Raw genomic sequence first — 573,362 nt, 5'->3', positions numbered from 1 at the left:
GTGTGTGTGTATGTTTTTTGGGGGGCTGGGGGAGATTAAAAATAGAGTAATGTATATTTTTGTTTGTAAAATAAATAAAATGAAGTTTGGTATAAACAGTAACACTTTCTCTCTCAAATCACACAGGCTGTGTAAATGTTCTTCAGAATCTTTTAAAAAATATATTTGCCATAGTTTATGAAACATCCCCTTTTCAAAGGGAAAGGCTGTGATTTTTGTGCAGTCTTTTATCTTAGCAGTAACCATCTAACAGTATGGAGCTGAAGTGACTGGTCCCCAATTCCAAGTAATTAAGTCAATTAAGACTTCAGCTATCCTCTCTTCTTCCTCCTGGTGCTGAAGAGTGGGCTACCTGGAACTTCTTTTGTGCTGCACACACTCCATAGTCCTGTCTCAAATCTGATGCAGCTTTCAGAGCTGGTGAGCACTGATCCTGAGCTGGCCAGAGAGGTTACTCCAGAGGGGGCAACTTGCTACCAGGTGTCACAAGGCTATTGTCACCTTCGACCGCAACCCCACCTTCCAGAGCACTACTCCAAACTGAGCCGCCTCCCCAATTGCCTGTGCGGATACCATTTTGTCTGCTGAAACAGTCATTCAGTTTTCATCTCTTCCTGTCTTGACTCTAACAGCTCCCTTATCTATGTCCCAGTCGTCCAGACTCTAGCTTGTGCAGAATGCTGCTGCGGCCACTTCCTATGACAAAGCAGCTTGATGTACGCTCACTATTTGCAGATAGTCCTATTTGAGAGACATGAATTTTAAGATCCATTTAGAAAAATACTCTTAAAAATACCCCCCCCATTGCCTTTCTGTAGCTGATTTAATGGACTCTTGTGCTCTCTGTTCTCTCCACCTCTTTTGGGCTGGGATGCTGCCCTATGCTCCCCTTTGGTGGGGTCTGATGGGCTCCTTGATGGGCTCCTTGGACTTGTTGGCTCCTCCCTGGAGGGAACCATAGTGAGCAAGGAACCCATAATAAGCAAGGACAGGCTAAGACTTGAGCATAAAGGAAGACCAATGAGAAGAAACCAGAGCAGACCAGCCAGATGTCATCCCAGACTGGGGAAGTGAATGGGGTGAAGAGGGTAAAATGCACCAGTTTGTGACTGACCTGTTTACCATATCCTGCTTATGGTATCTGAATTCAGCAGGCATCAGTGAGACAGAAGTTTTTCTTTCTTTCCTCTCCCTTCTCTTCTCTTGTGTGCATTTGCCTAAAGAGCAGGACCGATCATAACAAGAATAACACCAGCAGCAGATTGAAACATTCTTTTCTCCAACAAAGCCTTCTGGTACCAGCAAGAAACTTTTGAAATCAACATTTTCCCTCTGAAAGACTTTGAATGTGAATGAAATATGAAGGGGAACTTTCCTATAATAACTTTTAACGTTGAATTCCAAGAATTTTAATGTTTCTCTTTTGCTTGTCATGATTTTTTTTTTTTTAACAAATGTTTGGAAGGATTGTCCTAGTGTGGCCATTATGGGAAAAGCGTCTCTTTTACACAAGAACCTGAATCCACAATTAACGGTTTCATGTTTAAACAGGAAAACACGGGTTCTAGTATCACCTTAGCATCTTGGAGCCTAATACCTCTCTATCACAACATAACACGATGATTTGTTGGTTCATATATTTAATCTCATTAGTGGTGGAATAATTAAATAGGCATATCTTGCCAACTGCATATCACATTTTAGTTGTGCTAACTGTGCCAATTAACTATATTCACTGAGTAAAATGCACTAAATTAAAGAAATTAAGAGATTCCAAGTTCCATCATTGTAGCACCAAGCCTTTGTCTTGGAGCAAATCCAAATTGCCTTCTGTAAAACCTTTTAATATGTCTCCAACACAAAACTAATCATCTTCTTCTTGCAAAATTTTTATTTTAGTAATTTCGTAGAAAGCCTTGTGTATCTAGATCCTAAAATCTCTAGAATGACCTATACCCTCAGGATAACTGGATAGACCAAATAGTGGCAGATTTTCTTCTCTGTTTGCTGCTATATAATAGGATTGAATCTTGCCTTCTGTTCTTGTATGCCAGATGCAAATTTTTGAAAAAGTAAAATTCTTTTGGCAGGGTGCAAGGCAGCCATTTTTCAGGCTTTTTGTAATGAAATCCATCTATTGGGGTAATGATGTATTTGGATGATCACAGTCCTTGTCTTTTGTGTGCCCATTTGTCTGGCCCTGAATGTACATTGGGCCTTCTTTTATTTCTCAATTTTTATGAGAAAATTCAAAAGATTTGGATCAAGCTGTCAAATAATTCACCATATTTTTTGGGCAATGATATTTGCCACTGTTTTTCATGGACCGATAAAGCAGTAGTAATAAGTTGTATTACCTAATTATCTTAAAATTACTTTGGATTTCAACAAATATCCCATGCTTAGTTATGCCCCCTATAAGAGTCCACACAACTGCTTCACTATTGATTCTCTGAGGCAGTGGCTTTCAACCTTTCCACACAACTGTACCCCTGTCAGTAGTCTGATTTGTCTTGCGTACCCCCAAGTTTCACCTCACTTTAAAAACTACTTGCTTACAAAATCAGATATAAAAATACAAAAAGTGTCACAGCACACTATTGCTGAAAAACTGCTTACTTTCTCATTTCTACCATTATAATTATAAATTGATTGGAATACAAATATACTTACATTTCAGTGTATAGTATCTAGAGCAGTATAAACAAGTATGAACTGTTAGTTTGTACTGACTTCACTAGTGCTTTTTATGTAGCTTATTGTAAAACTAGGCAAATATCCGAATGAGTTGATGTATGCTGGAAGACCTCTGCATACCCCCTGGTGTACGTGTACCCCTGGTTGAGAACCACTGCACTGAGGCATTTTCTGTAATACATAGGTAGAATGACATGGAATGTTAGCTGCTTTGAGGAATCATTCTTTGAGTGTGATTGAGGGTAATATCTTTTCAAGGAGGCCTTTTAATAGATTAGCTATAATTCTGTCATTGGACAGAAAATCCAGCATTGGGAAACTGTCTTGCAGAAATGAATGTGTTTTATTTAAATATTTTGGAAACAAGTTATTTTCTTTTTGTCTGTTAACATGATACAGGCTCTGGGCACTCTTCTCTCTAAAGTTCTTTCACCTTAGCTAATGGAAGGTAAATAAGCAGGACACCTTTCTTTTCCATTTAAGTCTATGAGCATTCTAGTCTCTGCATTCAAATAGCTCCACCTTTACTGCTCAAGTCTATGGGCATTCAGTCTGTCTCCATTATTGGCTATGAAAATTCATACATCTGTCCTATTTCAGCCTTCTCTTTTAAAGCATATGGCTACGCACCCTTCTTTGGTAAAATCTATAGCCATTCTCTTCTGTTAAGTCTTTTAATAGGTCCTGCAGCCATAAATCAATAGAAGAGAGGTGGTGGAGGGTTGACTCCAAGGGAGGAAAGGCAACTGCCTGTACAAAAAGTCCTGTCAAATGCTCCTTCACCCCACCAGCCCCATAAAAAAAGTCCCTTTTTAAAAAATCAGGTGTTGCTGTCTTATAGCCCCAGGTGCTGCAGTCAAGAGATTATATGAGAATCTCCGCTTTAATTTAAAGGAAGTTTATAAGACCTCAAGAAGCTGGAGAAAATTCATGAAGATGCAAAGCAAGTGAAACTAAAGGCTCAGAATTCAGAAGACAAATGATAGCCTAACATATATTTATTTTAAAAAACAACATATTTTGAAGGCCTGCCCAGCTCATGGTGTGGAAAGCTTGGGGGTTGGCAGTACTGCTATATAGCAGGGCTATGCACCTCTGGGAGGGTTGGGGGGGGCCTGCCTGAAGCCCTGGGGGAGGCTAGGATCCTAGGCTCAGCCTATCATGCCCAGTGACTAATTCAGGCCTGAGCTAGGCTCGCAGAGGGTAGGCCGCCCCCTCTCATGCTTGCTGCTCTCCTGGGGCCCCTCATTCTGTCCTAGCCAGACAGAGCCTTTGGAGGAACATCTACAACAACCAGACTACGATTCCCAGCCTGCCCCGCGGGCCATCGCCAGCAACGTGCCCTCTCCATTGGCTGCTTCTCTGGCAGCCGCCAATGAGACGCGGGTTTGTTGGTTGGTGAACTAGGAGAGAGTTTGTGCTGCTGAGGAGGCTGTGTGTCCCAGCTTACGTGAGGGACAGGGTGGGATAACCCCCGTCCAGCCCCGCCGGCATGGGGGGTAGCGAGAGCAGCTACGAGAACAGGAAGGTCTCGTTCGGGCTGGATGAGCAGGAGCGAGTGCGGGTGCTGCAGGGCATTAGGGTGAGAACTGGCTGGGATGGGGGAGGTGAGGGGCAGGGGCTGAGAGGGTCTGGGTGGGGCAGAGGGGCAGGAGGTGAGAGGGGGTGGGGCTGAGAGGGTCTGGGTGGGGGAGAGGGGCTGGGGAAAGGGAGTGATACCCAACCATAGCATTGTTGCCTTTATAGTGTGTTAAAAGGCATCCCCCGCTCCCTTTCCCCAGAGCTGTTTAATCCATCCTGCACTCTTGACTTCTTGTGGGTTAAAGGAGATTTTACATTAAGGGCAGGAAGAGAGCGTCCAAGGGAAGAGACCATCACCCTTAATTAATATCACCTGGGGTACTATAGCAATTGGTGCAATGGAGACAGGTAGGGAGATAGGAGTAGTTGTGATTGAAGATTTGCTGCCTCTCCAGGGTGGGAATTGGAGCTGAGGAAAGAGGCCCTATCTGCATCATGATAGGACACCCTAGAGATGGAATTGGTGGTGTCACTAGGGTGCATTTTTCTCGGTTTCTGTCTTATCTCTGTATTTTTATTTCTCTTCTGTTACTCTACATTTTTGCAAGTTTGCCCTATTTCCTTTGTACCATTTGTATCCCATTGAGCTGCCTGTTTGCTTAGCCCCATGTGAAAGGGCTTGCTGAGTGAGACTGGATAAGTTTGTTCACTTCTTTTCCGCAGCTTCCAATCACAAGGATCTAATTAGGGTTGTTTCAGATTCCTCTTGCAGATCTTTGATATAGAGGAGAATCTAATCCTAATCAATTTTCTCTTTGCTGCTGCTTAGCTGGGCCCGTTTAGCGTTCAGCTCCATGTACCAACTACACAGCAAAGTGAACTGCTTTGTTAATTTTATGTTGCTGCTCAGCTGAATGGTGTTGGAATTAGAGAAACTTGTTGATTTATGAAAAAAGAACAGGAGTACTTGTGGCATCTTAGAGACTAACAAATTTATTTGAGCATAAGCTTTTGTGGGCTACAGCCTACGTCATTGGATGCATGCAGTGGAAAATACAGTAGGACGATTTTATACACACAGAGTACATGAAACAATGGGTGTTACCATGTACACTATAATGAGAGTGATCAGTTAAGCTGAGCTATTACCAGCAGGAGAGAGAAAAAACCTTTTGTAGTGATAATCAAGATGGTCCATTTCCAGCAGTTGACAAGAACTTGTGAGGAACAATGGGGGGAAAAATAAACATGGGGAAATAGTTTTACTTTGTGTAATGACACATCCACTCCCAGTCTTTATTCAAGCCTAATTTAATGGTGTCCAGTTTGCAAATTAATTCCAGTTCAGCAGTCTCTCATTGGAGTCTCTTTTTGAAGTTTTTCTGTTGTTGTAATATTGCAACTTTTAGGTCTGTAATCGAGTGGCTAGAGAGATTGAAGTGTTCTCCGACTGGTTTTTGAATGTTATAATTCTGAATTATGTAATTATAATTTTGAATGTTATAATGACGTCTGATTTGTGTCCATTTATTCTTTTACGTAGAGACTGTCCAGTTTGGCCAATGTACATGGCAGAGGGGCATTGCTGGCACATGATGGCATATATCACATTGGTAGATGTGCAGGTGAACAAGCCTCTGATATTGTGGCTGATGTGATTAGGCCCTAAGATGGTGTCCCCTGAATAGATTTGTGGACAGAGTTGGCAACGGGCTTTGTTGCAAGGATCCTGGGTTAGTGTTTTTGTTGTGTGGTGTGTGATTGCTGGTGAGTGTTTGCTTCAGGTTGGGGGGATGTCTGTAAGCGAGGATTGGCCTGTGAGAGTGAGGGATCATCCTTAAGGATAGGTTGTAGATCCTTGATGATGCGCTGGAGAGGTTTTAGTTGGGGGCTGAAGGTGACGGCTAGTGGCATTCTGTTACTTTCTTTGTTGGGCCTGTCCTGTAGTAGATGACTTCTGGGTATTCTTCTGGCTCCGTCAGTCTGTTTCTTCACTTCAGCAGGTGGGTATTGTAGTAATGCTTGATAGAGATCTTGTAGGTGTTTGTCTCTGTCTGAGGGATTGGAGCAGTTGTATCTTAGAACTTGGCTGTAGACAATGGGATCGTGTGATGTGGTCTGGATGAAAGCTGGAGGCATGTAGGTAAGTATAGCGGTCAGGAGGTTTCCGATATAGGGTGGTGTTTATGTGACCATCATTTATTTGCACTGTAGTGTCCAGGAAGTGCATCTCTTGTGTGGACTGGTCCAGGCTGAGGTTGATGGTGGGATGGAAATTGTTGAAATCATGGTGGAATTCATCAAGGGCTTCTTTTCCATGGGTCCAGATGATGAGAATGTCATCAATGTAGCACAAGTAGAGTAGGGGCATTAGGGGACGAGAGCTGAGGAAGCGTTGTTCTAATTCAGCCATAAAAATGTTGGCATACTGTGGGGCCATGCGAGTACCTATAGCAGTGCAGGGGCAGAAGGAGAGGCCCCGATATTGTCGGGGCCTCTCCTTCTGCCCCTGCACTGCTATGAGTACCTGCATGGCCCCACAATATGCCAACGTTTTTATGGCTGACTTAGAACAACGCCATCATGTGCCAGCAATGCCCCTCTGCCAAGTACATTGGCCAAACTGGACAGTCTCTACGTAAAAGAATAAATGGACACAAATCTGACGTCAAGAATTATAACTTTCAAAAACCAGTCAGAGAACACTTCAATCTCTCTAGCCACTAGATTATAGACCTAAAAGTTGCAATATTACAACAAAAAAACTTCAAAAAGAGACTCCAACAAGAGACTGCTGAATTGGAATTAATTTGCAAACTGGACACTGTTAAATTAGGCTTGAATAAAGACTGGGAGTGGAAGTGTCATTACACAAAGTAAAACTATTTTCCCATGTTTATTTTTCCCCCCTATTGTTCCTCACACGTTCTTGTCAACTGCTGGAAATGGACCATCTTGATTATCACTACAAAAGGTTTTTTTTCTCTCCTGCTGGTAATAGCTCAGCTTAACTGATCACTCTCGTTATAGTATGCATGTTAACACCCATTGTTTCATGTTTTCTGTGTATATAAAATCGTCCTACTGTATTTTCCACTGCATGCATCTGATGACGTGGGCTGTAGCCCATGAAAGCTCATGGTCCAATAAATTTGTTAGTCTCTAAGGTGCCACAAGTACTCCTGTTTTTTTTGCGGATACAGACTAACAAGGCTCCTACTCTGAAAGCTGTTGATTTATGGTTATTGGTCCATTCCATTGATCTCTAGGAGTTCAGACTAAATGGAGGGAGCCCCGATATTTGTCATTATAGGAACTCTCACTAAATAAACAGGGGCCTCCCTGGCTTGTTCATTTGAATTGCAAAGCTGAATCCAGTCACAAGCTTTTATGAAATGAAATGGGTTTCCTCATTTTTGGAACTCGAAGGGGATTATTTTGGTTTTTTAGAAAAACCTCAGATACTTTATAGCTAGTGTTGACCGTTCATTTTCTTTCAAGGAAATACTCACTTTTCTAGTTATTAATTTTGTACTTGTCATCACTAAAACATCATAGTCATTATGTAGATTATTTTACAATGCATGTTGTATGCCTGGAGCTGTGTTCCCTGGGATCTGTTGATAGGGTGCTGTGTGTGTTTCATTTATAGTGCAAGCAGAAGAGAACAGAGTTGAAGACCTAAGACCAACCTGACAAAAGCACAATCTGTAATCAAGATGTTAAAATACTGCTTATCTTGGGCAGTAGTGGCATAGCTAAAATCTATGGTCTGGTTTATGCTCTGAAGTGTGTCAATGGGAGTCTGGCCTGGGCATGGAAATTGAGCACCCCTTAATTTTGTCCATTAGGGTGGAGTGGCCAGTATAAAATTGACTGGTGTATCAGAAGAACAGTTAGCCCTGTCTATGACATCAAAAGCAAGGGCAGAAAGGCACTCTGAATTGAATTCCCAGGAGATTTTTGGCTGCATTTTCTACCTTTTCATGGTTCTGCACCCAAGTATGGGAATAGGCAATAAAATTGGAATTGAGCACATTCGTCTCCTCCATTTCATTATTATTAGGTGGAAAACTCTGCCTAGACTTATAAAAATAGGAACTGAAGATCTACTAAGTAATAATCCTTCCCTGCCTCCCTCTCCCCCCCCCCCCCCCCCGGTGCATAAAGGATTGCTCTTTATAGTTTGTTCTCAATAGCTTGTTGACAATTCATTGTCCAATCTAGCCTTAAGACTCAATTACTTGACCTCATCACTTCCTGATGTAATATATTTGCTGAATGTGAATTCAACAACAGATAACTTGCTCTCAGATGTTGATTTAAAATAGTATAAGTAGCAGTATTTTGAAGCAGGATTAAAAAATAATTACCTGTTGAAAACTCCTCTTAATACAAAATAAAAATCAAGAATTGACTAACTTAATCTCTTCCCAACAAATTGCTCTAGCTCTCTGAAGATGTAGTGAACCGAATGAAGGAAACTTCTCAACTTAAAGGGGACCAGAGACCATCTTCCTTTCCTTCTCCCTCATCCTATGGCACTGCATCATCACCACAAGCTGCAAAAGGGAAGCCCAAGTGTACTACAGGTATTGTCAGTCTCCACTGTGTCTGCAGTCTAAAATTTTGACACTGTTGGTCACTGAGGTGTGGTTAATGCCTTTATCACACACTTGTACCTTGTCAGGACACGTTTGTTATGTTGAGTGGCATTTCCACTTGTGTGGGTATCAGTGTGATTACAAAGATTGGGTATTCATATTGTTGCAAGAAAGCTTTTTGGGTGAGGTAGACAATGTTGTATGGTAACTAGAATGGTTGGGAATCTTGGGTTCTGTTTCTGGCTCTGCCAGTGAATCTGTATGACTCTAAACAAGTCATCTAACTTTTCAGTGCCTCTCTGTTTTCCCCATGTGTGGAATAGTAGTAATACCCATTTCCTCAAATATTTGTGTGACTTCATTAATGTGTGGTAAGGTTCTTTTGAGATCCTTGGATGACAGGTATGGTAGCAGTTCAGAATATTACTCACAACCATGTTTCTAAAAGGGCATTAGTCATGTCAGCTCCTTTCAGTGGACAGGGAATCTGCTGTACGTATGTCATGTTATTCTGCAGGTTCAGAGGAGAAATATTTCATTAGCTGATACTAGCTATTACCAGAAAGAGAAGAGGAGAAACTGGCAAAGCTCAGCTATTTAGCTGCATGCTTAAAGACTTGTTTTCTCATTCAAGTCAGCTGATTCTTGTTTTACTCAATGGTGCTCAAATGTGTATTGTTGGTACATCTGTCATTGCTCCCATAAAAGTCTTAAACAGAAACATTCTGGGATCCAGAGTGCAGCAGGGGGTTGGTGAATCATTCCTTTCCTGCCAGAGACCAGCATTCATTTGTGGCCAAAGTCTTAAAGTTTTAAAAGTGGGTTTAGTGGTGCCTCATCCTTGTCCCTGTCTGTGAATGTCCCAAACCACTTTATAATTTGATCTCTACTTAGGAGAGACCAGTGCTGGAATAACAAAGGATGCAGCAGGTTTGGAGAGAGATGCTTTTGCAGAACTGGGGAAAAGGGGTGTAAAATAGGTTAAAATAACGTGAGCGCTTGAGATGGGTCAGGGTTGAAGTGCATCAGTATCCTCAGATGGAGGAAGCTTGCATAACACCGTCATTATGCCTTGTTCAAGGCAGTATTGTCAGCCTCTCACTTACATGAACGCTAAATTCAGCCATAAAACTTTTAAAAAGTTTTCTTTTTTCCCATTGACTTTTCTTATTGTACTGAGTGTTCCCTTCATAGAATGTTGCTCATTTGTTGAGAATTTTTCTCTTCCCTCTGATGATGTCCATTCTCATGAAGCGAAGGTAGCCAGTGTTTTTTTTCCACAGTCATCAGTTGCTTCTGTTCTTCTCTTCAGGAATCCATCCACCAAGTACCAGTAGCTCTGGTCAGAAGCCCTCTGAGGCGGAGGAGGACCTGTACAAAAGGTAGGGGGATGTTCTTCCTGTCAGGAGACAGCCACCTGTGCTGCCTGGGCCACATACATGCCATGTGTAATGCTGCATTCTAGAGTTCAGTACAGTGATGATTTTATGTGGTGTTGCGTAGTATGTTTTTAATGAGATCTTAATATAGGTAAAGGCCACTGGGCATCTTTTGGTGAGAGAGCACGTGACTCTTGGGGTTGGAGATGGGTAAGGGGGCTGGGACCAATGGGAAGGTGTTTATAGAAATGTCGGAGGAGCGAAGAATGCTTTCACATGATTTTCTGTGGGTAGTGGAGAAACGCATGTCCACTGGAGCCTAAAGTTGTGTCTGCCTGCTCTTGCCTCCTGAGGAAAGTGAAAACCCCTAAGACTCTTGTTGAGTCCTTGAAGAAACTTCTGCCCAGACCTCAAATCTATTGATCAGTTTAACTCTGCATATGAGTGAGAATCTCTGTAGTTATACCTGAAATAATGTTTGTTCAGACACTGTCAGCTTCTTCTCCTGATGCCTGCTCCACTAGACCTGGTGGCTGCCAGCCTTTTCCACTGTGCTGTGGGTTTTTCCTGTATGGGGCGTTTTGGCTTAACAAGGTGTCCGTGCATGTAAAGGTACAGTGAGAAAGAGAGGAGTTGTGTGAAATGTGGTCCTTGCTGTGTCTCACCCTCAGGAGTCTCTGCTGCTTTTTCCAAGGGTGGAGGACAGTAGGAGGTCTAGCTTCTCTATCGATGGAGGGTTGTCTGTTATAAAACTGTTGCCATATGTTTTTCTAGCTTCTCTAAATGCCTTTTCCTGGTCTTCCTTTGCTGCATTACTGTGTCCATGCTTTCTCTGCATGTCACACAAGTCTAGCTTTGGGGATTATGAAAATGAGTCCTCTTCAGTGCTATTGTTGATTATTCAAGCTTGTAAAAGTGATGCATCAAACCCACTGTCCATAACTGTGTGTCTGACACACCTAGTGAACTCTCTGGGAAGTTGGTTCTGTTCTTTAAAGAGATGGTGAAATCAGAATTGCTGGTAGACTGTGGACATGTCTCAAGGTTGCTTCCCCGACATCAATCATCCCACTTACTCTGCAGAGGGCTCCTTCCCACTTACTCTGCAGAGGGCTCCTTCTGTCTCGCAGGGCCAGCAAAGCAAATAGCTAAGATAGTGTTGGTAGTAAAATTCAGCTAGGCAGACAAACTTCTTTTTTTGTGGCCTGCATCTTATTTTTTTAAAAGCAGCTTTATGTATAGTTTATTAAATCCTTTATTCTCACTGTTTTGAGGTGACTGTCAAGTGTTTAAGAGCCAGACCTAACTAAACTGTAGGTTTAAGTGCTTTGTGCCCCCTTGTTTTTTAAATTGTTCAGCACTGAACTTTCAGGTCATCTTTAAAGTTCATGGTGCTCCAAAATTCCCACAGAACCCTGGGAGTTGTGAGCAGGCTTTGTCCCAAGTAAATCACACCTCTTCTTGTTCCTGGCTAAGGGTAGGACAGATTATCCCATGAGCCTGTTGCTGAGCACCTTCTCTTGGCCTTTCTTTGGTACTGATGCAGGTATGAGCGAGAGCAGGCACTGGTCCAAGAGGAACTGCTCCGGCTGGCCAAGAGGGAACGGGAGGCAGGCAGCGAGTGTCTCAATACAACTCTGCAACGGGAAAAGAACAGCACCAATGAAGAGAGGCAGAAAGCAACTCGGATGGTAGGTACAAAGCAACATATTCCCAGGCAGGAGGAGGGCCTGAAACCTTTCCCCTTTGAGGGATCAGTTAAATGCCATTTATTTGTGTAATGAGTTCAGCAACTGCTGCTTAGTCCCAAGTCCATGGTAGTTATCATCTCATATCTCTTAGCCTGCTGTAGTTGGCAAGTCTGTCATGTAACTAACCTTAGGCTGAGCTTTTATGAGAATGGTATAGCATCTGGCTACATGCAGGTGGGCGCATTGTCTGTGGGAGAGTGGAGTGGAGATGGCTGGCAAGAGAGCCTGCTGCATATGTAGGGTTGGGAGGGACTAGCATTGTGGCAACCTGGGCTGGATGGAGCTCTGCTAAGCTACTACATGTGTGAAATGGGTATTTTTGATGTAGGTACAGACTTGACCTGTCTCAACTTTGCTGTATCTGGACTGTTGAGTAAAGTTACAGGAACACCTGAATAGTCAGGAGTAGAGTGTCTTACAAGAACTGGCTTCTTGTTCTTAACTGTAGTGACATGAGCTGTCCCGTTATAACAATGTGAGGATGATGCTTGCCACAGTGAAACTGGTCCTGGTTATCAGTAGACAGCGAGGTGGATATTTAGACTAATTCGCCGAGAGTCACATTACTTGTTAAAAGGACAATGTCTAGACGAGGGAGGGAACAGGGCTGGGAGTTGAGTTCTAGGTTCTATTCCTGTTTTTTCCCTTCCTCTTCTTCCCACCCCCTGCCCCCCTACCAAACTGATTTGCTGTGTGGTTTGGTTAAATCACAAATCCCTCTGTGCCTCCATTTTTCCATCTGTAAATCGGTGTTGATACTACCCCACCCCAGAAGGCAAGTGAGGTGTAACTTGGTTATGGTGCACTTTGGCTCAATAATAAATTATAACTGTTCCAACATGCTAGCCTGCTGCCTTTTCATATTGATTTCCCTGATGTGGTTCATAAGTGACCCCTGTGAGGCAAGTGATTTCCTTTGAGAAACAGCAGAGTCTAAGGATGGGCAATCTCTCCGGTGGAAGGGTTAAATACAAAAAAGGAGTTGATATCTAAGGCAGGTAAGAGCTGTGCATCTGGATGAGACATTGCAGCTGGTAAGTAGCACTTACTCCATTCCCACCAGGAGGATGATAATTCCTTTCATTAACGTAATTAACAGACCTTTGTAGAAAGTGGCAGTGAATTAATTTCTAAATCTGAGGAGATGGCACTGCTCAGTGAGAGAGCCCTCTCTCCAGGAGTGAGACACACACAAGAGCTGTTTGGGAAGAATGTGACTGAGATGTGTCAGCATTATCACTGAAATGTGCCCTTATGGCTGGAACCAGCCGGGACCTGACTCTTAGGGTATGTCTACACTACAATTAAACATTTGCGGCTCCTCCATTGCAATTTGGGCTTGGGCTACGGGGCTATTTAATTGTGATGTAGACAGTTGGGCTCAAGCCCAGACTCTTGGACCTTCCCCCTTCCCAGGGCCTGGGCTCCAGCCTGAGCCTGAACATCTACCCCAGTAAAACAGCCCCACAGCTTGAGCCCCGCATGCCTGAATCAGCTGACCCGACCCTGGCATGGGTGTTTGTTTGCAGTGTAGACCTACCTTTTATGTACAAATGTTGTAATCACATCAGAGTGTAACACTTAATCCTCCAGAGTACGAAGCATGGAGTTGCTGGGTACGTGACAGTTTGCAAACACAAAGCAGGTTCAAATCAGATTTTTCTTGGGTAACCCATGGAATGTAAGTAGTGAATATGCAGCTTATGCCCAGAATGTGGTGTTAGAGAAACTGTGGTCAAGTTTATTGCTGTGTAGTCTCCTCCATTGATCACTGACATGAAACAAATCTGAGAAAACTTAGAAATCAATGAGAAATTTTGGGTTGTGTACTTTGTTCTGACAAGAGTTAGGCAAGGGTGCTGGCTACTTGTTCCTGGATAACTTTAATGTGTCAACTCTTTACTATGGGGACTCCTACATGGTATATTTCCTCTCAATTCCAGGCATCCTTTGAATATAAGGTTCCCCACTCTGGCCCCTCAAACTGCCTGTCCTCTGTTTGTTAGGAATGAATGTCTTTCCACATCACCCCAAAACTTCCCAGTTAGTGTTTGAAGGCCCAGGACCCCCTCTTGCAGTTCCTTGTACTATTTCAATGGTAGCTCTCACTTGTCAGTATTCTTGTTTGTCAGGATTCCTCCGTTTTCCAGCTCCTTGGTCCCTTAGTCTGGAATGGTGGCTGAGTGTTGGCTGTTGTCTTCAAGCCTGGAACATGAGGGGAGTGATGGACTTGGGCCATCCTTTGACCCCTCTGCTTTATCTCTGCTGTTTATCATTTGAAGTTAAAAGCAAGTGTGTATGTGGTTTTATGGGTATTGATTGTATTATACAGCCAGTCAAGATTGCACTGTCATGCACACAGAAGCCAGGGGGAATAAACTTTCAGGTGTTCTGTGCTGTGTTGCACAAGAAGGGTGTCAAAAAAGAATGGGATTGTTGTTTTATTTGGGGCAACTGAGTTGTCTGCCTTCAGCTATTCAAAATGTATTAGGACTTGAAGATCATGCCACATATTGTTGGAAAGCTAATTTCTTCTAGATTTGCCGTAAGATCTTGGTGCTGAAATAATTTGGCTTTTAATACCCTTCTCTTGTGTAGGCAGCTCTACTATGTAGCCATGCTCTCTTTACCATGCCACTTGTAGGCCATAAACCTGAATACAACAGCTATATTTTTAAACAATTTCATTTTGATTGATTGTGCTGAAAGTCACTTGATGTTTAATCTGTGTTCTTTACAGTTTTCATCCGCTGACCTTTATTATTAATAGTATTTGTGTAAGGTGATGGTTCAGTCTTATTGGATTGTATGTTTTCCTGTGATCAGAAACACATTAACCAATTGTGACGTTCCCCTCTGGTGTTGTCTGGACCAGTGATCTGCTAGGCCGCTCCAATCCTTGACTCTGGGAGCCAGCCTTACCCTGCTTTGCTGTGAGAACCCCCACTCCTGGGCTGTTCATGCACAGCCTCTGGCATGTAAGCTGCTCCCAGCTACTTGCAAGTGAATGACACTAGCCAATATCTCTGGTCCTAGAAACAACCCTAGGAACCTCCGTCTTGTAGTGTCCAGTTATGCCCGCTGGATGCTGCAAGCTTATATAAGTTCGTCAGTTTAACAAAGAAATTGAAAAGTACCAGGCTTGTTATCCCAAGGGGAGCCTCTGACACCTGCAAACCAAACGCACTGCTTCGGGTAAAATAAACAGATTTATTAACTGTAAAGATCGATAACAAGTCAGATCTGGTCAAATGAAATAAAAGCAAAATGCATTCTAAACTGACCTTAACGCTTTCAATGTCCTTACAAACTTAGATGGTTAGATGCTTAGCCAGCCTCTCCCCTTGGATCAGTGGTTCAGTTGCTTCGTCATGACGGTGTCTGTAGATGCATGTGGAAGAGAGAGAGCATGGCAAAATATCTTTTCCTTTTATCGTGTCCTTTATTTCCTCATGGCTTTGCCTCTTTCTCCTCCCCCCAGCCCCCTTCAGACTCAGGTGAGCATTACCCCGTCGCAGTTCCAAACTGCCCAAAGGAAGGGGGTGACTCCCTCAAGGGTCTAACAAATTCTTTTGTTCCTGCCTAAGCCAGTGTCCATTGTTCCTGTGAGGCTGGGCTGGGTTTGTTCCATCCGTGCCCTGACAAGGTGTGAACTGCCTTGTCAGGGCTGTGGAGAGTTTTTGCATGGGCTTGCTTTAAGCCATGAGAATACATTTTCAGCCTCATAACTACATACATGAAATTATAACCTTACCATAACATTACTGTAACAATCACTATAACATCACTGTAACAACCATGCTCAGTGCATCATGAGCCTTCCGAAGACACCCAACATGACAAACTTTGCATTGGATACCACGCAATCATTTTATAAAGATGAACATGGGGGTGTAGGGTGTTCCCCCAAGGTACAGAGCATCACACCCATCAGTAATGGACCCTATTGCAGGCTTATGTATGTAATTAAGTCATTACTTACAGGAGGGCCTCAATTTAGAACAGGCAGAGAAGATAGGTGGTTTAGTGGTTGGAGCAGGACCTTGGGAGTAAGGTCCCCTTGGTTTCTATTCTAAACTCTGCCAAGACCTCTTCTTTGTTTTTTGGGTTTTTTTTGGGACTTGGACAAGTTACTTATCCTTTTGGTCCCTGTTTCTCTAGTTGTAAAACTTCTTACATAGGAAGCCCTTCATGGCAGGAACTTCACAGCACTACTAACTTTACCCTTTAAGGAGCCATAGGTGTTGTACCATTGTGTGGAACCAGCTGGGATGGAAACAGTCTCTAAGCATGAACTCTTAACTCCTCTCTGCATATAGTGGACTCTTCGTGTATCTTTTTACAGCATCTAGCACAACAGGGCTCTGATGCTGACCAAGTCCCATAGGTGCTTCATAATATAAATATTAACATCCAGTACAATGGGGAGTATATGTGCAGTACCTCACAGAGGGGCTCTGATTCTTAATGGGTGTTTGTAAAGTGCTTTGATTCTCACATCAAAGGTGCTATCAAATGGCCGAGAACAGATGTAGCTGTTCTTCTGAGCCCTTTTTATTTTAGCATGCGGGGCTAGGATTGCAGCTTCCTAATCAGCTTTTCCCTTATTCTGTCCCATGGTTTTGCCCTGCATAGTCCCACCTCTCTCCAAACCAGATACTTTTTCTTTCATCTTTGTCTCTGTAATCACAATCTTTTCTCCCCTCCTAATTCTTGTATTTTTACCAAAACAACAACTTTGGAAGTGAGGCTGCCCGCACACATCTCCTTATTCTGCTGGGGCCATTTAGCATGCATCTGTCAGCCACCCAGTCAGAAGCAGTGACTTTTCAGGCCTGCTGGCTTTAACCAAAACGTTTGAAACAAATCAATGTAGGATAGGGAGGGGGAGAAGCAGGCAGGAAATAAACACGATTAAGCTAAGACATCTCATTACTGCTCTAGAAAGGGAGGATTATAACCTATTTTATAGGAGGATCTCATTCAGGGGCTGTGTGTGCCAGTGTTATCAGGATAGAGGGAGAGCAAATAGAATAAATGAAATTAATACTTTGAAAAGAAGCATTACCCGGATTTGAGAACTGAACTAATATGATTTGTGCAAAGCCCTGAAGTTCTTATCTCCCTGTTTAATCCCCCCAGAATAATGGTTGTCAGATTTACTGACCCAAAAGTCTCTCTTCCCATGGCCCCTCCCCCCCCCCCTTTAAGAGAAAAGGGTGAATTCAGAATGGGTGAGGGTAGACTCAGACCTCACATAACTAGATTTTTCCCCATGTGAGCAGAAGGCATTGTGTTGCTGTGTGGAAACAGGCTAGGATGGAAGCAGACCTCCTCATCTGCTGGGATGAAATTCCTCGTGCTGTGTGTAGAATGGTGGCTTCTCATGCAGTGTGTTCTTGGCTGTGCTCTGCCAGCTGGGCAGAAAATCTCTCTGATATCCACTGATTCTTGCTCACTCGCACTGGAGATGAGCCTACATTGGAATTTGGACTTGGGGGAAATTGTAACCAAGTGTTACGGTTTGTGCCCTCTCTAATTGCTCAAGTATATGGTGACTGTAAGTAATCATGGGCAGTGCAATTCTTTGGGTCACACCTCATGCAAAGAAATAACCTAGTTGCTCTTCAGTTTTTTCCTGGTACTTTTCTTGAGATTGGAATGAGGTAAGCATGGGTGCTGGTCTTGGTCATGACCACGGTCTTGGATTTTGGAGCTAGCCTTATGTGTTGCAGAACTCCAAGCTCTTGAACCTTGTCTACACTGGTGGATCTCTGAAAACTCCCCACTGTTGTACTAACAGTGGGAATGCGAGCATAGACTGGCCAATGGCATTTTAACCAGTGTTTTGTTTTTCTAACCCAGCTCAAAGCAGATCTAGGTGACGCTGTTTAAAACACCAGTGGCCAGTTCATGCAAGTTTAACCACCAGTGTTAATACAGTGGAAGGACAGTTTGAGAAATTTGTCAGTGTAGGCAAGGCTTCTGTATGGAAAGGTGGGAGATGATCAGATGAGGAGTTGCCTTTCCCCTTTGGTCCCTCAGTCAGTCTGTCAGTGCAAAGCTTGTGTCAGCTTCCAGGCAATTGTTTGTTTAAAACTAATCTTGCTTGCTGTATTTCTAGCTTGTATAACACATTAGTGAATGTCCCTGTTGCTGACTGCTGGTATCTGAAATAGATGTAGCTGAACTGGTGCTGAAAGTGGTCTCTGGGGTGGCTCTGGGGTGGCTTGGCACGTCCATGGTAACAGCGGGACGGGTAGCTGTGGGGAGCCGTGCGGTGGACCCTCCACCTTCCCTGGTCAGTGGGCCCGAGCAGCCCCTGCCCTGTGTCCCTGACCCCTCCCCCCCAGGCACCTCTGCCCAGGGCAGGTGGAGGGTCTGTGCCTTGGTTCCTCACAGCTACCTGCCTGGCTCTTACCGTCAGAGCCCTGCGCCGATACAAAATTTGTATCCGCATCCGTGCTGCTATCTGCAAAAATGGTCCACGGATATAAAACGGGTACCCGTGGATTTGCAGGGTTCTAGAAATCTGATTGTGTGGGTTTTTGCTTTTGTATTTGTCATCAATGAATGCTGGATCAGTATCTCTCACAGCACCATTGTAAAGCATGAATTTTGTTTCTACACATTGGTTGTTTTTTAAAAAAAAAATACTGAGATGTTTCTCCATTTAACAGCAGTTTCTTTGTGGGTGGAATGGCAAGGTGGATTGATTTTTTTTTTTTAATTTTATTTTTAAAAATCAGGAAGCAGGAAATTTTGACTTAAATAACTCTTAATCTTGTTTTACATTTTACTACTTTTTTATTTTCCTAAAAAAAGGTTGATTCTCATTGGTTGGCACGAGAATTACTTTTTGGTAATCAGGAGGATACACTGTACTTGTATACATTAATTTAAGCAATTATATAGCTTAACATACTTAATTCAGATTCTTAATTTTTTACTTTCACCGTTTTCTAACAATAAAAATGACACATTTCTTATTTACTAGATTAAGTATTTTATTTAGCTAGTAAAAACCATACCTTAAATTTTTTTATATCCAGCATATTTATAAAATGTTATATTTAAAACTGATTTATTAAACAAAGTATTATCTGTAGTTAATAAATTAAACTGGTTCTAGTTGCTATGTCCTTCAAGATTTTAGAACTAGTAGATCTCATCTTGTCATACCTTATTTTTATTCATAAATTAGCGGAGAAGAATGAACTATTCTGTGCTCTTTTTTTAAAACTTTCCATCATTCTCAACTTTTAGTGAATTAGCCATTGAACTGAACTAGCTGAATAAACTGAAATGAAGAAAGTATTTTCTCTGTACCTGTGGAAATGGCTGCTGCCGTCAAAAGCTGGTATAACACTTCAACAAACTCTGATTCCATGTGCTTAGTCAGTGACTTCTGCCAGTTCAGTGGTTTGACTTTATTTAAAATTTTGGCAGCAAACATGTACAGCTTGAATATTACTATTTAATTTAATTACTTTAATAGATTATAAGTAGTTTAGGCATTAACATACATTTTCATAACTTAAAATTTAATTTTACATAGGTTAATTTTTAAAAAGAAATGTATTTAATTTTTTTATCTATCCTGAAGTGGAACCCAGCAACAGACACATCTGCCGCATGGTTTCTTCTTTACTGCAGCCCAGTTCAGCTTCAGGCCGGAAGTTCTGATTAGTTGCTAACTTACTTAGGTAAATGGCTGACTGTGACTCTTGCTTTTGTGTCAGTGCTTCTAATGAGCAGATCCTGTTTCAGTTGGTGACGGTAGCAGATCCAGAGAGTCTGGTAGCCTTAAGCTTTGTAAAAATGAGAGGGGTAAAAAGAAGTACAGCTTGCTGCAATTCTTCAGCAACCAACTAGGGTTTCAGTTGCCCTTTTGCAGGCCTAGGGCATCTGGTTGCCAGTGACATGTTCCCCCATATTGTGCTGGTGGGGAAATTTAATACTGGGCAATTCCTTCACACTGACAACTGTAATTTGGAAGAATATCACTTCATTGCATAATTCTGAAGACCAGTTACCATTCTAGCTATGCAGAAATTTCACTATTCTCACTGTGTAGTTATTTTTAGTAAAACAAAGTTGCCTGGTGTGAAGGCTATTATATTAATTTAGTCAAAGTTATCTGTCTAGTTGGCATATTATTTTGTGTGATATTTTTGTTTGTTTTAGACCTGGAAAGATCTACACTAAAAACTTAAGTCGACCTATATTAGGTCGACTTACAGTCACAGTGGTAATTTATTGCAGTGGGTCATGTCCATACTAGCCTCCTTTGGTTGGTGATGCGCATTCACACCAGGACCACTTCCACCGACCTAAGAGGGGCAGTGGTGGGGGCTCTCAGCTCTGCTCACTGCTGCCCCCACCTGCTCTCCATTCCCTGCTCCCCTCTGGGAGCCTGGCGGTCCTCCTCACTCTTGGCTCCATTCTCCCTACTGGGAGAGCAGCAGCTGCCCCAGCTCCTTGCCTCACTGCTGGGAGTGGGGCAGCCTGGCTCCTGGGCAGCAGCCCTTCTGGGAGCAGGGAGGACTTTCTTGTAAATTTCACAGCTCCTTGGTGAAATTGAAATTGACAAGAATGACAGCCAACCGGGGTGTATATAATCATAGGCACCAATTTTCCCCAGCGCCGGTGGGTGCTCGTGCCTCCCCGGCCCTACTCGGCCTCCACCTGTTCCCCGGGTATGCTGCGTTCCCCCTCCCTCCCAGCGCTTGCCGTGCAAAACAGCTGTTTCATGGTGGCAAGCGCTGGGAGGGAGGGAGGCGGGGAAGCGGAGTGGCAGCATGCTCAGGGGAGGAGGTGGAGCGGAGGCGGATGTGAGCTGGGGCGGAGAGCTGCTGGTGGGTGAAGAGCACCCACCAATTTTTCCCCGTGGGTGCTTCAGCCCCGGAGCACCCACAGAGTTGGCGCCTATGTATATAACAGTGTCTCCATGGACGCTGCATCACCCTAACTTCACTGACATAAGCCCTACGCCTCTCATGGCGGTGGAGTTATTATGTCGGTGTAGTAGGGCACTTACAGTGGCGGGACGAGCAAGGCTGTAGTATGTGCACTGACTTATATAAGCTGCCTTATGTCGACCTAACTATATAGTGTAGACCAGGGCTTAGCCAGCATGCCTGCTGGAATTGGCTCCCCCTGTAATGTGGGATATGGAAACATCCTCCTATTTGTGTTCAAATGGGAGTTGTAATGCTATGCCTTCAGCATTCTTAAATGTGCCTCTTTGTCTCTGCTGAGGGGTCTGGACTGGTTTATGTAGCTCCAGTTCTTTTTCTCTATCTATTGCAAGAAATTAACAGGGGGAATTAAATCACTAGGCGGTACAGCTTCATGACTTGCTCTCTCTACCTCCCCACAATTTATTGCAATCTGGGCTAGATAATACAGCTCCAGAATTTCCCTCTCTTTGTCTTTGGTGAGCTGAATTCCATGTGGTTAGATTTATGCTCTGTCTGTTCTGCATGGACATTCTCTGGATTTGACCTGGAGTCCTTGGCCAAAACTTCTCTTTTTTTCCTCTTATCCTGGGGGACAGCAAAGGCATTATCTGGCGGGGGATAAGAGGCTGCCTATGTGCTGTTTATTTTCGCAGCTACCAATAGTGCAGTGCAGCGGTTCTCAGACTGTGGGTCGGGACCCCGAAGTGGGTCATGACTCCATTTTAATGGACTGGCATTAGATTTTCTGGGGTCTAGGGCCAAAACCCGAGCCTCGCTGCCTAAGGGCTTTAGTCCCAAGTGGTGGGGCTCGGGCTTTGGCTTTGGGCCTGGACAGTGGGGCTCAGGTTTATAGGCCCCCTGCCCGGGGCTCAATTCTTTGGGCTTCTGCTTTGGCTCACTACCGGGGGTGGTGGGGCTCAGGCGGACTCAGGGTTCAGTTTCCCACCTTGAGGTCATGTGGTAATTTTTGTTGTTAGAAAGGGGTCATAGTGCAATGAAGTTTGAGACCTGCTGCTGTAGTGGGTTCAGGTCCCATTTGAACATTGATGGCCTGTCACAATCCAGAGGTACCTCTGTGATGCCCGCAGACAGGTTCTTTCCCCACTTCCCTCATAGGGGTCCATTGGCAGTGTGGGGGGGCCTGGAGCTATGATTTCATATACTCTCTCCAGATGTGAACAACTGGGTGGAGGGGCAGCGAGCTGAGACACCTCTGAAAAACACACAGCCTCTTCGCTCCCTCCGCCCACCCAATAGCTTATGGAGGCAGAGGGTAAGGAGTGGGAGGGATTTGGGCACCTGGAGGTGAAGTGGGGAGATTGAGGGACCTGGGATGTAGTGAGGAAGGAGTTGGGGTTCTGGGCAGACTGGGGAAGGATATGGGGAGGGAGGGGTGGTAGGCTGATAGCTCCACAGAGAAAAAACAGTCCCGGAACATGGTGCCTGAGGGGCAGAGGTTAAAGAGATGTGGAATTTGGGGGCTTGGGATAAAGTAGGAGGGGTTGGAGGAAGGAGTTGAGGACCAGAAGAAGCTATGGGTGCTGTGGGGGAAGATCTGGGGGACAAGATGGGCGGTATGACGGGGGAGGTTCCTGGACTGTGGGGGAGGAGTACATTGATGTGGCCTGGGCTGAAGGGCAAGATAGGGAGTATGGAAGACGGGGTGTTGCCCTGCTATGGGGCAGGGGTTACATCGGGGGGCAGCATTGATTGGAAAAAGTGACACCAACCACTTGCTCCTGATTCCTGCCCTGTGGGGCTAGCTGGGCTTTGCTCCCTGCTCTGGGCATTGTGACTTCCAGGGTCACAGTGCCACTCAGTTTGGTCAGGGCCAAATTTGCATGAGTAGTGTTGCAACCTGGCACATAGGGCCACAACGCCATTCACTCAAATTTGGCCCAGCTGGCCTCCATCATTATGAAGGAAGGGGTGGCTGGGCAAAACCCGAGCAGGTTGTGACCCTGTGCACCAGGTCACAATGCTTGGATTGGGGAGCTGAGCCCAGTCAGCCCTTGCGATCCTTTGACATATTCTGGCGACCCACTTTTGGGCTGTGACTCTAAGGTTGATTAGTACTAGTGTGATTGATCAGAGGTTTGTAACCATCTTTTTTTCTCTTCCCCCTTAAACGCACCAAAAATCACTTCTATTTTCTGCTACTGTAGTCTTCTTTTATCTTCTGACTCTGAAGGTTAATTTGTGTTTGGAGGGTTTGTGCAGTTTTCAGCAGCTGATGGTCTAATGTGAGCTTCACGTTTTTATAGCTGCCTTGGCTAGAGGATCTTATCACTGGGCTGGCCTCTTTTTAAATCATACATCTGCAACAAATTGAAGTAATCTGTGGGGCTGCCTGCTTGACTTGGCTTCCTTTCTTGCATTTTGTGTGTTTTTGCTACAAAGTTCACTCACTCCACAGAATCTGCTGTCAAAATAGCTTGTTGTGGTTTAGAAAGCCTGCACTAGCAGGGCTTGCAATGGGTTTGGGAGTTTCAGAATCTCTTCTCAATTGGAGCTGTGGAATGATGGATAAATCACTGATTCTTTGCAGGAAAATCCTTAACATCTAAAATATAATGTTGTGAGTAAATTTAGTGCTCACAGCAGTGAGTGCCTAATTGCAGTAGCTGGAGCCAAGAGCAGTGCAGGTCACTACTGTGCAAGCTTATCCAACATCACTCTGCCAATGCACCTTAATCTTCCCATAGAGCAGTCACAGGTATTCCAGTCTTTAGCTCTGTCAAGATATTTCTGTTTTGACCAACAGCAGCTCATTCTTTTTATAGTCTTAGACCTTTCACTAGCAGTAACTTTTAAATTGTGCCAAAAACAGTGTGTGTCACAAGCCACCAAAGAGTGGCTAGAAGACTGTGGGGACATTGATTTCCAGATGCATTAAAGTGTATGAACTCCCTGTTCCACCATGATCCTTGGTGCATTGCCTATACAAGTCCCATAAAGTTAAAACAGGTTAGCTTTAGAGTTACAGCAAAGCTATTCCATCCCTGAGGGAGGGGAGCAGAGGGAAAAGGACATGGCCACAAATTGTTCAATTGACAGACAAATGCAAGGTTAATAAATTGATATTTGATGGTGAAGGAATCCATCAAAGCTACTCCTTGATCATCCCTGTGTAACCAAAGGCCCAAACTTCATGGCATAGGTGGAATTCTGTTGTTCTTACTGCCAGCAGTCAATTTCTGGCATGAGTACCAGTGCCCTGATTCCACATGGAAGGCCTGGTTAGGCATTACAGCTCTTCAAATTGAGAGAGCAGCACCACTTTTCAAGGTATTACATGGAAGTTTCAGTAGGTAGCCCTTTTTTTGGAGTCAGCATTGAACCAGTGTGGTGCTGCTACAGGTACCATCCTGCACATAAAATCACTACAGATTCCATGTCACTTTTTATAAGATTAGAAGTATTATTCTCAATGCCTTACTCTAATTTCAGTTTGGGCAATTGCTCTGCCTCTCCAAATTTTGAGTTTGGAGTCTTATATGAACTTAGTTTAGTATTTGGTTATACTGTCAAATATCTGCTGTGTTCCACCCCAGAAGTGACCGCATTTCAGTCCTGGATCAATGATTCTTAGAAATACAGTTTGTAATTCTTTTTGGGATCCTTCTGGCTGGAAGATGTTATTGAGATGGGTATGGAGTGTTGGGAGAAAGATGAGATGGTGAATTTAAAAGGTATACAGTGGCTAGCAAATGATCTAACTTACATGAAATGAAAAACTTGTTGGGTAGCTCTGCATTTCCAGATAATGTGGAAACTAGGTGGTGAGCATCGCATTTGACCAATTCCTTTCATCCTGCATAAACACCCGAAAATCTAACCAAGGCCCTCCCACTTCTCACACCCTTCCATCCTGGTAGCTTAATTAACTTTTTGTTTTTGCTTTCTCAAGCCCTGTATGAAGTGTTCCTGAGGGGACTGCAAAGGATGATGACGATTAGCCTGTGCTTGAGATGGAATAATATCTATGTATCATTATGGGGGATATAGTGAGTGTACATGGTGTATTCGGAGAGATAAAAAGTAGCAGTAAGGAGTATGTGTGTGTGTGGTTTTACTTTTTAAAAATAAAATAAAGTAGATGAGGATTAAAGAAGTTGATGTGAAAAGCAAATTCCACTTGAGGCTTTTCTCCCAGTTAGTGTAGCTTCAGCCTATCATTCCTGCACAGCTGCCAAAGCTGGGTACCCGAAACCTGCCTCTTTTTTTGTGCTGATCAAGTTTATTTTCTTTCTTCCCAGCTTCCTGCTCCTTCCCTCTCAATCTCTTTTCTTCCTCATAGCTGCAGGACTGTTTCATTGCGTTGCCTTCTCTTGGTGGTAGTGTTATCAGGTGCGTGTGTGCGGAGGGTGAGATTGCAAGCGCCACTGTTCTCAGGAACTTTAAGTATCAGACAATGTTTTACACCGCGTCCCATTCTCTAGCTGGCTGGTTGGACATGATGTTGGTACCTTATCTTCATGCTGACACACACTGGACATTAATAGAAATACATTGCTGAGGCACATGTGTGGAATTTCAAGCAGCCTCTCTAGCTGTGGCTTTAGATAGTCTGTTGTGTGCTTAACCTCCTTGGAAGGGGTTTAGATGAGAAACCAATAATGTTAACTCTTGGGTGTCTGGGTGGTTGTTGGTGGTTCTTTTTTAATTAATTCATTAATTTTATTTTAGCATTTCCTATTAGAATCAGTATAATTTCTTCCAAATTATGTCTGTACACACCCATGTGTAGTGGAATTTTACTGTTTTTAAAATAGTCTTTCCATGAGCACCATTCCTACTTCCTGATGCAAACTCCTGGAAAGAATTTACTATCTATATTACATAGTTAGGAAGGATGTGAGAAATATGTGTTCCAGAGGTAACTGACCTCCTTACAACCAGTCCAACTTTGTCCACAAAGTCCATCCCTGTATCATCGGAGCCCTCTAACTGCATTATAAATGAAGGGCGCATCAACTAGTCATGTGAATCAGACTCCTGCTGCTGTTTTTTATGGCTGGCATTCTTTCTGCTTTTGGATCATGTCAGGATTTTGATTATAATTCTATAGCATTGTTCTGTGCTTGTTCACTGTGATTCTCTGTGTATATGTGATATATATTATATGTAAACCTTGGGTGGTAATGCTGCTTAAAAGGGGTTCTGTGAAGGCTGGTAGAGTTCAGAATTTGACCTATTAATTTATTTATTTTTTTACTTTTGTGTTGCATTTGAAATTCAGGCCCTATCTAGCTTGGAAGACTCTGGTGATGGGAAAACTTAGAGGAATGACATCATAAGAGTTGAGAGTGAAAACTTGAGCAACTGAGAGGATGGGAAGATTTTCAGTTATGACAGTTTTAAAAAACCTTTTTCATTTAACATCTATTAAACTTTGGAGGTAAATCAACACTTTGGAGAAATGAAGTGTTTGTTAAAGTTCCAGTGCTCCTAAAATTAAAGGTATGACAGGCCTCCATGTACGTCCTCTGAGACATTGAGTAGGTCTTCAGCTGCTCTGGGGTATGAGGAGTCTGAGCCAGGTAAGCCAATAGAGAGCATTCATCTAGCAAACAAATCTTCAGACTCAGTCTTTTCTAAACCTTTAGGTTTGTTTGGTTAGTTTTTTTTCAATGAATGGAACAGACGCGATCATTGACATTCAGCTCCCCTTACAGTAATAACGCACACCCACGTATTAAAACCATACCACTCCATATTAGTAGATTTTTCCCTTGTGCAAATTCTAGGATCCCAGCATGTGAGTGACTGGCTCCAACAGAACCTGTTCTCTTCCCAATTTAACACTTGCAAATTTATTTTCCAAAATATTTGACCGCTAATATTTTGTGTGTGTGTGTGTGAGCGAGAGCTTTATATATGCGGAAATATCCTATATAATTGATTTTAATAGGTAAATGGAATCTCTCTTTTTTGGGGGGGACAGGACATTTTACTTTTGCCAATCCCAATTCTGCTCATCAATCCCCCCCCACCTAATCTCCCTGTATAAATGTGACATTTTTGGGTGCAGATTTTAAAAATGGCATAAGAAGCCTTCACTGTTTATATTTAAAAAATTTGAGTTGAAAATGATCTTTACATTTTAAAGTGGTTTAAACCTGAGCCCATCTTATAATTCTGTTCATAGAAGGCAGCTGCTTCTCTCCAAAACATCCCTACCTGGTCAAGAGTTTCATCCTTTAATTGATCATTTTATTGTCTAATTTTTCTAAACTTTGTGCACATCAGGGTTATCAATTTGACAGTCCTGAAGTCCCCTTTCCACTTGATGAGTGGAGCACAAGACTCGCTGCACTAGAGCCAACTCCAGGAGGAAGAGGAGAGTTCGGTATCCATGCCCCAGTAATACTTGATGCCTCTACCAGTGCCTGTAGTAATGTGGGCATTTCTCCACTGGTAACTGAACCTGAGACCTACCAACTCATCTTCCATCTGATGGCTGTTCGATAGTCTGTGTAGCTCCCAGACTGCTGGTCGCTATGACCTTGGTCCAAATTGGAACTGATGATATAAAGATGAAAAGCTCTTTATCCCATTCTCAGCCACCTGAGCTATTCTGCTGCATTATTTTCTTTGAAGTGGCTTATAAGTAATTTGTGTGGGCAGCCATACTTTCCAGAGATGAGGCAAAACCTGGAGTTTGAAGTTAATATTTTCACTGTAATGAGTCCAGGTACAGCATAACTTTCTGCTTGCCCAAATTAAGCTGAGACCATTAGCTGTGTTATAACTTAGCTATAACGGGTCCTTTCCTAGTGTTAATGAGGAATCTGTTAAGGCACCTTGAGGCAAAGCAACTCTAATGATCTTGGTTACCTTTCTGTTTTGTGGAGATGGGACTGGTGTGCATGGTAAACGCACTATGGCCACAGGCTGTTGACATGCTGGCCGTTCCCTTGAGAAAGGAAGCTGGTTCACAGGGTACCCAAGGGATTGTTCAGATAGGATTGAGGCAATTGGAGGAGACCACCTCCAGCTCATCTGCTCCAATATGAATTTAATATGTTTTGCTTCACAGTCAAACTTGAATCTCAGGGATAGGCACATGCCGATGATAAAATGTGTGTGCACAAATGTTAAGTTCCATGTTCCCCATCTTTGAAGGGAAAGACTAAGCTCTTCAGGCAGAGAATGTCTTACTCTCTGTTCATAAAACATGACGAAAACTTGCAGCTTTAGTAAAACAAACCCTTTTAATAATTGAACTTCATTAATGTTGCTCCAGCAGGTGTTGCTATTGAGTTGTACTAGGCTCCCTCTTGTTGTTCAGCAAGTCATTTGCCTGTTTAAGGAGCTAAATACCCAGACTGAGAGTTGAACCTGGGTCTCCTGCTTGATAATTCACATTACTTACCATTAAGTCAATGAGCTGACCTAGCCTTGAAGTGTATTGTATATGTTTGTCTCTATATACATATAGCTGCCTTAAAGTATGTCTCCGGCTGTGTGATGCTCTAATCTGTTGTTGGTTTTGCAGTTGGTTAGTGGCCCTGAGTGAACTTGATTCCCATGAAGTCTTCTGCATTCACTAGGATAATACGAGTTTGTTGTGACCCTTCGGTGAAAACTCTCAGGCTGGCTAAGTGTGACACTCTCTCTTTCTCTAAAACCCAGTAGTGCAGGTAAGAGTCTGATAAGTAGGATCAAAACAGCAGGTGCTTATACAGTCCTGATTTCTCACCATAATACTCTACCCTTTGCACTTAGGGCCCAGGAAATCAATTACTTGCCTCATTTACTAGGCCCAGAAGTTAATTATCTTCCAAAGACCAAAACCACTGGCCAGTGTGGAGTCTGCTCTGTATATTCTTATATAGCGTCTTGGCTGCTGCTCCAATTATTGAGATGTCATTCTTGGCTGTAGCACTTTTTTTATATTGGGGCTGAAAAATTTAACAAATGCTTCCTCAGTTATTTGCCAGTGATGAGCCCTTTCCTGAGCCTCTCTTTTCCGCTATATTGAGAAGGGTTTCACAAAACTGGCAAACATTTCCACTTGGTGGCAGTAAAGGGACACCAAGTCACCCTTCCAGTGTTCTCTTTCAATAACTGCTGAGGCCTTGAATCGCTCGCATACCAATAAAACCTCTCAAAGTTTTGATTCTGTCCCTAGGCTCTTCTGGGCTGGGGTGTGGAATATGCCATGTTTTCATCCTGAATGCAAGTTTTTACCATGTTCTGGCTATCTACTGATCTCTCTATAGAGACATATTCTGTTGGAATTGTGGGGCTGCTGTATACTGGAACATGTTAAAACCTAGAGATCTATGTTGGATCCATCACCACCACCTTTTCATTTTCTCCTCACCCCCCCCTGAGGCTTTTTCTCCGTCTGTTTAAACACACAGATCTAGCAGCCAACAGTTATATCACTGTGTATTCAAGCTTTAACAGTGACAATAATTAACCCTTGGAACAATTTGTGGTTGATTCTCCATCACTGTCCATTTTAAAATCAAGATTGGATTGAATTATTTTGGGGAATGTTCTGTGGCCTGTGTTATATGGGAGGTCAGACTAGGTGGGCACAATGATCTCTTCTGGATTTGGAATCTAAATTGCAGAGCAGGATGAGCAAAATTATCAAGAAGGAAACACATTTTCTGAACAAATGCTATGAAATCCTTTTAGCTACCTCAGTTATGTGTCTTTGCAGTCCAGGTTCTTTAGTGTGGGTGTAACAGTTCTGTTTTGAGGGTTAGATGATCCCTAGTAGCAGCTACGGCAACTCTTTAGAGCCCAGTCAGAGAAGGACTGTAACCAAAGCAATGCCCCATGCTTGATCCTGAGGTTCACAGAAGATCCTCCTCAAGACTTACTACTACTGACCTCCATCCCACCCTTCCTTTTAGATACATTACTCTCTGTTTTGTGGATAGTAATAAACTAGTTTATCTTAACTCACTGCCCTCAACTATCTGGAATCGGACCTGCTTGACTGTGTGTCAGAACAGTCCTATATTTCTGACAGCTAAAGGAGACTGTCCTTTAACCCTAGTGGCAGGGGCCTGTGCTTTGCAACAGGAGTATCTGAATTCAGTCTTGCTGCCATTCTGAGTGTCTAATTAGCTGTGATCTAAAGCATAGAGGGGTCCTAGCTAGCTATGGAAAAATCTGATTTGATTTTTTAAAAAAATAAACCAAATTGGACTTTACCAAGTGTGCGTATGTAACACACAACAGCTCTTATGATCTTTGTGGGTTGTAGCCCTTGTTCTCTCGTACCCTTGTAAGTGCAGAATCCCATTTTGAGGGAGATATTGCTGGTTTGCTTGAATCCCTGCAGATTTCACTAGGGATCAGGGCTGTCTTCTTGCTTCTACTTCAAGAAGGGGAAATCTGAGTTACAGACACCACTTAAAGGTTCAACTAAGATTTATTCTGGCTGCATAACTGCCGCCTATAATAACCCTAATGGGCATAGCCCTAAAACTCCTAATTGGCCTTGGTGTTGGCAGGCCTTTTCAAACCCAGCAGAATCCTCATTGTTCAGCAGCTTTTAAGGCGGAATCTAGTCAGAGGGGCACAAAAGATGAAATGGCTGCCTTATAAATTCTGACTGACCTTGAGAGTGCTCATTTTAACAAGGAAATGGAGGCTGTTGAGACCTGATCTAGATGAGAGTGGTTAAGGGAGAGAGTGCAGGTTTGATTGTTTGGACAAAGGGGAAGTAAAAACTCTTGGACTTGATCAGAGCAGATAGTTTAGTCATAGATCATGTATCCAATACCCTATCACCTCTAAGTAACTGGTTTGAATCTCACCCGTATTGGCATTGGAAGTGGTTGTCATCTTGACAGCTGTTCATGGGTTTATGTGAGTTGTTTGTTTCAGTTCATTTATCCAGGCCAGTGTCCTTATTATAAACCCATTCCCATTTAGCACTGATTGACCCGTGTAGCAGTGTTGGCAGAGGCCAAGGATTGAATGGCCATGGAGGCTGAAATCCCCTTTTGACCCTAACAGGTCTTGGTGTCGGAGTGGGTGGAAGTCTGCCCTGCTGTTGTTCATACTATACTTGTTTCGAATACTTATGACTAACAGAGGGTTTCAGTCTCCAGGGCTGTCAGTCTGGCACCTTTCACAGGCACTAAATTCCCTTTAAAACAAAACATTTGGCTTAGTTTATTTTATTCCATTAAGTAATTTCAGTGCTAATGCATAATTATCTACAGCAGTGACACTCGTCTCTGCTTTAATTATCACAAAGCTGCAAACCTGCCCCCCAACCTCCCTCCAGGAAAGTTGTCACTTGTGCAGGGTGGTTTTGTAGAGATAAGTGTGTAATAACATTGTAGTGCTTTGGGCCTTACCCATACCTGGTTAATTGCTGATCGCTGCATGTGGGCAATGCAAAGGTAGGTGTAATGAGGGATTTGGATTCCAGATCTTCTGGTAGTGGTTGATATTTTGTGTGGGGTCCATAGATATTTGGAAGGAAAATGAGCTAAGGCTTATCAGAACCGCCTAGCAGCGGCTTGGAGATAGAAGAGTGGGAGAATGCTGAGGGGGAGAGATTAAACTTATGGGAGTGAGAAAGATATGGAAGCACAAACATTTAATTGTAGAGATTTTTTTTTCTAATTGTTTTCTAGTGAAGGGATATTTGAAAAGGTAATGTTTGTGATAGTATAGACTACAGTCCAGAAACCCCATCCCGGGCCAGAGGATTACACCGTGCATACGTCTCCTCTTCCCTACTCCTCAAACTTACTCCCTGACTTAAATGTTTTGCAAATGCAGTTATTGATGGAGCACAATGGAGTCCATTAAAATCTTTTGGGGACCCAGCCCTGTTACCCTGTACTTTGCACTCTGCTCTGATGTGCATGAAATCCAGTGTAGATATAGGATTCTCACTCCCTGCTCTTGAGAAGGCTGCCTGCTTGTCGCCTAGGTCAAGTACCTGGTATTGCTCAATGACAACATCTCTGGTCCATTAAGGAGCAGCTTTGGGGTGAGGAAGGAGAGTCCTATCCAGTCCTCTTTGGAAAGAAAGTTAGTGGCTATAATGAGTCATGGATGCATGTGTGTGAAGGGCAGGGGGGATCAGTTTGAGTCCAGTTGGGAGGGAGCCACATAATCTTCAGATGTCCAAATCCCCACACAATCTGGGTGAAGAGAAAACGGGAGAACTAACTTTTTTGTTTAGGACAGGAAATGTAGATTGTCAACTTCTGGAGCTAATCAGGGTGAGTCTGAAGGGGAGGAGTGGGACGTTAAGGCAGAGCTTGTGTGAGTTCCTGATCTAGGGAGGAAAGAGTCTTGTGGGTAAGCCACTGGTCTGGGAGCCACATTTTATCTAGGTTCTCTTCCTTGCTTTGTCACTGATGTGCTGGGTAACTTGGGTGAGTGACTTTATTCCGGCTTCAGTGTCCTCATCAGTAAAATGGAGTTAGTAAGGAGAGAGGTTGGGGGGCTTCATTTATTAATATTTGTAAAGCAGCTTGAAATTTCCAGATGGAAGATAACACAGACTTATGTAAAGTATTATCAGAACTGCAGCAGGTGATAAGCTTGCAGGGCTCTAATGCACTTACCACCTGGGGATCTAAACAGTGGTGGAAGGGAGAGAATGCGATAGTGTGCCAAATATGTCCCCCTCCTCTTTGGGAGGAACTCATTGAATATCTTTTGTGTTTGAGAGGTTTCCAGGACTTTCTGTTGCCTGGGCCTAGTTGGTCAGCAGCAAACCTTGACATTTAGCATGGCTGCCAGCTTGTGTGGTTTCATTTGTTGCAGACCTGGTGTGGCTGCTTGGGAAGTCTGCAGGCCAAAACCCTAAGTCAGCCTCCAAACTTATTTGGGGAGAACTTAAAGAAACCAAAATAGCATGGGGCTGCCTCCCTTGACTACTTACCCCTCTCAGCCACCTTTCAAAAGGAGAGGAAAAAAATTGTGGCAGCTCAGGTGATGAGATTCTTGCTTGCCACATACCAGCAATGACTGGATTTTAAAATTTTGATGACACCTGCTGGCAGAGACTGCTGACAACTATGTTGTTTGGTACCCTGGCAAGCGACTGAGAACTCTGAGCCAGTTTCCATCCTTTCTCTAATTTCTTCTTAGGAGAGTTGTCCTTTCATATTTTTAAAGAAATCAGTTTCTTTTCTTCTGTTGTTGAGATGGAAGCTTATATTCATTCGCCACCTTTGGATGAGTGGTGGGACCATATGCAACCAGTAATGCAAGGCAAGTTCCTCTTCAGCATTTATCAGCTGCCTTCAGCAAGGATCAAGGATGCCTGTTCTAAGGCAATCTCTTTTTTGTTGCTAGTGATTTCTAATGTAGGCTCTTTGGGCCAGGGATGTAATCTTCTGTGTATTATATATGTTGCCATCAGGGCTTATAGAGTTCTAAAACTTTCTGTGGTGTGTATCATAGCATCTAAGTATTTTCCAATGATCAGGTCTGCATGGTGAGGTCCCCAGTGGATTTTGCAAACCCTGTTTTTCCTATTCTGATTGATTGAAAGGAAGATTCTGCTAAAATATACTTTTTGTGGAGAAGGGTGTTCTCTCCCCTTATTTAGGTATAAGAAGGCTCTGCCAGAATTTCCTTTCCCCTAACCCCAGTGCCACCTGTTGAGCTTTTATACCTGTCTGGAATTGCCTTTCCTTTAAATATTGACTGCTGAAATTCCTTCCACATCTGAAGATAGAGGTTCAGCTGTGGAACAAGCTTTCAGACGTAGCAAAACTAATCCCAGAGTCTGATCGCTTCCAGGCCATGGTGGAAAACCCTCCCATAAGAATAGTGCAAATGACCTGAGATTTGAACAAATCAGTCCTGCCAGATATCTACTGAAAGTGACTTTCCTGGCTCTTCATCAGCGCACCCATCTCTCCCCTCCCCCACCAGGTCTGGAGCCTTCAGCTGTCTTGATTGCTCTATCAGCGGAAACAAACTGTGGCATTAAAAGCATCAGTATATGCCCTCCAAGTGAGGGTGGGATGGGATGGCACTCTTCTTAAAGTTTCTTTTGTTCCCTTATGTGAACCCAGTAAAGTGTGAGAGAGGGAAACTGCATAGTAGAGGTGCTGGAATTGAGAGCCTCTTGAATATCTTAGTTAGCACTAGTGAGGAAACTATTGACAGAGCATTCTTTTATTCAAATGGCAGGTGGACTGGCCAGGGATAATGCGGGAGCAGAAGGGGGAAAGGGCAGAAAATGATCCAGATGGGGATGTGTTTTGAAATAAGCATAACCTGAGGTGTTGGAGCTTGGGGGTTGGGGTACAGGGGAGGGGATGAGAAGAGAGGAGAAATACTTTGTTACCTTGTTGTGGAGGGAGAGGATCCCAGCTTGATAAGACAGCCAGCAGCACTGCTGATGATTAATTGCCCTTTTTAAATTGCAATTATGTCACTCATCAGAACCCATGAACATTAATTCCAGATTTGCTGCATGAAGAACTGACTGATGATGGGGGTGCATTTGCTGGTGTCTCTGAGATGGGCTGAACACCACAGCCAAGCGTTAATATTGAAAGCAAACTCCAGCATGACTCCTGGTTTTCCTCAGTTGTTCAGTGTTTGTTCTGCTCTCTCTCACTTCACTTTATTTCCATGTCTTCCTTAGGAGTCCACTCCCTTAATGCTCGTTGTTGGAACTTCCCACAGTGACCAAGGTAGACAGACTGGTAGCTCGATTTAAATAATAGTTGTGAGCAGTGTTGGTTACCTGAACAAACCCACTACTCCTCCTTGGGCTTCAACTTATTCCAAGTTTGTTTTTGCAAAGAAACCCCTCTTCATTTCCTTATTAATCTTTTTCTTGATTTGGACTCCCCCATCTCTCCCCAAAAAAATGACGGGGGGACCTCCTCTTCCCCAGACTCAAACCTATGGGGTTTAAATCCAGTCCATCATGTAATGATCTTATTTCCTTAAATGACTGGCATAGCAGATGCCTTTTCAGCTTTGGAAGGATGCAGCCTTGACAAGTGCTCAATTTGCCATTCCTTCTTGTTTTGCACCTCAAAATCGAGAGATGAGGATCAAATTAAGTCTACTTGAGCAATCCATGAAAGTTTTGGTCCAATCCAGGAGAGGTGAGGTCCACCAAATGCGAGTTGAGGAGTCTGTCCATGGCAACTGCCCCAGTAACCAGTCACCATATGCCTGATTTGATCAGGGAGAAGTAATATAAAAGGACACCAAAACCACCAGTACCAACACCAAGATCTCCAGTGGCTGATGTGAGACTTCTTTTTAATAAACAATTAAAGGAGGGCAATACAGTTAATGCCAATCAGCAGAGGTTTAAGGAAAAGAGATCCTGTCAAACTAACCTGAGACTACAAATTTGGTTGATAAAGATAATAGTATTGATGAAATATGCTTACACATGCTGCATAACATTTTGATTTAAAAAATAAACTAGAATGATACCAAATGAACATGGCACACATTAAAAGGATTAAAAATTGGCTGGCTGAGAAATCTCAAGATAATTATATATGGGAAGTCGTCATAGAGCAGGTGTGTTTCTAGTGGGGTCCTGCCAGCATCCATTCTTGGCCCTACAATATTGAACATTTCTATCAGTGACCTGGAAGAAAACATAAAATCCTCACTGATACAGCTTGTAGCTGATACAAAGATTGGAGTGGTAGTAAATATGACGAGGATAGGTCACTGATACAGAACAAGTGATTGCTTGGTAAGCTGGGCCAAGACAAACAATGTGTTTTTAATACAGTCCAATGCAAAATTATACAGCTAAGAACAAAGAATATAGGCTATACTTACTAGATGGGGGACTCTGTCCTGGAAAGCAGTGACTCTGAAAAGAGTTGGGGAGGTCATGATGGATAATCCGCTGAACATGAGCTCCCAATGCACCATTATGACTTAAAAAGTGATCCTTGGATGTATAAATATGAATATAGAGTAGGAAAGTTATATTACCTCTGTATCTGGCACTGATGTGACTACTACTGGACTATAATGTCCTGAATTCCAGAAAGATGTTGGTAAATTGGAGAGTGTTCAAAGAAGAGCCATAAGAATGATTAAAGGATTGGAAAACATGCCTTATAGTGATAGACTCAAGGAGCTCTGTCTATTTAGCTTAGCAAAGAAAAGGCTATGGGTGACCTGTTTCCCATGTCGGTACTTATAAACTGTAATAAAAAGTTGGATAATGGGATCTTCAATCTAGCAGACAAAGGTATAACAAGATTCAGGGCCTAGAAGTTGAAGCTAGACAAATTCACACTGGAAATAAGGAGAAAATTTTTTTAACAGTGACGGTGATTAACCATTGGAACAACTCATCAAGAGTTGTGGTGGATTTTCCATCACTGGACGCTTTTTAAATGAAGATCAGCTGTTTTTCTGAAAAGATATGCTCTAATTGAAACAGTAATTAATTCAGGGAAGTCCTATGGTCTGTTATGCAGGTCAGACTAAATGATCTCAATGTTTCTTTGGCCATATAATCTCTGATGCTGACTGCCTTGGCATAGATGATCTTGGTGCTAAACATGTCATCGCAGACTCTGGGACAAGGAGACCAGTCACCTATGCTATCTACTTCCAAAAGTGCCAAGCAGCAGACCTTTACTAAGTGCAAGCACGGCTCTGAGTGTGCAACAGGCTTCTCCTATGAAAAGGACTTGAAACATCCCTCCAGGGACAAACTTTCCAAGTCCATGTCAGCATTGAACAAGGGACTAATGGAACAAAAGGTGCAGGAGATGAAGGTTCTATTATACAGGCTTTGACACAAACCTGCACCAGCACCAACATGAGCACCAGTTGGTGAGCCATCCTTAGCACCAAGATACACCTTTAGAAGAACAGACATCACTTTTCACCTCTGCACCTGGACAAGCACTGGCATTGGCAATCCTGACACCAATGACACCGCTGTTTTTGGTGATGTATTTCTCCTTGCCATTGCCTATTCACTCCCCCCGCCCATCAAATAGGGAACCATCCCCCATCAGATCAGAAAAGAATCCTATGGAGAGTTCTGAAAATGTTCCATAGGGGGCACCAAAGCATGACTGCGGTGACGTGTCCACTGCCGGTCTGGCCCAGTACCCTTATAATCAACTGTCTTGACCTTACTCTGTCCCTGCTTGGGCATACCACCCCATGTGTCCAGGAAGGGGCCTCTATTGTATGTGTCAAGGAAGAGGAGGAGCTCTCGGATCACCGATGACATCACTGACCAGACCCAACATACCTGAACTAAAGGAAGACCCTTGTAATGGGGAAGAGGCAGCTCTGGAAACACTCCAGCTATCCTTCCATCAAAGAAATCCTTGTATTCTCATGATGAAGCAATCATGTCCCTTACACTGGCCACAGATTACTTTAAGGTCTTCCAAGACTTGCTGGTGAGGATAGTTGAAACCTCGGACATTGAGACAACAGGTAGCCAAGAGAACACGCGCAAGCCATGTGGTATCCTCAGCATCATCAAGAATTGCCCTCCCAATTAAGGAGAGCATTATGGACCTGGCGTAGGGTTTGCAGCACACCCCACTCTTGCTTCCCCGTACCCTCAAGTGTGTCGAGAAACAATAACAAGTACCATCCAAAGCCTTTGAACAAGTGAAGGCCGATATGACTCCAGAGCCTTTTCATAGAAGCTGCAGTCCAGTAAAAGACCAGGTCCAACCAAGGGACTCCAAAAGACAGGGACCCCAGGAAATTGTACCTTTTCGTCAAAAGGAGTATTCACCTGCCTCCCTCCAACTTTGTATCATGCATTACTATGCCCTGTTTGCAAAACATTTTGGTATTTTTGTTTGTTTGCTTTTCACTTGGGAAAGGGTAACCTCCTTCCTTTCTAAGCTCCCATAAGACTGCAGGGAGGAGCTAAAAGATGACATCAAAAAAGCAATTGCCAGTCAGGTTCCCATATTGACCTGACCTGTTGTCTCAATATTAGGAGCAGGTTTTTCCAGCCATTACTTATAAGTTCAAGAAATCCAGGAAAACTTACTGTGCCAAATGGAAAATGTTCTCAATATAGGCTGTCCAGCATGGCCTAGACCCAGTACAGGCTCCTGGTACTGAAGATCCTCAACTTTCTGCTGTGGTTCATACATGCTGGATTTTTCCTTTTAGATCAGTCAAGCTCCACCAGACAGTAAAATCAGCATACCCTCTACCAATACAGTTGTTTTTATTCTTCTCTCACCCAACAGTATCCATGTTTCTCAAGGGCCTAATGCTTACTTACCCGACAGTCAGAGAACCTACTCCACCATGTGACCTCAATATCCTCTTTCTAAAGCTGATGGAGTCCCTCTTGGAGTGCTTCATTGACTATTTTGCCATCAAATGGTCTTTTGGTGGCCATTACCTTGACCGGGAGAGTGATCAAGTTTCAGGCACTCATGGTGGAGATCCCCATATACTTCATTCCATAAGGATACGGTTGTACTGCAACCTCTTGCAAAATAAATTCCCAGGGTGCCTTCTGAGTTCCTTTTAAACCACTCAGTTGACTTGTTTGTTCTTCCCAAAACAGCATCCCACACAAGGGGAGAAGAAGCTATATGATCTGGTTGTATCCAGAGATTTTCGATATTACGCTGACAGGAGCTAATTTTTAAGACTGTCCCCTTGTCTATTTGTGGCTATAGCTGGCAACTCCAAGGTCAGGCTATTTCATTGCAGAGACTATCAAAAATTGTTGCTGCATTGTAGCTCGCTGTGCCAGTCTACCTCTCCCACTCACTATTAAGGCTCACTCCACCAGAGCCCAAGCAAAGTTCTCAGCCTGCTTCTGAAATGTGCCAGCATCAAAAATCTGTAAGCCTGCAATGTGGAGCAATCCACTTATATTTGTCAAGCGCTCTGCTCTGGATTTAGCTGCTAGCTGAGATGCCAAATTTGGCAGAGCAATACTCCAATCTCTGATGGGCTGATGCTTCTCTTCCCACCATCCTGAGAGAATACTGCTTGCAAGTCCCCTACAGTGGAATCCATGCTGATGCGTACTCGAAGAAAGAACTGTTACTTACCTTACAGTAATGTCAAGATGATGTAGTTAGCACAGATCCCATGGCCTACCTTCCACCCCCACTGTTCAGAGCCCCCAGCTGTCCTGGGCTTCAGGCTGCGAGGGAACTGACAAATGATTGTGCCTGCTCTTCCCCGTAGGCTCTTGCACAGGAGGCACAAGGAGACAGTGTCTCAATGGACACTGCAACTCAGAAAAGATTCTGAGCTCCCGCGCGTGCGATGCGGACGCACCTGCAGTGTGAGCTACATGGAGTACAACATCTTGAACAACCACAGTCACTGTAGGGTATCTTATTGTTCTTATTCAGAGGCAATAGGGGTGTTGAGCGGCTAACTTCTTAACAAGCATAGTTGTTCTCAGTAACAGGGACCCCTGTCTATTTCCTTTTTCCTCCCTCTCCTTTACCCGCTAAGCCTATAGATCGGGGTGGGCAAACTTTTTGGCCCGAGGGCCACATCTGGGTATAGAAATTGTATGTTTGGGCCATGAATGCTCACAAAATGGGGGTTGGAGTATGGAAGGGGGTGAGGGCTCTGGGTAGGGGTGTGGGCTCCGGGGGAGGGCCAGAAATGAGGAGTTCAGGGTGCGGAAGGGGGCTCTGGGCTGGGGCAGGGGGGATTGGGTGAGAGGGGGTGGGGTGAGGTGAGGGCTTTGGCTGGGGGTGCAGGCTCTGGGGTGGGGCTGGGGATGAGGTGTTTGGGGTGCAGAAGGGTGCTTCGGGCTGGGACCAACGGGTTCAGAGAGCGGGAGGTGGGTTCGGGGCAGGGGGTTGGGGTGCACGCTCCAGGCGGCGCTTACCTCAAGCAGCTCCCGGAAGTAGCGGCATGTCCCCTCTCCGGCTCCCATGCGGAGGTGCGGGCAGGTGGCTCTGCTGCTCTGCACACTGCCCCATCCACAGGCACTGCTCCTGCAGCTCCCATTGGCTGTGGTTCCTGGCCAATGGGAGATGCAGGGGCGGCGCTTGGGGCGGAGGCAGCATGCAGAGCGGAGCCCCTGCTGCTCCTATGCGTAGGGGTCGGAGTAGGGACGTGCCACTGCTTCAAGGAGCCGCGCAGAGCGGCCCTTGACCCTCCTCCCTGGCTAGAGCGCTGGAGTGGGGCAAGCCCCAAACCCTGTTCCCCAGTGGGAGCTCGAGGGCTGGATTAAAATGGCTAGTGGGCCGGATGCGGCCCGCAGGCCGTGGTTTGCTCACCATTACTATAGTTACATTATGTCTTAGATTGTGAGCTCTTTGAGGCTGGGGCTGTCCTACTTATATAGTATCTAGTACTCTGGAGTATGTGGGTCTCTAGATGCTATTGTAATACAAATAAATCAGTCTGTTAATGGTGTCTCTTATAGCTCTAAAGAGATGTCTGTTAGCTGGCTTTCATGTCAACTGCATCAGTTTTGGGGGCTCTCTTGCTCACTGCTTTTTGTAAGATGCCACCACTTTGTTAGGGGAGTTTGCATTTAGAGAGGTAGATGTGTAACCCTCTGACTGCTCCCCACTGCATGTATACTGGGGAAATTTGTATGTCCTTTTGGCAGGACTAGGCAGTAAAATGCCTCAGCGTCTGTGGGATAGTGGTACATACTTGCAATTCATCTATCTAGCATATTCTTTTTATTATTATTATTTTATTATTTTGCCCACTGTTGTCAGGAATAGAACTAGAATCTTTATTTCTGTCCTCTGCTTTAGCCCTTAGGACCGTGATTCTCAACCCTCTTGGGCTCAGGACCCATTTGTAAACCGTGATGGTCTTTTGCAACCCAGTAAGTAGCTTTTGTGCAAAAAAAATCTGGCTTAGTAAATATTCCTTACTTATGAATATATGCATTAACATAAGTTCTAAATGCAGCAAATATTTAAAATCTAGTACGTTAAGTATTTGTATATAAATCCTAGGTTCCACTTAATCAGAAATCTGAGTTTTCTTGTCTTCCATTTTATCAAAGTTTGGTATAATTGTAGCCAGTACAATCTGCAGGTCATGCTCAACATCCAGTCTGTTCCTGCTTTTATTTTTCTTTGAACTTAAGGCTGAAAATCCCGTTTCACAGAAGTATGTAGTACTGAATGGCAAAATAGCTTGAATAACATGGCTAGTAGGCGTGGGATATTCACCTGAAGCACTGCACCAAAAGTGGGAAAGATTTGTTTTAATATATTTTCTATTTACATTGCGTTCACAAAGACAACTTCACCAGTTGAGATTCTTCCTTCATAGACAGACACTCATTTTCCAGCATTACTCCAAATGGATTATGGATCCATTTTTTCATCCCTGAGTTGATCATCTGGAAAGTAATTGCAGAATCTTGTGTGTAATTTAGTTAAGTGATAACATAATTTTTTTTTTTCAGTGCTTCCTGGCCAACAGACTCTTCCTGTTGTTTTGTTTGTTTTTTTATTTCTAATACATTGGGAACATGTTTATTACACTGTGTGTGTGTGTGGCTTTTTCTTTGAATGCCAAAATTTTGTCTGTTTTCTCAAAACGATGTGCCCTCTGCCCTGTAAAGTCAGTTTCAAATCATTCAGCTGATTGTATCTATCTGCCAGATATGCAAGGTGAGCATGGCATGTCTTGACACTGAAGTGCTCTGCCTGGTGAGCCTTTTTTTTTTTTTTTTTTTTTTTATCTTCAGGAAAAGTTGCCAACTCATTTGTCAGTTTGTATACATGAGACAAAACCTTGCCATGAGACAGCCAAGAAACATCAGCAGGGAAAAGCAGATGGACATGCTCACTGTCCATTTCCTAAGAGAGAACCTGAAAGCATGTGGTTGACATAATTTACAGTTTCACAACGTCTGTAAGAGTTTTGTGAAACTCAGGTATCATGACTTTAAAGCTGCTAACGCGTTCCCGTACAGGAAGCAGTGGTTCCACATTGCACTGGGTGCTTCTCGAAGAATCCTTTGTACAACACCCAAGTGTTTCTCTGTCATTGAAATGACTCCATCAGTTGTAACATCAACATGCTTTGTCCAGCTCAGTCCCACTGAGTGCACATAATTATCCAGTGCAACGAATATGTCAACAGAAGTAGGAATATCTGCACTAAATAGGTTCTGTTCTTGAATTTCACAGTCCCTTCCATAAACTAGGAAAATGGCATGGTTTGCCACATTTCTGTAGATTCATCTAATTGTAAAGCAAAAGTCACTTGCTGAAAAATGGCCAGTTGTTCTCTGTCCATCTTCTGAAATATCACAGATCCTTCTCCGTATTGCATCGTTGGAAACAGGGACTTCTATTTTTTCAATTTTTTAGCAGCTGACTCACCCAACTGCTCAGTGCACATGTCATTAGCAGAAGGTAAAATGAACTTCTCAGCTTTTTGAGCTCTTTTACATTTGGCAAGGCAGTGTGTAATGAGGTAAGAGGCATGCAGTGCTTGCCCCTGGACAGGATATCCACATTCAAGAACTTTTTGTGTTATTTCCTAATCTTTGCTTTTTTGTTGAAGAAAATCAACTAGTTTGTCTTTATAGCTTGGGTGCTTTATCTCCAAATGTCTGAATAATTTTGATGGTTTTAGGCTTTCATCATATAACTGTTCATTGAGGCCTGTGTTCACCCGTTTGGTCCTCAATGAGCAAAACTCCAAACTTTAAATACGCAGGGTCATATGTATGATTATTTTTCTTTTCACATTGTGAAGAATTCCTACTCTCACTGCCACTTGCAACAGCACAGTTTAAAATTTTCTCCATTTTACTGACTACAGAACTCACTTCTGACTAAAATACATCAACTTCTCCACTGCAAGATTACAGTAAGACGATGCAATGTTGCATTTGATTGGCTAATCGCTGGTATCTGCTGCTATTTAAATAACTCTTTACAGAGATATTGCAAGAACTGCAGGTTTGGCCTGGCATAGGATCGCAACACAGAAATTCTGAGGTCCTTGTTTTGGAACCAAAGAAAGGGCAGGAGAGTTGGGCTACGGTGGAAAGGGCCCTCTTTTGATATTTGAAACAGCACACTAATCAGCCATGACACTGATGGCTAAACTCCACTGAATTCTGATGCTGGAGCTCTAATGGCCTAGCAGGATGTGGTCCCGAAATAGATATACTGCTTCTCCCTCATATGTGGTTTGTTTGCTATTAGCCTATCTCTTTCTTTGGACACTAAGAACTGATGTGTGTGTCCCTTCGTCCTATCAGCCTGTGTCTGTCCTGCCTGGCCTCATATAAAAGGAGTCATATTACTGGAGAGCTGTGCAGGTGTCTCTTTCTCTTGGTTCAGCCACTTCCATTCCCTCTGTGGGCTTCTTGTGTTTCTAAGGCTGGTGATCCAGGCAAGGGCCCGTCTGGGCACTGTCCAGAAAAGGGTTAACACCTTAGAGTGGACCAGATATCGAGGGAATGTCATGCCAGGACCCAGAGCCATGCTCCATAGGGATCTGCTCCAGCTTCCCAACCATAGGATAGGTCTCAGTGTTGGGAGCCAGACAGTGTCCTGCCCTGGAGGGGAGCAGGAGGGAGGGCCCTTTTCCAGTGCATGGGACAGGGATTGCTATGGTCCAAAAGGGATCCAGCACATCCACTTCTTTATCCCCTGAGGCAGAAGTGACCATAAAGATGCGTCCCCCACTCCCTGACACACACATGCTTGGCCTTATCTGGGAATGTGGCATGCCACCTTATTTCACATTCTAATCTACAGGTCCTGCTGCCATCAGACACCTAACTAATTATTATAGGCAATGGGTTGGGCATCTCCCTCCCTTTCTGCTGCGACCCTCTCCCAGCTCTGCTTTCCAAGCACTGACATCACCCATTTCTTCTGTAGACTGGGACCGGCATGCTTTGTCCTTTTCCAGCTAATACTGGGAGACTCTTGGGGGAAGGAGAGCTCCGTGTAGCACAGCCCCTTAACTCTGTGAATGAGTGGCATAAAGGTGTGAGTCTGCCTCTAGCTGTGACCAGCAAGTCTGACCTGAGTCTTACTCCACAAGTCTAGCTATGGGCCTGCCTGACACTGATGGGGTCACTGTGACTTGTCACGTGTATGTCGTAGTAATGCTGAGTTGTGCCCTATGCATGGGTGGGCAGGGTTGGACTTGGAACAACAAGGGCAGATTGTGGTGTGTGCACGGGTGGGGTCAGACTCGTGACAGCGACGCTGGGCCACGGCGCATACATGCAGGGCCGGGGTCAGACTTATGGTAGCGATGCCCGTTGACCCTGCCACAGCCATTTCATGCATTCTGCTGACCCAATTTGGGTCATGACCCATGAGCTGAGAAATCCTGCCCCCTTTTCTCCTAGCTAATTAAATACTTCAAACACTGATTTAGTCATTCCTTGAAATACTGTGAGAAAAATCATAACTTTTTTATAATTTGTTTCCATAGCATTCTTTACCCAAAGCACTTTATAAGCTCTCTACATAGAGCAGTGCTGGAATACCACCATGCTGGGGTGGCTGGCAGCCAGCCAGACAAGGTCACAGTAGCGTATGCAGTGAACATTTGAGCTGGTGACATTAGGGGCAAACCCCAACTCTTTGACATGGGAACTTTAAAGGTCACAAAGAGCAGAGCTCATCCGTTTTAAGACCTCATATGATTGCATAGCAGACAGTGAATTGCATGAAACTTTTAGATGAGTTACTTCGAAAAGAGGAAGGGCTGAACTTATCCTGTTGGGAGTTGGAGCTATGACTCCAGGGGGTCTAGGTATTTCAAACCGAATGCTCAGGCCAATATCACCTGTGATAGCAAAAGTCTCCATCAGTTTCCATGCTTAGTCCCCATCACGTCAGTTTCTGTACGTCAATGGCAGGAGGCAAAGCCTTGCTTTGCTTTGAAAAATAGCCCCCAGGAGGAATCTGTTTCTGTTGTGTCTCCCCCACCCTCTGAAGTAGGAAAAAAAACAACAAAACACTTTTCCAAAAGGCCAAGGTGTCATGTTGTACCAGATGCAGCTGAGCAATGTACTCGCTGTCTAGCAATTCCAGAGCTTGTAAGTTCAAGACAGGCTCTGCAATCTTTCGAGTTGTGGTCTTGGACCTTGCTATCATTGCTCAGGCATTGTGACCAGTATGGAGAGGGGGATGGAGCAAGGAGGAGGAAAGTTTAAGCTGCTGCCTGTCTCATTTCTGTCAACATAAGGGGTTTTACAATATTTTGCAAATGAGTTTCTCTCTTAAAGATGCGCTGTTGATGCTAATGTTGATTTAATAAGTTTTTCTCATTCTCTCTCTTTCTTTTTGCTTAATTTGAAATGTCTAATTTTGTGCTTTACAGTTCTGAGCACAGAATTAGTGAGGGAAGAAGAGCCAGAGGGAGTGGGGAGAGCTTAGTGCCACCCCAGAAGTTGCCTGGGGAGATTGATTCAATAGAGTGAAAAGGTGCAAAGGGTTTATATGACCACAACTCAGGACGTGAAGGGGATACTAATCCAAAGGAAAGCTTGATCTCTTAAGACTAGGATTTTAGGGTCTTTGTGGGGTAGATACTCTAGAACAAAATGGAAAATGGAATGTGGGAGGGTTGATTCTCTGAGTGAATTTTGCGTTTGATCATGTATATTAAGAGAGAGGAGGGAGCCTTTTATTTTAAAGGTTTCAGAATAGCAGCCGTGTTAGTCTGTATTCGCAAAAAGAAAAGGAGTACTCGTGGCACCTTAGAGACTAACCAATTTATTTGAGTATAAGCTTTCGTGAGCTACAGCTCACTTCATCGGATGCTCACGAAAGCTTATACTCAAATAAATTTGTTAGTCTCTAAGGTGCCACAAGTACTCCTTTTCTTTTATTTTAGAGGTGGTTTTAATAAGTCTGGCATTTTCTTCAAAAGAGGCTCAGGGTTTGTATGGAGAAGCCAGGGTCCTTACTAATTAGCAGCTTGTGAATTTGGTCTTGGGAAAAAATCTTTCATGAAGCTTCTTTATTGTCTACATAGCTGAGTATTTTTTTTCTGTTAATTTTGTGCTAGTGAAAAAGCATCATTGACAGCCCTGGACGTTGAATTCTCCTGTTTTTATCCCCAGTGCAGTCCAGACTCTTTGATACCATGGTGATGTATAGTATAAACACTTACGCAGATAGATGATAGTGGCAGAAGCTTTTCCCTTTGCTCCCACCCTTGCCAATGTTCCTCAACCCTGCCTCATAGGAGACCACTTCTATCTGGGAGAATGTTGTTCAATCCTTGGCCTCCTTGGGCTTGTCTTCACAATGAATCTGAATCCTAGTTAAAATCACTTTAACAACTGAGTTTGGCAATGCAATGCTCATTACAGCTGGCTGGTCAGTGTATGGAAGGACAAGTTGTGTTCAGCATTGTGTGTAAGCATCACTAGTTATAGTAACCATTGCAGTGACCGTGGTGGTGATGTGGGCACTTGTCTGGAAGGAACTGGAACAGGTCCTCTGGTGTAGTCTAGTTGGTTGCACTCAGGCTGCCCAGATGGTGGTAATTTGCAGTCACTAATGTCCCTGGCTGAGCTGCCTAATCCTTTTCATGTGCCCTCGCTATGCAAATGTTACAGTGAAGATAACTAAAATTAGGCTTGTGAAATTGTGATCCATACAATAGTCTTATACCTGAGCAAAGGCTCCTTTCTTTCATAATGAATGTTTAAGTGTAGCAGTGAAAGAAATTGATGTACTCTTGGCTGCATGGCAGCCTGAAAAGTGATGGCTCCATATTGACATGAAACTTTCTGCACTAAGTTCTTATTTGCTCGGGAATTATATCCCCCTAGTTTATTTGAGAGGGGGCTACAGGAAGAGCGCTTTCAGGGAAGTGAGGGTTACCCACCTATAGAATTTGCTTTCTTTGTTGATTTACTGGAGCTTTAATTTGTTGATCTTCAGATCTCTGTGCAAGATGTATCTGTTCTCTCTGGCTTTTTTTTTTTGATTGTTTTGGTTTTTTTCCCTTGGAGGTTGGGTTTGGCGTAAGGGTAGTGGGTCTGAGCGGATGGTAAGAGAATTGGGCCCTATTTGTTATGTAGTTTTTTATTAATGAAGTTTGTAAGTATGGTCAGTGTTAGGGTGACCAGATGTCCTTTTTTTAAAGGGACAGTCCCGTTTTTTTGGGACTTTTTTCTTATATAGGCGTCTATTACCCCCCACCCCCGTCCCGATTTTTCACAGTTGCTATCTGGTAACCCTAGATCAGTGTTGGATGGATGCACTTCAACAAGTTGAAATAAACAAATGACCCAGTGCTGCCATCATGAGGTTGGCAGGCTTTGTGCTGCTGGAGAAGAAAGTGTGAGGTATAACCCAGGTCCTGATAGTTTGTGCTCACTGAAAGCTTCTGTGGCCCTTTTCTCCAGCATAGAAATTGTTCGCCACACTGCTCTGGGCATATCTCAATTGGGGAAATGGACACTGTTTCCCTAAATTCCCCTCTCTGAAGTTCTGCTTGGATGATTCTTCTTTACTTCCTGTCCCAAACTCTTTTATATAGCGTTGGCTGTGCTCCTGCCGCTTCTTTTTTTCCCCCCCTTTTATTCTTTCTCATTTGTTTTCAACTAACATGTAGCTGAGCTAGCTCTCAACTATTTCCACTGACTGCATTAACCCCTACTGCACTGAGCAGAACTGGCCAAAGCCTTAGCTTTCTGTTCTTTTGTGAATGGACTTGAGTAACCAAGTCGGTAAAAGGGGACATAAGTAAATGTTTCAGCTCCAACCCTTAATTGATAGCCTGGGTCCTACTACTAAACAAACTTGTGCCCATCTTGCAGGTCTTCCTTCAGGCTTTAGCCTCCAAATGAGTATATGCAAAACCACTTTCCACTCTGGCTATTTCTAATCTATTGCACTGGTAAACTTGTTTAATCCATAATTTAATCAATAAATCAATCAACAGGTTCTTGGAATGGCTTTTATTGACTCTCTTTATTAGGAGCTGTAGGTACAAAAGCGGCTCAAAGCAAGAAAATGATTGCGTGTGCCGCAGCTGTAATTAGAGAGCAAATTGTGTGTAGGTGTGTGTATAAATAGCACCTAGTACAATAAAAGATGGGTTTTGGTTTGAAGTTTACATCGTATTCAGAGCTGGATTGATTCCTGCAAACTGAAACCAATGGAATCGAGACTCTTAGCTCTACCAGGTCTTCTAGCCGCTACATTTTATAGCTTTTTAAAACTCAATGTTGAGCAGTGTTAATTTAACAGAGATTGTGATCCTTTAGGAGTGAATATTTCCATGATTCCTTAGCACATGACAGAAGGTTTAGTATATGATAGCATATTTAAATTTCATAAGCTCACCATTTGGATTTGGGAGCCAAACTAAATCTTTTTGTTTTAAAGCTAACTTATATTAGTGTTCCCTAACAATTTCCTACTACTAAACCAACCAGAAACCTCACTGCAGCATTTACTTCCTGCTTGTGCTCCTTGGTGAGAGGTTAATACTTGCTACTGCATCCTCACACAAGGGAGTTAAACTCTGTGGTCTTTTCAAGTTGCAGACCCTTCCTCTACACCCCGATATTTCCTAGTGTGTGCAAGAGAAATTGTGCATTGCCCAGTAAATGTAAATTGGCATCGAATTCAGGTAGCTATTACGCACGTTAAGTACTTGCACAACATGGAAAACTTCTGTTTGCAAATTGTGCTATCAAATGGAAACCAAAATTTTGCTGGCATTGACACACATTGCAAATTTCTCTGGATACAGCCATGCACTGGAGATTGCAATGCAAGAATAAAAGTATATAGTTCTACAATAGCCGGCAGTTCTCCTCTTTGCTGTATCTACGCACTTGCTGGGTTGCAAATGGCTTCATTATGATGTGCTTAGCCACCATTAAAAATGTTACCTTCCAGCATTCTCGCTGATCAGAGCCTTGTAAAATCTGGATAGTGCACTTAGCCAAGATCCAGTGTGCACGCTGCCCAAAATGCACAGTTGGAAGCAAGGTCTCCAGAAGCAAGACTGAGTCCCTAGCGGACACAACTTAATTGGCAGCCTTTTTATCGGAGGTGCTTCAAGAGTGATATGACGGGGGGTATAGCAGGCCAGGCATGAGGTGCATGCATAAACAGAATAGTAGATGAGGAAACTTAATCACTGCCTGCTTGTCTTTATTTTGTGATCATGGAGGTGAGGGATGTTGCAATGCAGGCAGTCCATTCCATAATGTACTCCAGAGGGCTGGAGAAGAGCAAACATAGTACCTATCTTTAAAAAGGGAAACAAAGAGGACTCTGGAAACTATGGACTAGTCAGACTAATTTTGATACCTAGAAAGATACTGTACTCAGTATAATGATAAAACAATTAATTTGTAAACACCTAGAGAATAATAGGATTATAAGCAATAGCCATGGATTTGTCAAGAACAAATGTTGCCAAACCAACCTAATTTCCTACCTTGGTAGGGTTACTGGCCTAGTGGATGGGGGGAAGCAGTAAGTGTCAATTACTGTCAATTACAAAGTGTTGCCCATCTTGATTGTAGTAAGGCTTTTGAGGTAGTTCCACACGGGCTCATTCTCATGAGCAAACTAGGGAAATATGGTCTCGATCAGGGGTGGCCAACCTGAGCCTGAGGAGGAGCCAGAATTTACCAATGTTCGTTGCCAAAGAGCCACAGTAATACGTGAGCAACCCCCCATATCTCCCCACCCCCTCTCCCAGTGCCTCCCACCCACCCGCTGTCCGGCTGATCAGTGTCTCCTCCTCCCTCCCTGCACCTCCCGACCATCTGTTTCGTGGCGTGCAGGAGTCTCTTGGGGGGGGTGGGGAGGAGCAGCGGGGGCATGGCAGACTCAGGGGAGGGAGCAGGAAGGGGTGGAGTGGGGACAGGGCCTGTGGCAGAGCCAGGGGTTGAGCAGTGAGCACCCCCCGGCACATTGGAAAGTTGGTGCCTGTAGCGCCAGCCCTGGAGTCTCTGCTTATACAAGGAGCTGCGTATTAACTTCTGAAGAGCCACATGTGGCTCCGGAGCCCCAGGTTGACCCCACCCCTGCCTGGTCTAGATGAATTTACTAGAAGGTGGGTGCACAACTGGTTAGAAGACCATACTTAGAGTAGTCATCGATGGTTTGCTGTAAGACTGCCATGGGTATCTAGTGAGGTGCCACAGGGCTCAGTCCTGGGTTTGGTACTAGTCAATATTTTCATTAATGACTTGGATAATGGAGTGGAGAGTATGCTTTTAAAATTTGTTGACAATGACCAGCACTGAGGGGTTTCAAGTACTTTGGAGGACAGGATTAGAATTCTGAATGACTGGTCTAAATTCAACAGGATGAAATTCAATGAAGACAAGAGCAAAGTATTTCATTTAGGAAGGCAAAATCAAGTGCACAACTACAAAAATGAAAACCTGACCTATGAGGAAAGGTGGTAAAAACCTGGACATGTTTAAACTTGAGAAAAGAAGACTGAGGGGGGAATCTGATACAGTCTTCAAATATATCAAGTGCTGTTATAAAGAAGACTGTGATCAGTTCTCCATGTCCGCTGAAGGTAGGACAAGAAGTAATGGGCTTAATCTGCAGCAAGGGAGAATTAGGTTAGATACTAGGAAAAACTTTCCAACTATATGGGTAGTTAGGCACTGGAATAAGCTTCCAAGGAAGGTTGTAGAATCTCCATCATTGAAGATTTTTAAGAACAGATTGGATAAACACCAGTCATGGATGGCTTATGTTACTTGATCCTGCCTCCGTGCAGGGGAATGGACTTGGTGACTTCTCAAGGTCCTTCCCAGGCTTACATTTCTGAATCTATAATCCCTTCATGTGCCCCTGGCAATCCTTATTAATATATCTAATTTAAAGCTTTTTCCAGCTCCAATTTCCAAACTATAATCAACCGCACTAAAATGCCACATTATGATGGAGATCCTTGTTTTCTAGGAGTGGAATTAAAGTGGGTGGCATCTCCTATATGTCTCCATGTATCTATTTTGTTCCTTTCCCCATGGATTTAGAAGGTAATCAATTTATACCAAACCTTTTCTCCCTTGGATGATTTTCTTGTGGCTTTTTACATATGCATTCCAGTGTCCTATTAGGCTGGATTCCAGACCCTGAAAGATATTGATTGGGTATTTCTGGGTAAGTGTATTTTTGTATATGTCTGGGGCTGAAGGAGTAGAGAACACTGGAAAATATACAGGACTTTCTGGGCTTGTAGAAATCTGAGCAGTGATGTGTGAAACTGGACTGCCAGGTCTCCACCTGCAAAGTGAGTTTGGATAGAGATTGGAGACTGAGTGAGAAAGAGAGAGAGATTCAGGACCATGATATCTGAAGATTTTGTAGGATTTCCTTATCCAAGCATCATAGCTAATAAAACCACCTTAGTCTGTATTAAAAAGCAGCTCCAAAGCTGACTGTATTTCCTTCAGACCAAAGAGTGTTTGAGAGAAGCTTCTTAAATGAACAGAAATTAGATTTTTAATCTTGTGGTAGCAAGTTTGGCAGGAACAAAGGATTTGTTGTACTGGATTAGGCGACTGGACCATCGAGTAAAGTATCCTGTTGCTGGCAGTTGCCAATAGCTGATGCTTCAGAGGCAGGTGAAATCTGCTGCCTGTAATGCAATTGCATAATGCTTTATGTGTGGGGTGGAGTGGAGAGATTCTTTCCTGACCCCATGGATTGATTGCTTTTTGCTGCCCTGAGGGATGCAGGTGGATTACTCAAAATTAATCTTAATTTTCATAGAGCATTAGCAATGGTAGATAAAATATTCCATCTGATGTGTTTTAACTCAAAAACTTGGTATCTCTGTCTTCTGAGTGGGGTGAGAGAAACCAGCATTGGGTGTGGTCGTCCCCCCCCACCCCCGTCTAAACATGTGGGGGACAGGCACATGTGACCACTACTGCTACTATCAATCCTCTGTCCCCAGGGTTAAAAGTGGTGGTATAGGTGGGTAAACTGTATCCTTTACCAGTGGTCCTGAGTGATCCAGAGATAACCCAGGATAAGCTTTGGGTGGGTTCATGATGCAGGTTGTTAATGGGGAGGGGGATCTATTAACTTGTAGATGGAATAAATGTGGTCTGGAATAAGTGAGACACAATCGCTGTGGAACCTCATGATGCCCTTTGAAAGCCATTTTCCTCTTCTGTAAGTTGAGGGGGGGGGCTTGGGGACTCTAGAACCTAGTAGGGTGCTCCGGGCTGGGATCGGGGAGTTTGGAGGGCGGGAGGGGGATCAGGGCTGGGGCAGGGGGTTGGGGTGGGGGGGGGAGGCTCAGAGGTGCAGGCTTTGGGCGGTGCTTACCTCAAGCAGCTCCCAGAAGCAGTGGCATGTCCCTTCTCTGGCTCCTACGCAGAGGCGCAGCCAGGTGGCTCTGTATGCTGCTCCATCCCCAGGCACCGCCCCCACAGCTCCTATTGGCCATGGTTCCTGGCCAATGGGAGCTGCGGGGGCGGCGCTTGGGGTGGGGGCAGCATGCAGAGTGGAGCCCCCTGGCTGCCCTCCACATAGGAGCCAGAGGGGGGACATGCTGCTGCTTCTAGGAGCCTCATGGAGTGGTCCCCGACCCTGCTTCTTGGCTGGAGTGCCGGAACGGGGCAAGCCCCAGACCCCGCTCCCCAGTGGGAGCTCGAGGGCCGGATTAAAACGGCCGATGGGCCAGATCCGGCCCGTGGGCTGTAGTTTGCCCACACCTGGACTACTTGCTACTTCACCTGTTATCAGACACTGAGGCTTTGTCTACATTAGCACTTCGTTGGCAAAACTTTTGTCGTTCAGGAGTGTTAAAAACATGCACCCCCTGAACGACAGAAGTTTTACAGATGAAAAGCGCCGGTGGGAGCAGCGCTTTGTCGGCAGGAGAGCTCTCTCCCGCTGACACACAGTGGCTACGCTGTGCGCCTTTCAGCAGCATGGCTGTAGCGGCACAGCTGTGTCGCTAAAAGCCTTGTAGTGTAGCCATAGCCTGACTATCTTGAGCATATGTCTGGAAAGCCTCCGCTCGCCACAGACTTCCTGTAGACATTGAATGGCTTGTCTTGCGGCACACTGTGTTATGAGCTGTGTGTGTATAGTGGTGGTAGTATATGGGGTGGTTAAGTGTAGCAGTGAAAGAACCGGATGTACTCTTGGCTGCATGGCAGCCTGAAAATGAATATGGGGTGGAGGTAAGTATTAAAGTAAACAATGAAAGCATCTGGTTTTACTTTGAAATTTGTAAAATAGATAGTTTTAATTTAAAATAAAAGACCAATCAGCTATGGAGATTACAAACCTGTTTGTAGCAACTCCATAAGCATAAGAGGTGCTGTTGTCCCTGAATCATAAAGGGACTGAGGCCTTTACCGCTACTTTCCATCTTCTATGTTTATAAAATCGTATATGTTTGGTATACATTAGGCTTTGGCTGTTTCAGCACAACCTTTCCTTGAAATTGATTGCAGCTCAGTTGAGAGACTCTTTCCCCTCCCTCGGTTGGCTGGCTATATCTCTGCCTTGTTACACTTTAACACTGACGTTGGCTTCTGTCTCCCAATAAAGTGGACGTGTTTAAGTAGGGGAGGGGGCTGGAAGTGTGAGACAGAGGGATACATGGATAATGAGGGTCTAGTCTCAGCCTCAAAGTTCTCTAATACTTATCACCATGGAAACATTTTAGTTTCCAGATTTTCTCCTTGAAGAAACCTCACTGTTTGCCCATTCAAATGATGAAGTCTGGCATCCGGATGCCAGTGTGTCTGATGCAGAGCTCCTCAAACTCTGCTGTGTTACACCTAAAGGAGTTGCCAGCAGCTGCTTAGGTCACTGTGAACTTATGCCCTTCCCTGTATCCGAGCATCTGCTGTGTCAGATTTGCTCAAGTCTCTTGTAGGTTCTGTCTCAATCCCATTCCTGTCACGCTCCACCATCCTGAAGCTGGCAGTGTCCCATAAACCATTGTGCCAGTTTCCAGGCACGCTGACTTTTAATGAAGGAGACATCTAGCCAATGGTCCAGATTCCTGCTGAGCCTTTGGGCACTCTGCAGGATGGGCATATGACCTATCTCAACATAGCAGCTGCTGGAATAACTCCGAGGCAATTGTTGGTGCTGCTCACAGGTATCATCCTGCCCCAAAGCCCATTCCTTGAGTGTCCACCTTATTGTAGTACATTGCAAGGTAGATGGCAGAAATGATCTGGCTAGGTGCTGAAATGTGTGGTATCATGCACAGGAATGAAATGTCAGAGATCCATACAAATGGACAGATATGCACCACGAGGTTGTGATGACTCATTTTAAAGGGACATCATGTGTTGATGATTTCATTGTGTACTGGACCGAGAACCGCTTAATAGATACTTGGGACTCTACCCCTTGCCTGGTGCGAAGTCTCTACTTGAATGTTAACTTTCCCGACACACACTTATAACTTGCATAGTTCCTGGACATAGCCACAGTCCACTCCAGGTAGACACTGCAGGGCAGTTTAGGCATCGGTCCTTTTCTATGTGGATGTCCAGAATGAAGGTTTACTGGGCTGACATCTGTGTCTGCTTCAGAAGTAACCTTACGCACCTGGTACAGTCAAAGGAAGAATCTTTGTTTCTTTTGGGCTCCTAAGTAATAAATCTACCAATGGTATGGTTTACTGTAATTCCTCCATAGCGGGTTGTGAGGGAAGTGAATCTAACCTTGTACTCTTTGTCTCAGCACAGGGATGCTGCAGAGTTGACCAAAGGCTTGAAAATGTGGCTTAAGTATTGGTGCAGAGAGCATAAAATACAGAAGCTTTTAGTTGGCAACTCAAAGCTGAGTCTACACGGCTGGGAAACAAGATATACAAGATGATGTTTCTCTTAGCCAGGCAACTTAAACTCTGAAACAAGTGTTTAGGCACTCTGGGTACATTGTTGTCAGCCAACGTTAATTAATGCAGGTCCATCAAAACCTGTTGGCACAAGCCTGCCAAATGGCAGGTTTTAACCAAGTAGACCCCGGAGGTGGCTTTCTTTTGAATCTCTCTTTCCTTATTTTCCTCTTAGCTGGGCCCTTACTCAGGATGTGATTGACTTTTCCAGTACAGGAGCTGGTCTAGTTACATTTTGGACTGTTTGATAAACTTTTCTGTTTCAGTTTAATGACTCTCTTAAAGTGAATTTTATTCTTTGTGAACGGTGCCAAATTTAAAGCCTTTGAGAATGAAGCCTTGTATCCACAGAACAGGCATAGCATGGCAGTAATACAAACTTCCCTTGCAGAATTACCCCCACACATATACACCATTGCATCTCAAACCTGACATGGAGAGGCCCCGTCAAATGTGATGGGGCAAGTTCATTCTTAATATTCTGCGCCTCTGCTGAGGCTGCCCAAAAGAGAGTGAGTCAGTGCCAACATTTATGGATTTTTGATGCAAATGTTTTTCCCCTAGGAGCATGACAGTTAATGACTTAAGTAAGTGTCCTATTGATGACTGACATAAACCAGCAGAAAGCTACCTGTATGTGGCACATCTTCTGAAATAATATGCATTACGACCTGCACCCATTCCCTCCCACCCATCTACTGAGGGCAGAGTTCAGTACAGCAATGGAGAGGTTAAAATAAACAAAACCAGCACATCCTGTCTAAACTGCAAATACAGGTAGGAAGAAAAATATTGTTGAAACCAGGCTACTGTCATGATCAGTTGTCGATTGTTAGTGAATGCTTGACGTGTTGGCTTGATGGACTGAAGACTTTTTTCTGGTTGTGGTGCATCTGCAGAAAGGAGGAAATTGGCTTTACCCAGGTGAGCTGTAGACGTTCAGTTCCACCCCTCTCTGCTGTTGCAGAGGATCAGGACAGACCGGTTGCATAGCTAATCACACTTCATCCCTCCACAACTTCAGGTGGCTGCTCTCTGCCATTAAAACAACAGCAGCTTCCATAAACCAATTGCTCTGTGCTGTCTGCTGTCTCTGGCACTGAACTACGACCAACAAGAACATCCCTCCTACTTCGCCAAGCCCCCTCCAATAAATAATTGTGATAAAAAAGGTGAGCCCTTCCAAAGTAACCACTTACAGAATGTTCTGCCGAGCAAGTGTAACCCCAAGAAGCAGAGGAGATGTAGCAGTCCTTGACAACGAATAAGCACTCTGGCTGCCTTGTAAACATCTCAGTCTGAAACCAGGCTGTTTATGGGCATTAGAGATGTTTATCATCTTGTACTTGCTTTGCTGCTGCCGGGTTATTGCTTAAGTCAAAAATAATAATAAAAAGTGAGAGACAGGAGATACTGAAATCCTTGTAATCTGTGCATCTTCACTGTGGATTCCCTAAACAATGACCTTGCAAGCAGAAGATGAGGGAGCAAAACAAGACAGCTTGGATTTGGCAGAGAGGTTCAGACTATATACTGTAGGAATATTGGTCTGCCTATGAAAGAGGGCATGGCTGAAAATCTGGTCACTGACTGATCAAATTTTCATTGGCTGAGCTGTCAACTGTAAGGTATCCAGTGTAACTACATGAGTGAAGATGACTTGCTAGCTAGGTCACCTTGAGTATATAAAACTGCTCTTGTGCAGGAGACACTGTACCTGCTCCTCTTGGGGAGCTTGGAAGCTGCGGGGCTTTTGGCCTTGTCCCTCACAGTGCACCTGACAATACCACACCCCTTGCTGTGTGGTGCTACTGATATCAGTATCTCTAATGTTGTGCAGTGCCTTGTATGACTCTGTCTGCATCACATCTGTCTTTGCCTATCATCTGCTCAATAGGGAGCACTGTGCAGCATTCATTGCAGAGGGAGAGAGTGTGCGCGTGGTGGGTGAGTGGGGGTTGGGTTGTTTTATTTTTCTTTAACTACCAAGCCTAAGCCCATTTAACAGCTTCTATTTACAGCACAGTCGCTAACAGGGGACATAGGTGCACTGTTAAAAGGCTTGAAGAACTTTTCTGAACTCATCGTATTAAGAGCTGTATTGTGCAGCAGTAGGCAGCCTCCATAAATTACTGATATCTTTTTTCCCCCCCTCTTTCCTACCCCTTCTCTCTTTCTCTCTCCTTTTTTTTTTTCACCCCAAGCCTGCGGATTTGGATGCCTGGGTAAGCTCTCTTTTTGTCTGCATCTTGCTTATTTCAAGTTGTCATATTGTTACCGCATGCTTACAGATTGTTATTGCCGAGCACAGATGCAGGATTTTATTTTGTCATTACATTTTAAAAGGTGTTCAGCTAGAAAATTGCATATTATTTCCTCCATAAAGATTTTCACTGGTTCCTTTTGTGTAGCTTACAGCTGCTGAGACCAAACTTGATAGGGTGATGAGTAGGTGTATGTGGGGCTAAGTGGGTAGCAGAGGCAGGGAGGAAATGAAGGTTTCTCCAGTGTTGCTCATTAGGGCCTAAGTCTGAACCCACTAGTTGGTGGTTAAAAACTTCCTTTGATTTCAGTGGAAGTGATGATAGGGCTGGAGTCTAGAGAACCTGTAATTGGAGCCCTGCAAATCCACGGATATCCGCTTTATATCCGCAGACCACTTTTGAGGATTGGATGCTGATATAAATTTTGTATCTGCACAGGGCTCTACCTGTAATATACTTCGGGGACAAAGAACTCCAGGGTGATTTTGCAGGGCTGAGCTGCCTAACCTAGACATTGAGAACTGTACCAACCACTGTTGATTGGCTAGATTTCTGCCTATGTAACTTAATCCTGATTTAAATAACCCTTTGTTATTTCAATCTTGAATGCCCCTCCATACACAGATCTCAGTCTTGATTTACAGCATCCCTTACTATTTCAGTCTTGCCTTCCACCTTTCAGCTCAGCTATTGCCCATTAGTCTTGACCAGCAGCACTCCAGCTATTCCAGTTCTAGAACACACTACTTTGCTGGTGCACTTCAATCTTGACCAGTAGCACACCAGTTATTCCAGTCCTGGGGTCCTGAACAGGGTTCTCTTCAATATTGTGTCTGCTCCAGTGACTGAAGAAGACACATGGGCAGGCACAAGCAACAAGTGTTTGCAATTTTTAGACTGAGGTGACCCAGATGAGACCTCTTATCTATGCTACTGGATTCATTTGGGGAAGCGGATTTCCCCCCCCCTCCCCCCATTAAAATAATTTAAAATAGAAAAAAGGCATTTGTAAGAGAGGTTAGATTTTTTTTTTCTAGTGGGGTGGGGTGTAAGGAGGTGCTGTGTCCCATGCCTCTGACCCTGTAAAACACTGTTGGAGTTTGTTACTCCTGAGGGCATTCTGTGCCACAAAAGTAAAAATTCTATGCACAATATTTTAAAATTCTGCAAAACTCTGCAAATTTTATTTGTCAAATAAATGTGGAGGTATTGGGATTGGGGAGCACTGGCTGCACAGAGGTGGGAGATCACCCCCTTGCCCATCCGGGACACGGACTCAGCGGTGAGGCTGCACCCAACCCTGACACAGTGCAAGGACCAGGTCTGCCCCAGAAACACCCTAAGGCCCTGCTCCTCTGTGCCAGGTGCAGGCAGGCAGGCTCAGTAAGGCAGGATCCAAGTATGGGGGGATGCAGGTGTGGGTTGAGAGGGTTCTGTGTGGGGCAGTCTGGGTGTGGGCGGCTCAGTTGGACATCTGGGTGCGGGAGGGATCTGGATGCACAGGGGTTTGTTGGGGGGTTCTTGGTGCAATGGTAATGGGAGTCTGCAGGGGATCCAGGTGAAGATGGTTGGGGCTCAGCAGAGGGCGAGGGGTCCAGATGCTGGGGAGTGGGGCTCAGTGGGGGTGGGGCTCAGTAGGGTGGGGATTTTGGTTCCAGGGGGAAGGATGAGGCTCAGCGTGAGGGTCTGGGTTGTTTGAGGGCGTCTGGGTGGATGGGGGAGCAGCTCCCTGTACAGTGATTTCTCCCCCTGTAACTGAGGAGTGATGTGTGCAGAAAGCACATGGGTGAGGGTAAGTTTGCAGAGTCTTCTGCAGCTGGAGGAGAAATTTGGGAGTGGGTCTGACACTGTCCCAGATGCCGTGCAGGGGAAGAGGAAGTCCCGTCCTCCCCAGCCCAGCTGGGGCTAGCAGCTGAGCCTGGCTCAGGGTAGGAGCCACCAGCCGGGTCTTCCCCAGTCCTGCCCCACAGTGATTTACCTCTCTGCCGGCTGCCCTGGGCACCTGAAACATACTGCTGGGGAGGGTTGCATGACTGCTCTTGTGGCTTCCCTTTGCTTCCCTGTCAGAAAGTCATTTTTCTGCAGGGAAGCAAAGAAATCTGCAGGGGACATCATTCTGTGCATGTGCAGTGATGCAGAATTCCCCCAGGAGTAAAAGTTCGTAGACCATATGTGCCCAGTTGAGTGTTGTTCATGGATAAATGAATTTCAGAAGTATCAGTTACCAGATTCTGTGAATTGCCTCTGGGAAGAACTCCCATGGGCCTTGCTACGGACCTTTTCTCCTATGTCAAACCTCCCTTCGCATAGAGACAACCAGTTTCCCTAAAATAGATTTTTGTCTTTTCCACATTTTGGGGTCCTGGATAGTCTTGTTTAAGTGAGGCAGCCTGGTGACAATTGTGAGCTCTGCACTATTGCTGTGCCTCATTCTTGAATCCTGTTTAACCTATCTTAATCTGGCCCTGCCAACAAACTTCCTTTTACTTGTAAATTTTCTCTCTGGTTTGCATGTACATGTCTCACAGATGTGTACTGGAAGCCTGACCTTTGCACAAGTGAAAAGAAGTAAATAAAATGTAAAACTGAGAACTGTATTTTGATTAAAGGGCATAAAATATACATTAACACAGTTGGGATGATACCTGCCATGAGCCCTGCATGGGAAGACTGATTCCAAAGACCTCAAAACTCCAGTACTATGTTGCCATATGACGCAGGCATAGCACTGGAGTTCTCAGTTTGGGTACCGAGCTTGTTTCTTGCTCTTTGTGCCTGTGGGAGCAGTGCACTCAACTCCTCAATGATTAATAACCAACCAGTTTAGTAACCAACACAGGTGCCTTCGTAATTATTCATAACATCTTACATGGTGAAGTGAGAGGCGCATGGAAGGAGGGCAATGTGTTGCTTTGCAACAGCTCCTTATGGCTGATCCAAGAGCAGTGTTTTTTGGGGAGATAAATCCAGACTTCCTTGGCTGAAAAGAAGATTGTTTCTACCCAGAGCCTCTTGGTGTATAGGGTGGGAGGAAGATGTAAAGAGAGAAATTAGGAGGAACCTCAGAAGGATCTTCTACACTCTCTCCCTCTCACAGAATAAACTTCACCAACATCTGTTTGATGTATGGTTAAAAGAGTTGAGTCTTGGAATTTGAAGACGCTAACCCTGGTGCAACAGCTGCTCTGTTGAACAGAGATGAGGTAGTGCACGGGCACTGGACCTTCACTATTCCACCTCAAGAGTACAGAGCACTGAGGGCTTATCTACACAGTTAGTTAGTTAGTGCACAACAAGCTAATGTGCAGTCACAGCCTGGCTTGCCACGCACTAACTAGTGCACGAAAAGTTCTGTAGTGTGCTTTGTCCTGTTTCCATTTTGAAATGGGAGTATGACAAAGCGCACTGCAGCAAGCTAGTGCTATGTAGATTCACACCTTAGCTTACCATGCAGTAATGCTGCATGTAGACAAGCCCTCAGTTCCCAACACAATTACAGACAATTCTCAGGCATCTTATGCCCTCCTCCTTGCATAGGAGGGAAGAGGCCATTTGCACTGTGCTGTCCTCTCTGTTGTCCATTCTGCCCTGCCTCCTCAATCTCCTTGCCTAGCGTGTCCCTTTAGTGAGACGTTCCATGTCCCTTAAATGGTTTCCACTTCCCTTTAGATATACTTATACATCACTCATTTGAGAAGGGGAGTGTGAATTTGGTTGTTGAGAAGTTAGTATTCTACTCTCAAATGCTCCTCTGGAACGCAGTCACTCCTCACACAACATGCCCAAGCCCAACTCAACCTCTTAAACATGGACACAAAATGGATCAGCAGCATCCTATTTAGAAACCAGTGTGGTGTTACATATTTCTTCCTCCATCCTTTGTTAGTGAAAAACTTTTTACATTAAAAATGTTTCTGATGCTTTGTTTGCCACCTGCAGTTTCAATCCTCTGTGAAATTTATAATCTTCTCCACAGCAGCCAGCTCTGTTTGGGACATCACAGGCTTCTGACTTCAGGTGAGGAATAAGCAGCAGGACAAGAGGAGCTCTTAATAAATATCCTGCATTCAGGCAAAATGTCCCTAGTTGCCTAACCCAGTTTTGTAATGTTTGGTATAGTGAATATTTCAAATGACACATGTTCTGACTGTACCGTACATACTTCAAACATTATGATAAAGTGTACTGAAGTTCCTAGTCATAACAGCTGGGGGTAGAGGAAAACAGAAAGCAACTTTCAAGCACATCTGTATCTAAATAGACTTTCTCAAGGCACTTCAGTGGAGTTATTTAAAATGAGCAAATCATTGAAAACATGTCTGAATTACAAGTAAAACTTTTTCAGTAGAACCTCTGGTGTGTAGTTCAACTGGATAATGGTGATAGTGGAGAGAATGATCAGAGAAGTTCATTGGAAATGAGGTATTGGTCCGGTCACTGGGGACTAGCATGGGATTCAGGAGACCTGGCTTCAATTCCCTGCTTGGCACAGACTTCCTGTGTGACCATTGACCGGTCACTTAGTCTCTTTGTGCCTCAGTGCCCCATCTGTGTCAGTATAAGAGGTGCAACTGGCTCCCTTCCACCCCTCCCACCCCCCCAGTTCTTTCTTACCGCCAGTGATGGTGCTGGGATGTCTCCTTGCTTGGGCAAGTTTTCTTATCTCTGTGTCTAGTAGTAAATTAGTTGTTTAAAGTTTGTATAGTTAATAGTTTAGTTTGTTAGTCCCGTATGGGACTCAGCCTAGGGATGGGGCATGCCCTGGTCCCCGGGCTTCAAACCTTGTGACTGTTGTAAAAATCCTATGCCAGTCGGTGATCCCCATAGAAGCTGTTTGAAGTGTTTAGGGCAGGGGTTGGCAAATTACGGACTGCGGGCTGGATCCGGCCAGCGGGACTGCCACCCCCATGGCGCCACAGGGTGAAGGCGGGCTCCCTGCCTGCCCTGGCCCCGTGCCGCTCCTGGAAGTGGCCAGCACCATTGCCCCTGCTCCTCCAGGGGCCACAGGGACAAGGGCTCCACGCACTGCTCTCAGCTGCAGGCACCGCAGCTCCCATTGGCCGGGAATGGGGAACCACGTCCAATGGGAGCTTCAGGGGAGGTACCCGCAGGTGAGGGCAGCGCGCGGAGCCCTCTACCCCCTCCCTTCCCCCAGGGGCTGCAGGGACATGGTGCTAGAGCGGCACAGGGCCAGGGTAGGCAGGGAGCCTGCCTTAGCCCCGCTGTGTGCTGCTGCTACCCCGGAGCTGCTCCAGGTAAGCAGCACTGGGCCGGAACTTACACCCTGAACCCCTCCTGCACCTCAACCCCCTGTCTTGAGCCCTCTCCCACATTCCACACCCTTCCTGCACCCCAGCCTCCTGCCCTGAGCCCCCTCTTGCACCCCAACCCCTTCCCCTGAATCTCTTCCTGCACTGCACACCCCTACCCCAGCAATACATTCATGGCCCTGAATACAATTTCCCCACCCAGATGTGGCCCTCGGGCCAAAAAGTTTGCCCAACCCTGGTTTAGGGTAAACCCATGTGAGCGACAAGTATCACATTTGCAAGAGCTTCAGGCCGTGGTGAAAAAGGAGCGGGACATTCGTCTCCAAGCGCTCCTTGTGGAGTCGGCCCTTGCACTGGCCTCAGAGCCGACGAGACTGGACTCTCTTCCAAGCACTGAAGCCTCGGTGCAGAGTGCGCGGCTGGCACCGACCTCCAACTGGTGCCGATCCCCATCCCCATACCAGCTAAAAAGCAAAGAAAGACCAGGAGGGGGTGTTCTCCTATGTCCTGTAAAGGGAAGGAGAGAGCTGGAGGAGAACAAAGACCCACGCGGGGCAGTTCTTCCCCTCCAGACAGTGGTCAGGTTCCAACTCCTGCTGTGCTGTCCAGCCCACTTCAAGACCCGCCCGCCACCCTGTGAAGCGGAAGAGGCACTCGGCATGTGGAGGTGCTGTCTATGCTGGAGGCCATTCAGGCCACTAAGGACATTCTGTCCCTTCTGGTGCTGCCCACGCTGGCCACAGAGGTGCCCTGTTTGAGGGGTAAACCTGCCTTGGGACCCTTCCAGCGGTCTCCATCAGTGCGGCATTACTCCTCTTGCTCTGTGCCAGGAGGCCCCTCTGTCTGTGGGACTTCTGCATTCAGCATGCAATCCACCTGGATGCCTTGCACCTCCACAGCATCCGGAACACGCTGATGGATCGTCTCATCAGGTCCTTCTTCTCTCACCACAAGTGGTCCCTTCACTTGGAGGTCATCGGAATGCTCTTCCAGAAGTGGGGAGCTCCCCGAGTGGACCTGCTCGCCACCAGATAGAACAGGAAGTGTCATCAGTTTTGGTCTCTCCAAGGCCTTGGCAGAGTCTCACTATCCGATGCTTTTCTCCTGTCTTGGTCAGGAGACCTGATGTACACATTCCCGCCAATTCCGCTCATAAGCAAAGTCCTCTTGAAGATCAAGAGGGACAAGGCACAGGTCATTATGATCGCCCCAGCATTGGTTCGGCATGCTCATGGACTTGGCCATAGCAACCTTGTGGCCACTTCCCAACTGCCTGGATCTACTCTCGCAGGATCACAGTCGACTCCTGCACCCGAACCTTACAGCTTGGATGCTGTGTGGCTGAATTCAGAGGAGCAAGCCTGCTTTAGTCAGCTACAGCAGGTTCTCTTGGAGAGCAGAAAGCCTTCCACCAGAGCAACTTGTCTGGCAAAGTGGAAGCGTTTCTCCTGCTGGGTGTCGGAGCGAAATGTCTCCCGGACCCAGTAGTCTCTGCAGTCCATCCTGGATTACCTGCTTCACTTAAAGCACCAAGGTCTTATCTTCTCTTTGATCAAGGTGCACCAGGCAGCCATATCCGCCTTCCATTCTCACATCCAGGGTAGATTGGTATTCTCACGTGAGATGCTGATCAGTGTTCCTGAAAGGCCTTGAAAGACTCTTTCTGCCGATCTGGGACCTGGTTCCACAATGGGACCTCAACCTGGTACTCTCCAGGCTCACAGGTCCATTCTTTGAGCGTATGGCTTCTTGTTCCCTAGGGTTGCATTCCTTGTAGCTATTACCTCGGCGAGATGTTGCCAAGATTAAAGCCCTGTCTTTGGAGCCCCCATAAACGGTATTCTACAAGGACAAGGCCCTTTCCTGCCAAAGGTGGTGTCACACTTCCATGTCCACTAGGATATCTTCCTCCCAGTGTTCCGTCCAAAGCCTCACATGACCAATGAGGAGAGGCGGCTGCGCACTCTAGCTGTCAGGTGTGCCCTGGCTTTCTGCCTGGAGCGCACCAAGCTCTTTTGCAGATCGATCCAGCTCTTTATCACAATAGCAGACAGGATGAAGGGCCTTTGGGTGTCCTCTCAGAGAAAGTTGAGTTGGTTCACCACCTGCATCCGTAGTTGTTACGAGTTGGTGCAGGCTGTGAAGTGAAGGCTTACTCAGCTAGGGCTCAGACATTTTCAGCTGCCTTCCTGGCACATGTCTCTATCCAGGACATCTGGAGGACCACAACATGTTCTTCAGGATCCACATTCACAATGCATTACACCATCACACAGCAAACCAGAGATGACGCTGAATTTGGCAGAGCTGTGTTGCAATCGACATGTCCATGAACTCCTACCTGCCTGCGATGGTACTGCTTGGGAGTCACCTACAATGGAATGGGCATGAGCAAGCACTCGAAAAAGAAGAAATAGACGGTTATCTTTCGTAACTGTTGTTCTTGGAGGTGTGTTGCTCATGTCTATTCCATGACCCACCCTCCTTCCCCTCTGTTGGAGTTCCAGCAAGAAGGAACTGAGGGAAGGGGGGAGCCAGCGGGGCCCCTTATACTAGTGCATTCTCATGCCATTCCAGAGGGGGCCAGAGCCAGTCCTCTATGGATACCACTAAGGGAAAAGCTTCCAGCACCAGTGCATGTGGTGAGCACGCACAACTACAATGGAATGGACATAAGCAGCACATCTCAAAGAACAACAATTACAAAAGTTACTAGTCTTTTCCAGGCCGTCTGCAGACTCAGGGATTTGATTACGCTTGAGTCACATTTAAGCTTTTCTTTGCAACCATGAGGAATAGAAACTTTTTTTTAATATGGAAGCTGAAATTCTTCTTTAACCACATGACTCCTGGAGCTGGGGCTTTAGGCACAGGCCTATAGTGTGTATGCCTTACTCTGGTCCTAAATGGCAGGGAAAGCAAGCATGGGAACCAGAAAGGTTCAAATCTAGTTACCACTTCAGAGAAGTTGACCATTACCATCCCTGTAAAGATGATGCATGTAACAAAAAAGCCGCCTCCTTGCTGCTTTACCAGCATCTTTTTCCGTTCCCCCATCCCTCTCTAACTTAAAAGATCCCCTCATTATACCACAGTGTATCCATCATCAGGATAGCAAATAGAAGGAAACACACAGCAACTCGCTTTCAGATGTAATTTTTCTCATTAACAATGACGGCTGGCTGTAAAATGACAGGTCTGAGCCCACAGGGGACATTCCTGTCCAGGCTGCTTAATCCTATCGGACAAGCATCCTCTACCATTGCATCGGGCATCATTAAAAGTTAAGAATGATGCTGCTGGGATCTGTGTATGTATTAGCAGTGTTTGCATTCGTGTGAAACGGTTTAATAATTTTGCCTTTGAAAGGTCCACTGCCTGGTGATAAGTTAGGTGGTCATGCAGACTTTTGGGGGCACAAGTTCCATCCTCCTCCACTGCAATTTTAATGTTGCTGATTTTTATTTTAAGCTGTTAATAAGAAATATCAGTTCAGTTCCATCAATGCCGTGTTATCTCAATGCCACTCCAACATAGGGGTGAGAGTGCAGTGAACTCCTAACTGTACAAAACTGTTCTCTGAATGGGGAAGCTATGTTCCTATAATACTTTTCTTGTCCTGTTTTTTCTGGCTGATGACTTTAAGCTTGTGTTAGGATGCCTGACTTGCTGTTTGAAGAGTCAAACACACTGTAACCATGTGCTTTATTACAAGGAAGCAAAAAAATCCTATTTTAAAAAAAAGGGTGTTGGGTAAGACCTAAAACAAAGGTTGGGGGCCAAGTATACTAAGTGAGCGGGGGGAGGGGCCAATAGGCAATGGGGATGGAAAGAAACTTGCCACCTTATTTAGGCACTAAGTAAGTATAAAAGCAAATGCATTGGCAATTAAGTGTGTGTGGATACGGTTTGAATATTCAGGGTTACCCTCAAGATCTTAAGAATAAGTTGACTCTTGTGTGACTTCTCTTAAACCCCAAGTGGTAGGAGTTTGAAGGTGGCTTTTTGTTTTGTATTTTAAAGCATCTAGACACCTAAGGGAAGTGGTAGAAGTCCTTTTATATGAGAGATTTGGCTCTAGACTAGATGGGAACTCTGGAAAAGGCAGGGGAAAGTCCTACATTTGTCATATGGGTCACTCCTATGATTATGCATCTTAGATGATTTATATTGCCATTCTTTTAATAGGGAGAAGGAATACATGTCGGGTAGAAAACGGAAGTGTGATGGTGACAGCTCTTTAGAACTTTGAGAGCAATCCTAAATTAAAGCAAGTGTATGTTTAATGTGGTGAAGGTCTGACTGAATTCCATTTGGAGAGACCTGGTTTGAGCCCCTCTCCACCAGTCCTGGTTGATGTGTGGTTTCTGGACTTCTTTCAGTCCTCTTCTTGTCCTGCTATTCTTGTCCCTTTAGCTCTCCTCTTCACCATTCTGATCTGTTGATAGGCTGTTTGCTCTTCCTCCTAGGCACGGGAACTACAGTGCAAGGAGGCGGAGCTGAAACGGCGAGACGCCTTCTGTAAGGAGCAGTTGGCCCGTATTGAGAGGAAGGTAAGGCTATGTTGTCTTTCATTCGCAGTGGCTGAATGCTAATGGGCTCAGACATGGATCCGAGTGGATCAGCAGAGAAGAGAAACAAGAAGCATTGTGCTGAAACCTAGAACTGTCAGTCCCCATTATTTATCTCCCACATCCACCTTATGCAGTTAAATCAAACAGCTCCACAAACAGAACCTTTAAACAACTCACATTTGAAAGATAATTGGTTTTTAATTGGATGATTTTTTAAAAACTAGTTTATAATAATTCAGGTTTTTATTTTTCTCTCTCACCACAGGGTTTAGTTGAAAGCAAAGTTGCCTTGTTTTTATTGCTTTTGTTAAAAATCCATGGCCAAAAAAATAAAAATAATCTCAAATCTTGCTATACATATGAATTAAAGTTGTATTATTTTTCTCGGAGGATCCCAACAGATCAAAGTGTGTTGCTGCAATGCACTGTCTGTTTTGTGCTGGATAAGCCTTTGAAATGAATGTGATTTAAAGAGACACTGTCAGGCATCTTTTAAGCCTGAAATGACCTTTGAAAATCCATTTAGGGATTTCAATCTCTTCTCTAAACGTGGGATTTGCTTCTGTTTAATTGTTTACCATGATGAGTTTTTAAAAATTGACGTAATAAAAATCGGAACAGCCACACTGTTCCTTATGAACTGAAGTGTTTTTCTCTCCCTGACAAAATGAAATAATGTTAGTAGTAGTATTTATTTTGTAATAAACATGAAGAATAATATTCTACAATGGAAATTAATTAGACCTTGTGACAGAGAGGTTTCACAGCTCTGACTTCTAGTGATGTTGCATGCCTGAGAAAAATGCAATGAGGGAGAAGGTGGATCCCAAAGAGACAGTGGAATTTGTGCATCTGCTTTACTACTAACGTGCAGTGTGATAGTGGCCCATTTTCACTGGAAAATTACATTGTAAAAATAGGAAGACCCTATTAGCATATCTAGTTTCCTTTTCTCTCCCTTTGCTAGTGCATGTTTGTTCTGTACTGTACTTTTTAATGCCATTAATGGTGAAACATATATCCAGGAGCAGTTTCATGTTGCACATTGTGGCAACACTTTTATCTGTATAATTAATTGAAAAAACAAACTACTAAAACTACCACTTAATGCTGCAATAAATTCAGGTTTTAATTCAGTTTATGGATAATGGAGATTGAGATTCCACTGCACAAACAATCCACCCGCTATCACTCTAACTATCACAGTCATCCATATGTTCATATGTAAAGGGAATTTTGCAATTTCTTGGCCTCATGCTGTGTCTCTTGTATTTGTTCCCTCCAGATTTGGTTTCCCAAAGTGGAAACTGCTAGGAGTATTTGTGTGTCTGTTCTTTTTGCAGACTTGTGGGCTGGAGAGAAGTTGTGTCCAGCCTTGCCCTCCCCTTGAGGCCTTTTTATATTCTGTGGTTCCCTTTGCAATCCTCCTGTATAGGACTAACCTTTTAAATACAAGGTGACTGATGCTTTGGCTACAGGAGTTTCACTTGATTTGAGATCAGATGGAAGACCTTTAGTCCCATTCGAATTGCTGGTGCATAGAGCTTTTCCTTCTTTAGTGAGTAGGTAATAAGGGCAGACTTTGTTTCCTAGCTCAAAACAGTAGATTGTTTTGACCCTTAAACATGAACGTTTTATGGTAACAAAACAGAAGAAAATCTCCAACTGTTAGTCTAGATTGGAGCTGGAGGTGTGGGAGCTAGGTCGGGAGATGAGAGAGATGTACTTGAAATAGTGTAATAAAGCTTAATTGTATTAGTTTTGGAAAAGGTTTTCGATCTTTTCTGTGGATAATTTTATTCTTATAATGGTTGGAAAGATGGAAAACTCAGCACAGAACAATCTTTTTTATTAGCTATTGCTTTTATATAATTCCACTTTCACTTGCTGAACACACACAGACCTTGATGGCTTCTGTAGTCACTGTTTTTTAGACTCTTCCAATTGAACCTTTTTTTTTTTTTAAGAGGTTTGGTGGGAGATGAGTTAGGGGGAGCATCTGAACAGCTGTTGTTTTCCTTCTCCAGTGTTTCAAAATGTCACGGAAGGACATTTGGATTGCCAAAGCTAGATGGTTTGGGGGTGGCTCGTGGGGGGCGAAGGGGAGGTGATGATTCAATATAGAGCTAAAGAACCCAAAATCATACTTGGAAAGAACAAGCTGTCAGGAATTCCCTGCCTGTACTTTGCTTATCTGAAGCATGGGTTTGGCTTGGTCCCCACTTGCGTGTGGTAACAGAATGCGAAAGCATTAGACTTTTGTATTTATCTATTTTCGAGGGATGTTTTTAACTTCTTTGCTGGCTTCAGGAACAGACCTAGTTCTCCATCTGAGGTTTTCTCACTGAGTAACCAACCATTCACTTCATAGGACATCAGGATAATCACACCACACTGGAGAAGCGTATTTCATAGGAATGGCAGAATTGCCATCTGGATCAGACCAGCGCTTTATCTGGTCCAGTGGCCAATTTCAGATGTTTCAACAGGAGAAGTTTACCCCCCCCCCCCGCAAAAAAAAAAAAAAAGAAAGAAAATTACTACCCTATGTTGTGCATAATTATGGAATAATTTGCCCACAGGGGAAGTGTCATCCTGATTGCTGTCAGTTAGAGGTTGACATATGCCCTGAAGCATGAGGGTTTATATCCCTTAAAAAAAATTTATACCATTGAATGAGTCTGTGGATATTCCCATTATTCACATAAACGTGTAGTTCATTTTTTGAATCCGACTGAGTTCTTGGCCTCAATGATATATTGTGGCAGTGGATTCCACAGGTTAACCATGCATTCTGCAACGTTTCGTTTTATCTGCTTTAAATGTTTCCTTTTAACGTCATTGACTATCCCCTTGCTCTTGTATTCTATAATAGGGTTAATGAGTGCGCCCAATTTACCTTCTCTGTGCCATTCATTATCTTTTTATACTTCTGTCCAATCCCCTTTTACGTATCTCTCCATTAAACTAAACAATCTCTACCTTTTCAACCTCTCATCCTATGAAAGTTTTTTCCAGGCCTCTGATTTTTGTTGCCTGTCTCTGAAACCTCTCTCCTGCTGTGCTTTAAGATAGGGTGTCAGGGCTGATTCCCCACTCTGGCACTTTGAGTACAGAAGGTGGGGGCCTGCAAGGATTCTAAAAATTAATACGGCCACTCCAGGCTTGTATCAAACTCTCGAGGTTACAGCTTTTCTCTGACCTTGGATGGGTAGATGCTGCCACCACCCAAGTGAAAAAAAACCCTTTGAGAACCCAGGGAGGCACACTTGGGAATTCCTTCCTGTGGGGTACCCTCAAGCCTTTTCAGCACCCCCCTCCCCCCCCCGGAAGAGCTGAGAAAGAAAACAAAGGAAATCAGCTGTTGCCACCAGCTAATTAAACAACATATGCACAAACCTCTTAGGGACACCCAAATCCGAAAATCCGATCCTGTTCTTAAAAAAGGTACATTTTATTAAAAACAAAAGAGAGAAAATACATCTGGAACTTAGGCTTTTTGCTAGGTTTAAAAAAAAAAACAAAAAACAATTACAAGGATTAAGCATCAAGATAGCTTTCTGAGGTCCAGTTTAAAGGTTACAGGCAAAACGAAAGCACCTGGGGTTAGCACAGAGGAGTCCACAAGCCATAAAGAGATAAACCTAATCGCGTCTTCCTAGACATTTCCTGATCTACTTGCATATCTGGCGTTTCAACTGAGTAGTTTCTAGCTTCAGCCCTGTCTCTGCTCTCCGGGAGAGCAACACAGCCCGACAAAGGGTAAGCTTTTTTTTTTTCTCCCCCAATTTTAAAAAGTTCTCACCTTCCCATTGGCTCTTTTGGTCAAGTGCCCACTCCCTACGCTTTACAGGTAAAGCAAGTAGCGCATAGCTACTAACAGGAATTTTATAGCTAACTGACTGGCTGGGTGTCCATAAAAGGGAGCTTCCCCCCACCCTTCATTTATCACAGAGGGTCACCAGAACTGAACTCAGTAGTTCCATGGGATGCAGCACTGAAGATGTTACTTCGCTGAAGACCTTAATTTGAAGGACTAGACTGGGTAAATATATTAATTATCTCTCTAATTTGTAACCTTCAGAGAGGCAGTGATATCTAGTTGTCTGAGCACAGGACTGGAAGCAAGGCAGTTCTGATTTCTAATGGTAGTTTCCTCTCTTTTTGAATGTGGGCACATCATTTCATCTTTCTGCCTCAGTTTTTGAATCTGTGAAATAAGAAGAACTCGTAGGTAGATAATTGCTTCCGTTGGGGTGCTGTGAGGATTAGTGTATTTGCCCAGTGCTTTGAAGCAGTACAGCTACAGAAATGTGAAGAATTTTTTCTTTGGCCTTTATGCTGATTGGGTGAAGTCTCGGGTACATCTAGTTCTTCTTTGAGTGCTTGCTCATATCTATTCCAATTAGGTGTGCTCGCGCCGCGTGCACCGTTCACCAGAAGGTTTTTCCCCTAGCAGCACCCATTGGGTCGGCTCTGGAGCCCCCTGGAGTCGCGCCTTCATGGCGCCACATATAGGGCCCTGATGATCCACTGCCTCTCCAGTTCCTTCTTACCGTCTGTGGCAGTTGTCGGAACGTACGAGCGATCCTCGAGCATATTTTCTGTAAATAGTTAAAGATAGTTTTAAAATTGTTAGTTAGACATCTGGACTTGGGGTACCGGGCAGGGGGGATGTTTTCCTTCCCCATTCCTCTCCCAGGCCCAGGGCATGCCTCAGACCCAGGGGTTTAAGCAGTGTGGAGTTTGCCAGAAGCCTATGCCAAAGGGCAACCTGCACTCAGCTTGTGTAAAATGCTTGGGGGAGTGCTATCAAGCAGACAGGTGCAAGATCTTGTAGGAGCTTTCGCCCCCGCATGAAGGAGGCACACAGACTAAAGTTGCTGCTAATGGAAGCAGCTCTTGGCCCCTCAGTCTGAGTCGAGCCCCATGGACGCGGCATTGGCTTCGGTCCGGGAGGTGCTGAGGAAGGACTCTGGGGTCAGAGACTACCAGCACTCCCCTCCACTGAGCATGGCGCAGGATCATTCTCTGCACCACTCACGGTCTCCTGTCCCAAAGAAGCAGCACAGGAAGACTGATAGAGGGCAGTCCCCTTCCCGCGCATGAGAATGTGAACTCAAGGGAGGGAGACTAGTGCAAGACAGTACCTTCCCTCCAGCTCAACAGCTGGCACCATTGATTCCGGGCCCACGAGAGGGACCGGTGAGTCCGGTGCCACCAGCAGAGACCCAGGTGGAGGACCTTTTCGCACCCGAGACTTATGAGATGGCGCAGAATGTGATAACATTGACAGGTCCGAACTCCCCCGACCATGGTGTCACGGCACCAGTCCCGAGTCCCCCAATGACTCAGAGGCCACCGGTGAAGTCCAGGGTCAAGCCGGCTATGACTTGGCAATGATCTACATCGCCCCGCTACCAACGGGCATAGCGCCGCCATGATCCCTGCGCACAGCCTCATCCGACAGTGACTCGTGTGTCCTGGAGAAGCTGACGTCATAGCCGCCAGCACTCCCAGTCAGTGGGGATGACCCAAACCTTTCCCCTGGTACCGTGGCCACTGCATTGGCAGGTACCGGCTCCGATGCCGACCCAGTGGCCCTTCTGGACCCCGTGGGCTTACCAGCAGTCCCAGGGGTCCGCCTTGGTATTCTCTTTTTCTGTCGTGTCCAACTGCGTCTAGGGCCAAGGATTTCTCCCGGGAATCAGCCACCACTACCACCACCAGCGCCGTGTTTGTTACCACGCCTGGCACCGACAACAGACCCGACATTGTACCCGGCACTGTGGCTACACTTCGTACCATGGATGGTACCATGGCTGCCGCCGCAACTGGTACCATGGCTGGCTCCGAAGCAGACTCTGAGTTGGGACGGAGCCACAGTGTTTTGAGGAGTGGCATTGGCAGGGGGGCCCCTCCCAAATTCCAGACTCCTCCTCATCACCTCCAGACGAGGTGGTGGCAGGGACATCCTCGGGACATCCAGGGACCCCTGTTCCTGACAGCGGAGCCCACTGTGAACTTCTGCAGCAGGTCGCTCAGAACCTCTGGGTATAAATGGAGGAGGTCACCGAGTGTCAGATCTAATGTCAGATCGAGTGTCAGGTGTCAGATCTAATGCTAAGCATTTTATCTCCAGCAGGATCCACCAAGGTGGCCCTTTCCCTGATAAAGACCATTCAGGAGAACACAAAAACCCTGTGGCAAACACTATCTTCTCTGGCTCGTACAGCTAAGGGAGTGGAGAGAAAGTACTTTTCACCCTCCAGGGGCTATGAATACTTGTTTACCCATCCCCTGCCAGAGTCGTTGGTAATGGCGGCTGTCAATGCAAGGGAAAGGCAAGGGCAACAAGGACCTACCCATCAAGCTAAGGATGCAAAGAAGCTGGACCTCTCTGGGAGAAAGATATACTCCACTGGAGGGCTCCAGCTTCAGATTGCAAACTAGCAGGCAATCCTTAGCCAATATAACTTCAAGTCTTGGGACGCAATGTTCCAGTTCTCTGACCTTGTCCCATCAGATTTTCAGCTGGAATTCTCAGCGCTCATGGAAAAGGGCAAGATGGTCACCAGGACATTGCTGCAAGTGGCATTAGACTCAGTGGACTCTGCAACATGGATGATGTCTTTAGGCATTACAATGTGCTGTTGCTCATAGCTGCAGGCCTTGGCCTCCCTGGGGAGGTCCAGCAGACAATTCAGGACCTACCATTTGAGCGGGCCACGTTATTTTCGGAGAAAACAGACTTGAGAGTCCACAGTCTGAAAGACTCCCGAGCCACTCTAAGATTGCTGGGTCTGCGCACCCCTGCCACCCAGCGTAGATAATTTAAGCCTCAACCCACAACACAACCATACCGGGGTAGTTTAAGCAGGACCAGAACTGTAGGCGTCCCAGAAACCAGAACCGCCATCGCCAACCCCCGATTAACAGGCGGTCTGGGTCGTCCAGGCAGCCACCACGCCCTAAGCAGACATTTTGGGGATGCGCCTGAGGGCGTTATACCAACCTCTCAACTGGATCCTTCTTTTCCATTTTTGGAACATCTATCCCATTTCTACCGAGCATGGTCCCAAATCACTTCAGGCCCATTGGGTCCTCCGCATGGTAGAGATGGGATATTCTCTCCAATTTTCCTCGCCCTCACTCCCCTTCACCGTCCCTCTTCAGGGACCCCTCTCATGAGCAACAGCTTCTCATTCAGGAGGTAGAAACCCTCCTATCAGCGAGGGTGTGGAGAAGGTTCTGCCGGAGCTCAGGGGTAAGGGGTTTTATTCCCGGTATTCCTTAATACCAAAAGTAATAGGGGGCCTCGACCCATCTTGGACCTGTGCAATCTCAACAGTTCATGAAGAAACTAAAGTTTTGAATGGTCTCTTTGGCCACTATCATCCCGTCCCTGGATCCAGGAGATTGGTATGCCACCCTTGACTTGAAGGACATTTACTTCCACATTTCCATAGTCCCCGCCCCCCAGGCGCTTCTTAAGATTTACAGTTGGGAGTTCCCACCACCAATTGACAATACTACTGTTCAGCCTATCATTGGCACCTCTGGTATTTACCATCATCCGACCATCCGTATACCATTTTTTACAAAGACAAGGTGCAACTGTGACCCCACCCAGTGTTCCTCATGAAAGTGGTCTTGAGTTTCCATGCCAGTCAAGACTTATTCCTTCCTGTCTTTTTCCTGAAACCCCATGCCAATAGCCGTGAGCAGAGAGTCCATTCCCCAGATGTGCGGCATGCATTAGCTTTGTATATTGAATGAACTAAGCTGTTCCATAAGTCAAACCAGCTGTTTGTTTTGCTGTGGCGGACAGAATGAAAGGCCTCCCTGTTGTCCACGCAAAGGATATTGTTGTGGATCACATCCTGTATCCGGGTTTGTTATGATCTCGCTAAGGTCCCTGCCCCTGCTCTGGCTGCATGCTCCACCAGAGCTCAGGCATCTTCAGCCGCCTTCCTGGCCCAGGTACCAATCCAGAAGATATGCAGAGTGGCTACGTGGTCTTCGGTCCACACCTTCACTTCACATTACGCTATCACCCAGCACGCCTGGGATGATGCAGTGTTCGGCAGGGCTGTGCTTCAATCAGTGATTTCATAAACTCCGACCCCACCTCCTAGGTAAGGCTTGGGAGTTGCCTAATTGCAATTGATATGAACAAGCTCTCAAAGAAAAAACGGTTACTCACCTTCTCGTAACTGTTCTTCAAGATGTGTTGCTCATATCCATTCCAAACCCACCCACCTTCCCCTCTGTTGGAGTATCCAGCAAGAAGGAACTGGAGAGGTGGCGGGTTGGCAGGGCCCTATATGCGGCACCATGAAGGCACCGACCCGATGGGTGCAGCTAGGGGAAAAACCTTCCAGTGAACTGTGCACGCGGTGCGCAGACACCTATATTGGATATGAGCAACACATCTCGAAGAACAACAGTTACGAGAAGGTGAGTGACCAGGTTTTTCTTTTTTTTAGCAGATATTAGGAACCTTAGTCACTCTGGTCTCTTTCAGTAGTAGTTGGTGTGTAACATGGAAAAAAAGCACAACCTCTGATGGGAATTCTGAGACCAAAGTTAGAATGGGTAATCACTGTCAACTTTTATAACTCATGGAATAAGAATAAATTTTCTGTGTAGGAGGATAGCAGATTCTAGTATCCTGCATAGGGATGCAGCGCTACTCTGAGCCATCTTGTATTGGGTCCTGTGTAATTCCTGCAGTGTTATGCTAGGAAATAGGTCTCCTACAGTCAAGAGGGTTTGTACTGGAGCATTTTTCTGGATAAGGGGAACGAGGGATTGGAAAGAGAAGTCCTTCAGAGAGAATCATAGAAACAATTAAGCTTGGGGAGGAAGCTTAGGCTGAGTTGTAATGTTTAAGTTACCAATAAATGCCAGGAAGGGGTAACTTTGGACTAAAAATGAGCATATAGTCTGTTCAGAATTGGATGAGAATTGCATGTGTTTTATATGGGGGTGTGAACTGTGGGCGTTCGCCACTGCAAATGGCAGATGCATGCCTACTAAAGTGGAATGAAAAGCCGATTCAACCGCCTTTTAAACCCTTCAGATGCTGATGGGGTTTGTTGAATATACAGTTATTTTCCAGGGGACATGGGAGGAGTGGTAGATACGCTGGAGGGGAGGGATAGGATACAGAAAGACCTAGACAAATTGGAGGATTGGGCCAAAAGAAATCTGATGAGGTTCAATAAGGATAAGTGCAGGGTCCTGCACTTAGGACGGAAGAACCCAATGCACAGCTACAGACTAGGGACCGAATGGCTAGGCAGCAGTTCTGCGGAAAAGGACCTAGGGGTGACAGTGGACGAGAAGCTGGATATGAGTCAGCAGTGTGCCCTTGTTGCCAAGAAGGCCAATGGCATTTTGGGATGTATAAGTAGGGGCATAGCGAGCAGATTGAGGGACGTGATCGTTCCCCTCTATTCGACATTGGTGAGGCCTCATCTGGAGTACTGTGTCCAGTTTTGGGCCCCACACTACAAGAAGGATGTGGATAAATTGGAGAGAGTCCAGCGAAGGGCAACAAAAATGATTAGGGGACTGGAACACATGAGTTATGAGGAGAGGCTGAGGGAGCTGGGATTGTTTAGCCTGCAGAAGAGAAGAATGAGGGGGGATTTGATAGCTGCTTTCAACTACCTGAAAGGGGGTTCCAAAGAGGATGGCTCTAGACTGTTCTCAATGGTAGCAGATGACAGAACGAGGAGTAATGGTCTCAAGTTGCAGTGGGGGAGGTTTAGATTGGATATTAGGAAAAACTTTTTCACTAAGAGGGTGGTGAAACACTGGAATACGTTACCTAGGGAGGTGGTAGAATCTCCTTCCTTAGAGGTTTTTAAGGTCAGGCTTGACAAAGCCCTGGCTGGGATGATTTAACTGGGAATTGGCCCTGCTTTGAGCAGGGGGTTGGACTAGATGACCTTCTGGGGTCCCTTCCAACCCTGATATTCTATGATTCTATGTAGACATTTGCTTGATTTCTTCTGCTGTTCTCCTCCTGTTTCTGCATTTAACCTGACCTGGAGGAGTTAAGGACAATACTACAATAAAGCAAAAAATGTATAGCTTGTTGCGTAGTGTGAAATAGCACAGAAAGGCTCAGGGTAATCTCAGTGGATGAAACAGAGCTCCCTGCTGTAGAGTGAGGTTTTCTCTGTTTTGATTTCTTAAGCAATGACTCCTACAGTAACTTCTAGTATGTAGCTATGAACAGTGTTGAGCAGTAGATACATTAATTTGCGACAATCCCCGCTCATAGGTTTTCAAAGCATTAAGTACCAGAAGAGGTAGTTGCAGCTGGTGCATATTTCTGTAGGTTGGAAAGGGATGCATTAAATAAATATCATTTTTATTGATAAAGATCTAATGCGCCTTTCCCTCTGTTTAGTTTCATGGATCTCATAATTTTGTGTGTGGCATTCACTTTGTTTGATTTGGTTAAATTAATCTCCTTCCTTCCTTGCACTTAACATTAATTCATGTTTGTAAAGCATTTAGGGCATGTAAAGCACTATGGAAGTGCTAAGTTGTTTTTGTTTGTTATTTTTATTGATATTTATTCTTCTTACCCCTTCTCCTTAGAGCAGTCTCTCACTTTTGTCATGTCAAACACTCCCTCTTCATTCAAATTCCTCCTTACAATACACACCTTTCTTAAGTCTTTCAGCATTAACCCACTGAAGAGAGAAATCTAAAATAATTCTTAAAACAAAAATTAATTTAGATTATCTCTTCATGTGGTCCACTGTCAGTGCAATCCTATTTTGTCCTCTCTGTATTCTACAGTTTTGAGCAAACTGATTAATGCCCACTTGAAAAATAATACTGCCAGCTGATATCTGATGAAGGGAAAACTGAAACAATTTACTAAGACAGACCAAAAAGAGCTGGGGGAGTTCATGTGGAGTTTCTCCATCCATGAAATGTAATGTGCTTATACCTAGTATTGAGCCAAGGACTATGCTGAGGTGCTCTCCTTGGGGTGGGATGTTAACCCCATCTAGATGGGAGTTAAATATTCATTGCCCTTTGCTAGATGAGTTGATATCTCTTGGCAGGTGTCATGGTCACCATTTATCTTCTCAGTAAAATAGGTGTAATGTCTTCAGGCTGCATGTGAGCTATTGCTATATGTGTAATGGCTGCTTTGCTTGCCTCCAGTCACTATACTGCTTATCACTTATCACTCTGTCAAGTGCTTCAGGACACTTAGAATAAGAGAGACTGGTATAAAACCAAATTCTGTGCTGTAAGAAATCATTGTCCTTTCTGAAGTAACTCCTCCTTTCCCATCACTAGATAGGTTGATTTCCTCTGATCTGTTTTAAGAATCTGGACATTCTTGATTTGACTTCAGTAAAATAATTTTTGTGCATTTCTTATTCTATTGAACTTCCCACCACCCGAATTACCATTCTGAAATCAAAAGCATTGTAGACAGATAAGTTTTCTCTAGTACAGAGAAGTACTGTGAGAGGTTTGTCTATCAAGCCAATGGAGCAACACAGTAGAATGCCAAATTCATCAAGTGGATGGTTTGATCCGCGAACAGACGAAAAATAATCCCCCAGTGTAGCTTCCTGTAATAGGTTGATAAGGTTCTCTCTCTTCCTCCAGACTGTTTCCCCAGTTGCTTAGTCTGTCTGAAGAGCTTGCATGAACATGCCTGGTTAGGCAGGGGTGATTCCAAGAGACTCTTGTCATGCTTGCTTCACTGATGTGACACGAGAAGTCCTTAAAGCCACAGCATAGCCATCCTTCAAACCTTTGGGGATTTAGCAAAGGGGAGTTACTGTACCTTTTTATGAGTTAAGTTAAACTACTTTTCTTAATGGCAGACCCAATGTTATAGAGGGGAGAGAACCTTCTGAACTCTGTGGAGTAGCCATCTGAAACAAGTTCTGACCTCTCCCTCCTATGCTGCCTTCCACTAGTAGAACTATTTACTTCATATGCCATTTTTTTGAAAAAAATACTTTTCCTGTTTTCTTCTCCAGTTACCTGCCTCCCACATCCCTCCTTTGGCCTGCATATGTCTTGGCAGGGTCTAGAAATGTTCAGCTGGAGGTGCTTTTATTGGTGTTTTCCGTGCAGTGGCTATGTCTTCTGTGAAATGCGACTGTGCATTTCTATTGGCTAGACTTACAAGCTGGCTTTCAGTGCTCTATGCTTGATTCACCCATTAATCGCTGTTTCACTAAAAGCCTGTAAAGTTTAGTAGTTAATATACCTCAGTGCACCTGCTTTCAAAGACCAGAGAAATTGAGTGGTAATTTGATGAACTCAAAAAACATTTATATTAGGGTAAATAAAATGCTAGATGTCAGCACTGCCTGTCTGCCTTCGCTTCAGTGTGTATGTTCACCTTAAGTACTGTTGACTGATGTACGGTGCCTGACATCAGTTTACAAGGAGCTTCTATGCAAACAGCAACTAACTGTCTGCTTCCTTTTCAGTCTTCATGATTAGTTTAGAGATGCATTTGCAGCCTGTGTGCTGAATGGGGAGCTACCTGAGCCTCATGATGATTTTGTTTTTCTGGTGTGTTTAAGGTTCCTTTGTACAGGAAAAGAATGATGCTTATGGGTTGCTTCATCTTGGAATAATCCATCTTTAGACTTGCTTATGAAATAAATGTGGCAGTGTGTGGTTTTGAACTTGGTGCCTTAACACTGAGTTTAGCAGCTGAATATAGATAATAATCTGGTATTCGGTCCCATCAGTGGAAGTACATGAAGACTTTTTACAGGTAGAAATGATGTAGGACGTAATCTTGTCTCTCTTTGTTAGCATACAATTGTTCTCTACAGAAGATGAGTGTTTTGTTCAGTCCAGTCCACTTATCCGCTTGTTCCACTGTCTAATAAAGCTCACTGTGGACACTTCTTTTTAATATCTAGTTTTTCCTTTATTTTCCTTTATTTCATCCCATTATTTCCTTATTCTAAGCCTTTGGAGTCCTTATTCTTCCTAAGTGGCTATGCCCTTCTTGTACTTACAGGCAGTATTTTTCTTGGTGCTGTACAACCATACCAGAGTAAGTCTATACAGTACCATGTACACTGTCCCAGTACAATAAACAGCAGTCCTACCTTTTGCATCCAAATAATTGTTTAGCCAGGCGGTATGTAGTTAGTTCTTGTATGTAATTACAGTTAGCTGCAGTATTGGTTATGTTATTAATCTGGAGAGTGAGAAAGGGAAAACAATTACTTCATTAGTTGATAGGAAAAAAATGTTCTGACTGAAATATGTTCTGTAACTTAGGATGAGAAAGTCAAAGGAGTCTCAGGCACTTTGAGGGGATTTGGGCACCTAAGTCTCTTACGCTTCTCTTTGACTATCCAAGTTTTAGGTCTCAATCCTGCAAGTTGTTCCATGTAGGCAGAGCCCTGCACCTGTGCAGGATCAACTCATATGAAGTTCCTTGCAGAAGCAGGGGCGTAATGACCAAATTGTCTCAAAGATTGACTTGGAATAGGAAAGAATAAGGATGATGAATGTGATCAGAAAGGCTTTACAGTTAATATCAATAACTTGTCCTTCACTAGTGTCGTCTTTCCAGGGATTCCAAGATCCCATGGTTTCCAAACAATGAAGAATTTTAGCCTCTGAATGTCCATGTGAGGTGACCAGTCAATAGTATTATGTTCAATTCATAGAGGAGCTTGAAAAGTGACTTGCCTAAGGTCACACGGTGAGTTTGTGACAGAGTTAGCGATAGAACACAGAAATTCTGGCTCACAGTCTAGTACCTCTCCTTACTTGTATTCACCTTTATGGTACAGTCATTGTTCTCCTCTCACCTCTTGCAGGGGCTCTTAACCTGGCTGTGGAAAAACTGCTCCCGGCTGAAATGTGCAAAGGCGGCCTCAGTTCTGTGGATATTTTTTTTAAACAACAATTATTTTACTTGCTTGGGTTTAAGCCTTGAACTTTTTTAAGCACAAAGTTTATTTTAAAATTCTGTTCTGTACTTGTCTTGATTTTTGAGGAAGAAATGATGCGGACAGTGATTAGTTCATAACATGGTCCAGCTGCATGAAGTATCTCAGTTTCCCCACTAAATTAGAAACAGTCCAGATACTGAACTTATTGTGTACCTACTCCTCGTGAGATGTAGTCACAGTATGTGTGTGTGTTTCTAATAGGAATAGTTTTCTGTGGGTGTTTAAATATATGCTTCATGACAGCCCAGGGCCACTTCTTTGAAGGCTTTCCCCATCAGCCAGGCATTTTAAACAAATGTATGAATAACGGAGCTATTCCAATTTCTTGGGCATATAATACACATACCCAAGAGACAGAACAACTTGTAAATAATGTGCTTTAATGTCCTCCTTAAATATACGTATACCTTAGAGCCTGTTATGAGCTCTTGGACTCCAGCAAATAGTATTTGTTTCATCTGTCACAAAATCCTCTGTCACCGGGGCTGGTCTTTAGCACTTTTTTTTTTTTTTTTTTTTTTTTGCCAAGTCTGCAAAACATTTTGCAACATGTCTCCTACCCCCAAGAAATGACTGCAGTCCCACTCTCTCCCTTAACCCCTCTCTATCCCCCAAAATTGAGTTGCTCATTATGAACTTACCACATTCAGCATTAATGAATTGAAGTCTCCCTATTTAGTTATAAAAATAGTAACTGCTTTTCCCAAAAAATTGGGAATGGCCCTGTAAGATTCACAGAAAACAGTGTGTTATCCTATTCTTTGTAGTCCCCAGCAGACAGGCCATTAGCCACTTGAGATGGTGAAATTGACAAGAGGCTGGGGTGTGAACACCTACACAAATCAGGGACCATGCTCAGGTCTGTTGTACAATTATAATGCCACGTTTCCCTCCAGGAAGATTCCGAATGAGGACTTTCCCTTCTCATGGCCCCCACCCCTCTGTAAGCCAATTTTCACCCTTTCATAGTAAGACCCATGAGACCTGAGACCATGGGAGCTGCTGCAAAAGTTAGTGTAGTGCAGTTACAGGCCTAGGCGGAGGGCCAGCAACATGGGGAGGACTGGATTGTGGCAAGCTTTTGGAGGTGGAAAGGAAACAGAGGTGTAAGAGGGGAGAAAGGGCAATATGAAGGTGAGAGCCAAGAAGGGAGGAGTGAGGAGACAGAGAAAAGAAAAAAGAAGGAAAAAGCATAAATAATAAGAAGAGGGAATGAGCAGCCTTTTCTCTATTGTACCTCTTCCTTCTTTGTCCGCCACCCTACAGCTGTATGTGTGTGGTGTTTTTTTCCTCCAGGAACCCAAAGTCTAGCACTGGGTAGTCTGAGGGGACTATGAATAACTGGTGATCTTTAGGGAAGCTTTCCTCCTAGCTATTATATTTTTAAGTGTCTTCATGAAGAAAGAGGGTTAGAAACTTAATTTTTTTTTATTGATAAAAGCTGAGATTCTACATCTACAATTTTGTGCCCTCTGGTTACAGAAGATGGGTTGCCATGGGCTTGCAGGTCTTGGTCTACTAGCAACTCTTGGTTTTCTCCCTTCTTGATTGTTCCAGAAGGTGTATTATGCTGCATCAAGCAATACCAAGAAATTGCCTGATGAGCCTGGGGCATGTAACAAATTTTGAGCAGGCCTGTGTGTGGGTTTTTCTAAAAAAGGTGGAAAATGTCTGTCAGAGTGACCACAAAGGAAATTGAGTCCTTTTTTTTTCTCTTTCAGTATGTGCATTTTTCATTTGGACATGTTAAAAATGTTATGCTCTATGCCCAACTGGACATGTAAATGTCTTGGGGAGCTTTCAACTGCTCTCTGGAGTCAGTCGACTGGGATCTCAATTTTCCAAATACAATTGTGTGTGCACAACAAAATTGCCTTTCATGTGATTTCATGGGCAGTACTTAGTAGTGAGAATGGGTTATGGAGTCTTTCACCTCTAGGTCATTCATTCAATTACAGCTTGGTTTAGCTGTGGACACCATTTGCTGTCTATGCAGCGGTTTGGGTGGCAGTGAAACGGTGAGTCTTGGTCTTGTTAGAATATAAGTATTCATATTGCCAAAAAATTTGTATCCCAATTGACAGTCTCAGAAGATGGGGAAGAAGTGACCTGGCCATGCATACAGAGGTTGCCTCTCCGGGTCAGAGACCAGGCATGCAGGGCAGGGTGGAGAAGTTTGCATTTTGGTTTATCCATTTGTTCTCTGGATCAAGAATTTCATTTTCCAGGGGGTCTCAGTATGCATGATGGGAGGTTTCTACAACTGTAGACAAAAATATTTTTTACCTGCAATAGCATTCCTGTTTTTTTTTTTTTCATTTTTTGTCCCCCATGATTTATTTCCGGACTCTATGGCCCCAACTCAGCTGCGGTGAAGGAGAGATTTCGTTGTCAAATAAGGATACATCTTTAACCTGTACTAAAGTCACTTAAAAAAATAAAACTTTTCCTTTCTGTATGTTTTGTTAGCTACAACCACAAAGTCCCAGCTGTAATTTAAGTGTAAGTATCTAGAATTGCTTTAGGAGGTTTACATGTGGTGGTTCCTCATTTAGCTGGTGGACCAAGTTCCTTCTTTGTATGAAATACCCTTTGCTGTGGGAGGAGGAGACCTTTTGGTGTATAGAGATTGAATTCTGAATGTGGACGTGTTTACATTAAATTGGTTGTTTTGACTCTGGTAAGTACATGTGTTCCTACTTCATTCATTTGTGCTCCCAGGATGCCCTTGGAAACTTGACTTTTCATCTCAACAGCAATTTCCTGGTTTAAATATTGTTTTGAAAAATAGATAATAAACTATTTATTGTGAGCTGTGAGGAAGGAAACCCTTTTTCCTAGTTGATCCTGCAATGAGACCATAATTTTTAAATTGTGGTGACCTAACAGCATTCAAGGCCACATCTGATGTCATATATGAGGATTGTAATAATAATCTAGTCAGACGGAAATGTCTCAGCCAGAGTGCAGGGATGTAGATTTCTTCCTCAGTTATGCAGTTCCCTGCACTCTGCTGTGATTGTCTGATTTGCCTAATCATGGTTACGTCTCAGTAACTCTACTGTGAATATGCATCTATTTCTAATCTCATTGGCTGTTGTTATCCCTCCTCTCTGATTGGGTCATGTATTTATCATTTTCAAGCTCTTTACCAGCAACAAAGAAGTCTCCTCGATGTTTCATTCTCTTCAGAGGAATCAGGAAAGCTCCAAAAATTACGTGAAGGAGAAGAAGAATATACTTAAAAGCAAAGAGAATGTGGCTGTCGAACTGTGGAAAAGGAAATGGTTTAAAAAATATTATTTGACTTCTTTCTCCTCCTCCTTACCATCTTTCTTCCCGTCACATGCTTTACCTGCCATTTCCCTGCAGGCCAGCAGGACTCCCTCCTCCAGAATAACCACCATTTATTTATTTATTTACTTACCACTGGAAGAATCTTAGCCCATTTTGAAACACAATATTTAAAAGCCAAAAAAAGGAGCACAGAATAACTGGTTTATGGGGGGTTCCAACAATTGTCAATACGGGGTGCTCCCATTTGGCCTAGCAACTGCACCCAGTGTCTTCACCAAAGTGTTTCCAGTAGTAGTAGAGCAGTTCAGGCAAACCATTGTCGCCCTTCTTCCTGGATTTAGATGATTGGCTTCTCTTTGGCAGGACAAACCAGGAAGACCTCATATCAACCTCATTACTGCTTCAGCATCTGTCATCCGTAAGAGTCTATGCTCAAATAAATTTGTTAGTCTCTGAGGTGCCACAAGTACTCCTTTTCTTTTTGTGAACATGGAGAAATCTATGCTAATCCTGATGCAGATTAAAGAATTTATAGGAGCAACCTTAGGCCATGTCTACACTACAGAGTTAAATTGACTTAAGCTACGTCAGTGATCGTAAACTGCTGTAATTACATTGCTTGTGCATGTTCACACAACGCTCTTTGTGTCAGCAGAGCACGTCCACGGTTGGTGCTCTAGCACCGACAGAGCAGTGGACCATGGGTAGCTATCTCACTGTGCCAATTGCCACCTTCTCCCACTGAGAGTTAGAATCATAGAATATCAGGGTTAGAAGGGACCTCAAGACATCATCTAGTCCAACCCCCTGCTCAAAGCAGGACCAATCCCCAGTTTTTGCCCCAGATCCCTAAATGGCCCCCTCAAGGATTGAACTCACAACCCTGGGTTTAGCAGGCCAATGCTCAAACCACATATAATTATTATAACCATCTGGGAATGGATAGCAGTGCATCCTTGGGGGGTGGGATCACTTCCCCATGATGCAGTTTTCTCTGTTCCATAATTCCAAGGGCTTCTGATTGCGTTTCGCACCATTTTTCAACTGCCCCTGTAAACTTTGTGCCCACCATCTCTGCCTAACAGCCTGGATCCTGCACTGCTCACCATTCTTGTGATAAGTGCTATCAACACAACACAGCTGATCCTGTAGTATTTCGTGAGCTGTGGATCTGAACAAGAATCCGTGGTGTCTGCCCTGCTGTGTGCCATGGAAAGAAACAATTCAAGATTGGTGTTTGCATTCACGGAGTAGCTGCATACAGTAGATCGTTGCTATTGGGCTCAGGAAAAAAGCACCGAGTGGTGGGATCGGTTGTGATGCAGGTATGGGATGATGATGAGCAGTGGCTTCAGAACTTTCATATGCACAAAGCCACCTTCCTTGAATTCCGTGTGGAGCTCGCCCCAGCCCTGTGTCACAAAGACACCAAAATGAGAACTGCCCTAATGATAGAAAAGTGTGTGCTGATCACTGGCAACTCCAAACTGCTACCGGTCAGTCGTGAATCATCTTGCAGTTGGGAAGCCCACCATAAGGGTTGTGTGATGCAAATGTGCAGGGCTGTTAATCGCCTCCTGCTATGAAGGACTGTGACTCTGGGCAATGTGCAGGAAATAGCAGATGGCTTTGCGGCAGTGGCATTCACTAAACTGTGGCAGGGCGATAGATGGCACACACGTTGTAATTTTGGCCCCAAACCATCTTGTGATGGAGTACATGAACATAAAGGGCTTTGTCTCTATGGGATTGCATGCACTGGTGGATCACCAGTGTCATTTCACTGACATCAACACAGGGTGGTTAGGGAAGGTGCATGACGCACGCATCTTCAGGAACACTGGCCTGTATATAAAGCTTCATGCAGGGACTTTCTTTCCAGACCAGAAGATTCCAACAGGGGCTGTGGAAATGCCCATAGTGATCCTGGGAGACCCAGCTCCTACTCCTTATTCCCATGGCTCATGAAGCCATACACAAGAAACCTTGACAGCAGCAAGGAGTGCTTCAACAACAGAATCAGCAGGTGCAGAATGACTGTAGAATGTGCTTTTGTCAGTCTAAAGGGTCGCTGGCACTGCTTTTTTGGCAGGTTATACCTCAATGAGGAAAATATTCCTGTGGTCATAACAGCCTTCTGTGTTCTGCATAACATTTATGAAGCCAAGGAGGAAAAGCTTCTCCAGAGGTGGAGGACAGAGGTGGGTCGCCTGGCAGCTGATTTTGAGCAGCCAGACACCGGGGCTATAACAGGGCCTCAATGGGGGCTATTCAAATTTGGGAGGCTTTGAAGCAGCGTTTTGACAATGAGTCCCAGTAATGTCTTTCTGTAATGAATTGCGCCACATTGAATGACTCCTGTAATGATTCCTGCCTGAGCGTTAATTTAGTCTGCAAATGTGCCAGTTGCCACTGTGTGTGAATTTCTGTGGCAACCACACTGTGTAGGTCACAAATAAAGAATTACTGTCTCCTGTAAGACTAAATTTTTATTAAACAGCAATACACAGATTAACATTTCTTACAAGGGACATGACAGTGAGCAGCACTCTCTGAAGTGAGGATCTCACAGCTGTGTAAGTCCAGCTGTCATTATGGAAAATGTCCCTGCGGTAGAGTACAAGGGTTACTGTGACAGGCCAGGAACGTGAGGGGAATGTGTGTCAGAAGTTTTGGGAGGGCAGTTCTGTATGGGCTACAGGGGGAGTCGAGCACACGTGTTCCCCCTGCAGTGCAATCAGGGACCTCAGCATCTCTGTTTGGTTCTACATGAAAGTTATCTGCTCCTGGCCCTGTATCATCTGCTGGCTATTCATTTCTAGTATTTCGATTGTGTCTCTCCATGCTCGCTATTGGCCTGATCTGATGATTGCAGCACTTTATGAAATATGTCCTCCTTATTCCTCCTCGTTCACTACTTTATCTGATGGAGGCATTCTGCTGGTGTGGAGCTGGCCCTCAAGGGCACATCTGCAAAAGCAAAAGAAACAATACACAGTCAATATTGTGTGTGCCCTCAATCTTGAATCATAAAAGTTACGTACACCTCTTCCTCACTTTCTCATGGCAAGCACGCAGCACAGCCAGCACTAAACATGGTGAGTTCATCGGCGGGAGGAGGGGAGTGCAAGACCGGACAAAGGGTCTGGGTGAGTTCAGAAGGGGATCAGTACAAGCATCTAGGTATGCTATTCTGAATACTGGCACCATTTTCCACAGATAGGGGTGATCATAGCTGATATCTCACCACTGAGGGTAACCGAAGATGCAAGGATGCATCTCCTGCGTGCGTGTGACTTCAGACCAGGTCTGTATGCTGCTTGCCTGTGTGCTGCTTTGGTTCCTCCAGAAGTAATTGCCGATTGGTGCGGCAAAGTTTCCTTCAACGGGCGAAAGACACAAAGCAGCTCTGCCAAGGAAGCTTTGGCAGAGGATTGCAGAGTATCTGCAGCAAAGTTTCCTAGAGATCTCTGGAGGATTCCCAGGAGATGTGTGTGCTTAACAAACTTCTCTATGGGGCCCCCCACTGTGTAACTGCATAGGGAAATGCAAAGCAGATGCAAACAGCACCTGGTGGTGTTAATTTCATCCCTTCTCCCACGTGCACCACATAACAAAATAAAGGACACCTCTAGCTCATGTAACCGTGCACTATCAAAGCAAAATGAGAACTTACCGGAGCTCTCCTCTCCAGCTTCAGGGACGCCAGAGGTGGAACTGGCTAAACCACTCTGGAGTCAAAAAGAGGTCCTGGCTGCCACGCCACCAGACGAATCTGTTGCCTGTCTCACCTCGTCCTCCAGCTCAACCTCCTCATCCACCGCTTCGTCCTTGGGGTTGACTCGGCTGCCTCCAGTACCCTCGAAGTATCTGCGGGGTTTTTGGTGGTGGACGTGGGGTTGCTGCCGGGGATGGTGTGCAGCCCCTTGTAGAAGTGGCATGTTTTTGGCATTACACCAGACAGATGGTTGGCCCCCCTTGCCTTCTGGTACACCTGCCTCAGCTCCTTGATCTTAGCATGGCACTGCTTTGTCCCTTTTGTGCCCTTTCTTATCCATGCCACGAGCAGTCTGCTTGTCGGCGTCAAAGTTCCTGTGGCTGGATCGGAGCTGCGACTGCACAGCTTCCTCTCCCCACAGTCCCTACAGATCCAGCAACTCTGATGTACTGCAGGTGGGAGCGCGTTTGCTGCAGAAAGCTGGGAAGAAGTGATGTGAGGTGTCCACCCTGCGCAAACAGGAAGCGGAATTTCAAAAATTCCTGGGGCTTTAAAGCAGGAGGGGCATGTGCCCGTGTACCTGGCTGTAGGGCAGCAGAGTAGAAACTGCTTACAGGAGCAGTCATGATGGGCATTGTGGGACACCGCCTGGAGGCCACTTAAGGTGACATAAGCAAGCTCACTGTCTACACCAGTGGTTTTCAAACTTTTTTTCTGGCGACCCAGTTGAAGAAAATTGTTGATGCCTGCAACCCAACGGAGCTGGGGATGAGAGACGTGGGAGGGGGCTCAAGGCTGGGGCAGAGGGTTAGAGTGTGGGGGTGAGGACGGGAATCAGGGGTTCAGGGTGTGGGAGGGTGCTCAGGGCTCTGGGGAGGGGTTTGGGGCTCTGGGTTTGGGCAGGGGACTCAGGTCTGGGGCATGGGGTTGGGGCTCCGGCTTTGGGAGGGCACATGGGGTTGGGGGGACACTCAGGGCTGGGGCAGGGGATTGGGGCTCCAGGGTTGGGAGGACTTACCTTCGGCAGCTCTTGGTCAATGGCGCAGCTGGGGTGCAGAGGCAGGCTTTCTGTCTGTCATGGCACCGTGGACCGTGCTGTACCCTGGAAACAGCCAGCAGCAGTTCCGACTCCTAGGTGGAGGCGTGCAGGCAATGCCCCCCCCCAGCTCCCATTGGCCAATTCCCAGCCAGTGGGAGTGCAGAGCCATTGCTTGGGGTCAGGGCAATGCACGGAGCCCCATGGCCCCCACAAATGGTCCAGGCAATTCTAGTTTCCAGGCTGCCTACGAATGTCATCCTGCCCGCCAATCAATGTCCGGTTCTTTGCAACTCTCTTGACCCAGGTGAATGGCAGAGTCCAGCATCCCAATCCCAAAGCACATGATCTCACAGCTTGATATTTTGATAAGTGTCAACCCTAGAACCATCCTGCTCTGAATTTGTGCAAACTATTCTTAATAGCCAAAAGCATTCTGCCAGGAAATGCTATTTGGCCAAGTGGAAATGTTTTTTCTACCTGGGCCCAGCAAAAATAATCTCTTTCCAGAGATCATGGATATTTCCACTATTCTACAGCGTCTCCTTATGCTTAAGACATCAGGTCTTTTTCTTCAGTTCACTGAAGTTTTACCTGGCAGCAGTCAGTGCATGTCCCCCACCGTTGGATGGTTACTTAACCTTTACCCACTCAGTAACAACCAGATTCTTGAAAGGCCTGATCAGAACCTTTCTGCCAGTAAAGAAACCAACCCCTCACTGGGACCTATATTTAGTTCTCGCGCCACTCACTAAATCACCCTTTGAACTGCTAACTACATATTCTGTGCTTTACCTGTTCAATGAAGGTTGCATTCCTCCTTGCCAACACATTGGCCAGGATGGTAGGTATATGATCCACCATAAACAATATTGCATAAGGACAAAGTCTCACTACAGCTATGCCAATAATTCACTCCTAAGTTAATTTCAGACTTTCACATAAACAAGTCAATTCACTTTTTTCTGCGTCTCTTTTTTCCTGAAGCCCCACCTCTCAGGCATGGAGAGGAGACTTCATTCCCTCAACATTCAGTGAGCATTGACATTTTGTCTGCAGAGAACAAAACTGATCAGAAAGTTACCTAGACCGTTTGTTGCTGTAGCAGAATGAATTCTAGGTCAAGCTGTATACTCCCAGAAAGTCTAAGTGGATCTCTGGTAGTATCTTGCTCGACCAGTTGGCACAAGTCCCTGCCCCACACAAAGTAAGGGCTCACTTTACAAGGGCACAATGCGTCTCAGTGGCATCACTTCAACAGGTGGTACTCCTTGACATTTTCAGGGCAGCTATGTGGAGTTCCATCTGCATGTTTACAAGACATTATGCCTTGGCCTAAGATTCCTATGCTGATGCCTCCTTTGGGGCAGTTGTTCTACAAGCAGCTGTACCACATGCATCCTCCAATCCTCCTCCTTTTTGAGCACTGCTTTTCAGTCACCCACAGTGGAATACACTGAGGGACAAGCACAAGAGAAGAAGGGAAACTTGTTGTAACCGAAATTCTCCGAGAGGCATGGTCCCTATGTGTGTTCCACTACGTACTTCCTTCCCATCTGCTTTGGATTATGACTGGATTCACAGTAGAGAAGGAACTGGAGTAGGCGGTCAGTCTGAACCACCCTTTACAACCTCAGTACGGAGCACAAGGAGAGCAGGGCTGCAGGTTCAGATCAACGGACACTGATTGCTAGAATTCTCCAGCCCCAGGCCTATGGAGCGCATGCGTATCCACAGTGGAATGCACGTAGCAACCACGCATCTCCAACTCCAGTTACAACACAGTAAATCGCTTCCTTTTCCTTGGTGTAACCACTAGACCACTCCTTTTCTGCAGCTCCAGGCTCTGAATATGAGTGAGCAAGCATTCAAAATACAAACATATTCAGAAATAGGGGAGGGAGGAAAAAACTGTGGTGGCAAATTAAATTGCTGCTTGTATAATTTTTTTTTTCTCTCCCAAGTTCGCTCTTAGAGTGGAAATGTGTCTCATAAATATATAAATGCAAAGATGAGAATTGCTGCCAAAACCTGTCAAGTTTCTGGAACTTTCTGCCCTTGATTATTCACATTATAAACCTCCCTTCTCTTTTCTCCCCGCCCCCTACTCCCCCCCCCAGTACAGTGCTCTGAACATATACACCCACCACTCAGTCAGATCTGTGTGCGTGGTTCATCTTCTGTGCCTTTGATGTGCTCCGTAACGCAGGCAGAGAGAGGTCTGAACGTCTTTCGAAAAACCTGACAGTTTTTGTGTGACAATCTGTCCACAAATCCACAGGCTCCCTGTCAACCAAGGAATATCAGAGGTTTTGGGAACAGCACTTACAGCGTTGCCCATGTGCTCAGGCCAAAGTACAACAGGCTTCATATGTAACCTTAGATGCTCTGTATTTTCCTTAATCATTTTGGGGACATCTCATCATTGCTTGTTGGCTGGTTCTCAGCCCTGCACATGTCAGGGTTATTTCGCAAAGCTTGATTTATTGGGAACTGCATGCAGAGTAATTTGCAGTTGGAGGGGAAAAACCTGAAGGGGAAAAAAAGGGAAAATTGTAGGCCAGACTGTTCTGTTCTTCTCCCCCCCCCCCACCCCCCCAAAAAAACAAACCGAACCAAAACAAAAACAACAGGTAATTTGGTAATTTTATTTTTTTCCGTGGGGTTTTCTGTGCCCATGTTGATGCACTGACATGACCCACCTTCTTCTGTTCTCCTTCCCCTCTGCATGTACCTCCTGTCCGTAAGGCCCCCCTGCCCTCCATCCTGGGCACTGGATACCTCTTGGAACCCAGTCAGCTGAATTCATTGACTACCTGTTGTGCAAAAGTTTAGGACTGAGAATGTAATCCAGGTCTCTTGTATGGAGGGGCAAAGGTTGCTTACTAGGCCAGCCTCCTGCAGTTCCTAAATAAGATTTAGTGTGGCAGGGGCATTGTTGGTGAGAAACCCCAGACTTTTAGCCACAACAGTCTTGGTGGGAGGAGGGGGCTTTGGTGTTCAGAAACCCGTGGTGGAGGCTTCTGCAAATACTAGCCTTTGGACAGTCCTTAGTCTCTTAAACAAATCAAATATCCCTCTAATGCAGAGGAGGTTGGCAGTGGAATGTATTTAGTAATATCCCCCTTTTAATATACAGTAGTTACCTGAAGACTGTTAAGTTTATTGATGAAGTGTTGGTCATTATCTTGATTGAAGCTTTTGGTTATGCAGAGTATTCCCCCTGCCCTCCTCACAAGCCACTTGCTCCTTACCCCACTCTTAGGCCACGTCTACACTACCCGCCGGATTGGCGGGTAGTGATCGATCTATCGGGGATCGATTTTCGCATCTAGTGTAGATCCCCGATCGCTCTGCCCTCGACTCTGGAACTCCACTATGGCGAGAGGCGGAAGCGGAGTCGACGGGGGAGCAGCAGCTGTTGATCCCGCGCCGTGAGGACACCAAGTAAGTGATTCTAAGTCAATCTAAGGTACGTCGACTTCAGCTACTCTATTCTCGTAGCTGAAGTTGCCTATCTTATATCGATTTCCACCCCCCCAATGTAGACCAGGCCTTAATATAGTTACTGTGTGCTTGTTAGAGTTGTAAGAAGCAATCTGCCCTGAGACCTTTCTGCTTTTGTAACCGTGATCTGTTGATAGGATCCATGTGTTGCTGTGTGGCTGGCAGTGCTGCCATGCTGCCCAGGCAGAGGCATTGAGCAGGAACGGTCATGCCCTGAAGCCTTTTGAGTGCTGCTTTATCTGTGCTGTACAAACAGGTTGAGGAGTTCTGTAAAGCAGATGCTGAAAAACCTTGATGCTTAATCAATGCTGGTGAGGTCTGTTTACCTGCAGTTGTCAGGGTATAATTGATTACGGCATTTACTGTGAATTCCTTACCTAGGACTTCTGACTCCTATATTAGACTTTAAACTAGAAAGAAAGTGTGTGAGGGTATTCTTCCAAGGCATTTTAAATGTGATTCTGGGGCTTTTGCATTGCCCGATGCTGTCCTTGTCAGAGAGTCTTTGTTGCCTGCTGGCATTTTATGGCCTCTCTGTGAGGGTGATTTTGCTTTTCTGTGTTTAAAGCACCAATGACGTTTCACAGCAAACTTTGCAAGCTGTCTACTTTAACTCCCTCCTGCTTCTACGTAACATGATATATTTTCTACGTTTTGGTTCCCTTTGTTATTGCGAGGATTATTCATTCTTCGAGTTTTTGTTTGTCTACTGCTTGTCTTTCCGACCGGAAGCTATTGGTCTCATAACCACATGTGAGGATTGAGCTGCTGGAACACTGACTTCTAAAGAACTATAAGACCTGTTTCTATGAAGCGGGGGTGGGTGGACGGTGTGAGAAATAGAATTCAGGTTTTTTTTATATCAGTAGAAGTTTTTTAAACTCAGACTTTTGTTCATATTTTCAATGAGACATAATGGCTTTCTAAAGGAAGAGTTGCTGAATTTGGACTTCTGAGGGGCACATATTGAGACACTTGGCCCTGTGCACAAAACAGGATATGTGTTTACAAATAAAACTTTTAACTAGTGTTTTCTCTCTGGAGCCCTCTTGCTGAAGGCACCCTGGTTCCTGAATGTGACCCCAGCATTATCAAAGCCCAGTGTCAGACTGTAAATGTATTGTTAATCTGATACAATCCTGAGTACAGGATTGGGAACTAGGAAGTCCTGAGATCTAGTCTCGTTTCTGATGCATACCCTTCTGTGGTTTAGGGCAAGTCACATAGCCACTCACTGTCTCATTTTCATCACCTGCAAAATAGGGCTAGTCAGTCATCTCCCTCCCAGGGGGCATTGTGAGAGCTGATATTTGTAAAGCACTTTGGATATGAAAAGCTTTCTATATCTATTAAGTATTATCCTGCTTCTACCCATGGGTAGAGTTGCAGCAGATTTATTCAAACAGAAATATGCTCCTACCACTGACTAGTTTAATTTCCCCTTTGCTAGTATTGCAGATGTAGCTCTTCTTCATTCTGCAGTGAATCCTAATCTAGCATTTATGATCTCACAGCCTGTTGCCAAGGGAATGAATTGGCTGTCACAGATTCAGCACTCTGACTTCACTGCAGGCTCCAGTAGGAGTGGATGAGCCCACGCTTGAACAGCAAATACCAGAGCTTCATTTAGAAGCTGCCTTTCGATAGTAACCGCACTTCCCCCATTATTCCCTGTATTTTCCCCATGCTAAGTCTAGGAGAAAAGAAGCTCTCATAAAAGATGCCCTTCAGTTTAATCCATTACTCCCAGGAGCCACATGTAGCATTCTTTATATGTTCATTTTTCCATTTGCAAAGAATGCCTGTTGATTATCCTTCACGTACATTTACACGTAGCAACAGTGGAAAACATCAGCTATGTGTATTTGCTGGACCAATGTCAGCAAATAATAAACAGGAGTTCTGCAACACTCCCATCCTGAGACTTGAAGTAACCAGCCTTTACAATTTGTCCTGAAGATCCAAAACTCAGCTTTTTCAGACCAAAACACAAGTGTATATGGGAAGCAATACCAAAGGGTCAGCCACTGAGAAAAAGACTAATTCAAGGGACTATCTGCTTGCAGCTTCAGGATTTATGGGTGGGGAAAAACTCTCAAATCAGCAGGTTCCAATCTATGGGGGATGACTTATAGTTGAGAACCAACAACCTGAGTTACGCCTGAATATGAAAAATGAGGCTATTATAGTCTCTGGAGCACAGGTCCAATGTGCTCCTTCTAGGATACGTTGTTGAGCAAATCTGACTGCTGCAGTCTGCGCTAGCTGAAGTTTTTGGTTGACCTTCCTCTGTTGCTCCCATAAAAGCGGTAGCCTTCTGAGCAATCTCTAAACCAGAAGTTCTCAAACTTTTCTTTGTTGATGGACCCCTTTTTTCAAATGCAGTATTAATCATTGACCCCCAACTGAGAAACTGATTGACAAAACTGTGTGTACTTCATATAAATATGTACTGTTAGTAATGCTTTAAGAAAGAGAGTATAAGAGTACTTACAGATATTAGTCAGATGGGTGTTTCTGCTTCTGACTGCAGAGTCTATCTATCCTTGTGTGACGCAGAAGCAACACGGGGTGTGTGTGTGTGTGTGTGTGTGTGTGTTACATGGGGTCACGTGCACCCCCAGATTTCTGGCTTCCATTTGATCCTGCTCCCTGAAGTTCTGATGTAGCAGGGCAGAGAAGTGGTGTGTCTCCTTGGCTGGCTGTGCCTGCTCATGGAGTGAATGGCTGTGAGGCAACCCCTTCTGATGGCATGAAGAGATCTCTCTTCTGCAGTGATGCTGCAATTTTTGGTTGCACCCCTTCCAACCTAGACAGGTTGGGTGGCCAAATGAGGTTAGTCAGGAGCGGAGGTGGTGCTCTTTCCCTGAACTCACCCGGAATGCTGGCCTGAGCCACCTGGTGTCAGCCACCCTCTTGCCCACCAGAATGTTCCTCTGTACCCTCCTCATTTGAAAACCTCTGTCACTCCTCTCCAAGCCCCATGGCATTGTCTCCCCACCCCCAAACATTTCTCCACACCCCTAGATTGAAAACCTCTGGCACTCCATCTCCAAGCTCCACCATGCATGGCCGGCCTGAGCAACCTGGTGTCACCGCTCACCCACCCGAATGTTCCTATGTGTCCCCCTTGTTTGAAAACCTCTGGCGCACTCTCCCTGAGCCCCATGGCATTGTCTTCCCCTTCCCCAAACATTCCTCCACACCCCTAGTTTGAAAACCTCTCATGCTCCCTCCCCAAGCTCCGCTGCATGTTGCTGCCCCCCTCGAACATTTCTCTGCACCACCAGGGGATGCAAAGAAACATACAGGGGGAGAGTGGTGACGCCAGGCAGCTCAGGCTAGCTCCATACAGTGGTGCTCGGGGAGCGAGCACCCCCTCCGCCCCCTGACTCACCTCAGCGGGCCACCCAGCAGATGTGCAAACCCCCTCTAAGGACCCTCAGTGGTCAATGGACCCCAGTTTGAGAACTGCTGCTCCAAACATCTGTAGCAGCTGCTTCATGAACTCTGTGTACAAATGACAGAAGGCAGCAGACATGCATGTTCTCATGAGTGTTATGTGAGTCTTAATCTCTGACTTCGATGGCATTGGGAAGTAGGGGTTTAAAATCTTTTGTAGACACTTGTAGCAGAGGTGGTAAAGTCTCCCTTGTCTTGCCCCTTCTCCTCGCCTTTCATTTTGTATTAATCCTCCTTTGCATATTCCTCCCCTTTAGCGGACATGGGAGACGCCCGTTCCTGTCAGCTTCTTTAGGGCCACATATTAGAAAGTTTGTTAAATATTGCAGAGTGCAGACAGACAGAGAGTGATGGTGATTTGGGGAGGTGGGGGGCGGCGGCGAGATAAGTGATGCATCTGTCAGGTGTTAGGCAGATTTCACCATCTGATCCCGCAGCTGTCGTCTGCAGTATTTGTCAAGGCCTCCAATGGCCTGCTCTGTTTCATCAGAAGTATCACTAGCATTCATCTAGGCTGGCAACATTTCAACAGCCATTAATCCTCTTTGTATCTTTAAGCACTATGACCACTGACAAGATTCTATACACCAAGGTGTCAAAATACCTCAAGATAGCTTTGGTATCTGTTGTCTTTTTATATCCAAAGAGCCTCTGATCCACTGACCCAGTTCTTAACCTGATGGATAAATCTGTGTTCTGGTGTTGGAGCTTTTCCTGCTGCTGCTGCTTGAGGTTAGCACAGCATTTTACCCAAAATCTGATTAGTTTCAGGTTTTTCTCACTTCACTTACGTTCTTGTGTCAAGTGTTTCGCATATCATAGTGAACAATGCACATTCTACTGAGGTGGTATGTAATGCACTTCAATGTAAGGGCAAAACTGAGCTGGCAGGGTTTTTCTCATAACACTTCAGCTGTTTCTATTTCTGAAATAAACCAAGAAGTGCTTTCCTTGCTATATTTTAAGTTTTCTGCTTTCTCTCTTGGAAGAAACCAGACATACAGAAGAGTAGGATAACCTACTAGAGCCTGTGTGTATGTGGTATGACAGGGTCAGACCAGATGGCAATAGGAGAGTAATTGAAATCACGTGTTTTCGTGTATTCATAAGCCAGAAAGGAATTTCTTGAAAGCCCCATCGTGAAAAACATACCACCTTCTGGAGAATGCAGGCTGTAGGAGAGTAATAGAAGGCAGATATATTAGCCCCAGGCTAAGTAGGTCCCTTTTCCCTGGGTAAGGTAACAGGGAAGGTTCCAGAACAATCAGGAACCTTCTGGAGACAATTAAGACAGGCTGATTAGAACACCTGCAGCCAATCAAGAAGCTGCTAGAATCAATTAAGGCCGGCTAATCCGGGCACCTGAGTTTTAAAAAGGAGCGGTGTGCGTGTGAGGAGCTGGGAGCAAGAGGCACTAGGAGCTGAGAGTGAGAATGTGGACTGTTGGAGGACTGCGGTGTACAAGCATTATCACACACCAGGAGGAAGGTCCTGTGGTGAGGATAAAGAAGGTGTTGGGAGGAGGCCATGGGGAAGTAGCCCAGGGAGTTGTAGCTGTCGCACAGCTGTTCCAGGAGGCACTCTAGACAGCTGCATTCCACAGAGCCTGGGTTCCCCCCAAATCCTCCCAATTCCTGGTCAGACACAGGAGGAGTCGACCTGGACTGTGAATTCAGAAAAACGGCCAAGCTGAAGGCTGCCGTGAAGCTCCAAGGCGAGCAAATCTGCCAATAAGCGCAAGACCCACCAAGGTAGAGCAGGAACTTTGTCACAGTGGAAAATTAACCAAAATTTATTTTGAACCTCAGTTTTAGTGGGGAAGGGAAGTTTTTATTTCAAGGTGCGCGCATGCGCGTGAAAGAGCGAGATCTGAGACTATATATTCATATTCTCACTATCAACCAATTACTTATCAGAAGTGGTAAACCCTTTGAATTTGCACTGCATCGGTGCAGCTTGTTCACACTCTAAAGACAGAATCCCAAAATTGCCAACCCGAAACATCAAAAATCATGAGTAAGGCCCCCAAAACTCATGAGATTTAGATAAAAATACATTTCAGATTCTTTTCCTTTAAGCCTTTTAGGTTCATGTGGGGCACATTATCAAACTTTTTTTCTGTACCATAAGGGCTGGAAATTTAGAATTATTTTTTTAATGGCAGCTCAAATTCTCTTGTAACCACTTGTCTCCAGGAGCTGGGGCTTTAAGAAAAACATTAAATATCATGAGAGTTGGCAACACTGTGAGTGTGGGATGTTTTCTGAGCCTATTTTTTTACACAGGCTTGCAGCTGAATCTTCTTTCCTAATGTAGGGTTCTTTACGCAATATATGGCCAATAGTCTCTCTGTTGGGGTTGAGCAATGCACCAACAGTACCTGTGGTTATGTGTGACCTGATGAAGTTGTCCCCTAGTGTAATGTGGGTAAGGTGGTTCTGCATTTTCACCTGGCTGCCTGTTCTGAGCTTTCAGGACAGTTAGAAAGTCTTGGTTTAATATTAGCCATTGGAATGTTCTGTCACAGTGTGGTGGTGCACAGGATCACACTGGGAGGATTCAAACTATGACAAGAGGCAGCAAATTTTGCAGATGTAGATTGAATGTAAAGAACACCCAAAACTACTCTCTCACTGAGGGAAAAGCCCCAAAACTGTAAAACCACCCCTGCTCAGTGCTCAGATTGAGAGGCAGTTGGGTGGAATTTGTTCTTATTAAATGATTTGGAGAACTAGTCTGAAATCAACAAACTGAAATTCAATAAAGACCAGTGCAAAGTACTACACTGAGGAAGAAAAGAATTGGCTACAAAATGGGGAGTAACTGGCTAGGCAGTAATATTCCTGAAAAGGCTCTGGGGGTAATAGTGGATCAATGAATTAGTCAACAATGTGATGCAATTGCAAAAATGGCTAATATCCTTCTGGCTATATTAAATACAACACTCCTTCACTAGTTGCCCTGTTCTACTTAGCATTGGTGGGGCCTCAGCTGGAGTACTGGGTCAGTTTTGGACAAATTGGAGAGAGTCCAGAGGGAGAACAACAAAAATGGTCAAAGGGTTAGAATATCTGACCTATGAGGAAAGGTCATAAATCTGATCATATTTACTCTTGAGAAAAGAAGCGTGAGGGCGAGACCTGATAAATCTTCAAATATGTTAAGTACTGTTATGAAGAGGATGGTGAGCAATTGTTCTCCATGTGCACTGAAGGTAGGACAAAAAGTAATGGATTTAATCTTCAGCAAGGGAGATTTAAGTTAGATATTAGGGGAAACTTTCCAACTATAAGGGTAATTAAGCTCTGGAATAGGCTTCCCAGGGAGGTTGTGGAATCCCCATCATTCGAGATTTTTTAATAACAAGTTGAAAAAATACCTGTCAGGGATGGTCCACTCTAGGTTTACTTGATCCTACTTCAGTGCAGGGGGCTGAACTAGATGACCTCTCAAGATCCCTTCCAGCCCTACATTTGTATGGTTCTATGTATGGCATAAATCTGAAGCAAGGACAGAAGTGAATGAGCAACCACCTTGTTTTGCTCCCCCATCTGGCTCAGGTGAATGAGCAACCCCCAAAGAGGAAGAGGCCCAAAGGAATGGGGAAATCTTTTAACACTTCTAGTTGCTGAGCAAGCCAGAGTTTGAATGGCCAATCTGGAACTTTTCCTTCTTTTGGAAGCACTTAACAATATTGATTCATAACATTGGAAGCAGTAAGTCTTCCCAAAATGAAAAACAGAGGATTAAACCAAAAGCAAACCAGAGAATTATCTCGATTAGTGGAAAGGGGGATTATAGAATCTGTGCTTAGATTTCCTTCCTCCCCTTTTAAATTTGGCATTTTAAATTCCTTTCCGTGCCTCCTATGCCCCCATCTACAATTGCACTCCCACATGACACCCACATCAGACTTGCCAGGTGATCTGGCATGTGGTCTGGCAGGATTGTCATCTTTCCCTCCCTCCTGATCACTGAGGTTGAGGTGCCCCTCCCCATCTGAGTTCTCACTTGCCTGCCTCCCAGCCAAGTTGAGAGCCGGAGTGATGTCTTACTGGTTCCATGCCTCAGTACTTCTGTCCATGCTTGAGGATCCCACCCATTGTTGCCTAGGGGCTCGGGCAGGAACTTGATGCAGTAGTGGCATCATCAGTATTTCTACTGCCTCTGTCACAATAAAATCATTGGGCTGAACTCTCCCACTCTCATAAACCACGCAAAGGCCCTTGCACAAGTGCTTTAATTCTACAATCCTACTAGCAAACAACTCTGCTGCTTTTTCCTTCCTTGGGTGGGTTAAATGCCAGCTTCATGCTGGGCCTCACATATAACATATTTTTTCCTGTTTTCCTCTCCTGCTGCTGTTTCACTGCAAATTGCTGCTGGCTAATGGTGTCTGATGGCATTACTTCCTATTGCTGGAAAAATGCTTAATTTTCCTACTTTCCTTTCTCTCTCTCTCTCGCTTTCCCTCTTTCTCTCTTTTTGATCTCACAAATCCATACCCTTTGAGAAATCAGGTGGTATGAAATATGAAAATTGCTTGGGAAGTAATTGGAGAAACAGTGAGACTTATGAAACTCGTGGAAAATAACACTCAGACCGTATGTTTTCACATTATATCATTTTTAATGGCAAATTTAATGAATTGGCACATAGGTTTTGTAGGTTCATATGTGAATAAGCAACAGCAGGGAGCTGGAAGTCATCGGATCTGTTTACAGGGCAGAGAAAAAGACTCCATTAAAATTTGAACTTTTGTTAATGAAAGAAGTAAAAAGGATTTTGCCACATTGAAGTTTGACGATTATGTAACAAATAAGCGAACAAAGACATTCATGGCAGCTTGCTGGCAAAACTTATTTTGGATTGATTACTGATCCATGATTTGTCAGGTCTAAGAGCGATTATGAGGTCAGAATTTGTGAAAACAAATTCCTTGCTGTGGTTTGTGTGTGTTACATAAATGCAGATATGTATAGAAATGACACTTAAATACCTTTCAACGGAGCACTTCATAAACCTTTCCATTAGCTAAACATCTCAAGACTTCTGTGGAATAGGCAGGTGTTATCCCCACTTTACAGAAGGGAAACTGAGACACATAGATGGTGACTTGCCCTGTTCTCTTTTCTAACCACTGAACAATACTTGCAGTGGAGGGCCAGAGTTGATATGGAGGGCCAGAGTTGCAATCACAGGAGAAAAAGTTGGGAGGACGGGAACTGTGTTTAATATAAAACGACAAAATCGGGAGACAGGTAGGAGAGCAGCAAGGATGGGCCCTATGTCGAATTTCAGTGTTTACCCCCTTAGACTATTTTTATCTCATCTCTTCATTTATTTTAAAAAGTGGTTGTTCTTGTATCAGTTTGCATCTACTCTTTCAGATTGACTCAAGTCTGATACTCTTCACTATACTGTTAAAGAGGAAGCATGGTAGCTAGTCTGCAAATGGCTCAAGGAATTTTCCTTAAAAAGCAAGTTACATGGACAGTGGGGTTGAAATATAAAATTAATTCTCTTTTAGGCTAACAGTGTTAGCAGCTAGCTTTGACACTTGCAAGTCAGTAACCTACAGGCTCCCCACAGCAATTAAAAAAACCAAAACAAACCCCAAGCAGCACTGGAAACACCTGCTGGAAAATAAGTTTGGATGAAATAACACAAACTGAGCATTGGCCAAGAGGCCTACCCCTCCCCACATGAGGTGTCTGCAGCGGTGTGCCTCAAGTTTGTTGCCTTGATGTGATCTGTTTAGAAGTGCATATGTTCTTTCATATTCATATTTTATATTGGTGGAGCCTAAGTTGTTTTGTAGCAGAATATGGTGCCTGCTGGGTGAGAAATGAATGTTGTTTATTATAGAAGACAATTACATCACAGGGTAGGATACAAAAAAAGCACAATCTTGAGTGATGAGCAATGTTTGCTTTGTTTCAGAATGCTGAAATCTACAAGCTGACATCAGAGCAATTCCATGAGGCAGCCACTGGTGCAGAGAACCACATAAAGTAAGAAATCATTTTGGTTCTTTTCAACAGTTTTGTTTGTATTTATAATACACTGTGTGGGAATAGCCCCTGGATATTTACATAAATGAAGTGTGATGTTACTGCAGAATAAGTATTTAGAGACCTGAACAGTTTTAAACTCTCTTGTTGTGCTAACTTTAAGGGAGAAAGTTTAGGGTCAAAGTGTAGAATTTCTTTGAAAATAAAAATAGAAGGAGATGAGGATGGGGTCTAGAAAACACAAATTGGATTAGAATGTTTTCAAGGTTTTTAGAATAGCAATAAAAAGTATTTTTGGTTTACATTTAAACTGTCCGCCACAGTGTTTGCAACCCAGACATTGCTGGGCTAGTGCAGAAGAGCAGAAAAGTGAAACTTTTTTTTTTCATTTTGTACAGGCAAGAGAAATGTAAAAAGTAAATAGCATAAATGGTGACACCTAAACAACACTAAAATCTGTTTTAATTATCATGTGTGTTTATAGTGACAGAGATGAAATGTATTTTCTGAAATATGGTTTTTATCGTGGCTCGGAGTCCTTTAATATTGTGTGTATTCTTTTGCCACTACAGTGCATTTCATGTCCAAATTCCTCCATTTTTGTGTGCCGGTAGCATTTTCCAGCTCATTGTTCCACATGTACTACTAACAACTGTCTAAGAAAAAATATAAGTTTGAGAATTCTTTACTATTCATGAGTCCAGAGAAATTATACTGTTAAGAGCAGCATTTATACCTCAGTTTGGTTCAACAAACAGTTGGCCAACATGCAATATACTGGAGTAACAACATATGCAGTCCACTTGGATCAAGTCCAGACTGCATGATATTTAACTACATAAATAGATTATACAGGTGTATGTAAGTGGGGTGCACAGTATATTATATTGTATTCTTTTTTTTATTATAACTGGCCATCAAAGCATCACATAACGTGTTATAATTCCGCACTGGTGCTTGGACAGTTTGGTTGCTGTAAAAGCTCACATGCAGTGTACTTACAAAATCAAGGCGCTGATACATCCCAGACATTTTCAGATAACTCTTCTTAGTAAAATTTAAATTATTAACTTAAATTTTAAAAATTGTAGATGTTGTAATCAAGACCTGACAGTCTTTTCTTTAGCCGCCTTGGAGCAGAGAGAAGATATTTTATCTGCGTGTGCGTCCAGAATTGTGTAGCCAGTTGGTGAGAATACATGTAACAAGGATATAATATATAACATAAATAATGAATTCTTAGAGGAGATTAAGACCCCAGGTTATATCCTGTATTTGTTGTCATAGGCTATGTGTCAAACCTGTATTTAGGACAGCCTTCACTTGGGTTCCCATGAGGTTTATTTGACCTTCCCTGTTCCTTGCAAGATGAAGATCTGCAGCATATGTTACCATCTGGTAATGCAGCCATTCCTTGAAATGGTAAACAGTTGAGATCAGTACAAAAGTTAATGATTTCCTGAGATTTAGCAAGAATGTTCTAGGGTCTTAGAGGTTCCTTCCCCTTCTCTTTGTGTCCCTAAGAGCAGCCACTCTGAGATTTCCTACTTGCCCTTTCTTGTAATATTTTCTGTTGGAAGAGTAAGCAGACTTTGGCCACTATAAATAGAAAGACTTTCTTTGGGTTCACTTAGATGGACAGCAGCCCCCTCCCCCCCTTCCCCCCCCGGGGGGGACTATCCTTTGGCTCCAATGTGGTATCTGTTTTGAAATTCACATTGTTGTCTTGAAAAAATAGCTTGGGAACCATGCGCTGGAAGCCTTAATAATTGGGAAAGGACAGGCTATGCAGGGCTTGTAAATGTGAGGGGGAAAGAGTTCCTCATATCATCTACCTCTTTTTAGAATGGAGATTCTTAGAGCAGGGGTTCTCACAATAAATTTTTTGGTGACTTTAGAGTGTGGCCACCAACTCTTGCTGGTGGCCACTATGACAATTTTTCTTAAAATACTTACTTGACTTTAGGAAAAACAAATAAATATGCACATATACGTGTCCAAATTATAATTTATTTATATAGGGGTTGGGTTTTTTTTTTCAGACTCAGTAATAAAGGTAATGTACAGTTCTCTATTTACTGGATCTAAACAGAATAGAAGCACAAATAAGGTGCTTTGCACATTCTTGTCCTTTGTTGGTTTTGGTTTTAGTTGCCTTTTTTTAGAAAAGACTTGCTAGCTAGTAAAGCTCTGGATGGGGAGGTGGGTAAGGAGACAATGGGGACTGGGGCAATGGGGTTTGAGGTGAGCCCAGCGTCAGAGCCTGCCACCGCACAGAGTCCTGGGCTGGAGGAGGCTGTGCGGGCCAGGGACAATGGGGGATGGGTAAGTCCAGAGCTGGCACTGGCCACTGCATGGCTGGGGGCCAGGGCCAGAGCCCAAAGTCCCATGACTGGAGCCTGCCACCTGCCGCCCCAGGGTTGATGCTTGAAGGCCGAGCCTCACACCCCCGGGAAGGTGGGGAACTGACTGGCTGCCTGCTCCTCCAGCATTTGTGGTTCCGGCCCCTGATGGCCCTGTGGGAGAGGCACTGCTTTGCACCCCCCTCAGTGCCCAGGAGGCTGTGGCTGCAAGAAAATCCCTGGTGGCCGCATGTGGCTGCATTTGAGAAACTCTGTAGGGAGGGGGTGCAGTGTGCAGAAAGGGGCTCAGGGCAAGGGGTTGGGGCACAGGAGGGGGTGCAGGAGGGGTTTGGGTGTGGGCTCTGGCCCGTAGCCACTTATCTGGAGCAGCTCTGGGGTGGCAGCGGCATGCAGCGGGGCTAAGGCGGGTTCCCTGCCTGCCCTGGCCCCACGCCGCTCACAGAAGCAGCTGGGACCACGTCCCTCCGGCTCCTGGGGGAGGGGAGGCAGAGGGCTCCGCGCGCTGCGCTCACCTGCAGGTACCTTCCCCAGGGGCCGCAGGGACGTGGTGCCGGCTGCTTCCAGGAGCAGCACACGACCCACGGCTCCATGGGGTGGCAATCCTATGGGCAGGTTCCAAAGCCCTAACGGGCCAGATCCGGCCCACAGGCCGTAGTTTGCCCACCCCTGCCCTACATCCTGGGCTCCGTGTTGGAATACGCCATCTAGGGGTTGATGGTGCCCCATGTTAATCATACTGACCACCTTGCTTCTCCCTGCCAGCTCACCATCTTAGTGCGGGCGTGAGTTGCAGTAATGCTCAGAGGCCCCATTTAGGATCGGGCGTCATTGTACTAAGTGCTGTACAAACATATATGAACATGCAATTCCTGCCCAAATTGCTTACAGTCCTAAAACTAGAACAGAGCTATGTCTTGGATGGAATGAGAGAAAGTTCCTTTGTGGGTATATGTATCAGTATTCTGAACTTACTGGGTAGAACCAAACATTTGTTTATGCTACAAGGTTCCTTTATCAGGCATTGTTTGTTGAGTACTGAAGAATGCAGAATTTGCCACCCCCATCTGAACTCAATGAGCAACAAACCAACTGAAGGAGCAGACTAGTCATGCTGTTTAGTCTTGAAGCACTAGACCATCTGTAAATCTGAAAGTAGTTTACCAAAGTGAATACATTTGATTATCTCCATTACACAGATTGAGGAACTCAGACACAAACAAAGTCACACAGATTTTGCTAGGGATGAAACTCAGGTCTGCCAACTCCCAGCCCCAAGCACAGTGCACTTGACCACCACTGCACCTGTATAACAAGAAGAAATGGGAAGTGGGGCGGTTCTTCCCTCTGTATGATGCTCTGTCTCCATTCCATAATATCTCTCTCAGCCCATAACGCACCAATCCCATCAATCATGGTGGGTTACTGGATTTACCTTCTCTACCTTGCATGCGCACACACCTAATCAGACTCAGCTGTCCTGTGTTTTGTCACCTTTTATCAAGTACCACATTTAAATTTGTATTCTAGTGTACTGAGGGGCGGGGAACGAAAATGGGATTTCCCCTACAGTGAGTAAATTCTACTTTACAGAGATCATACTGCAGCAAAGGTCAAAGCAGCACAAATCACGGAGACTGCTTCTGTGGCATTTATAGGCATCTGAGTATCCCTTTCCTTCACTCTCCAACCCTTTTAAACAGCTGCAGCTTTGCACAAGGGGCCAAGTGCGCTACTGTTTTTTTCTCTTCGTATTTATATGGCTCTTCACGTATTCAGAGTGCTGTACAGATCTTAACTAACGAGTCTTTACAATGTGTCTGTGAGGCAGGTGGGTAAGCCTTATTATCCCCATCTTGCAGGAGGGCAAATAGAGAAATGAAGTGCTTTGCCCCAGGCCACATAGTGAGTCAACAAGAGAAGCACCAGGTATTGGCCACTGCTGAAGGCAGGCTACTGTGTCTTATGGACTAGTGGTCTGATCTTGTGTGACAGTCTTTGTTCCTAACCACATTACCTGAACCTAGACTCCACCTTCCTGTGAAGTATCTCAAGAAATTGCACAGCCATCCTCCCTGCATACTGCTCACTGTCCTGTCTTGGGTTCTATCCAGCTTGCATCTCTCTTCCAAGAAGAACCTCCTAGCAACAGGAAGCCACTGAACAGACCTTGAAAAATGGGCAGTTCTTTGAGTACCTTCAGTAACATGCCCTTGTTGTTTGCGTGCTATGGTGACTTGGAACACTGCCTTGGACACACTGTCTGTCTGATTTTATTATAATTGCTGCATTATTATTTTGCCCTTTGTTAACCAGTGGAATTAAAGTCTGGGGACTCAGAACTTTTCCTCCCTCCTTCTGTGTTCAGCAAACTCTGCACATCAGTAACCACCCACAAAAGAAGCAACATGTACATAAAAGACCAGTGCTCCCCACCCTTCACTTTTCTTCACATCCTTTTCTCAGTGCTCAGAGAGCCATGACTCAGACTGGGTTTAGAGAAGACAACTTGTTAATCCCCTCCCTGCTACAGAGAATAAAATGGCATTTCATTCCAAGCTCTATTAATGCGCTCGCTCCTGGGATAAAGCAGGCGTCCCAAAAGGCAGTGGCCACATTTTTTTCTTTTGCGTTGTCTTTGTCTTCTTTAGAGTGTTACATTTAGATTAGCTTCTGAGGATTAAATGTTATTACAGCCCCTGAATCTGTTAAGGGGGAAAAAAAATCAGTGAAGAAGTTACGGCTTAGTGCAGGCACTCAAGATTTATCCTCAAAGTGCTGTTTTTTTAATTTCATTCTTTTGTTAAGTTTGACCTTATCTTATTTTTGTTGTTTTTTTAAATTTGGAAGCAAGGATCAGCATGGTTGGGTGTGGGCATATGGTATTCTTTAAAAGGTAAAGCTGCAGAGTGGGGTAGGGGGATTAGGAAGTTGTTAAGAGGTAAAATTGTTCTGGAGCTGAATAATTTCCCTCTGAGATAGTCTTATGGTCTGTTGAACTCTCTCTGAAGCTGCTTACCAAGAGCCCTATTGCTTAGCTCGCTATGCTGAGAGGACTGAATATGCCAGGCACAGCTATCAATGAGAATTTAAAGAATGCTCCTAGCTTGTCATCCTGATAGAGATCAGCTTTGAAACCAAGGCAACTTTCCAATGGAAAGTCTGCCATCAAGATTTATTCCACATGAGACCTCCTATCTAAGAGTTCATTTAATGATTCTAGGATCTTTAAACTTAATGGACATGAGTATTTAAGGTGATTATGTTAGAGAAACTGACAAGTGGTAAGTATCCTCCTAGGCTTTGTATGGAAAAGAGAACTGCACAGCCTTGGCACAGGCATGGGGTAAAAAGCTTCTGGACAGACTGTGAGCTTGGAACAGCAAATTATTCCATAGTTCAATCCCCTGAAAATGAGGGTCTTATTAAATTTCATAACAGACTTTATAGCAGCAACAGGCCTTCACTGAAAATGGAAATTGTGAGCAAATCCCCAAGGAACTACCAGCTTTTTGGCTGGTTTCTTTAGAGTTTGGGAAGGTTCGAAGGATCATGCATGGTGCTACTTCATTGGCTCATGAAATCTTAAAGTCTGATATGAGAAAATTTTTAACTAGCCCCATATATTTCTACTCTGAGGGGACTTCACACGGGGTAGAATTCTGAAGCAGACATTAAGTGTACAATACTGAAGCACAAGAGGAAGAGGCAGGGACATCACAGGCTTCAAGCAAAATGGCTGTGGGGTTTCTCCTATTATTAGATTAATAGATTCATACATGGTTGAAATTAGGGGCCTAGGCAATAGGGAGATAGTAACTTTCAGGGATACAACACCAGCTACCCCTTGGAGCTCATTCTCACTTCATGTTGAGGTAAGAGCAAGACTGTTACCCCACCGAAGAAGGGTCTGGCTCTTCCCCCTCCTTCTAACACTATTCATGCTGGTTGCTCCCAGCCTTGCTTTCAGTGATTCTGTTCCACACGCATTTCATATAAAGGGATTCCATGACAGCCTGGCCTGCACTGCACTGACCCTTTGTGCCTCCAGACCTGGTCTGAGTTGGGAAATTGAAGTATTGCTGAAACTGGCCTTGAGGAATCTGTTCCCCCGAAGTGATATGTAAAATGGTGCAAGTGCTAGAGTAGATGGGATAGTACTGGCTTTAATGCCCTTTCAGAAAGTGTGAGGAAATCTTTATGGAAACAAGAGTTAATGATCTTTTCTTAAATGGAGTTGAAGGTAGTTCGCCCCATTTACACTAGCACTTATCCATTTTCAATACTGTTTCAGGAGGACCATTGTTAAACTGTTTCTAGCTATACATTGATTTCAGGGTCTGGCACTCAGACCAGTTGTAAGTTTTCTGTTCTTGTGGTCCTTTCTGTTCTGGGAGGGTGGGGTATTGTAATGAGGGTTGCACTGGCTGTGCTGGAACTGCATAAATGTTCCAGTTGGCTCACTTTACTTTTCCTGGGAGTGCTTCTTAAAGCCTTAAATAGTTACTGCTACAGTGGAATGTTACCAGACCGAAGACATGAGAGTTTGCATAAAGTGTGCTGTGGCGGGGTGGTCACCCCACCATGCCTTGTAGGGCTTAAAACAGCCCTAAGAGAGGGCTATAGCTGGAGGAAAGCTAGGCTGATTGGGGGAAGTAGTCACAGGTGGGGCCACAGCTGGCCCCATAAGATGACTGTTAGCCAGGAGCTGAGAGATGCGCTCTCTCTCTCTCTAGCTACATGGAGAGAGGAGGGCCTAGCTGCCTGGGAGGCTGAGGAGGGTACCTAGGGCAGACCAGTGCTGGGGAAGGGCAGAGCCCCAGGCTGCAGACAAGGTAAAGGCCCACAAAAGGGTACAAAGGCTGTAGAGGAGCAGCCCCAACCTCGACAGAGGCAGCTGGTCCGACCCCCCCGTGTCGATGATGAGTGGTACAGACTGCAGTCTGCCCCAGGGAGTGGGGGCTAGACGATGACTGACAGTAACCACTGAGGCAACGGAGGGATAAGGGGTTGGGGGTTCCCCTGGAAGGGGAGACCCAGACTAAGAGGGTATGGCCAGGGGGCAGAACCCTAATCTAGAAGGGCACCGGGGGCCGGGAGTGGTACGAGGCCAGTGGCAGGCGAGACACCGACCGGCAGAGGGCTGTCCTGGCTGAAAAGAGCTAATTCCTTGGACAACCAGCAGGAGGTGCCGCAGTGGTGAGTCGTCACCCCATCACATCTGCGCTTTGCAATTCTTAGGGATTGCTAAAATGCTTGTGTCTAAACAAAAGCATATCCCTCCTGTGGCCCAGTTCATTTAATGTTATCCCAGTTCTGTATTTAGAATATTGCCTCTTATTTCCTTGCATTATTTGGGATGATGAGTGAAAACGAGCGTACAAACACAGTACAGGTTTGTCACTACTGCAAAATCAGTGCGAAAATAACGGACTCTCCTCACAAGTGCAGCAGTTGCTGTAGGTTAAAATCAAGGTGCAATGGTGTAGCTGTGGGGTGGGGATCTGGGGTTGGGACTGGACTAGCAGGGGAAGAAATGACAGACTCTGGAGTTCACTAGGGACTTTACTATTGCTATTGATTTCACATGGAAGGCACTCATACTATGGTGATGGGTGGAAGCATAAAACCCTTAAGACAGGTGAATAGTATAAAGTGCATTGACAGAGCTGATTCTGATTACTTTCAGCAACAATAATATGTACCCCCTTAAAACAAAACCACAGTTAACATAGTCTAAAACATGTTAAACAAAGCTGGCTGGCAGCTCAAATTTACTGCAAGAGACAGACTTCATCAAGAATAAAAATTAAAATGGAACCAAAGCACTGACATGGTTGGTTTGGGGAGTGGGAAAAGCAACATGGCTGAAGCAAGAACGTTACAGTTTCAGGATGTTTGAGACTCACCTGGATGTAGTTTTCCTCCGTGACTCCATACTAGTGACTTTTTAGGCCTTCTCTTCCCTCTCCCAGGGAAGGAGCCTTGCATATTGATTAGTGACCTCAGGTTGGCCAGCACTGGATGTTTGCAGCTGCCTTTCTGTGTGCTGGTGGTGGTAATGGCCAGGGACTGATATGAGGCTCAGGTCATCTGGAAAAGCCTTTTAAAAAAAAATGGTGAATTAAAGATGTCAGAAGCAATAATGCCTCAGAAACCACTTGTAACTGGTGAATTAATGACTTGTTTGCTAATTAGAAGCCCAAGGCGAAGCTGAGGCAACACTTCTAACAATCTGGTCATTAATTCACTAACAACTGATTTCAAGGGCAGTGTTGCTATTTTGAACAGTAATTGTATTCATGCTTCTGAATTATATGCTCTGTATGTGAGATGCTTCCATTTATTAATGAATGTTAAATTCTCCTTGTGGGGTGATAGGAAACAAGGGGATGTGATATTGGACAGTATTTGAGAGGTATTGAGGAGAGAGAGATTGATATTCTGAAGGTCAGAGGTTCTATATGTCCTGAATCTCCTCTTCCTGAGGAGATGATAGTCATGACATAGCTACACAAGCCTCCAACATGGTGAGCTGTTTCCCCAGAGATCAGTATCCAAGCTGTATGGTTTTATTGGCTGCACCTTTCCTTGTAGAGGGTGAGAGATCATTTTATAGCATCATACTCCAATGAGCACTTTATGGATGGTCAAAGTTCTTCAGCTAAAATAGATTTTCATGTAAACCCTAGCGCAACCAGTAGCTTTCTGCATAGAATCCCGTTAACATTGAAACCTCACAATCAGTAGACCCTCAGCCTGATTTCAGTATGTCTAGGCCTGCTGGAGTTTGGTTCACCCTTCTCATCCTCACCTTCTGCTTCTTCCCTGTGTCCTGAGGTTGACCACTGGAGGTCTCTTTCCTGCATGATGGGACAGGTGCACACCCAGCTTTTCTGCCAAGCCCTCCAGGCCCATGTCTAATTTGGTTAAAATGTAGCACTTACTGACTCCAGAGTGGTCCATAGGGATACTTCCTTGGAGAAATTTTTTCAGCAGTAAGCTGGAGCTGACTCTGATTATCATTAATAGCTGAAGTCAGTAACCCTGAAGTTGGTGCTGGTCACGTTAACTTGCATGAGAGGCTTTTGGTGCCAGTTTGAAAGCATATGGTTTCCTGTGAATTGAAAACCATGTTCACGTAAGTTGTTTTCTATTGGAATTTCTTGTGTTCTTTAAGTACTTTGTTGAGATTATGTTGCTTGCCAAGACCAGAGTTCAAGGCTTTGTGTTTCTCCTGCAACAGCAAAATTTCCAGTGTTTAAAAGGGTGGGTGAATGGTGGTGGAGTCAGTAGTGAGTGAATCACACAACATAGTGTAAGTAAGATGTGCTGTGGGGCTGAAGGCATCACCTTATGCATGAGATGTCATCCTCATTAGATTGCAGAAAGTGCCATGGGGTCTTTAAGCTGAAGTGTTTAGTTCCAGTGTCTCACTTGAATTCTGATTTGGATAACTGAATTCTGTCTCTGTAAATTTCACCTGCAGCTTCAGTCAGATACATTATATACACTACATATAATAGTGTATCTAGTGTGGCTGTTCTGTCCACCCCAGAAATGCCTGCATTTTGGTGGTGGGTGAAGTAAATACTGTAGGAAGCTGCTAAAATACTTACCACCCTTCATCCAGTCTAAAAGTATGATGCAGGGGGTATCACTACAAGGAAAACATCTCTCTAGCTTTGTGAGAACATCATAAACTCCTCTCTTGCAGACCCCAGGTTTTGCAGGTAGAATAGATAAGGATTGCTTTTGGAATTTTCAAATCTGTATATTTTTGGCATTTTCTCAGTAGGCAGTTACCCCCTAAATGCTGTAGCACTGACCATCCCAACATTTTGTGTTCTTAGAGCCAGTAATTCATGCATTCAGTGAGCTGCACATATTCCATTCCTGATCTGAAGTCTTAACTGTTCTTAAGTGTTGTTTTTTATCTTATTTAAAAAAAATAAATGCCTGTTTGGGTCACCTGTAGGGGTAAGTTTTGTTTCAGATGCAGTTACCGCTTGCTGTATTGCTTTTTTGCCTTGTGGGAGCTCAGCCATCCTCCTTTTCTGATTCAGAGAGCTCCTTCCAGCAACAAGGTTCTGACTCATTCCTGTTTGGCTTCCAAAGGCCATTTTACTGCTAACTTTAGACTCATCTTTGCTTGTCAACCTTAGTAGCTTGGCATCTTTGGATGAAATGGTGTGTGGTGTTTGCAGGCATGAGATCAACTTCTGTTAACTTCAATATCTCCTGGCAAGGAAAAGAACAGGCTGTAATTTTCCTTTCCGCTTCAAAACTGGCAGAGTTCCTCCCAAGTCAATATCCTACATTCATCACTAGTAAAGAATCTATGTCCAAATATACATTTGAATTGCCTGTGAAAAAGTCTTTTCTATTATAACACACAACTTGCCATCTACCATGCAAAATGCCAGTAGAGATGAATAGTTACCTAATTTGCAGGCTCAATGGGATGGGGCCATGTCATCCTCCTTTTTGTGCAGTTTTGAGAGTACTGGCATTCAACAGATAACATAAGTATCCATACTTGTAAAGATTATATCGGTCAGTCATTGAAGTTACTTGGACTTTGTCTAGCAAAACAGCCTGAGATATAAATTGAAACCTTCTAGGGGCACTCATCGGTGAAATGGAGAATGACTGCTTGTTTAGTGAGGTTAAGAAAACAAGTTAGAGTACGGGAAGTAGTATGATATACAGTATTTGGCTGAGTACATTATGGTAGTCCAGAACTGTCAGTTCTGGTCCCAGTTTTGTCCCTTCTGGTTTGAGTTTTATATTTCTAAAAGCTCATGTTTCAGGGCTTCAGCTGGTCACCTGCAGGAGTCAGAAAGGGTCATTTCCCTTCTCCCCTCTCTCCCCTGCCCTCTGGCAATGTACTCTGGGTTTTCTTGGTCTCCTTTGTCTGAAGCATCAGATATGGCCATGGCTGGTGATGGGTTGCTGGATGGCGTGGGTCAGGACTCTGAGGTGGCACCAAGCTTTCTGTGTCTCACATGCTGAGTTGGCTGATTCTTGCTCACATGCTCAGGGTCTAACTGATCGCCATATGTGGAGTCAGGAAGGAATTTCCCCCCAGGCCAGACTGGCAGTGACCTGGGAGGTTTTTCGTATGGTGTATGGGTCACTTGCTGGAATTATCTGTATATCTCTGTCAGTTGCCTGCAATTGCAGGGGCCTTGGGCATTGGTGCACCCTCAGTCTCTTCTGTTCTCTGCCTGTGGCACACAGTAGTTTAGTATGCTGTGGGCTGTAATACTCTGGTCTCATTTCAGTTGTTGGGCTTAGTATGTGGGTGCTGGGTGATGGTGTTGGACTGTGATATACAGGGGATCAGACTAAATTATAATTTCTGGCCTTGAACTCAGACTTCGTGACTTTGGGCAAGTCAGTTAAACTTAAGCAGTGAGGTTCATCATTTGTGAAATAGGGAGACTACCTGCCTCAAAGGGGTATTTGTGAAGTTTAATGTTGTTAAAGCTCTTTAGTACAGGGGCTATGTATTATTATTGGGTATTAAAAATTGCAGTGTAGATGCTTAGGCTGGAGCCCAGGCTCCAAGATCCTTCCCTCTTGTTGGGTTTCAAGCCAGGCTCCAGTCCGAGCCCGAATGTCTACACTGCTATTTTTACCTCTGCAGTGTGAGCCTCCTAGCCCGAGGCAGTTGACCTGGATTCTAAGGCTCTCTATTGCTAGTCTCTTTTTTTTTGCTGTGGAGACATTCCCTAAGTCCAAAGCTCCTTTTGTCTTAGCTGGAGGTTTGTGATTAACTTATCCTTAGATATGTTAATTGAGGGGTGAGTTCACAGTTATCAAGAGGTCTGTAATTCATACAGTCATGAGTACCTCTGGCAGTATGTCTGCACTGCAGTTAAAAACCCACGGCTGACCCATGCCAGCTGACTTGAGCTGTGGGACTGTTTAATTGCAGTGTAGGTGTCCGGGCTCAATCTGTAGCCTGGGCTGTAGGACCCTAGGAGGTGGGAGGTCCCAGAGGTTCAGCTATAGCCTGATCCAGAAAGTCTACACTGCAATTAAACAGACACGTGAGCCCAAGTCAGCTGGCATAGGCCTTCAGTGGGTGTCCGATTGCAGTGTAGACATACCCTGAGTTTAATAGTACAAGGTAGCAGAAGGAAAGCTGTCTTTGGGAGGCCTATAACTCAGAAATCCGTTTGTTTCTTTCACCAATAAAAGATATTACCTCACCCACCTTGTCTCTCTAATCTCCTGGGACTAACATGTCTACAACAACACTGCAAACAGCAGATTTTAGAGAGGCGCTTACAAGAGTCAAGTTTAAACCATATAAAATTGTGGGCATGGAAACTCCTCTAGCTGTTTTTCTGTACTGATGCATGTGCAATATAAGAAGTGTACATTTTCTTCAAGTTGGATTCCCGAAACATTTAGTGGGTACCGTAGGCGCCGACTCCATGGGTGCTCCAAAGCTGAAGTGCCCATGGGGGAAAAATGGTGGCTGCAGAGCACCCACCGGCAGCCAGCTCCCGTCCCCCCAGCACCTCCCGTCCGCTGGCGGCCCCGTGGATCAGCCTCTCCCCCTCCCTCCAACACCTCCTTCCTGCTGCAGATCAGCTGTTCCGCAGTGGGCAGGAGGTGCTGAGGTGAGGGGGTAAGAAGAGGCGGGGTGGGAGTGGGGGCTTGGGGGAAGAGGTGGAGTGGGGGTGGGGCCTGGGACAGAGCTGGGGGTGGGGGTCGAGTACTCCACGACACGTTAAAAGTTGGTGCCGCTGGTGGGTACCATACACTAACTTGGGTAAAACGTGACAGGTTGAGACCTTTTTGACCTGCGTCACATCAATAGTTTGATCTCTAGCTCTGTGCAAAATACCAGAAAACAAAACCTCACCTACAGTTTTTTTTTTTTTTAAGTGGCTATTTATGGGGTCTTATATGTCTGGAACCCTTGGCTCAGATAACTCCAAATTTTGGTCACTAACACTATCCTGCACCCTCCTGAGGCACACTAAATTTCAAAGAAACCAACTATGGGTGTTCTTTTTAGAGAACTTGGAAAGGTCCACCTTTAAACAGGTGGCACAATGCAACCTTAACAATAGTGGCACTCCCATGCCACTAGAATATAGCAGTCGCTTCACCCACCACTGAAATGCAGCTATCTCTGGGGTGGAATGCAGCAGCTGTTCAGTTGCAGTGCTGCACAGCTGTTTATGCTGACAGGAAGTAAAGCAGCATATTGTATCCAATGGAAACAGCAGAGGCAACTCCAGGATGCAGAATTTAGTTATCTGAGCTGTAATTTAACTAGAACACTGAGGTTAATGGTGCTATCCTTATGAGAAGTCCCAGGGGTGGTTCCTCTCTATTTTGGTCCACATTGTCCTCTTACTTGACATAGCATAGTACTGTCATAGCAGATTGGGCTTTAGTTCTGCCCAGCATGGTAACTAATCCACAGCAGTGTCCAATCCCGAAGCTTTGGAGGAAGGTGAAACCAGATCTGTTGAACAGTGTTCTTGAATACTTGAGGAAGGGCAGGAGTGTTTTCTTCCTGACCACAGAGGTTATGCTCCTGAAACATACGATTTGGGTACCTCATCTTAGTATTTGTAATAGAATATTATTGGATCATGGAAGTCAGAGATGGAAAAGATCTGTTAGATCATCCACTCAATATTCCTGCTAAATCAGCCACCAAATGGCTATCCCCTTTTTAATTCTAGCTATATTATTGAACTGCCATGCTGGGGCAGGGAGTTCCAAAGCAAGTAGTGAGGTCATGGCTGTCAGTGATAAGGATGCGATAATCAGAAAAGAAGAAACCTTTCTTTGTCCTGTTCGATGTATTCCTCCAGAGTTATTTTCCTCACATGTTAAAGAGAAGCTGTCTGTGACAGCCAAATACTATTAAAGGGAGAACGCAGTTTTCCAGCTCAGCTAGCCACTTACAGGTTTTTGTATATGTGCAATAACATACCACAACATACCACAGTACCTGACCATTGCACCAACATGCTCACTCTCAAATACCCACAGCATGTCTTGTGATGCAAAAACATCCCACTGTGTGATTCCCAGCTGCTGTAGACATACTAGCACTTGCTCCCTTCAAGATAGCCCCCTAAAAGTAGAAGTGTAGCCAAGGTAGCACAGGCAGCAGTGAGGAGTGGCATGGACTAGCTGTGCCAGGCAAGTGTCCGCAGAGTTCAGGCTGCTTTGTACTTAGCACAGCTAGCCTGTGCTGCTGCTTGCCACTGCCATGCTACCTCAGTTACGTGACTGTTTTTAGAACACCAGCTCAGTAGCGCAAGTATGTCTGCGCAAGCTAGGCATCACAGCCCTAGCTCAGAGTGTAGACGTATCCTTTATCACAAGTCACTAGTTTATGTCAATCCTGACTTGCGACACCCCAAGCTATCTATGCCCTGGGCTGTCATACAGCTCTGTCAGGGCACCTCATTTCTGACCTGCCACACCACCTGATATCTCAGCCCTGGGCTTTTCCTGAGTAAATGCATGAAAATGTCTAGGTTTAGATTCCACCCCATCTCCCCCACAAACTCATTTGTAACTGCCGTATACAGTTCAGTCTGAATACAGTTCACCAGAGTGTAAAAGAGCAATCTTCCGTGGAATCTTTTGACTACATCTGGGACCTCTGTAATAATCAACTAGTTTGTCTGGTGTATAGTAACCACCAGGAAATTGCTCTCCTGCACTGGCCTATGGGGCTGCTATGTCCTAAAATGATAGTGGTAGATATTTACTTTGCTGGTGTATTTTTAGTTTCAGGACAAAATAGTGGCGAATACTGGTAGGGTTTAGGGATTTTTTTTTGAGGCGGTTGGGCAAATAAACTGACTTCCAGAGTTGGGAACTCTGTCCCAGAAGGGTGGAGAACAGGGCCTGAACCAAAATCCTTCATCTGAAAGTTCATGAACTTGAGGAAAGTTAGGAACCAACTCTGTGGTGGAAAGACAGAGGTTTATGTGGGCAGGGACTGGACTCGTCTCCCTTCTCTGACTGACTAGGAGGAATGAGCATGGTTTCCATTAATCTTTAGAACAGAATATCCTCCTGCCATTCTCTGTTACTGCAGCATTTACAGCCCTGTTTTCTCAGTGCAACTAACCCCAGGGATAAGTTTAAGATTAAATGGCACTTACCTCTACCAAAGTTTTGTGTAACAACCACCCTTGAGCTACCCCATGGTGGACTCTTCTTTTAGTTAAACCTTCTGTTACCATGCAGATACTTAGGCTTTGTCTACACTGGAACTTCGCTGGCAAAACTTTGGTCGTTCAAAAAAAACACCACCACCCCAAGCGACAAAAGTTTTACAAACAAAAAGCGCTGGTGTGAACAGCGCTTTGTTGGCAGGACAAAGCTGCTGCCAGTCGTTGGGGGTGGAATTTTTTTTATCTGCAGAAGAGCTCTCTCTTGCCAACAAACAGCAGTTACACTGCGCGCCTTTTAGTGGCACGTCTGTAAAAGTTGCGTAGTGTAGACATAGCCTTATTGTCTTCCTCCCAGATGCAGAAGGCTCTCCTCCCCTCCACCTCCCAATCCTGAGTCCATGATCTTCCTCCTAAAGGAGACTGCCTGCCACTAGCAATCAGCGGGGTACTTCCCTGTGGCCTGTTGCTCTGCCTTGTTCCTGCATCTGCCCCTGGGGCCTAGATCCCAAGGGTCTTGCCTTAATCTATCCCTGTAATAGCTGGCTGTCTCAGTGTGTATGTGTTGGGGAGGGGGAAGTGTTACTGTCTGATTAATTGACAAACATTCTGACAAACATTTTTTTACTAGCCCAGAATTTATGGTGGAAATTCTTTAGGAATCTTGCTTTAACCTCTCGGGTACTCTGCACTTCTTCATTGGGTTTATATTCACACAGAGGTGAATTTGCCAAGACAGATGAATACAGCTGTTGGCTGGAGTAGCAGTTACCTGCCACTGCTGAACAGCCAAGAGAGGGTTAAAGAGAAAACCTCTTCTGAGCCACTAGATTGGTCCTGACTAAGATGAATGTCTAATTCACTCGCAGCGTCCTTACTGCTGCCAGTAATAAAAAGCTTGTTTCACATATTCACCCCACTGCAGACGTTTCTCTTAAATTAAATATCAGGAGGACATATAATAGCACGATTTCATGCCAAGCCAATATTATCAGATTGATGTCAGCAGTGATAATAGAAGAAGGATAAGTTGATGAGATTTCATTTATTAAATAAAGGGAATACATGGAAAGAGATAGGAACTGGTAACTCTCAGCGTGTCGAAATGCAGCAAGATCTCTCTGGCTCCAAGCTTACCTCAAGGGATAGCAGAGAGAAAAATGCCCTTTGTTTCATTTAAGAAAACCTCTCCCTTCTTTTCCAGACAAAGACCTGATTTAGCTTACTCAGTGGGAGGGGGAGAGGAGGATCTGAAATCCTGGATTTCATGTGTACACAGCCTTCCTTCCCATTGGACAGCAGAGAAGCAAAGGTTTGTTTTCCCCCAGTTTGATGAGAGAGGCAAAACTAATGAGTTATTTTATTTCTAGTTTCAGCTATTCCTCTTTCCACCTGTTGATTTACACCTTGCCTGATATGCAGATGGGGGCCTAGATTATGGACTTTGACTTTCATATTGATATGCTTCATTTTTCTTCCTGGGGCATTGTTCAAGCCCCTAACCTTGCAACCCTGCCTCCTGTCCTTTCTCTCAGCCCCTGTAGATGAGTCCCATCTGACTGTTTCAGTAACACTGGTGGGAATTATAACTCAATGTATTAAACAAGGTCTAAGAGCCTAGCCTTCTCTGGAGCCCAGCATAGTCTTTTTTAAAAGAATACATTTATTTTTCCTTTTAAAAAACAGAATGAGCCTTGAACCTTTCTAAAGAGAGCCCCAGATTTGTCACTGCACCAGACCCCTTTTTGCTGAGCACCCTGTCTTACCAACAGCAGCCCAGTGGGGAGGCTAGAATGCTACCTTCCTCAGAGAAGTCTGAGCCTACTGGCTGTAGCTAACCAAGGGGGCGGGGTGGGAGGGAAGGTACTTCAGAGGCCAAAATGGGATATCACTCTCAGGATATTATAAAGGTGTCTGAAGTATGACATTCTGTTGGATTCCACTAGGCTCCTCAGGCGTGGCTCCTTCTCGGGGGGGTTCAGAAACACCCGTGAGCAGGGACAGATGAAGGCATAGGCACAACGGGTGCTTGCGGCCATAGCTCTCAGTCATGTGGTGATGTCACAATCACAGGTTCCAGGTTTAAAAACAACAATTAAAAACGTGATCCAAGAGGAAGCAGCACAGTGATGTCTGCCTGAGCCTGCACTAGCCTCGAACAGAGGGATGAGTAGCAGCCACTGGAACTAGGAAAGAAACTGCTTAGGCTTACATTCGCCACCAGAGCAGTCCAGGCACCCTCTTCTTTCAGGGAGCACGGCAGGCACGGGCTTAGGGTCCCACTGGGCTCTCCAGGATAGCGTCCCCTTTGATGGGGTTTGCACGGACCCCTGGGCTAGGCTCTTCCCCTCTAATTTCTTAGCTCCACAGGTCAGACTGAGGGCTGGTGGGAGAAATGGTGGAACCTCCTAGATGCTACCTGTTTATAGCACCAAAATCAGCTTTCACTTGCAATAGATCATACAGATCTGTGATCTTCCTGCTCCATCCGTGACATGCTTTGAGCAGTAGTGGGATAGTTAACAGACCTGGCATCTAAATAGTTATTGGGCACCTCATAGATGGCACAGTCCACCCCTTTCAGAGCTATTGTTTTAGGCTGTTTACAAACTCAGGCAGACTTTACTGCATTGGTTACATTCCTTCAATTTTTTAAAGTTTTCTTTACAACTATGAGACTCCTTTTTTGAGTGAAAGCAAAGGCCTTGTCTAAATACAGGTTCTACTGATTTACCTAAGTAAGGTTGCGAAACAGATTTAGTTAAATCAGTGCAAATTCACTTGTGCAGGCACTCTTAAATCAATTTAAGACTGTCTTAACTCAATAATCAACTTAACTGTCTTTGTGTTTTATTCCTCTAGTTTATTGATCTAAACCTGTTTAGTTAAATTGGTGCAACTTGTGTGTAGATGAGATCTCGGCTTTCATTTTGAAAAAAATATTTATTGTAGCAGGGGTAAGGTATTTGTGATAACTCTGGCTCACTGAAATTCAGTTGCTGTGTAAACTCTCTGCTCTTTGGGGTGTTCTGTGAAGCAACGGCAGATAACACTGGTAATGCAGCTTCCCCCAGGCAATCTCTGTCACTTTACAAGGGTTGATCTCTCGCCTCTTGCAGGGGAGAGGCAGTGGTAGGCACCTCACCAGCTGCTTTTGGTTTTGTTTTTAACCCTGTGCAGTGCTGCCTGCGCCCCCCGCACAGTCTGGGCAAGAGGGTGCCATGAGCTCTCAAGCGTGTCCTACCTTGTCATTGATCTTAGTCAGTGAAGGCAGGCACCATAGCAGGGGAGGAACCAGCAAATAAGGGTTTAATGGCCCTCCATTCTGAGACTGGCAAAGTGAAACCCAAACACTCTCTAAAATGTATCCCTCCATCTGAGAAGCTTATATCACACTGTTAAATTCAGGTGAATATAGATGAATGATTTCATAACATATTGTATCTTTCTTCCCCCTTCCCTCCTGTTGGATACAGTTACAAAATACACGTTAGGTTTTTTTTAACATGCTGAGTTAAAAACCTAATTTAAAAAGTCTTAACTTTCCCAATGAATTGAGGGATTAGGTGGTATTTCCTGACCTAGCCCTGTTTGGTATTGTTTCGAAGGACTCACTGAGTTGATTAGAATGATATTAAAATTGCAGTGACAGAGCAAAATGCCAACCTTATGAGTTTCTGAAGTTCCCTGCAAGTTTTTGTCCATTTCAAACTTTTGGAAGGCTTTTAAAAGATTTTTTTTGTTTAATATGACACATAAAATAATGAACATACTCCAGGGATCCTACATAGGTATTACCTTCTTTTTAAAGACCATACCATTTCGGGGGGAGGGAGGGTCTAAATTATTTGACTGTGTCTAATCCAAGCACAGCAATGTTGCTGTTACTTTTCATGCTGTGGCTGGTGTGTGGGGCATGTTGTTCCTGATAAATGCTAGAGCTTTGCCCTTGAGACTTGGTGGTGTGATCAAGACTGAAGGTGTACTTCTTGAACAGTGTCCTAGTACAATTTTCTCAGAGAAGTATCCAGATATAACAGAATATTTTGCCCTCATCATGCTCCCGCCCCCCCCCCCCCATGCATCCCCAAACTAAAAAATGTGAGGGCTGGAAGTTCATGTCTGAGCTTCCTTCCCTGCATCCTCACTACAGTCACAAAGGATCCAAGAAGCACAGGATTTTTAGTTTTTTTTTTGCCCAGTAGAAAGAAACATGACTCAAATAATAGCTTGAATATCCCTCTCGGCGCCTCCGTGACTGTGCACTGAAGTCATACGGATGCATTGATGACACCGTTTTTGTTGCTTGGGAAATGAATGTGATGTCATAGCACAGGATTACAACTTGCCTGTAGGATCAAGTGCTGTGGAAAGAATAGCTGGGTTCAATGTTCAGAGACAGACCTACAAATGTAGCAGTGCAGGAAAAGTGGGGATTTAAGGTGTAGTAGATTACATCTGAGAATTTCTTCCTGTGTGCACTCCCTCCTTAACATGTGCACACACTTGCACACAACTTCTAAAGTGTGGTGCAAATCCTGCAGTTTGTGTATGCCTGTCTGTGTAGATGATGGCACTTTGCTTAGTACCTAAGTACCATCATTGCTGGTGTGTTCACCTCTGCCTTCTCCATCATTTGTAACATTGCTGCTTGTGTGTTGTATGTACACGCATATCTTACAGTATATGAGGAAGATCCCACGTTATCCCTGGGTAGCTGTAAATGTCACCTATAGATGAATATTAAATGGATTATTTCAAAAAATAAAAAAACAGATTTAGTCACACTCTTACTCCCTACTTTTTCTGGCCACTAGAATGGTCCTCATGACCCCAAGCCTGCTCTTTTTTTTGAAGTGCTTAAATAGCTGTGACTTAAATTGGAGATTGTGAGGTGGTTTATTCAACAACTTATATAGATGCTCTTCCGACACCTCCCACAAGTCTACATGACAATCCTGGGGTATGATTGCGGCCTTAGTAGATATATCTGAGCTAGCTTTAATCTACCTAGCTAGTGTGCTGAAGCAGTGAAGCCATGGCAGCATGGACTGCAATGCAGACTGTACAAGCCTGTCCAGAACCCTGGGTAGTTACATGTGGGACTAGCCCACGCTGAAACCTGTGCTGCCACAGCTTTATTGCTCTAGCTAGATTAAAGCTAGCTCGTTCATGTCTACGTGAACTGCAGTCACATACCCAAACCTGCTCTGTTCTGACATACTTGAATAGCTGTGACATAAATTGGAGAATGAGGTGGCTTATTCAACAAGTCATGGTTGCTCCTCTGACTCTTAGGGTAGACCTCTGATGGTTTTGGAGAGTCTTGTGGTTCAGCACGGATTCCTGGGATTTACCTCCAGCTCTGCCAAAGATTTTTTGTGTGATTTGGGCAAATCATGTAATTTCTCTCTCTTTCCTCACTTACTGAATAGGGTTAACCCTTCCTAACCTCATGGGAGATTGAGGCTTGTATTTGCTAAGTGCTTTGAACTCCTCAACCGAAAGGCACTGTGAATGGTAGGACTCCTTTGGTGGTTGCTATTCCTCCTGGATGACTTATTTTATGAAGATTTTTCTCGTGGTTCCAGTGCAGGGGTTTGCATACGTATGGAAACTGGTAGAGTTGAAGTAAGTAGGTGAACATTACCCTTGTCACAGATCCTCCTGTTCTCGTTTTCCCTACAGGCGGAGGAACACTGAGCCTATATGCGGAGGGCTGCAGTCTGAGATTCTGAAGTGCTACCAAGAAAACAAGCATGAAGTACTCAAGTGCTCAGAGCTGGCCAAGGAGTATCAGCGCTGTGTTAGTTCAGCACAGAAGGTAACAGTTACTTCCCCACTGCATCCTGCTGGCTTTGCTTCCCTCTCTGTGTGGTGTTTTCCTTATGAGGAGGTTTCCCTCAGATTGCTGTGGCCCTGATGGCAAGGTCAGAATGTTCACAGGCCTCAGTCTCTCCCCAGGACCTCCGCACAGGCTGCTGGACCCCCCAATTGCAGCAGGTGCTGATGCTCTTTGTTAGCATCTTGAGACAGTATTGCCAACCACTGTTGGGTTTCTGCTAAGCTTCTCATGAACCTTGTCATTTTCTCCAAATCTCAACTTTTCCTGTGGACCATGTGAGCTGCATCCTTCTCGTTTAAGACGGCAAAGCAATATTTCCAACACCAGCAATATTTTTGAATGACCGGAGCACTAAGTGCTCTCTGTCTCCTAGTATTGCACCCCAAATTGGGGGGCTTGCCTCCTATTGTTGCTGCTTGCCATTAGTTTCCCTAGATTGGCAAATTAGACCAAGATGTTTCCTTTAAGGTATTATGGGTATCCCAAAATTGCTGGCCCAGCATAGGAAACCTGCACCCCTTATGATCTGATTTTCAGAGGTGTGGAGCGCATACAGCTACCATTAACATCCATCCATTTTGGCTGCTCAGCACCTTGGAAGAATTAGGCCATTAGTATTTGAACAAAAGAAAGGGAATGGAAAAGATGCACAATTCACAGATCAGTTCCACTGGAAATTTACTCTTTCCAGGGCTTTCAACTGGCAAAAATAGTCTTTGAGATGGTGGTGAGTATAAGATGTGGGATTTCTAGTGTGTAAGGAAAGAGGAAAGTGTCCTTCCAGGTACAGGGCCATCTGCTCTGACTGAGCAATTTCTTGAAGGGTGTCGGGGTTTAAGGTGGGGTGGACTTCAGGGAAAAAGCGGAGCTTTGTAGGGAATATGAGACTGAGATACTTCTCCTGGGATCATCTGTGTGAAAGGGAGAGTCTGAGACTGTTGTGAAGGGAGCTTCTGTCCTTTGCATTAGCATTGTGAGGGGAAGCTGTTCGCCTGATTTAAGTATAACGTGAAGCAAGCTGCCAGCCGGCTCCCAGAAGAAGCCCCGACAGAAGGAGATGGGAAAATTGTCAGGATATATTAGACCAAATGTTGTTGCAAGTCCTAGTGGAATTTTTTTCTTTCCTGTTTATAAAGTAGGTCTTTGTATGTCTGCAAATCAGCAAGGTTAAAGCTGCCAGAGAAAGGGTTTTTCTCTGATATCTTTAAAGTCACCAGCTCCCAAAACATGTGGTTTCTTTTTCTTCCTCAGCTCTAAAGTAAAACAGGGACTGTGCTGCTGCTGCTCAATCTCTGCCCCCTGTTGCTGTGTGCAGAGCAGAGCACATCTCTTGCCAGTCTCTGCTAGGCAATGCTTCCTCCTTGCCCGCTGTAAATCAGGCTTGTAGCCTTTTCAGCAGAGTATATCTTTAGCAAATGCACTTACCAATACATCTTTATTGCGCCCAGTGCAGATGGAATGTGATTACCAAAGAAGACAGATTGCATTAAACTTCAGCATATTCACAAGCTGCAGCTCCAACTCGCCTGAGAAAGAAGCTGGGAAGCTGCCAGTCCTGAGCCCCAGCCTGACATTATTAAAGAGTAAATTGGAGGCTGAATGACTGGTAACAGCAGAGGGCAGTGAAAGATCCTGTTAGCTTGGAGGTTGTGAGCTTTTTTTAAGTTGTGTGTTTTCTTTATAAACCAAATACCTGGGCAGTTTTAGTTCCCAGAGAATTCTGTGTACAGTGAACCTTGCTCGAAAGTTTCCCTTGGTGTTGTGGAAATCTGCTGGAAAGAGGTGCTGGCAGGGTATTGAAGCACATGTTACATTCATGTGCTTCAGGTGATGGCAAGGTGGAAGGAAATCTCTATGTACTGGGAGGGAAGAGAGGCTACTGCCAGGGTAACTGTGAGCTCTGAGGTTATCATTTATGGTGAATTCTCCATCAGTGGACCTTTTTAAACCGAGATTGGATGTTTTTCCAGAGGATATGCTCTAGTTCAAACAGGAATTAATTCAGGGAAGTCCTGTTGCCTGTGTTATACAAGAGGTCAAACAAGATAATCACTACGGTGCCTTCTGGTTTTATAATCTATGAATTAAAAGGTTCTGAAAACACTGGATCAAATGGAGCCCTGGTGTAAACTCTTACAGCTTCAGTGAGTTCTCTGGCTTACCCCAGGTTTAACTCTGGCCATGGTGGTTAACCCCACTGGTGTATGGCGTCCTCTGAACCCCAAGATGTGTGCATTGCCTCGGTCACAGGCTGCTGGCTATTTTTCATGAAAGGCTATTACAAGATTAACTTAAAAAAAAAAAAAAAGACTTTTCTTAAATTTATCTCTTATACTGAATGCCCCGCTGCCTCTAGCTCTCCTGCACGTTTGTAGATTCACCTCGGAGAAGGGTGGGGAAGAGGGAAGACAACTTCGTGATGGTTTTAAGCTGAGCTTGATTTCTAGATGGTGGGGTGTTGGCCTCCCACTAACCACTGTATATGGGTGACTTTAGTTCATTTACATACAAATGCTTTTCCTTCTCCAAAGATCTTGTAATGCTCATCATGTTACTTAATGAATCCTGTAGTGCTCTGAGAGCTCCCCCTGGTGGTGGCAGAAAGGTGCCCAGGACGTAGTTTAAATCCACGTTTCTCAAATGTGGCCACAATGACCACAGGCTCCTGGGCAGTGACGGAGGGGGAAGCAGCGCCTCTCCCCCAGGGCCACAAGAAGGGGTTGGGCCCTCCTTCTCCTCTGGAGCCACAAACGCTGGAGGCAGCCAGTGAATTCCCCACCTTCCCAGGGGTGCTGAGGCTTGGGCTTCGGGCATCAACCCTGGAGCGGTGGGTGGCAGGTTCCAGTCATGGGACTTTGCGCTCTGGCCCTGGACCCCAGCCACGCAGTGGCGGGTGCTGGCTCTGGGCTCACACTCCCCTCCCCTTCATTGTCCCTGGCCCCTCTACAGCCTCCTCCGGCCTCAGGCTCGTACCGTGGGTGGCGGGCTCTGACCTGGGCTCACGTCCACCCCCTATTATCCATGGCGCCCATTGTCCCTCTACCCACCTCCCCATCCAGGGCTTAATTTGTGCCCTGGCTTGCCAGGGCTGAGTAAGTCTGCTGTGAAAATTGATATTTGTACGGTTGTTAATATCACTTATCACAGCCTCCTAACTAGCTAATAATTCTGCTATGAAAAGTGATATTAGCAAACATACAGATATTACTTTTCGCAGCAGCAGAATTACTAGCTAGCAAGTCTTTTTTTTAAAAAAAAGCAACCAAAATCAAAACTACAAAAACAAAAGACAAGAATGTGCAAAGCACCTTATTTGTGTTTCTATTCTGTTTAGATCCAGTAAAGAATAGAGAACTGTACATTATTTTTATTATTGAGTCTGCAAAAAACAAAACCTTCCATAAATAAATTGAAATGATTGGACATGTATATGTGCATATTTATTTGTTTTTCCTAAAGTTAATTAAGTATTTTAAGAAAAATTGTCATAGCAGCCAACAGCAAGAGTGGTGGCTGCGCTGTGAGGCCACCAAAAAATTTATTGTGAAGAACCCCTGGTATAAACTAGACACAGGATGAGAGGACTCTGAACTATGATAGAAGTGAAAATTGCAGCTCTCAATAGATGGCTACTGTTCCTCCACTTTTTCTAGAGCCAGTATTGGTCAGAGCCTGTCCTTTGAAAAATCTCCTATTCTCTCTGAAAATCTCCCTGAGCCAGAAGTGTTGCACGTGCCCTGAGTTCCCCAACCCCATTAACAAATAGATAAAATAATTCTCTTCTTTCTTGTGTTTTTTCCTTGTTTAATTCTACCCCCTTTAGTTTGAAAATATATTTGATGCATTTCCTTTCCTTCCCTTCCTGGTTCCTTGGCCTACCTCGGCTAATTCTCTTGCACTAGCCCTTTGCTGGTGTTCCAGTGAGTTCTGAAAGAGTGACCAGGATGACACTGGACTTCTGCAAACCTGCTGTTTTATTAAGGAACAAAGGGGAGAGGGCAGCTGTCTGGCTGCAGGCCAAGAGCTGGGACTTCTAATGAGGCAGCAGAATGATGGAGAGGAGAATGAGAGAGCAATAGAGGCTCCAGGACTGAGAGTTTGGCATTGTTGGCTGAGCTGGCAGGGTCAGTGACCAATCTCAGCAGCATACTCGGCAATGCAAGGGGTGCTTGGTACAAAGCCAACTCTGGAAAAGAGCATCCCCAAAGAGGCATTGTGGACGAGGGGAAAGGGGGAATGCTGTTCACCTGATGAAAATCATGAGACAAGGGAAGAAGAGGCCCCTTGGCTCCTGGACTCTATCTCTGTGCCATAAAGAGAGTGCTACCTGTGCCAGGCCGTGGAAAACCCTTTGCATCCTCTTAAGATGGTGGCTGTTTTTACTCTTGTGGGCTTGATGGGGCAGAGGCTGATGGGCAGGGATGAAGTGAAGGTGTGTGCAGAGGAAATGTAAGGGAAATCCCCTCTTCACTGGCTTTGACCCAAAGAATATTCTTCACTTATTTACTTCCTCTTAAGCAGTTCATGCAAGTGAATGTAGCCGCACAGGAGCTAGCAAACAGAGCTGTAAACAGGGGAGTTTGTATTGTGGTGCTTGTTTGGGGTGTGTTTTTGCTGTGGGTGGTGGTGGTTTGGTGTGGTTTGTGTTTCTTAACAGAATTTAGGTGGGAAAGCTATGACAGATACAGAGGCAGCAGTGGGAGTGACTCATGTAGTGGAAGACACAATGAAGATGACTGGATGTGGAAGCTGCGGTACGTACATGATCCTGGAGGGGGTACCTGGTAAGAGTTTTGTCTGCATGAAATGCCATCTGATAGAGCTGATGGAGGAAAAGATCCGAGGTTTGGAGATGCAGGTGGAAAGTCTGGTTGAGTTTAGAAAGGGGTTCAAGCGAATTATGGAGCAAAGACATGAGGTATCTGAAGGAAAAAGCCCAGACTTGCAGATGGAAGCTGGACTGAGGAATTCTGAGGGGAGACTGGGTGAGGAAAGTGGTCAGTGGAAGCATGTGACTAAAAGAACCAGGCAGAGGAAAAGACGGGCTAGTGAAGGAGAAATGGAGCTTAAGAATAGGTTTGCAGAGTTGGAAAATGAAGAAGGGGCTCAGCAGGTAGTCACTGAAGGTGGAAGAGCAAGGAAGAAGAGTGGCTAGTCCTATAGGAAAAGGGGAAGAGTCAATAGAGACTACACCAAATATGAGCCCCAGGAGGATACAGGATGGGTTGAAGAGGATTACAAGGGAGAATAGGAATGGAAAGAACTTGCAGCCAGAGGGAACAGGGGATAGACTGGAGAATAGCGCCGTCACCAGGAAAAGGCAGGTCTGTGTGATTGGGAACTCTTCACTGAGAAGAGTAGACAGGCCTGTAACCAGAGCTGATCCAGAGAATAGAAGGGTATGCTGTTTTGCAGGTGCTAAGATACAGGATGTAGACCTGAGGTTGAAAAGGATCCTAAAGGGAGCGGGAAAGAATCCCCTAATTATCCTTCATATGGGAACAAATGATACGGCTAGATTCTCACTGGAAAGTATTAAGGGAGACTATGCTAGGTTGGGGAAGACGCTTAAGGAAATCGAGGCTCAGGTGATCTTTAGTGGGATTCTGCCTGTTCCTAGAGAAGGGCAACAAAGGTGTGACAAGATTATGACTATCAACAGATGGCTTTAGACAGTGGTGCTATAAGGAGGGCTTTGGGATGTATGGCCACTGGGAGGCATTCATGGACAGAGGACAGTTCTCTCAGGATGGACTTCATCTGAGTAGGGAAGGAAATAGACTTCTAGGATGGAGGCTGTCACAACTGATTAAGAGAGCTTTAAACTAGGAATTTGGGGGAGATGGTTGGGGGATGTCCAGGTAATCTCCATGCCAGATTTTAGCATTGAGAGGGAAGAAAACAAAGTAAGAAAGGATACAGCCGTGGGTAGGAGAATGTATATAAGGAGGAAGGGCAGTGTGGATACCAGTCTAATAGGTTATACTGGCTGTAGAATGTCCGTGCCTCATAGGGTACAGAATGTGAGCGAGGCCAAACAGCAAAAATTAAGATGTTTGTTCACCAATGCGAGGAGCCTGGGTAACAAAATGGAGGAACTAGAGCTACTGGTGCAGGAAGTGAAACCAGATACTATAGGGGTAACAGAAACATGGTGGAATAGTCGTCATGACTGGACTACGGGTATTGAGGGGTATGTGCTGTTTAGGAAAGACAGAAATAAAGGCAAAGGTGGTGGAGTAGCACTGTATATCAAGGATGAGGTAGAATGTAAAGAAGTAAGAAGCGATGGAATGGATAAGACAGAGTCCATCTGGGCAAAAATGACATTGGGGAAGAAAACTATTAGAGCCTCCCCTGGGATAGTGCTTGGGGTGTGCTATAGACCGCCGGGATCTAATTTGGATATGGATAGAGCCCTTTTTAATGTTTTTAATGAAGTAAATACTAATAGAAACTGCGTGATCATGGGAGACTTTAACTTCCCAGATATAGACTGGAGGACGAGTGCTAGTAATAATAATAGGGCTCAGATTTTCCTAGATGTGATAGCTGATGGATTCCTTCATCAAGTAGTTGCTGAACTGACTAGAGGGGATGCCATTTTAGATTTGGTTTTTGTGAGTAGTGAGGACCTCATAGAAGAAATGGTTGTAGGGGATAATCTTGGTTCAAGTGATCATTAGCTAATTCAGTTCAAACTGAACGGAAGGATTAACAAAAGTAAATCTGCAACTAGGGTTTTTGATTTCAAAAGGGCTGACTTTCAAAAATTAAGGAAATTAGTTAGGGAAGTAGATTGGACTGAAGAATTTATGGATCTAAAGGTAGAGGAGGCCTGGGATTACTTTAAATCAAAGCTGCAGAAGCTACCGGAAGCCTGCATCCCAAGAAAGGGGAAAAAATTCATAGGCAGGAGTTGTAGACCAAGCTGTATGAGCAAGCATCTCAGAGAGGTGATTAAGAAAAAGCAGAAAGCATACAGGGAGTGGAAGATGGGAGGGATCAGCAAGGAATGCTACCTTATTGAGGTCAGAATATGTAGGGATAAAGTGAGACAGGCTAAAAGTCGAGTAGAGTTGGACCTTGCAAAGAGAATTAAAACCAGTAGTAAAAGGTTCTATAGCCATATAAATAAGAAGAAAACAAAGAAAGAAGAAGTGGGACCGCTAAACACTGAGGGTGGAGTAGAGGTCAAGGATAATCTAGGCATGGCCCAATATCTAAAACCTATCCGAGGGATAAATACCGGAGAGGGAGAGGAATTATTTAAGCTCAGTACCAATGTGGACACAAGAACAAATGGATATAAACTGGCCACCAGGAAGTTTAGACTTGAAATTAGACGGTTTCTAACCATCAGAGGAGTGAAGTTTTGGAATAGCCTTTCAAGGGACGCAGTGGGGGCAAAAGACCTATCTGGCTTTAAGATTAAACTGGATACGTTTATAGAGGAGGTGGTATGATGGGATAACATGATTTTGGTTATTAATTGATCTTTAAATATTCATGGTAAATAGGCCCAATGGCCTGTGATGGGATGTTAGATGGGGTGGGATCTGAGTTACTACAGAAAGTTCTTTCCTGGGTATCTGGCTGGTGAATCTTGCCCATATGCTCTGGGTTACCTTATTTGGGGTCAGGAAGGAATTTTCCTCCAGGGCAGAGTGGAAGAGGCCCTGGGGATTTTTCGCCTTCCTCTGTAGCATGGGGCACGGGTCACTTGCTGGAGGTTTCTCTGCTCCTTGAAGTCTTTAAACCACGATTTGAGGACTTCAATAGCTCAGACATAGGTGAGAGGTTTTTCGTAGGAGTGGGTGGGTGAGATTCTGTGGCCTGCGTTGTGCAGGAGGTCGGACTACATGATCATAATGGTCCCTTCTGACCTTAGTATCTATGAATCTACTTTTCTAATGTCTCTTCCTCCCAGCAAAGGAGAAGAACTTGGGGAGGCACTTTGTGAGACTGGGTTTCAAATCTCTATTGGAACCTATTTAACAATGAGTTTAGAAGCCTCAGTACTGACTCGAGTGGGTATTATTCCACCTAAGTAATTGTAATCTCCGTTATTGGAGCACCAGCATCCTGAGCTTGCTGTATCCTGCTTGCTGGGAAGCACATTGACTATCACAGTGGCCTGCTTGTGATGTCTCTTGTTTAGTTTGGGTCTCTTTTCATATCTCTGCAGAACTTCAGACAAGAAAACATAAAATCACTGCTTTTAGACCTAAATAAAAGCTGGGATAATGGTGAAGCTATAGGAGGGACAGCTCCCATTGTGTCTCTTCAAATTGTCTCTAGTTTATTGACTGCAAGTTTCGTCAGGAGCTACCACAGCTTGTATACAATTAGAATTGAAAGACCAGGCTGCTCTTTTCTCTCTACCAAGGGGGAGGAGAATGGGGCCAATGGAAATCTGGTTAATTTGTTTCTTGGAGCGCAGGTAGGGAAACGCGTGTTTGTGAGCAAATAGCAAAAGCCTCTGTGTTTTATCAAGCCTCCGGGCCCCATTCTGAATCGGGCCCCCTAGGCTTTGAGCAGTATTTTATTGCCTCTCTTTCCCTTTTCTGTAAATATGTCCCTATCCGCGTTTGCTCCTCAAAAGGCTCCTTCCCCTGTTGCCCTCGAGAGTAGACAGAATCTGAATTTCACCTACGGTTTTAGTTAGAGAATTTTCTGCCTGATTTGTTGCATAACCTGTCATTATACAATCAAATCTCCCATCAGCCCCTATGCAGAAAGGGTGACCTACAAGAGTGAGCCAGTGGGCCTGACACCTTAACCTTCTCTCTCCTCACAAATACCTGCAGAGGATTGCCTTTCTGTGAGTAGTTGCCCCTTCCCTAAGACAGCCACCCTAGTGTCACCAGGACCTTTTTCTTATGGACCAGCCAAGCTGACATTTTGGGCTGGTCTACACTATGCGTGGGGGCAGGGGGGGAACTGATCTAAGTTACGCAACTTCAGCTACGTGAATAATGTAGCTGAAGTTGACATTCTTAAATCTACTTACTGCAGTTTCTTCACTCTCCCGTTGATTCCCCTTGTGCTTTTCGTTGAGGCGGAGTACTGGAGTTGACACTAGAGTGATCGGCTGTCAATTTATTGTGTCTGTACTAGACAGGGTAATTGACACCTGCTGGATCGATCGCTGCCCATCGATCTGCCCTTTGGCTCATCTGAAGCTTATGGCCAGGCTGTGTTTTATGTAAGGCTGAGGCCACACACAGGCTTCACTCAGTAGGGTCCTGCCACATTACCATTCTCTGGTCAGTAGCGGGTACCTACGTAAAGTTAATGAGGAGTTCATAATTCTCCCTCATCGTTTTCACTCTACCTGTGTACTACACACCACCTTGCACAAAAGTATGAGGGAGAAAAACCGGCCATGTATGCTGAGGTGAATGCCTACTCTGAAGAGGTGTGCCAGAGGATTTTTAACAACCTTGTAGAGCAGGTTGGACCTTGTTAAAGCCTCGTTGAAAAGATATATACATATACTCAAAGTACACCACGTGGAACACTATATCTCTAACTCAGAAGGCTTCCTTTCTAGAATCCAAATGTAACTTCAGAGAAGTCTGTATTTTATACCTGGAGCTTGGAGCACTCAGCCATCCCCTGTGGCCTATTGCCACTCTGCTGTCTGCTTATGTCTACCTACCTTTTTAAAATGCAAACGGATCTGTAAAGTTTTCTCTTGTTTTCCCTGTAAAGTTAGTTCAGTTTTTAATCTTTCTCTTCCAACCTTTGTTTGTGCAAACGCTGTGGTGATAACGCTATCGGAAGAGTTTATGACTCAATAAATGGCCCTCACAAGGGAATCAGTGGAGAGGCCGCAAGCTGCAAGCAGCTGCTGTTTATTTAGTCATAAACTCTGAGGAGAGCAGCATCAGATTAACTGTACCCAGGCGTTCTCCTAGCCTATTATTTGCAAAGGTGAAAATGATCCGTATTTTGCTTCTAATTGTAAAGAACTGGAAATGGTTATTATTTAGATCCTATGGCAGAGGTTCCTGGTTCCAAAGAGTCTCTATTTGATCCACACACACAAGCTTTTTATGTGCCCTAGTGTTCATTGGTGGAAAAAGTAAAAAATGTGGAGCTGCCTGAAAGGATATAAACCGCCCTCTTAATATATGAGGCATGTCCCAGAGTAAAATGCTGGCCTACTTAAAATGGAAATAGCTGCTGCATGCACCCAGTATTTACAAAGCTAGAGGCACAAGTTCTTTATTTTGCTCTGTATCACAGAGCTTCACAAAGCCCTGGTGTTTCCAAGCTGGCATATCATCAGTATGTATTAACCCATGTGAACAAGTACCTTTCCCTATCTGTGCTACACAGTCCACATGCTATGTAAAGCCCAAATGTGCCACCTTCCTGGAGTTTGGCATTATTCAAGAAAGCAATGAATGAACATAAAAATCAGCTCAGAACTTCTCCCCATGATTGGCTGTGCACCAAGATTCTTCTTCTCGTACTGCTCTGCCCACAACCTATATCCCTCATTTCCCCCATGCTCCAAAGAGGCCTTATTTCCAGGTAAAGTCACCTGCCTCAGCAGGACCCACTTAACCTTTTCCCTCAAGATCAACACCTAACAGGGTGGCATGTTCTAGGCAAAAGTCCTTGTTCGCCTGATAGGGCAACATGGAGTTTTATTTTTAGTTGTGTGTCATGCAGACACAGGGTATCCTGTAACAGTTTCTTAGACATGACCCCTTTAGTGGACCAGGCCCCAAGGATACATGGACCTAGGAACAAGTCCATGGCTGCCAAGACTGGGCCTTCAGCACTACCGTTCCCTGACTCTCTCTTCTGTCTCCCTGCAGCAGACCAGATTCCTGCGGGAGGCTTGTACTGTGCTCTGCCAGGGCACAATGCTCTCAGTGAGTATTTATGGTGACACAGGCAGCCTTTTCAAAACAAGGTAACAATTTATTAGTCACCTGGCACACAGAGTCCTGAGGATTGCACAGAGAGGCAGAAGTTACACCATAGTCCATTCTGGCCCTGATGGGCCAGCCAAGCTGTGACGGACTCCATCTCTCTGCCTTTTAGTTCTTTCCCCTCTCTGGTGCTCCCAGTTTCCTCCAGCAACCAGCATTTATTCCCCACGTCGGACCTCTCAGTCCTTTTTTTCTCAAGGCAGGGCCATACTGAGTTCACAACCCTACATGCTGGGGCTTCCGTAGTTGAGGATTGATTGTAGAATCATTGGAGTTTACATTGTGTGTCAGATTTTCCATTGATAAGTCAGCCTATGCCAGTCCTTTTTAATGACCTGTTTATACTGCTCAGATAGCTGGATGACACCCACACACTTATCTCTTTGTCTGTGCTGCCCCCAACAACAGACATATTCCCCGCTGTGTAGGTACAGGGGAAGCTGAGGCATACATAGAATTCATAAAAGGTATTACAAAAAACTCCCACTTTGTTACACTGTTAACCACTCCAGTACCTTGAATGAAAGAAGAAGGACTTGACTACCCCCAAGTTCTCTTCTTCAGAAGAGTCTCCTGTACACATCTGCTATTCTCATTTGGTCCCAGTGGGACCAGGTTACTCTAGAGCCTGACTTCTTTCCTAATGGCTCTTCTTATCCCTGGCCCACTCCCAGGTAAAGTTAATGTCAGTATGCATATTCCCACGATAGTCTTGAAACCAGCCTAGTAAAAATGGGTAAGGCCACGTTGCAACATTTAAAACTGTATTTACATTATAGCTCTTAATGATTTTGAAATCAGTTTACCTAAACCAGTTGGAAAATTTCCCTAGTATAGACAAGGTATAAGAATTATGCACATCTAAGTCAGGGAACAGAAATCAGACCACATAACTTATGTGCAGTCAAAGTTAGCCAGCTGCCTTGTAATTGGTATATCCAACCAAAACTGATTTTGAATACTTGTAACAAACTGCTTATGAAAATATGCAAAATGAAAATTGTGTATGGAAATTTGGCAAACAGATTTGAGAAAATTGTAAGCGGCTCATGGACAATTCATAAAAAAAGATAAATCAGTTGAAATAAACTATTTCCTCTTAATTATTCACCCACTTCTGTGGAGTACTAGCTAATTTGAATGGGGTTAGGTCAAAACCAGAGATTTTTAAGGGTGGGGGGGCTGTAAACCCAGGAGCTGGACAAGTCCTGGATGTTTTTTCAGGGAAGGAGGTGATCTCAGGTATTTGCTTGTGTATGAACCTCCTCCCTAGTCACCTGGTTGGTGGTGTTGGAATGACTATCTTTGAAAATAAGTCCAGTGCCAAAAGGAGGGTTGTTGTGTATTTCAGTTCTCTATCGTATCAGTGCTGTTAGGCTCAGAGTGGGTAAAACTGCAAATATTCTGCTGATGTTGAAAATGAAAATTTCAACCAAAGTTTGGCTGACTAATTAGAAGCAAGAAGTGGGTATGTCCTCTTGTATACAATATTTTGGAAAGGCTTGGACCTCTTCTATCCTAGCAAATTTAAGCTAGATCATTTTTAGGATAAATTCCTAGACAGTAAGTATACAGTGGAATATTCAGAGCTATCATACCTAACAGGACTCCCTAATTCTGTGTTTCTGGGTTTGAATGCATAACTCTCTAGTGATGTAATATACACAAAAATAGGCAGTGTCTTTCTGAGTGAACATAGCATATCTTTGGTGAGGGTTATTGTGTTTAGGAATTTGTTCTTCAGGGCCAAAAGGAATGTAGCAGTGCATTGTAGTGCTGCAATGTTGCATTTTTCATGATTCCATGGCGTCACAGCACTGTGTTGGCATGTTGGACGTGTGGGCGTTTTTATCTAAAAAAAATTCTGGGAGACATAAGTGTCGAAGCAGCCGAGAGTAGAAAAAAGTTGATTTCCCAGCTGAAGAGTGGTATTTGTTTGAGACTCAGGATAGACTGAAACAGACCCACAAAAATTGCAATTGATAGCAACTGCAGATTAGTAACGCAAGGTCAATGGCCAAATGGCTTTAACCTCCCAAGAAGTTCAAAAACAGCCCTGAAATGTGCAACCTGTTGTCATGGAATGGAGCTTAATTTGGTTATGACTTACGAGGGATGAGGCAACCTGGATATAGCTTTCCATCAGAGCTGTAGAAACTGGAGATCTATTCATGGAGTCCAAGGAACCATTGTGATCGTCTTATCTGATCTTCTGTGTAGCACAGGTCACAGAACTTCCCCAAAATAATTCCTAGAGCAGATCTTTTAGAAAAACATCCAATCTTGATTTTAAAATTGCCAGTGGAGAATCTACCACAACCTTTGGTAATTTGTTCCAGTGGTTAATTACCCTCACTGTTAAAAATGTATGACTTATTTCCCCTTTCAATTTGTCTAGCTTCAACTTCCAGTTATTGGATCATGTTATATCTTTCACGGCTAGACTGAATAGCCCTTTATAAGTACCTACGTGGGGAGCATATATTTGATAGTCACCTCTTCACCTATCTTTGTTAAACTGAAGAGATTGAGCTCCTTAAGTCTATCACTATTGGGTTCCATGTAGTTTATACCCTGAGACCTGAGAGGTCAGTGCCCAATTGTTCCCTACAACATGAAGTTTGTTCCTTCCTTATATGCACTCCAAAATGCTGTGTCTAGTTTTTATTGTCTTCAGTAGGTGGTCTGAATGGCTCCAGGATTAGTAATCAGATGTAGTCCCTTTCGCCAATTGATTCAGATCCATCCCTGGTTGGTAGTGTTTAAAAGTTGTTACTCTGATGGCTGTTTGCTCTTAGTCCAATGGGAAAGTGTCTGCATCAAACATGACCATTGCAATAAGCATTAATTGCAGCTTTTGCTGGCAGTTACAGAAATGAGGACAGGGACACTGAACCTCCCCCTCCGCACCATGTTGGGAGGTGATGCTTTCAGGTTAGGGCTATGGGACATGGGAGGGGAAGAGTTGGACTACTGCTTTTGTTGTACTCTCTGTGGATAGAGATCTTCTGTCTCCAGGGCTGTTAAATTGGCACCTTTCACCAAATCTAAAATTCGTATGTTTTTGTTCAACTTTGTATAGTGTATATATCTCCAGTAAAGGCAACTTCCACCCCTTTGTGAGACTGTTCTGCCATCTGACCGATCTCCTTGCTAGGAGATATTTCCTAAGACTCCATGTGTATTTTGTGAGTAATGGCACGCCATTACTCCTAACTACACCTTTTCAAACCACCATAAGTAATCTTTCTGCCTCCTTAATGCTTGACACTCTTCAAATAATGATACAAGAAGACCTGACGGAAGCACTATGTTATAGTGGTTAAAGCATGGAACTTGGAGTGAGCTCTGCTACTGACTTACTTTGTCCTTTTGGAAGATACTTAATCTCTCTGTAATGACATCCGTAAAATGAGGTTAATACTTACTCACCTTTGTAAAGTGCTTTAAGATCTTGTTAAAGGGCCTTTATAAATGCAAAGTATTATTAGAATTTATTTGCAAAACTGCTCACATGCTAGGATTTGAACTTGTTACCTTTGCAATATAAGGCAAACACTTAATGCACAGTCTTTAGAGGTAACTCGGTGCCGCAGCATTACATGTATTGAATAGTTTCCAGAGAGAGACTGGCCTACCATTCTGCTGTTCATGTGTCCAGAAATGCAGGAAAAATTCTTTTGACAATGTGTTTAGTCTTTGTCCCTGATAAATGCTGAGTTTGTTCTGTGTAAACGGGCTTTAGGTTCAGCCAGCCTCCTGCTCTGAATTAGACTGATAAGATACGGTGAGGAGAGGTTGAAGATCATGATCTAGCCGGTGGCTCCCTGGGTACGTTAGGGGGAACAGTTTAAAAATAATGCAACCAGAAAACAGTTGTTTTATCTTTAAAATGTTTACTTTATACCCTGTAAAATCTTAGCTCCTCTGCCTCTTTTCTTCAAACTCTCTGCTTGCCCTCTGCCCAGTTATCTTTCTGTCAGGTCCCGTTGCCTCCAACCGTCTGGCTCTGAATTTTACTCCACTCCAATCAGCCTGCACCACTGTCCACAAGGACGGAATTTGCTATTTTTCTGAGTGGATCATCTGCTGGGCCACTTCACCAGATCAAGTAACAGAGAAATAATGTTTACCAGATTCAATCCATCCTGCCAAGCACAGGTCAGTTGTTTCATATTTTTGAAGATTCCTAATTTCCCAGTAGAATAGGCACTCTGGGATCAGGTATCTGGGAACTATGCAGAACATCTGTACATCTACTGTGATGAATGGTCACTGTATCCTTTACTCACAGGGATTTAATCCCCATCTCTTTTTAAGAGTGAGTTTAGTGCTGGGCAAAGGTAATCCCAGTAGACTGATGTCATCTAACCCCAGAACTGGTAAACCACCCGTTCCAATGGTTCCATCTTCCTCTATGTGCTGCTTTGTATGTGATGTTCTTCAACTCTGACTTAGTTGGATCTCCACTCATGGAAAGAGGAAAGTTGATTCTCCACTGCACATTTGATCCTTGTTGGCAATCTTAGCAGAGAGACTAAGAGGGACAGTTAGTTACCTGTGTGCTGGTGATTTTTATTAAGAAGTGGGCGTAAGCCCCAACTATTCACTTCATGGAGGCCACCAATGACCTTAAGTCCATTGAATCTTCCAATCTCCTGTTCAGGGAGTCTGAAATGTGAGTCTAAATGCTCTAGCCTGGGGAAAAAAATAAGCAAATTGAGCAAAGGCACCTTTAAATGTAATAGACATTAACAGCCTCTGATATTCTTTGCTTCCTTAATTCAAAATAGCCTGTTTGGATAATTTTATAATTCTGCTTTGTTTCCTTCATGGTGTTTCGTTCTCGTGACCGGTAGCTGGCCTCTCTTTCTCTCATAAAAAAAACATGGCTGGCCCAGGTCAGCTGATTTGGAGTTGTGGGGCTCAGGCTCTGGGGCTGAAAAATTGCAGTGTAGACATTCGGGCTCAGGCATTCTGGGACCCTGTGACGGTGGAGGGTCCCAGAATGCCTGAACCTGAATGTCTACATAGCAATTTTTAGCCCCTGAGCCAAGTCAGCTGACCCAGGTAGCCATTGCTGTGCTGTGGCTCTTTTATCCCTGTGTAGTCAGACCCTAAGAATCTCCTTTAACTAAATTGGTCCTGGGCTTTTGAGTCAGGAGGATCAGAATTCTGTTTCTGCTGTCGCAGTGCACTTTCAAAGAGGAATGGTGTCAGAAGTAGTGACGTTTGTGAAGACCCTAGGTGGTTGGAATAGTGGTGGGTACTGTAGGACAAGAGTGAGATGCATTGGGAGGGCAGAGTTGGAACCTTGAACTGGAATGACCTGAGTACTGTTGAATAGGATTGAGGTGCACTGGAAGAGCAGCGGGTGGTGAGTTTGACTGTGTGTGCCACACTGTTTGGTGTTTGCCTGTATGACAGCATTTCAGTGTTCATGAGCACTAAATTCATCTATACAATGTAAATCGGAAAGCAGGTCAAGGTTGCTGTTGAGCACATGGGGGAGTAATGTCCAAAAAAGCCATATCAATTTCAGTCCTGCCAGCCTGTCCTAAACTCCAGTGTGTCTTTTCTAGGTCATGTTGGCACTACTTTCTGCGGAGGTGGAAAGGTGGTTCAGAAGCCATTTAATGTAAACCTGACACTTCGCACCAGCTTGTTCAGAAATGGGCTGTCTGTTCACACAGAAGCAACAGAAGGGACTTGAGACAGCAGATAGCTTTTAAGCTCCTTGCATAATGCAGTATCAAACTAAAAGGGAGGAGGGGGGAGAGAGATCCCAAGCTGCATGTGTCACCTTTCGTGAAGTGTCCTCATGTACTGCCAAATCTGATGTTTGCTGCAGTAAACCACCATAAAGTCCAGTAAAGCCTCTCTGATCATGTGGGTGTCTCATCAGGTCTCCTGTGCCTGAAGATTACAGCCTGTAGTAAAAGTATAAATAAAAGACAATATTGTGTGCTGTGTGACTACCTACAAAAATGAAACCAAGCTGAACTTGTCTGTTCTCAGTCAAGGAATAGCTGAAACCAAGGTAGTGAGACCATGCAGAGGGTATCATCAGCCCTTCAGACTTTAAAGAGATGTAAATAACTTTGCCTTCTCTTTTCATCTTCCCATTGTGCTGTGAAATGACCTTGATTTTCTGAAGGCTGGACACTGTAAGAGTGACCTATTTTGTGAGAAGTTAACAGCACTTTCCGCAAAACCCCTCTCAACTTTTTCTCTCTCTCATTTTTCTTTCTAGGACAAAACAGGAGGTGATATGGATGGGTAAGAGCAATCATCTGAATAGTCTTGCAAGGAAAAGAGAGCTGATGTTTTTAAGACTACTTTTAGTTTTGCCCGGTGTGGGTTGTCCAGTCAGATATTTCACACTTGGGACCAGCTGAATCCAGAGCAGCTGCTAATTCTAGCTGGCCTGAGCACCTTTTCCTGCTGATCAGCAGTGTTTGTGGCTAGTTGTCAGATGTCAGTTTCTTGGTAGCTTGTTTTCACTGCTTACTGCGGAGGCAGGACAATGATTGAGGTGGGGGATAGGGGGACTTCATAACCTGCTCATGTAGAGAGTTAAAGGACCAAACTAATAGGAAAGAACATATCTGAGTCAATTTGCTCTTTTACATGGAGAATGCTTTCTGTCGCCTCTGTCAGCTGAGAAGAGGTGTCCAGTAAATACCCTTCAAAGACCTCCCACTAGCAGGTACTCAGTGTAATTGGCAGGATGTAATACATGTGCACTGTGCCTGAAGAGACTTGACTCAGATCTGGATCACAAGGTTAGTCAGTCTAGTCATCTTGGTCCAGTCCCCAATGGATATGAGTCCACTCAGCGCAGTGTGGCATGATTGACAGACCCTCGTTCAACAGCAGGATTTAACGGGAGGCTGGGAAGTGTTGTCATTGAAGATGGAGGCAAATCAGCAGAGCGGTGGGTGGGCTCAGGACTAGTATAGCTGTCGGTCAGAATGAGGTGGATCATCTCTGTGAAGTTTTCACAGAGCCTGTCACAGTGCTGATGGGGCTGAAGTCTAACTCCACAAGGAGGAAAACAATTTAAAAATCCCCAGTAGGAAGCAGATTTGCTGACTCAGCTGGTATCCTCTACTGTGGCTTCTTTCAAAGCCTGCAAGATTCTGCTTCCATCTCTGTGGTGGACGTGAATTGTGTTCCCTCTGTGGAACAAGTGCAGCCCCTTCACTGTAGTTTTGTCACCTAGCCCTGGAGCTTGATGCTGTACCTGATTCTATAAGGGAAGCCTGCTCTTCTCAACCATAAATTTGACACTCCCTCTTTGAGCCATCCTGTTGTCTGCTGGTGAATTTGAACAGTGAAATAGTGGGGCGGTGGCTACACTCAATGGACAGTGAAGCAGTGGAGAAAGAGATCATGCAGCACAAATAAATGGGAGAGGTTGCATGCCCCTTCAGAAAAGAGTTAAACATGGCTATTCATGGGACTAGCTCTGCTGTGGCCATGTGTCTCCTTGCGGAAAACTTGTAACTGAATCTCAGACCAACCCAGCCTCTTCCTTCACAACCTGGCAGAGTCTGAGGGTGGTGTGGGATAGACATCTGTACCCTCTGGGGTGGCTGGTACTGGTGAGCTCCAAAGGCGGGGTCCGGTCTTCCCCACCAGAAGGGTGCTGGTTGTGATGTGGCCCCTGAAAGCAGGGGTTTAAAGCAGTAGAAGTAATGGAGGACCTGTGTAGCTTGCACAGGAACACTTCTCCCCCATTCTAAGAAATGCTGTTAGATTAGAATTCAAGCCATGGGTGGTTTATGGACAGGCTATGTTGTGTGCGGGGAAACCACTTACCAAATGTAAGATGTACCGACTATGTGCTCTCAAAGGGAAAGTGACCAGGCATTCACCACCATCCCAAGAATTTTGCCATTTAGAGTGTTAAAGACAACTGGAGACACCTCAATCCTGCTTATGCTGCCCCTGCTGTCTCTTGGCACTTCATGTTCCTGATTTACGCATCTCTTTCTAGAGTCCATGCTCAATTTCTTCCCTTCCCTCTGTATCTGCCTGCCCTTGTATTCTACCTGCCTTCTTCCACTCTCTCTGCTCCCTCTCCCTCCCTCTTCTGTCCTGTCCTGTCCTGTCCTCTGCTCTGTTCTTTCTTTGCTTTCCTTTCATTTTTAAATCTGAATTGGAGCTGGCATCAAGATGCCTATTCTTTGTAGCACTGAACTGGCAGTTTGGAAAGAGGAGGCTGCAGTTTCCGCAGGGTGCAAGGCAGAGTTCAGTGCCTATCTTACTTAAAATATACATCTCAACATGGCTGATCAGAGGAGCAGAAAAATCTCTAGGCTTTGAGTATTGGAGGCTCAAAAGAACATAGAGCATGGGTCTGTATTCCTTGTGCCTCCCTTGCAGAACAAGGATTCAAAAAGCTAAAAGGTGAAGTTGCACAGGGGAGAGGAATAGGAATGACTCTCAAAACAATGGTAAGGGAGAGGGAGACCCCTGGGAAAGATGATGGGGGAGGGATGTGTGTGTAATCCTCACACTTTTCTCCTTCTCTCCTCTTCCATTTATACCAGGGATTTCAACTCTGAACAGTTCCCGAGGTGCTTTACATAATTATGCATCAACTTTACACCTTTACAAAATTCTGTTTCCCTTGGCAAGTAAAAGATTAGTAGCTTATCATTCTAATAAAGGAGGGTAAGTAGAGATCTCGATGAATTTCCTTGACGGCTTTGCAGTGCAGCTATATGTACAGGAAACCCTTCTCCCACCACTGAGATGCAGCCACCTGAAGGTTGAAGCAGAGTAGCTATTAAGCAATCCAGCAACTCTGCACAACAGCTTAGGACAGGAAGTGAAGGGTAGTATATTGAGTTGACACTGCAGGAGTAATTTTAGTTAGGCTGAATGTAACTATCCAAATTGCAGTTTGGCAGGACACCATGGTCCTGACTTCTGCAAAATGTGCCATAAGATCATTAATGATCTTGGGGGGTCAGGGACTCTGCTTTATGCCTGCTGTGAATGTTTGTACTTCCAACATCACATTGCCTTTCTAGCACTTGGTTTAATACCGATTCAGAGGGAAGAATGCCACTCTTCACTGTTGCACCCTGGTGGTCTCTCATACTCAAAGTGATCAAGCCTATTCCTGTTTAAGCTGTGATCACCTCAGTTCTCACAAAGTAAATTACAGGAATAGTTGCAGGATCTGTGCCAGCCAATCTCCAAGTGTCATTGGCATGTGAGGTGCCTGCCCAAACAAAGGAGGAGCACCAGATCACTGCCCAGTAGAGAAGGGCAGAATCCTTGCCCAGAGTGGCCCAGTTAAACCAAGCACCAAGGCAGAGAGAAAATGAACTCTCAAACACAATGTAAGGAATATTATATAGAGGGACTCCAGCAAATGCTAAGGCAGAGGGTGCTCGGGGGGTGAGGAGGTCATCCTTCATGAAAACCGCTGCTTAAAAAGTTCCCAAAATAAATGCAAAGATGTGGCTGCTGCACATTTTCCACTCGTCTTCCCTCTCTAACACAGTGGAAGAGTCTATGAAACCACAGTTTCCTTTGTGATTTGTCAACGCAAAATGATCAGGAGAGCTGAAGTCTGGACTGCGTGGGGAGATGTTGCCTTCTGTTCTGATGCTGGCAGTTTTTGTCGAAGCATCAGGGCCTTGATTGATTAGGTATGTTCAGCTGCTGTTCTACTTAAAATTTGTTTAGTATTTTTAGGAAGTTGTGCAGATGAAGTGGGTCGGGGAGAAGGAGAGGTAAATTCTGTCAAGTGTAGATGAATTGGCATATGCCATGCTGTGAATTCACCCTTTAGTTTCTACAGTATGTTTTTCTCGGTTTTGTAACAAAAAGAATGTTGAGTGGCAGGGGGGAATTTGGTGCTCCTGAAAAGAAGGGTCTGATGGTCCTGGCAAGAGCCAAGCAATATGACAAGCTTCCCCAGCTCTGCTGATGTAGGTCATTCCTGACCTGCAGAACGCCTTGCTATTGGAGCTTTGAGCTCCCTATATAGTTCTCCCAATGTCCCTCTATCCTAATCAGTAGCACCCTCTGCTGTTCCAAACCTGGGTTCTCAACACAGCACTGCTGATTCGCTGTGGTCCTGACCTGCTGTAGTGTCTGTTCCACACTTGATCTCTCCCGAACAGTCTGCTAACCATTCCTCGCTTGCTGTGTCTACATTTTTCTTAAAAATTGCACTCTGTTACCAGAGCAGCTTTAGTGCTCAGAATAAGGCTAGACAACAGGATGGTAGAATTGCCTGAGTCCTGTCCACCCCTGTGCTCCCAATGGTGCTGCCACTTGTGTGGCGCAGTGCCAGTGGTGGTGCAGAGATAGGGATTTTTTTATTCATTATTTTTAAATGATGCTAGTGTAGACGTGGTCGCTGTTGGATCATTTTGTGATATGGATAAACCTCCTAAAAGGGTAGAGTAGGGTAAGACATGCCCATGGTCACCTGTCCCCTGTGTACCTGGGCTTTGAGCCAAGGTCTCTAGAGGTTCTTTAAGAGGCTGTTGTGTTCACCCTGCTACTGCATTGCTTGCCAAGTGTGAAAACCTAGGTACTTCACAGAAGCTGTTACTAGTTTGACCTTCATGCATGAAGCAGTTTCTCTTTAAAATGTTTTTTCCCCTTTATCAGTTATTCATTGAAGAGTGTCTTTGCATCTGTAGAATTTTGAAGGGTAGCTATTATTTTACCATTTTAATTTTCCCAGCTGTTCAAATAATAGTTTTAACCTTTCAGTGCCTGGAAAGCAGTGCTTTTCACATCTTTGTTGCTCTGCATTGTAATCGTTCAGCTTTATTTAATAAGTTATGCACAGAAAGGATATTTTCTTTCTCCCCTTCTCTGGAGTGTTGTTCTGTGAGTTTCTCTTCAAGCCTCTGTGACAATGGTGTGGTCTGAAAATAGGGCTGAGTGCTAGGAACTTGAGTTCTAATACCATCTCTGACACTAACTCGCTGTGTGACCTTGACCAATCCCTTATAGCCTGATTTTTCACAGGTGCTGAGTACTTGCAAGTCCGATTGAAACCAGCGTGAGTCATGTGGGTGCTCATCACTTTTGAAAAATCAGGCCACTTGACTCTTTGGATAAGTTTCCCCATCTGTAGAATGGGAATAATGTCACCAGAAAGTGATTTGAGAAGATAATTAGTTCATATGTGTAAAGTCATATGAAGTGCTCAAATGCAATATTCCCTCTCCAGTCCCCATCTATTACGGCCACCGCACTGACTGCTGAGGACAAGACAGAACTCCCCTGTCAAAGCTGTCCACTAATCCGCCATAGGATGTTGCCAACGGATCCGATGAATTGAGCTGTAGCTCACGAAAGCTTATGCTCTAATAAATTTGTTAGTCTCTAAGGTGCCACAAATACTCCTTTTCTTTTTATGGATACAGACTAACACGGCTGCTACTCTGAAACCTGTCATTCTGAGTTTCTGTTTTCCTTTTAGCTTTTGTAGTAAGCATTGCACCTGTTGTCAGGAGTTTGCCATGGGTGACAGAAGGTGGAATTTGAAAACAAGTGACAATATCAGGGTATTTTGGACCCATTGCTGTATTCTCATTACATTTTTTTCTTTCTTCTCACATGTTTGAGAAGTTCCAGGAGTGATTTATATTTCATCAAATTGAGCGTGAAATATCTGAATGCAAAACCTATCAATCTGATCCCATCTATCTCTATCCCTTTAATTAGGGAAGCCCTGCTGAAAAATGTACCCATCAGCTACTGAGAGATGGTGTAGTCCTGGACCCTTGACATAAATCTTGAGTTATCCAGTTGCCAAAATGCTGTCAGAACTGACAGATTTTAGAAAAATACACCCACAGGCAGAGTATTATCCATTATTCTAGCACTGAGCAGTGGGCAGTAAGGAAAATCAGTGGAGAATGTGTCTTTATCAACTTTAATTGGCTTTTCCCATTGATAAAAATCAGTGTACCCGGGAAGGGACAGAGCCTATCCGGCAGTTTGATCTTTCTGTCCCAGAGCCAAAGGATTCAGTCTGTCTCCATTGACATGTGACATGGACTAGTCTCAGCACAGATCAGGGCAGTGAAGCAGATTCTACAGCCTACAAAGAGGCTGCCAGGCTGCACTCGGTGAGTGACCATGTTTAAACAAGCGTGAAGAATTAATTTTCTCTGTCTGGACAAGAGAAGTTGGATTTCATCTGTGCTCTAGTTGCTGGAAACTTGCTTCAGAGAGAAGCAAACTTAGTTTAACTTTTCTTCAGGCGCTGGTTTATTAAAGCTCCTGGATTATAATTGGACACACCCCAAAATTAAGGATCTGGTGAATGAAAATTCCAGTATAGGGTAAGATTTCACAGCTTTATAATAGCTACAAGAGAGAACTCTCCTAGGGTCGTTTTGGTTGGAAGTGCTGCTTCTGGGTCATCTAATTCTGCATCCGATAGAAAGGGGTTGTGATATCTGCTTTGGATCTCTACAGTGAAGGTGATTCTGCAGTCTCTCTCGGCAGCTTGTTCCATTGCCTCAGCTGTTCTTACCACATTTCTCTTGAGTTTTCCTTGTGTGTTGCAGCTTAAGTCGATTGGTACTAGCTTTACAAAAGCTTTTATTAGACTAGATAATACAGTAAAGTTAACCACAAATCCATTACTTGTTTCCTTCATGTTGACTTGTGAATTTAATTGAGCCCTTTATTTATGATCATAAAAATGATAGACCAATTGATAATATCTGTAGCACTTGTCCACCCCTGAAAATCCTTGTGGTTTCTCATTGTTTCTTCTGCTTTCTGTTCTGCTGGATGAGCCTCCTGTGTCCTATTGCGTAAATACTGTAAAATACAAGCAGGACTATTCGCAGATAGGTACCAGCTTACTAAATTGATCTACTTTTGCTGCTATTCTAGAAACCAAACCACATCCCACCATGACTTTGAGGGTCCCATGAGCCAAGCTGCAGGAGTCTGACCCTCTTAAATTTATATACAGTGCTGTATACATTACTTCAACACTAATTTTTAAACTGATGCAAATGTCTCTAATCCAAATTAATGAAAGAATGTTCAGCTCTTTGCATGTTCAAATCCTGTACCATAGGAAATCTCCATTCCCCGGAAATGGATTATTGAGATCTTTTAGTTTGTAATCTTTGAAGCAGGGACTATCATTTTCTATATGTTTGTATGGTGTTCAGCACAAGGGGGCCCTTGATCTGGTTAGCTTCTAGATGCTACTGCAATATAATCATAGAATAATAATGTGACCGGCATATTGTGCAAATTGCTGAATGTATTGGCTTGATGTTTCTGGCACTGTGATCAGCAGTGAAATTGTAACTGCTAGTGTCTTAAGTATAAGTGGGTTTCAGAGTGAACATATGTCTAAAAAGATAAATGAGAGGGTGAGTAGTGAAGGCCGTTCCTTTTCTTTCATATTCAACCTGTCTGTTTGCAGGCCCAACATGAGGTATATTGTCAGAGTTCTTCGAAGCAAAAGGAGGGCAGATACAAAATCCACGTGAATATCCTAAAACTTCAGAATGTGGTTTCTGGCCACATTTCAGTTTGGGTAATTGCATTCTGGTAATCTAAATTGCCTCTGCAGTTTCACCAGAATGCAGTGTTCTTTACTTCCTGCCTTAACCTGTTGTGGTGTTACTGTGTGCTGTCATGTGTCACCCTAAGGATGGCTACATTTCAACAATGGAAGATATTATTTTGGTGTGTATAACTGTAAAGGTGGTAGAGAAATACATAATTATTATGACATATAAATAATTCTAATGGGTGTGTAAAAACTGATGAAGGACCTCGGGATTTGAGTTACTATCATTATCCCAGGTAGTAAGACTCTCCCTTTGTCTGGTGATGCTGTCTGATATCTCCTCGCCTAGAGTAGTTGAAGGTGCCATCAGCTTCCTAGTATGCACATTCTAGGCATTTACGCTTGATCATATGCTGGCAGGCTTTTTGGTGTAAATATGGACAGAAAGTGCCAGGGCCCTTGTCAATCATTCTGTGAATGCCTGTCGGTATCTGCTTGGCCAGTTCCCTAGTTAGTTCTGTTTAAAAGAGGGCTGCGTTAATTTTTGCTTCTCTGAAGCCTTTTGCACTCTTTAATTGAGCTCTGTCAGCTGTTGTCTGCACGGCGCTTCAGGATTTTTGTCTTGCCGGGGGCTCTGTGAGTATGTATTGTATTGTATTGTATTGTAGGAATGAGCTCCTTACACTGCAGGTGCTGGAAGAGGAGCAAGCCACATTCAGTGAGAGACAATGTCTCCAGGGGTAATGAAAACAAGATGGCACGGCACTGTGGGAACGGGAGTCAGGATAGCTGCGTTGAGCATCACCTTTTAATAAAACTGCTATTTATAGATCAGCTGAGGCTTTGTAGAGTAGATTGTTAAATTAATATTTACATACTAGCTTCCTTGTTTTTCCCTGAAAATCTCATTTGCATTATTGCTTGGACTGAAATGCAGCTTCCAGTTCTCCAGGCACACACGTGTGCTCAATAAAACGGCCCACGGTATGAATCTGAAAGCCATTACATCCTGCCTTACAGTACCTCACCTCCTGATGGTAGCATTTTCCCTTTTCTTTGTGTGTCATTGCTCTCTGAAGGAACGGCTCACAAAACCGTCTTTGGTTCCCAAACACCCAGGACACTCCTCATGAACTGATCTCACTGGAGAGAGACATAAAGCATTCCTGCATAGTGATTCCTAGTTAATCTCTGCCTCTTGGACAGAGACTTAAATTGTTGATGGATTGTGGATAATTTAGTAACTGATAGACAAATGGGGTGTATGAATGTTGGTAACGTAAACCAGGTGCAAAATCCCCCCCTCCCTATTTGCATCTGTTTGAACATGTTCTATTGTAAATGCTTTTGTTCTTTATACCTTTTTAGCCCCAGTGAACCAGCAACGAGAATAATCACTTCTCACTGAACATAGCATGCTTCACACCTGGATTAGGAGTTTAAAACTCTGTGTGTGTTTCAAGAGGGAAGAGTTTTCTAGCTGTTAGATTCATGGCTCTGCCTCTCATTAGATATCGTGAGCAAGACATGAAACTTCTCTGTTTTCCCATATCTAGATGGGTAGATATTACTTACTTGGTAGGCCTACTGAGATTGACTGGATGTCTGGAAAGTGCTTTGAGTTTGTCATAAATATAAAGGGAAGGGTAAACACCTTTAAATCCCTCCTGGCCAGAGGAAAAATCCTTTCACCTGTGAAGAGTTAAGAAGCTAAGATAACCTTGCTGGCACCTGACCAATATGACCAATGAGGAGACAAGATACTTTCAAAGCTGGAAAGGGGGGAAACAAAGGGTTCTCTCTGGCTGTGTGATGCTTTTGCCGGGACCAGAGCAGGAATGCAGGTCAGAACTCCTGTAAAGAGTTACCTTCGAGACTAACAAATTTATTTGAGCATAAGCTTTCATGAGCTACAGCATCCGATGAAGTGAGCTGTAGCTCACGAAAGCTTATGCTCAAATAAATTTGTTAGTCTCGAAGGTGCCACAAGTACTCCTTTTCTTTTTGGGAATACAGACGAACACGGCTGCTACTCTGAAACCTGTAAAGAGTTAGTAAGCAATCTAGTTAGATATGCATTAGATTCTGTTTTGTTTAAATGGCTGATAAAATAAGTTGTGCTGAATGGAATGTATATTCCTGTTTTTGTGCCTTTGTAATTTAAGGTTTTGCCTTGGGGGATTCCCAATGTTTTGAATCTGATTACCCTGTAAGGTATTTACCATCCTGATTTTACAGAGGTGATTCTTTTACTTTTTCTTTAATTAAAATTCTTCTTTTAAGAACCTGATTGCTTTTTTCATTGTTCTTAAGATCCAAGGGTTTGGGTCTGTGTTCACCTATGCAAATTGGTGAGGATTTTTATCAAGTCTTCCCCAGGAAAGAGGGTGTAGTGCTTGGGGGGATATTTTTGGGGAGAAACATTTCCAAGTGAGCACTTCCCCTGTTCTTTGTGTAACACTTCAATGGTGGCAGCGTTTAACCTAAGCTGGTAAGAATAAGCTTAGGGGGTCTTTCATGCAGGTCCCCACATCTGTACCCTAGAGTTCAGAGTGGGGAAGGAACCTTGACAGAGTTCCTTAGATGAAAAGCATTATTGAAGCGTAAGATATTTACATTATCTTTTCATAAAACTGATCAGGGTTCAGATTCACCTCTGTATGTCTTGTCATCTTACCTCAAAGCCATTTAGACATTTCGACTGCACAGACACTGAAAAATTTACACACAGCCCCCAAAAGGTACTAACAGCAAAGGCTGAGGGGTAGGCAGGGCTCAGATGGTTTTACCACCATGTCTTCTAACCTTAAAGCAGGGTTAGGTGACATAGTGATAGAAATACCTGAGACCTGACTGACTACAGTCTCTGCTATTAGTGGAGCTGCACTGGTGGTGTATGTTCTCGCTGTGTGTGTGGTTAGGAACTGTCGCTGTCCCTCAGTCACTCAACTGACAAAGATATATGACATGGAGAAGGGGGAGAGATCCACTCAATTGTGAAGCTCCCTTGGTGTGGTGCTTTGTGGCTGGCTTCAGATAATGTCTTTTTACCAGTGGCTAGGGCAGGACCATACAACTTCCTGCCATCATCTTTGCAAGAGTATAGGAGGCTCCCGTGCGAATTCAGTTGACTTCAGTTCAGGGGGCAATGCAGTTGAAATAGAAGGGGCTGGAATAAGTGGTGGATGCAGCCTCTTTCTGAAAGAATGGAAGGTCCCCACAGCAATAAAGCGCTGCCATGATCCATCACTGAGTTGTTTTTTTGACGGCTGTTCTCTTAGTCAGGCACTGGGTCTCTCACTTTGCTGATGGGTCATTGATTAACCCAAGTTGCATGCTGCCAAAAGCCTGTGTGTGTGTGTCCATGCAGATTCCTGTGTAAAGCACAGTCATGGTAGTTCTTTTTCACTTTGCTTTTCCTGTCTCTTAAGCTGAATTGTGTGGGGAGGGTGAGCATGATGCAAGGTGCGTAATAAATTGATGGACAGAAGTATTGGAGAGGTTAATGAGAGGAGGAGGAGGTCTTGAGATGCCCAGGAAGTGCAGCGGTTGAGGCATAAATGTGTAGTGTCACATCTGCTTTTTAACTTCAAGACAAAACTTTCATCATGAAGTTCAGATATTAGAAAGAGGAGGACGCTGCTTGATGGGTGATTTCACTCTCCTCTCCCACATTTGTGAGAGAGGAGTGTATAAATTATGTACTGATGAGGAAGGATTGTCTTGTGGGTAAGGCACAAGCTTGGGTATCAGGAGACATAGGGTCTATTCCTGGCTTTGACACCAATTCATTATGTGACCCTAGGCGAGTCAGTTGCCTCTCTGTGCCTCAGTTTCCCCTTATGTAAAAATAGATACATTGCTCTCTCCTGTCTGTTTCTCTCTTGGTATCTTTAACATACCTATCACTGTGGTGTCTAGGCACTGAAACTTCACAATGGGATTATGATTATAATTAATTAAAGTTCATAAAGGCTTATAAGATCCTTGGAAATTAGGCATGAGGGAAGGGCATTGTATTAGCATGAATACTGTTAACTGAACATACTGGACCTTTTGCAGGCTATCCTGTGCCACCAGGAAAAAACATAGCCCTTAGAAATATTTATAAGCACCTCTCCATGTGGTTGGGGCAGTTCCTGGAGCCCTGGTCTATACTCCACTTCTGAATAGATTTCCCTAGAGGATGGTATTTTAAGGGTTAACTTGGACCATAAGAGGAGGAGCAGGACAACCAGCTAAATGATACAGCTTGCTGCAACTTGGTTTGCAGCGAGAGCTTGAGGTGGGAGGAGAGGACGCTATAGCCAAAACCCAGGAAGGATGGATACTGGTTCCTTGTATATTCTGAGTCAAATGGGTGTACCCACGATCTTTGCTCCATCCTATCTATCACTTTAACTTTCACACTGACCTGAAGATTGTGTCTGAGCTTGGTGTTCTGAGCTCCACCAGTTTTTCCTGTAACACATTGATATTCAGGAGGGAAGGGAAAGTGGATTTCTACAAAATTTCAAGGTCACCTCCTTGAGAGCTGATAGCATTAACACATCACATCCATAGATGCACAGGTACTGAGGGTCAGTTGCTGTTACTCACGAACGCACTCAGATTCTGAGTGACACGCACAGAGTCTTGGAATACATGCTCGTCCTGCCACAGGGAGACAAGCACACCTCTGTTTTGCCAACTCTTGCAATATTTCACAGTTTTCCTATTGCCCCAGCTTCTGGAGTCATGTGAATACATGAGTCTCAGAGAAAATCTTGAGAATATGACATGAGTCCACCCCAAAGATTCAAAAACCAGAATGCAAATGAAAAGAATACCAAATGTATTTAAAAGAAAAAATCTTATAATTTGAGTGGGATGGAGGGCTGACTCATAATTTTTTTTAATGCTTGGGGTGAGCAATACAGCGCACACTGGATGGGGGTATGCATGTAGACCACATACACACAGAGCACTGATGTCAACTGCAAACATTCAAAAATCATGGGTCAGTTGCAAAAACTCATGAGAACACCAGATTTTAAAATCTCATTTGCATTCCTGTTTTGGACCCGTTAAGGGGCCACATTTTTTCTTTGCAGCCATTGAGGATCAAATCCTCTTTTATGTGGAAGTGAAAATTGAGATTCTCATGTAATAAAGCCCCGGGTGCTGGAGTAATGTTGAGAAGAATCCCTAAAACACCAAATATCATGAAACTTGGGATAAAATCGGAAGAACTGGCAACACTGCTCATCCACACTTGTAGTTATGCACATTCACACAGAGATGAACATTCATACTCAGGCCCCTCAATAGACCTTCAGAGATGCACAGCTGGATTCACAGGTCCATGTGCACACCTCGCAATAATCCAACAGAGAGGCACAGCCAAACTCATGGGTGAGCATCCACGTACATTCACACAGGTTTCTCGGTGCAACACAGAGGCACACGTACCTTCAATCCCCGATGGTACACACTCTCACCCCTCCATTGCCCATGCAGAGGCATATGTGCAGTCAGACTCCCACAACACAAAGGTTTCCAGTAAAGCTGAAACTCGACAGCATTGTTTTCCCAATCACTGGCAAACGCACAGTGTCATTGTGTTGTCCTGAAAGCCGTAGTGCTTTATTTTCTGCATGCTGAATGGCAGCTGTGGGTAATAATAACCCAAGATTTAAAAAGCCAACATTATAGGGGCATTTACAACCCACCGAGAGAGTGAAATCTCAGCGAGGCTAAGCTCTGTCTCTAGTGATCCTTCATTTTTCCTGCTTGATAAGGAAATGATGGGCAGCTCTAGAGAAATGGCCACCGCAGCGCACATGAAAGGGGGGCAGATTGTCTGTTCAAACACTGCAGTAAGTGGAGTGGGACAAATGGAATAGCTCTCTGCAATTAAACGACCCGCTTGTCCTCTTTGTGCTGCGTGGGCTGGCTTTGGGTTTTTTGTTTTTTTTTCATTATTATTTTATCTGCAGACAGATGGAAAGCAGAGATTGGCTGGTTTCAGTGCAGCCACCTTCAGTCTCCATAATTTTGTGCCTCATGCTGAGAACCCCTGGTCATGGCTGTCCTTGCCTGGCCAAGGAGATCACCAGTGAAAACCATTTGTGTACCCACCCACCCAAATATATGGAAGGAATGTAGCTCTTGCTGTATTAAAACACCAAATTGACACTTAATGTGGCTTGGTTCCTGCTTTTCGCACAGGATCTCCTGGTCCATGTACAGAAGCAGTCACAAGTACCACGGTGAACTTAAACACTATGGCACAGGAAGTGTTTTCTTAGGGCTTGGCTACACTTACATTTTATAGCGCTCTAACTTACTGGCTCAGGGGTGTGAAAAATCACCCCCCTGAGCGCAGCAAGTCAGAGCGTTTTAAAGCGCTAGTGTAAACAGGCTCCGAGTGCTGGAAGCTAATCCTCTCGTGGAGGTGGATTACCAGGAGCTTTGGGAGAGCTCTTCCCAGCGCTCGCGCGCGACCACACTTCGTACTTCAAAGTGCTGCTGCAGGAGTGCTCCCGCGACAGCGCTTTGAAGTTTCCGGTGTAGCCATGCCCTTAGTGTGTTTCATAGTGGTGCCAGTTGTACAGCAAAGGCCAGCACCTTACTTAATTCAGATCCCAAGTTACCTCTGTCCCCATTGACTCCTGAGTTACCACAATATCAAAACCTGTGTGGAAACTTCTTTGCAAACTTTATCCATTTTAAAGGAAAACTCCCAGATTTTTAAAGGAAAAATCCCAGAAGTCTGATCATTCATGACAAGAGAAAATCACTCACATTTGGAAATGTCTTAAATATAGTAAAATCAAATGGAAAACTGCCATCTTGATGGTGTGATGCACAGTAGGATTGAAGGAATCCAGATGAGACGAATGGGAAAGCTCAGGCTTTCAATACTATGAGTTAAATATTAAAAATGTCTCTGTTTTAAGTTAAAAATAATTAATTTTGCTTTATTCAGTAGTGGCTTGGTATATTTTAAAACCATATAGCTCTTTTTAAACTTTTGAAAGTCCTAGCTTTTCCATGAATTCATGTGGCAGCTGCATTTCCTAGACTAAACAGGAAGTGTCTGTATGGCTGTTTCCACTCGGACACCATTCATAATTATGGCAATAGTGAAATATTGATAGCTATTCTAAACACTGTTTTGAAAAAAATCATGAGGGAGGCAGTATGATGGTTTCAGTAAGAATTGGGGCCTAGGACTCCAGTGTGGTGTTCCTACCTCTGGGACGGAGTGTGATGTACTGGTTAGAGCAGGGAGCCAGAGTCCCAGGGGTTCTGTTCTAGGCTTTGCCTCTGACTCATTATATTTCCGTGGACAAATTACTTAATCTGTCCCTGCCTCTATTTCCTCATCTGTAATGTAGGGTTATTACTAGATCTGGGTGAAATTTTTTGATGAATAATTTCACTGAGAAATGCATTTTTTCAGCTCACCAAAGCTATTCGTGAATTTGGGTCAAATTTGATGAATAGTGTAGTCTGAAAAAAAAATTGGGATTTTTTTTCTAAGTCAGAACAAACCATTTTGACACTCTTGAAATTAAATTATTAATTTTGACCATTCTGAAATGAAACATTTCAACCTTTTGCTTCAAAACTGTGTTTTGTTTAGAATTTAGCTAATTAAAAAAATTAAAGTTTTAAAAAAAAAAACAAAAAAAAAAACAGAAAACAAACCCAGCCCCTCACCCAAAATGAAACAAAAAACTGGGTCAAACAAAACATTTTGTTGGAAAATTAAATTTTTGTGGGTTTTTGTTGTTGTAAATAAAAAGTTCAGTTTGAGTTCAAACAGAACTGATTTTTAATTTTTTTTTTGCAGCCCCTGAACTGAAAAGTCAGTTTGCTCTGTTTTCATTATAGCACATATCTCAGGCTTTTATGAGCCTCAATTAATATTTGTATGTTCTTTGAGATCCTCTTCTGAAAGGCTCTACAGGAAAGCAAAATATTTTGGATGGTTTGTTTTGCCTGGAGGAAATTGGCCAGTTCATGAAAGGCAAGTGGGGATATGTACAGTCTGCCCAAACACAAAAGGTGTGTAAATCTTGATTGTGTACCTCTCTTCCCTGTCTCCTCTCTGTTGTGTTGTTTGTCTTGGATTATAAGACGTTCAGGTGACTGTGTGTTCCTATGTATTTGTACAAGCCCATAGCCTCAATCCTTGTGCTATCATGATGCAAATATTAAATAATTTGTTTAAATGTTTAGGCCTTGTGGAAAGAGGATAAGTAGGTGTTAGTGCTACAGGTAAAGAATGGTTAGGAAGGGGTGAGGAAAGGATTCAACTGAAGCATAAAGCCTGTTCTTTGCCAGAGCCTTTACATCAGAAGCATTGATGTATTCCCAGTTGACAGTTCCCTCATCCCCTCCTCTCTCTCACTTCCCCCTCGGGGGCTCCTGTTTCGGGATGACTTGGTTCCAAACAGACAGTACTTTTCTGCAGATAAAAGGACACCCAAGCAGCTGTGCTGGTATCTATCACAAACAGACACGCTCCACAGTGAGGGAAATTACAAGACGCGACCAGCACCATTAGTCAAAAATTAAAATACCCTCGGCCTGAGCTGTGTCCACAAGACACTCGCGTAGTATATTTATAAAGTGTTGCTTTCTTTTCCAGTCTCTTACGCATTTTAAACTGTTCTAATTAAACATCCCACCTCGGGTCCTGTTTGTAAAAGATGGTTTTAAATGGCAGCAGGTCTCCACTCTATGTATCTGGGGTTAGAAGTTTACAGCGATGGAAAGGGGAGATGATAATTTAGGCAGCCCGAGTGTCTTATCCCAGCTGCCTCCATCTCATTAACCAGGAAGTGTCACATTCCAACCTGAGGAAGAGAGAGGATGTGGAGAAATACTGCTTTTTTAATGGATTTTAATCTTGGAAATGGGCTTGGATCTGACTTGGATAGGAGGAGGCAATAGGTGGAGAAACATCCTTGTTTCTCAGGGTCGTTGCTGCTCTCCCTTCACTTGTTAGTGCTGCATTCAGAGTTGTAGCATAATGTATGTGATTATGTTTAATGGCATTGGGTGTTTTGGATAAAAATGGTCAGCTATACAAAACCATTTTGCTGCCGTGTCAAGGAGTAATGACAACTGTGTGTGTGGCCTAGTGTCTGCGTGTATCTGAGCTGGTGGTTGGTCAAGTCTACCATTGGTTCGTGGCTGGGCATCTGCATGTGGGTGCATGGCCAGGCACCTTTCCATTTTTAATCCATTTGTTAGCTTTCCTGTACTATTCGGGCTTTTGTGTTATGCCCATCAGTGATCCAGTGGATCATGCATTTCCTGCCATGGGTGCTAGGTCTTCATTATGTGCCAGTTGAGAAACCCAGGTTGCCGTGTTTCCTGGCTCCTTGACACAGTAGAAAGGCGGGATCCGCCAGCAAATGTAAGGAAGTGAAACGATTGAATGCTGGAGCCTCCACCGATGAGGTGTGGGTTCGGAAGTAGACAGTTTAATTTTCAGCTGCAGCCTAGTTTGTCAGTTTGTTCACATCAGAAAACATGAGAAATGCCTGTTACATTCCTGTGCTTGGCTGTTGCAGCTCTGCAGAGGCACATCAATCAGGGGTTTAGTGTGGACGAGACCATAAGACTACTCTTCCCCTTGTGCTCTAATCAGGTCTCTAGGCACTGTTGGATACCACAGGAGTTGAATGTGGTATAAATGCCTAGGTAGCTTTATAGATAAGTTTCCAGTGTTGAAGTGCTGCAGCACTGATCTGAAGGAGTCAGTCCTGCTTGGAGGGCATTTCATCTCCAGCTCTTATGGTTGTGCATTTCAGTTAATCTCTGTGTAAAATATCTTTCTGATTCACCCTTGGATTATTTATTCTGACGCCAAACAGTCATTGGTAGGTGTTTTATAAAAGCAGGTAGGGAAGGTTATACTCCTTACTTACTTGCAAATAGGCATTGTGAATGCAGCCTTGCCTCTGCCCCACTCTCTGCTTGCACCCTTCCTCTTTGCAAGGGGAAGAGAAATCGACATTAACACCCGTAAGCATGAGATGAATACAGCTATCATACAAATAAAATTACTGGCTGCCGAATGGCAACAGTTTAATGAAAATGGGAACTGTTAAACAAATAAAGCCAGTTGAGCTCATAATAGTTCTGGGTGGAATTTCACTATATCACTGAGCAGAAATAGAATTAGGCACAGAAGAGGGATATCTAGGGAAGTCATTCTGGCCCGCATGTGTGCGCTCAATATATGAGGCTGGACTAGAGAGGAGTTAGCCTTACGCAAGGTGTAAAAAAGTTATCCCAGAGCTGAAGTGGAAATCGAAATACACAGTACTTTGCGGGAGTCTTTTAAAAGCAAGGCAGAGGGGCGCTGGCTAGCACAGCAAATTAATGCATTAGCTTTTCCTTTCTGAAGCCTGAGTTCAAATCTTGCTGTGAAAATAAATCCCAAGAGAATTTAGTGGTAAGAATTTGTACTTCTCTAGCAACTTCCAGTGTCAAATAATTAATGCACTGGGACCCTTGCAAGACCACTGTGTGGTGGGTAAGTAGCAGTATTCCTGTTTTACAGAAGGGGGAACTGAGGCAGAGAGTGACTTACCTAGAGTCATTCAGTGAAGTTTGTAGGAGAGCTGGGAATAGAACCCAGGAATTCTGAATCGTACACATACTCTCTCACCTCTAAACACCCTTACTTCCTATTAATCAAAGAACCACTTCATAGTATGGCAAGACTTTCAGCCTCTGCTAAGGAGAGTCTTGGAGTGGGATGTAGTAGGTGATACTGCAGGACAGAACGGGACTGAGACATGGTGCCAGAGTTGTGTGGTGGTGAAGCTTACATAAAAACTGCTGACATTGTACATGGGTCTGGGTGTTGCAAACTTGTCTCTACTTTCATGAGCACTGAAATTCACAAGATAAACGTGATATTTTGAAAAGGGAAGAAGGAGGCATTGATTTAATAATGTGTCTAGTGATTAGATGTGGAACAGTGCCACAAGGGCGGTGAAAAGAATAGGAACTGGAGGGAAGAATGGCTTCTGAGCAGACTTGGTGGGCTTGGTTTCAGATTAATATGGATTCCCAGTGACATCAAAGTTGGACAGCATCAGAACTGCATGGTTCACTAATGCACTATGGAATTTAATTCTGTGGGAAGTCTAGAGAGTGAACTGAGCTGAGAGTTTGAATGATCAATGGAAGGGGGATGAAGAATCTAAAATTCTTGTGTCTGGCTAGAGTGTGTTCATTTGACTTTAATTATAACTCAGTCAAATGGCATTTAATGAGGCAGGAAAAAAATTATTTAAAGGAGCCTTTTCTCAGATATCAATGATTCTGAATATGAAAAAGCATGGGTGGGCAAATTTTTTGGCCCAAGGACCACATCTGGGAATAGAAATTGTACGGCGGGCCACAAATGCTCACAAAATTGGGGTTGGGCTGTGTGGGGGGGTGAAGGCTCTGGTTGGGAGTGTGCACTCCAGTGTGGGGCCAGAAATGAGGAGTTCAGGGTGCAGGAGGGGGCTCCAGGCTGGGCGGGGGAGTAGGGTGCGGGGGGGGGGGGCAAGGGGAGGGCTCCGGCTAGGGTGTGCGGGCTCCGGGGTGGGACTGGGAATGAGGAGTTTGGGGTGTAGGAGGGGGCTCTGGGCTGGGACCAAGGGGTTCAGAGGACAGGAGGGGGATCAGGGCTGGGGCAGGGAGTTGGGGTGCAGGCTCTGGGGTGGGGCTGGGGATGAGGGGTTTGGGGTACAGGAGGGTGCTCCGGGCTGGGATCGAGGGGTTTGGCGGGCAGGAGGGTGATCAGGGCTGAGGCAGGGGGTTGGGGTGTGGGGAGAGGCTCAGGAGTGCAAGCTCCGAGTGGCGCTTACTTCAAGTGGCTCCTGGAAGCAGCAGCATGTCCCTTCTCTGGCTCCTATGTGGAGGCATGGCCAGGCAGCTATGCGCACTGCCCCTGTCCTCAGGCATCGCCCCTGCAGCTCCCATTGGAGCATCGCAGGGGGCTATTGGAGCACGTAGGAGCCGGGGGGGGGGGGCATTCCACGGCTTCCGGGCCATAGTTTGCCCACCCCTGTGATAAAGTAATCCTGACATAGAATCTGTAATGAATTATTTTTGGAATATTGGATATATATACACACTCATGAATCTGAAATCCTGAGGGGTCTAAGGGTAAACTGATCCCAAAATGAATTTCTGCATATCTGACTTTTATCTCTCCTCTGTTTCTTTCCTGTAGTCTTGCCCATTTATGTTTTTTGCGGGGATGAAGTAGATTTATTAAGTAACAGAGTGACATTCTGAATTCAGATGTCCAAACTACAGGCTTCAAAGCCAATACTCTTTCGATATCTTGGTGTCAATCTCTCTCCTCCTACTTCCTTTCCCCAGAAGTTTGCAGAAGTCATTGCCCTGGTTTGGTTTTAATTCTTGAAGAGATGCAGTTTACTGGTGTCTTGTTTTATACTGTCTTGTATCATGTGCTTTGTACTTCTCTAATCCCTTTAGTTCAAGAGATTTGAACTACATTCCAAATATTTACTTCAATCTCTCAATCCACTGTGATTTGTAGTTTTGTTTGTAGCCGTGTTTGTCCCAGAATATGAGACAATGAGTGAGGTAATATACTGTATTGGACCAACTTATGTTGGAGAAAGAGACAAGCTTTTGAGCTACACTGAGCTCTTTTTCAGCTCTGGGAAGGTAAGCAGAATGTCACAGCTAAATACAAGGTGAAACAAATTAAGCATAAGCAGTTAACACACGTTGCAAGAAACCATTCAAGATGAAGTGGGCAATTAATACCTCTGCAGGTATAGGACAAAGGAGAGTAAGTGTTTCAGAGTAACAGCCGTGTTAGTCTGTATTCGCAAAAAGAAAAGGAGTACTTGTGGCACCTTAGAGACTAACCAATTTATTTGAGCATAAGCTTTCGTGAGCTACAGCTCATTTCATCAGATGCATACTGTGGAAAGTATAGAAGATCTTTTTATACACACAAAGCATGAAAAAATGGGTGTTTACCACTACAAAAGGTTTTCTCTCCCCCCACCCCACTCTCCTGCTGGTAATAGCTTATCTAAAGTGATCACTCTCCTGACAATTTGTGTATGATAATCAAGTTGGGCCGTTTCCAGCACAAATCCAGGTTTTCTCCCCCCCCACCCCCACAGACCCACTCTCCTGTTGGCAATAGCTTATCTAAAAAAGAAAAGGAGTACTTGTGGCACCTTAGAGACTAACCAATTTATTTGAGCATAAGCTTTCGTGAGCTACAGCTCACTTCATCGGATGCATCCGATGAAGTGAGCTGTAGCTCACGAAAGCTTATGCTCAAATAAATTGGTTAGTCTCTAAGGTGCCACAAGTACTCCTTTTCTTTTTGCGAATACAGACTAACAGGCTGTTACTCTGAAGCTTATCTAAAGTGATCACTCTCCTTACAATGTGTATGATAATCAAGGTGGGCCATTTCCAGCACAAATCCAGAGTTTAACAAGAATGTCGGAGGGGGTGGGTTGGAAAAAACAAGGGGAAATAGGTTACCTTGCATAATGACTTAGCCACTCCCAGTCTCTATTCAAGCCTAAGTTAATTGTATCCAATTTGCAAATGAATTCCAATTCAACCGTCTCTCGTCTCTCGCTGGAGTCTGGTTTTGAAGTTTTTTTGTTGTAATATCGCAACTTTCATGTCTGTAATCGCGTGACCAGAGAGATTGAAGTGTTCTCCGAGTGGTTTATGAATGTTATAATTCTTGACATCTGATTTGTGTCCATTTGTTCTTTTAAGTAGAGACTGTCCAGTTTGACCAATGTACATGGCAGAGGGGCATTGCTGGCACATGATGGCATATATCACATTGGTGGATGTGCAGGTGAACGAGCCTCTGATAGTGTGGCTATCGGAGACGTCGAAAATAGGATTCTAGGTCACCACAGAACTGTATCATGTTCGTGGGGGTGGAGGGGCAGAAGGAGAGGCCCCGAGATAGGACAGCTGCTTCTGCTGGGCTAAGAGTATAGTTGGATAGGTTAAAAATATTGCTGGGTGGGTTGAGGGAACCATTGCTGTGGCCCCTTGTGGCATGTAGTAGTTTAGAAAGAAAAGCCCGTTGCCAACTGTGCCCACATATCTATTCAGGGGACACCATCACAGGGCCTAATAACATCAGCCACACTATCAGAGGCTCGTTCACCTGCACATCCACCAAAGTGATGTATGCCATCATATATGGGAAGGGCCAGAAGAGGAGTTTGGGGAAGATTTCTTGTGACAACTAAGGGTGTGTAGTCATTGAGGTTCTTCTTCTCTCTCTTCCCCCCCCCCCCCCATATTGAAGCAGGTTCTCCTGAGGTATTTGGTTGGCCCATTCCATCATGTGATCTTCTACTTTGGTGGAGTGTCCTTGTTTGGCAAAGGTGGTTTTAAGTGTGTTAAGGTGTATATCCCAGACTTTCTCCTCAGAGCATATTCTATGATGTCTGAGTATATGGCTGTAGACGACAGATTTCTTGTTCTGTCTGGGGTGATAGTTGGATCTATGAAGATGAGTGTGGTAATCCAGGGGTTTCTTGTATACAGTTGTCTGTAGGGTTACATTGTTGAAGCTGATTGTGGTGCCCAGGATATTGAGAGCTGGTGTGGGAGTGTTCTTGAGACAGTCTGATGGATGAGTGGTGGTGGTTGTAGTTGTGGTGGAAATTTGAGGGAGTATAGGTAATCTGTGCTGAGGGTGAAAATACCATTGATGTATTTCAAGCATATCCTTGGCTTTGAGGTGCATTTTGCCAGAAATTCTTTCTTGAGGTGGCCCATGCAGGGAATGGCATATTGGGGAGCCATCCTAGGACCCGTGGCTGTTCCTATGGTTTAGACAAAGTGTTTATTTTTGAATATATGGTTATGAGTGAGGATGATATGGATGAGTTTGGCTATGTGTTTGGGATGGATACCTGAGTGTTGTCCATTGTCTTGTAGATGTTTGAGGCAGGCAGTGATGCCATCATAGTGAGGGATGTTGGTGTACAGGGAGATTACATCTATGGAGGCAAAGTTGGTGTTCTGAGGGAGGTTGTTAATCTTGCGAGTTTCTAGAGGAAATCAGTTGTCTTGGAGGAAACTGGCCTTCCGTGTGGTGAGTGGTTTGAGGATGGTTTCTATGAGTCCTGATATTCCCTCAGTAAGAGTTCCGTGGCCAGATATGATTTGTGTATTTGAGGAAACATGTAGAAGGTCCCTGGGGTGAATTCTTGGGCGGTGAGGTTAGAGAGTTTCTCTTGGAGTTGTTTGGGGAAGGATTTGTTGATATTCTTAAACTCCTGGGTAAATTGTGGTGTGAGGTTGTCTTTGAGTTCTTTATAGTAGGTGGTGTCAGAGAGTCCTGGGTTGGCCTTGTTGACAAAATAATCATGGGTGAGAACTATGATGACACCCCCTTTGTCTATTGGTTTGATTGTTATCTGGTGGTTGGATTTCAGGGGCTCTATAGCTCTTCCCTCTGGTGGAGTGGGGGTCGTGGGTGTGATGTTTGTTACAGATTCCAGTCTGATTGCTTTAGTTTAAAAAAAAAAAACAATGTAATGATCAAGTATGTGTCCATTGGGTGTGGCCTGTCAGATTATTCTTTTTTCCTGTGATTGTCAGTGGGGACATGATCTTTGTGGATGGTGTCATCTTTGTTGTGAAAGCATTCTTTGAGACGGACAACATAGACAACGTCCCAACATCATCAGTTTATCAAGAACTGCCTAATTTAAGATGATTTATCTGTATTCTCCAAGGGACTGAACTTCTGCTCCACCACAGACCCTGATACCGAACTAACATGGAGAACTAAAAGAATTCTTTCACTGATTCTGCCTTATCATCCCAGGGCAAACACTTTTCACAAAACAATCACTCTCCATCTGATTTTTTTTAGTCCTTGTCCTCAAAGGAAACCTGCACAACATCTACAAAAGATGAGTTTGGGAGCTTACATTCATAACTTCACTAAAATCCATGGACTTTATAGAGACACTAGTTTTATGTCTCCTTTAAAACAATCTGTAACCCACTAACCCTCTTTTTTTCTACAACTGCTGAGATGTTAATTGCCCATGTCATCTTGAATGGTCTCTTGCAGCTTGTGTTAACTCCTTATGCCTAACAATTTGTTTCACCTTGTATTTAGCTGTGATGCTCTGGTTACCTTTCCAAGACCTAAAAAAGAGCTCTGTGTAGCTCTAAAGCTTGTGTCTTTCTCCAACAGACGTTGCTCCAATAAAATATATTACTTCACCCTCCTTGTCACTCTCAACCCCCTGTGAGACAGGTAAATAGTATCCCCATTTTATATGTGGGGAAATGGCAGCATAGAGAGGTGACAAGACTGGTCCACAAAGTTTCTTTGGCTATGTCCGTACTAGTATTTTTTTCTTTTTCTTTTAATTTCCCACTGTTGGTCCAATTGTTCAGTTTGACTGGTTGTAGCAATGGTAAGAAGCCAAGTTATATATACTCTGTTTCATTTAGATCTGCTCTGAGCAAGGTAAAACACAACAGTGGTTAAAAGTGCCTGCAGCCACAGCCTTTCTACACCCGCAACAATATTGCTACCCTCTGTCCTTACTTCACTAATGCTTTTGGGTTAGAGTTTGTAGGACCAAAGTTTTATGTTGCATCACTGGGGTGATTTTCTATTCGTTTTGGCTCTGGAAGTGGGAGTATTGTTCCCCTAGCAGCAGTTATAAGTATTAGCAACATTTCTTTTAATCCTACCTAAAACTAGGGTTGAATTTGCACAAATTGTAATTATTCTGCTCTTGAAAACATCAGGTAGCTACTGGATTCCTTTATCCCTCCTGAGTTTAAGTTAAACTACAAGCTTAAAGAGTGCGAGGGGTTATTCCAGTTGCATTGGAGAGAAATAGCTAGTGTTCTGTCCTTTCCCTATATATTCCTTTCTCTCAGTCTGTTCCTATAATGTGCATTGTTGTGGTTGTACCTTCTAATGTGTATAGTGGGATGTAATTATCTTCATCCAAGGCAGAATCATTGTGTCTGGTTGTAAAGAGAGAGGTCACAATCCTAATGGGAAATGAATTTTAAAGCAATCTTGACCAACTCTAGTGGAGCCATTTCATGCCACTAGAAACCCAGCCCCCACTTCACAGCAGTTGTATGTCCTTTTCCTCCAATAAGGTGTAGTTCTAACACTTGTCTAAACAAAAATATGCAATGAACTGCAAGTTCCAGCCCTGGACTTGGGTTCTGATGATTAGTGTTCTGTGCTGCCATATGGGAGACTCATTTACCTTGTCTTGATTGTTGTTATATACAGAGTCTAAAAATGAACTAAGTACTGTATGGAACAAATAAGACAATAGCCATAAGCCTTCCCCATCCCCTTTAGCTGTGTGTGCTGTGAGGCTGCCTCTGTGATCCAAGGTTCTATTCCTGCAGAGGTAAGGGGGCGGGGGGCAACGTCATATTTCTTTAAGATGTTGCAGTTCAGATATTGGCACAGTCAGTAGAACTAAGTGATATGATAGGCAGATGTACCAGCATTTTATCTTGGAAGGGCTGGCTTCAAATGTGAGCTAAATTACAAGGCAAATGAGCTTGGTCTGAGCCTTGACTAATAGCAGATACTTTTTCATATTACAAAACATTAGCAACTGACAGAATTCAGCATGATATGGCACTTTTGGATCAAGAAGTTCAAGGTTGTAATAGCAAGGCGAGGCACTAGCAGAGCAGGGGAGATTTCAGGTCAGGATTGAGGTGCAGGGGCAGAGTTGTGTGTGGGGCACAGGGCTAGAATAGCAGAGTGTGCCTCATAGAAGAGTTGAGGTGCAGTGACTGAGACATGAGGGGATTCAGGACTGGAATAACAGGGAGATGTAGGTGCCAAGCTCTGAGCAGGTACCAGCATCAGAACAGCAGGATTAATCTAGCAGTGAAGGGCTCCCTATACAATTTTCATCCCCCAGTAAGTCTATATTGAAAAATAAAAAATATTGTAATAATACTCAAATGTACCCTGTTCCAAATCATTTAATGATGGGTGGAGTGAAGAGGAGTTCGCAAATGAATTATTCTAAATTTTTCTCCTTTTGCATCACCTCCTAGGCGTGGGTGGAGCCTGCATGCCAGGCACAAGGAACATCACTCTAGCCTGGTGAGCTTTCTTAATGGTGAAAGCAAGATTAAATGCAATGGACATTAATTTAACAAAAAGCACCCTCGGTATTTATTGCAATAAGTTAGCAATCATTCTCTCGGGAGTGACCCTTCACAGAATTATATTTGTTCCTCTCGTTTTCCAGCTCATGTCCAAAATAAAAAAAGCTGCGTACTCCCTGCAGTAGTATGTTGGGGCTGCTGACTTGTTAGCGGACTGGACCCCAAATGGAGTCTGTTTGTTTACAGCATTCTCGGAATTGCAGAAACTCTCAGCCAGTGGAAAAACATTTCCTATAAAGCAGGTGTAATGATGAGGGCTCTTTCTGGGCTAGAACAATGATCAGAGTGATTGTCTCTTGGAAATCAATATGTTATAATGCATGAACAAACAGATGAGTCTCAGAACAACTAGAGATTAGTGGAGCTAGTGATTTACTCCATCTTCCAGTCATACACAGACGACAGGAGGTGTAGTGGCAGAGTAAAGCAAACAGTGCATCTGGTCTCTTGAGTCAAGGAGAAAATAAAAGAAATAAGTAGAGAAGATCTGTTTCCTTTTTTCCATCAGGCTGTGTAGACCAAGTCGGGGGCTTCCATGCTGATGTGCTCTCTGTGGTTCCCCCACAATACACCTTGTACCTTTTTGGAGGCTTTCCATTCTGCCATCATGCCGGCTTCTGAGATCTATATCCAGGAGTAAAGTAGGCCAGAAGCTAGTTATTTCTGTTCCTCCTCTGTCTCTGCAACAATTAATGGCGTAGGGGATGAGGAAGCAGAACTCGTGGGTTGTTTATTGAATGAACTATTTTTCTTGGTGCTTAAACACCCTCCTGCCCCCTCTTAATCCAAATCTTTGCGAGAAGGAAAGCAGACCTCCCCAGTACCCTTGGACTGTGTGTTATCCTGAAGGACGGGAGATAGAGAGGAGGTATCAAGCTGCTTTATTATTGTGCAGTAAGTGTATGGCATAGAAGTGTTTTGATCCATTTGTCAGCACAGCTGCTCCTTGGAATAGACCAGTACACTGAATGCAACAATACATATTGCACATAACTGAAAAATACCTGCAGCATACATCAAATCAAAGTGACACAAATGCCCCTAAAAATAGTTTGAGGTGCTAATAGTCCAGGAGCAAATGCCTTAGCCAGTAAAAAGGCCTTGAATACCCCTCTTGGGACTGGCAGTGTTTTTTGTGTTGTGTTGGAGGACCCTTCTAAGTTAGCGAAAGTGAAAAACACTTCTGCGGTCATGCTGGCTTAAGGCAGACAACACGTGCAACAGTATTAAGGCTGCTGTGGAGAGGTATGGTATGAGCATAAGGCAGGGAGCCATGAACTCCATAGTTGTAATTCCAGCTCTGCCACTGACTCCCTCTGCATGGCTTTGAACAAGTTACTTAACATTTCTGAGCCTGTCTCCCACATGTAAAATGAGAATAACACTTCCCCATCTCCACGAGATGCTGGGAAGGTAACTGATATTTGTAAAGTTCTCTGGAGAGGGAAAGCTCCTCAGAAGTGCTAAATACAAGGCAGCAAGTGTCAGCATCTGCAGCACAAGTGCAATGAGGAATTAATGTTCTGCACCCAGGTGATTGCACCCTGCTCAAGGAGGTCCATTGATAGCTGTTTAGAACTCAGAACCTTGGGGGAGCTCTCTTGGCAGATTCACAAAAAAAGAGATTCATAATCATTTAAATGAAAGGTTTTTTCCAAAGAGAGGATAAGCTGGTTTTTGGCATGAGGTTACAGCTACAACCATGGGGAGAAGCTTAAAACATCCACTTCCCCCTTTTTCTCCACCACCCTTCTGGTGGAGGGATTCAGGGGAGAAGGGGGATCCTAGACATTTGGCTTGTGGCTGGCAACCCTGATCCTGTTGCCGTGGAGCCTGAGTGCTGAAAATAATATTAAAACAAACGTAAAATATTGTCCATCAGAGGCACCCAGCAAATGGCAGGGTTTGCTGCCTTGGTGTTTGCTCAGGCTTTAATTTTAACAAATGTGTCTTGCCCAGTGCTGAGGTTTGCCAAACATGGCTTCTGGCAAACCACCAGAGGGAGAAAGTTTCACAGGGTATGAGGCTGTCAACTGAGAACATTCCAGATCTGCCTGTGAGTGCCAGGCAACACCAGGACCCTGGCAGCTAGATCAACCCAGCCTTGATGGGGCTGGGGGCTAAGGGGGAGAGGTTCCCCACTACAGCTCTATACTGGCCCAAGTGATCTTAACTGGCTACCCTTCTGGATGCAGGCACCACACAGGGCAGAGAATAAAAGGGAGGAAAATAATAGAGCAGCACTAGAAAACCTTGTTGCTGGGTTTACCTGGCCCCCCATGTTGGTACTAGGATGAGTAGGGGAGAGCCCCCACTCCCCACAGCTAAACACAGCCTTGGAAAGAACAAAATGTCTCTTGAGTTGAAATGATTGCAGAGCCTGACCCTTTCTTGTCCACCCTGATGGAAGCAAGGACAGAGAGTAGCTGGCTTTCCATGCCGCTGCTGTGAGGTGAGGGGACTGGAAGCCTAGCAGCTGGCTGATTTTCAGTGCTGTTAGTTGAGGGGCAAAGCCTCACAGTGGTGAAGAGTTGTGGGTTGGTAGTTCAGATTGCTGCATGTCAGGAGAGGGGAAGTAGAGACAAGCAAAACTGGAGATGGTTTCTAGACTGGACAAATTTCCTTCCCTGCTAGAGCTGAAGTTGTGAGGAACTATCTTGTACTCTTGTGTGAGGTACATAAATATAATACATTCACATACATGTGCGAGTTTAGAGATGCTAGACTGGCAGCCATAGAGGCTGAATTCCTCCATCTACAGATCATGGATATCCTGGACAGCAGCATGGCAAGCTCCCCCCTTGTGCCTCCAAGTGTGACCAGGGAATATGGTCTCCATGCCCAATATGGTCTCCATGCTCCTGGCTTATAACTGAAATTATAACAAGGAGAATACTTAGTGCCAGAGCTGAAGCTTCTAACTCATTTCATTGTGGGCCACTGAACAGCCATCACATAGAAACAACGCTTGGTTGCTAGCTGACTTGGACTGGCTTTGAACCTGCCCTAGGACCTGTGTAGGGATGGAATGCTGTGTATGCCAGGTGAGGGATTTGTCTGGTTCATCCAGTGAAATTTGTGAACTCCTAGAATGGCATACTGTGGGACTGTGGAGGGTAAGCACCCAGCGGTTTGTTTAATTGAATAGCCTATGATAAGTGAGACAATTTCTACTTTCATTGTAAGTGTATGTGCATATGATATTGTAACAAATCAGACCCCCTCCCCACCACACCTTCCCCTGGCTTTCGCTGTGCAGCACATTTATGACTGATTATAGCTTTGCAGTGGCTGTGGTCATAGAACTTTGATCTCTGGCACCAAAATCACAGGCCACCAGCATCATTAACTGTTAACAGTATAGGGTTCGTGACACACAGTTGATTCCATCAAGGAGGAGCAATGTTGTACACATTAGCCTGCTCATACACGATGCCATATTTTTTGCTTTCTTTGTAAAAGGAACCTAAGTACATGTTAAGAGGGTTTCCATGTCCCTCTGACGCATCAGTCACTGGCCACTACTGGAGACAGGATAGCACTGGTCTGTGCTGCTTTGGTAAATGCTATCAGAGTGGGTCTGAGTCTCTGTGCCAAGCAGTGAAGCGGTCATGGCTGTGAGAGGCTTCCCTGTATCCAATCAACCTTGTGCTGAGAGTACTTCAGTCTCCAAGCACTGCCAGTCCCATAACCTTCATCAGCACAACATACAGTACCCTCTTAGGAGGGCAGAAATTAATTAGTCACTTCATCCAGTGCGTGTTGATCTTAGATGTAATTGTATCAGGCCTCCACTGGGAGCAGCCTGGGCTGATTGATAGTTCTATCCAACTGCAGCCTTTGTTCATAGAAACTTTCCTTGATGCGAGTTGCACGGCAGGAAGCAGGTGGGCAGCTCTGTTCTGCACCCTGCCAGCTTTGGGGTCCAGTGCTTATTAGACCAGGAGTTTCATCAAGTTCTATTCTCTCCCCACCTCCCTGAGATGGATCCTGTGATGTTCTAGGATTAGGAATGCTTCTTAACCTTCAGGTTGATGTATCCCTAGAGGTGCATAGATGGTTTGGGGTTGGACGGATTTGATTTTAATCAGTAAGTGCTGGCTAATTGTCTTTCTCTCAGCAAGTAAAAACAAATCAAAATAACTGATATCACAATCTGTAGGAAGAAAAAGTGCTTTTTAAAAGTTTTAAAATATAATTGAAGGGTGAGTTGGTGCATTAGTGGCTCTATTAAAGAATGCAGCATTCCTTGACACTTAACTAAAATGTTGCAGACTGAATATAATGACTTATTTTACTGTGAATTGTATTGCTTCTTTGCTTATTGCATTTTTCCGTTTTTAAAATGTACTGCTTAATGTAACACTTTAACTTTCTAATGATCAGGAAAATTACTTGGGAAATTAGAGCTGGTCAAGTAATATCGATGATGTCCTGATAAGCTTTGACTAGATAATTTGGCAAATAACGTTTCTCTTTATCCTCACATCCCTACCAACTCCCTCCCGCTCATTAATGCTAGAGATGGGAGCATACTGAGGATGTAGAGGAGGTATGGGCTGAATAATTGCCCTTGCAGGGACCTCAGTCAGCGGACATGAGCCTATTATTAGGTTACTGCTGGAGTGACATCACCAGCTGCCGATGAATGTTATCCGGCACAGTGACGTCACTCCTGTAAGGACCCCCCTTTCTGGGCCAGTGCTTGCAGGAAAAGCATCTTCTCCCATAAGGAAGACCACCAGGCAGATGGGGATAGAGCTCAAATCTAGCCTGAACCTCTGGACTGCTGTATGAGACCCCTATCATCCCTGAGTCGCTCAGCCTCCTTTCTGTAGCTGGCTTTAGCAGGGTTCTTTAAACATGTCTAGGTTCCGTTTGCCCTGCAAAATGGAACCATGCTTTAACCCAGTAGGAGAGACAACCAACATCATAACTGATTCCGTCAACACTCTTTTCACTGTAGTTTAGACAGACTGTCAATTTGCTGAATGTGTGGCTGGTAGGATGCTGCTGTTGCTGATACAGGGAAGCCTTCACTTGGCATCAGCTCTGCTGTCATCTACAGGAAAGAGAGGAGGTAGGAGCTCATTACAGGACAGCTGTTTTCTTTTAACTTCTAGAAATGAGAGAAGTGGGAGTAAAGACAGGGAGACTATGGCATGTGCTGCAGCCACCATGATATCCTAAAAAGGGTTTGAACAGACTCGCAGGTTTTCTGTACCCTCTGTCTTCTCTCACCATTAGCGCGATATGGAGTGTAAGTAGAAAACAGGGTTCAAAAAAGCTAAAAGATTCCTCTGGGGACAAAGCACATGAGGTTGATCTGGGTTTTAGGATGGTTTGTGTCACTCAGATTAAAAGCCAAAGTCCCTCAAACTTTGGTGGGGGTGAGAGTCCTCTATTTCTCCATCCTCTATCCTTCTCATGTCAGACTGTCTGAAAGGAGGATAGGGTGCTGTTCCCTTCTAAGCTTGTCTGCACTTGTCCAAGTGTCAGGTGGAGTGTGTGTATGTGTAGATTGATAGGAAGTGTTCTGCTTCGTAGGGGCTGAGCAAACTGTCCAAGCCTTGCTCGGCCTAGATAGTGAACACAGCACCAGATTGTCAACCCTGCCATGGGGTGTTTGTACTGTTCCCCATAGCTGATCTGGAACTTGCCTAGCTGAGAAACTGCAGCCTCTCTTCCCACCTCTCCATAGACCGTCATGGGAGGATCACCACTCCTGCTGTTGATCACTGGAGCAGAGCTTTCCAACGCCACTGTCAGAGTATTCATTGTCAGTGGAGAGCCCCCACCTGGGGAACTTGCTATTTCTGGTCTACCAGAGCTCAAAGTTGGTGGTGGCCGGCAGGGCAGATTGTAAACTGCCTTGTTTAATCAAGGTAGGGTCAGGGCCCAGGCCCATCAAAAGGCAGGAGCAGACATTTTATTGTCATCCTGGTCTGTCTGTGTGTCAGTTTGGCACTTACAGTAAGAGGTCAAGATGCTGCCATGATGGGCACTGTATAAATAAATATATGATGGAAAAAATAATCCATCTCCAGTGTGATTTACGTCGGGAACGTTGACTCTTGAATCTGAGGCTAGAGACCTGCTGTTTCTCACTGAAGTCCTTATATCCCCATTGTTAAATCTTTCCTTGGACAAGTTTTTTCTTGTCCCCCTCACCAGAGCTTGTGCCTCATGTTTGATCCTGGGCCTCTTTCACTTGTCCCAGGGTTAGCCTTACCATTTGTGGGACCCAAGATCCCAGAAAGGTGGCAAATCAGGCCACAGGTTACCTCCCCGCTTACCGGTTATCAGAGGAGTCTGGCAAAAAGGTGTTTCCTTTTGTTTCAGCTCCACTATCAGAGGAGGAGATGGGGTCAGCCAGGCAGAGATTGTAGGGGATGGTGAGTGATACCCTAGCAAGCAGCCTTAGTTTGAGTCAGCCCTAAGGACAAACAAGGAGAGTTTAACATGCTTTAGCTTGGCTTGGGGTTTCTTGCCACAAACTCCCAGAAGCTGCATGGTGCAGGGGCTGACGAGGTGTTAGGTGAGAACCTGGAAGAAATCTTTCTTGGCCAGAGCAGAAACCCAGGACTGTTGTTGTTTCACAACATGTAGGGGTGATGATCCAGAAAACAATCTTGGAGCAAGTGAACTGCTGGGACTGGGTTCATTCCTCCTCTTCAAAACCAACTTTGACTTTGCTAGAGGCTGAGAGGAAACCTTAATGGCAGTATGAAGACCTTTGCTACTGAAAGCTGCCCTATGTAGTTACAGAATCTTCATTCCAAGCTCATCAGGAAGAAAATGGAGCTTTGCGATTTTTAACTTCTCTCTTCTGAAATGTTACAGACCTTTAAATTGGGATGGGCTCATGTTGATTTTGGGTGGAACAGAGTGGAAAGAGGTGAGGGGCCAGTTACACATTTTGAAATGTTCTTCCTCTGCCATTTGACTGTTTCAGTGACCTTTTCTATGATCCCTGTTTCCCCCACATCTTGCTTTGTTTTGCAGCCAGGAATACCTGATAATCTTCTGAAGGGTGCTGTTTCTCCTGTCTGGTTGTGAGCTATATCTCATCCCTGCCCATGTTACTCATTCATCTCAGAAAGAAACAGTCCAGTGTCAGCAGTTGAATAACTAACCAGCCAACTCTTCCCTTTGTCTTCTTCTTTCCCTCTTTCCCAGGCAATGTTGGTTAATGATGAATAAAACCCGGCAGCCACCAAAGAGCAGAGCACAGGGATCACAGAGGCCCTTGGAAGCCCAACATCCTTCTGGATTTATGCTGACCAAAACCGGTGCCTTCTGTCTGTAGCAGTCCAAGAAAACGACGCGATTCCTCTTCTAAACTCCTGCATGTATCTGTCTCACTGGATGTTTTTGGAGTTGGGGCGGGGGGAGGGCTTGAGGGCAGCACTGTTATGCCAAATGTGCTTCACCCTTTATATTCGTTCATTGTGAAAAGAAGCCTGTCAACATAAGTGCCCACAGCAGGGCACATAGCTTAGAGGCCCATGTGACCCAAGGCCCAGTTAACTCCGTACTAATTTTGGTTTCACTTACGCATTCTGTGTTTCAAGTGCTGTTGCCTTTGTCCTTGTGCTCCAGAGAAAGGCATCTGAAGTATTGGGGGAAGAAACCCTGACCTGCTTGTTAGGATTAACTGTTCCTAACATGCTCTTGTCGTTAATACCAGCAGACACATTCCTTTCCTTCCAAGGCTCCCTCCTAAGAACAATAAACTGTCTAATGGTCACTGTGTCCGTGAGATGCTTTCAGCTCTGAGTTTGAGAATTGCTCCTTACTCTCCCTCCGGCCCCTGACAGCAGTGAAAATCTGTTAATTCCCAATAAGCATCAGGAATAGGGATAGGAATAGTTCCAATCACAGTTTGTAAATTAAAAATCTCGTTTGTTTCAGGCCAGGGGTCGAATGACTTTGGCTTTTCTGAAAGTACTTGGAAGGGGACAAAGCCTTAGCCAAAAGGGAACTAGCTGTGGTGAATCATGCTGCAAAATCTTCTTACCTAATACAGACTCCTCACTCCACCAGTCTCTTGTGCACTCTCTCTCCCCTGCTTGCTCTCTCACCCTCCAGCCCCCACTCCATTGTGTTCCCTCTTTGTGGAACAAGGGGCAGTAGGGAACAGCATGTGTAGCACTGCATCCCTATCCATGTTGCGAGGCAGTCAATCGATTTGGAATGTATTTCTTTGGGTGTCTCCTAGCATTGGCACTGCCTGGCTTTGGTCTGTGACGGAACACGTCTCTATTGCTTTGCACACACTGTACCTATGTGTATAGCACAGGCAGAGATCGCTCTCCCATCTTTGACATGCAGCCACCTGTAGGTTGGGACCTGGTTCATGATTCCCCATGCCAAGAACACTATGTAGTACTTTGGGACAGGAAATGAAGAATAACTTTTCCAGTTGAAACCACAGGGGGAATATAAGGTAGCCAGAATGAAATGAGCAGGGGTGGAATTTAGCCATGACATCCAGCCAGCACCAAAGCTACTGAAGGATGGACCATGTCTTCAATAACCGCATGAGATCAGGTCCTTAGTTTAATGTCTTAGCCAAAATGTCTCACCTCCAGCATTACAGTGCCCCTCACAGCTCTTTTGGGTGTTTGGTTCAGTAGTAGAGTGCCACGTACTGAGTCATTATTGAACTTTGCCACTCATCATGGGTGCAGTTAAACTGGAAATGTGCCCATATGTCAGCTCAGTTTCCGGGCCTTTTACACCTGCTTAATCAAGCAGGACAGAGCTGCAAAGCCCTGTTCACTATACAAGGCACTGCGTTCACTCACTGATTGCTCTTCCTTTGTTAAAGTCACAGATCTCCCTTTAATTCCAAATTTGCTGCACTGTGCAGGTCAGACCCACTGGCCCTAGGAGAGGAGGGAAAGCTTCGCGACCCAGAGCTAGGCACTTTGTGCCCTCAGGTCTGTTGCTAGCAGAGTTGGGAGGGCTTTCTGTGCTGCTGCCATGCCAGCAGGGTATGGCTCCTGCTCTGCCTACAGCATGTACGTTCTGTGGAGCAGAGCACTAAAGCCACTCACTGCAGAAATTTAGAGGGGTAAGGTTCATCTCCAGGTGATGATGGCGACTTAATTACTGTTGGCTTGGAGGGGTGATTGTCCCCGTTAGCTTGTCTCCTTGTCCCACCTCTCCCCCAGGTTTGTTTGGCACATGTAACCTGCATTTCAGCCGCCCCAGTTTGCAGGGTGGAGGTGGTGATGGATTATGATGCCAGGGCTGAATATCGCACTGCGCAGGGCCATCTTCTCCCTGAGGCAACTGTAATACAGTTCCATGTTCTTTCATAATTAGCTTTATTTACCAAATTGGCAATTTCTCTGTTGAGAAATAGCTGATTATAGCATTCAGGGAGTTGCTGTCATCTCAAGATATGCAGGTGTCTGTGAAACATAAACAGATGTGATGGCTCACAAAATGAACCCAGTGGATAGTGGGGGAGGGGGAGATCCAGTCATAAAAACGCAAATGCAACTTCTCTGGCCTCATTCAGGCTAATGCTGGCCAGGTGCACGACCACTGTTGTGCAGCCTCAGTGATGAAAGAGTATCACTCTGAGGCCACCTGGCACTTCCTAATGAAGCGCTCGATTAGTTTAACTACCTTTATTCCCTCTGCCCTTTGGTCACCTTCCCAGTCCACTGTGGGGCCGTCTGACCAGAAATCGTAGATGAGATGATGGTGGAGTGAGGCTGGTCATGACAGAAACCAACTCATTTTGTAGTCTCTGTACTCACTGTCATATGACTCTCCTATTCCTTACATATTGGTGCATTAAGTCCAGATTCAGAAGAATTCAGCGCGAACAGGATACATGTAAAGACTGAAATAAACCCATCTGACACGCATTGTGTGCAGCCCAGTGATGGGGCTAGAAAGCCAGCTGTCTAGGAGGTAGTGAAGCTGAAAATCATTCAGCCCTGGGATATTGGCTTGATCTTCTCCTGGGACCATGGCTATGAAATGAGTTTTGGTAGGTCTCAGGATGTCTCCTTGCAGGATGGAATTGTGGTTCCAGAAAATCCACCACCCTTGTTACCCCTCACTGATGAATGATGCCATTGAAAGATGCCAGCTGTCACATTCCCCCTCATCTTCCTCTGAGTCATCTGGGCTTAGGACAAAACTGGTCTGTTTGGAAAGCTCACACTGGTACCCCAAAATGAAATCCTGGCTGTAGAGCAGAGGTGGGAAAACTACGGACTGCGGGCCGCATCCTGCCCGGCCCTTGAGCTCCCAGCGGGGGAGGCTAACCCCCATCCCCTCGCCGTGCCGCTGGTGCTCTGGGCAGTGCGGCTGCGAGAGCCACCGGGGGAGTAATGTATTCAATTGCTGTCTGTAGGAATGTCCTACTTATGGAGCACCAGGACTTGCAGCCATATGTAGCACATTCTTATGGGGAGCAATTTCATACACTACACCTGGGTAGGGAAGGCTGTGCCTCCCCAAACAGCCTGGCCCCCGCCCCGTCCCACTTCCCACCCCCGTCTGCCCCCCCTCAGAAGCCCCGACCCATCCAACCCCCCTGCTCCCTACCCACCTCCTCCCAGGACCCCCCACCCCAACCGCCCCCCCTGGGACCCCACCCCCTATCCAACCCCCCCCCCCGTGCCCTGACCCCTCTCCACACCCTCACCCCTGACAGGCCCCCCGGGACTCCCATGCCTATCCAACCCACCCTGTTCCCCATTCCCTGACTGTCTCCACTCCATCCAACTGCCCCCTGTCCCCGGACTGCACCCTGGGACCCCCTGCCCCTTATCCAACCTCCCGTGCTCCTCACCCCCTTACCATGCTGCTCAGAGCACCAGGACTGGCAGCCATAAGTAGTACACCATAAGTACCACATTCCTACAGGAAGCAATTCAATACACTACACCTGCCCTCCATACAGTTTCAGAACCCTGATGTGGTCCTCAGGCCAAAAAGTTTGCCCACCCCTGCTCTAGAGCCTTGGGTACCTTCTGAGCATTGTGAAAACCCTTCTCTCTAGACATGACACACCATCTCTAATGAGTGTTCTCTGGTTTGTGTTCTTCCTTTTCCCCTGTCCTGTGTTCCTTGCAAAGACAGGAGACACCCTGTACCATGCGTTAATCAGCTCCTGCGGCTTATCTCCCAACTTGATTCCTTGACTGTTCATGAAATCTTTGTTGCTTGCTGCAGAGCTCGAGTTTGATTTTCATGGAGGATTGTGATGGCAGATGTCAGTTAAACTCTTAAGTGGCAAAGTTTGTTATGATTACGGTCTAGTCTTCAGTGGCAGATAGTTGTCCTCACCACACAATCTGTCACAGTTAGCACTAATTGGCAACCTAGCAGTCTCCACCAGAATAAACAAGGACTGAGCGGACCATAGAAACTGAACTGCACTCTCACCCTTAAAAGAAGGTCCCTTCAAGGCAAGGTTGAAGGATTATGGGGGAAGGTTTCTCTGCTGCAGTCTATGCTGCACATTTAGTGGATAAGTAGGACTTCAGTTTCAAGGACTGTTGCTCCAGCCTCTTTAACCTGCACAAAATTCTCATACAGCCAGATTTTCAGACAGTTCAGCCGAGCATCTGCATAACTACTTTGCCTGTGCAGTTAATGTAGTTGTGTGTGCAAATAGGTAATTGTGTGCACAAATGCAACTAGTCATTAGCATGTGGGGTGTACAGTTGCGGTAACTGCATGTGAAAATTAGGTTTGCAGAATGCCCAGTTACAAACACAAACTGTCTGAAACTGGCTGGATGAATGGGAATTAAATAAACAATGTGTTTTCATGCAAAAGGCCCTAGCATAACGGTAAGGGAAGGGAACAGCAAGAACAAAAGAGAGAAAATACAGGAAATAAAAACATAGTTGTTCAAAATTGTCCAAGAGGCCTCAGTGGCTCTTTAAATGCAACATTCAACAAGCACTCGGAAGCTCTAATATACAAGAGCATCTCAGGCTCTCTCAACACTGAATTTGTGATCTTGCATAAAACTACAACCCATCGCCTCCTGTGGTTAATATTTCACGCTTGACTTTACCAGATGCTTTATCTAATGTCCTCTTTGCATTCGTGCTTTTACCAACTCTGCCTTGTCCACAATGAGAGAGGCTGAAGGAGGAAGGCAATTGCCAAGTGTGTCTGTAATCTTTGTAAGAGGGTTTTGTGCAGCTGTTGGGGGAGAAGAGTTAGTCTCACTTCCTATTTTATAGCCTGCTGAATCGTGTGATCTCATGCTGTGTACTTCTTTTCCAGGCAGAATTTTCCATTTGTCTTTTAAGGTATTATTTATTTTATTGCCAAACTACTTAAAAGTTCCTTTCTGTAGCTTGCTTGCTAAACAGGGCCTGATCCCTAGAGGGACTGAGCTTCCATTGCAAACACACTGGTCCTTTCACGATGAGGTCCTTAACTTTGTATGGTGGCCTGTTGCAATGATTGTCACAGCCTGTATGGGAGTGGAAGAAGTATAGGTTCTATGTCCCCTGGCTTTCCCTCCCCCCACTCCTCTACCAATTGCTGTAGTAGAAATGTACTTATTTAAAATATAGTCTACAAATGCAGTGGCCTGTTATGTGTACACAAAGACTAACACCTGATTAGCCGTTACAACTCACACTGCATTAGAATACCTATTGACTATTAGCCAAGACGGTCAGGGATGTAATCCCATGCTCTGAGTGTCCCTAGCCTCTGATTGGCAGAAGTTGGTAGTGGACGACAGGAGATGGATCACTTAATGATTGCCTGTTCTGTTCATTCCTCTGAAGCACCTGGCACTGGCCAATGTCAAAAGACAAGATATTTGGCTAGATAGACCCTTGGTCTGACCCAGTATGGCCGTTCTTATGTTCTTACCAGGATCTCTTCCCTCTCCAGCTGGTGCAACACAATCAGAAATTACTGGCTGTCTTTAACCAGAATCTGAACAGCAGTACAGAATCGCACAGGCCTGTACCCTAACACCTGCTCCTCTTGAATGAAATTCTATATAGTTGTCCTCGGGGAAGGTGGCTGTAATATTCTTGAACTGATCTCCTTATAACCTTCCTCCACCACCACCACCACCACTGTGTGTGCATGTCTTGCTGTCTCCTCATTTCTCCAGTTCTCCATGTTGAGAGGTGATTGATTAAAGTCTCTTCCTAGCCTGGTTTTGCAACCTCCCTTGTGTCCACAATTGTTCTGTGCAAGTAATGATACCCCTCCCCCTCGGGTATCTAATGACACCTGCAGAGTGGTGGTAGTCTGTGGGCAACCTGGGGCAGAGCCAAAGGGAGCGACTAGAGCAGCTGCCAGCACAAGCAGGCCTCCACGTCCAAAATGTGTTTCTTGCATTTAAGCACCATGCACTCTCTCTTCGTACGTTCACAGCCAGTCTGCTCACGGCAAGGAACTTTTTGTCTCTTTTGCTGGAGATTCGAACAAGCAAACTGTTGTGTCTGTACTAAAGGTAAATTCAACTGCTCCTCTGGAGTCTGAAACAAACTACAGCTGGCAACCCTCATCTGTCCTTGAATGCCCCAAATTACATGCCCTCTTTGCTGTCTTCTTGAGCAGTGCCTCCCCTGGAATGCGCATTTGACGGGGGTGAGAGTGATGGAGTGTATGGTTGATTCTCTTTGGTTTCAGATGCTTAGTTTTAGCATAAACATGACTGCTGATCTCCGGGGCACAGAAGCTCAGCAATTGGTATTGGCCCTAGGAAGACCATTCACATCAAATGGTTCTGTATGGAGTTGCACAAAGGTGCTTGGGACTCAGGCGCCAAACCCCTCAATCTCTTAAGTGAGGTAGGTTTATAATAGCAATATACCACTTGGACTAAAACTGAAGGCAAATAACTGAAAGGGAAGAGCAGGGAAAGGAGGAGCTGCAATAGTTTAAAGGGGATGCTGTTGCGGGTTGCACTTTAGATGTGCTTATGTCATTTACCCAAAGATTTTGCTGGGGCAAAACCCCAGGCGACTAAGTTGTCTCTTGTCTGTTTTCAATTTCTTGTTGTGAACTAGGTACCAGAGAGAGGTGCTGGGTGGATAGACTTGGAGAAGGTGGTTACCTCTGACCAAAGGTGCCACCTCTTGGGCTGAGAGGGCATTTCAGTGTCCAGGGAACATGGAGTTTTTGGTTTCTCAACTGGGTCTGTCAGGCAACTGGTACCAATGACTGGTGTCTCTTGTGACCAGGATGCTTGTCCATTAGGAACCAGAGCCAGATCACTAACTCATTTCACAGGAAGTCCAATGTCATTAGAGAAAAATGGTGTTACTCCAATAGTACATTGGAGTGACTTGCTGTGGAGTACTTGCAGTGCGTTGAAGATATGTTGTCAACACACCCACCTACCGTACTTCCACCCTAGCACAAGTGGTGCCACCAATGTTCTGATTGTATCTTCTTTGAGCGTGTCTTAATAATAGCTGTGTCTGTGCAATTTAACTGCACGCTACTATGATGCCGGCATGGCAGGGTACCACAAATGTAGTAGCCAGCAATCTCAGCTCAACCCCCTAATGCTTTTCCCTAGCTTCCTGCTCTCTCCATAGCTTTTAAGGCCAGCAGGGACCATTAGATCTTCTAGTCTGACCACATGTGTAACATAGGACACAATGCAACCCCACCCACCCAGGAGAATTGAGTGGAGCAAAGGCCGTGCTCCATGATCTTGGCTCGGTCTGGTACCCCATGAACCTTAAGCCCAGGAGACACACGATCAGTACAAGTTTTTATAAGTATCAAATGTACTTTAATAATAAAAACCTATTACAAATGACATGCCACCAGCTTTCCCCATGCTGCTGTACTGGAATGGTCTGCCATAGGGACCAGTGGGCTAGAAGCTTCAGTCACTACTTTAGCAGTAATTGGAGAACCTGACAACTGGCTGGCTGTAGTGTGGATGCTATGAACCCATGGCAATGAAGAGTGGGCCTAGCACCACTCAGCTGAACTGGTTGTGCCTGAATCAGTGAAATTACCTAGTGCAAACAGCCCTATAAGCTGCCAAACAGCTCTTATCTAGTAAGGCTGGGATTCACAAAGGAACCTAGATGTTGCATTGCTAAGCATCATGGTGCCTAACTTCTAGGCATCTAGAAGATCAGAGAAACAACACTGTGGTCCACAAAGCCACGTTAGGTGCCTAGGCTACGATGTAATGAATGGGGAGAGAGAGCGAGCCTGAGAATATGATTCACAAAAGCCAGCACTGTAATTTTTTAGCCCCACAGCCAAAGTCAGCTGAGCCGTGCTCTGAGACACGGTGCAGTGGGTTTTTTATCGCCATGTAGAGATACCCTAAAACGTTTTTAGAGGGAATGCACATTAGACACCTGCCTTGCTCAACATGAAACAGGTGGAGGTGGTGCCCACCTTAAACTTTTAGCTCAGCAGTTAGAGCACTCTGCCAGGGGAGGGGGAAGAGGATTTGAACTGAGGTGGGGGTATTCCACCTTGCAGGAGAGTGTGCTAACTTCTGAGCTATGGGCTATGCTGATGTGAAGCTTCCTCAGTCTCCTGTTGAAGTTGTCGCATTCTGGATAAATGATGAAAGAGTAGTTGGAGCAGGGAGATAGGACCTGGGGTTTCCCACCTCCCAGGTGGGTGCAGTAACTATCAGACCGTAGAGTCATTCCCATTCTCTGTCTCTCTCTGGCCCAATGACTGTTCCACTGTGGATAAATCGTCATTGAGCCTCTGGTCACGTCTGAATGGGACTCGATCCAGTAGGTGTGCTTGGAGGCTGCCTAGTAAATCGGGCCCCACACATGACTTTTAGGTGGCTGAACACCTATCTCCCCCTAGTCTGTGGCTTGGTTGGGAGACAGGCATCCCGACACCGAGAGGAAGGCAGCAGCACACGTGCCCAGAAGCAGGAATGTGGGCCCCTAGGGAACTTTTACACTGAAAAACGTAGGCGCCAAGCGAGTTGAGGCGCCTGTGCGGTTTGACGGGAGATTTCTGGATCACTGTAGAGCGGCAACTAGGACTTAGAAGCCTCAACCTGAAACTTAGATGCCTAAGTACCTTGGTGGATCCCTTGTTGTACTTTTGGTCACTACTGCCCCTTGTTGCGTTTGACCTGGTATTGTAGAGGTGAAAGGCTCAGTGCCCCAGTAGTTATTGACCACTGCCAGTCTCCATGTGTATTTCAAACATTATATTGGGTTTGTGACATCTGCACTGAAATGCCTTTGCTAGCTTCTCAGGTGTGGAGGCAGCTATGTGAGGTTTATACGTTACAAGAGCCCTCCAAAGATGGGAAGGCCTTCAATGTATCTGTCCCCAAATGATCAAACTATAAGGCCTTAGTGCTCCGTCTCAAAGGACAACAAAGTAGAAAATTTAAAATTGAGATAAGGAAACACTTTCTGACACAATTGTATAATTAACCTGTGGAACCCACTGCCACATGACCTCTCTGAGGCCAAGAGTTTAGTCAGCGTTATACCTCTGTATGGATAATGAGAACATCCACTGCTACAGTAGATAGGGAGAAAAGAGAAGGAATATGAACTCTCTTGCTTTGTGCATAAGCCGATTTCTAACTAGCAAAGTTATGGAATAAATGCCCATGAGGGAAGTTTTTTTCCTTATTGTACTCAGGAGGAAACCGTGCACCTTCCTCAGAAGTATGTGGTACTAGTCACTATCCGAGACAGGATACTGGACTAGATGCACCATGGATTGAATTTGGTGGGGCAATTCTTAAGTTTCTAATGGTTTTAATTGGGTCCTAACTGGTTTGTGAGATTTAGATTTTGAACTACCTGAGCTCACTTAAACGAGGAACCAAGTTGGAGACTTGAGTGATTCTACCCACAACAAGAATCAGAGGGCCTGTTCCTTCCAAGCCAGCTATTTGGCAGGGACCACTTGAGCATTTCCTTTGATCTTCTGGCTCTGCAATAGAATGCATCATGATATTGCATTTAGTAGTATTTTACACGAACAGGGAGTGCCATTGTAAGTCAGGATTAGCTAAACACAACATTAAAAATAAAGCACAGCTATTAATTTAATGAGCTCCTTGTTACAAATGTCATAAAGCAAGTAAGTAGGAGCTATGCCAGTACTGGCAGTACCCACTGAGGGGATGGACGGGGGCAGCCATCTGATTTTGTGCCATGTGACGATGCAACGTTTGGTTTTTAAATGAATTACTACTTTAGTTTTCTGCATTAGCATTTTTAGCTGCTGAAGAAATCTGGTTAGTAACTGCAGTCAAGCCTCATGATTCCTGATGAGCCAAGGGGAGATGCCCGTTCAGGATTTAGCTTAAATCGTAGCAGCTGAAATAAAAGCTCACAAAAGGCAGAGAAATTGATCTTTATGGGCTGCTTGAATGAAAGGGAATTCAATGATATTCCCTTTAATCCTTATTTACTTATTTTTCTTCTGCAAGCCTGTTTTGTGTTGGGTTTGGTTGGATTTTTCCCCCCTCCTACTCCTTAGCTTCCCCAGTTTGCCATTGCCAACTAACAATAATTTCCTTGGATTGCAGTTTATTGGATTAAACAGATCAATGCTGTGCATCTGTGAGGACCAGCGTTGCACATGGAGTGAATTTGGCTGCTGTATCTATCTGCTGCAGGCTTCCAATGCCACCTTTTACCCTGAGATTTGTGCTTGTTCCCCTGTCACTGCTCCACAATCACAAGGAATTACAAGTGGTGGGGAAAAGCCCAGTAGCTCCTTCTGCAGGAGGGTGCACAGCTGGATGGGGTGCGAGGGTTTAAGGCAGTCCGTGTGCGGTGGCCATCATGGGATCTGCAATCTAAGAGATTAGAGTCTGAGACATGGGGCTGAGGGTCCTATGACTTCTGTTCCTTGCTCTGTCACTGCCTTTCTGTGGGGCCTTGGGCAAGTCATTTCACCTTTCTGTGCCTCAGTAAAACACCACGTTGCTGAGCAAGGTGTAAATGCCTTGACAGACAGACAGCCTTATGGACCAGAGCTGTACTGAGGATGTCCCTGCCCAAGAACGTCAGCTGACCATAGTCATAGCAGTGTGCCACGGGAGGGGAGGTACCTTTCCAGTAGACAGGCCTTGAAGTCCTTTAGCTCTTCAAAGGGCAAAAGCACCTTGGATTCCTCTTGGAAGACTACAGGCAGCCAGTGCAGCTCCCTAAGCACTAGTGGTGTGTGGTCCCAACATAAAGCTCCACTTATTAAGTGATTTGCCTTATTCTGGCAAATCGTCTCAAGATGTAGCTCCAAGCAGAGCACGTTACAGGAGTCTGAACTCAGGTGACAAAGGCTGGGGTAAGCGGAGCAAGGCCTGCATCTGGGAGTACAGCCACACTTGCTTCACCAAGCATGTTGGACCAAACATGGTTTGGGAGCCAAAATGACCCATTCTTGATGCCCTGCCAAGAATGGGCCACAATATAAATAGTTCACCCTAAGACAATTTAGACTGCATAGCTGAGGGAAGCGTAACCCTTTTCCACAAGTGTCTGAGAGCAGCCGTGCTCCTCTGCTGGGAGGCAGGCTGTGTTCTGCAGTGCATAGAATCGTAGGGAGAAGCGGGGCCCCATGATATGAGGAAAGGTTAAAACAACTGGACATGTTTCATCTTGAGAAAAGAAGGCGGGGGGGGGGGGGGCAGGGGCCTGGTAAGTCTTCAAATGTGTTAAGGGCTGTTATAAAGAGGATGAGGATCAATTGTTCTCCATGCCCACTGCAGATGGGACAAGAAGTAATGGACTTTTAATCTGCTAGTAAGGTAGATTTCAGTTGGTTATTAGGAAAATCTTTCTGACTGTAAGGATAGTTAAGTAGTGTAATAGGTTACCAAAGGCTGTTGTGGAATCCCTGTCGTTGGAGGTTTTTAATAACAGGTTAGACGGCCACCAGAAAGGTCTACTTGGTCCTGTCTCACTGTGGGGAGATGGAATACACAACCTCTTGACATCCTCCTAGCCCTACTCCTCTATGATTCCTCCACTGTTTAAGCCAAACTGCATTGTTCTACTGGCTCTTGCTGTGGTCACTTTCTACAAGTGCTCACCTTGTTACTGTGCGTCATGGGATTGTATGGGAGGGTCCAGCTTGCATGGTTCCGCAGACAAGCCCAGTCCACATCAAGGAGCGAAGGTAAATCACATTCAAGAGCAGTGTGCTGCAAACTCACCCTGCACCTCTCTCTGGCTACCTCACTTGGGGCTTGAACGTGGTCTTCTAACACTGATATACACAGTCCAGACCTCCTGAGGAAGACACTGGCACTGATAAACCACAATGCAATAGCAACCCTACCATAACAAACCAGCAACTGCATTTGATGGAGGAAAAACTGTTCTTTTCTCCTGCAACAGCTTTTTGTATTTACTTTTGGGGAAGTAGTTATAATAAGTCAAAAGGAAAATCTGATCTTAAACATCCATAATGAAGAATGCCCTTTGACAGACTCAGGTTGGTGGGGCTTAGGCAGCCTCTTTGGTTGGCGCGCCTAACAGTTTGTGGGGCTTTGATTTCTTTGACGTGTGTGAATTGGCTTGGTTTTCCCTAGTGTTACATGTGCTTCCTGGCATCTGCCCGCCCAAGTTAGACACTCGGCTTTAACCTTATTCACTTGTAGGTATTTTTAAAATGGTAACTCTTACATGTGTATTAGAGGCGGCAGCAGAGATCCAGCCCGAAGCAGCTACCTCACACACAGACATTTGGGCCTGTCACAAGGTCAGCAGCTGCTTACATAATCCACCTTGGTACAATTATTCTTTCTCTTAAAGAGACATTGGACAAGTTGTTTTTCATGTTGTTTAATGAACATAGAACATAAGAACGGCCATAGTGGGTCAGACTACAGGTCCATCTAGCCCAATATCCTGTCTTCCAACAGTGGCCAGTGCCAGGTGCCCCAGAGGGAATGAACAGAACAAGTAATCATCAAGTGATCCATCCCCTGTCTCCCATTCCCAGCTTCTGGCAAACAGAGGATAGGGACACCATCCCTGGCCATCCTGGCTAATAGCCCCAACTGGGTAATAGCCATTGATGGACCTATCCTCCATGAATTTATCTAGTTCTTTTTTGAACCCTGTTATAGTCTTCAGAGTAACAGCCGTGTTCGTCTGTATTCGCAAAAAGAAAAGGAGTACTTGTGGCACCTTAGAGACTAACCAATTTATTTGAGCATGAGCTTTCGTGAGCTACAGCTCACTTCATCAGATGTATGCCGTGGAAACTGCAGCAGACTTTATATATACACAGAGAATATGAAAAAATACCTCCTCCCACCCCATTGTCCAGCTGGTAATAGCTTATCTAAAGTGATCATCAGGTGGGCCATTTCCAGCACAAATCCAGGTTTTCTCACCCTCCACCCCCCCACACAAATTCACTCTCCTGCTGGTGATAGCCCATCCAAAGTGACAACTCTTTACACGATGTGCATGATAATAAAGTTGGGCCATTTCCTGCACAAATCCAGGTTCTCTCACCCCCTCACCCCCCTCCCAAAAACCACACACACAAACTCACTATCCTGCTGGTAATAGCTCATCCAAAGTGACCAAAGGATGGTCACTTTGGATGAGCTATTACCAGCAGGATAGTGAGTTTGTGTGTGTGGTTTTTGGGAGGGGGGTGAGAGAACCTGGATTTGTGCAGGAAATGGCCCAACTTTATTATCATGCACATCGTGTAAAGAGTTGTCACTTTGGATGGGCTATCACCAGCAGGAGAGTGAATTTGTGTGGGGGGGTGGAGGGTGAGAAAACCTGGATTTGTGCTGGAAATGGCCCACCTGATGATCACTTTAGATAAGCTATTACCAGCTGGACAATGGGGTGGGAGGAGGTATTTTTTCATATTCTCTGTGTATATATAAAGTCTGCTGCAGTTTCCACGGCATACATCTGATGAAGTGAGCTGTAGCTCACGAAAGCTCATGCTCAAATAAATTGGTTAGTCTCTAAGGTGCCACAAGTACTCCTTTTCTTTTTGTTATAGTCTTGGCCTTCACAACATCCTCTGGCAAGGAATTCCACAGGTTGACTGTGCATTGTATGAAAAAATATTTTCTTTTGTTTGTTTTAAACCTGCTACCTATTAATTTCATTTGGTGACCCCTAGTTCTTGTGATATGAGGAGTACTTCCTTATTTACTTTCTCCACACCAGTCATGATTTCATAGACTTCTATCATATCCTCCCTTCGTCATCTCTTTTCCAAGATGAAAAGTCCCAATCTTGTTAATCTCTCCTCATACAGAAGCCATTCCATACCCCTAATCATTTTTGTTGCCCTCTTCTGTACCTTGTCCAATTCCAATATATCTTTTTTGAGATGGGGTGACCACATCTGCACACAGTATTCAAGATGTGAGCGTGCTATGTATTTATATAGAGGCAATATATTTTCTGTCTTATTATCTATCCCTTTCTTAATGATTCCCAACATTCTGTTTGCTTTTTTGAGTGCCGTTGCACATTGGGTGGATGTTTTCAGAGAATTATCCACAATGACTCCAAGATCTCTTTCTTGAGTGGTAACAGCTAATTTAGATCCCATCATTTTATATGTATAGTTGCAATTATGTTTTCCAATGTGCATTTACTTTGCATTTATCAACACCGAATTTCATCTGCCATTTTGTTGCCCAGTCACCCAGTTTTGTAGCTTTCTGTAGCTCTTTGCAGACTGCTTGGGACTTAACTACCTTGAGTAGTTTTATATCATCTGTAAATTTTGCCACCTCACTGTTTACCCCTTTTTCCAGATCATTTATGAATATGTTAATAGGACTGGTCCCAGTGCAGACCCCTGGCGGACACCACTATTTACCTCTCTCCATTTTGAAAACTGACCGTTTGTTTCTACCCTTTGTTTCCTGACTTTTAACCAGTTACTGATCCATGAGAGGACCTTCCCTCTTATCCCATGACAGCTTGTTTTGTGCTTGGCTCGCTCAGATGATGGAGTAACCTTCCTGTCTTAACCACACAGCTCTCATCTCCTTTTTCAATGGGTAACATGGATTTCCCATTCACCTGTGTTTATAGGGGGCTGAAGGCAATGTGGCTGGGTTTGGCTTACTTCCTTTTAGTTGCTACAGCATTAGTGATGTCAGCACTGCTTTGGGAGTAGGATTGTTAGTTAGTTAGTGTGCTCACAGCTGACTGGCTCTGTCGTGGCAGAGCATAGCATATTGCAAGGGGCTGGTTAGTGTGTATACCACTGCCTCCTGCTGGGATAGAATCAGAACTGCTCAGCTGTGTGTCAGGGTCTTATACTGCTAGTAACTAAAAGAAATTCTCCTTTAGTTCAAGCGGTAGGGGAGGAACAACCAGGAGGAGCTAAGTTCTAATTGGTCTTACTGCATCAGGACAACCTTTAAATGCTAGGTGGCCATGGATTTATTGTAATATCATAGGTCCTACATAAACAACATCTTTTTAAAAAAAAGATGGCAGAATGGTGGATTAAAGAACCTAGACATCTAGTATCCTGAGGAAGTTCCTATTCCAAAGTGGAAGAATTTTAAGGCAGGTCAGACTTTGGCCTTTCTAGGTCATGTCCTCCTTAAACTGTTTCCTTCCGTTAGACTCTTTTGCTTTCATGCAGGAATTCTGTGTGTATTCGTTCTTTCTCGAAGGCTTTCATAGAATATCAGGGTTGGAAGGGACTTCAGGAAGTCATCTAGTCCAACCCCCTGCTCAAAGCAGGACCAATCCCCAATTTTTGTCCCAGATCCCTAAATGGCCCCCTCAAGGGCTGAACTCACAACCCTGGGTTTAGCAGGCCAATGCTCAAACTACTGAGCTAGCCCTCCCCACATGCTACAAATTATTGGCATGAACCCAACCTTGTAAAATGCTTTCCAGGGAAAGTCACTTGCACAGTACAGAGAATGGATGATTTAGCAACAGGAAGTGACTCAGGAGGAAGAAGAGGGGACACTGAGTAGATGGGGCAGCACAAAATCATGTGGTGGAGCCAAGACAGGATGAGCAGAGCAAGTGGTTTGAGGAAGGCATGGGTGTATGAGGTCAGGGATGGTGAATGGAGCAACCCCACGGGGGTGTGTGAACACCACAGAAATCATTTAAGCAACTTGACTAGAAAAAGGATAAAGGGTGAGCCATGGAAGCTTTTGCATCAGCTGATCCAGTGCTGCCACAGAGCCCGAAGTGTGAAATATGGCCCCTCACTGCTGCCTGGCTGGTGAACCACGGTGCTAATCCCATCTCTCCCTGGTTCTCCCTATTGCTCTCCTGCTTTATCCTGGAGAGAGGTAGCTCTGGAGAGAGGGGGACACATAAGCTGCTGGGATGGCAAGTGAGTCTGGAGAGAGTGAAACAGAGGAGATGGATTGGGAGAGAGTGGAGAAGTGAGGGTGAAAGGGACAAAGAAAGGGGAGAAGTGTATTTTGTTCCACTAAATACTGCAGGCTGACCTGATGGGCTGATACATGGCCTCAGGGAGCAGGGGCTTCATCATCCCTCCTCCACCGCACCCTGACCCAGTCTCCAACTGACCGGACTTTTCATCTAGCCTCTTGTGATCTCAAGCTTAACAAAGTCACTTTATGCAGTATCCTGCAATCCCTCTCGCTGCCAACTCTCCTCCCTAACAAACACTCAGGGATAATGGGATCAGGCCCGTGGGGACCATTGTGTTGCTAATGCTGCTTTGTCTCTTGCAAGATAACCAAGTGGAAGCATTGCCTAGCAGATGGCTTCCCAGGCTGACAGCTTCGTCCCCAGCAGGTCTCAGGTTTTAGTTACTTGTGACAAATTAGCGTCTGTCAAAAAGCAATCCTGCTCCCCACCTCCCATGGGAGGGAATTTCAGTTCTTCCAAGTCAGTAATTGCATTGGGTACCCAGCTATGCCCTGGTGGAAAGTTCCCATGGGGGGCTGCCTACTGGCTTCTTCATCCCCACAGTAACAATGGGGCAAGGCATGGCCAGTGTCACACATAAGTACATAGCTGCAGATTTCACAGCCAAGAGTTCAAATTGGTTCTGAGCCAGGAAACCTTAAAGTTAGCCTGTCCTTAGTGTTTGTGCCCAGCTATCAGCCTCTTCATGGACCAATTGCAAATTCTGTATCTGGATCTAAGGCTGGACTTCAGACCTCCCTCCTCTCTATCCCAGAGATGCTCAGATCCAGGGCAGTGGTTGGTTGAAGCCCATCCCTAGGGTTTGCTAAATCTGATGCAGAGATCTTGAGTAGCCTTGGTATTCACTTAGCATACCATGTGTGTGTGTGTGTGAGAGAGACCCCACTGCTATGACCATGGCTTTTAAAGTGCTCATGGATTCATAGTTTAATGCCAGAAAGGGCTGTATGAATCATAGAATATCACGGTTGGAAGGGACCACAGGAGGTCATCTAGTCCTTAGATCATCTTGTTTGACTTCCTGTTTAGCACAGGCCATTGACTTTCTCCCTTGTCTCACGCCCAATAACTTGCTGTCTTTCAAACTGTGCACTTCCTCTCCCTAGTCACTCCCTTTGGCGTATCAAGTGAATGACTCTGAAGTCTGTTTACCGGCATTTTGGGACTTCCCAGGGCTGGGAAGTTAGTGCTAGGGTCCCCTATGCAGGATGGGAATAAGGCACTGGTCACTGCAGGGGTCTGTCTGTCTCCAGGACACTCACTGCCTGGCTACACCAAGAGGCTAAAATAAACGTGTAAGCAGTGTCAGGATGAGCTCCACCCTGACATCTGGTGGTGAGGTGTGGCAAGTTGTGGAAAAGAACTTCAGGGGCTGAACTCATTTGCATAGGCACACCCACCCCGCCTAAAATGAGGCCATAGCTGCCCAAATGGTCACTTTGGCTGCTGTGGGATCCCCAGTGTCTCTGTTATTGGGGCAGGAAGAATAAATTGTTGTTACCCTGATTATGGGAACTGTGCTTGGAACTGTACTTGCCCTTTTGTTATGATGGAGGGACTCACCATCAACTAAGTAGCACTCGCTAGGCAAGGGTCATGGGTTCCAAAACTCTGTGAATGGAGAGAGGTTGGGGACAGGTATTTATACTTGGTGGTATGGGTCCCCTGGTGAGGCCTTATGTGCTAATTGCACTTCCTCCTCTCTCTACTGTGGAATATCAGAGCTAATGTTGATTCCTTTAGGAGTCTAGTTGCAGGCTGCTGAGCTGAATTCACTTTGGGCTAATGGTGCACCAGCACTGAGGCTCCCCTAATACAAGCTGAATTCACCAAAGAGCTGAACTGACTAAGAGGTGAAATCACTGAGCGTTGTGTTAAGTAGTGGGGGAGCCTGAAGATATATTGTGGAGCAGTTTGCGGGACGGCTGGAGTGCCTTGTGGACAGGCTGGTGGAGCAGTTCATTGGATGGCGGGAGCTGCTTGTGGGATGTGGAGCGGAGCAGTTCGTGGACTGGCTGGTGGAGCAGCAGAGCGGAGCCGAGCAAAGCAGTTCATGGGGCGGCTGGCGGAACGAAGGCCTATGGAGCTGTGGGGCGGTCAGCTTCAGATCATGTAAGGTGCCCCTTACCTCCCCCCCCCCCCCCATCTCCACCCAGGTTGGGAGGTAAAGCTCTGCAGATAAACTTTCGAACTCTGGGGCTGCCCTGACCAGGGACAGAGACTTTTGGGTCATTGGACTTTTGAGACTTTGGGTGATTTGGGGTTGCTGGACTCAAGAACCCAAGGGAAAGGACACGCCCCAATTTGTTTGGGGTGGGTTTTTTTTGCTCATGGGTTGTGTTACGAATCCTGTTGGTGGTGTTTCCCCAACATAATGCCACATTGTTTCTCTGTTATTAAAAGGCTTTTTGCTACACTCAGACTATTTGCTTGCGAGAGGGGAAGTATTGCCTCTTGGAGGCGCCCAGCGAGGGTGGTATATATTTGTCCCAGGTCACTGGGTGGGGGCTCGAGCCGGTTTGCATTGTGTTATTGGAATGAATCCCCTAGATATTGAACCCAGCCCTTGTTGCTGCCAACTGTGATGGGCAGAAGGGTTACAAACGCAAGGAGCAATTGGTGGCTTCAACATGCTACTAACTGGGGATAAAGCCGTGTCCATCCATATCAATTATTCTAAGATGACTGCATGCCCAAAGCTACTCCTGCCCATCCACAGCAGCTGTTCTCAGCTCCATTGTAGAGTGCTGAACTCTTCAGGGCTGCTCTTGTATATATGAATTTGGCTGCTTGATTCACCTCTGTCAATTGTTTCCAGGCTTGCTGAAGGTCTCTTCAATGCCTGCTCCTGTCCATCATGCTCAAGACTTTAGTGCAGTGACCAGGAGCTTGTCATTAGCATAGTCCACCCCACTGACCTTCCCACCAGGGTTGAACCTGGCAAGGTTTGTGTTCACCCTCAGTAACCTTGCTCAGGTGTTCTCAAAAATGTTGCATCTGACCCTATTGTCTATGAGGCTGTCTCTGCAAGATCTCCTACAGAGGAGTTTTGTTGCCTTGTTTCTACAGAGGGAGATACGCCATTATCCTTGTTCTTCCATCTCAGCCAAAAGAAACAGGGTAGAGGGAAGCAATGAACTGAGAGGATAAAAGATCCAGTCCAGCATTTTAGGTGCTAATCAGGTATGGTACGGCAGCACAATGAGGCATTGAACTCCAGCTCCCCTTGCCAGGAGTTAAGGGTCCCAGCTGGGGATTCTGACTGCAGGAGCAGACTGTGAGGTTCAGGAACTGAATCGTTGCCTGCCTCATGTCACTGCATTTCAGGGGAGTTGCAGGTGCTGAGCACCTCCAAGGATCAAGCTGTAAGGAAGGGAAGGCAAGAAGAACAGAGTAAGTGGAGTTTGGGTGTGGAGAGTGAGCTCAGAAGAGAGAGGGGGCTCAGTGGGCAGGAGAATGCTCCAAGCTGAACGGGGAAGCCAGGGTAGCAGGCAGCTCGCTGAGAGTGGGAAGAGGTGTTGGAGGGAGCTGTAGAGTGAGAGCACTGGGATGAGAGTGGGGAGCTAATGGGGGAGTTGGAGCGGAGACATGGGTGGGGAGAGGTGGTGGCTGACGCCTTATTAAGATGATGGGTTCTAAGTACTATTCTAGGAAGGAGGCACATCCCCCAGACCAGCAGGTGGAAGCTTCGTGCAACTGAGCTGCTGTTGTCTGCTCCAGAGCCAGGCAGAGTGGGGGGATGTGTGTGTGTGTGGGGGTGACTCTGCAGCCTTTCTGCAGGGACAAAGAGAAAACATGCTAGAACCCCAACAACACAAACTAGTTTGAAACCCTCCAGCTCCTCCTGGAAGCAGGGAAATGGAGCAGGAGCTCTATTGTCAAAACACTCCCACACAGTTGTTGGTTGTTGTATGTGATTTCACTCCACCTGTCATGTACACTGAGGAGGAAAGGGAAAAGTGACAGTGCTTCCCTCAGTCAGGGAGCCTGCTGCCCACACAACAGCAGTGACTTCTGGGGCCTGGCTGAAAGTGCTACAGTCCTGCCTTGGAGAATCAGGATGCCCTGCCACCCAACATGGAACACAACCTCTGCCATTTAGAAGTGGCCACTATGGGCCACTGCAATGGGGCCAAATCACCAGGGCCCAGATCTGCCCCTTCCCTCTCCTGACAACTTAACCTGAAGTCCTCCTTCCGTAAAGTCAGGCCCAGAGTGATGCTTATCTAGCCCATGAGAGCTCCTTTCTCTTAGTCAACTTCTCCCTCTCCTCTGCCTCTGTGGCAGCAGCCCCTCTTAGAAGGGAGGGAATGAGGGGTGCTCGACAGATGTGACGATGGAGACTGCAGCTTCCTTTCTTGGTAATCTGAAATAGCAAACAGCTTGATCGGACATATGGCAGCTGACCCAGGGTCTAGTCAGTGTAAGCACCCATTGCCATGGTGTGTAGGCGATGCCCACCGTTTGCAGGCCCAGAGAGCTCAGTAGCTGTCATCTAGTGACAGTGGTAGGCTAGAAGCTTTGTGCACGCTGGTGTCCCATCATGTTCCTATTGTGCAAATCATTAGACTCCAGCTGGTGAGAGATTTCTATTCGTTTCTTTCAGTTGTACTGTTAGTGCCTGGGCTTAGGGCTGATAATTTGGGTTCTGCAGAATTAGGAGTGAACCCGAAGAGCTCTGTAGTCAGGTACACACAGGTGAACTGAAATGCTGCAGTGCTTGTGTTTAGGGGGGTTTTCAGCGCCTCAGGAGCTGGATCAAGCTTTGCTCTCCTCACAGTATGTGCACCCTCCAGGACCTGCAATAGCAAGAAGAGACCAGATTTTGTGCCATCTCAGCAACCCCGGGAAAGCCTGTGAAAAACACACACTTGCAATAGGAAAGGTCTAGCCATGCCCCTCACTGGCCTAAGGCTATAGGAAGTAGATCTGGTGTAAGCTGGAGCTCAGCCACTCATACTAGTCATTCCAGACAAGCGGTCAAATTAACCGTCGGCCCCCAAAGGCCACGGCTAGCACAGCATGATGGATCAGCCCGTGAGTGTGTGTGCACCTGTGGGCAGTACTGTACTTAACCGGAATATGACAGACCCATTAGCAAACAGCGCCCTCTGCTCACTAAGAAGGTGCAGCTTCTCCTTGAGCTTGCTGGGACGAAGGGAGACTTTGCTGTGGAGCAGAGTTCAGATGCTCCCATTGCTGCCCGTTGGAAACAGCTTCACGACTGTGATAGTCGAGTGTCTAACCACAACGTACAGGGCTGTGGAGAGCTCAGAGTAGAGCACATTGGACGGGAATGGTGAGCTACATCTTACTCGGCTGCCTGGGCCATACCTGTCTTGTGAGTCATACGTAGCAGTTTGTATCTTCAAAGCACTGTACAAACAGTGACTCTAGGGAGTCACAGGCCTTTCCCAAGCACCATCCGGTCAAGGGACCAAGCGCTAGTGAATGAAGCATTGGTGCTGTTACCCCAGTTAGCAGATGGAGACATGGAGATGCAGCCAGGGGAAGGGATTGTTTTTCAGCCTACCTCCTGCAGGTGTGTGCTCACTTTGCAATGGTGGGCACAGCAGCTGTATGTGGGCACCGAGAGTTTGCTGGATGCCCAACTGGCCATTTACCAGCACACCGCCCCAGCTCTCTCACATAGGTTCCATGTGTCAGGCCCAAGATTATGCAGATTGGTTGTACAGCCCAGATCTCCCAACTCCCTTCTTCCCTCCCCACATCCTTGTCAGAGAATCATAGAAATGTCGGGCTGGAAAGGACCTCAAGAGGTCATCAAGTCCAGCTCCCTGCGTTGAGGCAAGACCAGGTATATGTAGACCATCGTGACAGGTATCTGTCCAACCTGTTCTTAAAAACCTCCAGTGATGGGGATTCTACAACCTCCCCTGGAAGCCTGTTCCAATGTTTAACTATCCTGAGAGTTAGTTTTTCCTAATACCTAACCTAAACTTCCCTTGCTGCAGGTTAAGCTGATTGCTTCTTGCCCTGCCTTTAGTGCACGTGGAGAACAATTGATCGTTGTTATTGTTCTTCCCTTGTTCCTTCCCCTCCGTCCCCATTTTCCTCTCCCCTAATGAAGAGCACTGATGATAAGTGCCATTAAGTTGGCATCCAGTTGCTCCATATAGTGCTCCCACCTCATCTGGTAGCCAGTGACCTACATCTCCAAATATCGAACCCCTTCAGCCATGGGTGTAGGAGGCTCGTGAGCTCTTGGGAACAGTTGCTGCATTTCACCAGTTACCTACTTACCTTGGTGGGGGGGGAGGACATACAACCCCCCCGCCCCCTGCTCCTCAGCACTGCTTAGTGGTCCCTGTTGTTATAGGGGACTTGCACTCTCCTCAGACAGTCCTCTTCTCTCTCAACCAATTAGGAGCAACATATGAGTTATTTATATGCACGCAATTCCGACATACCCAAACCGGAGACCACACACACAACAAACTCACACAAACACACACTGGCACAAAACAGGGTCTGCTTCCTTAATTATCTCCTGGAAGCCAAAACAATTAGAACTCTTTGCCGTCTTCTTCCCCTCCCCCCCATCCCTTTATTGTTCTTAGGCAAAAAAAGGTTAATTAAACTAAAAAAAAAATCCTTTTTTCCCCCTTCCTAAGCATGAGACTGTTAATTTTCTCTTTATATTTGTATTTAATTAATTCCTGCAAAGACTCCAACTATATGTTTTTAGTATAATTTCTTCCTTTGTCTCTCTCTCTCTCTTATTGTTATCCTCATATATTCAGCTCCCCCCGCCCCTTTCCCCCAGATTTGAAATTCTATTACCATTTCAGAAGGCAGGCGTTTGAAGAGAAAATTGAATACCCGTCCAGCCTTGATAAGAAGGGACATTTGGTACTAGCACCAATTTGTGAAGCAGATTTGTTTTTTTTACCGTTGTTCCCCTCCCCCCACCCTCCTACCCCATGCATATGGCTTGTAACCTGTAAGAGGGGGGGGGGGATTAAAAGGCAAGTGCGTGTGGTGGGGGGTGGGACTGGCGAGGGAAGGAGAAGACTATAATGTCATTTCTTTTAGAATTAGCAGCCCCTCTGTCCTTTCACTGCCTAGTAAATGTGTCATAGCAACAAGGCATCCTACCTCCGCCTGGCGCTCTGTGAGGAATGTGTGGTGACATTCATGACAAGCTTTTGTGGGGTCTTCCCTGCATTTCCCAACCCCCAAGGACGTGTCTCTCTCCTTTCCTTCTCATCCCACCCCTTTATTATTCCTGGAAAGCCTCAAGGGCTGAACGCACACATGCCATCCCGCAGCAAGTAGGTGCCAAAGCGAGTCACGTTCTGATTATGAATGAAGGCTGGTGGGGGCCAGGGGAGAACTTTGCCCCTTTCCCCTCCCTCTCTCTTTGCATAGACACAGCAAGAGGCTGTTTCCTGAAAGCAGTTTCATTTCCCCTTGAGAATTTGCTCTGGCCAGTGGGAGTTCTCCATTTCGTCCTGCCAGCAGTGCCCCCTATGTGAATCGGCCTGCGCTGTTGCTGGGTTAGAACAATTTTAACACTCACCCCACCTGAAGTGAGCTGTAGCTCACGAAAGCTTATGCTCAAATAAATTTGTTAGTCTCTAAAGTGCCACAAATACACCTGTTCTTTTTGCGGATACAGGCGAACAAGGCTGCTACTCTGAAACCCACCTGTATAGGAGATGGTACAAGGATTTCCTTGCCAAGGCACCAAAGCACATGTATTCACACACAATGCATTCCTATCTGTACTCACCTGTGTACGTATGATACACATTCATGCAAGGCCAGCTGTAGGTGTCCCACTCAGGGTGGGAAATGCTTTTGGCGCCCTGCGAACAGCTGAGTTAAAGAATAAAAAACAGTCTTGGCGAAATGGCCAAACAGCCCCCCTTCTACCCCAAAATGGCCAAACACTGGGTGATGGGGTGCCCCCTTCCCCCATCAAGCTGTTGATTCAATGCCCTCAGAAGTTGGCACCCCAGGTGACCACCCTGATCACCTGCCCCTAAGGCCAGACCTGCATTGAAACATGTATGTGGATTTGTACAGGTATGTGGATTTCCAGCATGCCTGTATCTGCACACACATTCACGTATATTCATGAATGCACATATCCATACCCTTTTGCGTACTCTCACATTCATACCCACACACATGCACACATTCATAGATGCTAGTCATTATTTTCATCATCATCATCTCCTTCCTCAGCACCCTCATCTGTAGCCGTCACCCTGGCACCTCCCAAGGGCTATGTTTCTCCCTCCCCAAAGCACACAGGCAGGGATACAACTGCTGACACCACTATGCCTAATGCATATTCAGTAGGGGTTTCTCCCCTTTCCCTTATTTATAATTCCCTTTTCCCACAGGTTATGAGGCCTTTTACCTCAAGCTTATTAGAATATACATCAGTTAGTTACCATGGCATTCTTGTGGTCAGACATGTGTGGGTGTTCCTAACTTAAAATATCCCAAGCGGGTATAAACTAGAATCTTGTGGTTACCTGTTGGCAGTTTAGTCATTACAGCATTCTCTTAGGGTCTGGGGTGACTCCTGGTTACCTGCCCATGGTAAGGATTTTGGGGCTTATGCCTCGTTTAGCTAAGGTATTGTCTCACAAGCCTGAAGCTTGTAGGCTCATTGCTTTACTCCCTTAACTTGTGCCTATGCCTTACCTCGCAAATCCCTGTACCTGCAGGCTACAACCCAAATGCAGCAGTTATGACTCTGATGTCTGCAGAATGACACTCGGTTGGTATATCTGAGTTCAACAGATGGTGTTTTACTGTGACGTCGTTGTGTTGTATCAGAACGTGCTGCTGCAGCATCACCAACCAAGTGATTTTTGGGACCCAGGACTGTCCCTTAGGGCTCATCAGAATAAAAAAAATTGTCAATTAACACGCTATTAATATTATGTTCTCCTTAGTGTGGACAAGGACAGGCATGCTACCAGGCTGCGGCTAATCACAATGGTCCTTATCAAAGTCATGTTTAACATACTATTAGCTAAAACATCTTCCAACACGATTCATTTTCCATTTGAAGACAGGAACATAGAACTGGAAGGGACCTCCTGAGTTGAATCCAGTCCCCTGATGTTGCAGGCAATGTACCCTGAGATGTACTAGATGTGCCTTCAAGCTGTGCTAGCAGGGTACAGGATTCACCCCATTGAAAGCAGGATGATCTCAGAAATACCAGAATGGGTGGCAGTCCTAGGCTAAGGCCAGGCTTACAGCACTACATGAAAGCTCTGTGCTCACTTCCCTGTCCTTCCCCATCTCTGCCAATGCACTTCAGTGATCCGCAGCACCCCTGCTTTCCAGTCTGACTGATCATCAGCCAGCCCCTTTCCCCCACTAGCTCAGTCCCAGGCCTCTTTGGAGCAGAAACATGATTGTCCTGGCAGGGATCACTAGATGGTGCTGTTACATAGAGTGTTACAAATTCTTCTTCGCGGGCTAGCATATTATTAGTCCTGGAGGAAACCACTATATTGTTGTTAGTCTTCTGAAGTGTTTTTTTCCAGGGAGCTGTGGTAATCAGTACAGGACTTAGTTCTCCGCCGTAATCTTTCAAGCTGGAGTTAACTCTTGAGACAGAGTTGCATCCTGGGAACTGGGAATTGAAGTTTGGGCTCAGATTCCTAAAACGAGGGATTGCATGAATGCTATTTGAGCATGCCTGTTCCAGGACTGGAGTATATAGTATAAAATTAACAAGTTGTACTTGACAATATTCTTATGTATGATATAGTACCATAGGAGATACCCGGCTCTTTTGCCTCCATCCATCTTTTGTGAGTGGGAAGAAGCTGTGGCATGGTGAATTGTGTGCAGGTTGTGTTGTAAACACTGATCTGCTGGGGATTGTCTACTTGACCTATTTCACTTATGGATGGGGTTTTTTGCCTTCCTCTGCAGCATGCACCATGGGTCACTTGCAGGTTTAAATTAATGTAAACCGTGGTGTCTCTGTAACTTGCAGTCTTTAAACCATGATTTGAGGATGTCAGTAACTCAGCCAGAGGTTCAGGGTCTATTACAGGAGTGGAGTGGGTGAGGTTCTGTGGCCTGCAATGTGCAGGAGGTCAGACCAAATGATCATGATGGTTCCTTCTGGCCTTAAAGTCTATGAACCATGCAGAATGTGAACCTAGCTCAGGTGTCTAAAATCACAGGCTAATGAACTAACCTAGTGACCTTACGAGTGAGAAGTGTCTGCAGATTCTAACCATTAAAACCATCTTCTGGCTTTGGGGAAAGTGTGGGCGTTGCTGAGACAAAGAGTATGATCCAACTTTGGGGTGGCAATGGGAGGCTTGAAGGAAGAGCACTGCTGTGGAACAAAGCCCTGCCCTTTGGCTCTGTGCTGGGGGGATACAGAGGGTAAGAGGCCCATCTGGCTCTTGGAAAATCTGATGAGTTTTCATGCTTGTCTGTTTTTTCAGGGTGGGATTCAGAGACCGAGGGGCCTGGATCAGACCTCATGGTCCACAGCAGCATTTATCTCAATGCCCATCTGACTTCGCCAAGGGCTCTTACCCCTTCCTGTCATGGGTGGGCAGAGCAGAGGCAATGACTGGGTCTCTAACCTTAGGCTCTTATGGTTCTTTTTCTCCCATGTCTGGAGATATGAGATCTGTTCCTAAGAGGTGCTGAGCACTTCCAGGTCCCGTTGTCCTCTTGAACTGGGCAAAAATTGGATGACATTGCTCATGAAAAATTAAAATATTCCAAACCAGTTTTTGTTCCGCAGGTTTGAAAAGGAGGCATTTCTGTTCACTCAGAACGTTATCAAAAATCTTCAGTGACCAAAAATGTTGGTTTTTAGTCCTCTCAACTTCCCCCCATTTCTTTCGCTTTCACCTCTCCCCCACTATTTTGCCACTGTAAACGGGGGGAGAGGGGAAAAGGGAACACTGAAAAATGTTCCTTTGGGGATTTCAGCTGAACAAAAAACAAAAAAAATTTTCACAAAAAGTGTGTTTTCCAAAAAAAAGTCTGTTTTTGGAGGGGGCGGGGAGGGGGAAATGAGTTAAAAAAATGTCTGCCAGCCACATTCCTCTCTGACGCTTATACTCCTTGTAGGCCTATGGCCCTCTCGGAGCTGAGCTGAGGTTTGATGCTCTCTGGCTCTCTACTGCAGTGGGCTGCTTGTCTCTGTAGATTTTGGATGCCCTGTGGCGGCCACGTGGTCAGTGCCACATCACGGGATTAACTGGAGTCTGGCCCTTTCCCCATTTGCTGTGCAGCCCCCATGCCCTCTCCCAAGATGTTCAGTCACACCCTGTTCCCCATAGGCCCATTTCCCAGGGCTGTAGCTGCCCCTGATTGCTGCCTCCCCAGAGGTTCCCGTTAGGCAAATGAGCAGCTAGGACAGGATAAGCTGTGCCAAGCTGGAGCAGCACAGGAGTTGTTGGCTCAGGCCTGTGGTGTGCCTGGGGTAAAGGCCGTGCACTCTGCACTCACTCACTCTCCCTCTTTCTTTGCCAGGGCTCTCGTCAGTGTTCGGCAGCTGTTGTCTCAGCCAGGGCAATTGTCAGCCCTAAGGAGAAGCAGGGTTTCTGCTGCGTGAATCCCCCTTGGATTTCTGATCATGCTGCACAGCAGGTAGGGGCTTGGCTGCTGTTTGGCCTCTTCACGGTTACCTGGGGCCCCTGATTGTCAGCAACCTCCACTCTCCCCAAGCTTTGCTAAGCTTTGTCCTCCGTCTTTGGTTTTGGGAGGGGGGAATCCTGCATGGAGGATCCCAGGCTTCCCGGCTCCTCTATGGCGCCTGCCTCACAGCAGCTGAGGAGGGAGCACTAGGCCTCCCTTTGATGCACATCAATAGGGCGAGGTGCCCTAGAGACTCCAGTGACGCTTGCATGGACCATGGCAGCTGCCTTCCTGGCCTTCAGAGAGCATCTTCTGCCAACAGCAAATGTTGTGAGAATCTAGTGCCTGGGGCCCATGTCACCTGACCTTTTGCTGCAGCCCATTCCTCGCCCTACTTCCCTTAACATCTACTTCGTGCCACCTGCCCGGGCCTCCTGCTGCTGCTACAGCAAGGCAAGGAGCCTGAGCTCCAATCTGACCCGGTTTTGCTCCTTTAGGGATGTATCAGAAACCTTAAGATGATTGAAGTCAGGGAGCAGCTCCATCAGAGCCCTGTTCTTACCCCTTCCCTGGAGGATCCACTTAGCCCAAAAACTGGCTAGCCATTGGGATGGGCATGTGTTTCCTATCTTGATAGGTTTTTCTGTGGTACCTAGACCCTTGCAAAGAGCAGTGCGTACAGCCTAACTCCCATGTGAGGTAGGGAAGGATCATTATTACAGTCGGGCAAAACAATTGGGGGGAAGTGTAATTTCACCCAAAATATCATTTTTCAAGACAATGAAACTATTCGGGTTGAATTTATCGAAATGTTTGGGCTGAAAAAAATGGGGGAAATTCAAAAAACTGGAAACATTTGATTGCAGCCACTTCAAAATTAAACACTGTGATTTTTCATTTTGAAATGGCATTTTGTTTAGAAATGTAGCTATTAAAAAGTAAGCTGAAAAACACTCCAAAATGATCTGAGTTGGAAACTCCCCAAACTGAGAGATCAGTTATTTACTTGGCTGTAATCATGATCCACAGTTTACAGCTGGGGAAGTGACTTCTCAACGCCATGCAGTGAGTCAGTGCTTGAAACTGAACCCAGCTCTTCTGCATCTCACTGCAGTTTCTTAACCTCGAGACGATCCTTCTGGTAGCTGCTCCCTTGGACCTGGGCCCCTCCACCCCTGTCAGTCCGTACGCAGGGAGGCTGAGCTGCTGATATCACCCGCTTGCCTGCCTCCCCCTTCTCAAAGGGAACTTGGGCCAGCAGAAGACTCTGTGACACAACCTGCATCTGAGCCCAACTCTGAGCCAGGAGTGAGACAGATGGCACCTTGTACTGCCGCCAACATTTCTAGGAAAGGCTCTTCAAGGAAACTGACAACACCAAAGAGAAGAAGCTGCCCTGCCATGTGGGAGACTTCCCATGCGGGCCGGAGCAAGGAATGCCATGGAGACCACTCCAGGGCCCAAGGATGGGCACTTTCTCCTACCATGCAGGAGCTCTGAGTTCAGATCCTGAACTGGCAGGGGCTGTGTGATGCAGCATGGCCCACATACAGCCCGCTATGCGATAGCTGGGTTTGGAACCAAAGCCAGGAGGAGATGGGAGTGCTTTGGAACTGGCTCCGGACCCAAGGAGTCGTGTTCCTGTTGCAGAGTGAGCCGAAAAGTTTCCAGTGACACTTTTTTTTTTTTTTTTTTTTTTTTTGAATAATGGTTTTTTCATCCAAAAAGGAAACTTTGCTGGGGAATTTTAAATTGGGTTGAAATTTTCCACTTTTTAAAGTTAGAACTGAAAATTTTCAGTAAAGACTTTGGGTTTTGGTAAAAGCCTTCAGTTTTTGAAAACCAATCTTTTTTTTAATTTATTTGTGTCTGAAAACTGAAAATTGTTGCGGAAAATGTTTTTCAAAACCAAAAGAAACAGGAAAAACAAATTGGGAAATTAAAAAAACCCATAACAATAAAACCTTCCCCACCCCCCTGTGTAAACATTATTTTCCCACAAAAAGCAATGGGCATATTTTGCCCAGCTCTAAGCTGTTACCCTGTGGGAGACCTGGCTTCAGATCCCAGGCTGGGGGTGATAAAGTGACTGGCCTAGCAGTTAGAGCTTTCCCCAGCCATGCAAGTCGTGGTCCAAGTACTAGTCTCAGTCTCCTGGGTATTGATCTGGCAGGGGCTAGGAGTGCTGTACAGAGAACATGCCAGTGCTGCCAGCTCTCGTGGTTTTATCATGAGTCTCCTGATTTAAAGCCCCGTTCCTGGAGACCAGTGAATATGTGTAAAATAGCCCCGCATTTATTATTACTAAATACCCTCATACTTTTTAAGTCAATCTCATGAAGTTTTGGGGCCTGGCGCATGATGCCTGAGTGTTTGGGGTTGGTAATACTGTGTACTGAGGCCAGATACCATCATGATGGGCACATTATAGAAATAGCTAAGTAGAGATAGAGACCCACAGGTAAGGGAAGGTGCTGAGTGTTGCTTAACAGCAGCTCCTGTGCCCGCTTCACTGCTGGGAGCGCCCTCTCCTGCGTTCCACTCCCTACAGTCTATGATTAAAGCTGCCCTGCTCTGAGTCTATTTCTGGCCCCGCAGTCAAGAGCTGGGGGACCCTGTGTATGAGCATGGAGTGCTCAGAACCACTGCTTCCCTTTACCTCTGCTTCAGCTTAATTCGTGTCATGCTGTTTGTCACACCCGTATGCTCCTTTGGGCGTAGGGTTGTCAATTTTGGTTGGATGTACTCCTGGAGGTTTTCATCACATGACATAATCTTTAATTCCTGGAGACTCCCAGACAATCCTGGAGGGCTGGCAGTCCTATTTGGGTGATTTTGTAAGCCCCACAGGAGCTTGCCCCAGGGCCAGAGGCACAGCAGGCCTGTGGCAGATGGGAGTGCTGCCAGGTATTTAGTGGTTTTGGAGGCACCAATGATCAAAGTTGGGCACATTGTGTTGGTAAAGTGGAGACTTAAGGAAGAAAAATGGCTTTCCTAATATAAGTGTTGTAAACCCTGAGCAGGGCTGGCCTGATGTGGAATGGGAGCTGCCACAGGTCATTCTTTGAGTTCAGCAACCATTGTGCACCTCCGTGTGCGTGTGCATGGTAGGGTGAGTATATGGATTTTGTCTTGCTGTGCAGGCTATTGAGTGTGGGTTTGTTTGCTGATGTATGGTTATGTGTGTTACCACAGTGCGTCTCTGCAGAAGGGTGCATAGCAATGGGTCTCTTGGCAGGACTGTATCTTTGTGGTGTGGGGAGGTTGTGTATCCATGTGCAGGAAGGTAGGGGTGTGTGAGGGTCTCTGTGCACAGGAGGGTGATTGTATAGGTGAGTCTCACTGTGCAGAATGTGGGGGTGGGGTAAAGGGCTGCGTGAGGGGGATGTGTCTGGGAAAAACCTATCCTGTCATTTAACCAGCTGATGGCAGTGGTGCCTCCAGAGATGCTGCTGCTCTCAATATCCCATATCTCACTCCAGCCACCTAGTACCTGGGTCCCCCAGGTTTGGTTTTCTCTCCCCACCTCCTTTACTCTAGTTGTTCTGTGCCCTGTTGCATTCCCCCTCCCCAGATCAGTAGCCTGTGGATAGATCCCTGCCCCTTTCTGACCTTGGAGCTGCCCTGTAATCTTCAGGTCACAGATGTGATGTGGGTCCTTCGCCTTTAACTTTGCCATGGCAGATGGCCCCAGGCACCTGGAGCTGCTCTCCATCTGGGCTTCTAGGTGATGGTGGCCAGCAGACACCCAGGCCTGTCTGGGTAAGTCACCCTCCAGGGACTCTTTGGCCTGTGTCTCTCCCAGCTGGCTCAGCAAAGCACTTGCTAGCTGAAAGGGGTCTGTTTAGCTAGTCTGCAAAGAGCATTGGAATAGCCAGGAGGGTGCGGTTGAAGAGTACAGGGAAGAATTGGAAGGGAAGGAGCTCTGAAACCAGGAAAGGATTGGATCTTCTATCTAGTCTTGTGTATGAGAGGCTTTTAACGTTCACCACTGAATTGTCTGACTGTGCGTGGGCTATCAATAGCCAGTGTTTATGTAGCCCCGACACAAAACCGTGTGCTTTCTGCCCTGAGCTCCCTCTGCTGGTGCAGTTGAGCAACTCTGTACCCTTTTAGAAAACTGGCACTGTGGTTGGTTGGGTGGATGGTTTCAGTGAATACCTGCTGGTAAAAGATGTCAGACTGACACCTCTGGAGACGGAAGTACGGTATCGATCTGCGGAGCACATGTAGTATGGGCTTCCCCACATGCTGACCAGCCTGGCCCTGGAGGGTGCATGTGCGTGTGTGTAACCCACATACCTCCTGGGTGTGTTGTTCTGTCCCATCTAGTGGCACTGAGAGAGAGGTTAATGAGTTTGCTCTACAGCCTTAGCTAACAGCCAGTTGGCTTTTAGCTTATGCGGTAGAGGCTCGTCAACTAAGCTCCAGAGGTCCCCGGTTCGATCCTACCTGCCGACGAGCAGGGTCTATTGGTGTTGCACACACACACAGAGGGTTGTTCACTGAACCTCCGGAGTGGTTAGCTCTTGCCCTTACTGCAAAGATTTCCAGAGTGACCTTTGGGGCAAGGGATGTTAGTCATGAGCATGCCAGCCCTCTGGGGACTGGCCCAAGACTCCCCAACTCTTTTCATGCAGGTCACTGAATGAGCACATCAGGCAACGTGAGGGTAACTGCGCACATCCCCTTTGGAGTCCTGACCAGGACTTTGGAACAACCAGAGAAGAGGCTGCCCTGGTTAATCCAGCCTAGATTTGACCTGACCCCAGTGCAGGCTGGGACAGGACTTTGGCAGCTCAGTGAGTGCTGCGTGCATGCCTGTGCCATGCAGATGTGACCAATACACCCTGATCAGAGCAGGGTGTAACGCTGGTGACTGAAATGGTGCTGGGCATGGCTTGTCCCTGGATACACTGGCCATGTCAGAGGTAGGTGTTATTACTATTATTATTATGACTTGTAACTAACCTGTGCACGGGTTCAGCTGCGCCATTGCTAACAAGGGGTAGTCACTCTGGTGTAGACAGGGTCCCTCGCTGAGCCTTCATCCAAGAGGCTCCTCACACATAACAGTCACAACTCTGAGTCCTCACTGATTTGATGCTGTTGGAACCAGTGAGCCTGAGGAGAGAACCTGGCCTAACTTTGCCAGTCCCTGGAGCCATTCCCTCCTTCTGACATGTGCCTTTCCATTGTAACCTGCCCCTTGTATGGAGCAGTAGGCAGAGGGTTAATTACTAAAGCTGCAAAGCCCTCAGATAATGTTTCTTTCTCTCCACACAAAGTGCTGTATAAATCAAGATGGGTTGGACTGAGCTGAAGTGAAATATTCCTTGTTTCCTTGCCCAAATACACTGTTTCAGTCTGGTTCCAAGGCACTGGCCCATATTGCATATTTGAATTTAAAAGCAGACTTGCACTCAGGCTTTTTTTTAAAGAAAAGTTCCTCCTGCTTCAGTGTTGTGCTGCCTTCCCAAGGAGCTGCTAATTGCAAACTTAACCCTTTGCAGGCTCTGCTCTGCAGAAGAATGCACTGGGGGTTGGTGCATTGGAAGGTGGGGAGGGCATTGGGAAAAGGGGTTTATCACCAGCTATGGAAGGACAAGGTTGTTGAGTTGTTAGAGCAGGGGGCATGGGATTAAGGAATTCTGGCTTCTGGTTTTGGCTCTGGGAAGAGGGTATCATCTAGGTAGGGCACTGGATTCAGAGCTGGGCCTCTTGGGTTCTAGTCTCAGCCCTGGAGAGGAGTGTAGTCTAGTGGTTAGGGCAGGGAATTGGGAGTCTCTGCCACTGACTTGCTGGATGATGATGAAAGAGTCACTTCCTTTCTCCAGGCCTAAGTTTCCTCATCTGTACAATGGGGATAAAGATATTTACGCACCTTTCATTGATTGGTTTGAGATGTTCCCATAGGAAACACATGACGGCAGTGTTAAGTGTTGTTTGATTTGTCTATTTTATAAATGCTTTCTCTGGGTCAGGTCTTTGCAGTTGATGGTCCTGAATCAAACCCTGGAGTGGAACATCCCAAATGCTGGCATATTAGAATCCGCACCCAGATTTTGCGGTGCCTGCCGAGTGGGCAGATGGACCAATTTAACCCAAAAAGAAAAGGAGTACTAGTGGCACCTTAGAGACTAACCAATTTATTAGTCTCAAAGGTGCCACAAATACTCCTTTTCTTTTTGCGAATACAGACTAACACGGCTGCTACTCTGAAACCAATTTAACCCAGTTCTGCCCTCCCCTGTAGCAGTCTCCTCCCACCGGACTGTGTGTGCTCCAACCAACTTGGGCTGGAGCTGCTCCAGAGCCCAGTCTGATGGCCCAAGCTCCATAGTGGGTCCCAGCATGCACTGGTGAACGGGAGGCCAGCAGTAGTGATGCACTGGAGCTCAATACAGAGGCTCACTGGTGTGGTGGGGAAGCAGAGCCTAGAGGACAAGAACAGAGAGCCTTAGGAACCTCAGCCCTGATCCTGTGAGTCACTCAGATACTACGGTAATGGGGACCGTATAGTACCTACAATAGATTAAAAACACCCCTGTGCAGTAGGTCAGTATCAGATCTGTCTTTAATCTTAGTAAGGCTTTTGGCACAGTCCCACTTGACATTATCATAAACAAACTAGGGAAACACAGTCTAGATCGGGGTGGGCAAACTATGCCCTGCAAACATTTTAATCTGGTCCTTGAGCTCCTGCCAGGGAGCGGGGTCCGGGGCTTGCCCCACTCTGGGCGTCTCCCGGAAGCAGCGGCATGTCCCCTCTCCAGCTCCTATGCGTAGGGACAGCCAGGGGGCTCCGCACGCTGGCCCCGTCCCAAGCGCTGCCCCCGCAGCTCTCGTTGGCCAGGAACCGAGGCCAACGGGAGATGCAGCGGTGGCACCTGCAGACAGGGCAGCACCCAGAGCTGCCTGGCTGTGCAGGACCTAGAGGGGGAACATGCTGCTGCTTCTGGGAGCTACTTGAGGTAAGCGCCGCCTGGAGCCTGCACCCCTGACCCCCTCCCATGCCCCAACCCCCTGTCCCAGCCCTGATCCCCCTCCTGCTCTCCGAACCCCTCGGTCCCAGCCCAGAGCACCCTCCTGCACTCTGAACTCCTCATTTCTGGCCCCACCCCGGAGCCCGCACCCCAACCCCTAATTTTGTGAGCATTCATGACTTGCCATACAATTTCCACATCTAGATGTGGCCCTCGGGCCAAAAGGTTTGCCCACCCCTGGTCTAGATTAAATTAGTACAGTAGAACCTCAGAGTTACAAACATTAGAGTTACGAACTGACCAGTCAACCACCTCAGAAGCATGCAATCAGGCAGAAGCAGAGACCAAAAAAAAAAAAAAAAGCAAATACAGTATTGTACTGTGTTAAATGTAAACTACTACTACTACAAAAAAAGGGAAAGCAGTATTTTTCTTCTGCATAGTAATGTTTCAAAGCTGTATTAAATCAATGTTCAGTTTTAAACTTTTGAAAGAGAAGCCATAAAGTTTTGTTCTGAGTTATGAACAACCTCCATTCCCGAGGCATTCATAACTTTCAGGTTCTATTGTATAAGGTGAGCGCACAGTTGGTTGAAAGTCATACTCAGAATAGCTATCAATGGTTTGCTGTCAAACTGGGAGGGCGTGTCTAGTGGAGTCCTGCAGGGTCAGTCCTGAGTCCAGTACTATTCAATATTTTCATTAATCATTTGGATGATGAAGTGGAGAGTATGCTTATAAAATCTGCAGATGACGACAAGCAGGGAGGAGTTGCAAGCACTTTGGAGGACAGGATTAGAATTCAAAATGACCTTGGCAAATTGGAGAATTGGTCTGAATTCAACAAGATGAAATTCAGTAAAGATAAGAGCAGAGTGCGTCACTTAGAAAGGAAGAATCCAATGCACAGCTACAAATTGGGGAATACCTGGCTAGCTGGTAGTATTGCTGAAAAGGATTTGGGGGTTATGGTGGATCCCAAACTGAAAATGAGTCAGCAATGTCATAGAATATCAGGGTTGGAAGGGACCTCAGGAGGTCATCTAGTCCAACCCCCTTGCTCAAAGCAGGACCAATTAAATCATCCCAGCCAGGGCTTTGTCAAGCCTGACTTTAAAAACTTCTCAGGAAGGAGATTCTACCACCTTGCTAGGTAATGCATTCCAGTGTTTCACCACCCTCCTAGTGAAAAAGTTTTTCCTAATATCCAGCCTAAACCTCCCTCACTGCAACTTGAGACCATTACTCCTTGTCCTGTCCTCTTCTACCACTGAGAATAGTCTAGAACCATCCTCTCTGGAACCACCTCTCAGGTAGTTGAAAGCAGCTATCAAATCCCCCCTCATTCTTCTCTTTTGCAGACTAAACAATCCCAGTTCCCTCAGCCTCTCCTCATAAGTCATGTGTTCCAGACCCCTAATCATTTTTGTTGCCCTTCGCTGGACTCTCTCCAATTTATCCACATCCTTCTTGTAGTGTGGGGCCCAAAACTGGACACAGTACTCCAGATGAGGCCTCTCCAATGTCGAATAGAGGGGGACGATCACGTCCCTCGATCGGCTCGCTATGCCCGTACTTATACATCCCAAAATGCCATTGGCCTTCTTGGCAACAAGGGCACACTGCTGACTCATATCCAGCTTCTCGTCCACTGTCACCCCTAGGTCCTTTTCCGCAGAACTGCTGCCTAGCCATTCGGTCCCTAGTCTGTAGCGGTGCATTGGGTTCTTCCGTCCTAAGTGCAGGACCCTGCACTTATCCTTATTGAACCTACTCAGATTTCTTTTGGCCCAATCCTCCAATTTGTCTAGGTCCCTCTGTATCCTATCCCTGCCCTCCAGCGTATCTACCACTCCTCCCAGTTTAGTATCATCCGCAAATTTGCTGAGAATGCAATCCACACCATCCTCCAGATCATTTATGAAGATATTGAACAAAACCGGCCCCAGGACCGACCCCTGGGGCACTCCACTTGACACCGGCTGCCAACTAGACATGGAGCCATTGATCACTACCCGTTGAGCCCGACAATCTAGCCAACTTTCTACTCACCTTATAGTGCATTCATCCAGCCCGTACTTGCTGACAAGAATACCGTGGGAGACCATGTCAAAAGCTTTGCTAAAGTCAAGAAACAATACAAATATAATGCAGTTGTGAAAAGGGGTGTATACTGGGGTGTATTAACAGGACTGTTATATGAAAGACACGGATGGTAATTGTCCTGCTCTACTTGGGATTGGTAAAGCCTCAACTGGAATACCTTGTCCAATTCTGGGCGCCATGCTTTAGGAAAGACATGGACAAATTGGAGAGAGTCCAGAGGAGAGCAGCAAAACTACTAAAAGGTTTAGACCACCTGACCTATGATGAAAGGTTTAAAAAACAGGACATGTTTAGTCTTGAGAAAAGACTGAGGGGGGATCTAATAACAGTCTGCAAAGACGTTAATGGCTGTTACAAAGAGGACTCCGATCAGTTGTTCTCCATGTCCACGGAAGGGCTTAATCTGCAGCAAGGAAGATTTAGGTTAGGTATTCGGAAAATCTTTCTAACCCTAAGCCTTCTTAAATTCTGAAACAGGCTTCCGAGGGAGGTTGTGGAACCTCCGTCATTGGAGTTGTTTTAAGAACAGGCTGGACAAACACCTTTCACAGAGGGTTTAGGTTTACTTAGTCCTACCTCAGTGTAGGCGGCTGGACTTGATGACCTCTTGAGATCCCTTCCAGCCCGACATTGTGATAATATCACACAAGTGAGTCAATGGCAGAGCCCGGCCTAGGACCCACATTTCCTGACTCCCAGTCCAGTGCTTTAACCGCTCTGTTTGCTCAGGTCCCATTGGGAGATAATGAGGGCAAAATCCCTCCAAGCTCTGTTGTGGCCTCATGGGAAAGAAGATCCACATTTTATGCCTGTGCAATACCTTGTGTCTGCAAGGGCTGTGCCAACACCAGTCACTTCTCCCACCCTTTGTAATATGGCCATTCCTGCAGTGGAGCTATTCCACAGTTTATGGCAATAGTTTGCAGAGAAGGTCAGGAGGACACGGTATCCGATGGACACTGCAGGGGAAGCTTTAGATAGGCAGGATGTAAGACTCAAAGTGGTATTTGGGCAGGAGCGCAGGGCTAATGCCACTTACTGCTGTGATGCACCCTCAGCTCTCCAGTGCTCAGGACCTTGGGTTTATGACTTGTCTGCAAGATGGCAAACCCCAGCCCCATGTTGGAGCACTCACTCAGTACTGACTCAGAGGGAAGAGTGGATTCTGCTGAGTCACCAGCACCATTTCCGGCTGCTACCAACCTTTTCCTTGGTGAGCTCCCATGTGATTATAGACCTGACCCTGCTTAGCAATAGCTCAGGAGAGCTGACAAGAGCACAAGCTATACAGGGAGGGCTCTGGGAGTATAGAAAGGCCTCTCTAGAGGTTCTGTTAGGCGGGGATTTTGCTTCTAGGATCAGTTGTCCTCTGCATTGCTCTGCATTTACTCAGGCCGTGTGCAGGGATATGGGAGGGGAGGCTCTTTAAGAATTCATTGGCTCCAGCTGCTTATTCCCCACCTGAAGTCATAATCCTCATATTGTGATATCCCAGTAATTTCCTTAGCAACCAGCTGTGATCTTTCCAAAAGGAGATTAGCCGTGATCTCAGGAGGGCAGTAAGGAACAGCAACAGCCCAGCTCTTCACAAAAAATGCCCCATCCACACCAAGGCCCAGATGGGCTTAAGGAATCATGTTCAAACTGGAGATGGGCCCAGCTGTAAAGTCCAGCTCTGAAGCTCTCCCACCTCCCCAGAAGTTTAGGGATGTTTAGGTCCAGGGTTCTGCTTTAGGTCCAGCTCTGCTTTAAAGAGGATTCCAGCCAAACAGTTTAACTGGGTTTTGCTGGACAAGCAGGATAGGGCTAAATCCTGTTAGATCTATGCTGAAACTGGGACCAGACTTCAGTCCATACCCGGGCTGTAAGGGGGTTTCTGTAAACATACTTCTGACATGATTTGACCCCATTCACCACAGTTGGCCAGACAGCTTTAGAAACCAGGTTAGCTGGAACCAGCACCAGATTTGGCCTAGATTATAAATGGAAACAGCTCCCATTGGCTTCTTTTGGAATGACATGGGCTGCGGTTGATTCACTGGGCCAGATCCTCAGCTGGAGAAGTCAGTGGAGCTGTGTTGATTGACACCAGCTGAGGATCTGGCCCGAGTGTTCAGAGAAAGGTCCCAGGCATGGTTTAAAGGCTAGTTTTCATGCAGCCAGAGATTTCATTTTCATGCAGAAGCCTCTGGTTTACACAGAACAAGACAGACTTATTCAATCCATGCAACTAATGTGTAGGAGTGTTTGCAGACAGGAGATGACTCCCAAAGTGTCTGTGGCCCCCTTTGCCTATTCCAACTGAGCCGTGCTACATGTTTTCCCTGTTCTCAGGCGATCTTGGGACAGACCTGGCCTTCCATCAGCCTCAGGGCTGCTCTGACTTATTCTTGGAGCAGCAGCCCTCCAGGGGTTGCAGCCGCTGATAATAGCCAGAATGCAGCAGTGCTGCCTTTCCCCTGGCTGTGCTCTCCTATGCCAAAGGCTACAAGGGGGCTGGCACAGAGCCATCTGGAAAACCACATCCTGGTGGGGTTTTCTCTGGTGTTCAGTTCTGTAGGCTGGATGCACTCATTATGCTGCCAGAACGGCACTGGGCGGCCATAGCATAATGAAAATGAGGCCCTGCATCTCTGGATCTGGGGTTATGTTGGGAACTCAAGCTCCATCAAATTCTGTCTATTGTTTCAGCTGAAAATTGCTGCCATCAACTTATTTCGACAGGTGACGTCACCAAGCAGGCCTGTTAATCATGGCACTGCACTAGGTGGTAATTATTTTATTATTCATTTAAGAGTTGAATATTTATATCGGGCCTTGGTGATGCAGAGTTTCTCTCTGTGTGTCAGCTGGGTAAGTGCCCAAAACTGCTTTTCCTTTCCTGGTCTTGGTTCTGGGATTTCTGGGGCACCGTGCAGTTTCAAACAATAATGTGCTTAAGAGAGCCATTGGGTTTCACCAGCCATCAGAGCCTGCGCCGACTGGGGCAGGCGGGAATTCCAAACATCAGCAGAGAATTGTTTAGAAGTCCCCAGTGATTTCCAGCTTGGCTGATTGATGCTGACATTTTACTGACAGTATGAGGGGCATCTTCCTAGGGAAATACTTATGTGGGGGGAGACAGAGAGCAGAGAAGGGAAGAGAGGAGGGAAAGGAAAAAATGGGAGAGAAGAAAGTAAAGACAGAGGGGGAGGAGAAAGGAAAAAAAGGGGGGAGAAGGGATGAAGCAAACATAAACAAAGAAAGGGAGAAAAGGAGGGAATCCAGGAAGAGGAAGAGCAGCAGTGAAGGAAAAAAATAAGAAAGATTCACTGAGAGCGAAAGAGAGAAGTTGGAGCTGGCTGGAAGGGAACGTGGAGAAGCAGGCCCCTAGGAGCTGCCCCTGAGGTGTGTGAGTACATCTGTTCCACTTGGTGCTCCATGTGAGCGCTTCTGTTTGCGACATTATTAACGAGGATTAATTGGGCGCTGCCTGGCCCCAGCCCACTTGCAGGGACGCGCTCCACTTCCACTCCCCTCTGAAGTTGGCTCCTTCCTAAACTTCCTGGTTCCCTAATGGGTTCAGTGGGTAATTTATGGACACATCGATGCACAGAGCTGCTTGCTGCTTGGCAGCTTCACCACTGGGTACCTGTGCCTAGCTTGAGGCAATAAATAATCCGATCAGCCATGCTCCGTCAGACAGGATATTTGTGGTAGATGGTTAATTCCCATCAAAGGCGGGCAATATTGTGTTGCAGTCTCTAGGAATGGTAACGATTCTGCACTCCTCTAGCGCCTTTCTGTGGGAGCAGTCCCAAAATGCTTTGCAGGCTACATACAGTTGACTTGCGTGGAGTAACAATAAAGTACAGCCAGCTCTGGGGTGGAACAGTGCAGCGCAATGCTGAAAAATCCTGTGTCCCAGCTGGAAATGCAGGGGAGAATTTACCCCACTGGAATCTAGTCAGTATGTGGGGGTGAACGCCTTGACTCCTGCAAAAAGTGCTGTGAAATCTCTGATGGCCGTGCGTGTGTAAGGACCTGTGTTGTCTCATGGGAAAGAGGGAGCCTCCAGCTACACAGCAGCCCCTACACCGCCGTTCAGGGGCATGGCATTCAGTTCTGATTCAGAAGGAAGAGCAGTATCCTGAGTTTTTTTCTTCCCTAGGCAGCTAACTGAACTGACCCTGGGCTGCTTAGCGTGTGGTCTCCCACAGAGTCACACCCAAGATGGGATGGGAGCGGGCAAATGCTGCTCGACGTTCTTATAGTTAGAGAAAAATTGGTGCCTGTTCGTTCCTTGCTGGGTGGTGTGAGTGCCCAGTCTGGCTGGGTTTGGAAGCCCTGCACTCTTAGGAGAGATCTGGAGGTTTGATTTATTGTTGTTCCTGCTTGAACACCTCTCAGGGATGTTGCCATGAAAGCAGCTGCTGGATGGGTACCCAGCCTGGACCGGGAGGATGTGCACCACAGGGAAGGGTAGTTAACCTTGGCCAACTGAAGAGGCTTTCTTTACCTCAGCCTCTCCCATTCATCCATGTCATTTCCCAGCTGAATCCGTGGCCTGTTGGAGAAGGGCTTGTTCAGAGGTGCAGCGCATGGGTTTGAGTTAGGTGCTGGCTTGGCAGCCCAGGAAGCTTGGGATCCCTATCCTCAGAGCAGGCACTGCATGGGTGGTGGCTGCAGGGCAAGCTTCCCCCTTACCACCCAGTGCCCTTTGATGAGAGCCCTCAGCCCTGCCCTTCCAGCACTGAGCAGGGAGTTCGGTCTCCATGGCCCATTCAGTCCCTTGTCTCCTGCCAACAAGGTGGATAATCTGTATCCAAAGCTGGTCTGGGATGAGGGCACCTGTGTCCTAGGAACTGCAGTGAACAGCCTGAGCAGCCATCATGTGGTGAAGACTTTGGGTCACTATCACCTTGGGCCAGATCCAAGCTGGGGGCCTCCAGGTAAAAGGCTTTGTGTGCCATTCCCAGTCGAAGCTAACCAGTCTCTGGGGGCTAGCCCTGCTTCAGCCCTCTTCATGGCTGGTCAGTTTCCTGAGTTGGGAGGAGGAGCTTTGCCACACTGGGTGACACGGAGTCCCTAGACCCTGTGGTGTCCTGGCTGTTTGGCGCGGGGTTTCCTTGTACTTTGCTAGCTCTGCATCCCGTGTGGGGTCAGTTCAGGTGACAGGAAGCCTCTGCGTCATCAAGGCTTTTGGGGCTGCGGGTAAGAAAATGAACAAGCACGTCAGTTGGAAAACAGGCAAGGAGCAACAGTGGCAGCAGCATCACCTCAGCCATCGTCCCTTTCTCCTCCTATGTCCACAGCATTGTCCCCTCTCTTCCCACCCTCTGATCTCTGACTGCCCCCTCCCGGATGCCAGCCTTTCACCAACAAAGCCCTTCATCTCATGAACCCATTTTCAGTCATCTGGTCTCTGTCTCCCTGCTTCTTGACCAATGCCTGCTGTACCACAGTAATCAGCCACCACTTGCTGTCCAGTGGTATCTCCCCTGATGCCAGCAAGACCAGGGCTTCCATCACCCCATTCTCAGACCGGGCCCCCCCCACCCGGGTCCTGCAGCTCTTTCTCTCTCCTCCCGCTTTCTTTCTCTTCACACTGCTGTTGTTTGTGGCCCTGGTGCTAGGAGTGTCACAGTATCCAAGTTAGGGTCCTGACTCCCTGTTCTCCCTGAGCCTGGGAGTGGATGGGACTTGGAGAAGAAAACTCCCAGCCCTGAACCCCTCTGATTGAGGAACTTGAACTGAACAACAGGTGTGAGCATGGTGGGGAGGGAGGTAAGACCCTCCAGGAGCAATGCAAACCAAATCTGCAAACGTTAACACTGTCTACAGCCCCCCTCAATAAATCATTTCTCCACATGCCAGCCAGCCCGTCTGGGACTCTGGGAGGCCTCATTCTATGGGAGCAGATGGCCATAGGAGTCTTGAGCGTGGATCTGTCAGAGGGACTGATACATTCCCTAATTACTAACACCACAATTAAATGTCTAAAAGACCCACTGATTGCCACTACATCTTGTTACATTGCAGCTTACATGGCACGTGAGCGCAGGCAGAATTTGCCTCGCACTGGTGGAAGCAGGCAGCATCACCGGCATGTCATTCAGAGCCATGGTGAGTGTGCACAGACATATGTTTCCACAATCTGGTTGTTTCTTTGTGTGGCTTGGCTTTGCCGTTTCATTCCATGCCCCCCCGCCCCGTTTCTCTCCGTCCTCTCCCGCTCCAGCTGCACACACACCATTGCGCACACATGTGTGTGCTTCTCATCGGATGCGATGCCTGCCCCAGCTCTCCGAGGTGGGAGCTCTTTGGAGAACATACCTGATGCAAACCAGTGGCGGGAGAGGGCAAAGCTCTGTCCAGTGAGGAGACATTTCAGCTCATTTTCATCCACTGTGAAAACCAAGCCAAAGGCATCGGCCTCGTTCTGGCACTGTACCTGGTGACAAATGACATGGAAAGGCCTCCTTAGTTTCCCTCCCCCCACAACCTTCCCCCAAACCATCCCCTGACCATGGCCTTGCTGATTTACCACTGGGAGGGAGTAACTTTGTTATACCGCCAACACACAGATTCCATCGGTGAGGCAGCGGCTTTTCAGGTTCACAGTTTGCTCTGCCCTTCTGAGCTCTCCCGCAGGTTCTGGTTACCTGGGCAAAGGGCCGAGTTTCTCAAACCAGTTTCTCACACCTGAAACGTTGCCTGTGCGTTTGTGTGTGCAGGAGCCCGTCTGTGTGCATGCAAACCCCGTTGACGTGTGCACAGCTGGTAGGCAGGTGTTTGCATGGGCAAACTGTGTCGTCCAGGCTCAGACCCTACAGTGGCACCATATAGGCTGGAATCCTGGTGCTGCTAGCATCAGTGGGAGTTTTGCTGTTGACGTCAGCAGGGCCAGGATTTCTCCCACAGTGCACCCAGCTGTGGCTTTTTGTGGGCAGGTGCAATGTCAGAGGCCAGTTTTAGGCTCCCTGCAAATTTGTCCCAAAGTCTTCCCATTGGACAGGTCTGTGCCTTTTTCAGCGGGGTGTGATCTGTTGTGTATTGACTTTTGACATGAGACCATGAAGCAAAGGTGGTGAAGCTACCCAAACAATATGCATGTCAGACTCTAACCCATCCCATGAACCTTTGCCCCAAAGCCCCAAACTCACTGCATCCTGACATTTGTGCTAGCTTGAAATCACTTGATTGGTCCGGGATAACCAGACACTGCAGATTTCCCTCATCACTGGGATAGGGGTTTCATGGTGCAAACCAGTATCATCCAGGCAAGGCACTTAGAGGAGACCTGCCACATCCATCATACTTATGAGCCAGCCTTGGGACGGGAGCCCAGGTCTCAGGCAGGGAAGGACTAGTGTGCTAAGCCACAGTGTACTCTGGCCCTTTGGAGGGAGCATTTCCAGGGGAGATGCCATCCCTTATGCTGTGCTTTGGGGGATCTTTATGCTGGCTCAGCACTTCCTCACCTTTGCTAGAGCAGAAAGGTGGTGTATTTTTAGCAGTGTGGCTCTTGCGAGCAGTAATTGGTTTCTGAGGGTTTTGCTGTGTATTCCTGATCGTACTTCACAGTTTGCTACACAGGAAAATGTATTCTTTTCCCAGCTCAGTGCCTTTGGCGCTGTTTTGTTTAAGTGGATAACTCCATTGTGAGGTTGGATGGCATCCATGCAGGCTGCAGGATCAGCAGACATCAGGCCTCATTAAAGGCTTTTCTTTCCGGCCTAATGGCAGCCCCTTTCTCGCTCCCCCTGAGCCCCCTCTGCCAACGCACACACGTTCCCTCCCTCCTAATCAGCCTTACAACAGCTGGGACCAGGAAACCAAATTGCTGGCTCTCAGCTGTCCAGCTGCCAGTGAAGCACCTTCTAGTGAGTCCCATCCAGCTGCTGCAAGAACAGCTGTGCATTCTGCTGTGCATGGTTACTGCCCTGCCTGCACCTCGCCCTTCACCCACGCCTCGTGGGTCAATAAAGAACGATTGGGCTTACAGCAGGGCAGGGGCCAGTGGGAAGTGAGGGTACAGAGCTGGGCACTTACAGGGGAGAGTGAGACTCTCTTCATACCCAGCTGCTTCCTGGGAAGTAGATCTCTGGATCTCTGCAGCAGATTGGGTAAATTTCCTTTGTCATGTGGTGCTGGTGGGGGTTGGCTGATTGACAGCCCTGAGGGCTAGCGGCCCTGTCCATCCACTCAACTAGCTCAGAATGGGCAGCAGTAGGGCAAACTTCCCCCCTCCTCCCACCTTGCTGCCTGACCTCCATCTTGAAGAGACCGGGCAAGGGGCACAGTGTCCATGGGCTATTCCATCCCTGGCCCCTCTGCTAACTGTGTCTGTGTGCGGGCGTGGCTCTATAGTCTACAGAGGTCTCGACTAGGGCTGTCAAGCGATTAAAAAATTAATTGTGATTAATTGCGCCCTTAAAAAAATGAATTGTGATTAATCGTGCTCTTAATAATAGAATACCATTTATTTCAATATTTTTGGATGTTTTCTACATTTTCAAATATATTGATTTCAATTACAACACAGAATACAAAGGGCACAGTGCGCACTTCATATTTATTTTTGATTACAAATATTTTCACAGTAAAAAACAAAAGAAATAGTTTTTTCAGTTCATTTAATACAAGTACTGGAGTGTGATCTCTTTATCATGAAAGTTGAACTTACAAATGTAGAATTATGTACAAAAAAATAACTGCATTGAAAAATAAAGTAATATAAAACTTTAGCGCCTAAAAGTCCACTCAGTCCTACTTCATCCAATCGCTCAGACAAAAAAGTTTGGTTACAATTTGCAGGGGATAATGCTGCCTGCTTCTTGTTTACAATGTCACCTGAAAGTGAGAACAGGCATTTGCATGGCACTGTTGTAGCCGGCGTCACAAAATATTTACGTACCAGATGCGCTAAAGATTCATATGTCCCTTCATGCTTCAACCGCCATTCCAGGGGACAGGTGGCCATGCTGATTACGGGTTCTGCTTGATAATGATCCAAATCCGTGTGGACCGACGCATGTCCATTTTCATCATCTGAGTCAGATGCCACCAGCAGAAGGTTGATTTTCTTTTCTTTTTTTTCGGTGGTTCAGGTTCTGTAGTTTTCGCATCTGAGTGTTGCTCTTTTAAGACTTCTGAAAGCATGCTCCACACCTCGTCCCTCTCAGATTTTGGAAGATGCTTCAGATTCTTAAACCTTGGGTCGAGTGCTGCAGCTATTTTTAGAAATCTGACATAAGTACCTTCTTTGTGTTTTGTCAAATCCGCTGTGGAAGTGTTCTTAAAACGAACATGTGCTGAGTCATCATCTGAGATTGTTATAACATGAAATATGTGGCAGAATGCAGGTAAAATAGAGCAGGAGACACACAATTCTCCCCCAAGGAGTTCAGTCACTAATTTAATTAACACACTATTTTTTTAATGAGCATCATCACCATGGAAGCATGTCCTCTGGAATGATGGCCGAAGCATGAAGGAGCATACGAATGTTTAGCATATCTGGCACGTAAATACCTTGCAATGCCGGCTACAAAAGTGCCATGCGAATGCCTGTTCTCACTTTCTGGTGAGATTGTAAATAAGAAGCGGGCAGCATGATCTCCCGTCAATGTAAACAAACTTGTTTGTCTTAGCGATTGGCTGAACAAGAAGTAGGGCTGAGTGGACTTGTAGGCTCTAAAGTTTTACATTGTTTTGTTTTTGAGTGCAGTTATGTAACAAAAAAAATCGACATTTGTAAGTTTCACTTTCATGATAAAGAGATTGCACTCCAGTACCTGTATGAGGTGAACTGAAAAATATTATTTCTTTTGCTTATTATTTTTACAGTGCAAATATTTGTAATAAAATAATAATATAAAGTGAGCACTGTACACTTTGTATTCTGTGTTGTAATAGAAATCAATATATTTGAAAATGTAGAAAAACATCCCAAAATATTTAATAAATTCCAACTGGTATTCTATTGTTTACCAGTGCAATTAATCGTGATTAATTTTTTGAGTTAATCACGTGAGTTAACTGCAATTAATCGACAGCCCTAGTTTCAGCTCATGATTGTTGTTATCATATCCGTCAGATTTATTATCATTTAAAGGGCATTGGGACCTGGCCGAAAAATGAGGCAGTGTCCTTGCCCCAGAGAGCTTACAGCCTGAGGGCCAGATCCCAGGATGGCTGAGATGCCCCAACAAAGCGGGGGTTGCAGATGGTTAGCACCTCCCAGGAGCTGGCCCTGACTTTAGATGGGGCTTCTGGGAGTGCGGGGGAAGGGAGGATGAGGGGGACAGCAGTGGGAGCAGGTGATTGCCAGGGTCAGGGTATGTGTTGGGAGGATCTCCCAGCCACCTTCTCCTTGGAGTTACAGGTGCCAGAATGTGTGCCAAGGAAGCCAGCCAAGAGGCTCCATTGTGAAAGTGGCAGAGATGATTTTGCTGCCAGCCCCCAGCCAGCCGCTCCGCGTAAGGTACCTTAATGATGCATAGGCATGACTGTTTGTCTGAGGTGGAGTAAGGCAGCTTCGCTCTGACTGTGTTTGCATTGGAAATGTCAGCACCTAGCTGGTCCACCGAAGCAGGGGCTTCCACGCAGCTGCCTCTGTCTGCACCGGCCCAGCAGACAGCCCCACTCCTCCGTTCTGGCTGGGGACAATGGTGCACGCAAGTTGCACTGTCTCTAGGCTCAGTGGTGGCTCAGTGGGACCCTTGGAAGGGACAGCATCTGGGCTCCTGGCTGAGTCATGCCTTGGGAAGAGGATGGGTGCTGCAGTGTCCCTGGGCAAAGGGGCTGTGGGAAGTCACTAGAACAAGTCAGCTACTACTGCAGCTCAGAGGCAGATTAAGGATTTGTGGGGCCCTGGGCCAGAGCAAGTGGGGGACCCCCTCCCCATGCCTTCCACCTGTGGTCCTGCCCCCATTCTGTCCCTTCTGACTGTGGCCCTACCCATGGCCCCACATTGTTCTGCCCCTTCCCCCGTGGCCCCGCCCCATTCCACCCCATTCCGCCCCCCCCATGGTCCCCATTTGCTCCTTTCTGCCCCCCCCCGTGGCCCCAAAACTGAAGAAGCTCTGTGCCCCCCGCCAGGGCCCCAGGGCTGCAGTGGGGAGTGAGAGCTCCCCTAGCCCCGAGACTGTGACAGGGAGCCAGAGCTCCTCCAATCCTGAGGCTGCAGCAGGGGTCTGGGTGCTGGGGCTTCCCCCAATGCCCCACACTTCTGCAGGGGACCAGGGTTGGGGTGCTGGGGCTTCTCCTGTCCTGTCCGCTTGGCGCTTTTGCCAGGGAGCGGGGTTGGGGCATGGGGGCTTCCCCTGCCCCGCCCACCCCATGCTGCTGCTGAGGAGCAGGGTTGGGGCATGGGTGCTTCCCCTGCCCTGTCTGCCTGCCGCTTCTGCCAGGGAACAGAGTCGGAGCATGGGGGCTTGTCCCGCTCCCCCCTGCCCCTGCTGCCAGGGAGCGGAGCGGGGTTGGGGCGCTGGGCCTTGCCCTGCCCCACCCTGGCACTTGTCTGCTGGGGGCAGGGTGCCCATTTTTCCGGGGCCCCCCCAATTGGCTGGGGCCCCTAGGCTAATCCTCCACTGACTGCAGGAGCACCAGCCTCTGGAGCATATCATACCCCAACATCTAAAGTGAGGCAAGGTAGTGGAGTGGTTAGAACAGGGCTGAGTGATCAGAACTCCTGGGTTCTGTCTGAGACTCTGCCACTGACTTGCTGTGTGTGAACCTGGACAAGTCTATCTGTGCCTGCACCCTCCCATCTCCCTCTCCCCACACCCCTGGGGTGGGGTGGGCTCAGCTGGTTAACGTGTGTGTCAGCCGTTGGAGTCGATCACAGGACAGGAGGGGCTGTGCCAGAAGCAGGGGTCTGAGAGCAGGAGCATCCTGGGCATCTCCAAAACGGTGGTACCAAAGAAAAGGGGCCAAAGCCCTTGGCACGTGCACAGTAGCTCCCGTAGGAAGTATGGGGGAGAGCTGCAGGCTGGGCTGGCATCCGCTGGCCCCTTCGGGGCAGCAGGGGAGTGTTAGCGGTGACCAGAGGGAGGAGATGGCTTGGCCCAGTGAGAGATTGTAGATGGCGAGGAGTGGGCTGGAAGCAGGACTGGAGCCCCTGCTATGTCTCTGTCTCCTGTGCCCAGGGAACACTTAGGGGCAGCTCTCATACCATAGGGCTGTGGGAGGCTCCCACAGGCACATTGCGTTGTTAAGTCTGAGTGGGCCAGGGACTGAGCAGGGGCCAGTGCATGGGAACCTGTCCTGCCACAGTGAAAACAACTAACTCACTGGCTCCCCGCATCCTTTGGGTCACGTCAGAAATGAGCCCAGCTCTGTGCTGAGAGCCAGAGACTCGTCTGCTTAAATCCCATTGAGGGGCTCTCTGAGCTCACAGCTGCAGGGAGCAAGGGGGGGCCGGGGAGGAGGTCTGGAGCAGCATGGGCCAGTGCGCCTTAGCAGACAGCTTATGGGGGTTGGGCTGTCGTGCCCGGCAGCTCCTTTAAAGAGCCCGTCAGCCCTGCCAGCTGATCGATGTGCATGCTCCCTCGTTCAGTTGTCAGTAAACACCATCCACTGCTCTTGGTGGAAGATGCTCCCTCGCTGTCTGCCTTCTCCCCTTAATCTTCTGCTCGGCCCCACGTGGGCCTGGTCTTGTGACCGTGTTCCTCCAGCGGATGTGGGCTGCCCTGGCCTTTGCAGGGTGGTGTTTGGCAGAAGCTCCTGTGATTGATTTCCCAGCTCCCCATTGACCACTGCAGCCAATTCAGTCGCTGGAATGGGAGCAGGCCTTGCTGGCTGGCTCCGACTGCCATAGTCAAGCCTGGCAGCTGACCCGGTTGGCCTGCCACGTTGGATATTGTTATCGTTACAACAAAAGGGGGCGCTGTGGGAATTAAGCAGGGCAAAGCAAAACCAGGGGACAGAGGAAACTAGCGTCGGCTAAGTCTAGATTTCTGTCTGGAATATCTTTAAACAGAAATGGCACGGATCAGACCTTGAAGCTCTTAAGCCTGCAGGGAGCATGTCCTTTGATAGTCCACCATACAGCATTACCGTCTCTTGCAGTCTTGTTGTTCTCCCAGTATCAGATGTCTGGGGAAGGGTGCGACCCACACAGTGCAATGGCACCTCCTCTAGCCAGCTCAGGGATGGCCCGGATCATGCCCTCCCTAGGTCTCATCTAGTAGGGTGCAACAGAGGCACAATGGGAAGATACGTTGTGCAAAAGGGAAAAGTTGGGGAACCTCCAGGCTCCCACTGTCCTCAGACTCCCCCTTGTCCCCCAGTATCGTGTTAATTGTCCATATTCTCTGTGCTCCACCCAGAGTTGTCATCCCTTCCCTGGGGGTCACCAGAGCTGCTGCTCAGCAGTGGAAGGCAGCAATGCGGGGCAGGGTGTTACGACTGTTAGTGGTGAAGCAGATCAGCTGTGAACACTCATGACCTGCTTGCAGGACCCGGAGCTCTTTCTGCACCCGGCGCAGGTCTTTCCAGCGTGTCGTGTGGACACTGAGTGCGAGGTGAAAGGTGATGCTTTCAGAATGCAGGAGGGGAGCTCCTATGTTGGCATCCAGTGCTGCACCTAATACACCTGTCCAGCTGGGGCTGCGGGTAGCTGGGAGGCCCCTGTTATTACTGGGGTAACAGGGGCATGGTGGAAAAGAGGAAGAGCATGAGATTTAAATGGCCAAGACTGTGGGCTGGCTCCTCAGCAGGTGTCAATCAGCATCGCTCCACTAACTTCAGCCAGACGCTGGCTCCACCATGTCTCTGGATCTGACCCCCAGCGTCATCATGAAAGGCAGAGACCTCAGGGGAGGGAGAGGAGAGGGTGTCTAAGTCCCAATGGGGTCAGTGGGAGTTTTGTGGGTGCAGCCCCTGTCAGAGTGGGCCCTGAGTGTGGGAGGAGGAACAAGAGCAAGCAAGTGGTAGAGCTGATGGAGCGGTGCTCAGGTGGGATGACATACAACGAGGGCACCTGGTGGACCAGCACCCAAGGAGAAAGGCTTTTCTTTGGCACCACATCAGACTTCACTTGGCCCCTCCAAACAGCAAGGACTGCATCTGAGTTTCGGGGACTCTCTGGGTTTCCTGCTGGGTCGAAGGCTTGTAAGAGATCCTCATTCAAGATATTGCGAATTTCATGCTGTTGCTGCATTGGCAGTCTGGAGACTGAAGTCTTGGCTCCAAACAGTGAAAGTCATGAGTTTCCCCCATGCATTGCTTCCTACCAGTGCACCTCGACTCTGGCTCATAGAGAAGAGAACTATCTCCATGGCCTTTCGACAGTGGATGTAAGCAAGGGAGCTGGACGAGTGCCAGTTCTGAGGTGGACCCTGCACCACCAAGCAGCCATCAGAGGGGAATGAGCTTCAGTCACTATGGACCTGGCTCAGATTCACAGCAGTGATCTAGAAGGGGGAAAGATCCATGTTCCATTGCCAGTCTGGCTTTTCCAGAGGAGCTGGAGGGAAGGGTACAGCGTGGCTGTGTGTGTGTTATTTTATGGTGATCTGGGACCGTATTCTCTCTCTTGCTGGCTGATTTAGCACAGGCAGCTCCATGTGCAGTTGCTGTGGATTGTTTTGGGTTTTATCCTTGGCCTGTGTCTGTTTGGAACATTTGTAACAGTACATGTGCTACTGGGAAGTGGCACTTGGGTGCAATCTAAATAAATCCATCAGTGCACTGAGCCTTCCAGTCCCCAAACTACACCTGGAGCAAGCCTCAAACAAGTAGGGGAAGCCTGGGGGCCTGATCCTGCAAGGTTCTGAGGGCCCCTGCTGGATGAAAGTCTGTGGGCGCTGAGGGCACATTCTACCCTGTAGAAAGTCCTCAGCACCCTGCAGGGTCAGGCCCTTCCTCACCGCATCCTGCTCCGTTCCCGGGGGAGAAGAGAGCTGGGGAACTGGCCTGTGTGCATGTTGTTCATTGCCCCACGGACCAGCATCCCCAGGCTTCTCTCAGCTCAGGTGTTCCTTTCACAGCCGTTCACGCTTTGCAAAAGCTGCAGTGGGCCCTGGGCTCTCATCTAGTCTCAGCTCCCATCAGCTTTTGATTTTTGTATACCTCTGAAATAATTGTAATAAACGCTTTAAAACCCCTTGGCACCTGATGTCCCAAAGCCTCTGGGCACCTGAACAAAAAACACACAACAAAATTGTACTGCAGGGCAACATGCTATGGCAGTGTGTTGCCAGAGCTGGGGCTCAGCTCTGCTTCTCTGTTCCAGCTCCTTCTCCAGCCACTGGGGCCCTTTCACATAGACTGATCTCCCAGCAGGAGAGGCACAGTGGAAGATCCTCTCTTGAATGCCTGGGGCTTGGCCCTGTAGAGCCCTGGTGTCACTCCAGTGCCGTGCTTTCCCTCTTCACTAGTTCATACAGAACCACTTACCGGACCTCTGCCCCTCTTCAGGCTTGGCTGTCTCTCTGAGCCATAGAAAGTCAAGGATGCCTTTGCTGTCTAGCTCTTCTCTCTTGGAGGCCACATAACTGGCGAGCCACGGTGACGCTGTTCTCTGAGGTGTCCTTTCCTCTTGTTTCATCTGCAGGAGGATTGGGTCCAGCAAGCTGGTGCCTGCCAGAGCCCTTCGAAGCCATTGCATTGCAGTGTGGTTAGTGGACAGGGTGCTGAGGGCACTCTGACATGGAGGGATCAGATTCTGTTTCACTCGTGCCAGGTGGGGCAGGATAGAATTCTGCAGACAGTCTCCTGGAGACAATCAGTAAAGAAGATTGCAACATGCCTATGGATGCTCAGCTAACCAGATTGCTGAACATTGCTACCCATGTCACTTGTGGAGCCTCTTCATTCTTGGGTGGTTCCATTTCCACAGCTGGACTGTTTCATTTAAAAGATTGGGGGAAAGTAGCCTTGACATCTCCCCAGTATTCTGTTTTTCTCCCCCAGTAAATTTCTTGAAGGCAAAAGGTACCAGCCTGGGAGCACAGGAGACAAGTCACCTCTCTTTATTTATGGGCAATAGCAGTGCATGCTCCCCTCCAGGCACTGCCTCCAGCAGGTGTTCCTCAGCTCTTTTGGGAAGGACAATTTCTAGGAATCAGAAGGAGGTTCGTTCTCCATGGTCTTTGCTTTTACTGCTAGGGCTGCCAAAAAAGGGTTCATTGTAGTGCTGGTTTTCTGGTGCGTTGCAATATGGAAACTTGTCTGCTGGACACTATCTGAACCCCACAGGTGCATTTCACCAGGAGGAGCCCAACAGGTGTTCGATGGTAATGATTTCCACTCCAGTCACTGCTGCAGCTGGGTCCCAACCAAATCCCAAGTTTCTGAACACCCCCAAACTTCATGGACATTAATATCTGGATCCAAACTTTGCAGCTGGCCTCTTTACCTAGACGTGGTTAGATCCACATCCTGGGTCCAAATGCCTCCAAACTTTGGGAGAGATGGAGTGCTACTGTTGTCATGGAGCGGGTATGATTTGAAGCAGCCAGAATAACTCCCTGTGCAAGACTTCTCTTGCCTAATGAGGAAAGCTTGTTAAGAAGGCTCATTATGGGAGAGAAGGCCTGGAGATAACCCTGCTAAAAGTGACTGCACCAGTCCAGGTATCTCATGAAGTGCTGTTACAATAGTGAGTGTGGGAGGGGGGATCTGGAGAACAGTCTCGAAATGAAGAAATTAAGAGCAAGCAGGGAATTCAAGCAGAACTTCTTCGCTCGAGAGCAGGAAACAGATGGAACAAGTTGTCAAGACAGAACATCAAAGCAAATAGTCCCAGTGGGCTCCAATTCGTGCCCCCTGGTTCAACTCCACTGAAGCTGGTGGAATTATAACAGGGTTGACTAGTGTGGGAGACAGGTGGAAATGCCTGTTGCAAAAGGGGAGAGAGAACTGAAGGCCAGACCAATGAAGCAGAGATGTGGGGCTGAGATGAGGGTGAAACATTTATTATTTATTTGTGTGATCGTAGCACCCAGGTGCCTCAGTCATGGACCAGCACCCCATTGTGCTAGGTGCTGTGCAAACGCAGAACAAAAAGGCAGTCCTTGTGCCAAAGAGTTCACAATCTAAGTAGAAAACAACAGATGGATACAGGCAGATGGGAGAATGCAAGGACAGTGAGACAATATTGGTCAGCATGATCGTTATCAGCTCAACAATGGCCTAATTACTGCCAAGTTTTTTGTAGGCATCACAGCAAGGGAGAGTTTTAAGGGAATAATATGAATATTACTTGGAGTTTACACTAGCTAGGATAGAAATATATAAGGGATATCTCTTGTCACAGGAGAGAAGCCATCCACTAGCTGTAGGCTGGGGAGAAGCTTCCTCCACGTTACTGTATTATAATTGTCCATCATGGGCTTTCTTGCATCTTCTTCTAAATCATTTTGTACTGGTCCCTGTCCAAGACAGGATACCAGATTAGCCCAGTTGGGCAATTCCTATGTTCCTAGAGCAGGTGGTTTCCTTACAGAGTCCCCGATGGAGGGACCTGAGTTGGTTTTCTCCTGTCCTGAGATCTTTCATTCAAAGTGGGCTTCACTTTCCGTGTTTGGTGGGTGCTTTGGAACTGGGAGCCTGCCTGAGTTGTCCAGTTATTTGAAAATGGAATGTAGGATTTAGCTGATAAAAAGGAAGCAGCTTTATCAGGACTAAGGCTGGGCAATTATCCCAACAACTGGGCTGGAAGAGCTCTGTGACGCAGACAGAACAGCATCCAGGCTTGGCTGATATTGAGGAGCTGTCTGTGACATGGTGTTGTCTAAGAATGCAGACCACTGGCTCCTTTTAGGGTGGGTCAGGACGTGTGGGACATTTTGACTCACACATCCTGACCTGTTGTGAACTTGGTGGTGGGAGCAGGACTGCCTGCCCCATCCTCTTCCCCAGTGTGCTGGGTGGATAAAAGCAGTAGCTTACCTCAGTGCTAGACAGCCACAACCTGAAAGACTTCAGTGAACCCTCTTGCACAGAGTCATTTACCTCTAATCTAATCTGTTTCATTTACCACTGCCAGGCGGTGGGTGAAGGTTTAATCTCTGTGATTTTTTTTATTATTGAACAAATGTTTAAAATGCAATAAGAAGAAAATTAAAAAGCATACAGTGCTGATCTCTCCTGTGTGTCCTGAAAACATAGCGAACCAGATACGGGTCTGCGGTTAGTGGGGGCTCCGCAAATCAACGCTCCCAGGCTTGACAGTGAGTTATATAACTGAGCATTATTGATTATATCTGATTATTATTGTGATTATATCTAATCACATTATTGATTATATCACCACACAGGTATCCAAATAACACTCCCTAAACTCCTGGAGTGCAGTGGCCTGAGAATGAAATCTTCAGTCAAGCAACCCAAAAATCACCCAAAGTCCAAAACGTCCAACAACCCAAAAGTCCAGCCCCAGAGTTCAAAAGTTCATCTGCAGTGTGTTACTCCCCAGTCTGGGTGAAAGTGTGTGTGTGTGGGGGGGGAAGAGGTATGGGGCACCTTACATAATCTGAAGCTGACTGCCCCGCAGCTCCACAGGGCTTCACTCCGATCTGCCCCACGAGCCACTCCGCTTCACTCCACCAGTCATCCCACAAACCGTTCCGCTCTGCAAGCAGCTCGTGAACTGCTCTACAAGCCACTCCAACCGTCCCGCAAACTGCTCCGCTCTGCAATAGATCTTCAGGCTCCCCACAACTTAACACAGTGCTCAGTGATTTCAGCTCTTTAGTGATTTCAGCTTGTAGTAGTGGGAGCCTCAGTGCTGGTGCACCATAAGGCCAAAGTGAATTCAGCTCAGCACCTGTAGCTAGACTCCTAATAGACCCAGAATTAGCTCTGATGCTCTACAGTAAAGAGAGATGGCGGTGCAATTAATGTTTCAGACCCTCACTACCAGGTACTAATACCTGTCTCCAACCTCTTTCAATTCACAATTTTGGAACCCATGTCCCTTGCCTAGCGAGTGCTACTTAGTTGATGGCGAGTTGCTCCATCATAACAAAAGGCCAAGTACAGTTCCAATGTCCTTGATTCCCATAATCAGGATAATAACAATTTATTCTTCCTGCCCCAATAACAGAGACACTGGGGATCCCACAGCAGCCAAAGTCACCATTTGGGCAGCTGTGGGCTCATTCTAGGCAGGGTGGGTGTGCCTATGCAAATGAGATCAGCCCCTGAAGTTCTTTTCCACAACTTGCCACACCTCACCACCAGATGTCAGGGTGGAGCTCATCCTGACTCTGCTTACATTCACAATGACCCTACTGCATCCTTCTCAGTAAGGATGTGGTGAAAATGCTGCTGCTGTGGTGACTCCCCGGCACCCACAAAACCCGACAGAGGTTTCCACTCATTCGTGTGCACCAGATGATCAGGAAGCCAATACACCAGGAAAACCGCTTTAAACAACTGTTCAGTGGACCAGCAAAAACCAATTGTCTAGTAAGGGTGGGTCTTTAAAGTATGCTGAGGCTGAAGGTTTCCACAATGATTCTATTCAACTTCTAGTTAACATGGTTGTTTAAACTGGAGGGGGGCAGAGAGGGATGCTTATTGGATGTGGGGTCATTAGTGGTACTTTACAGTATCTCCAAACAAGATGATTAATACAAAGGGACAAGCCATTGGGGTCTCTCTAGTCTGGCACCCTTCTGCTGCTGGGAGTGGCCTGTACTTGATGCTTTAAAGGGGGTAGGGGTCTTGTGGACCAGCTTGGGAAGGGCATTCCATATGGCATAGAAGAAGGTTCAGAGTGGCTTGTGGGAGAAGTAGACACACTGGGCACTGAGGATGGCATCACAGGCAGAGTGGAGAGGGTTGGGGGTGACACAGAAAGAGACTAAGGCAGATACCTAAGGAGGGACTGGCTTATAGGTTAGGAGGAGAAGATTGATTTTGATGTAATGGAAGATGGGAAGCCGGGGAGGGATTCAAAGAGGAGACCTCCCTGGTCCCTGCTGGCCATTAGCTTTCTCTCTGAAGGCAGAGGGGTATTGTGCTTGTAGCCTTAGCTCAGGCTGAGCCAGTCAGGGGTAGCAACACTTTTATTTACCTCCTCTGGCTATACTGACCCCCATCTGCCATCTTTGCTGCTAGGCAGCTCTCCTTACAGGGTGGGAGAGTGGCCTGCCCACCCAGCTTCCCACTGGCAGGTGGGGGAAGCAGGCCTGTTGGGCACGGAGGAGGAGGAGAAAGCTTTGCTGGGGGAGCTTACCCTGAGAACGAATGGATGCTGTGAGCTTGCTGTAGGGGAGGAGGAAGGATGGAGTTGGGTCTGGAGGAGACAGGAGAGCGTGGGGGAGAGCAGGACTTGACAGAGAGAGGGAGAGCTGGGTGGAAGGAGCTGGCTGGGCATGGTCAGGAATGGTGGGGAACATCTATCTACATGGGAGAGTTGTTGGGGGCGGGGAGAGCTGGCTGGGGAGAGGTTCAAGCTGAGTCTGTGTGCATAGGAGCTGCCTGTAGCGGCCGGGGGGGGGCTGGGTGCTCTAGGGGAGGAGAGTTCCCTGCCCTGAGCAGGAAAGACACGGGGGGGCAATGAGGAAAGGTGCATGTGTGTTTGTGACTGAACCATTCTCTGTATCTGCAATGGCTTTTATTGCACAGAGCCCAGAAGGATTGTAGCAGGCACAGTCCAGGCTGCATTTTATTGCTGGCTGTTTGATAACTGTCTATTTGATGAGTCAGTAAACAAGTCAATTTACCCTGGGTAAATTGCTAATGGCTACAAGACTTGGCCGGTGTTTGTTGGGCTGGGGCCTTCCTGCGTCTCAGGTGACTGCCGTGTTTGCCCTCAGCCTCAAACCGAATCACCCCCCTGAAAGGCTCCGGCAATAGGTATATTTGGTGACTGATTGGAGGGTGGCGTGGAAGGAACCGCAGCAGAAGATTTCTGGGCTGCTGGTAGGATGGGGGTTGGGGATGACTCCCCGGTGCATCCTGGCCTCTCGGGAGTGAGTGTCCTTCAGCCTGATTCAGACTGGGGGCAGGTGGCCTCAGTATCACCTTCTAAACCCAGCCTGCGCACTGGGTCTAGCCCTAGCTGGTGTAGCTTCTGGTGCTGTTCACATGATGTGGATGTGGGGATTTCAGGGACCTTCCAGAGCAATCACTGGTGCCAGTCTGCAAACAGGGGTAGGCCAGGAGTGCTCAGTGTGACCCAGTGTGGGTCAGGAGCCAGCCTCTCCTGCTTCTCCCCTGTGGGTTGGGTCAGGCCCCTCCCTCCCTGCATTACTGCCTGTGGGAGGAGAGCAGGGCGGGAGGGGTCTGGAGCTTCCCGGGCCCAGTCTGGGCATGTTAGTGAGCCCGTAGCCTGCGGGGTGAGGGGTAATGACTCTGGTGCGTGTGAAGGTGACAGGGCGGGAATCCTCACAGGGCATCAGACCTGGCGCGGGGGAGGTGGCAGTGGCATTAGCTTTGAGCCCTCTCACTGCTCTGCACGTGAGGCCAGCCCTGACCTGGAGGCCCCCGCGAGGTGGTGAGCTAACCCAGGGTGGTGTGCTCGGCTCCAGCCAGGCCGCTGTCCAGGCCAGGCTGGGCTGAGTTTCAGATGCTGGTTTCCATTCAGGAGTTGTAATAAACTGTGAGCTGGGAGCACCCGACTCATTTCGCGGAGCGTGGTGGCAGGTCCAGCATTAGTCACAGTCAGGCTGACCAGAGCAACTGTATCCCTCCCATCCCTCTGCTTTCAAAACACTCCTGCCTTCCTCTCCCCTCCCTTAGCTAACCGGGCGATTTCTTTTGGGACTGAATTACACTACAGGAGAAATACCTGTGCAGCAGGTGAGGAGAGGTCATCAGGACCATCCTTCCTTCCTCTTCATTGCATCATTGTCTCGGCCAGTCCTGTATGGTGCAACCATGTCGCTCTGTCCTTGGCCAAGGGTGACTAAGGGCTCAGGCAAAACTCTGACTCCGTCTCTCTGGGGAGCGCTTGGCCTCCAGGAGTCAGCCAGAGCCCTGGGTCATGGGAATGGGGGGCTTGTGAGGATGGGAAGATGAGCAAGAACTCTTCACTGCCTCCCATCCCAAACATGAGAAGGCCCATGGCGTCAGGACACCTCTCCTGAGAGGAGATCAATAGACTTGGTTCATCCCAGATGGACACAGCTCAGGGCCAGATCCTCAGCTAGTACAGACTGGCCCAGCTCCATTGACTGCAGTGACTCCGTCGACTGGAGGCAATGAATGTTGAGGCACTCAGCACTGTACAGGTTGGGGCCCTATGTGCTGATTCCCAAGCCATTGCAACGCGTGATGGAAAAAGCCATTCAGGTCATTGAGTCCGTTCTCCTCCTGTACAGATGGCCCCCGTGCTTTCCAGCTCCCCAGCCTTCTCCTAGGCCTGACTTTCTCAACCCGCCTGCTCAGGGCGCTGGGCTTTCTGCAGGGAGCGATCACTCGCTAGACAGAAAGCTGATCAACTTTGTTTTTACAAACTTGGGCAGCTCTGCAAAGCTCCATTTTAATCCTCAACTCTACTCCTTCCACTCAACAACATTTCCCTCTTGCAGCTGCAGCAGACGCTGGGGCCCTGCTTGTACACAGGGTCACCAACCTTCAGCTCTGCCGGGCCAGCCTGATTATTAAACACTCTGGTCAAGTGGCTGTCTTGTGCAACGCCTCGGTACCTGGACGGCTTCTCCCGGTGCCAGGGCTCAAAGGCTAAACGCTTCAGTTTGTAGGGTGGCTAATGAGAGCTTCCACTGCCTCACGGGCTTTCGTGTATTACCACCGCTTTCCCCTCTTGCCGTCTGCGAGCCTTTATTTTCAACCCTGCTCAGGTGTCCCTTGGAGCCAAAGTGACTCAGAGATGCTGCTCTCGCTCGCCTGATGCTTTCCCAGCATGGTTTAGCCTCTGATTAGTCCAGGACTAGGGTTTTGAGTGTGTCCACCTGGAATACCTCTTGTAATCTCCCTCCCTGGCAAACACAGAAAGGAGAGACTGGAGCGTTGCTGCTCTCCTCTCTTCAATAACAATACCTTGCATTGCTAGAGCATCTTTCAGCCCAAAGCATTTTACAAACTGTGTGCAGGGATTTCTTTGCTCACTGCTGCAATCCGGCTGCTTCCTTGACAGAGGGGGCATGACAGCTGTTTAGCACAACTGTATACTGCAGATCAGCATGAGCCACTTCAGCCATCACTGGAGTGCAGCCACCTCTGCAGTGGAACCTGACAGCCGTCTCAAAGCACGGCACACCATTTTAAGGCAGGAGGTATAGAATGCCGTCGTATCCAGTGGAGTGTAAGTGGGTGGGATGTAGTTACCCCACTGGAATCTGATGTGGGCACCCAGAGAGCTACCAAACCTACTCTTGGAAAACCCTCCGTGGGATTTCTAATGACTTCAAGTCCTCAGTACCTTAGTTGTATGTCTGACCTGAAGGCTGGTGCCTCCGGCCGCACAGTGCCTCCTAGCACCATGCTGAGGGTCAGCCTCTGTCCCCATCCACAAGAAAGAGCCCCGCTTACTGAATTAACAATACCACTTTTTAAAGCAACTGGGAGATCTCCATCTCAGTACTGACAAGGCCCCACCCTGCTTAGCACAACAGCTGATCTTTGACCACAGCTCTCTTACCCACCTAGATAACTCCTAGATAATCAAGCTTCCTAACTGCATGATAGTGGGAACCATATTTAAGAGCACATATTGACATTAAAAACCCTGTGTACCTATTACATGAACTCATTAAATTTAATAGGATGGTTATTGCATGTTAAATAAATACCAACTAATCATGAAAAACATATTTGCCAAGGTTTAACTATGGAATAGATGCATCAATTACATGGTTATTAAACCTCAAAAAATATACACTTCTAATAATGAAGTGACATTTAAATAACATACATTAACCATCTTATTAAATGTTGATTCTGTTCATATTTGAGGACTTTAATTTTGAGCATTTACCCTCTCCAGTGTGCCTTGTGCTGACTGTACCATGCATCATTAACTATCTTTTCACTCATCATTTTCTAAACTTTTTTTTTTTACATAGCAGAGCAACTCATAGGCTGAGCTGGCTTTAAAACAATTCAGTTCTCCCATTTGGAGAGGGCATCTGCCAAGGTGGAATGGCTGAGCCTGATTCTCTGCTGCCCTGCTCCTTGTGTACTTACACCAGTGCAAGGAGGGAGTAAAACGTTTCTTAAATCTGCCACCTTACAAATAACCAGGCAGCTGAGCTTCTCAAGATTTCAGTTTAAAATGATCTCTCTGTTTCTGCAAAATCAATGACGTCTGTAAGGAGTACCCAGGAAACAGGCAACGATTAATTTCTGTCTCTGTGAGTCTTGCCATGTGACCCTGGGCGAGGCATTCCACCTCTGGGTGCGGCCATAGCACCATCAGTAAGTTGGGGGTAATGATACTTACTGGGAGGTGGTATTCTTTCATTTGTAAAGCACATTGAGGTCCTTACATGGGAGATGCTAGGGAGGCAGCTGGGTTTCAGATCCCATTTCTTAACATTCACTAAGACCACTGGCAGCATCCTTTAAACTTCTAAAGTACTCTACAGCCTCCCAAGCAGTGTACACCACACTTCCTCCTTGGTGGTTCACAAACCCTCTACGATTTCCTCTCCCCGCAGTCCATGAAGCACACCAGCTCTCATGATCATGCCCCATGCAGTCTGGTTTGGACTGTATTATCTGCACTCTGTCAACTACTCAGAGCACAGACTTCTTAATTGTTTGGCACAGGCCTCATTGTGTGATGCCATGTACGCTTCTGGCGCTATATAAATGATGATAATGTTAATCTACTGCAAGAAGCAAAACATAAGGCTCTCTTAGGATATTGAGCAGAGACCCATTTCTATTAATGGCCATCCTCTGCTTGAGGCAGGATGTTGAATGCCAGAAGATTCACTTGTTGGTTTCCTTAGGATGTCCAGATAGGTAATATCTTCTTGGCTCCATCCTTTCATTCAGTTGCTCTGAGCCCTGCTGCAGGGTAAAGGATTCTTCAGCACTGCTCTTTGCTCTGCTGTGCAAATGAGAAGTCCTGAGATGGGGAAGGGAGAAGAGCCCTTCAATGCTGGTCATTAGAAATTGATCATGCCCAAGAGTTTAGTGCTAGGATTATGTCACTCTTAGCAAGTGCAAGTTGACGGGGTATTAGTCGAGTCCTACCAACCCAGACCTATTGCCTCAAGGGCCTTTTTCACGGCTTCTTTCTAACCCTGCTTACCAGTTTACCTCCTGCCCGTGGCTGTGCAATTGAATCTGGGTCAGGGCTGAGACTTTCAAATGGGACTAGTGATTCTCGGTGCGTCAATTTTTCAGGTGCGCAACCTGGGACACCTTTAAAGGGCCTGGTTTGCAGAAAGAGCTAAGTGCAAAAACTGGTCCAAAATGTTCAAACGGGTCAATTTTGACTGAATATTTTCATCTGAATTTTGATGGAAAAAATGGGTCCAAATTTTCATTAAATCTTCACAAAAGTTCCATCCCGTGTTTCCACTGGCTGTACCAAGCACATGCCCTCTGCATGTCATACAACTGTGCGGGGGTTAAGTTGGGCACCCCAGTCACTAATCACTTTTAAAAATCTTGCCCGTTTTGTAGGAGCATGAGAAATTCATGCTTCGATTGTGGCAGGTGATTGGGGAGCAATCACCGAGAGAGGCGTTATCACAGGGTGCATGCGTACTAACTGTTGGCGGGGAGGCAAAGCAGGGTGTTGGGTAAACAGGTAGCACAAGGTAACACAACCACAGGGTTTGCAGACCTGCTCCTGCTTAATGAATTTATCGATCTCTTTGTACCCAGTGATGAGCTGCCAAAAGCTGAAGAACCGGTTCCTCCAGTTGCTCCGGGTCTTCGGTGGCACTTTGGTGGCACGTCCTTCAGTCACTCCGGGTCCGCCAAAGACCCGGAGCGCCTCCGGGTGAGTAAAAATTGCCTAAAGTTAACCATGTGCTTAAGTGTTTTCTTGTTACAGCATTCAAAAGCTTTCTAGTTGCCTCACAGCACACTGTCTGGTTCCTTGTTTTCTTTAACAACCGGTTCTAAACCGGCTTCAAAATTTAACAACCGGTTTGCGCAAAACGGTGCGAACCGGCTCCAGCTCACCACTGGTCGTACCAGTCAGGATATAATCTAGAAATCATTCGCCCAGAATCAATGAAGGGGCCTGCTGGTAAAATAAATCCCTCTTGTCGTTAAAGGCCCCCCTATCCCAGCCCCCTCCCCATCCATACACACCCCCACCTTTCGCTCCTGGCTCTGAGTCTCCGCGTCCACCTGGAAATGGGCAGCTCTGTGGCTGGAACTGAGAATCCTGAGAGCCTCGAGCAGACAGTTCCGCTCAGCTTTCTGGGAATCAGACCTGGCTTGGATGCCGTGCAAACCAGCCATCATTTACATTATGTCAGAGAGCCAAGATGTATTGTCTCCTGGACCCACTTGTAATGTTCCCTGCGTCCGCACTGAGGTAGATAATCTGTGTTTGGGAGGCCCCAGTGGATGGCAGTACATACAGAAGCACTTAATTAATTATGGAGAAGTTAAGTCACTGGGGCTGGTAGCGGAGGGGCTCTCTGCTTTCCCATGATCCTGTCTGTACCATTCTGCCCCTGAGCTGAGCTACAAGCCTCCCAGCTCTGTGATGGCAGAGACGCAAAGAAGAGGCTGACACTCGCCCCATTTGGAGTTAGAGGAGCAGAAACCTGGGATAAACACCAGGAGACAAGTGCACCAAAAAGCCATTTTGTTGGAGTGGCTTGGATAAAAGGAAAGCCTGAGGCAGGAAGCCAGGACCTCCTGAGCTGCAATCTCAGCTCAGACAGGACTCCCTCCATGGCCTCAGGCAAGTCACTTCATCGCTCTGTGCCTCAGTTTCCCAGCCTGGAAAATGGAGATAATACTGACCAACCTCACAGGAGCCTTGTGAGTATTGAGGAGGAGGCCAAGTTCTGCTCTCACTCATCCCGGTATAAATCCATTGAGGCGGGCATTGCAGATTTTCACTGGTGTAACTGAGTGTGGAAACTGGCCCACTGCGGGTAAAGTGCTTTGAAGAATCAAAGTGTGATAGAAGCCGAGGTGGGTTCAAGCTGCAAAATTCAGACTCTGAGCTAGATTTGGAATAACCCAAAGGGGTGGGATTGGATCCAGGGTCTGATTCTGGCCCATCTGTAATGGTGATGATGATTTTCAAGAACTGTAACCCTCCATGCTGTTTTCGTCACATACCATCTCATGTTTGCCAGCCATCAAAGATCCTTTGTATTCTGCTCAGGGCACTCACTTTCCCCCAGCTCCAGCTGCTGCTGCCCAGTGATCCAGCAGTGACATCATAATACTGTATTTACAACATCACAGGCATTCATGTGGCACCGTGCCGGGCTGTTGTAAGGGCAGGACTGGGTCTCTGTTGCAGACTCCTTCGGCCCTGGTTAAAGCACAAGTCCCTTTGATGATAAGCTGTGGGAGCACAGAATATTCAACTGTTTTGTACATGTTGCTGTCCTTTTAAATCCTGACACCTGAAATGTGCTTGATGGCTTTTTCCTAACAATGGAAGTGGCAGGAGCCAGTGCTTCTGTGCAGTCCTTATCCAGGAAGCCACATGTCCTAGGAAGCTTAGTGATGGTCAGCAATGTGTTGGGGTAACCTACAACCACCCAGAGAACCCTGGCCCTTCACACCCTATCCAGTGCATGACTGCTAGAGAGAAATCTTGGCCAGTGTTAGCAGCGAGCAGTGGTGGGGATGGGAATAAAAACTGCCATCATGCAGCCCTGCCATCCCACCACTCCCAAGAAAGGGTTGGTCGTACGTAGGAAAAAGCCTCTGTGGCCACTCACCCTGATGCAGCAGGAATTGCCCATGTACATGCCTGCTCAGCACCCTTATCAGCTGATGACTTGTGCCTCTGATGTATGACAGCAATAGACTTCCGGATGGTGTGTTTTATACAAATAACTGTGGCTTAGCCATTGTGAAGCATCACCTAGTTAGGAAGCAGGGATCAGGGAGGGGGAGTGATAATGGTGCCTAATTAATTGGTAAATTACAGCTAACTCCTTCTATAATTAAACATTCCGTCCACACGAGCATGGAATAAACTTGTCATCAGTGTAACTGCACTGAGTGGAACAGCCAGGCAAAGGGGCTGATGCTTGGGCTTAAAGTCTGATCTAGAGAGAAGATTCTGGCTTATGGTTCCTGTAGAAGCATGGACTATGGCTCTGTGTGTGTGTGTGTGTGTGTGTGTGAGAGAGTGAGAGTGAGAGAGAGAGAGAGAGAGATGCAGCTCACACAGGGGTATGTGTACCTGCATTGAAGGCTTAGGCTGAGGCTCCGACAAGTGTGTGGATGTTGTAACTATCTGATCTATCTCCACTCATTGAAGTATCTAGATGCCTAATGCTGGAGTTTGGAACTTGGCTATGTCCCTGGTTGGGGCTATGTTCTCTGCTCATCCTCAGGGGAACTGCAGGCTTGGGGGGAATCTAAAGCTGGTGTGATTTACACTTCTCTGATTATATCTACACAGCAAAGAAAACCCTGTAGCTGGCCCATGTCAGCCGACTCAGGTCAAGGGGCTTGGCTGCGGGGCTGTTTCATTGCTGGGTAGACTCCCTCCCACCTCACAGGATCCTAGAGCCTGAGCTCCAGCCCGAGCCCAGATGTCTACACAGCAATGAAACAGCCCCTCAGCCTGAGCCCCGCGAGCCCGAGTCAGCTGGCATGGGCCAGCCGCGGATGTCTTGTTGCTGTGTAGGCATATGCTTCGGGACTCTTGCCCTGTATCCTTTGCAGTCATTTACATCAGGGCCAAATGGGTGTCAGATGCTACCAAATCAGAATGGCCATGTTTTACACCCACTTGGCCCAAGGTGTAGGGCAATGAAGATTCGCCTCTCACTGATGCTGGTGTAAATCAGGAGTAACTCCATGGAAGTCAATGGAGTTACACCAGGGTAGGTGAGAGGAAAATCAGGCCTACTGTATGCAAGTTGTACTGACACAGAATCTTAGGTATTCACCCCCACTTACTGGTGCAAATCCCACCCTCCCTGATGCATCACCTCTGAGCTTGGCCTGCTGAGTCTGAGGCCAAGCTGGTGTAACTCCCTTAACCAAGGGGTGGGGTGAGAGGAGTGTAGCAGGAAATGCAGCTCACACGGTGTGAGTGAAAGCCGGGGTGGCAAATAGCCCACCAGCTCAGACTCTTTGGGCAAACCAGTGCTTAATTTGTGCCAGGGCTTGCCAGGGCTGAGCCCCGGCACCTCTAGGCCTGGCAGTTCATAGCCCCGGCCCCTCTGGGCTTGCTGCATTAGTTATGAAAGTAAGAAAATTGCTTGAGCCTGGGCACCTCTTTCGTTACAAATTAAGCACCGGTGCAAACTGTTCATTGAAGCCCTGTGAACAGTAAGCAGAGATGTGAGAATCACACCCTGTTTGTGGCTAATTCACATGCAGACAAGAGGAGGAAATCCGTGGGCTGTTCATTAGAAATTGTTTGCCCAGATTTAGTGCTGCCAAAGCACCAAACCCCCTGCAAACACCTGCTTGTTCTGTGAGCTGGTTAGCCCAATGCAGGCTCTGGATCTAGCCAGAAGGCCACAGTGAAAGAGAAGATGCACTAAGGAAAACCAGAGCTGGGTTTGAATCGGGCCCCAGAGAGGAACCCCTGCAGGAAGGGTTCAGATCTGGAAGTCCTCATGGCCCAGACTGAACACTATGGGCTGCTGGTGTCCCAAGGCCTTCTCCCTCCTCATCCATTCTCGCTTCACTGGCACAGCCTGATGCGAAGCAACAACTGGACAGCAGCACAGGGGTGCTGCTGTGATCCTGGCTGCATGGCAGAGAGCGCAGATGCCGGTGGCAGAGGGAGGGAAAGGTGGGGAGTGGGAGAGGGAGGGAGCTGTGCTGCCCTTACAGGAAGGAAATAGACTGGCTGTGTTTCATGGGAAAACCGTATACTCGCCTGCCACTGCCACCGCACTGTTCCTGTGCTAGCTGCATAATGGCTCCATAATAGTGGGGGGAGAAGCAGCTGTGACTCACGTTTGGCCGTGCAGTACAATGTGAGATCAATGGTGTGTGCATTCCTGGCTGTGTGTGTTTGTATATCTGACGGGGGCGGGGAGGGGGATTCACCTCTGTGCAGGTGCCTGTGTTGGGACATAAGGGGGACAGTTTGTGCCTCCCTTATTCAGAGGCTGCCGCTAAGGTATCCCTGAGGGCTGCCTTAACTTACAGCTGCAGTAGTTGTCACAGCCCGCTGCAGGAGCGCAGAATAGCTGGGGCGTGGGACTGCCTCAGCCATGCCCCCCGCTCACAGCCAAGCCAGCTTGCATCAGGTTTAGGGGTCCCCTATGCCCAGGAGTGTTCCTGGGTAGGGGTAGGGGGTGGGGTTTGCACCCATCCTTGGACAAAGTGGCTGTAGGGCAATTCTGGAGAGGGCCCTGTGTGTCTGCCTAACTGTGAGTGTGTTTCACTCAGCCTGTCTCGTGTGTGTGTGTGTGTGTTTGCATGTGTATGATTGCTTGTGTGTGTAGCCCTGGACTGGGGGGTGGCCAGGGTATTCAATGCAGATTAGAGTTTCCCCTTTTATGAAACTCACTTGTAAATGTGGGGGGAAATGCAATTTATTTATGCTAAGCAGCTATTGTTATTCAAACACAATAAAATGGAGTCCTCCGTGTTCAGATTTCAGCTACCCTCAATGTCAGGCAAGTGGAGGACATATTAAAGGCAGCGAGGGGTGGGGTGGGGGTGGGGGGGAATCTTTCAGGGGAATGCAGAGCTGCAATTTAAAAGGACACTACCACATTCTTTTGGTTTCAAATGATCTATTTTTCCTTCTCCAGTGTTTAAAATACTAATTATTTAGATTGTTTTTACCTTGGGGCAGGGACCCTGTCTTCATATTGGTCAGTTATAAACCAAGCACATCCATGGCCCTGTCTAAATAATAACAATATTAATTTATATGCCCTGAACCCTGTCTCCTAAGTACTTTACAAATATTCAGTTTTTGACTATTTACCCTTTGCAAGCTTGGCAAATATCACCACCACATTGTAATATATTGGCTGGAGTGTATGAGAACCAATGCCCTCTACAGGATGGAGTCAGAACTGCAATTCTGGGAGTCATAAATCTTATATTGCTAAATGGTCAGTGGTGATTCTTATTTAGGTTAAATGGTAGGGAGCTGTGATTTTGAAGCAAGAGATTCTGAGTCTAGCCCTGGCCAGGAAGTCCTAGGTGCCCATGTGGGGTTGATACAGTATTACTAATATGCTTTTACCAAGTGAGGCTACTTTCCAAGCCGGTAAATATTTCTTTCCCTCTTTTCCAGTTACCAGACCTTGATTTTCCTCTCCCTCCAACCTATGTTTCTATTAGATCTTGATGTTATTATGACTCCTTGGCTTATTCCTTGTCTGTGCGCCAGCCTCTTCAGTGATGTTAGCCCAGTTCAAGGACTAGGGCTGACTTCTTAAGGGGGCACCTACAGTAGAACACAGACAGAACTGGTGGGCGTGAGGCACACTGGTTTTTGTATCGGTCTGGTAGCAGTGACTGTTGGTTTGGTTCTGAGAGGGGAAACCTGTTGGATTGTCAGGGAGTGCACAGGGGAGCGGAGGCCTAGTGGGCTGGGCTGGAGTATTTTGGGATATATGGAACTTTAAAAGATATGGCCCAAAATTGTCGAAAAGGCCCCAATTTAGGTGTCCAACTTGGAAACGCCTTGAGCATCATTTTCAGAAGCGGTGAGCACCCATAGCTGCACCTGACATTAATGGGATCAACGGGTGCTTAGCACCTCTGAAAATCAGGCCCCACGCATTGCAAGTTGAGCAACCAAAATGGAGGCACTTAAGATCAGTTGCTACTTTTGAAAACAATGGCTATAGAGACGACACGTGGTTACTGCCTGTTCAAGGACTGCCGTGGAACTGGGCAGGAGCTGCATTTTGTTGTTTCCTGAGAGAATCTATGATTTCAAATATTTTCTTATTTCAAAATGAGAAAACCAAAATATTTCAACATTTTGCACAAAATGAAATAAATAAAAATAAAATAAAATAGTGTTGGGTCCATCAAAACGTTTTGTTTTGATAAAACGGAACCGTTTCATTCTGCCTGTCAGTCTGTGGTAGCTGGAGAAGGCTGGAGACTCGAGGTAAGAATGAAGTGGTGCTGAATATCGCTTGTAATTAAGAATCCGCTCTCTGTGCTAACTTGATGCATGGGTACTTTCTTTTTCTTGGTATTCTGATCTGATTAAAGCAAATACAGGTAACTAAGAGGGCATATTTGGCTTATTGGATTTCAGGAGACATAATGGGCATAAAGCTATTTTATTAATGTGGACATCATCCACATGTTACACACTTACAGCTTCATATACACAGACACCATCCTGGGGGGAGGGGTTTGAACCAGGGGTGTTCAACACCAAAAGCACCAACTCCTGCCACTTTCGTAGGCATAACTCTTCTTGGGGAGGGAGTAACAGACTCTTACTGTTGCGGGAACTAGCCACTAGAGTGAGTCCTGAGCACAGGAACCAAGGGAATATATTTCATATAGCTGGACATTTCCTCCTTACTGAGATTCGTGATGCTTCTCGTGGGATGGCTGTGCTATAATATAACATCTCTGTACAGGGAAATTGTCTTCAGTGATGGTTTCTGGATTTTAAAAAAATATATTTGTCATATATTTTATTGGAATGGAATTAAAATGAAATTAGAAACTAAAATAACTTTAATTATGAACTTCATGAATCAGTATGTTGTAAATCCTTCAGCATAATATTGTGCCATAAAATGCTATTTTGTGATAATTATTATTATTATAATTAATGTGCCTTAATTGCTCGTTTCACAGGCGTGCATTATCTCCCAACCTCCATCGCAGTGTCTTCTGCAAACAGTTTGCCCTGTGGTGTGGTGTGAATTCGCCAATTGCAAGAGTGGACAGTGGGCTGTGTATGTTTATGTTTTAAAGAGGGTGATGTTTTATCACACAGTCGGTGTTTTCATTCTGCTGTATGGCACCTTGTGTGTCTGGGACAGAAGGAGGCACTATACAGTGAAAATCAGTGTTAACAATTATAAAATATTATTTATTATTAATAATGACCTCCCTCCTTCCAAATCACACACACGCACAAATGTGGACTCTCTCTCTCTCTTTCAGCATTTATTTAACCACATACTTAAGTTGAAAGTCAACGTGAAGATATATGTGCCACGGAGGTGAATATTAGTCAACAGCTCTGGCTATTGATCAGAGCACAGATGGAGTCTGATCACTTGGGAGTCTGTATGCTGTGGTTGGTAGTAGAAGGGAAGCAAGGAGTTTATTTCTGGACAGCTGCCTTCTTGGCCTCCTGGACCTGGGTCAAAGGCATTGTTAACAGCTGGGGCAGATGCCTGGGGGCATGTGGGTTTAATCCCTAATGTAAAATGATCTTGCCAGTGAGTCTCGGCACTGCTGCGAAAGGTCACTCTGGTTGGGGTCAGCTCGAGGGAAGGGGAAAGGTTGGTACCACTCTGGGCTGGGGAAGTGGGAGATCCTCCTTCCCATGAGGCAGCTAGTCTGTGTTCTGAAGAATGAGGGAAGGCACTAGTGTGTGTGTTATGGGGGGAGGACATCGTTCTGGGGGGGAGATGCAATCTGGAGGGGAGCCCTGCTGTCTCAAACTGGGGGAAGGAGTTTGTTTGTGGAGGGTGCCTTTACTCTCACCAAGTGGGGTGAGCTGCTGTAGGTGGGATGGGCATAGGGTCTTTCACTGAGGGGAAGGATCTGCTTCCTGGGGGAATTGCCTCATTCCCCAAAGTGGGGAAGGAGCTGGTGTGTGGAAGGAAACGGGAATGTTAGCAGCCCCCCACCCCCATCATAATCTCGCCATTTTCCACCAGCAACTCTTTGCTCTAGCAGAGCCACCTGGTGTGTATCTGTACATCCTGCACTGAGCTGGGAAGGGATGAAGGGTGGGTTACCAAGGCAGAAGCACTCCTGTTTAACCACAAATCACCTCACAACCCACAGCGATAAGACAGGAAACGGCTGAGGGTTATTATTATTTTTGGATAAGTGACCCTCCCTGACTGCTGGCAAACAAAGGAGTTAACTCCCTGCTCAGGGCTTAACACATAGGTGCAGGGTGGGGTAGCAGGGCAAAGGCTGGGACTGAGGCCCAGTGGGGCGGGTGGGGGGGACGGACCAGGAAATGCTCTAGAAACAGCTGTCTGGTGGGCAGAGGGGAGAGAAGCCTGGTGGGAGCGGGAGAGCTCCCCACTGAGCTGGCAGACATACAGTTGTAACCTGGGGTGGCAGGTTTAATCTCAGTGTGACTTACTGTCAAGAGCACAGGCCTGGGAGCCAGGACATCTGCATTCTCTCCCCAGCTCTGCCCCTGACTTGCTGTGTGTGACTGTGGCTGTCACTTTCCCTCTCTCTACCTCAGTTTCGAATAGCGCTGTCCACTAGTGGTATTGATACTGACTCTCTGTGAGATGCTGGGATGAGAAACACTGGAGACATGCAAGGTGTTGTCACTGCCCTGGCCTTTGACAGGTCAGTGTTTCTGGGGTGAGGTGGAAGGGGAGGACGCAGACTGGCTCAGGAGTAAAGGGTTAAACCTTGGGTTGTTTCTAACCCAAATTAGATCGGCCAGCAGAGGATGGTCACAAACAAAAGGCTTTTTTGGCCTAATCCTAATGCAGAGAGGGAGGGCTGGGGAGATGAGGCAGGAGCTGCATGGAAAGATATATCCTGCATTGCTCACTCAGGGACAGGAAACAGCCCAGGCCCCCTGGGAAGAAGAAGATGACTTTCCTCTCTGCTAGCTCCTCATTGCTAGTTTGACTGAGTATTAGAACTCTCTAATTTTGATCACCCAGCACAATAGGAACAGAATAAACTATACTCCAGCTTCCCAGGAGGGTTAAACACCGCCAATTAATGTGCCCCTAACAAATGGCCTGCTATCAGCTCCTTAGAGGGAGCTTCACATATGCAGGCCCTGTCAATGCTGGACTAGACATTACAATATACAGCAAGCACTCAGGAGAGAACAGCGTGGACTGGTGAGTCTGTCCAGGCCGCTGAAACCCTAGTTCACACTGGGCGTGTGCAGGCATAGCCACGCCCATGCCAGTTACAAGGACCCTTCCTTTTGAGGGGAACCAAGGCAGGTGGGCTGGTCAATACGTCACGAGAACACGGGTCTGCTCCTTTGGTGTGACGAGATGGCCCTGCGAAGTCAGCACGCTGTGACTCCGAAACCAGCTCTGAAACCAGCTGGCCCCCATTCCTGTCTGAGTTCAGCATCACGGCAGAGACCGGCTCTTCCCCCCCATGCTGTCTTGTGCCTGGAAAGTTCTCCTTTGGTTCCAACTCCTGACTCCATATAGGACAGGGTCATTAGAGACCCACAAACAGGAGTCTGGAATGTGGAAGGGGATCACCCCGGTCTGAGAAGGCTTACAGGCAGGGTAGAGCAGATGGTGGGGAGTAATGGGTACACAGAGGCAGGAGAGCTGGCCATATAGGGCGAGTGGGCCGCAGATGGGGACCTGCCCAGTTGGCTTACCCTGTAGGGCCTGCCCCAAACCCACCCTGTAGTGGGGATGTCAGGAAGATGGCCAGCTGGTTTCAGTATTTAATGGCCCACGTGAAGAGCTTTAACCTCGCTTACTCCTGCTTGTGACTAATTCATTGGGAAGGAGGTACCTGTCCAGCTCACTTAGCGCATCTTTGCTAAGAAGACGCTGCAGTGCATTATGTCTGAATTAAGGCGGCCGTAGCGTCACACCTCTTAATTACCATGAGATTCCATTACGGACACATGCAGCACCAGGGCGGTGTGGCAATGGGGCCGTGTCAGTAACACACTGGGACTGACTGGTCTGCAAGCAGGGAGGGGTGATTGGAGGTTAGTCCCAGCTAAACCTGCTATCTGCTGGGGCTTTCTCATCTCAGACACGGTTCTCAGCCTCTCGGGGCTGAGTTCCCGTCTGTCATGGGTCTGCACCTCAGCCCAACCCCTGGCTACACCGCACCTGGCTTTGCCCATTCTCTCTCCCCTCCCTCCGTGGGTCTATTTCTCTTGTCTCCATCTCCCTCTTTCCCTTCTCTCTGTTGGGTGTGACATTTGCTATTCTTATCCCCCAGCCCCCATTCTCCCACATCTCTGCATCACTTTGAAGCCTCAGCTTCTCTCTCAAACTTCTCCCAAGATACCTCTCTCCCTGCCAATTCTCTGCCCACCTCCTCACTCCCAGATCCCTCATCCCTCCCTGTTACACGGATATTTGTCAGACTGGATCAGACTCAAGGTCCATCCAGTCCAGTATCCTGGTTCGGGCAATGGCTGGTACCAGCTGCTTCTGAAGAAGGTATAAAACCCCACTGCCTAATGCTCTCCCTCCCTCATGGCTCTCCTCCTGCATGACTTGCCCCATCTCCCACTGGGGAATGATCTCTTGTTGCTCACACAGATAGCAGACTCCTTTCCAGCTTTTCAGCAGCCCCTTCCTCTGCTCCCTGCTGGCTGCCTCTCTCCACTGCATGCATCAGGCTCCCCAGCTCCAGCTGAGGGCAGCTCTAGAGAAAGCTACTGGGGGTTAGAGCTGGGAGCCAATTGCCCGCAACCATGATATTCAGCCTGCAAGAGCTAGGCTGCTGAGAAGCTGCCTGCCCCATGGTCCCAAGGCACTGGCTGGAACAGCAGGACGAGGATGGGTTTTCAAAACCCAGAACTGTCCCAGCCAAACCAGACTGTTAGCGGCTGTGCTGCAAGCTTCCTTTCCCTGCCCCATGTACCCAAGGGATCTATGGGGGAGAGGACAGGGGAGCATCCCTTCAGCCATCGCTGTCCCTGATTAGCCCCCTCAGAGACTGGAGGAGGAGGTGGGTGTAACCACTGGAGACATTGAAGACTGTATTTGGCTTTGGGCCACAAGTGAAACGAGTGCAGTGGCCTCAGCTGGGGTTATTTGTGTAGCATGGAATCACTGCAGGGTAAGGTTGGCAGATTCTTAGGGGAGCCCGGAGTGGAACAGCATGGGGACCCTGCAGGTCAGGAGTGAGGTGCATCTGCAGAGGTATGTGGGGCGAGCCTGGGACTGGAGCAGCATGGGAAGGCCAAGTGAATTGGCAGCACTGGAATGGGGGACGGATATGCAGGCCATCTGTAGGTGCTTTGGCAGAGCTGTGGGGAAGGGCAGGGCTGCTGCCCTGTGCTGAACCTGTTCTGGGGCTAACCCAAGGGAGCCAGTCTCCAGCCCCGTTACAAGGGCAAACCCTCTAGGAACATGGGACACTGACTGTTCTCTGCTCTGATTGGATGGAAGCTGTGGTCATGAACTGGCAGGCAGTGCGTGGGAACGCGGGCGTCATCAAGATTCAGATATGCAGCTGACAGCACCACTGTTCCTTAAAAGAAAAAACCCTTTCCACTTACTGTACCAGCTCATGTGCTGAAGCATGAAATGCCGTTAATACGGGAGTGATTAGCTCTTGGCAATGGCAGATGGATTTGAGAATGACAGTTGCTGTGCTCCCTCCGAGAGGGAGCAGAGTTTTCCTCTTCTACGAACCATTCCTTTAAGGGGCGAAGTCCTGGAAAATAGCACTGACCTGTACAACTCGGAAACTGTTTGCCCGTTGGGTCCCATGGTCAGTGCTCGCTGTGTAAGGACCCACATTGAACTGGTCTGTAAAATCTCAGGATTTTCTTCTTTTCACCTGAACGGGAATTTCAATTAAGACTCAATCAAGTAACAACTAAGTTAAAAAGCACACTTTGTGTGTGTCCCAAACATAAACTGCTCTGTTGGTGTAGGACTGATAGGAAGGGTGGAGCTGCTTATTGGTAATTGCAATTATTAATTGCTAGAACAATTGATCTGAGAGATGCGCCCACTGGTGGAAAGCAGGTGTTTAGTACTACAGCCAGCTTTGCTGTAGACCCCCCTGTGCCAAACCTCACCCCTCCAGCAAGCTCATCTGAGCCAGTGGCTTATACCGTTTAGAAAGACACTGCAAATTGCAGTCAGGCCCTTGGAGTACATTTCCCCCTCCTACCCCTGCCCCCATTTAACCCCTCCCCAGGCCCCATCATCAACTGCACATCATGCAAGACGAATTAAGTTCCATCACAGAGCCAGTCATGAAATGCCAGCCCCTGAAACTGTGTCACTGGAATGAAAATGAAGAGCAAACATTGTGTGGGAGCCTGTTTTCCCAAGGGGGGAGACTTTGTGCTACAGCCTCAAGCTGGAAGAGAGGAGCTGTACAGAGCAATCCTGCATCGGGACAGGAACAGGGAGCGAGGTTCTCTCCATCCCTTGCCTCTGAGGCCACAGACAGTCTGCTACAACACCGCTGTCAGCAGCCAGAGATGCCAACTGAATCATGTACAATGTCTGTGTTCGTGTGAAATTTGTGGCAGAAGGTGTGACCGTGCCCCTTGGGGCCTGAGATGATTATTTAGGGCTCCTGGTCTGGGAGGCATTTGCTTGCCAGGAAATCCCAGAGCAAACAACTGCAGTGTGTGAAAGATTCATTTTCCAAGGCTGCTGTCTCTCCACGCTAAGTGTAGGCTGTCCTGCACAGACACACACACAGGAGGCCTGCCTAGAGAATCTTACAGCCCACAGCCTGCACTGAGCCAGCTGGGAGCTGTTAGGCTTCACACAGTGAGAGGGTGAGAAGAAAGCCTGAGATGTAGGGAGGGATGCAAGGGAAGGAATAGTAAAACTAACTCGTGTTCGGTCTGAAAGCAGGTCCTGTTGACTCCAGCACCTGGCTGCATCTCTGGGCCTTGTATAGCACTTTCCATAAGATGGCTAAGCACTTTACAGAGGTAGGTTTGTAGTGCTCAGAGGTGGTTTACTGAATTTACACCTTGAACAGTGCTTGGTATTCTTATGTTCCAGCAGATGGCCTCTTCCTACTGACTAGCTACATGTACACATCTATAGAGATCTCTTTTGTACAGCGTTCTGGTCATAACTATGATTATCCCCACTTTACAGGCAGGAAAAATGAGGCAAAGGGCCAAGAAGTGAGTTGTCCAAGACCTTACAATGAGTCGATGGCACAGCCAGGAATAGAACCCAGGAGTCCTGATTCCCATCCCAGGCCCCTATGCAGAATGCACAGCTCTAAAGGGCCGTATAGAAGATGCACAGAGCCAAGGTATGAATTTTCCATGGGATTCAGAGGTCTCACTGCGCCCTGTAGGAAAGTATCTAGGACCAGCTGAGACTGTGAAGACATGAAAACAGTATCCGAGCTGTCTGCTTCTCAGTGGTGAGTATGTCTATGTTGAAGTTGAAACCAGGATGCATTTTTAATGATGCAGGCAGGGCTGGGTTTCTTTAAATAAGATTAAACAGTGAATACAGGCTCTGTAAACTGTGTAGTGCACCACAAATGCATTATTTACACCAGCTCCTGCCACGTCTATTTTAATTTTAAATGGGCTTCCCTGTATGCACCAAAGAAAGCAACAGAACTATTGTGTCTCTTCTGTCTCCCCTCATGTTGCATGCCATGAGGAAACAGATCTGACCTGTTAAAGGGTTTGGTGCAGCTCCATCCACTGGCTGAATTTTAGCAGGAGCAGCCAGATAATCTGATATGATGAATGACACTTGGAATTGGAAACTGAGTCAGCAGATGAGAGGGTACTGGAAATAACTATCCTGGTGACTTCTCCTCATACAAAATAAATTATAGAAACAAGAATTCGAACTGTGCAGTGGTTAGAACAGGCAACTTACAGTCAGGAGACCTGTATTCTATTCCTGACTCTGTGTCATGTGGCGAGTCATGTGGCGAGTCACGTCATCACTCTGTGCCTCAGTTTCCCCATTTGTGAAATAGGAATAATGCTACTTAACCCTCTTCTCTGATGAAAGCTGCAAGGAAAGTGTAAAGCCTGATTATCATCCTAGGAGAGGACACAAAAGATGTCTTTTAACCTGATATTATATTTTTTCAATTCCAGATGGAAAGAGATTAGTATAAAACTAGCTGGAACTGAAAGTCTAAATCACAGCAATCACTCTCTCCCGTTTAAACCAGATGGGAGTGCAATCGATCCTGTGCAATACTCACATACAGAGCATCACCCCTACTGCTGCTGCCACTTGTTGGAGGAGCAGAAAGCCTTGTTTGGGTAGAAAATGCCACCTGGGGTCCCAATTGCCACCAAGAAACCTGATCTGCACTGCAAAGAATCTGTAACTGCACCTGGCTGTAGAGAGGAGATGGGGAGAGTGTGAGCTGAAAACACAGTGAATGTTGCACTGTGAAGAAGCTGGTGGTTGTGGTATGAAAGGAGGTGGGGACTTGGCCAAGGTGGCAGATGGCTCTCAGAGATATGGCACTCTTCTAATGAGCTGATTTGGCTGTGGAGAAGGAGTGAATGCTCTGCACAAATACGGTTCCCAATTCCAAGTGCTGTCCACCTTACTGGATTAACTGACAGTCCCTGCTAAAATGATCCACAGTGATGTGCATGTTAACATTCAAACAGCTGTTCTGAGGTTTCTTTCAGTCAACATTCAGTGAGTGGGCTTGCCTTATCCGTCTCTTAGAGCTATTGTTTCAGGCTGCCTGCAGACTCAGGCAGACAGCCCTGCATCATGCCACCTCTGCAACCAGAAAGGGCAAACACTTTATTTATTTGTCTATCTTTAATTAAAGCTGAAATGCTGCAGAAACTGCTGGGGCCACCCATGAAGTACTATATATCCCCAAGTACCAGCTCCAGCCAACCTACTTGTGTGTACAACGCTTCCCTTTAGAGGCTGGACTGTGCCAAAGCAGCTGTTTGCTTTGCTCTAGTGGCTTACTTAACACAGGGGCTGTTATAACTCACTGGGCAGAGGTCCTTGCTTTGGGGAGTTAAAGGCTGTGAGTTCTGTTGCTGATGTATCTTAGGCTGTTTGCCATGTGACAGGATTATCAGATGGAGTTAGACATTCTCACACAATTCTTTGTGGTGCCGAAGGGATCGGGGAGAAAGTCTGTCTCTTACCTTCAAACTTCCCCCAAGTAGAAGTCAGGCTTGCCTGCATTTGGTTTCACTCTGTGGTGAGAGGCCTGGATTTGGTTTAGCAGGTGATCTCAGCGTCACCTAGCAAGGAGCCCACAGATCCTGAGGAGTCACTCAGGCTGCAGTGTGGAAGCACCAGCAAGAGTCTGTGAGGGGGAACTGGGAGCCCAAAGATAATGACTGAGGGACACAGTGTTAGTCTCACCAGCACCATCAGAGTCTATAAGGTGCTGAGATGGCAGGTTGATGACTGGGAAAATAGACTTAGATGAAGAAATATCAATACACAAAGTCATTCCTCCCTAACAGCCCCCAGGTTGGCCTGTGTGAAATGGGCAGGAGGTCTCCAGGGAGCTGGCAGGTGTCTACATCACATTTACTGAGTAACAGCCCAAGGACTGAATGAACCATCTTCCCTCTCATCCCCTACTGGCTAGTCTAGAGGCGCTCTCTCCCCTAGAGTGGTGTCTGTAGGCCTATAGTCAAGGCATGTTGGTAAGGGACAATGGCGCAGTGCGTTGTATTTGTTCTGTGTAAATGGAGGACGTCAGCCTCTGAGACAGTGAAGTCTGGTGTCTTTTGTGAGTACAAAGGCAGCCTTACAAGAAGAGAGAGAGTGAGAACCGTGCAAACCTCCCATAAAAACCATCTTGCTCCTCCCTCTGTCATCACTCCCACATCTCAGATCTAGTGCTGATTGCCTTGCCTTGACACACATGTATTGAAACTTACACCCAGACTTCCAGTAACAATCTGGAGAATCTGTTAAGCATACCCCAGAGCAGGTGTCGGCAACCTTTCAGAAGTGGTGTGCCGAGTCTTCATTTATTCACTTTAATTTAAGGTTTCGCGTACCAGTAATACATTTTAACATTTTTTAGAAGGTCTCTCTCTGTAAGTCTATATAATATATAACTAAACTATTGTCGTATGTAAAGTAAACAAGGTTTTCAAAATGTTTAAGAAGCTTCATTTAAAATTAAATTAAAATGCTGATCTTATGCCACCAGCCCGTTCAGCGAGGCCAGCAGCGGGCTGAGCAGGGCCTGCGGCCGGGACCCCGGCTGGCAAGAGGCCAGCAGCCAGAACCCCAGATGGGCAGCGGGCTGAGCGGCTCAGCCCACTGCCACTCAGCCCGCTGCTGGTCTGGGGTTCCGTCCGCCGATTCCTGCCAGCCAGGGTCCCGCTGCCAGTCTGGGATCCTGGCCCTGCCCACATAGAGTGGGTACCTACCTTCTCCCTGGTTCTAGCCCATTCTCTTCCTCTCTCTCTGCACTGAATTGAGGGTGGGAGTGCACTGAGCACAGGGCTGGGGTGAAGGAGCAGCCTGGGGGTTGGGGTGTAGGGTCTGGCCAGGAGCTAGAATGAGGGAGGGGGCTCAGGGTTGGGGCAGGAGGTTTGGGTGTGGAGTGCTTATCAGGGCAGCTCCCATATGGTGTGAGGGGTGCAAGTGGGAATGTCAGGGGGGTGGGGGGTGCAGGAGCTCCCATTTGGTGCTCAGGGTGGGGGTGGGAATGTGGGGGGTGCAAGAGTCAGGACATGGAGTGTGAGGGGGCTGGGTATGTGTGGGGGGTGCAGGAGTCAGGGCAGGGGGCTGCAGGTGTGTGAGGAGGGTGCAGGAGTCAGGGCAGAGGGCTGGGGGCATGTGAGGGGGGTGCTGGAGTCAGGGCAGGAGGCTGGGGTGTGTGGGGGGTGTAGGGGTCAGGGCAGAGGGCTGGGGGTGTGGGCTGGGGTCCTGGGGGTGCTCCTAGCCCCCTGCCCAGAGCGGCTCACAGCAGGGGCCTGGAGGGGATATGCCCTGATTCCACCCCCCCCTTCCCCAAGGCCTCATCCCCACCTCTTCTCTGCCTCCTCCCTGGAGCAGCAAGGGCGCTGCGGCTCCGCTTCTCCCTCTCCTCGCAAGGGCCATCAGCGGATCGGCAGCAGGGAGGGAGAGGAGAAGGGGCAGGAACCCAGCATGCTGGGGGAAGAGGGAGCTTGCCTGCCCTGCAGCAGCAGCCGCCGGCAAGACCAAGCTTCTTCTGCCTCCGTGGGGGGCGGGGCGGAGAAGAGCAGGCTGGGGCAGGCAGGATTTTTAATGGCACGCTGCAGCCTGCCGGGGTCCTGGCCGCCGGCCCCACTCAGCCCGCTGCCGGCCTGGGTTCGGCAGCGGGCTGAGCGGGGCCAGCGGCTGGGACCTGGCAGGCAGCAGCGTGCCATTAAAAATCGGCTCGTGTGCCGTCTTTGGCATGCGTGCCATAGGTTGCCGACCCCTACCCCAGAGTAATCACAGCAAGTAAATAACCCAACCTGCCCTCTCACCCTTTATACAAACTCGCTTTGGGATGACAGAGACATTTGCCAAATATATGGAAATGCCCCCACCCCCCAAGTCTAAGAACAGGTTGATCCAAGTGCAACAGGACACATAAAGACAACCCCCCTTTTTTCTCTTCCTTCCCCTCCTCAAGATGACCTGGGTCCTTGAACTGTGCAATCCTCTCGTTTTATACCCCTGCGTGGAGAGAACACAAACCCCTCCAGATGCAATTAACAATACCGCAGACTGCTCAATGAGAGCTTTAACAGAAAAAAATTCCCCTTTCAAGGGACGTAAGCACAACAAGCAAATGGGGGAGATGATTCCATTAGCCCTGTACCCAGCAATACACTGCGCATGCTTGCCAATCTAGAGGGCAGCCCTCAAGGATACAGTGTAAGATCCCTGTTAGTAGATGGCAAATATCTTCCTCATGCGTCAGGCAGGGGAACACAGGGCTGCATGGTGATGGGACCCCAAAACATGGTGTGGTCCCTTTCATGGGTGCCTGTCTAGTGCATTTTGCTTTCTGGCCCTGCTAGCATTCGCAGCTGTGATACCCTGGAAAATGGCTCTATTCATTATCCATTTTAATTTCACTCTGTATCCCCAGAGCTCTACAGACATATTTTGTTATCCCGACTGTCAAGAAGCTTAAAGAGTTGCTGATGCCGACTGGAAATCTTTGACAAACGCTCTGTTTGGGCACCATTCCGCTTGCCCAGCCTGTCTGCTTTGTGCTTCCATTCCCTGGCTCTTTATTAGCAAAGACATCAGCGCAAGGTGGGGGAAATAGCAGGATTGGTGTTTCCAAGGGATTTGTCTGCTCCTGCTGCCTCTTGCTCAGCTGAGGATGGCAGAAAAGGGCATATCATCTCCACATCAGCTGGAACTAAGCTGCAGAGTTTGGATCGGGATGTACCCCAAACTCCAGGGCTGTTCAGATTCCTTTTCTGCTACCTGAGATCTCACACAGAAAGAGGCTCTGTTGGTTTTAGGATGTGGTATGTGGCCACGAGACCTGACCTGAGGCCACCATACCGATTTCACACCAAAGAGCCATAATTTAGATAATCATTTTTGGCCACTCATTATTAGCCTGGGCTGGATTCAAACCAATGAGCTGAAAGGCAATATCTCCCTCGGCCATAACCACTCTCCTGAGCCAGCCAACCCTCCTGGCTAATTTCTTTTAAACAAAATATTTGCAAGTCACCTTAAGGAACAATGATCCCTGAGTCATCCATCTAATAGAGAAAGATGGACCAGAACTACTGAGAACAGATGCCTTTAAATTGAATTTGGGTCAAAGTTTTCAGTGAGTTGTGCAGGTGTTGGCTACTCATTCTCAACATAATGAGAGTGTGAGAGAGGAAGCCCCTAACCTCTGTGGTTTTTGTTCCAGCCGAGAGCTGAGACATCTACTTCAAATCTTCCCTCCAGAGCCAACAGGAGCTCTGAAATGTCAACTACCTTCAATGTTCCTTTCATGCCAGCTGCCCTCACTGATAGTATGGATCTTAGGTGTCTTCTCAGTTAAAGGTGAATGGGAAAGCATTACAAAAATAAAATAAAATTAAAGAACAGACTAAGATCTTAGATCAGTGACAGAAGAGATGGGCAAGCTAGAAACCAGCTGGGCCAAGTGTTCTGGCCTAACTGAGGGCTGCTGAATATAATGGGATCCCACTGTGCAGGGAGGGTATGCCTGGAAGTGAGGAGCCTAAGCAAAGGCCTGGATCTCCTGTGGCACAGAGCTGTGACCTCTTTCTGTCTTGGGACTTGGGACAGCTGTGTGGGCATGGCTGCTGGATCTGCATTTACAGAAGCTGCACCCTCCATGGTGCGTTTTGTGCATGTCACAACAGCCACAAAGGCTCCTGCTGTCCTGATGCTGTGGTTGTGGTTGGCGGGACTCTGGGTGAAAGATTGCTTCTGCTCCAACCCAAACTCATCAGCATTCCCCTGCCTGCTCCCAGGCTGCCCACTTCCTGCTCTGTGGCCTGGACATCCATGTTACTTGTTTTATTCTTCAGCGTCTATACCTGCCCCATAGAATTCTGGTGATATCAGAGAGGAAGTGGCTGGAGCATGAGACTGGGAGACAGGACTCCTGGGTTCTTTTCCCAGCTCAGCCACTGACCGTAATTTCTCTCATCCCCTTTATGACAATCCAGATCCCCTTAGTTTGAGCAGAAATGAGGACATCCGTCACCTCAACCTCCTCCCCATGAACCACTGGATCAGGGGAAAATGGCCCTGATCCTGCAGTCCTTACACAAGTAGCATCACTACCGATGTCCATGGGAGTATTGCCCAAGACCGTGTGATCCTGCCTAGTGCATGAAGCACTTACCAGGGCGAGGGATAATTCCTCCCATTACCCTTGTGCCTGCAAGACAAGGTAGTAGCCAGAGAAGAGGAGGCCAAGGTGCCTCTGTAAGTATCCTGAGACAAAGTCAAAGAGAGAGAAGGTTCTTAAAGGGATGGTGGGGGATCTCTTGAATATTTTCTTCCTTCTTCCTCACATGGTTAAGAGGTTTTGCTGTCTCAGAAACTCCCTCGAGAGACAAAAGTAGCAGCCTCTTTGGCTGTGAATACCTGACAAGGTTTTAATGTGAAAAGAATTCACTAAATTTAGCCTCTGGGAAAAAAAAAAGAGGGGGGAAAAAAAAGGAAAGCTGTTCATTTCAATCCACGGGAGAGGAACCCAAACTCCAATCACTTTGCTTTAGTCAGAGCTAGTTTGTTCATTCTTTTCCTCTCTGTCTCAAAAGCTTTTAAGCCTCCGCACCGTGCTCTATACACAAATAAGGGATGTGACAAATACAGGAGGAGAAACTGTCACTTGAAAGGGAATGCATCCAATCAAGGCTCCGCAAAGCTGCCACAATAAGGCAGATATTGTATTCTGTCTTTTCAGGCTGACGGGATTGAAAACGCAACCAACCCTGTCTAGATTGGAATGAACATGCCAAATGGAGTTGCCAGCAATTCTGTGTTGCTGTTGGGTAGCTTTCGAGCAGGACCAGCCTTTGGCACCGTAAGGGACCCCTGGGGACCTACACAGTTGATTCAATGATCTACTTGCTGCTAGATCTTGGTCTGCCGGAGAGGAAAGCAGTTCAAGGCCCTGTTTTCCTCTCCATTCTGGCTACTTGAGGCCCTACCAGTTGTAAGTTCAGCTCTGGCTTCCAGGACCCCCTATTTTCCTCTCTTATTCCCCTGCATGGTACCAACCTGCTTTTCCTGCTGATGTAGGCAGCATGTAGCTCCGTCCTGATCCCATCAAACCACTCGTAACTCAGCGAGAGGGAGCATGAATCCAGAACAGCATGGGGTGCTCTCCTAGGAGGCCTTCACGTAGGTTAGCTGGACCCATTAGCAGCAGTTGTTAAATTGGTAATTCTAGGATAGCTAAAGATATGGGGTGGGAATTTATCAGTCTGTTTCAGTCGTATTGTTAATATAAAGGCCTGTAGGTGGGGGAGATCCCTACAATTCATATCCCAAGAAGTGTGAAGAAGGGGCCATCTGTAGTCCAATGATCTGAACGCTGGTCTGGGAGTCTGATTCCCAATTCCCTGCGTGGCATGACACTTCCCCGTTCTGTGCCTCAGTTTCCCCAGCTGTAAAATGAAGTATCCATACTTTATTCCCCTGATCCCCTGGTAAAGCACTTTGAAACCCTCAAGAGAAAACATGCTGTGGGTGCAAACCCTCATTACGAAGAAGGGTATTTGTATTGGTGCACATCCGGTTAGCTCTTGGTGCAGGCCCCTGGACACGCTCAGCTACAGACAGAAACACACATACCTGCGCCCCCTGACGCTAGAGCTGTAGGAAAGAGTTGGGCTTTGCACTGAGCCCCAAGCGGCAAAAGACTCAACCTCTGTAAGAGCAGCAAGGGAAACAAATTCCAGAGCGGGTTCTCCCTTTCAAAAACATCTTGCCTCAGCCATAGGCTTATCACCTGGTATTTGATCAGCCTGGCAGGTTTTTTAATGGATTTGCCAGTTGCCAGAAAAATAATTTAATCTGCTGGGTTTTTTTTTTTACATGGGTCTAAAGATTTGCATTATTATCACAATACACTGGGATAGCTAATGTTAAAAGTTTCTGTGTCCAGCTGAAGATGCTGCAGTGTTCCCCCTTCCGCAGTTCAAGTGATAACAGATCAAAACGGTTGAAAATACAGCAGCTGTCTGCCCACCAACACGCAAGGGTACTGCATGGGTGTCAGAGAGGGGTTGAGTCACCCAAGAGTGAGGTGACCAATCTCACCAATCTTATCTATATGTGTTATCTCTCTAGATACTATAAGCGGCTGTTGAAAGGGGAGGTGTTGCAGAGTTGCCTTATGGTTGGGGGTTGTGGTTGTGGTGGGCTTGTCTTGTGGCTGGGGGTTGGGGCTGGGTGTTTTTTGCATTTCAAAGGTGGTAACCCTACTCAGCCATGCAGATGCTCAGATGCAGGGCCAGTGAACAGCCCAGCTAATCTTACCAGGCAGAGCGGTGTCCCTTAGGGAGCTGTGACTCATGCAGATCGGGAATTTCCTTCACCCCTCTTTGGTTCTGGCTCTTGCAAAGCAGAATCATTCAAGAACCAAGTGGGCTAAGCAATGGCAGAGGTGTCATTTGGAATAGAGCTTTGCGTTGTTAGTGCTGACCTGTGCATAGATGAAGGCCCAATCCTGCTATTGGATCTGTGTGGATGATGCCCCCCTGAACTGGCCTCCAGCAGCTCCAAGAGCAGGGAGGAAGAGACTTCCTTCCTTCTCGGTCCCCCCCGGGCCTGATTCTCTATGACCTTGCCATGTTGTAGTCATTTGCGCCTTTCCCCTAGCACATTACATCCTGTGCAACACCAAACATAGGGTCTGTTAAGGCAAACTTGCCTGAGGCTCCAGCCCAACCCAGTTAAAGAGAAACCCTCAGGTTTATGTCTCGAACATAGCTGATCACAAAATCCTTGCACTATCTTTTGAAGTGCACTCCTGACTTGAAATACCTCATGGTTGTTAAAAGGGATCACAATCCAATTGAGAAATGTCATAGAAAAAAACCCACAGTCGCCATTTTTGTGGGATTTACAAAAATGTGCAGGAGCCCCCTGCTGGTTGGGTGGTGTGCGGTAGCTGATGTCCCAGGCAATCCTGGTGTGCAGAGAAAGAAAGGAACAAACAGAGGTGCAGTGATTTCACTGGGGGTGGAGGGAAGTACAGGGTGAGGGGTGATGATTCTCAGGGTATCTAAGACTGACATTCATCTTGTTCTCCCCTACCTCCAGAGACAGGGATTCTTTCCTGTGATAGGTGGGTGTCAGCTCCCTGGCACCACCAGCCTTTCAGCCACTCTTTTCTGGCCCTGACTTCGCCTTGCAGGTTAACAATAGGTCCCCTGTCCTCAAGCCTCCTTTGAATTGTTCCCCTGTGATATCCAGCCCCTCACACTGGCTACTCACAGAAATTCCAGATCCTCTGCACCCAACAGTGCAGTGTAGCCCCGTTTACCATTTTACCTTAAGCCACCACTCCTGTAAACCACACAGCACTCGTGAGCACTTATAATAAAACAAAAGTAGATTTATTTAAGAGAGACTAAAAATTTAACTAGATGTGAGAGGAAGTGGTGGAAACAGCTGGTTACAGCTCAAAACAGATTCATAAAACACGAACCTGGGTCCACACTTACCAACAATTAGCTTTCCTATATACTAAGGTAGGATCTCTCCCAAGTTCAGCCTATTGCAGAGCTGACTGATTGCACAAGAATCAGGAGCCACATGTTCATGAAAGCCCCTTGCTCCCTAAGGGGTTTCCTCAGTGAATGGATACAGAGTGCCTTCCCCTACACCCTGATTCATAGCCAGGGCCATCTCCTGCCTGCTATAATGTTCCTTTTCACCACCAGGTATTTCAATTATTTGTAATTGTCTCTGATAGTTTTCCATTGAGTGGGGTGTGGTGAGGGTAGACAGTAGAACCTTGCATTATGTCCCCAGCTCAGTAAGGGGAGTGACAACGAGACACAGGACTTCTGGTGACTAATTTCTACTCCAAGTCCATAAAGCATACTTTCATTATAAATACATTTATTCCATAAATTTTACCCAAACATACATCTCACAATGACTGTGAGTCTTGGCCAGTTATGAGCTTCTTGCAGATTCCTTACATTTTACTCTTTGTGGATAAATATCCTGCAAGACATGTGTTTGGTGTAGTGAGTTGGATCTGAGGTAAGAGGTGTTTGGAAAGAACAGGGTCCCCTTTGCCACGGGAGGACATGGCTCAGTGTGGAAGTGATGTTGCTCTCTTGGGCCTTGTCTACACTGGTGCTTTACAGCACTGCAACTTTCTCACTCAAGGGTGTGAAACAACACCCCCCTGAGCGCTGCCAGTAAAACGCCAGTGTAGACAGTGCCCCAGCGCTGGTAGCTATTCCCCTCATGAAGGTGGGTTTTTTTATAGCGCTGGGAGAGCTCTTTCCCAGCGCTATGCCGTGAATACACAGCCATGTAGCAAAACTTTAACGTTGCTACTGAAGACGTGCCCTTGGATGAGAAGAGAATGTCACAAGGAGCAGAGAGTAAAGGGGAAAAATGGAAGTGGTAAAAGTGGCTGGCACGAAGTGCGTTTTCAAAAGACAAATAATCAACTCACATCGTCACTTATTCTTGTTTATGGCTTTTATTATTTGTCCTCTTTATAATTTTGTTTTTAAGTGAAGTGAATTCAGTGCCAGTGAAAGATATTGAACTGACAGCTCTGGAGCACAAAGTCCTCAGTCTAGCTGCAGAATGGCCACAGCATGGGCAGAGGAGGGGCCAGCTTCCTGCGTGGCCCCCTGCCGATGTCACTCCCCCCTGGCCACTCCCCAGCAGGGGGGAGAGGAAATCCAGTCTGCATGGGCCCCTTGGCAGACATTGCCCACTACTGTCAATTGGGATGTATGGCCATCTGTCCACTGGGAACTGGACGAAGGGCTAGCTTTTGGAACCAGCACTCAGTCCACATGGCTGTGCTATGCATTGGGGGCCTGTATAGGTCCTAGGACCCAAACTCATTTCATATTGTAGGCCACTAAGCCACCTTCAGATGGGCTACCATGTCTGCCACATAGTATGTACAGGGTGGTGGTAGAGTCAGACCCTCTGGGGTGTTGTCCCCATGGTGCCCGCTCTGTGGGTTGAGGGTGGAGGTCAGAAGCAGAGGGCTGGAGGGGACCCACATTGTCCCTCCCTCCTACCCCATGGCCCCTGGCAAAACCAGCAGAGAGTTAATGTATCCAGGTAGCACATTAACTCCTGTGCAGGCTCCTTCATCCTAAGGAAGTACCCACGGCCCTTCATCCCAGGAGCAGAAAAGGGAGAACTGCGGCTCATCCTGTATGTAAATATGTATAGGGGTGAGTCTCACCCTCTTATGACATGATCCTAGGGGAAGTGCAGGGGGAGAGCCTTGCAGAATTTTCTATCCCCTAAGCTCCATCAGTTAATAGCCTGATCTGTGTCTGGGAAGGGTTGATCTGGTCCTGGGATACCACAAACCTGGCTCTGAATGGCCCCCTAGAGGTGAATGCCCCCCTCACCTCCCCCCCAGCCCCAGCCCCAGCCCCAGCCCTCCTCCCTCTTGTCTAGGGTTTGCAGTGCTTTCCTAGGAGGTAGGGATATTCCCTCATTTTCTACCTGCATCTTGAGTGGCTGTTTTTCTTTAACAACCATGTCAGTATCTCTAGACAATGCTTCCTGTGCCAATGCAACCTTGAGCAGCCGGGGCATCAGTGCTCTTGCCATGGTACTGGGGAGAATGCTGAAGTGTGATCCTTTCGATAAGGCCTTTAAAATCCAGAGCCTCTCTGCTGTGCGTACAGGGGCTTGTCTTGGGGTCCTTGATCAACATTTTGCCTGCCTTCTGTTGCCGTGCTACTCAGCTGTTGTATTGTACATATGTGGGTTATGCAACATTGGGGGATCCTTCAGGATGAAAAACAATAAAGGGACAGAGCGTTAAATGATTAGAGCATGGGGCACAGAGTCAGGATTTTTGGGGTTCTAGTTTGGCTTTGCTATTTACTTGGTGCTAATGTATGGCAAGTCAGAACGACCTTGGCAAAATTAGCATGACCTTGGGCAAGCTACTTAATTTCTTGGTGCCAGCCGTTACCCTAACTGTAAAGTAGGGATGATACGCTGGACTCCCAGAGGTGGTTAATAGCTTGTAAAGTGCTTTGAGCCCTTCCTCTGAAAAGTAGTATCAAAATGCAAAATATTATTATTGTGATGCAGTTGTTTATTTTCCTTTAACTAGGCTTGGGAAGCACAAATTAAACAACCAGACTGTTGTTGCTGGGTCATTACTTGCTAAATAAAGTGATTTGTATCCATAGCAGTGAAACTCAGGCATTATATGTTTATCTGATTTTAAGGTACATGTGTTCAAACTGTTCACAGCTCAAGGAGGCAGTGTAGTCTAGTGATGGGACCAATGGACAGAGAGTTGTCTCCTGAGCCTTGTTCCTGGCTCTGAGAGGAAGTGCCATCTAGTGGTGGACACAGGGTCAAGTTTCCTGGGCTCTGTTTCTGGATCTGGGAGGGTATGTGAGGATCTGTTTCTGGATCTGGGAGGGTCCAGTAGCCGGACCAGGGCTTTAGGAACCAGGATTCCTGAGGTCTGGTTTCAGCTCTGCCCTTAGTCACCCTGGGTCCTTGGCCTCTCAGGGTGTGCCTCAGTTTCCATGTTTTTAAAACTGGGGTGATGCTACAATGGGCAGCAGAATTCGGTCTTATACACAACTGCATTTGGTCCAACCCCTCAGACAGAGACAAACACCTACAAGATCTCTATCAAGCATTCTTACAACTACAATACCCACCTGCTGAAGTGAAACAGATTGACAGAGCCAGAAGAGTACCCAGAAGTCACATACTACAGGACAGGCCCAACAAAGAAAGTAATAGAACGCCACTAGCCATCACCTTCAGCCCCCAAATAAAACCTCTCCAGCGCATCATCAAGGATCTACAACCTATCCTGAAAGACGATCCCTCACTCTCACAGGCCAGTCCTCGCTTACAGACAGCTCCCCAACCTGAAGCAAATACTCACCAGCAACCACACAACAAAAACACTAACCCAGAAACCTATCCTTGCAACAAAGCCCATTGCCAACTCTGTCCACATATCTATTCAAGGGACACCATCATAGGACCTAATCACATCAGCCACACTATCAGAGGCTCGTTTACCTGGACCTCTACCAATGTGATATGTGCCAGCAATGCCCCTCTGCCATGTACATTGGCCAAACCGGACAGTCTCTATGCAAAAGAATAAGTGGACACAAATCAGACATTATTTAACATTATTTAACATTCAGTTTTAATTATAACATTCAAAAACCAGTCGGAGAACACTTCAACCTCCCTGGACACTCAATGACAGACCTAAAAGTTGCAATTATTCAACAAAAAAACAAAAACAGACTCCAACGAGAAACAGCAGAACTGGAATTAATCTGCAAACTAGACACCCTTAAATTAGGCTTGAATAAAGACTGGGAGTGGATGAGTCATTACAGTAACTTAAAACTATTTCCCCATCCTAATTTCCCCCTACTGTTACTCACACCTTCTTGTCAACTGTTTGAAATGGGCCATCCTGATTATCACTACAAAAGTTTTTTTTCTCCTGCTGATAATAGTCCACATTAATCGATTGGTCTTGGTAGAGTCGGTATGGCAACCTCCATTTTTTCATGTTCTCTGTATCTATCTATCTATCTTCCTTCCTTCTGTATTTTCCACTGCATGCATCTAATAAAGTGGGCTTTAGCCCACAAAAGTTTATGCTCAAATAAATTTGTTAGTCTCTAAGGTGCCACAAGTACTCCTCATTCTTTCTGGTCGTTAGAGAGTTGTTGCCATCTGTGGCTGGAGGGTGCTGTAAACTTGCACAGCAGTATTGGGCTTGGCTGCCAGCCCACTGCTAGTTTATTTGCCCCCTCAGTCACCTGCCTGCCCTCCTGGGGAGCTGAGAAGAAGGGGGAGGGCTAGCTCAGTGGTTTGAGCATTAGCCTGCTAAACCCAGGGTTGTGAGTTCAATCCTTGGGGGAGTTATTTAGGGACCTGGGGCAAAAACTGGGGATTGGTCCTGCTTTGAGCAGGGGGTTGGACTAGATGACCTCCTGAGGTCCCTTCCAACCCTGATATTCTATGACCTGCGTTTGTGGTTCTTCCATCGCTTGTGGACCCTCCTGGCACTTACAAAAGCATTGCCGCTTTTAGGGCAGCCCCTCTGCCCTTGCCCTTTTAACGGGGTGCCCGCCCCTTTCGGCTCCCCTGCTCCTCCTCCTCTCTCGGTGCGCCAGTCTGCGCAGGCCAGGGCGCCCTCTAGAGGGGAGAGCTGGGGGAGCAGCCAGTAGCTGCCCGTTTGAACGTGTGACTGAGTCGCTCTCCCTGGGAAGTCAGATCGAGGCTGGAGTTCCATTGGAACCCTGCGCTGCATTCCATTCCAATTCCATTCATGCTGGTCGGCGGCGGAGCGAGCGAGGCGCGGAGCGGAGCCGAGCCCCGGCTTGCCGGGAGGGGGGAGGGCTCGTTGGTTGGTGGGGAATGTGATTATGGCTGGCACATCTGAAGCAAGCTCCAGTCCAGGCGGTAAGTAACCAGAATCCAACTTTCCTCCTTCAGCTCCCAGGAATCGGATGCGTGGGGTTTGTCCCCCCCCACCCCTTTCTAAAAAAACCGAGGCGGTGACTGTGCAGCGAGAGGCGGGGGGAAAGGTGGCTGTACAGGAGGGTGAGGGGATTGCAATGCCTTTCTCCTTGTTTCCCAGCCTGGCTCTGGAGCAGTTGTGCCCCATCTGAGAGAGAGACACACACCGAGAGAGAGACGGAAATGTTCTGCGTTTCTCAGCTCGCGGCAAGCCTGTGCTGTGCTGGGGTAGGATTGCAGTCCCGTCCCCCCCCCCCCCGGGGGGGAGATCCTTCTTTCTTTTCGCATGCACACAGGGGAAGGGGAGTTCTCTGGATGCTTTTGCTGGGTGGGCTCGCTGCTGTGATTGTGTGCGTGCCGTTGTGTTCCGCCGGTGCTGGAAGAATGTAAACTAGAGAGACAAGAAAACGTTTGGGGGTGTGGGGAGCAGAGGGCAATCGCCCAGCCAAGAAGAATCTGAGGGGGTGGGTGGATTGCACAGGGGAAATCTGCTTCAAAATGAGTCTGAATGGCTTCCCTTGAAATGTGGCTGGGCTGGAGCGGAAAGAGTTTAAAATAAACGTGCAGGGGGCTTGCTATTAAAAGTGTGGAGGACGAGGAAATCTGTTGCCTTCGCAATGGACTAAAGGGTGTGTGCGCGCGTGTAGTGGGTGTGGGGGGGATGAAATGGAAAGGACTGAAATTGATCAGCATGTGGTTGTAAATGCTTATTTTTGGAATAGATTGTGGGGCGGGGGGGAGGAAATATCTTAACGCTTAAAATGCTCTCTCTGGGTAAAACGTGCTACTGCTGTTTCCCTGCCTGAGGAGGGCTGCGAGGGAGAGACCCACCCCCAGTCACAACATGCAGCGGTAACGTGGAAGGTACGGAAGAGCTAGCACAAGGGGGAATGCAGCAGGGCTGTGGAAGGAGGGGGATCCTGGAACAGGCAGGATGGATTGTCTGTGTGCATGGCAGGGAGGGAGCCAGGAGGGAAAGCCATGCCCGATCTCTCTGCGTTTACGTTTGCCTGGTATTGTATTTTATTTCTAAAAGACGCTTTCTCCTCCCTGTTTAAGTCCTAGGGAGGGAAGCGAGATGGGGCGTTCAGTGAAGGCTGTGAAAGCGGCACTGCATCTTCTCCTCCCCAGCCCCTGCTTTCTGGGGACTTCTTGTAGAGAAGAGCTGGGTCTGGGCTTGAGGTGGGAAGCAATCCTGCCCGGATTTGGAGGCTGCGAAGCTGGGAAATAGCTTTGCATTGCAATCGTGACTAACTCCGAGTCATCCTTGGAACGGATCCGGCAATGAAGATAGGGCTTTAGATTGTATTTATTTCCTTCAGCCTCCCCCCCCCCCTCCGGTCCCTGGGTTTAAAGGGAAAAGTTTACTCTGATTGTTCACTGATATTTTTGGTGGGGGATGGGGGTCGTTCTTTTTTCCAGTGTATAATTTATTAAGGGGTATATCAGGTCTAACTCTTGCTAGTGTTGTACTCGGTTTCCTAGGGACATGTCTAATTGTGGGTGTCCGGGGAGGGAGGGAGGGAGGGAAGAGCTAGCATTCCCCAAGCCCTGATTGATTGCTCGCTCATCTGAGCCCCTGGGGCTCTTTTTTCTTTGGGTGTCTGGGGTTGAGGAACTTTGCCTGGAGTGTATGGTTCATCTTTTATTAGGGGAAGCCCAGCGTACATGGGGGCTGGCGCTGCTCCTGCTTTGGGCTCCTGGAGGAGATGCCTTCAGGGCCTTAGCTGGTCAGAGTGAGGACAGAGAGGCATTCCTTCCCTGCGTGGGTGATTCACCAGATCTTCCCAGGCAGTAGTGGGTATAGCCAGGCAGGGGATTGTGTGGGCTGTGGGGGTACAAAGGCTCCCTGGGTGCATCCCAGGGTGCCTGGGTCTCAGTTGCTATTGCCCTACTGAGAGGATTTTCATTCCCATGCTGGATTTCATCTTTCCAAGATGAAGCAGCTGTTTTTTGTGCTTGTAAATTTCCTCTACTGCCTGCATTAACCCAGCTGCGCTAGTGAAACTGACCAAACAGCTCAGTCTAGAGACCGCTCCTTGGCTTATTCTTTGCATCCATTGGAATGGGCAGTAGGGGTGAGTCTACATGCAGAGAAATGTGCAGAGCATTATAGCCTCCTCACCTCTCTATGTCTCAGTTTCCCCATCTTTAAAATTAGGAGGATGACCGGATCACACAGGAGTGTTGTGAGGATTAATTCAGGTTTGCAGTGCGTTGAAAAAGGTAAAGCGCCATATATGGGTGAAGCATTTATTATACTGTAGTTTGTGAAAGGCTGCTGTGTATCTGTGATTATAGCCATACCTAGTTCCACAGGGTGGATTTATATACTTGTATACGTGTATCACAGTGTGTGTGAAGCCTTCTAATATCAATGTGGAAGGTGGTGAAAAGAGCTATTTGCCTGTCCGTTTATTTTCCCTGACCACTTACATATAGCACTGGTTTCAGAGTAGCAGCTCTGTTAGTCTGTATTTGCAAAAGAGAAAAGGAGGACTTGTGGCACCTTAGACACTAACAAATTTATTTGAGCATAAGCTTTCGTGAGCTACAGCTCAAGGAGTGGACACACGCACACAGCTCCAGTGTGCTTGTGGGGAGGGATCTGCAAATATTCAGTGGCATGCTCTGTGGAATACTTAAATCCCTATTTTTCGAGGTGTTTTTGGTCTCACTCCTCACAGCAGTCAGATTCTTTCTTCTCTCCCCAGCAAAGCATATGTGTTTGTGCTGAGGAAGGTGGGTTGAGGAGAGCCAGTATGTAAGCAGAACTTGACATGAAGGTCAGTGGTTAAAGATGAGATGGGTTGGGAGGGAAAAGACAGGCATTAGCCTTACTTGTTAACTCCCTTCTCCCTCATGCTTCAGGGAGAGAAAAATAGGAGTAAACATGCTAATAAAAATTCATGATCATCCTCTTATGTCAGGACCTCTGAGGGGAGAAAAGTTGTGAAGATGAGCTGCATTTAGGAGGCACTTTTTGTCTTGCTTCAGATAAAATCAGTTTACAGGGCGTATTCTATATAAGAGTGTGTTGTTGGCCTTTTACAGGAATGAAAATTATTCATCTCTTCTGCAAGGGGGCACATAAAAGGGACAAGAAAAGGCTGTTGACTACATCAGAGGTTATCCATTTGAAAACACCATTTTCCTCCGAACAGCGTCTAATTGCTTCCTGAACAATCTCAAGGTCTTCTTTATATATTCAGTGGGTAAAATGAGTGACTCGGTGTATCTCTCTCAAGATACCAGTGACTGAATGTGCCGAGTAAGGAAGCCAAGGAAAATCTGCAGGGTAGAAATTTCCTAGATGATGTGGAGATAATTTCTTAAGTGGTTACAAAGAGAGAAGGTTTTGCCTCTGAGTATTTGCATAGTTCAGCTCTTCTGATATAAGTAAATTACAGTGTTAAGAGAAGCGAGACAGTTTCAAGGTTGCGTGGGTGGAAAGGAAGTTTGGGTCCAGAATAGGTGATCGTCTAGCATACAGATACACCACAAGGAAGAGGAGCTGGGAATCCAGTGCACCCCATTCCAGATCTATGCATTACTTGAATGCACCCAGTCTCGTCTGTTATGCAGGGAAGTTAAACAGATCTGTCTCTTTGGATTAAGATCCCAGTGGAGATGAATAATGTGTAGTCCCTCTCCAATGGATTTGTAAAGAAACAGCAGCCAGGGGGATGGTTTTGTCTTTCACAGTTTGATCGCTAGGCTTTCTGTTCTGTAGATCACATTCTAAAGATTATATTTATTGTATTTTTGTTAGTGCAGTAAGATATCAATACCTGAAAGAGCTCATTCTTAAACATACATAGTGAGGGATGGGAATGGAAGAAAGCCTAAAGTTTTACCTGCTTAGCCCCCTTTCCTGAGGTGTAAGATTTGGGGTAGAACCTGGGAATCAACCTCCATGGACACTTGCATTGCGATTCTGGATGTGAATTTTTTTTTTGCTTCTGTCCAGAAACACTTTTCCTGTTAAAGGCAGAGAGAACACTGAAATAGATAAACGAGCCCCTCCTAACTAAAGCTGTGATGGGATTGAGGGACACGCATCAGTGTTTATGGATGCTGTTATTTAGTGGGAGACTTACACTGCTGAAATCCGAGGGGGCAGTAAAAGCTTATGCCTTGCCTGTGCAGGCATACCTCTCATCCTCTCCCCCATTCGGATATGAGAAGACACAACCAGCCAGCCGTTCCTCTCCGAAACCGAGAACAGAAATAAATCCTTTGGTCCAGATTGTGCACTGGTATATGGGGTGTAAATCCAGTGCAAGCCTGTGTATTTCAGGGGAGTTACTCTCCATTTGAACCCAGTAGAACCGTCTGGCCGTCAGTTCAAAGCTAATGACGGACTCGTGTTTGTGTTTACTCTGTGGGCCCAGGCTGGCTTCAGGTCTTTGTTGCTGTTTGACTGACTTCTTACTTTTGCAATGGCCAGAGCCCTGGGTGCTGGCGTGCGCGCGCGTGTGTGTAAACTAGAATTCTCAGCACCTGGGACAAGCCGAGGGAAATGTGGCTTCTCCCTCCCTGGGGATCTCCGTGGATGCGGGGACAGCTTTAGTTTATAGTTTGGGTTCCTGTGGTAGCTCATGCCCCAGCTGGCCTTAAATGCCCCTGACCTCCCCAGGGCTCTCTACTTCCCTGGTTTTTCTGGCCCCCTGAAGCCCAGCAGGTGCGGATTATGGCAGTTTGGCACCCCCACCACTCCTCCCCCTGCTGGGCTTTTTGCCCTGGGGCCTTGCACCGGGGTCCTTGCAAACACAGATGTTGAACTGCATCAGGGTCTATATGACCCAAACCATAAAGCGCAAAATATTTGAAGTGTACAGAGATCTTGGGCTGCTATTCATGGTAACCCATCACCTTCTCCTCAGTCTCTTCTCAAGACCCGCTTCTTTTGCAATGTCTATAAGAGTCTAGCCAACGAAGTCCTCTGAGCGAGTATCCTGTTAATTTCCCAGGAGTGACCTGCTCATTTGTGTGGTGGGAATGGAGGAAGGGCAGTGGAACTGAAGCTTGGGGTTGGGGTGTGTGTGTGTGGCTGAGGGATGGGGAGTTTAGTTCAAAAGTGGACACTGATTATTTTGGGTGCATCCATTTTTGGTTGGACGCCCAACCTGAGAGACCTGGGGCCTGATTTCTCAGAGATGCTGAGCACCTGCTGCTCCACCTAAGGCGAGTGAGAGTTATGAGTGCTCATCTTCTCTGAAAATCAGGCCCCATGTGTCTCAAGCTGAGCACTGGTGCCCACCATTGAAAGCAGGGGCTTTGATGTATTGTACCCTCCTCAAGGCACTGTCTGTGTAGTGTGTGGCACATTCCGGGGGCTGCTGCATTTGGAACAACTCCCCTTTATAGATCTGATCTACAGGGGGGATCCCGCTGGATGTCCTGGCTCGGTCTCTGACACACACAGCCTGCGTTCTGGTGCCGTTACCCCAGCGTGTACTGGGTACAGCGCATGTAAAAACAGACAGCTTGTTCATCCAGGTACGTCTGGGTGTCTTGTTTGAGCAAATGTCATGTGTACCATGGTGGAGAAGCGCTAACTAAGAAATAAAGCCTGATGGCCTTCTGCAGAGCCAACAGCACTGAGTGGATACAGGGCCGCCTTAGCAAGCACAATGTGGCTTAACCGTGTCTAATGCCTTTCGTGCCAAGTCTTCTGACCTGGTAGCGGGAGCGGGGCTAGTTTTGCTCTGGAGGGGAACACTGGTCTGCACCAATCATTACTTTTTGTTTTTTTTAAAGTGAAACCATTCAGGCCAGCGGCTCGGCCATGTCCATGCGTTTCCCGTTGGAGCAGCCTTTACTGTTAGATGCTGCGGTTTGTGATCTATCCCAGCTTCTCCCTTGCTTTCACACCACCGCTGCTTCCAACCCTTTCCACTTCAGGCAGATCTCTCTGACTGGGAGATTAAATGTAGCCCCACTGGCTAACAAAGCCTCACTGTTAAAAACTGATGTTCTTTATTTAGGACGAGCATGAAAAGCGCCTGCCAAAGCTCCTTGTTCCGTACGTGACAAAATGCGTAAGCCAATTTAAATCAACTTAAAATACAAACCCTGCGTCTAGACTGTCAAACTGAACTGGGTTTTCTTTTTCTCCTATTTATTCTTGGATGTAAGGTGCTATCTAAATGCAAAGTATATAATGTAATGCAGGGTTTGTGACGGATGATGGTTTTACAGTTACCAGAGCACTGTAACAAAGGGGGTAACATTTAACCCTTGTCCAAGGCTCCACATGTGCTTGGTGTGTTGTTTTCAGTGTTGACAGAATCCTTTCTGAACTGTGGTGGTGGTTTAATTGAATGCAGTGTGTTTTTTTTTATTGATTAAACACTAGATTAGTTTTGTAATCTCTCTAGTTTCCTGGGGCAGCTGCCATCTAGTAGTTGGGGCATGGCACTGAGATATGGGAGACCTGAGTTCTGCTTTTGACCTGCAGCGTGGCCTGGGGCAAATCAGTTTGCCCCATGTGACTCAGTTTCCCCATCTGTGCAGCCAGGGATGATGATATTGCTTCACTGGTGGAAAATGGTCTGAGAGCTCTGGATGGAGTAAGTGGAAAGGGTGATGGGGTTGTGATGGCACAGGTGACACAGTCAGCTCACAACAACTGGGCTGCCCTTTCCTGACTCTGTAGACAGTGCTCCTACATTGTCCTGCTACCCAAGTGTGTGTGTGTGTGTGTGTGTTAGGAGCCCCTCTGCAGTCCCCCTTGGTGTCTCTGATAGAGTCGCCCAAATGCAGCCAACACCATCAGCCTTGTCTCTCCCCCTCACCCCCATGAAGTTTGACTTTGTACTGCAGTAGCCTGGCTAAGGCTGCTCAATGGCCGACAGCTTGCAGAGCAGCCTGCGGGCTTTCCACCTCCCTCCCCTCTTGCTATCTCATGTATCCCTCAATCTGCTGGCCAACTTGGCACCGAGACCGAAGAGAAGTAGTAATCCAATTTGGGCACTTTAACTGCACTTTGCTAACCATGCCGCTGGCCAGAGCTTGGAAACTTTAATCTGCCTAATGACCCCAGCTTTGGGGACTGACTGATGGCCATTTGTTTTATTTATTTGGTTTTCCTTTTCTTCGGCTGTTGGGGATGGATGTGATGCCTGTGAGAGGGTTGATGTCCAGGGTCCATCAGCCTGTGCATGGCACCTTACAAATTGTGTAACAGCAGGAGAAGACCATAAATTGTACTTGTATTTTTTTTCTTTTTGTTTCTTCCTCCCCATCTTCCTTTTCTATTCTTCTCCCTTCTTTTCTTGTAAAGACAAACCCCTCTAGGCAAGGTAGTTTTGCAGTATACTGTTATTTTCAGGAACGCTTGGCCAAGAAAAATAAAGTATCTCTCTTCCTTTGGTTGCCTACTGTTTAATGTACAAAATACAGAGGTGGTAATTGCATTAAAATGTATATAATTATACTGTAGGAAAAAAAAATCTTGTTAATTGCACGGGTGTTTTGAACTGATAAGTGTTGAGTGATTCATGTTTTCTTTAGAGTTCACCAAAGCAGAGCTGAAGTCCACAATGCACGAGTTTAGGAGAGAGGCTTGTTTTCGTACCATTTACAGAAAGTTGGCTAAACATTTAGAATCTGAGCTGACTTCTGTATCTCTCAGATCTCCTTCACTTGGCCCTTCATTACTGGCCTTGGTCCTGTGAAGTGTTGAATGTTCTGGCCCTGATCCAGCAAAGCCCTTAAGCACCTGCTTAACTTGAAACACTTAAGTAGTCCCATTGACTACAGTGGGGCTGCTTGCGTTTTCAGTTAGGCATGTGCTTAAGTGCCTTGCTGGATTGGGCCAAAATGCCCACATTTCTTGCAGAATTGAGTCCCCAGACAGTTGGAAACCACTGACAAATGCTAGTGGTTGACTCTGGCTAGGAAGGAAATTTCCACACTTGGTATTTGCCATAGTACAACTAATCAGGTGCATTAAGGGTTCTTTGCTGCCCGCCTCTGAAGCATTTGGGTTTTGGCCATTGTCAGAGGCAGGGCACTGGTATTGATGGATCCTTCTGACAGGATGAAGGGAAGGGTTGCCTAATGGTTAAAAAGACACTGTCAATTTGAAAACCATATATCCACCTGACAGTGCCAACCCAGCTATAGTTACAGGTAACACCTAAGGTGACAGTCACAGAAAGAAGTGTTTACTTTGTGCATTTCTTAGCACTGTGTGTATATAGTCCATTTTACTTGCCCTCCCTATAATCAGTCAGTTTCTCCCTTGCTGTAAAGACCTTTTATAAATATTGGCAGGAGAACAGGAAAACCCTTAAAATATTTGTAAAAATAAACAATTTTCAAGCTATGCTGATTTAAGGGTACCTTAATTTTAAAAAAATGTTAATTGATTACAAAAATGTCTAGTTAGTGGGTTGGCTGTGTCCCTTTAAAACACACCATTGGGAGTCAAGAGGACCCGGCTTCTAATCCTGGCTCTGCCTTTGACTCACTGTGTAACTGGGCAACAGAGATTGAGCCAGGGTCTGGATTTGGTCCTGAGTTTGCATGTGAATCCTGTCTCTTTCTAGCAGGATGAATCTGAGCATCCTGAACTCTGGCAAAATTTAGGTTAGAGATTTTGGGATTCATATTCAGGAGTGTTTAGATTCTGGAATTTTCATTCAAGCTTGGCTCTTCTAAGCAAGTCACCTCCCCTCTCCAGTCCTTGCTTTCCCCATCTGTGAAATGGGAATAATGAGATTTAAGTACACCCCAGGGAGGTTGTGAGGCTGAAGTAATAAAAGATAACAAAGTGCTTTGAGATCTTTGGATGGAGAGTACGAGGGAAGTGTTGACTGTTGTTTCTACTTCTATAAGAAGGAGGAAATTATTTCCTAACCTGAGAGAGACTCTTTGAAGAGGAGACGTCTAGAGTTTGTCGTGGGAAGCTTAGAGCTGTGATGCCTCAAACATGTGAGAAAATGTTTGAAATTCATCCTCTCTCAAATCTATGTTGCTATGTCACACTTCCCTCCACCCCCATCTCCTCCCCAGTCATTTTTATTCCTAGAAGTGTTGGCATGAGCACAGACTCTCTGATTTGTAAGCATTAGTCTGTAGTTTCCTACCTGAGGTCCTGTTCTCTGGTGACAGAATCATTTCCAGCTGTGATGATGCAAATAGGGGTGGTGGTTATTGCCTCAGGTGGGATAATAAGCAGCCAGAGGATCTCTTAAAAAGCCAAGAACCTGTTTTCCACGCCATTGTTCCCAGGAAGAAATGGGGGAGGAGTAATGCAGAAAATGCACAGGAACGCCAGCAGGATTGTTTCCAAAACAGAATGTTTGGAACCCACATCTTCTGTCTCCCAGTGCCCTGTCCGCTAGGTCATGCTCCCTCTTGTCATTTACATCATAGTCTTGCAGTTCTACCTGTGTGCACTGCTGTCTTTGGATGGAATCAGAACTCCTCAGCTGTGTGTCACAGGCTCTGTACTGCTCACAGTCAAGGAGGAATCTCCTTTAGCTCAAATGTAATGGACAGTTGCTTTTGGAGCAGAAGGATCCCAGTTCTGTCCCTGCTCCCACCTGAAGTTTTGATACCATGATGTGCAATGTAGGGAGAATGTTGAAATGTTGGTGATCACAGAATATATTGCGACATGCTGTGTCATGACATGACCCCACAGTAAGGCCACCCTGTAGCACTCCAGGGGGTGATGCCACTTGCTTGAGCTCTTATGATGGATATTTTCATTGGTTTAAAGTGGATTTCTGTACCTAAAAGACACTGGATCCATCCGTGCGCTTTAGTCCCTGCCTGGAAGGTGATGTCTACAGTGCAAGAACAAAGTCAGTCTTCTTGACCCCTTTGCAGTGACAGCTGACGAGTGAATTCACATCACTTACACTGGTGTTCCTTGTGATACATCCATACGTCCCCAGGGGCGATGGAACAATTTGTATGGTGGGGGTGTTGAGAACCATTGACCCAAACTATAAGCCCTGTATATAATGGAAACGATTTCAAGCCAGGGGGTGCTGCTGCACCCCGAGTTCCAGCACCTATGTATGTCCCCAAGGCGCTGCTCAGAGACCATCAATTTATTTCCTGCATGGACAGCCATTAGCCTGTGACACTTGGTCACTGTTGACTTGGGCTGGATTTGAACCCCAGGGAGTTAAAGGCGAAAAGCACTGCATCCTATCCAGCCAGCCCACCCCTGTTCCTGTAGCTACTCTGAAACACTGAATTCCAGGATCCTTTGGTGTCTGCTTTGTATAGTCTTTCTTCAGGAGTGTGGGTATTTTGAGCCAAATTCTGCCTGCCTTGAGTAGCCCCATCAAAGTCAACAAGGGTTGTACAGAGTAGAATTTGACTGTGTGTGTGTGTGTGTGTTGATTTGGATACTTGTTGGCCCTTCCTGCATTAAAATGAAGCCTCTGTGAAAACATAGTTTCCCTTCTCTTTGTTTTGTTGCTTTTGGAACATTTTCAGAGGCTTTTCTCTCTCCCGTCCTCCTGCGGTCTAGCGAGACTCCGTGAGCTCTCAAGTTATCGCCCTACTTCCAGCTTTCCCAGGCCTGCTCCACCTAGGGCAATTAAAAACTGTTGCTACTGTTAGGGGGCTAAAGTACAGGCCTTTGCAGACAGGCCTGAATATCTATATCCGAACAGCTACATTATGGGACTGGAGCTTTGAAATGAAAGTGGTTTTGAGTCCTGACTTAACTTCATTGGCTTCTCCGGAGGCTAGAGCCTTGGCGTCCAGCAGGGACTGAGCTGCAATGAAAGAAGCTACTAGTGAGGAGGGGGGAACCCCAAAGCCTCTTGTGGAAGGAAAGGCAGAGCAGATTGGGCTCAGGTAAACCTCGTCAGGAGACTTGTATTAGCAAGCAGCTTAGAGGAATAGGAGGTAAAGCTGATGACAAGAGTCAGTTCACCTGCCTTTATTGAAAGCTGGGAATTTTCACTGTGGAGGGAGTCTGTCAGGGAATCTGCAAAATCTACCTGGCTTGAGTTTGGGAAGGAGAGAAGTTTTCCCACTGCTGAAAGGGCTGTGAATATTCTGTGGGGTTGCTGAGCTCGCTGGAGGCTTGCTAGGTTACAAGGTGAAGGGTGTGTGTGAGGAGAGAGAACCTCTCAGGGGGATCCGCTGCTGGAGATGTATTGATTTTAGGAGGGGAGGGTTGCTAGTTAGTACCTCTGGCTGTGCTGGCCTGCTAAGGGGCTTGCAGCAGATGGTTAGGAGGCAAGGAATATCTGTGTGTAATTCCCAGCAGTCTGAGAGCAGAGCACATCCACCGAATCATGACTGGACTACTAGGATTCTGCATTTAGTAGCCTCGCTGGTTCCCTGTTCTGGTGGCTTTTCCTTAGGTGATACAACAACATCTGATAAAGTTAGAGGCTTTGTTCCCCTGCTGTACGTGGGGTCAGTTCCAGAGCTGCTTTGACTTGCCTGACGAGGTTCCCCCGATGATATGTCTGGGGGGCAAGGGGAGAAAATCCCCACCACTGACACAGTTGCATGAAATGGAAACTCATCTCTGTGGCTGTAGGTTGGTGTGTTTGCCTTTCCCCCCTCTACGCCTTGGTTCAGCTCCTCTCTCTGGATATTATGGGAAATGTATTTGGCTGTGGTGACGTCTCCCTTTGTTCACATCACAAAATTCAGCCCAGCTAGCAATCTCTGATCAAGAGAAGCCCGGGATTAGAATAGCAGGGGCTGGATCTGTTGTGTGTGCGCAATAGTGGGGACTACAGGTCGGGATGGAGGGGCTCGTAAGGTTCTTTTGCTGCTTTGTGCCAGGAACAAGCCAATGGGACTAGCAGCTTTCTTAAGCACCAATTTCACCTGCCAACCGTTCCAACCAGAGGCTGCCAATGAGCTGAACTGCTAATGAGGACAGCTCAGAATGGCTTGGGAAGTGGGCTCAGCTGCTCTGGGAGGGTTGTTACAACAGGGAATGGAGAGCGCACCTGGGAGCGAGAGGATCTCCAGCAAGCTGGGAAATGGGCGCAGAACAAGTTGGGCTGAGCCTGAAGTTGTTCCCTTGTTGACACAGTCCAGAATCAGATTTGGATCTCAGGCAACTTTTCCCCATGGCCACTCGCTGCAGCATGAGGGAGGTGACAAACTCTGTTTGACTCAGAAAGGAAAATGGTGGTTGTAGATTCTTTCTGTAGAACTTCTCTGTCTGATTTTTAACCAGCAGCCAGGCCAGATCTGAACGAATGGCCTCCAGCCTTGGAATAACATACCTAGGGGCGTGGTGGAGTCTCCCTTGCTTGTAGTCAGATGTTACCGTACTACAAAGAGCACTGTTTGGCTATAAACTTCCTCCTGCTGGCGTGGAAACCCAAACACAGCTGCACAGACACAGAGGCTATTGCATGAGAACCAGGAGAAACTGGCCAGTGTAGCTTCCCTCTCCTGAGATAAGTGAAGTGCAGGAAAAGGAAACAAACTGCATGGGTGGTGAAAAGCTGACAGGGTTCCGGAAAGCCTTTCGCATTTGCTGATTTAAAGCCCTGATAGTAACCCAGGGAGGGAATTAGATGTCTTCATTATGACGGTTTTTAACCTGACAGTGTCCCTTTAAAGTGGACTGAGCCACTTTAGCTGGAGACTGAGCCAGGCGTAATGTGCCAGTGGCCCTCAGTGACTGTGGCAGTGTATCCTTTGGCTGCCTGCGGTTAGCGAGGTAACTGCAATGCAGCTGCTGTGACCGGAATGGGAGAGGCCCAGGAGCCCTGCGCACCTTTCAGTGCGGTGCAGACAAGCTCCTGTGCTGGCCCCCCTCCTGGCGCTGCAGGGGTTAAGGTCACTGTGGCTGTGCACAGAATGCTGAGGCAGGCTGCCAGAGCAACATCTGAGCGGCCCCTCCCCCACTTTCCTGTTGCTGCCTGAAGAGTATCTGCAGGCACTGGAAGGGGTTAATATCACACTTAGTGTGAAACTTGGTCTTCCTGCCTCCTTGGAGCAGGAACCTGTGAGGAAGCCCTGAGCAGCCTCAGGCTTTGTGCGGTCGCCCCCCCCCCCCCCCCCAGGTATGGGCCTCCCTTCCTCTGTTTCCAGACTTAGGGCTGAGCAGGTTTATCCTGCAAACCCCTCGTGTGCACCCTGGAAAAGCCAGAGAGTTGCTGCTCCCTGAGTGCGAAGAGCCCAGCTTGCCTTACAGGTCCTAGGGGAGTTGAGCTGGCAGACGCAGCTTATGGCCTGTAAGCAGGGCAAGTCCCGTCTGAAATCCCCAACTCGGGGGTGGGTGGTGGTTAGAGAGGCCTGTGTAACTTTCCTGCTGCTCAAGTTTTGCACTTAGCACTTTGCATCCAAGACGCTCAAGCCACTTCACTTAAATAGGTCGTATTCCTGTTTCCCTGCTGGGGAAGCTCTGAGTTTAACGACTGCAAAAGTGAATCTGCAATCTAGTCCTGTCACTCAGTCCTCTCCTCTAGCGACTAGGCAGGCTGTCTCCCTACAGCCTTTGTGCAGGTGATTTCCCCGCTGGGCACTGAACCTCTGAGTGTCCTTCATTTGTTACCAATAGTTCTGCTTTCCAGCCGCGCTGGGCCCCTCCTCTGCTGTGCGTGTGGAGGAGCTGGAGAGATGAAGATTTCTTCTGAGAGATGTTGGGGGAACAATCTGTGTCACATGGTGTCTAGTGCTGCCCACGTGCTTGTGAGCGGGCATTTTGCCTCTGCAGAAGTCCTGCCAAGTGCGGTCCGGAGCCCGGGGGGCAGTGGTGGTAGGTGAAGCAGGCCTGCCCTGCAAGCATGGCCCTCTTTGGTGACACAGGCCCCTGGTGTTCAGGCAGCGGGTCAGAGGTGGAGGGGCTGTTGGAGAAGCTGGAACGGGAGTAGGTTCAGACTGGGCTTGCTGCATGCGGGGCTTGTTTGAACATCATGTGGTGTTCCCTGCACCACTGCTGCCAATTCTCACCTGTCCCATTTGCAGAGACCAGCCCACAGTATCCCTAACCCTTTCCTGGGAGAGACTCGTCGTTCTCATCCAGGATGGATCTACAGAGTGCATATAGCTTGGCAAGCATGGCAGGTACCACTTGAGCACACAGGGTATCCCCGGGCTGGACTGCACCATGCCTCGCTGGCACATTGGAATGGTCCCTTGGCTTAAGCAGCATGCGTGTAGATAATAGTCACACCACAGGTCCAGGGGTAGCAGCATAGAAAGGGTTAACCTACAGCTGTGCTCTCTTACACGCACCCTAGGAAAAGCCTTTCTCTTGTAAGTTAATGGACATGTCCAATCCCCTCCACCAGGGCCGTCTGTGCAGGGCTGGCAATGTCTGTAGCTCTGCCATGGGTGTGACACCAACACGGCATGTGTCCCAAGGAGCCTACAGTCTGGGGGACAGAGATGGCCAGGACCGTTTCAATGGAACATCCCACCCTTCTCAGTGGCTGGAGGGATGGGGGCTGATTAGGGCCTGCTCATCTCTACAAGAGATGTGGATAAGCAGAGAGTACGGGGCCTGGCTGGGCTGCCTCGGCCTGGGGTGTTAATCCTTTCTGCCTTAGGCTGAAGTACAGCTGGAGCTAGCTCAATTCCCCTTGTCCTCTCTCTGTACCCTGAGCTGCTGGCATTCAGCATGCTGGGACGTGAGCACCCCCTGCCTGCCAGGTGGGGTCGGAGTGTCTTTCTGGAGAGGCTGTGGGCAGGCTTAGGGCTGGCGCTGATTCTCTTTGGGAGCAGTCGCGTCCAGCTCTGCCTGGCTGGAGACCTCAGAGCTCATGCATATAAGGCCCAGTGAATAAAAGTTCCCAGCTGACAAGGTGTGTGTGCGCAAGTGTGCAAACAAAGTCCGTGCTGCTGCAGCAGCGTATGTTTGCAAAGCATGGCTCCTTGGCCCCTCACCCCCTGGGAGACCTTGGCCTTTCTGTCTCCTTGGCTGACCTTATTGGATCCACTCCCCATTGAGCAGGGGAAGGGCTGCTGGCGAGTTGCTGGCTTTGGTCCTGGTTAGGCTGCTCCTCCTCCTCTGCCCATGCTGTGGGAATGCTGGCCAAGAGGCCTGATGAATAGGGTGGAGAACGCTAAGGGCAAGCAGAGGAGGCTGGATCTGGATGTGGTGCGTGGGGACGAGGGCTCTGCTTGCCATGTGGCTGGTGGGTGAGGGGTGATTCTCCCTGGGAAGCTCCTAAGGCTGTGAAACGTGTGGGGAGAGGAAGATCAGCTCTGGTGGAAACTGCTCCCTTCCAAACGTGGACTCTGCCCATTGGGAAGCACAAGGCCAGCCTTCCTGAACTGTAGCCCACTGATCTGAGGTGGTGTTTATGGCTGGAAAATACAGCGTGGCTTTACATAGCCACATGTTTAAAGAGTTTGCTATAGAGCCACCCAGCGGGGATGTTGGATTCACTGCTGGTTCATATACGGGGGGGGGAAGGGCGCGTTCTGTGCTACGCCCGCTGTTGCTTTCTGATTAAGATCAAGTGAGACTCTCCTCATATCTACTCTGCTCAGTCTGAGGCACTATCTCCTATCCTTCCCCCCCCCCCCACGCACTAATCTAACAGATCATTTCATTTCTTGCGTCTCTGATTCTGAAGTGGAAAATGCCCTGGATTCAAATCTTGCTGCATGTCCATTTTTGTTCATTTTTAGCCCTGTCTCTTCCAGGCTGGCTTTCCCTGCCAGCCAAGCACTCTGTTGTTAATTACCTGGCTGCTCTAACTTCTCCCAGCTGAGGGGCTGCATTAACTAACCAGGAGCCTGAGGACGGTGCCTGATCTGCATAAAATTGAGCAGATTGCTGGGGCCTCACCTTTGGTGTGCTGGAGCATCTTGTAGAGACTCCAGCTCCCAGCATGCAATGCCCCACATACCTCTGAGCAGCCTCTGGTCAAGATGAAGCACTGTATGCCAGGGCCCATAGAGTATGCAGGCTGCACCCCTTAATGAAACAGGGGGGAGACCACAGGACATATGGTGCATTTGGGCTGTGAGGCAGTGCATTGGTCCCCGGCCCAGTCCTAGACCAGTCCAGACCTTTGCAATGCCTCCTTGCCAGCAGGTGGTAAAGGAAAAAGCTGGGTGCTGCTCCCTGTCAATTCTCCCCATTAAGGGGGCTGCTAAGAATGGAAAGAGAGACGCCATTGGAAGTGTGCGGGGGCACAGATCCCCGGGTGTGCTTGCGGAAAGATGGACAGAGCAGCTGGAGCTTTGCATTTTTATAATTCTCACAGAATTGATCAAGATGCTAACGGCGCTGGGAACATTTGAACAAACATTTTGTTGATGGCTAGGTTACTCCTTTCTTGTGTGGACCAAATGCTAATGGCAGGACTGGGCTTGGTCTCTGTGCGTCTCTCTGCCCCAGCCCACCGTGCTGGGGACTGAAAAATACTACGCTTCCATCTCGGAAGGGATCAGGGCCAACTCGGAAGTGGCTTTCTGCAGGCAGTGTAAAGGTTTTTAGTTTTCAAAATATATGGTGGCCGGGTGGCTAGGAACTCGTTCGCTCTGGATGAATCGTTGTGCTGCTTTGCATGTGGAATTGCCAAGGAAGGGAAAACACATCTCCGATAAATCCCATGTTTGTTTGGTTTATGCTTGCATACCACTGTGCATTGATAGTGCCCCTTCAAGGTAGCTCAGTGAGTCAGTGGCACAAGGGGCAATAGACTCCAGGATTGCTGCCGACCAGTCTGCATTCTAATCACTAGACAACTCTCCTCCCTACACCAGGTTGTGTGGGGAGAAGCTAGGCTCTGATCTAGGCTGCACCAGGAGAAAGCAGAGGGGTAGGAGTGGTAATTCCTGTGAAGATAGAAGAGATAAGTCAGCATAAATTCAAAGGTAACTGAGATCTGAATGGGTCTGATTCAGAGCTGATTGAGGTCGTTCTCAATAGACTTTGGATCAGACCAGTGTGCGTGCATGATATGAAATTTGTAACGATTCTACTAGTTGGGGAACATTGGAGAAATCTTTGAGAATATGTTTTTAATTAGTGCGGGGGAAGAGGAAAGAGTTAAGCTTAGTTGAGATGCAGATAGTTGCATATACAGTACAAGCTTCTACTGGTAGAACTACAAGGCTTTTCTTTTGTTATTGCTGCAAGGCTTTAAGATTCTTCCCATGATGGCAAACCTAAAAATATACCAAATGTCTTCTGCACTCTACTGTCTAGTCCACTGCACGTGTGGGGTTTCCTTCCTATATTTCCCCCTTGTGCCTTTGCTAATCATCAGAGGGGTGGGTGTTTTTGACGAAGATGCTGGTTTCTTCTTGGTCCATTTCCCATCACAGACCACAGCAAATGAATCAGTGTTTAAAGATAAAGACCCATTAAGTCCCATTTCTCCTATTCTTTGGGGAGCTAGTTCAGGATAGTTCCTTATTCATCAATTTCCTGACCAAGCCTTGTTTTCAAAGTGCTGCTCACCCCTGAAATGTGACTCTAAAGCTGTTGTGGGACTCTTTGTTCCTTATCTCGCTGACTCCAGATCAGTTTCTCTCTGTTTGAGTAGAGGGATGGTTTTTCTAAGTGCCAGCTCTGTAAACATGCTTGGGACTCCAGGAGTCAACCTGGGCTTCTGCTGACTTGTGTATCATCACCACAAATGAATATGCTGCAATGAGAACACAGATAATGACTGATTCTGTTAATGATGCCCAAGCCAAAATAGAATCCAGCTTGCGCAACTGTAGCTGTACCGGTTCCGCAAGGCTAAAAGCAGCAAAGTGAGCTCTAGTGGCACTGAATGCACATGGGATGCAGAGCTGCTGCATCTTGCTGATCGTAACTGCACTTTAAATGTTCCAAGCAGTGGGTGGGGCTTCCATCAACTCTTAGGGGAGGCTGTTCTGTGTTGGGCTGGATCTTGCCCACTTTTCTATCAGTCTGTGCCCTTTTGAGGCACTCTAGTATCCAAGTCATAGCAGAGGGAGTTTTCCTTGGTATTCAACCTAAATTTCTCCTCACCCCTTTAATCCTGATTCCATCCTAGCACTCTTGGTTCTATCCCTTTATGCCACCCTAAATTTTTTTTGTGGCTGCATCTCAGAAGTCACAAACACAGGATTATGAAATATCTGCAGGATGCAGTGGGAGGAGTACAGCAGGCTGGAGGAGTGAATGGCCTGTCTCTGTATCTTTATTAGAAAGCAAGTGGGACACAGGCATTTATGGGGCAAGTCAATGGCGTTTTGATGAAAGGGTCTTTTGAAGTAAGTGTGTGTGTGTGTGTGTTGGCTGCAGCCAGGCGGGCAGACAGTCCAGCCTAATCTAGTTCATGGAGCAGCTGTGACCAGGGTCTAAAACCATCAGGGCTTCATGGCCACTTTAAAGGTGAAACTGTTAGCAAATTTCCTTTCCAGCATGGAATAAAAGGGGTTTGACTGAGTCTGGCAGTTGTGGCTGCTGTGTCAGCTTTGCTTCTTATGGCAGGTTTCCTGCTGAGTTTCTATGGTGGAGTGTCTCTCTTTGTCAAATAAACACAAACTATTCCCCGGCAGCCCTTCTGTATGTTTTCTACCCTGCCTGGGAACACGTTCCTGTTGCATTGCTGCTGTTTGAGTCATCCTGCAGGGTTGTTCTCTGTCGCAGGAAGTTCTTCCCTGTTTACTTTTCTGTCCAGGCAGAATAATGGAATGTATTTTTAGGCCTATTTGCATTGCTTTCTGAGTTGGCATTAACATGCGGCCTGGGCTTGGGGTGTAGCTTTTTAATGCAGTCCATTTCAGGCCTGGGCTTGGCTCCAAGGCGTCTGCCTGGAGGTTTCCGAAGTCCTGTATCCATGGTGGCCATATTTGCGGAACAGGATTAGCTTCCTGTAGGCAAACAAATTGCTAGGTCTTCAGTGGGAATGGAGTTTCCATTTGGAACCCAGGGGATAGGTTCCTAGAGGTGTAGGGTAGTGGCTGCCTGGGGCAGTTAACGTTAGCCATCATTGCTGTGTTAAGGTGCAGGGCTGGGGTCAGAACTCCTGGGTTCTGCTCCTAACTTTGTCACCGACTTCCTCTGTAGGAGCTTTGGTGAGACACTTTGAGCTCAGCCCTGCAAGGTCTAGGTGATGGAGAGGTTAAAATGCTGGCATCTTTCTGCACTCGCACTCCTACCGGTGGAGCAGCACTGTTGGTAGTAATGATAGGACGCTTTTGGTAGGGGAGTTTAGCACAGGGAAGCAGGCTGTGGCTATTTTGGGAAGAGGGCCTGTTGCGTGGCATATACACCCCGTCCTCCTTTGGGGCATGGTGGGGTTGAGATACCACCTTGGTTACAAATCTTCCTGACAGTCTTTAGGCTGCAAGAGGCATGGCCTAGAGGCTGGAGTCAGTATGGCAGCCCTTGGGGTCAGGGCAGTGCTGCCCAATGGCCAGAGTCAATTACAGTGGCTCTTGCGTTCAGGGCAGTGCAGCCTAGCGGCCAGAGTCAATTACAGCGGCCCTCAGGTACAGGCCAGTGTGGCCTAATGGCCAGTACCCAGGGGGCCGCCACCAGGGTGGCGGCAGCCTGAGTGGGGGGGGAGGGGGGGGTCCGGGCCCACTGGACTCCACCGGGCCTCGACCCAGGGCCCTGACAGTGGCAGAGTGGTCTGCCACTGGATCTGTGGGGAATCCCACTGGAACATGCTAACTCACTTGGGTGGGAGATACCACTCGCTCACACTCCCTGGGTCACTTCCCACCGTGCTTCCAGAAGCCGCAGTTCATGGGGCATCAGGGTCTCTGGGCTCCTCAGCGTAGATGATTCCCTGGGGCTCCATTGGCCATGGGGCTCCGGTCTGACTCTCAGGATCGCCGGCTCCTGCAGGCAAGGGCTGTGATGGCTCTTCAGCTGAAACCTCCACCAAAGATCCTTCTTCTCTGTTGGTCAGCGTAGAATGAACTGGGCTGCTCCATTTTATACTGAGGCAGCAATGGAAGCGTGCCCAGCACGGTCTGAGGGGCAGGACTTCTGCCACCCATAGTGTGGGGTTAACCCTCTCTTGTCCAGTGTGTGATATGCACATCCTGTCACAGGGCCTATGGCAACAATCAAGCCATTGCCTTTCTCAAAATGGGCTTTAGCCGCCAGAGAGAAATCTAGTGTGAAGGAGACCCCTCTCCCTTCTATGATCCCCCAACCTGTCCTAGCACATAGAAACAGTGGTGGAAACAAAATTGGGTTGGCCAGCTGTCTCTGTGCTTGAATATAGAGCCTTCTGCTTCATTCAATCGCTGCTCAGTCTGATCCTCTGTTTAATTTGATCCAAACCTTAGGAACCCAAATCATTTTGTATTTTTTAAAAAATTTGCTCTGTTTCTTTTAGTCACTGTTGATTGCTTTAGGCAGGTATTGGATAATGCAATCACCAGCCATAGGAAGCTGCCCTTTAATAACAGAGCCAAAGTTGTGAATGAGAGAGAAACTACTGGCCGAAGGAGGATCCATGATGATAAAGTGCACCAAAAAGCTCTGTGGATCTGTTTTAAAACAAACAAACCTCTACAGATCTGCCCTGCCTCCTGCTCAGCTCATATATGATCCACCCTGCTCCTCTCTCCTTTGTCCACTCCCTTTTCTGTATGTCCAGATACCCCCTTTGACTGACTCAAGAGGCCTTTCAGGGTCTTCCAATACTGATCTCCACACCAGCATGACTTCTTCCAGCTCTGGTGCCTAATCCCTAAAATATGTGACTAACCAGAAGTACACCAAAGAAAACAACTTAGTGTTCTGCTCCTTCTAAAGAATCTCCTAGAGCAGTGTTTTGTGTAGGAATTATAGGAAATCCTGGTCTTCCCCTTCCCAGTGCATGTTGTGGTCTCTATCCTGATTCCCTCTTCTCCTCATAGTCTGTTGTCATTGTTTGGTCAGTCTAATTTACATTGTAATCTCCTTGTGACAGAGACCTAGGTATTTACATATCTGTCCTTGCACAGCTATGACCACATAAATAATACAATAACTTGGGTAGTGTTCATGTGGATTGCTGCCCCCTCTGGATGGAATCAGAACTGCTCAGTTGTCCACAGAACCTTTATTGCTAACACGTTTGCCCATCTCCTGTACCTCAAGTGGAAGGGTCCTGGATTTTTGGGAGGAAGATCTTCCTTTTCTCCCTGGTGTTGCCAAGTGGGAAGCTCTGGGCAGCAATAATGTGAAGTATGGCAACCCGTGTGACTTTCTGGGTGGCCACGGATTTGTTACAGTGGTATTATTACTAACAGAACGTGTGTTTATTCAGACTTTGTAATTGAATTGTGAGCTCTCCTGTGTGCTCTGTGAACTGCGCCTTGCTGCTCGCAGGGATGAGGTCAGCCACTTAGTTCAGTCACAGTGATAGAGGAACAGTCTTGATTGAAATAAGAGGAAGGCAGGTACTGCGTGGGACTTGCTCCTCTTTGTAAAGCTCCGTTACAGTAGTGGGGTCCTGTGTGTCTGCCAGCTAGGGTATGGGGAATTAAGGGACCGTTTTCTTAGGGGAAAAGAAGGGTGAAGACTCAGACTCTCGTTCCTCTGCGTGAGGCAGGAATAACTTGCTGAAAACACCTGGTGGTGTCTTCAGAACCAGGCCGAGCAGCCGTCTGGTTTGGGAGGGTGATCTGGGCTAGCGCTGTGTGTGTGGTGGGGGGAATTGGCATTATGGAAGGAATATGTATCATGCTTCCCCCTTACTGAAGAGCCTACTGATAGGCCTTGCCACCTGGAGGGAGCCACTGGTAGAGGAAGGATGGCCTTATGGATAAGGCACTGGACTGGGAGTTAGGAGACCAGGTTTCTATTCCTCCCATGGCCACTGATTCACTTCCCCTCTCTGGGCCTCAGTTTCTCCATCAGGAAATTGATGATCAGTGCTTAATTTGTAATGAAAGCCATGCCAGGGCTCAAGCAATTTTTTTACTTTCATAACTGACATGGCAAGTCCAGAGATGCTGGGGCTATGAACTGCCAGGCCTAGAGGTGCTGGGGCTGAGCCCTGGCACCAATTAAGGACTGGTGATGATGATATTCCCTGGCCTCTCCGTAGGGGGGAGGGGAAGACATTAATTATTATTTGTAAAGGGCTCATATACTTTGAGATAAAACAATGCATGACATACATAGGGGTTTGTCTACATTGGCACTTTGTCGGCAAAACTTTTGTTGTTCAGGGGTGCTCCCCCCGCTCCGAATGACACAAGTTTTACTGACTAAAAGTACCAGTGTGAACAGTGCTTTGTCCGCAGGAGAGCTCTCTCCTGAGCGCCTTTTACCGGCATGGCTGTAGCTGCATCACTGTGTCACTAAAAGCCTCCTAGTGTAGCAATAGCCTATTTCTCACCTTGCTACATGACCCCACCCTCAGTGTATGGGTGTGGAGGTGTCAGTGGAGAGGCACTGCCCCAGAATTGTCTGGGCTGTCTGTTGCTGAGAGGGGTGCCTGTTTCTAGGGGGTCGGAAGCCTTCCTTTGAAGGCACCCATTCCGGGAGGAAACTGCAGCACTTCACCCTGCCCCTGGTCTCCTGGCTTTGGGAACTAATAGTCAGGCTTGTCCATGTGGCCTGAAGGCCACAGTTCAGGCCCCAGCAGGGTCAATGTAGCCTTTTACCCTTAAATGGTGTCCTGTGCAGGTCAATGTGCAGATCTTTCAGACAAGTCCTTAAAAATCAGCATGCTGTCTCTGCCTCGGGGGTACTCAAGGTTGCCTGGCATTTCTTGGTAAGGCTGGCTGTACGCTTAAAACTTAGGCTGACCCAGCTACGGCGCTCTGGGAGTAAAAAACCCTCCTGAGTGCTGTAGCTGTAGACAGTGGAGATGCAGCTAGGTAGATGGACGAATGCTTCTGCTGACCTGGTTACTGTGGCCTGGGGAGGTGGAGTTCCTCCCGTGACAGAAAAGCCCCTTCCACCGCTGTAGTCTGTCTCTACGCTATGGGGTTGCAATGCTGCTATAGCACCTGTAGTGCAGATGTGGCCTGCAAGTTGGTGTTTTAGCTGTGGGAGCTTGGGCCAGAGTTTCTCTATCCTTGTTGCCTGGCTACTGTGCTCCACCCCAGAAGTGGGTACATTTCAGAGGTGGGGGAAGTGATTTGTGAATCTACCATTTTTCTAAGTGCTTTGGGTTCCTTTATGGTGATCAGATTGTTATAATTAGTACTATTGTCAGGGCTGGTGGCTCTTGGAATCCGTTAACTCAGCACCCAAGAAGCTTTGCAGTTAAACACGTGCATTGATCCCTCCCTGCTGCTTCTACGAAGCCATGTTAGTCTGCACAAACACCCCTCTAGGCTAGTACCTTACAGAGCCCTGGGGATGGAGGGAGCATGGGCTAGGACCTCAAATGCTGCCTGGGAAACAAACAGCAAGGGCAACTTGAACCTGGCACCCACTCAGCTGGAGAGAGCTCCGTGGGCTGCTTAGAATTGCACTTACCAGCCGGAGCAGGAGCCAAGGCCTTGCTTGAATTACCCGGTACGCCAGAAAGGAGCTGGCAGGGCTGCTGCTGTGACCGCGCTGCTAAGGGCGATCTGTCAAGGGTCCTAGTGTGGTTCCATCGATGCTGTGTTACCCTACGTGATCCTGGTGGTGCTTTTGCTCTGGGGTGAGGGGGAAGGTGGGGGGAGTGTGATTCCATTCTGCTGGCGAGAAGAGAGGCTGAACAGGCCTCTGCAGAGACGGAACATGTGGGCAGTTCCTGCTCTGAAACCTCCCCACCCCCTCACCTGGAGCTCTGCCAGCCCTGCTCTCTGCCTTGCAAATGCTGAATTGTTGTCAAGGGATGCTGATGTAGGTCTCGGGGTGGGGCTAATGCTGGCACCAGGGAAGTCAAGGTCGTGGTGACCCCCTCGCTGTGCAGAACTTCCCTCAAAACTGGTGGGAAATCAAGGGCACCAGTGCTCCATTGGCTGGTGCTTTCAGGCACCTGGTCCTGACCATACAGTGGAGGGGGCTGTTGTGGAAGTGTATGGCCCAGCAGCCGGCCTGAAGAAAGGGAGGGAGCTGGCTCTGGAGCTCCACATCAGAGCCTGTCAGGGAGCAGAGCATGGAGGATTGGCTTGGCTGGGGACCTGGAGCTGAAGTCCCGGTATGTTTGGTTTCTCCTCAGTGACACTGGCCGTGTGCCCTGTCCAAAGGGGCAGTGCAATGCAACCCCTCTATGAGTGCACAGAGAGGTGGGTTGGAGGAGGTCCGAGGGCTGGGTGGAGGGCAAGGAGAGAGGCTGTTGATATCATTAGGCTGGTTGGAGTGGGCTTCTCCTGCGGGTGGTAGTTGGAGCGGGAAGGGGCACTGTCGCATGTTAGCTGTGCAGGTTGAATCAGGGACTCTCTAGTCCTTTTGTACAGTGACCCCGTCCCCGGGGGGCCCAGAATCCTTTGCTCTGGTTCCCTTGGCACTTCAAAGGAGGCATCATGGGAATCTGCCAAGTGGTGTGAGATCCAGGCTGGTGTCTGAAGGAGATCTGCTAGCAAGTGGCTGAGAAAACCTGACTCCCCAGAAGATGGGAGCCAGGGAGTGGGAAGTGGCAGGATCATGCCCCTGGATGACTGGTGGGAGCTGGGAGGGAAGGTGTGCCCCCAACTGAGAGTGAAATGACTCCAGGGGCAAGGGGAGTCTTTGCTGCTGCTGGTTTTTTGCCTCTGTCCTGGTAATTGCTGGGTTCACCATGCCAGGTTGGACTGCTGTCCCATTAGATTCTGTCTCTGCACCTCCTCTGTTGGCTGCGACCTGACGGTCCAGAGCAAGGTGAATCCCTGTTCTTGCTGGATGTGTGGTCAGTGGTGTTGTGGTGGAACATAGCACAGTCTGACAATCCTCCTTCCTGGGGCAATGTTTCCTGCCTATACCACTCCCTGTCCCCATGGGCTGATGGCAGGGTTATCTCTGTGCAGAGTGAGCCAGAGATCTCAGATGGGGGATGTCTCTTCTTGTCCTGTTGTAGCCTTTCAAACTTATTATCTGGGGGGGGGGGGGGGTTTGGAGGAAGAGAAGATTTAACACCAGGCTGGGCAGCTGGACGTCCCTGGGATATTGGATGTTTGGGGCAAACAAATCCCAGGGGCTGATCGTACTTTGCACCTACAGCTCCTTTCATTGAAGGATCTACTTTGAGTGTTAATCCTCCCTGTGCAGTCGGTCGGTATTCTGTTACCCCAGGTCTACAGATGACTGAGAAACTGGAACGCAGAGAGGGGAAGTGCCTCCCAAAGCCCATGTAGCAAGTCAGTGGTGAAGGCCCCCAGAGCCCTTACTCCCAGTCCCCCTGCTCTAACTCCAGCCAGGGTCTTCTCCTCAGTACATTTGGTACCATTTATTTCTCCCTTCATTTGTGAAAGTCTTTCTCTCTCTCTGTCTTTATAAAAGTAACATTTCTTTAATGACCAGCCATTCAGCACATTAAAGTCCAATTTGGTAACTGGTGAAATGCAAGGAAAGCTTTGTAGGCTGCCTTTTGCTGCATGCACAGGCAGTGGGAGAAGGGCCCAGAGGTGCTTGCATTGTGGCATTTTCCAGCCTCTCTGTTCAGGAGGGGACTGCTTTTGCAGCATGGTGGGTGTGAAATGCACAGCTCCCCCAGCGTGGGGCTGGGTGCGAGGCCACGGGTGGGTTGTTTTTCTGTATGGGAAAGGGACTGCTGGATTGCCATCTTGGGCAATGGAAATCCTCTGTCAGGTCTCCCTTGGGAATTGCCCCTGCCAGCAAGCCTTCCTCTTGCCCTCTGGGTGTAGGCCCATGGCCCATTTAGTCCTTGGCTTTTCTGCTGAGATTACTAGGAAGGGGGCCGTTTTGGTGTTGGTTAGGAGGGTGGGTTTTGTGAAGTACACCCTGTCTCCTAGGGCTCAGACTCACCAGCTTGTTTCACGGGGGACTTCTTCATGGTAGCAGCTTTGTCAGCATTGACTAGTCTGGATTCGAACTGGGGGCTTCGAGGGGACTCTACTGGCGGGTGCCTGTCCCCCAGCTGTCCTGTCCCCCACCCGTGCAGCTAGTTTAGATGAGAAGCGTGCAGCTGGCTGTTCAGAGGAACCATGTGTGGTTTCCCCAGGGCTCCTGAGCGGTGAACAAACTGCCACAAGGACTAGATTTTAAAACCCACAGTGAACTGGGGTGGAGCTGCCAGGGGCCGAGGTGCGTGTAGCTTCGTAACACGGTGGGAGGTGCTAGGCCCCAATGAGTGCTGCTGTGCACTGTGACTGGCTGTGCATGCAGCTGGCATGAAGGGCACGTGTTGGCGATGCCCCATGGAGGCACTTGTGTGTGTTAGCCATTCAAGAGTGAACTGTGAGCGTGCTGCCTGCCATGTGTGTCTTGAGATGCTGCACGTTCACTCTGGCAGCTGAAATGATGGGAGCATTTACACTCTGTCCCCTCTGCTGTGGGCTTGCCTGTGGCTTCAGGTCCTGTTAGAGAGCCAGGCTGATTCTCTGGGCTAGTGATGCTGAGGCCGAGTACTCATCCGCTCTGGGAAGTGAGTGCTTGACAGCATCCCAGAGCAACCTTCCCATGCCTGCTAGGGAGTGTCAGAGCATTGACAGGCTCCGTAGGGAGCTGTGTTCTGCCCCAGCGTGGTGGGAGAGATGGTGGTTGTGATGTGGGCCAGCGAGTGTCAGGGTGGGGAAGCAAAGCGGCCATGAATGCCCAGAGGCTCGCTGAGGTGGTTTTAGGCAGCGTTGTGCTAATCAGCTCTTGACATGTCTCCCTTCAGATGGGAAGCTATGGTCGCTGTGCCCCTCTTCCCTATGCTGATGTGGAATGTGGGCGAATGTGGCTTTCTGTGATGCTGCCCTCCCCCCCCCCCCCAATTGCGTGTGGTTGTTGGATCAGGGGAGTAATGTTCTGGAGGAGATGGACGGAAGGGGCACTGCATCTCCTGTACACGGCACTTGAAGGGCTAGAGGGCTGTGAGAACCAAAGCCCCAGAAGTGGAGAGTGGCTGGCAGCGGAGAAGGGAGTGGGCAATGAGCCCCAAAGGCTTAATGTTATAACGTGAGCTGCAGGAGGGCTTGCCTAACCCTGTTCTTGTCTTTCCCTCTAGGGCTGACCAGGCTGCCAGTGTCCATGATGCCCTGAATGTGGAGCCTAGCAGAAGCAGAGGAGACCTTGGCCCTGTAATACCCCCTCCCTTTGCCACATCCCTCTATTTTGAGTTGGCTTCTATTGATTTTGTGGCTGGCTTTGTGCACGGCCCTGGTTGGATGTGACACTGCTGCAATGTGGCTCCTTCGGCTCAAGCACCACTTGTCCGTTAACATCTGGACCCTGCTGCTTTTGGGGAGTGCCTGGCTACCACTGGCAGAGGGCACCCCCAAGTCTCCCTTCAGGACTTTCTCTGTCCCAGACTGGAGCTTGACACACCTGGTGGTCCACAACAAAACTGGGGAGGTCTATGTGGGCGCTGTCAACCGGATCTACAAGCTCTCCAACAACCTGACGCTGTTGCGTGCCCATGTGACGGGGCCGGTGGATGATAACGAGAAGTGCTATCCACCCCCCAGCGTCCAGTCCTGCCCCCACGGGCTGGTCACCACCAACAATGTCAACAAGCTGCTGCTGGTGGACTACTCAGGGAACCGGCTGATCGCCTGTGGCAGCGCCTCCCAGGGCATCTGCCAGTTCCTACGCTTGGACGACCTCTTCAAGCTGGGGGAGCCCCACCACCGCAAGGAGCATTACCTCTCTAGCGTCAACGAGTCAGGCACCATGTCGGGTGTCATCATTGAGGTGCTTAACGGACAAAACAAGCTCTTCATCGGGACGCCGATTGACGGGAAGTCCGAGTACTTCCCCACCCTCTCCAGTCGCAAGCTGATGACTAACGAGGAGAACGCAGAGATGTTTGGCTTTGTCTACCAGGACGAGTTTGTCTCCTCCCAGCTCAAGATCCCCTCAGACACGCTCTCCAAGTTCCCAACGTTTGACATTTACTACATCTATAGCTTCAGCAGTGAGCAGTTCGTGTACTACCTGACCTTGCAGTTGGACACCCAGCTCACCTCACCTGACTCCACAGGGGAGCAGTTCTTCACCTCCAAAATCGTCCGCCTCTGTGTGGATGACCCCAAGTTCTACTCCTACGTGGAGTTCCCCATCGGCTGCGTGCGGGACGGCGTCGAGTACCGTCTGATACAGGATGCGTACCTCAGCAAGCCCGGCAAGGTGCTTGCCAAGCAGTTGGGCATCTCGGAGCAGGAAGACATCCTCTTCACTATTTTCTCCCAGGGCCAGAAGAACAGGGTCAAGCCACCCAAGGAGTCTGTCCTCTGCCTCTTCACTCTGAAAAAGATCAAAGACAAAATCAAGGAGCGCATCCAGTCTTGCTACCGAGGGGAGGGAAAGCTGTCACTACCCTGGCTATTGAACAAGGAATTGGGTTGCATCAACTCGGTAAGTGCCTGCTTAGCTTTAGCTGAGGTGGGCTGCTTTCCAGCCCTGTGGATCCACTCCCCTCACAGTCACCTGGCTGGGCTGCTGCCTGCTCAGATGGGCTGCTTGTCTGTTGTGAGAACTATTGCCCGCGGGGCGGGGGTGGGAGCGCAGGCTGACGCAGGGTATCTAGTGGTATATCATGCTGAGTATGGAGCATGAGGTCATGGATCTGGTGTGGGATGGTCACTGGGTTTTGGTTTAAATGGGTATTCACCAGTGATGGCTGGCCTGAAAAAAATGGCCCCATACCGATTTAGAATCCCAAAACATTTGTGGATCCAACCCTGTGAAGTAAATGCTGCTCCCAATGGTGATACAGTGGGCTTCAGCTCTGTCCCAATTCTACCTAGTGTAAGGCTGGGCAGAGGGCTGGGAGGGCAAAAGCAGCACCAGAAAGTGCCCAAAACACCTAGAAGTTCTTTGATGTTAGTGGTTTGGTACACACCAGATCCTTAGGTAGGAGGATGCATGGGGACCTCTTTCTTTTCCTTGTTTCATGCTGGCTCTGGCAGTCCAGGCCTCCTGCTGGGATGATTGCATCACTGTGAGCTCTGGTACAACATTCAGGGCCTGGGGCCTCTGCTAGCAATGCTGAACCACCCCCAATTTTGTGGAGTGTGTAACACACACCCCAGGGCACAAGCAGCGGGATGGTGGGAGGTGGAACCCTGCAGTGCAATTCCTGGCTGCGTACAGTACATGGAATAGCTAACTCCACTGCAGCATGTGATGAGGGGCTGGGAAGGCAGGGATGGAGCTGGGTAGGTACAAACAATAACTATTCCGCTCTTTGCCTTTTACAGTATAGCCAGAGTTGATGCGCCCCCCCCCCCCGCCCCGGAGCTAATCTCCCTGCAGATCAGACTAATAACATGCTTCAGAGAGCTAACCCTGGTGATGGTGGATTAAAGGGAGCGCAGCCTGCCCTCTCCAGGCGCAGGTGGCTCCTTTCCCACTGGTCGATGCCAGCGCTCGGAGTGGAAATGGCTGTGGCTCAGCATGACAGCCCCTTGCAAATGGCATCCGTGGCTTTTGGGATGGTCAGAGAGAACCTCCAAAGCAGCTGTGTGCGACTGAGAACGCAGGGGTGCATCGGGGTGTTGAAGGCAGAGTAAGAGGGTGGCTGGCAGCCTCATGGACCGCACGGCTTCATTCACTGTTCAGTGCAGAGGCTCTTTGCTGCCTGCTCCCTGGCCTTGTTCATTCTAAGTGCACCTGTTGCATTCCCCATAGCATGAGTTGGTAGGAAGGGAGTGTGAGAGTGTCTGACCTCTTAATTGCTGCCCTCGGGCCCCCTTTAGAACAGCTGGTCACTCTGGTCAGCACCTTCGGAACCAACCCAGGGTGCCTGGATTCAAACACGCTCTGCTCCTGCTGGAAACTGATCATTCCTGCGAGCTGCTGGCTGTGTGCAAGGAGCTGGGTCAAACAGCCAGACCCTGGGCCCTTGTGGCAGGGCAGCCCTGCCTTTGGCAGACTCTAGAGAAATGATCTGCCTCTGACATATGACGCCCTCTCCTCTCTGTGATATTCCAAATACCTGGAGCATGCATGGCCCATTCAGCCTCTGTCAAGCTGCTCTGTTTTCATCCTTTCCCACCATGGTATAGGACTATCCCTGAAGGAAGGCTTTCCCTGCTGGCTGCTCCTTACCTGGTCAGACCTGTTCTCCTGGCTGTTGGAGGCCTGGAAAATCTTCCTGCTCTGTCTCTTTTTAGCTCTTGGCAGCTCATTCATTCCTGAGTGTGCTCGTAGGATCTGTGAAAAGTGGGAGCAAGTCAGCTCCTGTCTGGATCCCGCAGTGACAGTTCCCTAGTTCTTGCCTGGACAGTTCCTGGAAGGATCTGCCAAGATCCCACTTGGAATTTGTTGTGGGGGTGGGTAGAACTTCTTTCAGAGTGGTTCAGAGCTTCTTTCAGAGGGAAGCTTGGCCCCTCCAATTGGGCACGCTGGCCTGCCTCTGTCCTTGGGTCAGCATGCAGTGGGTCAGCACAAAGAGGGAAGGTCCATGTGCAACAAAAACACGTAGGAGTCTCATTCCCCTGAAAACCGGGCTGCCAGACCGTGGGAGGTGCTCAGAGCATTGGAAGTGGGTGGCTCCACCACTTTCATTCAGGGCACATGGCTGGGGAATGGCAGGGCGTGGGCAGCAGCATGTCCTAGGTGTGAGTGAGGCACTGAGAATGCGTCTGATGTTGAAGGCAGTTAGTAGCAAACCATTGCCCCAGGGAAGTGGGAGCATGCCAGGGCTGTAATCCCTGGGCTGCTGTTTCCCAATCTAGGGAAAGTCTCTTGCCTGTCCCAAGGGAAGCATTTCCCACAGGCTGTTGCTAACGTATGGCTACCGGTTTATTGCCCTGTTTTGCTGCATGAAGTCTGTGGCGAGGGGGTGCTGAGCCTGCTTGGTTTATGAACTATTGCCGGCTTCTTTTCCAGATGATATTATAAAATATGAATGGTCACAGGGAGGCTATTTCAGCTACTCTGGATGATGGGAGTGTAATATATCCAGGCATCTCTAAACTGGCATGGCCTGGGCAGCCTCTCACAGCCTGGGCTAAAGGATGTAGGCCAAATCCTCAACAGGGGTAAATCAGCTGAGCTCCATTGAAATCAATTTAGCTGCACCAGTTTACCCCAGCTGAGGATCTGGCCCAGCCCTAAACTGGTGCATAACTTCATTGGGCTATATACCTGCTTACACCAAGGCTGAATTTAGTCACCTGTCAGTGCTAGCATGGTGCAATAGTTTAATGCTATAGCCTCTCTTTTGAGGCCTGGGCTTCTAGACTTTGCTAGATCACCATGAAATGACTGTTCTCAAGCTAGTCCAGGATGGGTATTTGGTCAAATAACACAAACTGGCATGGTTGGCTTTCCCTGATCAAGGGAACCCAGCTCCAGAATAAGGAGGGACACCTGCAGGTTAGGACAGTGGGGCATTGGCAGAGAGGTGGTGGGACCCAGCCTGGAATATCTGGGCGGGGGGGCCTGCCAGCCAGCACTGAGGTGGGTTGACAGAGCTGGGCTTGTGGATAGCAGGGGGGCTGCAAAGCCGTGTGAAGGGAGTTTGCCCTGGCCAGCAGAGCCGTGTGAAGGGAGTTTGCCCTGGCCAGCAGAGCCTGTGCCCTGAGTTCTCCTAGAGCAGCCCCTGTGCACCCCTCGTGCTGGAGCCTCTATGGGATTTGTCTTTTCAAAGCCATTGTGCTGTGCTCAGAAAGCCAGTAGACTAGGGTATGGCGGTGCCCTTCTCCCAAGGAGCTCCACTGTGAGCTACTTATTGCTGGCACGTCAGGGGATTAAGGAGTTCAGAAGGAGCCTCTAAATAGTCCCTCAACCCCCTAAGTCCCACTCTGTGGAGCGTGGCCATCTGAGCCGCTTGCATTCCCCCTTCAAGGGGGAGCCAGCCATAGGACAGCGTCCCTGCTGAACGTCCATTCTGGTTGGCCCTTGGGGCACTGGGGAGTACAGCAGGAGCAATGCCTGAGTGAGGGTCTCCCCTTCGCTTAGTGGCCAGAAGGAGTAACACAAGGGAAGGCTTTTTTTCTCATTTCTCAGGTGCCCTCTTGCAGGTCAGTCACCCCAGGGCCATGGGGCTGTCCTGTGGGGGCACATGCCTTAACCGCAGCCACCTGGAGTGCATAGGCATCCTTGTGAAGTTGTCCCAGGCAGCCCCTCCTTTGTCCTCTCCCGAGCTGGGAGGGAGACAGCTAACAGCTGCCTGACAAAGTAAAGGGTTTGCTGTCAAGAGCACTGGGCTCACAAATCTGATTTTGGCTTCAAACTAATTCAATTCTGGTGGAAAATGATGAAATTGTTACACTGCTGCCTGCTGGGTCACACGACTGCTGACTCTGGGAATGGAGCTGCCTGCCTCCTTCTCTTGTGCTATCTCTCGCTCCCCCGTTCCCTCTCTCTTCACTGCCCTTGGCCCGCACAGCTGTCTTGGGGACCCAGCTGTGTCTCGGAGCAGCTCTTCTGTCCCCTTTGGGCTTTTCCTAAGCAAGGTGCTGAACGAGGAAGGAGTGTAAGGAAGAGAATGTCACCTTGTCCCTGAGTTGGTGGTGGGTGTGTGTGTGGGTGTGGGGAGGGTGGTTGTGCCTGTCAGCCAAAGGGGTTGATGATGCTGTACTTAGGTCTCCTGCTGGATTGGCACAGGGTGACCAGTTGGATATATGAAATGAGCTGTGCAGAAGGATGTTCTGAACATCAAGGACTTCAGCCTGGGTAGGGGGGCTGTGTGCAGAGCTAGATCTTCAGCATTATTCTGAATCCAGACGAGCTATACCCCTGGAACTCCCTGGTCTCTGCTGGGCAGCGTTAGTGGGCTCTGGGGTGCTTAGTGGCCCCTTAGGGAGCCTAAGCAAAGTATGCCATGCAGACGAGCATTCAAACTGCAGCGGCCCTTGGTCTCCTCGTTTGTAGCTGCAGCAGAACAAGCAAGAGGCAAATGGGACATGGATGCCAAGCTCCCCTCTCTCCGCTGCTAGAGGGCCCTGTCCTGTGCCAGTGTAGGGGGGCGGCAGGGCAGCATCAGGGTTTGTGGCTGTTCCCACTCTGTAGATTATTAATTCCTGTGCTGAGAAACATCTCTCTGAAACATTAAGAAGATGGTCATTAGTGGATCCCTTGTGCCTCTTTCTCCCAACCTCTCTCCTTTCACTCCTTTTCTTGCCTTGGCACAGGGCTAACAAAGCGAGAGGGTAGGAACAAAGAATAAACAAGCCACAACTCAGCGTTTGCTCACAAAAGTAACAAGCACACAAGAAAACCAGTCTGGCTGGAAATGGAGCCACAGAATCAGTTCTGGGCAGCTGTTCTTTCCCAGCTTCTCTGGCTCCTTAGCATCCTTGCCAGGATCCAGCTTGGCTTTGGCTTGCTGGCTCAGGGCAAATTCCTGGTCCTTGGGGAATTGAGATCTGGCTGCAAGGCTGCCCCTATGTGTGGCCTTTGAACCCTGGCTGGGAGCAGGATTAATTTCCCCCACTTTTAGGAGAACACAGCAAAGATTGGAAGCAGCCACTCCTCTGGCTGGTGCTCTGATCACACTACATTTCCCAGGCTGCGCAGAGATGGGCTGAGTCAGGGCTTGAATGGGAGAGCTCTAGGGAGAACTCGGGGTGCTTTGGGAAGTGGTGGCTAGTAACTCATTGAGTGGTGCTTGTCTTTGTGAGCCAGCCCTGAGCCGCTGTCGTAGCCTTGTGCAGGAGAGTGCTGCGTTGCTGCAGGTGCCTGAGATGTGGCACCAAGGTCTTGATTTTTGGGCTCTTTAATGGCACTTTATGGAAGAGCAGGGATGTGAACGTTGCTGTCCTCCCCAAAGTCTGGCTTAGGTAAGAACTGCATTCTTAAATCCCACTGCAGGTTCAATTAGATGTGGTATTCTTCACGTCCTGTCCTAAATGGTTATGCTGCTGTGTGCTGTTAAACAGTTCTCTCGTTCCACCCCCGCTAGTGGCTGCATTTCTGCAGTAGTTGAATGATCCCTGTGCATACAGCTCATAAATCAGTTTGGAGAATGTGTTGGAAGCTTCCAGGATGAAACACCTATCCATTATCATAGTCAATACTGGAGGACAAACGGGGGCATCAGTTCAGCTAAACACCCCCCTTCATGGGAAGTGTGGAAAGAGTATAAGTTACCAGGTACTGGAAACCTAGATGGTTTCTGGGTGCCCTCTGCTTTTCTGAGGCTCCAACAGATGAAACATGCCTTGTAATGTGTGACAGCTGCTACCTTGGCTAACACGGAGAGAACCCAGGGCCGCTAGAGCTACAAGCATAAGTCACTATAGCTAGAGCCAGGTTTTGCAGCTGCTGTCTATGACAGACTCCCAACTTCTGTGATCTGGCACAGAAGGGGTCACACAATACACGCTGACCAGTGGCTTACATAGACATTCCCTCCACTCTGTCCCAGGCAGCTCTCGCAGTCCCACCATCTTTTCATTAGCATTGGCAGGCAGGGTTTGATTCTGTTTATTCTCAGGAAAGCGCAGCGCTCTGATGATGTCCAGATATTGGTGAAATCCCAGTTGGACGACTTGTCTGAGCTGGCAATAGGCTAGGGGTTCAGTTAGAGGCCCCCTCCTATATCCCAGTGCAGGGGAGAGTGTAACCAGTTCTTGTGCCCGTTTAGTGGTGAGGGAATTGTCCAATTGTCCCTCCGGCTACAGGAATTGGTTCTCCCAGTGTTATTACACTGCACGGTCATTGGCTTGAACTCCTGCAGGAAATCAGTCTGGGGAGTGTATGTGTGTGCTCGCCATGGCAGGTGGAAGGAAGCCTGGCTGCTCGGGCATTGGGATTATGATGTGAGCTCATGAGGGTTTCAGGTAAAGCATGGAGGTGTGGCTGCTGCATTCCAGTGCCAGCACTGTCTGTGTTAGAGAGCCTGTGAGGATTGTCCCGCTGCTCTGCTCGGTACTAGGCCGACCTCTTGGGCCTGGAGAAATTCCCTCCCGTGGTTTGCTTTTAAAGGCCAAGCAGAGGAAGGGGTTGCTAGATCTCGAACTGAGCCCTTAGCACCTCACTCTCTGCTAGCTATACCCAAACCACATCCTCCAGAGTGTGCAAAACCAATAGGTGCGAATCTTTTCGTGCACCACTGAAATGCTGCCTGCTCTGGGGCGGCCGTGGGAGGCGATTAAGGGCTGCACAGCAACACTCCACACAGGAAGCAAAGGATAGTGTCTGCAACTGGTGCTATAGGGGTTGCTTTCTAAGGAGGCTGAATGTAGTTGCCCGGGTTGGAACCTGGGGCTCTGAGGTTAATGTCTGATGGGTGTGAAAAGAGCCACTCCTGGTCAGGATTTCTGGTTTAAAGTCTTATCTGGAACGCAGAAGAGCCCGGCTCTATGGCTGTGGCGGGCAGGGGGGATTTCTCTGCATGGGAAGGCCTTGTCAATCAAGATTAATCTCCTGACAGTGGAGGGGGAGGGTGGGGGAAGGGCTGTCTCATGATGAACCTCACCCCCTTCCTTCGAGCCCCTCCAGCAGCTTTGTAAGGATTCTATTCATCGTGCTCCCACCAAGCCCCATTCAGGAGAGGCCGATGACATCTCGTACAGCAGGGTTCAGGGGACAAGGGTGAAAGGATCTGTAGGGGGATGTGGCTTTTGGATAAGCTGACATGTTTCTTCCCCCAGCTGAGTTCCCAGGGCACATGGCCACGGCCTCCCCAGTGCTGCAGCAGCATCCTTGTGTTTTGCTTGCAGCTGCTGTGGCAGCAGCATGAACTTTTGACTATCTAATCCCCAAGTGCTGTGGGCCAGGGCGGAGCCCACGCTGGAGCCAGGCGGAGAGGCCGCCAGACTTGGCTGAGTGCTCAGAAGATGTTAGTGGTTCCTCCCCAGCGCTGAAGAGCGGAACAAACTTGGCTGGGGAAACTAATTCCATCCTGTATGTTTCTTTTGTTCCCCTGCTGGGACCAGGAATTCATCTTCTGAAAGAGGCAGACCTGGAGCGGCAGACTGCATTGAGCAGGCTGCGAGGGTCTCAGCATAGCCATCTAAGGCCCCCCTATTGCTTCCCTCCTCCCATGGCCTCTGTAGGACCTGGGGAGGGCCAGCACCTGCGACAGGGATGGGGTGGTTCAGTTCAGACTCTGCGGGCTGAGTTTAAAAACAGTCCAATAATGGCAGCGATTGCCTGCATGACTCTGCTGAACTGGCTCTAGTGAGAGCTCAGTTAGAGTGCCTATTAACCCCTTCAGTGCTGGATGAGAAAGCACGGGCTCCCTTAGACCCGCATGTCTGGACGTTCTACTTCACCGCTCTGCAGGGAAAACGGCCGTGGGTATATTCGGTTCTGGTTATCTAGACCCTTCTACCATCCACTTGTTGGTGGAATTTGATGGCCTCACTGACCAAGGTACCTTCACAACACCTCTCCAAGATGTCTCCACTTCCCAGAGAGGGAAAAGCCCCAAGTCAGCAGAGCACTGAGCCCCAGGTCTGAGTGTGTTGCTGAATCAGGGCCTCAGTGGATTGTTCAGGTTCACACCGGAAGCTTGCAGCAGACCTAGGAATTGAACTCTGATCTCCTTCTTTTCAGCCCAGTACTTCAATAACCAGAACATCCCTCCATGGGCTGCCAAAGAAGGGGTTAATGTTGCTGCCTGACCGAAAGTCTTTTTCTCTGCACAGAGCAGGTGGGGCATGGCGAGCTGCCCCTGGGCTTTCTCCACCTGTTGCTTTCTCTGCTGAAGCGCCTCATGCCTGAGGCGGAGGGACCCTGTCTAGGTCAGGAGTTCAGATTCCATGGCCTGTTTGAGTCCTGGCCTCTCTCCAGAACCTGCCTATGAGGGGCAGTTGTTGCTGGTTCTGACGAGGGTGTGTTGTGATGTAGACGTTTGTGCTACTGATGCTGGGCTGAGATAAATAAAATCATATTTCACAGGGGTCAAATAGCAGAGATCAGGTGCTTGCAATTTCCATTCATTACTAAACCCGGGGCTAAACTCAAACAGGGGACTTAGATGTGAAAGAACTGGAGTCCCGCTGTCCTGAGCTACCCAGTCCCCACTGCCCCAAGAAAAATTTCCTCCAGCTTCTCTCTGATTCTTCTGGGGGGATTCGGTTGCCCGTGGATTTTGTGCATGGGATGTGAGTTTCAGAGAGATCCTGTCTGGTTTCAGTCCCAGCTCCCCTTTGCCTAATACTCACATCAGTGTATGCCCTATGAGGTTGAGGTGAGAGGGATATGTGGTTCTAGACTGAGTACCAACAAACTTCTCTCCTCTGTCACACCACCCCGAGCTGAATCCTGGCCTCCTGAGGCAATGGGCTGATGCCCTCACACTGTGTAACAATGCCTCGCCTCACACTAGTTCTCCACTATTGGCTTTTAGCTTCGGTTTCGCTATCACGACCCCGGGGGCTTAAAGGTCCCCCAGCAGACGTCAGGAAACCAGGAAATCAATGGCAGCCAAGGGAGAACGTTTATAAGTGTTAACTGGCAAATTACTGGCCAATTAATAACACTAAATGGCATGAATCTTGCCTCTCCTGTCTGCTCCCTCATTGCTCTGGTAAGTGGGCCTGAAGGGAGGCAATGATTCGGAGCGTCGGGGAGATGGCTACTTCCTGCCTTGGCTCAGCATCTCCTTTGTGTGTGTCTGAGGCCAGGTCTCTGTATCCCGTGCTCTCCTTACTGCAGGGTGGCTTCCTGGGAGAATCAGGGTGACACTGAAATTTGCCAGCCCCCCTTCCCCCTCCCTCCCCCCTTGTACTGCCTGGGTCTTTTTGGAGGGTGGGGGTTGTGTTGCTGGAAAGTACGGGATTATCATGCTCCTGGAGATTGGATCCTGTGAATAGTGCCAGTCCCTCAGAAGTGATGCCTCTCTGGTTATGGTGTGGGTTATGGTCTCCCATTGAATCAGTGGGGCCTGCATTCACCCCAGCTGATTAGGATGGAGCCTGCTGGAAAGCAGATTGTGTCACCCTTTGCGAGCCATGCTGGTGTGAAGTCTCTTGTTAACCTGAGTGTTGGGTATGTGCTTTAGTAGCTATACAGGGTCAAGCTGTGTGTGTGTGTGAGGGGTGGTGTGGGGAGATAATTGATCCTCATGCTTGAGGGCTGGTCAGCACAGTGGTCAGGAAGAGAATTTACTTGCTCCATGCAGCATGATGGAACTGGCCATATATATATTCCCCTGACTTTATCTGAAGCACCTGGCAGTAGCCATTGGCAGAGGCCAGACTTGATGGACCAGTGTCTGGATCTGCTATGGCAGCTGGCACCATACCCTTCAAATTGCTTCCCCCATCCAATTTGACCCAGCCTTGCCTGGCCTTGCCATGGTGTCTGCCTGCACGTCCCGAGCAAGGGAGTTTGCTGTTAGTGAGCTAATTGTCGGTGTAATTATTTATTGAGGTGATGTCGGTGTTGCCGTGGCGGGCAGACGCGCGCTCCTTGCAGCCCGGAATGCAGCGGTGCAGCTGTATTTGTCATTTCCCAGAGTTTGTTGAGACAAAGCAGACAGGAGTAAACACCATAAACATTTATCCTCTTGCATATTCAGCAGCAGATGAGGTTGGGGAAGCTTCAAATTAGAGTGCAGAGAGCAGTGTGACATGGAGATTGCATTGGCTATGAGGTGCTGCCAGGACTTAAATACCTTCATTCGTTCCGCTCCAGTCTGCCCGGGACTCAGGCTTTCCGTTCACCCCTTCACTGCTGTCTGCTATGCACACCATGAGGCAGAGGGAAGGGAAGGGGCCCAGTGTGCTCTTTCTAGGAGAAGATGCATGGGGAGAGCAGGATGTCTCACGGGGGAAGAAGTGACATGTGATTCCGGGCTGCAGGAGGGGACGTCAGAGCCTGAGTCAGGGTGGGCTTCCCTGAGTCTTGGAAGCTGCTGCCATAAGGGGGCTGAATGCACCTAGGGACCAATCTGTGCTTCTCTTAGGAGCAATGACCAGATATCTCTTTCTTCCTCTTGGGACAGACTGTTCTGGCCATCTGTGCTTTTGGGATCGGGTGGCTTCAAGGGTGCTATCTAGGGGTGTGTCCTTGGGGGCTGAGCAGTGGGAGCCTCCCATTGTCACTAACATACAGAATCGTATAAAAGTAAATGTGTCTCCCTTGTGTGTGGGGGGCCCCCCCCATCCTGTCCTCAATTGCTGAGTTCTTCACAGCTTCCCCTAAGAGCAGAATAGCCAAGGATCCCCAGATGCTCTGCTGGGGCTGAAGCCTCTGCTACTAAATTGCTCCCCTCTTTCTCCACATTATGGATTGTTCATTAGGCCTCAGTGATTCACTGCTTCCTCAGTGGCATGTTCCTTGGTGAGGCCGAGCTGTGGGGCTCTTGCCCCTGGGTTCTGGGGCTTCTGTCTCAGCCGCCAGAGAGCCAATCCATGAATGTTCAGTGGTCCCAGCCCTGATGGAGGCGAGGTTCTTCTGGGGGTGCGGGAGAAGGATGTGGGTCCCTAAGATCAACTTGGTTTATCGCAGGAATGATGTGTTTTCTTGCCGCTGCCTTCCTGATGTTTGCTGTGTGAGAATGGAAAGGAGGAGACCAGCAAGGTCTACACCCCATTCTATTGGTAGGCAAGGTCCATGTGCGTTCAGATTGCAGGGGGCTTTTGAGCCCCTCCACCCCCCTTTCAGTATACTGAGTTGAGGATTGTTAACTCCTCACCATGCTGCTGATCCTCCATCCCCAGTGGGATGAGGCCTTAAGTAGTGGGTAAAGCAGTCTGCCTCCAGGGGCCACTGACACAGCCCTCTTTGGGAGCCAGTGAGGCCTGTGCTCAAGATGTGTGGCTTTTCGAGAGGAATTTCTTGCCTGGGGAAGGGGAGATAAAAAGTCAGGCATGGAAAGGAGTCAACTTGTGACTGCGTCCTAAACCCCGGCACCCCAGCTAGAGGAAGTGAGAGCTGCTGAGCAAGCAAACGGAGCTGCAGCTGTGAACGGCTTTGCATCCACTGGACTGTTCCCACCTCTCTGCACTCCCCACGGCTGTGGTGCTAGCTGTGAACTGCAGCAGTGGTGTGAGCTCCTGGCCTCCTGGGTCGCCCGTGAGGGCTCCTCCCATGGGCTAGAGATCCTGTCCCATAGTCATGTTGGAATTGCATGCTGCAGGCATCTTGAGGAAAAAGCAGGGAGAGGCCTGGCCCCAAGGACAGCAAGTCAAACGAAGTGAAAATGAATGGCCCTTTTAAACAGTGGGCTTAGTGCGTAGCCATCAGTGGATGGCTGTTCAATGTCCCCTCCGTGGGGGTGTTAGTGAGCTGGTACCAGACTGCACACTGACCTTTGGGGAGTCTCTTGCGAATGCACTCCCCTTGTCCCATGCTGCGTGGGTGCTGCACTCTAGCTGAGGGTGACAGTCCTGGAGGAGCTGTTTTTTGAGTGGTTCTTGCTATCTGCCCCACCCCCTCCCCGCTTTCCCCATATGTTACACCATGCTGTAGGGATTTAAAACCCCCCAGAGACTGGAACAGGTTCTGAGCCCATCCTTTGCCAAAACCTCCCCTCTAAGCTCCGAGCTGCAGATGGAGCCTTTCCAAACAGAATCCTTCCGAGGCCCAAATGCCCCACGATCCTCAATGTGTGTCATTCAGAAAGCGCCTCTGCTGGCAGCGTTGACTTCATGTGCTCCATGCCTGGGCTGGCTGCTGCCTGTTCTGGGCTTGGCGTGAGTGCTGCACACCTGGAGGCTCCCTGGGATTTGGTGCTGGGGAGGGAAGTCCAGCCAGGCCGTTCGCTGGGGTTACGGAGTGAAGGCATCAGGCGTGCAATGCTCTGCTCAGCCATTGCCCCACCCAGGCACAAGGTGCTGGAACAATTTGTATAGTGGGGGTGCTGTAAACCCTTTATATAATGGAAACCACTTCAAGCCGGGGGTGCAGCCGCATGCCTAATTTCAGCACCTATGCCCACGTTGGACCTTGTGGGTAACTGAGCTCACCCGTGCCTGGCTGAAAGGCTTCAGTCGTTTCTCTTCAGTCCCCATTCCCCCTCCCTTTCTCCACATCTCCCAGAGCCTGGAACCCATGGTCAGAGGCTGTTGGACCAGGGGTTGTCATGACAACACATCTCCTCCCACTGAGGTGAAGATAGAAGCAGATTTCATGGTTCAGGGAATTTCCCAGTTCCTGACCCCTGTTCCCTGCGGTCTCCCCCCACATTCCCCCCATCCCTGTCATCCTCTCTTACCACCACATGTCTGGGCCTGCATCGGAGGCTGGAGGGGACGCGGCACAGACATTGCATGTTGAGTGCAGAAACCTCCTGTGTCCTTCCCCTCTCCTTTCAGTGCTGTGGAAGTGAGAGACTGACACAGAGCTGCAGCAGAGCCAGGCGGTTTTGTCTCAGAGGTCCAGGATCTGGGAAAGGGGCATCCTAGGGAGAAGGATAAAATGACCCCAGCAGGGGCAGGTATGGCAGAAATGGCGCAGGCAGAGTCCAGCCATCGGGGGCTGAGGCCCATTCCTTTCCCTGGCTCATCTGCTGCCTCTTCTGAGTGTACTGCCTTTTCTTTTTGTTTGTTCACAACGTTGGTGGAGTCTGGGGGAAGGTGCTGGATTGGCAGCCACTGCATGGGAGAGGCAGACACACTTCCTCCATACGCTCCCCTGTGCTGTTGTGTTTCAGGCCTGCCCAGGACGGAGAGAAGGGAATTTGGGCTCCTTGGGTCTTTCTGTTCTGAGCCTGGGCCACAGGCTGTCATCGAGGGGCCCAGGCCAGCTGTGAGGAGAACGGCTTTTCTGGGGCAGATATCACAGTCAATAGGAATTGGATTGAGAGCAGCATTTCTGGGCCTGCAGGCCAGCTGTCCGAGGGTGATTACTCTGCATCACCACTGACCTAGGGCTGGATCGGAGCTGAAGATGAAAGGTCCTGTTTCCTGGACTGAGGTGGCAAGGAGTGGTGCAGATCAAGAGGGCAGGCCGTGGCATTGCTGTGGGACTGAGGTTCTCCAGATTAACTGGCAGATAATTTCTTTTGCCTCTCATCAGTTTTGAAGCAGGGTCACAGGTTGCAGTTCAGTTCTCTCCAAACGGAGTGTGTGTGTATGTCTCTGACCCAACCAGGCTCCATCCTCTTGGCTGTGCATCAGTTCTTCCCTCCACGGGCACTGATAGTGACTCCTCTGTGCCTTCCCCCCTTTGGAGGCCACCAGGAATGAGCCCTTCAGTCCCTCAGTGCAGGAACTGCCTGGCTCTGCTGCTCTCCCATCTCCCTGGGCAGCAGCTACAGCGCTTGGTGAAAGGAGCGCTTGGGGAAAATTGCCCTACATTTGTGTCTGCCAATGCTGGGCACTGGCTGAGCTGCAATGGCTCTTGGCTGCTGTTCGAGCTCCCTTTTGAAAAGGCTTCTCCTGAATCTGCAAACGCAGGAGAGTGTTTAACCAACAACGCCTCTAGCTGATGCTGGCAGGGGATCCGCAGTCCAGCTGCAGCTGCCAAACCTGCTGGGGCTCAGCAACCCGGGGGGGCGTGGGGTTTACAGGATTCTGTTCCCTTCCTCCCACGTGGGAGCATTGCCTGGCTGGTCACATGCATTGTGGGCAAGTTCGGCTTCGGCTGCTGAAGGCACCAGGCAGACATTCCTCCAATTGGCTGTGTTAACTCCTGTGTCCCTGAAGGGAGTGTAGTGCTGGGCTGTAAGCCCATGAGCTTGGTACTTGCTGCCTGCGGGGACAGCATGGGCAGCAGCTTCTCAACTGTGCTGCCTGCTCTCAGCCCTGGAGGTAGAGAGGGGGGTTTAGCCTCTGTTGCCCACTCAGTCCTTGGCCTCTCTGCTGTGACTGCCAGCAAGGGGACCAGGTGGTGCCAGCAGTGGTGGTGCCTTATGTGAGGTGGCTGTTCCCGTAAAGTGGGCTGAGACCGATCAAGCTCATGCCGCTGGGCAGACAGCAGATAGGAATCACTTCAGGTCACTACCGTCCTGGGTTGGTGACCAGGAAAGGAAATGTTTAATCTCATCTCTCCCCACCCTCAGTCATATGAGCCAGTTTTTCCCTTGTTAATGTGGTCTCATCACCTGGGCTCAGCCGTTTGCGGGATCGGTGGGAATTGGGAAAGGGACGGGGCATTATAGAAATGCAGAGACTTCCCCAAAGTCCTGAGTGGAAGGGGTAGGAGCAGCAGTATTAAGCAGTGTGTTTCCTGGAGCCTTTGGTATGTAAAGTGAACCTGTTTGTCTTGGCAGATCCTTGGCTTGGGAGTGTGCGAATGGTGGTGTCACTGTGGGAAGGTCAGGGCATGGCATCAGGCAGTTTCTCTTGTGTTCCAGAGTGGACCTTTCCACTTGATATCCTATTGCTGGTGCTGTGGTGTTGTGCTAGCCTGGGCTTTTCTCTGCCCACTCCAGTGGTCCTGGCAGGCTCTGTTTTAAATCGGAGCAATCTAGGAGTGGGATGGGGGAGAGGGAATGCTACATACCCTTTGGTACCCCAGGCAGAAGTTGAACCCAAATATAGGGAGTGTCTGGCAGGGGTTTTGGAGGATGACCCGGTCACCTTGATACAGCAATTGTGTCCCTGGCCAGTATTGTGAACTGGATGGGCCCAAGGGCAAGGACAGCCAGCTGTCCCCATGCCAGCAGTGTGAGGAGACTTTTTGCTGGGGCACCATAGATTGGACTATTACATTGGCCATGGGGGCAGTTCTGTCTGCTCCCCTCTGCTGTGGATGTGCGGGGGCACTGTCTCTGATAGATGCTGGTTTGCAATGAGAAAAATAGCTCCTTAGCCACTCAAACACATGATCCTAGGCAGATCAGAAACTTGCTTAACGCTCCGCCCGCCCCCTTCCCCCATTCAGTACCTCTCTTTCTCTTTCACTGTGTCATTCAGCCCCACCTGACGTATGTCATCGGGAACTGCAGGCAAAGCATGCTCCATGGTAAGCTGTTCACGGCCACTGATGTGACATGGGGCTACTCTTGACTTTCTCTGCACCCAGGAGCAATAGACCCCCTAAATACAGCCACTGAAAATAGCCCTTATTCATTCCCCTAATACCTTGCCAGCCCAAAGCACTATGTGAATTCTGCACAGGGATCATCTTCACCCCCTGCTGAAATGCCCAGCAGCTTAGGACAGGAAGTGAAGAATGGGGTGTCTGTTGGAAGCTGCAGGGGGAATGTACAGGGACAGAGCACAGCCTAGGAGTGTGTGAGTGAGTGTGTGTGTAGATTACAAACACGTTCCCCTCCTTCCAGCTCGTTGAGATGCAGCATTTCCTTTCTGAGAGTGAGGTGGGGGTGGGGAATGGGAAAGTGAGCAGGTGGGGAGATACAGAGTGCCAGACCTCCCCCCCCCACAGGCCTCTGTACAGATCCAAATGAAATTGCGCAGCTGCTCCCCAGGACCACGATAAAAGCCAGAAAGGAAAAGCTCCTACACTTGGGCACTCACGGCGGCCTGGCCTCCCCTGGAAAAGGTCTGTTGTGCCCTTGCCGACTGCAGGCAAAGCTCCTGGTGGCATTGTAACCCCTCATGACACCAAATCTGTTTGGGAAGGGGCTTAGGGATGGCGGCAGAGCTGTACCCAGAGGTCTTGTTGAAACCAGCAGTGAGGGGGTTATATGGAAGGGAGCCTCGTAGCCAGACTGAGTCAGGAGACCCTGTGGGGAGTGTAATCAGATCTGGGAGTTGCTGTTGCTTGGGCTCATCTTACCTCCCAGGCTCAGTCTTTGTCTTAAAAAGCCAATCCCGTGAAGGCCAGTTTTGGCCTTTATGCAGTGTTATAGTGGCAGGCCAGGTCTGCACGCACACTCCCCCTAGCTCTGCTGGAGCGGGGCCCTTGCTGGGGTGGGTCAGCTGCCCAGACCCTCGCGCTGAATTAATATGCACTCTCCTGGCTTTGGAGCTTACTGCAGAGAAAGGCAGGGAGCCAGCCAAGCTATGGACGCTAATCACTGCTTGCCCACCCCGCCCTTGGAGCCCAGCTCAGTGGGAGGTGGGCAGCCAACCTGGCTTGAATGCTGATGGGATTCGCAGTCTTTCCTCTCCCATCCCTCCCCCAACAGTGTTTCTCTGGCTAGAAGCTTGGGCTCAGTGGTGGGTTTTTAAGTGCTGCTCCAGACGTGACTGGGGCTGGGAGCCCCTCTGCCTCACTCTCTTCTGGGACCTTGGATTAGGAAGGTTATTAGGGAGCAGGGAGAGGTTGTTTCAGGACCAGACTTTCTGGTTCAGAGACACTCTTCCTCAGTATCAGTGTCTCCACCTCCCACCCTGACCACTCCCCACATGTTAATCTACTGCCTCTCCTGAGGGACCTGAGCTATTGAGTCTCAGCTACAGCATGTGGCATTGGGCTGCTCTTGATCACCTTCTGTAAGGAGTGTGGGGGAGAGGAGCTTTCACACAGCGATCTGTGCTTGGTACAGCCTCTCTGGGGATTTGGCCGCATTAACCCTTTGGAGGGTAGGAGGAAATGCCAGTACTCACTGATCAAAGGAGGTTCTCTGGGCACTCCACATTCATCCCCCACTCAGCCACTGCCCTTCAGACTTGCCCAAGTATCCTTTGTCAGCTCATATGGCACTTGAAGGAGATAGCAGCATACCTTGCCTTTGTGTACAAGCCTGTGGTGAGAGGCTGAGCAGATCTGCTCTGGCTGGGGAATGGGAGCAGGCAGACTCATGACTCCTTTGTAAAACTACTTCCAGCCTCCTGTCTGGCCTCAGACTGAGAACTGCCAGCGTCAGTGAATCCTCTGGTTGGGAGAACAGCGCTGAGGGGAGTTTGAGATACTGAGTAAGGGCAATGACTGTTCTCTGCAGAAGCCAGATCGGCAATTTGCCAGGAGAGCTGTTTCTTGCAGAGGCTGGAATCGGAGGGGGTGATGCAGGTCAGGATGGAGGGGCACTGGCAAAGGGGTGTCTGGTGGTGGTGGTAGGGAGCTAGGGCTGGAGTACTATAGATCAGGAAAGAGGGGTATCGATGGAGCTGCATGTGGGAAGCCAGGAGCTGAAACAGCTGGGAGTGTTATTGGCAGCCTGTAGGTGTGGGGTGGACCAGGGCTACAGCCAGTCTTTCATCTTATCTCCTTTGTCCAGCCCTAATTGCTTTTCCATGGAGCCAGGCACCTCAGTGGTGGAGGGAAGGGGTGAGGTGGGGTGGGGAGGGGTCCTTGCCAGGATTCATATGAACAGGCTCCACTGGGAACTGTTGTGTTCGATCATTGGTGCCCTGTGGTGAGAGTCCTGAGCAGCAGGACTGTGTCTGGAGTCTGATGCTATCCCCTCCTGTCTGGGAGGCCTTTTCTGCTCTCTGTCCACCCCCTTGTGCCTTGGGGTCCCTCTCAGAGAGCAGAGTCCACCCAGCACCTAGGCTTCTCTGCAGACTCTGAGTTTCCCACCTCTCTGGTTTCCTGGCTCCCCAGGGCTAATCTGTGAATCCATGCCTGGGCATAGCTAGAGTTAATGGCATATGGGTATGTCTGGTACCAGGCTGCTGTGTGTGAGCCCCCAACTGCTTCTGAGACCACAGCTTCCTGCCCCACCCAGGAGCAATCCCTGGGAGAGGGAGGGGAAGCAGAGCTCCTTGCAACCCCCATGCCTTGTTATCAGCCTCTAAGCAATCTGAGGCAAGTCCCTGGTCACTGCCCTAACCCCTCATCATGCCACTAAGTGATGGGGTGTCCCTGCTCTCCTTGGCTGCCCTGGATCTGGGGCAGGAATTAGCTAAGGATCTGGGGCAGGAGTGATAGCTAAGAGGGGCTCGTATCATCTCCTCACTTCATTATTGCTCTAAGTCAGCAGCTCAGTCCCCCTTTGCACACAGCAGTTTAAGTGGTGTCGATGTATTGACAAATGGCCCATCTCTCTCATTCCCTTCTTCTCTGACAGCCTCTGCAGATTGACGACTATTTCTGTGGCCAGGATTTTAACCAGCCGCTGGGCGGGACAGTGACCATCGAGGGGACAGCGCTCTTTGTGGATAAGGAGGACGGCATGACCTCGGTGGCTGCCTACGACTACCGGGGACACACTGTGGTCTTTGCTGGCACGCGGAGTGGCAGGATCAAAAAGGTAAGTAACCTACTGGGCCGGGGTGAGGAGGCTGGATGGCTGACTACCTCCTTTGGGGCAAGGGCAGGATTTCAGTGCTGTGTTTTGAGGCGTGAATGGTGTATGCAGGGTGGGGAGTGGCAGCATCGACGAAGGCCAGTTCCCTTCACTCTTGTCCACCAGGCATATTTATTAAAGCGGTTGTTTATGGCAGGATTATAGCATGGGGAAACTCCCAGCCCCACCCCAATTCAAGTCCCAGTCAGCAGGGTTAGTGGGAGTTCCCTTTGCACAGTCTCTCCGAGGGATGGGGTGTTGGGTTCACAACACAGCAAGGTATCCCAGTACTGGTGATTTCCCTCTATACCTTGTGTCCTTTGATCACTGGATTGCTTTGCCTCTAACCCGAGAGGGGCTGCACATGGGTGGTGTATGCGCTAGTGACTTGATGCCTGTGGTGCTTCGTTGGTCTCGGCCCTCTTGCCAGGTGGCAGCACTGGCATGTGTGAGCTGGTGTTTCTTGGATGAGATGAAGCTCCTTCTCGTGGCACTTCTTAAGTTCAGAAATCCCTTCTCGCTGTTGACCTTAAGTCCTGAATTGGGCCCAAATGGCTGAAATAAGGTGGAATGGACTGGGAAAGGCCTGAAATCTCATCAGGCCGGGCCAGTCTCCCAGGGCAAATAGCCTTTCGCCCAGGCTGGCCCACTCAGAAGATCAGCAGGGGTGAGAGCTTTTATCTTGCCATAGCACCTGTGCTTAGCTTAGACATTTCTGGGCCTCATCCCTGTCCCATTTGGCTGGGTGATGTTGCCCCAGAGGGGGGGTGACATGTTTCTTAAACTGCAAGTATATAATAGTGAGGTTGCTTCCCCTCTTCCCTGCCTGCATTGCTAGCATCGTTAAACTCCCATCCCTATGTCATGCTAGGCCCTGTTGCAGCCTCTGTCTTGGGAAAGCCCTGAGGTGGATGGCACTGCTCCACGGTGGCAGCTGAAGGAATCCAATAAGCTTCCATAGAAGGGGAGTTCTTTATGGGGCTGCAGCGTGCTCCAGCCTGGCTGACCTAAGCCATCTGTGAGCAAAATTCTACAGTGTTGGGGAGACCTCTCTTCCCCAGTGACACACAAGGCTTCTTGTTGGTGGCAATTAGCAAATAAGTCTGTGCCTCTTGCTGCATCTCCACGAGGCATGGATTTCCTGTTATCATAACATCATTCCTATAATTACAGCTGCATCTGCCCTGTATAAACACCTGTGCACCTTAAGGGCATCCTCCACCAGGCAAAGTCATGTTGAGGGTCCTGGTGCAGTCCTGCCAGAGGCCTGAAGTGCAGGACTCAACTGGAGCACCCAGCCCTGTTCATTCCTCTAGAGCTCGGACACACAGCCACTTGGACCTACCCACTACCCGGCCCTGGGGATCAATGGCTTGAATTTTGAGCTCCTTTTGGCATCTTTGTTTCCCAGCTAAAATACCTCCTTTTCTGAAATGACTCACTGGTATGTAGAAGCAAAGACAACTCCTAAGAGTTGTGATGCAGTTGGGGGTGGAAGCGCTACCTTTGCCATCAAGGTGGGGTGGGGTCTATTGGCACTGGGCCATGCAATAGTCACCTTGGAAGGCCTGAAGCCATTGGCAGCTCTTTCCTTGCATGAATTGGCAATGCGATAGGCAGAGCACATGCTCCCTTGGGGTCAGTGTTTACATAGCCAAGTTAATAGGGGGATTAAATTAGAAGGGGCTGCAGGCCCCCCCCACCTTCAGTGAGGCGGGGAAGGGTTTCAGGCTAGTGGGGACATTATGCGCAAGGAAGGCCAGGTGCTTTTAACTAGGGGTTTGGACTCTCAATGTGCTGTACAAACATGAGCTAAGGGTTCCTCTAGCCCCTCTACCTCAGAAGATGGATCTGTATCCCAATGTACTACCTATTTTATAGATGCGGAAACTGAGGCCCACTGAGATGCAGCGACTTGCCAAGGCCACTTCGCAGGCCAGTGGCAGAGCCAGGAGCAGCGCTCAGAGTTCCTGGCCCTGATCCCTTGCTGTAGCCACTAGACCCTGCTGCCTCTTTATCTGCCTGCGTACAGTATGTTGGACTTGACCTGTGTGGGTTTCCTTTGGGCTGCTAGTCTGCGATCAGTGTGTATGGTACAAATCCCTTCACCCCTATAGAAGTGCTGGAGGAAGCAGACTTTTGCTGAGGTGCTGATTTCTGGTTCGCTGGGTCAGGAATGCAGAGATTGGCCCAAGGCCAGTTTAGGACTGAACTAGGAGTGTGGTTAAGTCATTATGCTGGTGTCAGCCTGTGTGGGGCCAGTGCTGGCAGAGGGGAGCCCTCTGTGTGTGAGTGGGGGTTAGACAGAGCTGCTTGCACAGCCCTCTCCCCAGTCTCCTTGGCTTGGCTCCAGCGGAACTGAACAGCCAGAAGGGGTCCTAGCCATCATGGCGTCCTGCATACACGTGCCGTGCTGAGCTCAGCAAGATCTCTGCTGCTCCCCAGTCTTTGCTGACTACCAAAGCCCAGCATCAAAGGCAGCACCCAGGACTCTGATCCATCCTCCCATGCTGGCTGGTAACAGGACAGAGACCAGGCTGCTGGATTCGAGACCTTTTTGACAGTCAGTTTGTGGATTTGAAATCGTGATGAGCGTGAAACTGGCTTCTGGGTTGGTGTGGGGAGAGGCCCGCAGAGACTGGGTGGTTGTTGGCAAAGAGGAGAGTGTGGATGGGTGGGAGGTTGGTCTCTGAACACCTTTCCCCCACCATCTCATTCTTCTGGAATGCATCCGTTGGCAACACTCTCCCTGACTCTGAAATCTCCCCTATTGGGATGCAACAATAGGCAGTCCCCACGCACCTACCCTCCTGCTCTATCTGGGATCCTTCCCCATCCCTGGTCTGGTGGCATCTGTTGTGAACCCCGGGTACAGAATAAACCCAAGAAAAAAAGGGGCCCACACAGAAGAGCTGTGACCTCAGCTGGTGCGGAAAGAGAGTCTAGGAGGCAGCTCTGGGCTTGTGTCTGTGATTTGGAGTTCAAGGTGCAAACCTGCAATACTGGGGAGGGGAAGAGATTGACCCTCCACACACATTGGGCCAAGTTCAGTCTTGCTGTAGGTGGGGGCAGTTGCATGGACTCCAGTAGAAGTGCACTTGCTTCCACCGGGTCTGTATCCAGCCCATTGTTTGTAGTTCCTTCTGTCAGAGGATCTCAAGGCATTTCATGAGCATTCGTGAATGAAGACACCTCACTGAAAACACCTCACATGGCTCGGTGGGTTGCGTCAGTATCCTTATCTCAGTTTTACAGATGGGGAAACTGAGGCACAGAGCAGGTTAGGGACATGCCCAAAGTCACACAGTGAGCTGGTGTGCCAAATCCAGGAGTCCTTGCAGTCTGCCCTCCGTTCCTACAGCTAGACCACGCTTCTTGTAGATGCTCAGTGAGTGAGGCTTCCGAAAACCCTTGGATTTCTTCATCTGTTTTGAAGTCTCAATTTCCCTTTCTCTCCTTCAGTTTCCTTCTTCCTCGGCATCATCATCTCCATCAGAGGAGGCATCGGGGTTGCTAGTAAGTCGGCATGGATTGCGAGAGGCTTGCTGCCAGAGGCAGCTTGTCCTCCCTTCCCAATCAATAAGGGAGCTGAAGTGACTGGTGTCGCATTTCCACCAGCCTCTCCTGCTATTGAATTCCAAATTGCAGGTTTTAAATAGGTTTGTGCCAGTGTGGTGCAGAGGGAGGGGAGGGAAGTGTGGGAGGAGGATTCATGAAGCCACTGAGACAGTGTTACACATCCAGTTATTTATCCCTGGAACCTGACGATTGCTATTTGTCTGGCAAATTTCTCCCTGAGGTGCCAGGTCTTTCTCTGTTTCCATTCCTGCATCTTCATCGAACTTTTCCCTCCCTCTCTTCCTGCAACTTCTGTGGCCCTGCTGTGGTGGTAGCTAGAGAGAGTGCCCATCCAAGGCTCATGGGCAGCCCCCCTGGTTCTGGGTAACCCCCTCAGGTTACTAGGGGATGCAGGGCTGGCTCCTGCTGAGCCTTGTGGTGATTTTGGAACTTCAGACCTGCTAGTTTTAGAGTAGCAGCCGTGTTAGTCTGTATTCGCAAAAAGAAAAGGAGGACTTGTGGCACCTTAGAGACTAACCAATTTATTAGAGCATAAGCTTTCGTGAGCTACAGGTTTAACTTGGATTTTAACTTGAAGAGTGGTCAGTTTGGATGAGCTATTACCAGCAGGAGAGTGAGTTTGTGTGTGTATGGGGGTGGGGGGGATGTGAGAACCTGGATTTATGCAGGAAATAGCCCAGCTTGATTGTCATGCACATTGTGTAAAGAGTTGTCACTTTGGATGGGCTATCACCAGCAGGAGAGTGAATTTGTGTGGGGGGGTGGAGGGTGAGAAAACCTGGATTTGTGCTGGAAATCACTTTAGATAAGCTATTACCAGCAGGACAGTGGGGTGGGAATAGGTATTGTTTCATATTCTCTGTGTATATATAAAGCCTGCTGCAGTTTCCACGATATGCATCTGAGGAAGTGAGCTGTAGCTCACGAAAGCTTATGCTCTAATAAATTGGTTAGACCTGCTAGTGTGGCTCATGTTTATGTGGAGTCTCTCCTTTTTTTCCATTTGCTTCACTCTTCCCGTCTGCAGCTATAGTATCAGAGTCCCTGCTGCTCCATGGCCCACCCGGTGTGATGGGCTCTGGCCCGTTAGGTCTTAAGGAAACCAAGTGGGGTTTGGTGGGAAACAAGCAGTGGTTCTTAGTCCTGTTTCCAGTGGGCAGGTCTCATCACAGCCCTGGTGGGCCTGCTCCTGAGAGAGGCCAAGGACGGGACTCCCCTCCCACTCTATGGGCCAGGCTAGGATTCACTGATGGGACAGTATAGGGGATGTTTCTCCATAGGCTGTCCTCTAGGGTAGTGCTTCTCAAGCTATCTGATGTGGGGGACCGGCAATTTTTTTTTCCAGTGTGCGCGCAGACTGGCAGCTGATGACTTGCGGACCGGCACCGGTCTGCGGACCACCGCTTTGAGTAGCGCTGCTCTAGGGTCCATCGCTATTGCATTGGAGCACCTTGCAGGGTTTTTAAAAGGGGAAGAGCACTCGCTTCCTCCTCTTCTGTGTTTCCTTTCTTCTCTCCCCCAGAGGCAATAGTCTCTTTGGTAAGAGAGGGGCGAGGATTTACTTACAATTTGAAAAAAAAAAAAAATTCTAGCAGGCAGGCAAAGCAGAAGGTGGAAGTGTTACGTTTAGTTCTGAAAGCAGCGAGGTCTGTGCTCACTCTTACCCCCATGGGAGCAGGTTTCACAGCCCAGATCTTCCCCAGGGGGAGTCCCAGCTCCTGCACTCATCATGAGGCAGCCTCATTGGTCACCCATGTCACTGTTGCAACTGGGAGCTTGTGCTGTGTGCGTGCGCTGGGAATTTGCCGTAGAGGCGGGTGTTGCCTGCGCACTGCTGGAACTTCGGCCTGTGTTGTCGCACCAGCTCTTCCTGGGTCTGTCTGGGTGTTGAGCAAGAAGGGGGAGAGGAGTGAGCGTCATGGGGCTCTGCGGGAGAAGGCTTTGGAGGTGGAAGAGCCGTTACCCATGATGTCTCTCTGGGCACTCTCCTGAAGGAAGGACCCAAGGTATTTCAGTGTATTTCCGTTCTCCAGCTGCGGGGGTATTTGGAGATCAAGGATCTCAGACGAAAAGGTCCAGCAAGATGAGCGTGGCTGGACTTCCCCTGTTAATGGGTAAGGGAGGTTGGCCACCAGAGCAGCCTGTGCTCTTGGTGTCCTGTGCTCTGACTCTGTGGGACCAAGGCCGTGCCTGCTGACAGGAGGCCTTGGAGACCGTGCTTTGCCAGCTCCTGGATTGCTTAAAAAGGGCTGTAGTGGTATGTGAGGTCTCTCGTGTGGAGCAATGATTTTTTTTGGTAGTGGTTGGACTACTGTGTGCTTCAGGATGCATGGGGATCTCGACCTATTCTTTGGTTAGAAGCCCTCAGTCTTCAGGGCTGCCAATCCAGTATCCGTCACCAGAACAAAATCCAGCCAGGTATTGATACGGTAACGATGAAACCTGGGCTTCCGCTGACTTTGGAAGCCCACCCTACTGAGCCCAGTCAGTGGCAGCCAGAAACGTAAGGAGGGGGGAGCAGAGGGCTCTGAAGGTTTGAGGGTGTGTCCTCATATGGGGGAGGGTGGATCCTTTTTCAGCCACTGCACGGTTAGGGCTCATGTGCTGAAGGCTGCTGAGTGAGTGGGTGTGTGTGTGTGTGTAGGGGAGAGGAGGGGTGTCCCGTGTCCCCTCCTCTAACCTTGGAGCATTGGCATGGGGGGCGCGACATGGAGAGCTCAGCTTCCCCCAGCAGGGGCCGTCTGGCTGGAACTGGAGGATGGGGAAAGTGCTGCCTCAGCAGTTACCTGATCTTCCTGGGGAGCATGGTGTAACCAGACCCTGCCGCGGGCTGTCTCTGCTGCTGCAGCAGGGGGAGAATCCCTCCAGCCCTCTGGAGCTGGAGCAGCGCTGGTTCAGGTCTCAAGCAGTCTGTTTTCTGGAGGCTGAGTCTGCTTGGGAGATTTGGCTGCTTGTGTGAGAGGGAGAGCAGGACAGGCGGAGCACTCGCTTCCCCCCTAGGGTCTCTGGAGGGCGAGGAAGGAAGCCTTGTGTAGGTGACTCTGTAACCTGTGCTGGGTGGTGGAGAGTGCGCTCATGGAGCCCCACCCAGAGAAGTAGCCTGCTAGCTTGAGGGCATGGGATGAGGGGAACACAGACATGCAGGTGGTACGCGTCTCCTCTGACCTCCTGCTGCTTAGAGCCCTAGATTTTCATGCCCCAACCCTGTGGGGCTTGCACCAGTTGCCCGTTGCAGGAGGTGTATGTATTGTGGGGAAACCTGGAAGAATTAAATTGGACTGATACCATTGGTGCCTGCCTTCCCTTTATACATGTACCTGCCAGGCAGGCCAGCTGTAACCTACTTCCTGGAAGGAAGGTGGGACTTCCTGAAGTGGAAGGCTAGTGGGTTATAGGTTGAGTCCTCCTCCAGCGCTGTCCTGCTTCCCGGTGCTGATGTGCTTTATGGAGCAACAAAGAAGAGTGGTGTTATTGCCCAAAGGGTATTGCATCTGTGTGTTGTGTTGGCAATGGGGAGGGGAGTATGTGCCAGGAGCGTGGCTCAGCTTGCCTCTCTTCACTACAGGGTACTGAGCTTCCTTAGTTCTCACTGAGTTCCTCACAGGATCAGGCCCGCAGCCAAGCAGGTGGGATTGAGGGGCACTCTCAGAGCTGTTGAGGAGGCAGGGACTGGGGATCAGGGGCTGCAGGGCAGGATCAGGGGGCACATCGGCAGAGCTGTTGGGGAGTCCAGGATTGGGTAGCAGGGGGGCTGCAGGGTGGGATTGAGGGGCATCAGCATGACTGCGAGTTGTCCAGCACCTGCCCATCTCTTAGGAGCCATGAGCTTGCTCCAGTGTTCCCTTGTCACCTTGGCAAGTAGCTACATTTGACACCATGCTGCTGGATAATCCCCTTCCCCTCTCAGGTTTCTCTCCCCTCCTGAGGGAGGTGAAGCCTCTGCCGTAATGTGGGGCACAGCGGGAGAGAAATGCCAAGTCTAAGCCATGCTGCTTGCTTCCTTTCCCTGCGTGCTTGGCAGGCAGCCTTGTTTGTCAGCCCAGCAGTTCCACCCCCAGCTGTCTCCTCAGCCCTGTAATGTGTTAGCATGGGATCTGGTTGGAGAACTCCTGGGTCCTGTCCCAAATGAGCCCAGCCTTTCTCCACATGAGCTGGTGGGGGCTGTGGCATGTGGTCTAGACTGCGTGCCCATCAGCAAACATTGGCTGCTTTCCCAGTAAGCTCTCTAGAAATGGAGGGGGTGGGGGGAGCGTGTTTCGGATGGATGTGGGTCAGTGTCCCCTGCCTCAGAATGGGCTGCCTCCTACCGCATTTGGAGCACCTGCCACAACCTGATGTGGTGCTGACATGCCTTTCCCATCCAGCTAGCACAGATGCCAGCTTGAGCTGCAGACCCGGCTGAGTTCCTGGGTTCGGGCAGTTGCCACCCTTAACCTCCTGGTAACTTTCTGTAAAGAGGTAGCTGCGTTGCTGTAGTGGCGGTGAGGTCAACGTGACGTAACCCATTCCGCAGTCTGGTTGCCGCTGCTGAGGGTAGAGCGGTAATGTGGCTGCGTTAGTGAATAACACTCCCCCAAACGCCCACACCGTGTGTTGGGTTAGACCCCACAATAACATGACCTTGTAGCGAAAGTCCCCCAGATCACAAGTGTGCTGGTGTCTGTGGGACGTCTCTGTGCCCTGGGAAACCCTATTGCCTACATGTGAACATCCTGCTCCCTGCCCAAAGCTCAGCTGGCCAAGCTGGGTCTGAGCAACCTAAGAGCTCGCCCGGGACAGACGGATGCTCCTACTAGCATTTCCAGGAGCCCTGCAATGGATGCTGGGTTAAAGAGGATGCTGGTTTCGACATCCGGAGTTGAGGGGGTGAGGGTGGGGAGAGTCACTGCTCTGTCTGCACATTCCCTGGATGGCAGCTCCAAGCACTTGCCCAGGCTGTCGCCTGCAGACAGAACTCTCCTTTGTCTCAGGAAAGGGTCACGCGGGCTGGCTTGCTTGCAGGCTTCCTAGACATGCTACAAACAGTTGCCTCTCAGAGGCTGGGCTGCTGGTCAGCACCTGTTGCTGTTGCAGCTGTAGCCTCTTCCCTGACCTGCACTTCCCCATCCTGTCCCCCCTTGTTTACCTTCACCGCTTGCCCCCTTTTCTTGGCTCTGCACAGGCAGGAGGATTGTGTCGCACTTGGAATCATCCTCTCCCCTGACTGACGAGGAGTCCAGTCCGGCACAGGAGCTGGCTTGAATGGTGCTGAGCCCCTAGGGCAGGCGGGGAGGGGAGTGACTGGCAGCGGATGGCAGGACAGTCAGGTTTGGGAATAGATGATTATAATGGTGATACAACTGCAGTCGTAGGTGACTTGTACCACCGGGCTCTGAGGATTGCACTAGCAGGGGGGTTGCAGGTGAGGATTTAGGAGCCTTGGCACAGCTGTGTGGTGGGGAGCCCAGGACTGCACTTGCAGGATGTATTGCAGTCAGAAGTGAGGAGCATCAGCAGAGCTGTAGAGGACAGAGATCTGGCAGGAATGGGATGCTGTGTGGAGCAGACCAAGCTATTGAAACCCCAAACAAGTTGGTCCTGCCTGGTGGTTTCCTTGCTGTGTCACCGGGCACATGGCTATTTTTGGAAGGCCCAGTCTTTGAAATGTTGTGCAAGTACCCTCATGCTGTCTGCTCTCCACAGTCATGGGGTTGTTGTGTGTTGTCTGGGTAATTTTTGCCATTGCCAGGATGAGTAACTAGGGGATGATCTTCCCGAATACTGCCAGTTTTGGATGCAAGCCACTTCCTCTTAGACTACAGCAGAGACTGGGGAGAACTATCAGAGACCTGTGGGTTTTACCTTGTGATTTACTGGATTTTTAGAACGAGGGAAGTGACACTGTGAGTTGATCTTTTTGTGTTCCTTTATTCTCTGTGGTGGTTTCCAGAGCAAATCTGCTCTGTATAAGGCAAATGAGATTTGATTCCTAACTCTGGCTCCTGCCAGGCAGTTGCTGACCCTTTTCCCCCTCTTGACTTTCACTGGACAATCATGGTTTCCTTGAGACTGTCTCATACTCCTGCAAAATGGGACATTATGGGCCTGATGTGCAAAAAGCCACATGCACACTGCATAACTGTGCTCACTGATGCACTTAATTTGCTCATGCAAACATGCATCTCCAACTGATGTTTATATGCACGTGCTGAATGCATACACAGTTTCATGTATGCTTAGTGTGCATGTGAAAAATGCACCAGGAGCTATAAGCTTATTGAACATGAACAAAAAATGCACCATTATTTGTAACCTGTATCTTCACTCTTGCTTACCACAGTTGCCCAAGCGTACATCTCAGATCAAGATGGAGCATTGCATACTGGGACTTGTAGTCCCGTGGGGCCACCTCTCCATGCTAGGAATAGTGTCTGCTATCTGTTCCACATTATGCAAACTACACATTGCCCTAGGGCTTCTGTTAAGCCCCACTGTGGCCCCCTCAGTTGGATGCCACCTGCGTTGGGTGCCACCTGACTTGTTGGGGAGGTAGGATCAGCTCTGACATTCAGCAGCCAGCTGGCCCTAAGCTTACAATAGCTCCCAATCTGCTGGAGTTCCCTGAAATACTGATGAGGGAGATGAGGCAGTTCAGAGCAGGGTACCCTGCTGCCTCCTTGCCGCAGGCTCAGGGCTTTAGGGAGCCAGCTTGTCGCTCGGATGAGGAGGATTAAGCTGTGAACACCTTTTGGAAGGGGATTAGTTGGGATCCAAGAGTTTTGGGGTTTTAATTTGTATTTTTCAGGATAGGCGTTTGGATGGCTTCTCTGGGGCCACTGGTAGGAAGGGGGGTGAGGGGAGTTACTCCAGATATACCCCGCAGTCAGTGAGAGCAGAATTTGATCCAGTGGTGGGATTAGGATTGGGCCAAAAATTCAGGGAAGCAGGTGATTTATAACAGAGGCTGTGGGATCCTAGAGGCAGTTAATGGGAAGTGGGGGAGGGTTTCTGCTGGCTGGGGCTTTGTACACAGCAGCTTCCTTGCTCTCCCCAGTGCACTGGGCAGAGGTGGGAGGTGGTGTTGGGGAGCTCTTTTCCTTCACTGTTGGGTACATAGTGGCTTAACAGCTTTATTCCTTTACCTGCAAATGGGCTTGAAGGATGTACCAGGCACTGCTTAGTTCGAGGCTGATGTGAAGGGTGAGCGAGGCCATATCAGAAAGGCCCAGGGCTACTGCCCTGGTGAGAAGCCCACCCTCTGACCTGTGGCTGCTGGGACAGGCGAGGCTGTTGGGGTTCTTATCAGGTTGCTGTTCCCAGAGCCTGCTCAGGGGCTCCATCTTCCATATCAGCCTCTGGATAGGGGGTGTCAGATAACGGTTGCGGCCTCCCTCTTTTCTAGGCAGCTAGAAGGAAGTGTGTCTTTGTTCCTCCCCCGCCCCCACCCCTGAGCCTCCTTCCTGTTGGGATGGTGGATCCACCAACTACCTTTCCCCAACCACTCTGCTGCTGCTGCCAGGGGTCATGTGCAGGAAATATGCATCTCTACCCCACCTCCTGGCTGCTGTATGTCTGGTGGTGTGCCCATTCTCCTGTCCTTTCCCCCATCAGCTTGCCAGGTCTGTTTGAGCAGAGGTGGTGAATGTGGGGGATGGGGGATGGACCGCCTTTGATCTATCCCATCCTTAGCCTCCTCTCCCATGAATAGCTCCAGGTCAAGATTTTCCAAGTGACTAGTGATCCTGGTGCATACCTTAATGAAGGGCCTTGTTTTCAGGCAGCACTGAGCAGTGCTCTCTGAAAACCAGGCCCCTTTGAGGTCTCTTGAGCTGGGTCCCACGTACTTACTGCCTAGGCCTCTCTGCCTGGCTCTCCTCAGAGCTTTCCCAAGCAGCAGCGGCGGCAAAGCAAAACTAAATCTTGTAGTTTCCTGGCTGCCTGCATGGATCCAAAGAGCAGCAGTGAAAATGGCCAAAGCCTTGTGAATTGCTCCTGCCACCTTGGGAAAGGACTGGGCAGAGAAGAGGCCCTGTCTGCAGACTAAGGGAGAGGACCATGCTGCATTGGACGTCACTCAGAAGGATTGTCTTCTCAGTCAGGAATAAGAAACGCTTTTAATTGCTTTAAATAAAAGCTTGGATTTAGTGGGAGTCTCTGGCCTAGGCCTCCAGCCCCTCCATTCCTCAGGGGAAGGTTCCTGTTCCTCACTCAGGATGAGGGGGGGGAGGTGGATTTTTCAATGGCTTCAATTCTTAATTGGCTTTGTAGAAATTAAGGCTGAGAAAGATCTGTTGGAGGGGAAGGTTGGTCTCTTTGGTCAAGCACAGGTCTGGGAGTTGGGACAAGGAGTTCTGTCCTGTCCTGTCCTGTCCCGTCCCCCCCCCCGGTCTCCCCCCCCCCCCGGTTTGTGACCATGGGCAAATCTCTTCTCTCTTGCGCTCTCATTCTCCTCCCCCGCCCCCTCCCAATGAGGTCTCATTTATTAAAGTTTCTGGTGCGCTTTGAGCTGTTCAGGTAGAAGGCATGAGAACCGGGCCAAGGATTATCATACGTACCCAGGCACAAGGCTGATGGGCACTTCAGGCACGTGTTCCCCATCTGCTGTACTCTTCTCCTCCAGCTGCCAATGCAGGTTTGTTCCTTTGGATATATTCCACAGGGTTTTTATATGCCTCCGGTGATGGGGCTCACGCCTCTTGTTGTTACGGAGAGGGTGTGTGACAGGCCAATAGATCTCCTCCCAATATTCAAGCCAAATTTTCCTTTGCTTAATTTAATCACATTTTGTGTAATGGATACTCCCTCGGCCACCCTACATGGACCCTTCCTCCTTGATCTCCACTCCCTTCCATAGCACCAGCAGAGCCAAGCAAGATGTGGTTAGCTCTGTGTCCTGCCCCACAAATCTTTGCTCATGGTCAGTGCTCTTCTCTGAATTTCTTTGCAGGGGCTGGGCTGGTTCAGAATCACCATCAGCCTGGTCTGGGTTGGCTTGGCTTGGCTGGGCTGGTGCTGAAGGTCTGCCTTGCCCCTTTTATGCAGGATCTATCCTCAGTACAGTGCTGCTGTTATTCAGAAGCAATAGTGAAGTCTGGCAACAGCGGGGTTAAAGCTGGATGTTTGAGGGCTCCCAAGGCTGGCCCAGTTGAGGGACTGGCAGACCAGGCCTATTGCTCTTTCCCTGGCATCAGGGCTCAAGAGGTGTCAGACTGAGTGGCTCTCACAGCAAGCTGAGCTCTGATTTTGGGGAACGTTTCTTTGTCTAGATCTGCTTGTCCGGTCGCCACTGTAATCCCTTTAACCCTCCTCCCCTCCCGATCCCAGATGGCCCTTGGCGCGATTGCATTAGGGAGCGTCTGTGTCTGGAATCTGCTCCCCACCCAGAGCTCACACTCTCTGCAGCTTGTTTATTCTCTCCCACGGAAGGCAGAGCTAAGCTGGCCCCATGTCTGCTTTTTTTGGCTCATCATCTTTGTTTGTTTTATTATTGTTTTTTATTAATCTATTCATGCGAAGTGGTCATCCTGACCCCTTTAAACACATATACACGTACTCTACCCCCCACCCCCACCTCCCATCCCTTGTGCTGTGGAGGATCAAAGGCTCACATTCTCCCCACATGGCGTGATGTAGCCATGTGCTTGCTAGGATACCGACTTGTCTCACCTGGGAGAGGAGAGGCGGTCACAGTGGATGCTTTGCCTTTAAGGTTCCAGATATGGATTCTCCCACCTCAAACCCCCTGTCCTCTCCAGCAGAGTGACACAAGATCTCTGGCTGGCTGGTTGGTGTGATGAATTTGCAGGTCCTCAGAGTGAAGCTGGGAGGGTAGGGGAGGATGGGGGAACCCCCAGAATCACTTGGCAAGAATCACTTGCAGTGTGAGTGGGATGGTGGTGATGCTAGTTGGGAAGGTGGGGGCCCTGGTGACTTTGGGGAAGGAAGTGCTTCTGGCCAAGCGCTTTGCAAGAATCCGTAGCCTGCTGCATTCCAAGCTGCTGAGGTAGGACAGGAACCCAGGCACACCCCCTTCCCCCCTGGGCAGCTTTGCCTCTATTCTGCTCCCAGGGACCAATCTTCTCCCAGTGATTTAAAAGCAAAGCATTTTTCCATTGCAATGCTCTTCCGTCTCCCACCCCCAGTGAGCCAGCAATTCTCCCCACAGGCTTGTCAGGGACTGCAAGGCATCTGTCTCTAATGTGCTGGGTGGGAAGAGGAGTAGTGAGGACTCCTGGGGTAGAAGTACACAGAGACTGAGGCAGGACTGGGCGCTGGTGCTTAAGCAAGGCTGTTTTCACCTGCCATCTCCCTGAGGGAGGCGGGCACTGGACCCTGAGACCGTTCAGGGGCGGTTGCCTGTCTGCAAAGGTGCCTTATCTTGTCTCTTCTGCCCCCACGAGTACCTACAGGTCCTTCAGTGGCACTGCTCTGGGGGGAAGTCTTCCTCTTCCTCCATCTGTATGCAGGCGGTGGCGGTCACTGGAGAAGGTGTTGCCCTGGAGAACGCAATTCAGCTTAGAGGACGCAACAGAAGTGTTTCTCAGTGCGACTGAGCTGGTGGTGGGGATTGAAGGGAGAAGATGGGATGCTGCTGATCTCCAGTGACAGCTTGGTTTCCCACTCTCCTGGCAGAGCAGCCACTTCTGCGCCTTTCAGCAGCTGAAACAGTGTGTGTGTCTGCCTTGTCTGAGATACCTCCTGAAAGGATCAGCCAGAACCCCGCTGCATTGCCATGCTGGAACCCCTTCCTTTGATGGGGAGGTGGGCCCACACCAGTGTCTGGGGCTGGTATCCACCTCTTTGAAGGCTCTCAGTGCACAAGGGGATGGCATTCCGTTTCTTGGTATCAGACACAGGATTAGCTGGAACTAATCCTCCAAATCCCTGGAGGCTTGTCCATTGCACCCTCTGGTGCAAGGTGGGGCCTCTTCTGGATGGGTGAGACCTGACAAAGGTCACAGACCAAATGGCCCAGCACAGCCCTGGATAGTGCACCATACTACATGGATTGTCGCCCCTTGGCATACATCCAGCGAGCTCCAGCCCCAGCCCCATTCCCTATCCCTGCTGACTGCTTGGGCCCTTTTCTGTCACACAATGCTTAGTGCTAAGACACTAAGGATTTGGAGCTGAATCTCACCCTGGTGTGTCCAACATGTGAAATCCAGCCCCTGGCTCCTGAGACTTGTAAAAAAACGTGTTAACTCCCCTTGTGACTCTGCTTTCCCCTGCCCTGCAGGTAGTCTTCTCCATTGCAAAGGGGAGGAGTGATGTCTTCAGAGCCAGCATTGGGCCATGGATGGAAGTGAACATCATTTACCTCCTGGCCTTGGTGCCCACTGTTTCTGGGATGAGCAGTGTTTCCTTGTGGTGTGGGCTGAAGTGGGCAAACCCATCTTCTCAGCAGCCTTGTACCACCTTTGCATACCAACTGGTCATACCTCACTGGGGAGCTCAGGGAAATGTGGGGGTGACCTGGCGGTGCTTGCTATGCCCCTAACTTTTAGTTTGCACAAAGTGCTTTGGTGTGAAAGGCCCCTAGTGTGGGCAGCTCATCTGGCAGTGGATCTGTCAGTCCCATTCTTGGGCCTTCTCTGTAGATCTGTAGCTGTTCTGGGCCCCTTGGGCATTCCCTGCTGTTGTGCCCCAGATCTGCCAAGGCCCCTTAGTCCTGGCTGGAAGCCCCCTACTATTCTTATCATAGCAGGCCCCAACCCAACAGCTCAGCTGAAGCCCCTGAATTACAGGGAGGGCTAGTTAGGAGAGTCTTGTTGCTGTTGTCTGAAATCCCAGTTTCAACACTGGGCTCTGCTGAATGTGCTGAGGTATGCCCAGGTAGAGGGCACCTGCCAACTATACTGGGTACGTCCTGATGATCCCTAGATTGCTTTTGAATGTTCATGGGCAGGGGAGGCCCAACAAGTGTGGGGGAAGGGCCTAGTGGTGAATGGGTTAAATGCCTGGCATAGCCTTCCCTTGGGGAGTGCTGCCAGGGACATTCTCCTTGTAGCAAGGCCAGGCCCAGGCAATGCCTTGGGTGAGAGGCTTCCCTAACCTCACAGCCGCGTGTAGGGTGGGGGAATCTTGTCATTGCCATAGCCCTTGGTGAATAGCACGCTCCATGTGCAGTGGGGTCTGGCTCAACCCACCTGCTCCCAGTGGGATTACTGCCTTTTGCAAATCCCAGAAGGGTTTAGAACACGTTAAAAAAACCCTACATTCCCTGCTCCCAGCACCGTGCCCCCTTCCCCCCACCCCCATACTCCTGCCCCAAGGGTTTGGCTTGTGGGTGCTGGGCTGCCCTGCTTGAGTCTGGAATGTCATATGGCTCTCATGTGGAAGGAGCCTCCCCCCACGCAGCTCTGGGGCTTGTTCTGTGTAGCAAGCAGCACAGAGCTGGGCCATCGGACTGGAGATGGCTAAGCCAGCTGTCTGTGCTGCACAAGGGCCTTTTGTTCTCCATCTGTCTCTCTCCTACTCTCTGTGGTTCTCTCATGTTGTCTCTGTCCCCTTCTCTCTGGGGACCCTCTTCTCCCACTACAGAAGACAACTAATTCCCCTTGACTTCTCTGGGAGTGTCTCGAATCCTGCGGTGGAAGAATTGGGCCTTGTCTGTCTGTCTGCCTCTCTCTGTTCAATAGCAGTAATTTTATTGGCGTGACAAGGTAGCTGAGCGTTGCCAAAGTGAATCCATCAAATACCTCTTGGCTTCTCCCCACCCTCTCGGGAGCACTCGCTGGAGTCTTTAAGCGCCAGCCCTTTTAATCAGGGTGGAGGCTCGGGGCTGTGGCTTGTTAAGCTGCTGGATATTAAGGAGGAGCGAATGGAGTCTCCAGAGCAGGTCATGGCTCTGGCCAGGGGGGGCGCACCAGGCCCCTTTGCTATGTGCATTGGCGGGTCCCTGCTTGTGAGGAAGGGGCCTTGTTCGCCGCTCATCAGCGTCTGGCTTTGTTCAGCCGAACTGCTCCTGACAGGATGTTTCATTGTTGGAGGAAGCAATCAGAAATTCATTGTGAACCATTGGCCTCTGGGAGCTTCCCTGGAGACAGAGACAGGGCTGGCAGCAACCACCCGCTCCCACCCTCAGGTGTCTCCATGGAAGAGACCCCGCAGGGACTGCCCCGTGCTGGGAACGGAGTCCCTGCGAGAGCTGTGCGGTGTGTCCCGCTTGACAAGAGGCAGGGAACTGGCTGGACTGACCGCTCAGGGCTGGAGGTTGTTGCTCCTGCCTCACTCGGGATGCTGCTGTGGCCCCCTTTTTGCCCCCTCCCCTTTAGGAACCTTTTGAATTGCTGCTGGCGTCTCAGGAGGGCGCAGTGACTAATGACCCGGCCTTCCCCCGGGAAGGAGGGGAGCCTGTTGTGCGGTCACAGGCTCCGCCCAGCCCCCCTCCCGGCTGGCCAGGGCACTTTGATTCATGGGTTGTAACTTTTCTCTCCATCTGTTCCATACTCAGCACAATGCAGACAGGTGAAGAAATGAAGGAAATGGGGCTTTGAGTCTGGCTCCCTGCCAGCCGGAGACACAGCAGGAGGGGAGCAGCAAGTCCTGCTAAAACCCTCCTCAGAAAGTGCTGAGCCTGCACATCTCCCCTGCTCCTTTCACTTCGAAGTCTGGAAGCAGAGCGCTGAATAATCGCCATCGATCAGCCAGCGCTGGCTGCCAGAGCTGGCCACTCCACCTGCCAGGCTTTGCCCAGACACTCAGGTTTGGTTTTGGGGGAAGGTGACATTTGTCAGGGGTTTGGAGCAATGGAGTCAAGACAGATCAAAGCTTTGGGAGCTTCCGTGTGCCCGGTCTCTTCTGCTGCTACACCCAGGGAAGTAGACGCTCTGCAGTGTGTGGACTCGGCAGGGATGCACCGCAACAGCCTGAAGAAATCCTGGGCCGATTACCACTGCAAACACAAGAGGAGCTAGCAGGCTGCTTGGCACCAAGAGAAGCCAACGAGTTTGGGCTGTGTTCAGAGAGACTTCATGCCCCATAGCAGAGGGGGCAGTCCCCCACCCTCCCCATGGCTCTGGTGAGGCCCTGGCTGGGACACTGCCTTTCTCTCTTGGGCCCTCACGCCCCAAAGCAGGAAGGAGGATGGTCCCTCTAAGTGGCTGTGGTGAGCTCAGCTGTGTTCAGTGTTGGGCACCACCTTCCCAGAAAGATGCAGAGAGTGGAGGGAATTCAGCAAAGATCCTATAAATAAGGGGCCAGAGGGAGCAAGATTAAAACATCCAAGGGTATCCTGGATTGCTGGGCACACTAATCACCATGAAAAAAGAAAAGGAGGACTTGTGGCACCTTACTCAAATAAATTGGTTAGTCTCTAAGGTGCCACAAGTCCTCCTTTTCTTTTTGCGAATACAGACTAACACGGCTGTTACTCTGAAACTAATCACCATGAAGTGAGGGGGGAGAGGGTCTGCCCCTGCCCCCAATGAAACCAGTGGGCTGGGCCTGTAATTAGGAGCAAAGAGATGAGACTGAGTAAAGTCAGAGGGACCAAGCCGTGGAGCAAGCTCCGAAAGGAAGGGTGGCACGACACAGCCTCTGCACTGCTGGGGATACATAAAATGAACCTATCTTGCAAGCTTGGCTTTATATAACTAGGATCTGGGCAAGCTCCTCTCCTCAGCTCTGCTGATGCCCCTCAGTCAGTCCTGACCTGCAGCCCCCTGCTATTCCAACACTGGGCCCCTGTACACAGCTTGGCCAATGCTCCTCAATCCTGACTCTCAGCCCTGTGCTATGCCAGTCCCAGGTGTGTCTAATTCATATTAAAACGGCCTAGTATTTGTTGCGGTGATTTCAGGCTCTGTTCTCTCCTTTCTGTGCGGCCTGTTCTGCCAGTTGTCGCTGTTCTCTTGAGTGTGTCTGAGCGCATGTGCCTCCTTCTCCGTGCCCTGCCCTCTGGCTCACCTTGCCACGGACCAGCGCAGGCCTTTGCAAAGATCATGGAATGCCCAGCAGGAGGCAAAGAAACATCCTCCAGCTGCTGCATAATGTTAGCTCCTCACAGACCTTACTGGCAAGAGTGGGGAGCTCAGTGTCCGTCCGTCCCCAGTCCGCTGTCCTCATCCCAGAGGCTCACTAACATGCGGGAGCAGAACAGTATTGATAGAAATGTAGCACCATCGCTCCCGCTTCCAGTGAGCTATCGCAGCAAGTGGCCTGCAAATCATCCCTCTTGCTGGAGTCTGGCGGGAGCTGTTGCCATGTTAAAGTTGACAATAGACCCAGGGAAGGGGAGAATGTGCCTCCCCTTCCCTTGCTCACTGTGTCCCTCGCCACTCGGGTTTGGTCAGAGGCAGAGCTATAAATCAGAGGCAGACGTGCTTCATCATCCCCAGGAGAAAGGAGCAAGGCAAAAGAGCTGTGCGACACCCTCTGAGGCAGGAGGCTGCTCCTTCGGGTCCTAGCATCCCAGCTGCTTAGTGGGCATCTCTGCAGAGCCTTCAGCTCAATGAGTCCCTCTTCCAGTGATGTGCCAAAATCACCTGTAGGAGGTGCCAGCTGGGCAGCACAACAGCCAATAAGGTGTCTGCAGTGGGTACAAAGGAGGGGCCTGTTGAATTTGCAGTCACTGCAGAGAATCACTGCATCTAACACGATGGTTGGATTTGGAAAAAGGATGAGCACTTTCATCCATGCCGCTATTAGCGGCCTGGCACAGATGGCATGTGCTGCTACAGGGCAGACAATGATCACCCCAGGTGTCCGGAAGCAGTGGTCTCCTTATGCATGTCCTATTCAGCTGCATTGGGGGGCGCCTCTGGTCTTCCTCTGAAGCAGCCAGCACAGGACGCTGCTGAATGTGGGTCCCTAGACAAGATGGACTAAAGTACTCGCCTGCTGTGGCAAGTCCTTTGGCTAGCTCCTTGAGTTTCCACTGGATGCAGATAGCACCTCTCTTCTGGTAGCAAGCTCCATCTTGGGGGCATGCAGCGGGATCCCTGTGCAGGAGCATGGGAGTGGAGGGTTCTGCTGGAGATTGCATCTTGCAAGCACTCTGACAGGTCTTGTGGTTGGCACATGTGGAACAGACAAGAAGATGATGAGTCTGGTCTGCAGCCAGCTGGGGAGATGAGGGCAAAATAGCAGAGGACGCTTGCTGCTGGTGGTGGTGGGTGGGAGTGAGGGGGAGATGGAAAAAGCAGAGGGAAGATCTGTGTGTTTCCTGAAATCCAGGGATTTAAAATTCCCACATGATCTCAGCAAATGGTCTTTTCACCCCGGTCTGTGTCGGCTCCTTCAGATCAGTGCAGGGGCCCAGGAGGGACATCCCTTGAGGGAGAGTTGAACCTAGGATTCTCCTCCCATCCCCTGGCTGATGAAGGCTCTCGGGATTGAGGGGATCGGGGACAAGTGAAGGTAGGTGTTCCTCCACCCCTCCATCAAACCTGTGGCCTGACACCCAGCTGCAGCCACCTTGGAAGGGGGAAGAGTGTGAGCTCAGCTTGAAGGTGGTCCATGTGGCTCTCTGTGCGTTTTCTCAGCGGAATGGGCCTGGCAAATGTGTCCCCGAAGCCCAGGACAATGTGGGAGTGGGGGCTCAGGAGGATCCTAGGGATGAGTGCTCCCTCCCCCACTCCTTCCTCTTTCTCTGTCAGGCTCCAGCTGGAGCGTGCTTTTTTTGCCTCTGGAGTGTGAGGCTGCCAAGCGGTTTTTTCCCCTCCTTTTCATGGCTGTTGTCTCACACCTGTGACCCTGGCTCCCCTGCAATGAGCTCTGGGACCTCACTGGAATGGCTCCGGTGGGGATGGGCTGGTGTGAAAAGCAACCCCCATTGAGATGGAAATGAGCTTGGAGTCCGGAGCTCTAGAGAGGTCCCTCCTGTCAGAGCCATTGTGTCCATTTGGAGGCTGTAATACTGACTAATTGGGGCCTTTCAGGCAGGAGAATAGCCCTCGCGTCCCACTGAAGGGAAAGGAGCAGGCAAGGGGGAGCCACGCGGCTGGTAATGGAGGTGGCTATTCAGATGACAGGGGGCCTATAGACATTGCTGGTGTGGAAAGCGGGAGCTCTGGTATCCAGGCAGGCCTTTGTCTGTCCTGACCAGCACAGATGAATGGTGTCTGAGGAATCTCGCTTGGTCCCTCTCTGAACCCGCTGCCTGTTTGAGGAAACCCACCCTCCAGTGGAATGGGGAGTTAGACGCTTCTTGTGTCCCAATTGCCAGAGTCACTTTCTGCTCCACCTGTTTTTTGTTTGAGTCGAGTTGGCATTGCAAAGAGACAAGGGGTGCTGGTGCCCCAGGGCATGGGGCTGAGAAGTGGGAGATGGAAAAGGCAGTGGTGCTAGGGCTTTCGGGACAGCAAGGCTAATGCCCTTGGAGGTAATGCTGCAGCTCAGCTGGGTGCCAAGAGATTAAAACAGATCGGGAGGTCCTACTTGCCAGAAGGAGGGTTGGGACAGGTCCTGGGCAGAGCCGGAGGAGAGAGTGGTGGAGGCAGTGAAGTCTAGGGCTCACAGCAAGGTACTGGGAGATTCACTCCTGAGAGCTCATCAGTTCTGCACTGACCTCCTAGTGGGCCTTGGGGGAGTCGCTCGCTGCCACTCTTCTGGCCTCTCTTTGCTGCCTTGTCTTGGGGAGGGTGGTGAATGGGTTGTAGGCTATGGCCATGCTGCAGAATAGGGTGTGTTCTTAACAAGGCTGGCTCCAGCTTTTTTGCCGCCCCAAGCGGTGAAGGAAGAAAACCCCAAAACCAAGCCTGGTTGAGCTGCTGCCGAAGAGGAAGAGAGGGACTGCAAGGCCTGCTGCCGAATTGCCACCGAAGACAGGGTCGTGCTGACCTGATGATGGACGGAGTGCTGCCTCTTTCTATTGGCCGCCCCAGGCACCTGCTTCCTTCGCTGGTGCCTGGAGCCGGCCGTGGTTCTTAACCTGGTTTAGCTAAATCACTTTAGAACAGCAGTCAAGGCATGGTAGCTTGGCTGTTAACTGGGGTTGCAGCGTGAGTTCAAGCCTCTAGGGCAGCCTGGGGTTGAACTCGTGCTGCTTATCTGAGTTAAAAGCTGAACTGCTGTGTCTTCACTGCTCTTTTAATCCGAGTTAGCTAAGTGAGGTTACGGGAAAGTTGGAACCCGTTAGCCCTGCCACTTCTCCAGGAGCTCCTTGGGCTGGGCTGAGCTGTGGGTTAGTAGCAAGGCTGTCCCAGGGCCACAGCACATACAGATAGTGGCAACCGGGTAAGTCGGCCATTACTGATCCCCTGTGGCCTGACCTCTGCAGTTCCTATGGCAACTGAGAAGACCTCCAGCCTTGGAGGAAAATCCATCATAAATCAAGAGGGAAATGGAGGTGTAGGCAGCAGGGAGACTGAGAGAGGAATGTGCAGGGCTTGGGAACAAGGGGCTGAGATGCTGGCCGCTTCCTCGATTGAAGGCTGCTGCTGGAGCCCATCCTAATTCTCTGAGCCTTTTGATATTTGCAGTGCATTCATCTATATTGCAGGGATCCCAACAGGGGGGCTTGCGCTCTGCACACAATCCACCAGCATGGCCTAGGCCTGCAAAGGCTTGAGACAAGCTGCTGCTTGGATCCCTTTATCCCCTCTTCCTCGCTTTCTTTAGTGATCAATTGGTCTTTTTGAAATGGGGAAAATGCAGGTGTCCTTATGGCTGAATTGATACAGTCAAGGTGGGGACTTAGTCAGGGCCTTGGAGATCAAAAGCCAGGGTTGAAATTTGAGATGGGGGGTTGCAGAAAGAGGGTGGTAACTGACAGGGCTCTGTAACACAGGGTCTGCTGCTAATAAGAGAGCAGATCAGTGTGGATCCCCTTGGGGGAGCAGCTTGAGACACTTGTTTCACCAGAGAGCTGGTAGGTTATTTTGAGGTGGAGGGTAGGGGGCAGGAGTTAAACCCAATCCCCCTGATGCCTAGAAAGCGTGCATGGCATGCTGTGGCTGTGACTAAAGTCCAGCAGGGCCATATCCCTTAGCCTCAATCTTGTGTAGGTTGTATTTAATCTGTAAGATACAAGGCAACAAACACACAATCAAGGCCGCGCTCATAATCCCGGAGTACCTTGCATTAGAGCAAACACCCGAGAGCTCCGTTCATCAAGGCAGCAGAGACAAAGATGTGGTAGTGGGATTTAGACATACCATTAGGCTTAACGGGATAAGGAAAGGCATCTCCCAGCCATAGGAGACTTGGGTGCTAATCTTGGTTTAGGCCATTATAAGAATAATATTTAGCATTTTATATGATGGTGCTTTACAAGTGACATTAGTTTGATGGATTCTCATCTTAATCCTTCAACTGGACACATCACTAAACCTGCGCAGGGTTGGTTATAACTGGCATAGTTCACTCAGGAGTGTACTGGGACTGGAGTGGGGGTGGGGGCTGCAAGTCAGGCGTGAGTGGCATTGTCAGAGTTGGTGGGAGAGTTCAGAACGGAGACAGTGGAGTTTCTAAATGCCCTAGAGGCCATGGTTCTGGGATGGATTTAGGTGCCGTTTCCTTTTCCCTTGTTCCAGACCTGAGATGTTTGACTCTCTGTCTTTTTCAGATATTTGAAATCTCTTGCCCTGCTGCAGACAGTCCTGTCTCCCTTCCCTCCTGTATTCTACACATTGTGGGGGTGTGAGGGGTGCACTTCTGACCACTGACTGATGGGAGGCACTGCTTTCACAGGTGGCCAGTTACATATCATCAGCTTTTTTGCCAATGGTGATGTCATTATTCTCTCATATCCTCGGGAGAAATACAAAAGTGCAGACACAGCCACATACTCTCTCGGGTTGGGAAATTCACCCACAACCCCCTCCTGTCCTAGCGCTGGAATCAAGGGATGAAAAAAATCAAGAAAAGGAAAGTGGAGGTTAAATGGCAGGGAAGTCTTCCTGATGATGAGGCAAAACGGGGCGGGGATCTTGGGCAGAGGGAGCCCCATTGCTTGGGACACTGAAATCCATGAACGGACATGTTGCTGGACTTGGGGATTCCCAGACTTTTCCTAGCATGCACAGCATTTGTAATCACACATGGGACCATTCGCAATCACATAACATCCCTGTGGCATCTACAGCAGTTGCCCACTTGGAAAGCAGTAGCAGCAAAGTTGTTCAATGGCTGTTTAACTTCTTTTAATGCAGTTTGGCAGCCAGAAAGGAGGAGGTGAGCCAGCATCATGTGATAAAATCCGCGTTCTGCAGATCATGAGTTTGGGAATGAATAGATTACAGGGAACAATCCCATGTTGGTCTCCTAGAGAAGGGCAGGATAATCTAATAGGATGTTTCCATCTCTCATTGCTAGGTGACTGTACAGTTCCTGATGCAATGGGGACCCTAACTGGCTGAGTTATATAGGTGCTAAAGCAATGTAAATAGTAATATAGGGAGGCAACTCTGTTACTGCTGTGTATTTGACAGAAACTGTTTTTCACTGCATAATCTGAATAGAAATGAGAGAGACAATGGCAGGTTTAAAAATACCATAAATTTTTATTGAATATGACCTTAATTGTGGGTTTCTGAATAATACCCTACATTTATAAAACTGCCAGACTTTTAAAAATGAAAAGGTCTTGTTCCCTTTAAGCTGTTTGTTTACTATTTTGCATTACCTTGTCCCAGACTTAGGCTGGTCAGTTTCACATGTATTTCTCTTCCATTTCACTTACTGGCTCACCTGAAAGAGCAAAAAGTTGCTGTCTGTGTTTCTGACACTGCAGAGGGGAGTGTTTGTTTGCCGGGGTGGGGGGTGGGGGAGTTGGAATAATGGAACTAAATCAAAAGATCCTGAGAGCATTTCTGTTCATCTCACAGCCCCCAGCTTTTAAAAAAAGACTTGTGCTACCTAACCGGTTTCTCCTTTGACGACCCAGTTAAAGCTTCTTCTCTGGGCGTGTTATTCCGTAAATGTCCATGATGGTGGTTTCTTTCACCTTGCTCTGAAACATCTTCTCTACTGTGTAGACTAGCTGGACTATTCATCTGATCCGGTTTGGTGGTTCCTATGCTTCTCAGGCAGCTCTCCTGCTTTCTCCTCTTCTGCTGTGCTTTGGTCCCCATAAATAGTGCAGTGGAGGCTTCTTCCCCCAGGGGAGGGATAAAGTAGACCTGTTTCCCACCCTAACAGAAAGGTGTCTGGCATGGGAGTCCTGCAGTTGGACTAGTGGTGGCACCCGACCTACTCTCCTGCCTCCGCCCTCCTCTGGCTTCATTTGTGGTTGACAAACTCACTGGAAGAACAAATGTTGCTGTAATTTAATTTTCAGACAAACAATAGTCTGGGGATGATGTTAAATTCATGAAACTGGCTTAATGTGATGAAAGTTAATGAAGCAATTTGTGTGCTACTCTGGACTCCTGTGATACGCAGCCCCCAGGCTGGGTGAGACACTTGCGCCCCTCCTGGACATGTGTGCACCCGTCCAACTCTCCTCCTGTCACCGCACTGAATGCTGGGACTGTTTCCCTCCCCGACTGCAGAGCTCTTTGCCATTGCTGTTGGCTTCATGTGGCATGGCCAGCGTGGATTGATGCTCATCATATGGTGAATGGTGGGGGTCCCCATGCCATCTTGCTGAAGAGGAGTGCTTCACCCTCTGAGTACAGGCTAGAGTGGGGCTGGTCCCAACAGAGTTGCTGTCCTCTAAGGTATAGAACAAGAGCAGCCTCTGCCAGGCATGGTTGATGCCCATCTGTGGGGGCAAAGCTTGCCATACTGCTATCCAGACTGTACTTGCTCTGTGGCCTTTTCCAGGCCTTTGTGAACTGGAGACCCCCTAGCCCTGCCACCCAGAGCTTTTTAATGTGATAGGTGCAGAGCCCAGATCCTCATCAGCAATCTGGGTTAGGAAAGAGTTAATGAGAAATTCCCCTCTGCTTCTGGCTGTCTGGTGGGGTAGGTCTGGAGCTGAATAGCACTCCCCCAGCGGGCTCCTTTTCATCAGCATTATTATTTCTTTCCCTAAACTTTATTTGGCTCAAACCCTGCTGAGCAGTCTTTTTTTCTCCCTCCTCCCCCTAATCCCGGATGTGCCGCTTGCTCTGGGGTCCTTTGTTAAGGCAAAGCCCCAGGTATTAGCTGCTCCGGGGCATGCGGTTTCAGGGCCAAGCATTAGAGAGGGTTTCTGAGATTAAGGCTGGCCACGTTGAACGGCTCCTCAGGATTCCGTTGCTAATCTCCGCTCCTTGTTCTCTTCGCCCTTTGGGGCTCCCCAAATGGGGAGCATGTTCTCCGTGCTTGCTGCTCCCCCGCCGTAGGGTCTGAGTTGCTCTTGGCAGGGGAATGTACTACTGGTTTCCTGGAGGATGTCAAAGCCCGTGCCTGTTCCTCTGCCCATGGTGCGTTCTCTGCGGGGATGAGGGTTATCCACCTGCTGGTTGAGCCACACCTAGATAAGTAGTCTTCGTGGCACAGGCTCATGTATGTTGGTTGGCCCTCCACGAAGCAAACACCAGCTATGGATACTGCTGCAGCAAAGTATCCAAGGTGTGCAGGGAGACCTATTCCCAGCAAGAGCAGGGTTGTCCTCCAGCCCTGATCCTTCCTTTGTGTCCCACTGTGGGCCATGTGGAGTGGGGTGGAATAACAGTTGTGTAGCTCCCCAAGGAGCATTATTATTTGGGCTGACACTTCAGTCATGGGGCTGGGGGTAAGATCCTGAAAGTGTCAGCCCCCTGCCGAAGGACTTCACTCTCTGCCCCTCAGTGTATAGAGGGTCTAAGTCCTAGGGGATCCCACTATGAAAAGTCTGTCCTGTAATTGGCCAGGCTGTACCACTCTTGGAGCTCCCAGCTTCTCCAGCACCATCGTTTGGGGTTTCAGGAGTCTTTGAATGGCAGTGCCCCCTGCAGCAAAGGCAGGGATGGTGCAGCTGCGCTTGGTACCAAGTAGCCCTAGCTTGCACCAAGGACTGCCAGCATGACAGGGCTCCATATGGAGCTCCCAACTCAGCAGCTTGGTGAGGAAGCTGCAGTTGAGCGCCCTCCATGCCCAGCATCAATAGCTGCCCCTCCTGATGCCTGGCATCACTGGCCCCCTCTACGCCCCCTAGGGTCAATGGCCTTTGTGGCTTTTAGTCATCCCTCTTTGAGTATCCCAGAAACACTCCAGCTCCTGTGAGGTCACTTGTGTTCTTGGTGATAACCTTTGATCTTTCTTTTATACAAACAGTTGCAAATAACCCTTCCCCTGGGTCACAGGGCAGAGTTGAGAGTTCACCAAGCAGGTCAGGCTGGCTTTTGCACAGTGATGAGCTCTTGCATGCGTAAAGCCCAGGTTAGAGATGATAGGAAAGTGGCTGGCCCTGTTGGACCAGGCTGTTGATAGCTGGTGTGATGCCATGAATGGTAGGGGCTATTTTCCTTTGTCACTGTGCCTACTGGGAGCTCGCTGTCAGGTCTGAGAATAGTGCAGGAGAGTGGGTGGGTGCCTGGAATGTGGTAGCCCCCCTCAGCAGTTTTGGAGGTCAGTCTGAGAGCCCTGAGGGCGAGGGTGTGTGGTGTAGAGGCCAAGAGAGGCTCTGGCAGGGAGAGATCCTGCCCCAGATGTTAAAATGTACACTAAAGCAAATGCGGGGGAATGTCATGATGTCAGAATGTTGTTCCCTGTCTAGGGGTAGACCAGCTCCCAGAGAGGTGGCTCCCTGGGGGAGGTGAGAGGGTGGTTCTTTATGGCTGGGGAGGAAGAGGAGGGGTCCTGGTGTGGGAGGGGAGATGGGGGGGGGGGGCTGGCTGGGAGTTTCCAGGTGTAGGTGCTAGCAATGTAGTGGGTATGGATGAATTTCCCAAGCTGGGAGAACGTGGGTCTGGGTCTGCACCTTTTGTATTTTTCCCCAACAAACAATGCCCTGCCAGGCCTGTGTGTCTCACCCCTCCTACTCCTGGTGCAACTGCATCTGGCTCCCTCCCCTGGCCCCTTCTCGTTATCCGCAGGCCCCTGGGGTCCCATGGGTTTGTTCTCATGTCCAGCGATGCTCCAGCACTTGGGTGCTCCCAGGCTCGTGAGCCCCATGTGGATTCTCTACCCTACTCCAGATGCACTGTGGGTCCTTTGATGCTGTTGTAGCTTTGCTGTGCTGGACCAACAGGTAGCATAAGAGCCTAAACGCCCCCCTCCTGACTCCCAGTGGCTGAATTGCTCTAGCAGTTTGACATATCCCCTGTACCCCTGTGTATGGGGAGCTAGAAGCTCTGGGGTTGCCTTGCCTCACACATGCCCAGGAGGGAGATTCTGTAATGGAGACATCTGCAGACATGGAGTTCGGCTGAGGTGGGCACAAAACCCATGTGACATGGGGAACATGCCATAGCTCCCCGCTTCCAAACTGTGCTTGAACCCCGATGATTGGTATGTGCTGTGAAGGAGCAAGGATGCTTGATAGAACAAGGAGATTTAGCACCAAGTTAGTGGCGTGCTGGCAGACGGCAGGTGCGTGGGGAGCGCAGGGGTATTTTTTTATGCAGTGCCATGATTGTCCTCTAGTGTTGGGGTCGGATTGCTCCTGTATCTGCCCCTTCCCAGCATTATAAGGCACTGCCCTTCTCCTTACAGTCACTGGCCCAGTGCACCCTTTCTAAGTGTGGGTGACTAGGGAAGCAGGAGAGGCCATAGAAGACAGCTTGGGTTCCTGGGCTTGGCTTGTTCCCTGCAGGGCCTGGAGTGCACAAGATCATTCCAGTCCTTTTCAGTTCCCTGAGCCTTGGCAGTCCCCCACGCTCTTCCCCAGGTGGAGGAGCCCAAGAGGGAGAAGTCACCCTGACCTCCACACAGTGACCTTTGGGGTGAGGGAGGGGAGAGGAGCCCCCATATTTAACTAGCCCCAAAGCAGTTGAGAAGAGGCGGCAGCAGATCTGCTTGGAGGGCAGGGAGCTCAGAATCACGCAGAAGTATGTGCCGAGTTTGTGCCATGGAGTCCCTTGGGTGCCTGGCACCAGTTACGTGGTGGCATCTGTTGCTTACCTTGCCTTTGGTGATTAACAGAGTCTTAATTATGTGACAAAATTCGATGGAGTGACCCTTTCCTCTTCTGCGACTGGAGGCTGAACCTGTGCATTGCTGGTTGGGTGTTTACTGAGCTAAGGAGCTTCGGAGGCCGGGTCTGCAGTGACTGAGACTTTGGGGGAAATCTCTCCGTGGTGCAGCCCTGCTGATTGTTTCAACGGCAGGAGAGCCAGCATAGGTGGAGCACTGGCCTATTTTCCTCTGTGTCGTCTAGTCCTGCTCAGACCAGTGGCACTGTGACAAATTGCCTGACAGTGACACAGAGAAAGCTTTAGGTGCGTGAGATTTAGTGCAGAGCTGCTCTCGGTTCAGGCTCCTGACTACCATCAGGTATGCAAAGGAGCAATAAACAGATGCTTTCCTATACAGTTTCCTACTTTTGTGTGTGAATCTGGGCCTTGCTGAGGCTCTGGCTAGAGAATTGTGCAGGCAGGAGTTAAGGGAGCTTTCCTCACCCAGCTCTGCTGATGTTCCTCAGTCCTGGTCTCTGAACCCCTGCTATTCCAGTCCTGCTCCATCCTCCCAACTCGACCAGTTCTGGCCTGCAGCTCCCCCGCTGTTCAAGCCCTGTTTTCTAAGGCTGCATTGCTGATGCACCTCAATCCTAACCTGCAGCAGAGACTCCTGGTTATGCCAAACTGATTGCTGGCTTGGTGAGAAGAGCAGATGCCTCCTGAGAACTAGGCTTAGTCCCTCCAACTCATTCCATTTGTGACATCCCCAATATAGGATTTGAACCCAAAGCTACAGAGACAAAATGCTGGTGAATTTGAGCCCTTTGCTACCCTTTCACAGCCTGTGCTTACTCTCAGCGGGCCACACTTAGCCTAGAGAGTAGGCAGAGAAAATGGCTGCAGAATGAACAGCTGAGAGGGAGATTTCACTTGAACATCTGTAAGGGGCAGGTGTCAGAAACCAGTAAAGCCAGGAGAACTTGGCCTGAAACGTGGTAGCACTGGGTCTTAGGGAGGAGGCTGAAGACGCTGTGAAGAGCTGCCCTAGAAATGCACACACAGTTGCAGGCAAGTGGATCAGAAGAAGTCACCTTCCATTCAGTATGTTCAGAGACTGTGTCCAAAGGGTCGAGGGGAGGGGAGCTGCCCTGTGTCAGCCCCTTTGCTGAGCATTGGGCATGTGGTATGTGCCCTGTGGATGCATCTGCCTAGTGGTGAGGCTAGGGGAGATGTTTGTTTCTGCTCAGGGAGGAGTAGGGAGCTGGGGAACGCGGGCACCTGTCGCACCTCCCCATGCTGCATTGCTGCTGATGGAGAGCCATAGCCTGGGGCAGCCCTGTGTCTGCCATCTGGCACCCCACTGGAGGGTATAATTACAGGGTGAGAGGCTTAGCAACGGGGGCGCCAAGGCACTTTGGCACCAGCGTGGCAAGGAGTAGCAGCCTTGTTGATGACGGGAAGAAGTAAAGTGGCACCAATGGTGCCAGAATGGCCCTGGCAGGTCATTCCCCCTGCAGTGGTGTGGGTGGGTGGAAATAATGGCTTCCGCCAACAGAGTAATGTACCAGGAACATTGGGTAGTGCCTCAATGGGTTAAATGCTGCATATCCTTCCCTAGAGGGAAGGTTTGGATTGAGGACCTGGCTGCGAGAGACCGTGCAGGTAGGACAGTGATGGTGCATGTGTCGGCCAAAAGGTGCCTGCTCTGTAGGTCAGTTGTAAGCAAGAGACTTGAATACTGCAGCATGTTAATGTTGCCCTGCTGGTTCAGACTGTGAGCACCCTGCATGGGGTGGAGATGTTTTCTGGCGCTGCCTTTCCCAGGTCAGTGCTTCCTAAGACAGGGTAGGAAGATGGTTACTCATATCGAATGGGGAGTTAGGCTGGGGTTTAATCTCTCTTAGATAAAGTTTGTTACGTAAGACCCTCTGCATCTGCCCTGGATGGCCTTTGAGCATGTGGCTGAAATTGCAACACCAGCAACACAGCTACTTGATTGGAACCGCTATTTATCATAGATTCTAAGCCCAGAAGGGACCACTGTGATCATGTAGTCCAGTGGTTCCCAAACTTTAACAACCTGTGAACCCCTTTCTCTAAAATGTCAAGTCTTGTGAACCCCCTCCTAAAAATGAATATTTCTCCTTTACTTGAGTATAAATTATAAAAGCAGTGATCTTGGAAATATAAAATTTGTTTTTATGACATGCTTATTACACACTACTTATTATTAATTATTATTTATCATTACAGTATTTTTATTACATTATGAAAACGGCAACACTCTTCCAAGATCTCACTTTCGTAGCTTGTATCACTTTGGAATAAGCCTGTTTTAACACAAAGGCTCCTATGTTTCATCAAGGGGTATCAGATGTGAAACAGCATGAAGGTAGTTAAAAAGCCAACTCACAGAGTTCCTCCTACACAAGCATTCAGGTCTTGAACAGTCCAGGCAAACAATGCATGTTACAACAAAGCTTAAACTTGTTCTTCGTAATAAATTTAAAAACAATATTGGCTGCCTATTTAATTTTAAAAACAGCAAAAAATATCCACCTCCCTTTCCATTTCTTATAAGGAGTCTTGAAGTTTAAACCTCCTCAGTGTGATAGATATGCTTGCTTTGATCTGCTTAGCTCTTGGAAGTCCAGGGGCTCCAGGCTGCTGGCCCCGTGCTGCCCAGGGTCCCTAGAGACAGCTCTGTCTACCATTAGGGAATTTTTTCCCAAGAACCCCCTGTAACATTTTGCGAACCCCCAGGGGTTCACGAACCCCAGTTTGGGAACCACTGATCTAGTCTGACCTCCTGTATGGCATGGGCAACAGAATTTCCCCAAAATAATTCTTAGAGCAGAATCAAGATTTTAAAAATTGTCAGTGCTCGAGACTCTACCATGACTCTTGGTAAATTGATCCAATGGTTAAGCAATCCGACCGTTAAAAAATGTATGCCTTATTTCCAGTCTGAATTTGTCTAGCTTTCAGCCATTGGATTGTGTTGCACCTTTATCTTCTAGATCAGTGGTTCTCAACCTTTCCACACTATTGTACCCCTTTCAGGAATCTGATTTGTCTTGTGTACTCCCAAGTTTCAACTCAGTTAAAAACTACTTGCTTACAAAATCAGACACAAAAACCCAAAAGTGTCACAGCCACACTATTACTGAAAAATTGCTGACTTTCTCATTTTTACCATATAATTATAAAATAAATCAATTGGAATATAAATATTGTACTTACATTTCAGTGTATAGTATATAGAGCAGTATAAACAAGTCATTGTATGAAATTTTAGTTTGTACTGGCTTTGCTAGTGCTTTTTATGTAGCCTGTTGTAAAATCAGGCAAATATCTAGATGAGTTGAGTACCCTCTGGAAGGCCTCTGTGTAACCCCAGGGGTACATGTAGCCCTGGGTGAGAACAACTATGCTAGATTGAAGAGCCCATTAAATATTTGTTTCCCATGTTGGTACCTACAGACTGTAATCAAGTCACCCCTTAACCTTTTCTTTCTTAAGGTAAATAGCTTGAGCTTCTTGAGTGTCTCACTATTTATAGGGTGTGTTTTCTACTCCTTTAATCATTCTCATGGCTCTTCTTTGAACCCGCTCCAGTTTATTAACATCCTTCTTGACTTGTGGGCACCAGAACTGGACACACTATTCCAGTAGTGGTTGCACCAGGGCCAAGTACGGAGGTAAAATAACCTGTCTGCTCCTACTTGAGATTTCCCTGTTTATGCATCCCAGGATCACATTAGCGCTTTTGGCCACAGTTTTACACTGGGGGCTTGTGTTCAGGTGATTATCTACCATGACCCCGTAATCTTTTTCAGAGTCACTGTTTCCCAGGATAGAGTCCCCCATCCTGTAAGTATGGTTCCAGATGTATAGATTTACATTTATCCTTATTAAAATGCATATTGTTTGCTTGTGCCCAATTTACCAAGCAATCTGAATCAGCAATCTGTACTCTTCATTATTTACCACTCCCCCAGTTTTTGTGTCATCTGCAAACTTTATCATTGACTATTTTTGTGTTTTCTTCCAGGTAATTGATAAAAATCTTAACTAGTATAGGGCCAGGAGCAATCCCTGCAGGACCCCACTGAAAACAGGCCTGCTCGATTACAATTGCTCATTTACAGTTGTACTTTGAGACTTATCAGTTAGCTAGTTTTTAATGCATTTAATGTGTGCCATTTTAATTTTATGTCCATCTAGCTTTTTAATCAAATTGTTTTGTGGTACCAAGTCAAATGCCTTATAGAAGTCCAAGTATATTACCTGAACTATTTCCTTTATCAGCTAAACTTGTAATGTCATAAAAAAAAATAATCTATTTTCTGTAAACACATGTTGATTTGCATTACTTACATTTTCCTTCCGTAGCTCTTTATTAGTAGTGTCCCGTATGAGCTGTTCCGTTATCTTGCCCGGGATTGATGTCCGACTGACAGGCCTATAATTACCTGGGTCATCCCATTTACTCTTTTTCAAAAAATTGGCACAACACTAGCAGCTTTCTTCTCGTCTTCTGGAACTTCCCCAGTGCTCTAAGACTTATTGAAAATTAACAAAAAGAAAAGGAGTACTTGTGGCACCTTAGAGACTAACCAATTTATTTGAGCATGAGCTTTCGTGAGCTACAGCTCACTTCATCGGATGCATACCGTGGAAACTGCAGCAGACTTTATATATACACAGAGAATATGAACCAATACCACCTCCCACCCCACTGTCCTGCTGGTAATAGCTTATCTAAAGTGATCATCAGACACAAAAACCCAAAAGTGTCACAGCCACACTATTACTGAAAAATTGCTGACTTTCTCATTTTTACCATATAATTATAAAATAAATCAATTGGAATATAAATATTGTACTTACATTTCAGTGTATAGTATAAAGTGATCATCAGGTTGGGCCATTTCCAACATATTTCATATTTCATTCATGTTTCATATTCTCTGTGTGTATATAAAGTCTGCTGCAGTTTCCACGGCATGCATCCGATGAAGTGAGCTGTAGCTCACGAAAGCTCATGCTCAAATAAATTGGTTAGTCTCTAAGGTGCCACAAGTCCTCCTTTTCTTTTTGCGAATACAGACTAACACGGCTGTTACTCTGAAACTTGAAAATTAACGTTAATGGTCCAGCGAGTTCCAAAGCTAGCTCTTTTAAACTCTTGGATGCAAGTTATCCGGACCTGATGATTTAAAAAAGTCTAACTTTGGAAACAGAAGTTACTGTTCTACTAGTATTTCTGGAAGACATTAAAGTGTGTGATCACCATATGATGAGATTATTTCAGCTGTTTTCCCCCTCAAATACGGTACTAAAATATTTATTGAACGCTTTTGCCTTTTCTGCATAATTGATAATTCTACTATTTCCATCTAGTAATTACTACTTGTTTTCTACAGCTGCCACATTCCACGCCAGCGTTGGCTGCATTTCAATAGTAGGTGGAGTGATTCCTGTGTGTACAGGGTTCTCTTGAGTTGAAAGTTGCTCTTCTCCACACCTGGTTGGGAGAAGGGTACATTTGCCTAAGCCAGGGCCCAGAGATGAGTTAATCTGGCTCTGGACATGGCGACCTATCTAGAATGTTTCCCCGACCCACTGGTGGGTCAGGACCCACCATTTGGCAAACACTGATAGAGTGGTTTCAGAGTAGCAGCCGTGTTAGTCTGTATTCGCAAAAAGAAAAGGAGGACTTGTGGCACCTTAGAGACTAACCAATTTAGTGGTTAGAGTGGTTAGAGCAGGGGACTTGACAGTCAGGATGCCTGGGTTCTATTCCTGCTTCTGGGAGAGGGTGTTTAGGTAGTTCGAGCAGGTGATTAGGAGACAGGACTCCTACGTTCTATGCCCAGCCACTGACTCTGCGTATCAGATGGTAGGTCGTTGCCTGCATCTATACGGTGAGGGAGCAGAGTGGTTGGTGCACAGGGAGACATGAGGTTCAGTTTCTGTAAAGCACTTTGTGATCCTGGTGTGGAAGGTGTGATGCAGTGGGAGCATCATCTGCTGGGTTTTCATGGTGGGTGAGCATGGGCCCCAAGGGGATGGCTGAGCACCCAGATTTTTCTTTGGTTGAGAGTGTTTTTTGTTTTCCATTAAAGTTGGTTAAAACTACCTAGCAGCCACTGAACAGAATGCAAATGAAACATTTCTAGAGGGAAAAAGTGACACGCTCTCTGTGTGTGCCTTTAAAGCTTCCAAAAATAGGTCCAAGTCTCAGCCAAGGTGACTGTAGCTGGGATTAGCTATGGAAAACAGTTGTATCCGCAAGAGTCACGTGTTGGTAGCACCATTCGTGAAGACTCCCAAGCCCCATGGGGTGGGTCAGGATTATCCCAGTTACATGTGGAAAGGCAGACGGGGACTGTGGGGTGCGGGGGACGACACCTGACAGACCCGAGCTCACCCAGCGAGTGTGTTGGGGCTGGCATTAGAGCCCTGCAGTCCCTAGCTCCCAGCCCTGTGCTCAGGCCAGTAGGCCACCTTTGTGGCGCTTGAGTGAAAGTGCCGGTGGTACAGCAAAGGGGACTGCTGTCTCCATTGCCATGCAGTGGCTTGGGTCATTTCATTTCAGCAGCCGTAGTGGGAGAGGTGGGTGCTTGTACCTCTGGGGCTCAGGCTCCTGCTGCCCCTCCTTGCCCTAGCATGCACTGCCCTGCTAGCTTTAGGAAAAGATGAAGGCCCATTTTGGATGGAGTTAGGGGGAATGGTCTGTTCGGAGGTGAGCTTGGGCTGGGGAGGCCCAGCCTGTGGTTTCCGTAACACATGTGGGCCGTGGTCAGAGCAGTGAGAGCCAGGTGACCGAGCTGGGCTGCAGCCTGAGGTGGCGGGGGTGCAGAGTTCTCAGCCCACACTGAGAGGGGAGCAGGTACTTCGCTGACAGGTGTGGGATATAGGGCCCTCGCTTGGACAGCACTAGCATGGGGAAGTGGGATAGGAGCCAGCACAGGTCCCTGCCCTGACAAGGCCTTGGGGAATCCAGCATGGATGTTGTGGGGTTAGAGAGGGCAGAGGAATGATTGCCTAACCCCATTCCATTCGGCCTTGAGACACCAACCCATTCTATCTGTGCCCTGGAGGCACAAGGACAGGGAAGAGAGTGTGTGCGGCTGGCAGTGGCCCATATGTGACATGGCTCAGGTGCGGAACCGGGCATGGAGTTCGGGGAGCTGCTACTTCTGCTGCTCCCCGGATCCTTAAGGGAACAGATGGTTTTGGCCTGTGGGCTTGGCATTAACCCCTTCTTCCCCATCCATTAGGGTCAGGGCTAGAACGTGATACGGCATCAGGGAGGCCGCTGTTGGGAGAAGAGCAGTGTGACTGGGGGAACTCCAGATGAGAGGTTTGGTGTGGACGTGAAGTGGTGCAACAAGAAAACCGGGGGTGGGGGAAGAGGGCAAATAGAGGTCAGGAGGTGGGTGGTATTTTCTGTCCTGCTGTTTGGATCTATTGCTTCCATTTTGGCTGAGCTGATGTGGCTCTAAGGAAGCTCTGCTGGGCATCTTCTCTAGAGGGGCAGCCCAGGCTGGAATGAGCTGTGCATGCACAAATGGCTGTGGGGAGATTTTGCTTCCTGGCGTTTCTTAACCACAGGCAGCTGGGCCTGAGGAGCTCTTGTCAGTCCCCCAGGGAGAGGTGGGTGACTCTAAACTAGCGTGTTTTGAAGCGTGTTGCATGCCCTTGGAATGCAGGGTGTGGAAGGATGTGCGCCTACGGGCTTAGGTTTACACGGAGGCTCTGGACTTTCCAGTGTTAGGAGTCCCCTCGGGGATGAAACAGTCACGCCCTTCTGCTCTCTGTCTTGCAGTGTGATGCTGGCATCAGCAGGAGTGTAACCCATCGCATTGGTGGCACTGTACCAAGCCCCGGAAATATTTGAGGATGGGCTTTATGGCCCTGCAGGCTCCCAGGGTTATCTGCATGTGGTGGAGCTTTGCTGAAAGTGGGATTGTTCTGCCCAGACTTGGTGGGTGGTGCCCTGTGGGGCACGGTGGCTCATGACAGCTTTATGGCTTGTGGAGTCCTAAGCTCAGGGAGTTGGGGGCGAGAGGAATTGGGCAGTGGGCAGTCCTTGTGTCTGGTCCGACTGCTGGGCAGGCTGCCAGTGCTTACATGCAATGTGGTGGGCTCCCTTCTTGTGCATAAGAATAGCCCTGGTGGTCCCAGGTCAATGCATTGGGGTCGCAAGTCCTGACCTGAGGTTATTGGCCTGCCATTCTCTGGTGTCTTAGGAGGGACTGGGATATTGGATCCCCAGAGGTGCTCTCTGTCTGAACCTTGTGGTGTGCGACTTTCCACACTTGGGCCAGGGGGAGATCAGTGACTCAGCCGGAGCACACTCCCTTTGATTGGCAGATTGGCTTGAGTGCCGTTTGGATGGTGTGATTGTGACCCTTGGCTCCTGTTTTGCGCTCAGCTCATTTCCAAGACTCCATGTGTGTCTGCCCCTCCACTCTTCCCTGCTCGGAGCCTCTGTACCCAGAGCGCAGAACCAGTCCTGCAGCGGTAAGTGTACTCCCATCTGAAGGAAACACCCCTCAGCAGGGAAAGAAAATGAGGAGCAGGGTCAGCTTTGTTGCAAGGCTGGGTCAAATGCACTATAATGATCTGCTTCCCTAGGTAACTTGTGAGCTGCGCTAATTGTTCCTGGTAGATTTCTCCTCCCCATGAATGTGTTCCTCATGGTGCTGCTGCCAGTGTCTCAGCCAGAGCTGAGGCAACTGGACCTAATGGTAGAACGATGCTGCTAATGGGGAGCATGGTGGGGGAATGTCAGCTCTGTCTCCCTGGCAGGAGTTGTGATGGGGAGGGAAGCTGCCTCTGTGAGGACCTTTGGAAGAAACAATCAAACTTGGCTGACCAGTAAGAGTCTCTAAAAACAACCCCCCTCCCTCAGGTAAGGCACCTCTGGGAGCATTTTCCATCCAGCTCAAGGGATGGGAGCTTCCAGAGTTGAATTCCACATTTATTTCCCCAAGATTGCTCTCTCTGTCCCTCTTTCCTGTTCTGTTTATGAGTCTCAAGATGAGTGGTTTTTACACTCAACATTTAAAATTAAAGACATTTCTTTTCTAGCAGGTATGGAGACACACTCCCTCTTAGCTTGGGCTTTGTTTGTTTCTTTAAGTAAGTGTGTGTGTGTGTGTGTGGGAGAGAGAGAGAGAAAATAAGTGTGTGTGTCTAGAGCAAAGGGACTGGGAACCAAGATTCCTGGGTTCTGTTTGCTGTGTGACAATACATTTTAGTCATGTAACTCCCCTATGGCCCCATTTCCTTTTCTCTAAAGTAGGGACAAAAATAGCTATCTCCGCTGGGGGTGGGAGCTATGGCGGGGTTGTGAGTCCTCCTTTTATAAATATTACTGAATCAGAAATCTTTACATTCATTCTGCACTGTTGCAAAGGACTCTGCAAGGGACAGGACAACAGACACTCAGTCCCTGGATTTCCTTTGCAAAGTCAGACTGAGCATCATATTTTGCCCTGCGTGTCAGGGTTGAGCAATTTTTTTTCTCTTAAAGAGATAACAGCACGATAACCATCATTCATTTGATCGATCTTGTGTATTTAGATTGTAAGTTCTTCAGGGTCAGGACTGTCACTAATGTGCGTACAGTGTCTGGCACAATGGGTCCCCGATCTCAGCTGGGGCTACTAGGTACTACTGGAACACAAATTTATGCCTTATATCCAGTCTGCTTCAGCTTCCAGCCATCGTGTTATACCTTTATCTGCTAGATTGAAGAGCCCATTAAATATTTGTTTCCCATGCAGGTGCCTTTAGACAGTGATCCCTAGTTCTTCAGCCGTACGCCTCAAAGCACGTAATGAAGCTGGTCAGTATCGTTACCCCATTTTATATATGGAGAAACAGAGGCACAGGGAAGTGAAGGGACTCACACCAGAGCATCCAGCAGTGGATAGAATCCAGGCTTCATAGAATATCAGGGTTGGAAGGGACCTCGGGAGGTCATCTAATCCAACTCCCTGCTCAAAGCAGGACCAATCCCCAATTTTTGCCCCAGATCCCTAAATGGCCCCCTCAAGGGCTGAACTCACAACCCTGGGTTTAGCAGGCCAATGCTCAAACCACTGAGCTAGCCCTCCCCGTTCATTGTGCTGTGCTGTTCCCCTAATCTTAGCTGGCCTTTTCAAACCTCAGGCAGGGATTGTCTTCCAAGATGACTATACAGTGCCTAGCACCCACAGTGTACATAGCCATCTACTGAAACAAGAAAAGCCCTTCCCTCTATTAATAGTTCATGTTATTAGAATGGAAAGAATTAAAAAAACCCACCACCACTCCTCTCTCTTCCCCAAATATCTTATTACTGCTGGAGTGGTTTGCTCGCTTTCTGCAATCTACTCCTGGGCAGTGATTCCGCTGTGCTCTATCTCGGCTCAGCTTCATTCTCCGACTGTCCTGGCTGCTCTCCTGCTTGTGCGGCCAACGTTTTGTTTCAAACCAGCTATAAAAGGTTTTGCTGTAAATGGAACCCACATCTCGGAAGGCATTTCTTATTCGTGTTAGATTTTGTCTAGCATTTATTTGTATCTATCCCCGTAAGTTTGGGGCCACAGCCAGACACAGCAGGCAGAATAACAGTGTCTTTGGAAGGTTTGTAGGGGACATGGCCGGGTTAGTACCAAATCACATTTTCCCCAGCCGTAGGAGTTGCTGCTCTCTGCGTGCATGGTAAGAGGTGGTTGGCGTTTTTTTTGGTGGGTTTGGTGAAGGGTGTGGTTTTTTTTTTTTTTTTTCCCCAATTGTTTTTTGTGGAATGTTACTGTTTTGCAATTTTTTGGTGAATTTTTTAAATAGAATTTTTTATTTAAAACGGTTGCAAAATTGTTATAAAATATTTCACTTACTGAAAAATAAAACTGGTTTATGGTAAATGAAAAATGCCAATACACTGTTTTGAGAATGTTTTTGGAGAAAAGTTCTATTTAAAAATGTCCCTCCACATTTTTTGGGGGGGAAAAAAACAAAAGGCTGTTTCAAACTCTGCAAAATGGAAACCATTCCAATTATTTTTTTGCAAAGTTAAAAATCCCTGCCAACCCCCCCTGTTCTAGGCCCCAGTAGCATGTTAGCCTAGCCTGGTTCTTTAGTGCTGGCCGGGGAAGTGGTGCTGCAGTGTGTTGAGAAAAGAGGGACATGGGGTTAAGGTCTGAGTTTCAGGAGATTTGAGCTTTATTCCCGACTCTGCTACAAACTTGCTTTATGACTGTGGGCAGGTCATGTCACCTCCATGTGCCTCAGTCTTCTCCTCTATAGAATACAGGTGATGATACCCATGGGCAGACTGAGGAGTGCATCAATAATGTATGCAGAGTCCTTTAAGATCCTCAGGTAGAAGGTGCTAAAGGAAGACAACGTTACCAACCCATTATTCCTTTCTTATTTGTTTGAGGCTGCTTCAAGAGCTGTTCCTCTCCCCACTTCTGTTCAGAGATTGCTTTGCTGAATCTTCCCATGCCTGTTCATTTGAAGATGATGACATCAGCTGGGGTGGGCAGGAGGGCCTGTGTGTTTTGTCTTACACATGTTTGCACTGGACTGTTCTTAACCTCTGTCTCCACTGCTCAGAATTCCTGAGCACTGTATAGGTTTAGAAACAGGAGGGGCTGGAAATGGAAAACCCTTAGCTTTGCTGAGGGAAGGACCAGTCTGGCAGAAAATGGACTTATTGGGGAGTAAGTACCCCCACCCTGGTGCTTGCCTGAGAAACTCTAAGAGTCTCACTGAGATTAGGGTCTAATTTTCAGGGGGCTTTTAAACTCACTCCAGGAGCTAAGTGCCTTCCCCCACTTGCACATCCCCTGCTGTAACTATTCTAGTCCTTGAACAGGCTGGAGTGGTTTGGGGCGGTTACTATTGTGTTTTTCATAAGGGCTCTTAATCGCACACAGGATGTTTCTGTTTATTCAAGAAATGAAATCACACAAACAGCCCACCCCCAATTTGGCTTTTGCTGAGCATCAGCTGCATGACCCAGGTTCCACGCAGTGCCAGAGAAATCCTCCCCACCCCTTCTCAGACTTTTCCAGCAAATCTCAGCTCAGCCTTAGTTCATGTTGCAAGTACAAACTGGAGAGGAGCCCAAAAGGAGTCTTCTGGGTTTGGATCAGGTTGGGATTTGGGTCTGAGGCTCGGATTGTGGCTGGCATTCAGGTTTAGATTAGATAACATTGAACTCTTACAAGATTTTCTCTTGAGATTGTGTCCCTCAAATTGTGGGACCTTCGCAAGATCAGCAGATCTTGCCAGATTTCCGCTGCCTTGCCCTCATCCAGACCTGATCTGGAAAGAAGGTTCCTCCCAGTTCTGGATCTGACGTGGGCCCAAACCTGCAGTTCTGGGATGTGAACTCTGACAACCCCTCCTCAAAACCCACAGGTTCAGATTGGAAATGCTGGCTCAGGCCCTCTGATAAAAATCACAAACTGTTTTTAAATTGAGCTGGCTCAGGAAGGGGTAGGGGGTGAATTGGAGAGACAGTTTTGTTCCAGGGGACTTATATTTTTAAAGGGCATTAACAAGTAACTCCAGGCTCTCAGCCTTGGGATAGGTGGGGGGTGTGGATTTGCCACTTGAGTTGCTACCATGTCATCGCCTTTCTACTTAGGCCTTATCCTTTGGGGTACTAAATGAAGGACAGCAGGGATGTGACATAACTGATTGAAGTGAAAACTCAACTTTTCTCAGGCCTGTTGAGCAATGGGGCTGATGAGCGCTGGTTACCATGGCAAACCAGCAGGCCCGTGACCCAATGAGAGTGAAGCCTGTGTTGCAGTCCTTGGGGTTTGGAGGAGCGAAAGCCTTGGAGACCATTAGAATAATTTAACAAGCCATTAACGAGAACAGGGAAAACACTGGTAGAGTTTGGGGAGGGTCTGGAAGTGGGTGGGGAAGTGGAAGAGGGGGATTTTGGCAGGGAGCAGGTCACACTGGCAATCTGCCCCTCTTGCCTAGATGTGTTATGAAGTTTTTGAGGTTGCTTGAAAAGTGTCTGGGGAGTGGCGGCGAGCCAACCGGGCCCCGGGCCAACTCCCAGCTAAACATGTTGTTGTGAAAAATTGTAGTCAATTAATCTAAGCCCTGCCAATTTCAGCTGCAAAGCGCTATGAGGTTCTGTCAAGTTTTCAACAGGGTAAAGAGAGGGAGGGGGCTGAATGTGGTTATCAGCACTGGGGGAGAATTGTGATTCAGAGCCCAATCCTGCAAACTGCCAGGCACTCTCTGCTTCCACTGATGTCAGCAGGCCTGCTCCTGCGAAGTTTTGCCATTGTCTGCAATGGCAGCCAGATGGAGCCCAATGGGATAGGACTTTCTCTTCCCCTTGGAAGGGTTGGACCGTTCTGCTGGCATGCCGAGGCCAAGGGAATGTGGAAGGATCTATCCTAGGTGTATTGGCTGCTGGGGCAGTTCTTCTAGCTCTGGCTTTGGAGTGTTCCCTGCCCTGACGCCAGCTGGGAAATTTCCACTCTGGCAGTCCCTGTATGATCTCCCACATGCTAAACTAATGGCTCTCAACCTTTCCAGACTACTGTACCCCAAGTTTCATATCCTTTACAAACTACTTGCTTGTAAAATCAGACATAAAAATACAACACACACTACTGAAAAATTGCTTACTTTCTCATTTTACCATATAACTATAAAACAAAACAATTGGAATATAAATATTATACTTACATTTCAGTGTGATACTTGTGCCAGTATTTCACTTGTGAGCCTTGTCTGAAGCCCAAGCCCTGCCACCCAGGGCTGAAGCATGTGGCTTAGCTTTGTGGGGCCCCCTGTGATGTGGGGCCCGGGGCAGTTGCCCTGCTTGCTGCCACCTAATGCCAGCCCCGCACTTCTGACTCCCCGCCCCCCAAACCATCCCATCACCTCCATAGGGTCTCAACCATGAGGTTGAGAAACACTGATCTAGATGAGTTGATTACCCCCTAGAAAATCTCTGTGTACCCGTACCCCTGGTTGAGAACTTCTGTGCTAATCAGTCCTGAAAGGTTTGGCCTGTCCCCTTGCTGGCCTGTACAGTAGATCTCAGGCTGTGATTTCCTACCTTTGCCCATCTTTCTGAAGCAGGGAAGGACCTTGGAAGTCAGTGGAATTATTTGTGCCCAATCTCCCTTTCCACCAGCTGTAGTACTTGGGTTTGTATGAAGGCCTGTCACTGTTGGCTCCAACATAACTGAAGAGGATTGCAGACCCCTCCACTTGAGTGCCTGAGCTCCCCACCCCCTAGACATGCATTGCTTTTGGCACAAGTGATGTGAGCCCTTGTCTGTCTGTCTCTTTTCTTGTATGTGGAGTGCTAATCACCAGCATATCTAAGTGCCAGCTGTTCCCTCCATTGATCGGGTTTGGGGGCAGGGTGTCTTCTTCCTTGGACGGTTCTAATGGCTGATGAGGGCTGGGTGGGGCTGTGTACACAGTACCTAGCATAATGGGGCTCTGATCCTAGGCTCTCAGTACAAACAGTGGCCCTCAGCTTCTCTGCAGCATGGAGCATTGCTCACACCTCCTTGGTTCCCTGGGGTGCAGCATCCTTCCCTTCTCCCTGGCAGGGGCCGTGGCTGTTGTTTTTAATATATTTGGTGGACTCTCTAGTGGAGACTTGGTTCCTGTTTCTTTTTACAGTTTCATTAAACTCCTGAAAAGTTGCAGTTCCATCTGTGAGTAACAGTCACAAGACTCACAAAACAAGCTCTGCTTGTGCCCCCGAGGCTGTTCTGAGCAAACTTTGGAGGGATAAGCTCCCAGCCCTGTTGCAAAAGACACGGAATTTGTGCTTCCCAGGGTCTGCATGTCTGTTTCCATTGGCTCCGCTCTCCCAGTTTACCTCTTGCAACCTGTTTTTCCACCACAAAAAACACTTTCTGTGTGTGTGTCCGTCCATCCTTCTACCTGTCCCTGTGTGGGCAGTGCTGGACTTTGACAATAGCCTCTGTAATCATGGCACTCATTCTGCATCCAGGAAGACTCTGAAATTACTGTGTTGCTCCATAACTAGCAGCTAGGGGGTGCAAAGGCATGTGGCAACTCCCCCCAGCCCCAACTCTCCTACTTACGGTCATTTTTAGATCCCATGGCTTTCTTCTAAGTGGGGGGAAAGGAGGTTAGCCCTAGTGTGGGCTGTTAATACATTAGGCCCCCCTAAATCTCCCTGCAATATTAGTAGAACACTGAGGTGTTGCTGTGCCCTGTTTAATAGCTGCCACATTCTATCCTAGAAGTGGTTGCAGTTCAGAGATACACAAAGCAATTCCTCCATATGGTTTGTAAGTACCTTTGCAGCCCTTTAACATGGAAGGCTCTATAGAAGTGCAAGAGCTATTATTTAACATGCCACAGGGCTGAGAATTTACTGCCCCACAGCTCTTCATCTGCAAAGAGAAGTGAGTCTTGGATCGTCACTGGAGTTGGCTGTGCAGCTTGTGTCACTGTGTGTTAGCCCTTGCATACAGTCATCTCTTTTTACGTACTTCCCCAGAACACATTAAAGATGATTTCCTCCGACTTCATCCGGAGCTTGTTAATATTTAATTGAGACACAGGCAGAGGCTGCAAGGATTTCACTTCAAAGGAGGGCAGCTTCCAGCAGCTTTTGGTTCAGGCATAAGGTTTTGCAATAACTCCTTTTGTGGTTTATTTAAAAAAAAAAAAATCCAGCAGCCCCAATGCAAGTGCATTGCCCTGCTCTTTTCCTTTGTGTTTAACTGGCTTGTAGAGTCAGCTGGAAAAGCCTGACCGGTGAACTCAGGTGGGTGTCTATGGAATTGCACAGGAGGCAGAGGGCAGGAAAGTGGCTGGACGTAGGAGAGTCTGTCCTGTTTTTCAGATGCTCAGAAAGCCCCATCCTTGCATCTTCAGCTCTGCAGACCTGAGAGGAATCATCTGTTTGTGTTACAAGGGCTAAGCATCCTCCAACTGTACCCCAGAATTTAACCCTTTGTGGTGCTGTGGAAGTGAAGGTTGTGCGTGTTAACCGCCTCAGTGTACAGCATGAATGCTAATGGAATAGCTGACAGCGTATAGGGGAGGCTTTAGATTGTGCACAATTAGTCTGTGTCCATCTCTGGACCACCTGCATTTGTGTTTCAAGAAAATGTCAACAACCTGATGTAGCAATGGGGGCTGGGGAGTGCTGAAATGACTAGTTCTCTCCTCATTTTGTATGACCCATTCAGATTTGAGTAAATGACGGGCATGAGATGATCTGGGGTGTTGCTTGTCCCAACACTTTTCAGAGCAGGCAGAATATCCCATTACTGACACCAATGTACTTTGAAGTCTCTTAGGGTCTCACATCTAGTCAGTGAAGTGCAGCCAGAATCTCACTGCCTGGCCCTTCCCTTTCAAACAACTGGAGGTGTGCGCTGTTTTCCCCCTAAATTTTATTTTTGTGTGTGAATGGATTCCATATAGCAGCGCTTCTGAAGGCCCAGGATTGGCCCTCCAGGAGCAATAACACAAGAATTATTGCATTGCATGGGTGTCTTTATGTGTTTTTTAAACCGTGCCTCCTAATTATAAATAATGGCTGTGATACGAGATGTGATTATGATGAATGGTGATTCCGTATTCTGCGTGCATTAGCTGCTTTAACCTTGCTGAGGTAATTATGTCTCATTTAGAATTCTGATAGTATTTATTTGAGGTAGGGGACTGGGAATTTAATTTCTAGCGCTTTGTCTTTTAGTAGTATTATTATTATTTGAAAAGGATACCTTTGCAAAATTGTTTTTTAATAATTCCCCCCTGTGGCAGCACAAGTTCATTAATATTTTAGGGGACTGTGTGGAGTCATTGTTAAGATGTTCCTAAAGGTACGGGGGGGGGGAAGGGGGGCAGGGGAATGTAAAATCAGGGCTAATGGATGAGAGGGGGAATCCCCAGGAGGGAGGGTGAATGGCACCTGTGTCTGTCTCACTCACTTACGCATTAGCACTGGCAGGGTGCAGTGTAAAATTCTAGCCAAGGCATCACTCATGATTCGGAGCTGGCGAGTGACTTTGCTTCATCTTGGAACTAAATAACTTGTATTGGAAAAAGTGTGGAATTGGTAGAGGCTTGTAATAGACTCTCTGCTTTGTGCAGCCTCCCTCTGTGTTCATCTCCCTCCCCTTCCCTGCTACCAACTAACCAAATGCAAGCTCCTGAGAAGTGTGATCACCTCCAACTTTTCCAGTCTGGGGTTTTCTCACTGAATTTGTTCTTAAACCGTGGCCTGTCTTGTGAATCCTTCCTGGTTTCCTGCCTCTCTCCTCTAGTCAGCTGTGGAGCTGCACCCACTGCCAGGAGGGCTGACTTTGTCGCAGTATCTGGGCACCTTCCGTCCTAATGGTTATCCAGGCTGCTGTGAGCTCTTTGGGGTAGGCACTTTGTCTTTGATTCTGTAAAGTGCCCTGGGTACAAACACTCATTCCATTGTGATGCCCCTGTAGCCAGGCGTAAGGAGCAGTGCAAATCTCCTGGAAGAGGTTACAAGGCAAGTGGAACAGTATGGGCAGAGTCTAAAGGCAGGAATTTACAGACATTGGACTTGTTCAACTTAGCAGAACCTGGAGTAGGAGGGACTGTATATTTTTTCCTGGTGAGAAGGAAAATATTATAGCTTATCCCAAGGGGTTGCTGTCCTCATGGCCGCTCACAAATCAGTCATCCCCCTCCGAGGCATGTTTGTGTGCAGAGTCACCAGACCCGCAGTCTCATTTGTTATCCCAAGAAATGTGATCAGAGAGAGACAGACACACACAGTATCACACATATGTACATGCAGGTGTAGCCCTTCCCAGACAGGCATACCTCTGTGCAATATCCAGTTCCTATATGCCCTACCCATTCATGTGTGTGTACACACACATGCGGCCTCCAGTTTTGCTCCATTCCATGCTTTCCGTGGTCTTTCGCTGTAAATGTGTAGCTCGTTGACCTTTGGCTCCCCTTCTGGGAGCTCTGCTCTGGGGCGCAGTCTCTGACTGGGATTAGGAGGGGGCAAGATAGCAACAACAAAGGGCTGAGCCATCGCCCAGCCAGCCCCTCACCATCTTTGACGGTATGTTTTAATTAAAAATCAAATCAACCTAAAGATTGCACACGTGTGCTTAATCAGTTTGAAGTCTCCGGGAGAATAAAGTAATTATACTAGTTGTTTGGCTATGGTAATTAAAACTTTAATTAACATAGTTTCCCACCTCTTGGTCTCCCTAAACAGTGCAGATATTCAAGTGCTGCCACTCTAGCACCTTTAGGCCCTGCCAGGGCTACTGCCAGGATTTGATCTTGGAATAAAATAAACTTTTTGTTTTGAGGTTGTTTTTCTCTCTCACTTCTAGCTGTAAGTAGCAAGGCAGCTTTGAGAAATTACATGCATCCCCCCAGCCTCGTGGCAGCCCCCCTCCTCACACCCCATTGTTAACCCCTGCACAGCCAGTCAGTCTTTAGGAACAGAGACGCCTCCAGCCCATTGTTCCAGAAGAGCCCATTTAAATGAACCCCTTTCGTGCTTCTTTTCAGACTGTTCCCTCCCCCCGCCCCCAAAACACGCACAGAGACTAAATCTGAATATATCTATAAACAGCATGTGTCACAATGAAGAATAATTGACAAGGAAGCAACTGTCTTGGGAGTTTGACCCAGTTTGAGGGACAGGCCGTGGAGCTCCGGGATGTGAAGGTATGATTGAGAGGAGACTGTCTGTATGATAAAGGCAGGTGTGTTGTCTGCTCATGGAGAAACATGGATATGAAAGCATTGTTAAATTAACTCCCCAACTCCTCAGCCTAATTGATTGACCTCGCTGCGGCTTTGCAAACATGCCGCTCTCATGTGTTCAGATGGTGATCTGCATTTCAGGTGTCAATCGTCATTCAACTGGGCTTCCTGCTGGGAAAGTAACAATAAAACGCCAGCACCCATTTGAGATACACTGGCAGCATTTGAAGCTCTGGAGAGACTGAGGCGGTGGCAGGTGTTCTTCAAAGCTGCTCAGAGAATTCAGTTTTTAAATGACAGGTTTCAGAGTAGCAGCCGTGTTAGTCTGTATTCGCAAAAAGAAAAGGAGTACTTGTGGCACCTTAGAGACTAACCAATTTATTTGAGCATAAGCTTTCGTACATACTCTAGTTCTGCTCAGCCATTCAATGCTCAAACTCATGTGCACAAGGCAGTGACATGCAGTAATTGTACATGCAAATGACCCGTTAGGGTATGTCTGTCGCCTCTGGGAGCGAGCTTGCCAGCCCACAGACTCAAGTGAGCGGGGCTCCTGCTAGCGTGCTAAAAATAGCCATGTAGATGTCGTTTTGGTGCTGTGACTTGGACTGGAGCTTGGGCTCTCAAACCTGTGGGGTGGACTGAGAGTCTGAGCTCCAGAATGAGCCTCTGCGTCTACACAGCTATTTAGCATACTAGCTCGTGTCTGTAGCCCCAAGGTGGGAAGCTTGCTCCCAGATGCAATGTAGACACTCTTAGGCTCCTAAGTGATGACTTGCTTGTGCAATTACAGTAGATTCTTACACAGTCATAGTGAATGTGCATGTACCAGTCTGGAAATCTGAGCCCAAATATTTGCTTAGCTTATTAGAAGTAACTCTGGGAGCTTTTCATCAGTGCCAATGGAAAGTCCATGCACGTGCTGTGGGGAGAATGCCTCTGCTGTATGAAACCTTAGCTCTTAAATAGCTCAAACTATATATCTTCAGAAATGAATGTAAATCTTTTCAGTCTCTCCTCCCAAGGTGTTCCAACACACAGGTTAGAGTGGCTCATTTTTCATAACTTCTTTCAGTGATGAACCCCTTTCCCCTGCACATTTCGCAGCCTCCTGTTTGAACTGAGTACAGGCTCCGTGCAAGTGAGAGCGAGCCACAGGGCCTGATCCAAAGGCCATTGGCCTCGATGGGACTGTCTTTCCATTGACTTCACTGAGTTTTGGATAAGGACCATAGTCTAAAGAGAGATGCTCCTTTCATGGGTAAACTTGAGGCTGTGACTATGTTAAAGAAGGGTCGGAAGTTTAGAGTCTGAGAGCCAAGTGGAACTGCTGCAAAGCTTAAAAAGTAAACAAAACGAAGGGGTGAAGATCTCAAGTCTGAGAGAGGAAGGGCGTGTGGATGTGGAAAAGAGTTAAAACTTCAAGAGGATGCAGTTTGAAGCAAAAAATTTGCAAGTGTTCACCATTGCTCACCTGCTGCAGCCTGACTTAATTCTGTGTTATTGCCGAGGATACCTAATACGGAGCGGCAAATGTCCCCCAATCCCCCCTCTGTTCTCAGAAGTGCTTGTGTAAACATCATTGACTCTTCCTGGGAAGAAAACGCAGCCCTGTACTCTGGTTTTGGCAGGTAGGTAGAGTAGGGGCTGATTCTTCAATGGATTTGTATACATAGCTTCTGTTCTCCCCGCTGCCCCCCAAAGCACTGGTTTGCTTTCCCCTTTGAGGGTAGGGCTTTCTATGAGCAATTTATAATTTTGCCTTGCAGACATTGTGGATTCTATACAGTCAAACTATATTTCTATCCTGGGAGTTAATGTCCTGAATTGCTGATGTGCCACTTATTTAGACACCACTTATCTATCACTTATCACCTTCTTCCACGTCCGCTGGATATTATTTGTCAATCAAGATTAAACACTAGGGCAGCATAGAGCTGCAGCAACAAGAGGCCTGCTCTATATAAAAGGATCAAAGCCTCTGTTAAATAGCTGAAGTTGAATCTCACTTGCACAGCCAGCAGAGTTGTCCTCCCTGGGCAGACATGAAGGGGCAGTGGATGTAGTTCATGCGATACGTTTGTAATATATTACTGCAGCAAATGGCCTTCAGATGGTACATAGTGGAAATAATGACTGTTACACTCGTGTGGCAGGAGTTCAATGAATGGGTAGCCACTTGAACGTGCCGAGTCTGGGTTACGGTCTACCTGCTCGGAAGGTTTTAGAGATCATGGGGTTTCATTGACTTTGAATGTAGGGCTCTGGAGAGAAATTTGATGGATGAATAAACCTAGATGCATGCCTATGGTGCCTTTTATAAACAACAATAATCACCTCGTCTACCTGAAAATCTGCTCTGTCTGCTAGATATGGAAGTGGGGAAACAGCCTTACGAGTGAGTTAGTGGGGCTGCTACATGGTGGTGTTGAGGGATATCACTAGACATCATGGCATTAAATGATTGGTCCCCACACTTTCCCCCATGTACATCTTGGTGACTCTGCAGAGACCATGGTAAGAATTTCCCATAAAAGGCTGAATAAATGAAACTCCATGAAGGCTGTGCAACCCATCTCCATCTCTCACGATGTTCTCCTGTCCATTCCCTGTAAGAAAGCATTTATCGTAGACTTAGGGGAGGTTTGGGCAGCTGAGGGTTAAGACTGAGATTTTTTTTTTCAGGCCGGATTTGTGGGGCAGAAGGTGGAGTTGTGCTTGGAAGGCAGCCCATGAAAGGTGACAGTGTCCATATCTGGCTTGGGGCTGTCCACCTGGTTTCAGCTGGGGAAGTGGTTGGATTCCATAAGCTCTAGATGCTGAATCCTCTGTGTCAGCTGCTCTGGGATTCAGCCTTGCGTCGTCCTCCTCTGCATTACTCAGAACATGGGATGGGAAGCGTGGGTGAAACAGAGACACAAGGCTGGATGAGGGGAACTGGCTTGTGTCCCCGCCTGGAGCGTTGGGGGTGGTGTGTTGAGGAAGCTTGACTTCCCTCTGCCTTCCTCACTCCATGGAGCAGAAGCTTTGGGTGTCTGGGAATCATAGAATATTAGGGTTGGAAGAGACCTCAGGAGGTCATCTAGTCCAATCCCCTGCTCAAAGCAGGACTAACACCCACTAAGTTATCCTAGCCAGGGTCCACCCAAGATACAGATGTCAGTAACGCTGGATTCTCAGTCAGGCAGTCTCTAGTTTCATTTTAAAGTGGACAGGATGGAGCCTCAGAAGAACAGACAGCAGGGAACACTCCTGTGCTGGCCTTGACCAGGGAGAGATGGGATGGCACTTGCTGGGCCTTCTCCAGCTTTGCAGAGTAAAGCGCTGGAGCAATAGTGTCTAGGGACCAATCCTGGGCTCCCAGGACCCTGCTTGGTCTCTTCCTGTCTTTAACTCCCATGATCCTAGGCTGGATGGCTCCCTTCCCCACTCAGCTTCACTCACTGCTTTGTTGTTTTAAGGGCAAGGAAAGAAATAGCATTTTCCCTGGCAATGATAGGAGGTGGGGGGAGAGATCAGCTGTTCTCAGTGCCAGGTCTAGCTGCACTCCAGCCCCCAGTGTCTCTTCCCCCTTCTCAACCCCCCCCCCCATGCTTCCTTTGTGTAGCAGATGTTGGCAAGCTCATTGCTGGCTCCTCCTCCTTCTAAGGATCTCTTTAAAATGGGAATGAGGCTTTCCTACTTTTTGCAGCAATAGGGTGTGATTATCTGTCCTATTCAGGCTGGGGGGGGCATTAATTTGGGGACTCCCTCTGCATTCTAACCAGGCTGAGAAGGTGAGAGAGAAGGGCTACTTTCAGCACATCACTCTGAAGGGTAACCTGCAAAGGAGAAAGAAGTTGGCTTATTTCTGAGGCCATGTCTACACTTCCACTTACGTCGGCAAAACTTTGTCACTCAGGGGCGTGAAAGAAAATATCCCCTGAGCGACATAAGTTTTGCCAGCAAAAGCGCTCGTGTGCACAGCATTATGTCGGCGGGAGATGCTCTGCCGCCGGCATAGCTACCGCCACTCATTTGGGTGGTTTTATGATGTCACCGTGCGACAGGTCTGCCATCGGCATAGAGCGGCTACACGCGCGAAGGTACAGCAGCACCAGTGTGTTAGTACAGCTGTGCCTCTGCGAGCTTGCTAGTGTAGACATGGCCTTATGCTGCAGTTATCCTGAACGTTGTGACTGCTCATCCCAGTTTTGCTGGCTGTCTCCTTGGAGGTCCCAGCACCACGGACTGAGAGCTGTCTTGGCTTTCAGTTGAAGGTGAAGGGTATGTATTCAGGAGTTTTCTGTGTTAACACACCATTTTCAACACTCTGAAAGCTGATTCCATGCGGTCTCTGTATGGTAACTGTGAGGTCAGTGTGCTGCTACGGCTCTTGTCACCCATAGAGTCTTCCAGGAAAAACAGGGCAGACAAGGCCTGAATTCCTAATTAAAAAACAAGCGGAAAAAGCCCTTATTTATTAGCCCCTCCCTCGCAGCACCTTCCCACAGATAGGGGATGTGCAAGAGGTCAGATTAGATGAGCACGATGGTCCCTTCTGGCATTAACATCTGAGAGTCTATGTGAAAGCTCACAAGGGCACCAACCCCTTTTGTTTCCTCCTTGCAGGTTACCTTTCAGAGCATTGCTGCCCCCTTGAATCCCAATAGCCAAAACACTAGGGGGCACATGAGCGCAATACCCCACTGGAGATGCAGCTTTCCAAAGCAGTGACCAGCATGTGACAGTGGAACCCCCCTCCCCGCTCAGCTCCAATTGCCTCCTGTTGGGTGCCCTGTGGCTCTCTGACTCAGTGACCCAGGGTGATGGCTGCACATTGATTTCCATGTCAGGAGCCCCCCCTCCGATTGAATCAGCCCAGAGCGACGCTGATTGGGAAATAATTGCAATAATAATAAAGATATTTTGCTCCTGAGTAACTAAACGATACAAACCGGGCGTGGAGCCAGGAGAGTTTTGAAGGGCAAAGCTGAGAAATCAATGGCTCGAGGCTGCTGGAGCAGCTGTCGAGCTGGGGAGAAGAGAGTGGGGTTGGGGAGATTGAGGAGAATGAAGATGAAGATGCTACTGGGGAACAGAGCTGTGGGGGTTCAGCGCACTGGGCATGTAGCAGAGGGAAGGAGGGGAATGAAAGCATCCTAACCTCTTTCTCACCACTGTAAGAGTACATGGCTCTTGAGTGCAGTTTTCTAGCAGCATGTCCTCACTTAACTGCCCCCTTTGCTTCCCTTCCCTTCTTCATTTGAATATGGCTTAATGTAAGGGGTTACTGTGGCCCATCTCCCAGACAAAGGCAGCCAGCCAGGTGATTAGCAGGTGGATGGCTGTGACAGGTGCTTATCTTATCATGTGAGGTGGCGTGCCAGCCTTGTATTCGAATGGGGACCAGCTTCTGTATAAGTAGGGGCATAGCGAGCAGATCGAGGGACGTGATCGTTCCCCTCTATTCGACATTGGTGAGGCCTCATCTGGAGTACTGTGTCCAGTTTTGGGCCCCACACTTCAAGAAGGATGTGGATAAATTGGAGAGAGTCCAGCGAAGGGCAACAAAAATGATTAGGGGACTGGAACACATGAGTTATGAGGAGAGGCTGAGGGAGCTGGGATTGTTTAGCCTGCAGAAGAGAAGAATGAGGGGGGATTTGATAGCTGCTTTCAACTACCTGAAAGGGGGTTCCAAAGAGGATGGCTCTAGACTGTTCTCAATGGTAGCAGATGACAGAACGAGGAGTAATGGTCTCAAGTTGCAGTGGGGGAGGTTTAGATTGGATATTAGGAAAAACTTTTTCACTAAGAGGGTGGTGAAACACTGGAATGCGTTACCTAGGGAGGTGGTAGAATCTCCTTCCTTAGAGGTTTTTAAGGTCAGGCTTGACAAAGCCCTGGCTGGGATGATTTAACTGGGAATTGGTCCTGCTTTGAGCAGGGGGTTGGACTAGATGACCTTCTGGGGTCCCTTCCAACCCTGATATTCTATGATTCTGCAGTTGCAGGGATTGTCCCTCTGATATATGTGATCTATGCTCTGAGCAGTGGTTCCCATGCAGTGGCATGGGGAGTGGAGGGCTGGCTGGTTGCATGGTGCAAACTCCCCTTCTTTCCAGCTGCTCAACTGCAGTAGAAGGACCTCAAAGAATTTTTGGAGTATGGACTTTCCGTAGTGGCAGTCACTGCAGTTGCTGCGTTGTTGTCATGGCAGACAGGAGGGGGACAGTGTGGGGGGCTGGATGCGGTGGTGTGAGTTGTGAGGCCTGAGTGACAATGGACTAGAGTGGTCCAGAGTGTGCATGGGGATATTCTCTTGTGTGGTCCGTCCTGTGACGGAGACCCTGGACTACAGGTCTGCATAGGTCCTCTCCGTGGGGGTGTTATCAAAGTAAATCGATCTGTGATATGAGAGCCATCGCAACCATTATTTCTGTCATGGATTTTAACCAGTCCTCCCTCTCCACCCCTTCATTACTGGAACGATTCTTCCAGCCCCATTGGCATCTCCAACCCTGTGTCTTCTCAGACCCTTTGCCCTTTTGAAGAGGCAGGTCAGCAGTGATCAAATAGTAGCTAACTCCATTGCCCCTTCTGTCTGAGGAGCTAAAGGTGGGTGAGCTGTATTATCATCCCTGGTTTTCAGGTGGGGAAAATGAGGCACCGACAGCTGAAGTGGCTTTCCCAAGGTGTACAGCGAGTCAGTGGCTACCTAGCACAGGGTAAATAACACCAACTCAAACTTAGTGCAGACAAGCAGTCTGTAGTTTTCTCATGTTAGCAGGCTGAAGTAAACACTAGGGTGGATCCTAGGGTTTACCTCGACCAGCTAACTCGTGTGCAAACCACAACTGCCTTGCCCACACTGGGATGTTACCATATGGTAGCTCACACCCTCTTTCTTAATGAAGACAAAGGCCTAGCCTCCTGGTCTAACCACTCAATCACTTCTGCTCATATGGGAGTAGAAAGTCCTGACTCTGCCCCCAGCTCTAATGGCAGGACGGCTCTTCTCCCATGGCCCCATGTGAGGACAGGCCATATGTTATCCCTGAGGAGTTGCCACTAGCTTTCCCTCAGGTAGCTCTTTATGCTGCAGCACCTCCTCTGTCTCATTTAAAGTCTGAGCAGGTGTGTGCCCTAAGTGTCTGTTCTGCCTGGGCTGGAGCCCCTGCTAGCATGCAGCCTCCTGCAGGCCCTTGCTGCTGAGGTTTGATGGGAGAGAGCTGGGGGTTGTGTTACAGACGCACATGCACTTGTGCTGTGAGCATATCTGCTGACACAGCGTCCCCACTTGGTGCTGGGTCATGTTGCAAGCCCACGAACATGCTCACATGGGGCTCCTTCACGGCTTTAAGACAAATGTTTGACTTTGTTGCATGTTGGCCAAAGTCCAACATTCCCCTCCCCTGCAGAGAGATTAATAACCTCCAGCGGCAATACAGCCTGGGAAGAAAGGGGCCTTTGTCTTGTGTCTCTTTTCATCGTATGGGATGGGGTGAAAGCGATTAGCCGTGAGCGAGTGGGCTCCTGCAGCTTGCTGCCAGCTAGTGTCCCTAATGTTTCTGTATGCAGGAGGCTGGTGTCTGGCACTGGGGGCTGGTGGGGGGCCGATGTGCTGGATCAGCTGCGAGAACATAGTGGGATGGAGTCGCTCTTAAGCCGTGCTGTGCTGGAGTGGCTCCCTCTCTTTCATGGGCTGCAGATGGATCTGCTGAGTAGAAAGGTTCAAGCTCCTGAAAGAGCTTGCGAGCCTGGTGGGGGGTTGAGTTTTAGCAGTCTTGAGCTGTGGTCAGGGTCATGGTCTGTTCCAAGCTTTTCAAGAGTGTGGGGCAAGGGCTAGAGCCTGGGTCAGGTCTAATTGGCTGTATACAGCCAGTTTGGCTTTGTGCCTCTTCCCCTCTCTAATTTTAAACATGCATTTTCTCATAAGGAAGAGGTAAAAAAATGCCATTTTAGCTGACGGGAAAGTGGTGCTGTATGTTAGGGCAAGGAGTTCTGAGGCAGGCGGGCACCACTGGGGACCTATATCTATAGCGTCTTTTGTCATTAGTTTTCCGTCCCCTTTTTCGCTCTCAGTGTGAGGTTTTCACTGTCTCTCAATCTTTCCCCCTCAGTTTCCATTGGATCTCCCCCTCTCTCTGAGTCTCCTAGTGCAAACCCATGGTGTTTGCATGGTGCAGTGATTTTGTCCATCCTTAGCTCGTGTGCTGGAGCTGTACATGACTGCGTCCCCAAAGTGTGGTCCCAGGTTATCTGATTGTTTTCTCCAGTGTTGACTGCAGATGCACCCGTTGCTCATTACACTTGTCTGTGCCTAGGATTACAGGGCTGGGCTCTGGGTGTTCATAGCCCCAAACAGGGGAGTAGGCTCCAGGTTCCACAGAGCAGGCCCTGTTTCTTTCAGTCTCTGGTGTCAGGTGATGGAGGCTGTTGTTGAGGCAGTGGGCTTCTGGCTCGGGGTGGAACTGCAGCATGATAGGGTGAGCATGAAGATGGCTTCCCCCAAGAAGTCCCTTGAGCGTGTTGTGGGTTGCTCAGGGGCACTGCTCAGGAATTACACTAACTGGGTTCAGAGTAACAGCCGTGTTAGTCTGTATTCGCAAAAAGAAAAGGAATACTTGTGGCACCTTAGAGACTAACCAATTTATTTGAGCATGAGCTTTCGTGAGCTACAGCTCACTTCATCGGATGCATACCGTGGAAACTGCAGAAGACATTATATTTACACAGAGACCATGAAACAATACCTCCTCCCACCCCACTGTGGTATTGCTTCATGGTCTCTGTGTAAATATAATGTCTTCTGCAGTTTCCACGGTATGCATCCGATGAAGTGAGCTGTAGCTCATGAAAGCTCATGCTCAAATAAATTGGTTAGTCTCTAAGGTGCCACAAGTCCTCCTTTTCTTTTTACTAACTGGGTTGTCAGGGGCCCAGCTTCCCTGTCTGGAGTGTGGTGAGACCTCAGGGCTGAGCATACTGGTAGTAGCCTGGACAGCAGAGACAGGCCAGTGTTGTAAATTGCACAGTGATTTCCATGCAGGGGTCTCCCATTCTCCCAGCCCCAAGCAACTTGCTAAGTTCTGTTATGTCTCCGGAAGCAGTGTTCCCCTCCTAGAGCTCCCTTCTGCGGTGGGCTGTGTCCGGCCCTGAGGTGAAATGCAGTTCCTCCTCCCATGGCTGTATTTATTGCTCTTGACCAGGGATGGGGATGGGTGGGTTGACAGCTGGGCTCAGTGGGTGTCTCCAGATGTGGAGGGTGTCCGTGTGTATGGGTCGCTGATGGTGAATGTCGGAGCCTGAGGATACGCGTGCATAGCAGGGTGTGTGCTGGCAGGTCTGTGGGTACTTCTCTTGCATGGGTGTGTTAAGGGCATAAGTCCCTGTCCCTGCAGGGGTGTGATGATGGTAAAGCTGGGGATGTGGTGGCGCTGTGCGGGGTGGGGACTGCACGGATAAGAATGCTTGTGGTGCAGTTGGGAGATACTGTATGTGCTTGGTTTGCATGTTGGGGTGAGACTGTGTGACCATGGATGGGTGGGTTTGTTTTGGGGTTGAGTCTGTGTGTGTTAGTGGTTGGGGAGTTGTGTGTGCTGGGGAGAGGCTGTTTAAGCGTGGATGCATGTGGTTGTGCTGGGACTTAAGCTGTGTGTGTTTGTGTATGCTAGTGGTTGGGGTATAGTGTGTGTTGGGGAAAGGCTCTGTATGCAGGAGGGTTTGTGTTGGAACTGTGCATGTGTGCGCACACACATCAGTAGTTATGGAGCTCTGTGGGGCGGGGGGGAAGTGTTGGGGTGCGTCAGTGTGAGCATGAATGATTGGGTTTGTTCAGTGGTTGGGGAGCTGAGTGCGCATGGGGTCTGTTGAGGCTGAGGCTGTGTGCATGTTCATGGTTGTGTGTACCCTAGCCGCTGGGGTGCTGTATGCGCAGAGGGAGATATTCTAAGCCCATGACATATGTGTATGTGTGTTGGCTTCGACCCTGCGTGTATTTGCAGGTATCCCCGTTGGTCTCGAGTAGATAGCCTGGCCTCTCCATCGACGGACCAGGGATTAGTGATGTGAGTAATGTGTGCGCATGCTGAGCAGGACTATTAATAACATTCACTTTGAATTTGGTTAGATTAACCAGTGTCATATCTGTCAGTGTCGGTGAGTTGTTAGAGTTTGTTGCTGTTATGAACATTGATTTAGATTAAGTATCTCCCTGTTTTTTGCTTTATTATGCTGATATAATTAAAGTTCCAGTATTCTCTGGCTCACGGCGACGCAGGGTCCGGGATGGAAACCTCACTTGTATTAATCTTTATTAAATGGGAACTGTTTCTCAGAATGAAAGTCGGCAGCTTATTTCCCCCTTCCCAAATACATGGATGAGAAGAAAGTGCCTCTGCCAGGCGTGAGGGAAAAGCACCCGTGATCACTTGTGGGGGAGGACACCCAGCTGATAAGGAGCTTGGTAGTTCCTTGGTAGTCTCCCACACTGTGTGTTTTGGGGTAGTCGGGGGTGGGGATGGGGTTGAGTCAGCATTTCCCCATCGTGCCTTGAGTAACTTTCTGTGTTCCAGGCAATATTTATTTCCAAGACACCTCTGGAATTAGCAGTTTGGTTTTGATAGCCAGCAAACAGCCATTGGAACTGCTTGCCTTCCGACAACTAGAATATTCTGCAGCCCAATAGAACCTCCATTCCCCACACTAACAGTGTGGGCCAGTCGTTGGAGTATTGGACGGAGCATCAGGAGAGTTGGGTGCTAATCCCATTTTTGCTAGTGCCTGGGCAGATCCCATCATTTCTCTGTCCCATCTGCAAAATGGGGATTGTGATACTTCCCTGTATTTGCAAGGTGCCTTGAGATCCTGGATGAAGCGCCAGGTATCGTCGTTGATATGATTTACCAGATGTTGTGATTTAGTCAGTAAGCAAAAATAAATAGGATTCAAAAGTCAAGGCAGCTGCATCATCGAACCTGTTGTCTGTTCGCTCTGAGCAGGGTTTGAGTTACTTATGCTAATACTTCATATAGACAACGGCCATTGAGAGGTAGCGTGATCTAGTGGACTGAGCATAAAGCTGGGAGCCAGGAACCATGTGTTTTAATTCCAGCTCTACCACAATTTGCTGTGTGGCAATCAAGGGTGTTTCTTCGGCCCCTGTTTCTACTGCTGTAAAATGGGGCTAATGAGATAATGACCTAGCCCTATTCGCTGGGTGATTGTGAGGATTAGCTAGATCAGTGGTTCTCAAAATTCATTGCACCGTGACCCCCTTTTGACAACAAAAATTACTACATGACCCCTGGGGCGGGGAAGGCAGCCTGGGGCCCGATCCTAATCCAGTGCCCCGCTGCCCCAGGCTGAAGCCCTTGGGCTTTGGCTTCAGCCCTCGGTGGGCAGCGCTCAGGCTTCGGCTTCACGCCCTGGGCTGGAGCAAGTCTGACACGGATTCTGGCAACCCCATTAAAATGGGATCGCGACCCACTTTGGGGTCCCAACCCACAGTTTGAGACCTGCTGAGCTAGATTATGTCTGCCCAGTGCTCTGAATGGGTAAATTGCCCTGTGCTGTCTCAGTATCATCATTACAGAAGCTAATGTTCTTCATTGTATTTAGTAAACCTTGTGACATCTCAGGGCTAGACTGACAGCCTGGAGACCAAGGTCCAGGGTGCTGGCAGTGACATGGCAAGCTTCCCCTGGGTTGTGCCTCAGAGCTGCCCTGGAGGGATCTATTAGGGGTGGAAGAGCAGAGACAGCAGGGAGTGAAATAGATGGATAGTTAATCCTCTCTGGGATTGTTTATGACGGAGGAGAGGAAATGAGTGGGAAAGCTCTATCTGCTGGGCTGGGGAGAGCAGAGACCTTTGTGTGTCTGTTGTTTGAAACCAGAGGCCCTCGTTGGATCCCAGCTGGGAAGGCATAACCTGCCCCGCCTGTTAGATGAAGGGCATGAGGGTGGGGAGAGGGTTCCTGGCAGCTGCTCAGGGCAGAAGTTCGCAGGGCTCATCCTACTGGGGGAAGGTGAGCCTGGCAGTGCACAGAGAGGCCAGGGCCATCTGCTCATAGGGCTCATTGGAGAGGCTCAACCCGTGGGCCTGTCACTGAAGCGGAACAGAAACAGCAGGGCTCTGTTGTGCTATGGCACCGCCAGGTATTGGACAGGGGCGGGGTGCCATTCCCCTCGTTCTGGTGAATTCCTTCTCTGGGGGCCCACTCACCTGTGAGGGAGGCGCCTTGTCAGCCCTGTTCCATCATGCCAGGGGCCCCCTACAGTTCGTGTCATGCCACGCTGTTGGCCACGCGGCAAGCAAGGTGCAAGCCAGGGGCATTGCCTTGGGCTAGTGCTGTGAGGGCTGGGAATGAGCCCACCTATCTGGCCATACTGCTCCCAGCTCAACCTCTTCAAGGTTGGCCTCATAAAAGAATATGGTCTTACTGTGATCTCACATTGCATCATTGGTGATCTCAAGTGCTAGCCCAGTGATATTGCATATAGCCTCCCCTATCACGCCATGCAACATGCTGTCATGCCAGACACATACCAGTCATGTTTGGGTGCCCACAATAAACCTGTAGGCTCTGATATTGAGATGGGCAGCGATCCAGGGCTGGTGTTTGTGGGTGGGTGGGAGTCAGAATGATGTATTCCCACCAGGCTGCAGAGCCCACTGTCCTGTGATCCCTACGGTGTGTGTGGGCTCATGCCCACCATCCCAAAGGCTCCTGAGGTTCATGCCCATTGGTGTCGGTGTATGGGGAGCTTGTGGCCTCTCAGTCGCATGAGATTCTCCACAAAGAAAATTGTACTAATCAATAAAGAAGCCTCCCCCCTGAAATGCTGGCTAATCCACAGTTCTCCAGAACAAGTCGGGCCATGTTCCATCAGAGATCCCACTGGCAGCCGTGATCACGAGGCCCTGTTTGCCCATGGGGGGCCAGCTGCTTGTCTGGAAAGAGACATGTCTGCAATCCATCCGGAGAAGAATAAATTCCTTTGAACAGCAACTGTTGGAACTGGAGCCAGGGCTGGGAGAGCGGGGGAAGGGTAGAGCAAAGGTAGGCTGGGTCCTGTCCTTTCCTCCGTCTGCAGAAAGTGCAGGCCCAGCACCCTCTTCATGCCACATAGTTTAGATTCCTCTGTGGGAATGCAGGGACTGTGGAGCCTCTGTGGAGAGCAGACTTGGCTCAGAGCTTCTCCCATAGTGGCTTGCAGGGAAAGTGGGGAAGATAAACAGCTGCTATGGTGGCAGGAGCCTGCTGGGGTGGTTACATGCTGGGTACATTCCTTGGGGGGACAGATAGCTCAGTGGTTTGAGCGTTGGCCTGCTAAACCCAGGGTTGTGAGTTCAATCCTTGAGGGGCCATTTAGGGATCTGGGGCAAAAATTGGGGATTGGTCCTGCTTTGAGCAGGGGGTTGGACTAGATGCCCCCTGAGGTCCTTTCCAACCCGGATATTCCATGATTCTATTCTGTGATTCTTGGGAGACTCCACCTCCACACCTGAGAGTGACTCCCTTAGAAAAGGCTCTCTCCTGGAAAACCCACCTTGCCCGGTGGCCCCAGTATGATCCCAAAGACAACATCTTCAGCTGGCATCTGTCTTACGTCGAAGCTATGGTAGATGGGGATCATTTGCTAGAGGTTGCTCTCTCTAATCCTTGCCCCAGCTGCAAATCCAACCCTCAGGCTATTCTGAAGAGAAAATAATTTTTTCTGCTTCAAAAGCCTGTGCACATGCAGCTGGCACAGCCGCCTCTGTTCTTTAAGTTGTTTTGGGTGGGTTTTTGTGCTCTCAGACCCCAAGGTTCAGAGCCCAGGATGAGCCAGGTAGGGGGTGACTTAGAGATGTATAGCTTCCTGCACCCAGCTCTGCCAGTGCTCCTCAGTCCTGACCCCCAGCCCTCTGCTATTCCAGTCCTGGGCTTCCACATCCCCAGCTCTGCTGAAATACTGCAATCCTGACCCAAAGCTATTTGAAGGCTGACTCACGCCAGCACCTGTGTCCAACAGTTGGGCACTTGTAGGGGACTCAGCTGCTTCTCAGTCTAACATGGTCTGACAGATGGACAGACGTGTGTGGGGGGATGGGGCTCCCTTTTGGCTGTATCTGCACTAGCATTCCTCTGCGCTCTTCTCACCATCGCTACCCTCAGTGCTGTGGAGGTGACCCCGTAGGCCAAATGCCTGTGCCCTGTCCACTCAAATGGTCTCCCCTTAGCTGGCACTGGTAAGGCAGCTGCTAGTGTAGATGTGGCCTGGGAGGGAGTCCTAGTGAAGAGCCCTCCCCTTTCCTCCCCCCAGCCCTGGCTCTGCTGCTCTCTGGAGTGGGGCGGGCCCTAACCATTCCATCCCTGCCGCTTCAAAGCAAGGGAAATATGTGTCTTGTGCCCCAGCGGGAGGGCTGGGGGAAGGGGCTGAGATGGCTCTTCCTAGCATGGGTGCTGCTCACTCCCTGCCCTGTCCCCTAAGACAGTCGCCTGCACCAGATCCCACAGTTAGGACCCATCTCTTAGAAATCTGAGATGGGGAAGGGGAGCGAGGGGCTGAGCCTGGCAGCTGTTGGGTGCCACAGGTCTCCTAGCGATTCTTGGGGGTGGGCTGGAGATGGAATGTATATAGAGGGGGGCACCCCCCCCCTTCCCTCCTGAGTCCCTGTGCTCCAGTACGCACAAAGGGAACCTTCAGTTGTCCCCCCGTGTTTCAATATCGCCCCTCCCCGCAGACCTCTTTTGGATGAGAGCGTTCCTCTTTTGGATGAGACATAAAGCCCAAGTCTTTCCCACGAGTGACCTGGCCAAATCCCAGTGTAGTTAATTCCATTCTGTCTCCCGAAATCCCCCTGCAATTTCAGTTGGATTTTTCCATTTGCTGCCCTAAGCTCTTGTGTGCACTGCCGCTGTGCCCTGTCAAACAGCTGGCACATTCCACCCCAGAGGTGGCTGCGTTTGTGGTGGGCCGGGCAGTTCCTGTATGTAGTTTGCAATGTGTTGTGGTTCAGTCAGGATTAGAGGCACAAACTCTGTAAGAAATGATTCCCGTCAATAACCTTTCAAATCCTTTGAAGCCGTAACTCCCCCCCCACCCCCGCAAGGCACGTGGCTGAGCAGTCAGCTGAGCTTGACGAGTGAACCCCTCCTGCTGCAGCATGAACGTTCAGCCTCTGTTCCTCCCACCTGCCTGGTCCCTGCTGCTCTGAGCCCTGCTGGGAAGCGGGGCAGCCACCACAGCAAAATTCTTGTGTTATTAATAGAAAAAACCCCCAAACAACCAGAGCCTGAAGTGCAGAGCATGGAGCGTGTGACCCAGCCCCAACCCCAGGCTTGTCTTGGCTCAGGAGAGCCTGGGCTTGTTGGCTTGGGTTTCCACTGCTCCCTGGCTCAGCCATCCATCTGGGAGGTGTAGAAAGGGAAAGGTGCGGTTCCTTCTGCTGGGCAGTGTAGTATGTGTGCATCTGTCCTGTGTGCACGCGTGTGTGTTGTGGGCAGTCGCATGGTGCTGGAGAGGAAAGTGGTGGGGGGAGGGGACGGGGACGGATGACAAAGCCAGAAACAAAGCTGGAGCCCTGTCCACCAGTTACCTCCAGGTTCGGATCTCACCCGGGCCAGCAGTCACCGAAGCTAATTTCTATCTGGCAGCAGCTCACTGGCCCACCTGACGGGCGGTTGAGCTCAGCCTGCTTCCCTGAAGATACATCTCATACGCTACTTCTGCCTTTGACCCAGGGGTGGATTAGCCACTGGGCCAATGGGGCCTGTGCCTAGGGGCCCCGGCCAATTGGGGAGCCCTGAAAAATGAGTGCCCCCGTGCCCTGACCCCGCTCTGCCCACCCGCCTGGCGCTCCAGCTGCTCCCCGCACCACGACTCAGCTCCGTGGCTAGAGTACCAGGCAGGCAGAGCGGAGCAAGCCCCATGCCCCGACCCCAATTCCCTGGCAGAAGCGTGGGGGGGGGGGGCGGGACTGCAGGCGGAAGGGGTGGGGAGGGACCCTCACTTGCTCTGTCTCAGAGGCCCCACAAAACCCTAATCCGCCCAGGGGGCGGGCAGTGAGGGCAATGCTGGGGATGGTGTTGGGGTTTGCCTCTGCTCTTAGGATAAGCAGAGGGTTGCTGTCTCTGGGCCTCTCATTCTAACCCATTTCACCAGCACTGACTGTCCACTACAGGAGCCCTGTGTCTGGAGCTGTCGCCAGAGACTGCCTCTGCTCAGCGCCGCCACCTTCCCAGCCTGTCCCTTTGCCCTCCAATAGCTTCCGCATGGCAGCTGCTGTGAGTGGCCCAGGGCGAGCTAGGAGCTGGAAGGGAACCTGCGCCTCCCCATCCCCTCCAGCAGGTGTCCGGGCCGAGCACAGACCAGAAGGGGGGTGGGGGAGGGAAGGGAAGGGCCCTTTGAAATGCAGTCCCATAAATAAGCCCCTCTTGCGTTGGCCTGTGGAACTGGAAAGGGTCCCCATGAAAAGGCTGCAAAGTGTGTTTCAGGCAGATAAGTCCCTGCCTTTGAAGTATGGCAGCTGGCTAAAGCGCCCCATCTTGTAGCTGCTGCCAGCCACCGAGAATTAATCACAGCCACGCACAGATAAGAGTACAAAGCAACACGAGTGCTGTGCCAAGGGGGGTAGGGACCGGCAGGGGGATGGCTCTGGAGAGGGAGGGGCCCTCAGTGGGGAGAGACAGACTGGGTGGGACCCGGGGATGGACGAGGGAAGGGACGGGATGCTGAATTCAGGGAGGGAGGGACTGGGGGAAGTGGGAGGAGAGCCAGGGTAGGGACCAGGGAGAGGGAGGTGGCTGTGGAGAGGGGAGGTGTGACCCCGTCTAAGGAGGCGGGGGACACTGAGGGTCAGGTCCCCTCCCCCGGCCTCTTTTGTTTCCACATCGTGGTGTTGCTGTTTGATCATCAGCCCTGTTTGGGAGCACCCCCCTAATTCCCTGTCTTGATAGGATGCTTCATCCTCGGCAGAGCTACTCTGAGCGTGAAACATTGAGGCCTCCTCCCTCCCTCTCCCCCGTGGAGTGAGGTGGCTTTGTGTGAGGCTGGGCTGGGAGGTGGGCTCAGGCAGAGCTGAGGCGCAGGCTGGGGAGAACCAGGGGCACAGCAGCGGAGGGTGAAAGTCAGTGAGCACCATGGACTCCTTTCCGCAGTGCAGGTTCTGGGGTCCAGCCGTCCCTCCCAGCTGGAGTGCTTTCTGGTGCAAGTGCCAGGTTGAAGCGCTTTCTGGGAGCCTAGACAGCTCCAGCACTGTGAGGGGAGAAAGAGCCAGCTGGATCCAGGCCAAGGGTGGGAGTGGCTGAGAATTGCTTCCATCAGGCTGCTGCTTGGGACATATGTGTAATGAGTTGGTGAGTCTCAGTGCAATTACCAAATGCTGAACTCTCCTTTTCCTACTTCTCCTGCCCATGGTCTCTCTGACCTTCAGGCAGAGGGGCTGCAATCTCTAGGGCTGTCACCAGCATAAGATGCACCTTCTAAACCTGGCCTACCCTGGGAAATACAGTGTTGGCAGAGCTGGCCATGGTTACCATTGTGTCAGCTGGAGGGGCATAACCCTGGAGGGAACCCTTTGGACCTGAGAGTTAACTGCGCCCAGGTGGCCTAATATTAAACACAAGGCCTTGTCTACACAGATTGTTGAACCTTGTGTAAGCCAACATGTTCTAATCCAGTGTAACTTCCCTCTGTGGACAAGGTCTAAGGACATGAGCCAAACTGGCCCTTCTGCTTATGTGCTGTATCACATACTGCCTAATGACCTGTTTGGCTAGCCCTTGCATTGTTCCTCTAGGTACCCTACCTCCTCCTAGTTAAGAGAACGGGTGCTCTGGGGTCTGGGTATGGCCAGCCCCAGCAAGTGTGGAGCTCCGAGGAAATCCTCTGACACGGATAAAATCCGAGAATTATTCCAATGTGTTGTAGACTTTCCCCAGGCAGCTGTGTGCTTTCTCCCACACCATCCCCAACACATAGTGCACACTCCCTGAACTAATGCGTAAAGCCCTGTCCTCCTTCACAGTCTTCCTCCAAGTCCTACTTCTGCTGTGACGCTGCCAGCTATTGACAGCGAGGGGGACGGTCAGTGGGGGGCTGCAAAATATTGAAACCTTCTAATGGATTCACATCCACTGAGTTGTGCCCACTGTTAGTGTCTGAGAAATATGTTCTCATTACTGTCCCCCAGCCCCCAACTGACATGCTCACCCACTGCATCGTCTCTTCATATTGTAAGTTCCTTATGGCAGAGATTGTTGACATGTCTGTACGGTGCCTAATGCCCTGGGGCCCAGATCCTGCCTGGAGCTTTTGGGTGCTCCAGTAATAGAAATAGTTATGCAGGGGAAAAAAAACTATGTTAAAAGAACGTTAATGTTCCAAAGTCAAACCCTTGAAAGTTAGGAAATGCCACAGTTAAGGTGGACTGTGCAACCCCGTGTGTATACACTGTGATAACCATGCCTGATGTCACAGAGGGAAATCTGTGTCAGAGCCAGGAATTGAATTTAATTTGCCAGGATCCCAGTCCAGTGTCTTCCTTTCTCTTTTTGCAGCCTTTTGCCTCATTGAGTCTCCGTCTCATGCACTGAACGTTGTGGGGGTCCTGTAGAACAGCGGTTCTCAAACTGTGGGTTGCGACCCCAAAGTGGGTCTTGACCTTCTTTTAATGGGGTCGCCAGGGCTGGTGTCAGACTTGTTGAGGCCTGGGGCTGAAGCCAAAGTCTGAGCCCTACTGCCCAGGGCTGAAGTTGAAGCCAAAGGGCTTCAGCCCCAGGTGGCAGGGCTCAGGTTACAACCCCCCTGCCCAGGGCTTAAGCCCTTGAGCTTTGCCTGCCACCTACCCCCTGGGTAGTGGGGCTTGGGCCCTCCTGCCCAGGGTCATGTAGTAATTTTTTGTTGTCAGAAGGGGGTTGCAGTAAAATGAAATTTGAGAAACACTGCTGTAGAACAAACAGCATATGATCATGTAGCTAGGGTGCATCATGCAATGCTTAGTGTTCCTGTCACCATGCTAAGCCCCATTATGTCATCAGCCAGGATCTCCATGTGATGATGCAAAGGGACTGATTACGTTGCTGTGTCGCAAAATAAGAGTCTACCCATTTGAGTGGGGAATAACATTTCCCTGTGATGACTGGCAGCCGGACCTGGCCTCCCCAGCTGAGGGTCCACCAGTCACACCTCTCCTGGAGGGAAAGAGCACCACAGGAAACCTTTCGACCTTGTCTTGGGAGTGGTGGGGGGCGGTCTGAAGCCTTAAGAAACTTCTAAAAACCTCTTGTGATATTTACAATTGCTCATCCTGAGATGTACTGCTATGTCAGTGTGGGGGAAGTGGCATCGGGTTAGGGCATGTAGGAGTATTGGCTGCCTGGCAGGATGCAGAGCAGTTAAAACCATGTGTCACAGGGGAGTTTCCCAGATGGGACTGTACACTCCATCTACCCCCGACTCACAACCACATTCCCCTCCACAGACTGTTCATGTGTTACAGTCCCCATTGTCCAGGCCGTGCAGTGCATGCTGGGAAGGCACATTCTGATGCTCTGAGATACCTTTGGTGCTTAGGAAATGTTGATCAGCACTGCACCATGGTTCCCAGCATCAGTGTATCAATGCAGTGGCTGTCCGCTGAAGCATAGAGCTGGGAAGGTGGCTGGCCTAGCAGCGTGCACCGCAGCCGTGTCTCAGTCCTGTCTCTCTGCACACTGTGAGGGTCTCCATCTGGGATTGGACTGTTTGCAGCTTTTTTCTAACAGTCGCACTTGTAGCTGCTCCATCCCCATAACTCGCTCTTCTATTGGGTTTGGACATGTTCTGAACAGCTCCTTGATCCTGAGCACTCGTTAGGGTACTTCAAGTGGAGCTGATGCAAAATCAGAGCAAGACAGGAATTGGAATCCATGGGGCGGTGGAAGGGTGCGGGAAGCCAACTAAACCTCAGCCAGAGGAATGGCTCTGTTTAGCCACAAATCTCTGAGATAGGCCATGAACTAACCGTAATCTTGCTGTGAATGGGGTTGAGTTGACTTGCCATCAACCATTGGCTACCTATGACCTGCCTCCCTGTGCTGGGGTTAGTGTCAAGCTGAGGGGAGGCCATTCTTCCCCTGAAAAACTAGTCATAATGGCCTGTCCTGTCCTGTCACCTTGAGAATGACAATGACTTGTAATCACCTGCAGAAGAGCTCTGTGTAAGCTCAAAAGCTTATCTCTCTCGCCAAGAGAAGTTGGTCCAATAGCAGATATTTTCTCCCCCACCTTCTCTCTTATAATCACACAGCCACTTAGGAATTGAGGAATAGCTGCAGCATGGGACCAAGGGTCCATTGAGTCCAGTATCACTTCGCCTACCACGGAATATCAGACCACTGCTCTCTTTAGGCTGGCATCCCACCTCCAGCTTGGGCTGCTATGGGATACTTTTGCATGAAGTTAGAACCCCTGTAATGCACACAATTGCCCAGTCTATGCAATATCACATTGAGGGTTATGGAGAAGATTCTTTTCTGACCCCTTCAAATGTTTGGCATACACATTTGGCGGCTGCATTTTGGCGGTGTGATGTCCTGCGGGCGCACACAACTGCCCCGGCGGGCGCCATTGTGCCCACGGGCACCAGGTTGGGGGCCCCTGGTGTAGGGAGACAAGAAAGCAGCAGGTTCTGCATATTGCATTTCAGGAATGTCGTCCCCTCCCTTAAGCTCCTCCTAGCCCATGCTTGGATGTAACCTTCCCAGACCCTGCTTCCTGTTCCCACAGGGAGTCAGCTCTGTTTGCACCTGTCTCTGACACTTCTACCCAGAGATCAGGAGAGGAAGGACAGTCTTGTGGTTAAGGCACTATATCAGGCTCTGCCACGGACTCCAGAGTGTGACCCCTCTCTGCACTTCATTTTCCTCATCTGTAAAAGGGGGCTGGTGAGACTTGCATTGACTTGCCAGGCATGGGTATTCTTAATGTAACTGATGTTTGTAAAATGCTTTGAGATTCTTGGAGAGAGGGTGCTTTGGAAAGGCAAAGTATTATAACCTCCAAGGCGACTGCACGCAGTCCTTTTCTTGATCATCTTCAGGAGTTCTCCTCTCCCAGTGTATGTGTGTCGTGGGGAGGAGGACTCCCCTGCGACACAGAGAGAATACCTCTCTAGAATGCACATCCCATGCCATTGCACTGCTGTGTCCGTGTATCCCGCTGCTGCAAAGCTGACCTAGCTCACTCGGCAGGGTCACGCGCTCAGTTAGGATTCATTTTCAAGCAGTTTTTAAAACTTCTGATGAGGGGTTTTTCTGGGTGCTTCTGTGAGAACCTGACGGGCACACTTCCACAAGCCCCAGGCCTTAGTCTGCAAAAGTGCTGCCCCTTTGACTGCAAAGGAAAATCCTCTGATTGCTCGCATGGAAAGGGAGACCAGCTCCTGACCTGCTATTTGCACATGCCCCCATGGAGATACTTTTGCACTTGTATTACTTGCAAACCAGCCTCAGGCCACGAGCAATTTTTTAGAGTTGGTCCCTTAAAAATCTCACCCTGTAATTTCCTTGTTCCAGTCTCCTCCCACGTTTGGGTCATGCCCTCCAGAAATAGCAGCCCCACTGCCATGGCAGCAGAGGTAACAGCTTGATCTAGTTCCTCTGTGGGGATAGCACTGCACCCAGCAGTGGAGCACTTGGGCTGCTGGCCTGTGTAAATTTGGACAGGGGTGGTTCCAGGGAGCAGTGTCTGTGCTGCCTCTGCCCAGACAACCAGCACTTTTCGCTTCAGGGAGAGGAAGGAGCTGGAAGAGCTCTGCTCATGCACAAGATGGAAAGGATTGGGTTGTATCAGGGAAGAGGAGGGGAGGGTAAGGAGTCCATTCAGCTCAAAGGGACAGACTGCATCCATCCTGTGCCCTGGGATCTTGTGGATCTCGAGTACTTTGAGCCTTGTGGTTGTTGAGACGTTGCTCTGCAGTGCAGTGCGCTAGTCTCGTGGCTTGATCAATGCGACTCAGCTGGCTTGGGTCATTGGCCCATTTCCTTAGTTCCGCTTCTCACTGGGGATCGAGCAAAGTCAAAAGCTTGAAATGAAACTGCCAAATTTTGCCTGGTTGGAGGCAGGGCACCTCTCAAACCCTCCTTGTTTAGCTTAAGGGTTCCCACCTGCTCCCCTGAATCAGCCCAGCTTGGTGTGAAATCCACCCAGCTCTGCTCATATCCATTGATTGCTTGAAGAATTCATGCCTCTGAGCTAGGTGTTGGGGTTGCCGCGTTCCCTGGAGCAGTGGGGTTTGACTGCGTTGTACATTTTGCTGAGTGAGTGGTCTGTGTTTGTTCAGTGGTGTCCATGTTAGAGATGGCACTGTTGCAATGCTGTGGGGGCTCCGTGTCCTGCAGATGAAACACGGCGCAGGTAGCCTCCCCTAAACAAGAGAGGTTTCCCAGAGGCTTTCATGCCTTGGATTGTCCTCTGGAGCTAGCTGGTGCAGCTCACCGAGAACAGGGGCCTACAGTCTGAAGGGAGTTCTAATGTTCAACCACACATTTATTTGTGGTGAGGTGTTTTTGGGGATCCCCCTATTTTCCCCCCATCGCCCAGCATGGCTCCCCAACCTGGCCAGCACCCGCTCTTTTTGGTTCCCTCTGGCACGCCTTGTGTTGACAGTGGTGGGCAGAAGAGGCTGCACCTTTCCTAGGGCCTTAACGTACTGCTCCTGCTGGCCTTCCGGCAGAGACACCCTCCCCATGTGGCTTCTCCATCTCAGCCTGCCCCTCAGGGACTCAGAGTCCCTTCTTCTCCTGGGGGGCCTCCTTCCAGCCTCCCCTTTGCCTCTCTCCCTCTGTGATACAGCGCATTAAGGCTGCTGCCTGAAGCCAGCCTGTAACTCCTGGCTGCGGACTCAGCTCAGCTCACACAAGACAGGCAGAACGAGGGCAGGAATTCTGAGTGAGAAATTAGCACGAGTAATTATTAGTATTGGGTAATTATCAGCATCAGGATGAGGAGAAAGGTTAATAGAGGTTTTTTTGGTAGCGGTCTTTTCCCCTGGGTGAAGGAGAGCAGGGTAGGCAGGAAGAAACATGGTTCCTGGGGGAAGGGAGGGGTTTGCTATGATTAACCTGCATCCTCCTCCCCATCCCTCAAATACCCCCCACGCACTGGAGATGGGAGATGGAAGCAGATTCCTCAGAGCTGCCTGTAGCAAAGTTCAATGGCTGTTGCCTTTTAGAGGGTACATTCTGCATGTGACACCCTGGTTGTACTAGAGTTTCCCCGTCCTACCAGCTGAAGACTTGGAAAACCCCCCCAAAGACTACAAGGTCCCATCGCATCCATTCCCCCCATGAGGCACAGGGCAGGGCAGGTATCCCCCAGTCTTATTCTCTAGTCCAGTGTTAAATCCTCCCCTCCCCCCCCCCCCCCCCCCCCCGCAAAGTGTTGGTTCTCCTGCCCCTTCCCTGCAAGGAAACTTTCCCAGTCTAGCCCATCTCACTGTGGGAGAGGTTTTCCCTCTCCACTTTCTGTCCTTCTCCCAGCCTGTTTCTGAATTAAGAATAAAAGTGAAGGGGCTAGACGGTAATCCTGTTGGGCATGATGCCTTCCCCGGGGGTGGGGGTGGTGAGGGTTTGGGGAGCTAGGGTGGGTGAGGTGCACCGTAGCCAGCCTTCCCCAGGGGTGAGGGTGTTGAGGGTTTGGGGAGCTAAGGTGGGTGAGGTGCACTGTAGAAAGCCTTCCCCAGAGGTGGGGATGGTGAGGTGCATTGCTGAAAGGTTCCCCCACTCCTGGAATGTTGCTCTCCCCAAGCCTTTCACTCCCTTTAATTTACCTACTATGAACTGTAAGTGATACTTTGGACCCTTAAAAGTCCTCCCCTCTTTCCCCCCGCCCCGCCTTAGGGCCCTTTGACAATCCAGTAGTAGTTTAATCCCCCCTTCCCACTGCCTCTCAAACTTCAATTCTGTGCTCCCAGACCCTTAAGTTGCTGTGTGTTGCCTTTGACACTGCCCGTCTGCTGTCTCTGGCCTCTCCTTTCGCAAGAGAAGAGATGCCCAGGTGCAAGAGAGTTGTGTGTCTCTGTCTGCCTGCCTTGGTGAGGGTCATGTACTCCCTTCTAGTGTGTGTTGCGCTATTAGGGGCTCAGCTCCATCCCTCTTTGGCCTGGAGCAATTATTCTGAAGCTTTTCCTGAAGCCTTGCATTAGCTCGAAGTGCTTAACGTCTGTTATTTTTAATGTCTCTTTCTATTTCCCAGCACTGCACACTGCAATAGTGTAATGGGGAAATTACCCCGCTAGTTAAAAATTACTGACGGAGTGACAGCCACCCATAGATCTATTTTAAAACCAGGGTAAGACTATATTGATTTCTTGGTGCTTTTACTGTGGCCTGTAAAAGGGTTGGAAAGGAAGGTGCATTTGTGACATTGCCACAGCCCGTGGGAAAGCCCGTGCCGGATTGCAGGGGAAAGTGAAGGAGGTGCCCATGGCTTTGATGCTGTGTGTGTGGGCATGGGCAGGACACAATCAGCCCCAGCTCTCTATTCAGGGCATGCTGCCTGTTAGGAGCCCGAACGCTGTGTGCGTCAGGAGTTCGGGGAGCTGGGACTTTCGCTCAGCCCCTATTGGTGCTGGTTGTTATTTGTATTGTGGTAGTGCTTAGGAGCCCCGGTCGTAAACCAGTACCCTGTTGTGCTAGGTGCTGTACACACACACAGCCTCTGCCCCTGGACAGTGTGGGTTGTACTCCCTTCAGGTCAGGGTGGGGAAGCTTTTGGCCAGGCTTTCGCCATTAGGCACAGACAGTGCTTATCCCTTGTGAAGCACTTTTCATTAGAGCACCATCAGGCAGTGCCTGCTAAAATAGGGCAGGAGCATTATACCTTTTGCAGAGACACGGTGGAGGTGGCTTGCCAAAGGGTCTTGTCTGGAGCTGCGGCTGGAGCCAGGAGTAGAGCTCAGGTGCCCTGACTCCTGGCGTGCTGCTCTGTTCCCCGCGCAGCACTGTTGGGTGCTCTAGTGCTGGGTGCACCCTGGAAGCTTTGCTCTTGTTTGGGTTCTGAGGGAGGATCAAGCCTGAGGTCCCAAATCTGAGCAGAGGGGTACCCAGAAAGGTGCAGAGGGGGAAGGGAACAGAGGCATCATTAATGAAAAGGGGGGCAGTCCTTTGAGGGGCATAAAATGGAGGGTTAGTAATGGGGAGGGGACTGGTGCCTTTGTCAGCAAGGGGAAGGGGAGCGGAAGCCCAGCTGTGGCAGGGAAGGGAGTGGAGGCCTAGTTGGTGACGGGGTGGGGAGTGCTGGTAAGGGGGAGGGGAGCAGGGCCCATGCCGACCACACAGCAGGGAACATTGGTAATGGGGTGGGGAGTGCCGATGAGGGGAGGGGAGCAGGGCCCATACCGATGGCATGGCGGGAAGCACTGGTAACAGGATGGGGAGTGCCACTAAAGGGGAGGGGAGGGCAGCGCTTGCAGGAGAAATCAGTGGCTACAGGCACACACTTCAGCTCCTGCCTGCGGCTCCCCAAGCAGCTGTCAGCTCCTCCCTGCGGAGTTACACTCTGTCCATAGGCCCCAGTGCCCTGCACCCTGCGAGGGGGCAGCCCATCTCCCCACCACATGGAGCCGTCCTCTCTCTCTAGTAGCTCAGGGGTGTCTCTCTTAATTAAATACATTTGTTTTGTAAAACTGACTAAAAATAATCCGGGGCTGGTGCATGCGGGATGCTGGTGGTGAATCAAAGGCGCCGCTCTAATTAAACAGGCCCTGGTTTGTTTGTGAGCCGCATACATTTCCATGCTAATGAACCGCACACTGGGATCCTGCCTTTCCAGCCCCGTATCCTCTGCCTGATTGGGAACTATGCAAATGCTGGAGTCTGTTTATTGCAGCGGGGACTGCAAAGCTTTCAGCAGGCTTTAGGGTGCTGGGTAGGGCAGGAGGGGGTTACTCTGCAGGGGTTGGAGAAGCTTATTTTTGTTGTCCCTTTGCTTTTAGCAGCCAGTGCATTGGATGTTTTGGGGCAGGGTTTGTGCTGTGAAGGCTCCGAGATCTCTTGCCTGGCACTCCCCATTTGTCCCGGCAGGAGCATGGCTCTGGTTACTAGCCAGTATTCTGTTTCCCATTTGCTAGTGGTGAACAAGCCTGTCTCTCTGCCTGCACCCCAAGAGACTCACTGGTGCGAAGAACATGCCCACAAAGGCTCTTGCCTGTCCCGAGGCTGCTTTTATCATCTGAATGCCAGATCCATGCAGAATGGCAATGTCCCACTCCCAGGGGCCAAGGGCTAAGAGTGAGTGAGTGACAGGGTCACGGGTGCTGGCTTTGTTAGCAGGGGCAGGAGGCTCTGGAGGATGCCCCTTTCTCTGTGTGTCTGGATTCCGCCTGGGAATGGATGTGGGGCATCCTGCTCCAGTTCCGAGATGCCTTCTCCATGGAGGCTGCTGAAGGCCAGGGGCTGCTGGATTCTGCTAGGTTCCCAGGCTACCCCATTAGCTGAAAGTGGAAGTGGGGCAAATATCCACAGTGGCTGGAGACAGGACACTATATGGGGAGGGCTCTGAGTTACTGCAGAGAATTCTTTCCCACGTGTCTGGCTGGTGGGTCTTGCCTACATGCTCATGGTCTACTGATCACCATATTTGGGGTTGGGAAAGAATATGCCCCCCCCCCAGTCAGGTTGGCAGAGACCTTGTGTGTGTGTATGTTGCGGGGGGAGGTCGCCTTCCTCTGAAGCATGGGGAAGGGGCACTTACTGGTCTGAACTAGAGTAAATGGTGGGGTCTCAGTAACTTGCAGTCTTTAAATCATGATTTGAGGATGGCAGTAACTCAGCCAGAGGTTCGGGGTCTATGACAAGAGTGGGTGGGTGAGGTTCTGTGGCCTGCAATGTGCAGGAGGTCAGACTAGATCATCACAGTGGTCCCTTCTGCCCTTAAAGTCTGTGAGTGTAAGTATTTGTTGCAAGCAGGGAGGGGCAATTGGGTTCAGAGAACTAGCCCTGCTGAATTTAACCCCCACCTTGTGGGTGACTGTCCCAGTAGTGCTCCTAATGTGGTTATTGACAGTACGGTGAGAAAGCAAGGCATTTAGGAAGAGTTTTAATGTAAAAGGGAGCCATAAAGGGATTAAAACATTTGCTGTGGCCCTGCCCAGCTCAGGGAACAGAGCTGCTTTCTGAACCTCTGCTGACCCTGTCTTCTCTCTGTTGTACAGTGGGATCCCTAGACCTTCCTAGGCCCAACCCAGAATTACGCCTTGAAGCCTTGAGACCTTCCTTGAATCTCAAGGGAGACTGGCCTATGGAGGTGGTAGCCCTTTCTGGGTATTACTGTGTCAAATCCCCCTGCCCCTTGTCAGACATGGCTCAGTTCTGGGCTCTTCTGTACAAGGGGCACCACATCCCAGAGCAAGGGGGCACGAGGCCCTTTCTTCCCAGCTCTGGGGACACTGACCTGGGAATTCTGGCCTCCTCCACGCTCAAAAGATATTGACAGACTGGAGGGAGCTCAGAGGAAAGCAGCAAAAATAACCAGGTGGCTGCAGGGCTTGGCTTCTGGGGAGGGATGAACAGAGCGAAGAAGTCTGCATAGTCTGGCTGAATGACGATGAATGGGAAGGCAGTTTCTGCCTGTGCCTCTCTGAGAGGGTAAATGCCAGAAGGGATTGGCTGCCTGAGACTGAGCCAGTGGGGTGGAATGAGGAGCAGTGGGATGAAAGTGAGCAAGGGGAAGTGTGGGATGAGTAAATGGCAGGATTTCCTGATACTGTCCCCAGGGCGACAGCCCCGTTGCTAGGAATGTTGACAACTGAACTCTGGGACTGGAGAACAGACTGAGGGCACAGTCTTGCCCTGGGTGGGCCTACCCCCAGCGCCCCGCTCTGCTTGTGTGCAGATTGTGTAGGAGAAAGGAGGGGCCCCGGGAAAGTAGTGCATTACATCTGCCAGATGGCAGAGAGGGTCTGGAGAGCTTTCCTGAGCCTGGGCTGCTGCTCTGGTGCTTTCCTGTGGCAGCCAAAGCCCCTCCGAGGCCTGGAGCCTGAGGGTCTTTCTCACCAGGTTGATTTCTGCCGCTGTCTGATTTTCATGAAGTCAGCAATGGCCCTTGTCACCGCTTGTGGTCCTGGCTGGAAACCGCGCAGGGCGGAGACTTGTGGAAGGTGACAAGGTGGAGTGTTGGGGGAAGGGGAGATTGAGGCCTCCTGACTCAGGTCCATGCGTGATTGAAACCCCTCTGTGCATGCCTCATTGCTGTGACTGCAGCGTTTCCCCTCCCTGAGCCACTACAGAGTGACCCTGCATGGGAGACCGTGCTAATCCTCTCCCCTCTCCTCCGCAGATCCTGGTGGACTTGGCCAGTCCCAGCGGGCGCCCGGCACTGCAGTATGAGAACGTCGTGGCCCACGAGGGCAGCTCCATCCTGCGAGACCTGGTGCTCAGCCCTGACCGCCAGCACATCTATGCCATGACTGAGAAACAGGTAACTGCCCAGGAGGGAGAGGCAGGGCTTGCTCTGCTTCACCAGCAAGATCAGTGTGAAGTTGGCAGCTGAAGGGACCAGCCTGTGCTGCAGTCTGCAGCAGCCATCTCACCCCGATCCTACAAGAGGGAGGATCCCAGCCTGCTCCCATCACCGCAGTGCCCAGGCACTGAACACAGGAGTAAGCAGCATGATAGGGACAGAAGCTGCATTGCTCCTGCTGCCCCGGTCACAGAATGCCAGCACTGTCCCTCTCGTCTCCCTGGAGCCTCTGACAGAGGCCTGCATGTGCTCTGCATGTGCCTGCATGTGCTCTGCATGGCCCTGCAGTCTGACGGCACAAGGTCTAGTCACTCACGCTGGGCTTTGCAGAGGAGCCTGGCGGGAGGTGCAGTGCCCTGCTCCATTTGGATGCAGTGGGCACTGAGTACCCAATTCTCTTTCACTCCTTTGGAAATCCCCGCCTGAACGCTGACTAAAGGCTTCCTTTGAGGGTCATTCTGCTCCTTGGCCCACCATCAGGGGGTATGGAGCTATGTGTGATCTTCCCTCTGCCTAGCTTCTGCTATGCCCTGGGGCTCAGTGAGCCACCTCAGTAGCTCCCCCTAGCCAGTGCACCAGCCAGTGGAATGGGATGGGTTGTGGCTCTTCTTCACTGGTATTGCTGCAAGGTTGGCCCCACTGGGCAGCAGGCAGTTATCTCTTATGGTCTGCTGGAAGACGTAGGGACAGACAGTCCATCCGAGCTGACCAAATATAGCTCCCTTAGCCTGCTTCTGTACAGCACATGTTCAACACGGCATGGTTTGCTATGAGAACTTGGCAATGCTGTGTATAGTCATGAGTGTTTGTATTCACCGGTATTCCTACGCATGGGAGGGCACATACCTGTGCGTGTGTGTGGGCAGGCGTGTATATATGTTCGCATGCTTCCAGCTCTCTGGACCATTGCTGTGACCCTGTGAGGTAGCAATATTGCCTTCTGGCTGTCTCAAGCTGTGCTAAGAGAGGATTGCCACGGGTGGCCTGTGTGAAACGAGTCTGCCCGTTCTCAGTCCCGCGCCAGGAGCCTGTGGTGCAGTATCACTGACTGGTCTCGCTTTCGACAGTCATAGCGGAGGCTGAGACTGGAGAACATGTTGGCGACGGGGCTCCCCTGTAGGCCTGAGTCGGGGGGTGCCTTCCAGGGAAGAGCAGATGCTCTGCTGGGGGAGCTTGGGCTGCTGCTGCCCGTGCTGGGATGGAGGAATCCAGTCTCCAGAGCTCTTGGTTCATCAGGACACTCCCATGGAGAATTGGGGGACGTGTAGGGCAGGGGTGGCCCTGTTCCCCCCAGCAGCCACTCGCTCCCACATTCCTGTCACCTTTCCCTCCCCTGGGCTCCCTTTCCCATGGAGCTCTTCTGGGTCACTGCCTCCCAGAGGAAGTCTCTCTGGGGCTGCTGTCTTTGCATTGTCATCTGTCCCTGCAGGGGCTGCTGTGTCCCATCTAGGCCTGCCAGTGACCCGCTGAGTGTCTCGCTTTCCCCTCCTGCCCTCTGGGAACAGACATCTCCCACTGGGCTCAGTCCCACTGGAAGGTCACTTGTGCGCTCCTGCCTAGTTGCCGTGAAGGACGAAAGGGGGGCTGCAGCTGCTCACCAGGTTGTCCCTCCCCCCCATGCCTACCTGCCCTGCTCCCCTGAGCTTTGGCTGGCCTGAATGTCCCTCTCGGTTCCCTGGTCCTGTCATCCCCTATCTTTGGAGCTGCCTGCAGGGTGCCTGGGTAATACTTTGGCCCCAGTGCAGAGAGCTCAGTGCCTTCCCTGTAAGTGCTGCTCCAGCAGGCTCCTAGCAGGGGGATCCTATGGCATGGGCAATCCTTTGTCCCAGGTGTTAACGATTATTGGCAGCCCCCTGGAGTTCCCCCTCCCTTTGGGGATATGGGCTTCTCTGACCCTTTCACTCAGTCTCCTGCTAAACACCTGAGCAAAGCTGACTTCCCTGCTGGGAGGGCTGGAGGAGAGGGGCAGGGAGGAAGGCTGACAGTGGGAAAGCGCTCTCCATTCACCTCCCCCATGTGCCTGATGCCTTCGGCAGGGGAACAGATGGGCAGCATCGAAGCCACTAGCTCTGACTGGCTCCTTCTTGTTATGGGTGCGGAGGTTCCTGAACCGCTGGCTTGGGCGGGTGGTGAGAACACAAGGCCACCTCACGTCTCTGTGGCCACAGTTGCTAGGTGGGCTGGATCCAGCGCAGGCAGTGTTTGAAGTAGGGTGTGTGAGGTAGGTAGGAGGATGGCCCTGGGCTGTCGTTTAGGCAGAGTGAAGTGGAGTCCTGCGGTGAGATGAATTAACCATTTGGGAAGCTGCTCGCAGGCAAGCGGAGCTCTGAGCAGTTGGGTCCTCCCTGCTCGAACAGCAGGGGGATTTTAGACACAGATCTCACCCTGCTCGCTTCTTCCTACCAGAGGCAGGATGTAGGTGGCCCCATGGTTATTGCACTGGGCCGCAAGACTTGGGGTCTGGTGGTCCTAAGAGGAGATGAAGGAGGGGGCTGTTACAGGGTGGATGCAGTGTGGCTAGGCACTTTGCCTTCTCCCAGGCTCTGTGCTCTAGTCATGTCCTCTCTTCTGAACCCTCCCACATCCCTGCCGCTCTGGCTATGCACCTCGCTCCCGACCCCCAGCCCCCAGCTGCTGTTCCAGTCCTGCCTGTCACTGTTGTATTTGGTCCTTAGTCTGTACAGCATGCTGCCCCAGTATAGCGCCCTTTCTAGTGTGGACGGGGCCTTTGAGTAGACGCTGGCTCATGCTGAGCCGTCCTCTTGCTTTGAGACCTTGATGGGGAGACTGAGCACCGGTGGTTTTCTGTCTTCTGATCAGGGTGCACGACCCTGTAGCTGTCAGGGTGTGCGACCCAAGCTGTCGAGAAGCCTGCATGTGGTTGGGTAGCAGGGCCGGTATCATGTGTTCGAAGTGAGGCTTGTCGTTTCTGCAGAGAACGACCTGGAGGGATCCCAGTTTTGCAAACTCTTATGGGTTTAGCAGGGGAGGGAAGCCTGCTGGCCCAGTGGTTCTTACCCATGGGTCTGTGTCCACACTGTGAATGTGGGCTGCGATTTAGCTATGCTTAGCTACTGCTAGGCTGCCCCGTGCCCCATTCTGGGTGGGGATTCCCCATTCGGATGGTCAGGTCTGTTTCCCAACCTCAGCTCCCAGGAAGGCTGCAGGGTGATCTTCTCTTCTTAGCATATGTGCAATGTGCCTCAGTTGGCAATGGACCAGGATTCATCACCGAATTTGGTCCACTGGTTGGATCGTTAACTTCCCCAGGCTGGGCTGGGTACCGATGGGGAGTGCAACATGAACGCTGATCGATGCACTGTCCCAATGCTGCAATGGCACTGTGCAAACCTTGCTATGTCGTACAGTGTCCTGCAGTGCAAGGCTGATGCAGTGGTGTGTTAGGGGAGGGCCTGGCACTGGGTAGGAAGGAGAGCTAGCTTAGCTTCTGCCTGCCAGCCCTACCATAGCATTTCAACAATAACACCATCTTCCCCTTGAAGGAATGCAATGGCCAAAAGGATGCACCTGGATGGGGCTGGGTGGGTCCGCACGGCAGTCTGGGCTGCATGCTGGTTGGCTGCCCCACTGGGTCATGGCTCAGGGGATACTAACCACCCCATCCTCCTCCACTGCAGGCAGGCTTGCTGGAGATGGAGTGTTCTTGCCCTGGGAGGGCTTGTGTGGGGTCTGTGCCTATGTTCCCGAAACAGCCGGGTCTGTCGCCCCATGACAGGACCGGGGCTGTCCCTTGGCAAACTGTGAGCACTCTTCCCCCTTGCAGTGTGCTTACCCATGCTGTGCCTCGCTCAGAGTGCAGCTGGAGCTGGGACACGGGATGAACCAAGGGGGCAATAGGCCTTTTGCCCCCCTGAGATGGACTCCTGCCGGAGCTGGGTTGTGGCCCAGCCTCCCCGATGTGGCTGAGTGGGCAGTGTGGGTGAGCTGTGGGCAGGTGTGTCTCAGTCTCCCAGTCTGTGCGCGTGGCTGGAACCACAGCTGAACTAGAATCATGATACATCTCTGGGCCACTGTCCCAGGTGGGGGATGTGAAAATGGAGCCTTTGATTGCTCCAGACACCCCATGGGGACGGAGCACCCTATTTCCTCCTCCTCCTCCTGCCAGGCTCTGTTTCCGGTTTACAATCTGTCAGAGGCTCTGAGGAGACCTGGGGCTCCCTGAGTGACTTGCTGACTGGGAGGCTGTCGGCCGAATCCCCCAATCCCGGAGTCTCAAAGGGCCTGGGATGTGGCTCAGTGGTGAGCCTCTCAGCGGTGAGCCCCTTACTATCCCCAGCTCTTCCATTTCCTCCTCTCCCTCTCTGCTGGTTAATGGCAGCAGGATTGAAAATGGGTTGTAACTCTTCCTTAGCAGAGCAGCCTCTCCCCTTGGCCCTGCGTTCAGCTGGATCTGGCCAGGAGTTCCCAGGTCTGGGCTATCCCCTCCTGACAGACAGGTGTTGGGGCAGCTGGGAAGGGTTGGGGCAGTGCTGAAGTGACAGCAGGAGATGGTCTTCAGCTCCAAGGCAGAAGCTGAAAGAGAGACCATGTTCCTGAGTCTGCAGCCCATGTGTGGAGATTTCACTCCCTCCGTAAGTCCCTGTTTCCCCCCAATTTTGCACTCCCAGCCCCATCCTAGATGCCCTAAGCTGTGGCCAGCTGGGGAGAGAGGAGTGATGACCAGAAGGGATGGTCTGATGCAGAATTGTTGGTGGAATTGTCTGGGTTGGGTTATGCAGGAGGTCTGATTGGATTGTCAGGCCACAAGAGAGCATTAGGCCATCTATGGATGCTCCAGGGCAGTTTGAATCACAGAGAGTTCCCTGTTCCCCAGGGGGTCGAAGGGCTTGAAGTTGTGTATGTGGGGATCCCATGTGGAAAGGCTGTAGACTCTGGGGATGTGGGGAGGTGAGAGGACCCTAAAGGAAATGGGGAGTGGGGGGAATCTGAGAAGCTGTTCCTGGCTGCCTCCATGTCATTGCCCTGTTGCAGTTCTAAGGCCTGCCTACCACAGCCTCCCCTTGGTGGAATATTTGGGGGGCAGCTAGGCAGACGAGGGCTTTGCTCAGTGAACCCCAACAGAGGGGGATTTATTGCTGAGCTGCAGTGTTTTTCACAGCGAGGGTAGCAGGACATTAACCCAGTTGTGTTGGGTTCCTTACAAACAGGTTGGAAGTGGGTATTAATGACATTTGCTGTTGCAGCTTCTGTCTCTTTGCTGACAAAGCAAAGAACTCTCTTGCCTTCTGAAACCTCCTCCCACTCCTGTCTTCTCCTTTCCTAAATAAAAAGAGCTCTCTTCCATCGCAGCCTGGTGTTATCAGGGTGTTGCTGGAAAGTAATTAAATGAACAGTTGTAACAGAGCTCGGAGGGCCAGAGGAATGAGGGGATTTTAATCAAATCTGGAGGAGCAATTAATAAAGAGCTTGTAACCCTTTAAGGTCAGCTCCTGCTGTCACGTATCGGAGAGTGCAGGGGTCTGGCTAGCATCTGAAATGGGCATAGGGGGCTGTAAAATGCTAGCCCGTTTTCCTAAACTCTGGAGAGTCCAGTTGTTCATTGTGCTCTACAGAGGTTGGCTAGATGGCCAGGATCCCTAGCCATTCACCTTTCTCTATGCCACACCTACCTTTGATTCCAGTACCTGAGTCATCTTGCCAATGAGCTTGGTGGGGTCTCAATGTGGTTCCCGCTTGTGTATCACAATCTAGGCATGACCTCCATTATAATCTGGAATAGTTGTTAGCCTCATTCAGGGGAGGCCCTTCTGTGGGGAGAGAGGGAGCTGTAGTTCAGGGTTGAGGGGCATCTATGGAGGGTGGGGGCCCATGACTAGAATAGCAGTGGTGGGCTGCTGGTCAGGATTGAGGGGTGTCTGAAGAGTTGTGTAGGAGCTCAGGGTTAGAGTAGCAGGAGGAGCTGCGGGTCAGAGTGGAGGGGGATTAGCAAAGCTGTAGGAGGAGGGCAGGGCTGGGATAGTGGGGTGATGGGGGACTGAAGGTCAGGGTTGAGGGGCATAAGTCTTTGAAAGGAGTTTGAAAAATGTTGGGCACAGCCGTGCATCCCTTTCCATGAAAGCCAGAGAGCACTAGAGAGGCTGTGTCTGTGCTGGGTACACTGGATCTCTTAGGTCCCTTGTGAGCTGTTTTTCTCTCTCAAGGTTCAATAATTCTTGATGGAAATAATGTAGCTTTTCTTAGCGCCTTTGCCTCTGGGTTGAAATGAACTCAGTGTTCCATTGGCTGCTCAGAACAGATACAGAGCAGCCTCGCCTGCCCTCCCTCTCACCATTGAGCTTTCTAAGGAGCTAAGGTTGTGTGGGGCCCACTGGGGCAAGCAGAGGTGTCCTCACATAGTCCAGGAGTTTCCAGTCTCTCTTCCCCTTCTTAGCTACCAGCAGGGGAGCTCAGACTGTTACCCACAGGAGACTGTACATTAGGTATGGAAGGTTGTAGGGTTCTTTCCAACCATGCCAGGTGACCTCCAGGTCATTGAGGACCAGATTAGGGGTGAACATCCTACCGACCCTGCTCCTTTTAAAATCTCCCCTCTTCCCTGCGGCTGCAGGGTTAGCATCTGGCCATTGTCCATCAGGGCTGTTAGCCTGTCACAGCTGTAACTTATGGAATGCTGCTGCTCTTTGGAACATCACTGGTGGCCGCAACAAGGAAGGCCATGGCTACGCTAGGAGCGCTGTACAGGTATTGGGATACTGATGTACCATACTGGCAAAGCGTTGCTCGTATAGCCGGAGCTAGACCGGCAAAGTTGCATTTTGTACCAGTATAGCGAAAGTCCCACGCATGAGCAAAATGAGCTGTATGGGTGAAAGAGCAGCTTAGCTGTATAACTGCGTCTACACTAGGGCCTCTGCCCGTCAGGGGTCCCACCTCTTCACACCCCTGGCTGACTGAGTTATGCCAGCAGAAGTCTGTAGTGAAGACAATGTTCCCTCTAAATTTTGACAGGCTGTGTGCGCAAAAAAACTTTCTTCTGTGCAAATTTTTGTGCTTCCGTGCAAATTTTTGTGCGTGTGGTGTTTCACTGGGTGCGCGGGGTTTAGGATCTGTGTGCGCGTGCACACATGCACAGCTTAGAGGGAACAGTGAGTGGAGACCTGGTCTAACTGTTGTCCCAACTGCAGGATTTTGCCCTGGAGTGATGGGGAGGGACAAAGATCCTGGGGAGGTTGTGGAATCCCCGTCACTGGAGGTTTTTGAGAACAGGTTGGACAAACACCTGTCAGGGATGATCTAGATTTGCTTGGTCCTGTCTCAGTGCAGGGGGCTGGACTTGATGACTTCCTGAGCTCGCTTCCAGCCCTACATTTCTATGATTCGATAATAAGGAGAGCGAAAGACAGGGACATCTGGCTTGGGAAGGAGCCAGGTCTGCAGCTCCTTGAAGCAGGGGGCAGCACTGGAGTTTTCCCAGGATTGGGCATTTGCGGTTCATGCGCACTAGTGCTTGGGATACAACCATGATGCCCCCCATTGGTGTTTGTGGTCATGCTTATATGGGCTTCTTGAGGGACAAGAAGGGAGCTGTTTATAGAGTGAAATAACCTGCCGTCTAGTGGGCTCATGAGACTGCTATTCCTGGAGACCAGATTTCACCTCATTGACCCTTGAAGTCAATGCTCCCTGGGGGCATTAAGCACAAATAAATGCTCACCCAGGTCGTGCTGCTCTCTGCCTGAGACTGAGGGGAGGGCACACTGGCCAATCTGGTCTCAGCACTTGTAAAAATCAGGTGTCTAAACGTTGCCCCTTGACCCTAAATCTAGCTGCCTATCTCTGAAAGTCCTGCCCTAGGTATAGACACTGCCAGCTGAGGCTCAAGTCATGAGGCAAGCTGTAGTGTTAACAGACCCTCTAGGCCTTTATTAGGAGAGCCACCTCTGCTCAGAAGCTGGCCCCATGCACTGTTGCTGAGTATCTAACAGACACCCCCGCATATGGGTAGGGGACACCTATAGCCCCCCAGGGAACTCCAAGGGCACCCTTCACCCAGGGTAGCCAGGCTGCGAGGCACCATGCTGTCTGCGTGCCCCAAGCTGTGGGACTCAGGGTACGGTGGAGTCAGCGAGGGCACCTGCTCACGTCATGTGCTCACCGTGGCCGCACAGATGGGAGGGAAAGGTTCTGTGTGTCCCCAGCCTCAAGAGCTTGTACAGGGGTGGAGACTGGGCTCCTCGCCCCATTGCTGGATTCATAGGCACTGGGTTGTCTCTGGGGAGCACGACATGAGATGAAAGCACAGGAGAAGGGTCTCTGCCTGCTGCCCCACTGCACCCATCCTCAGCCTCAAAGAAACACTCGGGGCACCTCATGTCTTCAGCTCTGGGCTCGAAACAAGCCTGGGGCTTGCCCCTATATTTCGTTAATCCCTTCATGTCCAAGGGTGGGGTTAACTGGGCATGGGATCCAGCAGCATGAGGGAAGTGTACCCTACAGCCTTCCCTTAATCATGGGCCTGAGCCACCGTCATCATAGTGCGACCCACCTTCCCTTCCTCCCTCGCTGTCACTCATTTCTGCCTTGTTCCTCCCCTCCCTGTCCCATTCCCCTCCTGCTCCCCAGTTACCCATTCCATCTGTCCTGCAGGATCCCTACATCTCCCCCATTCCCTTCTGTCCCCACTCTCTCCAGGCTCTGGTTCCATCTGCCCCCGGTGCTGCCCCCACTCCGCCGAGCCCAGCCCCCTTTCCTGGTGTGTGTTGTGGGGCTCCCCAAGAGGTGGGTGGGTAGGAACAGGCTGGCCTGGGGCTTTCTGATGGGCATGTTCACAATCTACCTCTCTCTCTCTCTCTCTCCCCCCCCCCCCCCAGGTGACACGAGTGCCCGTGGAGAGCTGTGAGCAATACAAGAGCTGTGCGCTGTGCCTGGGCTCCAGGGACCCCCACTGCGGCTGGTGTGTCCTCCATAACCTGTGAGTACGGCGGGCTCATGCTGGGTGTCTGTGCCCCAGCCCTGCACACCTGCCCTCTCTCCCCGGTCACCTGCCGGGCTGCCCAGGGCAAACCCTCATGGCTTCCCCTGAGCCCTTAGCCGGGGCCCAGCTGGGTCTCCCAGGACCAGCAAGGACATGAATCCCCGCCCCAACCCGGCATAACAGAGCCCTGTTTCGTTGGGCGCTGAGCATGCTGTTGGATTTTTGTTGCATGTCCTTCGTCTGTATGGGTTTGTACTGCTGCCCATCACCGTGGTATCTGAGTGCCTTCCACATTAAACAGATTGGATGCCACTCTGCTGCGCCTGCAGGGACTGACGATAGGCCTTGCTAGAGCCAAGTGCAATACAGGCAGGGTCCGTGCCAATGCCCATCGCTCCTCACCTGTCTTACTATCCTAGTCCAGGGCACTGTCCAGCCTCCCCCCATCCCATCCCATCCCAGTCCTGGGCCCCTCACACAGCTCAGCCAGGGCCTCTTAGTGCTGACCTGCAGCCTCCCGTTGTTCCCTCTCGGGTCCTCACCAGAGGTGCTGGCCAATTAGCCTTGCTTGGGTGGCTTCTCAAGGTGCTCCTGCTGAGATCTGTGTACGTGCTCAGCCCCTACAGCTGTGGTCAAACCCCAGTGAAAGGAAGAATAGCCCATCTCAGCAGATGTGACCCTCAGCTTCCTCCGCTGTGGGTGGTGTCGCCACTCACTGACTCCGTGGAGCATGTGGGTGCAGATGAGAGCCCTTCAGAGAGGGGCACTGGCTGTGAGGTTGGTTCCCCACCAATTTCCAGCTGGTGGCAGACCAGACTGGGAGATAAGGGCTCATCCGCCTTGCTTGTGCTGTCTCTCGCTGGCTTCTCTGGCTGCGCTGTGTCCCCTGGAAAGAAGTGAGGGTGATTGATGGCAGCCTGCTCCGAGTCGCCAGCCATCTAGCGCACAGAGGATTCTGAGTGTCAGATCTGCCGGGTAGCTAAGGATTAGACATGAAGCTTCCCTCCCTGACGGGCAGGAGCTTCCCATCCCCCTGCAGCACACATTTATGCAGGCCACATGGCAATGGAGAAGCTCGCCCTTGCTCAGCTGTTCCCCAGCCCTTCTGGGCATCCAGGGTGCTGCACTATCAGAGTCTGGATTGCCCCATTAGCCCTTTGGAGTCCAGGGCATTTCATCCCTGTGTTGACTTTCCCCTTTGTGACCAGATGTGGTTTGATGGTGGTTTGGAGCCTGGTGTGAATTGAGTTGCTGGGACTCAGCCCAGTCCTGAGCAGACCAGTGCCCATAGCACAAAGCTACCACCATGACAGGCACTAAGGCCCACCCTTGTGAATAGCCTCAGCAGAGCGGTCACAGACTGAGAGCCTTGGAGTCGCTCTACAGCATGGGTGGCAGAGGGCATGGGGAGAGCTTGTCCTGACGCTGACCATGGCCTCAGTCTCCTAGGCTGCCTCCAGCCAGGCCCGCCAGGGCAGCGGCGGGTGGGGGAGGTGGGGCTGGGGGTGGCGGAATTGCCCAGGGTCCCAGGAGATTTAAAAGGGCCCAGGGGCCGCTGGCAGTGCAGCAGGGCTAAGGCAGGCTTCCTGCCCGCCCTCGCTCCGCACTGATCCCGGAAGCAGCTGACATGTTCCTGCGGCCCCCGGAGAGGGGATCTCTGTGTACTGCCCTTCCCCCCAGCACCGACTCCGCAGCTGCCATTGGTCGGGAATTGCGGCCAGTGGGAGCTGTAGGGGTGGTGCTTGTGGGCAGTGACGCACGGAGACCAGTGTTCCCTCTAATTTTTTACATCCATGTGCAGTTATATGCACCAATATGGGGGTGATGTGTGACATATCGGCGCACATAACAAAATTCATGTGGGTGGGGGTGGGGCTGAGGGGTTCGGAGTGTGGGAGGGGCTCAGGGTTGGAACAGAGGGTTGGGGTGCAGGGTGTGTGTGGGAGGGCTCTGGCTGGGGGTGCGGGCTCTAGGGTGGGGCCAGGAATGAGGGGTTTGGGATCCAGGAGGGGTCTTATGGCTGGGGTGAGGGGGGATGAGGACTTCAGCTATGGGTGAAGGCTCTGGGGTGGGGCCGGGAATGAGAGGTTCTGGCTGCGGGAGGAAGCTCAGGGCTGGGAGAGAGGGTTGGGGGGTGAGGGGTGTAGGCTCTGGGTGGGGCCAGGGATGAGGGGTTTGGTGTACAGGCTGCCCCGTGGCTGTGATGGGGAGAGAGGACTCCCCCCAGCCCTCTCCTGCTGCAGCAGCTCGGGGCTGAAGGAGGGGCTCCTCTCCCCCAGCTGTGGCAAGTGTGGGGCTGGTCCGTGCTGAGGCTGGCGGGGAGGGGTGCCTCTCCCCGCCCCAACAAGTCCATGCTGGGGGAGAAGTATCTCTTCCCGCCGCAGCCCATAGCCCCTGCATGGGGCTTTATAGACATGCAGTTTAGAGGGAACTTAGGCAGGGAGCCCTGGGCCTCCCGCCTAAGAGCTGCTGCCGGAAGGGGTGCCAGTTGCTTTTGGGAGCTGCCCGAGGTAAGCACCGACCCCCTGCCCCTTTCTGCACCCCAACCCCCTGTCCCAGCCCTGAGCCCACACCCAAACTCCCTCCTAGAGCCCACAGCCCCTCCCACACCCAAACTCCCTCCCGGAGCCTGCACCCCGCACCCCAACCCCCTGCCCCAGCCTGGTTAAAGTGAGTGAGGGTGGGGGAGAGCGAGCGATGGAGGGAGGGGGGATGGAGTGAGCAGGGGGCAGGGCCTCAGAGAAGGGGTGCGATAGGGGCATGGTCTCGGGGAAGGGGTGGGGCAGGGGGCAGAACAAAGGCCTTTGGGTCTGTGCGATTAGACAGTTGGGAACCCTGCCGGGTGGGCATGCAGAAGCCCTGGCTGTGCCAGGAGAGCACACCCAGCAGCGCAGGTGCAGCACCGCCCAAATGTCACGTGCACCACGTCCGCGGCTTGTGCGTGCCTGGGGCCCGGAACTGCTGTCCACGGGCCTGCCTCCAGCAACCTCTGCTCCTAGGAAATGTACAGGGGGGCTAAGCCTGTAGTGGGCGATGGACTCGGGGAGCTAATAGGGGCTGCCCGTCTCTTTATGCTGTGATGTTTACTCCGGTTTCTCTCACACATGCAAATGTGCCTGATTGCACTGTGCCATCTAGGCCAGAAGTACTGGAGCTAACCTCTCTGATACTCAGGCCTGTGGAAAGCAGGAGTTTTACCTCTGAGGCTCAGCACGAAGCCATTGTCGGTAGCCAAGGCAGCCGGCTCTGCTGTTGCACGTCGTGTGATGGTGCAGCTTGGGGAGAGGCAGCGGGCACAGTCAGATCTGCACAGAGCCAAGGCCCTGTTGTGTGACAGCATCCTTAACAGTGAAGGTGGGCTGCAAAGTGCAGGCAGCGGGTGAGAGACGCTGGAGAATAATCTCCTGCCTTTTGCACCATAGCGCCTCTCCCTTTGTGTGCACAGCCCAGCCAAAATGCAGCCCCTCAGGCATGGAGGGCAGCAGTCAGTGCTCAGTGGACAAAGCCCTGCTCTTTCTCAGTGTGCCCTGGGATCTTCAGTGTCCATGTGGAGCAGGCAGAAGCTCCGTGTCTCCACTCTGAAGGACCCACATGCAGTAACCTGCATGGAACCAAGTTGATTGGTTCTGGAGGGCAAAAGGCTGAGCTGAGCCTGTTGGGATTTGTCCCAGTGGCTGTGTGGGTAGCTGAGGCATTACACACTGAGCCTTAGTGTGGTGAGCCATCCCCTCACACTGACAGCCAAGCTGTAGTGGGCCTGTGGGTGGGAGGGGTAGGCAAGAAGCAGAGGGAAATTGGGGAGGAGAGACCCAAACACGGGGTGTAGTGCAGTCCGAGGGAGCTTCTGCTGGATGGAGCCAGTGATCTTCTGGCCGGGGGCCTCACCCGGACCTTCCTTTTCCAGACTCGCTGGGCCTCATGCCGTCCAAGGGCCAAAACCTGACGCCTCTCTCTCGATCCCCAGGGTAGATTTCAGGTCAGACCCAATAAGCTGGGCAATAGCTCCCCCAGCACGGGGACATCCCGCTGTGGTGCACATGTGGTCAGCCACAGACTCCTGTGGTTAGCAGTGATGCCGGCACAGCTGCCTGGATAGGCGGAGAGGCTAAACCACAGGGGCCCCTAACTCTGCCCTCCCCCCGCACCTGTGTCTGGCAGGAATCGAAGTCATAGTGTCGTTTCAGAGGCAAATCGCAGGCAGGCAGTCATCCCTCACCTGTACTTACTGCAGGGAGGGGGCGGTGTGAATGGGCTGTAATTTGCTCTGGACAGCTGGGAGGGAAGGCCTTTAACCTGGCAGCCAGGCTCCCAGACCTCAGCTCCATGTGCAGGACGGGTGGCAAAATGGCATGGAAGGTAGAAAAACCAGCACAAAGTTTGGGGATTTTCTTTTGGGGGTTGGAATTGAAAAACACCTTGGAAGTGTGTCTCTCCCTGGCAAAGCTCTGCCTCTCTAGCCATGCAGGGCGTTTAATTAAACTCTGAGCTGCCATTTCCCTCCATGATCCCTTGGGGGTCGGGGAAGGATGGGACAGAGCATATTTTGGGGTCTCTGAGATACGGTGTGGCACTGGCATCTGCTCAGGGGATAAATCACCCAGATTACCGCCAGGACCTTGAAATGTGTCCAGGCATTTCTTTTTCTTGTTGCCCTCCACTTAATTAGACTTTTTCCCATAATGCAATAATGTTGTTGCAGATAAAGGGAGGGGAAGCAAAGGGAAGTTCTTCGAACTCATTACGAGGAAGCAGTGCGTCTTGAAGGGGCTGCAGAGTGGGGGAACGGCCCCCAGGCCATGAGGGCTGGTTAATCAAGAGCTGCTTTCTTGATGTACTGTGGGGAAAGAAGCACTGAGAGCATAGAGGAAAGACGGGGGAGCTTCAGCATGTTCTGGAGGAACTGGTAGTTACTGGTGCAAGGGGAGGGAGTAAGTTAGTGCACTATCCTCTGAAGACCTGAGCCCATAGCAGGGTGTAGGGTACAAGTGGAAAACAATTTCTCATGCCACCCCAGGCCACCACACAATTAGATGAGAGCACCATCAAAGAACTGGGGGAGAGGGTTAGAATATTCAGGGGCATGCTGCAGCGCTGGGTTGGGGTGCATTGGCAGAGCTGTGTGGTGTACCAAGGCTGGAGTAGCAGGGGATGATGCAGTGCTGGGTTGGGGTGCATCGGCAGAGTTGTGTGGTGTATCCATTCTAGAGTAGCAAGGAGTGCTGCAGTGCTGGGTTGGGATGCCTTGGAAGAGAGCCGTTGGAGGTACCCAGGGCTAGAGTAGCCAGGGGTGCTGCCTGGTGGGTGTGATACATCCTGTCCAAACACCTGCTCTGGGATCGGCCGTAGTTGTTCAGGGTTTTAGGAGGGCTCCTGAGCCTGCCTCTCATGGGATGTCCATTCTCCATCCCACCCTGGTAAAGCTCTGACCTGTGAGTTTGCAGCATGTGGGTCCTCTAGTCTTGGCCAGCCTCTGAGCTCTGTGTAAAGCTCAGTGTAGCAGTAACTCCCTGTGACTGGCCCTCCCACAGGTTTGGGTGGTGCTTAGCTCTGAGCTCGGGGGATTCTCCTTGTCCTCACTATGGCTGTTTTATCCCTCTGCAGCTGCTCGCGGAAGGACCGATGTGAGCGGGCTGATGAGCCTCAGCGCTTTGCCTCGGACCTGCGCCAGTGCGTCCAGCTCACCGTCCAGCCCAAGAACATATCGGTCACCATGTCCGAGGTCTCGGTAAGCTGCTCAGCCTGGGGGTGTTTAAGCGTCACCCGTGCTAGCTTCATTCTGGTGCTGTGGCAAAGTGAAGGCAACAATTTGCAATAAAAATGCAGTATCGAACAAATAGAAAAAAGGGTAAATAGATAGCGATCAATTATAAATTACAAATTCTGAAATCCAGAAAATTGATAAGGGAAGCTAAAGATGGAAAAATCCATTGCTGGCAGGACTAGGGATAATAAGGATTTCTTTAAGTATATCAGTAACAAAAGAAATCCTGGAGGTAGTAAAATTGTTAATAATGATGCAGAAAAGGCAGAACTGTTCAATAAATCGTTCTGTTCTGTTTTTGGAAAGAAGCAGGATGATGTACTCGTATCACATGAGGTTGATGAAGTACTTTCCAGTCCATTAGTAACTAATGAGGCTGTTAAATAACATCTACTAGGGATAAGCATTTTTAAATCAGCAGACCCAGTTAACTGGCACCTAGGAGCTGGCTAACGAGATATCTGGCTCACTGATGTTAGAGTTTAATAAATCTCTGTTAATATAGGGGGAGATTCCAGAAGACTGAAGGAATGCTCATGTGTCAATATTCAGAAAGGGCTGTTGTAATGACCTGCTTCACTACAGGCTGCTTAGCTTGACATCAGTCCTGGGCAAAGTAATGGAAAAACTGATATGGGATTCAACTGATAAAGAGTTAAAGGATAGGAATATAATTAATGCCGGTCAACATAGTTTTATGGAAAATAGGTCTTGGGAAACAAACTTGAATTGAGTCTTTGATCAGATTGCACGTTTGGTTGACAAAGGTAACCGTGTAGATGTAATGTACGTAGATTTTGTAAGGCATTTGATTTCCTGTGTCTGAATGGGTTACCTAGGGAGGTGGTGGAAACTCCATCCTTAGAGGTTTTTAAGGCCCAGCTTGGCAAAGCCTTGGCTGGGATGATTTAGTTGAGGTTTGTCCTGCTTTGAGCAGGGGGTTGGACTAGATGACCTCCTGAGGTCTCTTCTAACCCTAATCTTCTATGATTCTATGCAGGAGATCAGACTAGATGTGATCTAATGGTCCCTTCTGGCCTTCCACTCTCTGAATCTCACCTCCTTCCTTGTCCCCTGGTTTTCAGGAATGGGCAAGTGTTTGCTTACGGACTGGGGGCTGGACTTCCCTGCTGGATTTCGGGGAGCATATGGGTACTGTTCCTGGCCTGGCCTGTTGGCTGGGCTTGGTCTGGTTGATCATTAATGAGTTCCTCTTATTAGCTGATTCTCTGTGTGATATTTCTCCCTCCTTTCCCCAGCTGGTTCTGCAGGCCTGGAACGTCCCAGATCTCTCTGCTGGGGTGAACTGCTCCTTTGAAGATTTCACGGAGTCCGAGAGCCGCATTGAAGACGGGAGGATCTACTGTAGCTCTCCATCTGCAAAGGATGTTATCCCCATCACCAGGGGCAGGGGTGAGTTTAGGAACCACACTTGGCCCATGTCACCTTTGCAGTGGCTGCCTGACATACCTTGCAGGATCTTCCCATGGAAGCCACGTGCAGAGAAGAGCTGGGCTGGCCACCAAGCTTTCCCCGTATGACTTAGTTCTGCACTTACCGTAGAGTTGTAGACCTAGAAGGCAGCGAGGAGTCATGAATGCGTGGAATAGGTTGATGGCAGCTCAGCCATTCCCAGCCTGTATATTTTAAACTTGCATTAAAAGCCCTGGCTCTTTCTAGCTATCTATAGCATAAATGTGTGTGACATTCCCCCTCTCTGCCTCCAGATAGAGGAGAGGGGTAAAGTGTGTCAATACACATGTGGTCAGGGTGTGGGCATTCAGGCATGCCCTGTTGCAACACATACACACCACCCCTGCCCCCTGGATGAAATGAGCAGGGCTGTAGTCTCCCCAGGAGAGCAGTGCAGAGGCCCTATCTTTTGAGTCATTTAAAGCTGGCCTGGACCAGACATGAGGGAATGCCCTGTCAGGATCAGTCCTGCATTGGCCCTGGGGAGATGGTTGGGTGAGCGTAGCAGCTCTTTTCCATGTCCAGCGGTGCTGATGCTGTGGTGCTGGACGTGCAGCAAGGGAGAGGCTGTTTCTGTTCTCTGCGCCCTTGTATGTGCATGTAACTGGGATCCCAAATTCCAGCAGCCACCTGTCTCCGGGATAGAGCTGTGAGTCAGGGGCACATTCCAGTGACACTGCTGGGGGAGGTTAGGAGCAGGCCAAATTTCAGTGAGTGGCATGGTGACCTGGGACAAGGGGTCACAACGCCAGTGAGATTTGGCCCGGCCACTCCTCCTTCTGGGCCAAATGGTGTAGTGACCTGTTACACAGAGAGTCTGTTCCTGTATAGCTGGACGCAGGGGCGTCTGCCAAGAACTCGGCTCCTGGAGGCGCTGGTTAATATGCTGTGTGGGTAAGAGAGGGGAGACTGCAGCTAAAAAGGGGGTAGATGCTTCATTGTGCTCTGCCCTCACCCTCTTCTGCTTCTTGGGCACAGCTGCCTGTAGATGGCCCGAGCGTCTGACTGCCAGTCTAGCACTGTGGTACCCTACAGGGCTCTGTGGCACCTCATTCCTTAGCACTGGAGCATTTTCCAAACAGGCTGATTTTGCAGTAGACTCCACTAGACTCTTGCGCTGGTTTAGACTCTTCCAGTATCTGGTTTGGGTGCCCTCCTCAGCCCCTCACCTTGCTGCTACCATAAACACAATCCAGGGTGTGTGCCCCTCCGATCCCTCCCCTTCCCTCTCCCCCGCCCCCCCGACCTGCCAGCTCCGCGCAGAGCAACCTTGCCTGTCCTCTGAACCCTGCCAGCCAATCAGGAGGCTTCCTAAAGGAGAGCCCTCCCTTTTTATCTCAATAACTGGGTGATTTTGTTAGCTATTTGGGGTTAATTGGGATCGCTTCGTGCCTCAGTCAACCCCAACACAGGCCTCCATCGCTCGCTGCTGAGCCATGTGTTCGGTTCCATAGGTCTCTCTCTGATCCATGTCCTTTCTGCCCGGGGCCCCTCTCTGAACAGTGCATAAACCTTGTTCCCTTGCAGGCGACAAGCGGGTGGTGAAGCTCTACCTGAAATCCAAGGAGACTGGGAAGAAGTTTGCTGCTGTGGATTTCATTTTCTACAACTGCAGCGTCCATCAGTCGTAAGTGACCTGGGCTGCGTGAGTGCGTTCTGGGGAGGGGTCAGAGTAGGGCATGAGAGATGGAGACAGGCAGAGGCAGGTAGGGAGAGATGCCAGCTATGCACCTAAGAAACGTGTGTAGACAGGCCCAGAGGGTGCTAACTGTGTGCTATGGCTCACTGAGATTTGGGGTAGGATTGTTGGTGATCTAAGCCATCTGGTCTTCCCCTTACGTTTGGTGTAGCGAAGGGGCAAGGACTGGGCCAGGGCCCCTGAGACCGGGGGAAACCTCTAAACAGTCATGCTTTATAAATCCATCCCATCCTTGTTGTGCAGCTAATTGAGAGGGAGGGGGAGTCCATTCCTGCTGCTTCTCCAACAGAATTGTTTGCAAAGTCCCAGTCAGATACACCTGTGCAATCTCGCAGAAGGCCGTTGTGCTGCACAGGTGGCACTCAAGACAGTAGGGAGTCTGTGAAGGCATAACTTGGCCCGCAGAACCGGGAAGGGAAGAGCCCAAAAGTGTGACATTCTGAGCCTACGATGAGTTTGCAGGACTGGCAGTTGGATAGCCCCCCGCACCCACCCAGTTTCTTTACTTGTAAACGGAGCGCTGGGACCTGGAAGCAGGTGTGAGATGCTAAACGTGGAGCCCCACAGTGCCTCTTTTCTACAGTCGCTGCTCACAGCAGAAGCTCATTTGAAAACTAGGATTTTCTTTTTGGAAAGCTTTGGAAGAAACAGGAACGAGGTGGATACTTACCAGAATGCAGACTCCTTAGCAATTCCTGTGACTCAAACTCCTCTTTCAGGGGCCGAGCATCTTGTTACTCCTCTGAACAGTTAACATGCAGGGCAGGAATGACTTGGCTGTGCAGAACTCATGAAATCCTGTGTTTTCCTCGGGTTGTTGGATGGCAGGTTGGGACGTTCCTGCAAGGCTGAATGGAACATCCTACGTATGGTGGGGCATTTGCCCAAGAGTTTTCTAAGTGGAAGTAACTGTGGATTAGCTTTCTATCCAGACTTTTTTGGGACCTTCTTTCAGTGTGGATCTACAGGGTGTTTGAGCCATGCTTGTGATAAAATATGTGGACTATTGGGATATGCAGTGATGGCTGGTATACCCCATGCTTAGATAGTATGAATGGTAGAATCATAGAATATCAGGGTTGGAAGGGACCTCAGGAGGGCATCTAGTCCAACCCCCTGCTCAAAGCAGGACCAATCCCCAACTAAATCATCCCAGCCAGGGCTTTGTCAAGCCTGACCTTAAAAACCTCTAAGGAAGGAGATTCCACCACCTCCCTAGGCAACCCATTTCAGTGCTTCACCACCCTCTTCCTGAAAAAGTTTTTCCTAATATCCAACCTAAATCTCCACCACTGCAACTTGAGACCATTACTCCTCGTTCTGTCATCTGGTACCACTGAGAACAGTCTAGATCCATCCTCTTCAGAACCCCCTTTCAGGTAGTTGAAAGCAGCTATCAAATCCCCCCTCATTCTTTTCTTCCGCAGACTAAACAATCCCAGTTCCCTCAGCCTCTCCTCATAAGTCATATGGCAATAAGTGTAGTATGCAAACTTTAGTTAGAGAAGAGTCTGGTGTGTATTTGGGCGAAAAATTCAGAGCTCAAGAATGTGAGTGGTTCTGTTCTGCCAGAAACCATGTATTCAAGAGACGGTGATCAATGATTCCAGCAGAGTGAATGTCTGACAATGTGTATTGGAAAGTTTCCTGCAGAAGAGTTTAGCTCCAAATCAAAGGGGCAGCCTGGAGCTCTGCTACAAAAAGCCTCTTCAAAGACAATTCATCAAACAAGCCGAGTTTTCAACTTCGATCAGGGGAAAAGCAGTTGAGATGTCTGTATCCAAGCGGAATTGGGAAGGGTCTCTGGGGCCTAAAGGCTGGCATCAGAGCAGTCAGGACTGTGAGGTGAACAGTGGAGGCTGTGACGGACAGACAGGAATGCTACCTCCAAGTGTTTTGTGTTGGGGAGGTGAGGCTGGTCCCGTGTCTGGCAATTTGGTACCACCTGCCACTTCTTCAGAGAGCAGATCTTTTCTCCCTTGCAGAGCGAGGGGGGGAAGAGAGTTTTGAACTGGACTTTCTCTCTCACCTTGACCCAAGAAAAGAGCTCTGTCTCCTTTCGTGTCATGAGATTTCAGTAACGTTAGTCAGCTTGTGCTGGGGAAAGTTGCATGTCATTATTTTGCAAATTTAAAAAGCAGGTGTGATTTAAAAAAATAAATCAGTAAAAGAAACAAGACTTTTAACTACAAGTGGCATCAACTATGGCCAGATTGGGGGCCCATCGTCTTGATCTAGAGGGTAAAGATGCTGAGGAAAGTGGCATTTTATTTTATGGGCATGACGTAGAAATAAAAACCCGTAACAAAAATCCCTGCCTGATTTATTACCAGGTTGAGGTTTGATTTTGGATGCATTATTTAAAAAGGCTAATTATGGATGCATTAATATTTATGGTCTCTGGGTTGGAGCTGATAGAAAAGTCCTTGTTCAAGGCTGTTGAACATTTTTATTATTTTCTTTACGTCAAGGATTTTAGAGTTTGGAGGCAATTTTAATTGTGTGCCCTGCAGTCAAGTCATAGCCAAAGAACATGACAGTATCCAGGGTGATGCAATACATTTAAATACCATTTGCAGACAGGTGGCTTTAATGGATCTCTTCAGAAGTTAATAGCCTTTTGGATCCAGGTTTCATATTTTGCAGAGGAAAATCTATAGGTCAGCCTGATAAATTCTGTATTAGGAACAATGTGCTTTTCCACGAGGTTAATGTTTTTCCCGTTTGGTTTTCTGATCACCATGTATTATGTTTTACTTTTACATTTGGGCAGCTTCACTTAGGTCAGGAGATAAGGGCCTGAGCGTTGAATCATTCCTCTGCTTGAGGATGAAAGGTTTGAGAGATTTTCAAATCGTTATAGAAAGACAGAAGAATTGTGGGACAGCTGAAATTGGAGTAGTTAAAGGGAAGTCAAATGAAGATCCACCAATTTACACCAGTGGAAATGCTGGCCCAGTGTGTTCTCAGCAGAGCTCTGGAAAGGCACCCACAGAATTTGCAGCTAAAATCCATTTGCAGATCGTGGGTCTGGTCCTGCCATGTGTGGAGAGCCTTTGATTCCTGTTGCCACACATGAACTGGGCTCTCTGTGCATTTTCAAAGGACCCTGGGAATCTTGGTCTGGCTGCAGGGGAGACTCGGGTAGGGGAACAGTATGTTACCTCCCCTCCTTTTTATTTTTAAGGGACCACAATGAAAATGAATCATCAGTAGTCAAAGATGAGTTTAAAATACCTTGTTTAAAAAGTCTCTCCTGTGAATGTATCTTTGAGAGAGCAACCTAAGGGGACTCTATCCTATTTCTTTCTGATTTATCATCTTAGGGCTTTGTACTTCCAACCAGCATCCTAGACATGGGCTCCTCCCCCCGATAGATTAGCATCAATGAATTTCATTGGCATTTCTCCTTTTCCTGGTTATAGGGAGCTCTGCTTTGGGGGGCTTAGAAAGTCTTTCCCTGCATTACTGCTAATCACCTCAGGTGACGACAGCAGAAAGAATTTTAAGCAATCTCCTTTACTTTTCCGCTTTGCTGCTGCTTGTTTTACTTTTTGGACCTCCTCAGCTTGGGGGAAGGGAAACCTCAGGCTGGTTACTTGCACTTTCTATTTCTGGTGGGTTGTGTTTTCTGTTTCTCCAGCAGAGCGAGGCCATGCTGGGTTTTCCGATAGCCCAGGGGAATGTTGAAATCAACAACCACAAAAGGCTGTTTATATTGAAAGCTTTTTAAAAAAATCCATGAATACACTTCAACTGGTGTTAGGTTTTTGTAAATTGCCTCTCCTCTCCCTCTCTTACGTTCCTTTCCAACATTTGCAACCTAAATCTCTTGATGTCTGCTACAATTTTCATAAACGGTTAGCGTTTTACAGTGCCCAACTTTAGATGCCATAAAAGGGCCTGGTTTCCAGAGGGGGGATGAAAATCAGGCCCTTTAAGGTGTCTCAAGTCGGGTACCAAAATCACTTGGAAAATCTTGTCACAACTCTCTTCAAGGAGGAGGTGAGATCTTGATCTCGCATCTGGATGGCATTCAGTCCTCTATCTCTTGTAATTTCCTCTGGTGCAGGCACTCCCTTGGTGATGTAGGCAGGCATAATGGCTCGGTGTCACTGTCCCCAGACAATCTGTGGCACAGGAGTATGCTATGGAGCGGGTCCGGGTGGGAAGAGGTGTGTTGGGGCTGGAGGGCTTGTGCGAGCGTCCCAGCTATTCTGGGCTGCAGAGCAGCCTATATATATAGCTGTGGGAAGTTGCCATAAGGTAGAACAGCCGGTAGTGCAGCTTTAATGTGTGCGCACGTCTGGGCTTAGAGTTTTGCCACTTGCCCACTGCTATCCGGAGCTGGGTCTCTTGCAAGGTGCAGGTGGGAATCAGAGCCCTTGTTTCCAGTGTAACTGCTGCATTACAGCGTCACCAGGAAAGCAGACCTTGTCCTGAGCATCGCCAGGCTTGAATTAAAATAGAAACTAGCTCGGTTTGCTTGAAAACAAGTCAGTTTGCATTAGTGACAAAGATAATGCGCCTTGTTCCTGATTTCCGTAGTAACCTCTTGCAAGTGAAGGACACTGATAAGGAGACAGGTAGGGGATTCTCAGTAATGGCCCCTTTTGGGAAGCTATGGATTTCCATGCTCCAATTAACAAACAGGAACTGGGAGAGTCTTGGAGTCCTCCTGGTAAATCCAAGATGGGAGGAGGAGGGGGTTAGAACTCTCTTTTATAAATGCCCCCATGAGTTAATCTGTTTTGTCCTCATCAATATTTTCAAAACCTGCTTTGAGAAGGGAGAGAGCTGTGACAGAGCCTCGCAATGATTCTCTCTTCGCTCTGCTTTGCAGAGAGAGGAATCACCGTGACACTAGGAGTTGGAGGCCTATAGCACCTCTCAATACAGATTATCCAGTTCTCACTGAAGTGCTGTTGACTGCTGACAGGGTTGTCCCACAGCTGATTTTTCAAGGCCAGCCCTGTGTGACATCTAGCAGACGCGCGGAGAAGAATCTAGTCTCTTTCCTTTCCAAAAAAGCTGTGGCAAGACGACCCAGACTCCTGTTTGTTAAGCCTAGATTAGCACCAAGGGTTTGCCTGTGTACTTTTTCAATGTGCTGGGCACGTCTGCCGTTCTACCTATAGTGACTAGACAAGGCTGAACTTTTTCCTGAAATGCCCTGGGGGAGGCCTTTGGTTAAGAGGTAGCTACTTAGTGCTCTCAGTGTGACGTCTGAGGCCTAGAGCAAGCTGTCCTGAGCCCAGGGCTCTGTGTGTTTTCACTAAAACTCTGGCTGAGAAACGTACAGAGTAACACTGGGCTCTGTTGTACTCCCTCGTACCATGCACATTTCGGCATGGAAAAGGGATTTAGCAACTTCTATGACAATGATTTCTCCTCCCTTACCCTGGCTCACGAGGAGGGGACTCAATGGGTGGTGCGATCCGTTTATGGAGAAGAGCTGGGCTGTGGGGGGACATATATCAGCTTTGTAGAGCACAGAGTGACAAAATGTATAGCTCCAGGCTGTAGTCTCCTTCTGGGGTCTTTCCTCTGCAGTGGGGATTGTCCTTAAAGTGTGTATGTGTGTGTGGGGGGGGTGTCTTTGGGGCAGCCATCAACTGTGGGAGCCCTGTCAGCATACTTATATTTGAGCCATGCTTCGTGGAGCAGTAGAGACCCAGAGCTGATGCAGAGACACCCCCCCACCCCCGCACCAATGGTAGGGGCCTCCCACTGACCCTGGAATTCATGTGAATCCATTGGGTTTTTGGCTGGCCATGCAGGCTGGTCTTTAGGTCAGGGGTGCAAACTCTCCCCGCACCGTGATGGGATGATTGGGTAGGAATTTCCCCAGGGAGAACCTAGTGTAGGTTCCTTCCCTGCTTGCCCTGCCACTTGAGGGTTTTCTGTCCCGATCAGGTGCATACCCTTTAAAGGCTACTCCAGCTGCTTTGCTAATCCAGTTAGTCATTCTGTGTCCAAACGTATGCAGATGACAGGGCACTCCTTGTAAGCGTTAACTCCCCTCCCCCTTCTTCAGGAAATTGAATCCTCTTTAGAGATAAAGACATTATGCTAGGTCCCTTACCCTTATCAACTTGAATAGAGACGGTGTTCTCTGGCTACATAGATGAGTGAGAAATCTGCCTTGAAAGTGAGTTGAGAATTCCAGAGAGGGAGAGAAAGAGAGATCAATATAGGAACACACTTCTGAAGGGAGAACTCATCTGAACTTAGACGTCTAGGAGGGGGGAAATAATAGATATGAGAGTGGGAGAGTACTGGTGGGAGGGCTGGCTTGTAGGATCACAGGAACTGCCAGACTGGATCAGAGTAGGGGCCATCCTTAAGAGCGTAAGAACGGTCATACTGGGTCAGACCAAAGGTCCATCTAGCTCAGTATCCTGTCTTCCGATAGTGGCCAGTGCCAGGTGCCCCACAGGGAATGAACAGAACAGGTAATCATCAGGCAATCCATCCCCTGTCGCCCATTCCCAGCTTCTGGCAAACAGAGGTTAGGGACATCATCCAGTCCAGTGTCCTAACTCTGTTTCCCAGGGACATCCAGTCCCAGCTGCTTCAGAGGAAAGTGAAAGAGACCTCGCTTGTGGACAACCCAAACAGATCTGTTCCTAGTATTTCTTTGTGGGGTGGTTCCCCCCTCTGGAATCTCTTGGTCAGAACTTCCATTGTGGCATCTCTCTGAAGTCTTGAGCCAGGACCGGAGGGACTCTGGGGACAGGGTGGGGGGAAGTTTAAGGGACATGGGGGCTAGTTCCTCAGTTTCTTCATTTTGATAAACTATGCAAAACTTTTGGTTTTTAGTAGAAGTTTGTTCAGACTCACATAGGCACCTGTGCAGAGATGAATCCATTACAAAGCAGCAGCCCCACTAGCATGGAAACTAACTCTTTCCATTGGCACAGGGGAACAGAGAATGTCAGATGGCATAGGGAGCATAGCTGTAGCCATGTCGGTCCCAGGATATTCGAAAGACAAGGTGCGGGAGGTCAGATCTTTTATGGTGCCAACTTCTGTGGGTGAGAGAGACAAGCTCTTGAGCTCTGTGTAAGCTCAGAAGCTTGTCTCTCTCGCCAACAGAAGCTGGTCCCATAAAAGTTCAAATGGTGATAGGGTACCTGATCTAGATGGATGGCAGGATTTTGGAAAGTCACTGCGGGGAACTTTATTGATGGGAGTGGGATGGCACTTTGGATTGGGGAAATCACGCCTGGGCTCATACACGCCCATCTGCTGTGTAGTTCCTGTATGTGAGACAATGCCATCAGGTGTTGGCATAGAAAACAAGGAGGCCCAGAGCTCTGCCCTAGGTGGTGACAATGATGGCCCTAAGCACCATCAGTGGTCAATAACTGAACCCCTTAATATCTCCTAGCAAAGCTGTTCTTTCTTGGAGCCTCCACCACACCGGCCGTGTGAGCTCCCCATGTTGCTTGTGTGGCAGCAGACTGCCCATAAAGCCCCTACCCCCAGAACGAGGACAACGTCTGGGGTGATGCTGGTGCACAAAGAAGGAAGCGAAGCAATGGAAGCTGGTTTCGTTTCTGCTCCGCTAGCCCTGTGGGACAGGGGGAGGGGGGTCGGAGTTGGTGTTCGTCCCTTGTGGAAGCAGGAAAATACATTTTTTTTATAAAGCTTCTTTGAGGGCATCACAAACAAGAGGCCCAAACAATACAGAAATGGCTGAGCAACTGTAACTCTACTACAGCTGCAGTCGGGCGTCCTTCTAACTTCAGGCCTGTGAATGCTGCTGCGGTTGAATAGAGCAGCCCTGTCGCACAGGTCAGGCTTTTGTTATAAGTCTCCATTAGGCAAATGGGATTTTAATGCATTGCTTCAGGGGCCGGGTGCTGCATGGCAGTCTAAGGAAGGCAGGGGCTGGGCTCGCTGCTAGCCTGTGAATCACTGCCGCCCCTGCTCACTGCACAGATTCTTCCAGGCTCCTCCTCCCGCTGTTGCCTTTTTCCTTCTTTCTTCTATAGCTTAAAACTCAGGAAAGTGTCGGGCTGTTGGTAGTTGCTAGAGCCAGGTGTAGCATGGACAGGTGTCGTACAAATTGTCCTAGCTCTGCTCGTGCTCCGCTGTCCAGACCTTTGGTCCCCCTGCTATCCTGGTCCCAGACTTCCCACATGATTCTGCCTATGCCCTGCAATTCAGATGCGCTTGGTGCTTTACAAAACAAGTACAGATCATGTCCCTGTCCTGCAGATCGTATAACTTTAGGGCCTGATTCTGCAACTTTTTTCCTAGTGAGTAGCATTAACTTATGTGAGCAATCCTACTGCCTCCAACAGGACTGTTATGCTACTTGTTTGGAGTAAGGGATGCAGAATCAGGGCCTGAGTTAAACCAACAACAAGATGAGGAGCTGGGGGGACATAGCGGTGTAGGGAGGACAAGGGCAAGGTCGATAAGTTCCCTGGGAGAATAATGTGCACATCTTGAAGTGAGCTGTAGCTCACGAAAGCTTATGCTCAAATAAATTGGTTAGTCTCTAAGGTGCCACAAGTACTCCTTTTCTTTTTGCGAATACAGAGTAACACGGCTGTTACTCTGAACCTTGAGGTTTCTTTTTTTAAATCTAAGGCTTTGGTTGAAAGGCCTCCTTGAAGCTGCGACTTTTCAGAGGGGACTGTGAGAATGGGAGGGAGGAGGTGTAGTGAGCAGGGTCAGGAGGGAGACATGGGGCAGCACGAACGAAGGTGTAGAGGTGAGTTCAAAGAGGCATCCAAAGAGGTGGGTTGGGTTGAGCAAAGAGAGTGGCATGGGTGTAAAGGAGGTGAGAGCCAGCCTGCAGCACTCCTTGCTCTTCCTGTCCTAGGTCTCTCGTGTACCCTGGTGGGTACGAAGAGGGCTGGCAGTTGGTGACGTGGACAGAAGTCTGCCACAGACTAGCAGGAGACTGCCCAAGGTCGTGGGGTTCTGTGGAGGGAATGTCATCAACCCACTGATGACTTCTCCCTCTAACTTTAGCGCCCTCGTGGGCAAGATGGAGTCTGCTCTGCAGGCAGCTCTGGCCAAGCGACGGCGCACACAGGAATGCAGCAGGAAAAAATCCCTTCCACCCCAGGGGCACCTGTTCCAAACCCCCCAGAGTGAACACACACACCCACAGGAAAAGTACAATGGCTATAACAAAGGGAGATATTTATTTACAGAGGGATGAGAGGAGAAAAACAACAAGGGGAAATGTAGGGGGAGCAGCAGAACAGGGTTGCATCCAAACCAAGGCCCCACAGGCCCAGTGGCAGCACAGTCTGAGAGGGCAGACTCTGAGCAATATGTCTGCACACACAGTTCAGGAGACCTGAGCAAAGTTCCAGTTCAGTGCTGAGTCTTGGGTGCTCCTGGTCGTCTTCGGCTCCACTGAACTTTTCCCAACAAACCCCTCCAGTGCCCTCTTCTGCCGCTCTCTGCAAAGCCACACAGAGCGACTACCTCTCCACTTAACTAGCTACAGCCTCCCTCCTTATTCCCAATGTAGAGTCACAAGCCCCAGTACTCAAAACCCCATGCAGCTCTGGGCAGCAGTGATGCTGGGTCCAGCTCCAGCCTGTCCTTCTCGGGCGATTCCTCCCTGGCACAGTGCTCCTCCTGGCTCCTGTCCTGGGGTGTCCCCGTTCGGCCACCCTGTCCTTCCCAGGCTTCAGGCAGGTTCTCTGCTGCTTCACTTTTTGAGGGCCTGCGGGCTGCAGCCTTTCTCTCCCTCTCCCTCCTCCAGAGCCCCACCTGAAGTTTCCCTCCTTTCTCTCACTGCTCCTCCTCCCTGCTTAGGAAAAAGATTTAAAGGAGCCATGCTCGCTAAACCCCAAGGGGTTACACCCCTATCACAGGCCCCCTCACAGCACCCCCCATCAGTGTGTTCTGGAAGCAAAGCTCAAGGAGCTTGCAACGCAACCCCCCCTCCCTCTCTGCTGCCGCTCCAAATGTAGGCTATAATGGAATCTAATATTTCTAAGGATGTATCTTTCATCCCGAGATATGGTCTTAAAAGTAGCTCGGGGGAGCTGAGGAAGTCAGAGGGAGCTGCTATGCGTATGCAGATGCTGTTTCCATCAGCACAGATCATGTATATAATTTTCCTTTCCAGTGAATCTCTCTTGTTCTCTATGTGCTTGTAACAGAACTTGCCCCCTCCTCCCCTCGTCTCCCATGGTTTGCTCTGTGTCCTTCCTCCAGGGCTGGCTTCTGTAGAAATCACTGCTCCAGGCAATGCTCCACACCAGCAGGGCTTCCTCCTAGCACCTCGCATGAAAGAGCCCAGACTGCTCATGTCAAACACCTGCCTCTTCCTTTCTCTCACTTTCGGGGAGCACCTTTGGCCACCTTCACCCTGCATCTTCCTTCCCTCCCTCCCACTCTCTACTTGTTTCCCCGATCAGGCTTACCTCCCCCGCTATGGATTCTTGTTTTATTTTCTGCCTTCCCCTCTCTGCACAGAGCGCTTAAGAGCTCTCGGTGCCATAAGCTGGAGATCAGAGAAGCAAATGGATTTGTGCTCCAGGCCATGCACCTGCCAGTATAATGGCAAGATGCACTCCATGCCTGGGGATAAGAGCAAGTGAAGGTGAATGAGGAAGGATGCCACCCATCGGACTCGATGGAAAGACTCCTGTTGCTTCGCTAGGCTTGGACCAGGCCCTGGGACAGAAGGAAGACGGCCATGGGGACTTGAGCTGCCCACTTCTAAACTGGCTGAATGTCCCACCAGGAAACTGTCTCCTGATGTTTCGATCCACAGGTTCTCGGACTGGGCTCTGTGAAGCTGATTGTGTCCTAGCTGGGATTTCAGGAGTGATGCTTTCTACTCACTATAGCCTTCTCCACATGGCCTGGTGATTCTCCTGTGGTTTCCAGAAACTTCCTTTACTCACTAACCTCAAACACCTCCCTGCACTGCCGCCTGGTGCTCCTGTATCAGGTGTTTCTTTTGTGAATTTGCTCAGGGTTGAATTTACACAATGACCCCAAAATTGGAAGGAAAGCAGCCCAGCTGTGCCGTCACCTAGCGGGGGTAGCAGGCCATGAGTGGAGATTCTGGCCTCAGACCCAAGGCTCAGTGTCCACCACTCAATGCTGCTCACTCCACCTCTCTTTCTGCAAGGCTTTATGTTTATTAGGGTGATCCTCATTGTCTGCAGACCTCACTGCTCTTTCTCTAGGTGCGGGACCTACAGCCATGACACACCCCAGCCCATTGTGACCCCCTTAGAGGTTCCAGGGAAGACCGTGGACATGGATTGTTTCATGACTATGAGCTCCTTGGGACAGGGATCTTTTTGTTCTGTTTGTACAGCACCTGGCACAGTGGGGCCCTGGTCTATGGCTCAGGCTCCTAGGAGCTACAGTAATACAAATAATAAATCATCATCATAATGCTCAGAGACTCTTAGGAGGCAAGGAGGGAGGGAGTGTGACTGGAAACTCTGCTAGTCTGCTTCCTGGTGATTGCCCCCAATGAACCCAGTCCTTCGGGGTAGGGTTTTTTTTTGCCTAACTTGAGGTCTTTGCTGAGTTTGTCTCCACTCATGTCCACCACTTGGAGGAGGCAGGAGAAATTGCTGGTGAATTAGTCATGGGTAACATGGCGGTTGAGCTGGTTGGGGCTCTGTGCCTGCGTTCGGGTCTGTACTGTGGCTCCAACATAAATAGTTTCCAGCCTGGTTTGGTTGGTTGCAGAACAGGTGCAATAGGGGGAGTTGCTGTCTGCCCCAATGCTTAAAGTTTAAGGGAGGGTGTGAGGGAGATTTCCTCCAGTTATCAGGAGTGATGAAAGCTTTTTAGTTGATAAGTGACGAGGAATTAAAAATGCCTGAGGGTGGGAAGCAGGAGAGAGACTGCACAGATGGCAGCATGCTGCCGAGCAACCTGCCACTGCATCGGGAACAGACAGTCATGACAAATGGACACTTCAGGAGAAAACCCCGAACATGTAGTACAGCCTGATGCTGGGCAGAATGCGCTTCTCTCAAACGTACAGCAGAGAGCGCGGGCTCTTCCATGTGCTTTGTCAACACCAGGAATCCAACTGGGCCAGTTTGCCGTGATTCATTGAACCAGTACGTTTTACTGCTAGAAGTGTCTCCTCTCTAGAATCTCAGCTTTCATTATCTTCTCTCTAGCACTTGCTTCCTGTTCTGAAGGTGGTTCTTCATAACAACAAGTGCGAACTAGTGCAGTGGTGTCTGAGTCTGCAGACTGCCTGAAAAGTGAGCTCTGGGAGAGGTTTCAGCTTACCCTTTGAAATGAATATGGGATTATTAGTTCTAAAACCTAATCGTGATCATTTACATTTCAAGGCAGCTAACTGTTTCACTGCTGATCACAGCGTGCAAGGAGAGAGAGGGACAATCAGATATCAGCTTAATTTGCAGAAAGGAAGATTAAGGTTAGATATTAAAAAAATCTTTCTATCTATAAAGATGGTTAAACACTGGAACAGGCTTTCTAGGGAGGTTGTGGAATCCTCATCATTGGAGGTTTTTAAGAATAGGTTAGACAATCATCAGTCAGAAATGGTCTAGTGATACATAATCCTGCCTCAGAGTACAGGGGTGGACTAGATGACCTCCGGAGGTCCCTTCCAACCCTAAATGTCTATGATCACAGAGATACGCCTGGTATGACAATGTAGATGATAACATGGTTTGTACCATCTGGGTCTCATTACGGTATCATGAATGGGAGAAGCTTAGGCTGCAAGTGGAGTTTAGGAGAGTAGAATTACTAATTTATTGTCCCAGTCTGACTCCTGGACTTGCCAAGGAAATATTGCTGAATAGAGGGGAATTGGAATTGGAATTGACTAGGGTAGGCAAGGCTAACACATGCCAGAACTGTGTTTTAACTGCTTGAGTTTAGGTTCCCTAGTGCTTGTGTTCTAGCTGCCATATGTTTTATCTAGAGTTTGGCCAGCCAGTCTCTGTTAATGCCACTGTACACTAGGGGTTAAGTAATAGTGACCGTAATATAATTAAGTTTGATATCTTCGTGGTGGAGGGGAATCCTAGCAAGAGGTAACAATGTCCTGCAGAACTCCAGGAACCGGCACTTTAAAAATGGCTCTCTCAGGTTAGAAGGAGCCTAAAGGTATAAATTAGGAAATGTTAATCCCTGGAGGCTGCTGAAGAATAGTTTATTAGAGTCACCAGAAATAAGTCTATTCCCTGGCAGATGAAGAGGAAGCCAACAGGCCAGTGAGAACCCAGTGTGGGTAAATGGTCAGGTACATGAGTTCACTCCAGCCTACAGTATAACTGGGGATGCTGGAGACCTGAGTTCCCTGTAAACTGCGTGGCACCCTGTTTGGGGCTGCGCAGGTGCTCAGGGAACCCGCCCGGGGACCTGCCACGGCTGGGGAAGGAGCACCCTTCTCCCAGCCCCAACCTAGCCTGGCTCCCAACCTGCCACGGCCGGGGCGGCCCCCCAGCCCCAGCTATGCCGCTGCCTGGACCTTCCGAGGCTGGGGCGCCCCTACCCTGCCCCTACTGGCGGCCCAGCCCTCCCAGCTCAAACCCAGCTGGGGGGGCCCAGCCCGAACCCCGCTGTGGCCCAGACCTGTTGCAGCCGGGGTGCCCCACCCTGAACTCAGCCCCGCCCCGGACCTGTGGGGGTGGGGGGAGGGGTGCCTATCCTGCAGCCCCAGAGTTGCCTTGGCAGAGAGAGGTGCCTTCCCCCCCCCCCCCCAGGTGCTGCTGTGGGGGGGGAGAGCTGGGGGGAGTCCTCTCTCCCCACTGTGCTCCGGAGAACCCTCCTGCACCCCAAACCCTTCACCCCCGGCCCCACCCTAGAGCCTGCAACCCCAGCCAGAGCACTCCCTCCCACCCAACCCTCTGCCCTAGCGCTAGTCCTGATCCCCTTATACCCGGTTCCACCCCAGAGCCTGCACCCCCAGCCAGAGCCCTCATACCCCTGCACCCCAACTCTCCCCCAGCCCTGAGACCCTCATCCCTGGCCCCACCCTAGCCGGATCCCTGATATCCCTGCACCCCAACCCTCTGCCCCAGCCCTGAGCCCCCTCCCACACTCTGAAGCCCTTGGCCCCACCCCCACCACATAAATTTTGTTATGTGCACTGATATGAAGGTGAGGTGTCACACATCACCCCCATATTGGTGCACATAACAAAATTCATTCCGCACATAGGTGGGAAAAATTAGAGGGAACCCAGAGACTCAGCCCAGGGGAGGCTGGGAGAAGGGAGTGGAAGATGATTAGGTACACTCATTACTCACCCCCGACCTCCCCCCCCCCCACACGGCTGGAGTGCTCTGTCTCGGAGAGGAGCTCATGGCCTCAGTGCCTTGGAGGATCAAGCCCCCAGTGTGGGGCTGTCCCTCCCAATTCAGGACTGATGGCAACTTTAGAAGAGGTCTGGAGGCATTAGGCTATGACCTTAGAGAGAGAAAGAAAAGACTGCTTAGCCTTGAAGTTAACATGGGAAAAGGCTAGGTATAAGTCTGTATGTGGGACACAGATCCCTAGGTGGAGGAGTCCTCTTTGGTCCAATCAGCTCCTTGAGCAGGGCGTACCCCATATTCCCCAGTGTTTTTGCAGCCTCATTTTAAATGTCCAGAGTTATGGAGGCTTGAGAGACTATGAAACAGCCTGAAAAATCTCATGGCTAGGAGGTGTTTCTTCATATTCAGCTTGTATTTGCCGGAGCTCCATTTCATCCTCTTATTTCTAGTTATACCACTGGGCCACCCAAACAGTCTACTCTGCCCTCAGTGATGACCCCGTCAGGCGCTTGTACCCATGAACCCCCTTTGACCAACCTCTCCATGGATCCTGCTTTATTGCTTGGATTAATTGCCAATCCCCACCACCCCGACAGCAGATTTGTCTGCCTCCCAGTCCTTGCTTGAGGGACGTTAGGCGCAATCCTTTTGCTTTGTTGTTTGTTTTTTTTCCACACCACCCCATCAAAGCTACTGGAGATAGGAGGCTACAGCTGTGCTTTTAAGTTGAATATCTGCAGCTGAAATAAAATTGCATATATTTGCATAAGGAGCATCTCAATTAACATATTTGTGGGTAAAGCAACAAGGGCTGTTCATTTGGAAGTGAAAACGTGAGCGAAACATGGAAATGACTTCAGCCCCTTTGCAAGCAGCTTAATTAAATATTTCCTTAGCGTGTGCACATGGATTTAAAAAGCTACTGCTGTATATGTAATGGGGTGTGAAACTCGAGAGCAAGGAGCTCTGTCCCTGCAAAGCCCCAGGTGTGTGGATTTGAACAGAAGCTGCCTGCACCTAGATCTGTCTGACCTGGTATCTATGTCACACTCACCATCCTTGTGTTATCCCAGCTCCTCTGAAGTGACAGCTCGGTGGGGGTGGGGGAGAAGGAATTCAGCGTGATTCCTGAGTTGGTTGGAGCCTCCTGTTTGGGAGGCGTTCTGTTTCCTTACATTGCAGATCTAGGCTCTCCCCCTCCCGTTCAACTCCTTCACCGCTCTCCCTGCGAAAGCCCCACAGGGGGGCGCTGTCATGGAAGCCTGACTTGTTCAGAGCTGGGGTTCAAGGATAGCCTTTCCACTCCAGGCAGTGCACCGGTCTCACTCCTGCCAAGGGCCCTGTGTACCTGAGGGTGTCTTTGTGTTTCCATGTAATTGCTGGGGGCTCAGCTCTGCTCTAGTGGGGACAATGGCAGCAGGACAAGCCCTTGGTTGGGGTAATCTATGCTGTGCTGCTGTTCTTTCCTCCCTCTCGGTCCCCCACCCCCGCGCTGCTGCCCATCTCCCAGTCAGCAGGCTGGGTTTGGTTCCATGGGACGCTCTTGCTTCTTGTGAGCCTGGCTTGAGAGTGAGAGTCCTGGATTAATTTAGGGCCTTGTGGGGTTGTGACAGCGCCATGTCCTGATGGAGCCCGTTGTGGTGTCAGGACTCAAATGGTGCAGACCTGAATTGTACCCTTCCCAGTGGAGACACGCCCCATGCCAGTAAAGCACGGAGCTCTTTGGTGATTTGACCCTTGAAGCAGAGATCGTGTCAGAGACTGTTGGTTGGTGTCACTTAGAGACTCCCTGTTCATTTACTTACTCTGCGCTAAACAGCTATTTAACAACCACATTAATACCTGGGTGATGGCTTAGAGCTGGGATTCTGCCTGTGTTGAGCCCTCTTGTGATGTGAGATCGCCATCTTTACTAGAAATACTCTGTGTCGGCTGATCCTGGACCTGAACCAGGCTGTTAAAGCACTTCTGAAATGTGTCTTACAACAGGATGGTGGCCTTGTCTAGACAGGAGAAATGGTGTTTCTGAAGAACATATTAGCTGGCACATTTTAAACAAAGTGCTGTTTAAAAGCGTATTAACACCAAGTATAGACAGGGTTTAACACCTTGGCAAACATGCTAGCTGGGTGTGATCAGCCCTAGGCCACGTGAATATGTAGCAAGGCCAAAATACCATCAGGTTAGTAGGATTCTTCCCAGGTGAACAATCCGGGGGTGGTTTATAATAGAGCCCAGGAAGTGTCAGCAGGCAGCCCGTCCAGACCACGAGAACCTGGAGCAGGATCGACAGCTAACACAAATCCAGCAGCACTTGTTGTCCCCCGCAGGGGGCTTCAGCATGAGCTCATTGCCCCTTCCCACCATCCTCTCTGTGTGGATCAGGCTGGTATTTCACACTGAATCCCTATGCCCAGCCGTGGGGCCAAGGACACAGTGCAGACTATTGCATCAGCCCCAATGCTATGGTGGGTGGGTGAGAGGGGCCCCGTGCCTTTCCAGTGCTGCAGGCTTGGCTCGCTGCTCAGTTTCTCCGGGAATCGGCTGACATGCTGAGGCAACTCCAGGTCTCCTTTTCTCGTCCAGCTCTAATTACGGTGCTTTGGAAGGGCTGCAGTTGTGCTCTTTGTGCTCAATAAAAGCTTCCTGCCTGCCATGTCTGTATCCTACCAAAGCAGGCGTCTCTGACACAGGGACTTCAAAGTAGAGGAGCATGGCTCGTGGGATCAAACAATTGTGAGCATGGGCCCTGGGGAGAGGCAGAGGAGAGAGAGGAAGGGGGGCTGAGAGAGACCCACACAGCTAGAGAGAAGGGGGAAACAAACACACACACACACACACACAAACACACACACACACAATCAGCCAGAAGGAGACAGAAAACCGTGGGAGGGATTGAGACACACACACAACCAGAGAAGGGGGTAGGAAACACAGGCATAGCCCAGCGAGTGACTGAGGATGTGGGAGGGGGCCAACAGAGGGGGTCACACACATTGCATTGTAAGCAAGTGAAAGGCACTACAGTCATGAAATGTTAATCTGACCCAACCTTTGGCCAATTATAATTTTCCTCTGAATGAATGTGCATTAATGCAGTAGGCTTTTTCTCCCTGCAATGGAGGGGCCTTGTTCTGACTCCATTTGCTAAAATTGCCTTTCATAAAACCAGAAATAAAGCTCACAAAGTGTGCAATTCAGCCCCCTCATGAGCAGGCGGGAAAGGAAGGACCCAGCGCTGCCAAGTTAGAGAGAGGGGTCACAGCCTGCAACCGCAGGTCCCCTGCCTTTGACCACGTGGCATGTGTCATCACAGCATGTGTTATGACAGGGGGCAGAGGAGGAGCAAGAGATGCTGTAAACTTGTATACAGGCTCGGGAGTGGATGATTTGGCATGGTGGGGGGGCTCCCCTGTTAGAAGCCAGACTGACCTCAGGGTCCCAGGGTGGTGCTTTGATGTCGGGAGTGGAGGGGTGACTCTGGTGGGGCCTGTCACCCCTCTGACTGCACTCTGTCCCAGTGCCCGAGGGTGGTGCCAGGGGTGCTGCGCTGCAGGCAGTGGGTGGGTGACATGGTAAAGGACGCTCTCCCCTCTGCCTGTGTGCTGCCCCCACGGTGGTGCTAGGTGGCTCTGTGCTGTACCAGATACAACCTTGTGGATAAGATGTGAAATAAAGACCCTGACCTTGCATGGTGATTAAAAATCCCATGGCACTTTAAGCAAGAGTCAGGATGTTAACCCTTATATGCTGGCCAAATTTGACTCTGGGTAATTCCATTCTGCCTCCCTAAATCCCCCCTGCAGGTTCAGTTGGAGCGTGAGTTTGTGCTTTCACCTCTTGTCCTAAATTATTGTATGGCCTAACGTTGCTATGGACTATTAATACAGCCATTGGCTTCCGCCCTAGAAGTGGCTGCATTTCTGTGGGTGGAGGAATGGTCCCTGTTGCGACTGTACGGCACTTTGGGACCATAAGAGATGGTGACTGCCTCACAGCGTTTTGATGCTATCTCACCGGCTCTCTCTCTACAGCTGCCTGTCCTGTGTGAATGGCTCCTTCCCATGCCACTGGTGTAAATATCGGCACATCTGCACCCACAACGCTGCTGACTGCTCCTTCCAGGAGGGGCGTGTCAACATGTCTGAGGTAAGGAGCCATAAAACTGCTGCCCCCGAGTCTCCAGCCACCTCCCATCTGCTCTGCTGTGGATTATGACAAGGACTGTTTGCTGGCTTGCAAGGGAGAGATCTATAGAGCTGCAGTAGGGGAAAGGTACTTTCTAAAACTGTCCCTTCTCTGTCCCCTGAAACCTTCCTAAATCTGTGACGGCCTCAGGCCTGCAGCCCCCCAGCCAGGGCTTGCTCTTGATTTCTGTTGGCTGGGCAGTGATGGATGCAGTTGTGGGGATTTTCTTGGGCTGTTTCCCTGCCTGGTTAGCCGTCACTGGCATCATCAGCATGTCCTGATGCTCAGTCACTGTGTGAGACATTAAGAGTGAGGCCTGGGGGGCAGTATGTCCATTACAAACCAGGTGGTTCCTCTCCTCCTCCCCCGCCTTATCTTATCAAGGCAGCTTCAAACCCACTGCCACTGAGACTGTTAACACCTTCTGTGCTGCAGTCATAGGGGGCTCCCCAGTCATTTAATTGCAGTTACTTAGTGGAGTTAGAGACTTGTAGAAATTAGGCCAGACTTTCAACTGGCCTCTAACATTTGCAACCCCAGGGTGTGCAGGCGCAAATGAGCGTCACCCTGAGTATGTCTCACTACACCCATGAACAGCCCTGGCCGGTGGAGTAGGAAATTGGCTCGTGAGACCGTCTCAGTCCATTCCTTCAGGAGCCAGTGCCGGGCTGGTCCTGACAGCATATGCTTTGTTCAGGCTAGCTCCGGATGGCTCAAGCAAAGGATCTGCCTTTTGAAGTAACTGGTGGTTTTGGGGTGGCCAGCTTGAAACACCGTTACAGGGGCCCGATTTTCAGAATGAGAGCATCTGCCCTCTGCAAACGTGTTTGAAGTTGAGCACCCAGCATCACAAGGCACTTCTGGACAGTTAGGCCAGAGCTCCCGCCATTGCCTGTGGGGAGTGTTCCATGCCCTGCCAGGGGGGAGAGCAGTCACGTAGCTGGGGGGGCGGGGCGCGGCTGCTCCCCCACTGAGCAGAAGTGGCGCCTTTTAAATTATTTGGCACCTTTTACATCTTTACTCACCTGGCAGCAGTCCAGGTCTTCGGCGGCGGGTCAGGGGGAGCGGGGATAAAAAACGGCGCCACCCCCTGGTTCTCACCCGGCGGCGCTCCGGGTCTTCAGCAGCCCTTCGGCGTCGGCTCCTTCACTTGCTCTGGTCTTTGGTGGCATTGCAGTGGCAGGGCGGGGGGCCTTCAGTGGTGGTGTGGTGCCAGGGCTTGTGAAGCTGCAAAATGAAAGGTGCGACCATTAACTTACATGGAGTCAGGATTTCACCCATGCTGTGCTGTAGGCCTTCTGAATGGGACTCAGAGTTAATGCAGCCCATTCTATCTCTGGACGGTGGCCAGAGGCCCAGCAATGCCGGCATGTGGCTTCCTGCAGCGGCCCAATGCCTGTTTCCGCCCCCAAGTCTGCGTGGGCATTTGCACAATGTCACTAGAGCTGGGTTCAATGGGAATTTCCTTCCTGACCCGCTGTGGTGTTGCATTAATGCCCTGAAGCCAGCAGTTGAATCCCCCTTCCGATTTAGACATGCGTGCCTGCTGGCCTTGTTGTCCCGTGTTGCTAGCTGCTCGGCCTGCTGCAGAGAGCCAGTGAGTAATGAGGGTTTCTCTCTCCCCGGGGGTGTCTGTGTTTTCTGTCACCTGCCTCTAAATTGGAAGAAAAGGGCTCCCTTAAAAAGCCATGTGTTAGGAGCGCTCTGTTAAAAACTGCCACTTGCCTAGAACCGTTTCCCTTCGGCCCTTCCATCGCTTCCCCTTTGCAGCTTGATTTTGTCAGAGGCGGCACTAACCCTTCCCATGCTGGAAGCTTTAGACTGAGTCGCCAAAGGCAAGGAAACGTCTGCGTGGTTAGAGCAGTGACCCTTTGTGATGTGTGCGCTTCCGGGGCTCTGCGAGCCCTAACTGGTGCTTTGGGATGTTCCGGTGAAAAGTGCTCCGGACGCCCAGAGGCTGGTGACTGATTTGCTGTGATTGAACTGCACCTGTTCACCTTATCCAGCGTCTAGCACTTATGCACCTGAATACTGCGGGGGAGGGATGCCCTGCCCTCTGCTGCAGAGAAGAGGCAGCGCCTAGCTGTGATGAATTTCTGGGCTCAGCCAGAGTCTCTCAGGCTACATTGGCACGACGAGCTGGAGGAGACATTCTCATGCTAGCTCTCACCTGAGCTAGTGCACTAAAAATAGTGTAGCCGTGGTGCTGCGGGCAGCCGTGGGTGGTGGCACAGGCTAGCAGCCTGCATACGTACCCGCGGGGTTCAGGAAGGTTGGTACTCGGGGAAGCTAGCACGGTAATGCCACTGCCCAGGCTGCTAGCACAAGTATGTCTGCGTGAACTGGGAATCATACCCCCCAGCTCGTAGTGTAGATGTAGCCGAAGTCCTGGCTTGCTGATACACTACAAGAAACAAGTACTTGTAAATACCTGAGAGAGGTGGTTTCAAGGTTGCTTTTAAAATGAGAGTGTTCCTGTTGGACTCAAACTGTCATAAACTCCTCCCCCCCCGGTATCAAATGGTGCTGATCAGCTTAAAAGCACCACCGCACTGCATTCTGGTGATTGCCTTGGCTGTCTGCCCCCAGAGATCGACCTGCCGCTTGCGGTTCTGTCTGATGGACACACAGCCCTCAACGTTAGGCACAGAAGTTAGCTCGCCATTCTGCGGTTTAGAGCCATCCTGTTCTGAAGGCAGGCCAAAGAAAGCACTTGCTTTTGGAGAGGCCTCTCTGGATTGGAGAAGGAATTAGCAGCACTGGGAAGTCAGGCCTCCCATTTGCCTTCCCGGAGTAATTAGCGGAGAGTGCTGGAAATAATGAGGCTTTCTGAGCACAATCCTCATCCTTGTTTTAGACATGGTGTGTGTTGTCCCCCTTCCATCTGGACACCTGTTAGGTGCTTTCCCCTTTCTCTGCTGGGGTATGGTACCAAGAAAGGAGCAATGGGCCTCCTTCAGGGGGATGGTTCAGATGTGTTTCTTACTAAAAAAAAAACACTTGGCAAAGTGACCTCGGGCACTTTTCTCCTGCCTGCCCATTAGTGGGGAGGCTGAGATCTGGCAGAACTCATGTCACATCAGGGATCCCAAGCTAGGACTGGGCCCAGGGAGCAAGAGAGAGTAAAGCTTGTACTCTCCCATGTATAAAAAACAGCTAAGATTTCCCTCTTGTTTTCCTCTCTCTGGGTTTATGAAATTCCAGCTGGCTCAGATACATTCACCTCCCCAGCAGAGGGCATCTTCCTGTAGAACCTAGTCAGCCCTCCAACTTGGGATAAGGCCTGGATTCACCAGAACATTGACTCCCACCTCATTTCACAGACTCTTTCCCACAGCCACCCGTCCTCCACAGTTCTGGGGTCTTCCCTCCTGCCCTCCTCCCACCAGAGATGCTTGCTTCCTGTCCGTAGCCATCCCTCACATATACCCCTTGGTTGGCCTTCACCCCCACATCAGCTATGGGACCGGCCAATAGTCCGGCTAGTTGACTCCCCTGCCCCTGTCCAGTTCTGCTCCCATGCTTAGGGTGAGCAGAATCTTCCTCTCAGAGAGCCTCCTCCCCATAACCATTGGGAGCCTTTCCTCTTCATCTCTTGCGGCTGGTGTCTCCTGAGTCCCCAGCACGGAGGGTATAGTCTGGCGCGCCTCTGGGGTAGCTGTGAGTTGGTTGGATGGATCCAACCATGCGTCTCAGTGCAGCCTAGGTGCCCTCATTGGTATTTTTCACTTCCCTCTCGCTGCGTCGTTTCCACCGTGACTCCTGCCGCTGCAGCCGCTCCGGGCTGATGAGCGTCTGCTCGGCATTGAATAGGTCAAGCTCCCAGCGACGAACAATTCATTTTTCTTTTCCCCCTCTTTTGTCATTTCTGGGAGCCTGGGCCCTCCAGGAAGGAAGCAGAGAGCTGAGCAATTACTCATCCGGAGCCCAGCCATCAGCAGCACAATTACTCTTGTGCCGTGGCCGCTTACGTGTGAGGGAGCGACTTTATTTATGATAGGCCAGATCCTACATGCCTTACTCGTGCACGTGGCTCATGGAAGTCAGTGGGCCTCCTCCTGCTGCTCCCACAGAAGTCAATGAGGCTGCTTCCATGAGCAAGGCAAGAGGACCTGGTCTTGTATGGCTCCTAATATCTCGGATACATGGTCTGGAATCAGCGAGGCCCAATAAACATGGAGCCCAATGATGCTGTTTTCCAGAGCAGCTGCGCTTCAGGGTTCACATTTTCAGCCAACTCCAAAATCGCACCTGCAAACTGTACTGTCAGCGCTGGGCATTCACAGCCCGTTAGCTACGTAACTCCATGTTCTGCTTGCGCACACTAGCTGTGTTTGCATGTGCAAGCCTCGGCAGGCAGAAGTTTGGAGTTACCTTTGGAGAGATGATCCTAAAAGCATCTGGGAATATGCTCAGGCTCTTGTTTTGTGAGACATGGGCCCTTCCCAGAGGCCCAAGCTTGAGAACTGGCACCATGTGTAACTTCCAGCATGGGTGAGAGCTGGCCCTGGCCAAACATTTGTGGCTAGACTCAGGCAGGACCTGAGCCTTGGAACAGCTCAGTTGAGGCCACTTTCACTTGGGGTAGCCTCAGCAGATCCTGGCAGGGGTAGCGAAGTACTGGTAGACCGTCTGCCAGGATGTGCCTCCTGGCTGGGACCGGTGAGTCCTGCCGCTCTCCCTACAAAGCCTGTTCTTGTGAGGTTTTCAAATGAGAGCGGTTCAGACAAAGATCCTGCTGAGCCCCGCGAGTGTGTAGAGGTTGCTGCTGTCCTCCTTGGTGCTGGGCCATCGCCTGCGGGTCAAATTAAGAACAGAGACTCAACCTGACCCCTGAATTTCTAATCCTTTGTGGGTGTGCGTCTAACCCTCAGAGTTATTTTAAGCAGGGCTTGGTCTGGCTGAATTTCAGCTTGTCTGAGTGTGGCCAGTGAGGTAATGGAAATCTCCTGCCCCTTTTTCTTGCTGGTTTTCCTCTTGTACCTGCGGTGCTGTCATTGCCCAGTAAGCTCCCCTTGTAATCGGGCGCACTGCAAGGTGCCTGCTGCATGAGGCAGCCCAATGGGTGCATTCTACCCGGGCCAGTCTGGCACGCTCAACAGGGGAGCAGTGCATTCCCCTGGAGGCTCCTGGGCACTGGCAGTACAGAAGATGTGGTCTACATGGGGCATGTATGGAAATCTGGGCAGCACAGCAGGTGCTAGCTGGTTCATGAGGAGCAGGCCAGGAGGGATTGCGGGTTGGTAGGAGCCATCACTCATTGCATGTGTCCTTGTGTTTGTTCAGGGTGTGTCTGGGAACAGCCAGCACCCTGCTGCTTTCCTGCTGCCAGTGAGAATTAAGCCCCTGCCCTGAGGCCATTGGTGGGTTTCGAATTCCTGGGCTTTGGTTTCCTGAGGTTTAACTCCACATTGCTCTTTGACCCCCGGGCTTTCCCTAGGACTGTGGTGGGAGGGAAGGCCGTGATAATGGGCAAAGAGCAGGAGCTCCCATTTCCTGTCCCATTCCTAGCGGTGACTGGGGAATGCGATCGGCCATTCAGACTGAATTATCTTTTAGTAAAAGGCTGTTCTGCGGAGACAGGGTCCTGTGTGTCTGCTGGAGGGGAGTTTGACTTGGAATTGGGGAGGACCGTGAAAGGCTTGTGTTCTGAAGGCTGCAACGATCTGTGGTGAGCTCCTGGGCTGAATGCAGTCAGCTCTACCCCCATGCCTGGGAGCAGGTGCTGCTCTGAGCTGTGGAGACCCGATCGGGCTTTGGGGCATCCCTGAAGCATTGGAAAGACTCACAGCTCCTCTGCCTTCCCTCAGAAAGGATCAAAGCCCCCGGGAGGAGGATGGCCTCCCTTGGGAGCCTGGAAGGGCCTCCTTCGGCCAGCTTGGGTGGAAGGTGTAGTCGGGAGTGACTCTCCAGGGCTACGAACCTGCAGAGCAAGAGGCTGGGGCTGGCAATGGGTTCAGGGTCTTCACTTCTCCTCCAGACCTTATGGCAGCATGCAGAGCCCTAACCACTGGATCCCCGGCCTGGCCTCTGCAGCACTGGCAGCCCTGAGGAGTAAGAGACCAGGAATGGAACCGGGCCCTTCTGTAGGATGGTGCACCCGTCCCCCAGGTACCGACTGCACCAGCCACCCACACCTGCAGGACAAGTCACCCCCTTCCCCCATTTGTCCAAACCATCTTACCCTCTGCCGTGTGATGCTCCAGTTAACCCAAGACCACGTCTCCTCAGGCCACTGACATGTGCTGTCCAGCTGAACCCCATCAGCTGTCAAAACTCTCCTGCACCTCCACCTCCAAACCTCCCAACTCAACCCCTTTCCCAGCCTCCCAGGACTACCCCTTCTCTCTTGGGAATCCAGATCAAGCCAGACTCCTTCACGCACTAATGCACCCACAATTCAGGGGAAAGGGGGTTAGGGGACAGCCCAGGTCCCAGCTCAGAGCCAGCTAGGCCCGGAGTTGCTTTAACGCAGGCCGGCAGACAGGGATCACAGCAGAAGGAAGGGCTAATTATATTGAAAGCAGGGACCAGCCGGCGGGGCGGGGAGGGGGAGGTTTATTCACCCTAGTGGCTGTTCCAATCCTTCTAAAGGAAGATGAGGGCCCTCCACCAGTTTTGGGAGGGCAGATGGTGGGTCCTTACTGAGGGGGAATGTGAGCTGAGTTGGTACCAACTCCCAGAGGAATTTGGGGTGGGTTGGGCGGGGGCTTCAACAAAGTCCTCCAGTGCATTTCCCCCAATGAGAGCAGTGGCTGTCAGATTCCCAGCTGCCCCAGTGTGCTGGGAGCTGAGGACCTGGCATGGGTGAATCTGGTTCCTTATGGTGTACTGTCACGCTCGCATGGGTAGGCGGGCATGACCTGTTACAGGCACTTCCTGGGGATGCAAGGTAGAATCGTGCATATACCACAGCCATTCCCCTGCCAGTGAGAACTGGACTCACCTGGCGAAGGAATCAGAGGGGAGAGAAGGCAGTCCATAGAGGCAAAGAGAAGTAGGGAGGTGGGGGGAGATGAAGGGAGGTGGGGACACATAGCCAGAGATGGAGGGGTGGGGGAAGCAAAGAGAGAGCGAGACACCCAAAGGTGGAGGGAAGGGAGACAGAAAGTGATAGAGGTGGGCGGGGAGAGAGACAGATGGAGGGTGAGGAGAGAATGTCAGAGCTGAGGGACGGGGAGAAGCAGCCAGATGGAAGGGAAGAAAGAGGGTCAGAATGGCCCAGAGATGGCGAGATACAGATGGAGAGGAGCGAGGCCCAGCGTAGGAGGCAGGGCGGGGGTGCAGCCAGGCAGCTGGAACAGGTTCTGCCTCGTTGCCAGTTGCTGCACCCCCTGGCTCCCGGGCACTGCCCCTAGACTTTGGGAGGTTCCAGCCAGGGTTGTCATTTACTCTCATCTCAGCGGCCGGGACCCATCTGGACCGTATGGTGGAATGTCGGTGCAGTGCCCCAACTCCATGACTGGAGCTGTTTGGAAAACAGGCGTAGGAGGGTGGGGAAGTTCTGTGGAAAATTATGAATTTTCATTGAAAAAGTGAAAATTTAACATTTTAGGATATGGGTTTTTTTAATTAAAGGTCTCCAGTTTTTGAGGGACGCAGACACGGCCACTGAGTATTTCAGTTAGTAGAAAACCCTTGGAGAAAAATGGAAAGCTTTTGACCAACCCAACTCTCCACCCGCCCTGCTCCTAGGTGGTGGAGTCTGGAAGGGGGAGCTGGAGGGGAATGGGGAATAGGCCCCTGATCTGGGTGGAGAGCTTTTTGGGCTGTGTGGAGCCTTCCTGCCCAGCATGGCAGGAGTTAATTGACTGCACAGGAAGTTTCATCAGTCCTTTGAATTGATGCTTGAAAGTTGCTGAGGAAGGAGTTGTTAAAATCCCCTGGCCACCACACAAGGGGAGGGCTGGGTAGTCACAGCCAGTCCCCCCGAGGAAACCTCATCACGCGCTTTGGCATGGAGTGACAGGGCCTGCGGTTCACTGGAAAGGGCTCCCAGCACCAGGTGTTTCCTGTTTTGGAGCAGGGTGAGATTTTTGCTGGATGAGACAAATCTCCCGGCAGATGCAGAACATGTGACGTAGCTGGTGGATTTGGCTCCTTCAGTAAAATGGGAGTGTGTGTGAGAGAGAGCATTAACTCTGTGTGTGTGTGAGAGAGAAAGAGCGAACATTGACTCTGTGTGTGTGTGTGTGTGTGTGTGTGTGTGTGAGAGAGAGAGAGAAAGAGCGAGAGAGCAAACGTGTGTGTGAGAGAGAGCATTAACTGTGTGTGTGTGTAAGAGAGATAGCGAGCATTAACTGTGTGTTCCTGTGAGAGAGCGTGAGCATTATCACTGTGTGCGTGCACTGTGGGGCCCATTCTCTGTTGCACCCAGGCATGCCCGAGCAAGGTGGGGTAACAGAATCGCTGGCAGGGTAGGGAGCTACAGCAATCAGCTCACACAATTACTCAGCAGAGGCTTCAGGGAGCACAAGCCTGTTGTTAAAGGGTCAGTCAGAGAATTGCTGGTGGAGGTGGGAGAGGGTCTTCAGGAGGGCGCTAGGTCCAAGGGCAGTGGGCTTGTCGGCCAGCTCAGGGAGAGCATTCCATGCCTAGGGAGAAGTTGCACTGGTGGCTGTTGGAGAAGCAGACATAGGCAGTCCAGGCTGGCTTGGGGGAGATGGGAGAAGGGTGGGTGAGCAGGGAGGGGCAGTTACCCAGAGCCTTGAAGCCAAAGAAATGGAGGGGTTTCAGGTCTTGTTTAAGAGGAGAAGCGAAGCCCCCTAGGATGTGTGGATTCCCGGCCAGGGAGGCTGCGCCACCCACCGTACCTCCCTGAATTGCAGGGGGCTTGTATAGAGTGCTAAAACCCCGTCAGAAGCTAACATCCCATCCTCAGCAAATGGCTGATGGGAGCCAGCAGCAGCCAGGAGGTTGTGGGGTTTCAGACCCAGCTGCTGCTCTCTCAATCTGTCCTGTGATCCAGTGCTGGCAGGTTTCAGAGTGCCCCATAGAATGTATGGAGCTGGGCATCCCCCGGAGGTTCCCATCAGAGGGACAGGCATATCCAGAGTGGGGGCATTGCCATGATATCGGGATTATTGGTAGAGCCGAGACGTTCTTGCAAGTCCCCACCCAGAGACAGGCCTCTGTCTCTTGGTGTCCTGGAGAGGATCTACAGCATTGTATGTAAAATATGAAGTATCTGGGCTCTAAACCAGAGACTTAAATGAGCCCCTCCACCATCACCAGGGAGTGAGATCTAGAGTATGGATCTCTGCAAGTCAGGGCTCCTGGATTCTATCATTGCACAAGTCACTTTCCTTCTCTACGCCTCACTTTCCCCACCTGCAAAAGGGAGATGATAAAACCTGCTGGTGGCGACCAGGATCAGGCAGTTCAGTCGCCTCCCAAGAGAGGCGAAGGGAGCCCCGTTGCTTGGGGCTCTGGAAAGCAGGTGGGACAGTGTCCTAGGAAGTGTGCTGCAGGGCCCAAGCGTGCACTGGCCTCCGGGAGATGGACCACATGGCAAGTTGGTCTGGTTCTTCTCAAACGGTGATGGTTCTCGGCTGACCTGGGGGTGCAGGGGTTTGTGGTAGTTAGGGATGTCTGTGAAGTGTTTCTGGGTGCTCAGGTGAGATGTGCGGTGGCAGTGGTGCTGGGAATGGCTTTCCTCAGCGGAATGGCACCTCAGTCATTGCTATTCCTGCCTCTGGTTTCTGCCTCACTTATTGGAATTAGCATCACTGTGTCAGGTGAGATCTGTGAAGGCTGCAGCTGGGGAATAGGCCGACCTGCCCTGCTCCCATCAGGGCTGCCAGGAGAGGTTGCTGCAGATCCCTGAACAAAGTGCAGTTTCTGTTCTTGGGCTGATATTTGTTTCAAAACATGTTATTCTCTCTCCCCTATTTAAAGCCAGTGCTGCTAAGAGTAGCTGCCCCCAGGCACGAATCCCCAGCCGGGCCCTGCAAGGCTGGCCTGGGGATTGCATCAGGCTATTGTTGCCGAAGCGAGGTCCTTCAGGAATACCGAGCTGTTGTTCTGCCCAGACCCGTTTATTTTTGCTCTCTGCCCGCTCTCCTGTGCTTTGCAGACAGGCCTGGGGGATCCCCAGAGAGCAGCCTGAGTGTTGAAACTGAATGCTGTGAAAAGTTCAGTTTTGCATTAGTGCAACCCTCGACTGCTTCCCCCTTGAGCTGCTGCTATAAATCCAGCTGTGCAGCTGTGACCCATCCATTGCGCATGCCACCCTCATTGCTGGGACTGGGTTGATGCCGTATCTGCTGAGTGGATGTTGCCCCCCCACTAGTGTCGCAGATCTCCACGGGGTCTGTGTGTGGCTGCTTTGCCAGGCAGAGCTGGTGCACACTCTGTTAAGCTTCTCTTGGCTGGTAGTGGCTTTCTGCAGATCCCACAACTGAATGCTCTGCTTCTCCTTTGCCAGGTCTGCGCTGGATTTCCAGGTCAGACCTGCTGGGAGAGCTGGAGTCGGCTCTGTTGCTTATTTGTAGGGCCTCATGGGCCAGCTGGGCTTTCTGCAGCTTAGGATTCATGGGGGACGTTAAAGGGATGACCCAGTGGCAGGATTTTCCTTCTCCTGGAATATCAGGGCTCTGTTCCTGGCAAACTATGGAGCTTTGCTCGGGCTGTCACAGATGGGTTAGTGTCAGGCCCACGAGTTGTAACATGCTCAACTCTCCACCCTCATGGGTTATGGTACTTATTTTAGACTTGATTCTTGCTTGGGGTTCAGCAAGTCAGGATTGCCCAGGGCTGAAATAGGGGGCCTGTAAGCCAGGAGGGAGGTGCGCTGGCAGAGTTGTGTGGGGCCCAAGACTGGAAAAGCCAGGGGGGGCTGTGGGTCAGGAGGGAGGCGCACTGGCAGGGCGGTGAGGGTGGGGGTAACTTTGCTTGGCTGCCTGGACTGCTGTGTGCCTGGCTCCAGCCAGTGTTTAGCCTCAGTTTCCCTTCTCCATTTTCTAAATAGACCTGCAGCCTTCAGTGAAGAGCTGCTTCCTTCCCGGGGCCTACGGGCTGGCCCTGGGGCTCACTTGTCCTTTGCTCTGCTGGCTCTAGTTGTCCATGCGCAGCCAAAATGCTTCTCGGGACGCCCTGCATTAGCAGGCAGGTTGCAGGTAGAGCTGGGGACTCAGTGCGAGCAGGTTTGTCGTCTGTTCCCCTCCAGGCTGCTAGCCTGAGTTGGCTGGGCCCAGCAGTGTCTGTGGGGGACAGAACACGTGGACCTGGCTCTTCCCTAGAGAGCGGGTTGCACGGGGGTGAGAACAGGTGCCCGGCAGGCTCACAGGTGTGAGGAGGGTGGGATCTGTACAGCGCCTGACAGAGCTGAGTGGTGTTTGGCACTGATCGCATGCTGGGTAAAGTGGCCTGGTACTACTGAGCAGTGCCCCCTCTGGCTGAGTGGGAGAGTATCGTTGATGAGCTCTAAAACTGGTCTCCTCTTTTTCTTGGTTGGACGGGTCGGGGACAGGGGCTGGGAGTCTGAGAGGAAAGCGGGTCGAGGGGGAAGCCTGTCCCTCTTGCAATAGTTGTTGCAGAATCTGCCCCTTGCCACAGAAATGTGTTGCAGAAACTCGGCTTTCCTAACCCTCAGTGGTTGTTCAAAATCTTTCCAAATGTGAACTTAGGGAAACGGATGCAGCGATATCTGAAACAGTAGCTCTGAGAAGGGTAACCCGAGAAAGTGCACCTCCATGTGTTAACTCTGAAACCTAATGACGCCAGTGAACATGTCAAAACCTACTTCACTGCTGATCATTTTACCAGAAACATGCAGCCAACAAGTTCGTCCCACAACCCCAACCTGCCTCCCACACTCTCCCTGCTGGCCCAACAGCCTGTATCACAGTTACGCCTTATGTTTGCGCAGCTGTATTCTACTGCCCATTAAAAATGGCAAATGTTGGGGCAGTGGGGAACGGATTCAACATTGGACTGAGTGACGTGAGGACATTGACATTGTCCCATTTCTGTGTTAGCTCAAAGCTGCCGTAGAATTCCAGCCTGCTGCACTGGGCTGCAGTGGAAACCAGGGGGCCATGCTGCAGAAGGGAGGTCCTGCATGCTGCCGAGTATGCAGAGCCTTGGTCAAAGCAGCCGTGAATTCCTGCACTCACAAAGGGCAGAATCCTACCCTTCCAGGGTGTACCATCTCTCATGGTATTTTCTTTGCCCATCAGTATGGGTGTTTTCTCAGTAGGGTCTGGAGTATCTCAGTGCTGGTGGTGACCGGCGTTCCCAAGTCGAGGGGGTTACTGTGCCTTGTCTCACTAGTTCATGGCCTGCTGTTTGTTCCTCCTGCAGGACTGCCCACAGATTCTGCCCTCCACCCAGATCTACATCCCTGTGGGCGTGGTGAAGCCCATCACTCTGACAGCCAAGAACCTGCCACAGCCACAGTCTGGCCAGCGCAACTACGAATGCATCTTCCACATCCCCGGCAGCGCCACCCGCGTCACAGCTCTGCGCTTCAACAGCACCAGCATCCAGTGCCAGAACACCTCGGTGAGTCCACGGCTCCTGCCCTGCCGGGCCTGGGCTGCTCTTCCATCGCAGGGTGTGTGTGAACACCATTCCTGCCTGCGGAGTGTCTGAGACACCTCCCCTGGCACTTCTCCAGCCAGAATGTGCTTCGCTTCCGGGTCGTTCCTCTCCGCTTGCCCTGCAAACTCCATGGACTAAAGGTCGCCCCAGCTGCCTTGCTTGTTCCCTGGCTGGTTTCTGTCTCTTTCATGCTTGATCGGCAGGTGGATGTAGGTTCATGGTGCCCGTGGGGCCTTGGGAGAGATTCTCCAGCTCCTCACAGTCTGTCTCTCTCTTCCCCTGTCCCCCTCAGTCTCTGTCTTTTCCCTTCCCTGTCTCTTCCCGCCCCCAGCTGCAAGGAGAGATTGCTTGGTGGAATTGTTCCATGCAGAACCAACACCCCTCCCTCCTCCGCTGTGGAGCCAAACCGACCCCAGGGGGGACCCTCCCATGCTTTATGAGCATTTCCAAGGAAATTTGCTTATGAAAGCCAAAGAAAGTAGCTTGGGCTGGAGCCAGCTGGGCTGGAGTTGAAGACTCTGTTCCCGCTTCCCTCCTTCCCTGTTTGCACTTGGTTTCCCTTTACGCCGGATGATCCTGCTTTACAAGTGGAATTGAGTTAATTCCTTATTGCATGCAGCATTGCACTCACTCTCATGCGCTCACACACGTCCAGTCACACTTTCCCAGCCTGACTGGCTGCTGCCCATCAACCCTGGGCTCCCACACACAGCTCTGCTGATGGCCGTCCATCCTGACCTGCAGCCCCCGCTACTATTCCAGTCCTGAGATCTTACACACACTTCTGCCAGCACCCCTCACTCCTGCCCTCCAGCCCCTCTGCTTGTCCATCCCTGAGCTCTCACACAGCACTCTGCCAATGTCCCTCAGTGCTGAACCTCTTCCCCTGCTATTCCAGCCTCCTCTCCCACAGCTCTGATGATGCATCTCAGGCCCATCCCCTACTCTTCTGCCAGTGCACCCTCTGTCTAGACCTCCAGCAATCCCAATGTCCCCACGAACATCTCCGCCAATGAACCCCCCATCCCCACCCCACCCCGCCTTGGCTGGCTCGCTCTGCCCCTGGATGGGATGAGGAGGAGAGTGGCTTTCACAGCCAGGCCATGTGGTCCTTCCGGGAAGCTCTGTCTGCCCCATGCTGCTTGGTGAATACTGTGCGGAGAGCGCTGATGCTGCGAACAGACAGATCTAAAGTATCAATCCTCCAGTTACCTCTAGGAAATGCTGTTGCTACGGTTCCTCTGCTGACCTGCTGGGCTCTGTACCGACCTTCCCTCATCTGCATGAAAGGGGCCCCTCCTCTCTCGCTTTCTCATTTAATCCTTTCAAAATTTGTTTTCCTTCACTTACACCATGAAACTCGTTTGCAGCCTGACGTGAGCTGTGCTCCCTGATCCCCCATCCTTCAGCTGCACAAGTGACATTTAGAAGCTATTGAAAAGCTGCTGTTTGCTTCAGACAGCCTTTCCTTCCTCTCCTCCCCCTCACAGGTCTCCTGCGGGGTGTTAGGCTGGGTCTGGAGAACATCACAGTCTCTCTCTCTCTCTCTTCCCCCCCCCCCCCCACACACACACTTACACTTGTGAGTTTGGGTTTGGGAAAGGGAGCTTGGCAAAGAGGATTCTTTACCCATGATGTACGTAGTACGTCTGGGGGAGAGGAGATGCTCTCCACCCAGGTGGATCTGCTTCTTAAACTATCAGCTATGTTCTGCCCTGGCTGGTTGGTAGCAGGGCAGGGGCCCCCTTCCCTAGATGGGCCCAGGCTGGTGGGAACCAGGGCAGCTGTGCCCTTTCCTGGATGGGCCCAGGCTGGTGGGAACCAGGGCAGCTGTGCCTTTGTTACTGACTCAGCCTGGGACCTGACCCAGCGATATAAAATGTCAGCTCCATTTTCTGGTAGGGAGGTAACTGGAGGCTGATACTGAGGGGTCTGCAGGGAGACTCCTAGGAAGAAACTGTGCATGGGAGAAAACTTGGGCTAAGATCTACGTTCTTTTGTCATATAAGTTAATGGGAAAGGGAGGGGACACTTACCCAGTGTATGTGTGCTGAGGTGTGGCTGGGTTTGGAGCCCAGCCTGCTCACATCTGTGGAAATGGCATGAAGTCACACACGGAGGTGTATGAGTTCAGGTGAGGGGCAGATGTGGGGTGGGAGGAAGCAGCAAGGGGCAGCTGAACTTGTAAGATGCCACGGTCTTGTTTTTGTGAGAGAGAGATCCCTCCACATGGAGACGTGGCTGTGAATGCGAGCTACAAATGGGCTCTAGAGAGGGTGTTTTTCAGATTCTCAAAGGGTCGCTGACTCCTTCACATCACAGTTTCCATCCTGGGGAGATCTCCTAAATTCCATCCTGTCCTCCACCTGTCTGCCACTGAGCCCTAAATTCTGCCCACACCTAGCAAGCCTTAAAGTCCACCTTACAGACAGCTAGCGAGCCTTGACTCCTGCCCTCCATTCCCCATCCTGAGCCGTAAGTCCCACGCTCTTCTCAGCCATTTCCCTCCCGGCAGCTTGGCAAGGTTCTGGGTCCAGGGTGGGCTGGGGAGCGCTCTCCGGGTGAGGCTGAGATGCTTGAACTGTATTTGGGAAAAGAGAGGAAACCAATGCAGAGCTGGAGCAACCTGGTCAGGCCCCACTTTGCCCTTCCCTCTCTGAGGCTGGTGCAGGGTTGTCCTCCACCAGGGCTTTGCCCTGTAGAGATAGGGAAGGCACATCAGGTCCCATCTTATCCATCCCCTTGAGCTCATATTGGTGGGCTCAGTCTGTTTTCCAAGACTCCATGTAGCCCAGTTTTAAATGCCTCTAGAAAATCTGAATGAAGAAGTCCATGCTCTGTGTGTGTGCGTGTGTGCGTGTCAGAGAGAGATCAGACGGCTCCCCGTCACCCTCCCTGCGAGGAACGCCCCAGCTGGACTCTCATTCCTGCACCATGGATAGCTCTGCTGGTCCGTCTCTATCAGAGTCTTGTAAAAGATTCTTTGGAGGTCAGCGGAACGGCCATTTTCCCAGCAGGAGGCCAATTACACAAAATACCTGCTCAGCCATTTGGGGGCTGTTACTGCAACACACGGGCTCCTGTACGAGGCCTAATCGCATCCCAACTGCCAGTGCTCGCAAGCCCTTGAAATGGGGTTGATTAGGAGGCTGGGGGATTCTGCAGCCTGGCAGCGCAAGTGCTTTGGAGGAGCCATTTGTCAGCTGCAGAGGAGAGAGGAATGGGGTTTCCTAGTCACTGCAGGACAGCGAGGCTGCATGGAGTCTGAGCCCCACGCAGAAACACCTTACCAGTGTGCCAGCCACATCCATCGGTGGGTAGCCATCCAGCGCACCAGCGGGATGGCTCTTTGGGGAAAGACAGTGCAAATGCAGCTGGTGCATGGGGAAAATTCATATAGCTCCTGATCCTGCAATTGCTTATTCACAAGCTTGGCTTTACTCATGCAAGTAGTCCTGTTAAGGTCAATAGGCTTACTCGGATGAGTAAAGCTACGCACTTGCCTGAGTGTTGGTGGGATCAGGACCCACATCATGGAATCACAGAAGCCAGCATTTCCTTTGCTGCTCTGCCCATTACCCAGTGTCCTTGGGGTATTTCCCAAGAGCAGCCATGCAGAGCTGGGTCCTTGCCCTTGTGCTCCCCAGGGGATCGGAGCAGCTTTGTGTTCACACCCCCTCATAGCGCTCCAGTACCTGGTCTGGTGGGGGTTGCTCTCAACAGAGTGGGACAGAAGGAAGCCAGGCAGAAATTGTGAGAGAAGCAGAGGTGGTGGGCATCAGTGATCTCCCAGCCTTAAGGTGGGTATTCACCCGGGAATATTTATTGCTGCCTAACCTTTCCCATTTGAGGAACCACCCTGTCGCCATCTCCTTCCCTCCCATGTACATTCTGTGCCTCTGCTCTTCATCCTACTTCCCTGCCCCTAGCCTCCCTCCTGCCAGCTCAGTCCAGCCCTCCAGTCATAGGCTCTCTGCTGCCCGGGGGATTCGCTCTTTTAACTGGTTCTTTCCCTCCTCCCCTGGAGACGCAGAATCAATTCACTTGGGTCCGATCCGGTGAGGTGCCGAGTGGATCCTCGATCCTGCTGGCTTCAGTGGGAGTTGAGAGGGCTAAATCTTCTCTTTAACCGTCCCTGTCTTTGTAGCGTATGGTTCGGCTTCGCTCACTCTGAAGCACTTTGGGATGCTGGGTACTGACGGGCACGATATAAAAATAAATGGCATGGTTGAAAGGTAGCAGGAATGCTGGCTTAATGGTTCTTGAAGGTTGTATCTGTTACACAGCCCATGGGGGAAGCCTGTGTCTTTAGAAATGCAAAGCCTGGGAGAGATGCTGCCGTGATGGGGGCGAGTAGGTGGGGTTTGGGGCATGGGGATGGGAATTACTGACAATCTGCGCTGATTTCTTCCTATGCCACTACTGCCTGCGAACAGGGGCAATGCTTGGGGCAAAAGGTATCTTCTGTGTTTTCTGAGCAGCTCTGTGCATCCCCGCAACGGTGCATTAACTGCATTGTGCCTGGAGCTTTTATTTAAAGGAACATGAGGGCTCTTTAGTTTAGGCACCAACCAGCGGGGTTTGTTTGAAACACAAATGTATTTTACAAAGCTTAACTCTAGAACCATCCACTCTTATGAATGATTGGTGTCACAGTGGGGCTATTATGCTAGGCACTGTACAGACACCTCGTAAGAGGTAGTCCCTGCCCCCAAACAACTGGAAGGCTGAACAGAGCAGAAGTGACACGGGCACAGAGAGTGTGCAGGGACTTGCACAAGATCACACAGCAGCTTAGTGGCAGACCGGGGACAGAGAACCCAGGTTTCCTGTGTCCCAGTCCAGTGCTTTATCCATTGGACAGCACTGCATCTCCTGCTTGGAGTCCACATCTCCATAATAAAAAAATTGCAAAGAGGTTGCCATTTGGCTAGTATGAAAACACAAGTTTGGCCTAGAAATGATCAGATGTGCCCTGATAGCAAAGCAAAATGTCTGTGTGCAGGGTGTAGAAAATTGGTCAAGTTGTTCTTGAGTTACAAATTATTCAGATTTTGGGGCTAGTCAGTTGCAGCTCCATGGTGTTAAGATATGAAACAGAATTCCTTTGTAAATCCAATTTTCATTCCCCTTCTAATTCTGCACAAGAGAAATCTTTCTCAAATGACAGGACCTGTCTTTACTTTCAGGGTACACTCAGTGCCTGTTTTAACATCTGAAGGCAATGAGCCAGCCCGTTCTTTCGAGTGGGTGCTTAAAATTCACACTTCTTTGTAATTTTACTCCTCTATCCTTTTTCGGTCCATCTGGCTTGATGATAACACTTCACACTTTCCATACAGTTAAGTATAATTAATGGTGACCTGCAGTAGGGGGTGGAGGAGGGATTGAGTTCCTACCCTGGGTTGTTTCTTTGTGATGAATAAGGAAGACTGGAAAGTTTTTGTTTGTTTGTTTAAATTTGACTTGTTTACAATCTTAGAAAGTTATCTTATCTAGCCAGAAGATACTCTGGTGACTGGCGAACTAGTGAAATGCAGAAATCACCAGAGACTTGAAAGTTGTGTAACTGAGCCCTCTGATTCAGGAAGGTCCCTAAACATATACTTAATTTCCATGACTTTTGTGGGACCTACACATGGAGTTAAGTGCTTTTCTGATTAGGGATGCTTTGCTGAAAGGTGAGGGGGAGGCTGAATGAGGAAGGCATTTTTAATCGAGAGACGCTTTGTCTTGTATTTCATTTTGGTAATACTTATCTAACTCCAATGACTAGTTAACATTTTGAAGAAAAGACATCTTTGTTAAAGATTCAACACTCCATTCACTAAGGTATGAAACCTGACAATATGCATTCTCTGAGACATCTATCACGTCCTCCAGTAAAACCAAAGGACACCAGGCATGACATTCCTGATATTTATAAGGTTAAAAAGCAAGCAGAAAAAACCCTACAACCCCTCCCCCCTCCCTTGGGCTTTCTTTATACATTCTTTATACATAAAGAAACAAAAACAGGGCACAAGCTCAATTTAAAAAAAAATTTTTTTTGCACGTCAACTTTAAATATAGTGCTTTGGTTAATTAAAATCCTTAAAGAGACATAGAAATTTCAGCCTTATTATTAGGCATAGTGGTGCACTGAAACTGAAATATGTATCCTTTGTGCAGTTTAAAACTCCTTAGCATGTAAAAGCGTGGAGGTGAACACTAGCCTCAATCTTGCAAACCTACCTGTGAGTAAAGGTACTCGTGCAGGCAAAGTGTTCACAGGCTCGGTGCCATCGTGTAAAACGGAAGGTTGATAAATATCCACATATCCTCACAGTTGATACAGTCTCTTAAATGTGTGTAGGTAAACCAATCCCATTCTCCCAAACCCTTACCTCTGCCCCCTATTGCCCACCTGCCATCCGTATAACAGCGTCAGTGTCACTGGTCCAGCGGCTGCAAACAGTAAATAGCCACACTGGTGGAAAGCAGCATTGTTTTTCATAATCTGAGGCATTGCTAGTAACACAGAGAAGAGTTGTTTTTAATTATATGGGCACAAATTTCTGGTGTAGCCAATGTGGGTTAAAGGAGTTACATCAGGAATGGATTTGGCCCAAGTTTTTTTCTCCCGAGAATGTTCCTTTCTAAGGTGAAATGTCAGTCGCTGTGGCCTTAGAAACATTCGGTCCTTTTACCTTGTAAAATAAGAATAAATGCCCGCTCTCCTTTCTGCTCAGACTTGGGTTTGTAGTCTGGGCACTTTGAGGGGGAAATGTAGTGCTCAGCCATTTCCTTTTCCCTTTAACAAAAGCCACACTTGGTGGTGAGCAGCTGTGTCAACTGTGGAAAGCCCTTTCGGGCCATTTTCTTTCAGTTCGCCCCTCACTCACAGCTGAAGAGTCACTCATCCTTCATGCCTCTTATCTCTGGCTTCCAGCCGTTGCTCTTTGAACTCTGTCCCTTCCAGCATGGTGTTCCTGGTGTGGAGAGGCATCTGCCAGCATAACTGCCTCTTTGGAAAATGAACGGCGAGTTCCCCCCTTTCCTTTTTATCCCAGTGGCAAAGTGGCCTGTGATTGGAAAACGCTTTTCCTGTGTCCCAGCACCGCCCAGCGCAGTGAGGGGAGCCAGAGAGATACTTACTAGGTTTGTTTGTTAGGAATTCTTGTACAGTTTCCCTGAAATTAAGAGGGATCCAGAATGTAAACGCTTTTAGTGAGCTGATTGATTTGTATTCTTCCTATGCACTGCTCTAATGCCATTGGAGGAGCTCAAATTACTTGCAAACCCTAAGTAAGCCTCCCAGCACTTGTGAGGTAGGCAGTATTGTCCCCGTGTATGGGTGGGTAAAGTGAGGCATGGAGAGATTTATGGGATTTGCCCAAGGCTGCAGAGCGAGCCATTAGCAGAACCAGAAATAAAGTCCCAACTCCAAACACTGGCAACACTTCTTCCTGTGTTGAACGAGATGCCAGGCTGCTTATGGTGCCATGGAGCTGCAAGTACTGGGGGCTGGGTAGATGAGTAAGTGGGATCACCTCACATCATTTCCATGGCTAATACCAGGCCAGATGTCAGAAGGCCTCAAGTGGATTTGGGCAAACATTTGGCTTGCGCTTTGATGAGACCTAATTCCGAGGGTCTCCAGATTATTATTGATAATATTCTGGGCCCTGTGCATGCTGAACTCAGGTTTCTCGACCAGGTGCACCTGAGGGAAGGAACTTGAATATGATGCGGGGAGAGGAGAATGGTAAAAGAGAGAGAGGTGTTGTAAAATCAAAGCCCAAGCATTACTGCCAAGTCCTATGCTGTTTGTGACGGTATTTTACTGGGCCTCAAGTATATATATAGGGGAACATAAATCATACATACATGCCCTGTGATGAGTGCTGCACACCTACAGTGTATGTATCTCTAATTAACCAGCCATGGAGAGTGAAATAGGATTGGATCCTGCAACCCCAGAAATGTTGGAAAAAGCCAGGCATGCTCTCCGAGCGATGCCTACATTTATCTTTCCTGCAGCAGTGTTTAAAGGGGAAAGGGAGTATCAGGAGAGTTTGATAGGATCCAATTAAATTCCAGCAGATAAAATAATGATGAATTGCAGTTGAGCCCCAGTGAGACACGACGTACATTACAGCCGTCCCCACAGTGCGGGGAAGGAGTTGAGGTCATCAGCTAGAGGAAAATAGGACACAGCTGCAACTGTACCCTTCCTACAGAAATGCAATCAAGAGGAGCACACACATGAGAGTGAGGAGAGAACGTGTGAGAGTGTGTGTGTGTGTGTGTGTACAAGAGGGAAGTCTGAGTGTGTGCACACTGAGCGCATGGAAGGCAGATATACCATGCCAATAAAGCATACAGTTCTGGGAGAAAAGCAGAGCAGCCCAGCTTCCTGCAAGGGCTGCTCTGAATAGGTCATGCATCACATGCCTCTGAGGAGCCTGGACAGGCTCCTGCATTCTTGCTGGGGTGGGGGCGTGGTTTTGGTTTGTATGAATGGGGGCAAATGGAATTTGGAGGAGCAGCTCTGAGCAGATGGCTACAGAGATTCTTGTGCATAGATTTCCTGTGTCTCCCTGTTGGATGCTGGGAAACTGAATTCTCAGGGGCTCCTCTTTGAAGGCCCCACTTTGCCAACAAATCTTTCTCCGCAAAGAGGACAGGTTCCAGCTCCCCTTGAGGCTCATCAACCCCAGTCCAAGTTCAGCCAGAGGGATAGAGATGGGGCACATTAAGGCTGGGAGTCAAGGGGAAGAATGGGTGTAATGACTTTGTCACTGCTGTCTGGGGCTGGATTCACACACTTGCACTAGAGGTGAAAAGCTCATATCCCTGTCCCAATACCCTGGACCATACAGACCCACAGGTGCTTGTGACTGAGAGGAAGGGATTAGGATGGTACGAGATGGTATAGCTATGAGGATTGAGATGAAATTAGCTGAAGGAAATTGTAGGCTGACAATCAGGAAAGTCGTGAGATAGGATTAGGATGAGTTTTGAGAGAGATGGTGGGAGCTCTCTCGCTTGAGTGATTTCTAGCTGGATCGGATACACTGCAGGGAGCAGTTGGGTGCAAGCTGAAGAGGAGTGGGCAGGCAGGGGCATCAATGAATCCAGCATTCCTAGCGAGACTCCACTGTAGTTATCCCATGCTCGATCTTCCAGGAAGGCTGTTCTCTTCTGATACAGCAAATGTGAGATCAAGGGATTGGGACCAGGGAACTCCTGACTCTGCTGCTGAGTCACTGTGTGACATTGGGCACGCCCATTCCCCTCCTTTCTCATCTGTAAAATGGGGCTAATGCTGACCTACCTCCCAGGTATCAAGCATTCCGTACATGTGCTGAGTATTATTATTCTGCCAGCCTGTCTGGAGCAGGGGAAGAGTTTGCGTGCGTGGCTATCTGATATGTATCTCCTTAGTCCTGTGCCCAGTGGTGATGCATGTGCTGAAAGTGGCATGATGCAAGAGAAATGCTCACCGGGGGGGAGTTGTTTGCTACCCAGGCTGCAGTTCCTATTTTTGTCCCCAGGCAGCACATTTCCCTTCTTTATGGCTCCTCCCCAAATGTGCCTGTGCTGCTTGTGTCCTCAAAGGACTGTCTGATTAACCGAGGGGTTCTTAAGCTTTTTCACAGGGCAAAGCATAGCTTCATAGGAAGCCTGTCTGCTAGGCGAGTCCCCCCCCATTTGCCATTGCCCAAACCCTGCCTCCCTTCCTGTTCCCCATCATCACAGAACAGCCTGCTGGCAACTATAGCCATTGATTAACTGGGCACTTAATCCTACCAAAGAGTTTAATGGATGTTTAATTTCTTTTAATGCAGTTTAGTAGCTACAAACCAGGAGGAGCCTGCACCATGTGACAAACTGGCTCTCTGTGGCTGTGGTCTGGGAGTCTTTGGGTTAAGTGACATGTAATAACTCACTGAACAGTCTGGCCTGCCCTTCTGCATCAGTTATTCACTCAGCCCAGCAGAGGGAGCACAGGTTAAAGGGGAACCCAAGGCAGCATGGCGTAGTGGTCTGGACATGGGACCCAGGAACACCACAGTCCCAGGCTCGGCACTGACATTGATCTGGGCCAAGTCACTTCCCCTATTTGCACTTCATTCACTCATCTGAAAAAGGCAGATGATAAGGATGCACTTACCTGCCTCCCGGAGTGGGGAACTAGTTACTTTGTGTAGTCTTTTAAAGTGCAGAATCTTACCGCTATGGATGTGTGAGTGTCCTTGTTATTAAATAACATCTTTACATTGAAATACAAACACTGTTGGGATTCCAGAACATGCACAGAACCCATCTGTGTAGCCTTCGACAACAATTGGAAATCAGCCACCTCGTTCCTTGACTGCCAAGTCCCCAGGTCAGGAATCTGTTTCCCTTGTAACAGTCATGACCGGTAAATCAGTGTATGGAATGCAGCAGCTTCCTTGCTCTGCCATAGGTGTTAGTGATGCCATCAACTATTGTAGGAGAGAACAGCTCGGAGCCCCGATCTCCGACACTGAGGGATAAAAAGCCATTTAGCTCACTTTATGGGAGATGCTGATTTGGGAAATCCACCTGGCTCTTCTCATGGGCATCTACCATCTGATTCAGATGTTGCATGAATTTAAAAAAAAAGTTTCCATTCACCTTTAACAGCAGTGAACCTCCTATCTGATGCTTCCAAACCCAGGGCCTGATTTTCCCCTGCCTATTATCTCATGTTCTTTACATGTGCTATACCTGATCAGAATGGGTGTGTTGAATGCTCACTTTGCACAGGCCTAAGTGATGGTGTAAGGCTATGGAGAATCAGGCCCTATTCTAGCTAGAGGATTTCTCTGGTGCCTGTCACTAGTATCGAAACATCTGTCACAATAGTATCTGTTCAGCCCTGTTGGATTGTCCCTAGAGCTCTGCTGACATTGGCGCTGACCCTGGTGCACAAACATGGAAGTAATTTACACACAAAGGCAAAGAGCTGCAATCAGCTGCAGCTCCATGCCTGATAACATGTTTTTTTTTGGGGGGGGGGGGGAAGGGTTGGCGGGGGAGTAGAATCCTAGAGTCACAGATACCAGAGCCGCAACTGGCCTGCGAACTCGCATCCAGCCCGTTGTCCTGATTAACTTGTTAATGTAGGTCAACCCCAAAGAGGGCAGACTCTGGAAGGAATGAGAAGGGATTTTCCAGCTCCTAAGAGGGGTAAGAATGTAAAAAGAAAAAGCCGGGTGTAAGTAGGAGGGACATTTTGGCTGTGCTTGTGTAACACTGGCCAGTGGTGTCAGACTCCTGGCCTGGGAGAAGATTCGCTGGCTGCTTTCCCCACCACTTCTCCTACACACCCACTTCCCCTGGCTTCCCCTGCTGGGTTTCAGGATACATGTTGGGCTCCCTTCCTATATGTAACGTTCAAGGAGACACTTGCGGCTTTTCTGGAAAGACCAAAAGGCTGGCTTGGCCTCCCTCCGGTTGAGTCATGGAAAGACAGGCAACTGCCAAGTTGGCCCAGGAGAAGCTGAGCCCAAAGGAAGGAGCACTTGTTTTCCCAGGGGTCTCCCTGGGGTGGCTGAAAGAGATGAGAGCGCATGTAAGGACATCTTGGGCGGCAGGGTTTAATAATTCACAGCCCTCTGTAACCCTTCCCCTTCCCTGCAGTGGGAGCTGCTGGACTCCCCAGCTATGTGACCATGGAAACAACCAGCCAGGGCTGCCAGCTCTTATCTTCCCACTTGCAGGAATAGCTAAGGTCCATTTCTGAACAGAGCAGTGTGTTTCCCATGCTGTGCACTGCTGACTGCCCTGCTGGCGGGGGACAGGCCTAATACCATCAGTGGAACGTAACAGGGGTGCCGTGGAACTGAGGAGAGGTGTTCTCACACCTGCTGTAGCACTGTGTTGTCAGAGTCTCTGGATTCTGGCCTGCTCAGCGTTGGCTTTCTAAGTGAGTGTTGGCTTGCTAAGTGAGCCTTGTGCTTGAGGAAGGGGCCTGAAGCCATGTGCTCCGTGATCTCTGTGTTTGGGAGGCAGGACGGTCTAGAGGGAAGTGCAGGGAACCGGGAGTCAGTCTCAGCTTACATGGTCCCTGGCTTTGGGATTGGGAAGAAACACCCACTCCTGGACCCCAGACAAGGACCCTGGCAGTGGTGGCCCGTGGACCTCAGCAGGTGCTGTAGATTGCATTCCATGCTGGTTGCTGCATGTGTATTTAAGACAAGACCTTAATAATCCAGGTGCTGTCTGCACTGGGGGACTGTTAATGATTCCACAGCACTTTTCACTGTGCGCTAGGCTAAAAGGTTGAGGTGTGTGCCAGGGGCTGCACCTCTCCATGCCAAGAAGGGCTGCATTTCAGCAGTGCTGGCAGGGTACTATGGGACACTTCAAGTCGTACTGCATGTCATGAGCCCTCTTCCTGTCCACACACTAGCATGGCTGGGAGGGGAATCCAAGCCTCTGCTACTCTGTGTCCCTGGGGTGTTTCAAGCTCCTGGAGCCTGAATGGAATCCAGCCCCTGCCCCAAACTTGGGGTCTCTAGATGCATGTCAGGGTGCAGACCTTCTATGTCACACCCCCCTCTGAAAGTTGGAACCCTCTGTCCAGTCTCTCTGGTTGCGATGTTGACACTTCAGATTCCCCGTTTACTCAACACACCCTGTCCCACAACTCCTCCCCAAAGGTGTGAAGTGTCTGGTTTCCAGTTTCAGCTCCAGGGACACACTGCAGTTGTGAAGCAGCCAGTACTCATACACTTTTCTCAGTCTAACTGCTTGATGCTCTTCTATCCTTAATCATGTAAAGCACAGGAGAGTGCAGATCATACAAAACAATGCACAGCTGAACCCGCGATGGCCCTCACTTCCTATCTTACCCTTCCTTGTGAGCCTTTGGGGGACCATCTCGGCGCAGGCAGGAAGGATGTCCCATCCTCATGCAGGCTCTTCCATGGTGAATGGCCTCTCCCTTATGGACCTGAGAAAATGGCCCCCAAACAGACCAGCCTCTACCTATTTAAAACCTTTAACCCCTCTGCATCAGGGCAGCTTCCCCACATGAGCGGAAACCCCTTTGGGTGACTTTGTTGCCAAGGTGACCTCCCCACCTCCTAAACCAGTTCTTCTGGGCAGGGACCAATCTTCTGTCTACTGGGAATAGATTTCAAAGGACTGGGTACTTAGCTAGCCTCTGTTCTTCTTTTGCCACCAGCCTTTGGACCCTCACCCCAGCTTAGAGGCAAACAGATCATGGACAAGGCAAAAGGCTGCTCATTCAGAATGGAGTTTGCCTGACACAGACACACAGGGCTCATAATCACACAGAATTCATAAACTGTACAGACAGATTTCCGATACATCACACTGTGTATTAGAAGTTAGAGATGGGTTTGATGTGAATACTCCTGACCTTCCAAAGGACTTGAAAGCTGAACCTCAAACCAACCGTTCCTGTCTACATGAAGGGCTGAACTGAAGCCCTGGCTCCAAACCTCCTATAGGGTCGGGGGTGTTTGTAATTGGAATCTGAGTTGTATGGCTTCATCTCATCTCGGTAGCGAAGGTAATACATTACTGAAGTGAACTTCAGAACCAGGGCAGAACTGTCACCATTGGTCATGATCATTCATTAGTTTGGCAGAGCGAGGGCTGACAGTGTGTGCCCTTCCTGCCGTTTGTTCCCATTTCTCTGGGCACTTTGCTCAGACTGCTCCCTTCCAGTGCATCCTTCCTTGCCTGGGCCATGTGCCGTCGCTCCAGGAGTCTCCGAGTTTAGTGGGGAGGCCTGTTCTTCCAGAGGCAGATACGTAGTCCATTGGGTCTGTCTCCTCCCAGCCTCCCACATGTGCGTCTTGCTGTCTCCAGGGCTGGTGTGTGAAGGGTTAATCATCTCTCCTCCCACCCCCACCCAGAAGGAACTCATTTCCAAAAGGAGCTGGGGCAGAGAGATGCAAATAAGAGTTTTGGACAGCTGCAGGCTGGATGCCTTCCCGAGATGCCAGGGCCCCAAATGAGACATGTCAGAGTACAAATTGAAAATGCCAATTTCACTTAGGCTGCCATGCTGCTCGTCACAGCTAAATCCTGCTCCGTCGCCCCTCCCCCAACTCCCACTTCCCGAGGCTGCCGATTGATGGTTTCCACTCCTTAATGTAGCTTGTCCCTCTTAGGGGGTCCTTCAGGCTCTGCCCACCTGTTGAGGTGGAGGTAGGATAGAAGGGAGGTTACACCTGCTGAGATCTTAACTCCTAGCCCCTTCTGCTCTGTCATCCTGGGAGCAGTGGGGAAGGCCTGCGGTGCTCAGATGTGAAAGGCTCCATTGGCTCTGATGTGCCAAGAGGGTTGGATGGGAGACCGCCAAGGAGCACCTCATGTCATGCTGGCGCTGGCTCAGCGGGGCGTGGGTCTGCGCTGGAGCCGGGCGTCAGTAGGGTGTCGATGGTGGGCGTGCTATCCCGCTGAAGAGGCTGGCTTTCAGCTGAGCTGGAAAATAGAGCTCTTGGTGGTGTATGAGAATGAATGGCCCAGCGGTGGTTTCAACTGGATGTATCATTCCTCTTCACTTCCTGGCATAAGCTGCCATGCACCACTGAGCAGCCGCTGCATACCGCCCCAGAGGTAGCTGTGCGCCATGCATGGATGGTAACCTGTGGTGCGGCCCAGGCGTGGGAGACCCAAGGCTGGTGGGGCAGGCTGTCCAGTGAGATCAGAATGACCCCAGGTACTGCTGCATGTGTTACCTCCTGCTGCTGCCTTGGCTTTGGAGCAGAGTTGCTTTGCCCCCTCTCCTGGGCCATCCTTCTGCCTCTTGCTCAGCAACTGGCCGCTGCCTGTGGGCACCTCCCTTTCCAGCTTTTGGGAGCCTGGGGATGAGGCGAATGGCCCCGGTAAAGCAGAGCCTTGTGCATGACTCAGCAGTGGGGCTGGCGTGTCTCCTGCCCTGAGCCGCCATGTGGGAAGGAGGGAAAGGGTGGGCCAGCAGGGTTTTCTGGCTTTGTGGGGCAGTTGGTTTCCGCTGCAGTGCTCCCTCTTGGCCAATCCCCAGAGGAGCGCTGGGGGAGCTTCTCAGCCTGCCAGCTGGGTTAAAGGCAAGACATCCCAATAACCACAGTATACAGGTTCGGAGGAGGGGAAGGCCCCCATCTCTTCTGGGTGCAGCAGTAACGGGGCAGGGGCCTAGGTGTAATCTGGTCTCTGGCCCAGGCAGAGAGAAGCCATGGAGAGCAGCCTCTCCTTCTGCCTATCCCCAGGAATGTAGGGCACGGAGCCCAGGTGTCCCTCTGATTTTACACTGATCAGGGATCAAACACCGGCACTGAGATCATCTCATGCTACTTTCACTGAACTACCAGGCATGCCTTTCCCCATGCAGGCCTCCAGCGGAGGCCAGCACAGCCCGGGTAACAGTTACTGTCCTGCCCACCTGTGCTCTTAGTCCCATCAAGAAAGGCCAAGCAACATGCCCCCCTGCTAGCTAGTGGGTGCTGGGGCAGTAGCTGTCACCAGCCCGATCTCCGAGAGGCTTATCCACGGTGTGCGCTGACAGAGTAGGGCAGTCTGATGAAAAATGTTCCCTTGCCATATTTCTTTCCGTACGTTCCCTTCTATGTCCTAACCCCCTTGACTGTGCTCTGGTGCATAGACAGGCGACTAGTATCTTATTCCCTTAGCACCTCCCCTACACCCCCCCCCCCCCAAAAAAATTCCCAGAGTGCACTTATACAGACAGGCATACATGCAGCACCGCTGAAATGCAGCCACCTCTGGGAGGAAGGGCAATGGCCAACGGGTGCACAGCAACATTGCACTGGGGAACTCATGGCTAAGGACTGCAGGTTGAAATCCACCTCTGATAGGAGGCGCTGTAGGGTCTTTAGTGTCCATGGAAGGGCAGGCAGGATGCAGGGTTTCCAGGTCTCCTGGAAGTCCCCCTGCTCAGTAAGCAATACAGGAGCCAGTCTGTTTACCATTGAAGAGTCTGACCTTGCCCGGTGTGCATGTGTTTAGTTTGAGGTACAAGCTAACACGTCTGTGAAAAGGCAGGTAGTGCCCAAATCAGGCCCGCCCCCTTAGCAGTGCACCCAGCTATTGTTTGACCCCAGGGCGCCTGGCCCTGAAGGCTAGCGTGAGTCCCAATAACTCCTCTCCTCTGGCAGAGTCTCCAGTATACCCAGCCCTAAGGGGGGATGACTCCTGTCTGCAGGGATCCAGGTTTGGACTGTCACTGCTGGATTCATGCTGCTGTCACCCAAGCTATGCAGTTCAGCCCGCTGCTGCTGCTTCACACAGATGGGGCAGGATCCTAGTAGCTGGAGCACAGGATTGGTACTCAGGACTCCTGGGTTTTATTCCCAGCTCTGCCACTGGCTCATTGTATGAACTCAGGTGACTCACCACCTCCTACCTCTCTCTTGCTCTCTGCTTCAGTTTCCCCATTTGTAGAGAGTTCGGAGATTCTTCCATGAAAACTTCCATGTCTGATACAAGGTGGTGATTAATTTAGCTCAGGCAATAGGGTGCAGAGGTGTTACTGGCTCCCTGGCAGGAGAAAGCCTCTTCCCCCACCCTGGTACTGATATCTTTTCGGTCCCATCTGAGGGCTGCAAGGGGAAATGAATCGCTTCAATTTTCTCTGAGCCAAGCACAGAACTGGTGTTGAAGGAAGGGATGGACCAGGGGGCAATGCTGCCACTTACCCTCCTACCTCCATCATCACGCCCAGTCTGTGAAGCTGGGCAGCAGAGTAACTGGGGGTGGGGTCTGAGCCAAAGAGAGCCAATGCAGCAGTGTATGTGGCTCCCAACAAACTCCAACAACCCATGAATCATGCATTTAATCTCTCCTGACACGCCTGTCATTTCCTCCAGAGAGGAGCGGAGAATCTCTCACCAGAGGAGGTCGTTAGCTGTCAGGGAAGATTCTGACTGCCTTCCTGTCTCCCTATTGATTAATCCTCCGCCTGCATGCAGGGGCTGTGTAGGGACTGCTGATGGGGCTGCCAGGAGTTTTGGCTCAGGTTAGAAGCAAGGTAGAAGGTGTTGGTGGGGAGGAGGTCCGGGGGCAGGATGAGTGGTTTGCTGGAGGTCTAATCTCTGCTTTCCGTCTTTGAACTGCCCCCTGCTTACCTCCCCAGAACTTGAGCCTAGCTTGAGTCCCTTGGGCTTTGCGATCCAGGCATGAGAGCGGGGAGAGGAGTTGTGCTCCACTGAAGGTAGAATCCAGCAGCACTTGTGCTCTGCAGAGGGCAGAAAGGCAGCTCCAATCTCTGCCATGGTGTGGGCAGCACAACCATTCCGTTTAAACAGGCCACCAGGGGAAAACACTCCTTACTTTGGCTGCAGACCGAGCCTGTGTATCGTGAGGACTGAGAGATAATTAATCAAAGCAGTTTCCCGCCATGTTGTTCCCAGAATGGCCCCGTTTCTGGGCTGCAGGTGGGCACTGCTCTGGTGAAGACTGTCCTATAGATTTGTTTTATGAGCTAGTGCAAGTGTTGAAGCTGCAGATAACAGGGTCCATCCCGATGCTTCCCAGAGAGACACATCGACTCTCTGTGCTCCCGGGTTTGGCCTGCCCTAGTCCCTAATGCATGCTTGCCCACATCACAGGGATGGTTTTGAGTCCGGATTGCGGTGGTTGTTAGAGCAGCGAGAGGCCCAGGCCTGCAATAGCAGGGAGAGGGGACTGCAGGTTAGGAGCGAAGGGAGGCCGCAGAGGTGGGAGGACCAGGAGATCCGAATGGCCGTGGGTGCTGAGAGGCAGCATGATGGAACATTGGCAGAGCGGTGAGGAGGTCGGGACTGGAATAGAAGTGGGTGTCTTTGCTTAGGATTGAGGGACGCTGGCAGAGCCACAGGGAATGGGAAGTTGTCCAGTCGGTGCTAGGAGTCTCTGACTGTGATGAGAAATTCCCCCAGATCTGTGCGGCTGTGCATTAGCCTCCGCTCCCACCATCACTGTGCCTCAGTTCTGCACCTGTGAGATGGGGCTAGTAGTCCTGTCCTGCAGCTCCTTCCACAGCAGCAAGGAGAGGCGTATGGAAGTGTCCCTGAGGGAGAAGAAGCTGTGATAGGGCACAGTGCCATTGAAAGCAGCTCCCATCCCTGGGGCAAGGGTGGGGCATGCCATGGATAGGTGGCTAATGGTTGTGCTGCTCCTCAGCGGGGAGGTGCTAGGGAAGGGCAGTGTTAGTAGGGAATGGGTCTCGCCATGTGCCCACGTCAAGCAAACCCTGTACAGCATGGCCCCTCCAGAATTGGCTCTGGCTGCAAGGTGCCTATGAGCTCAGTGTCCCCAAGCGGCTCTCGTGCTCCCCCACCTCCTGTCCACTCACCCCCGCAGGATCCTCAGGAATCCTAGCCCTGTGGCCCCTTAGCATGTAGCAAAGCACCCAGCGTCGCCCCAGCCCCTCTTCTAGCTGCTGGGGACGGAGGTGTACTGGGGGTTATTTGTTTATTGCTCCCTGGCATGGACAGTTTCCGGCTGGCTGTGGGATCTCTTTGGTTAATGGGGCTTGTTGACTGTTTGAAACCCTTGGTTTGTATGACATTTCTTTCTCTGCTAGTTGAGGTCTTTGGGTGGGAGCACACTCTGTCCGTCAGCCGCCAGTCGCTGTGGCACAAAGGCACCCATGGTGCCAGACCCATCCCTGCTGGCAGGGATCGTCTGAGCCAAGTCTCTTTCCTTCTCCGTGCTCCCACTAGGGAAGTTAAACGGGGAGATTTCTGGGCCTCTCTTTATCTATCAGGGCACGTCTGGCTTCCCTTCCCCTCGCTGATGAAGGAGCTCTGCTTTCTTGTGTCTCCCCTTGCAGTATTTCTATGAAGGGAATGACATCAGCGACCTGCCCGTGAACCTGTCCGTGGTGTGGAATGGAAACTTCGTCATCGACAACCCCCAGAACATCCAGGGTAAGCAGGTGGCATGATCTGTCTGCACAGTCCGCTCGCAAGCCTCCCACCCACCAGCCCCCACCTGGGGCTTGATTAGAGCCAGTACCTTAAAGGGGAAGCTCTTCATACCCATAGCCAGCCAGTCCCTTAAGAAAGATGCATTTGTTCCAGAAGCATGTCCTCTGCGGAGCACCACGCTCCAGGCCATGTGGTCAGCACAGATCCCAAGGTGTTAGCTGTTCCCAGATATTTGGCTGGCCCATGCAAAATAAGCCAGTGGGTCTCTGCCCGGTTCCTTGTGGGCAGGTGCCCTCATCATAAAAAACACCAATGCGTGGATGACCTGACACTCCTCTCCCCCTTGCAGCTCACCTGTACAAGTGCTTGGCCTTGCGTGAAAGCTGTGGCCTCTGCCTCAAGGCAGATCCGCGCTTCGAGTGTGGCTGGTGCGTGACGGAGAAGAGGTGCACCCTGCGGCAGCATTGCCCAGCCTACGAGAGCAGCTGGATGCACGCCAGCAACGGCAACAGCCGCTGTACAGACCCCAAGATCATCAAGGTATGTCTGGGATGGGGGGAAGACGGGCCTGTGTATGTGCACACGTGCTGAATGCAGTGCTGGAGAATACGCTGCAGGGGGCAGTTCAGCACTGGCCATGGCTGTGGTGGACTAGCATATTGAGTGCCTTTGGTGTGCATGGGCCTGTACAGATAATTATGGAGCCCAGCTTCCTCCCCTGAAGAGTTTAGAGTCTAAAGGAGATGGGTAGCATACAGGAACATGGCTGAGCAGGCAACACGGAGCTGGCAGCTCTCGGGCAGGGAAGATCTCCCAGGGAGCAGTTGTTCAGACACCAGGGTTTAATGTTCTCCCACCAGGTACAAGAGCAGAGAGTGTCGGAGTGGAGACTGAGGTTGAAGGGGGGTTTGGAGGGGGAGGCTGCGAGGAAGAGGGCGGATGTACCATTTCAACGGGTGGCTCGAGATATGGGGTAGAGTGTGAGAAGGAGGCAAAGGGAGTGTCAAGGAGACCAGAGCTGACAGAGTGCAGGGCTAGGAACATGAGGAGGGTGGCACAAAGGCAGAGTCCCTCTCTAGTTAGTTATATGCACTTACATATCTATTGTATCGCTCTCTCTCCTGCTTGGGTCTGGTGAGCACGTTCCCCTGGCTCCCTGCCTGCTCTGGGGATGTTTTGCCCTTGGCCATGCAGAATTCCCAGCAACACTAGTTGCTCTCCTGAGTGGGATCTCTCCGGTTCTCTCACGTCACTCTGTTCTGACATATTAAGCCTGAATTACCTGTCTCACCTGTTGCTGCTGATCCCTTGACACCCATGGGGCTCAGGGCCAGCCTTCCCATGCAATGGGGGTGGGGAAGTCACATCTTTCTGTACAGAGGGGGAAGTGCACTTTAGTGGATTAGTGCAAGGGGCTGGGAGCCAGGACTCTGGGATTCTGTTCCTGGCTCCGGCACTAACTTGTGTGTGACCTTGGGCAAAGTCACACCCTGGCTCTGTGCCCTAGTTCCCCCGCTCTGTAAAATGGTAATAATGATTCCGCATAGTTAGTTAGTGAATTCTGGCCACGTGCTTTGAGATCCTCAGATGGCAGGCTCTTAGCCCTGGGCTGCACTTGAAATGAAGGTCGACATAGCTGTGTGCCTTCAGGGTGTGAAAAAGCCACTGAGTGATGCTGTCCTTACCCCCGAGGCAGAGAAAGCTGGGTCAGTGGACGAATGCTCCTGTTGATGTAGCTACTGTTGCTTGGGGAGGTGGTGTTCCTACAGCGACGGAAAACCCCCTTCCGTTGGTGCAGGCGGTACTATGTTCCAGCATGCTGCTGGCACGTAGCTATGCCACTATGATCCCGGTAGTGTAGATGTGGCCTTGGTATCATGGGTTGTTTGTTTATTATTCCCTCTCCCCAGTTTTGCAGACTAATAGCCTCTCTCTCTGTGCTTTCACGCTCAGAGGCTCCAACCTTCCTCACGTATTCCTAGGTTTTCTTGGATCCTGGTGTGGAATCCCAGGCAAGCCGTGGGTCTGGGTTCTTTCCCCTCTCTTCCCTGCCCCCCGGACAATGGTAGTTCATCATCTCTGGTCTGTGACAGCTTTTATGACCTTCAGTTAATAAGATTGTGTATATTAATGTTAACATGTCTGTTGGGCCAGGCTCCAAGTGCATTAAGAGGGATTGGTGGGTAATTCTATTTGATGTGTTCTATTTACCCACGGATTCCGGGCCAGGCAGGCCTTGACTGTGTTAATTACCGGAGTCTCAGCACAGTATCTAATCTATTTGGGTTCAGTGTCCTATCAGATGAAGGCTGGAAATGAGAGTTGTGTCTCTCCTGTTCCCCAAAGTCACTCAGCTCGGGCTGGTTATTGGCACTGAGGTGACTATTGCACTGGCCCTGCTGAGAAGTGTAATTCTATTGCAGGCACATGCCTGCCATTCACAGCAGTGGGTGGGAACCCTGCCCCGACAATGCCTGCTTGCCACCCATCCATTGAGATTTTGTTTCAAATTAATGATAAAAAATACTAGTGATTAAGAGCATTGAGCCATCCTATAGCAGAGATGGGCTGAGCTGCAGAGCCTAAGAGACGTTCTGCTCTGGGAGCTGGATTGGCCCATCACCTTCCACCCAGGGCCTGCAGCTGCAAGAACTTTATGGAAGGGGGTAAGGACCGTTATCCCTCATTTACAGAGGAGGAAACTGAGGCACAGAAAAGGGAAGTGACAAGGTCCTGCAGTGAGTCAGCTATGGAATTGGCAGAAGGGCTTCTAAGGCCATCCTCAGTTCTAACCACTAGACACACTGTTCCAGACTGCTTGCATGACCCACAAAAGGGTCCATATGACTCCCGTGTTCTAGGTATAGGAGTGTTTTCCTATCACCCTTTGTTGCCAAAGTTTAAATCACATAGGAACTGCCATGCTGGCTCTGAGCCGGGGGCCATCTGGTCCAGTGTCCTGTCTCCAGCAGTGCCCAGCACCATGCTTCAGAGGAAGGTGCAAGAAACTTCCTGGCCTCCAACAATGAGAGATTGGCTTAAACCCTGAAGCATGAGGTTTAATGGCTTTTCCAAAATGTCTGCTAGCATTAAAGCAGTTATAAGAACATAAGAACGGCCATACTGGGTCAGACCAAAGATCCATGTAGCCCAGTATCCTGTCTTCCGACAGTGGTCAATGCCAGGTGCCACAGAGGGAATGAACAGAACAGGTAATCATCAGGCGATCCATCCCCTGTCGCCCGTTGCCAGTTTCTGGCAAACGGAGGCTAGGGACATCATCCCTGTCCATCCTGGCTAATAGCCATTGATGGACCTATCCTCCATGAACTTATCTAGTTATTTTTTGAACCATGGTATAGACTTGGCATTCACAACATCCTCTGGCAAGGAGTTTCACAGATTGACTGTGTGTTGTGTGAAGAAATACTTCCTTTTGTTTGTTTTAAACCTGCTGCCTATTAATTTCATTTGGTGACCCCTAGTTCTTGTGTTATGAGAAAGAGTTAATAGTACTTCCTTATTTACTTTCTCCACACCAGTCATAATTTTATAGACCGTAATCATATCCCCCCTTTGTCGTCTCTTTTCCAAGCTGAAAAGTCCCAGTCTTGTTAGTCTCTCCTCATATAGAAGCGGATAGTAATCTCCCCAGTGAGACCTCCTGCGATGTCATGTTTGTAGAAACCAGTGGCCCTTCCAGTAAATAACCCCTTTGTTCTTCAAGGACCTGCCAGGGGAGAGACAACCCCCCCCCCCGAGAAATCCCACAATCCCATGGGCAAGTTTAGTCCCTTCCTCACAGCTGTTCTCTCCTGGTGACGGAAGGGGACTCAGAGGATTTAGTCAAGTGGTTTCTGCCCAAATCATCAGGGCTTTTAAAAAAAGAATTTTATACAATGTAATGTGACTAGAAAGATTTGTATGATTAATAAACATCAATGAAATCTTGCTTAGGGGGATGGGGAGAGCAGGGTCTGCTATCTGAGGCATTGGATAGTCCAACCTTACAGCCTTTGGCTAGAACCTAAGATCTGGACAGTGGAACTGGCTAAAAACAGAGTGATCCTGATTAGACAGCGGGGACCAAATTCATCAAGTGCCGAAGCAGGCGCATTTCCTGTTGAAGTCATTGGGAGATGCACCTGCTTGCATTAGGGCTGGGTTTGGCCTACAAAAGGTAACGGGCCCACTTAGCTTCACTGCCTCAGGCTGGGCAGGATGAGCAGGAAGGAAAAACAATGTAAAGACTATGAAGTCTGTGATCTACTCATTTTTAATGATCTGGGGGGCAGGGAGTGGAGAGATAGAAGAAGGAGCATTTCTGGGCATTGGGTGTTGAAACATGCCTTGCTCCCTGTCACCTCCCACACTCTACCTGCCTCATCAGCTAAAACAAACACACTGTTTCAGAGTAACAGCCGTGTTAGTCTGTATTCGCAAAAAGAAAAGGAGTACTTGTGGCACCTTAGAGACTAACCAATTTATTTGAGCATGAGCTTTCGTGAGCTACAGCTCACTTCATCGGATGCATACCATGGAAACTGCAGCAGACTTTATATACACACAGAGAATATAAAACAATACCTCCTCCCACCCCACTGTCCTGCTGGTAATAGCTTATCTAAAGTGATCATCAGGTTGGGCCATTTCCAGCACAAATCCAGGTTTTCTCACCCTCCACCCCCCCACACAAATTCACTCTCCTGCTGGTGATAGCCCATCCAAAGTGACAACTCTTTACACAATGTGCATGATAATCAAGTTGGGCCATTTCCTGTAAATCCTGGCCTGGAAATGCACCTCCTCATCCGTTCCAGCAGGAGTTCTCTTCCTGCCAGCTCAAGCTAATGTGCTGAGAGCTCTCCAGTCGAGCCCCTTTTCTGGGGTGTGGCAGCCAGGGAGGATCCCAGCATAGCCCTCTAGGGACGGGCACTTCAAAGGCCTGGCAGCTCTGTTCTAAGGTGACCTGGTAACTGATGCTTCTAGAATCACACAAGGCCAGGCTGATGCTGAGACGCCCACGCATGAGAACTCAGATGTCACAGGACCGGGAGTCATATTGGCTTTGCTGGCGAGCCATTTGGCCTTCATTTTCGAGCGTGCCCAGCTCGAGACAACTAGAGCCTGATTTTCAGGAAGTGGTGTGTTCCTGTCACTCCGGTTGAAGTCAGTCGGAGCAGCAGGTGCACACAACACCTGCAAATTAAGCCCAAGTTGTCCCATGTTGGGGCCCCAATAACTGAGGCACCCAGAATTAGCAGACCCTTCTGAAAATGTTCTGAGACCATGGTGTGCCTCAGTTTCCCCATGTGTAAAATGCAGCTACTGATAGTGACCTGCTTCTAAGGGGGTTAGGAAGCTTTGTTACTGTCTTTAAATGGTGGTGAGCTCCTTGGATTAGTAGGTGCTGGAAGGGCCAACGTGTTGATTATGTACTAGTAGCTAAAAGTCCTGCTGTCACATGGACGTAATTCATAGTCACGTGTGTAAAAAAGCCCAAAGTGGCTGAGAACTTAAAAACTGGATGGTAGCAAACCATGCATCCCAGTGATGATTGAACCTGGGGATATTCTAAACAAAAAGAGCTCTCAACCATTCTTGTAGCTGTATCCATCGCGTCATACTGACTCAACAGAGATTTTAGGTTTCAGAGTGAGACACACAGCGAGTTCCTGGAATTGTGGTATGTAGATTACTATTTGCCTGGGAGTCACTTTAGGGCTGAAATAACCCCAGTTCTGCTCTCCTCATGGTAAGTCTGCCATCCAGGAGACCAGCTGTCACCTTATTTTGAGCTATCTGAAGCCAGTTCTGCATATGAAGAGATGCCTGTCCTGATCTCACGTGACCTCACATGGGCCCGATCCTGCTGCCGCTAAGTGAGTGGCCAAGTTCCCATTGGCTTCATTGTTGCCCCATCTCTCAGCCCCCCAGCATGAAACCAGTCACGCACCTGTGCAAACCTTCTCCCATCTCCTCTGCAAGCCCCACTCTGCGAGCAGTGCCCCGAGTTCATAGCATCAGGCTGTGTGGCTGGTACGCAGCCCCGGGCATCCCGGATGCGATGGGGTTGGGGGACCCTGCTTCTGATGTATCCCTGGCCAGGCGGAGAGGAGTGGTGGCTGGGGTCAGTGAAAGTTTGCTTGTTGAATTCAGTCCAGATGAGCGGAGGGAGTAAGCTGCACACGGGACAGGGGGAGCCTGTGAGATGGGAGGGGGCAGGGTGTGCTTAGGCACGGCATTACTGGGTGACATGCACTGTGTTAGTGAAAAAATAATGGGGGGGCCTCACTCACTCACCCCATTGGCTCCAGAGCACCAGAATGCCGGGTGCATGACGGCTATGCCCACAGACTCCTGTGGCACTGTCCATCTCAGGAGCCCTGCGTGCTTAGCAAGCATGAATGGATTCAGCCTGTCAGCCCCCTTAAGTTGGGTCTGTATCGTTCTCCTTGTATTACAGATGGGGAAACTGAGGCACAGAGAGAGGCAGTGTCTTGCCCAGGGTCAGACAGTGAATCAGTGGCAGAGCTGGGATAGAACTAGCTCTCCTGACTCCGCTTCCGGTGCCGACACCATTAGACACTCAGTCTCCTTGTGGGGTCTGTGTGTGTGGAGTGGGGACACTGGAGCTTGATGTCTTTGCTTCACACCTCCGGGTGCCATGTAGTTCAGATCTCCATGGAAGTCGCAAACCCAAGTGAGTTTGATGTCTCCTTCACCAGTGGGCATCAATCCATGCACAGTGCAAAGTACCCCATGCTTCTGGCACGCTTAGCAACCCCTGTTGCAGAGAGGTTCCGGGTTAAGTAGCAGTAGATGCAGCCGGTCAGGATGAAGGGGTGTTGACAGAGATGTGCTGAGCGGGGCAGGGATCTGGGGTAGCGGGGATTGTTGTGAGTCAGAGTGAGGTGCATTGGCAGAGTGGTGGGTGGGCCCCAGGGTCTGCTGGGGTAACGGGGTGCTGCAGGTCAGGATAGAGTGACACGCTGAGAAGGGAATGGGAGCCAGGAGTGAAATACTAGGAGCGCTGCAGGTGAGAAGTGAGGTGCCTTGGCAGAGCTATGTTAGGAAAAAGCTTGCCCATCACTTGCCCTGTCAGCCTGTCATTTCATGAGCCCTAATTTTGCCTAAAATTGCAAAGGGGGACGGCCCTGTGAGTTCAGAGAGGTCAAGGAATAAATTTGCCAAGTGTCTGGAAGGTGAAACGCTGCAGGGTCATAAACCTGAAAGTGCTTTTCAAGCCACGAGGGCTGTTTGTGTTGAATGGCAGCCAACCCAGCTGCTACTGCCTGCACTTCTGCCATCGGCCAAGACTCTGTGTGCCGGAAGTGGGCTCTCCCCGGCCTGTTCTGCCTGGTGGGAGCAGCAATCGTGCAGGCCAGTGGATTGTAGCTTTCTCTGCTTCCCTCTCGCAAGAGTGGAATGTGCTGCTACAGCTTCTAGAACAGCCTGGATTCCTGACTGAGCTGGAGCTCCCAAGGGATGGGCTTGTAACAAGGCCTCCTCGCCCTCAGGCCAAGCTAGTCACAGGTGGGGCTGCGCACTGCCAGGCTGCTGGGGTGTTGGCTCAGCTGGGTAGGTGGAAGAGATGGGGATGTTCTGTATGGGAAACTCAGCTGTGGCTAACAGGGATCCCCTTGTCAAACATCTTTTGTGCAGATGACTCCACTGTGCAAATCCAGAGGAAGAACCCATGTGCCGGTGCTGTTCTGGGAAGCTTTAAAAATACCCCGCCCTAGACTAGAACTCCTCTCAGGGGCAGAGGGGTAACCGGTGAAGCCAGGATTCTCAAAAGGAGTCTGCACCTGCAGCTGGGGCCAGAGATCCCAAAGAGCTCAGCTCCCGTTTGGTACTTAAATAAGGGGCTTTGGAAAAACTGGCTCCAACTGGGCATGCTGAGCATGTTGAAATCTGGCCCTTAACATTCCCCTTCGTGTTGCCCAGCCCTCTGCTGAGGAGGGGGCTCACTGCACCCATAGGCTGGCTGTTCTCTAAACATGGGCCCTGACTTTGGGGGGTTTCCTCAGGGACTGAGTGTCTGACTGAGGAATTCGGGCTTCCGCCTTTCACGCTGAATGCATCAGACGTGGCATGGGCTGGCTACAAGCTGCGTCCAATTAGCTGCCGCTGTCTGGTCCTGATATCAGTCTCTCTGTCCCTAAATCATTAAAAATAAATTAAGAAATTGCCACTCTAGTTTTAGGTCCTGCATAAATAAATCAATCAGCAATCATCATCTGCCCTTGCAGCGTATGCTCATCTTTGTTCGGGCCTGTGGTTAGAGGGGGGGATCACTGGTGATTGTTTGGTTGTGTTCAGCCGCTGCGCTTATTGTAGGTCCTACAGTTATACAAAGCTGTGGGTACTGCACAGTGACGGTGGAGCGTGCCTGTGCACAGAAATGCTGCAATTATTTAACACAGACCTCCCCCACAATATAAAGCAGAGCTAGAATCGAGCTTTTCGGGGACTGGGAGCGCAGTTAGGAGAGCCCCCATGCTGCACTCAGTGACTCCTGCGCTGAGAGGACATCCAGCCTGAGGAAGATGCAAGCAGCTGTCCGGGGATGAGAGCATGGGGCAGAGGGATCCCAGAGGGGACATCTCTCTGTGTCTGGTATTGGGGGACCCAGTCATTGTGTAGCAACGCTGCATCGCAATGTCTGGCCCCATGTGGTCACGTACTGTTGTTTTGTGCTGACACAGCATTGTGATGGGAAGAGGTGAGGGGATGCTGTACTGCTGCAGCCAGCATAGCCCGGGCAGCCTCTCCCCAGGGGCAGCTGTCTCCTAGATGAGAGATGGTGACCCTGACACTGGATGTGAGTGATTCTGTGCTCCCAGCATCTCTGCAAACAGATCCTCTTTCTCTAGCCTGACGAGCAGGGGCCTTCCAAGCTGGCATGCACATAAGTGCTTAGTACAAGAGGGGACCCAGTACGGAACTGAGCTGGGCTGTCCCCTTAGGAATGATTTACCAGCCAGCAGGCCTGCCCTGCACCCTGTTCTCTGCCACTGGCAGCCCCTGCACCCGCTCTGGCTGGCAGGTCCGAGGAGCAAGCACTCATCTTGCGCTCAGAGGAGCCAGTTGCTGGTTTATGTAAAAGGACCCTGTGAAACCAATTAGCAGAAGAGCAATGTTGTTTGTCAGGGCTGGAGCCGGGGTGGGTGGGAACTTGGGGGTGGGAAGTTTGGGAGAGCAGCTCTCCCTCCCATGTGTCTTGTTTAGCTGTGACCTACCCGCGCAGCAGTGCGAGCGGTGTCATCTCTTTCCCGGGGTTGTTGCTCCCCCCCTGCACGGTCCTTGTCAGTTTCACCACATAGGAGGAGGAATCTAACATGCTGGGGCAGCTTTTAACACTAATTTAAAAATGCCGAACAGTCGTTTCTCGCCAACCACCCCAGCAGAGCCCAATTTAGGGGAGAACAAATCTGATCGCCTGCTGCAGCTACCTTAATGAGTCCTGATCCGGGACTTTAGCAGAGGGCTGGATTGAATTTAGGCAAACAACAAAACCCCAAAGCCCAGATTGGTTTTACTGTTGTATAAATTCCGGCTCATGGTGTGTGATTGCCCTGAGCCTGCTGTGAGTTAACGTGCGGCGCGGCCTGTGAGTCAGAGTGCAGGAATGGGAGCCAGGACTCCTGGGTTTTGTCACCAGCTCTACCACTGACCTGAAGCAAGCCTGTGCCCCGGTGGGGGGTGATTAGTTAGGACTTGTTCTGAACAGCATCATTAGTTGTACACGGAGATGTTTACAGAGCACTTTGAAGATGAGATGCAACTGTGCAAATGCTAGGTGATGATAAGTAACCCTACAGTGGCCATTGCTGTGGCGAGGAACTAGATTGCCGTACTGAAGTTGCTCCTAGATTGGTACAGTTCCTCGCGGCTGGGATGCATTGAGGCAGGGCTGGCTACTGCTTGGTTCTCTTCCTTCCCTGTGCTCCTCTCTGCTCTGGTCCCTGGCTGGGGAGAAGTTGTGTCTAGCAAATGGATGCCCACCGCTGGGAGAGGGATATCCCCAGCTGATAAAGCATCCAAGACCCAAGGTTACAGCAGGCCAGGTTTGCCATGAATGCAGATAGCCTAGGCCAGCTTGGCTTTGCAGCAGTCCCATAGAGAGCTGGTATGGGCTTTGGGGCGAGGCGGGAGGAAAGGGCCAGCCATGACTTCGATCAGGAAATTCACTGAAAGGAAGGCGCTGGCTCCGGCACTGAGGCCTTCTCCATAGCAACCTGGGGCTGTCAAGGACAGCGCCACGATCTCTCCCAGCGCTCCCCGCTGTGGTGTGGGAAGGTCAAATGCGTGCTCTTGGGTCAAGGTGCTGTCCCTGTATGAACGCGCCAGCTTGCTCCCCACTGGCATCATTCTAATCATCCACTGCCCATGGGCATTGCCGGGGCAGCCTCCTCCTGCCCCCCCGTTCCCCAGGCTCCGTGTTGCCAATGACCCAGCCCCTGGCATGGGAGCACAGTGCTCTCCCATTAATTCTGTTTAGTGCCTGCAGGTGTGTGCTGAGCGCTGGGGCCAGTGAAATCTGGTGTAAAATTGCTCATAATTACCTTGTTAGCAGCAGTGGCGGGCCTGCGCCTCTTTGCTCATCCGTCATCGTGCCGGCTTTTGTCAGGCCACACCTGTCTGCTTTATTGGGAATCATCCTGCTAAATGAGGCGCGTCTCAAAGTTGGGACCTCCCTTCTCTCCCCAGCTGGCACCAGCTCAGGCTTTGTTTGTTGAGAGGGGTGGCAGTGGGGAAGGGGTTAGCGTCCATCGCCTTTGGGGCAGCAGCCTCCCTGCAGGGCTTCTGTTGATCTTGCCAGGGCAGCAGGAGTATAGTGGAGCTGGTCCTCTGGCCGGGTGTGGTCCTGATTCCAGAGAGTTCGTGATCTGCCTGAAGGCCAGGCAGGCCTGCCTCTTCCATGGCTGTCCCTGTGGCTGGGCCTGTGCTTATGCATCAGCAGGCACTTGTGGGCGTGTGCAGAGTTCCTGTGAGTTAGAGGGGGTGGCTCAGTGCCTTGAAAGACCCAGATTCCTTGGAGCCACACATTCAGATCCCAGCAGGGTGGACTCCACTGCTCCGCCACCTGAGGCAGATAACCGAAGTGCCAGGCAGCTTACCGTCTGTGGGGCTTTCGGGGGAGCCCAGGCCTGTTCTGCTCTGTGTGGGCAGTAAGAATCCCTGGGCCCTTATCATAGCCCAAAGTGTTTGCCCGTGTACCCTTGGCCAGAGTGCTCTCTCCCTGTCCTCTTGCTGCCTCCAAGTCAAGCTTTGCTTTGCTCTCTCTCAGCTGTCACCTGAGACGGGCCCCAGGCAGGGAGGGACCCGTCTGACCATCACCGGAGAGAACCTAGGCCTGAAGTTTGAGGATGTGCGCTTGGGAGTGCGGGTCGGCAAAGTGATGTGCATTCCCATCGAGAGCGAGTACATCAGCGCTGAGCAGTAAGTGCCCAACTGGCAGGGGGCGGTCAGATACCCTGGTCTGGTAGCCAGAGATGGCGCCCCACATCCCCACTCCAGGTTGGAGGGGTTCACGTGTTCTGAGTGGGAGCGCTCACCCTCGCTGCTGTGAGCTGGTGTTAACACTGGGGCACTGAGCTGGAGCAGAGAGGGGCAAAGCCCATGCACAGCCAGTGCAGAGAGATGGCAGCTGCAAACCCACCCAGCCTGCAGGCCACGCTGGCCAGTTCTAGACTGGCCCTAGTGTCCCCTGCTGCCTTCCTCACCTAGAGCTGTGATCTCGATCAGCGGAGAGCTGTCGACCCCACTCTGACACCCGCTGCTGTCTGAGCACGTCCAGCCTCGCAGTTGGCTGGGAGCAGGGCTGGAAAGGGCAGTTAAGCAGCGAGGTTGAGCATTAGCTCTCCCTGATAACTGGTTCACCACCACAGCAAGTCATCAGGGAAACGGGCCTGCCTGTGTCCTGGGGCATCTAAACCCTGACACAGTCTCTTGGTGAGAACAGCTCTTCTGGTCCCATGAGCCCCCAGGCCTGTCCCTGGGCTGGGTGGCAGTGAAGGGCTAACCTGAACAGTCGGAGAGAGCCAGCGGACGGCTCTGCTTGCTGTGGACAGAGGCGACGAGGGGACATGGGCTCTCTGGGGAAGATCTCCACATGTCCTTGTGCTCACATGGAGCTCCTTGGCAGCCAGGAGGTCTACTCCATTGACAGCTGATCAGTGCTGGACTGTCCCTTCCCTTCCCCTCCAAGCACATACTGCTGGGAGCCGTAACTTCCTGCTTCTCCATGGACTGAATCGTGTGAATCATAACAGCCTATCAGAATACAGGGCCAAGTGGCAAGGAAAGAGCTGTGCAAAATTAGTCATGACCCTCTAGTCAAGCTAGACTAGACTAGTCTAGTCTAGTCTAGCTACCATGGCAGCTGCTCTTCCAGGAGACATGCACACCCAGCCCAGCCAGCCCTCGGCTCCCCAACCCCTCTGCTCCAGGGCATCCATGTGTAGCTCTGCGGAGCAGCCCCACCATGGGAAATGCGCTAAGACCTCCTTTCCTGCTTTCCCTAGAATTGTGTGTGAGATCGGAGACGCCAGCCCAGGCCGAGCGCATGATGCCCGTGTGGAGGTGTGCATCAGGGACTGCTCCCCCAGCTACAGGGCCACATCCCCCAAAAGCTTCACGTTTGTGGTAAGGTTATACAGTATTATCCACCACTCTCTCCTTCTGGCTGCCAGCATGTCTGCCTCCCCTTGCCCTGTAGTTACCAATGCCCCTCCCTCCCAGGGGCACCAGAGCCCATAGAAGTAAATCTCTGGGGAGTGGGGAGGAGGGGTGGACATGTGGGAATTATGTAATCATCTTCCCAGTTTGAAGCCTGCAGTGAGCCCACCTTGGTTTACAACCTTGTCAGTTCTCCCAAGCTAAGTAGGGATGGGCTGGTTCTGGACTTGGGTGGGAGACCTAGGAAGACCCAGACACTCCGGGAAGCAGAGCCGGTAATTCCAGACACAATGCGTCTTGCTCTGAGTTGACACTTTGCTGCTTGGAAGCACCGTTTTTCAGCTGGAAAGAAAAAACAGGTTCCTTTCTGCTGGTCACTCTAGATCCCAGGGTGTTCTTGGCAAGAGTTGGGTGTCCTGGTCAAAACTCGGCTACCTGCTCTGCCTCTCTAAAACCTCTGCAGTTTCAGCGGGGTATGGGATCCCTCTAGACACCTGCCCTAAACTTCAGTGCGTTGTTGCTGTCCGACAGCTACTTCCCACCTCCTACACATCTTGCTCTGATAGCAGCTGCCCCCTTCGCCCTCATCCATTCGTGCAGCTTCTGGCTTTGCACGTTGTCATTTGCTGCTCACGCTTGAATTGCTGGATTTGTTGCTTTCTCTTGACAGACGCCCACTTTCTACCGTGTGACTCCGGCTCGGGGTCCCCTCTCTGGGGGCACCTGGATTAGCATTGAGGGCAACCACCTCAATGCGGGCAGTGATGTCACAGTGACCATCGGGGGACGACAGTGTGTCTTTTCTTGGTAGGGTTCCATGGACAGGGGATCGCTGGGGCGGGCTGAAGAATCAGGTATGATCCCTGGGCTGTGCGGAGAGGATGGGGAGTGGACCCACAGCCATGTCTGGGGTGTAACGAAGTTCTGGAGTGAGGTGCCTTTGCCAGGTTCCTGTAGAATTTCTCCCTTGAAATCCTGGCTTTTGTATTTCCAAGGATCCTGAAAGAGACCAAAGAATGAGGATTTTGTCTCTAAAATCACAAAGCCCTGAGGCATGAAGTGGATAATTTTTAGATTAGGGATGATAATGGAGCGGCTCTTTAAATATTTTCCTGTGGTAATTACTGGTTATCAACCCTAATCGCTGCTGTTTGCAGCAGTCGTGCGTTGGGGAACGGTCGGGAGCTGTGCTGGCTTCTCCTGCTGCCTTTTGTTTTATTTTTCTCTCTGTTAACTGACAATTTCACCAGCACTTCCCCGGGGGAAGGCAGGGAGATGGGTAGAGACAGAGGGCAGTGCCTTGGGAGCTGTTTCCACTGGGCTTGCCCAAGGCTGGTGGGACCAGAAGATGTGTCGGCAGGTTCCAGAGTGCACCCCAGCTGGAGGCTGTGGCTGGAACTGAGGAGGGCTTGCATTGATGAGGCTGTCCTGGACACCCCACAGAGCTCCCTCTCTGATTGCCAGAAACTCCCCAGCCCAGATGTCCCGTGGCTTATGGTGAAGTTGTGTTTTGAACTGACAAGGGGGTGCTCTCCAACACTGTTGTGGCACCTGCACAACTGGGCTGGTGGCTTTCTGTGTCCCGCCTCTATCACTGACTGCTGTACCCACCTCTGCGGTAGGAGGAGGTGGAGGGTGCCCGCGAGGGCTGGTAACCATGAAATAGAGTCTGACGCTCAAGGTGCAGCCCGGGGGGAGATGCTGTCCTGCCCCTCCCCATAGCCAGAGATGCTCAGAGCCTCCTCAGTATCTGATGGCTCTTCTGCCTTGTCCCCAGGAGGAACGCCCGGGAGATCCGGTGCCGGACGCCACCAGGCCAGAGCCCTGGTGGGTCACCCATCCTCATCAATATCAACCGGGCTGAGCTGAGCAACCCCGATGTGAAGTACAATTACACAGAGGACCCCACCATCCAGAAGATAGACCCAGAGTGGAGCATCAACAGGTAAATCTGCAGGGGTCAGGGAGCCTCATGCTCACCAGGGTGGACTGAGGGGGAAGGAGGAGTTACCCATGAGCCCTAGCAGGTGTGAGCATATGCTGAGTATACAAGAGAGGTGGGGCCCTAGCACAGCTCTTCTGAGCAGGGATTGTGCCTCTGATATGTCTGTACAGCGCCTCATAGACCTGGGCTCCCATCCTGACCAGGGCCTCTGGGCGCTGCCGCAGTAGGCCATTGGAGGGCTGGATACTGGACACGCTCCAGAGCACTGGGAGGAAAGCAGGAGTAGCCAGGGGTGCCCGGTGTGGTACCTGGTCTCAGCGCACTCCTGGGATTGCAGCGCTTAGACTGGCAGGGAGCGGAAGAGGAAAGGGCTTTCAGCCTGGCATTTGGCTGCAGGGAATAACATGAAAGTATTTCTGAAGGGTTTACATGTGCTGTTAAAAAGCTTGAATTGGCTGGAGCAGAAGGTAAGGACTTGATTAAACTGCACATGCCATCGGCCCTCCTGGAGCCTGGCTGTGAAATAGGCTCCCCAAAAGGCCTGGGTGGAAGCCCTGCTGCTCTGGGGCATTTCAAGCAAAGACCCAGAGAACGCTCTGTCTGGCCCCCAGAGCATACTTGGGTGGACTCTCCTGGGGCTTTTCCATTTCTGACTCCCACACTCCTCTGGGTCTCACTGGATGGCTAAGGGAGGTTGCCAGTCGGAATGTACCCTGGACGTTCTCAGCTGCTGCCGCTTCGGGGACCTGTGTTGAGACGGGGTGGGAGGGTCTCGCTCCTTGGTAGGCAGGTGTACATGTTCCAGAACCCACCCCCAATCGGCTCCATGGTGGCAGCCTCAGCAGAGAGGCCAAGGCTTGGAGACTGAACTTCCCACACATCCCAGAGGTCTGTGGTGGAGGGAAGCTTGCCCTATGGCAGCCTGCTGTAGCTGGTTTGTGAGCTTGCAGAGATCTGCAGTCGCCAGGACTGCAAACCCAGGACCTTCCAGCAGCATGAAGCCGATAGGCACAGCAGAAAACTTGCCCAAAGCAGCCAGGCTCTGTGCTGTGCTCTCGGTGCTCCGCTTGCCCGGAGGTGGCAATTGGTAAGTGCTATGGGAGTGGTCCACAGGGGCGATGTTGTTTCAAATGGAAGCCTCTGGCCGATCTGCCGAGGCGGCTGAAGGTGGAAGTCAGCTGGTCCTGCTGCATGGACAGAAGCCAGCGTGGCACCATTGGCCCGTGCTGGTGGGTTGTTTGGATGTGTCCAGACTGGAATTGGGAGGGACAACCCCATATTCCAGTTTTACAAGCGAGTCTCTAGGGCTTCATGTTACATACAGGATGGGACAGGTTCCAAGATAAGCAGCGATGGCGTGTGCCCACCTTCACCAATGCCTGGGTGCCCTGTGCCAGAGTAGCCTCTCCTAACTCCTTCCTCTCTGCGCCTCCTAGCGGTGGGACGTTGCTGACTGTGACAGGCACCAACCTGGCCACCATCAAAGAGCCCAGGATCCGTGCCAAGTACAGCAGCGCTGAGAGGGAGAACGTAAGTAGATCTCTGGCTGTCTGGGGAGGCCCCATGCCTGGTTGGGGAAGGGAGGGCAAGGAGTCCTATCTCATTGCTTCCATGCAGGACACCAGTGAAAAGCATGTCCTGCCACCTCCCCTGTGTACCTCTGTGACCTTGATGGTCTCAGTCATTAGAAGAGAGACACCAAGCCAGTTGGGTCTCACCTGGGGAGGGCCCAAAACAGGTCTGTCACTGGTGGGGGAGAAGGAGAGGAGTGGGGAACTGGATGCTGTTTCGTGAAAGTGCTTTGGAAGAAGAAATAGTACTGACTCAGGGACAGCAAAGCTCTAGTCCCTGGCAGTCTCTCCTTACATCCACTCTCTGAAAATCAGGCCCCATGCATACAGGGGTCTCCTCACCCCGCACTGAAATGCAGCCACTTCTGGGATGGAACATGAGGTGTTTGCATAGCAACACTACACTACAGTCTAGGACAGGGAGTGGAGAAGAATCCGGTATCCCGCTGGCAGTTTGGGGGGAACTGACAGGCAGTGCCCAAGTGGTGAGGGAAGATATAGGGGCTCCACTTTATATCCCTTTTCCCTTGGGAGCAGTGAGAAGATGGGATTATGGATAGGGTGTGGCCCAGCACCAGCTGTTGTGCAAAACGCCTCTGGATTTTGACTGGCCACAAGTGCTCAGTACTTTGGTTTTGCATCTCCGTTATAAGGGCTTCCAACAGCACAGCACCTCTTAGGTTCGGGAGCGATTTGGAGGGAAGAGTGCCCCCTTACAGATTCAGCACAACTACTTCTTGCAGAGGGTCTCCCCTCCTGGGACTGACTACTCTTGAGCCAACTTAGCTTGTGAGACCAGACCGTATCACAGCCTGAGATGATGGGAGACTGGTCTGATCAGCCTTGGTGCCTTGTCTCCTCTGTAGAACTGCACCGTCTACAACGACACCACCATACTGTGCTACGCTCCATCCATCGACAACCCGTCCCGGAGCCCCCCTGAGATCGGTGACCGCCCAGATGAGATTGGCTTTGTCATGGATAATGTCCAGGCGCTGCTGATTGTTAATACCACCAACTTCGTCTATTATCCAGACCCCGTCTTCGAGCCCCTCAGCCCCTCTGGCATGCTGGAGCTCAAGCCCAGCTCTCCCCTTATCCTCAAGGTAAGCCCCCCACAGCTCTTCTCCACCATTGCCTGTGCTGCCCTATTGCAGCCCCAGATCTCTGGCTTCCTTTTCCGCCCTGGGCCAGCTGCATTTCCCCACTGCACCTGTACAGCAGGTCAGAGAACTCAAACAGGGATGGGATGGACCAGTTCAGTTCAGAGCTGCTGGCCCAGCAGCTGGTCTCTTGGGGGTTAAATGGATGGTGCCGGCCAGGTAAGTGGGGGAAGGGGGGTATTCCCTGCCCTGCAATGGGAGAGCCATCGAACCCCATTGTGTCCTTACAGACCCTCTGCCTGCAGGACAGGTGGGACTTTCTGGCTCTTGGTAAAGGCCGATGAAGTGGGGTTGTGCGTGCCGGAGGTAGGCAAAGGAGTGTATTCCACGGAGATGGAAATCAGGGGGGTCTCAACCTTTTCCAAACTGCTTCCCTCCCCTCAGCAGTATGGGAAGGGCAGGGTGGTTGGGACCCCTTGGCACCAGGGGGTGGTGTTCCCCAGATTACGAAGCCCCAGTTTAAATATCCCCATGGGGCGAGTGGGTATGTGGCACCTTAGAGCCTTGCAGAAGGGCCGTGGAGTGTTTGAGACGAGGGCACTCCCTGGTTAACCGTGTGTCTCCATGGGTGGGAGGGGCGTCCCTCCTCTCAGAGCTCAGGGACAAAGTCATCCCTGAGGTAACTGCACTGCAATCAGGGAGCGTGCCCCAGGAGTTTGGCCCATTCTGGGTGCATCTTCTTTGTATTTCCCTGGCTCAGATTCCCACTCCTCCTTCACTTCTTGTTGGACCTTTATCAAGGACTAAGGGGGAGCAGAAGGATCCCTGCAGCCTCCTGCTCTCCCTGGGGTTAGAAGGCTGAGGGAGAGAATTTGCTTGGTGATGGGAGAATCCATCTGCGGGAGAGCTAATGATCTCACTCCTTGTTCCCTTAAAGGGCCGGAACCTGCTCCCGCCGGCTGCTGGTAACTCCCGGCTGAACTACACGGTGCTGATTGGTGACACTCCCTGCGCCCTGACAGTCTCCGAGACCCAGCTCTTGTGCGAGTCGCCGAACCTCACGGGACAGCACAAAGTCACGGTAATGCTAACCACCGAGACCGGCCTCTTTGGGCCCTGGCATCCTTGCAGGTGTTGCCAGGACTGCACCATGCCATGCACTGGGCACTTGTTCTTCCCGCTGAACAAGCCTTGTGTGGTGGGGCCCGAGACAAACAGCCTCCAGCTCCACATCAGAGATGGGATATCGTTTATCAATCCTTGTCGGGTCCCACCTGAGTTCTGAGGCAATGATAGCTGCATTTCCCCACCCCTGCTGGGAGCACGGTCTGTAGCAACACCCCAGGGGAGTCCCCCAGGCAGCAGCGTGCACACAGCATCGGGAACCTGCCTTGTGGTGTCCAATCGTAAAAGTACCCCAAGTTACCAAGAAGCACAGCTCTGCCATTGACAGCAAGTGTGTATGTGTTGTGTGTGTGTGTGTGTAGGGTGGGACATGGGCTGACATGCTGATCCCCTACCTCCTCCTGCATGGGGCTCTGCTGTACCCCAAACCCCTCTTGCATGGCACCCTGCTGTACCTCAGCCCCAACTCTTTCCTGCATGTGACCTTGCCGTACCCCAACCCCCTCCCTCATAGCACCCTGCCATACCCCAGCCCTCAATCCCCTCCTGCATGGGGCCCTGCTGAATTCCAGCCCTGTCCCCAGGGTCATTCCCCTCTGGCTCAGCCCATGCTGCAATGAGGGACAGAGTAGCCTGTTAAGCTGAGTGCATTGCTGGTGTGCTGTTCCTCTGCGGGCTAGAGCACTGGGCTCTGTAAAGATCCTTGTTTCCTGGGGGCCTCCCAAAGCGTCTGGTCTGGCACGGTGCTCACCGATGGTCGCTTTGGGGGCAGCGCAGTCTGACCACACACCATGGTGTGCCCAGCAGTAGCTCATGTTCAGCCTGGGACATTAAGATCCCCTTTTATTGATCAAGGGGGCAGTGGCTGGAGACCGAGGGGGTTAATCCCCTTCTGGCGTACATTGGAGAGCATGCAGGAGCCCTTCCCCTTTCGCCCCCTGCCTGGCGCCAGCTGGCCACTGGTCCCTGTCGGGTAAGAGCTCATCAACACCGGATTATGTGCACATGCAGGGGCTTAGATCTGCTGGGAGGAGCCCCTGGCTGCCTGCCTCCCTATTGCTCAGTCCCCTACCCCCAGTAGTCTGTTCAGAGTGGCTGAGTGCTCCATCCAGCCCTGCCATGAGCGCGCTCCATTGTAACCCACAATCTGGGTGGGCCTGGCTGGACCTGCCGGCTAGGTTCCTTCCCGACTGGCCGCGGGAGACTCGTCTGAGCCATATGGTCAAAGGGTTTCCACCCCCCTCACTTCCCCCAGCCCCTGGGTTAGCTTTAAGTAAGATTCTTTGTCAGGTTGTAGCTCAGCAGCAGCGGCACTCAGGGTCTCCGTGCAGCCTTGTGTATTTGAAAGGGACCCAGAACGGTCCCCCCAGGCTTCTCATCCATCAGGGAACTCACTTTACATCCCATCTGTTACTGTAATGTTGTCTGAATGAGACATCAAACTCGCTGCCTGCTCCTCACAGGCGCTGACAACACACCAGCATGTCTTCTGCATCCCATTAAAGCTCTACGTGCGCTCGGACAAGCCCCTCGCACTGTAGCCCCCTGCACCTGCTCTGCGGCCTGGCCCATGGCTTCCTCCAGACCACAGGGTCGCTACCTTCTGGTGTCAATGCCCCTCGGAAGTGAGGGTTCGCTTTCCTCACTGGGCTCAGCCCAGGCTGGCATGATAATGATCTGACCTTCCTATTACACACCTTGGACACTTGCCACTTGTGTGGACACAGAGATCCTGCGGTCTGGGGGTCCCTGCTTTCTGAGAACCCCATTCCAGCATGCACCTCCTCCCCTGTAAGGAAGAGGAAGGGAGGTTCGCCACCCCCACGCCCCGTTTAAGGAGGGAATCATAGAAATGTAGGCCTGGAATGAACCTCAAGAGGTCATCTAGTCCGGCCTACTGCACTGAGGCAGGACTAAGTAAACCTAGCCCATCCCAACAGGTGTTTGGCCAACCTATTCTGAAAAATCTCCAGTGACAGGGATAGGCTCCTTGGAAGCCTGTTCCAGAGTTTAACTACCCTTAGAGTTAGACGTTTTCCCCCAATATCTAACATAAATCTCCCTGGCTGCAGATTAAGCCTCTTACTTCTTGTCTTACCCTCAGTGGACACAGAGAACAATTGATCACAGTCCTCTGTATAACAGCCTTTGACGGGTGCGGAGGTGGCTATCAGGTCCCCCCTCAGCCTGCCCAGCTTTTTTAACCTTTCCTCACAGGTCAGGTTTTCTAAACCTTTGATCATTTTTTTTTGCTCTCCCCTGGACTCTCCAATTTATCCACACCTTTCTTAAAGTGTGGTGCCTGGAAGGACTCCAGCTGAGGCCTCCCCAGGGCTAAGTAGAGTGGGACAATCACCTTCCCCGTCTTACATAAACACTCCAGTTAATTCACCCAGAATGAGATTAGCCTTTTTCACCCCTCCCAGCTTGGTGTCAGCTGCGGATTTTATACGCGTACTCTCTCCTTCATTATCCAAGTCACTAATGAAAATATGGAACGGTCCCGGACCCAGAACAGACTCCTGTCACACTCCACTAGATACCCCGCCCAGTGACAGTGAACCACTGATAACTACTCTTGAGTATGGCTTTTCAACCTCCATTGTGCACCCCCTGATAGTCATTTCACCTAGACCACATTTCCCTAGTTGGCTCATGGGGATGTCATGGGGGACTGATGAGCTCCAGTGAGGGTGACAGGCCCTCCCTGCCCCTTGCCAGCTGGCAAAACCCTTCTGATGATAACCTGCCTCAGTTAGGAGAGGCACCTTGACCTGCACCCCCTGAGCTAAACCTGCTTTTGATCTCTTCCCCATGCCAATGGGAAGTCTCCCTGACTCACCCAGCTGCAAAACCCTCCTGTCCCCAGATGCATTATGGGGCATATGAGAGTCGGCCGGGGACCCTGCAGTTCTCTCTTTGTATTTCACCCCCAGCCTGTAGGGTGGCAGGTGGGTGGAAGAAGGGTTCACAGAGCCCTCTCAGCAGGGAGGTGAGCCACTGCCCACCCCTTGGCCCTAATGTGAAGCTCTTTCCCTCCCGTGTGGCTCAGATCAAGGCTGGAGGGTTTGAGTTCTCCCCGGGGACGCTGCAGATCTACTCGGACAGCCTCCTGACACTGCCTGCCATCATCGGGATCGGCGGTGGGGGCGGCCTCCTTCTGCTCATCATCATCATTGTCCTCATCGCCTACAAGCGCAAGTCCCGGGACGCTGACCGCACCCTGAAACGCCTGCAGCTGCAGATGGACAACCTGGAGTCCCGCGTGGCCTTGGAGTGCAAGGAGGGTGAGTCTCTCTGCTTCTCTCCCCAAGGCTTCCCAGCTTCAGCCTGTCCCCATCCGTCAACCCCTTCACCTGTCTTGCCAGCTCTGCTGCCTCTGGGTCATTGGTTTCCCCTCTTGTGTTTGCTCCAAGACTCTCTGTTCACACCCTACCGTTTGGTGAAGGAGGTAGCAGTATCATGGACATCCATGATCCCTCAGCCAAAACCCCCCAGGTCAGATGTTCAGGGTATTGGTGTCCATGTGCGTGCAGGCAGGCAGGCTCATTTCTACAGAGACTCCCTTGAAAGCCCCCATCCTCTGCAGCATTGTTGGGTCCTTTCCCTGGCTGCATCTGCATTCCCATAGGTTGCTGCGTGTGCATTTGCAGGCAGCAGGTCCCTATCCTGCCACGGCTTGTTCTGGCTCTTGATGTGTCTGCACCTTGTCTGGTCCCATTGTGGGATAAAATTGATCCCAGTGTGGGACAAGGATTCCCCCTGTATATGACACAGGGCTGCTGCATGGTCTCACCACAGTGACAGCACAGTACCTTGCGATGCACCATCCTGGTTTTATGGCACAAGGGTCTTTGCTGAACAAGTATTTCCTATTTGCTCCCTTCTCTTTCATATCCCCTAGTATCTAGCTCTGCAAGCACCATGTCTGCTTGCAAAGCTTCATGCTCGCCTACGGCACATGCTAACTCACCACACCCAGAACAGGCTGATAAATCTGCCCTCTCATCCCAGTACTGGCCTTGTGCTCCTGATCTACAGGGACCTTGCCCTGCTCTAAGCCACCCTTGGGACCGGAGATCCGAGCAGGCGAAGTGACTTGGGGGGGGGGACTTAACTTAGTTTTAGTAGGATTTATTTTTTCGGTTAAGGATTTTATGTTTTTAAAGTCTAAAAGAGGACAAAAGAGGCTAGAGAAACCTGCCTGGAAAGGGCCGTGAGTCTCTCATTATGTGACAGAGGGATGCTGCAAAATTGGACCGGAATGCCTCTTATGATCCTGCCGATAAAACCTAATTGCCCATTATCGCTGCAAGCCAGTGCCTGGGGCCGTGACCCTGCCAACTGCAGCCAGCCCAGAGGCTGGGGGAGAAGTGGGCACCTAAAACGAGATAGTAAAAAAGAAAAAATCCCTAAAAATCCATGTAGATGGCAATAGTGACAGAGAGAGGGGAGGGAGGAGGGGATCTCGTCTCCTCTTCCACAGCTGGCAGATAAAAGGATCTGCTTTTAATTAAAAGGCGCAATCTCTTCCCTGCCTTTTCTCTTTTCTAGTCCCTCTAGTTACAGATAAGATAGTGATCCTTTCAAGCTGACGTTTGTTTTTTCTCATCAGGCTGACAAGCCTGCAACCCTCTGCTAGCTTCCAGCTCCCTTTAAAGTGCTGTTAATTTGATTTCTCTGTGTGTTTTCTCTTTCCCTTATACAGTGGTAGAGATTCCCCCCATGGGTACCATTAAAGGCTCAGGACACCATTTCCCCCCTCTATCTAGCACGAGTTCAGGCTGTGCCTGTTCTCACCCCAGGGTGCTGGGTCTGTGTTGGGCTTTTCTCTCTAACATTATTTAGGTCAGAGTGAAACGAGAACATTCTTGTGGTTTAAACCTCTCTCTCGCCCAGCATCTCTGCCATGTTGTTCACAGCCACCTACAAGTTTCTTACGTATGTGCACGTAGCAAGGAGGGTTAGAGCCGAGAGGCTGAGGCTTCAGGACTCCTGGGTTCTATTCCCCACTCTGCTACTGATTTGATGTGTGACCCCGGGGACATCACGTCCACTCTCCATGCTTCCGCTTTGCCATGTGTAAAATGGGGACAATGGTACTGCCCCTCCTGACAGGGCATTGTGAGACTGAGCTAACTGATGTCTGAGACCAGTGCTAGGGACAGAGGGCAGCCCCCACTGCTCTAGATTTGTGGGGTTCTTGTATTTTGCTGATGCCAGTGTGGTGGCTCTAGGGCCCAGCCTGACCTCTCCTGTTGACCTCCTGCAGGCCCATGGTCCCCTAACACAACTCTGCTCTTTCCATCCCAGCTTTTGCCGAACTGCAGACAGACATCCACGAGCTGACGAACGACTTAGATGGGGCTGGCATCCCCTTCCTGGACTATCGCACCTATGCCATGAGGGTCCTCTTCCCCGGGATAGAAGACCATCCTGTGCTGAAGGAGATGGAGGTGTGGTAATGTGTGTATGTGTGTCTGTCTGTCTCTCTGATGCTTCACACTGGGGACACCTGCCTCTGGGAGCTGTGCTTCATGCCCATCTGCTGCAGGGTTCACCACTGCAGCTTCTTCATTCATTTTTAGTGAGGATGTCTTGGAAGTTTCAATGAATGATGGGATCTCACAGGTCTGGGCTCAGCAATGGATGGGGAGAGATTACTGACCCAGGAGTGACTCTGGCCACCCATTCAAGGAGATTGCAGCATGCTGCAGTGGGCAGAGACTCTGTTCTGGCAAAAGTCCATTTTCTTTACAGACCATGGAGGAGCATCCTTCATGGCAACCTGTCCATGCAGTTTCCTCCACCTGAGCTCTTGGGGTCTGAATTTGTAACATCTGGGTTTTCCAGCCAGAAGTGGCTGAGGAGATTGCACGTACAATGTTCTGAAACCTCCCTCTTGGTCCTCCGGGACCCCCATGGTAAATCTGGGTGACATCAGGGTTTTGTCTCTTGGACTGAGAGATTTACTCTGCTACGGTGCCCTGTGACTCCTTAACCGAGGGATGAGAGCTTACAGGACTGCAGTGCAGCGCAGCAGAGGAACCTAATGCAATCTTGGGCTGTGTATTTTTTAACACAGTGTATCATTAACCTGCAGAGCTCATTGGCACAGATGTCACTGAGGCCAAGAATTAACAGGGTTCAAAGTAGGATTAGCTATTTCTACGGATAATGAGAAGATCCACAGGTATGTTAGATAGGAACAAAATGTCTTTATAAGGGATACAAACCCCCAGGCTTCGGGGCAATTAGCTAGGTGCTAAGGGCCAGATTTCAAAAGCACTCAGCCCCCACTGAGAACAGATGGAGTTTAGCGTTAAGTGACAAGAGTTAAAAGGGAACTTCCTCTGTAGGCAGGTTATTCCACAACTGTCCATGATAGTGTTTCTTCACGTTGTTCTAAAGCGTCTGGTACTAGCTTTTGTTGGAGGTGGGCCACCAGTCTGATCCAGTCAGGCAATTCTTATGTTCCTGTCTCATCACAGAGCCCAGAGGAGCCGCTCCCTGTCTGTGCGGCTCCGGAGAGGCAGTGCCTGGGGCAATCAATACAGTTCTGGGTACCTTGGTACCAGAAGATGTTGACAAGTTGGAGGGAATTCAGAGAAGAGCAACAGAGGGGGGAAAGTTTGGAAGAATTAAGTCTGCATAGTGAGGCCGAATGGCGACAGGAGGAGGGAGGGTGGATCCATCTAGAGACACTGGAAGGGGCAAACCCCAAGGAAGCAGAGGAGCTGTCTGGGGCAGTTTGCGGGAGGGAGTATAATGGGATGATGTTGAGTAAGAAAAGCGCGGGAACGTTTTTCTGATCGCTAGATCTGCTGGGCTGCGGAATAGTCTCCTGAGGGACATGGCGGAAGTCCCCTGGCTTGTGCTGCTGGTATCGTTCTGCCTTGCAGTGGGAAGGTCATTGCAGCCATAGAGCGATAATACATTTCACCAGCAGGCTTTTCCCAGGCATTAAAGCATGGGCTCAGCCTGTTCCCGTCTTTCTGGGGGACCACAGATCACCCAACCAGCAGCTGCTTCCATCATTGTTGTCCCCATCTTATCCTTCACCTTGTCTCCAGGAGGGTGACCCTGCGGCCTAGCTATAGCACTCCTAGGGCCATGTGCTTGCTACCCGCTTCCCCTCTGGGAATTGTTGCGCTTTCACTCCCACCTGGGGAGAGGGTTGCTCTTCCCTGCCAGAGACCTGCATTGCCACCTTCCACACCCTGCTTTATTCCTCTGCGGCTGCACTGACCAAGCTTCACCCAGCTAGGCCTACGGTGACAGCTGGGCAAGAGCCTGGGGCCACACCTCATCTGCATTAGGTGGAGCAGACTGCATCTGCCCTTCCTTTTAACTGAGACCTGGAGCCCCTGGAGACCACCAGCATGATCGAGGCGGCTCTCTGCATATCTGAGGGGGCTTCACTTCCTTGTCTAAGACAACCATGGCTGCATTTATGCTGCCCCTTCACCACGGCTCCTGAGCATGTGGTCTTGGACACCAGCCTGTCCCTCCGTGATGCATCTTGCCACGTACTAGTCAACGTGAGCATAGGGAAGCCACTGCGTGACTACCACACTCACTGACATTAATATCAATATTCGTATTAATATCATTGCCGCTGTCATTTTCTACTGTACTTGATTTATGCAATTGGGTTTGTTTGATGCATGATTGGCTGCTCGTTTCCAGCAGACTTGTCCGACATCATCCACCTTCCCAGCTCCACGGCTCCTCCCTGCAGAAGAGCATCTTGCCCCTTCTCCCCCTGCTCCCCAAAGCAGCTCCCCCTTCCCTCCCATCCTCACAATGTCTGCTTAATTTAGTGCATGCAAGTGCACATAAATTGGCTTCTGGTTTTCCTCAGTACCAAGGTTGCTCTTGATTGGAGTGGTGTGGGGTAACCTTAGCTTCCCCTCGCTGCTGACCGGACACAGTAATTAATGTTGACGTAGACTTCAGAACATGTTTCGGAGCAGTAATCAGCCCTGCTGCAGGATGCAGAGTTATTAATTACAGGGAATCAACCCCTTACAACTGCAAATGCACATGCATTCATTGTAACCCAGATGGCTGCCGCTACTGTGATCTGGCTCTCTCAGTAGGGTAGCAGGTAGTTCTGTCTCCCATGCTCCCTTTTGTCCCTACCCACAATGGGGAGGGAGTGGGGAGGCACTTGTCCTGGCTTTCACCACAGAATCCCAGTGTTCATGGATCTACCTTCCCCCAGGCTTGCAGGAGGCTCAGACAGTCCTGGCTGGCCATGGGGCACTTCACTGTTACCACACAGCACAAAGGTGTCATTCCCCCCTGTGCTTCACAGCACAAAATGAAGAGGTCAGAGAGACCCTGACCCTCTCTCGTTTTCCACTGTAACAAGGGCTTTACTCAGCTTGGGCCTTCGGTGGGGAGGGGCTAATTCTTGGCAAATAAACCTGCTATGAGGGGGCTGCATCTTCATAACTATCTTGCTGCCTCTGCTGGCTCTCCATTCACAAGCTCACCAGGCCCATTCCACTCTCCCCTTCTGCCCCCCTGGATCTGACTCAGGGATGAATTTTCCCCCAACCCAGACACCATGGAGATGACAGATGACAGTCATGCAGGGGAGAGAAGTACGTCCTCTGCACAGGCAGGATGGGTTAGGGGGTAGGAGCCTGCAGCTTGGACTTGGGACACCTAGGTGCAGTGGCTGGCTGATGGCAGGGTGTGGTGAGGATAAAATGAAGATGGGCGCTCAGAGGCTATGGTGATGAGTATCTAAGTACGAGGTAGATGGATGAACCTCTCAGGGGGGGTTCTGCCTCCCTCTCTGCTGCAAGCCCCAGCCAAGCCATAGAGCTGTGCTTTTGAGGGAGTCACGGTTTCCATGATGTTTGAGGTTAACCAGTCATTAGTGGCCCAGACCCCACTTCCCCTCCATGCTGAGTTCTGCATTAGCCTCAGTGTTGGACAGACCCTGATTCCAAGCGCGGAGGCCAGAGGGTGGATAAAAGCCTGTCTTCAGGCCAGCTGTCATGAGGTTTTCTTGTGTAGCATGGCTGTGGGGAGGCTGTAGGAGGAAGCTGGGGTGAGCTCTCTGGAGGTGAGGGGGTGTCACGGTGTGCTAGCACTCCTTGCTCACATGCAAGCAGGAAGCTAGGCTTGATCCCAAGACCTCGCTTCTTGCTCTGTGTACCAGCAGGGGCTGTTATGGGAAGCAGCCCTCTCAGGGACAGACTAGGGTGGCATGTAGCATCCTGCCCCACTGTCCTGGCCATGAAGCCTCTAGTGAAGAACTCTTGTGTGTTGGGTGTGAGCTAACGGGCAGGGCAGACCCTTTACTGGAAGAGTCTTCCTGTGGCATTGCCAGCCTTAGCTAGCAATGGGAGCCACACATGGGCTGGCTGAGTAATTCTGGGGCACACGGTGGGAATCCTGGGCTCTACCCCATACGATTTGCATCTTGCAGAGGAAGAGTATTATTTGTCAACTCAGGTGAAATTAAAAAACCCTTGTCTGGCTCCCCAGCCATAGACAATGCTGTTCTTCCCTCTGTGTATGAGAGAGGGGTGTGGGGAGGACAGTGGGGGACAGGAGGAGATGGGGAGATTTGGAGAAGATGGATTTTCTTCACAGGCTCTCTGGCTGATGCCTAGCAGGGTGTATAGTGTATTGGTACTGCTGGGGAAAGGTCTCTTTGTTTCTGTTATAAATGAAGTATTTTCAGGGGGGTCATAAGCTGCATGTGAAAATTTCCCTAACCAGTGGCACTCCTCACTGCCCAGCGTGACAGCCCGGTCCCAGACTCCGCCCTATCGCGCTCTATGCTTCAGGGTCAGCCCCTGAAGGGTGAGGAGGGGAGGTGTCTGAAGTCCCATTGTTCAACCATGATGCCCCAGCTGTGGCAGAGCCAAGCCAGTGAGAATGCAGCTGATGTTTCTGTCCTACTGTCAGCGCTACCTGCCAACTTCCCGCTTTCCTGTCTGTTTAGGTAGCCCCAATGAACTTAGCTCACTGGGCAAAGCTAGTGCTTCCAAACTAGAGCTGGGCCTAAGAGGTGAGGCTTGGGTCTGGATCTGGATTCAGGCTTAGGCTGGGGTTTGGATCTGACGGTTCCAAATCTCCCTGAGATTTTGGCTCCGTACAGTTGGATGTCAGGTCAGCTGCTGTTGGGAGACTTTTGCCATCTTAAAATGTTCTCACGGCTGAGCTGGAACCAGAAAACAGGCTCCTTCTGGGTTTGGATCCAAACTGGGATGGCAAATTCAGGTGCAAGGATTTGAATCTACCTCCTCCCCCCAACCTAGAATTCCTAGGGAGTGTTCTGGCCCATCTCAGCCTCGCTTTTGGCAGTTGGTTTGTAGTGAACACACTCTGTCTGCTATCACTTCCTCAGTTAGCATGGCGGGGGAGAAGTTAAAAGGCCAAGTTGGGTGGCTGGGGATAGAACTTACTGGTAGGAGAGAAGGGATGAAATTGAATCAGTGACAATTTAGGCGGAATATCTGGAAACCTTTCCCAACGAGGAGACCTGCTAGACAGTGGAATCCTTTCCAAAGGGAAGGGATGGAAACCTCATTGAAATCTAGACATGACAAAGCCCCGGAGAAGTAACTGCAGGGGATAATTCCTCACTGGTCTTTTCCAGCTCCAGTATCTGTGATTTTAAACATACTGCAGTCCAAATGCAAGAGAGAGCATGTGGGCTTGGTTGGGAAGCAAAGTGTTAAACGTTTCAAGGGAGGGAAAAAAACCCAGATTAAATAAAGCAAATACAGTTGTGTAAGCTTCATATAATTTAATCAGGTTTGCTTTTATTTGTCCCCTTAATCAGAATGAGTGTAACACTAGCTATTACAAGTGATGGGGATGGAGCTCTTCCACACACACACACTAATCCAAAGCCAAGTCTTGGAGCCGTCATTAACAGCTCCCTTTTGCTTTGGGTTTGTGTGGGTTTTGTTTTTTTCCATTGCTTTGTGTGAATTTAAGCCTGATTAAATATTTAATTCTTTATTGTTCATTTACTTGAGCTAATGATCAGGGAGTTAGACACACAGCTGCAGCAAAGTGGGGAAGCAGGGGCTCAGTGAGGGTGCTCTCAGTGACACTGTGTGCAACAGATGCTTTGTGCTCTCCACTGCCGTCCTGTTCCATCCCCTGTGCGAGATCTGTGATAAGATCGCCCAGGTTGGACAGGACCAGTTTCTCAGTTATCAAGCTTTGGCTGCTCCAGTAGCTGGGAACACGGCTCCGATAGGATCGTGCCATCTGATCCCTGCATCTCCCAGCCAAGCAGAGGACGATGTTTATTTTGAAATTGTAGCCTGAGCCCATCTGAAATCAGTCAGTGTGTCAGAAATGTGGCAGGCAGCCAGCTCTCCATGCTCAGACCCACATCAAAACCCCTGGGGGACAGTTGAATGCTGAAGGCAGCGGTGCCAGCTGCCTGCCCTCTCCCCAAAGAATCCCTCCCTCTTTCTCACCCTTCCTTTCAATGGCTTCGCTGCCAGAGTGACGTTAGCACTAGCAGACAGTGCTGGAGTGCTAGCCTAAGACTTGGGAGACCTAGGTTCAATTCACTGCTCTGCCACTTCCTGCGTGACCACAAGCAAGTCACGGAGAGCATGTGCACACCAGCACTGTTTCAAACCACCTGTCAGTGCGCACTAGGGAACTCTTAGTGCACATCAGCCGGGTCCAGGCAGACGGTTAGCACGACAGGCTGGAGCTTTACAACCCAGCTTGCTGTACAGTAAGTGCTTGTGTAGACATGCCCAGGCCTCAGTTCCCCAGCTGGAAGATGGGGATAATAGTACTACCCAACTTAAGGGGTACTGAGTGAGGGTTGGGAAGTGCTCAGATACCACAGGAAGGGGGCCATCTAAGTAGAGGGATGTGCAGAGAGACTGTCTCTTTCTGCAGGGCAGGTACAGCATCGGGGTAGGTTCCTCACCTCTGCCCTGCCGGGACCCCTTGTAGGAGCAAGTTCAGTCTCTGTCACCTGTTCATGTTTTGGCCATTCTGCTGAGATTGCCAACAAGAGGCCAGCGAGTGCCAGCTGTGGTGTGCTTTGCAGTGTGAGGTGGACACTTGGGCTGTTGGGACTGGGCTGTGACCCACAAACCCGTGGTCACCCAAACTATCCAACAGCCACCTGTTGGTAATGAGAGAAAGGGGAGGTTCTTCCCATGGGAAATACCCAGAGTTTGGAATTAGTTTCTGCCATGGAACATTGGGAAATTTCACAGAATGAAAAATGCCCAAAAGTTTCAATCTCAGCAAAATAATGGGAGGTGTTGAAGTCCCATTTTTCATTTCGAGCTGACATTTTGAAATGAAAAATGTTGCTTGGTTTCAACGTTGGCTTGAAACGACATTTTCATTTTGATTCTCCTGATCGGAAAATGGGGGAAAAATTCATTAACGTTGACATTTTCCCACGGAAAATACTTTACTTTGATGAAACCGTGTTTTCCAGTGGGAAGACTTTGAGTGTGAAAAATTTCATCCATCTCTAGTAACAACTGTCAGTCACTGCTGACCAAAACTGGGTTGGTACTGGAAGTCTCCATACCCCACCCCCTCAGTCAAAGTATTTTGCGCTTCATGTGCTGAGATCCAGACAGAAAAGTTTGGACACTTATGTCCTTTAGCGAGCTCAGTATTTTGGCAGTTCTTTAATTTGGAAAGGTAGAGAAGGGGGAGATGTTTTCTTATGCTGTGAAATGTCCAAAGAGCTGGTCCGGGGTCTTTGCTGGGTATAAAGTGAATTCAATTTCTCATTGAATAGGAAATAGGAAGTTAGAGAGTGTGTGTGTGTGTACGCACCTGCACCCTTGCTCACATAAATTCAGTGACACCGTTAGCCTGACACCGTTAGCCAGCCAGGTAGGGCTGCATGCTGGAGAGGGAGAATGAGTTTGTGGACATGCTGTTCTAATCTCGTCATCGCAACTGCCCTGAAGGCATCTCTTTGCAGATAGGCTCTTCTTGTTCTCTGCTCAGGCAGTGCTTTGCTGCTGCTTCCACAGCCTCACCCCACTGTGGGCAGAGAGGTGGCCTGTGGCCAGTTACGAATACAGAGCCTGTGTCGAAGAAACAGGTCTCCAGTAGTGGCACACAGCAGCCTCTGCAAGGGCATCTGGGCTCCCAGCGGGTTTGTGAACGTAGGGGCAAGGCGGCCCGGTGTTGTCCAATAGCACTTCCCTTCCTCACACCTTGAGCAACAGCTGGGGGAGGATCTTCTAGGTTCCCCCTGTTTTTTAACTCTTTCCTTTTCGCTCTTGCCAGCCCCACCCTCCCTCAAACCCTATCTCATTGGAAGGCTGGATGTGCTCTGAGTGGAGCCTGGCAGCACCAGGTGGTGGCTGGGGAGGTGAGGGGTATCAATCCAGAGGGATGGTGCCTCAGGCTGTTCATATGGAGGTAATTTAATCTAAGGGAGCTGTCTGCTGTGCCGTGAAGTGGGCATGCTCCCAGTTTGTATTTACCTGCACTGAGCCCAGAGGCACTGCCACCCGCACATGACCAGAATGTGCCATACACAGCCGGGTAGCTATGTGGCATTACATGAGGAAAATCATGCCCAGATAATAGCAAGGGGGTGACACACAGCAGGGCAGTTCTAATTTCCCAACTAGTAGAAATAAAAGCTGAGGAGGATGGCTGATGAATAGAGTTGGAGGCCTGGGGAGACTTCCCTGTAAGGAGCGATTAGAAAGGCTGAGTTTAGACAGGAGACAATAAGAGAGGATGCAATGGCACAGAGAAGGGAAATCCGGCTCCTCTTTATTATCATTATTTATTATTTGTGTTACCGTAGTGCTTAGATAGGGCAACAAGACAGTCAATGAACTAGCAAGGCAGCCAATGGAAAACAGACAAAAGGAAATAGTTTTTGACACAGTGCATATTTGATCTGTGGAACTCGTAGCCACAAGGTATCTTTGAGGACAAAAGCTCAGCAGGAGTAAGAAAAGATGAAACATGCCTGTTGATAGAGAAAGCACCGTTGCTTATATTAGATACGGTTGCATTTTGTATAGAAGGACTATAACCTTCATGCTTTCTGGCGTATGCCAACCACTGACTGATGGGGTTTGGAAGACACTTGCCCATAGAATCATAGAATATCAGGGTTGGAAGAAACCTCAGGAGGCCATCTAGTCCAACCCCCTACTCAAAGCAGGACCAACCCCAACTAAATCATCCCAGCCAGGGCTTCGTCAAGCTGAGCCTTAAAAACCTCCAAGGATGGAGATTCCACCACCTCCCTAGGTAACCCATTCCAGTGCTTCACCACACCCTCCTAGTGAAATAGTTTTTCCTAATATCCAACCTAGACCTCCCGCACTGCAACTTGAGACCATTGCTTCTTGTTCTATCATCTGCCACCACTGAGAACAGTCTAGCTCCATCCTCTTTGGAATCCCCTTTCAGGTAGTTGAAGGCTGCTATCAAATGCCCCTCATTCTTCTCTTCTGCAGACTAAATAAGCCCAGTTCCCTCAGCCTCTCCTCATAAGTCGTGTGCCCCAGCCCCCTAATCATTTTCGTTGCCCTCCACTGGACTCTCTCCAATTTGTCCACATCCTTTCTGTAGTGGGGGCCCCAAAACTGAACACAATACTCCAGATGTGGCCTCACCAGTGCCGAATAGAGGGGAATAATCACTTCCCTCGATCTGCTGGCAATGCTTCTACTAATGCAGCCCAATATGTCGTTAGCCTTCTTGGCAACAAGGGCACACTGCTGACTCATATCCAGCTTCTCGTCCACTGTAATCCCCAGGTCCTTTTCTGCAGAACTGCCATTTAGCCAGTCGGTCCCCAGTCTGTAGCACTGCATGGGATTCTTCCATCCTAAGTGCAGGACTCTGCACTTGTCCTTGTTGAATCGCATCTGATTTCTTTTGGCCCAATCTCCAGTTTGTCTAGGTCACTCTGGACCCTATCCCTACCCTCCAGCGTATCTACCTCTCCCCACAGCTCAGTGTCATCTGTGAACTTGCTAACGGTGCAATCCATCCCATCATCCAGATCATTACTGAAGATTTTAACAAAACCGGCCCCAGGGCCAACCCCTGGGGCACTCCACTTGATACCGGCTGCCAACTAGACTTTGAGCCATTGATCACCACCCATGGAGCCTGACGATCTAGCCAGCTTTCTATCCACCATTCATGCAGTCCATTCATCCAGCCCATACTTTTTTAACTTGCTGGCAAGAATACTGTGGGAGACCGTGTCAAAAGTTTTGCTAAAGTCAAGATCTGTCAAGTCCACCGCTTTCCCCATATCCACAGAGCCAGTTATCTCGTCATAGAAGGCAATCAGGTTGGTCAGACATGACTTGTCCTTGGTGAATCCATGTTGACTGTTCCTGATCATCTTCCTCTCCTCCAAGTGCTTCAAAATGGATTCCTTGAGGACCTGCTCCATGATTTTCCAGAGACTGAGGTGAGGCTGACCAGTCTGTAGTTTCCCGGATTCTCCTTCCCTTTTTAAAAGATGGGCACTATATTGGTCTCTTTCCAATCAACCAGGACCTCCCCCGATTGCCATGGGTTTTCAAAGATAATGGCCAATGGCTCTGCACATCACATCAGCCACTCCCTTAGCACCCTCGGATGCATTAAATCTGGCCCCATGGACTTGTGCATGTCCCGCTTTTCTAAATAGTCCTTAACCTGTTCTTTCACCACTGAGGGCTACTTACCTCCTCTCCATACTGTGCTGCCCAGCAGTCTTGGACCTTGTCTGTGAAGACCGAGGCAAAAAAAGCACTGAGTACTTTAGCTTTTTTCACATCATCTGTCACTAGGCTGCCTCCCCCATTCAATAAGGGGTCCACACTTTCCCTGACCACCTTCTTTTTGCTAACATACCTGTAGAAACCCTTTTTACCCTTCACATCCCTTGCTAGCTGCAACTCCAATTCTGCTTTGGCCTTCCTGAGTACACCCCTGCGTGCTCGAACAATATTTTTATACTCCTCCATAGTCATCTAAGTTTCTACTTCTTGTAAGCTTCCTTTTTGTGTTTAAGCTCACCGAAGATTTCTCCGTTAAGCCAAGCTGGTCAACTGCCATATTTGCTATTCTTTCTGCACATTGGGATGGTTTGTTCCTGCGCCCTCAATAAGGCTTCTTTAAAATACAGCCAGCTCTACTGCACTCCTTTCCCCCTCATAGCCTCCCCGGGGATCCTGCCCATCAGTTCCCTGAGGGAGTCAAAGTCTGCTTTTCTGAAGTCCAGGGTCCATATTCTGCTGCCCTCCTTCCTTTTTTTAGGATCCTAAACTCAACTGTCTCATGGTCACTGCTGCCTAGGTTGCCACCCACTTCTGCTTCCCCTACCAATTCTTCCCTGTTTGTGAGCAGCAGATCAAGAGGAGCACGGCCCCTAGTTGGTTCCTCCAGCACTTGCACCAGGAAGTTGTCCCCAACACTCTCCAAAAACTTCCTGGATTGTCTGTGCACTGCTGTATTGCTCTCCCAGCAGACGTCAGGGTGATTGAAGTCCCCCATGAGAACCAGGGCCTCTCATTTGGAAACTTCTGTTAGTTGTCCAAAGAAAGCCTCGTCTACCTCATCCTCCTGGTCTGGTGGTCTAGAGCAGACATGCATCACAACATCACCCTGGTTGGTCTCCCCTCTAAACTTAACCCAAAGACTCTCAACAGGCTTTTCTGCAGTTTCATACTGGAGCTCTGAGCAATCTTACTGCTCCCTTACATACAGTGCAACTCCTCCACCATTTTCCTCCCCTGCCTGGCCTTCCTGAACAGTTTATACCCATCCATGACAGTGCTCCAGTCATGTGAGTTACCCCACTAAGTCTCTGTTATTCCAATCACATCATAGTTCCTTGGCTGTGCCAGGACTTCCAATTCTTCCTGCTTGTTTCCCAGGCTTCTTGCATTTGTATACAGGCACCTAAGATAACTAGCCGATTGCCCTACTTTCTCAATATGAATCAGAAGGCCTCCCCTGTTGCACCCTCCTCTTTATGTATCCTCCTGGTATCCCACTTCCCCACTTACCTCTGGGCTTAGGTCACCATCCCCTGGCAAACCTAGTTTAAAGCCCTCCTCACTAGATTAGCAAGCCTGCCTGTGAAGATGCTCTTCCCTCCCTTTGTTAGGTGGATTCCATCTCTTCCTAGCAATCCTTCTTGCTGGAACAACATCCCATGGTCAAAGAATCCAAAGCCCTCTCTCCGCCACCACCTGCATAACCATGCATTTACCTCCACAATTCGGTGGTCCCTACCTGGACCTTTTCCTTCAACAGGGAGGGTGGACGAGAACATGACTTGCACCTCAAACTCCTTTATCCTTCTTCCCAGAGCCACGTAGTCTGTAGTGACCTGCTCAAGGTCATTCTTGGCAGTATCATTGGTGCCCACATGGAGAGGTAGGAAGGGGTAGTGGTCTGAGGGCTTGATCAGTCTTGGCAGACATTCCGTCACATCCTGAATTCTAGCTCCAGGTCAAGCAGCACACTTCTCAAGTTTTCTGGTCTGGATGGCAGATGGATGACTCTGTCCCCCTTAGGAGGGAGTCTCTGACCACCACCACCTGTCTCCTCCTCTTGGGACCCCCATCCCTAGTTCAATGCATCCCATGCCTTCCAGTTGATGGGGTCTCCTTCTGATCCCTTCCCTCAGATGACTCTTCCAAACCATTCTCCGCCATAGTACCTGTGCAGAGAGCCTGAAAACGGTTTCTTACCCCTATCTGCATTGGGGGTACATGGGTACATGATGCCCTTTCTTCTTCTGGAGGTCAAATGCTGCCAGTTTTCTTCTCTGTTCTGCACTGCCCTCTCTGTTCTACCGCATGCATTCTTCCTGCAGTAACAAACACTGACTTCTGTCCAGAAAATCTTCGTTTTCTCTGATGCAGCGCAGGGTCGATACTTGGGTCTCTAGTCCTTTAACCTTCTCCTCCAATATGGAGACCAGCTTGCATTTCCTACGGACGAAGTCACTTCTATCCTCTGGGAGAAAGACAAACCTGGCACATCCTGTGCAGGTCACAACAGCTGATAGCTCACTATCCATGATGTCTTCCTTCTAAGAGTGTCTTTAGATGTTGTATTTACTGCTCACAGAAGCCTGAAAGGCAAAAAAAAACCTCTGTGGGAACTCCCGCCAAGTGAGCTTCCAGGCAAGCTCCCTCAGTTTGCCTGTCCTCTGTTTGCTGCCGGCTATTCCAGAATTGTTCACTAGGGGGGTTCTTTCCTCTTCATCCGGAGTACCCAGTATTGGCCACTGCTAGAGACAGGATGCTAGCTAGATGGGCAACTGGCTATACCTGGTATGACAATTCCTATATTCCTTGATTCCCCCGCTGCAGCATGCCTGGTAGTGCACATGAAGTCAGATGTGCTTCTCTGAGCTCTCTGCATTGCTAAGGCACAGAATGGGAAGGAGAGTAAGTCCAGGACACTAACAAGGTGCAGTCCCCCTTCCTTCTCCAGCATGTCTGCCCCCAAAGTCTGACTCAGGGTGGTTGTTTTGTCCCCTCAGGTCCAGGCGAATGTGGAGAAGTCCTTGAGCCTCTTTGGGCAGCTCTTGAACAAGAAGCATTTCCTGCTAACCTTCATCCGCACCTTGGAGGCGCAACGCAGCTTCTCCATGCGGGACCGGGGCAACGTGGCTTCCCTGATCATGACAGCGCTGCAGGGGGAGATGGAGTATGCCACAGGCGTGCTGAAGCAACTCCTCTCAGACCTGATTGAGAAGAACCTGGAGAGTAAGAACCATCCCAAGCTGCTCTTGCGGAGGTGAGTGTCTGTCTAAAATATATGCTTCGGATAGACTCTGATGGAGCCCCCGCTGGCCCGTGCTACCGGTACAAAAAGTGCACCATGATCTTCATCGCCGGTGTACAAAGCTCCATGAAAGTCTCACGATGTCTGTGCCTCTGGTGACGATTCCCGCTCACCTGCCACACAGCAAAGGGGAGGAATCAGTGCTGATGCCGTTGGCCATGGTGGAGTATAAGGGCATCTTGCTCTGCAGTGTGAAAGCAGAGGTGTTCTGTCCACTGCTCTAGCCTGTGGTTCCTTGTGGTCGAACTCCGGAGAGCACAACAGTTTGGTATGCGAACCGCTGCCCTGCTCCTGCCCCCTCATCCCTGTGTATGTCTGTGCATGTATTGGAAGTGCACTGTGCCCCCCTTTTGTGATGTGATCCGGTGTCTTCTCCATCAGCTGAGGTGGTGGCAGCATCCAATGGATACGACCCTTGGTAAAGCATTTCCTTGGTTGTGTGAGAGATTCACTCAGAAAGACTTCCCTGCAAGAGATGGGTGTGAGACCTTGGGAAAAGCTCCCTGAGTTTCAGATAGTCGGGTGCTCAGAAGCTGTGCTTTATTTCAGTGCTTAGAGAACCTTGCAAGTTTTTTTTTTAAGCCAGGGATTTAGAAGCTAGTTGCTTTCTGAAGTTCTTTGATGTCAGATCGAACCCTTCAGTGCTGGAGATGGAGCTTTCTCAGGGTACCAGGCTATTCCTTGGAAGTGAAACCCTCAGTTTCTTCCACTCCCTGGACAGCGTGTTTTTCCCTGCTGGGTCCCTAGTGCAGAAATTCACACTTCCCTATGAGACCTTTGCCTGTAGATTTCCTCCTCACCCCGTCCTGGCTCTGGCTGCTTTGAGGTGTAGGGAGAGGGCCAGACATGCCCATCCTTCTGTACTGCCTTTGCAGGCTTCCAAATTGGCCAATATCAGGTGTCCAGCACCTGTGGGTTCCTAGGCTCGAGGTTAGCCAGGATTCCCGCCAGGTCTGCCATTGGATGAGTGCTGTGTTGTATCAGTTGTGGTGCAGGGCCCCTGCCATGTGTACGTTAGATGGCGGGCTGCAGTGGCAGGAGCCACTGGCAGTACCAACGCGTTGGACCTGTAACTTGTTGGTTCCCGCCCAGTTTTTCAGCCACTTCAGACAGTTTTTCCTCTGTCTCTAGGAGGCTCCCAGTGCCTGGCTAGCATGAGAGAGGGAAAACATATCCATGGTTTTCCCCAGTGCTAACTGTGGGGCTTCTCATTTGACTTACGTGCGGAGATGTGGAATGAGTAGGGGAGGTGTTGGCATCATGCACTAAAGGCAAATTGATCCATGGCTAACAGCTGCTTGGACAACGGGAACTCCGCATCACTGGGGATGCTGTGTAGAGTTGGAGACCTATGGTGAGCTAGCACAGGCTGCTGCTACCACTGCAGTGATGCACCCAGCTGCATCCCGCCGGCGTTCCGGCGCTCCCTCCGGCACCCTGCCATTCCCGCCGGCGTTCCGGCGCTCCCTCCGGCACCCTGCCATTCCCGCCGGCGTTCCAGCGCTCCCTCCGGCACCCTGCCATTCCCGCCGGCGTTCCGGTGCCTCTGCCATTCCCGCCGGCGTTCCGGTGCCTCTGCCATTCCCGCCGGCGTTCCGGCGCCTCTGCCATTCCCGCCGGCGTTCCAGCGCTCCCTCCGGCACCCTGCCATTCCCGCCGGCGTTCCAGCGCTCCCTCCGGCACCCTGCCATTCCTGCCGGCGTTCTGGTGCCTCTGCCATTCCCGCCGGCGTTCCGGCGCTCCCTCCGGCACCCTGCCATTCCCGCCGGCGTTCCGGTGCCTCTGCCATTCACGCCGGCGTTCCAGCGCTCCCTCCGGCACCCTGCCATTCCCGCCGGCGTTCCAGTGCCTCTGCCATTCCCGCCGGCGTTCCAGCGCTCCCTCCGGCACCCTGCCATTCCCGCCGGCGTTCCAGCGCTCCCTCCGGCACCCTGCCATTCCCGCCGGCGTTTCGGTGCCTCTGCCATTCCTGCCGGCATTCCAGCGCTCCCTCCGGCACCCTGCCATTCCCGCCGGCGTTCTGGTGCCTCTGCCATTCCCGCCGGCGTTCCGGCACCCTGCCATTCCTGCCGGCGTTCCGGCACTCCCTCCGGCGCCTCTGCCATTCCTGCCGGCATTCCAGCGCTCCCTCCGGCACCCTGCCATTCCCGCCGGCGTTCTGGTGCCTCTGCCATTCCCGCCGGCGTTCCGGCGCTCCCTCCGGCGCCTCTGCCATTCCCGCCGGCGTTCCAGTGCCTCTGCCATTCCCGCCGGCGTTCCAGTGCTCCCTCCGGCACCCTGCCATTCCCGCCGGCGTTCCAGGGCTCCCTCCGGCACCCTGCCATTCCCACCGGCGTTCCGGCACCTCTGCCATTCCCGCCGGCGTTCCGGCGCCTCTGCCATTCCTGCCGGCGTTCCAGTGCTCCCTCCGGCACCCTGCCATTCCTGCCGGCGTTCCGGTGCCCCGGACAGCATCCTACCGGTGTTCCAGCGCCCCTGCCATTCCTGCCGGCATTCCGGCGCTGCTTCCGGCCTCCACCATTCTCACCGGCGTTCCAGTGCCCCGGACCACCTTCTGGCACCCCTTCCAGCAACCTGGTGCTCCTGGCCTTTACTTGGCCAGGAGCAGTTACCAGCAGTCAGCATCTCCCCACTTGTGAAAACTCTCAGCAGTACTTTACCTCACCTCAATGGCCTCCGTAGCTGACTCCCTGGTTGGTTGCCACCAAGCGAATGTGCAGCTCCCACCTGGCTGGAATGCTCCAATGTCTCCTTAGGCTGTGTCAGGCTTCCCTTCTGCAATTAACCCTCCCCCATGCCTCTTCAGGGCATGTTCACATGACCAGGCAGGCCAGGGGTTTCATGCAAGTCAAGTGGATTTTCACAAGCAGCTTGTCTGGCACGGGGCGGGGGGAGAGACGGGAGCAGGAAGGGAGTGCGAGCAGGCGGCAGCCTTCCAGCTCCACTGTGAGTCTGCTGTGCCCCATCAATACTTAATGACAGAGCTGAGCAGTCCTCTCACGGGCCGATGAATATTGAAAGATATACCAAGTGCAGAACAAAACCAATTAATAAACGACACCATCACAGCACCTGGCCTCTCCCTGCTTCCTTCCTCTTCCTAGAGCTCGCCTTTCCCAGTGCCACACTGTCCTCTACCCAGCACCACAGCACCTGAGGGCTCCAGGAGAAGGTATGTGTACGTACTCAGGGTTTCCAAGGTCTGTTGGCCTTTGCATAGGTGTCGCTTAGGGGCTTGCTGCTCTGTTGGGCATAGAGATCAATTTCCAAAGAGTGGAATTTTTCATTGGAAGTACCAAGATAGGTACCCTTCTTCTAGGTCTTCTACTAACCACCTCCAGTCTGTCTGTTTCTCTTTGGGTGACTGCTTCCCCTCCCTGTGTCACAGTTTTCCCATCTGTAAAATGGGGTTGACCTGTACCTCCCAGGAGTTCTGTACTTTTTAATGTCTGCCCTGAGTGCCGCAGATAGAAGGTGCCTGGGGAGGATACATGGACCAAGTTCTGGTTATTGACCTGGTGAGGACTTTGCCTGAGTAAGACCCTGGGGATGTGACCTTGTGGGTTTTCCTTTCTCTGCACAATCTCACCATTATCCTCCTCCCCAGCACTCTGCTTGCACTGCCTTTCCCCTCCTCTCTTGCAACCGCTCTCCCGTTTACATAATACAACTGGTTTCACTGAAATATTTAAGCCGGATGATCAGATTGTGGGTCACTTGGAGCACTGCAGAGCCGCTGCCAAGCAAAGCTCCAGAATCAAGAAAATCAATATCAGTAAAAGGAGAGCGAGTGAGCCCTGGCTTGGGGAGCCCCCGGCAGCCGTATCCTCCAAATCGTGGCAGCGGTCCAAGGCCAGCGAGGAAAGCAGGCCCAGCCCTCGCTACCTCTGTCTCAGCTTGCACAGATGCAGGAGGAGTTTGTGTTCCCAGAGGGCCTAAGCAGCGCGGAAGATTTAATGCAGTGGGTGTTAGATTTATTGAGGTGCATCGGAGGAGCTGTGAGGGGCCCACAAGCGGAATAGCAGGGGGGACTGACAGGCAGGAGCGAGGGGTACTGGCAGAGAGCAGTGTGGGGGGTCAGGCCTCAGTAGCAAGGAGTGCTGCAGGGCAGGATTGAGGTGTATTGGCCATGGCTAGTCCTAGCTTGATCCCTTTCTTTTTACTCTCATCTAATTGCTGTGTGGTTATGTTCAAGGAATGAACCGATTTCCACCAGTCCCCATGCCCTCACACGAGAGCTGAGTTCTGGGCTCTTCCTCCTCCATCCTTTGTAGTCGGCTGCTGGTGGATAAGGGGGTGGGATTGAACATCAAGAGTAACAGGATTAACTTTAACCAGGCCGGAGAGATGTGGTGTTTAGTAATTTTACTGTTGTATAATCCCCTCTAACTGTGGCACCTGGCCATATCGCAGATAAATACGAACATCCGCTTGTAACCATGACTGTGGAAGAATCTCCCAAGGGAAGCTGAAGCTGACTTGAAAATGAACGGGAGGGGCTATTCTGCAACTCTCGTACAATCCGGACGGCTGGGGAGGGATGTCTATTAAACTTCTTCATTTTCATCCTCCAGTTCCCTCTTTCCCGTGATACCTTCTCCTTCTCACATGCACCCCTCCCCTTGAAGAGCAGACTGAGGTGGGGGCAGGACTGCTCAAAAGCAGCTCAGATGAAATTAACACTAGGAAAGGTGATCTGCTCCAAACAATCTGTGATCATTAATTGTTCCCTTCCCATTCTCCCCACGTGGCGCTTCCTTTGTGTCACGGGGACGCGGCGCAAAGTCTGCAGGACTCCAAGCGTTGGGGTTTTTTGTTTTTTAAATAAAGGCATTTTTCTGTGTTCCTCTTCACTCCCCCAGTGCAGCGGGAAGGCAGTTACCTTCTCGAGGTCATTAGTGTTGCTTGTGCTTTTGTGAGCATCTGCATTCGAAAATAGCTGATCTGATGATTAATGGATAGAGCAGCTGAAAAAGCATAACTAGAGAATTTCAGTGGGAACGGTCTGGGTTTTTTCTTTTTAAGGAAGTGCGAGTGGCTTTTTAAAGAAATGAATGTGTTAAAGAGAACGTTGATCCTGGTGACAGCACGAGGCCTCTCATGTGCAGGGACGTACAAGTTGCAAGCAGACACCATGCAAGTTTCCCCTATGCAGCCTGCCCGATTCACCTCAATCCAGATCTGCATCATTCGCTGCTGTTCCATTCCTGCCCTGCCTCCAGAGTTCGGCTGATCACCTCACCGCCAACCTGTAGCACCCTCTCTTATTCCAGACCGAGGCTTCTCACGCAGTTCTGTCTGTGCACTTCAATCCTGACCCACATCATCCCCTGCTATTCCTCTCCTGGGCCCCTTCACGCAGATCTGTTGGTCCACCTCACGCCTGACCTGCAGCCCCTACTATTCCAGTTCAGGCCCTCTGCTGTCTGGACATGACTAACTGTGCTGGAATTTTAGGTGGTTTTGTGATATTCCCAAATGTGCATAGGAAACAATTCTGCACTCCCCGTCCCTACTCTCCTACAGTGTTTTTGCGCATGATGTGATCCAAATTGGAACTGAGCTTTCCAGAAGCAAGAGGCTGCTTCCAGAGGCTGCACCCCCGAAGTTTGATAAGTATCACTTTATCTGTCAGTCTCTGTGTTTCAGCGCCTTGCGGAGCTAGCACTGACTGACAGCTCCATCAAAGTTTGCTCCAAACTCCTCCTCCATCACATTCACCTTGCTGGGAAACAGGCATGAGCCACACCAAGGATCACCAGTCAGCCCACCTCCACTCCATGGGCAAGGAACCGATCATAGGGGATAAACCCCCCTTTTCTTGGTCAAGGATCCTTGCTCAGTGCTTCAAAGGAACATGGAAGACAGCCTAAGTTTCCAGTTGGTTCATGTGTAGGGTCCATTGCTTGTGCAGAATATTGTAAAGGATGGCCTTTACTGGCTGAAATCACATCTGCTGAACCATGTGTCATAGGCCATGCATTGCTAGCAGCTTATGGTGATTCTCCTTTAGCTCAAGTGGCAGAGGCCTGAGCGTCTGGAGCAGAAAGATCAGAGTTGTACCCCAGCTGTTGCCGAAGTTCTGCATGGCCTAAGTGTACAGCATGGTGACAAATATGGTGTTCTAGAATTTGTCGTAATATTTGGATTTGTTATAATATTCATATTGGATGCCTCAAATGCCCTCCTCCCATTGAAGACATTAAGATGAACCCCAGTGGGTGAAATTTACGAGATCCACCTCAAGTTCCCCAGTTAAGGAGGAGCCGTGGCTGCTGTCTCCTCCCTACTAAGGTGATGCTGTCAGGGAGTGGAGCCAGCTCTGCTTCTCCCTTTGGCTGGATTCCTGTGTCTGAGTCCTGGAGGTGAGCAGGCTCCTCTCTAATGAGCTCTCCCTGTGGCAGGCCGGGATTGACTCCCAAAGGGACCATCTTTAGTTTTTTGTCATAGCAACCCCCAGGACTCTTACTGCCGCCTCCTGTCCCTTTGTTCTGAGTTTTCTGCCTTCCAGGATGACCTGTAAAGCAGATGAGAAATGGGTAAAAGGTCCGAGACTGAGGAGACTACAGGAAAAATCGGAGACCTCCACTTCTCTGTTGTGACGTTCTTATTCTCTGCCTTCCCTACAGGACGGAGTCTGTGGCTGAGAAGATGCTGACGAATTGGTTCACATTCCTCCTGTACAAGTTTTTAAAGGTGAGTGTGGAAGAGACCACTAGCCCCAGGGGCCAGGGCCTGGCCTCTTCCCTGTGGGAACCACCTCTGTGCTGGGATGGGATGGTGTGTGGATGGGGAGCCAGGAGATCTGGGTTCCCAGGTCTGCCACTGACTTGCTGTGTGACCGTGGGCACATCACTTCCCCACTTAGTGCCTCAGTTTCTCCCTCTTTCTGTAAAATGGAGCTAGTGATTCTGACTTACCTCCCCACAGGGCAGGGTCATGAGGCTAAACCCAATTCTGTCTAGCCTAACACAAAGGGCTGGTCTACACTGGGAACTTACATCTCTCAGAGGTGTGGAAAACCCACCCCCATGAGAGACGCAGCTATGCCAACCTTATCCCCGGTGTAGACAGTGCTAGGTCTCTGGAAGAATTCTTCCGTCAACCTAGCTAGTATCTCTCGGGCGGGTGGATTAGGAGAACTCCTGTTGGCACCGATGGTGTCTGCACTGGAGCGGCGCAGCTGTAGTGGTTTAAGTGTAGACATACCCACAGTGTTCTGAGCTCCCTGCATGGAAGGTGCTAGAGCAAGGCCCGGTGCTGGTGTCATCTGAATCCTGAGGGCCGTACTCAGCCCAACCCCCACTTACGGGAATGGGAGTTTGCCAGAGTAATGCAGGAGCCAGGGCCCCAGGATTGGCCCCTCCCTGTTCAAGCTCTAGCTGTGAATGCTCTGTAGCCCATTCGACGCAGAGCCTGTTCTGCTGCCCTGCCCTGTCTAGTCAGCTGCTTTGCTTTTCTCTGTATCTTTTATAGCTAAGGCTGTTCAGCAGGGAAATGGCACCTTGCGGAGTCCCTCGGCTCCAGCCATTCACCCCCCCCACTCCACAAAACTGCCATCGTGCTGACTGATGTGTTGGCAGTGTGGGGTGGGGGCATGAATAACAGGAGGCAGGTAGACTCTGAGCAGCAGAGGTGCTGGTCTCACGCCCACATCCTGTAGGCCCAGCATGGCAGATCAGCAACACAGGAGCCGAATGGCCTCTCAGTAGGCTGTTATTCCGAGCTGTTCAGGAGGTGTCAGTGCCTTTAGAAGGAGCCCCCTTCTTTCAGCCAGGCTCACTGCATCTCCATACCCAGTTGGCACACAGCATCTGCGTTTCCTGCCCTGCACTTGCAAACCTGGTGGCCATAATTCACCTGGGCGCAGCTCCACCCCCAGTAGCAAGGGAGGAAGCTGAGGTGTAAATGGAGTGGGAGTATTTTTACCGCTGGCTCATCTAATATTATTCAGTGGAGATAAAGCCACCCGAGTGCTGTCTACACAACCATCCCCACCGTTAGGGCTGCAGCGGTGGGAAAGTGCAGCGGCAGAGTTCGCTGGCAGAGTGGTAGGACCAGCGGTCCGCTGCGTGCTCCAGAAGGAAGCAAGCTGGGTTAAATGTGCTGCCTGTTTGTCAGTCAGCAGAGCCGCTTCCCCAGGATCTCGCCTGGCGTTTACTCAGCGAGTCCTGGTGGCACGGAGCCGTTTTTGTGCGATTTCATCCCTCATTAAGATAAAGAAGGTTTGAACCATTTCCAGGAGAGGAGTGTGGGTGAGTAGGCGCCTGCGCAGACCTGAGTGATCGCCAGGGAGAGGTGATTTATAATATCACTTAAATGCACTTCGCGTCGTGCCTCTGTCTAGGGATGGCCCCTATCTATAAAAATATATCTGTACAGTGTCTGTCGTTTTCCCACGGCAGGAGAGGAGTGAGGTTTTGCCTTTAAAAACCTGCCGTGTCCTCCTCACTCCGTGGGTTTGCATTTGCGCATCATGCTTTGCGTCACACGGGGTTTCAAAGGGTGTTATAAATGCAGGCAGCAAATGATCCCATGCCTAGCACCCTTCACCACAGCATGAGGGGAGGGAAATATTCAGGTCAGTGGGACAGAATCCCACTTTGCGGAAAGTGGCAGGTGATCTCCTGAGGGCCAGACCTTTGGAAAAGATTTGCTATTGTAAAATACAATTGAGTGCATTTGTGCACCTGATTTGCTCGTGTAATTGTGACTGCATGCAGTTGCAGTGCTTGGACATGCTAATGCCCCATGATGCATCTAGCTGGCTCTTTGCTCATGAAAACAGTGCCAGTGTGTGAGCGAAGGGGGTTGCAAAGGCCCTCACGTTTCTGTGCGTGTGTCTGTGCGTATTCTAACAACGGGTTTCTGGCTGCGTGTGCGGGGCATACGGGAGCTGGTCTCGTTCAGATGAAACCCACAGAGTGAGCTACTGAGGTAGGCAAATTGTGTTCCGTGAAGGGTGAAGGGCTCAACTAATGCTGCTGGGAGTTGAACATGCAGTTCAGGATCTGGCTGTTTCAGCCTCAATGCTGAGCCGATGTCCTCTGTGTGCTTTGCCCTCCTTGCTGACACCTCGATACATTGTTGTCTGATTTGAAAGCTCCTCTGAGTCAATTCACTCACTGCCCTCTGTCCTGGGGCATGACTCCCGCTAAGAAGTTAAGAGGAAAAGAGAGACATGGGGAGGGGCCAGGAACATCTCCTCTGTATGGAGATGTTTGGCTAACTGGCAGTGGGAGCGGATAGTCTCCCGGGTCTAAAGAGCAGTGAAGAGAAGGATTATTTAGGGTGGAACCGAGGGGCATAATTAAAGGAAAATGTATGCAGATTACCAGGACAAACTTGCTGGCAGTGAGATCTGTTAGGCTGTGAGATAGTCACCCTGGAGAAGTGGTGGAAGCCTCATTGCTTGCTTGGAACACCTAAAATTAGCCTGGACAAGACCCTAGAAGATGTGTCTGATAGGGACTGCTCCTTGGTCTCAGGGAGATGGAACGCGTGGGACCTGCTAGAGCCATGTAATTTCTGTGATTCTGTGAGGTGAGGGTTGCAAGTGGCAGGGAGAGGAAACCCTGGAGCTGGATGGAACAGGTATTGCAGCAGACAGTTTGCCAGCAGGGAAACATATGTCTTGCACCAAGTAGTGGTAATTGTGCATGTAAATTAGGCATGCGGACGTGCTAGCCTTTTTGTGTGCACAGCTGCTAGGACACTTCTCAGAAACAACTGCCCTTGAAGGGCCCTGATGCACTTTTTGTTTGATTAGCGGTTGACCTGGTGTCTTCCTCTGATGTGAGCTGCTGCTGCTGATCTGGTGCAAAGCCATAGAAGGCAGGGCCTCTTGTCTCCGGCTTTCCCCCAAGAAGAATTTCCAGGAGCACGTATGGCCAATGACAGCAGGAGTGCAGTGAGCAGGGTGCAATTTTTACACTCGCAGACCCATTTGCCCCCCATGCCTGCGTGCATTGTGACCACGGTCTAGCAGGGTGGATGCACCCCCTGGTGCCCCCATGGTAGCTAGCACCTGGAGATGCGGCTGCACAGAGGGATCTGGCAGCATGTGACTCAGAGGAGCAAAGCAAGCCGGCCAGTCATCATACACAACTGGGACATTGCGTATTGTTTCTCACAGTGCAGTGCCGGTGTCTAGCCACCCAGTGCAAGAATGAAACCGGTCCTTGGATAGGATCCCAGAGCTCTTCTCTCTTCCTGCCTAGGTGTCTCCTGGCCCTACCTCTTGAGGAGGAAATGGGGACAGGCAGCAGCAGTGGAATCACTAAGGCCTGGTGCTTTCATAGGGCCCTGCAGCAACATTCATCAGACTCTTAATGAGACACCCCAGGGGAAGGCAGAAGGGAAAAAAATAGAGACGAGCATTGAAAAATGCACGGTATTAGGTGCCTGATGAGCTAAATCTTATCAGTAAGACACTGTGAGCATTTGCTGGCTTGGCTCAGACTGCCTAGGGCCTATCCTCTCCTCCCCCCCTCCCCCCCATGCAAATGTATGCGCCACACAAACATTCCCTTACACGCCTCCTTCCAGCAGCTTGTCTTGCGTGTGCACGTGTGCACGGGAACTTCTGCAGGAGCATTTTCCTTTGTAACCTTTTCACAGACACACTAAGTGCTGGCAATGGTGCAGCCTGAAGCTTGGGCAGAATTGCGTTCTAGAGCCAGGCTGCCCTGTGTGCTGTCGGGGCGGTACATCATTGGGTACGTTTCAGAGAGGGGATCCCACACTGGGTTGTCCCTGGGCCCCTCTTATATTTTGCTTTCTGTAACAACCTGGAATTGTAGGGAGCTTCTAAGGGAACCATCTGGTCAAAGTCAAAGAAACCCCACTAGTTTCCAGGTAACATCCCTCTCTCCGACCTGGTTGGGAGGAGGTGAAAAGTGGTGGCGACGCTTTCCTTCATTCAGGGGAGTGTGACCATATAGGGCTAAGATGGCCTGTCCCAGGACTGTCCAACGGGATGCTTTGCAGGGTTCCACTGACATTGAGAATGGGATCTGCTGCAAACAGCTGATTGCTGGCTCTCTTGGACACTGGCTCCAGATCACCAGTCACTATCTCACAGCAGTGGGAGTGCATTGTGGTTTCGTTTTAGATCACCCGGGGGTCATGCACTCCAGCTCCACAGTGAGATGGCAACCAGTCCGGGCGCTGTCTGTCATCTTTGCTTCTGCTTGGAATGGACCAGAGAGTTAGTCAGAAAGAGTTTGGGGAAGGGGAGAACTGTCCAGCACAGGGCCATTGATAATGGGCCACAGAGCCTTTCACCTCTTATATTTGATTGTGGCAGGGAGTGACCAAAAATCATTCCCATCTAATGGTGACCTGTGTGAAATGATTGGGTGGGGTCAGTCCAGCTGCAAGAGAACAGGGGTCTGCAGCGTGGAAAAACCACCCTGATTGGCACTAATTGCTCCCTCTTGCTGGAGATCTCGGCAGAGACGCCAAGGATTGAATGGACTATAGGGACATACCTGTCATCCTTGGAGGGGGTCTCCGCAGTGCTGGGTGGAGGAAGCTCGCACTGCAGGTGCCTGGGCTGTCCTGCTTCCTCTAGGCTGACAACCTGTCACCGTTCCAGAATGCAAAACTCGCTTTAAAGGATCAAATTGGTTAATTAATGTCTCTCCAGCCCTTTGCATACAGAGAGCCCCGTATTCCACATTCATTTTCTTTCCAAAAGGGGGATCTGCAGAACCTCACTGGGCTGGAAAATGAAATGGGTCAGTGCTCAGGGGTGACATTTTTAAAAAGCAATCTGCTACGGCAGCGGGTTCCTGTAGAGAGTGGGGCCGGACTGCCGGCGAGAGGGAGAAAACTGCGTACTGAGAATGGAGCAGATAAACGAGATGTGACCAGGAAGGCTGCTCCAATTTATTCTTCATCTGTGTCACTTTCCCCCGGCTGGGAGTTTTACAGGAGCTTTTATAAGCAATCAAAGGAAGTGACTCCCTTTCTTTACTCTCATGAAAGCAGGCAAAGAAAGCGAACTAGAAAAGCAGGCGTTTCTCCGCCGACTGGAATGGAATTGCTGAGCGGGCTTGTTGGTTTACGGTCATTATTTTGCTTTTGCATTACGAGGAAGCTATTAATAAACAGCATGGCACCCACACTGGGGCTCTTTCTCCCTCTCTCTCTCTTTTCCAAGCTGACTTAATGAAGCCAAGTTTGCAAATGAAACATAATTTCAAAGACAGGCGTGTTGTCGGAAGGTCTGGGGATGATGTATGCCTGTTCCTGCTCGTTAGCAGCTGTCTCTTTAATTACCGCAGATGCTAACGAGATGCTAACAGCATATGGTGACAGGGAGAGCAGCCGCACTTTGCACCAAAGTACAATTTATTTGTAAGGCGGACGGGTTGGGGGGGCAGTGCTGGTTGGGTGGAAGCTGCTGGATTTTTTTCTAGCCCCCGGCCCGCCCCTCTTCCTGTCCCTGTTTGGTCAGGGGTAAAGCCTGCTTCTTGGAGGCAGTTCAGAGGGAAGGTTCAAGTTGTGGGGCACTATGTTAGCAGTGTCATCGCTGTGGGACTTGGCTCTCCCCATTCTCACATCCCTGCTCTCCCAGCCCCCCTTCCATCTCCTCACCCCTTCCATTTGCCTTGACCCCGGTACGTTTCCATCCCATCCCCCCTCACACTTCCACCCCTCCCCTAGAGCCCCTGGCGCATGATGGTACCGTACCTACACCCTTGGCCTGGCCTTGTCTTTTTCAAGAATGTTGCAGTTTAATACATTTTCCATTGTGGCCCCTTTTCATGCATCACTATCCTGTAGTAATGCTCATTTCCATTTGTCTCCCCTTCCCCTCTTTACGGGGCCGTGAATGCTGGGGCAGTGGTGGCTGACGGGTTGCAGAGGAGTTGGTTAGCACGTTGTTTCACAGTGAGGACATGTCCTGCTTCCTAAGCACGCAATGTGGGTGGCTACATGACTGGGTGAATTGAAGGAAACCCTATCACTCGGCCCAAGCCTCCACTGAGAAGCCAGTGAATGAGGTTGTTGGTAGTTAGTTGGCCTCTTAATCCTTCTGCCTCTTGAATTTGGCAGTGGTCCCCATCGCCGTAATATCAGCGTTTTCTACTTATCCTTCTGGCTCTTAAAGGAAGCTAAGGGTGTAATCCTGGGTCCTCCCGCTTTGTAATCCTTGGATAGGGTCCATGATGATACCTCTCCCCACCCCCTTTGGCAGGGTGTCCCGTTCATGGGTGGTTTCCCTTGGCCAGTTCAGGCCATCGATTATACTCCACAAGCTCAGAAAACCCAAGATGGCTGACAGAGCTTGCCCAGATCAGATGTAGAGGGGTGCTCTGAGCACAGACTAGCTCTGCTGCTGACTCACTCTCTGATCTGGAGCTTAACCTCTCTGCCTGCGTCTCCCCCACGTGAGCAGGGTTCCTCAGAGAATGGCTGGAAAGCATTGTGGGAATGGGCTAGGGGTTATGATTCTAATTTAAAAATAGCAATGAAACAAACAGCAGCTGGTTCTGAGGGCGATAAAAAAGGTAAATTGCCTCCATTTGCCCCAGCTGTTGAGATCACAGCATGGGTCATTTTTGTGCATACCTAAGGCAATGTTTTATAGCTGATGCTCCCCAAAGCATTTTGCAACATAACACGTTTTGCTATTGGTAACAGAGCTGCAGAAAGGTGGCCTGGGACTATCTTGGCAAGTGCTGGGGACAGTATTTATAAGGCCACACACTGGTGATTGATCCTGAGAGGACACGGCAGACTCCTTCATTCTGCTTCTCCTTGCAGTAGATGAGGGCTTCCTTGAAGGGTTAGGGTTGGTGTCTGATGCCCTCTCACCTCTCGCTCTTCCCCCCTCCCTTTACCCCACAGGAGTGTGCTGGAGAGCCTCTCTTTATGCTGTACTGTGCCATCAAACAGCAGATGGAGAAGGGACCGATTGACGCCATCACCGGAGAGGCCCGCTACTCACTGAGCGAAGACAAGCTGATCCGGCAGCAGATTGACTACAAAATGCTGGTTAGTGCAAGCAGGAGCCTCGCCCAGGACTGGTTCTTGCCAGGACCCCTAGGTTCAGCTATTTAATGAGGTCTTTAAGGCGCCCAAGGTACTTTGCAGAGAGCAGTTTATGTTTCATTTTTCTCTTTCTAGCATCCCTGGTCATGCTTCTTACCCTGACCGTGTTGTTCCTCACGTGTCCTGGGGAGGGTGGGTGTGGCATGACAAGGCTCGCCATCACAGCAGACCTGGGAGAGCTTAAAACACGTCAGTCCCCCTCTTGGACGGATGTATACAGTGCACCAACACACCCTGGGGCTCTGACAGAGATGGAGGGGGAAGGAGATGCTACTGAGCGTAGCCCGTTGTGGGCAGGGGCTTGGACCAATCAGCCGATGGGTTTTCTGGGGTAGGGTGATGGTGTCTGTGCAAAGGGCAGAGATAGCTGCGGGTATTATATATCTTCTTCCTACTTTCCAGAGCCTGGAATTAGGTACTAGTTCTCACCTTCTCCCACCCCACCCACCTTGATTGCCTTGTCTGTCCAACCCCCTCTGGGTGATTCAATAAAACCCTTCCCATGACTAAACCCAGTGCTGACTCCTCCTTGCTTATCTTCACTTGGATTGCTTTGGAAGCGTGGGGGCGGGGGGTTGGTTACCCTTCTATTGCCTATTATCCACAGAACATGAATTGAGCTTTTACCTTTCAGAGCTAAGGGCCTGTCTACATTTAAAACGCTATAGTGGCACACCCGGGCCACTGTAGCGCTTCAGTGTAGACAGGAGGGGTTCTCCCATTGGCATAGGAAATCCATCTCCCCACTCAGGAGCTTGGATTTTTCACACCCTTGCCCGATTTAGTTAATCCAACCTAATTTTGCAATGTATGCCAGGCCTAAGACTATGTAGGAATAGTCTCCCTGAAGCACCATCTATTGCTTTGTCCCAACAAGACATCTGTGAAGTTGGCACTGCTGATTGTCCCATGTTATGCTCTCCAGAAGGTGGGGATAGGGACTTCTCCTACTCCACGTTCTCTGGAATATGTCCAGGCATGGGTGTGGCTCAGAATTGCATAGTTTTACAGGTTTGTTCTAGTTTACTGGCTGCTGGGATCCCCTTATTGATATCTCTCTGCCTTCCTGGAGTGAGGGGGTTAATTATATTCAGTTTGGGGGTCAGGGGAATGCTTCAGAGCTGCCACTCCTCAAAACTAAATGCCCCTGGATGTGGAGGCACAGCCAGTAGACAGCTGTGACACCTGTGTCCCTGGCTACATGTTCCTGGCCGAAGGTGAGATGCGTCCCATCACACAAGTCTCTCTGCTTCTCTGTGTTGTACAGACACTGAACTGCGTGAACCCTGAGAATGAGAATGCCCCCGAGATTCCTGTCAAGGTTCTGAATTGCGACACCATCACACAGGTGAAGGAGAAGCTGCTAGATGCCGTCTACAAGGGCGTTCCCTACTCCCAGAGACCCAAGGCAGGAGACATGGACCTGGGTGAGATTAAGAGACAAGAGGCATTTGCCATATGGCTAGGACAGATGGAGAATCAATGTTGACTAGAAGAGCCTAATGTGAGGGGCTTCAAGCTAGTCTGTTTCCAGAGAAGGTGGAGGCAGAGCACCCAATGTAGGTGTCCTGTAGAACACGTGACCCAGAGGGGCCATTGCATCTGATCCTGTCTTAATCCACCACTGCATACCATAGAGAATGTATCCAGTAGCTACGGGCTAGCTGTTCAGTATGCAGGGTACACACAGCAGTGTGTATGATGGGAACAGCTTGGTGTTAAATGCTCCACACTGACTGCAATTCCCAGGCCTGGACTCCTACCCTCCGGGCTGCCCAGGACAGGCAGTGTAGAGATTATGGTTTTGGCCCTCTGAGAGGATGGGAGAGCCACACATCTCCCAACAGCGACACTGGGGAATGGTTTGAAAGGAGCATTGACTGAAGCTTCAAAGCAGGGGAGGAACCATTCAGTCCACCTTGGCTGGGGTTCTGGTGCTAGTGGCTTTGACCTCAAAGCAACAGCTGCAAACTACGGAGGAATCCTCACGGTGACGACAAAGATGGGAGGAACCTGGGGAATAAAACTGTGCATTGTAAGAACTGGAGGACAGTGGGTTGGAGACATCTCTGGGTTGGTTTGTGATGAGCATTCCTGGCAGTGGGTTGAGACTAGAGCAGAGGAGACCAGAAATGATGACCCATCCCATTCCCAGCGAGGGGCAGGAGCATGGAGAACAGAGGAGTAAAGTTAGCTCAGTGATGCCAGGCCCAAACTGATGCCCGGTCTCTTCACTTGGGTGCTTAGAAATGGCTTTTACCCCACGTCATGCCCAGTGCATTAGATACTCTGTAGAGGGAGCAGCTTCCTACCTGTTTGTGCCAGGGCTCAGCAGGCCTTGCTCCTTCTCTCTCCCTCTTCCCCTCCCATTCGTTTTGTGTCCCATCTAGAGTGCCACTAACTCCCTGCCTTTCTCTTTCATCGGTGCAGAGTGGCGGCAGGGCAGGATGGCCCGAATCATTCTGCAGGATGAAGACGTGACCACAAAGATAGACAATGACTGGAAAAGGCTCAACACCCTCGCCCACTACCAGGTCAGGTCGCCCACGGGGGTAAACCACTGGGGTAGGGCAGTGGGCAGTTGCCAGCTGTCAAGGAACTTGGCCTAGCCTGGGTACCTGGAGGTTTAATTTTCTTCCCTAGCATGTTGTGGGAACTGGGTTTGGCTGCCAGTCCATGTCCCTCACTTCTAGTGCTGCAGGGAGACCAGGCCAGGGGGCCTAATGGCCACTGCTGTGGGCTGGGCATCTGGAGACTTAGGTTCACTGCCCAGTGTTTCGATGTCTGGGGATGGCGGGCAACACCTGTGAGCCTCACAGAGTGGAGATGAAGCTGCTCATCTCCCTGCCCAGCAAACCCACCGGCGAGTGAAGGAACAGTATCCATTGGTTCTGATGAGCATCTCGTTTAGTGTTTCCCAGATGGAGGGATGAGACTGCAACTGGAGGCCTTCAGTGTGTGTGTGTGTGTGTAGGCCTTCTGTGTGTGTCTGTGTGTGTGTGTAGGCCTTCACTGTGTGTGGGTGTGTGTAACAGGATAGGAGATTGTTTCAGGGCTGCATCATGGCGTTGGGGAACCCTTTCCTTTCCCAAGGGTCAGTGAAGGGCCAGATCAGGGACCCCTATTATCTAATCTGAATTTCAAGGCAGCTGTTGGGATTCCCATTGGTTCAAGATCTTGCTACCTCCGGAGGCTCTGTTGTATGGAGTCGGTGGAGAACGGTGGTTCTGATTTGCATTAGCTGGTGATTGGTGCTCTAGAGGTGCAGTGCAGGGGGAAGGGGCGCAGAGTTTCCTGTGTCATTAGTGGACCCCAAAAGCTACTGGTTTCTCACTGCTGCAGTGGCATTCCCCTTGCTGTGCAGAACCTCTCTGTGCATCTCCGTGAGTCACATTCTGGTCACTCTGCTCTGCCTTTAGGTGACTGATGGCTCCTCTGTGGCACTGGTGCCCAAGCAGAACTCGGCGTACAACATCTCCAACTCTTCCACCTTCACCAAGTCACTCAGCAGATACGGTGAGTGTGGGGGAAATCCCACAGGCTGCTCTCTGGAGCCCACGGGAACAGCCCTTCTGAACGGGCCAGGGACAAGGGTGTGTACACAAAGCACAGAACAGAAAAGGAGGCAGACTACAGAATGCATGATGTATTGAAACAAGCGTCACCAAACCTCCCAGCTCACTTGTGCCGTCTCCTTCGCTCTGGGCTCCATCCAGACTGTGAGCACAGCTTCCGGTAACCACATGCCCATCTCCTTTATTGGTGCAACGCGGTACACAGGGGAAATGTACATCCAGGGCAAACAGGGAGAGCTGCTAAGGGATCTCCCTTCCTAGCCAGCAAAAACACAGGTTGCAAACTCAAATAGGCACAGGGACGTCCGAGCCAAGGAAGTTTTGTGTACGTGAATTTCGGGTGCACAAGAGGTGCTGCATTGGGAGCTTGTAGCCTGAAGTCCTTTGTGCACCCCAGAACAGGTACAGTACAAGGAGCCACAGAGCAACTTTGCTTGCACTGTCCTGCCAGTGTGCCTCCGCCATGGCTGGAAGGGACCTTTTAGTCTGCTCAGACTAAAGCAAGAGGCCAGAGTGTGGGTGTGGTTGTGCTGTAGACACCTGTCTGCAGGAGAAGGGAAGGGAGGTAGAGGGGAAGCGGACAAGGATTAGGGTTTCAGTCAGGAGGGAAGTTCCCATTGCGTTTGATTTTCCCACAGAGAGCATGCTCCGGACAGCCAGCAGCCCCGACAGTCTACGTTCACGGACCCCCATGATCACACCGGACCTGGAGAGTGGCACCAAACTTTGGCACCTAGTGAAGAATCATGACCACATGGACCAGCGGGAGGGAGACCGGGGCAGCAAGATGGTGTCTGAGATCTATCTGACCCGTCTGTTGGCCACCAAGGTACAGCACTGGGAAGCAAGGCTGCCTGGTTGCATTCAAAGCGGGAGGGGAGGTGGGAGATGAGGGTGCTGACTAAGAACCATTCCTGGGATCCCCTTGATTGTGCCAGCCAGCCAGCTTCCTTGCCTGGTTACAGTACAGGTCAAATATAGATAATTCTGGCTAGATGCCTTTAATGTCTCCTATGGGCAAGGAGCAGTCTGGAATTAGGTTCATGGAGCTACTGTGACCCTCCCCCTGGATCTCCCAGCAGCTTGGCCCCAGAGGTTTGTACCTCCCACTGTTACGGCTGCGTCCAGCACGGTTCAAAATGTGCCCCATCTGTCCTGTTGCCTTTGAGTTCCACCAGGTGGCTCTGCCCCTTCCCTGTTGTCTCCATAGTCCACCGGATAACCCTGCCCTGCTATCTCCAGACTCAGCCCCCACCAGTGCCAAGCTCCACAGTGGGGCTCAACCCTCATTCCTGCTGTCTCCTCACCGAACCAAGCACTTGCAGTACCCATTACATCTGGCTAAGAAAATAGTTGCAAAGCCCAGTTTTGCAGCAAGGCTATTGAAGAAGCAAAGCTTCCGCCCATCCACTGGTTGCTGCAAACACTGATTTCCCCAGTGCTCTTCGTTCAGGTTGTGAGAGATGTTATCATTTTACCAGTGCTTTGCATTTGCAAAAGAGGGGCTGGGATAGCTTAGGACACAAATGCCCTAAATTCTGCCGTTGCCACGTGTACGGTCAATAGGAGAGGCAGACAAAATCCTACTGCTGTGCTTTGAGGGGAGGGACTCCTGTTAATTGCAGGAGCTGAGATACACATGCTATAAGGTATTCCTTCTCCTCCAAACCAACTGTAGCAATCTGCTGTGGACTTTAACTCCTTCACTGCTGGTGACCTGCACTGCTGTTATATTTCCAGCTCTGGTGGAGATCAGTGGCATGGTAGAACAAACCTGGAATATTCAGAAGCAAATCGAATATGTTCTGCCCTTGCAGAGCTAATGTAGTCAATAACACAGCCGGTGCATTCTATCTGGGATGGACCTGGTGCTTTTGGCAGCAAATCAGAGACATTAGACTGTAATGTCTCAGGGGCAGGGACCATGTCTTGTTTCTTTGTATAGTGCCTAGCACACTTTTGAGGTGCTTAGTGAAGAAATAATGATGATGTACTTCATACATTTGGCATCAGGGCAAGTTCCTCTTACTTGGGCATGCTCCAAACCTTCTGTAGCACAGCAGCTGCTGTATGTCTGAGACTGACCTAGAGAGGAAGGGTGGGCTCGTGGCTACGGCACTGAATCAGGAGATCCAGGTTCACTTAGCACTTATGTGTCTGTGTTCCCCATCTGTATAGTGGGGATAATACTTCCCCAGCTCGTACGGGAGCTCAGGGTAGATTCATTAATGTTGGTGAAGGACTCAGATACCATAATGGGAGTCACTTGGTCTATATGGTATTTTTCATTTGATTAGTTAATTCCAAGTAGTTCCTTTCAGTTGGGTTTCCAAGTTGAGTTCCGCTCACCAGGGGTTAAAAGTCACAACCACATCTATCTTTGGAATCCACTAACCAAACAATACAGCGCCATAGAAAAATGAATAATGCGAATGGGTTTCCCTCATTATTCAGACAGGGCAGTGACCATGAAGGAGGGACTATGCTATGTTGTAAAGCAGCACAATATATTTATCTTTTGGGGTGGACATGTAGTGGCTTGAGTTATGATGCCAGACGACACCCCAGAATTTCTGACGCAGGCTTGTGAGATCTTCTTGTCACCACAGTGTATTCTCCCCATTAAGGACCAGTGTGGTTCCACTGATTTCCTTGGTACCTCCTTTGGCTTCGGCCCTCCTCCCGCCAGCCCCATCTCAGATGATGGCCCATTACTGTTGGTAGCAGTCAGGTTAAGATCTGAAATTGATCGTTAGCCCCATTGCTTTCTCCTTTCTTCCAGTGCGTGACTTTCTGGGCAGTACTTAGCAGCCACTCTCCCTTTCTCATCTCCAGGGCACCTTGCAGAAGTTCGTAGATGACCTGTTTGAGACCATCTTCAGCACGGCACACCGCGGGAGCGCCCTGCCCCTGGCCATCAAGTACATGTTCGACTTTCTGGACGAACAAGCCGACAAACATCAGATCAACGATTATGACGTCCGGCACACCTGGAAGAGTAACTGGTAATTGGGCGGGTGGGAGGGGTGTCCGCGTTCCCATTTGTACTATCCCAGCTAATGAACATCTCCAAGCTTCTGAGGTGAAATTTGGTTATGCCAACCTCAGCCAGGGCAGATTAACACTAAAAGTGACCTGGGTCAGCTGGAAACACAGGACACCTAAGCCTACTTGTATACCAGTATTTCTTGGGGTGGGTGAGCCCCAGGCACGTTCTGCTATAACAAGTAGTCCCAGCCATGCCACCCTTCCCATAAATGTCGTATCCTGAAGTACTGGGTGCTCCGTGATTGAACTATGGCTGGGCTGTGTAGTTAAATGCCCAGCTCACCTGGAGATTCATGGGACGTGGGCCCCTAACTCCCTCGGCGCCTTTGCAAACCCCAGGCTATGTTTTCGTGCCACCCATCCTAACCGTGTTTGTGATATGCACCCCAGCCTGCCACATAGCCACGCATGTCGTAATGAAGGTAGTGTAATACCACACATGCATCCTCCCTAGCCTAGCCTGAAGAGCCAACCCATCAGGCTTGCTAATCACTTCCAGAAAAGGGGGGCAGGTGTTGATGAGATCTCCGTGAGCAATGTGATGGGGCTAGCTCTCTGCTTTGTATAGGCTTTGCTTCTCCACAACTCCCCCCTCGCCCGGCATTCTTCTTTTCTGCTGCCTCACTGATTTCATCTCTCTGATCTCCTTGCCGCTACTGGCAACGAGTACATACGTTCCCATGTCTGGCATTTGTTAAATGGCAGCCAAATTGCTTTTGTATAGTTCAGTAACTGTCGGCAATTAGCAGGGCAGGAAAAGAAACATTTTTAAATGGAGATATGAGAGTGCGGAAACGCTCGGAACTGATTTATAACTCTGCTTTCTATATTAAAGGAAGGAAGGAGTTGGTGGTGGGGGGAGCCCAGTTCCACAGGGCCTGGGATGCGGGCTCCTGCATACTAATGTTCACGCTTATCTCTGGGTGCTAATTCGATGTGTGGAGCTGATTTTCTTGAGGCCGCTCCCTTCACGGATTGAAATATGTATGTGCATCCAGCACCCTCATTATAAGAGTCCCGGGGAGCCCAGCATTTGGCATCTTAGACAGAAGTATTGTTGATGACACAGGGAAGCTTAGAGGGGTTCTGAGGAGCTTTATTCCAGGGATTGATCTCTGAGGACCTTCAAATGAGAGTTAGATGCTACTGAGAGGAGGCTGGGTATAAGGATAGAAGAGGGGCACATATATGTGCTGTGAGCAAGCACTTGGTCTATCACTAGCCAGGATTCCCCTCTCGTGCTGTGAGCCTATCTGATTCATAGATTTGCTATCTCAATATCTGATGTAGCCTACATTTTCCTCTGATAATAAATGCCTGAGTGAGTCCCTTAAAGAGTCCAACAATTTTCCTCCCACATGAGCCTGTCTGGGGCCTCTGTAAAGTTCTGCGAGAGGTTTTAGAAAGGATCAGCCAAGTGGGGAAGGAGATTTTGCATAATTTGGCATAAGCCATAGGGTCTGGGCATAAGCAAGGGCTGTTCAATGGGAATGGAACGCACTCCCATGGAATAGGAGCGGACAGCTGAGCCGGTCCTAGGAGCTAAGGCAGTAGCAGTGTTCAGAGGGGTTAAACGGGACTCCTGAGGTTTTGATCAATGGGCTGTGGACGCTTTGGTTTTCTGATAAGGTGGGATTTGGGGTTATGAGTGTGTGTGAGGAAAGGGGAGGGAAAGGACACCCAGAGGACTTGGAACGGAGACAACTCACTTGGGAGGTGGTGGTTGGACAGGAAAGAGAGGAAGAATACTGTGATGGCCTTCCTTTAAGATCCTTGGAGACCCCATTGTGGCAGTGGGCTAGCAGGGAACTATTCCAAAGCAAAGTCTCTCCCAGACCCGTATGCCATACAAAATCTTTAGGAGCCCGTGCAGTGTTGTAGTTCTTCAGAAGGATAGGAAATCTGTGTTGGAATGCATTAAAAACATCATTCACTGATGTAAATTCCAGGGACACCCTCCCTAGGCCCTGCGTACATGAGGTTTGTAGATTGTCCTCCACCAGCACCCATGCCCCAGATAGCTACAATAACCCAAGGGAGGGGAAAACCCCTAAAGTAGAACGAATGCCTACATGCGTAGACTCCAGGAGGGGAGTACCTAGGAACCATCAGCGCCTGGGGTCATTGGCTTCCTCCTCTCCTGTGTGGCTTGGCCTATGAGGAATACTAAAGTTGAGTCCACATGATGCTAGACCTCTAAGATGCTCGGCCCCATCTTAGAATCACAGAAATGTAGGGCTGGAAGGGACCTTGTGAGGTCATCAATAGAACCCTGCATGGATACAAAATTTGTATCTGCATCCGATCCGCAAACGTGGTCCATGGATGTAAAGCGAATATCCACAGATCTGCAGGGCTCTAGTCATCAAGTCCAGCCCCCTATGCTGAGGCAAGCCAAGTATACCTAGGCCATCCCTGACAGGTTTTTGTCTAACCCTTTCTTAAAAACCTACAGTGACAGGGATTCCACAACCTCCCTTGAAAGTCTACCTCAGAGCTTGATTACCTTTATAGCTAGAACATTTTGTCTAATATCTAACTTAAATCTCCCTTGCCGCAGATTAAGCCCATTACTACTTGTCCTGTGTTCAGTGGACATGGAGAACAATTGATCCTCATCCTCTTTATAACAGTCCTTAACATATTTTTGAAGAGTGTTTTCAGGTCCCCCCTCAATCTTTTCTCAAGACTAAACAAGTCCAATTTTTTAATCTTTCCTCATAGGTCCAGGTTTTCTAAACCTTTTATCATTTTTGTTGCTCCCTCCAGTTTGTCCATATCTTTTGTAAAGGGTGTTGCCCAAAACTGGACATAGTGCTCCAGCTGAGGCCTCACTGGTGCCAAATAGAATGGGACAGTTACCTCCTGTGTCTTACATACAACACTTCAGGTGGACATCCTCATGTTACAGGCACATGATCATAGCTGTGTCCTCTTTGTGTGGTGCTGCATCTGATCAGTAACACCTGGGCTCTTCTGAGGGGTAGGACATTTAAATTCCTGGTTCCGTGCCCACAGATCCCACTGGGGTGAAGTGTCTATGACCAAAGCTGTGCGGTGAAGTGGGAGCTGCAGGATAGGAGCTGATTTCTTCCTAACCAGCATTGCTACTGGATCAGACAGAGGCAGGCTGTAGTGATTAGGGAATCTTTCCTAGCACCTACAATCGTCATTTGACAGCAAACTGATGCATTGTCCCCAAAGCATCCTCAAGTCCCGATCACCTCTGCCCTCTTTGAAATTGCTGACAAGGTCGAGAAGTTCCTCCCCCGAGGCCTCTCTCTTACTGTGCCCAGTGGATAGAAATGACCATATTCAGGATAAGGCTGAGGGTGTGGTAGCCCAGGTATCCAGGGTGCCATTAGGGCTATAGGTGAATGAATTTTTTCCCCAAATTGCTTATCTTTTTGTGGGGTTGGGGGAGAAGACTCTGCCAAATTCAGGCTTGAATCTGCAAAATTCAGGAAGCTGTTGGGGCTCTGTCTGCACTAGCTCCTGTCTGGGGGCTTGTTTCCTGCAGTGACCATCTCTGTTCTTTCTTTCCTCAGTCTACCTCTGCGTTTTTGGGTGAATGTGATTAAGAACCCCCAGTTCGTGTTTGACATTCACAAGAACAGTATTACTGATGCTTGCCTATCTGTGGTGGCACAGACATTCATGGACTCCTGCTCAACTTCTGAGCACAAGCTAGGGAAAGACTCTCCCTCCAACAAACTACTGTATGCCAAGGACATCCCCAACTATAAGAGCTGGGTAGAAAGGTGAGTGACGTCAGCATTGCTTCCTCCTTGCTGTATATACAATATGTCTGCAATATGCATATGGGGGGATTTCAGACCTCATAGTCCTCATTGTGCATGGTTAGAGGATTTGATTAATGCAGTGATTCTTCTAGGTTGTTGTTCATCCTTTGAGTTCGAAGATGACAATGACATCACTGATTGGTTTGGTTTCTGTGAACACGTGAGTGGCTGATCAAGCCAATTTGAGCTTTGAACTGTCTATGGCACACTGAACAAGAGATGCCAGTATGGGTTACTTGATTAACAGAGGACATGCTGCTATTGTGAGGTTTACACTGCTGGCACTTCTGCTCTGCCTTAGTAGTTCTCTTCTGCTCATAGGCTGCAGCTCCAGTATGGATGAGGCTTCACCAGGTAGAACGATCTTGATCGAGATCTTCCCAAAACTCTGGGTCAATGTTGAAGCGCCCCAATGATAACTTGAGGGAGTCTTTGAAACGTTTCTTCTGGCCTCCCTGAGAACGCTTTCCCTCCTTTAGCTCGCCATAAAAGATCTTCTTTGGCAGTCACTCATCTGTCATTCTGGTGACATGGTCTGCCCATCTCACCTGTGACTTCTTCAACAGAGGATGGATACTTGGAATATCTTCCTGTATGAGAACCTCAGTATCTGGAACCTTGTCTTGCCATCTTATTTTCATCAGTTTCCTCTGACAGCTTCATAACATGGTGTCTGTACATCGTCCAGGTTTTGCAGGCATACGTCAAATTTGGCAACACGATGGCTTTGTAGACCTTCAGTTTTGTTTGTTGCTTAATGCCTCTGTGCTCCAACACATTTGCACATAGTCTGCCAAAGACCATGCTTGCTTTGACAATTCTGGCATTGGTTTCATCGTTGATGTGAACTGCATGTGAGAGTGTACTGCCAAGATAGGCGAACTTGTCCACTGCCGGCAGGGTTTGGCTATTTACTGTGATAGCAGGCTCTACATAAGGCTTTCGTGGTGCAGGTTGGTACATCACTTTTGTCTTCTTGATGTTGATTGTGAGACCAAAATTGTCACAAGCTGAAGATAAATAGTCCATACTCTGCTACATGTCAGACTGAGATTTGGCATTCAGGGAACAGTCATCAGCAAACAGAAGGTCACGAAGAGTCACTTCCTGTACCTTCATCTTTGCCTGTAGCCTCAGCAGCTTGAAAAGCTTGCCATCAGTCCGGTATCTGATGCCGATCCTGGTGTCACAGTCAGGAAAGGCATCTGTAAGCATGACAGAGAAATATGACATCATACTGAAGAGGGCTTGGTTAATGCAGTGATTTTTCTTTGGAGAATCCTTCACAGGTGGATGGCAGAAGAGTCTCACTATCTATCTGCTGGAAGGTGGTCTTCTAGGAAGTGGAAAGTTCAGGAGGCCAGGGCATCTGCCTGCTAATGGAGCCCCTTAGTGTCTTGTTTTGGTGTTGCCATTTGGAGTCAGTCATTTATGATTGTTTATAGGGGAGCTGGTAGTGACGTCTGTTTTGAGATTGCCTAACGTTTTCTATTGTAAGAGATTCTTGTGATCCTTGTCAAAAGCTCTAACCTCCATTGTTTGCAGCAGACCTTTGAAATTCATCAAGGAGAAAGCCCTTGGGCTCGAGAAGTGCCTTTTCTTTGTTCCTGAAAATCTATTCAGGTTTTGCTGAGATACAAAGTGTTGAAAATTGCCATTTCTCTTCTCTCATGTCTGCTCCTCAGGAAAAGTTTGGAAGGCTTCTAAAATAATAATTGAATGCGAAAATTGTAAGGCAGAGCCCGTGCCACTGTCAAGCAGCAGCAGCAGCAGCTGTTGCCACTACACTGGGAATTCCCAGGTGCTGCCAGAGCAGCGATAGCAGGGATTAGGGGGGAGAACCAGGCCAGGATCCCGCCAACTATCCTTCAGCCTAGCACCTTGCCCAGTAGCCCATCCCCCATTCTGGGATAATAGCCTTCTCCTGTCATTAGCTGATGTAGCAGGTTCTGTGACTCAAGTAGTAGATGGCTGTGCTGCAATGCTGAAAGTTCCTGGTTCAAGCCCTACTTATGATGTATGGTTGGGTGTTGTAACAGTCAATTATAATTGATTTTTTAACCTTCATTTTTTTTAAAGAAAACCTAGGAAATTACATACATAAAGTTATTTAGGGTGCAAAGCTAAACACTCAAAAGTTAGGAAATGCCAGATTTAAAGTTGTCTGTGCAACCTTAATTCTGCCTTCTTCTGCGTATGCATAATGATACAGTCTTTAACTACATGACCACGTTCCGTTTTCCCCACAGGACCCCTGTATCATTCAGTGCACAGGATGGCCACACAAAGGGCTAAATTGAAATTGCACGGGCAACCATAAATCTGGCATTAACTAACTTTTGACTGCTTGATTTTGCCTCCTAAATAATGTTCATGTAATGGTTTTCCGCATTAAATATTTATATAACTCCATAGGGGCATGCATGGCGCTTTGCAGGCAAATTGAAAGACAAGGTTCCTGCCCTGAGGATCTTAGAACCTCAATTTGACTGAAAACACAAGAAGAATGTTAGCAGGCCACAGCAGGTAAGAAGAGAACTGGGCTGCCCGGTGGGGAGCAGGTTATCCTCTCTGGGCTAAGAGGTTGGATTTCCCACCTGTCATTTGTGGTGGGGCTTTGTTGTGTAACTGCAGTTTCTTTCTTTGGAGGATTATCTTTGCAAAGCTTTGCAGAAGGAAGGGTTTGAATGAAGGGAGGGTGATTGACTGAACCTGGCAGTCCCAATGGAAGATCTGTCTGTTAAGTCCATCATCATGATACCCAGGCACCAGGCAAAAAAAGGGCAGTTTGCCAGTTGGCCACTCCAGGGAAGAAACAGAGTTAAAAGGGTGAGCACACAGTAAGGGGGGGAGGAGAGAGAGACACTCAGTTTTGCTTCCAGGCTGGCTGCATCCTGAGTCACTGTTATGCAAGCTGTGATCTCTCGGCTTGTAGGCATCCAGCTGGAACGTTAGCAATCCATGGGATGTCGGTCCATTAGAGATGTCAGTATGTTCACTGAAAAATAATTGTGGCCCCTCATTCCCTGCATAAGTCTTGATCCAGAAAGGATTCTCTGCTTCCTTTTGGCTGGAGATCTTGTACTGCAGCCATGGATGCAAGCATCTGCCATGGGAGCCCCTCGTCATGCCTTCACCTGCCATAGAGTCCTGCCTCCTATCAAGGGCATTTCAGACAGCGTGGTCCAGGCAGCTGGGTTCCCAGGCAAACTCAACCTTACAGCATGCCCTGGAGGATCTTGGTGTGATTTCAGTGGCCATTAATTTAGAAGATGGCTGGAAACTGTGAGGCTCAAGGCTTGGTCTTTCTGCCCTCATGTTCCTGAAGTGGATGAAAGGTGTTTTCTATCCTGTAAGAAAGAATCTGAGTGGAAACGGATGAGAAACTACATCTGATGTCCTCAGCTGCACAGTGGATCCATCCCTTGGGGCCTGCTGTAGTTGGCAAGTCTATGCTCAAATCTTTGTTCTCCACAGCTCCTTAAAGGGTGAAGAGTCAGACTGTCTAGCTCTGTCGGAATCTGCAGAGCCTCCAGCCTCCCCGTGCCAAGTATAGCTGGAACCCCTGCTGGGCACTGCCCTGCATAAGCATCTTAACATGACCTCTTGGCTGCTCTCAGTACCATAGGATAGAATGGGGCTCATGTTCATCTCCTGAAGGTGTTATGCTGCCATCTGCTCCCACCCAAATGCCTGACTCAGCATCGTTCCACCTCAGTGAGATTGGATTCAGCTAATGATGATGATGCTAATAATCAGTGTCAGAATGTTGACTTTGAATTGCGTTGGCGTTTCATTTCTCTGGGGTCACGAGAGATAAAGCAAGGTTTGGGTGGGATTTGCACTCAGTATTTACAGGTATTGGGAGTGGCGAGGCCTGATTGTCGAGGACAGCGCTGTTTTGAAGGAGAAGCCTGTGAAGGTATTAAGAACCTGATTGCTGAAGGGACCTCAATCTGCCCTCAGAGTTTGCAGCTTTACTTTCTCCCCGCACAAAAATGGAGACCGTACATTTGATCATTTTGCCTTGAAATTTTTTCAAAATATCTTTAGGGAAACAAATATTAACATGTGCCTGTGGGAAATGTTTAACGGCAGCCATCCTGAGCACAGTGCCTGGTAGGTTTCTGTTCTGGGAATTGCTGAGCTGCTACCCGGAAAGCTCACCTCAGTCCAGCCAGGCCTTGCTTTTACCTCAGGAAGTGATGTACGTCCCTTGCATGCACTGGGAGCCCCTGCCATTGAGGGCAGCACGGGAGATACTTGTATGGCTTGTGCAAGAACGTCCTGCCCCTGTGGATGACATGTGAATGCGGGAGACGACTAAGCACATCAGATGATGCTGGGATAATGCACCTGCCATTAGTCTGGGTGCCTGGCTTTGAATCCCCTTGGGTCCCAATTTATACGGTTGCCTGAATTTGCTGAGCATACCAATGAGCCATCTAGTCCCATATGCCCCCCTCTTGCCCTACCCAATCAGATCAGTGGGCCATCTAGGAGTGGGTGAGACCGTTGGTCCATAAGCCGTTGGTCCATCTCCTATGATACCTCATTGGTCCACTGGTACATTTAGGCCAGTATCCTTCCTCCAGCAATGGTCAAAACACTTCAGTGGAATGCTAGATTACCTGCCCCATCAAACTTCTGGCTAACAGTGAGTGCTGTCTGGGTACTGATGCCATGAAGCGTTAGTCAGGGTGAAGTCACATTTTCTGTTGCTGATTCTGGTAAAGCAGGGTTCTCAGCCTCAGGGTCATGACCCCATGGTGGCTCATCAAGCTGTTTTCTGACGTTTCTCACGTTTTCTGCAGAATCTGTTTTCAATAAAAGCCCAAATGGTTTCTGACTTTTCTGTTGTGCAGTAACCTTTCCAAATACAACTAGCCGCAGTAATAAGGGCTACTGAATATACATCACCGAGGAAGGTGCAATTCATTAAATGTTCAGTATGGATGTGTACAGTATAGATATGGATGTGAAATTATCACAAGTGTATACACTGAATGTGAAATGCCGTATTTGGCTTTCTGTGACACAGTAAACTTAAACAGAATCACTGCAACAACAAATTGTTACATATGGCCGCACTGGGGGCAGGGCTTTTGACTGGAATAGCAGAAGGGATTTGCGGATATTGGGTCATGAGGGCAAAAGTGGGTAGTTTGGGAGGTCATGGAAGGGAATCGTGGGTGATTTGAGGATGGCAGGTGGATCGTTGAGAACACCTGACTTTAACTATCCCAACTGCTTCAGTGTAACAAGAAGTTAATTTAAGGGGGAGGTAGTGTGGGCTACTAGACAGAGCACTGGAATGGGCTCCAGGGGACCTGGGTTCAATTAATTCCTGCTCTGCCACTTGATGGTTGGGTGACTTATCCCTTCCCCTTTCTGTGCCTCAGTTACCCCAGCTATAAAGTGGGGATCCTGATACTGACCTCCTTTGTAAAGCACTTTGAGATCTGTTGATGAAAAGCACCATTATTACTGTGAAACAAAAGGCTCCTTTTAGTCACATTTCAGTGTTCCCACAGGGTGTTCTCAGAGGGAGTCCCGTGGAGGCCTGCCCCTTTCCCCTCTCTACCTCTCCCTGTTTCAGACACACTATTCTGTTTCTCCTACCTGCTGTAGATATTATGCAGATATTGCTAAAATGCCAGCAATCAGTGACCAGGACATGAGTGCTTACCTGGCGGAGCAGTCCCGGTTACATCTGAGCCAGTTCAACAGCATGAGTGCGCTGCACGAGATCTACTCATACATCACCAAGTACAAGGATGAGGTAAGTCAAAGGGGGTGGGGCATCTTGTTTTCATGCAAGCCTCCCCCCGCCCCCCATCCCACCCCCGCCCAGTTTCTGCATTCCCCCTCTTGCTGCCCAGAAAAATTATCTCACAGGAAATACAGAGAGGGGAAGATCGCTTTTGGTAGCTGGATTCATGTCACTTCTGGAAGCACATCTGGATCATAGCAGCCTGCACAGTGAAAGTTTATAGTAAAGTAGCCCTGTGTGTTGTAAAGTTACCTGTCCCATTAGTGTGTGTGTGTGTGTGTGACTGACTACCAGCCAGCGATAGAAAGATACCAGGCACTAATACACTTCATAACCTCCACATATGTGGATTCACACCCATCCTGGGTGAATGTGATGCTTGTGCAAGTGACAGAAGGGGCTGAGAGCTGTGAGCAGAGCCAGGCACAGTGAAAGGAGGTGGTGCTCAAGTTTTCCCCGACTGCTCTCCCTTCACTTCTGACCCTGCTATTCCATTCTATTTGCAATAGAGGTGACCAGAAGCTCTTCATGCTGTTCTTGTCATGGGCACTCCCCAATCTGCTCTTCTGATACCCCTCCATCCCAACCTGCAGCAGCTCCTCTAGTCCTGGGCCTTTCCTGAACATATATTCTGATAAGGGTATTGCTTTGTACCCATATTTCCTCTGGCAAGTAGCATGGGAAACTGCTCAACTCCTTTCCCATGTGAATGAAGTCAGGATTTGAACTCCGGTCTGCCTCAGGTCATCTCACCGCCTTCTTCCCCACCTGCTGTAAATGACCCCATAGCACAGTAGAACCCAGGAAGGTACCCAAGTGATCTTGCTTGCAGTCCCGGGGGGCATTTGGAGGGAAGAGGTGACCATGCCAATAGGCCTCTTCTTGAATATTAACAAGAGTGGTTAAAAACCCACCTGTTGTAAATTGTACAAATTAACTTCATAAAGCAATATTCAAACACATTCTACAATACTTTATTAAAGCAATAAAATATATAACTGTTGTGTGCGTGTATATATATAAAAAACATAACATAGATTTTATTGTCCCAATAAAGCAGAGTGAAAACTTTTGTGTTTGAGTAGTGGTTTATTTAGATAATAAAAAGCCTTTGCCCCAAGCTGCTGCATTGTCTCCTGAGAGAGACCAGGGACGTGTCTAAGCCATGAGAGAGCCAGGAAGAGGTGAGGGCCATCAGTAGACAGGTAGCCAAGAGTGCTGCGGGACAAGGTAGAGGTTCACTGGCAGAGCAGAATGGATTACAAGGGGTGCTATAGGTTAGGTTTAGGAGCAGTAGCAGAGCTGTGTAGGGAGAGCCCAGTTTTGGGGTGACAGGATCTGCTGCAAGTGAGAGCTGTTACACATTGGCAGAGCAGGGAGCAGTTTGGGTTGAAATGAATTGGCAGAGGTGTGGGGGGAAGCATTTCATAATACCGGCCAGCCCTGTGCCTGGCTCCTCAGCAGTCAGGCTTTCATCAGCACCAAAAGTCACCTAGGCCTCAAAAATCAACCACAAGCCAGCCACTGTGTGAGAGTTGTCGAGGAGGGAGGGCGGGGCAGGGCGGGGGTGATATAAACGAGCTGCTCTTTGAAGATGCAGGGTGAGTAGCCATCCTGTGTTCTTGCCAGTTCACTTCAGTCTGGCATCTGTTGAATGTTCCCCATAGCCCACTCTTAAAGCACCACTAGTGTGTTCTCAGCTCTCAGGAACTTCTTTTATTATTCGTAATGGGATTAATAAATCGCAGCTGTTCCCTTTGTTTGTTTTCATTCATTAAGCACAATTACATGCAGCCCGATTGCACCCTCTTTGATGCGAAATGGGAAAGAATCATTTTTCCTGTTGTTCAGTGCAGTAATATGCTGTCATTGGCTGTGAATGAAAATCATAATTAATTTTCATTTGGGTACTTGCATCTTCATAATCACTGGTCCCGGCTCCTTACATCAGGTGACAAGCATGTATCAGGTGACAAGCATGGATTTCTTTTTGCTGTGTTGTTTTTCCATAAGGACAGCAAGATAGCAGATAATCAAATAAATAGAAGGCAGGTTGTGAATCTTTCAGCACTCTAAGACTTCAATGATAAACTGTTCTCTTATCAGGAGAGGCAGCGGTGAGGTGGGTACAGGGGACTAGACTCAGATTCATATTCTCTGTCTGATCCTGTCCAATTTTGATTCAAATGCCTTTAAGATGTGTGTTTTTTGACTGCCAGATGAATATTTTGGGGTGGTTGGGTATAACGTGCGTTGGTGCCATCTAGAGGCTGGTCTGGTTAATAGAAGGGACATGTATATTGAGATGTTTGAGTATGCAACTGGATATGACTATGAGCCCATCAAGTCTTGTGTTCTGCCTCCAGGTTTGGCCTATAGCTGATGTTTCAGAGGAAAGCAAATAAAACCCTTGTAGTGTACTTGGCTACTTGTGACATGCACATAGGGGAAATTTCTTCCTGAGTGTCACAAGTGATCAGCTGGCACCTTTATGGAGCAGAACTACAAATGTTGCTCTTGGTGGCCATGAAACTAAGCAGCCCTTTCTAAAGTCCAGCTTCAAGATTTGACTTGATGGGATGAATAAACCCAGAGTTTGAATCAGGATGGAAATAGAAAGTTACATCCTTTCCACAAATGCCCACTTTGTACCACATGCTTTCAGCTCTGGTTTTGAATGTTAGATAGGTTGGATGTCCTCCGAAGGACAAAGATTCCAAAGAGCACAGTGAAAACCCAGGAGTCCCTGTCCCATAATCCGGGAACAAGAGATCACTAAACAAAATTAATGGGCAGCCAAGAACCATGGCAAGATTTGGAAGAGCACTGGAAGAGCCTTTAATGACTCTCAGTATCTTTTGTGGCTACATCCCCTCAGGACGTACGTGAATCTCGGGGAGGAATTTTTCTCCTCATGCTATAGTATCTGAGCCAGGGTCTGAGCCTGACAGGTACTGAGCACCCTCAATTCACATGAAGTCGAGTATTCAGCTCTTACAGGATTGAGCCCTTGGCTAGGTCCACTGCAGGAGGGGTAATTTCATCCTTATCTGAAGAGTCAGCTATAGGCCACTGCCCAGGGCTGGCTATTAGGCCAGACTGACTGGCATCACCCGCGCTGCACTGAGATGCATGCTGAGACCCTGACTCTCCCAGCATCCGGTGCAGCATATCCTCCACAGCATGTCCTGTGTGCTCAGTGCTGGAAACCTGCAGGGCGCTGCAGTGACTTTTAATCAAAGAGAGCTGATTTCCCTATTAAGGAGTTACCTGTAGGGTTTGTGATGGACTTTTGCCTGCCTCCTTGTAAGTCTGTTAATTATACAACAGTTTATTTCCAATTATGCAGCCAATGAAATGGTTAATCAAATCCCCTTTGACGGATGCCTTGACATTTAATTGCAAAAAATTTGCTCTCCTGACAAACTTACCTGGGGAGACAAGATTTCTGTCAGGTTTGTTTTTAAATCAGCTGTTCTGTGTCAGGTGGCACAACGTTAGCCAGCTGGGACTCAGCGCTTCGGACTCCTGGGTGTTGGGTAGATGGGCAATTACCCCTCTTTTATGCGTCCATTACCCCTCCCTCGCCATGCCGACTCTTGCCTTCAGCACCCAGCCTCTCCCTGTGCCTTTAGTAATGTCCCAGTTTATGTAAATACCAAAGAAATGTACCCATCCCATCCTCTGATCGGTCACCAAAGCACGAGCTTGTTTAGAGAAATGAGATTCCAATGGAGACATGCCATGTCTGATGTTCCCAATGTTGTGAGCACTTCCCCTGCATAGCAGCGCGGCCTCCCATCGACTGAGGCAGACTTCGTTGAGGCCGCATGCCCGAATGTCTGCCGGGCGTCGCTCCCACGGTGCCGTGTGCCTTGTCTCCACTCCTCCGAAGAGTTGTCATTGGCGGAAACACAGTTAGACAAACTCTCTCTAGCCAGGGGGCTTGCAGCTGGGAAACCGTGAAAGGCCTGTGAGTTTGGGGAAGCACCCACCTGCATGGCTGTTCCTTGCACTCTCAGAGCTGCTGGGTCAGCATTTGGAGAGCAGGCTCTTTTGAAAGGTTTCCAGTGTTTCTTAGCTAATGGCAGCCTGGAAATACCGGAAGAACAATAGCCCTTGTTAGAGTAGTCCTGTCTCCTGTCCTGGCTGGGTCCTGCACGTGCAGAGGCACCTGAAAAATAAAGGCAGGTGAAATGTTACCTGAAGGTTACTGAAGCTGAAGGTGGTGTGGGGGCAAACCCCACCCAGTGCTACTGTTTCCCCAGGGCTCAGTTCCCTTGTCTCCTGTAAGTTTTGTTTGCGCCTTACCTGAGGCCTGTGCAGAACACTGGGGACATAGATGAGGCACTGCCTATCCTGCCAGCCTTCACTTCTGCTCCCAGGTTAGATTGCAAGCTCCTCAGGGCCGGGCCCTGTGTCTTTCCACAGGTTTGTACTGCACGCAGCACAACAAGGCCCTGATCCTGACCGTGGCAGCACAAATAATACCAATACAGGGCTTGGTACTGGTTCCCTTTGAGATTTGGGTGGGTGACTGAGCCAGTTCTCAGTCAGACTGGTCCAGCTGACCCACTGGAGAGCCAGCCTACATCAATCCTGACCAGTCTCACACTAAGACGAGCACTTGATGGCTTGGTCTACACTGAAAAGTTACATTGGCGTAAACCACACTCCTGACCAACACACCTATACCAACAAAAACCACAGAGTCGACACAGCCATGTCAATGGAAGAGGGCTTCCATCAACATAGCTAACTTCACTGGGGAGCTGTTCCTATGGTGACAGCAAAACTCCTTCTGTCAGTGTTGCCTGTGTCTGTGTACTATGTTAGCATTGCTAGGCCAGTATAGTGTCTGTACTGTAGATATACCCTAAGGCCAGATTCTGATCTTGGTTACACCACTGAAAATCCAGAGCTACTCCATGTCTTCAGCTGAGTTGCTCTGGGTTTACATGGCATCATTGAAGCTGGTCCCGAGCCTTTTGGGGCCCCTCATCGCATAGCTGGGAATTCTATTCTGTGGCAGCTGCATACAGACAGACGCTCTATTCATTTGATCGAATTGGGAAGTTAAATAAAACAATCCCCTAGACAGACAGATCAGTGATGTTTGTGTTGGCTAGCATGTCTTCTAATCAACCACCAACTCAATAATGTTATCCCTAGCTCCTTATTAATAAAATCAAATACATCAGCCAAAACCCAGAGATTTAAATAGACACATAGAGAAGGCAAGATTTTCAGATATGACTAGTGATTGTAGATATCTGGTTGAGACACCTTAAAGGGATCTGATTTTCAAAATGCGCTGTGCACCTGCCCTCTTAAAATCAGGCCTTTCTAAGGTGCCCTATACTGGGCACCCCCAAATTAAGGCACCCACAATTGCGAATTATTTTTGAAAATCTTGGTCAGAGTTGTTACCACCTGATGGCCCCTGGTATGTGACGACAGCCAGAATTGGCCCCTACAGACATTTTTTAGTGTTTTGTATAGTCTAGTTTGACACGTCCCCTTGGACCGGGCTTCCATCACATCTCTTAGGAGGCTGTTTCACAGGGGGATGGATCTCACTCTCCGGAAGTTCTTCCTGATGTTCAAGACTGAATTTTCCTTTTCTTCATTTCCTCCTAGTCATAAGCTCATGCTAAATAATTTCTCTTCATCTTGGGCTTTAGACCCCTCCCATGCTTTTTTCATATGCTTTTCCCCATAGCGGTCACTTAGCCCAGTGGTTCTCAACCTTCCTAGACTTCTGTACCCCTTTCGGGAGGCTGGTTTGTCTTGTGTACCCCAGGTTTCACCTCACTTAAAAACTACTTGCTTAGAAAATCAGACATAAAATACAAGTGTCACAGCACACTGTTGCTGACAAATGGCTGACTTTCTCATTTCTACGATACAATTATAAAATAAATCATGACCTCCCCCCCAGGTTCAGAAACCCTGATATAGTAGATAGAGCAGTATAAATGAGTCACTGTCTGTAAGAAATTTTAGTTTGTACTGATTTGCTAATGCTTTTCATGTAGCCTGTTGTAAAACTAGGCAAATATCTAGATGAGTTGATATACCATCTGGAAGACCCCTGCTCGAGAACCACTGGCTTAGCTCCTATTTAGCTATTTTAATAACTCCCCCTAGGTCAGTCTCTCCCACCTGTGATCAGATTTTGTTGCTTTTCTCTGAATTCCCATCATTGGTCCTATCTTCCTGGCGAGGCAAAGCTCGGGAACAAGCACAGCAGTGTGTTTTACCTTGACTGTTAGTGAGGGGCTGGCAGCTGCCTCCTGGAAGCCATGGTGGCATTGGTGGACCTGAATTCCTTTCCCACCTTCTCTTTCTAGGTTGCAAATAACAGTACCACCTTTTCTCATCCTTCCTTGCTCATCCTTTCTCCTCTCTTTTCTCCCCTGCCAGATTTTAGCTGCTTTAGAGAAGGATGAACAGGCCCGGAGGCAACGGCTGAGGAGTAAGCTGGAGCAGGCAATTGACACAATGGCCCTAAGCAGCTGAAAAGGCCAAGGCAGCCCTGACAGTTTTCTAGCAGTGGATACTACAAGAGAGAGGGCCAGCAAGAGGCATCAGCAGAGTACTTTGGGTCCAGAGCCAAATGAACACGCGGAGCCCGCCGCATCTCGAAATTCTTAACACAACCGAACAAGGAAACGTACCACCGTATCAAATCCAATCCAATCAGACATATCCAGAGACCTTGCAAAAGGGATGGCGTGGGCTGGAGTGCAAAGGAGCCAAGAAGAACTGCAGGGAGCTTGCAGCGCACCGGCACAGCTGCTCCACCTGGGGGATGTCCCCGATCTGGCGATGGAGGGTCAGGGACTGCACTAACTTCAAGGGCAACATGTCTGATGTTGTTGTTTTTAGCGCAGGGAGGGTGGGCGGGGCGTTTGTTTTTTCTGTGCTTGACTCGCTCCCCCTTCCTCCCCACCTGCCTCCCAGCTCTTCGCCCCATCCCTTCCCCCTTCTCTCTCTCTCTCCCTCCCTCTCTCTCCCTCCCTCCTCCCCACCCCAGCTCTCTGGCCTTCTGCCATTAGTGTTAACTGCTATATTTGCACAATTTACAAGAGAGAAACAAAAAAAAATTAATTTAAAACAAAGTATAACACAAAGGGCAAGGGGAAGGGAGGTTCTAAATTTTGCAACAAACTAACATAAAAAAGGGGTTTTAAAAAATAACTCAAAGAACCGATCCTGGGAGGAGAAGGGTGGGGGTGGGCGGGGAGTGGGAGACAAGTCCCATAACCTTGGGGTATTTCATAAAATTTGTCCTGTGCCATGTTTGATTTGAATGTTGTTTAGTGCAGAAAGCAAAACAGAATTTTTTGTTAGCTGAAACAGCTCTAATTTACATGCTGCTTAAGTGGTGTCCGAAGGTCACAATCCAAGAGGAGGAAGAACAGAGAGGGGAGACGATCTTTGGGGCCTTTTCCCAGGGATCGGCCGGTGCTGTGAATCATGGCGGGAGAGTGGTGTGGCATGGTGTCGACTTCATCCTTGTTTTTATTTGCACGTTGCTATTTCTGTGTGGGGCAGGACAATGCAGATGAAGGAGGAGAATCGTTGAGCTCTTTATAACCAGAGCTTGTGCTCCATCCTCTCTTGTGAAAGGGGAGTTTCCTGGTAGCATTCCCTGGTGGTGGTTGGTGCTGTGAGGGGTGTCTGGGCCATGGAGAAGCCCTCAGGGGCCTTTCAGGCTGGGAAGCCGTTGAAAACAGACCTTGCAATTGGGCGTCTCCATGACTCCAAGTGCAGGTAGATGACTGTAGTGGGGAGAGAAAAGGAGGACTTGTGGCACCTTAGAGAATAACAAATTTATTTGAGCATAAGCTTTCGTGAGCTACAGCATTGGATGAAGTGAGCTGCAGCTCACGAAAGCTTATGCTCAAATTGGTTAGTCTCTAAGGTGCCACAAGTCCTCCTTTTCTTTTGCGAATACAGACTAACACGGCTGCTACTCTGAAACCTGTAGTGGGGAGGTTAATGTTCTGGAAGCTTGAGCTCGCGCTACATCCAAGTGAATTAGGAGCAAAGGGCTTTCAGACACAAACGGGGGTAGCGTGAAGGGAATGTCAGCATGGGGCTTTAGCATCCTGCCCGTCTTTGCCTCCCTTGAGAACGTTTCCTTGTGACACCCCGTAGCGGCCTGAGGTGCTGAGCATCTCAGCGCATTTGCAGCTCTTGGTTTTCTGTAAAGCAGCCTTAATGAGGCCACTGATGGCAGCTGGCTTGCACTCCAGCTGGGCTCTGAAACCTCTCCAATCCCAGGGTTCTCCCAGAAGTACCCAGCAGGTTCCCGCATTTAAAGCAGTTGGAGACAGTAGTCAAACATACTCTTTTTTTTTTTTTATAGCAAGGAGCTAGGTGTGAGGTGCGGGGAGCTGTCAGCCTGCCACTCTGCTGTAACTAAGCCTTAACCCACTGCAGCCTAGCCGTCCAATTACAAGCATTTTTGTCTGGAGCTACATCAGTGGATTTGTTTCCGGTTAGGCCTAACCAATCCCAGGAAAGGGGAAGAGGATGGGGGGTGTGGGGTTGGCCCTGGAATTTTCACTGCATGGTAAAACCATTTTTCGTGGTCCTCTTTTTGTGCTGGTGTAATGGAAGGGCCCGGATCATCCGGGGAAATGGTTTAGATCCTTATTTCTCTGCAGAAATCTTTCAAAGACCAGTGATGCCGTATATGGCTTTTCTCTGTAGCTGCACTTGTTCTGGAGGAGCCACCTGGGGCAGAGGGATGTATGGGACGTAACCTCAGATGGAACGAAAGCAGAAAAAGAAAAGATCTAGACTTGTGTGTAGTTGGTTATGGGCTTAGAGGGCAAACCCTGAGTGGTGATTGCCTTAGCTCTCCAGCTTTGAGTTCCCCGCGTACTAGGCTGTCTCAGATCCCTGCTGCTACTGTGTACGCTGTCAGGAGCTGTTGGCACAAAAGGTTGGAGAGGGTTCTGTAAACTAAGCTGTTCGATGAGCTCGCCATGCGCTGATTTAACCACTCACCCCACTGTCCCCAAGCCCCAGGAGCGAGTGTGTGTGTGGTGTCTGTGCACAGCTCACACAGTGGTGATGCTAGTTATCCAGATAGTTACGTGCTTAGGTACTAGGGTGAAGGGCGCAATAGAAACCCTCTGATAGATAATCAGGAGACAGCGCAAAAGGGAGGGCAGGAGGGACTGTGGGGTTTCTGCTGTGGCTGCCATGTTGCGCTGTATTTTGGTGGTGCTACACGTGGCTCATACCTCCACTGTGTGTGTACACATACAACCACCCAGCACCTCTATGTCCCACCGGAGCCCTCGCGTGGCATCACTCAGCCATGGTTGGAAAGGGCCCTGAAAATCCACAGGGCTGATTTCCAGCCCCCTCCCTGAGGAACGAGTGTTTTATAAAGCACCTGAGAATTCTCCTTTTAGCCTTTATTAGCCTGCCGAGAGCTAGGCGAGGAACCAAAGCATTCTGACTTGGCCGGCTCTACAGACCCCAGGAAACCAAATATACGCCGGGATCTGATGGGGTTTCTGCCCAGAATGTACCTCTCTTTCCCCTCTCCTTACTCTTTCTTCTCCTCTTGCTCTCTTCCCACCCCCCACCCCTCTGTCTTTTTGGATGATTGTTCTATTCTCTCATTTCACTGGAAACCCAGGGATCCATCTCCTTTGGAAGCCTCTGCTTGGCGCATGTCAGATCCTCATGGCATTATTATTTAAAGAAACAAAGGTGCCGAGCCACTGCCCAGACTCAGAGCAGGTGACCAAAACCTTCTATAAACTTACAATTTTCTTTTGCATACAGTACTGCGAATCTACATTGCTGTCTGGGCCAAGGAGGGGCCCACACCATGCCAGAGGTGGGCTACTGAAAATTTTTAAAAAAACCGGCTCGGTTTCTATCCATTCCCTTAGATTGCAAATAAGGGGCGGAGGGGGGGAAATAATGAAGTTTTTAATTAAAAAAATAGAGTGTGTATATATATATATATATATATGTGGTTACAATCTAATTCTTGTGCCCCAGTGGGGTGCTGTATAGTTAACTGAAGGAGAAACAAACCAATATTAAATGGATTTACACAGCCAGTGGAAAATACCAAATGATCTGGAAGAAATTTCCAAGCATTTCTCACCAAGCAGAACAATCTTTTGAAGCCTGCACATCTCTAATTACGTTGTAATTTTGTTTTTTGAATTAAAGAAGAGGAGACGGAGAAGATGATTTTAAAAAATAAAACAACAAAAAAACAAAAAATTTAAAAAAAGATTAAATACCCAACCCAACCTGAGCCATCTCCGGAGTTGTGGGACCTGTGGGCTGTTGCATGACTGTGCTAGATTTTAGTCTGAGTTGAACTTTTTAAGGAACAAAAACAAAAAACTGCAAGTGTTGAATACTAGAGGTTCGTTTAGACCCTTTCTGTTACATTTTGGAATTAATTTGTCACTTTCTCATCAAAGACAAAAATTAATTTGACTTCAACGGTTTACTTCTCAAAATGGTACTCAGACCCTTAAAGGACAGCTATGTGCCAGCGGGCCCCCCAAAGAGGCAACATCTGTTTCACTTGCTCCCTTGGGATCTCCTTCAGCAGTTGCGAGAGGGAAGGAATCCTCAATTGAAACTGGGCTGTGGGCCATGAAACATTGCTTTGTGGATACGCTAGAAAATGAGGGCCAGATCCTCAGCTGGTGTAAATGGGCAGAGTTTCATTGAAATCAGTGTCTTTTAAGAGACGAGGGGCACGTTGATCTAAAGTTTTTCCCATTTCTCTTTCTTGCTGTGTTGCTCTGGTTGAAGCATGTTCGAGGCCAGTGCCACCAACCTAGCTAGGAATTTACACTCATCACTGTGGTATCTTGGCCAAAATAACCCACATTAGTGGGAAGGGCATTTCTGTGGTGAGGCTGCTTTATTATCTTTAGCCCAAGAATGACTTAGATCAGTAACCAGTTGTTTTTAGATCCTCCAGCTACATCAAATAGGAGACAGTTTTTATGTAGACAATTTCTAGGCTGTAATTACACCGCACCTGGTCTTTAATTAGGTAGAAGGTATATATGGGTGGGAGCCCAAAGGCATTCTGGACTTGAGTTTTGGTTCAGCCACGTGAGAGATGGGGATGAGGGGAACAGTGAAGTCTCGATTCAGATCTGGATCCAAAGCTGAAATGCAGGCCTGTCTTGGCTAGAGAGGGACTCCGTTCAGACCAGGTGGACAGGCGGGTGCAGTTCAGCCTGCCTGCACTTCTACCTGACCTTCCAGCCATTGGAAGTGAGCTCTGTCTTTTACTGAGCTCCTGTGTGTCCTCCTCCCTTTGTTGCTGTAGGGACCTAGCTTCTACCTGCATTTCTCCTTTCCAGTCAGTCTGAGTCATATTCCCCCCCGATCCCCCCTGCCCTTGTGCTGACAAATTGTGAGGCCACCAGTGGCCTCACATGAATCAGGCAGGAGGAGACAGCTAAGAAGGAAGGGAGACATGGGGCCGCTGTGTGTGGATTTTAAATAGTAGGAGCGCAAGTCCACGCTGGTGTGTAACAGGATATTGGTATATTTATAGCTTGACTGACTTGAGCCCCACATCTGCCTGCGCTGGCGTGTGCCCCTCTGATGGTGATCCTGGAGCCCAGGGTTCCCTGTAGGGCGTTAACTCTGGCCCTGGGAATAGGCACAGCTTCCAGGGCAGGGCAGCCTCCTCTTCCCCCTCCCCTGCACTCATCTTGGCGTGGCATTTCTGGCAGGTGTGTTTATCAGTTTCTTCCACCAAAGATCCATCCCAGCACATTCCCACCTTGGAAACAGTAGGCCTGGCGCAGCCAGGCCCAGATGTTGGTGACGTCAGACAGCATCTCCATGACTTGAAAGATTCTTAAGAAAGGGACTTTTTTTTTAAACACTTCACTTTTGCTAAGTTTTCAGGTGCTACTTTTAGCCTTTCACATCTAACGCCCAGGGTGCTTGATCATGCTCAGACTTCTGCCTGCTGCCTCAGAGCCCCCCCCTTGCCCCCAGAACTGGCATCCTCACCTTGCTATCCAAACAGGAACCAGGGGAATGGGACGGGGGCAGCAAAGTGGAGACCTGCAGGCTTTGGCTGTGTAGGTTCTTCCAAAACATCCTGCTAGGAATGAAAACAGGGAGGGACATGCTTGCCAGAGCTCATGCCTGCTCATCTTCTCTCAGCACTGAAGCCTGAGACCTTGGGCTTTGGGTGGCTCCTGCTTTGCCCGATGCTGGTTTTGGAAAATAGACCATAGGGATCAACACTGCATTGGCCCAGGGTGGAAATGACCATGTGGCTGTTTCCATCTCGGTTATCTTCTGATTTAGGACAATATTCACACACTTCCTTTCAGTTCAGTTTTAGATTTAAAATGCAGCCAAGCCATGGAAATGCCCCTCTCCACCCTTCTATTGAGAATGAGCCCACTGCCCTCTCAGCAGCTGGCCAGCTCACGGGAGCTGAGTGGCCTTGCTCTCTGGCATATAAGCAAAGCTGTGTTCTCTTTGAAGGAACCACAGCGCACAATTAGCTGCCCTTTAAGAAAGTGGGGGGAAAACCAACAACAAAAGGCAGAGAACTTTAATAGTAACATACAGAGTCCTGAAAACTTTATGTGATTGTTTCAGACTTGAAGCAACTGTGCCAGTGTGGCTGGTCGACACCCTTCGACCGTGTAAATATCCTGCTATTTCCTATTTTAATGTTCTTCAGATTTAGTACTTGTAAATAAACACGCGCATCAAGGAGAGATTAAACATTTTTGCTAAATAACATGACTTGCCTGGGTTTTTACATGGCATGGGGAGGGGAGGGATCCAGGACTGGCAATACCTCATGTTCCTTAGATAATGCCTTCTGTCTCACGACCGTGATCAGCTGAGCATGGAACCCAGGAAATCTGGCTCCTAGTCCTCTGCTCTAACAATGACACATCCTTCCTCCCCCACTAACCACCATACCCCATTGCCTTCCCCACCAACTGATTGACAGGGGCACACGTGAGGATCTGTACCTGACCTAGTGCTCCCTGAGCTTGGGGCCAGGTGGGAGAGAAGTGGGCCCCATCCGTGGAACTCTTGCAGGAAAATGATTAAATGAATGGGGGAATTGCCTCTGTCTCTTGTCCCTAAACATTTATAACACACCTATCACTTTGGAGTCTTTGGTCAGTGCCAAGAAAGGATTATCCTGCACCCACCCCAGCCCTGAAGCCTTGATCTTCAGTAATGCAAGTTCCTGGGGGAAAGAGGGTCTCCCTGAATGCCAAAGCTAAGAGCCATGGAGATGGAGGGAACAGTCTTTCGAAGGTCCTGGGACCAACCCAGGGTTAAGGTCCGCGCAGAGATGAAGGCTCCTGCTGCCTGCTCCTCTTCACCAGGGGAATGGCTCGGATTCCAGGATGAATGGCAGAGAAGGGCTGTCCCTCCTTCACAGCCCGCCACGTGGCAGCAGGGGGAGTCCAAAGGAAATAGGGGTTGAGACAAGGTGGGACCTGGTGGTTGTTGCACTGACTGGGCTGAATTTCTGTGCCGGAGAAGTGAGGGGCTGACAGCAGTGACGCATACAATGCATTGTGCAGGCATGGGCTGGGCCGTGCCCCACACTCTGGACTTGCAGCACTCTCAGCTAGTCCAGTCCTGGAGGTACCCACTCAGCTGTGCCACTGCACTGCAAAGCACTCTTACTCCTGCCCTGGGCCCCCCTCCACACCCTCCAGGGGCACCCTCATCCTTGCTCTACCTGTCATTACTCCCTCTGTTCAGGCAACACAAGTCGAGATGCCTTCCGTCACTTTCCTGAAGAGGACAGCCTCCTCGAAGTACTGGAAGCCCACAGTTCTCCACTCCGGCCTTGTCCGCTCACTGGCTCTCGCCATTGGGAGGTATTGATGCTCTCTGTGGGGTGTCTGGCTGGATGATTCCCATGTGTACCTCTCAGAGAGCTTCCACCCTGCTCACTAATCACCTCTTCCAAGACGGCACATCCACTTTGGAGGTGCTCAGGGAAATGAGGGGCCAAGGCAGCTGCTCCTGGAGACAGCCGGTGCTGCATCTTCCTGGGAACATCTGAGACACTGAATTGCTATGCTGACTGTGGAGTACCTGAGAACCCGGCAGAGGTCAGGAGGCATCTGAAGCCAGGGATTTTGTTTGCCTGACCTCCCAACCCCCAATCATTGCTGGGCCATGTTGGCTCAGTGTCATTCCCAGAACAACCACCTGGACCCACCCTGCAGCCCACTCACACCGATCCCTGTTCGCAAAGCTGTGTCCCATTGCATTGCGCTGCAGTGTGGTGCCCGCAGAGGTGGGTGCTTTTCTAATGCTAACCTGGAAGTGACACAGAGTCAGCACTGCTTCTAGGGACTGAGGAGACCCTCTGTTAACTTTCACTGCCTTGCAGCTCGTTGCCCCTCTCACCTTCACCAGGACTGTCTACCTGCAGCTTTCACAAATCATGGGTCAGAACCCCTGAAATCCTAAAACCAGCTTTAGAATAATAGAATAGCAGGGTCGGAAGGGACCTCAGGAGGTCATCTAGTCCAACCCCCTGCTCAAAGCAGGACCAATCTCCAATTTTTGCCCCTGATCCCCAAATGGTCCCCTCAAGGATTGAACTCACAACCCTGGGTTTAGCAGGCCAATGCTCAAACCACTGAGCTACCCTCCCCCTAAAAATCATAGGATTTTTTTATAAATACATCTTTGGTTCTTTGTACCTGCTTTCTGCACCTCGGGTCACCTCAAGCTTTTCTCTGCAACCATCAGGGCTAGAAACGTCTTAAAAAGCTGAGCATCTCCCCTAATCACAGGATTCCTGGAGCTGGGGCTTCCAGAAAAGCTCCCCTTGCTGTGAGATTGGGGATAAGATGGTGAGCATTGACGCCGGTGCTTCAAACCCCCTCGGAAGCAGTGACAGCCCAACAAGGGCCAACTGCAACTTTTAACAGTGGGGCGGGGCAGAGGCATTACCATTCTGAGTCTGCTGAGTGAATTAATCTGCCTTCTGTGCATAGTGCTCGTTGCATCCATCGCCCTTCTCATCCGTCAGCGAAGTGCTCACCATGGCCCCTCCACATGGGCCTGTTGAGTGATCAGCAGTGTCAAAGCTTGCTGCGAGGGCTACAGGAAATGGTGGCTCCATGTCCCTTCAGCAAACACTCCTCCTCCTTTATCAACACTTTCCTTGCTGTTACTTTCTGTAGCGGGCCCTTTAAGGCTGCTTGCTTTGCTCTTCCGGCTCCTGTGGGGATTGCCTTTTCCTTTTGGGTTCTACCAGATCTGCCCCTACCTGGTGCAACTCCCTGATAAAACTGAGCTCTCATCTGGCACTTTTGATCCAGTGATCTCAACAGCACTTTAGATAGGAGGTCAGTAGCATGAGCCCCCTTTTACAGATGGGAAAAGTGAGGTGCAGTTCCACAGCTCTCTCCTCAGGGGAGTATAGAGCTCAGCTCCAGCCCACCGCTACCCCATCTTACTCTCTCTTCCTTTCACCCTCTTGCAGGAGGTGGGGTTCAGCAGTGTTGGGGTCAGGCAGGAACAAGGAGCAGAGAGGCCTGCATGTGCCTGCCCCACAGCGTGATAGTTCTGAGTCCCAGCACATTGCGCCGACGTGAGGCACCTCTCTGTCCATTCTGCAGTGGCCTGGCCATGTGTGGCACCTCAGACAAGGCCCTGGGACTGAGGAGCTGACAAGCTGAGTGGCTAACCTGGGCAAGGCATTGACCACCCCCCGCCATCTCCAGGGTGAAATGCAGGTGACATGGGTCCTGGGAGAAGAAGACAGCTGGGGAGATGGCCTCTGAGCTAACCCCAGCTCTGTGCAATCACCCGGAGCTCTGAAACGCAGCCCTGCTCTGGGCCTGGGGGGTGGGAGGTTACTAGGTGTGATGGGCATCCAGCCATGTGCTGTGCTGATGGGATAAGGCAACATTTCCCTATTGCAGCTGGGGCTCAAACAGTGTGTGTAAATCCCCAGTGGTCTGGAGCCCTTCCTGAGGGTCCATGAGCCAGTTCGACACTCAAGCAGTGGACTGGGGGATGGCTGTACTGGGTAGAGTCCAGCTGGGGGTCTCTCTCCCCACCACAGACTGAGAGAGAACCCATTTCCCTACAGCCATCCCAAAGGAAACCTAGCTAGTCACTAGCCAACCCCTGCCATTTAAAAGTGCCCAGTCTAAATGAACCCCAGCAGCTGGGGCCAGCTCGGTTCATTCCAAACGGCAACTCTAGATCCAGCTCACAAACCGAACTGCTCCCGTCCGATCCCCTGGAGAACCTAAGGTAAGACACTGGCTGGCGGAAGGAGGAGTGGCCTAGAGGGGGCTTCATGAGTCTTTTCCATCTCTTACATGGCTGATTTTCCAAGGGTGGTTTATTAAATTCTTTTAAACAGCTTTCAAAGCTCCCAGGCCTTGTGATCAGATGCAAAGGAAACAAATCAATTCCATCGAGACAGCAAAAAAAAGAAAGAAAAAAAAAGGTAAATAATTGGCAAAGTTCAGTATCTAGTTACCAACTGCTGGGCTCAAAAGAAGCCAGTCAAGGCCCTTTGAAGTGTGTGTGTGTGTTGGGGGTGGGGTGGGGGCACACTCAAGGTATTTTAATGCTTCTCTCTCCTGCTAGCTGCTTCTCTTTTTCAGCTGTTGACTTTTGGCGTGTGTTGTTTTAGTCTATGTCTACACTGTGTAGCTGCTCTATGCCAGCGGGGGAGACCTTTCCTGATGGCATAATTAAACCATCCCCAACGAGCAGCGGTAGCTATGTTGGCAGGAGATGCTCTTCCCCCGACATAGCGCTGTCCACACTGGAGTTTTTGTCGGTAAAACGTATGTCGGTCAAGGGTGTATTTTTTCACACACCCCCCGACTGACAAAAGTGCTAGTGTAGACATAGCCTTAGTCTCTGATCTGGGCCACCAAGGCCTGGTCTACACTGGGGAGGATCGATCTAAGATAGGCAACTTCAGCTACGAGAATAGCGTAGCTGAAGTCGACGTATCTTAGATCAACTTAGAATCACTTACTTCGCGTCCTCGCGACGCGGGATCGACAGCTGCTGCTCCCCCGTCAACCCCGCTTCCGCCTCTCACCCTGGTGGAGTTCCGGAGTCGACAGCAGAGCGATTGAGGATCGATTTATCACATCTACACTAGATGCGATAAATCGATCCCCAATAGATCAATCACTACCTGCTGATCCGGCGGGTAGTGTCAACGTGGCTCAAGGCTGTTCCTCCTTTCTCCTTTGCTTTGCCAGCCTCAAACAGGGCCAGTGCTAACCTCTGTGCATCCTGCCCATGACTGGCCTAGTCCACCTTCCCTTCCCATCCCCTGCTCTACCTGCCTTTGACCAAGAGTCCAACCCCTTCCTTTGGACTGCTACTGTGGGTCTCGGCCAAGGCTGTTCCCTCTTCCCTCTGTCTGCTGCTCCTGGCTTTCACCAAAGCTGATCCATCTCCCTTCCAACTCTTCTACCAGGTGTTGGCCAAAGGCTTAGGCTGTCCCCTCCCTCTGCGCCACAGTGTTGGCTCACTGCTGCCTATTTCATTTTCTTGTTCAGTTATCTGCTCACCTGGATAGCATCATAAGGGCAGCTTCCTTGCACCTGCTTTCAATTCCTAAGAACATAATGAGAGGTTTAAACTGCTTTCCTCGGCGGCGTTCTCCGCCACTAGTAACAGACATTGATTACATTTCAAATGCATTGTTTTCAAGGAGTCATTTAAAAAAGAAAATCCCACGGCCACCAGAAGGGAATCTAGATCAATGTGACAAACTAGTCAAAATTTATCCTCTCTGGCAGGCTGGATACACTACAAACAGGCATTTAAGGATGGCTACGTGGAGCAGAAATGTGCTCCGTGCCCTACTCCATGGCATGCTTTCTCCTTGAAAGAGGCTAAAGGAGAAGACAAACCTGACTGAACAATAAGCAGGAAACTTAGAGACCACCTGTACATAGACACCGTGATCTTTGGTGAGGATTGAACCTCAGCTCTTTAGAGCCAAAGGTACAAGCCTCTGCCACATGAGTAAAGGAGTAACTCCACCAGCTAGCTATACATAGTAGGCGCTTATCCTTGCTAGGGCTAGCCACGAGTGGAGACATACACGATCGCACACACTAAGCCAGTGTGTCACACAAGTATCTGGTATAACTGCACAGTTAAACTCCAGTTAGTCCAACACCCAGCAGCCTGCCTTCTGAGCAAGGGCAACCAACACATTCCGTTGGCTCCCTTCCGTTCCTGAACTGCTTCGAGGAGAGGGAGCAGAGGAGAAAAAACAAATCCCCGGAGAAACACGTCTGCCTCAATTTATCAGTCAATCAAATACAACAAGATGGTGAGTGTGAGGACAGGGAGGGAGCTTTGGATGAGCAAGGGTTGCCAACTTTCTAATAGCACAAAACCAAACACCCTAGCCCCGCCCTCTTCCATGAGACCCTGCCCCTTCAAGGCCCTGCCCCACACTCCCTCCATACCCCCTCCCTCCATCGCTCACTCTCCCCCACCCTCACTCACTTGCTCATTTTCACCAGGCTGGGGCACAGGAGGGGGGGAGGGCTCCGGCTGGAGATGCGGGCTCTGGGATTGGGCCAGAAATGAGAGGTTCAGGGTGAAGGTGGTGGCTCCAGGCTGGAGGTTGGGGTGCAGGAGGGGGTTTGGGGTGCGGGCTCCAGGCGGTGCTTACCTCAGGTAGCTCCTGGTAAGTGGCAACATAACTCTCCGGCTCCTAGGCAGAGGTGTGGCCAGGCAGCTCTGTGCACTGCCCCCCGCCGCCTGCAGGAGCCGACCCCGCAGCTCCCATTGGCCATGATTCCTGGCCAATGGGAGCTGCAGAACTGGCGCTCGGGGCAGGAGCTGCGCACGGATCCCCCATGGCCCAAGGAACATTAGGAGCCGAAGGGACATGTCGTCACTTCCCGGGAGCCACGCGGAACCAGGTAGGCAGCCTGCCAGCACCGCACCAACCGACTTTTAACAGCCCAGTCAGTGCTGACCAGAGCTGCCAAGGTCCCTTTTTGACGGAGCATTCTGGTCGAAAACCGGATACCTGGCAACCCAAAAGTTCAGGGACATAAACACAGGTTTTACCCACAATTCCTGGGCTGGGAATCTCCTGGGAATAGGCTTTTTCCCACAAGATTTCCATAACTTTCTGCTAGGCCAGTGCTGTGAGAAGGGCCTTCCCTAGCATTATGATAGCCCTTGTGGCCCAAACAGTGCTGGGTAGGCCTCAAATGAAAAACAAGGAGGGAAAGTAGAAGGCAAACTTTCTGGAAGTTTCCACAAAGCCTGGGGTTTAGGGTAAAGGCTCACGGGGCACAGAGCCGAAGGAGCATGTTCAATTTTTTTTCTTCATTTTCCCTTCCCTTCTGATGTGTGAAATACCCCACACAACCAGGGGAAATTAATCAACAAATTTCCCAATCCTGGAAACTCTGATCCTGCTCCAATCTGCTCCCATACTGGGGGGACTGGTTGGCTTGGGGGGCAGGGAATGGGATACAGGGCCTTTACCATCTAGGGGCTGCTGGATCCAGCAAATTATTCTCCAGAGGCAAATGCCTGCACTCAAGCAGAGCTCACTGCAGGATCAGGGTGTAATTAACAGGCCAGGGGAAATGATGAAACTGACTCTATAGACAGATCTGTCCAGTACATGAGGTAAATAACCTGAAAAAATACAGAACAGTGTTTTCTTCTCTAATCTCTTTCTTTTAGGAATTTTAAGTATTACTTGGGAACGCAGCAGGTTAAAACAGAAACCTCAACCTCTCAGGTATGATTTTTTTTTTTAAGGTGATGCTGTTCCTTCAAAGTTGCAGTTAAAAATCAACAACAAAAAACAAGACATGCATAAGTTAAAGTACTTGGGGCAAATGTTAAACTATCGTTGTTACACATATCCTGTATATTTTATAGTGTACATTTTGCTCTTCTACATTTTATGGTATACAGTTTACACTGGACATAAACAGTAATATGCTAAGCTATGCACTTCATCCAAAAACCAGGAGTATAAAATACTACATATTTCTAACATGGAGGAGTTAATGTTGCTGTTGCAACCGTAACTTTAGCACTGCCCGACTGTTTGTGATTGGGGACGCTTAATGCTGCATGAGTGTAGGTTTTTGCACTTAATTTCCTTTGGCTTTATAAAGAAAGAGGGGGGGGGAAGGCAGGCCGGGGTGCAGGAAGGATTGCTTGTCCTTGTTAATGTTAGAATTTACATGGTCTCAATTCAGTTTTGAAATCCTCACCTCAAACAGATGGATGGGTGAGTTTCCATCTCTGCTTTCTGCAAGGCAGTAGTTTCACATTTGTGTCGGCTGCGTCATTGCAGTGGCAAAGCTAACTGAGATGCTGGCTAATAACAACACCTGAGACCGGTCAGACTGTTGTAGGAAGCTGTGAACATTGCCGTGTCCTTAGGATCCCCAATGATTTAGTTTGGGTGAGTGATTTCCTCCTGCCCCTTTACATTAAGCGGAGCTGTGGGACGGGGAGGGCTGTTCGGATGTTTTTATTTGATTGTTTACATTGCAGTAGTCAGTGAGTGTCCACAGAGTTCCTTACAACCTTTCTCATCATAATTATCCCGTAGCAGCACTCACCCATTCCCAGGAACAATGTGTGCTGTCGTGTCATCTTTGTTGCCCCCCATTGCTCGTAGAGTAAGGCTCATTTAGCTCCTGCTGGAGCCAGTCATCCAATAAGGAGAGAAACTCCAACCTTTGTGGGATTTTCAGCCTAGGGGAAAGCCACCTCGGATTGGCTGCCCTCTCCACTGCAGTGCCTCCTGGAGAAGAGAGGTGGGGGAGCAGAAAAAGCCAGATGCTCAGGGTAGCTTTGGTGAAAAATGGGTGAACTCCTCTCCATTCCTGCGACACTGGGGGTGGGACAGGACTAAAGAACCCATGGAGCTACCCCCCAACAGGCCTGAGGAGGAGGAGGAGAGGGCCTTGCTGCAGCGATCCCCCAAGCCTTGGAGAGGGGGTGAAGAACCCTGTGGAGCAGAGGTACAGTGAGAGGCACGGTACAGGTATGGAGCTGTGGGGAGGGAGAAGCGATGCTTGGCGGGACAGAAGAAGGGTAAAATTTCACGGATTCATAGTTTCCAAGGCCAGAAGGCACCACTGTGATCATCTGGTCTGACCTCTGGTGTAGCCCAAGCCATAGAAGGTCTCCAGAATAGTTCCCAGAGCAGATCTGTTAGAAGAACATCCAGTCTTGATTTAAAATTGGTCAGTGCTGGAGAATCAACCATGACCCTTGGTAAGCTGATATGGGGTGCATAACTGCTGGGCGGGAGCTGAGCAGCTCTGGGGCAGGGCGTGTATAATGAATTGCTTGGCTGGCAGCTGGGCAGATGTGGGGCGGGGGGTGTATAAGGAATTGTTGGGCTGGAGAATGGGCAGATGTGTGGCTGTGTTCTGCCAGTGTAGCTATCGGTACATCCAGGGTCAGCTGCAATCAGGACATTAACGAGAGGGACAGCATGCTGTGTGCACAGTTATCAATGATTCAATGTCAAACTGGGAGGAGGTATCTAGTGGGGTCAGTCCTGGGTCCAGTACTATTTAATATTTTCCTTAATGACATGGATAATGGAGTGGAGAGTACGCTTATAAAATTTATTGACGACGACAAGCAGGGAGGGGTTGCCAAGTACTTTGGAGGGCAGGACTGGAATTCAAAATGACCTTGGCAAATTGGAGATTTGGTCTGAAATCAAGAAGATATAATTCAGTAAAGACAAGTGCAAAGTACTGCACCTAGGAAGGCAAAATCAAATGCAAAACTACGAAAGGGGGACTAGCTGGCTAGGTGGCAGGACTGCTGAAAAGGATCTGGGGGGTGACCTTGGATCACAAATTGAGTATGAGTGAACCATGTGGTGCAGTTGCAAAAAAGGCGAATCTCATTCTGGGGTGTTTTAACTGGAGTCTTGTATGTAAGACGCAGGAGCTGATTGTCCGGCTTTCCTCAGCACGGGCCAGGCCCCAGCTGGAGTCCTGTGGCCCATTCGGGGCTCCACACTTTGGGAAAGATACGCAGAAATTGGAGAAAGTCAAGAGGAGAGCAACAAAAATGATCAAAGCTTTAGAAAACTGACCTATGAGGAAAGGTTACAAAACCTGGGCATGTTTAGTCTTGAGAAAAGCAGACTGAAGTAGTGACCTGATAACAGTCTTCACACATGTTAAGAGCTGTTACGATGAGGATGGTGATAAACTGTTCTCCATGTCTGTGGAAGGCAGGACAAGAAGTAATGGGCTTAATCTGCAGCAAGGGAGATTTAGGTTAGATATTAGGAAAATCTCTCTAACTCTGGAACAGGCTCCCAAGGGAGGTTGTGGAATCCCCATCACTAAAGGTTTTAAGAACAGATTGGCCAAACACTAGTCAGGGATGATCTAGGTTACTTGGTTCTGCTTCAGTGCAAGGGGCTGGACTTGGTGACATCTCAAGGTCCCTTCCAGCCCTACACGTTTATGGTTCTATATTACACCATCTTCTGGCATTAATAACACTATTTAAAAGTGGCAGGGTGGCTGTCATCACTTGTTGGTCCACCGAAAGACCTGGCATGACATCCTGACCCCATTTAAGTCAACAGCGAAACTCCTATAACCACAGTGGGACCAGCATGGACCTTCTGGAATTCATCTTCATTTTAAGGTCTCCCAAAGCTCCTCCCAAGGAGGGTTTGGCAGGGACCTGAGCTGACATGTTATTTTATAAAAATCACCCGGTTCCTATATAAAGAGTTCCTTTTCCCAGAATGTTTTGGAACTTGGCAAATATAATGAGAGTGAATTTCCTTCTATTTAACCCTTAATCAACAACTGAAAGTGGCAATAATACAGCCCATCAAGCTTCACTCATCCTGCGATAGGAGTTAAGATATCACTGGCCCAAATGATCATTTTCTTGCAACCACTTTATGCTAGCGAGGCTGCTGTAAGGGGGCCATAGTGCAGCTATAAGGCCTTTCTCTGGGAATTCTCTGGGGACAGAGGGGCTTCTAGGCCTGGCACAAAGCCAGCTATGCTCCCCTTCTCCTGGCAGGGAACAGAGACAGGCCAGAGAGCACAGGATGGGGCATGGCAAGGACAGACTTCTAAAGTTGCATAGAGGCCATGAAGTAGAAGGACAAGTTAAGGCAGCACTGAGGGCTGCCCTAGGCTGCATCCTGGGCTGCACCAGCCCCCTCAGGCCCTGAACAGGGGAGGCACAAACTGCACCCCTCAGTCCCTGCACTGATGCTTGGTGCCAACATGGGGATGAATCCAGGCGTGGCAACCCCCAGCATTCAAAATTCATGAGTCAGGCAACCCAAAACGATCAGATTGGCTTAAAAATCATGACTCTTTCATTTTTAAATGATCTTTTTTGGTTCTTTCTTCTTTTTGGATCGTTTCGGTGCGCACGGGTCATGTTTCCACGCTGGAGGACAAGAAACGTAGTGGTTTAAAAAATGAAAAGTGGAGTCTCACATAATCACGTGATTCCAGGAGGTGGGACTTACAGAAAACAACCACCACCAAATCTGGTGAGACCCCAGGATAAAATGGCGAGCGTCAGCCACCCTGTGAGTCTGTCCCTGTGCCCTAGCGCAGGGGAGGCCAACCTGTGGCTGGCGCTACAGGCGCTGACTTTCCACTGTGCCGGGGGGTGCTCACTGCTCAACCCCTGGCTCTGCCACAGGCCCTAGCCCCACCCCACACCGTCCTGCCCCCTCCCCCGAGCCTGCCACGCCCTCGCTCCCCCCACCCCCCAGAGCCTCCTGCATGCCACGAAACAGCTGATTGGGGGAGAGGGGGAGGCGCTGATCGGCAGGGCTGCAGGTAGGCAGGAGGTGCTGGGAGCGGGGTGGGGGGAGCTGATGGGGGGCTGCTGACGTATTACTGTGGCTCTTTGGCAACATACATTGGTAAATTCTGGCTCCTCCTCAGGCTCAGGTTGGCCACCCCTGCCCTAGCGTGTGGGCGTATGCAGTAGCGTGCGTATAGATACCCACGCGCTGTCTCTGAGATGGAGCACCCCAACTTGTCTAATTCTGTTGGGAATGGCCTGCATTAAGACTGCTATCTTTATTTGTCCTGATCGCTTTTATTATCTTAATTAAATTGTCAGAAGAGAATATTGAAGGTCTGTGCTCTCCAACCCAGCCCCCACATTCTCCAGGCTCTCCAGCGGCCTTCTGGTGAAACCAGAGTCACCGGGGGTTAGATCGGAGGGAGATTTATGCTGTCGCCGGGGTAGCAAGAAGCACATCCGGGCAGGTTATTTATTTGCCTTCGCCATTTTCCCCAGGAGCAGAGCACATTTTATCTGCCTGGCCTTTAAAAGAAAGAATCGAAAAAGCTTCTGTGAAACAGCTGTGTGAAAGGTGTGTGGCATTTGCAGTGCACGTGGGTCCCCACGCCCTGGGCCTGCTCTCTCAATCACATCACAGGTGCCCGCATCACAAAAAACGCCGGCGCAATTAACACTGGCCGGCAGCACCTGCAAAGAGGCTGAGTGGGTGGGAAGAGAGACTTCCCGTCTCACAGCAAGAGCTGTGTGTTGGCTGTCGGCACAGAAGCCCACTGCTGGGAGAGGAATGGGGAGGAAACCTGCCTGGCTGGGCCTGTCCTGGGGATACATTGTGGTCTCCCAGCTCTAGGGCTGGCAATGTGGCTCTCTCCGCTGGCCCTGAGAGAGGCAGAATCTTCCCCCTCTTCCGGATGTTCTTGGTACCCAGGACATAGAGGTGCTAATGCCTGGTTAGGTGCAGTGCTCGTCATTAACAACTGAAGTCAGCATGTGCCGGGCAGTTCTGATACCGAAGCAACTGAGGTGCCTGCGATTTGTGGTGTAAATATAACTTACATGGCTGGTCCCTGCTGCTGACTCAAGAGCAGCCTGCGGACCTGTATGGCAGGGTCCTGTTATCCTCTGAGCAGCCTGGGGGCAGGGTAGGCTGCCTTTACAGTGTTCTATGAGATATTGGCTAAGAGATCCCCTGTTAAAGGTGGGCACCGAAGCACTAGCCAGTCTGCTTCTGCTTTTCCCAGGGCCTGGTGCACAAGCCTTTCTGTTCTCTGTGCACTCATTTGGGAGCTAGTTAAGGGCTGTGAAATCCAAGCTGGTGCTTCCCAGGTCCCCTCTTCCCACAGTTCCTTCCGGCTCTTTCCTGGCGCGCTATATCCCTGTTTGCCCGGCTGGCAGCAAGTGAGATGGGGACTATAGACTGAGTGTGGATATGCAGGTAGGCATGCTGCCCTCCCACTGTCCCCCGCACTGGCTACATGGTAACGCTCCCTCTGTTCCCCTGCCACTGTCGTGGGGACTAATGGTTTGTTTGGAGGTGGGTCCTAGGCTGCAGGGGACCCGGGGATCAATGAATGGGAGACAGAGATGGGAACTTGCAGCCGAGACAGGGATATCAGTTGGGGCACTTGCAGCTGAGAGGGGCAGGGAGAGGGATGACTCCTTGCTGGGGATGGAGGGGTGCCATCAATCATGCTGGGATTGTTAGAGTTAAAATGAGGAGTTAACCCATAAGCCGCTGGGTAACCATTTTAATTTCCACCTGGCTTGCTCTTCTCTCATTGTGACACAGGGCACCTATTCCACATGGCCCAGTGGAGCCCATAAATCTGCCTGGGAAACCATCAAAAGACTTTCACTGTTTAATATTGCAACACATGGTGAATGTTTAAACAAGAGTGTCCTTCCTCTGCCTGTTAAACACATGCATGCCTTGCCTAGGTGGTGGGGAGCGCTCCCCTTGGAGACAAGGCAGCCTAGGTATAGTAGGTTCTCCCCACTCCCTCTCCTTAAATTTCTCAGTACAACAGGATCTTTGTCCTCCAGTGCCTGCCTGTTTCTTTCTTCTCCTGTGCACTTCCTGTTTCATCCCAGAAGTGGCTGTACAACATACTGGCAGAGCATGTGTTGCACCCTCCACTAGTGGCCTGTCCACTGGAGGATAACAGCCTACTATTACTACCCACTTAAGGAAACTACTTATTTGGATCCACTGATTGAATGCAGGATCTTCACATCCACGGCACTGCCCTCTAAGCCTACTGATGACCGCTGTCATTACTACATGATGCCTGAATAAGGCCTTGAGCTGCAGAAGATGTCGGACCTCCCTCCAACAGGAAGTCATTAGCAGAGTGTGTGACACATTCCCCCTCTATGGCTGGTCCAGGATGGGATAAACAGCCCAGGATGGGATAAACTACTGCTATCTGGTAATGGAGTTACTCCTTTAGCTCAAATGGTATGTGTTTGTGCAGTAGATCTAATAGCCCCTGCTGCTGATCCGTGGAGAGGGGAAGCTGCATTTCACTGGTGGATGACGTGATCCTGGTGACTAGTTTGGGTCTGATGAATCTGGATTTTTCCCATTCTTTGCTTGCGCAGCCCTCTGGCGGAAGGGACGAATGTTGTGATGTAAAATCAAGTTCATATGAGGGTGTTTATTACTGTACAAAATGCTTTCGTGCTGCCTGGATGTACAACCTCGACTGCTTCCCCATCTCCCCCAGATGTTATCGTCTGATCCAAAAGAGAGCCGCAGAGTCAGTCTGGCACAAGGTGTTCTCTGTAAACCCTCTCCAGGGTGCTTTCCGCTCGCACTTCCATTGTCCTCCAGATACTTACAGATATTTCTCTCTTAATATTTGTTCCATTATTTTACTGGGATTGAAGTTTAAACTTCCCAGACGGTAAAAAAAAATCTAATATTTCATGACTGATGGGACACACTGTAATACAAATTGCACTAGCATCTCCAGAGAGTGAGCACTCCTAGCAAGGAGGCACAGCCGGCAAAGACTGCAATAAATGTCTTTGTTTCCCAGTTCTAGTGCACCGCTGAGCAGAAAAGGGTTAGCAGGGACTGAGAATGATTGGATAATCTGCAAATGCACTTTATTTGATTAAATGATAAAATGTGAACCTTCCAGCGACAACATACGCTACTGGAGACTGAGACACAACTAATCCGGTAAATCATCAGCCGCGACTGCAGCAACATAAAAAGCCACACTGTCAAAAATATCTTGGGGGAGCCTAGATTGGCAGGGCATGGCAGGAAACACTCCAAGAGCCTTAACTTCATTGATCCATTTCTAAGCTCCTAGTAGGAATTTAATGCCTGATCCAGAAGGTGCCCACTAGAGGCTGGGTATGTCTACACTTTAATCACTGGGTGTGACTGCAGCTCATGTAGAGATACCCAAGCGAACATTAATTTAGCTAACTCAGGTACTGGAATAGCTGTGTGTAATTACCCTGGGTGCCAGGAGGGACTTGTACCGCCCACACTGAATTATGTGCTAATGCGACTTCACTGCTCTGGTCCCCGATCTTGCTAGATTAAAGCTAGCTTGGGTATATCTACAGGAAAATGTAAATTGTCTTGCAGAACTGGACCCTTGAGTGTGTGTGTTGTCAGTAATACACTTGTAAGCACAACTCAATCAAATGTTTCTACATGTAGCACTTGCCCCAGAGCACCTTGCAGCTGATGATCTCCATGCTCATCACCACTCTGTCTGAATTCCACCCGACAGCACCCCTGTGAAGGAACTATCATGAGTCTTGTTTTACATATGGGGAAACTGAGGCATGGTGTGCTGAAGTGTCTTGCCCAGGCTCATGCAGTGGGTCCGTGGCAAAGGCAGGAATAGAACCCAGTTCACTTGAATCTTAGTGCTTTAACTGCTAAGCGTTGTTCTTGTTTCAATTATTGGTTTCCGTTTTTACGGTGTTCTTAAGTCATTGGACTTCAGGGCCTCCAGAAATCTACCGCAAAACTACCCTTTCTCTCCAGAAAGTAGGACCTTATCTCCTCACTCATCTTCCCATCCACTTCAAAATTCCCCCCTCGCTTTTAAATGCCTCATGGACTCCTCTTCACCCTCCCTCTCTGAGCTCACATCCCACTCTAAGCCTCCTGTGTCCCATAGCCCTGTCTCCTCTGTATCTGCTCTGCCCTGTCTTCCCCACGTTCCTGATGCTTTCACCTTTCCCAGGCTCTTCCTCTCGGAAGTCACCGTTTCTCTCTTTTTGTTACAACTGCACCAAGTTCTTGTAAAACTGTGGCCGAAGGGCACTGTCCAACAGTCAAATGTGTTGCCTCTGTGTGGAACCAGCATTGTGTTGCGACATGGAACATGGGGGGTGTGTGTCTGTGAATGTACGTGTGCTCGTGTGCAGATACACAGGTAGCTCCCAGCCACTGTCCTCTCGCCAAAACTCTTGCACTTGAGCGGCCAGGAACGTCAGCCGGATGAGACAGCCGGGAATAATAGCAGGGCCATTTACGTTTCTCTGTGCCTACCATTTGGAAGATCACTCCTAAACTATAGGTCAATTCCTGGTATTCTTAGCAGAGAAAACTCCCATTGTCTTCAATGAAGTTTGCAGATGAAGGACAGCAAGGTTTGGCCTTATGTATTCAGAAGCTGTGGTACTCCCCACTGAAATGCAGCTACCTTTTGAGGTGGGACACAGCGGGCATTTAAAAGTGCACAGTGATGCTATCTAGGTTTAGGACAGGAAAAATCCCACTGAAACTGCATGGGGCTTTGGGTCAGGCTTATGCAATTATTCCAGTGTCCTGGCCCAGATCCATTTGGGTAATGCCTTACCTCTTCCATGGCTCCCCTTGCGAGGGAGCCTCCGGGCTGTGGATCCCAGAGAAGGCTTTCCTTCCCCCCTGTAACTCTGGTTTTGCTGCTGATTTGCTCCGAGCCTTAGAGCAGCAAAACTTTGCAACGTGTGCCTAGTCCTGAGTGCTCCAGTAATCTTCTTAAGCCACGTGCAGCACTGACCAGCAAGAGAGCTCCATATTCAGCCCCTGCCCTGAGAGGCTTATCCATTAAAGATGCCATTAGACTCATCCTCCTCTTAGACTTCGTAAAAGTGCAGGCAGAAAAAGCTCAGTCACTAGCTGGCCACAAAGCTTATGAGTGCCGATTGCCTGTCAAGTCCAATTGCAGGGTATTGTTATGGCCCACATGGCTAGCAGCAGCCTTTAATATGCCAAGGGCCTGATACAGGCTGCTCACGCATAGACAGCACAAGGTGTGGGAAGAGACCATCCTTTTTCTTCCCTCATCACCAGCATGTGTGCCCCTGTTCAGAGGGCAGCTCAATTGCCCTACTCCCTAGCCCCCCGTGCACGTTCTGACAGTGCGTACATCTGCACTGGACGGGCAGTTTCAGGAACAGAAGGGCCTGCAACTACTGCATTACCAGTGCACTATGGGTAGCTAGTTCCTGGGCAGCTCCTTGAAGGCTGGTTAGCTTGCGTTGTGAACTCCGTGATTTCACAGAAGCGGATGCTACTGCCTGCAGTTTGTGGAACTTCTTGTACAGGTGCACCATGGTATATCGACTGGCCACAGAGCGCAGAGGCAGTGTGGGACAGCCAGCGCGTTTAACCCAGACCGGGGGGGCGGCGGTGCAGAGGCAGCCTGGAGCAGTTGGGAGAGCGACTCTGAGGAAGTGCAGTCAGAGCAGGGCTGGCAACACTTGGGCATTGCTGCAAGAAGTTTTGTGCACGTACATGAGACGTGCTGCAAGCGCCGTCAATACCAGCCGAGCCTGCTGGGGCAGTGCTGTTGCCATTGGCATGTGCTACGAGGCCCCTGGGTAGCTCTCTCGCTCACTCCTATAGGACGCAAAATAAGGAACGCTGAGATTTCCAGAGTTGCGAAAAGGTTTTGGGTCCCCAAGACCCACTGAAGTGAAAGGGAGATTCAGGTATCCAAATCCCCTAGTCAGATTTGAAAACTCAGCCTTAAATAAATAGAATGGAGCTATATAGCAAGTCAGACATTAGTGCTGGTCCTGTCCTGGCACATAGCTGGATGGGCCAGGTGCTGTCTTTGGGGCTGCGGGAGTAGCTCTCGGATGTGGAATGTTTTCAAAAGGAGTAGGAGACGGAGCAGCCGGGAAGATTCCTTTGGTGTGCATATGATGAGAACAATCAAACAGGGGCTTTCTTTCCAGCCATGGGTGATGATTATGTTTCGTCCCAGCTTCTGGGGAAAAAAATCCATAAATCGTGAAGGCAGTAAAGGCTGAGTGCAAACACCACCCTACTCCCCCTCCCTTTCCCCTCCCTCGCTAATGAAAATCACAATCACTCCAGGAGGCAACTGGTTTATGTTTCTTTCCTTTAAACATACCGCTAAAAAGCCCACATTTTCTTGGCTTGAATTGGAGCTGGGGATCATTAGCAACTGGCAGGCATCGAGTGATGCACACTGATGTGTGCTGATCAGTGACTCCCCTGCCCCACTACAGCAAATTATTGCTACAGGACGATGACCACCCAGATCTGTGGAGTTAAACCTGGGGTATTGATTTATTTTGAATTGGATAGCCTCAGACTAACAGTTCTGGAGACTAAAGCCATCTCCTTCTCTCCAGGACCAGTACAGCAAGGGAAACTGTCAGGGCAGGCTTATACCACAGCTAGTGTGTAGCCCTTTAAATCAAGATCTCTCAAAGTGCTTTGCAAAGATGGGCCACTGTCATCATCCCCATGTTACCAGTGGGGAGACTGAGGTGGAGTGAGTTGTCCAAGGTGCACCACAACTCAGCCAAAGATTTGGGAATAGATCCCTGTCTCCCAGCCTGGAGTCCTGGCCTCTGTACTGGGATCCAGTGTAGAATGTGAACCCAGCCTCCCATGTCAGCTGAGCGCACGGGCTCTTGGGTCCATGCTAATTATTTTCCTGGCGCAATGGGATAAAGACACTGATTTTACAGCGATTCAATCACCTCTCTTGTAACCACCCCACAGCTGCCCTTGGTGGTACCCCCTGCAGGTTTCTCCCCTAGCAACCTGTCTGCTGTGCAAAAGCGTTTGGATAGCTCCTTGCCCCCCTTGGCCAAAGCTGTCTGCCCATTGACCTTGCAGAGGGCACACACTGACTAATGGCTCCTGGCCTACTGCCTTGAGGGAGAGCCTCTGATTTCCAGGTCACTGCTGGTGGAACTAGCTAGCTGCAGCTCAGAAAGGTGCCCTCTTTTCTAAGACTTGTAATTGCTCTGTGGAGATGCTTGGAGCAAAGCCACAGTTCCATTAGCTCAAGATTATCTGAGCAGGGAGGCAGGAGGGGTGGAGCGGGGAAGCCCTGGCCAAGGCTAAAGACCATGACCAAGAATCTTTGTGATGGCTGTCAAAACCAATTTATTGTGAGCTGAAGTCAGCTGAGAAATAACATTGCAGGGAAACCCGACTACCCCCTCATATGCTTCACCTCATGCGATTCACAGTTCTACGGGTCAGATAGGTGAACCCTTGGACACCAGGTATCCTGGCCCTCTGGCATGGCGCCCCAATAATCTAGGCGATTCCAGCCACCCTGGTGCTAAGGTGTAAAGGCAGTGTAAACAGTCTATTAGCTAAGGGCATGGCCACATGCCCAGCTCCTAGTTCAGATGGACACCGAGATCACTTTCATACTAATCTCCTTCTGCTTCAGTTATTAATAACAACAATCCGGTAATGACTTGGCCTCATCTTCCCTCTGCTGGATGGCATCAGAATGGCTCAACTTTGTGTCTGAGGCTGTCTAGGGCTAATAGCTAGAGCAGGTTCTCCTTTAGGTCAAGTGGTTGAGAGCTGTGTTTTGGGACAGAGGATCTGAGTTCTGTCCCTGCTGGTGTGATGTTTCTAGGGGCTGTGGTGTGCAGCAAGGTAACACCCATGGCGTTATCAGATTCCATAGATTTGTTTCAGTACTTTGCACTTCTTTAGCACAAAGCACTTCAGAAGCAGTCATGTATTGAGCCTCCCAAACCCCCACTCCTTGGTCTCAGTGTCCCATTAGCCTCACAGGGGAAACTGAGGCACAGGAGGGCGAATATACATGATCAGAGTCAGGAGTAGAAACCCGCCCACTCCAATTCCTATCCTCATGCTCAAACCACTAGACAGTGCTCCCCCATCCACTTGTGTGACTGGGGCTTCCACAGCTACCATGGAATGCTGAACTGGAATTGTATCCCTTCCCAAACTGGATTTTTATTAACAAAGTTCTCCAGCCCCAGATCCTATTCTCACAGGAGCTCTTTCACTCAGTGGGAGCCCAATTTCCTTTTACAGCCCATATGATGACTGTCCTAATTACAATTAAAACAGGGAATGCTCTAATCAAATCTTTTACTGTTCTTGACAAACCCAGAAAATGAGTAAAATTAGTGACACATGGCGAAAAAAGCAAGTGAGCTGGTGCTAATGCAGAGTGATTTCATTTTTCAGCCCCTGTCAGCAATAAGAGGATGGCATAGAAGAGCAGGCAAGCCATGCTGGGGATGTTATTCACTTCGTAACTTTCAGGGTTCTCCATCACCTGACCTGTCCCTCCTGTTGGACACATTGATCTCAATATTTTTTACTAATTTTCCTTGGGCCTGTTAGCATGGCAGCAAAACCCATTAATTAAGGGAAGAGTGGGCTGATCCGATATAGTAGGAGGTGGGACGCTGGACTAGACACACCAATGGGCTGACCCCATGCAGGAGGTGGGATGGTGGCTAGACGGCTCAATGATCTGATCTGACAATTGTCTGAAAATGTGGATTTAAATTCAGCTCAGGGCATATGCACTCCTGAGATGCGGGCTTGGAACCCTACTCCCTCATGTTCCGTGACAGATGCAGGCTCAGACTATGACCACAACATTTATTCTCTCTCCTCCAAAAATCTGCCAAAGACCAAATAGTTCTCCAGCTATGGTCAATAGGGGCTTACGCTGCGATCTGGACCATACTGAGCACCTGGGCGCTACAGCGGCTACAAGAATAGAAGAGGCGGCTGCTGATAAATGGCCACCTAGGCTCATGGCCTCCATTCTTGTTCTACCCACTTGGGTGCATGATGACAGCAGGCTGTACCATTCAGAAGTTGGGCTGCTCCTTGGCGCTTCAGGCATGTGTTTGTAGGAGCCAAGTTTGATACCTGAATACCTTGCAATGGGGGAAAAAAGGTCAAAAATGAAGAGCAGGCCTGCTTTGTGTTCTCCTCTCCATCAAGGCATGGGGTTAGGGGTTTTCTTTTCTTTTCTGCACATGTGAGCGTACCCACTAATTATTGTGGAAAGGCCACGGGGAAGCGGGGGCTTTTGGGTTTGACCTGAAGGATGCCATGTTTGTGCTCATTCTGAGTTCTTGTGGCAGGAGGCACTCTGCTGGCACGGTTCTTCCCCCCTTTGTTCTTATGAACGTCACTCTTGCTGCTGACAGTAGCCTGATGTCTGTTGAGCGTGGGTCTCCAAAACTGCTGGCTGAACTAGGAGAGGTGATCCCTGAGGTACCTCATGCCCAGCCTCTTCAGGCTTCTGGCCTTGTATGGGACGACAGTGGAGTGAGCAGGGGACTAGGGGCTGCGCTGGTGTTGTACGCTGCCGCATCTCACTGTGGTTCTTCAAGGATCCCGCTTTCAACCCCCAGAGCAGCGCGGTGCTGCAGTGACACCTGCAGGCCAGGGAAGCATGGCTTCCTGTGAACACAGACCCTCTGGGGCCGCCGAATTGGTTAAAAAGCATTTCTGCCACTGGAACCATTTGCAGCAATGATGTCCGATTCCATCCGAAAGTGCCATGGATAAGGGTTTAGTGCCTGGCCCCGCCTACCTCCAAACCAGCCACTAACATCAACACTTTCCCTCAGGGGGTAGCGCACTCTGGGCGGGGGAAGCGTTGGGGCGTGTGTGAGAAACATGCGTGTGACCCTCATTTTTCCCATGGGCAGCGCTAAGCTTTGCCTCCGAGGCATGTCTATCCAAGGAGACTGACTTGCGGCTGAGTTCATTTGGAGCCAGTTGATACATTCTGCTGATGCCAGCTCAAAGCAGGCAGGGATAAATTGTCAAATCCGGTGCCTGAAGGCATCTTTAAAAATTCACAGTCTTTTCAGTCACGGTCGCACCTGATTCATAGCCAGCCTACTGCTTTAAATGCAATTTTTAACTGACATTTGGGTCCCGGCGTTATTTCCTGCACTGATTACGGTGCCTATTTTTGTTGAGGGTGGAGCAAAGGAACAGAACAAGAGGGGGAAGGAAGAAAGGGCTTAATTTTGAGTGTCCCCTCACCACAGCAAGGTGTTTCCATCTCCCCTCCCCACACCCGTCACAAACCGCCCCCCGGATCGCAAAGCCGAGCAGTGACAGAATGTCAGCCCCCAGAAATGAAGGCTGATGTCAACGCAAAAATTCCCTCCTCACCAGGCAATGGATTTCAATTACCATGTCGTTTGCTTCTGAGTGGATTTATCAAACCAGACCCATAAAGCAAATTGAATAATCTTGTGCTTGAGACCTATCAAATATAAGTATTATACTTGAAAGTACTTCGACAAAGTAATAAAGGCAGAGCAAGGGGAGAAAAATACGAGCCCCATTTAATGTGCTATGACTGAACTGAATCGCCTCTGAGTCTGAGACACCCTTTGATTTTGGAACCTTTTTGTTCTTCTCCCTCCAAGAGGGATATTTGGGACTTTCCAGATAACGTGGTTGATTGTTGGACCCAGGCCATTTGGACCACAGGCAGATAAGCCTTATGAGGTAAGGCTGCTCTGTCAATAATAATTCCTTGCAGCATGGCTGGTAGAGAGTGAGACACAAACTCACGCTAACTGATTTAGTTGGGGTTGGTCCTGCTTTGAGCAGGGGGCTGGACTAGATGACCTCCTGAGGTCTCTTCCAACCCTAATCTTCTATGATTCTATGAACACTCAGGAAACCTGGGGTTGAATCCCTACCTTGCTGGTTTGTTCCCTTTCCCACCCATCATCTGTTTAAACTGTAAGCTTTCTGGGGCAGGAAATGCTTCTTACCCTTCACAGTGGCTAACACAATGGGGCCCCGATTTCACTTGGGGCAAGTAGGTGCTGCCTATGCTAATAAATTACACCTAGTGCTACTGATCTCCAATGCTGACAGTGCCTGAGGGGACATCATTAGCATTGGCCCCACTTTAAGAAGGGGGAACTGTCACAGCGAGAAGTGACTTGCCCAAGGGCACGCATTGAAGCTATGACACAGGTGGGAATAATAACACTTAATAATGATATCTTTAAAAAGCCTTCCTCCCTCCCCTCCCCACCCACAGGAGGGCTCTAGACACCAGGAACGGACATCATGGACCGGACTAAAACACATCAAAGTAAAACACCACCCTCTATCTTGAACCCAGGAGTCCTATCTCCCAGGGCACTGCGACTGTAATCACGAGGCAACGCTGCCTTCCTTTGCTAGTTTTTCAGATGTGAAATGAAGCAGGTTGCTGCTGGTACCACAGGTAGCTAGAGGCTGAAGAAGACCAGGCTAGGGAACTGTTGCCTCCCAAATCTGTGCATCCCTCACTTGCAATTCTCTAATCCATTTTGTCTGACAGCTTTGTTCTTTTGACATACAGGCTCCCTGCAATGAGCTCCACAGCACTGGGATGCTAAGCTCCTTGGCCAGCCCCCTGCTTCAGTAGTTCTTCCAAGCTGGATAAAGAAACAGGTTCAGATCCCAGATGATCAGCAGAACATTGGTGTGGACTCAAAAATGCCAGGTGCACGCTTTGTATGGTTCTTAGTTTGGAAACAGCAAAGCAGAAGGAGCCTGCGAATCGCCATTCAGGGGCATATTGCCATTAATATCATTAATAACCAGGCCTCTGCTTTGCAAATGCTAGCTTGCAGGCCCAAATGACAGAATGTAACAGTTTGCTTATCTATCTGTACCCACAAATGCTTTCAGTAGCTCCCTGAATGTTAAAGGTGATGAGCACTGTGGACATCAATGGGGGTGGGAGGAGGGGGCCTGACATCTCTGAGACACAAGTACTTTTAGCTGCATCCCTAAATTTGCATCTAGGAGCCCAACCTTGCCTGTGGAACTAGGGGCCTTAAATCCTTTTAGGCAGCTGAACCAACTTTCTGAGGGTCTGGGCACTCGCAGCTCGCACTGCACGTAAAGGGCGCTGCAGGTGGTCAGCTATGTTCAGGGCCAGGCCTCTGGGTGTTTAGCTGACTTTGGGCACTGTGGTTTGCTGGCATGCACATGTGTGAGGTACATCTCTCTGCGACCCGGAGGCCTGGCCCTGACCAGAGCAGGTGTCAATGAGATTCTCTCAATGGGAGACCGTGTTCCAGGCCTTTGTCAACGGTGTTTCCTACTTGTGAGGCAAGCTGGCCCAGCAGCTGCAGTTTGAGGAGCGGGTTTGCGGGGAGGGATAGCTCAGTGATTTGAGCATTGGCCTGCTAAACCCAGTATTGTGAGTTCAATCCTTCAGGGGGGCATTTAGGGATCTGGGGCAAAAATTGGGGATTGGTCCTGCTTTGAGCAGGGGGTTGGACTAGATGACCTCCTGAGGTCCCTTCCAACTCTGATATTCTATGATATGATTCCCACCAGCCTCTGAGGGAGCTACTGTGTTATGGAGGGCACAGGTCACTGAAAATGAACTATTTGGAAATCTGTTTCCCCTTCTCTTACCTGCTGGGCTTTGAGTCCCTGATACCTTGATGGCCCCATGGAGGCTGGGGAGTTTTTGAGGCCCGCCTCAAAATGCACCTGCTGGGCCAGCCACCTTCCTAAGAGGGAAATGGGGTTTACAAGGGCCTTGGAGCTCCAGCCTCCCTCTGAGGGAAGATGACCGCCAGGGCTGCTGGTGGCTGTCCAGAGTCTCCTACCATTCCTTCTCTCTGCCCACCCCATGCTCGGCACTGTGGGATCCCATCATCTCTGTCCTCATGCTGCTCTCCTTTGCACTCACTCTGTTTGCCTTCTTCTCCCACTCCACCCGCTTCCTCGGGCCGCGCTCTTCTCCACAGCCTCCATCTCCAGCTTCATTCCCTCATCTGCAACTCCCCTCTGGCCAGCCCTTCGGCCCCAGTCTCTACCTGGACACTCTCTGTTCTCCGTGGGAGAACATTATGCACCAAACAAACCCTGGGAAACGGTGTGTGAACAGCTGCTCCCTAAGGGGACCCTCCCTGCCCAAGAGCAGCCATTCCCTCTGAGCCATGTGCCTTTTAGATGTCAGCTACTTTAGATCTCTGCCTGGTTTGGGTGTCAGCTCCTAGGGGCAGAGGTTTCCTATTCAGCCGTATGTTGCCATGCACAGAAATAGCACTGCATATAAGCAGCAATAATGCAGTCCCTCCACCCCCACTGCCCTCCTTCCAGGGACCCTGATGAGAGATGGGCTGAACCAAAGCCCTGAGTTTTAAGTGCCTTGAACTTGGAGGGAGTTCAGCTCTGGGCCTGAGCTTTGCACTCTGAGCCAATCCCTATCCGTGACATTTAGGGTCTGGTGGTGTAAGCTGAATCAATGTGCTCGTATCCCTTTGGGCGTGTTCCCTCCCACAGGCCTGAATGCCCACCACCTCTTTGGGATCTTTTGGTTCCAGTCTGAAGGTGTGTGGGAGAAAGCTGATGGCGTTTAGCAGCCAGAGGAGTCAGTGGGGGCAGGCTGACTGCATGCATGAACCACCTCTCCTTGTGAAAGCATTTCTTGGTCAACCAATCTGTGGCAGAGGGCATTTCTACCAGCACAGCAATGTCAGCATCTCTCACAGGGGAAACGGGACCCTGGGTGCATGTGATCGGACCATCTGGCCATCATCCAGGCAGGTACCTCCTTTAAGCATGTCCAATCTGCAGAGGAACACACCCATGCACATGCCACTGTCACTGGGTAGAGTTCCCCCACCACAGCAATGGGAAGGCTCCTGAGAGAGGCCGCCAGGGCACCATCACTGCAGAGACTCAGTGGACGGTTTGTGTGCGTGTGCATGACACCATTGGGGCACACTGGCAAAGGGATGAAGTTTGTCTTCCTTTTTTGTCATGAACAAACGGGTTGTGGGGAGGTGTCTGGCTATGTGTGTCTCTAGCTGCTGGATTTGCAGCCACAATCAGGTGCAAAAATGACTGTCACAATCTTGGCTAGAACAGCTGGTTGAAAAGCAGGAATGCTATTTTGTAAAACATTTCCAAATTTCCAGTGGTTTCCATTTCACAGCGCTCAAAATACCCCCAGTTCCCACACATTTTCTGTTACATTTTTAATTGATACTTTAATCAAAATGTTATGTTATGTGATTATTATGTTGTTATGTTTATTTATTATTTGTATTATCATAGCACCTAGGAGCCTGAGTCAGGGCCCGCATCACATTGTGCTAGGCCCTGTACAAACACAGAACAAAGACATTCCCCGCCCCAAAGTGCTTACTACCTAAGTACTGGTAACCATGTTGCTGGTCAAGCCAAAACTCAGTAATGAGTTTGAAAACTATTTTGAGAAAAATAGCAAATAAAAATGTCATGGAATTTTTTGCAAAAACCTGGAAAACTTGGATAACGTTAATGAAAGAAGTGAAACATTGCAACCTGCTCTAATAAGAAGCTAGCTAGACAGACAGATTATTTACTAAGAGGCACAATTTGCCAGATTTATGCCCATTCTTGGATCATGGGGGCAAAAATCTGCCTGTCAAAAAGCACATATTGAAAATACATTTGAAAATGTGGCCCTGAGCAGTCAGTCCTGCAAAGGTCTCAAACACACTGGACACTCTTTCTTCTGGCCCACTGTTAGCTTCAGTACAATATACTGTATGTTTGGTTGTGAGAAACACCCTCCAAACTATGGCATACATTTCGCACTATTACACGTTAAATGGACTTAATATGGCACTTGTCAAATCTACTAAACTCTGCCTAGATCTGCAACCTCATTGTTTCCTCTGGAGATGTTGTCCTTCCCTGCCAGTCCTAATCTTCAGCCTCCAGGGCTGCCAATATAGCGTCTCTTACCAGGGCTAAATTTAAAGAAAAGGAACAACTATTTCCAGGAGTATATATTTTTGCTTCTGATAAAGTCTGTGTACACCCTAATTACATTCCTGCTCTCTCTTTGCATACAGTGTATATTGCAGGCTGTTGTTATATTTACATAATAAAGCAGAACCAGGATTGTTTTCCCCCCCTCTTTCTCTGATCTCCCCATTGAAAAATGCATGGAAAGCAACAGATGTTTCGACTTTGTAGCTTGAACCTTTCTCAGCCGTTTGAAGATTTGATGTAAAGTTCTTTGAACATCAGTTTCAGAGGAGACTCTCTTGGTAACGGTTGCCAAGCAAAATTCATAATTAATGGAGATTTCAAGGTTATGGTGGGTTTTCAAACTTTTATTTTATTAGTTTTTGGCTATTTTTGAATGGTCTGAGGAAGTGGCTTTGTCTGGATGGAAGGACCTGCCAGAGCCTGTAACCCTGGGTCTTGCAACTAGTCAAGCACACACCTCCAGATTGTTTAGCTTTGCCTGGTCTACACGAGGAACTCATGGTGGTACAACTACATTGTGCAGGGGTGTGGAAAAGCCATGCCTCTGAGCGATGCAGATACACTGACGCACTTGTGGCGTAGACAGAGCTATGTCCATGGGAGGTCTTCTCCTGCTGACATAGCTACTTGGGGAGGCCGAGTCCCTGCGCTGATGGGAGGCAGTGTCAGATGAAGGGGTCCAGTCTCTGAGAGATCCAGGAGCTAGAGGGAGTGAGATACACAGTCAAAGATTATAGACTGTAGGGACCATTGCGATAATTTACTCTGACCTGTATAACACAGGCTGTAGGACTTCCCTGAATTAATTCCTCTTTGAACGAGAGGAACATTTCTTCTAGAAAACAGCCAGTCTTGATTTTAAAATTGCCACTGATGGAGAATCCACCACAACCCTTGGTAAATAGTTCCAATGGTTAATTACCCTCTGTTAAAAACTTGCACCTTAATTCCACTCTCACTTTGTCTAGCTTCAACTTACAGCCATTGGATCTTGTTACACCTTTGTCTGCTAGACTGAAGAGCCCATTATCCAATTTCTGCTTCCCGTTCGGTACTTATAGACAGGGATCAGGTCACCTCTTTGCCTTCTAAGATAAATAGATTAACTCAGTCAGTCTATCGCTATAAAGCATCTTTTCCAATCCTTTAATAATTTTCATGGCTCTTCTCTGAACATTCTCCAGTTTGTCAATTTCCTTCTTGAATTGTGAACACTCAAACTGGATGCAGGATTCCAGTAGTGGTTGTACCAGTGCCAAATACAGGGGTAATATAACCTCCCTATTCCTAGTCAATACTCCCATCTATGCATCCAAAGATCGCATTGGCCCTTTTGGCCACAGCGTTGCACTGGGAGCTCATGTTCGGCTGCTTACTTACCAGTTTATTTATCTGAGTAACTGTTTCCCACGATAGAGTCCCGCATCCTGTAAGTATGGTCTACATTCTTTGCTCCTAAATGTATAATGTTACATCAGACTTTGTTAAAACACATATGGTTTGCTTTTGCCCAGCTTACTGAGTTTGCCCATCATCTGTAAACTTTATTGGTGATGAATTTGTTTTCTTCCAAGTCGTTGATAAAAATGTTAACTAGTACAGGGCCAAGGACTGATCCCTGGGGGACACCACTAGAAACATACCTGGTCTGTGATGATTCCTTATTTTTAATTACATTTTGAGACCTGTCATTTAGCAAGTTTTAAATCCATTTAATTCATGTTATATTAATTTTGTATCGTTCTTGTCATAAATATAAAGGGAAGGGTAAACCCCTTTGAAATCCCTCCTGGCCAGGGGAAAGCTCCTCTCACCTGTAAAGGGTTAAGAAGCTAAAGGTAACCTTGCTGGCACCTGACCAAAATGACCAATGAGGAGACAAGATACTTTCAAAAGCTGCGAGGAGGGAGAGAAACAAAGGGTCTGTGTCTGTCTGTATGCTGGTTTCTGCCAGGGATAGACCAGGAATGGAGCCTTAGAACTTTTAGTAAGTAATCTAGCTAGGTATGTGTTAGATTATGATTTCTTTAAATGGCTGAGAAAAGAATTGTGCTGAATAGAATAACTATTTCTGTCTGTGTATCTTTTTTGTAACTTAAGGTTTTGCCTAGAGGGGTTCTCTGTGTTTTTGAATCTAATTACCCTGTAAGATATCTACCATCCTGATTTTACAGGGGGGATTTCTTTATTTCTATTTACTTCTATTTTTTATTAAAAGTCTTCTTGTAAAAAACTGAATGCTTTTTCGTTGTTCTCAGATCCAAGGGTTTGGGTCTGTGGTCACCTATGCAAATTGGTGAGGCTTTTTATCCAACATTTCCCAGGAAAGGGGGGGTGCAAGTGTTGGGAGGATTGTTCATTGTTCTTAAGATCCAAAGGTCTGGGTCTGTAGTCACCTAGGCAAATTGGTGAGGCTTTTTACCAAACCTTGTCCAGGAAGTGGGGTGCAAGGTTTTGGGAAGTATTTTGGGGGGAAGAACGCGTCCAAACAGCTCTTTCCCAGTAACCAGTATTAGTTTGGTGGTGGTAGCGGCCAGTCTAAGGACAACGGGGGGAATATTTTGTACCTTGGGGAAGTTTTGACCTAAGCTGGTAAAGATAAGCTTAGGAGGTTTTCCATGCAGGTCCCCACATCTGTACCCTAGAGTTCAGAGTGGGGGAGGAACCTTGACAGTTCTAATTTTTTAATCAAAATGTTTTGTGGTACCAAGTCAAATGCCTTACAGCAGTCTAAGTAGATTACATCAGCACTATCACGATTATCAGTCAAACTTGTAATCTCATCAAAAAAGATATCAAGTTAGTGTGACAGGATCTATTTTCCATAAACCCATGTTGATTGACATTCATTATATTACCCTCCTTTAATTATTTATGGAGTCCCATATCAACCAGGCCATTATTTTCTCTGGGATCAATGTCAGGGTGACAGGCCTAAAATTGCCCTTTACACATCCTGTTTCCCCTTTCTAAATATTAGCACAACATTAACTTTCTTCCACTCTTCCGGAACTTCCCCAGTGTTCCAAGATTTATTTAAAATCAACGTTAACACACCAGTGAGCTCCTCAGCCAGATCTCTTAAGATTCTTGCATGCAAGTTATCCAGACCAGCTGATTTAAAAATGTCCGACTTGAGTAGCTGCTGTCTAACATCTTCCTGAATTACTATTGGAATGGGAAGTGTTTCATCATCATAATATGATGTGACTACATCTGTTTTTTTCCTCAAATGCAGAACAGAAATATTTATTGAATGCTTCTGACTGTTCTGCATAATTATTGACAGTGCCACTAATTCCATCTAGTAGTGGACCAATATCATTGCTGGGATTCTTTATGTTCCTAATATATTTTAAAAACTTTTTAAATTGTCCCTCTGCTGGCTATAGATTTCTCCTGGTGTTCTGTTGCCTCCCTTATCAATTTTCTATCATTGCTAGCTTCTGATTTATATTCATTACTATTGACTTCTCCTTTCTTCAGTTTGTTCTATGCTATGAAAAGCTTCTGGATGACTGTAATATTTTTAGAGACGGAGTGGGCATTCCAGAGAGCGCTAGAGACAGGGAGGTGAGGGGGATGAGTGTGAGGTTAGGAATGGTGGCACAACAGTGTGAGCATGCACCACTGCCCTCTCCTGGAGGGAATCCCAACTACTCTGCTGTGTGTCATAGACCTACTAACACAGCTAATGGAGTTTCTCCTGGGCTCATGTGGAGGTGGCCTGGGTTTTTAGAGCAGGAGGATCTGAGTTCTGTCCGTGATGAGATCTAGGGTGAGAGTTCAGAAGCACTCAGCATTGGCGTATCCCTGCACCCCCTGAAATCTATGATCAGAGTTAGGCTAACTCTCAGCCTTTCTGAAGCTCCCACCCTTAGCGCTCATCCCCGCCCAATTGACTTACATCAGAGGAAACCCCATGCTAGATCCTTCCCCAAAAATGCCTTCTCTTTGCTGATGGGATGTTGCTCTCTGCACCTAGCCTCCACTGAAGGAGCTCGGAGCCCCCGCGCTCCACATCCCTCCCGGCAACTCCCCCAGCCCATCCGCTGCCTCCTCTGGGAAACAAAGACAGGCTGGGAGAAACAGAGCAGCAGCCGGCCTCTCACTAGGCAGCATGGCAAGATCCAGACCAGATCTGTGTCACTCCAGCTAGGATCAGCAACACACAGCTGCCACCAGCGAGCAGCCACCAGCAGCAATGGCAGCAGCAGCCAAGTCATGCATTTAATTGGCGTCTATTGGATTTTTTTCCTGCAGCTACAGTTTGTGCTGCTTGCTCTGACATGAGAAGCAGCAATTTCATTTATTTATATGTCTGATTCAGTGGATCTCTCCATGATGGCATTAGATCCCCACCCTGATGGCGGCTCCTCTGTGTCACTGGGCTGAAGTGAGCCGAGGCTTTCCAGTCAAGGATGTATGGGGCCCGGGGGTCAGGGGAAGAACAGGAGCACAGCTAGGCTGAGAGCTAGGGATGCTTCAGAGCCTTGCCCCTCTCCCGGCGACTCATTCCCGCAGACAGAGTGAGACTGATCTCATCCGACCTAGGCATACCAGCCAGGTCTTTATCCTGTCAGCACCCTGTCATCTCTCATCAGACTTGCAAGCTGTCTCCAGAATGGTGCGATCACAGGGCGGTATGGGGTTGTGGTGTACAGCCTGGAGACACCCGCTCTCTAGGCAGTGCTGATCCATCTGCAGTCACACTTTCTTTACTACCCCAAGGGAGCAGGCTTTGTTTTCCTTCCTTGGGACGAACAGGAGAGAGACGGAAGGATGCGTTCCCACACCCCATCAGAGCCCTTAGGTTTCCTCCTTTTTTTGTATCTTGGCCTGATCTTCTCAGCTGAGGACTGTTACTGGTGCTCCTTAACTACCCGGCAGGGGGAGACTGTTGGGTGGGCCCTGGTGGAGCTGCATGCTGCCTCTGCCATGATGGCCAAGGGAGGATGCAACTGTCTGCAGTACTTAAGGGATGCATAGACCAAACAGGGGAAGAGTTGTGTGAGAGGAGTGGGCAGGCCCTTCAAGGGGCTGTAACTAGGCATGGGCTGAAATTGAGGAAGAGAAAATTAAGTCTAAATACTGAGAAACTGTATCCCAGTGGTGCAAATGCCAAGGCTGTGGAGGAGTCTGCCAAGGGAAATGGCAGAAGCCTCATTGCTGAGGACATTTCAGACTGGACCAAGGACAGCCCTGGGGACAGGGTGCAGTGAATGGCCCCACTGTGGACTCTGGGAAGGATGAAACAGATGGGACCTAACAGGGCTTGTCCATGTCCAGTTTCTGTGACTCAGCTCGGGATGCGCTGAAATGGAAACCTTATATCTGAGCATCCTTATGTTTCTGAGGCTGTTCAGAAACCAGATCCAAATTTCCCAGCTGACCCTGTTCTCCATAGTGGGCTGAGCCAACAGCCCCAGATCCAAACAGCCCTAAAGTTTAGGGTCCTGAGGATTTGAATTTTGCAGCTCAGCCCCATCTGTAGATGTTCCAGATGTTCTGCATTACAGAGCTGGGTGGAGAGGGGAGAGCATGCCCATGTGGTGGGTAGCAGTGGGATGATATGCTTGTGGGCTGATTCTTGCTCACGTGCACAGCCCTACGCCAATCTGTAGACTTCACTTTCCCTATGACACTGTAGCTCTGACTTTGGAGGGGTCTGAGATTTCCCATGGAGCAATGAGCAGGGATTAGGGTGCCATGTACCATGATTGTCCATGATGGTTTTGGTGGTATTGGTAGACCTCAGTCCTCCCACTCTGATACACGGGTGGTGTTCTAAGGGTGTGAGTCTGGGAGATGCTAAAGAAAAGGACCCAGAATGGAACAGGCTGGAACCTGCTTTCTTTGAAGCTGTTCCTGGCAGGGGGAGTGTTGTTGGTGGCCTCTAGGCATTGCTTGCACTTCCCCGTAGGAAGTCACATCATTGCCATTCAGGGAATGCAGCACAGTAGGTGTGTGGAACACATGGAGCCAGGGGCGCTGGTACAGTTTGTACAGAGGGGGTACTGAGAGCCATTGAACCAAACTAAATTCTGGATATGATGGAAAACCACTTCAAGCCAGGGGGTGCAGCAGCACCCCTAGTTCCAGCACCTATGCATGGAGCTGTCAGATGCAGCCTGTCACAGATAAACAGTGACAGGGGCCTCTGTGGTCTGCCTCACTCTCTGCCTGACCAATTACACTGGGCCTCGTACCTATCTCTGTCATTTCAACTCCCTGTTTCCTAGAGACGGAGGTTTGAAACCCCTACCCTGCCCGCCAATCTCTGCCAAACCTTGTCAGCCAGCTTCTCACACAGATGTCTCTGCCCCTTCTTCCATACTGCCCCATCTGTGTGGAACCTCTCCCTTGACTGAGCTGAGACCACTAAGGTCGCCTCCAGATTCTCCTCTGCCATGAGGCCTGTAAGAATTTAGAAACCAGCCTGTTCAGGATGGCCAGACTGAGGGTAGTTGAGGACAGCTGGCTCTCACTTAACACTGTGGGTTTTTTTTTTGTTTTGGTCTGGCTGCAGACATGTCTATGCCTATAAAACTGTTCCTGTTTGGTTGTAACATCCCTCTCTTCATACTCCACTTGCCTTGGATTGTAAATTCCTCAGGGTGGGGACTGCCTTCCGATGCGTGGCCAGCACCCTGTACACACGGGCCTTGCCTCTGGGGTTTCTAGGCACTGCTGGAATACAAATCCCAATGAGCGGGCGCCTCTCCTGCTTTAGCACCCCTATGCCCGCTTAGCAGGACTTGCCGCTAACACCAATCTGTAGTCAGGCAGAAGGGTGGGAGCTCAGTGATATGAAGTTCTCTCTTAGCTTCTCCCTCTTGCAAGGCTCCTCACTGGTCCAACTCACCTGGAGAGCAAGAGACTAGAACCAGTCATGGAACTCAGGCCTCCTGCCTAGGGCCAGCTGGACTCCAGCCTGGGCAGTGCACGGGTATCAGCAGAGAGGGCTGGGCTCCCATGTTGGAGGCATACGGGGTTGTTCAGATCAGCTTGTCTTCTGCCTACTGCAGCATGTCACCAGGGAGCTGCTATCTGGATGCTGCAGGACATCAGGGCCTCGCTGTCACTGGCTAGACTCCAGCTGAGAGCTGAATAGGGCTGAGCAGTCCGCTGCCTTGGCCATGCACGGTGACATGGGAACGGTCCTGCCTTTGGAGCTTTACCCAAGCGTCAGTTTTCACCGAGTTGCTTCAGAGACGCACAGAATTAAGCCCCTGAGGCCCCACCTTGCCAAGCGCTTGGGGCAGGCTTGCCAAGAGCTCAGCATGCACAACTGAGGCCAGACTCCCAAAGGGCTCAGCACCCAAAACAAGAGTATTTCACAAAACCCGGCCTCCGCGTTAGGGGCCTGAATGGGAGCTGAACACCCTTGAAAATCCAGTAAGAAAAATAAAACCATGTATGGACTCTCTCCAGGTTTGCATTGCAATGCCCACCCCCTTCATGTCTGGGAGCCCCTGGGGTCGCGAGGAACCTTTGGAGTAGCTCTGTATTCGCTGGGAGCCTGCATGGTAGCTCCAGCATTGATGACCACTTCTGTGGTGTCTGCAGGCCTTCGCAGTAGCTGTGCAGTCCCTGGGCCCATCTGCAGCTCTGTAGTATCCGATTGCTTCGCAGGCGACCCCGTGATATCTCAGCCCTTCCATATGATCTGCTCCCCCCGCCCACATATTATCTCCATATGTGATCAAACGCACAGCTGTCTGGCATTGCTTGGGATGTGAAACCCGTCTCCTTCCTCCTTTCCCCTTCCCAGTTGCTCCTCTGTTCTTCTCTGGCTTCCGTAAAGCCGCCTTGACCTGCATCCCCGAGACCACTGGTATCGCTAGCATCCGAAAGAAGACGGGAGCTCAGGGAGCCCCTCCTGCACCCTGCGGACACTGAGAGAGCCTATCAGCAAAGGCACCAGGGATAGAGAGAGGCCCCAGTGAATAACCATCCAGTGAAGTGTAGAGGGGAGAGTGCTGAGCAGAAGGGAGCCAGGCAAGCATGCATGCTGCACAGGGCCCGGGGGGCCATGCACGCAGTGACCTCTGCTTTCTTATGAGGAATTCTTGCTCATCATTTTCCTTCTGTCTTTAACCCTTTAACCCAGCATTCAGGTGGGCACAGGGAACCTGTTGCCTCGAGTACAGTTGGAGCAATATGGGGAGGCAAAGCAGTAATTACTGGTGCTTGTGTTTCTGCAGCCGGGGTACAATTCAGTCTCCCTCCTCTCGCCCCGGCCCCATGCCCCCTTAATCACAGCCCCCATAACAGCAGTGATACTTGCCGAGTCCCATCCTGAATAACCCAGCATGGCAGATGCAGCCTCGCAGACCTGACAGAGCTCTGTGTATGGGAGAGAGAAACGTCTCGGGACGCTAATCCGAGCAGACAGATTGAGGTCAAATGATCCTTCCATGCAACCAATGGGGAAGGGAAGGGGGGACTGGAGCCTCTTTAGGGACTGAAGGAGAAGAGAGTCAGGAGGAGGTGAGTGGCTGGAAGGTGCAGCCACTGTCCCACCCTGAGACCCACAACAGCACAGATCACTCACCTGTACAGAGCTTCTGAAGGCTCCTGGCAGGGCAGCTTAGCAAGAGTCTTGCAGCACAGCTTGTGCAAGGGGCCCTGATTGCATCACCGCGCATGCGATTTGGTCCTGCCTGTTCTATTGAAGGGCTGGGCGGGAGGTGGGGAGGAGCAGTGGTGGCCACGTTCCTACCTAAAACCCCTTCTGGATGGCTCCCACCCTCAGGTGCCACTCACCTGCCCAGTCCCAGGGCACTCTGTCGGTATTAGCATCTGAGGCCAGAGGACGGCTGGCTCCCTCAGACTGGGAGTGAGGAGGAGGAGGAGGGGAACCGGCTTTGCCACTCTTCATTGGCAACCTCAGCAGTTACAGTAGGTCAAGGACTGATTGGACCTTGAAGACCAAACTCTGCTCTCATGCCAGGCTCTGGCTCTTGGTGCAGAGATATGGGCAGGAACGAAGGGCAGGGGCTTTCATTGCTGCTGCACTTTTTCTGTGGCTACGCAGAAGATTTCAGGTTGGCAGCTCTTACCAGCACTGACAAGTCTGCACAGTGGGGAGCTCAGGCATTTGGTCTGTTTTGGCCTCTTGGACAAATAGTGAGCAGCACTGCCTAAATTCAGGCCTGGTGTAAGCAGGCACAACTTTGATGTAGTTGCTGGGTCAAAGTCAGTGCTGAGGTGATGTAAATAGTGTGTAAGTGGTAAAGTAGTGTAACTTTCAGCGAGTCGGCAGGTGTGCAAATGAGTATAATGTATACCCGCAGGGAGCAGAATGTGGGTGGGCATAGCAGGAAAGGCAACTCACCGGACGGTGTAAGATAAAGCAAACCCATCTGCTTCATCACACCCCCCCTTTATATTAGCTGCTTTTCTTTGCAACATTGCTCATCTATGCCCATCATCATGTAAATGTCACCCTTGTTGTCATTTGGTGCATGATACACAACTTCACAATTTACACCCCATGTGTAACTTACCCCCTTCCCCATCCTGATGCGAAGGAAGGCTAGGAAGAATAGTAAGATGGCAACATGGATCCATCTGGACTCTTTACCAACCAGAAAAATCAAAAAGAAATCCTACAACGAGTGGAAATGTGGACAAATTGCTATGGATGAGTACAAAAGAAAAGCTCAAGCATGTAGGGATAAAATCAGAAAGGCTAAGGCACAAAATGCATTATAACTAGCAAGGGATATAAAAGGCAAAAAGAGGTTCTATAAATATATTAGGAACAAGAGAAAGACAAAGGAACATGTAGGCGCACTACTTTGAGGAGAAGGAGGACTAATAACGCACGACACCAAGAAGGCTGAGGTGTTGAATGTCTATTTTGCTTAAGTCTTCACTAAAACTTTAATTGTGACCAGATACTTAGCACAATTAATATTTATAACAAAAGGGAAGGAACAGAAGCTAAAGTAAGGCAAGAACAAGGTAAAGAATATTTAGATAAGTTAGATGTATTCAAGTTGGCAGGGCCTGATGAAATTTATCGTAGGGTACTTAAGGAACTAGCTGAAGCAATATGGAATCATTAGCAATTATCTTCGGGAACATATGGTACTCCTGTTATGACACAGAAGGTAATTGTCCCATTTTGTTCAGCACTGGTGAGGCCTCAGCTGGAGTACTGTGTCCAAGTCTAGGTGCTTTACTTTTAAAATGTGGACAAACTGGAGAGAGTCCAAAGGAGAGCAACAAAAATGATAAAAGGTTGAGGAAACTTGACCTATCAAGAAAGTTTACAACAACAGGGTATGTTTAATCTTGAGAAAACAAGACTGAAGGAGGACCTAATGGTCTTCAAATATGCTATGGGCTGTTATAAAAAGGATGGTGGTCAGTTGTTCTCCATGGCCACTGAAGGTAGGACAAGAAGTAATGGGCTTAAGGGAGATTTAGGATTAGATATTGGGAAAATCTTTCTAACTATAAGACTAGTTAAGTGCTGAAATAGGTTACCAAAAGAGGTTGGGGAATCCCAGCCATTGGAGATTTTTAAGCATAGGTTGGGCAGACATCTGTCAGGGATGGTCTAGTTTACTTGGTCCTGCCTCAGTGTGTGGCATGACCTAGATGACCTCTTGAGATCCTGTCCAGCCCTCCATTTCCATGATTCTATGTCTATGTTACTGACTTTGACCCAGACACCTTTGTGGGGCTTGCACTGCAAAAAGGTGGGGTGACTCAGCAAAAAACCCAAACAAACCCAAGGGTAGCAAGACCTTGTCCTGCAGGGACAGGGGCATGCACTTCTAAGTTAACCTCTTGCTCCCTAGGGACCAGGGAGTATCCCTACCCCCTGCCACACACACCCACTTGCCTCAGAGATGCTTTAGACCCTGTGGGCTTTATTTTCAGGCAGGATATATTTTAAAAGGCCTTGCCCAGTTCTCAAAGCATTTGCTTCTTGAAACCATGTCCTGTATGCATTGGACTGTCCTGTGTGACTAGAGCTCTTTTCTTATTAAAGGCAGTTGAATGGGAACAAGAGCTTTGCCTTTTGGGAGACGCCTGCGGTCTGGCTGCTTATTCCTCATGTCAAGTCCCACTCTTCTGCCTCTGCCCCACTCCCGTCTCATTTTCACGCTGACCGGTGCTGATGTCTCCGGTGGAAGGAAGCATTCAGGCTGTGGGGACAGGTGACAGGAGCAGAAGAACTCCTAAGGGCCTGCATGTTGAGATACAAATCCTATTAACAGGAGAGAGAGATGAAAGCGAGACACCGAAAGACGCACTGAAGCAGAATTGTCTCCAAATAGAATATTTTTCATAGCCTGGGACCCAGGAGATGTCAGTGAGTCTCTAAGCAGCATTTTATGCTGCAGCTTGCTGGGGACAGTTCTGAATAAATAGCTGCATTTTGGTAAATGAGCTGTTAGACCCAGGCCTTGGCCACTTGGGTCACTGAGAACCCTATAGCATTTTTCACACGAGTGGGGATGTTAACCCTGGGACCCTGGCCAAATTCTCCCTTGGGTAAGTGCATTCTGTCTTCCAAAAACCCGTGTGCAAGCTCACTCTGATTCAGTATTTTCCCTCAATTTTTGTCTTAACTCATGTAGTACTCCACTGTGAAACAGTCCCACCCTAGAGCTGCATTTCACTGGCAGGTATTGCAGCTGCTATATATAGCCTGTAAAGTGCTTTGGGATGAGACAGGTCTGCATAAATGTGAGCGAGACAGATTTATAAAATGTTTGGGGCTGGATCTTCAGCTGATGACATGGGCATAGCTCTGCTGGCCTTCGTGGCTCTACCCCATTTACCCCAGCCACGATTCTGGCCCATTTATTTATGGAGTACCTTTTGTGCTGAAAGATCCCAAATATTTATTTACATGAATCTGGTGGAGAAATACCCTATGGATTTTCTATATATATATACACCAAGATCATCAATGGTCCCACTGGCATGTTTGTTAGGCAGCTGCTGTAAAGCCACCAGTGACAGGGAGAGTAACCTTTTGTTTAGGTCCTGCTCAAAAACATAGGAACATGGCGCTGGAAGGGATCTCCTGCATCACCAAGTCCAGTCCCCTGCTATCTCAGGCATCTCCCTCATATAATCCCATTTATAAATTTATCAAGATCCATCTTAAAACTAAGTAGGTTGTTTGCTCTCATGAATGCCCCAAGAATGACTGACTATTTATCTATCCCCACACATACCCCATCTATCTATGTATCTATTGTGACAAAGCTCTGACCTTGTCTCAGTGGGTCCCGCACTTCCTGGTGGATTATGCTAGCCTCAGAAGCTTACTGTGACCCTCCACATAGCCCTTCTCTCTCTAGGGGCAAGGGTCACAGCCTACTGAGCCATTTTCATCATAAGCCAGCAAGGGAGGTGAGGAGAAGCTATCCTCCCTCGCACAGTCTCTATTATCTCCCAGTCTCAGTGATTAGGCGGGGAGGGGAGGGGGGAGCCTGGGCCCACCCTCTACTATGGGCTCCAGCCCAGAGACCCTAATAGTAGCAGCTCTTGTTAGCTGACTTTTTGGAAACAGGACGAGTTCAATATCTTCATTAATGATCTGGAGGATGGTGTGGATTGCACCCTCAGCAAGTT

At 49.0% G+C, this 573,362-nt stretch overlaps 3 protein-coding genes across 11 annotated transcripts in view; all 3 read left to right on the top strand.

Moving 5' to 3' along the window:
• TPRA1 (transmembrane protein adipocyte associated 1) overlaps positions 1 to 102 on the top strand; it is a 24,127-nt gene extending 24,025 nt beyond the window's left edge. For all 5 annotated transcript variants that reach the window (XM_084633348.1, XM_084633344.1, XM_084633347.1 and 2 more), the window contains exon 11: positions 1 to 102. This exon is cut by the window's left edge and continues 2,972 nt beyond it. The gene's annotated coding sequence lies outside the window, so the exon portion shown is untranslated.
• Positions 103 to 4,089: 3,987 nt separating this feature from the next.
• Positions 4,090 to 173,657, top strand: CHCHD6 (coiled-coil-helix-coiled-coil-helix domain containing 6). 3 transcript variants are annotated; one of them, XM_084635508.1, is made up of 10 exons: positions 4,090 to 4,279; positions 8,669 to 8,810; positions 10,135 to 10,204; positions 11,748 to 11,892; positions 56,894 to 56,914; positions 66,693 to 66,776; positions 101,749 to 101,819; positions 118,553 to 118,660; positions 123,037 to 123,172; positions 173,087 to 173,657. In XM_084635508.1, exons 1-10 carry the CDS (start codon positions 4,190 to 4,192, stop codon positions 173,108 to 173,110), a joined length of 891 nt encoding a protein of 296 aa, XP_084491634.1. In that variant the 5' UTR covers positions 4,090 to 4,189; the 3' UTR covers positions 173,111 to 173,657. The 3 variants fall into 3 exon arrangements, with proteins under 3 accessions (XP_084491634.1, XP_084491635.1, XP_084491636.1); XM_084635509.1 differs by lacking the exon at positions 56,894 to 56,914; XM_084635510.1 differs by lacking the exon at positions 118,553 to 118,660.
• Positions 173,658 to 263,763: 90,106 nt separating this feature from the next.
• On the top strand, positions 263,764 to 529,064 carry PLXNA1 (plexin A1). 3 transcript variants are annotated; one of them, XM_084633341.1, is made up of 32 exons: positions 263,764 to 263,959; positions 290,953 to 292,301; positions 310,654 to 310,836; positions 386,394 to 386,534; positions 395,408 to 395,508; positions 401,113 to 401,236; positions 402,532 to 402,685; positions 404,273 to 404,372; positions 422,737 to 422,851; positions 435,194 to 435,394; positions 454,239 to 454,335; positions 454,685 to 454,875; positions 465,632 to 465,783; positions 466,869 to 466,989; positions 467,693 to 467,829; positions 468,800 to 468,967; positions 470,404 to 470,497; positions 471,405 to 471,644; positions 472,579 to 472,722; positions 475,819 to 476,053; positions 478,080 to 478,222; positions 491,281 to 491,537; positions 498,215 to 498,281; positions 505,446 to 505,592; positions 506,917 to 507,076; positions 508,080 to 508,183; positions 509,069 to 509,165; positions 509,863 to 510,053; positions 512,060 to 512,229; positions 515,821 to 516,033; positions 521,707 to 521,857; positions 528,275 to 529,064. In XM_084633341.1, the coding sequence occupies exons 2-32, from the start codon at positions 291,129 to 291,131 to the stop codon at positions 528,368 to 528,370; spliced, it is 5,667 nt and encodes a 1,888-aa protein (XP_084489467.1). In that variant the 5' UTR covers positions 263,764 to 263,959; positions 290,953 to 291,128; the 3' UTR covers positions 528,371 to 529,064. The 3 variants fall into 3 exon arrangements, with proteins under 3 accessions (XP_084489467.1, XP_084489468.1, XP_084489469.1); XM_084633342.1 differs by lacking the exon at positions 263,764 to 263,959 and adding an exon at positions 264,129 to 264,244; XM_084633343.1 differs by lacking the exon at positions 263,764 to 263,959 and adding an exon at positions 264,961 to 265,029.
• Positions 529,065 to 573,362: the final 44,298 nt, after the last annotated feature.

This window comes from Lepidochelys olivacea (assembly GCF_965140295.1).
Source record: "Lepidochelys olivacea isolate rLepOli2 genome assembly, chromosome: 7".
Lineage (NCBI taxonomy): Eukaryota > Metazoa > Chordata > Testudines > Cheloniidae > Lepidochelys > Lepidochelys olivacea.
This window is presented reverse-complemented; position numbering and strand designations above follow the sequence as displayed.

What these genes read in the sequence shown, in the direction of transcription:
- CHCHD6 (XM_084635508.1), top strand. Translation starts at nt 4,190, where the DNA reads ATGGGGGGTAGCGAGAGCAGCTACGAGAACAGGAAGGTCTCGTTCGGG. An exon ending in GGCAGAAAGCAACTCGGATG is followed by an intron (nt 11,893 to 56,893) that starts GTAGGTACAAAG and finishes TTTCACCCCAAG; the next exon opens with CCTGCGGATTTGGATGCCTG. An exon ending in GGTGCAGAGAACCACATAAA is followed by an intron (nt 101,820 to 118,552) that starts GTAAGAAATCAT and finishes CTTCTTTTCCAG; the next exon opens with ACAAAGACCTGATTTAGCTT.
- PLXNA1 (XM_084633341.1), top strand. Translation starts at nt 291,129, where the DNA reads ATGTGGCTCCTTCGGCTCAAGCACCACTTGTCCGTTAACATCTGGACC. An exon ending in AGATTGACTACAAAATGCTG is followed by an intron (nt 505,593 to 506,916) that starts GTTAGTGCAAGC and finishes TGTGTTGTACAG; the next exon opens with ACACTGAACTGCGTGAACCC. An exon ending in CCCGTCTGTTGGCCACCAAG is followed by an intron (nt 510,054 to 512,059) that starts GTACAGCACTGG and finishes TCTCATCTCCAG; the next exon opens with GGCACCTTGCAGAAGTTCGT.